Genomic DNA, 576,716 nt, shown 5'->3' with positions numbered 1-576,716 from the left:
GAAGGAAAATAAGGGGTGGATGACGTCCTGGAAAACAAGGTCATATTAACATCACATCACTACTACAAACCCTGACCAAGTCCTACAAATTGAATGTAGTAGGCACTTCCCCTCCTCACAGAACTGGGTAGAATGGGTGACTTGGATGTCTGTACTCAACAGAGCATCCAAGTTTGAGTCCTTAACCTCCCTTAAGTTCCCCCAGCATACCTGAAAGTGGACACGTAGCTTTTGTTTCCCATTGGGGACAGGGAGACCCTGACCCCACCTTCCTCTTTTAAGCAGCTGGGATAAGGATAAAAGCAATGGTGGGAGGAATTTGGGGCTGTGTAAGGAGAGAGTGGCTTCACGTCAGTAAGCAAAGCATATTTTCTTTCCAGTTTGAGTGACCCAGAGGCTGTTCATGGTACAACCAAAACTAATTTTCAAAGTTTTCAGATTATCCAAGGCCTCTCTCAGCTTTGTGGGCTCTTTGATCTTTTCTCCTCCCTTCCAGAGGAGAGTGAACAACAACTAAAACACCACTTAGATTATTTATTTCAATCTCATCTCTTGCTGCTCAGACTCTAGACATTCATGAACAGGTAGAACAGTGGGAGACCCTCACTCTTCCTAACTGCCCTTGCCTACCACTACTAGGTATTTACTACTGGGTGAATACTTCCTGGGGAGTCTTCTCATAAATTCTAACTCAGTCCTTAGGATCCCTCATTCTTTCTCTTTCAAAAAGCCATGTCTGTCAGCATCCTATTTTTGTTGCCAAAAGCTTTCAAGTAAGCTGCCACAGTTTTATGGATGCCGGCAGAAGACATGAAGACTCCTGGGTCTGAGTAAAAGGACTTAATTACTCATAGGACAATAGGCAGCATGAACTTCATGTTCATACCATTCATGCCCCCACAAGTCTCATGGATGTGATGTGTGGAAGCCCGGGTGAAAGCTGCACATGCAGTGGGTTAGTATCACTGCTGAGGGACCCTGAGCATAGGAAACCTTAATAAATTATTGGGGAGCTGCAAGCAAACCTATCTAAACTTTGCCTTGGAGGGAAACATTATCTTAATTATACTGGGCAGCAAACAAACCTGCCCTCTGCTCTAAAAAGAGACACTCTGTTTCCAAAATTGTTCTCTATAAAAATATTCTTGAAAAAATAATCCAGAAAAAAAGCTAGTACTTCTCACACAATGTGCACAAATGCAAAAGACCCATAGAGGATTATCTCCCCACAAGTAGGTTCTGCATATTGTTTCCTTTTTATTTTCCTTCCTTCCTTCCTTCCTCCTTCCCTTCCTCCTCCCTTCCTTCCTTCCTTCCTTCCTTCCTTCCTTCCTCCCTCCCTCCTCCTCCTCCCTCCTTCCTTCCTTCCTTCCTTCCTTCCTCTTTCTCTTTTGAGACAGGCTCTCACTCTGTTGCCTGGGCTGGACTACAGTGGTGCAATCTTGGCTCACTGCAGCCTGCACCTCCTGGGCTCAAGCAGTCCTCCCACCTTAGCCTCCTGAGTAGCTCAGACTACAGGGATGCACGTCCACGCCTGGCTAATTTTGTTTATTTTTTGTAAAGACGAGGTCTTTCTATGTTGCCCAGGCTGTTCTTGAATTCCTGAGCTCAAGAGATCCTCCCGCCTCGGCCTCCCAAAGTGCTGGGATTACAGGCATGAGTTACCATGCCTGACCTCTTTCTCCCTCTCTTAACTGGCCCCCCTTTTATATTTTTTATTTTCTCATCTTTGTTTCTTTTTAAAATATAATTTAATCCATTCAAATTATTTTTAATAATAGGCATTCTCTAATGAAAAAAATCAGCAGAAATAAATATCTACCTTTAATCCTATGAAAATAAAATTCAGGTTCAAACTGTTATGGCAACAAATAGTTGCAAGAAAATATTTAGGAAAAAGAAAACTCATGGTTGGGTGCGGTGGCTTATGCCTGTAATCCCAGCACTTTGGGAGGCTGAGGCAGGTGGATCACTTGAGGTCAGGTATTTGAGACCAGCCTGGCCAACATGAGGAAACCTTGTCTCTACTAAAAATACAAAAATTAGCCGGGTGTGGTGGTGCACTCCTGTGATCCCAGCTACTGGAGAGGCTGAGGCAGGAGAATCACTTGAACCTGGGAGGTGGAGGTTGCATGAGCCAAGATCGCAGCACTGCACTCCAGCCTGGGCGATAGAGCGAGGCTCCATCTCAAAAAGAAAGAAAGAAAGAGACAGAGAGAGAGAGGGAGGGAGGGAGGGAAGAAGGAAGGAAGGAGGGAGGGAGGGAAGGAAGGAAGGAAGGAAGGAAGGAAGGAAGGAAGGAAGGAAGGAAGGAAGGACGGAAGGAAGGAAGGAAGAAAACAAGGAAGGAAGTAAACTCATGTTATTCTTTGAAGAGTATACTTTATCAGCTTTAATGAAAATTGTAAATCAGGAATGATCTTGAGAAAATTTTATTCACTGGTTATGATTAGTTAAAATTATGCATTGAGTAAAGGCAGTTCCTAAAATCACAGCCAAAATTCTTTCATCTCATTTTGCCTAGTTTCATAGGCAAAAAGCAAAACAAAATTTTAAAACTCGACATTACTGTATTTAGCATATATGATGTGATCATTAAATAGTAGAAAACACATTTCTTTAAAGTAATGTAAATGAAGTAGTTTCATTTGAGGGTCTAACACATATACATATGCAGTTTGGTTAACTACCCATCCTTTTTACTATAAATATTAGAAGAATGAGGTCAGACTATACAAATTGCCACAAATCTGGATGTCTGTAATGCACCATGGGTGGCATTATTGTGTTCACAGAGTTCTTCTCTATTTTCAGGCAAACAAGATGATTTTACTTATCTGTCTCCTTGAAGTTAGACTAGCTTTAGCTCATGAAATGTGTGCCCAAGTGATGTACATCACTTTCAGAAGAATGCATTTATTACCAATGTTTAATTGCCCAGCCTATTCTTCTCCTGCCAGGGTACTTGTTGAAGCATGTGCTGATGAGGAGGTGCCATAATGCCAAAGTAGCCTAGAAGGTGGACCAACACACGGAGGAATATGAGCCTCAAGGGACTTTATGTGAACAAGAATTAAATTTTGGTTAAGTCCATGACATTTGGAGGTTTTTGTGTGTGTGTATTTTGTATTTACTTATTTATTTGTTTTGAGACAGAGTCTTGCTGTGTTGCCCAGGCTGGGATGCAATGGCATGATCTTGGCTCACTGCAACCTCTGCCTCCCAGGTTCAAGTGATTCTCCTGCCTCAGCCTCCCTCCTGAGTAGCTGGGATTTCAGGCATGCACCACCACACCTGGCTAATTTTTGTATTTTTAGTAGAGACGGCGTTTCAACATGTTGCCCAGGCTGGTCTTGAACTCTTAACCTCAAGTGATCTGCCCTCCTCAGCCTCCCAAAGTGCTGGGATTACAGGTGTGAGCCACTGTGCCTGGCCTGGAGTTTTTTCTTTCTTTTTTTTTTTTTTAAACTGAAGCTCTGCTTAGCCCTTCTGATTAATATAATGATGCTGCTGCAGCTTTTTAATTCTGTTGCAAACTGAATGCCAAATTAGCCCTGTGGATCTAGCACACCAAAAATATACAACTGTTCCTTGTCATACTTTAAGGGCGTTGAATCTCCCTGTGAGATCCAGATTCCTCAGGGACTATGGCTAGTAGTTCTATATGTATGTGCTTCCATGTCCTGAATGAAGTAGTCCACTCTTGGGTATAAACCCTGAAGGTTTGAGAGAAAGATGTCTCTTAGTATAAATTTGCATGGAGAAGTTTCTTGTCTTTGAAGCAGATGGTAAATCTATACACCTGGAAGTCATGGTTACTTGAAAGCTATCCTTGAAAGGTATTGATACATAACAACTTATAGATCACTTGTAAGATTTATTTTCTGCCCTGAAAAATTCCTAGAAACCTGACTTTTAAGGTATAATGTGACTTATGTTGTCTTCTCTCCTCTCCTCTCCTCTCCTCTCCTCTCCTCTCCTCTCCTCTCCTCTCCTCTCTTCTCCTCTCCTTTTCTTTCTTCCCTTATTTATTTACTTTTATTTATTCTTAGAAACAGGGCCTTGTGCTGTCACCCAGGCTGGAGTACAATGGCACAATCATAGCTCACTATAACCTCAAACTCCTGGACTCAAGTCATCCTCACACTTTGGCCTCCTAAAGTGTTGGGATTAAAGGTGTGAGCCACCATGCCTGGGCTAACATGCTCTTCATTAATAGGAAAGTATGTTTAGGGAAATTATTTTGTTTCAATAAACAGCCTGTTTATAAAGTCTACAGTAGTGTACAGTAATGCCCTAGGCCTTCACATTTACTCACCACTTACTCACTGACTCACTCAGAGCAACTTCCAGTCCTGTAAGCTCCATTCATGGTAAGTGCCCAATACAGGTATACCCTTTCTTATCTTTTTATATGGTGTTTTTACTGTATCTTTTCTATGTTTAGATACACAAATACCATTGTGTTACAATTCCCTACCATATTCAGTACAATAACATACTGTACAGGTTTGTAGTGTAGGAGCAATGGACTATACCATACAGCCTAGGTGTATAGTGGGTTATACCATTTAGATTTGTGTAAGTACTCTCTATGATGTTCAGACAAGGACAAAATTGTTAACAATGCATTTGGAAAGATATATCCCTGTCCTTAAGTGATGCCAGACTGTATTTTGAATACTTTATTTTTAATAATTGAAACTTTGGATAATTTCTATCACAATGATAAGATATGGTTAAAATTACAGTTTTTGTTTTTACTTGATGTTTAATAATATATTTATAAGCTTTTATGTTTTACATACATTAAATATTTTTACTGGCTTTTTAAAATTAAAATAAAATACTGCATGAATATTGGCATTTTAGTATTCCATGAAATAAACAGTGAATTATCAGTAATATTTTCATTTTGCTCTAGAATGGAAATCACTAAATCAAAACAGTGAAAACATATGTTTAGTCGGGCCTCACAGTGTTACAAAAATATAAAGTCATTTTAAAGGAACCAAAATCTATTCAGAATGTGTTTTTTAGCCTTTCCATATCAGAGAGCTATATGAGATGTCCTTCTAAGCTGTCTCATTGTTCATAGTGTGCAAGTTGTGGTCTAGTGGAATCTCAAAATCACTAGGGTCAGAGTGGCACTGTGAATACCTGTATTAGTCTGTTCTCACACTGCTATGAAGAGGCACCTGAGCCAAGGTAATTTATAAAGAAAAGAGGTTTAATTGGCTCATGGTTCCATGGGCTATACAGGAAGCATGATGGCTTCTAGGGAGGCCTCAGGAAACTTTCAATCATGGTGGAAGACAAAGGGGAAGCAAGCATGTCTTACATAGCTGGAGCAGTAGGAAGAGAGAGAGAGAGGGAGGATGTGCTACACACTTTTAAACAATCAGATCTTGTGAGAACTCTATCATAAGAACAGCACTAGGAGGATGGTGATAAACCATTAGAAACCACCCCAATGATCCAGTCTCCTCCCACCAGATCCCAACTCCAGCCCTGGAGATTACAATTCAACATGAAATTTAGTGGGGACAGAGATCCAAACTATATCAGTATCTACTATCACTCATAGAAAAGCAGAGGATAACTAGTCTTCCGACTTCAATAATCAGCCTCTCCCTTTAGCACTTTTTTTTGTTTTAGACAGAGTCTCGCTCTGTCGCCCAGGCTGGAGTGCAGTGGGGCAATCTCGGCTGCAAGCTCTGCCCCCGGGTTCACGCCATTCTCCTGCCTCAGCCTCCCAAGTAGCTGGGACTACAGGTGCCCGCCACCATGCCCAGCTAATTTTTTGTATTTTTAGTAGAGATGGGGTTTCACGGTGTTAGCCAGGATGGTCTCGATCTCCTGACCTTGTGATCTGCCCGCCTCGGCCTCCCAAAGTGCTGGGATTACAGGTGTGAGCCGCCACGCTTGGCCCCTTTTGAACTTTTACAGTGAGAGTTTACATCTGGGATTTTCCCCTCCAAACACTGCGTGGAACCCATTCAAATCTGGTCTTAATTTTGGAGTAGGGCTGGCTTCACGGGCATATGACTTGTGGAGTCACATAGGACCTATACTCAGAAGGGCCCCTTGCTTGGTTTAATGCCATTTTTGCCACCTTGAAATTCTTTCTTCTTTTTTTTTTTTTTTTTAGAAGGAGTTTTGCTCTTGTCCCCCAGGCTGGAGTGCAGTGGCGCGATCTCGGCTCACTGCAACCTCCACTTCCTGGGTTCAAGCAATTCTCCTGCCTCAGCCTCCTGAGTAGTTGGGATTACAGGCTCACGCCACCATGCCCGTCTAATTTTTTTTTTTTTTTTTTTTTTTTTAGTAGAGACAGGGTTTCGCCATGTTGGCCAGGCTTGTCTCGAACTCCTAACCTCAGGTAATCTGCCCATCTCAGCCTCCCAAAGTGCTGGGATTACAGGTGTGAGCCACCGCGCCCAGCTGCCACCTTGAAATTCTTAGTAATTTCTTATTTTTTATTTTTGGAGACAGAGTCTCACTCTGTTGCCCAGGCTGGAGTGCAATGGCGCCATCTCGGCTTATTGCAGCCTCCGCCTCCCAGGTTCAAACGATTCTCCTGCCTCAGCCTCCCGAGTAGCTGGGACTATAGGCGCCCAACACCACACCCGGCTAAATTTTTTGTTGCCCAGGCTGGTCTTGAACTCCTGAGCTCAGGCAATCCGCCCACCTCAGCCTCCCAAAGTGCTGGGATTACAGGCGTCAGCCGCCGCACCCGGCCCTTAGTAATTTTTGAACAAGGAGCCCTGCATTTTTATTTTGGACTGAGCCCTCAAAATTCTGTAGCCAGTGTTGTTGCAGTGGTTTGCTTTAACAATATCAGGAAGAATGATATGTATGTCTAATGGATGGCTAATTTTTTAAAATGTGAGATTCGTGCTTATTCTACTTGATATATTTAGGCACTAAGACAAAATGTCCCTGGTCAGAGTTGAAGCTACGCCAGTATTTGAAGTGCTAAAATGTATTCCTTCTTCCCATTAACACCTCTCTTCTCCTTCCTGTCCATTAAGATCTTCATGCTGCTTCCTGCACTTCTCTCAGTCCCTCTCCCCGATGTCCCACCATTTGCCCACCATGAAAAATACAGTACACATGTATATTGTTCATTTACAGACAATGCTATCAATACATGCCCCTTTTCTTTTCCATTTCCTGCATTGTGCCATTGGAAAACAACCTCAGAAGCTATTTTGGTAATTCTTCTGAGGTCTTTTCGTCACGGTCTTCACCACCATGGAAACGGTGTGGGTTTTTGAGAAAGTTCTCAGAAGAGAGCACGCCTGCCTCAGGCTTCCCCCATCCTCACTAAAATGCCCTCTTTATTCTGTCTTACCAAAGATCCTCTCCCCGCCACGGATGAGAGGAAAGAAAGGAATGACAAAAAAGAGAAAGTATTACATTTTTTCATGCACTCATTCTTCAGACTCAACCCTTTAACCTGATACATTGATTCTACCTTTGAACATTTTCATGTAAACAAGTCCTTGCACTCATTTCAAAACCCTGACTCCTTGGCCATCCATGCCTTGTCATGTGTTCTTAGCCTTATGTTGATACACACATGAGCCTTGTTGATACACACGTGAGCCATGTGACACTATTTGGCTCCTTTATTATCCAATATCTTAATATTTTGTAGTAGAAAAAAACAACACAGAAACATGGCCATGCCATTGCTTTCTTCCTTCCTCTCTTCTTTCCTTCTTGCCTTCCCTCCCTTCCTCTCTTTCTCCCTTCCATTTCAAACTTCTCCTTTGGAAGCAAGTCTGAAGATTTTGTTTCCTGTTGAAACAGTGAAGAAAAAAAGAAAAAAAACACTTTCAGTTTGAAAGACATATTACGGGCTGTGTGTGCAACTATGAAGCTGCTATGTCAGCAAAAGCCCTTTGTTCATCACAGGAAGCAATCTGATCATAACAACTGCCTTTCAATATTCAATACTACTATTGTCCCTGAAGCTTATCAGATAGACAAACTAACAGAAATCCGCACTGGCAACAAAATATAAATGATATTTTCTGTAATTACTAAACTGTACTTCTCTCAAAGTGACTCTATTTAGTTTATTTTCTCTGTTTATTAAATTAGCGTGTATTGCTCACGCTATACAATATATAATTTTGGTGAAAGATTTGAAAGTGGAGATTGTAAACAGGTGACACTTTGATTTGTTGAATTGAAACTGCATTTGTGACTTGAAGCAACTGACAAGAAAGAGAGAGAAATGACTATTTAGATGTTTGTGGCTTCCTACACTGCTGCATTTCCAGTAAGAATAGTATGTAGGCAGTAACTATAATATATCTGTGATGTCAGCTTCATCTGCAGAGTCAGCATTGTTTTATTCCCCCAAAAAAGTTTTTTTGAAACCACAAATCATGTCGATGCCTTTTTGTTTTTAATTTGAGGGACTTTTATCCTTTCTATGTCATCTCCTGCTCCCCTACTTCACATTAGACAATTATTTTCTGCTTAGGGATTATACTAAAGCACCAGAAAGACAATCCATCACCTCTTGGGTTAAGAATAATGACTTAATCTCTTGTGGAAAAAAACCTGTCTCCGGCATTCTTTGTGGGTAATAACCTTCTTATTGGAATTCCTCAACCCTTCCCACATTCCCCATTCTCTCCCTCCACATGAGCAACACTATATTGGACAAAGAGACAAACCACTGTTTCTCCTTCTTTACTTTTCTTCAGTCTTAGTTTAAATGACATTTCTACTGAAGGGATACAGAATATACCCAGTATGCAGAGTCATTAAACTTCCTCACTGCTAGTTACAGTAAGGTTTTGTTGTTGGTATTTTTGTTTGTTTGTTTGTTTTTAGTGGAATGACTTTTTCTTCCAGTGTTTTCTGTTCTTTCCCTTCTTCACTTAGTGACTCACTGTGTCTCTTCAGATCCCATCTTGAAACATTCCCGTTCCTGTTTTCTTTGGACCCAGCTTGACTCCCACAGTCTAATTCCCTTTACACTCCCCTTCATGTACTTGCCAAGGTTGCAAATGTGCTTAATTGTATCTTTTCTGCATTCAAATTTTAGTTCTTCTCTTTTTTGTGTTTAAAACATTCAAGTTTTTCTTAGAATAGATTACCCAGTCTGTTCCATTCTACTTTTTCTCTTAGGTTAGAAATAAAGATAAACAGAATAAAGGACAGTAGATTTTTATGACACAGAGCTAAATGGTTTAGGGCTTACATTTTCCTTAGAGTCCTGTGAGTTAGGTGTCTCTTCAGCCATCGTGTAGAGTCTCAGGGCATGTGTCACTCTGGTGTATGGGAAGTTTGTTCCCAACAAGCCAGCGAGGATTTTTAGACATCATATACTACAGGGAGAGGAAGAAGATTCCCAGAGGAAGCTGCAAGACATGGATACAAGAATGGAAGAAGAAAACAACTAGCTGAGAAATTAGTTTGATGAGGTCATAGTTTTGAACAGATGTAAAATTGCTAGTTTGGTCTCTGTTATTCCTATAGCTCAATTCCTGGTGTACTCTTCTCAATGCACCTACTTCTTTGGGAATCCATCTAGGTCCCCCCACCTGGACAGATCAAGTATCTAGTGTGAAATATTGCACTACATCCCTTTAACTTCCTTGGCTTTGCGATTTCACAGATTGAAGCACCAGTAATAAATTTGCCTTTCACTGGTTCCCTCTATACGTGAACGCTTCTTTGCCCTCTGAGGCTCTGATGACCAGCTGCATGATGAGGCAGTGTGCTCAAGGTGCCCCCCAGCATGATGGTATTTGGGTTCTTAGGCTGGATCTGGGGCTGATGCCAGCGATACGCACTAGCTGCCCTTTCATGCTGGTGACAGGCAATGCTAGGTTGTGAAGTGTCCCTTAAGACAGAGATTGCATGAAAACAAGATGGAAAACACCAGCGATATTGCTATGTTTCAGTCTCAAAAGCAAAGCAAGCAGTGTCTGTAGTGTTCCCTTGAAAGTTTTCTCTAAGACTTTGGCTAGCATACTGGGAATTTTGTTTTGTCATACATGCATCTGAGAAATGTTGTGAGCTGGAACCTGAGCTAGGGTATGGTTGACAGGTCAGTGAACTCTGTAATATCATAGGGAGTTTCTTTTTTTTTAGAGAGAGTCTCACGTTGCCCAGGCTAGAGTGCAGTGGCTATTCACAGGTGCGATCATGGATCACTTGAGGCCAAGAGTTCAAGGCTGTAGTGTGCACAGCCTTGAATCCTTGGCCTCAAGTGATCCCCGTCCCAGCCTCCTGAGTAGCTGAGACTACAGGTACACACCACTGTGTCCAGCTAGGGAGTTGAAACCTTCATGTTACAGGTAAAGAAACTTGGGGCTAAAGGAGGTTGAAAGACTTATTAAACATTACACAACTTGTTAGAGGCAGAGCCAGAGCTAAAACTCTGGTCTAGACTCGTGGCCTAGTATTCTTTGCATTATAACACACACTGCCCTACAGTGCTTGTGCTTGCATCTGCTGGCTGGCCCAGGGTGCCAACAGACAAAGGCCTATGACGTGACAGGCCTTTTTAATGTAATTGGGCTTCGTAATGTTATTTTTCTGGGCATTATGGATAACACTTCTATCTCTCAATATTCTCAATAACAATACAATGCATACTCATTATGGAGAATAGAACATTTGGAAACATAGAAGAAAATAACAATATTTTATAACTTGATTATCCAGATAGGATCACTATCAATATTTTATTTCTTCCTACTTTTCCCCCACCTGTGTGTGTGTGTGTGTGTGTGTGTGTGTGTGTGTGTGTGCCGGTGTATTCATATGCATTTACAAAATTGGGATTATGTATTTTGTATCAGCTGGGCTTCTTTCTTTAGTGCAAATAGCAGAAACTGACCCAGTTACAAACTTAAGGAAGGAAAGGAATTTCTTGGCGGTCCACAGAATAAAAAAACATCCAGGCTTTGGAAGAATAGGACCCAGGAAGCTTCAGGGAGCTGTGTAGCAGAAACTCAGAGCTGTTTTTTCTCAGAATAGAGAATAATTACTGGGTAGGCCAAAATAGCACTGTAGATAGATGTCCCAGCTTTGAAATTCACAATCATATCTTGGATGAGTATAGAGTTTCTTTAAATTTCTCTGTAACTGAATTTATTTTGTCACTAGTTCAGTGCAACTCTGTCTGTCTCTTCGAGGTTATTATCACATTTGAAGTTCAGCCTCCCTCTCGGGGCTGTTTTTCCTTCTCAAGATTTTTCCTTTCCACCCCTTCTTCTCCCCTCCCTGGCTTTAGTGTGGGGCCTCCCAATTCTCTGCTATGTCCCCACCGCCCCTCGCTCCCCGCTTTCCCTGTAAGCCAACTGTCTCATTGTTCCCAGATCTCTCCCATGCCCTTTTCAAGAATTCAAGAATCCACCATGGGGATTGTAGGGGCTGATAGGGTAGGAGCCTCTCTCAGCCCCCACCCCACCCCAGTCCTGACTTGGTGCCATTCATACTCTTTGCAGCCACACTGCGTTTTCAGTGGGCATTCTGAAAGTGACTCCTCCCTGATTTCATGTAGGAAATCTAACAAAAGTACCTCTGCTTTTGTTGTTCAAGATAGGGTCTTGCCAGGTTGCCCAGGCTGGTCTCAAACTTCTGGGCTCAAGTGATCCTCCCACCTCGGCCTCCCAAAGTGCTAGGATTTCAGGAGTGAGCCACCACGCCCACCCCAAAGTACCTTCTTTTCTCATGTCAAGAAACCTATTTGGAAAGAGGCCAGTCCCCTCAGGGACTTTTCCTACATCTGACTTCCTTCTCTTTTTTCCCTCTTTCTCCATGCTCTTCCCTGCCGCCCAGGAAGGGAATTATTCTTCTTCCTTGCTATCAGGCAGGAATATATTAAGTACTGCATTATTTTTATTCTGCGATTAACTTTTGTAATCTCTGTGCTCTAGTCTTCTAGATTCTGCATCAGTTTTCCAATCATGTTGGTTTTTATTAATTCAAAAGAAAATCCTTCTCTTTCAATGGCCCAGTTTTTTTGTTTGTTTGTTTGTTTGAGACAGGGTCTCACTCTGTTGTCTAGGCTGGAATGCGGTGATGTGATCCTGGCTACTGCAACCTCCGCCTCCTGGGCTCAAGCGATCCTCCCACCTCAGCCACCTGAGTAGTTGGGACCATAGGTGTGCGACACCATGCCCGGCTAATTTGTTGTATTTTTCGTACAGACAGGGTTTCGCTATGTTGCCCAGGCTGGTCTCACACCTGAGCTCAAGGGATCTGCCCAGCTTGGCCTTCCAAAGTGCTAGGATTATAGGTGTGAGCTAACACACTATGCATGGCCCAGTTCTTACATATCAAAGGTGCTTTGCTTCAGGGTGATAAGCCTGCTATGAGTTAAAACACATTTAAGCATGCAATGGATTTCTTCTCTCCTGAAGACAATGGCTCTGATTGACCCAATGGATGGATTCAGTATTAATCTAATTGTTACAGGGCAACAGAAATAATTTGTGGAAAGGAAAAAACCCTTTAGTTAAAATTTTCCAATGACAGCTCCACATTCAATTTGATACCCTGTGTTTTCTACTATCAAGAGAATTTTTTAATCCAGGGCTGCATCAGATTTGCTTGGTCATTCTACAACTCATTTAACCTTCCTCCTATGATTGAATATTTAGAACATTTTGAGATTTTGTTATTATAATTAAGATTGTAGCTAACATCCTTGGACACAAATTTCTATATGCCTCTTATTCTATTTGACAAGCATTTTAGTGGGACAATTATTGGATCAGAAAGTTAAAATTTGAAAATATTCTTCATATATGTTGCAAAATGGTTCCCAAAAAGCTTGTTCTCACATGTGCCCCAACCAACAGTATAGGAGGGCTTGAGACTTGTTACATCCTTGCTGACATTGAATAATGATTTAATCTTAGCCTCTTGCAGCCCTCATTAGTTTATAGGAACAGAAAGGGCATATATTAAAAACTACTAACTTCAATATTGCCCTTTTCCCCTCTTGCTAGCTGATGTAAGACCTCTAATGCTTTTGAAAATTCTCACTAATCCCTGCGACCAAGGGTTTCTGAAAGCACCAGGGCTTTCATGCTTGTGCTTACACTCCAACCTCCCTCTGATTGGCTTTGCCTCATCTAGTAGCTGAGGTTTGGAGCTTCAGAGGGTTTTGTGCAAAGTGTAGGACGATGTCTTTTCCCCCAGTGTGTCACTCTAATAGACCCAAAGCTGTGCTAGTATGTTCCAGTGCTTTAAAGATGTTGATGAAATTGCTCTTTCAGATTTTTTTCTTTATCTTTTTTTTCTGGATGCCCTCTCTTCCTTCCTCTGTAGGAGTTCAGTGAGGGAACTGGGCTAGAATACAAATCTGAATGACAGATCCTGTTTTCCTGGGCTAAGCTCATTATTTCTAATTTCTTCCTTAGAATATGTTCTTTTCCAAGAGGCTCTTCAGTTTGCATACAAATGCAAGCCCACCTCATAACCACAACACTGATGGGGATTGATTTTCACTTAGACTCAAGCTGATGTGCCTATTACAGCATTTTTTTAAAAAGATTTTTAATTTCATAAGTGAAAATAATATCTTGTAGGTTTTTAAATTTGCATTCCTTTACTATTAAGGAGGCCAGGCATTTTTCTGTATATTTATTTCTAATTTCTGTTTCTTTCTTATGAATTGTCTGGTTAAGCCCTTTCTCATTATCTCAAGATGTTTTAGTATGAGATTTAAGAATATTAAATATATAAGCCCTTGAGCTATCATATTAGTTAGAAGTAGTTCCCCTTTTTTGGTCTTTTCATTTTTATTACTATATGTAAAAGTTTAACATCCTATGGAGTACCTTGTTCATGGATAGGAACCGTGAATATTTTAAAGACAGCTCTACTCTCCAACTGGTTTATAGATGCAATGCAATTCTAATCGAAGTCTAAAAAGGTTCTATGTAAAATCTTACAAGTTTACTCTAAAATTTATATGGAAGAGGAAAAGGCTAAAAGCATCCAAAATACACTTAACGAAAAAGAGCAAAACAGGGAGATTTGTCTCCCAGAAATTAAGATTTATTGGGCCGGGCACAGTGGCTCAGGGCCAGGTGCGGTGGCTTATACCTGTAATCCCAGCACTTTGGGAGGCCAAGGTGGGCGGATCACCTGAGGTCAGGAGTTCAAGACCAGCCTGACCAACATGGAGAAACTCCATCTCTACTAAAAACACAAAATTAGCTAGGCATGGTGGTGCATGCCTGTAATCCCAGCTACTCAAGAGGCTGAGGCAGGAGAATCACTCGAACCTGAGAGGCAGAGTTTGCGGTGAGCCGAGATTGTGACACTGCACTCCAACCTGGGCAACAAGAGTGAAACTCTGTCTAAAAAAAAAAAAAAAGATTTATTATAAGACTATAGTAATTAACACAATGTGGGATTTGTGTTGGGATAAAATACTCAGGTGGGAAAGGAGTGACTATTCAGTAAATGGTGCTGGGTTAATTGATTACCCATATGCAAAAAAAGAGGAATTATCTTACTACACCAATCCATACATGAACATAGATTCTGTGTGAATTAAAGACTAAACTATGAAAGATAAAACTTTGGAACTTTTAGAACACAGGACACTATCTTTATGAATGAGGGGTGGGAAAAGATTTATAAAGCAAGGCTCAGAAAGCACAAACCATAAAAAAAAATTAATAAATTCAACCATATTAAAATTAATAATGGCCATTTATCAAAAGATATTATAAAATCGTGCCCAGATAAGCCACAAAGTAGGAGATGACATTTTTCACACATGCAACCTAGAAAGGATTGGTTGGCAAAATAGGTAATCTCAAAAAGCAATATGATACAAACACAAACAACCTGACAGAATAATAGGCAAGAGATAGAACCATAAATATTTCTCAGGGAGGTACCTTGAGACTTGAATCCCTATAAACTGGCTTCTCTGTCCTTTTGACATGCCACAATCAGATTTATCATGCTCATTTTGCAAACTTTCTGCCCCAGCTCTTGAATCAGCCATTTCTCCAAGGAACCCTGGTTCCTTTGGGGAAGAATGGTATTTAGAAACCATGATTTGCATGCTGGGTGTAATTATTACTATTGGGATATCACCGTTCTTTCTCTGTGAATAGAGCTAGGGGATATTTGCATACATACACTTACATCTATGTTTATTTCCCTTTATATAAATAACACTGAAAATCACTGCATTTGCACTGATGCCTATGGTTGCAATCTATCACCCTGAAGTTCAGTCTCATCTTATTCCTGGGTCTCATTATCGTTAGTACTTTTACTTATTTGATCAGTTCTCTCATATACACCACTCTGCCTTTGCCACCATCATCACCTCTCACAACAAAGACTTCTTTATCTCACTTGGGCTCCAACATCCCCTGCAGGGCTACTATTGCTGGACGCCATTGTGTGGATTCCCTCTTCATCCTACTGAGGCTCTGACAACCTGAGTCAGTACACTCCTGCCTGCATACCCTCCTCACCCTGCCCAGCTTCCAACATCTATGCTAGGCCTTCTCCTATGCAGATGCTCATCTCACCCTCATCTTACCACCATGGCTTTCCCTATCCTGCTGCAAATGCCTATCCTACTTGCCTCTGCTGAAAGGCTTTATAACCAAGTTCTTGTGGAAAAGAAGGAAACAGAAAGAAGAAAGGCAAGAGCTACCTCTAGATCTTTATGGCTTCATTTTTACTATTATCTTTTTAATCTATGGGGATGTGGTATGATTTAAAGATAATTTTACTTATATCAAATCATCATTTACTAAATCTTTATATTTCCATGTAAATAGCTTTTTGATTAGTATAATGCACAATGTTGAAAAAATGACTATTTTTATTTTTGAAGATAGTAGTAGAAAGACAACTTGAGGAAAAAGAAAGCAAATTGTTTGAGACTATATATCTACAACTAAAGGAAGAAAAATAAAGCAGAATTTTCCAAAGACCAAATTTTTCTTGTAAGAAGACAGCAATATAATGTCCCATTTGGAAAGTTTTAAAATTAAATAGTGAAAGCTATTCATTAAAATGTGAAGCCTCAGGATGAATAAATGTAATCGTGTCTGGGTTCTGTGACTGAATACATTAGTTGCATGTGGAGGATTGTTCTCTTATACACATCTGTTTTCATCTAGAAAAATAAACAAAAAAGCCCTTTCTTACCCTTGGCTCCACTTCTTTGAATTATGTCAAGTAAAATTAAACATTGAAAAGCAAAAGTGTCCAAAGAAAGCATGAATTTATATGAGCATATTTACTGTTACAAGTATTATGTAAGAAACTGCCTGCTGAGTGTTCAAGAGGTTTTTTGGTGTAGACTATGCTTTTCTATGCAACACAAAATTATTTATTAGATAGTTGTTGCCTTGAGCCAGGCTATCTCCCCATTTTTCCTACATCAGTTGAGTAGAAAACCTCATAGTTGTCAATCTCTGGGGACAAGGGGAAATAAAATGTCTATTACATTTCTTCCTTATTGCATTACTATAGACTCACTATGAACTTCTTCTGGGTTACATCTTATGATTCTCTTGAGTCTACTTTATTCCCTAAGAGCACAGTGGCCATAGAATTGATAGGAATCTTCTGGGATTATCTATCATATTTGATAAAATGTTTTGACGTGTCTTGTACCAGATTATAATAGACAAGCAAAACATTTTGAAATTTCAGCCCTGGGAATTTGGTAGATCAAATTCTTTTGGCTCAGCTTGTTTTTCATTTTTCCCCTCGAGGATTGTTTTACTAACAGAGTAAATTAAAGAGTATTTGGAGACATAGATATCTCATAGCATAAAAAGTACACTGGGCTGTGAGTCTATATATAAAGGAAGAAAAAACAAAACAAAAAAAAGTACACTCATTTAAATGTAGTCTTGGGCAGGGTGTGGTGTTTATGCCTGTAATCCCAGCACTTGGGGAGGATGGGGCAGCATAGCAAGACACTGTTTCTAAAAAAAAAAAAAAATTAGCAAGATGATTACTTGAGCCCAAGAGTTCAGGGCTGCAGTGAGCTACAATAGCGACACCGCACTCCAGCTGGGATGACAGATATTTTTTGTCTCAAAAAATATATGTATTCTTGGAATAATTAAGTATATTGTTAATGTGATATAAGACAGTTAACGTAGGCTGTATCTGCATGTGATGCTTGGGTTGCCCATTTTGAATGAATTATTAAAACTGTTCAGGCACTAATTAGCTTGTATTATTTTCTGTGAATTTTCTAATTTTGTAAACTCTTTCTGGAACTTTCTGGCTTTGGTAGGAAAGTCTCAGGTGATCACTTCTCAGAAACAAATTTCAAGGGGCCATTTCCATTCTCTTACCAACAAAACTCAAAATGGAAACAAGGACCTGAAAATCAGGATACGAAAACAGTATTAAGCCATGTATATAGATGGACATGAATCTGTGGCATTGGTTTTGTAAGTCCCAGGGTAGAAAAGTGACCTCTTCCATGAGCAGGGTCAGACATTTTATCCTTTGCTTCTAAAGATGACTGGAGAAGGTATGAACTGATCTTTTAAAAATCAGCTTTTTATTTATTTATTTTCTTCTTGTTGTTTTTGTTTTTGTTTTTGAGACAGAGTCTCGCTTTGCCACCCAGGCTGGAGTGCATTGGCACAATCTCGGCTCACTGCAACCTCTGCCTCCTGGGTTCAAGCAATTCTCCTGTCTCAGCCTCCTGAGTAGCTGGGATTACAGGTATGTGCCACTATGTTCGGCTAATTTTTGTATTTTTAGTAGAGATGGGTTTTCACCATGTTGGCCAGGCTGGTCTGGAACTCCTGACCTCAGGTAATAGGCCTGCCTCAGTCTCCCAAGGTGCTGGGATTACAGGTATGAGTAGTGACTCATGGCCTGATTTTTGAATAATTTTAGATTTACAGAAAGGTAGTAATGATAGGACATAGTTTCCGTATACCACTCACTCCACTTTTCTTAATGATAATATCTCACAATACCATTGTGCATTTGTTAAAACTAAAAGGCAACATTGGTACATCACTATTAATTAAACTTCAGACTTCTTTCAGACTTCACTCATTTTTCTCTAATGTTTCTTTTCTCTTCCAAAATCCAACCTGTGATAACACATTCCATCTAGTTGTTACGTAACAGCTTGCGTGAAATGTTGGGAACTTAGGCAAACAGAAGAAAAATATTAAAAAATAAATTTATACTTAAAGAAATTCTGTGGTTAATTTTATAACTAAGTCTTTTCCGTATTGGTGTTATGATGATTCCTGAAAATGTCTAAGTGACATACTAGTTATATTTCAAAAAATGTGGCATGCATAGTCAAAGACACTGCAAAGAGTATAAAGACATATAAGACAGGGCCTCTGCCTTTTAGAGAGGTAAATAATATAACGAAACATTATGTGGTGGGGAAGACAAGTATTAATGAAGAGCCTTGAGGGCTGTGAGGGAAATAAATTTAGTGGTTATGGCAACAGGATCCCTGGGGAGGTAGAAGAGGGCTGTGTCTTTAGAGGCACCAAGGGCTCATGATTCTAGGAGAGTAATGGTGCTTCTGTGAGATAAGCAGGAAAATGGGGACATTGGAGGGGATTGGTTCCTCTCTTGTGAGAGAAACATGCTCACAGTTCAGGAAGCAAATAAGGTTGAGTCCATGGGGCATGAAGTCCACGGAGGTGGGAAGTCCAACAGTGGGATAGTGAGTAGGAAGCAATTTTTTTTTTTTTTTTTTTTTTTTTTTGAAACGGAGTCTCGCTCTGTCACCCAGGCTGGAGTGCAGTGGCGCAGTCTCGGCTCACTGTAAGCTCCGCCTCCCAGGTTCACGCCATTCTCCTGCCTCAGCCTCTCCGAGTAGCTGGGACTACAGGCGCCCGCCACTGTGCCCGGCTAATTTTTTGTATTTTTAGTAGAGACGGGGTTTCACCGTGGTCTCGATCTCCTGACCTCGTGATCCGCCCGTCCTCGGCCTCCCAAAGTGCTGGGATTACAAGCGTGAGCCACCGTGCCCGGCCAGCAAGCAATATTTTAATGAAATATGTTTGTTCAGTAACTGTTGGCTCCAAACCACTAATACACTTGATTTTAAGGTAATACCATTCAGTGTCAGGCCACAAAGTGGTACACACCTGTGGTCCCAGATACTTGGAAGACTAAGGTTAGAGGATCACTTGATCCTGGGAGGTCAAGACTAGTGAGAAAGACCAAAGGTACTTACAGAGCAAATATTGTCTTAGGATATCATAGTAGGGGAGATATTTAGCCCACTAGTTAGGAATCTCAAAAGGATGGGTGCTGATGGAGATCTCCATTTTGGTTTTTTACTGAACCCTCAGTACTGTACTTTTTTGAACAATTCATTTAAAATTTTTATTTCTTTATTTTATTATGGTATATACATAACAAAATTTACCATTTTAATCTTTTTAAGTGCACAATTCATTGGCACTTAGTACATTCACATTGTTGTGTAATTATCACTGCTATCCATCTCCAGAACTTTTTCTTCATCCCATACTGAAACTCTGTACCCATTAAACAATAACTCCTCATTTCTCCCCTCTTTTACCCCTAGTAACCAGTGTTTTACTTTCTCTCTCTATGTATCTGGTTACTCTAGGCACATTGTGTAAATGAAATCATACCGTATCTTTCCTTTTGTGTATGACCTATTTCACTTAGCATAATGTCTTTAACGTTCATCTATATTGTGATGCACTATTTATATTCCTTAAAGTAGTCACAGTCAAATTATGCTGAATTTTTTTTTTCCTGAGGCAGTTCATAGGCTAGGACAAATAGCAGGACACACAAAACACAAATTGGAGGGGAAGAGTATGCAAAGTCATTAGTAGAGGTAGGATACTGAGGTAGCCAACACAAAGGCCCCAATCCCTTAGCTGTTAGAGGTAGAGCTGGAGATTGTGGACCAGGCAAGGAAGGACCAAGCCACAAGGCAGAGGCCACTGGTGTGAGGCTGGGATACTGGACTGGGATGGAGATGTCAGGCAGGAAGAACCTGGTAAACCTGTGGGCCCAACAGTAGTAGTGCTTATGGAGGTTATTGCAGATTCAGAAAAATGGAGGGAAAGACTCTCCAGTGAGTGACTCAGATACCTAGGAGGGAGAGGCCACTTGGCTCAGGTGCCAAGGAGGGAAAAGATAAGAGTTCGGTGGATCCAAGAAAGTTTTGGAGGAAAAGGTGGTATATAAATGAGTAGCATTTGGATAGGAAGAGAGGACTGGAACAATGATTTACTCCAGAGGAGGTGGCATTAGGACCGATAGCTGGAAACCACAACATGCTTTTGGACCTAAGTAGACCAGTTTGGTTGGGGCTTTATGGAATGCAGAAGGAGATAGGGGTAGGAGCCAGTTATTGACAAATAAGTTATTCAGATTATTTGGAAAGCAACAGACATCAGTAGAAAATGTTTATCTTTTCCTTTGCCTCAACTGTCATTAAGCTTGATTAGAATAGTTAGCACTTCTTGCCTTATAGTAGCTTGGGAAATGTCTCCATCTCCTAGGAGAATATAAACTACTTGAAGGTAGCACCGTTTTAAAGGTAGTGTCCCTTGTAGTGTGAAGCACAAGGTCTTAAGTTCTTTATTCCTCATTAAATATTCTTTGAATTGAATGGTAATTAGATTAAGAGATTTTGATGGGAGCTTCTTTGCCCTGGAGCTTTTCAAATTTTTTATATATATATGTAATTAAAAAAATTTAGAGACAGAGGTCTCACTATGTTGTCCAGGCTGTCTTTGAACTCCTGGTCTCAAGCAGTCCTTCTACCTCAGCTCCCTGAGTAGCTGGGATTACAGGTGCAAACCACTGTGCCCAGTGCCTGCCCTGGAGCTTCTTGTCTAAGACAGTGGGACCCAGTTTGGAGATGAGTGGCTCCTCTCACCATTTCCTACTGGTAAGTGGGCTCTTTGGCTGAGGCTCCCTGGCCTAATGTCTAGCCTTCTTCTCTTGCCATGCAGCTCTACCCTCCCCCAATCCTGGATGCTTTGTGTCAGGAGAAACCATGGCTTGCCATCTGTGATGACTCCAAATCCTGTCCCCATTTCACATTGGAGATGCTTCCCCTGGTGGTAACTTCCACCATCCCTTTCTACACTACGTCTGCCAGAGGATTAGATTAATCCCCTCCAATCTACCTCAAGTTTAAAAGCTGTTTAGTTACTGCCCTCTTGGTGAGGGAATCAGGGAGTTCACCCTTCAGAAGCCAGTGCTTCCTCTTTCCTGCAGTGGGGCGAGGAAGAGATTCTTTATTCTTCATTGACAAGTTTATAGCAATAATAGTAGTATCAACAACAATAGCAAAATAACCCATAACAATGACCACCACCACCTCAAAACAACTCCAAGGCATCACCTTTTTCCTCACTAATTCATCTGACTGTAGACCATGTACCCTCATTGAGGGGATGTGAATGTATCCTCAGCGTGAGGGACCTTAAACATGATTGTAATGTAATAGGCTCAGATAGAATCAATTACTTTATGACTTGCTTAGGCAAAGACTGATTAACCTTAGGGTTTGATAAACAGAGTGGAATCTGGAGGAAAAGTAGCCAGCGAAGGAGAATTTTTTGGTAAATCCCCAGTGCTCTTCAATTTAAATGGTCTGGTCATGTTGACAGGTATTGTTATGATGAAAAGGGATGTGCCAAGTGATAATTAGCTTGGTGGCCATGGAGATCATCCAGCTCCCCACTTTTGTTGTGATTTCTTCTGTGCTGGTCAGTTCCAGATTCTGCATGGTCCAGATCTCATCATGGTGGCTAGGCAGCCCTGAGAGGTCCTACTGAAGTGGCCAGTCAGCCTCTCTAAGTAGTCTTCTCGTCTCATTTACACCCAAGTTCAAAAAAGACATTTCTGTTTATATGAAGATGACCACAGGAAAAAGATGCATTTTCTTTTGGTAGATGCTTTGATCTGAATGTTTGTATCTCCCCCAAATTCATTATTTGAAACCCAGTCACCAATGTAGTGGAGTTGGGAGGTTGGGAGTTTAAGAGGTGATTAGTTCATAAGGGCAGAGCCTTCAGGAATGGGATTAGTGTCCTTATAAACAGAGGCCCCAGAGAGCTTTCACCATGTGAGGATGTAGCAAGAAGGTATTTTTCGTGAATCAAGAAATGGGCCCTCACGAGACACCAAATCTGCCAGTGCCTTGATCTTGGACTCTCCAGCCTCCAGATCTGTGAGAAATAAATTTGTTGTTTTTAAGCCACCCAGTTTATGGTAAATTGTTATAGCAGCCTGAACAGACTAGGACAGTAGACTCTTGTTTTCCCACTGTGTGCTGTGGTACATATTGGTGACGTGGGTAATTGCTTTACCTATGAAATGGAAATGTTTCACTCATCCATTCATTCATGCAATAGATATTTATTGAAAGTCTGCTATGTGCTAGGCACTATTCTAAGTGTTGGAACTACAAAAATGAATCAGATAGGCATGGTTTCTGTCCATGGGCTTATATATTAACCCAAATCAGAAAATCCTGACCTTTCATTTAAATCTTTCTCTTTTATTGAGTTCTCACCTAAGGTTCTTAAATGTCAGGCTGCTTGTATTTGAATCTATTGTAGATTGCCTGGACATAGCCCTGAAGATTCTGATCAAGTGGATCTCGGATAGAGCCAGGAAGTCTGTACTTAAAAAAAAAAAAGGAAAAACAAAACCAAAAGCCTCTTGAGTAGACTAATATGCAGCTAGGTTTGAGAGCCAATATTAAAAAAAAAATTCTAATTATTTAAAACTAAACTTGTGGATGTGTCTGGATCATATATGGATGATGGGAATTAAGCACATAAACAAACATTATAGGTTGTCAAGTAGGAATTTTCATTATGCCATGTAACTACTGCTAAGACCCAAACTGAGGACAAAAGATACAATGTGTTCCATATTCTAAATTTATAGAGTCATCAGAAATTAGAATCAGCCATCCTTCTGCAGGGCTTTCTGAGATGCCCCCAGTTAGGGAACTGGCCCAACCACCCATCGCTGTTCCCGTCTCCCAGGGGAAGTTGGGAGACAGAAAGCCAACCTCTTGGGGAGTATGTGTACAGACTCTATTCATTCTCTCAAGTCAAGTATATGAGAGAGGGGAGCTCGAGCAAATAACTTGAAAAGAAGCAAATAACTTGAAAAGAAAAATAAACAGACATTTTGTTCCCTGGCTGTATGACCTTCTGAAGTAGTAGACTTGCTGATGTGCTTTATTTGCTACTGAAATGTAAGAAAACAGAATGCAGTGGAGATGGCATGAGTGGGGCCTTTCTAGGTGGAGGTGGGGGCCAGTGACGATGGCCTCCTCCTTCAGAATAGGGGTAAAGTCCTCACATGCCTGCAGACTTGAGAGTTGGTGCAGAGAATATGAGATTGGAAACCACAAATGTCCCAGGACTGATGCAGTGTGGGGGGCAATGAGGGGCTCACCTGTGGAGAATGCCACCAAGCCTGCATCTGCCAAAGAAGGCAAACAGATCTTTCATCTAAGGGAAACCTTAGAGCCACCTCTGGTCCTCATCGAGCCCAGAGACAATAGGCTAAACTAGTGGTTACCATCAACTGCGGAGAGCATAGCAACAGTTGTATGCAGAGATGCTCATGCTTCCTTTTTGTTTTCTCCTTTCTCCCTTCCCCAATCCCAAAGGAGCTCACACCCAGAAGAAGGAAGAGGTTGGTGATGGTGACAGAGAGTTAGAACTCTTCCCTTCACCCAACCCCACTTCCCCCACCCCACCAAATTCCTCAGAACTTTCAGTCTAAAACTGAAGGTCTAACCTCTTCTGGTAATGGGACATGTGGAGTTATGATTGAATATAAAATCGAAGTGTTTAAATGAATAGGACTGAGTCTGAAATATCTGAATGAGAGTGTTCTAATAACCAAATTTGACTGAAAAGCACAAAATTAGGCAAGATATATTTGGGGGGTTACTATTCACCAGGAAACTTTGGAGCATTTACTGGAAAAATAAAACCACTGTGTGTCTAAGTTGGGTGTGGTGGTGCATGCCTCTAGGCCCAGCTACTTGGGAGGCTGAAGCACAAGGATCACCTGAGGCCAGGAGTTTGAGGTTTCAGTGTGCTATGATCACTCCTGTTGAATAGCTGTAACACTTGAGCCTGGGCAACATAGTGAGACCAATAAACAAACAAAGAACCCCCTCAAAGTATTGTATGTTCATAATGAGTTGAGATGCCTTAGTAGACTTAAAATATTTTATTTAAAGGTTTAAAAATAATTATATGTGCCATATCACAGAATTAAAAATATATAGAAGGATAAAAGTAAGGCCGGGCGCGGTGGCTCATGCTTGTAATCCCAGCACTTTGGGAGGCTGAGGCGGGCGAATCATGAGGTCAGGAGATTGAGACCACAGTGTAAACCCCGTCTCTACTAAAAATACAAAAAATTAGCCGGGTGTGGTGGCGGGCGCCTGTAGTCCCAGCTACTCGGAGAGATTGAGGCAGGAGAATGGCGTGAACCCGGGAGGCAGAGCTTGCAGTGAGCCGAGATTGCGCCACTGCACTCCAGCCTGGGCGACAGCGGGACTCCATCTCAAAAAAAAAAAAAAAAAAAAAAGTAAAAGATAAGTTTTCTTTTCCGGTCCTCTCCTTCAACCATGCAATTTTTATTTTTATTTTTTTTCTGAAAATATCACAGAATTGCTTTATATTAAAGCTTCCAGTAGTCATCTAGTTCTATATTGGTTCCATAGCATTGATGAACATATGCAAGAAATATATGGGTTAGATATATTTCCACATTCTATGGTTATATTTCTTTTCCAAAGTTTCCTTTTCTCTCTGTGTGTTTTTTAAATAGTATCAACTTTTATTTTATTATAGATTCAGAGGGCACATGCACAGTTTTGTTACATGAGCATATTGTGTGGCTCTAAGGTTTGGGATACGAATGATCCCATCACCGAGGTAGTGAGCATAATACCTAATAGGTAGTATTTCAGTCCTTGTCCTCTCCCTCACTCCCCCTTCTAATAGACCCCAGAGTCTATTGTTTCCATCTTTATGTCCTTGTGTACCAGAGGTTTAGCACCCATGTATAAGTGAAAACATATGGTATTTGATTTCCTGTTCCTGTGTTAATTCACTTAGGATAATGGCCTCCAGCTGCATCCATGTTGCTACAAAGGACATGATTTCATTCTTTTTTATGCTGCATAGTATTTCATGGTGTATGTGTATATTTTCTTTATCCAGTCCACCGTTGATGGTCACCTAGGTTAATTCCATGTCTTTGTTATTGTGAATAGTGCTGTGATGAACACACAAGTGCATGTGTCTTTTTGGTAGAATGATTTATTTTCTTTTGGCTATATACCCAGTAATGGGATTGCCAGGTCAAATAGTAGTTCTGTTTTAAGTTCCTTGAGAAATCTCCAAACTGCTTTCCACAGTGGATGAACTAATTTGCATTCCCACCAACAGTGTATAAGCATTCCCTTTTCTCCACAGCCTCACCATCTGTTGTTTTTTTACTTTTTAATAATTGGCATGCTGACTGGTGTGCGATGGTATCTCATTGTAGTTTTGATTTGCATTTCTCTGATGATTAATGGTGTGGAGCATTTTTTTCATGTTTCTTGGTCGTTTATATGTCTTCTTTCGAAAAGTATCTGTTCATGTCCTTTGCCTACCTTTTTTTTTCTTTTTTTTTTTTTTTGTGACAGGGTCTCACTCTGTTGCTCAGGCTGGAGTACAGTGGGACGATCACAGCTCACTGCAGCCTTGACCTCCCAGGCTCAAGTGATCCTCCCATCTCAGCCTCTTGAGTAGCTGAGACCACAGGTGTGCCACAATGCCTGGCTAACTTTTTTATTTTTAACTTTTAGTAGTGAGAAGGTCTTACTAGGTTGCCCAGACTGGTCTCAAATGCCTGAGCTCAAGCTATCCTCTTGCCTCGGCCTCCAAAAATGCTGGGACTATAGGCATGAGCTACTGGGCCCAGCCACTTTTGCCTGCTTTTTAATGGGGAACACACTCCAAAATTGACCACATGCTTGGCCATAAAGCAAGTCTTAATAAATTCAAAAAGTTGAAATCATACTAACCATCTCTTGGCCCAGAGTGGAATAAAAATATAATTCAATACCAAAAATATTTTTCAAAAGCACACAATTGTATGGAAATTAAACAATTTGCTTCTGAATGACTTTTGGGTAAACAAAGAAATCAAGGCAGAAATAAAAAAATTCTTTGAAAATACAGATACAACATACTAAAATCTCTGGGATGCAGCAAAAGCAGCATTAAGAGGAAAGTTTATCACACTAAATGTCTACATTAAGAAGTTAGAAAGATCTCAAATTAATGATCTAACATCACATGTAAAGGAAGTAGAAAAAAACTAACCTCAAAGCTAGCAGAAGAAAGGAAATAACTAAAATTGGAGCCAAAGTCCAGGAAATTGGGAATCTAAAATCTATATAAAGTATCACCAAAACCAAAAGTTGCCTCTTTGAAAGGATGAACAAGATCAATAGACCACTAACTAGATTAACAAAGAAAAGAGAAGGTTCAAATAAGCATGATCAGAAATGACAAATGTGACATCATAACTGATCCCACAGAAGTACAAAAGATCATCAGAGACTATTATGAACACCTCTAGGCACACAAACTAGAAAATCTAGAGGAAATGAATACACTCCTGGAAACGAAACATATGACCTCTCCGGATTGAATCAGGAAGAAATTGAACCCTGAAGAGACCAATATCAAGTTCCAAAATTAGTAATAAAAAAACTACCATCCCCCCAAAATCCCTGGATAAGATGGATTCACAGCCGAAATCTACCAGATATACAAAGAATAGCTGGTACCAATTCTATTGAAACTATTCCAAAAACATTGAGAAGGAGGGACTCTTCCTATCTTATTCTGTGAAGCCAGCATCACCCTGATACCAAAATCTGGGAAAGACACATGAAAAAAGAAAGCTGCAGGTCAATATCTATAATGAACAGAGATGCAAAAATCCTCAACAAAATACCAGGGTTATCTTTTGAAAGCTATTGCCAGACAGTATCATTTGGACCTCGTTATTTCTCTGTGACCCAGTAAATCTCATTTTAGTGTTTGAAATTCCCCAGAAGCAGATGTTCAGAAAAATCTTCAGATTTTTGCTTTGTAATTTTGAAACTTTGAAACAGCTATTCCTGTATTGTCTTATGTTTTGCTTATTCCCTATATTTTGTTTATTCACATAAAATTGGTTTATTCATTGAAGATTAGGTGCTTGTTCGGAGACTAACTTACTTCAGAAAGAATACTCATAAGTGTTGAGCTCCATTCCTGGCTCCTCTAGTGATTTAAGATTCTGTGTATGTTGTACAACCTTTATACTCACTTTTCTCCGTTATGAAACTGAATAAAGACAACTTGCTGTCTTCTACTTTGTACAGTGAGGGAAAAGCTTTGTTAGCCAGGAATAACTTTGTTCCAGGTCAAGGGTAGAGGTGGAGAAGTTCACTTGTTTTAGTGACTGGTTTTTAAGACTAGGGTGTGGATAGGGTTAAAAAAAGTTTTCACTGGCCTTAGGCTAAATTAAAATCTAGGTAACATGAATACAAACCTGGGAACCTCCTCACTCTCATCCCTCTAGTCTAAATTGAATTTTAGCACTCTATATTTGCTGGCGTTTCTTTTTCTTTTTCTTATTTTATTTTTTAATTGAGATGGGGTCTCACTCTGTCACCCAAGCTGGAGTCAGTGGCATGATCTTGGCTCACTGCAGCCTCTGCCTCCAGGGCTCTAGCCACCCTCCCACCTCAGCCTCCCAAGTAGTTGGGACAACAGGAACGCACCACCACTCCTGGCTAATTTTTTGTATTTTTGGTGGAGACGGGGTTTCGCCATGTTGCCCAGCCTGGTCTCGAACTCCTGAGCTCAAGCAATCTGCCTGTGTCAGCCTCCCAAAGTGCTGGGTTTACAGGTGTGAGCCATCATGCCTGGCCTGCTTGTGTTTCTTTATATCAGGCTTGCTAACGCCTGAAGAATAGAGACTATAAATTATTTTTGCATACTCCACAACACAAACCTGAGTGTTTCATATATGGCAGGTACCAGATATTAGGTTGGTGCAAAAGTAATTGTGGGTTTTTTTTTTTTTGCACCAACTTAATTTAAATATTTGTTGAGTGATAGGCTAATGTAGGGTTAATTATCTAATGGATAGGAAACTAAAACAACAGCAGCAGAAGCAACAACAACAACTTAAAAAAAATCTAATTCAGTAATAGAAAGGGGAGAGAGTGTAAATGGCAGTGTTACATGACCAGAAACATGTTTAGGAAGATGAATATATGCAAAGCTTCTAGATTTAACAAACAAATATACAGGAAGCCCTGTATCTTACCTGGCAACCCTAGTATGGTGTTAATATAGACTCTTTAGAAGACTTGAGGAGGAAGACAATGGAGATAACTAGGAGACTACTGAAATTATTGTGGGAGAAGAGACTTTCTGACAAATACATGTGCAAGAACTGAATTGAGGGCACACTGTGGATGTAGAATGTACAGGACTTGCTGACTGGATGTGGGAGGTGAGGTAGAAGTGAAATCAAGTGATTCCTTCAATATTTTTAATTTAGATTACTAAGTAGGTGATTGCATAAAAATGATGTCCAGAAAGCTAGGAGGAGAGTTAGAGAGTAAAGGGATTATCTTGGTCAATTTTGTGTAACCATAACAGAATATCTGACACTGGGTAATTTATAGAGAAAAAGGTTTATTGTTCTTATGATTCTGATGGCTGTAAAGTTCAAGATTGGGCATCTGCATCTGATGAGATCCTCAGTCTCCTTCTACTTCATGGTGGAAGGTGAAGGGGAGCTTGTATGTGCAATGATCACATGGCAAAAGAGGAAGCAAGAGAAAGGGTGGGAAAAGTGGCAGGCTCTTTTCAACAACCAGCTCTCTTGGGAACTAATGGAATGAGAACTCACTCACCCTTGAAGGAGGATATTAATCTGTTCATGTAGGATCCACCCCCATGACCCAAACACCTCCCATTAGGCCCCACCTCCAACACTGGTGATCAGATTCCAACATGAGGTTTGGAGGGGACAAACATCTAAGCCAAGCATAGATAGAGAAAGAAAATGAGTTCAATGTAAACATTTTTGAATTTGCCAGATGAAATAACCATCAGATATTTAGAGATATAGATTTAGAGCCTTTGAGAGATGTGGTAAATACAGACATATGATAGCCTTTAAAGGACTCTGAGAAGTAGGGGTAGATTTTGCTGGAATGCCAGGTGGTTGATCCAGGGTGAAGACATGTATCTCCTGAAGCTGAATTTGGATTAAGAAACAGAAGAGCCAAATGTATATAAATGTTCCCTTGAACAGTGGTGTATACATCATTAGTGTAATTTCACAATGGTGATGTAAATCTGAGTATAACAAAGAAGTGATGAAGCAAGAAAGTTTCCCCTTAACTCTTGCAGAACTTTACCAGAGTGGAACCTTACCAGAATCTCTCATGGCTTTGCCTTTTGTATAGGGAATAAAAGGCAAGAGACAAATTTGAATAGGCAGTGCTGCTGCTCCTGCTTAAAGCACTCCTGGAAGCTCTTAGCCAGGTATTTGTAGCCAGATATATTCTTGGATACATCTATTAAAGACTTATAGTAGGAGGGTATGTGTGTGGCAGGGATTGGGGATGGGGGCCAGTGTGTTCCACCAATCCATAACCCTCCTGTAAGGCTACTGTGCTGCTCAATAAATATTTATTGAAAAAAAAGTGAATGAATGAGTGAATATTGAATAAATAGCTAGAGATATATCTATTAGTAAACATAAAGGTAATAATAATATAAAGGTATTAATAATGTCAATATAAGTGTAGTAGAATGAATGATATGAAAAATTAGAAATTAATTATTTCCCATGAGTCTTTAGATGTCTCAAGGAAGAATTTTGTAGATAAGGAACTTATGTTGCAAAAGCAGACAAACTGGAGAACAGTCCAAAAAATATATTTCTAGCCCTGTCACATGCTTTTTCCTGCATATAGCAACAAATTCTGTGTGTGGTAGTGCTGGCATTTTTCCTCCCATGAGGATGCATAGAATGTCAGCACCTGTTTACAGTTGCTGTAACAACTGTAAGTCACAATGGCTTTTCCATTGTGAAGAGGGAGGAACAAAGTGGGGAGAGTTGGATAAAAATATATATGAACTGGTGCATGAATCAAATAAGTTCCCAGAGGTAGAAAAGTGAGGATCTATGGGTAGCTTCTCACACAGATCACTCCTCCTATCTGTAGTCAGCAACTGGATTTTGATAACCTGAGAACAAAATGAGAATGGAAGGATTTAGATGGGGAACAAAAAGAACCAGAACTGAAGAAATAAGAGCACAGCCTCTACCAAGAATACAACAAAACAGGAGAATTTTTTTTTTTTAAGTTTAAATGTTTGGAGCTCCATCTTCTGGTCATGAAGCAGGATAGAATTGAAATGTGATATTAATCTTAAAAGCTAAAATGTATCAATAGGAACTGTGTTAAACGTATTATCTCATTTAATTTATCTGCCCTGCCAAATAAACTACCAACTCTTGAACTTGAAAATTAAGGTAGTTCATATTCTCGCTCCAACCTCTTCTTTCATCATCATTCATTTAACAAGCATATACTAGAGCCTAATAGGCAAACAGTATTATGTTTTACATGGCTGGGCTTTCTGGGAAGTACAAACCCATCATTCTTGGCACCTACTTTCAAGGAGTGACTCTTTAATTGCCATCAAAACACACAATGAGAAAAATACCACAAGACAGCCAAAAAACTGAGTTTCCAAAGTGTGAGAGAGGGATAAGTCAGCCTCTGAACACACACCCCACTGGGGAACCTGAAAATCTAGATTGTGGGAAAAGGATTTAACCTTACCTAGAGCTGAAATGGATTTAGGGACCCAGGTGAAATATAAAAGTAGAAGAAGCAGTGTGAAGAGACCCGTAGGCACTCCTGGTCCCCAGCTCAAACCCAGGGAAGCCATTCCTGGCCTAATCTCACAGAGGTCCTTGGGGAAGGGAAGGCAGCCAGCAGAACTGGGGAGGGACCACAGGGTGAAGGAAGCTCCCAGCTGAACTTTGTAATAATTTCGACTGAGCACAAATTTTCCTGAGCACAATTGGTGGTGGTAGGGGGATGGTGAATGGGAAGTGCAGATACAAGTATACAAGCCACAGCTGATGGCGTGGGCAGGCAGGGAGTGGCAAGGCCTGAGAGCCCTGTGTGCTTTCTCAGTGGGGAGGATTGTAGCCTGGGGCAAGATCTCAGCCCTGCCCACCAGCTGTCTATATATAAACTCAGTGTGGTTGGGGGGCACAGTGGGAGTGAGACTGGCCTTAGTGGCTGCATAGGAGCTGGGTGATGTCTGTCACTGCTAGCTTTCCCCTGCCTCCCTGGTGGCCTGTATGATGAAGCAGAGGCAGCCATAATCCCCGTGGGAACATAACCCCATTGGCCTGAGAACCACCCCCATCCCCTACAGTGGCCACAGCAAGCCTCACCCAAAAAGAATCTGAGCTCAGACCCGCCTAACCCTGCCCTGAACTGATGGTTTTTCTCTACCTGCCCTGGTAGCTGAAGGCAAAAGACATAAACTCTTGGGAGCTCTATGCTCTATGGCCCTACCCATTGCCTGAGAAACCCAAGTACTCATTCTGGCCAACATAGGGCAAGATTATATCCCCCTTCTACTACTGCAGCTGATGCTGTCTTGAAAGCACCATCTCCTGGCTGGAGGCCAACCAACTCAATACATTACAGCAAGTCAGAACAACCCTGCCCCAAAGAAAGAGAAAACAACACCTAATTCCACTGCCTGCAACAACCTGGCTAACCAGAGGTCCTGAGCCTGTCCACATGAAAGCTTCACTGCTAGCATAACCAGCATTTGAGAAAACCAGTATACTAAACAAAATTACAACAAAGGACTTTCACAGAGTCCACTTCATTCCCTTGCTACCTCCACCAGACCAGGTGCTGGTATGTATGGCTGGGAGAGCTGAAGATGGATCACATCACAGGACTCTTTGCAGACATTTTCCAGCATGAGCCAGGAATCCAGTAGCCCCATTGGGTGACTAGACCCAGAAGGGCAATAACAATCACTGCAGTCTGGCTGTCAGGAAACCCCATCCCTAGGGGAAGGGGAGAGCACCACATCAAGGGATCACCATATGGGATGAAAGAATCTGAACAGCAGCCCTTGAATTCCAGAATCTTCCACTGAAACAGTCTATCCAAATAAGAAGGAGCCAAAAGGTAACTGTTCATATGACAGAATGAGATTCTATCACACCCCCAAAAGATCACATTAACTCTCCAGCTATGGCTTCAAACCAGGAAGAAATCTCTGAATTGCCAGATAAAAAGTTCAGAAGATTGATTATTAAGCTACTCAAGGAGGCACTAGAGAGAGGTGAAAACCAACTTAAAGAAATTCAAAAAAACAATACAGGATATGGATGAAAAAGCCTCCAGTGAAACAGATATCATGAAGAAAAGACAATCACAACTTCTGGAAATGAAAGACACCCTTAGAGAAATGCAAAATACACTGGAAAGTTTCAACAATAGAATCAAACTAGTAGAAGAAAGAACTTCAGAGCTTGAAGACAAGGCTTTCAAGTTAACTCAATTCAACAAAGACAAAGAAAAAGCAATAAAAAATTGAACAGAGCCTCCAAAAAATTTGGGATTATGTTAAACAACCAAACATAAGAACAACTGGTGTTCCACGGAAGGAGATAAATCTAAAAGTTTGGAAAACTTATTTGAGGGAATAATCGAGGGAAACTTCCCTGGTTTTGCTAGAGATCTAGACATCCAAATATAAGAAGCTTAAAGAACACCCGGGAAATTCATTGCAAAAAGATTATAACCTAGGCACATAGTCGTCAGGTTATCTAAAGTCAGAACAAAGAAAAGAATCTTAAGAGCTGTGAGGCAAAAGCATCAGGTAACCTATAAAGGAAAACCTGTCAGATTAGCAGCAGAGTTCTCATCAGAAACCCTGCAAACTAGAAGAGATTGGGGTCCTATCTTTAGCCTCCTTAAACAAAATAATTATTAGCCAGGAATTTTGTATCCAGCTAAACTAAGCTTCATAAATGAAGGAAAGATATAGTCTTTTTCAGACAAACAAATCCTGAGAGAATTTGCCTCTATCAAGCCAGTACTACAAGAAGTGCTAAAAGGAGTTCTAAATCTTGAAATAAAACCTCAAAATACCCCCAAATGGAACTTCCTTAAAGCATAAATCTCACAGGACATAGAAAACAATAACACAATAAAAAAAAATGAGGTGTTCAGGCAACAACTAGCATGATGAGTAGAACATTACCTCACATTTCAATACTAACAATGGCCTAAATGCTCCACTTAAAAGATGCAGAATGGCAGAATGGATAAGAATTCACCAACCAAATATCTGCTGTCTTCAAGAGACTCACCTAACATAAGGACTCACATAAACTTAAGGTAAAGGGGTGGAAAAAGGCATTCCATGCAAATAGAAACCACAAGCCATAAGGAGTAGCTATTATTAGACAAAACAGACTTCAAGTCTGTTAAAAGCAACAACAGTTTAAAAAGACACAGAGGGACATTATATAATGATAAAAGGATTAATCCAACAGGAAAATATCACAACCCTTAATATATATGCACATAACACCAGAGCTTCCAAATTTATAAAACAATTACTACTAGACGTAAGAAATAAGATAGATGCCAACACAATAATAGTGGAGGACTTCGATACTCCACTGACAGCACTAGACAAATAATCAAGATAGAAAGTCAACAAAGAAACAGTGGACTTAAACTATACCCTAGAATAAATGGACTTAACAGATATTTATAGAGCATTCTACCCAACAACTGCAGAATATACGTTCTTTTCTTCAGCACATGGAACATTCTCCAAGAGAGGCCATACGATAGGCTGCAAAACGAGTCTCAGTAAATTAAGAAAATCGAAATTATATCAAGTACACTCTCAGACCACAGTGGAATAAAATTGGAAACTAACTCCAAAAGGAACCCCCAAAACTATACAAATACATGGAAATGAAATAATGTGCTCCTGAATGATCTTTGGGTCAACAATGAAATCAAGATGTAAATTAAAAAATTATTTGAACTGAACAATAATAGTGACACAGCCTATCAAAACCTCTGAGATACAGAAAAAGTGATGCTAAGAGGAAAGTTTATAGCATTAAATGCCTACATCAAAAAGCCTAAAAGAGCACAAATAGACAATCTAAGCTCACATCTCAAAGAACTAGAGAAACAAGAACAAACTAAACCCAAGCCCAGCAGAAGAAAAAAAATAACAAAGATCAGAGCAGAACTAAATGAAATTGAAACCAAAAAAATACAAAAGATAAATGAAACAAAAAGCTTGTTTTTAAAAAGATATACAAAATCAATAGACCATTAGTGAGATTAACCAAGAAAAGAAGAGAGAAGATCCAAATAAATTGGATTAGAAATGAAATAGGAGATGTTACAACCGATACCACAGAATTACAAAAGGTCATTCAAGGCTACTATGAACACGTTTATGTGCACAAATTGGAAAACCTAGAGGAGATGGATAAATTCCTGGAAATATACAAGCCTCCTAGATTAAACCAGAAAGAGACCAGATGTGGTGGCTCATGCCTGTAATCTCAGCACTTTGAGAGGCCAAGGCGGGCAGATCATTTGAGGCCAGGATTTCGAGGCAAGCCTGGCCAACATGGCAAAACCCTGTCTCTCCTAAAAATACAAAGGTTAGCCGGGTATAGTGGTGCATGCCTGTAATTTCGGCTGCTCGGGTGGCTGAGGCAGGAGAATTGCTTTTACCTGGGAGGTGAAGGTTGCAGTGAGCCAAGACTGCACCACTGTACGCCAGTCTGGGTGGCAGAGCAAGACTCTGTCCAAAAAACAAAACAAAACAAAATAAAACCCCAAACCAAAAAACAGGAATAAATAGGAACTCTGAACAGAGCAATAACAAGTAACAAGATTGAAACAGTAATAAAAAAAGCCAACAAAAAAAAGTTCAGGACCAGATGGATTCACAGCTGAATTCTGTTAGACATTCAAAGAAGAACTGGTACCAATCCTACTGAAACTATTCCAAAAGATAAAGTTCTAAATCTTGAAATAAAACCTCAAAATACACCAAAATGGAACTTCCTTAAAGCATAAATGGATACAGATAGAGGCGATCCTCCCCAAATCATTCTATGAACCCAATATTACCCTAATATTAAAACTAGGAAAGGACCTAAGTAAATAAGAAAACTACAGACCAATATCCTTGATGGATAGAGATGCAAAAATCCTCAACAAAATACTAGCTAACCGAATCCAACAGCATATCAGAAAGATAATAGGCCGAGTGCAGTGGCTCACGCCTGTAATCCCAGCATTTTGGGAGGCCAAGGTGGGCAGATCATGAGGTCAGGAGATCGAGACCATCCTGGCTAACATGGTGAAACTCTGTCTCTACTAAAAATACAAAAAATCAGCCGGGCCTGGTGGCGGGCGCCTGAGTCCCAGCTACTCGCGAGACTGAGGCAGGAGAATGGCATGAACCCGGGAGGTGGAGCTTGCAGTGAGCTGAGATTGCGCCACTGCACTCCAGCCTGGGTGACAGAGCGAGACTCCGTCTCAAAAAAAAAAAAAAAAAAGATAATACACCATGTTCAAGTGGGTTTCATACCAGGTATTCAGGGTTGGTTTAACATCCACAAGTCAATAAATATGATACACCACATAAATAGAAGTAAAAACAAAAATCATATGATTATCTTAATAGATGCAGAAAAAGCATTTGACAAAATCCGGCATCTCTTTATGATTAAAACTCTCAGCAAAATCAGCAAAGAAGGGACATACCTTAAGGTAATAAAAGCCATCTATGACATACTCACAGACGACTTTATACCGAATGGGGAAAAGTTGACAGTATTTCCCCTGAGAACTGGAACAAAACATGGATGCTCACTTTCACCACTTCTGTTTAGCATAGTACTGGAAGTCCTAGCCAGAGCAATCAGACAAAAGAAAGAAATAAAGGCATCCTAATTGGTAAAGAGAAAGTCAAACTGTCAGTGTTTGCCATGGATATGATTGCATACCTAGAAAACCCTAAAGACTCATCCAAAAAGCTCCTAGATCTGGTAAATGAATTCAGTAAAATTTCAGGATAAAAAAATAATGCACACAAATCAGTAGTACTGCTATACACCAACAGTGACCAATCTGAAAAATCAAGAATGCAACCCCTTTTACAATAGCTGCAAACAAACAAAAAAATAAACAACAACAACAACAACAAAAAACTCTTAGGAATATACCTAACCAAGAGGTGAAAGATCTTTACAAAGAAAACTATAAAATACTGCTGAAAGAATTCACAGATGACACAAACAAATGGAAACACATTCCATGCTCATTGATGGGTAGAATCAATATTGTGAAAATGACCATACTGCCAAAAGCAACCGATAAATTCAATGCAATTGCCATCAAATACCATCATCATTCTTTAAAGAACCAGAAAAAAAATCCTAAAATTCATATGGAACCAAAAAAGAGCCCACATATCCAAAGCAAGACCAAATAAAAAGAACAAATCTGGAGACATTATATTACCTGACTTCAAACTATGCTACAAGTTTATAGTCACCAAAATAGCATGGTACTGTTATAAAAACAGGCGTGTAGACCAATGGAACAGAATAGAGAACCCAGAAATAAAGCCAAATACTTACAGCCAACTGATCTTTGGCAAAGTAAACAAAAACATAAGATGGGCAGAGGACACCTTATTCAACAAATAGTGCTGGGATAATTGGCAAGCCACATGTAGAAGAATGAAACTGGATCCTCATCTCTCACCTTATACAAAAATAAACTTAAGATGGATCAAAGACTTAAATCTAAGACCTGAAACCATAATACTTCTAGAAGATAACATCGGAAAAATTCTTCTAGACATTGGCTTAGGCAGAGTTCATGACCAAGAACCCAAAAGCAAATGCAAAAAACAAAACAAAACAAAAAAAAAACCCAAAGATAAATAGATGTGTCTTAATTAAACTAAAAACCTTCTGCACAACAAAAGAAATAATCAGCAGAGTAAACAGACAACCCATAGAGTAGGAGAAAATATTTGCAAGCTATGCATCTAACAAAGGACTAATACCTGGAATCTACAAGGAACTCAAACAAATCAGCAAGGAAAAAAACAAATAATCCCATCAAAAAGTGGGCAAAGAACATGAATAGATGATTCTCAAAAGAAGATATACAAATGGCCAACAAACATATGAAAAAATGCTCAATATCACTAATAATCAGGGAAATGCAAATCAAAACCACAGTGTGATATCACTTTATTCCCACAAGAATGGCCATAATTAAAAAATCAAAAAATAATAGATGTTGTCATGGATATGGTGAAAAGGGAACAGTTTTACACTGGTGGTGGGAATGCAAACTAGTACAACTGCTGTAAAAAGCAGTGTGGAGATTACTTAAGAAACTAAAAGTAGAACTACCATCTGATCCAGCAATCTCACTACTGGGTATCTAACCAGAGGAAAACAAGTCACTATATGAAAAAGTCACTTGCACATGCATGTTTATAACAGCACAATTCGCAGTGCAAAAATATGGAAGCAGCCTAAATGCCTATCAACCAAACAGTGGATACAGAATATGTGGAATACTACTCAGCTATTTTAAAAAGGAATGAAATAATGGTATTTGCAGCAACCTGATTGGAATTGGAGACCATTATTAGAAGTGAAGTAACTCAGGAATGGAAACCCAAACAACGAATGTTCTCACTTATAAGTGGGAGATAAGCTATGAGGACGCAATGGCATAAGTATGATATAATGAACTCTGGGGGCCCTGGGAAAAGTGTGTGAGGTGGGGGTGAGGAATAAAAGACTACACATTGGACACAGTGTACACTGCTCAGGTGATGGGTGCACCAAAATCTCAGAAATTACACCTAAAGAATTTATCCAAGTAATCAAGCACTACCTGTTCCTCCAAAACTATTGAAATAATAATCACTTTCAAAAATAGAAGTAAACCCCACACACATTGATTATTTTACACTTAGTACGAACTACACAAATAATACATGAACAATGCTTCTTTCCCCAGATTGAAACTTCACAGAAATGATGAAACTTTTCTTTGACTAGCACAACAGTCATAACCTCTTCCTTCCTCCTAGCAGTAATCATAGTTGTGGGTTTGTGGATGCTTCTGAATATTACTTAAGCTGTAATATACATGTAAATGTACACATAGAAAATTGATTGTTACTTCTTGTAAACTTGAGTAGAGGTGTATTATGTATGAGAGTGTTTTAAGTACACTATTGTCTACTTAAAAAACAAATAGAAGGGACTCTGTAAAAGAAAACATTTACTTAGGAATGGGGCTTTGCAATGGAAATATACATACCATAGTAAACTACGTTCATATTCAGAGAGGTAAAGGAAGACAAAGATTTTTAAAGGAAAAATAATAATTGTATAATTGTTTTGTGATAATTAGTTTTGGCTACAAGGATCAATACCAAGGGTGGTGCCAGTCTGAGGTTGGAAGGGCAGTTGCTGGGCAGATGTCCTTACAGAAGTATTTTTTGTGTGTAAGCTTGTGATAACCTTTCTGCAAATTCGTAGTTTTTTTTTTTTTCAGAGCCTTTTGTGATAGTTCTTGTTATGAGGGCTTAGTGCGTGAGAACTCTGTCTTCATGGCTTTCCCCAAGTCTATTTTTTTAGTTTTTAACACAAGTGACTCCATTTTGATTCTGACAACTTTCACATTTCCCTCTTTGGATCAAGATCTTTCTCCAAAGCATCACTGATGAATCATCCTGTAGTTAGGGTTTGATTGTCCTTCAGTCCTGGGATAGACCAGTCCTGGTTTGGTCTGGTCTTCCCATGTTTGAGGGAAGTGGTTGGCAAGTAGGAATCAGTATCAGAACATTTTTAGCCACATTTGAGCAACAAGGGAGCTTAGGAGGGAGTGGCTTTCAGGCTAAGGCTACCTGGAATCCATTGTTAAGTTAATTTTGTCAGTTCCAAAGGTCTTTGTTATCATCTCAAAGTGCCTGGCCAGTATTATTCTATCAGGAGTCATACTTCTCTGAAAACTTAACAAGCAACAGGTATAAGGTTTTAAAAAGGGAAAATACAAAGTAAATTAATAATCTTATTTGTATAAAAGTTTTGAGTCATGAACTAGGCTTAAAGGCTACTACTTGAATAAATCAAATAACTGTGGGAAATTAAGTAAGACTTGTAACCATGTGGCCTGTTTTCTCATTTTGTGTTTATGGATCTCAGCTTTCCCAGAGGAATATACCCAGGTACAGCATGTAGTATTAGCAATAGCTACAGACATCTCCTTATTAGCCAATAGGTAATATTGAGCAATTTTGTCATCTAATATCTTATGACTGGATTGAATGAAAGCAGAGAGTGATCAAGCATTGTACTGGGGATGATGCCAAAGTCACCTACTAGGTGGACTAAAGGATCTCCTTGCCTGGGTGTGGTGGTTCATGCCTATATTCCTAACTCTTTGGGGTCCCAAGGCAGGAGGTCAGGAGTTCAAGACCAGCCTGGGCAATATAGTGAGATCCTGTCTCTACAAAAAGTAAAAAAATAAATTGAGCATAGTGGTATGTGCCTGTAGTCCTAGCTACTTGGGAGGCTAAGATGGGAGGACTGCTTGAGCCCAGGAATTTGAGGCTGAAGGGAACTATGATTGCATCACAGATTAGGACCCATCTCTAAAAAAAAAAAAAAAAAAGAAAAGGAAAAAAAGGATGTTCTAGGATAGGTTCTGTCAAGTTACCAGCAGAAGGTTCTGACTGTTAACTTTTAATGTCACCATTATCTTGCCATGTGAAAAAGGTGGGCATTAAGAGAGGTTAAGAGTCTCATTATGATATGGAGGGTTGTTCTGAGGTCTTGGGAAAAGCTGTCTGAGGAATGAAGACATCAACTTCTTATCCTGGTTTGCTGTTTGAATGTCTCTGGCTATGGCATCAGGTGGTTTGTTGAACTTTCTGTGTGACACATCCATCAGTCATGAAAATTCATCTTATCCCTTAAAATTCATCTAGTTTTAGTTTTTAGGGCTTCAGAACAAAAGAGTTCTCATTTTTAGTAATTCCATGGGAGAAAGTTGAATTGGAGGACTCTAGAAGAATTCAGGATATAGTCTAGTCTGTAGGTAGGTAGCAAGGACTCAAAAACAATGCACAAGGCTACAGTCTAATAACACATATATTACAGCTTTTCTTTAGAAACATAAGTTTTTACCTCTATATTGATCACATGAAAATCTCAGATTTAAAACCTTTTGAGGCTAGGAAGTCAAACCAAGGTAGATTTTAGGTTTTACCTACCATCTTAAGGTTTTTGGGGCATGCCAGGAAGTGACAATGTTTACTCACTCACTATTCGCTGGAAACCCTTGAAACCAGGCATTCTATGCATGTTCTCAAACATGATATTCCAGTCAATGCCTTGGTACTATAGCCAGTGCTTCCAATTGTATTCTGTTATAAAGAGAAAGTCGATTTTTACTGAACTTATCCAAATAACCATACAGACATAAGAATACTCATGAAGAGTTTCCAAATTTTGGAGGGATCAAGTAAGAAGAAAAAGTAAATGTTTCCACCTTTGTTCTCAAAAGTATGCTTTACCATATTGCTTTAAACTGTAGATAGCTTAAGAAAAAAGTTACCTTAAATTTGGAAAACAAAACACTTAAGAGTCAAAAAGGTTTCAAATTAAAGTCATAAAAACATTATCTTCAGCAGTTACTTAATGTCATGTAAGTAATTTTTGTTCTGCTTGATCTTGATGAGTAGTTTCATGAATTCAGCAGTTTCTTCATTAGAATTCTAAAAAAATTTAATTAGTTCATCAATCTTAGCTATTAAAATCTGTATTTTAATTCTTCTTCTTTTTCTTCCTCCTCATTCTTCTCCTTCCTTCCTTCTTTCCTTTCTTGTTCCCTCCCTCCCTTCTTTCATTCCTCCTTCTTCCTTCCTTCTTTCCTTCCTTCCTTCCTTCCTTCCTTCCTTCCTTCCTTCCTTCCTTTTCTTCTTCTCCTTCTCCTTCTTCCTCTTCCTCTCCCTCTCCCCCTCCCCCTCCTCCTTCTCCTTCTCCTTCTCCTCCTCCTTCTCCTTCTTATTCCTCTTCTTCTTCCTTCTCCTCCTTCTCTATTCTTCTTCCTTCTTCTTTTCTCCTTGTTTTTTTTTTTTCTTTTTTGGAGACAAGGTTTGGTTCTATCGCCCAGGCTGGAGTGCAGAGTGACACGATCATGGCTCACTGCAACCTCGCCTCCTGTGCTCAAGCTATCCTCCCACCTCTGCCTCCTGAGTAGCTGGGATTACAGGAATGTGCCACCACACCCAGCTGATTTTTATTTTATTTTATTTTTAGTAGAGACAAGGTCTCCCTACATTGCCCAGGCCAGTCTCGAACTCCTGAGCTCATGCAATCCACTCACCTTGGCCTCCCAAAATGTTGGGATTACAGGCATGAGCCACCACACCCAGCCGAAACCTGTATTTAAAATAAAAAAAATTGATATATAATAGTTGTCACATTTTTGGGGTACATCTGGTATTTCGATACCTGTATACAATGTGTAATGATCAAATCAGGGTACCTGGGATATCCATCACCTCAAACATTCATCTTTTGTTTGTGTTGGAAATAGTACAAATTTTCTTTTCTAGCTATTTTGAAATACAGAATAAATTATTGTTAACTATAATTTCCCTTCTGTACTACTGAATACTAGAACTTATTCCTTCTATCTAACTGTATTTTGTACCCTTAACCAACCTCTCTTCATGCCTCCCTTCCCACTTTTCTTCCTAGCCTCTGGTAACCATTTTACTCTCTACCTCCATGAGAGCCACTTTTTTTTGCTTTCATATATGAATGAGAACGTGCTATATTTGTTTTCCTGTACCTGGCTTATTTCCCTTAGCATAATGACCTGCAGTTCCACCCATGTTGCTGCAAATGACAGGATTTTACTCTTTATTAATGGCTGAATAATATTCCGTTGAGTATATCTATATACATGATATTTTCATTCATGTATATCTATATACATGATATTTTCATTCATGTATATCTATATACATGTATATAGATATATTCATGTATATATACATGACATTTTCATTCATCTATTGATGGACAATTCAAAAAAATTTCTATTTTAATTTTATCAACAAATTCAAGGCCAGTTTATTGGGCCAGGGGTGGTGGCTCATCCTTATAATTTCAGCATTTTGGGAGGCTGAGGTGGGATAATCGCTTGAGGCCAGGAGTTTGAGACCAGCCTGAGCAACATGGTAAAACTCTGCCTCTACAAAAAATACAAAAATTAGCCAGTCATGGGGGCATATACCTGTAGTCCCAGCTACTTGGGAGGCTGAGGTGGGAGGATTGGTTGAGCACAGGTGTTTGAGGCTGCAATGAGCGCCACTGCACTCCAGCCTAGGAACAGAACAAGACCCCACCTCAAAACAAACCACCCCCCACCAATAAAACACCAACAGCTTATTTATCAAAGATTTACTTAAGTCGTATGAACTAAAAGGCATTTGGATTAATTACTATATATTTTATGATTGCTTATTTATCTAAGCTAATCCGAATAGGATTTCTTAAGGAATTTCTAGCCAAGTACACCAGATTTTACTGTTTAGACGCAGCATACAACACATGTCAACACGCATAAACACATATACATGCACACAATAAAGATCTTATAGCTTTAATTTTAGAATTTTAGTCACTAGATAGTAAAGCATAGTAATACAAACTCACAAGTTTATAAAAAAAATAGTTGGATCCAAATTGTATTTTTGACAAAATGGGACCTGTTCACGTGGATAAGTGTTATTTTCCCTAATAGATAATCTAAGAAAAGCTGTGGACCAAAATCTTTAGGTAAAGCATCTTGGTTTTAAATAAATCTCGTATCTTTTTGTCCAGTTTTAGATGAGTTTAGGGTTAAATTTTCAATTGTTTACATTTTAGCTGGGACTGGCTGAATTCTGTAAGAAAATCAAAATCTCCAAGTTGCCTTAAATTTTTTAGTAACAAATCTTTCTTTTGTTTGCTGATCTGGTTTGCTTGACTAGTCAATGCAGACAGGGAAGTATTTTGCCAGTTTTTTTTTTTTTTTTTTTTTTGGTCAGCTTTTCTGGCCCCCGTGTAACAGACAAAGCAATTTTTATGCCAGAGATACCTTGTGTTATTGCGCTAAGTTCAAGATTTTGACCTATTTGATCTGAGACCCTAACTTGTATAAACACATATCTCTTTATGTCCTTTTAGAATATCAATCCTTCAATTAACTGTTTCATCACCCTAAGCAATTAATAGTTAGGGAAACCTCAATTTACATTTCCAAAAGGTGTCTAGGTTGTTGACTGCCATGAAGCGGTTGTAATTTGTAAAGCCATTAATTTGAAAGCCCTTTAAGATTTTTATCCTTATCCTGGTTAAAATGCTCTAAAAAAAGGTCTAAGCAGCTTTTGAAATTAGCAAGTGTGTTATCTTAACACAAATGAAAAAGTTAACAGATTTAGAGTAGCCAGAAAAAAAAAAATAGAGAACTAAAAAGACTCCACATGTTAACTCTATAGTTGGTTGCGGTTTCTAATTGAATTCTAAGAAAAAAACAAGGTTGGGGACTTCAAATGATATTCATGATGGCCATTAATTTAAAAACATGCACGAGGAAAAGCCATGTAGCCAGCTGGAGTCCCAGAAAGCTTGACATGCCTGAATGTTTGAGAATCCCATTCTGTTTCTGACTAATTTCTCCAGAGCAAAGAAAATTCTATAAATCCTGTCAGGAAGTTTACATTGGTGGTTTAGATCATGGTGAGCATCCCAGTGGCTTTTAATTGGCCATATCATGCCTACTATTTAGAATGTTTATTTTTGCTCTTGGAAGATGTTCAGAAACAAGCAAGGGAAAAAGAGCCAAATCATTTACAGACACACATAACCTAACCAAAATGAAACCAAAATCAGAGTGCTCACAAAATTTTTAACCCAGCCATGCAGACCAAACAAAATATTAAGCTGGATGCACCAAATCAAAAGTGAATTCACCAGAAAAGAATGCCTCACAGACAGAATGTAAACTCTGCAGAAACCAGATAACTCAAACCAGAAGGACACTTGTCTTTTACCAGAAAGGGCTTGCCAGAAATAACTTTTTTTTTTTTTTTTTTTTTTTTTTTTGAGACGGAGTCTCGCTCTGTCGCCCAGGCTGGAGTGCAGTGGCGCAATCTCGGCTCACTGCAAGCTCCGCCTCCCGGGTTCACGCCATTCTCCTGCCTCAGCCTCTCCGAGTAGCTGGGACTACAGGCGCCCGCCACTGCGCCCGGCTAATTTTTTGTATTTTTAGTAGAGACGGGGTTTCACCGTGGTCTTGATCTCCTGACCTCGTGATCCACCCGCCTCGGCCTCCCAAAGTGCTGAGATTACAAGCGTGAGCCACCGCGCCCGGCCCAGAAATAACTTTTATAGTCCCAGGAGGGATGCAAGGTCCTTTATTTAAGGTAGCCTTATAAACAAATCAGATCCCAAATAAAGTAAAAAAGAACTCACCAAAGGGAGGGAGTCCAAGAGTCCTAGAGAAGATTCACTATGGGAGAAAAGGCAACACTGAAGTCAGTACTGCACTCAATTCCACAGGCCACGGATTCATCAAAGGTGAGCTAACTTTGGCCTCACTGCTGACACCATTAATGTGAAACTAAATAACAGATAGGAAGATTCTCTAAAAGAAAATGATATTTATTTGCGAATAGGAATTACAATGGTAATACACATGCCATAGTAAACTATGTGTGTGTTCAGGAGGGTAAAAGAAGACAAAGTTTTCTTTTTAAATGAGAAGAATTACATAATTGGTTTGAGATAATTATTTTTGGTTACAGAGATCAATACCAAGGGTGATGACAGTCCAAGGCTGACAGACAATTGCTGGGTAGATGTCTACAGGAGTATTTTTTTTTTTCTTTTTGGTATACAGTTGCAATGGCCTTTGTGCAAGTTTGTAGTTTTTTCAGAGTCTTTGGTGATAGTTCTTGTTATCAGGCACTGGTGCACGAGAACCCTCTCTTCATGGCCTTCTGAGGCTCTGTCTTTTAGGATTTTTAACACAAGTGGCTCCATTTTGATTCTGACAACTTTCACAGTATAATTCTATACCACTTTATGCCATTACTCTTTACCCTTAGCAATACGTCTTGGGAATTAACCCATGATAATATATATTATATATATATTATATATATAATTATATATATGAATAATAATAAATAATAAATAAACTGGAGATATAATAAATAATAATAAATAATAATAATAAATAAACTGGAGATATATATATATATCTCCAGTTATTCTTTTTAATAGTAACATGGTATTACATAATATTTAGTCTGTCTCCTCTGTAGGCTTGTTTGCAGAATTGTAGGCAATGCTTCAGTAACCATTATTGTGCACATGGGTATTTCTCTAGGCGAGATACTGAGAAGTGGAATCACTGGGCCAAAAGGTAAGCTTAGTTTTGTTTTTGGTGGATAATGATTATTGCCCTTCAAAGTGGCAGTCGCAATGAAAGGGGTTTTTTCTCCGCACTACTCTGTCTACACATCTGCTGACACTTGATATAGCCAAATTTTATTTGGTCAATCTAATAGCTTAGAACTGGTATTTTATTATTGTTTTTACTTTTATTTCCCTGGTTGTTTATTCTTTTATGTTTAATGACCATTTCATCTACTGTTCTGGGGCTTGCCTCTTATTCTTTACATTTTCATATCTTTTAATCTATTTTTGTTGGGTTGTTCTTATGTTTGATATGTAGTAATTCTTTTTTATATTCAGTATGATAATTTGTTATACATGTATAAAATTTTTTTCTGGATTATTGCATCTTTTAAAAACTTTGCCTAGGGTATTGTTTATCATATATAAGTTTTATTTTTAACTAATACATCAATTAGATAAATTTCTGATACAGATTCCTTATAGCCTCACGCATATATATACTCATATTTTTATGTATATTGTATTAGTGTGGGCAGAGCCTCACCCAAATCCCCTTGAGGCTTACCACTTAGCACAGCTGCCTTAACTGTGAGTATCTGTGTGTCTTTCCCTGATAGCTTTCTCCTCTGCTGCAGAAGAGGAATTTCTGCTCCTCAGTCTGGGAGCAATTCTGACCTGGATTGTTGTGGTTGGTCTTTAATTCTCTGCTCCTCTTGACCTTTGAGTCGACACTGGCTCCTGGAGTTTCCAGCTAGATTAGGCTCCAGTAGTGGTAATTTACTTAATAATACACGCTTTGTGTGCTGCCTTCCCTTCCTTGACTCACTTCCTCCCCTTCCTACCAGTGATTCCTGTGGCCCCATTTCAAATAAACTATTTGTAGTTGGATCTTTGAGTCATGGTCTTTTTCTGGGGGAACACAAACTAAGTGCAATCTATTAGTCAGCACTTACTCTGCCAGGCAGCGGCTAAGAGTCTGTTTTTGTGCAATGTGTAATTATATTATCTCCATTTTGTAAATTAAGAAACCAAAGTTTAAGTTAAATAAGCTACTTGGGGATGTTCATCAAGTAAATGACAAAAATATAACTTGAGCCAAGACCCTCTGACTTTCAAAACCCATGTTTTTGACCATTAGATTCAGAAACAACTGCCACTGCCTTTCTAGCATATCATTCACTCATTTTCTCATGAAAATTCTGCTCCTTAATGGTCCTATTCAAAGGACAGTTCCTCAATAAAAGAATCATTGGTATTATGTTCAGAATTAATTTTTCCCTTCCTGGATTTTCTTTTTTTTTTTTTTTTTTTTTTGAGACAGAGTCTCGCTGTCACTGTGTTAGCCAGGATGGTCTTGATCTCCTGACCTCGTGATCCGCCCGCCTCGGCCTCCCAAAGTGCTGGGATTACAGGCGTGAGCCACCGCGCCTGGCCCTGGATTTTCATATGACTGACTGCCTTTCTTTTGGAATGCAATACGTTGTCTTTTGTTTATAGGTGTGAATATCTCATTTTCTGTGCTGTATAGAATAGTTCTTGGGTGCCTAACACACACCAGGTGCTTTAAAAATTTTTTTAAAGGAATTATTATAAATTCCTTTAGGGCAAGGAGTATGTCTGTATATTGCCTAGCTCATGTTTTACACTAAGGAGTTCAATGAGAGCTCACTGGATTGAAGTTCAGGAACAAGATCATCTGCTAGAGGACATGGCATATACACTTTAGAAGGGACAGAATTGGGGAAGTAATTTATAGATATTGATGTAATAAGTAGGCTAGTTCATGACCTAAAGAAATTTGAAAATGAGTACAATTTAAATTGGCCTATAGGTTTGTGAATCCAGCTAAAGGCTAATTCAGTATCTTCATAGGATATCTTTATCTCTTCTGTTCCTAGTCTAGTACTAGGCATTATTGTATAATGGAAAGATACCTATAAAAGAAAAGAAATATCTGAGGCTCTCATGTCTTCGCAGGAGTTCACATTTAAGAGAGTAAATGAAAAAAGGAAACTTTTTTTTTTTTTAAAAACAAGGTCTCACTCTGTTGCCCAGGCTGAAGTGTGGTGGTGTGATCATAGCTCATTACAGCCTTGAACTAGGCTCAAACACCACCTCAGCCTCCTGATAAACTGGGATTACAGATGCATGCTACCACAAATTTTTAGTAGAGATGAGGTCTCTCTATGTTGCCCAGGTTGGTCTTGAGCTCCTCGGCTCAAGCAGTCCTCCTGCCTTGGCCTCCCAAAATGTTGGGATTATAGGTGTGAGCCACCTTGCCTGGCCAATTTTTAAAAAATAATTTAAACTTTTATTTTAGATTCAGGGGGTACATGGGCAGGTTATATGGGCATATTGCATGATGCTGAAAGGAAACTTAAAAATAAATTATCAAAGAGTAGAAAATTTGTTTGAAAAAATGTGTATTAAATTGCTGAAGCACTATAGAGGAATGATAAGAATGTGCTGTTGGCTAGCCAGGGAAAACTTCCAGAAATAGGTGAAGGTTGAACCAAAACAATTATATGATGGTTGCTATTTGGTAGAAAGCAGTGAGCAGAGCACTTTGGCTAGTATGAAAAAATAGTTCAGGGTCTAGAATTAGTGTTTTGTATTTATGGGGGATGCAGAGTGGATGGGCTTTGCTGGTGGAAGGACTTTGCTGGATGTGCGTAATACCCCCAAAAGGGGGACTGTAGGCAAACTGGGAGGCAGGTGAAATTGGACTTGAGAGTTCTAGCACATGAATCTTTCAGCACTTCTTTTCCTCTTCTGGCTCTTCCTTTCCATCCCTCACCCCAGCCAGTCATCATGTGTCTTATTGCCAGCTCTTAGGCACATGCTCACTCAGGTGAGGATAATGATGATTTAGAATTTGAAACAGTAAATCAATTGGAGGGTGGGGTGGAAAGAGGAGGGCAGGAAAAAGTTTTGCTAGTTAAGACACACATATTAGCAAAGGAACAGTTGTGAATGTTTATAGACAACTTGATGAAAAGGCAGTGGTTTTGTTTGGCTAGAGCGGTGAGCTTCCTAATGATTTTGAGTAAGAGCACCCCTTGTTAATAGGAAAAAATTGGTAGGCTCCTACATAATAGTAAACTGTACTACTAGTATCCTTTGGAAAAATACAGCTTGGTAAGATTACTTTAAATTAATACATTTTAAAGTAATAGTATAATATGGTAGTTAATTTAGTTTACAGACAACGATCGGAAGGATGTGGATTCACAGACCCCTTTACGTTACTTTACTACTTCCCAGATCTTTGGCCCACAGGTTGGATTTCACTGGGCTAGCATAGGATTTCTGTAGGGAGCTTCATTCTGTGAGACTCATTTATTCATTCACTCAAGAAATATTTATTGAACTAAGTGCAGTATGCTCTTTTAGGCTCTGGGAAAATAGTTGTAAAAGAAACTAAGACCCTCCCTCAGGGTGCTTATATTTTAGTGAGAAGAGACAGACAATAAAAAAATTACACAAATAACTATGATATTTCTAATGATGTTAAGTGTTACAGATAATAGGGATTATCTGGGTAGGCTGGGGGGAATGTTACTTCGATAGATTGGAGAGAGAACTCTCTACTATAGTGACATTTGAATAGACATTTGACTGAATTAGGGAGGGCCCTGTCGGTCTCAGGAAGAAGAGTGGAATGCGTACAAAGCCCAAGAGGTGGGAGCATGTTTGCTGTTCTTGGGTAAGAGCAAAAAGACTGGTGTGGCTAGAGTAGGATTAGGGAGATGAATAATTAATTGTGGTAGATGATGGAGTCTGGTAGTGCGAGGCAGCCTTATTATATAGGATCTTGCAGGCCATTGTAAGCACTTTGAATTTTACCCCAAATGAGATTTTTAAAAAAGCCATTGGAGGATTTAAATCAGAATAGTGACATAATCTGAAATGTTTAAAAATAATTACCATGGCTGTTTGTGAAATAGATTATTAAGTAAGCGTTGAAGCAAGAGACCAACTGTAGAAATCCTGGCTACAGATTAATTCTCAAATGCTTCTTACTGGTTGAATAAGATGAGGATGGAGAACTGACCCTTGGAATTGCAATGGAGAGGTTACTAAAGAGTGTGTACTCAATTTGGTAGGTAATAATGAGCCTTTGAAGGTTTTATAGGAAAAGTGATACCATCAGTGTGGTACTTTATGAAAATTTATCAGTTGGTACCCATAGATGGGAAGAATTCGATTAGATGAAAAAGTCTGAGGATAGAGAGATATTTTAGGTACCCATTTCAACAATCTAATTGGAAAAGTGTGGGGGCTGGAAGTAAACTATCAAAGGTGAGAATGGAAATGACATTTCAGAGTCTGAACTGGATGAACTAGGCAACTGAAGGAATATAGAGCCAGAGACAAAAGAGTCTAAGTTAAAATTTTGAAATTGCGTGATAAGAAAAATTGTGGTTCCATTAACAGAATTCAGAACATCAGGAACAGAATGAGTTTGTTTGGGAAAGATGATACCCTTAACTTTGGATGACATGGCTTTGAAATTCTAGACATCTAGGTTTTCTCATAGCTCACCTTTAAATTATTATTCTTCCATCCTCTTTCAGCAGTCCCTCTTTTGAGATTCCAGAGGCATTGGAAACTATAATCTCCTTCTGAACTGAAGGATCCCACCCTTCTTCCTAGAATAAACCTTTGTTACTTGACTCTGTAGTCTGTATTGATGATCCACACAGAACAAGCCTCACAAAAAAGTCTGTTATTTTTGTTTATGTGCTAGGTTTGAGGTGTTGGTGGTAAATTTTGGCAAAAATGTCTTTTAGAATGGAAATGTAAGTCCAGAATAAAGAAGAGAGATAAACGTTGACTGAAATGTGGGAGTCATTTTCTATCAAACTAAATAAGAACTCTAAAGGAAAGAATGTACCAAAGAGAATATTAATTATAGGTGCCAGAAGAATTCTCTGTAGTGGGAAAGTTAATTTGACATGTGGAGGAGAGGCAATGTACATTTAAAAGCTATCAAGAATATGCCTCGAAAACTTTTTGTTTGGTCAATCACCTTGATGGGCCATATTACAGTGGAAAATAAAACTCAGAGCATGCTGAGGTATAGGAGTGATATAAAGAGAAACAAGAAGTTTTGTGAGTTTCAAAGGAATGGTCAAGAGAAATGTACTTCATATTATTAAGTCAATGCAAAGTAAAGCTAAGGAAATATGCACTGGAGAATTCAGTAGAAGCAAGAAATCCAAGGAAGAAATGACTCAGAATAATGTTAAGCGTCTTTAGAATTCATGAAGATACTTCAGGAGCGAGTTGGGGGATGCTGTTTTCCATTTTATTCTGAATGAGTATTCTTCCCATTTTAATTTATAACATAAAAATATATGGCAATGGAATGGGGGTGGTTACTATTTTGGGGACATCCAAGTTGTAAATATATGAGTCACAACACATTTAGAGGAGGAAAAAAAATGGAGATCAAAAAGTAGCCATTAAAGAGGCAGAAGAAAATGGTTTCAGAATATTTCTAAAACTTGGATGACTTTATACTTGAACTGGTTAAAATGACATGAAATCCATTTACCTTTAAAAGACCCTGCAGTGCTGCCATGCAATGCCCTGCCATTTTGTTGTGGTTGTTGTTGAGGGATTAATTAATTTCCGTAATAGTCTTTAATTTCAACTCAGGAGAATGTTAACTTTGTGCTTTTTTGGGACAATTATGGATGTGAGTCTCCTTAATCTTCCATGTAACCTACTAAACCACAAGTTCTCAAATTGACCAAATTGGAAGTTGGAGGAAAAATTCAACTATGCATTTTTTGAGTGAAGGATAGTCATCACTTCATTCTCTGACACAATGTAATGGTGAACCCAGTTGGTATGTCTTTCAAAACTGACATGGAGGCCGGGCGCGGTGGCTCACGCTTGTAATCCCAGCACTTTGGGAGGCCGAGGCGGGCGGATCACGAGGTCAGGAGATCGAAACCACGGTGAAACCCCGTCTCTACTAAAAATACAAAAAATTAGCCGGGCGTGGTGGTGGGCGCCTGTAGTCCCAGCTACTCGGAGAGGCTGAGACAGGAGAATGGCGTGAACCCGGGAGGCAGAGCTTGCAGTGAGCCGAGATTGCGCCACTGCACTCCAGCCTGGGCGACAGAGCGAGACTCCGTCTCAAAAAAAAAAAAAAAAAAAAAAAAAACTGACATGGAGTCTGTTCTTTGACTGCACAGTAATGTGTGTGTGTGTGCGTGCATGCACGCACACACACACGTGCACACAAATGCATGTTTTCTCTTTTAAGACTATTATGTCTCTTTGAAACAGAATACCCTGGGTAAGTTATAGATGGATATTATGGATTTAACCCAACTAATTATAAAAAATCGAACCCTTCTTACCAGCAGGCCTCTTCTAGTTCCTAATTCTCATTCTGCTACACAGCAAGGAAACACTAGGATACAGAGCTGTTTGAACTTGAAAAAGAGCTCCATGTCACACAATAAAATGATATTTTAGTTTTACGTTGTAGACTAGAATGTATAGTGTAAATGATTCCTTGGTTCAGAAAAAATATACAATATTAATATATGCTTATTAAATAAATATGGTTGTATACCACTTAGTTGAAAGCTGTTGAAGACTATCTATAAAATAGCATGCACCTGAACATAGGGCACAGAGAAACTCAAGAACTATTACCTGAACTAACTTTCAAGGTTTTCAATTTATTGTTTTTATTTCCTGTGGAATTCAGGTCATTATTGCTAATTTCAATTGAAAAAAAAAAGAATCAACTAAAATTTTTGTTTTTTTTTTCAGATCGTAGAGTTTCACATCACTGCAAATGAAATCTTCATTCACATAAGAAAGTGTAAAGAGTTTCATATGTTTACCAAAGTATCATGTTTTTACCATTACCCCAACCTTCTAATCTGTTTATACATATATTTTTTTTTTTTTTTTTTTTTTTTTTTTGAGACGGAGTCTTGCTCTGTCGCCCAGGCTGGAGTGCAGTGGCACAATCTCGGCTCATTGCAAGCTCCGCCTCCTGGGTTCACGCCATTCTCCTGCCTCAGCCTCTCCGAGTAGCTGGGACTACGGGCGCCCGCCACCACGCCTGGCTAATTTTTTGTATTTTTTTTTTTTTTAGTAGAGACGGGGTTTCACCGTGGTCTCAATCTCCTGACCTCGTTATCCGCCCGCCTCGGCCTCCCAAAGTGCTGGGATTACAAGCGTGAGCCACAGCTCCCGGCCTAATCTGTTTATATTTTTAAATGTTAACAGATTTCAAATACTTATCAGAGAAAAAAAAGTCCTATTAAGGAGCTTCAGGTGTTTGCTTTGTAGATGTGGTATATATATATAGATTTAAATTGTGCTGGAATTTATATTTTTTACCTAATGTGTATCCATAACTATTTTGGCTGTAGCAACATGGCTTTCATTTTGCGTAGCTAATATAAGTAGCTGATGAGTCAGTCTAATGATATTGCTTTATGCTTCTTTAGAATCTTTCATCTGCAGCTCACTAAATGCTTTGTAAACATTAATTAAACATCACAACACACACTAGAGGAAAGGTTAGTATTATTATCCTTTTATGGGGAAACATATATAGAGGGCTTAGGTAAGGCAAATATTAAATATATAGAACTGAGTTCTATAGGATACAGGTGCCAATAATGCTTCTTCCTGGGCACAGAGAAAGGAGCATAGGTGTAATTACAACAAAACCCCAAAAGTTTATGGGGAACCTGAGTTTCAGGAAACTCAGAACACTTTGTGAAGTAAATTTCAGAGATTATATATTAAACTGAAGTTTCTAGTTAGAAGAGTGTGTACCACACAGTACGCAAACTTATCTTTTTCCTGATGAAGTGGAAAATCAGGTCAGGATTACTGCAACGTGCTTGAACTTAATAACTGAAAATAGAATCATATGATCTGGGTGTTCTAGCACAGCCCGATTTCAAATAAGCTGATCTGCTTCTCTCATAAGTGGATTCAAACTATTATTGTATGACCTAATTTTTAGTTTTGAGGATCAAATCACCATAGCTATTATGGCCAGTTTTGAAGCTTTATTTCTATATCCTAAAATGAAGTGGGTATTGACCAATTATCAGACAATTTGGGTAATTCAGATGGCTGGCAAATCAGTAGTTCAATTGCTAGTAACACAGATAGGAATTCAGCAAGATGGAATTTTATATTTCTTTCATAAAAGGAAGGCTTAAGAGAGGCTTATATGGTAGCTCTAAAGTGCTATCAGTGACTCAGGCGCTTTTAGTTTTCTTCGCCATCCATAGCATGTGATTTCCATCCCCAAGGTTTTCACATGGTCCAAGATGGTTCCTGGGTTGCCAGACAGACATCACGTATGTCTTCTAATCAGGGAGGAGGCAGAAAGACAAAAAGATATACTTCAGCTGTTTGTCTTAAGGAACTTTCTCTAAAGGCCCACTTACTGTTTACCAATCATCCCTATCTGCAGGAGAGATTGGCAAATGCAGTCATTTAGCTGGATACATCACTACTTGGAATAAAATTAAAGTTTTTAAAGTTCTATCATTAAGGAAAAAGAAGAGAATAGATGTTGTGTAGGTGACTAGTTGTCTTAGCTATAGCAAGCAAGCAAAATCAACGATTAAAGCAAAAAACAAATCCTCTTTGGATAATGCATTATATGGTTTGGGTTTTTGTCTAATTGATATTGACTCTACAATATACACATTTCCAGTGTGTTTCGTGACCTGGAGGCACTGCCTATGGGTGTGTATGCGTGGCCCTGGCAAGAAAATAACCGAACCAACAAGTGCATCAGCAGAATTGCCTGGAAATGTTCTTGCTGTTTTACTCCCCACCCTGTTTTTGGTCATGCACTGAAGTCAAGGTTCCTGGTGTGCTTGCAACTTAGCTGCTGGTAGTTAAAGTTAGGCAGGTCCAGGGCGGTGTAAATTTCCTCTGAACTGTTTGATTGTGATAATCTGGAATATAAAGCTACTTTTCCTTTTGTACAACTTTTTATCCTGTGCTCTATATGAGTGTGTTTCTCTGTGTGTGTTATCCTGAGGTTTGCCTACTCCTTACTCCCCAGACACTGATTTTGGGAGGAGTTTGAAAGCATAGTAATGGCTTACTTGCTTGAAAGAAGTATTTCATTTAACACAATTGTAATCGCAAAAGGATGTGAATATTGACTTATGATTCTCTATAATAGGATGTGGCTTTTAAAAAGCAAATGATCCATTCCACATTTGAATTAAACCTATGGTCAGGTGAGCTTTAAGAAGAGAGGTTAATTTGGAGACACAGTCTGAAACAGTACATGTTTTAGTACTTCACAAATATTAAGAACTTTGTTATTTTACTTTCTTTGAATGCCGCTTTGGTGTTCCACAACTACATCTATACATATAAACAGATAAGGGTCTGAAGGAAAGGAAAAGGGCTGTTGTTAGCTATAAATGATGTTTGGCGATTAGGGTCCCTCTAGTGGTAGCTAGCTTAAATACGCTTAGGCAACAACAAATAGAGTGGCGTACCCTACATATTTGTGGTGGTGACCCACGGTTTATAAAGCCACCTCAATTTAATTCTAAATTCTTATTATAGCAGTGCTGTTATGAGTCAACTCTCACTAAACATTTTTAGTATTTTGTTTTCTTAATGTGGATTTGGGAGCTTGTGGATAATTGTCTTAATGATCCTAGTCTCCTTTGTTTCTGTGTGTGGACTTCCACTTTCTTCTTATCTAAAAGCCACAACCAGTCACTTTTCAGGGCACTCAGTTTGATGAAGTTTTAAGAGTCTCCAAAATGATGCCTCTGTTGTTACTCCTTGTGTTTGGCATATAACTAGAGTTAGATAAAATAATCAAACCGATGAAGATCAAAATGTCAGGTTTATTATCAATAAAAGTGATATTGAAGAATGTGGCTCAGTTGTGTGGTAACAGTAGGTTTCCTAGGACTGCACCAGAAATAGCCATTTTTCTGGTTGCCTGCCAGGCCTTGCTCTGCAGGGTTAGTCCCTTTTACATAAAGTGACACATAATTTGTTGTGCAAACCAAGACACTTTTGAGAGTTGAAGGGGGCACTGATAGGATGAAATGCCAGGACTGTCCTGAAAACTGTGGCATAAGGCCACTGACTTTTATCTCATGACAGCGGCCAAAACAGAAAGCACATTGTCTTCAGGCAGACAGATCCCTGAGAGAAAGGGGAGAAAGGAGCTTAGCTCAGCATGCTCAGTTGCTTCTCCCTAACACGCCAATTAGATAAATCAGTTCTTTACCCTTGAAGAGAAGTTAGGGATGGTCCAAGAAGCCAGTTGTGCTCATGGAAAATCCATCCATAGATTCCATAAGGGTGTGGAATGGAGGTTTTTCTAATCAGCCCTGCTCCTAATATTTGCACAGCCAGAGTGGGGTGCTCTAGGCATAGGGACTGAGGAGTGGAGTGCAAGTGCTGATTGTTAGCATAGCTTCTCAACTTTATATTTAATAAAGTTGATACATTTGAAATTGTTTGGTACATTTGAAATTGGCCATGGTGGGAGTTTTGGCAAACTACAAATGAGGGCTTTCTTTCCCCCTTTCCAGAAGAGCTGGTTGTTAAAAAATCATCAGCACACCACTTAGCCTTGGACTAGAATTTTATTTCTGCTGGGTTTTATGGCTTAGGCTTTCCACTGCCCCCACCAGCTGGGAAAGATGTCTGTGATCAGTGATCACAGGTACATTTGTTATTGCCATGAAAAACTCCAGCCTCTGCACCTTCTATATGCCTCATAGGGCTCCACTCCATTGGTCCTGCTTCCCATGGCCTCAGCAGCCACAGTGTAGTGTGTGCTCTGAGTCTTCTGACTTGGCAGAGCCAAGAAGCCTGAGGATAGGTTTTTCCATTTGGCACTGAGACTGGCCATTCAGTGCATGCCCGCATAGTTCCTTGCCAAGTCTACGGAAGTGGAAAGCATAAGTGTGACTTTGATGCTTTTAGAATCTTCCAGGCATTGACAATGAGAAACGGGATTGTTCATAGGGGAAGTGAAATTCCTGACAACAGCCTTATCAGTAGAACCATAAAGTACCTGAGTTTTAAAGTTAGAGGCTCTGAATTTGAGTCCTGTTTAAGTGAATATAACTAAACTTCGTAAACACATTTTTACTGCTTGGAGTGTTGGTTTCTTCTAAAGCGAGAACAATATTCTCCCATAAAAATAAAGTTTTGAGGATAAAATGAAACAGCATGTGAAAATGAGTTATAAATCTTAAAGAGCTAGGTTAATGTAAAGCATAAGCATTATAAGGAATGTGCGTATTTTTGTGGCAAAAGAGATTAGTTAGTGCTGACATTTTAGCTAATTATTTGCAGGATGGGAGGCAGAACTGGATTATCTGGATTATCTATAAGGCTGACTAAGCGTGTGCTTAGCCCTCCAGCAAAGGAGTATTGAGTAATGTTTTTTTGTTGGGGGGGAATTAAATATTTCTCCTCTAACTCCCCAGAACAAATTAATTATCATTGGAAAATAGAAATTTGTTGGATTTCTTTATGCTTATTTTATAGTTTATTGCTTTAAAATTGTAATTTGTAAGGGAGTTGGGGTATTGCATTCTTAAAAATCACTTAGAATCTCTAAAAATACTTAACCTAGTCACCATGACATAGTCCACTTGTATTCTTGTATCTTTCAATGCCTTGAAAAGATCTGGGGTGAAGGAAGACTTCAGGGGTACATGTTGTATCATGTACTTTGTATAGGCCACACAAGGGCTGTATTTTTCCTTCACATTATAGGCAGATTCCAAATATAAAATTAATTTAGTATGAAGTTTCCTAATAAAACACAAAATAAGTAAAATGTAATATTGAATAAGAACTATGTTTGATATTTTAAAAAGAACTTAAAAATGGAAATCTTCCAGGTTCAGGCCAGTTTTTTGTTTGGGTTTTTCAAATGCATATTGACCTCCCTCTAGTGGTAGCTGAGGCAAACTGAACCAAAACCTGGGACACAAAGCTTGTCTCTGAATCAAAAATAGAGTTTTCAACGTCTAAGTATCTATTTTAATGGCTGGAAAGCATGTAGCTAATCTCAGGCTTTGCATTATTTAGATCCTCGGGTTGATTTGAAGTTGTTGTCCCTATAGTGTTTGGGCTTTTTTGAACTTTTCTTGTATTTATTTTTGGTTAATGGAGTGTGTATGTATGTTCTTTTCCACAAAAATGTAGCCCCTTTGTTCACTTTTAAATTTCAAATTTTTGATGCTTTATGTAATATCTTCTGGCATGAATTATAGAAAAATGTGTTAATAAGTTTTTGATAGAACTTAAGATTATTCTTATAGCTTTTTTTGGTAAAAATTAGTATATGCAAAAAAATTCAACCTGGATCTGATGATGACTCTAGATCTAACTAGCAATTTTCAGAAAACCCAAAGGATGGACAAACATGTTAAGATACCAAGGAGATGTAATCAGTCAGTCAAACTCAGACTGAGAAAGTTCATAGGAGAAAAAAGAATATTTTTTCAACAAATACATTGCAAGAGGGGGAAAAAGGGAGAGGAAAATGGAACATGAAAATTAAAAGATATTTAAAATACAACAATAATTTACCATATCTCATCTTTGTTTGGATGCTGATTAAACAAACACCATGAAAAACCCCTATGTGTAAGATTTATGAGACCATTAAAATGTCGACACTACATGTTTGATATTATTAAGGAATTATTTTTAGATATGATAATGATATTTTAGTTATGTTAGTTTTGTTATAAAGACAAGCTATTGCATTTTAGAGATTCATCCTGAAATATTTACAAGTGAAATTATATGATATCTGGGATTTCCTTCAAAATAGACTCAAGGGAAGGGATAGATGGAGGTGTGGATAGGGCAGATTGGCCATGGGCTTGGTACTGGATGGTTATCTGGGAATTCATGATACTATTTTATCTACTTTTTAGTATGTTTAAAATTCTCCATAATAAAACATTAAAAAAACCAATAAATTGGTTATGGTACCTTTAATAACAGCTATGTAAATAAATGCCTCCCATCTTACCATATCATTAAACATCATTGTTTTATGGACTACGTCTTCAACCCAAGCCAAACTCGCTTTAGGCCTCATGTTGGAGGTATACCGTAAACTTGTTGGAGCAGCCCGGAGAAGTCTGGCTCTATCTTAAAGTGATTTGTCGGACCTCTAAGAAATTGTGTTAGTTTTTTCTGGACCTTAATTCTAATATAAACCAAAAGGCCAAGGTTTCTTAGGGAAGACACCATGAAATAAGCTCGGGTTATCCAACTCCTTAAGATTGAATCAAGATCAACTTAAGGAAAAGTGAGCAGATATTTAGTTATTGATGCATAAAATATGTGAAGATTTTTTTTTTTTTTTTTTTTTTTGAGACAGAGTCTCACTCTGTCACCCAGGGTGGAGTGCAGTGGCACGATCTTGGCTCACTGCAACCTCCGCCTCCCAGGTTCACGCCATTCTCTTGCCTCAGCCTCCCGAGTAGCTGGGACTACAGGTGCCCGCCACCACGGCCAGCTAGTTTTTTGTATTTTTAGTAGAGATGGGGTTCTATGTTGGCCAGGATGGTCTCAATCTCTTCACCCTGTGATCCGCCCACCTCAGCCTCTCAAAGTGCCGGGATTACAGGCGTGAGCCACTGTGCCCGGCTGTGAAGCATTTTGAAGTTAGAGTAATGGTGACAAAGAACATGCCAGTCATGGATCCCAGTATTCACACTCCCTTAGCTCCAGGTTTTATGTCTTCTCATACAGATATCCCCTCCAGCTCTTTTCCCTTCTCCACCCACCTGACCATAGCCTTCTGCCTTATCTCAGCCCATGTGGAAGGCCAGTCCCCTACCTGTTCCAAGGAGGCTGAGTACTGCATTCTTTACCTAGAGTTTCCCTGGATTCTTGCTCTGAACATACTGTCCATGTGGACCCAGAGTACTGCTGTCCTGCCAGACTTCCACTGCCCCTTTCTGGTGTAATACTCCTTCTCCCTACTCACAAACACGGAAGATTGGACTTCGCTGCATCCTCTTGTTGATCTGAAACAAGGATTTTAAATCTAGTGAATAGCTAGTATAGGCTACAGGTCCATTACTAAGCTGCGTGGAGAACGAAGCCAGAGAACTTGGAAAGAGAAATTTCAAGTTCCATCTACTGACAGATAATATCTCAATGCCTAAACTTTTAAGGTCTACTTTCATCTTACATAGAAGCTGAAGGTATAGGAGCATAGGGAAAACCTCCCTGCCCTGAAATTTCTCTCCTTCCTAGATATTACAGTGCCTTTAATATTCCCAGTGGAAATCATGTGGGGTAGGAGATAGCTGGGCTCTCTCAGGAAAGGTGGGCTTAAGACTTTACCTTCTCTTGGGTATTGGAAAAAGAAACTACAAACACATATACATGCTCTTTTTTTAAAAAAATTAACAATTTAAAAACCTCCAGGCAGGCAGGGAAGCTGATAAAACTATCTGTGTCTTCATCAACCATAGCAACCATTCACAGGGAGATTCTTAGAACTAAAGAGAAAAGCATGAGGAAGTGGGGTTTCCTAACCATAGGGCTTCCTTCCAGGCAGGGTAGGAGTGAAGGGGGAGAGTGAGCTAAATGTGCTAAGGCCCAAAATGACAGAAAGGCCGTCCTGAAGGTTATCACATCTGAAGCAGCCAGAAGCCAATTTCAAAGTGGAGTAGATTCTAGAATCCAGGACAAAGTAAAGACAGCCCAAATTAAATCTAAAAACAAATGGAGAAAGGGAAATGCAATAAAGAAAAGGATCTAGAACAGCTAGCTACCTAGAATATACGAGAGACCTTTTAAAATTTGCTTTTTTGTGAGCAGATAAATTAATCTAGCACAAGGAGTTAAGATCAATTGAACAAATAATAACTTACTAGGACACTCCTGATAAAAGAAAAACTTCAGCCAAATTAAATTTAAAGGAGTTTAATTGAGCAATGAATGATTCGCAAATCAGGCAGCCCTCAGAATCACAGCAGATTCACAGAGACTCCAGGGGTGACTTCTGGTCAGAACAAATTTATAGACAAAAAAAAGTGACGTACAGGAATCGGAAGTGAGGTACAGAAACAGTGAGATTGGTTACAACTCAGCGTTTGCCTTATTTGAATGCAGTTTAAACATTTATCAGTCTATGAATGGTTGAAGTATGGACACTGGGATTGGCTAACACTCAGCTCTTGTCACAGGTGCATACTACTAAGTTAGGTTTTCAATTTTGTCTGACTATTAAGCTAGGTTACAGTTCATCCACAAGGACTCAAATATAAAAGTACGGAGTCCTTCTCAGGCCATATTTAGTTTGCTTTAACACCCCTCATACATAACATTCATTTTTAAATTACAGTTTTTGGGTGCCTTCATTTCCAGAAGTAACAGGTATTGTTAGCATATTTCCCAAACCTAAAAGCAAAACATACAGTCCTACAGTGGGTCCAAATTTTTTAAAAATCAAGGTCACCTTGGGAAATTTCATCCACCATAGTAATTTTAGATCAGGAGAACATATACCGTTATTGAGCACCTGCTATGCTCCCAGAACTTTGTTAAATATTTTACATTAATTGTCTCATTTAATCTCCACCCTGGGAAATAAGCAAAAATTATTCTCACTTTACAAATATGAAAACTAAGGCCTACTGAAATCAAGTGACTTGCCAAGGTCATATAGCTCACATGTATGATGGTGCAAGAATTTGAACTCACGGAGTCTAGCTTCAAAGCCTAGACACTGAAACCATTTTGCTGCAGAACTAACAAGGATAGAGGAATATTTTTATTTGGCAAGAAGAATAGGGAATGTGTATTCTATTCATACAGGATGCCCAAGCATCAGATGTTTACTTAGGGAAGGGAAAAGGAGAACGGAAAGAATTGTCCACAGCTCCTGAGTTAAATGCTTCATAAAACCCTGCTTTTCCTGTACTGAACTGCCTGCTGGTGTTACAGGATCCTAACTCTTATCATTCCTTCTCAAGACCTACCTTCTGGGTAACTATTTTAGCAATTGCACCTTGAATCTGAAGACAGTATTCTTACTTCTCTTACCCTTAGAAAAAAACTCACATACTCCAATTTTGAGAACAGATTTAGTCATTTCATATCCAAATGTCTAAATCAAACTTCTCTACTGTTACTAGGAAAAAGCAGAGGTGCTAGTTATTTACAAGCTGCTGTCTGCAGAAAAATTGAATGAAGTAACCTGTTCATTGGGACTATATTATTTTTTTCTTTTTGTTGTTAAGAATACTTGCTGGAAAGGAAGAGACCTGAGTTAGAAACTGGAGAGGAAATTCATACCTAGGCACAGTCTCTAGCCTTTATGTAAGCTAAAAAAAAAAAAAAAAATCACACACACACACCAGTTTTCTTTTGCTATTAGGAAAAATAAAAATACTTGTATATGCTTGAAAAACTATAGAATAAAATAATAAGAAATCAGCATAAACAACCACCAACAAACACTTGTTTTAAAGTTTAGGCATTAAAGTGACACATTTTCCTACTGAGAAATAAAAATGGATTATTAACTGATATCGCAAATGGACCTATATGCTTCAATTTAGAGTCTTTCTTACCAGGTGATGAGGCCTAAGGGGAAAATAATCCCTATATCAAAGCGCTGGAGCCAGACTGCTGGGAGATAATATCCTGCGAAACCAGATATTTTGATTCACCCAGCCTTGCAGTAAAGAAGAGCGTCTGGAGTTTTTAACTCTGGTGAGCATGTAGGTTCATAGTCACAATCTTCAGAACTGGGGTTGGGGTCATGAGGATATAACAAAGCTCCACTGCAATGGCAAAGGGAGCTGCCCGAGGATAATGGCAGGATCTAATCCTGAGCAGGTACTCTGGTACCATCAACCATGTGATGCCTTGTTGGACAGGTGTGCTTGCCCCTTACTCTAGGAGTGCCACTGTCCTTCCTGCCCTGTGGAGCTGTCTGTGTGCAAAGTCAATTTTGTTGCACCTACATTTGAGGAACTTGTATCCTTTGCCTGTGTCTGTGGGATGCTTTCATCCATCACAGCACTGTTACTCTGACTGCCATACTTTGCTCCGGCCTCTGATCCACACAACTCATGTCTCCCATGCATGGGATAGCCAAGAATCCAGACTTTTGCAGGCAGTAGATTACATCTTTATACAAAAACAAACAAGCTAACTAGCTGGTTTTGAGGACTGAGGGAATTTAGCTAGACAGCACATTTTTAAAGTGAGTGACTCTGTATTACGCATCCTTTTTCCCCCAGTACCTAACACAGTATCTGGTACATAGTAGTATGTAAGGTTTAGGAGCTAAATAAATCATCCTTGCTTTCCTTCTTAAGTTGGAACTGACTGGTATATAGACACGGGAATCAGATACCTGGCAATCAATAGGCTGCTGTTAGCACATAAGTTACCTTTGTTTAGATTAGAAAAGCCACCACCTTTCTTTTCCTTTGAGCATGTGAATTAGAAGAAAACACCCACTCCTGGAAGATGATTGTAAAGAACTGTCTCTGTGTGGGTGAATTAGAAGGAAGGTACCAGGGAACTGCCTTGGTGTGCAGAAGCTGGGCTGGACTTTAGTCCCTACTTGTCTCTCAGGCCAGTGCCTTTTTGTGGGGTGACTCGAGATCAAAGTAGAAGGCAGTTTTTGTTTTTATTTCTTTAAATTTTGTAAAAGTTGAATTAGAGTATATTTCATGGATGGGCCATCTGATCTTGCATTAATTGAATTTACTTTTCAAAGTAGTAGGATTCTCCTTATAGGGCTAGAACTTGGCCCGTACGCTTACCACATAGTACAGAGTCAACCAGGATGCCCTCCCTGGACCAACAGTTGTGAAGAAGTGAGGCCCAGAAAAGCCTCTGTCAAGCTTGCTCAGTTCTTTCTCCTCAAGTCTACAATAATAGACTTAATTTCTTTCCCTATGGAGGAATGAAGGAGTGTGGGGAGGGAGACCAAAGATATTACTGTTGCAGTAGTTCTTACTCTTGGAATCATAGGAATAGGAGAAAGGAGCTTCTCAGTGGCGTTAAGTACTCAATGTTTCCTGAATGAGTGGATCAATTTAAGAACAAGCAGATACACTATTTATTGTATAAATTTAAATAGGAAAAAACAACGATAGAATAGCCAGGAGGAAGGTTTTGTGGGCAAAATGAATATTTTGTGTTTTGCTAATGTATTGGGAGTACGTGAACAATACTTGGCTGTTATTTGGAGGGCTTGGTTAGACCATGATGCTGGAGATAGGGGGACTGACTACTGAGAGTGGAACAGAAGAAAGGGCCCTTTGAAGAGCTTAAGTGTTCAGAGAATGAGTTGGAAGAGACTCAGGATATGCGGATTTTGGTGGAGAAAGATTAATTTTGATGGAGAAAGATTAATCAACTTGTTCAGAAACCATTCAGAATTGACTAGAGGAGAGGAGAAGAGATGGAGTTAGAGCAGTGACTTCTTAGCCTGGGTACATTTGAGAAGACTCTAGCTCTAGGGGATATGACGGGTGCTTTTGTTCCTTGAGAGGAGAAAAAAAAGGGACAAACCCATGAATTCTCAAAATGCTACTTTAGGAGAAATCTTTTTCCTTTTTGGTATTGGTTAGGATGCTGCACAAGTGAAAGAATAAGGAGGTGAGGAGGCTTATTTTGGGGCCTGTTTTTGGAGACTGAGTGTGCTATCTTATTTATTACACTTCAATTACATCACTAACTCATATTAGTTTATCAGTTTAGTCAAGGATTTTGAGGTCCCAAAACATATGAAACAAATGAGTTTTGATGACAGAGAAAAGATCAGCCTTTGAGTGGGGAGTGGGTGACATTGGGATAAAGAAGGACAGCCAGGATGTAGGAGGAGAGCAGCACCTACTTTGAGGTACTTGAGTCTATAATTAGTTATCTATTACTGCATAAATAATTATCCCAAGACTTACTGGCTTAAAATGGCAGTCATTATTTAGCTCACAATTAAGGTATGGGATCAGTGTGGTGGTTATCCTGGCTTAGCTGGGTTTACTCATGAGTCTGTAGTCATCTGCCGCTTCCAGATAAGTTACTGGGTCAGCTAGGGGTTGGCTGGTCCTGCATGGCTTCCCTCAGATGTCAGGTGGCTGTTGGCTAGAGTATCTTGGTTCTCCTCCAGTGGCCTCCGCATAACACTGGACTGAAAAGTGCTGGTTTCAAGTTTCCAGGTGCAGCAAGAGAACAAGCCCGAATGCACAAACACTTTTGAAGCCTCTGCTTCATATTTGCTAATGTCACATTTGGCAGGTCCTGTGGCCAAACCCAGATTCAAAAGGTATCTCTTGATGGGAGGAGCTACACTGCCACAGGGAAGGAAAGAATCTGAGGTTATTTTTAACCCTTACTCTAGAATTCTAGGCTGAGGTGAGGACTGCAGTTTGAAGATGATGGAAGAGAGAGGTGCAGAAATGGGGAAGGATGGGCAGTACCGATCATCTTTGTCTACCTCACAGCCTTTCTGGGGCTGTCCTAACATGGTCTCCGTGCCATTGTGTAGTGCAAAGAACTCTGGAGGTATCCACAGGCAGATTCAGAAACCACAGTTAGCATCAAAAATCACTGGGAAAGGGAAAAACTAATAGAAGAAAGGAGTGTGGGTGATTAGAGGATACATATCATAAGACAATTTTAAAATGTTGCCCAAGACAGCCTTAAATATTATTTCAACTCAATCCAGTAATCTAGTTCTGATATTACCCTCCCGATATCTGGATGGGAAAATTGGGTAAGGGGATATTATCCAACTCATAAAACTTTGCACAAGGGCCTTGAGGAAACCAGGAACAATGCTTATTGAAGCTAGAGCTATACACTGATGAAAAGGTATCATTTCCCTTCCTGTTGTGAAAAACCAGGGACATCTTACGATAGGTTCTTTTTCATCAGCTGTGTCGAGAGAATAAAAGGATAATGTCTGTGGCCAATATTACTGAATTGTGCTTGCTAGAGCCTTAATGAGATGATTAATGATCTGAGCAGAGCATCATTTCAGATATGGGAGGAGGTGGGGGAATGGTGTGAGGGAGCTGCTTTTCCTTCAGTGAGCTCATCTGTCAAGGGATTGAATTAAGACAGCAAGTGGAGCTGAGGGAAAAGCTTGCCTCATTCTCTCCCCATCTGGGCCTCCTCTCCTCTCTTCTCCTCTGCTGTCATCTAGGTAGCATCAGACCTTGAGGCCTCTGAGTCCCAATTTCTCCTCAGTAAAATGAGGACATAATCTCTCTCTCTCAGACTATTGTGCAATCTACCTTAACATCAAGGCCTAAACTTTACACCACTCAGAACTCCTTCACCTCTCATCTCTTTTATTTGTTCTTTTGATTTTATTTTAAGTTGTATTTTGAAATAATTTTGAACTTATAGAAAGGTTGAAAGATAGAGACTCCCATATACTCTTTATTCAGATTTAACAATTTTTTTTTTTTTGAGACAGAGTCTTGCTCTGTTGCCCAGGCTGGAGTGCAGTGGCACTATCTCAGCTCACTTTAAGCTCTGCCTCCCAGGTTCACACCATTCTCCTGCCTCAGCCTCCCGAGTAGCTGGGACTACAGGTGCCCGCCACCACGCCCGGCTAATTTTTTTTTGTATTTTTAGTAGAGACAGGGTTTCACTGTGTTAGCCAGGATGGTCTCGATCTCCTGACCTCGTGATCCACTCACCTCGGCCTCCCAAAGTGCTGGGATTACAGTTGTGAGCCACCGCGCCTGGCCCAGATTTAACAATTTTTGACACTTTGTCACCTTTGCTTTATTATACTCCTTTCTCTCTCTACACACTCACACTCTTTTATGAACTATTTTAGATATCTTGCAATCATTCCCTCTTACCTCTTAGTCCTTTATTGTGTATTTCCTAAGAAAAAAAGGTATCCTCTTACATTACCATAGTACAGTTGTCAAATTTATAAAATTTAACATTGAAACAATACTTTTTCCACTCCATACTCCATAATCTAATTTGCAAATTATCCTAATCATGTCTGTTATGGCATTTTCCCCTTCCAGTACAGAATCCAGCACAGGATCCTACATTGCAATTGACTGTCTCATGTCTTCAGTACCCAAACCTGGAAGATTTCCTTAGCTTTTCATTATCTTTCATGACATTGATATTTTCAAATACAAGACAGCTATGTGATAGAATGTTCATCACTTTGGGTTTGTCTGATGTTTCTTGATGATTAGGCTCAGATCGTGCCTTTCTCACTCCATAAGACATCAGTGATTTGTCCTTCTCAGAGAACTGTGTTTCGGGCACATAGTGTCTGTCTGCCCCTCACTGGTGATGTTAATTCAATCACCTCATCAAGGTGTTGTTTGGTTTCTCCACCATATAGTTACTACTTCCCTCTTTCAACCACTAAACAATCTGTGGGGAGATACTTTGGGACTGTGTACATCTCCTGCTCCTCATCTAACTTTTCCCCCTGGACTTTGCATCCACAGATAATTCTTTTCTGAATGAATCTTTATTATGATAGTTGCAGAGTTTTCTTTGCCTAACCTCATGCCATATTTTTACCTTTCTTTTTCCACAGTTAGTTAGAACCTGGCACCCAAGAACATAATCACATTATTCATTTTCTCAATATTATGATACCCAAAAAGTAGTTTCACAATTTCTGTACCCATATCTCAATGAAAAATAAACTTACTAGAAAAAGTTCAAGATTTGTTTGCAGTTCTTTTGTTCCCTAGATTGTGGGTATATTATCAAAATCATGTGATCAAAATTACTTGCATTGCTTTTCTTTTTCTCCTTCTTCTGTGTGGTAGTTATCCTTCTCTACTCCCCAGTATGGGTATGTATGTGTGTATGTATGTATGTATGTATGTGTTTTAGAGATTGGTCTTGCTGTGTTGCCCTGGCTGGAGTGCAGTGGCTATTCACAAGTATGATAATCGCCCAGTACAGTCCAAACTTCTCGCCTCAAGTGATCCTCCTGCCTCAGCCTCCCAAGTAGCTGGGACTACAGGTGGGTACCACCACACCCAGCTTTCCATGTGATTATTTAATAAAATACAGTTAATTTGTGACTGTGTCTATTCAGTTTTAGGGTTTTCCCCTCCTCCACATCATCTCCCCAAATCTAAAATTTATGGCCTACCATATTAGTTGGCCTGGGCTGCCACGACAGAATACCACAGATTGGGGGACTTAAATAACAAAATTTTATTTTTCACTTCTCAGGTGGCTGGAAGTTCACAATAAAAGTGCCAGGAGGGTTGGTTTCAAATGGTTAGGCCTCTTTTCCTGGCTTGCAAATGGCTGCCTTTCACTATGTCCTCACATGGCCTTTTCTCTATGCGTGAACTCTGTTGTCTTTTTCTCAGCTTATAAGGACAATAGTCCTATTGAATTAAGGCCCTACCCTTGAGGCCCATGTAACTGTAATTACCTCTTTACAGACCTTATCTCTAAGTACAGTCAACGGAGTTGAGGGGTTCAACAAATGAATTTTGCAATGGCACAGTTCAGTCCATACCATCTACTGTCTTTCCAGCTTTCTCATTCTTTCTCCGATGAAGCTCTTGGAACTTCTTTTGAAACTCATATTGAGACTCCTGATTCCTTTTGGTTTATTTCCTTCCTTGTTTAACTATTTGCATATTCATTCTTTCCCAATTCATCTGATCATTCATTAATTTATTTATCCAAATATTATTTATTAAACACCTATTAAGGATAATGTACTTTGCTAGACATAAGAGATACAGTGGTGAGGAGGAAAACTGAAAAGGGATATGTTCCTAGGGCTTAGAGTCAACTGAGGGAGTCTGACATTAATCAAAAAGTTAAAAATTATATTTAAAATTGGCTGGGCGTGGTGGCTCACACCTGTAATCCCAGCACTTTGGGAGGCCGAGGCGGGTGGATTACCTGAGGTCAGCAGTTCGAGACCAGCCTGGCCAACATGGTGAAATCCCGTCTCTACTAAAAATACAAAAATTAGCCTGGTGTGGTGGCACACGCCTGTAATCCCAGCTACTCGGGAGGCTGAGGCAGGAGAATTGCTTGAGCCCGGGAGACAGAGGTTGCAGTGAGCGGAGATTGTGCCACTGCACTCCAGCCTGGCCGATAGAGCAAGACTCTGTCTCAAAAAAAAAAAAAAATTATATTTAAAAAATTTTAAACATGTAAAATTACACTATAATTGCGCTCCCAAGAATATACATATAAGAAAGTGTAAGAGGAGAGAACTGATCAATTTAGTGTGGTTGGGGAAGGCATCTCCAGTAAGATGATCTTCATGCTGGGATCTAATGGAAGGCTAAGGGTTAAGTAGGGGAAGAAGAAAAAAGTAAAAGGGAGGTGGGGGTAATAGGGAAATTATGGTGACCCAAACCAAAAACCAGAAAGTCCTCCTGAGCTCTCTTCCTTGCTTCCAGCATCTAATCTGCCACCTAGTCCTATTCATCCAACCTTGTAAATATCTCTTATCTGACATATCTTACTACACATAACCAATTATTTAATTCAGACTCCTGACTGCCCTCTCTTAGATTTTTATAGAAGCCTCTTAAATATACTCTCCCCTGCTTTCTGTCTTACTGCCTTTAAATGTATTCTCTGTAGTACACAAGAGACTGGTGCACTATATTCTGTGTTATAAGAAACAGTGTGGGCTTTGGAGCAGAAGCAGCTCTGTCACTTAGTTATATGTCTTTCTGCAAGTAACTTAATTTTTCTAAGTTTCAGCTTTTTTAAATCTGTAAAATAAACATAATAACACCCACATTTTGTCTGGTTCACATAAAGATTAGGTAGATGTCAAAAATGTGCTCAAGCATAATGCCTGGTCTAGCATCATAATGGGTAGCATTAAATTATGTGCTGGGTGTTGTGCTAACTGCTTAATGTGTACTACCTCATTTATCTTTGGATAGATTTTATTATCCCCATTTTCCAGATGGTAAAATTATGTAAGTTGGTCTGGTGTCTGAAATGAGACTGGGGCCTAATAAAAAGGAGCGTCTATACAGGAGCTCAAATGGGCTGTACCTTGTAGCATTCTGAGGACAGGTCTGACTTCTGCGAAGGGAAAGTGGTAAAAGTATTGTCCAGTCCTTTTTAAGTTGGTGGCTGAACTTGGTGAGGTGTGTTTTTAAAAGACCTTTAGTCCGTTCTACTTTTCCTGAAGACGGAGGACTGTAAGGGCTATAAAGGTTTCACTGAATACTAAGAGCCTGAAAAACTGCTTGGCTGATTTGACTAATAAAGGCTGGTCTGTTATCAGACTGTATAGAGGTGGGAAGGCTAAACTGAGGAATTGTGTCTGACAGAAGGGAAGAAATGACTGCAGTGGCCTTCTCAGACCCTGTAGGAAAGGCCTCTACCTATCCAGTGAAAGTGTCTACCTAGACTAAGAGGTATTTTAGTTATCTGACTCGGGGCATGTTGAGTAAAGCTAATTTTCCAGTCCTGGGTGGGGGCAAATCCTCCAGCTTGATGTGTAGGGAAGGGAGGGGGCCTGAATAATCCCTGAGGAGTAGTAGAATAGCAGATGGAACACTGAGAAGTTATTTCCTTGAGGATAGATTTCCACGATGGAAAGGAAATGAGAGGTTTTAAGAGGCGGGCTAGTGGCTTGTACTATAGCATAGCCTGCCTTTGCTGGTGTGTGGCGATTAGGCCTGGTGGAACCACCATCAATAAATCAAGCGTGGTCAGGGTGAGGAACAGGAAAGAAGGAAATATGGGGAAATGGGGTGAATGTCAGGTGGATCAGAGGGATACAGTCATGGGGGTCAGGTGTGGTATCAGGAATAATGTGGGAGGCCAGATTGAAGCCCAGGCCAGGAACAATGGTAATTGTGGGACTTAACAAAGAGTGAGTACAGCTGAAGGATCTGGGGAGCAGAAAGTACATGCATCAGGTATGAGGAAGAAAATAGATTTTGGAAGTTATGAGAAATGTAGAGAGTAAGTTGAGCATAGTTTGTGATTTTGAGGGCCTCTAAAAGTATTAGGGCGGCAGCAGCTGCTGCATGGAGACATGATGGCTAGGCTAAAACAGTAAGGTCAAGTTGTTTGCACAGAAAGGCTACAGGGTGCGGTCCTGGCTCTTGTGTAAGAATTCTGACCGCACTAACCATGCCTAGGAAGGAAAGGAGTTGTTGTTTTGTAAGGGATTGAGGTTTGGGAGATTAATTGGACGTGATCAGCAGGGAAAGCACGTGTGTTTTTAGGAGAATTATGCCGAGGTAGGTAACAGATGAGGATGAAATTTGGGCTTGACTGAAGTAATGGGGGCTGTCTGTGAAGCCTTGCGGCAGTACAGCCCAGGTAATTTGCTGAGCCTAATGGGTGTCAGGGTCAGTCCAAGTTAAAGCAAAGAGAGGCTGGGATGATGGGTGCAAAGGAATAGTAAAGAAAGCATGTTTGATATCTAGAACAGAATAATGGATTGTGGAGGGAGGTATTGAGGATAGGAGAGTATATGGGTTTGGCACCACGGGGTGGATAGGCAAAACAATTTGGTTGATAAGGCATAGATCCTGAACTAACTTGTAAGGCTTGTCTGGTTTTAGGACAGGTAAAATGGGGGAATTGTTAGGAGAGTTTATAGGCTTTAAAAGGCCATGCTGTAGCAGGCGAGTGATAGCAGGCTTTAATCCTTTCAAAGCATGCTGTGGGATGGGATATTGGCATTGAGTGGGGTAAGGGTGATTAGGTTTTAATAAGATGGTAAGGGGTGCACGATCAGTCACCAAGGAGGGAGTAGAGGTATCTTATACTTGTGGGTTAAGGTGGGGGAATACAAGAGGAGGACGCAAAGGAGGCTTTGGATTGGGAAGAAGGGCAGCAACGAGATGTAGCTGTAATCCAGGAATAGTTAGGGAAGCAGATAATTTAGTTAAAGTGTCTCGGCCTAATAAGGGAACTGGGCAGGTGGGGATAACTAAAAGGAGTGCTTAAAAGGGTGTTATCTAAGTTGGCACCAGATTTGGGGAGTTTTAAGAGGTTTAGAAGCCCGGCTGTCAATACCCACAACAGTTAAGAAGGCAAGGGAAACAGGCCTTTGAAAAGAAGGTAATGCGGAGTGGGTAGCCTCCATATTGATTAAGAAGGGGACGGACTTACCCTCCACTGTGAGAGTTACCTAAAGCTCGGCATCCGTGATGGTCTACGGGGCTTCCGAGGCGATCGGGCAGTGTCAGTCTTCAGCTACTAAGCTGAGGAGTCAGTCAGAGAGCCTTGGGCCAGAGTTCCAGGGGCTCTGGGAGTGGCTGCCAGGTGAGTTGAACAGTCGGATTTCCAGTGGGGTCCGCACAGATGGGACATGGCTTAGGAGGAATCCTGGGCTGCAGGCATTCCTTGGCCTGGTGGTCAGATTTCTGGCACTTGTAGCAAGCTCATGGGGGAGGAGGTTCTGGAGGAATGCCTGGCCACTGTGGTTCAGGCATTTGGAAGTTCTTGTGCGCTGGAGATGTGGCTGGGGTTTGTCTCACAGTGGAGGCAAGGAATTGCAACTTTTTTCTATTATTGTACACCTTGAAGGCAAGGTTAATTAAATCCTGTTGTGGGGTTTGAGGGCTGGAATTTAATTTTTGGAGTTTTATTTAATGTCAGGAGCAGATTGGGTAATAAAATGTATATTGAGAATAAGACGGCCTTTTGACCTTTTAGGGTCTAGGGCTGTAAAGCGTCTCAGGGTTGCTGCAGAACGAGTCATGAACTGGGCTGGATTTTTATATTTGATGAAAAAGAGCCTAAACGCTATCTGATTTGGGATAAAGAAAAAGGAGCATTAACCTTGACTATGCCTTTAGCTCCAGCCACCTTTTTAAGAGTAAATTGCTGGGCAGGTGGGAGAGGGCTAGTCATGGAATGAAACTGTAAGCCAGACTGGGTGTGAGGAGGGGAGGTGATAAAAGGATTATAGGGTGGAGGAGCAGAGGCTGAGAAAGAATTGGGACCTAGCTCCGCCTGACGAGGAGCAGCCTGGGGAGGAGGGGAGAGGTCAGATGGGTCTGTAGAAAAGGAAGATTAGAAAGATTCAGCGATGCTTGGGGTTGGGACTGAGGGGACAGGTGGGAGGGAAAGAAGGAAGATTTGGGATGAGTTACATTGGGAACAGAGACTAGAGAGGGACCGATGTGTAAAAGAATGCCTGGATGTCAGGCACCTCAAACCATTTGCCCATTTTACGACAAGAATTATTTAGATCTTGTAGGATGGAAAAATTGAAAGTACCATTTTCCAGCTATTTGGAACAACTGTTGAGTTTGTACTGGGGTCAAGCAGCATTGCAGAAGAAAATAAGACGCTTAGATTTTAGGTCAGGTGAGATTTGAAGAGGTTTTAAGTTCTTAAGAACACAGGCTAAGGGAGAAGGAGGAGGAATGGAGGGTGGAAGGTTGCCCATAGTGAAGGAGGCATGCCCAGAGAAAAGAGAGAGTAGAGACACGGAGAGAAGGGGTTCGGGGGTTCTTACCCTCCAGAAAAGTGGGAAAGGGGTCTGTGCACAGAGATATGAGGTCAGAGCATGGAAATAATGGATTGGGGTGCAGAGATATAAGAGATTGGGGTGTGGAAATAAGGGATCGGGGCGCAGAGATATAAGAGGTTGGGGCACAGAAATAAGGGATGGGGCACAGAGATACGAGGTTGGGGTACTTGCCCTTCCTCTAGAAAAGTGGGACTTGCCACTCAGGGTGAAGGAGAAGGGGTTGGGGGTTTCTTGCCCCCCAGAAAGGCAGAGAAGGGGTAGAGACACAGAGAGAAGGGGTTGGGGTACTTGCCCCTTCCCCAGAAAAGCGGGACTTGCTGCTAAGGGTGAAGGACCAAGGCAGGCGTCCCTGCATGGTCTGACACCTCTGAAACCTGGGTGAATAATCAGAGAGGTGTCCCCGCAATGATTAAACACCAAGGGAAGGCTGCCTTCCCTAGTCTGTGACCAGCGCCGGAGTTTTGGGTCCACGGATAAAATGTGTCTCCTTTGTCTCTACCAGAAAATGAAAGGAATTGAAATTAAGAGAAGGGAGAGATTGAAGAGTGAAAAGGAGAAAGTGGCTGAGGGACAGTGAGAGAGGTTGGAGTAGAGAGTAAGAAGAGGCTGCTTACCTGATTTAAAATTGGTGAGATGTTTCTTGGGCTGGTCGGTCTGAGGACCTGAGGTCATAGGTGGATCTTTCTCATGGAGCAAAGAACAGGAGGACAGGGGATTGATCTCCCAAGGGAGGTCTCCTGATCCAAGTCACGGCAGCAAATTTCACGCGCGTCCGTGTGAAGAGACCACCAAACAGGCTTTGTGTGAGCAACATGGCTGTTTATTTCACCTGAGTGCAGGCGGACTGAGTCTGAAAAGAGAGTCAGCAAAGGGAGATAGGGGTGGGGCCGTTTTATAGGATTTGGATAGATAAATGAAAAAGGGGGGTTGTTCTCTGGCAGGCAGGAGTGGGGGTCACAAGGTGCTCAGTAGGGGAGCTTTTGAGCCAAGATGAGCCAGGAGAAGGAATTTCACAAGACAATTGTCATCAGTTAAGGCAGGAACAGGCCATTTTCACTTCTTTTGTGGTGGAATGTCATCAGTTAAGGCAGGAACCAGCCATCTGGATGTGTACATGCAGGTCACTGGGGATATGATGGCTTAGCTTGGGCTCAGAGGCCTGACACCTCATTTATCTTTGGATAGATTTTATTGTCCCCATTTTCCAGATGATAAAATGATGTACAACTTGCCCAGAGTCACAAAGCAAGTAAAGTATCAAGGAGTTCAAGCCTAGTCAGTTGGCTTCCATAACACCTGCTGTTAACCACACAACCACAACTACTAGGAGAGACAGGATGAGAAAGTGAGAACATTATGAAAGCTTGCCTCCATTCTGAGTTGCTAGATGAACTTGGACAAGTTATTTAAAGTTTTAAGCACCAGTTATCTGCAAAATGAGGACAATAATACTTGCTTGTAATGTGATAATGGGAGTTAAATAAGAATGAATTATATAGTGAATGGCACCCATTAGCACTCAATAAAGGATGTTTATTCTGTTATTTCTAGGTTAAAAAGATAATCCTTTAGCCACTCCGATTAAACATCCTGTTAAATTCCCTCGGCTTCAAGGATAAAGCCCACACTCCTTATCATGGAATACCAAGCCTCCATTACTTGCTTCCTCCCCTCATCTTCCAGCTTGGGCTTTAATAATACAACCGCTGTGGTTCCCCCAAAGCGCATTGCTCTCTCATAAATCTCTGCCTTTGCAAGCCTGCTCTCTTGGCCTGGAAAACTGTCCTTCCTTCTCTTGCTCCTATTCCAACATTTGTCTTCTGGCTAACTCTCATTCTTTAATCTTTGGATCTTCCCCTCCCCTCTTCTTTTATAAAGCCCTCAATCATAGAAAGGATGTCCTTTCTCAGATGCTATTGTAAGTGTGGATACATCCATCTAATCTCATTTTACGATTGTTTACTCATATTTTTTCCCTGCTAGACTGTGAGCTGTTAGAGGGTAGAGACTTTAATTTTGATATTCCAAGACTTAGCAGGGTAGGCAGCCAATGAATGCTTGATGTGTGAGGACTAAACACAATAATTAGAGGTATAGAATCTGGTTCTTAGCAGGTGTTCAATAAATATTGTCCAATGTTTTAAAAATTTTTGTATAAATATTTATTATATATTCTATTTTAATAATATTTTTTATTAATTATATTCGCGTGATGTTTGCGGCTTAGCGCTCTTTCCGCCCTTTGTTTCCTTGAACATATTTCAGAATTTGCACGTTTCATGAAATCTCTCTAGTTTGTTCTATGTTCTTACTTATCAGTAGAAGTAATTATAAAGTGATTCTGCATTCTGCTTGCTTTCGTTATTATCCTAAGTGAAAGTTTCCAGTTTTTGGGTTTTTTTTTAAGCACATTCATAATTAAATGCAGTGTCTTTTGTTAAGTTGTTAACTGACCTAAAATATGGGCATTTCAACTAATTCAAGCTGAGAAGAATCGGTGAGGACTCTGCAGAAAAGATATAAAGAAATAAACATGACAATCAGCACAAAGAAAGTTGGAAATCCTTTTAGAGGGGTATGGTTTGCCAATGTGACAACATCTTCTCTTTTGACAAAGATTCAGTGCTGGCAGCCCCTGCTGGGGAGAGGGTAGAAGAGGAAGAGAGGAACTACAGGGACACAATTTAAATGTTTTGACAGCTTAGTCAAAGAAGTGAATTGCTACAAGCATTTGCACATTTAACCCCTGCTGTGACAGCTGCAATTCTTTCTCTCTGTCTAAATCCTACAATCAGCTCTTTGGAAAGCTAAATGTTGTATGCCTAACACAAAAAATAAATGAAAAAAAAGTGAAAAAAATTAAGTGAGCCAGAATGGAATATACTCAAATTTCTGTTAGGTGGCAGTGAATTATCTTAATCTTCTTACTTTCATTTTTCATTAACCATAACCTAGAGTGCTAGAATTCTGTGCCTGATTCTCTTGGGCCTCATGTGTAAAATTTCAACAACACATTCTGGCAGGATGAACAGTTTTAATGGTGAGGAAAATGATTATGATGTGCTTCAATTCTTCAATTTAGTTCCAAACTTTACTGAGCTAGTCCTTCATAACTCATAGATGCTTCTGCTCATTTTTGTCAAAACAGTGCTTATGGGACGAGGCAAGTCAATCAACAATAAATTTCTCATTGTTGGAACAAGGCATTTTTTTTTAGAGCGGCAGGAGCTCTCTGTCTTTGTCCCTGTTTCTATGTCCCTTTCTTCCTCCCTCTGCATCCCCCTACCATCCTTCAAATCATGGCACATAACTAGGAAAAGAGCAAGATGAATAAAGGAAAAGAGGAGTGTGGTATTTGGGGCATTGACAATACAGCATTTCATTCTACAAGCAAGATTTATGTTGGTGGACTGACTATTTGAAATGAAGTCCAGTAGCACTAAGTTTTTGGCAACATTAAAAAAATCTCACCTCACAATTCATAATCACCTGCTGCTCTATTAGGTGCAGGGACGAATTTAAGAGATATAAAACAATGTCAACATGCCCTGTTCCCCTACAAATGAGCTAGGCAGGAGTGTAGAATCAGGAATTAAAATGCCTTTTTAAAATTTATGAAGCTTGTAAGAGTTTTCATGGATAAACAAGGCCAACATGAAATCACTTAAAATGTATCCTCTTTTTGAAATGTTGTACTTCATTGTATTATAAAATCAATTATAAATTTCTTGAAAAGTTTGATTTCTAATAAACTGCACTGTTTTCCCTGGTCTTGTATTACTGTTATTCTTTCCAGTGGCTTTTCCTTTAGAATTACTAAAATCCCATGATTTACTCCTACTTGACTTTAAAACAGTTAAGAAAAGTAACTCAAAGTGCCGAGAATTTAGAGAAATCAAGCAGTCCAGAGTTAAATAGAAGGTATGCATTATTTTGCTTGTCAGATTGGCAGTTTCCATTAGATGATTTCATGGGGTTAATTTGAATTTCTTGCCTTCTTAAAACTGTAAGACAACCACATCCTTAGGCACCTGTTTCTAGCAGGACATACTTGCCTTTAAATCTCTTTTCATTGTAATGGACTAAGTGGTTGCTCAGCCTAGAGAACAAGTAAATCTCTGTAAGCACTTACTACTGGGGAAACATTTCTGAACAGTTCATTATGTGTTACATCTAGGGTCAACACTCAAATAATGGATGAGAACAATACCAAATATTTTTAGTGGAGACTAATTAAGAGGTAAGCAAGAGGAATTGCATGGCTACATGGTGTAGAAATAGAATTTTAGAGGATGGGAATAATAGTGGCAATGAGTTTGTTTTTTTTTTCCTCCACTTTCACAACTTTCAGTTAAAAATCTGTGGCCATGTTGGGGCTCAAAAAACAATACCCCAAAGTAAGGTGCTTTGGTATGCTGATTGGGGCTTTAAACTCAAGGAGATTAGAAGGCCTCTGAAGCAAGCTCTCTCTGATTTTCTCCTGCCCTCCTGTCTCTCACTTCGCTTTCTCCCCCAAGCAAGTCATAGAAGCTAGAATTCCTCTTCCCCAAGGTAAGCCAAAGAAACTAGAACTTTTTCCTCCAAAAACAGCTATAAAACCTAGAAATATTATTCTAACCTTCCACTGATTCCCTGGTTAGGAAGGAGTTTGCAATATAGAAATTCTCTGACTTGCTTTGTCTGATTGTAGGTCATAAGATCCTCATTCTAGAGAGGTCTTGTCCTATACCTGGGTTGAAGGAATGCTACACAGAAAGCCCAAGAAGAATCTGAATGGACAGCCTTGTTGGTTTTCCTGCCTCATTCTGTTACTGTTAGATCATTCCCTTTTTGTCTAATCATATTTCTACATGACTGGCCATTCTTCATCAAATCTAAGCATAACAATGGACAGTTTTCCCTGGGTCTTTCGGTCTTCATTTCTGAAGTCTCCTGTGTCATATAACACTTTGATTAAATAAATTTGTTATGCTTTTCTCTTAACCTGTCTTTTGTTGCAAGAATGACAGCTGTAACCCTTATAATGGATGAGGAAAGGTGTCACCTTTTCCACTCCTACAACCTCAAAACTGTCTCTAATATATTGAACTCCAGCAGGGGTTACGGAAATTGAATGTTAAAGTCCTTGGCTACAAATTTTATCATCTTTAATTCCAAATGTTCTTTTCTTCATTTTGTGCCAGGGTGGGAGGGAGTATTTACAAAGATTCCTGAAGAACTGTCAAAAGATGTTCATTTCACTTGCATCCCTGTGAAGAGACCACCAAAAAGGCTTTGTGTGAGCAATAAAGCTTTTTAATCACCTGGGTGCAGGCAAGCTGAATCTGAAAGGAGAGTGAAGGGAGATAAGGGTGGGGTCGTTTTATAAGACTTGGGTAGATAAAGGAAAATTACAGTCAAAGGGGGTTGTTCTCTGGTGGGCAGGAGTGGGGGGTCACAAGGTGCTCAGTGGCGGACCTTTTTGAGCCAGGATGAGCCAGGAGAAGGAATTTCACAAGGTAATGTCATCAGTTAAGGCAAGGACTGGCCATTTTCACTTCTTTTGTGGTGGAATGTCATCAGTTAAGGCAGGAACAGGCCATTTAAATATCACTTCTTTTGTGATTCTTCAGTTACTTCAGGCCATCTGGGTGTATATGTGCAGGTCACAGGGGATATGATGGCTTAGCTTGGGCTCGGAGGCCTGACATTCCTGTCTTGTTATATTAATAAGAAAAATAAAACATAATAGTGTTGAAGTGTTGGGGCGGTGAAAATTTTTGGGGGTGGTATGGAGAGATAATGGGCTATGTTTCTCAGGGCTGCTTTGAGTGGGATTAGGGGTGGCGTGGGAACCTAGAGTGGGAGAGATTAAGCTGAAGTAAGATTTTGTGGTAAGGGGTGATATTGTGGGGTTGTTAGAAGAAACATTTGTCTTATAGAATTATTGGTGATGGCCCGGATGCAATTTTGTATGAATTGAAAAAAGAACGGAATAAGACAAGGAGAAAAACAGGTATTAAAAGACTAAGAATTGGGAGGACGTAGGACATCTAAATAGAGGATGCCTAAGGAGGTTCAGCATAGCCCTGCCAGCAAAGATTATTTATTTACTTTAAGAGGGAGTTAAGAGTGGCAGTTTGGGGATAGCATCAGGAGATATCAGCTGTGGTGGCTTGGAGAAACAGTGTAAACCGACAGTGTGAACAAGAGCAGGGCATTTATGAGTAGTTGAGAACAGTGAATAGGAGTATGACTAGATAGAAGATAGTAGGGATGACAAGTTTTTTTTGGGGGGGGACGGTGGTGCAGTGCAAGTTGGTTTGGTGTCTGGAATGAGACTGGGGCCTAATAAAAAGGAGCGTCTATACAGGAGCTCAAATGGGCTGTACCCTGTAGCATTCCAAGGACAGGCCCGAATTCTGAGAAGGGCAAGTGGCAAAAGTATTGTCCAGTCCTTTTTAAGTTGGTGGGTGAGCTTGGTGAGGTGTGTTTTTAAAAGACCATTAGTTCACTGAATACTAAGAGCCTGAGAAACTACTTGGGTGATTTGACTAATAAAGGCAGGTCCGTCACAGGACTGTATAGAGGTGGGAAGGCCAAACTGAGGAATTGTGTCTGACAGAAGGGAAGAAATGACCGTGGTGGCCTTCTCAGATCCTGTGGGAAAGGCCTCTACCTATCCAGTGAAAGTGTCTACCCAGACCAAGAGGTATTTTAGTTTCCTGACTCAGGGCATGTTGAGTAAAGCCAATTTGCCAGTCCTGGTCAGGGGCAAATCCCCGAGCTTGATGTGTAGGGAAGGGAGGGGGCCTGAATAATCCCTGAGGAGTAGTAGAATAGCAGATGGAACACTGAGAAATTATTTCTTCGAGAATAGATTTCCAGAATGGAAAGGAAATCAGAGGTTCTAAGAGGCAGGCTAGTGGCTTGTACTATAGCATAGCCTGCCTTTGCTGGTGTGTGTGATTAGGCCTGGTGGAACTGCCATCAATAAACCAAGTGTGATCAGGGTGAGGAACAGGAAAGAAGGAAATATGGGGAAATGGGGTGAATGTCAGGTGGATCAGAGAGATACAGTCATGGGGGTCAGGTGTGGTATCAGGAATAATGTGGAAGGCCAGATTGAAGCCTGGGCCAGGAACAATGGTAATTGTGGGAGACTCAACAAAGAGAGTACAGCTGAAGGATCTGGGGAGCAGAAAGTATATGTGTCAGGTGTGAGGAAGAAAACAGATTTTGGAAGTTATGAGAAGTGTAGAGAGTGAGTTGAGCATAGTTTGTGATTTTAAGGGCCTCTAAAAAGTATTAGGGCGGTGGCGGCCACCACACACAGATTTGAGGGCTAGGAAAAACAGTAAGGTCAAGTTGTTTGAATAAAAAGGCTACAGGTTGTGGTCCCGGTTCTTGTGTAAGAATTCTGACTGCACAGCCCTGCACTTTGGCTGTGGGTAATGAAAAGGGTTGGGATGAGTCAGGGAGAGCTAGAGTAGGGGCAGTCTCTAAAGCTGTCTTCAAGGAATGGAAAGAGGAGTGGGGAAAGGATTTAGGATCTATGGGGTCAGCTAGGTTTCCTTTTGTGAGTTTATATAATGGTTTTGTTAGGATGGAGAAACCAGGTATCCAAAGTCGAAAGTATCCAACCATGCCTAGGAAGGAAAGGAGTTGTTGTTTTGTAGAAGGTGTTGGGGTTTGAGAGATCAGTTGGACACGATCGGCGGGGAGAGCACGTGTACTTTCATGAGAATTATGGCGAGATAGGTAATGAATGAGGAAGAAACTTGGGCTTGACTGAAGTAATGGGGGCTGTCCGTGAAGCCTTGCAGCAGTACAGCCCAGGTAATTTGCTGAGCCTGATGGGTGTCAGGGTCAGTCCAAGTGAAAGCGAAGAGAGGCTGGGATGAAGGGTGCAAAGCAATAGTAAAGAAAGCATGTTTGAGATCCAGAACAGAATAATGGGTTGTGGAGGGAGGTATTGAGGATAGGAGAGTATATGGGTTGGGCACCATGGGGTGGATAGGCAAAACAATTTGGTTGGTAAGGTGCAGATCCTGAACTAACCTGTAAGGCTTGTCTGGTTTTTGGACAGGTAAAATGGGGGAATTGTAAGGAGAGTTTGTAGGCTTTAAAAGGCCATGCTGTAACAGGCAAGTGATAACAGGCTTTAATCCTTTTAAAGCGTGCTGTGGGATGGGGTATTGGCATTGAGCAGGGTAATGGTGATTAGGTTTTAATGAGATGGTAATGGGCGCATGATCGGTTGCCAAGGAGAGAGTAGAGGTATCTTATACTTGTGGATTAAGGTGGGGAGATACAAGGGGAGGATGTGAAGGAGGCTTTGAACTGGGGGAAAAGGCAGGAATGAGGTGTGGCTGTAGCCCAGGAATAGTCAGGGAAGCAGATAATTTAGTTAAAGTGTCTCAGGCTGATAAGAGAACTGGGCAGGTGGGGATAACTAAAAAGGAGTGCTTAAAAGAGTATTGTCTAAGTTGGCACCAGATTTGGGGAGTTTTAAGAGGTTTAGAAGCCTGGCCGTCAATACCCACAACAGTTATGGAGGCAAGGGAAACAGGCCCTTGAAAATAAGGTAATGTGGAGTGAGTAGCTTCTGTATTGATTAAGAAGGGGACGGACTTACCCTCCACTGTGAGAGTTATCTAGAGCATCTGTGATGGTCCTGTAGGCTTCTGAGGCAATCGGGCAGTGTCAGTCTTCAGCTGCTAAGCTGAGAAGATCTGGGAAGGAGTCAGTCAGAGAGCCTTGGGCCAGAGTTCCAGAGGCTCTGGGAGTGGCTGCCAGGTAAGTTGAACAGTCCGATTTTCAGTGGGGTCCCACACAGATGAGACATGGCTTAGGAGGAATCCTGGGTTGTGGGCATTCCTTGGCCCAGTGGCCAGATTTCTGGCACTTGTAGCAAGCTCCTGGGGGAGGAGGTTCTGGAGGAACCCCTGGCAGCTGTGGTTCAGGCATTTGGAGTTCTTGTGTGCTGGAGATGTGGCTGACGTTTGTCTCACAGTGGAGGCAAGGAATTGCAACTCAGAAATACATTGCTACTTGGCTGCCTCTACTGTATTATTGTACACCTTGAAGGCAAGGTTAATTAAGTCTTGTTGTGGGATTTGAGGGCCAGAATTTAATTTTTGGAGCTTTATTTCATGTCAGGAGCAGATTGGGTAATAAAATAAAATGCATATTGAGAATAAGACGGCCTTCTGACCTTTCAGGGTCTAGGGCTGTAAAGCATCTCAGGGTTGCTGCCAAACGAGCCATGAACTGGGCTGGGTTTTTCATATTTCATGAAAAAGAGCCTAAACTAACTGATTTTGGGAGAGGTCGGATAAAGAAAAAGGAGCATTAATCTTGACTGTGCCTTTAGCTCCAGCCACCTTTTTAAGAGGAAATTGCTGGGCAGGTGGGGGAAGGCTAGTCACGGAATGAAACTGTAAGCTGGACTGGGTGTGAGGAGGGGAGGTGATAAAAGGATTATAGGGTGGGGGAGCAGAGGCTGAGGAAGAATTGGGACCTGGCTTGGCCTGGTGAGGAGGGGAGAGGTCAGATGGGTCTGTAGAAAAGGAAGATTAGAAAGACCCAGCGATGCTTGGGGTTGGGACTGAGGGGACAGGCAGGAGGGAAAGAAGGAGGATCTGGGACGAGTCGCATTGGAAACAGAGACTAGGGATGGAACAATGTGTAAAAGAATGCCTGGACGTCAGGCACCTCAGACTGTTTGCCCATTTTATGATAAGAATTATCTAGATCTTGTAGGATGGAAAAATCAAAAGTGCCGTTTTCTGGCTATTTGGAACCACTGTTGAGTTTGTATTGGGGTCAAGGGGCATTGTAGAAGAAAATAAGGCATTTAGGTTTAGGTCAGGTGTGAGTTGAAGAGGTTTTAAGTTCTTGAGAACACAGGCTAAGGGAGAAGAAGCAGGAATGGAGGGGGGAAGTCTGCCCATAGTGAAGGAGGCAAGCCCAGAGAAAAGAGAGAGTAGAGACACGGAGAGAAGGGGTGGGGTGTTCTTGCCCCCTAGGAAAGTGGTACTTGCTGCTAAGGCTGAAGGAGAAGGGGTTGGGGGGTTCTTGCCCCCCAGAAAATCGGAGAAGGGATAGATACATGGAGAGAAGGGGTCGGGGGGTTCTTGCCCCCCAGAAAAGCAGTACTTGCCATTAAGGACAAAGGCAGGCATCCCTGCATGGTCAGACACCTCTGAAATGTGGGTGAATCATCAGGCAGGCATCCCCGTGTGATTAAACACCAAGGGAAGACTGTCTTCCTGAGTCCGTGACCCACGCCGGAGTTTTGGGTCCACAGATAAAACGTGTCTCCTGTCTCTACTAGAAAAGGAAAGGAACTGAAATTAAGAGAAGGGAGAGATTGAAGTGTGGCACCAAGATTGAAAGGAGAAAGAGGTTGAGGGATAGTGAGAAAGGTTGGAAAAGAGAGTAAAAAGAGGCCACTTACCAGATTTAAAATTGGTGTGATGTTCCTTGGGCTGGTTGGTCTGAGGACCCGAGGTCATAGGTGGATCTTTCTTATGGAGCAAAGAGCAGGAGGACAGGGGATTGATCTCCCAAGGGAGGTCCCCTGATCCGAGTCATGGCACCAAAATTTCACTCACGTCTGTGTGAAGAGACCACCAAACAGGCTTTGTGTGAGCAATAAAGCTTTTTAATCACCTGTGTGCAGGCAGGCTGAGCAAAAAGAGAGTCAGTGAAGGGAGATAGGGGTGGGGCCGTTTTATAAGACTTGGGTAGGTAAAGGAAAATTACAGTCAAAGGGGGTTGTTCTCTGGCGGGCAGGAGTGGGGGTCACAAGGTGCTCAGTGGGGGAGCTTTTCGAGCCAGGATGAGCCAGGAGAAGGAATTTCACAAGGTAATGTCATCAGTTAAGGCAAGGATTGGCCATTTTCACTTCTTTTGTGGTGGAATGTCATCAGTTAAGGCAGGAACAGGCCATTTAAATATCACTTCTTTTGTGATTCTTGTTAATTCAGGCCATCTGGGTGTATATGTGCAGGTCACAGGGGCTATGATGGCTTAGCTTGGGCTCAGAGGCCTGACAGTTCACTCATTTATTAATTCCTTCATTTATATGGCCAGTCGAGCTTCTCTGGAATGCTCACTTTATATTAGCTGCTAGTCAGTACTTTGCCTTCAGCTCACTTTCTAGCTTTGTAAACTAAACTGGGCTGCAGTGGGGTGAAGTGGTTAAGTATGGTGATGAAGAAAAAACATTTTCAGAGACTGGTAGAATAATGTTCGCTGTGTGAAAATGTTCTCAGTCTATTTTGCCAAAGACAATTTATAATTGAAAGTGCTGAATAACTTTCGGACCTCTCTATGCTTTTGGAGGACAATAGATAAGTCTGTGTTAATAGTAACTCCAATTTAAATATTTCATTTGAGTTTCATTTTATGATACAAATATAGGTAATTTGTTTTGTTCTTTTAAAGCCATGTATTAATTTCAACACTATGGATTCAACCTTGGAATGTCTCAATTATTGTATATACAAGCTATATTAATACTGATTCATCTCTGGAGATTGCTCCCCATAACTTTTAGAACTTTCCATATTAACCATAAAAATAATCAAATGTAAGTTTATAGCTACTTTATTCATTTCTAACAAATAAAAATTGTGCACCAATGATATGCCAAAGTTATCCAAAGATGAATAAAACTGAAGCCCTGTTGGAAATATATACATGACACACTGTAAAGTTTTTTTTAAAAAGCAAGTTGCTAAGATACATGTGGTACATGATCCCATTTGTGAATAACAAAGTACATATATATGCGTGGAAATGTATGTGGGACGAAGTTGTTAATAATTCTCTTTTTTTGGTAGAGACAAAGTCTCACTATGTTGCCAGGGCTGGTCTTGAACTCCTGGCCTTAAGCTATCCTTCTATCTCAGCCTTCCAAAGTGCTGAGATTACAGGCATGAGCCACAGCGTCCAGTTAGATTCTCATGCTTGGAGGATATCGCATTGCTGGCTGCTGGAATCACCTCACTTCTCTGGGAACTTTCCTTTCTAAAAGAAGAAAGATTTTCTGTAGTCACAGACATATTACAAATTTCTACCTCTCCCTGACCTCAGCTAGTGGACTAGTGGACATTAGAACCAACTTAGCCAAAGTGTTGTCTAGGTTGAACCAGTTTAGATTTTCTCTAATGGAGTTTTAAAATTGGGACACAGAAATGCACATGAGTTGGTAAATTTGCTGCAGTAGGGAGGCACAGTGTTTGGGCCTCTATGTGAAGAGCAGAGAAAATTAGGCTGGGGCTGGAGGAAGAGAGAGACTATTTCCTAATCTCTTTCCAATTCTTGGACTCAGCTATGTAAATCTTACTGTACTTTCTGCCTTTAGTTCCTAGAATTTTTTTCTTTTTAAATAAAAAACCTTTCTATACTCAGTGTATTTTGAGTGAAATTTTTAGTAATTCAGAGAACCTTCACAGTAGGTCATTCATTTCCTCTTTTTGAAAATTCAATCCTGTTCCTCTAAAGTAAGTTTCCCTAAGGTCGATATGTGGTATCTGTTCAAATAAACCCCGCTTTGACCTCCAAACAGAAATACAATATTTGTGGTTTCAACATATTTTAAGACCACAGTTTCTAAGCAAAAATTTTTAGAAAAATTTCACATTTTACAGGTCCTAGACAGAATTAAAGAAACAATATTTTTATTTTCAAATATAAGTGAATCAGAAATGACATTATTTCATCTGAAAAATAACAGGTAATATTTTCTCCCCCTGTTAACAGTGGAGAGTGTCCAGGTTCTTGGAGTCTTGAACAAAGTATTGGACAAAATGCACGAACAAAACAAGGAAGGAATGAAGGGTTCTATTGAAAATGAAAGTACACTCCACAGTGTGGGAGCAGGTCTCAGCATAGGGGCTCAAAGGGCCATTACAGAGTTTTTGTGAGTTTAAATACCCTCTCCCTGGGGTACTCCCTGTGTAAATGAAGAGGATGAAGTAAAGTTACAAAGTCATTTACAGTATACACCCTGTGGAGAGAATATTTCCTGTTACAGCTGCAGTGTGAATTGACCTTATGTTCCCCTGCCTCCAGACCCTATTTTCCTGCCTCACCCCTATACAGTTTATTGTATAATGAGTTTACACATTTCAGAATCTTACCCTGTCTTTCTACTCTGCAACTTTTTTTTTTGGAGACAGGATCTCGCTTCTCACCCTGTTGCGCAGGCTGAAGTGCAGCTGTGTGATCACAGCTCACTGCAGGCTCAACCTGCCTGGCTCAAGTGATCCTCCCACCACCCTCCCAAGCAGTAGGACTACAGGTGTGCACCATCATGCTCTGCTAATTTTGTCGTATATCTTGTAGAGATGGGGTTTTGCCATGTTGCCCAGGCTGGTCACAGCTTTGTCTTTTTTCTGTAGTCTGTAATTTTTTTTTAAACCTTATTGTGTGAATCAAATGTCAAACTACTTTTCTTAGATGTTCACAAATAGATAATTATTCACATCGGTATTTGAAGATCTCTTAACAAGATCCATAAATACCACTTAGAATTGCTCTTACTAGTTTAAAAACTTTGTAGGAAAGTAAAATTGTAGAATACATAATATCAGTCTACCGAATAAAAGCACTTAAATGAACTAAAATAAAATTTTATTATCAAATGTTTGTGTGCTTCTCAATGTTTTATTTCTCAAAAACAGAAAACTCTTTAACTTGAAATGTTCATCAATTTAAAGATTAAATCAGCTGAAATAATATTAGAATTTGATATATGATGCGTTTCAGTCTCCTGAACTATAACTCAATTTGGTACATGTAATCAGTTTATTATGGCAATTGGTTTATTCCTGATGAATGTTGGTATGAAATTTTTTCAATAACTACAACAAAACCCCTAAACTCTTAAAAAGCAAATGACTGTAATTTTATTAAAAGATAACATTTTTGGGTTACTCTGAGTTTCACTATTTTACTTATACATTCAGTTTCTACAGTCATCGTCTCTGATTTCATATTAAAGAGGTACACAGAAATAACCTGGATTCATCTTCATTGGAAAAAAAAAGGAAAACATAGCAGATGCATTATAATAATTAAGTAACAATTTTTGCTGCAGGCAAAAAATATCTTTCAGGCATTTTAATTAAGCCAACTATGTTGCAGCATGCTTGCAAATGTACTTCATTTGATCTTCACAAAATCTGAAGTATGGTATACATAATAACAGTGATAACATGGTAAATGTTTTATATTTTCAGGAAACAGCCATTTTTATATAATTACTTTAAACTGTAAAATGTATTTCTGTTTTTCAAATATAAATCCAGGCAATTGTATTTAATTTAAGGAAAACATGAGAGGCCAATTATTTTGAGAAATGATGGCTTTGTGTTCAACATCCATTAGATTCAGTTTTCATCTCTTATTTTGTAAGAATACATCCATTTAACACTTATGAAATAAGACTTTTTTCCCTAATGATAATTTCTCCATATGATCACATTTTTATTGCAATTGTACTATATGTACTAGTTTAATTTATTTTTTTATTTTGCGGGGGTCACAGAGTCTTGCTATGTCACTCAGGCTGGAGTGCATTGGCGTGATCTCAGCTCACTGCAACCTCCACCTCCCGGGTTCAGCAATTCTCCTGCCTCAGCCTCCTGAGTAGTTGGGATTACAGGCATGCGCCACCACACCCAGCTAATTTTTGTATTTTTAGTAGAGATGGGGTTTCACCATGTTGGTCAGGCTGGTCTCAAACTCCTGACCTTGTGATCCACCCACGTCACCCTCCCAAAGTGCTGGGATTACAGGTGTGAGCCACCATGCCCAGCCTAATTCTTCGTTAGCAATAAAATGCCAGTAAATATTTAAATAAGAATAAAACTTATAACTGGATTTGTTTTGGTAAGTAGTTTTGGCTACTAATCTTAATTTCTTGATTTTGAGTCACCTGACTTTTGGTTTGGTTTATTTTGGAATTCCTTTATTATTTTTCACATCACCTTTTAACAATCTTGTATAATAAATTTTAAAAAGAAATATAGGAAAGTCTTGTCTTCTACATGCAAAGCAATAGTTTCACCTAACATTCAATTCTTTCCCTTGGTATTAAACAGTTATGAATCCCTTTGGCTGCAAAGGGAGAATAAAGAAGTAGCAAGATATAGAATGAAAAAACAAAAAGGAGGAAAAGAATAGGGGAGATGAGATGGGAACAAGGCAAAGAAATTATATTTAACAAGAAGAGGTATAGGTTAAACAATTAATTTTGGAGAAAAGTAATGAATTAAGGTAAGGAAATAGGTAAATATTAAAATAAGACAATACAGGAAAGCAAATATTTATTTTAGTTAAATCAAACATGATTTTATGAATTAAAAGAGGTTTAACTCTCCTAGAAGACATAAATGTTAAAATACATATTCAGACTTGTCCCAATTTAAATAAAAACAATCTTGAATCATAAAAATATTCTGATACCGTTATTTTCTCTATAACCATAATTCTCTGGGACAGGAAACTCCAAATGACATCAACTTCATGTTTCAGTTACAAACTAAATTAAAATTATTTTAGAATAAAAATGGGATGAATCTTCATTTAGAAGCCAGATGTCTTATTAAATATAATTTCCTCTGTTGGCTGCTTTATATTAAGGGCGGATTTAAAACAAGAACAGCTTCTGTGAAATATAATTATACCCCCTTTTGTGACTTTCACGGTCATAGAGGCTGGAATAAGAAAGTAGCTAACAAATAAAGCTGCAAAGCAGTGCTTACTTTTGGTCTAAAGGATTTGCGGAAATCTTGAATCAGCTATCATATTCTTTTGCTATTCCAGAACCTTGTATTGTCTAGATTATGTTGGACTGATTGATATATCCAGAGTTTTCTTCTATGGCTTTTAGAAAAAGCCTCATTGCCCTATGCAATGCTCAGCCATCAAATACTTCTTCGGTGAATTTTCATCTTTTACAATTGTCTTTGCCTCTTAGTCTTAAAAAAGCTCTCAAATGGATGCAGCCCCATCAAAGACAGAAGAATAAGCTACATCTGGTATTTGGGAATTACAAATTCTTTTTGTTTCTTTGGGCACATCCTGTGAAAGAAAGTCTTCTTTATCTTATTGATGGTTTCGATTTTGCTTTTGCCCCCTTTAAAAAATTATTAAAGCATACATATATTTGTTTGCATATATAAATAACCATAGTAGGAGGTATTTACTATCCTGTTTCTGCTACTTATGCTTGATGAAACTGGAAAGTATTGGCAATCAGGAAATCTTGGCAGTGAGTGATTGCCTGGTTCTTAAAGTTCATTCAAGTATTCTCTGCATTATCTACTAGAAAGAACCATAGAATCCGGGAGCTGTCTGGTTTCCTGGTCCAACAACCTGCCCAACACTCTTGTTCTTAGTGTGCATACAGATAATGTCTGGGCACTGGTACTGGGAAGGAACTCCAGACTTGCAAGGTAGCCCATTCCACCTTTGGACAACTTAGTTAGATATTCTTCATTAGATTCTGCTGAAGCCTTCTGAAGCTTCCATTTATTGATCACAATTCTTTTTATTCCGTTTTGTTTTGTTTTGTTTTGTTTTTTGAGAGAGGGTCTTGCCTTGTCACCCAGGCATAGGGCTCAAGGCTCAAGGGGACAACCACCTCAGCTTCCCAAGTAGCTAGAATTGATCACAATTCTAATGGCAACATGTGGAAACCTTCTATGCCATTTCCCACATAACAAGCCTTCATATATCTGAAGGCAGCTTCTCTGCCCCTCTGAGTCTTTGCTTTACCAGATTTAACATTCTCACTTTCTTCATTTGTATTTTTTATGAATCCCCTGACCAGCCTGGTCGATTGAGAATTCTAATCCTACCTCTACTACACAGTTGCTATGAGTTGAGTTTTGTTGCTTTGTTATTTTCCTTCTTTTTCTTTTTCTTTTTTTTTTTGAGATGGAGTCTCACTCTGTCACCCAGGCTGGAGTGCAGTGGCATGATTTTGGCTCACTGCAACCTCTGCCTCCTGGGTTCAAGCAATTCTCCTGCCTCAGCCTCCAGAGGAGCTGGGACTACAAGTACATGCCACCACGCCTGGCTAATTTTTGTATTTTTAGTAGAGACAGGGTCTCACCATTTTGGCCAGGCTGATCCCAAATTCCTGACCTCAAGTGATCTGCACGCCTGGGCCTTCCAAAGTGCTGGGATTACAGGTGTGAGCCACCATGCCCAACTGCTTTGTTATTTTCACATTTATATCATCAGGACATTTTGAAAAAACTATTCTGTTTCACCTTTTAGAAATGACTTTTTCTATTTAATAAGCTCTTCAAAATCTGGTTCGTATTATAAAATAACTCAAAACGCAAAAAAGTATGCATATACCCCTATTGTAAAATAAAAGGCAAACCCAGACTTAGTAAGGAGAGCCATTATTTGAAAGGATTATTGCAAAGTGGTGAAAGGGACTATTGCAATAGGGGGAGAGGGACTCTTGCTATAGGGAGAATGTTTTGACCATAATATATGCAAGCATCTCAAGAGGTAAGCAAAAAAAGGATTTTCTTTTTTAGAGAGGAGTAGCAAGGCTAGCAACAACCAGGTATGGGGAAGCAGGATGAAAGCGTAGCAAAATCAGATAGTAGGTTAGAGAATGTTTTACCTTGGGGCCAGTCTATTCTCAGGAGGGTCTGTTAAGGAGGAGTTGTAGGCTGACCAAAATTCAGGGACCTGGGAAAAGGAGAGAAGCTAAAGCAAAGTTTCCAGTTAGCAGGCATTTTGTTCTGGCTGATCAGCGGGGCAAGCAGTTCAGCTAATCATTTATGAGGCAAAGAATGAGAATTTAGAATGTCTGTATCTGGCCTTGTTGCAAGGTAAGCAAGGGGCACATCTATGAGTCTTCTCTAATTTATATGGGGACTCTTGGTTTTTTTCAGTAAGCCAGTTTCTGGAACACAGAAGGGTTGGTATTGGGGGCTTCTTTAAACAATGCTAGGCTGGGTGCGGTGGCTCATGCCTGCCATCCCAGCACTTTGGCAGGCCGAGGTGCGTGGATCATGAGGTCAAGAGATCGAGACCATCCTGGCCAATATGGTGAAACCCTGTCTCTATTAAAAATACAAAAATTAGCCGGGCATGGTGGCGCATGCCTGTAATCCCAGCTACTCAGGAGGCTGAGGCAGGAGAATCGCTTGAACCCGGGAAGCGGAGATTGCAGTGAGCCAAGATTGCGCCACTGCACTCCAGCCTGGTGACAGAGTGAAACTCCATCTCAAAAACAAACAAACAAACAAAAATGCTGTTTTCCAGGATAACAGGGTTCAGGTAAATTCAACATTGTCTCTATACATCACCTGATTTAAGAAATGTCAAGATTTGCTTTGGCCATTTTTGCTTCAAAAACATTTTTAAAAGAAATATACACTATAGACACAGTGAAACCCCTCAATCTATTTTATTTCCTTATCTTTCTCTGCAAAGTGAACCACTTTTAATTGGCTGCTGTGCATCTCTTGTTTTTAATGAAAACTGGACCATTTAAGAATTCAATTTGATTATGCAACACTTGGCACAAATGACTCCATTCTGATTTGGTTTGGTCTGTTGGGGCCTACTGTGAGGGCCCCTTCAATACAGTGGCCTTCTATAATTTTTGGTTAACAATTTGAATGTAGCCAGCATCTCAGTCAACTTAAGCTGAATCATGCCAGGGTCACAAAACTCCCAAATTTCAGAGTTTACTGCAACTGACGTATTTTCTTGTTCACATTCACATGGGTTGACAGGCTCTGTTCCACATCCTCTTCACTCCAGGGACTGCAGCTGAAGATGCAGCACATGTCTTGGACATGGTGGTCTTGTGACAGAAAAGAGAGACAACAGACCCACAGGAGGGCTTTTAAAGCTTCTGTTTCAATATCACTTTATAGTCACATTTTGTTGCTGAAGCAAGTGACCTGGGGTGAGGGCATATAATCTCCAACAGGTTAGCCTGGGAGGGAGGGGCAGCAAGTATTTTCACAGGGGTACAATCTATCACACTAGATGTCCCAAACTCTCTTTTGTTCTGTGTGCTTTTCATGAGGTGCTTAAGAAATAATTCCCTAACCAAATGCCATAAAAAAACATTCTCCTACATGTTCTGTGAAAAACTTGATTTTTACATTTGTATTTTTGACCTATCTGGAATCTATATTTGGGTATGGTATGAGATAGAGATCTAAGTTTATTATTTTTTTAATCAATTACACTGCCAAGACAAGCTCGGTCGTGGAGACCCTAACCCAACGGTGCTAGAGAAATTAAAGACACACACACACAAATATAGCATGTGGCCTACAATGGGCCATATCATTTGAGGTTATGGTGTCACTATACTGCTATGTTTCCAGATAATAGGAACTCTTGCCGTACTTCCTACCATTTCTACCATCTGACCATTTTGTTCAGACCAGCTGAACATAGTGTGGCCATGGCACGCAGACTGAGAGGTGCTATTTAAGCTAAACATCCCCTTAGGGGACCAATCAATAATGATTCCATAGGAATCATTGCACAGCACCTCTGCCTGTTCTGCAATGCAATCTTCCCAAACAAGTATGTTCATTATTTCTAACTGGGTCCAATCCTGTTTACAAATAGGTTTTTGAGGGCGATATGCCTCAATTATAGGAGCAGATTTATTATGGTAAATACTGAGACCAGAAAGCATGTATAACTGTCATAAAGTGATTACATCCAGGCATTACTGCCAGCCAAGATTGATAAATATGCCCAATAAGTATAATTGTTCTCTGTGTCAACCCTTGTTGAAGGAATACTCATGGGAATGGTGATCACCGCTATCATAGCTACCATTAAGCTACTCATTGTGACTGGTTGTCCCGCTTTTCTTGGGTTTTCTTCCGCCATCTGTGACAGCTTCTCGATCTGCCCCCAGGTAGGTGGCTGTGTTTGACAGGTGTTGCTCGTGACAGCTGGGGTCCTTCTCAGTGTCAGTCTTGACATGGCTGTAACCGGGGGGTCCTCAGGATCCTCCTGGAATCTCTTCCTCGGCATCTGGCTCATGATAAGGTTTCAGGTTTCTTGATGGTACCCAAATTGGCTGTTGATTCCGTCCTGGAAAAAAACACAACATAATCTCTACCCCAAGTTATTATTTTACCTATTTCCCAACTTTTTGTTATCAGATCTCTCTACCAAATGAGTTGTTCTGCCTCTGTCTTTGCAGCTGGTTTCTGAAGATGCTGTTCAGCTGCTGATAGCATCTCGCCTTTAGGCAGGCTCAAAAAATTTAAAGTTAATAACGCTAGATTCAGTTGCATTTGGGGTGTCCTGTAGTCACTGTTTCTCCCCCTTTTTTGTTTTTGTAACTGCTGTTTCAGGGAGAGATTCATTCTTTCCACTATGGCTTGTCCTTGAGAATTATATGTGATACCAGTAATGTGTTTAATATTCTATACAGAGAAAAATGTAGCTAGAGCTTGGCTAGTATAGCCTGGGGCATTATCTGTTTTAATAGAAGCTGGAATGCCCATCACCGTAAAACACTGCAAAAGGTGACGTTTAGCACAGGTAGAAGACTCTCCTGATTGGCATGTAGTCCAAACAAAGTGAGAAAAGGTGTCCACACGAGGAAACATGTGTGCCATCCATTTGCCAAAGACAGTTAGGTTCTAATCCTCGAGGATTAACTCCTTCTGTAAAAGATGAGGAGTGTACCATTTCTCAAGTTGGGCATCACTGGATAATAGCTTTAGCTTCTTTCCAGATAATGCTGTATCTGTGTTTGAGACCAGAGGCATTAACATGGGTTAAATGGTGAAAGTGTCTAGCATTAGATATTGCATTAGGAACTAGGTGATTAGCCATTTGATTCCCTGCAGTCAAAAGTCCTGGAAGAGGCGTATGACCACTAATTTGAGTGATGTAAAAAGGGTGCATTCTTTTTTTTTTTTTTTTTTTTTTGAGATGGAGTCTCGCCCTGTTGCCCAGCCCGGAGTGCAGTGGTGCGATCTCGGCTCACTGCAAGTGCCACCTCCTGGGTTCACACCACTCTCCTGCCTCAGCCTCCTGAGGAGCTGGGACTACAGGAGCCCGCCACCATGCCTGGCTAATTTTTTGTGCTTTTAGTAGAGATGGGGTTTCACCGTGTTAGCCAAGATGGTCTTGATCTCCTGACCTTGTGATCTGCCCGCCTCAGCCTCCCAAAGTGCTGGGATTATAGGCGTGAGCCACTGCACCTGGCAAAAAGGGTGCATTTTACTCCTAACTGCTGTTTGCAATTGGGTAAAGAAAGTCATCAGTTGTTAATCTGTATGAAATCATAACTGAGCATTTTCAATTAATTGTGTGGAATGAACCACGTATGAAGAATCAGAAATCACATTAATAGGCTTATCAAAAGCAGTGAATACCTCAATTACAGCTAAGCTGAAGTATAAGGCATCTGGAAAACTTTACCTTTTGATCCAGAATAAGAAGCTTTACCATTACTAGACCCATCTGTAAAAACATTCTCAGCACCTTCAATTGGTTTAAATTTAGTTATTTTAGGGAAAATCCAATTAGTTAATTTCAAAAATGGAAACAGTTTTGTTTTAAGAAAATGGTTATCGAGAATACCCACAAAGTCAGCTAAATGGGTTTACTGGGTAAGACTATTTATAAAAGTATTTGTGCCTTCATCAGAGGGACAATAATTTTTCCAGGATCATATCCACATAATTTAACAATCTGAGTTCTCCCATTTCCTATCATAGTAGCGGTTTGATCCAAATAAAGAGTTAGAGTCCATGAATTAGTATGTGGAAGAGAAAGCCACTCTACAAGATCTTGCTCTTGAACAATAATACTAGTAGGTGAATGCTGAGTTGAAAAAATTAGCAAATCTAGAGTCTTCTCTGGATCTATTCAATGTATTTGAGCTTTATGGACTTGCTTTTTGATAGCTGCAGCTCTGCCTGAGCTTCTTTTGTTAATTGCCAAGGCTAGTGAGACTAGGATCTCCTCTAAGGATAGAAAATAGATTACTCATGGCATAGGTAGGAATGCCTAGAGCAGGTCATATCCAATTAATGTCCCCTAGTAATTTTTGAAAGTCATTTAATGTTTTCAATTGATCCCTACATATGGCTACTTTGTGTGGCACAATGGTAATATCATTTACTAAGGTCCCCAAGTAGGAGTAAGGAGTAGCAGTCTGAATTTTGTCAGGAGCTATAATTAAACCAGCACGAGAAATTGAATTTTGCAAGTGATCATAACATTGGAGTAATATTTCTTGAGTGGGGCAGCACAAAGTATATCATCCATATAATGAATAATGTAACACTGTGAAAATTTTTTACAAGTAGGTTCAATTGCTTGCCCTACATAAGTCTGGCAAATTGTTGGACTGTTTAATATGCCCTATGGCAACACTTTCCAATGATAACACTTAGCAGGCTGCAGGTTGTTTACTGCAGGAATTGTAAATGCAAACCGTTCACAGTCTTGCTCAGCTAAGTGGATAGTAAAGAAACAGTCTTTTAAATCCAAGACCTTTAAAGGCCAATTTTTTGGAATCATAGAAGGAGAAGGCAACTCTGGCTGTAATGTCCCCATAGGTTGTATAACTGAATTAATGGCTCATAAATCAGTTAACGTTCTCCATTTACCTGATTTTTTCTTAATTACAAAAACTGGAGAATTCCAAGGGGAAAATATTGGAGCTATGTGTCCTTTTTCTAATTGTTCATTAACTAATTCCTCTAAAGCCTCCAGTTTCTCTTTACTTAGCAGCCATTGTTCTATCCAAATTGACTTATCTGTTAACCATTTTAAAAGTATAGATTCTGGAGGCTTAACAATGGCCATCATCAAAAATGATATCCTAAACCTTGGCGGGAACTTTGTCTTTCTACTTGGAGCAGTTCCTTCAAACCTTGCCAATTTTTTCCTAATCCCATACCAGGGACATACTCCATTTCATGCATCATATGTTGACTTTGAGGGCTATATAATTGTTCTGGAATTAGAACTTGTGCTCCCCATTGTTGTAATAAATCTCTTCTCCATAAATTTATAGGTACAGAAGTTATAATTGGTTGAATATTCCCAGGTTGTCCATCAGGCCCTTCACAATGCAAAATATAACTACTTTGATATACTTCAAGGGCTTTACCAACTCCAAATATGTTAAATTGAGCAGGTTGAATTGGCCATGTGGACGGCCAGTGCTGTAGAGAAATGATTGAAATGTCTACTTCTGTATCTACCAAACCTTTAAATTTCTTTCCCTGAATAGTTATTTCACAGGTAGGACGTTTATCAGTAATTTGATTCACCCAATAAGCGGCTTTGCCTTGTTTATTTGTGCTTCCAAATCCTCCTGTTCATTTAATTTCACTTTTCCCCATTTCCACATACAGCACAATCAGGAGCTGTGCTATATGCTCTCCTGGCTCTGTTTTCCAGGGAACGGAAGTAGATATAACAATTTGAATATCTCCATTGTAATGTGAATCAATGACTCCTGTTTGTACTTCTACCCCTTTTAAATTTAAACTAGATCTTCCTAGAAGTAATCCTATCATCCCCGCTGGCAAGGGTCCACAGACCTCTGTTGGGACCTTTTGTGGGGGTTCCCTAGGCAGAAGACTCATAGCTTTTGTGCAGCATAAATCTACTGCAGTACTACTGGCTGTGGCGGGGCACAGACATTGTACAGGGGTGAGGGAGTGGCCTGAGCTGGAAATGCCCCGGTTTGGAATGCAGCCCAGGATGGGCCCTGCATGGCATTTCCCGAATTTAAAAGGAAAAGGCTCAAATGTAGCTATACTATTTCCCTGTTCATCTGGCGGGTGTATGCTAACAGGGAACTGCCAAGCCTCTAAATCATCCTCTCATCTAGCTTGCTGAATTCCTGCCTGAATAGAACTGAGAGTGGTCGCTCAAGGTGCTGCTTGAACAGTCACTGGGGCAACTACTTTTTGCCCAGTGTCCTCCAGAAAAGAAAGATCTGGAGGGTCGGGCCACTCTTTTTCTTCAAAATAATGAGGGGGTGCAGAAGGGTAGGGATGAACCTCTTCCTCTTTTGCCACTTTGGCTTTAGCTGGCAAACAAGTCTGCTCTGTTACTTCTTCTGTTACTTTATTATACTCTCCTTCCTCCTCATCATCAGTGTGAAAAGGTTCCAAGATGGAACCAACCAGAGCCCACACTTGTCTCATTGTTACCCTGATGCTTCCGAGCCCCGTTTCTTACTCACCATGGGGATTGCTTAAGAGTACTCAGGTGTCCTCCAGCTTAGTTCCACATTCTCCAACCGTCGCTCTGGTGACTCTTTGACCTGGGTTCGAGCCCCACATATGGGCATCACTTGCGGAGACCAGCTCAGTCATGGAGACCCTAACCCAGCGGTGCTAGAGGAATTAAAGACACACACACAGAAATATAGCATGTAAAGAGGGAAATCAGGGGTCTCACAGCCTTCAGAGCTGAGAGCCCTGAACAGAGATTTACCCATATATTTATTGACAGTAAGCCAGTGATGAGCATTGTTTCTATAGATTATAGATTAACTAAAAGTATTCCTTACAGGAAACAAAAGGATGGGCCAAAATAAAAGGATGGGCTCTGGCTAGTTATCTGCAGCAGGGACATGTCCTTAAGGCACAGATCACTCATGCTATCGTTTGTGGTTTAAGAATGTCTTAAGTGGTTTTCCGCCTTGGGTGGGCCAGGTGTTCCTTGCCCTCATTCCACTAAACTGACAACCTTCCAGCGTGGGCATCATGGCCATCATGAGCATGTCACAGTGCTGCAGAGATTTTATTTATGGCCAGTTTGGGGGCCAGTTTATGGCCAGATTTGGGGGCCTGTTCCCAACATTACACTATTGGCATTCATTGGTTATTCCATCCCTTTTCTTCTGATTTTTACATGTGACAGGTGATCTCTGCCACATTTCCAGTTCCCATGTATATGGGAACCATTCTACCCTTCCCTCTGGGTCTCCTGTAAAGGAGAAAGTGTGTTCCTGGACTTGGTTTTCTGTGCCTTCTCTCCTGGCCCTGCCTTCCAGAATCAAGGCGTTGGCTTCTTCAGGCACATCTCTGGCTTTGAGTCCCTCTTTCATTTCTGGCACTTAAGATGTACCTTTCTAATATTTTATCAATACCCAACTATGTAGTTAAGCTTATTTAGGGGTTATATTTTAGCTATCACTTCTATGTGTTGCTAATTGAGGGGAGTCTGAACACCTCAGTCTGCCAAGTTGCTGAAACCCATAGAAGACTCTTTAAAAGTTTAAAATCTGCTATATTCAAATGAACAAAGATTTAATGATAGATTTAGTGGTAACCTGATTGACAAAAATATATATTTTATGGAACACAAACTTTCCCAGGGAATCTCAAATTCTGTTTTGAAGTTGAAACAACTAGCTTTTTTTTTAAGATTTTTTCTTAGAAGTTTATTTATTTATTTATTGTTTATTTTTTATTATTTTTTTTTCTTGAGACAGAGTCTCGGTCTGTCACCCAGGCTGGAGTGCAGTGGCACGATCTCAGCTTACTGCAAGCTCCGCCTCCCGGGCTCACGCCATTCTCCTGTCTCAGCCTCTCCGAGTAGCTGGGACTACAGGTGCCCGCCACCAAGCCTGGCTAATTTTTTTTTTTTTTTGTATTTTAAGTAGAGACAGGGTTTTACCGTGGTCTCGATCTTCTGACCTCGTGATCCGCCTGCCTCGGCCTCCCAAAGTGCTGGGATTACAAGCGTGAGCCACCGCACCCGGCCAGAAGTTTATTTTTTAATTAAAGTTTTTATTTCCACAAGTTATTGTGGAACAAGTGGTGTTTGGTTACATGAGTAAGTTCTCTGGTGATGATTTGTGAGATTTTGGGGCACCCATCACATGAGCAGTATACACTCCATCCAGTTTGTGATCTTTTATCCCGCACCCCCTTCCCACCCTTTCCCCCTGAGTCCCCAGAGTCCATTGTGTCATTCTTATGCCTTTGCATCCTCAAAGCTTAGCTCCCACATATGAGTGAGAACATATGATGTTTGGTTTTCCATTCCTGAGTTACTTCATTTAGATTAATAGTATCCAATCTCATCCAGGTCACTGCGAATGCCATTAATTCATTCCTTTTTATAGCTTAGTATTCCATCATCTATCTATCTATCTATATATGTCTCACAGTTTCTTTATCCATTCTTTGATTGATGGGCATTTGGGTTGGTTCCACATTTTTGCAATTGCAAATTGTGCTGCTATAAACATGCGTGTGCAAGTATCTTTTTTGAGAGATACCATAGTGGATTGCTGATCAAATGTATTCTACTTTAGTTTTTAGGAATCTCCACTTTTTTATAGTGGTTACTAGTTATATTCCCCAGCAGCATAGGTGTTCCTGCGTGCATCCAAATCTATTATTTTTGATTATAGCCTTCTTCAAGAGTGGTATTGCATTCGTTTTTGATTTCCTATCACTATGTGTGAGCTTTTTTATTTTTTTTTTTTTTTTTTTTTTTTTCTTTTTTTTTTTTTTTTTTTTTTTTTTTTTAGTTCATTGTAGATCTGGTACATCCTTTTCAGATGTTTTTACTATTTGTGGGTTGTCTGTTCACTCTGCTGACTGTTCCTTCTGCTGTGCAAAATCTCTTTAGTTTAATTAAGTCCCAGCTATTTATCTTTGTTTTTATTGCATTTACTTCTGGGTTCGTGGTCATGAAATCCTTGCCTGAGCCAATGTCTAGAAGGATTTTTCCCATGCCATCTGCTAGAATTTCTAGTTTCAGGTCTTGGATTTAAGTCCTTGATCCATCTTGAGTTGATTTTTGTATAAGGTGAGAGATGAGGATCCAGTTTCATTCTCTTACATGTGGCTTGTCAATTATCCCAGTACCATTTGTTGAATAGGGTGTCCTTTCCCTTCTTCATGTTTTTGTTTGCTTTATCGAAGATCAGTTGGCTGTAAGTATTTGGGTTTATTTCTGGATTTTCTATTCTATTACACTGGTCTATGTGCCTATCTTTATACCAGCACCATGCTGTTTTGATGACTATGGCCTTATAGTACAGTTTGAAGTCAGGTCATGTGATGCCTCCAGAGTTGTTCTTTTTTTTTGAGCGGATTCACTCTGTTGCCAGGCTGGAGTGCAATGCATGATTCAGTCATCAACCGCTCCTGGTTCAGCGATTTCTGCTCAGTCTGAGTGGATACAGGCAAGTGCCACACTGGCTAGTTTTTTGACAGAGTCTTGCTCTGTCCTAGGCTGGAGTGCATTGTCTTGCTCACTGCAACCTCCAGGTTCAAGCAATTCCTGCTTCGCTCCTAAGTGCTGGATTACAGCATTCCCTCCTGCTAATTTGTTTTTTTAGTAGAGACGGAGTTTCACCATGTTGGCCAGGCTGGTCCTGAACTCCTGACCTCAGGTGATCCACCTGCCTTGGCCTCCCAAAGTGCTAGAATTACAGGCATGAGCCACCGTGCCTGGCCTAATTTTGTATTTTTTAGTAGAGACCAGGTTTCTCCATGTTGGTCAGGCTGGTCTCAAACTCCTGACCTCAGGTGATCCTCCCATCTCAGCCTCCCAAAGTGCTGGGGTTACAGGTGTGAGCCACCGCACCCAGCCCAGATTTGTTCTTTTTGCTTAGTCTTGCTTTGGCTATGTGGGCTCTTTTTTGGTTCCATATGGATTTTAGGATTTTTTTTTCTAATTCTGTGAAGAATGATGGTGGTATTTTGATGGGAATTGCATTGTGTTTGTAGATTACTTTTGGCAGTATAGTCATTTTCACAATATTGATTCTGCCTATCCATGAGCATGGGATGTGTTTCCATTTGTTTGTGTCATCTGTGATTTCTTTCAGCAATGTTTTGTAGTTTTCCTTGTAGAGGTCTTTTACCTCGTTGGTTAGGTATATTCGTAATTATTTTATTTTGTTTTGTGGCTATTGTAAAAGGGTTGAATTCTTGATTTGATTCTCAGCTTGGTTGCTATTGGTGTATAGAAGAGCTATTGATCTGTGTACGTTGATTTTTGTATCTGGAAATTTTGCAGAATTCTTTTATGAGTTCTAGGAGCTTTCTGGAGGAGTCTTTAGGGTTTTCTAGGTAAACAATCACATCATCAGCAAACAGTGACAGTTTGACTTCCTTTTTACCAATTTGGATGGCTTTTATTTCTTTCTCTTGTCTGGTTGCTCTGACTAGGACTTCCAGTACTATGTTGAAGAGGAGTGGTGAGAGCAGGCATCCTTCTCTAGCTCCAGTTCTCAGATGGAATGCTTTCAACTTTTCCCCATTCAGTATTCTGTTGGCTGTGAGTTTGTCATAGATTGCTTTTATTACATTGAAATATGTTCTTTGTGTGCCAATTTTGCTGAGGTTTTAATCATAAAGGGATGCTGGATTTTGTCAAATGCTTTTGCCGCATCTATTGAGATGATTGTGTGATTTTTGTTTTTGATTCCGTTTATGTGGTGTATCACATTTATTGACTTATGTATGTTAAACCATCCCTGCATCCCTGGTATGAAACCCACTTGATCATGGTAGATTATCTTTTGGATATGTTGTTGGATTCAGTTAGCTAGTATTTTGTTAAGGATTTTAGCATCTATGTTCATCAGGGATATTGGTCTGTAGTTTTCTTTTTTGGTTATGTCCTTTCCTGGTTTTGGTATTAGAGTGATACTGGCTTCATAGAATGATTTAGGGAGGATTCCCTTTTTCTCTATCTTGTGGAATAGTGTCAATCGAATTGGTATCAATTCTTCTTTGAATGTCTGGTAGAATTCTGCTGTGAATCCATCTGGTTCTGGACTTTTTTTACTGGTATTTTTTTTATTACCATTTCAATATTGCTATTTGTTATTGGTCTGTTCAGAGTACCTGATTCTTCCTGATTTAAACTAGGAGGGTTGTTTTTTTCTAGGAATTTATCCATCTGTTTTAGGTTTTCTAGTTTATGTGCATAAAGATGTTCATAGTAGCCTTGAATGATCTTTTGTATTTCTGTGGTGTCAGTTGTAGTATCTCCCATTTCATTCTAATTGAACTTATCTGGATTTTCTGTCTTCTTTTCTTGGTTAATCTTGCTAATGGTCTATCAATCTTATTTATCTTTTGAAATAACCAGGTTTTTGTTTTATCTTTTTGTTGTTGTTGTTTCAATTTCATTTTGTTCTGCTCTGAATCTTGGTTATTTCCTTTTTTTCTGCTGGGTTTCAGTTTGGTTTGTTCTTGTTTCTCTAGTTCCTTGAGGTGTGACCTTAGATTGTCTGTCTGTGCTTTTTCAGACTTTTTTATGTAGGCATTTAGGGCTATGAACTTTCCTCTTAGCGTTGCCTTTGCTGTATCCCAGAGGTTTTGATAGGTTGTGTCACTAGTGTCATTCAGTTTGAAGAATTTTTAAATTTCCATCTTGATTTCAGTTTTGACCCAATGATCATACAGTAGCATGTGATTTAATTTCCATGTACTTGCATGGTTTTGAAGGTTCCTTTTGGAGTTGATTTCCAGTTTTATTCCACTGTGGTCTGAGAGAGTGCTTGATACAATTTCAATTTTCTTGACTTTATTGAGGCTCATTTTGTGGCCTATCATATAGTCTATCTTGGAGAAAGTTCTATGTGCTGTTGAATAGAATGTATATTCTGCATTTATTGGGTAGAATGTCCTGTAAATATCTGTTAAGTCTATTTGTTCCAGTGCATAGTTTAAATCCATTGTTTCTTTGTTGGCTTTCTGTCTTGATGACCTGTCTAGTGCTGTCAATGGAGTATTGAAGTCCCCCACTATTATTGTGTTGCTGTCTATCTCATTTCTTAGGTCTATTAGTAATTGTCTTACAAATTTGGGAGCTCTAGTGTTAGGTGCATATATATTTAGGGTTGTGATATTTTCCCTTTGGACAAGGCCTTTTATCATTATATAATGACCCTCTTTGTTTTTTGAAACTGCTGTTGCTTTAAAGTTTGTTTTGTCTGATATAAGAATAGCTACCCCTGCTCACTTTTGGTGTCCATTTGCATGGAATGTCTTTTTCCATCCCTTTACCTTAAATTTATGTGAGTCCTTGTGTGTTAGGTGTGTCTCTTGAAGTTTGTGTCTCTTGAAGGTGTGTCTCTAGCTGGCTGGTGAATTCTTATCCATTCTGCAATTCCGTGTCTTTTAAGTGGTGCATTTAGGCTATTTACATTCAATGTTAGTATTGAGTTGTGAGGTACTGTTCCATTCATTGTGCTATTTGTTGCCTTGTATACCTTATTTGTTGTTGTTGTATTTTTGTTGTAGGTCCTGTGAGATGTATGCATTAAAGAGGTTCTATTTTGATGTGTTTCTAGGATATGTTTCAAGATTTAGAGCTCCTTTTAGCAATTCTTGTAGTGCTGGTTTGGTAGTGGCGAATTCCCTCAGCATTTGTTTGTATGAAAAATACTGTATTTTTCCTTCACTTATGAAGCTTAGTTTCACTGGGTACAAAAATTCTTGGCTGATAATTGTTTTGTTTGAGGAGGCTGAAGATAGGGTCCCAATCCCTTCTAGCCTGTAGGGTTTCTGTTGAGAAATCTGCTGTTAATTTGATAGGTTTTCCTTTATAGGTTACCTGGTATTTTTGCCTTTCAGCTCTTAAGAATTTTTTTCTTTGTCTTGACTTCAGATAACCTGATGACAATGTGCCCTGGTGATAACCTTTTTGCAATGAATTTCCCAGGTGTTCTTTGAGCTTCTTGTATTTGGATGTCTAGTTCTCTAGCAAGGCCAGAGAAATTTTTCTTGATTATTCCCCCAAATATAGTTGCCAGATGTTTAGATTTATTTTCTTCCTTAGGAACACCATTATTCTTAGGTTTGGCCATTCAACATAATTCCAGACTTCTTCGAGGCTTTGTTCATATTTTCTTACTCTTTTTTGTCTTTGTTGGATTGGGTTAATTTGAAAACCTTGTCTTCTGAGCTTCAGAAGCTTCTGCTTGTTTGAGTCTCTGAAGCTCTTCTGCTTGTTTGAGTCTATTGCTGAGACTTCCCAGAGCATTTTGCATTTCTATAAGCGTGTCCATTGTTTCCCAAAGTTTTGATTGTTTTTTATTTATGCTGTCTACTTCACTGAATACTTCTCCCTTCACTTTTTGTATTATATTTTTGATTTCCTTACATTGGGCTTTGCCTTTCTCTGGTGCCTCCCTGATTAGCTTAATAACTATCTTTCTGAATTCTTTTTCAGGTAGATCAGGGGTTTCTTCCTGGTTTGGATCCATTGCTGGAGAGCTAGTGTGATTTTGGGGGGATGTTAAAGGACCTTGTTTTGTCATATTACCAGAGTTGGTTTTCTGGTGCCTTCTCATTTGGGTAGGCTCTGTCAGAGGGAAGGTCTAGAGCTGAAGGCTGTTGTTCAGTTCCTTTTGTTCAGAAGGGTGTTTCCTTGATGTAGTACTGTCCCTCTTTTCCTAGGGATGTGGCTTCCCGAGAGCTGAGCTGTAGTGATTGTTATCTCTCTTCTGAATCTAGCCACCCAGCAAGTCTAACAGGCTCTGGGCTGGTACTGGGTATTGTCTGCACAGAGTCTTGTGATGTGAACCATCTGTGGGTCTCTTAGCTGTGGATACCAGTACCTGCTCCAGTGGAGGTGGCAGGCAGGTGAAAAGGACTCTGTGAGTGTCCTTAGCTTTGATTGATTAATGTACTATTTTTGTGCTGGTTGGCCTCCTGCTGGGAGGTGGCGCTTTCAAGAGAGCATCGGCTGTGGTAGTATGGGGAGGAACAGGCAGTGGGTGGGGCCTTGGAACTCCCAAGGGTATATGCCGTTTGTCTTCAGTTACCAGGATGGGTTGTCTTCAGTTACCAGGACCCATTAGGTGGGGGCAGGGCTAGGCATGTCTGAGCTCAGACTCTGCTTGGGTGGCTCTTGCTGTGGCTGCTGTGGGGTGGGGTGGGGAGGTGGGCAGAGGTTCCCGGGTCAATAGAGTTATGTTCCTAGGAGGATTATGTCTGCCTTTGCTGTGTTATGCAGCGTGACCGGGAAGTAGGGGGGAAACCTGGCAGTCACAGGCCTCACCCAGTTCCCACACAATCCGAACGGCTGGTCTCACTCCCATTGTGCCCCCAGCAACAGCACCAAGGCTGTCTCCAGGCAGTGGGCAAGCAGGACCGAGTACTTTCCCCAGGCTACCCACCTCCCAGCTGTGAAAATAAACGGGCTCTCCTTCTTCCCCACTCTGTTTAGTCTGCACACTGGATTCCTGCCCTCCCTCTGAGTTCTGGCCAAGAGACTTCTCCATCAGTTGAAATTGTTACAAAGTTCAGCTGGAGTTTTCCTTCTCCCTGCGGCCTTTCCCAGTGCCTCCAGCAGCCCTCTTTAAGGACCCCTGTGAGGCCAGGCAGAAATGGCTTGGCAGGGGACCCAGCGAGCCCTGAGGGATTTTGCCGCTGCTTCCTCTACCCCTGTATTTCGTTCAGCTCTCTAAACTGACTCAGGTCCAGGTAAGGTCAGAATCTTCTCTGGTAATCTAGACCTTCAGGTTCCCCAGTGGTCGTGTGTGTTTGGGGGCAGACGACCTCCCTTTCCCACTTCCACAGTTTGGGTGCTGATAGTATTTGGGGTGTCTCCTGGGTCCTGCAGGACCCTTCAGAGGGTCCGTGGATTCTCGCCGCATGCCTAATGTATTCCTGCAGTCCTTCTGGAGCAAAAGTTCATGATGCGAGCCTCCACACGCTGCTCTGTCTGTCTAAGCGGGAGCTGCAGTCCAGTCCTGCCTCCCGTCCGCCATGATCTCTCCTTTGCAACTAGCTTTTAAAATTAATTAAAAAGCTATCTGTTATCCAAGCTATTTTTATAGGCAAGCTTAGCTTACAGGAAAATCTGACTTGGTCCCTTGCTATGGGGTGTTGAGTTTGATGTCTCTGCCAATTTTCCTAATTATTTTAAATAAATTATCAGAAACAAACTGAAAGAAGCTTTCAGACTTTATGTGTGTGTGTGTGTGCGCGTGTTGTATGTTTGTGTGTGTGGAAGAGAAGGAAGTAGGAATTAGGGAAAGAAAAGGAAGAGGGAGAGAAAATTTTGTTTTGTTCTTTCCCTTTTTCTACAGCTGCTTCCACGCCTACAATAATTTCTCTCTCTCGCATGCTTAGAGTGAAAGTGAATATTATGTGTAACCCAAATGTCTACTACCTGGATTGGCACTAACCACTTAATAGATCTAATTATACATTCTCTCCTACCAAGGGTCACTTTAGTATATTTGGGCTGCATCTTAAATCGTTCCTGGCTCTAGCCTGTTCTCTGTTGTTTGGTTTCTAACCATGGCTTTAGTTCTTCCTTGGGTCTCTGCATGCTCTGCTCTAGAGCTTGATTTAATAATATGGTGGAGGAATGTGCAGACTCTGGAGCCATATAGTCTGGTTTCAAATCCTGACTCTGACACTTATCAGCTATGGGATCTTGGGCATCTCATTTAATCTTTCTGCATTTTCGTCTCCTCACTTGTAAAATGGACATAAAACAAATAGTTACCATATAGGGTTGTTGTGAGTGTTATGTAATAGATGTCCTCTTCATATCTTGTTCAATTTCTCTTCCATCTTTGTGCACACAGGCCCCAGATGAGCTGTCATCCCCCAAGCTGGTATCTGGTGCCTTTTTTTGTCAACTCCTCTCTCAGATCCTGCTTTGAACTTGAGATCTAAAAGTACCTGGGAATTCATGTGCCGTCCCCTGTTTCCCCAGCCTTAATGAATGACTGCCACTTTAGGAATATAAATACTCCACCTCCCTTGCTCTACAGGCATCAGGCACATGGATAGGACCTAACTCAGGCTTGTTTTACACTGGGGCTCCTGTGGGATTGAGTTATCATCCCTCTGAAGTGGTTCATACCTTTGCTTGGCCTCCTTCACTTTCTGGTCCCACTGTACCACCCCCACTCCTCCTGGAAACACTTTTTCTTAAATCACTTTCACACAAATCCTTGCCTCAGGGTCTGGTTCTGGGGAAGTCAACTTAAAGTAGTTTATTTGAGTTAGTATCCATATAAAATGCTTTACATATAGTATGTCATATAAATGTTGGCCGTTATTCTCCATGTTATTACCATGCTAGTCTAAAACAAGGTAGTTTGGTGACGGTCTCCTTTTCCTCTCTACCTCATCACCAGAATATATATTTTACTCTAATAATTCATCACAGAACTGCTAATATAAGGCTCTTGTATACTGGGTTTCTGGAAGGTTTGGGGATAACAGTGTAGGACATGCAAACTTAAAAACCGAATGATGAATATAATTTATTTGAAGAGTCAAGACAACCCTATTTATTTGCAGAGGACTCTACAAATAGAATCTGGCCTTGCTTCCATTATTAGCAGTCTGTGCTTCTGAGATCCTCAGTGGGGGAAGTTCCTTTAAGCCTTTGTTACCTTGTAAATCTCCATCCTCTTCAGAAAACCCTTGCGTACACCCCACAAAATCTCTCTAAAACTTAACTTTGAATATGTTCCCTTGCTTTGCGTAATTGAGGATTTGGATTTACATCCAAATGGCATGTCAGACACGAATTTTATAGCTTTTTACAATATATCAGAGAAGAAAAAGAAAATAACTTTTAATGGAAAGAATACTTTTGAATTCTAGGACTGCACGCATTAAAAAAGTTTGGTTAGCCAGTATTTTATTTTGTAAGCCAACATCTTAATGTTCTTTTTGAAAGTGTTGGAACAGTTTGCTTTAAGACTGAGACATTAAATGCCAAGTGTGAACCCATATGCTGGGTTGTAAGTGTTCAAATAGCTGTATTTTGTGAAATTCTAGAAAACTAGGTTTGTCATGGAAATGTTGTTAAAGTTACAGCTATGGGTAGGTTACTGTGGTTACATCTCTGACCATAAAAAAAGAAAAGCACTAAAATTCATACCCTAGGGGTAACTGATGAGGCAGAGGCAGAGATAATTGAAGGATTTCAATTATTTAAAAATAAATCTTTTTCCCCCATTTTTCAGTTATAAATTAATATAATACTTTCTGTTTTCAAATAGACTGTTACATATATAAAAGATTTCAGTTTAGTCAAATTCTGAATGCTGATGAGTAATATTTAGCTCAGGTTTTGAAGTACGTGGTATGAAAAAGTTGTGCCGAAATATTAAGCTTTGGAGTGTCTGGGGTTATTCTGGAATTTCCTACTCACAGCACTGTAAATTTAGGGAGATAATTAAACTATATAATGCTGATATTTCACTCTGACTAAACTCCACCATAAATTTACTAAATGGTAACAGATATTTACTGTTTGTAGTTGTAATGTTCAGGCACAAAATTTGACTTAGTTTATTAGTTTTCTATTGCTGCTATAACAAATTATCACAACTTATTGGCTTAAAACAACACACATTTATTATCTCATCGTTTCTGTGGATTGGGAGTTCAGGCACAATTTAGCTAGTTCCTCTGCTTAGAGTTTCCCAAGATTACAATCAAAGGATCAGCTGGGCTGCATTTCCTTCTGGAGCTCAAGGTCCTCTTTCAAGCTCCTGTGATTGTTGGCAAAATACAGGCTCCTGAGGTTATAGAACTGAAGTCCTCATTTTCTTGCTGGCAGTTAGCCAGGGTAACTGTCATCTTCCAGAGGCTGCCCTTTGTGCTCCTACAACATGGCAGCTTACTTCTCAAGACCAGCAGGAGAATGTTTTCCTTCAGTCTTCTGGGATGAAGTCTCATATAGTATAACAACCACGGAAGTGACTATGCTATCGCCTTTGCCATGTAATGTAACCTAATCAAGAGAGTGACTATCCTGCTATCTTTGCCATATTCTGTTGGCTAAAAAGCAAGTCACAGTTTCCTCCACATTGAAGGAGACTTTGCAAAAGCATGCATGACTTATTGGGGGTCATGTTAGGATGGGTACACCATACTTAGTATACCCAAAACCATATAATCTGTTTATATATCACACTAAAGTTGACTAGGGTCAGGTTTTTTCATTTCATGTCATGGTACTACGGTAAATTGAGATATAAGTAAAGAAATATATTATTGAAACATATGAGTCACTGAAACCATTGGTGGTCTTAAATAAAGCACGCTTTAACTTGAATTTATGTTATAAGTCTCATAAATGCGGGGTAAATATTACCTTCATGACCATAAAGACATCTGTAGTGTTTTTTGGTTGGTACCTGCTGGTGAACTCAAAGCTTCAGGTGATTTTGATGGATTATGGGAGCAAGACATTTTCACAGAGGATTAGATCTGGAGATTTAAAAATGACACTTGGAAAACAAGGAGCAAACCACAGTTAGAACACGGGTCCCCAACCCCTGGGGCCACAGACTGCTGGTACAGGAACTGGGCTGCACAGCAGGAGGTGAGCGGGGTCACGAGGCGGGGGTGGCGCGGTGGGGGTGGCAAGCCAGCGATCCTCCTCTGTATTTACAGCTGCTTGCATTACCGTCTGAGCTCTGCTTCCTGTCAGATCAGCAGCGGCATTAGATTCTCATAGGAGCAGGAACCCTATTGTGAACTGTGCATGCAAGGCATCTTGGTTGCACGCTACCTATAAGAATCTAATGCCTGATGATCTGTCACTGTCTCCTATCACCCCCAGATGGGACTGACTAGTTGCAGGAAAACAAGCTCAGGGCTTCCACTGATATTACATTATGGTGAGTTGTGTAATTCTTTCATTATATATTACAATGTAATAATAATAGAAATAATGTGCACAGTTAAATGTAATGCACTTGAATCATCCTGAAGCCACCTCCCTGCTCTGCCCTTGGTCAGTGGAAAAATTGTCTTCCATGAAACCGGTCCCTGGTGCCAAAAAAGTTGGTGAGTGCTGAGTTAGAAGATGTAATGGAAGAAAATGCCCATTTATAATCGTAATAAAAGATGAAATACCTAGGAATAAAGTTAACAAGAAATTTACAAGATCTACATTTAAAAATTTAAACTATTACTAAAGAACACAAAGAATACTTGGACAAATGGTAAGGCATATTATGATCTTGGATAGAAAGTCTTACTATTACAAAACTGACATTTCTCTAGTTAATCCATCAATTTAAGCTAAAACAAAACCCAGAGTTTTTTTTAGTTAGACTGGTTGACTCTAAGATTCATATGGAAAAATCATCAAGGAACAATAGACTAGAAAACTCTAACAAAAAAATAGAGAGAAAATTTAGGGAGTATTTGCTAGGCACATATTAATATGTGTATGCTACATAAAGCTATATTAATTAAAAGTGTGGTACTAGTATATTAATGGAAAGAAAAGAAGCTATGAAATAGACTCTAATACAGGTTGGTTAAATAAAAATTGGTTTGTGAGAATAAGAAGAGCTAACGTTTTTGTGTTTATGTGCTAAGTATTTACTAGGCTCTTTACATATTAACATAATCTAACTCCCACAACAACTATTTGAGATAGGAACCATTATTATTTTCATTTACAAAAGGGGAAACTGAGACATAGAGAGCACAACTAACTTGTTTCTAATAAATAGGGGAGCTGGGACTGAAATTCATTTAATCGTGCTCCAGAGTTGACATATTCTCTCACTAGGCTACACATTCCCCCATGCTTGTGGAATTCTAGGTAGGTATAAAAAAGAAAGAATTCACTCTATATGTATTATACTGATAATCTAGATAATCTAGAAATACACGCATATGTGTATTTTTAAGATATACATTTTAGGAGAAAACTTCAAGGAATATAATAGCGTAGTATATTACCATTGTTGTAGAAAAACAAAATATATAAATGCTTACAATACATGGTTTATCTTCATTGATTCAAAAAAGAATTAAAAAAGCACCACTGTTTCTATCATGGGAGAGGAACTGAGTTTCTTGGAAGGAGGAAGGAGGAAGATTTACTGTTTATGTTTATCATTTTGTGTATTTTGAATTTTGTGCCATTTACATATACTCTATTAAAGAAAATAAGTTAAATAACAGTAACAAAACCAGTAAACTCAGGGAAGAGTATTTTCAAGAATCTGGTTTATACGGTATGTGTATTAGTCCATTTTCACACTGCTATAAAGAAATACCCAAGACTGGGTAATTTATAAAGGAAAGAGGTTTAATTGACTCACAGTTCTACATGGCTGGAGAGGCCTCAGGAAATTTACAATCATGGCGGAAGATGAAGGGGAGGCAAGAACCTTCTTCACAAGGCAGCAAGAGAGAGAAGAAAGCAAAGCGAAGGGGGGAGAGCCCCTTAAAAAACCATCAGATCTCTTGAGAACTCCCTCACGATCACAAGAACAGCATGGGGAAAACTGCCCCCATGATCCAATCACCTCCCACCAGGTCCCTCTCTCAACACCTGGGGATTACAATTTGAGATAAGATTTGGGTGGTGATACAAAGTCAAACCATATCAGTATATATTTACAAGTAATTTGCTTCTGCTTATAAGGACAGTTTATGTTATAAACGTTTAACATGCAACATAAATAAGTGAAAAGATGAGTTCCAAAGACTGAGAGAAGGTATTCATAACACAAAGAACCAACAAATAATTATTGTTTAGAATATATGAAGGACTCTTAAATGTCAGTAAAAAAACAAACACATGGGAAAAATAAAGATATGAACAGGTAATTCAAAGAAGAAGTTTAGGATAAGCATATGAAAAGATGATCAACCTTATTAGTAATTAGGGGGAGGCAAATTAAATGAGACATAGCATTTCACACCCCTAAATTTAAAAGTTTGACAGTAAGAAGTATCAATAAGGATGGAGAGTAATAGCAAATATATCAAGAACTGCTGGTGGGAGTGCAAATTGGCGCAACCGCTTTGGGGAATAAATATAATGCCTAGCAGAGAGAGAGATGCCTTTGAAGACCTGTGATTAAACAATTCCATCCACATGTGCTCAGGGAGACAAGCACATGAACGTTTATAGTGGCATTTTTTAAAAATAAAAATATTTACTGGGGCTATGTGTGTCAGCTAATGCCTGTAATGCTAGAGCTTTGGGAGGCCGAGGCAGGAGGATTGCTTAAGGCCAGGAGTTTTCGACCAGCCAGAGCAACATAGTGAGACTCTGTCTCTCAATAAATAAATAAATAAATAATTGAATGTGTTAGGTAATGTAATTCTCAACTATTTTATCTTAGAATTTCTAATGCTTGGCAACTGATACCTATGGCATCTATGAAATGGACATTGCTACTACGATTTTACTTTATTTAGTAGTTACTCTAGAGTATGCAATGTCCATTTACAGCTAATCCGAGTCCACTTTCAAATACATTTAAAAGTGAACTATACTGCTTCACAGGTAATGCAAGTACCTTATAACAATAATTGAGTATTTCTAATTCTTCCCTTCTGCCCTTTGTATTATGCCCTCCAGTCCCTTACTGTCATTCATTTCACTTCTATATAAGCTATAATCAATCATCAAATACATAATTTCTATTATTATTTTGAACAAACTGTTATCTGTGAGATCAATTAAGAATAAGAAAAATTAAGATTTTTTTCTTTACCTTTACCTATTCCTTCTCTAATCTCTTTCCTTTCTTTATGTAAATTTGGGTTTTTGACCTATATTATTTTTCTTCTCTCTGAAGACATTCTTTCAATATTTGTTGCAAGGCAGGTCTACTGGCAACAAATTCCCTCAATTTTTGTTTGAGAAAGCCTCTTACACTTTTGAAGGATTTCACAGGATCTGTTAGTAGTTTTATTTTCCCCTTCTACATACATACTTTAAATATTTTACCCTCGTCTTTTCTTACTTGCATGGCTTCTGAGAAGTCAGATGTAATTCTTATTTTTGCTCTTTTATAGGTAAAGTGTTTCTTCCCTCTGGCTTCTTTCTGTTTCTGTTTGTTTGTTTTTCAGTGTAGATTTTAATTTTAATTTTTATCCTTATTTTAAGTTCCAGGGCACATGTGTAGGATGTGCAGTTTTTTACATAGGTAAATGTGTGCCATGGTGGTTTGCTGCACCTATCAATCCATCATCTAGGTATGAAGCCCAGCATGCATTAGCTATTTTTCCTGCTACTCTCCCTCCCCGTGACAGGCCCCAGTATATGTTGTTCCCCTCCCTGTGTCCATGTGTTCTCATTATTTAGCTCACACTTGTAAGTGAGAACATGTGGTGTTTCATTTTCTCTTCCTGCATTAGTTTGCTGAGGATAATGGCTTCCAGCTCCATTCATGTCCCTGTGAAGGAAATGATCTTGCTTGTTTTTATGGCTGCCTAGTATTCCGTGGTGTATATGTACCACATTTCCTTTATCCAGTCTATCACTGATGGGCATTTGGGTTGATTCCATGTCTTTGCTATTGTGAATAGTGCTGCAATGAACATACGTGTGCATGTATCTTTGTAACTGAATGATTTATATTCCTTTGGGTATATACCCAGAAATCAGATTGCTAGGTCAAATGATATTTCTTGTTCTAGATCTTTCAGGAATTGCCACCCTGTCTTCCACAATGGTTGAACTAATTTACATTCCCACCAACAGTGTAAAAGCATTCCTATTTCTCCACAGCCTTGCCAGCATGTGTTGTTTCTTGACCTCTTAATAGTAGCCATTCTGACTGGCATGAGATGGTATCTCATTGTGGTTTTGATTTGCATTTCTCTAATGATCAATGATGTTGAGCTCTTTTTTTATATACTTGTTGGTCGCATGAATGTCTTCTTTTGAGAAGTGTCTGTTCATGTCCTTTGCCCACTTTTTGATGGGGTTGTTTTTTTTTTCTTGTAAATTTGTTTAAGTCGCCTGTAGATTCTGGATAGACCTTTGAGAGATGGATAGATTGCAAAATTTTCTCCCACTCTGTATGTTGCCTGTTTGATATGATAGTTTCTTTTGCTGTGCAGAAGCTCTTTAGTTTAATTAGAACCCATTTATCAATTTTTGCTTTTGTTACAATTGCTTTTGGTGATTTCGTTGTGAAATCTTTGCTCTTGTTTATGTCCTGAAAGATATTGCGTACATTTTCTTCTATGGTTTTTCTAGCTTTGGGTTTTACATTTAAGTCTTTAATCCATCTTGAGTTAATTTTTGTAAAATGTGTAAGGAAGGGGTCCAGTTTCAATTTTCTGAATATGTTTATCCAGTTCTGCCAGCACTATTTATTAAATCCCTGGGGCTTCTTTCAAAATTTTTCTTTATCTTTGATTTTCTGCCATTTGAATATGATTTTTGTAGTTTTGGGGCATTTATTCTGCCTGGTATTTTCTGAGCTTCCTGGATCTGTGGTTTGGTGTCTGACATTAATTTGGGGAAATCTTCAGGCATTATTGTTCCAGATATTCCTTCAGTTACTTTCTTGCTTTCTTATTCTGGTATTCTCATTATGCATATGTTGCACCTTTTGTAGTTGCTGCACAGTTCTCGGATGTTCTGGTTTTTTTTTTCAGTCTTTTTTTCTTTTTACTTTTCAGTTTCTATTGACATATCCTCAAACTCAGATTCTTTCCTCAAAAATACTCTTCATTTCTAGTTCAGTGTTTTTGATCTCTAGCACTTTCTTTGGATTCTTTCTTATCATTTCCTTCCCTCTGCTTATTATTACCCATCTGTTCTTGCATGTTGTCTACTTTTTCCGTTTGTGCCCTTAGCAAGTTAGTCATAGTTGTTTTAAATTCATGGTCTGGCAATTCTAACATTCATGCCGTGAGTCTTGTTCTGATGCTTGTTCGGTCTCTTCCAACTGTGCTTTCTGCCTTTTAGTGTGCCTTGGACTGTTTGTTGAAAGGTGGACATGATGTACTGTGTAGAAGGAAGTGGTGAAAATAAGCCTTTACTGATGTGGTGCTAAGATGTGTTTTGTGTGTGTGTGTGTGTGTGTGTGTGTGTGTGATGGAAAAGGGCTCAGTAGTCCTGTGATTAGGTTTCAGTCTTTCAGTGAGGCTGTGCCCTTGGTCTGTGAACTTCACAAGTGCTTCTCGGTTCTCCTTGCACCCATCTTAGGTGGGACAGGATAGCTAGAGGGGGCTGGAGTTGGCTATTTTCTTTTCTCCACATGGAAAAGTAAAGGGGACGGGAGTTGAATATTTTGGCTCCTGCAGGATGGTTAGGCTCTGATAAAACTCTAGTAAGTTAGGGGCTGGTAAAATAGTTTCTCCTGAGGACAGGCCTTGTTAAGTAGAGCAGAATGCTTTGATGTATTTCAAAATGGTTACTTTCACCTATCCCAGCTGGAAACACAAGGGAATTTTTTTTTTTCCATTTTCACTGTGAGAAGCTGATAGAGCTCCTGGAGGTAAAAATTGCAAAAGTGCGGGCATCCCGTCTAAGACTGAGTCTCCTTGGAGTTTTTAACACACAAACTTATTTATTCAGAGCTGCCAGCAATTCCTCAATTCTAATTTAGGTTTTCCTGCTGGGGCACTGGTTCCCTCAGAGGTTTCTGCTCAGGGAAGTTGTGGTTCTGAGTGTCCCTGTCTGTCTCTTCAGGGCAGTGCTTTGCTCTGTGACCTCCCTTCTCTGATGGATCAGAAAAGTGTTTGATGTTCAGCTTGTTCAGCTTTGCCTTGTTGTTAGAATGGTGTTTTTGACTTCTAAGCTCCTTACATGCTGGATGGATAATGGAGTTTGGCTCAGTGGCATTATTTTTATTAAAATATTGAAAAATCTGAAACATCCCAAATATGATTCGGGGAAAGAATAATCAAATTATGGTATATTCATATCATGGAATACTGTAACACAGGTCAATGAATGTACTGGATTTAAATAATTTAAGATTGTTCTATCACAGAAACAGAGTGGGAAAAAAGAGATACAGAATGATACACAACAATACTATATGTTGTTTATGGATACACATGTGTGTAAGTACAAAAATCTAGCAGAAAGGTACATACCATTTTAGGATAGTGATTTCTTCTTCTGTGGATGTAGGGAGGAATAAATAAGTGAGGAATAAAACAGAGACGCCCACTATGTGAGTAATATTTTATTTCTAAAAAGAAGCAAATATTTAAAGCAAATACAACAAAGTACTAATGCCTGGTAAGTATGTGTGACCTTAGGAAAGCTAATTAACCTCCAAGTGCTTATAGTTTTCTTTGCTTTGACATGGGGACAATAATATTTATCTCATAGTTGCCATTAGGATAAAATTAACTAATATATTTTTGAAAATTTTGTAATAAGAATGTAAATAAAATTACTATGAAAAAAGATTGAAATATTGAAATAATTTGAATGACTTTGAAAAATAACATTATATGGATTATTATTGTCACAAGTTCTACCATATTCAACTCAAAGTAGACCACATAAATCTATTTGCATTCTTTACTCTAGCCATCATTTTATTTGAAAAAATGCCATGAATACATCTGCTTTTGGTGATCAGATGATCAAGGGAAAATGGAAAAATGAAGCATTAGTTGTATGTGTTCTGGAGGAGTTAGAAGCTAATTTAGTGTCCATCAGGATTTCCCAGGGAATATACCAATTTTTGCTCAGCCTTTTTGATGTTTGTCTACATGCTTTAATAACTCACAAAAAGAACCCCCAGGCCCTTTTGTGCCCCTGGATTGAAATAAACATCTTTTCAAAATGCTAGTGGAATTTACTACTGTTTCTATTCATTAACAAAATACCAGGAAGCAGCAGGAGAGCCATCCATGGGGACAATAGGGGGAGCCTGGATGCCCCTGGAGTAGACAGATGCTTATCCATCGAGTTTCTCCTCTGTCTCTAGTGTGGGTGGGGTTTCTGCTCTGATTGACAGCCTAGTCCATGTTTTTTAAATCACTAGAGTCTTCATGGCATGTCAGGTTGCTGAGACCTTGCTTGAAATTGCTTTGAAAAGCACAGTGCTTTTGAATGACTTGGAAAATACGTTCTGTTTAGGAAAATGCTTGTTCTGTATTCTGATTATCAGTGAGGCTGAGACTATTAAAAAATATAAAGTACTCTGGACATAGTCTTTCTAGCTTTAAGCAAAAATAATTCTACACAGTCATATGAACTATTTTAAAGCCATAGTTTGAAGCCTGAAACTTCTATTGTGAAATAGCATGTCCCTGGAACATGTGCTTTATGGCTAAAAGGTTCATATGGTTTCTGTAACTATGTAATGCAAAAGTAGGTCTCTTTGAACCTAAACTGAGAGAAACTGTTGAAGCGTGAGTTACTCTGTGAACTCAATGCTTGCAGCAGAATATGAATAAGGATATTTTAGCAATTTTGGGGCAGGCTTTGGGATGAATCAGAGCATTGCCCTCTAGGTAGAAAATTCTCTATGACTAAGTGAAAATGCCTAGCTAGTACCAGGTTTACTTTGTAGAAACAAGACAGTCACGCACACATTATATACATGCAAACATGCACACACAAATACATCCCATTTCCTATATCTGGCAATGCTGAGGAATGAGGTTTTCTCTATACAAATGAAACCTAATCAATTAAATATAATAGTTTAATATTTTATATGAATTTGAAATCTTTAATCTACACCAAACACATTTTAAATTTTTCCTGATGATTCATCCATCACTGTTAATAATTAATTATGAGGCTTTTATTTCTCTGTAATGCTTTGCTTGTATTCCTCCTCCTTCCCCATTACTAAAGCAATACTTGTTTCAGAAAATCAGAAAATACAGAGAGAAAAACATCAATTATCATATTTGTTACTCTGTGTAAATATTTCCAAACACCCACTCATATACACACAAGTAGTTAAAGAAGAACATGTAATACCTTTTGTGGTCTGTCTTTTTCTCTTAATGATTTATCATGAATACTTCTTTAAATATCAGTGGACCCATACCTGAAACATCATTTTAAATGACATATGCCACTGTATGGACATATTCTATTATATTTTATTTCAATAATTTCATATTATTGGACAGTTACATTCCTTTTTTTTTGAGACAGGATCTCGCTCTGTCACCCAGGCTTGAGTGCAGTGGTATGATCAGCTCAGTATGGCCTCAACCTTCTGGGCTCAAGCAATCTTCCACTTCAGCCTCCTAAGTAGCTGAGACTACAGGCATGTGCCACCATGCCTGCTAATTTTTTTATTTTTTATAGAGACAGGATCTCACTAGCCCAGGCTGATCTTGAACTCCTAGGTTCAAAAGATATTCCTGCCTCATCCTCCCAAAGGGTTGGGATTACAGGCATGAGGGCACCTGGCCATGTTCAGCATTCTTATATCACAAACAACACTAAATGTACTTGTGTGTGTTGGCATGTATATGTGTATAAATATATATAGCTCTATGTTCCTTAATTAGTTCCTTATAATACATTATTAAATATGGAATTTGTAGTTCAAAGAACAAGCCCATTTTTGAGAATTTTGACATATTTTGCCAGCCAGGGCAAATATTCAGCTAGTATATCCTAGACACACATTTAGTCTATATCTTGTGTCCACTCTGGTTGTTTAGTTCCTGTGCTGTTTTGGTGATAAATATCTTGAAATATTTACTTTTGCAAAACTACTTCAGAAGAAAAATTTGTATTCCCACTCAGATTTACATTTTTGAGGAGAGATGAGAGGATTTCCCTTAAATGTTTTTACATTTCTTCTCATATAAAAACGATCACCTAAAACTCATGAAATGTTTGAACAGAAATTTTGGGGCTAGAAGGCTGATTTTTTTTCTTGGATTAAAATATATAATACTTAGATATATTTGGACAGATACTTTACCAAAGAAGAAATGAGTTAGTACTAGACACCTATTGGATTGACTAAAACAAAAAACAAGAAACAAACCTGACTATACCAAGTAATAATAAGAATATGTAACAACTAGAACTCTCACATATTGCTGGTAGGAATCAAAAATAGTACAGACACTTTCAGAAACCGTTTGACAGTTTCTTTAACATTAAACATACACTTACAATATGACCCAGAAATTCTATCTACTTTAGGTATTTATCCAAGAGAAAGGAAAACGTCTGTCTACATAAGAACATATATGCAAATATTTGTAGTGGCTTTTTCACAATTGCCCCAAATTGGAAACAACCCAAATGTTCTCATCTGATGAATGGATAAAAAAGTGGTGGTACATCCATAAAGTGGAAGTCTACTCAGCAATAAAAAGGAATGAACTTATTGATGCACATAGGAATATGAATGAATAATGCATTAATACTGAACAGGCTACATAATGTATGAGTTAATTTATATTTTAGAAAAGGGAAAATTATAGGAATAGAAAAGAGATTAATGTTTGCCAGAGGCTGGAGATGGGGTGAGAGGCTGACTTTAATGGTGCACTGTGAGGAAACTTTTAAGGTGAGAGAACTGATAAATATCTTAATTGTGGTTGCAGCATTTTTCAAAACTCATAGACCTGTACATCAAAAAGTGCTAATTTTACCATAGGTAAATTAAAATGCAAATAAAAATTTTTAAAAATGAAAATAAAAATAATCTATTTTAACAGGAAAAAGAAAATACCATGCTGAAACCTCTTGGCCACCATAAGAATGCATATTGCAGACCTCAAACCACAGTTAGCATGATTGACCAAAGGGCCCAGCTGCTGTGCTTGAAATCCTTTGCTGCATTTGCTAGTGACTAGTTGGGATACTAAAGTAGGCCCATTCCTGGGAGTCACGGGGCTCCCCAGTGGCCTCGTTGAAACTTCTTTAGACTGCACCATAATGTGGTATGCTTCCACCCCTCCCTCCTTTCTTCCTTTGCTCAAGTCAGACTTGCATGGTGGTCTGATGGTTCCCTCAGTCTTACTGACCCCTCAATTTCTTTCACACAGGCATTTCCCAAAAAATCCTTGCATGGTTTTTGTTTTTTGTTTGTTTGTTTTTTTTGTTTTGTTTTTGTTTTTTTGAGATGGAGTTTTGCTCTTGTCACCCAGGCTGCTGTGCAGACGCGATCTCAGCTCACTGCAATCTCCACCTCCTGGGTTCAAGTGATTCTCCTGCCTCAGCCTCCTGAATATCTGGGATCACAGGCGCCTGCCACCACATCCAGCTAATTTTTGTATTTTTAGTAGAGACAAGGTTTCACCCTGTTGGCCAGGCTGGTCTAGAACTCCTGACCTGAGATGATCCACCCGCCTTGGCCTCCCAAAGTGCTGGGATTACAGGCATGAGCCACCATGCCCGGCCCTTGCAGGTTAAATCATGTCTTGGCAGATGCTTCTTGCAAGACCTGAACTAACACAACCTCCAATTTTACACTTTATAATATGATCATCATAAAGATAAAATGCATGCACATTTTTAATTACTTTTACCCAATGATCTCTTTTATAAGCATATTTATTTAAGTATAACATACAATAAAGACATACTAAATGTAAGCACATGGCTCTATAAATTTTTAGTAAGTGAAATTGCCACCCAGATCAAGAATTAGAATATTACTAGTAATTCAGAATCCCTCCTCCCCCATTTATGCCCTCTATCAGTGACTAATTCCCTCTTGAAGGTAACCAATGCCCTGAATTCCTAGCATTATAGATCTGTTTTGCTTACTTCTGAACTTTATATAAGTGGCATTGTTCAGCATATACTTTCATTTTTGTTTGACTTTTGATCAACATGTTTATGAAATTAATTCATGATGGTATTTCTTCCTTTTTTATTGTTATAGAATATTCCATTGAGTGAGTATAGTACAGTTTATGCATTCTACTTTTGAGGGGCAATTATGTTTTTTCTCCCAGTTTTGTGCTGTACAGATAATGCTGTTATGAGCATATTTGAACATGTCTTCTGGTACATGTATGTATTTATTCCTATTTGGTATATCACTAGGAGTAGAATTGTGAGATTATAGGTTATGCATATGATCAGCATAAAAAGATAGTATAATAACTTTTCAAAGTGGTTATACTTTCAGCAGCTGTGTATAAGAATTCAATTTCCTCTACAACCTCATCATTCGTACTTGATATAAAATTGACAAAGACATAACAGTAAAGGAAAATTATAGGCTAATCTTTCTCATAGACAAAGATGCATAAAATCTTAAGTTATTAGCAAATAGAATCTAGCAGCCTATAAAAGATAGTATATCATAACCTATGATGTAGGTTTCCTTGAACGCAAAGTGGGCTTAGCATTTGAAATATCAATTTATGTAATTCTGCACAAATAACAGAATACAAGAGAAAAATCATTTACTTATCTAAATAGAAGAAAAAAGCATTTGATAAACTATAATATCCCATCATGATGTAAAATACCTCTCAGCAAACTGAAGAGAAGGGAGCTTCCTTAATTTAATGAAGAATATCCATAAAACATCTGGGGCAAACATCATTTTTTTTTTTTTTTTGAGACGGAGTCTCGCTCTGTCGCCCAGGCTGGAGTGCAGTGGCACCATCTTGGCTCACTGCAAGCTCTGCCTCCTGGGTTCACGCCATTCTCCTGCCTCAGCCTCCCAAGTAGCTGGGAATACAGGCGCCCAGCTAATTTTTTTTGCATTTTTAGTAGAGACGGGGTTTCACCATGTTAGCCAGGATGGTCTCGATCTCCTGACCTTGTGATCTGCCTGCCTCAGCCTCCCAAAGTAGTGGGATTACAGGCGTGAGCCACCTCGCCCAGCCAAACATCATTTTTAATAGTGAAATATTGAAAACTTTTTTCTCTTTTGTAAGCAAAGAGACAAGGAGATGCCCTTTATCATCACTTCTATTTATTTATTTTTTTTATGTGAGGTCCCCACCAGGGAAATAAGGCAAGAAAAATATGGTATAGGTATTGGGAAGGAAGATATAAAATAATCATTTTTCTATCTTCATATATATTGACATATTAACTATACAACAGTCAATATTATATCTTTATATCACAGGTGACATGACTGGATACATATGAAATCCAAGAGCTCCCACAACTAAATTTTGGAATTAAGTACATTTAGCTAGGTTGTTGAGTACGTACAAAGTCAGTATATAAAAGTAAATTTTATTTCTACACATCAGCAACAAAACCATTAGAATATGAAAATTTAAAAAACAACTAAAAATACATCAAAAAAAGGCTACATTGGTGCCTATACTGAATGACCATCGATTGCCATGTGTTTGCTGTCTTGTCAAAGTTTTGATAGTTTTCCTATCTCTTAACTCACTGGGTTGTTAGCTACGATTTCTATTGCTATCATTATGCTTCCTCCTAACTGTAACTTCTTTTAGTAATTTTCTGCCTCAAATGTGCTACAATTGGAAAATCAATAAAAACATAAAATGACTAAAAATTATTGTAATAAAGCTAAAAGGATTTTAGTGCTCAGACTTTGTGACTTTCATTTTGGCCACTCAGGAGTTACTCAGAGCCCTTTACACTTATATTCAGGGTCTAGTTTTGCTCAAAGTGACTGAGGTTGCCAGAAGTATAAACTCCAGGGAAGAGGGGTTATGAACTCTCCAAGTTCCCTGCTTGAATAGGACTTTCCTCAAAGTTTTCTCTGAGGTTATTTCATCTTGAAAGGTAAAGAAAAAGAGAAACTGATTTCAGCTTCTGTATAGGAATTTTTAACAAAATATGATTACCTTTTTTTGGACAAACGTTTGGTATAAATTAATCAATAAGTTTGTGGTTAGATATTGACTTTGATATGATTTAATATACAAAATGAATTTTAGACAAAGCAGCACTGGCTATTGTTAGTCCTGGAAGGTTTTGTTTCTAATATTAGTTGAATTTGGCTCAGCTCAATAAGTAAGATTACAGCCAAACAAATACTATTAACTAAGTAAGCCTATAATTATCAGAACTGCACTCCAGAAATTGGGTTTTAGAGGATTAATTCAGTGAGCATTGAGTCTATAGCTAACGTAACAGCCAGACCAAAAGTGACTAATCAATAGGTAGCCTTTCCTGGTTGACAGGAGCTAATGGGGCTGCATTATTAAATATTTGAGCTCTAGTCATGGCCTGTGGGTGCTCTGATGGCATCATATATTTTCTTTTCTTTTTTTAAAAATTAATCTTTTTTATTAAGGTAAAGTATACATATAAAATTTACCATCTTTGCCCTTTTTTTTTGAGGTGGTTTCGCTCTTGTTGCCCAGGCTGGAGTGCAATGGCGTGATCTCGGCTCACTGCAACCTCTGCCTCCTGGGTTTAAGCAATTATCCTGTCTCAGCCTCCTGAGTAGCTGGGATTACAGGTGCCTGCCACCATGCCCAGTTAATTTTTGTATTTTTAGTAGAGACTGGGTTTCAACATATTGGTCAGGCTGGTCTCGAACTCCTGACCTCAGGTAATCCACCCGCCTCAGCCTCCGAAAGTGCTGGGATTACAGGCGTGAGCCACTGTGCCTGGCCTCATCTTTGCCATTTTTAAGTCGACAGTTCAGCAGTCATAACTACCTTTATATTCTTTTTTTCCCTTTCATCCTCTGGCCCCTTCCTGGCCTCTGGTAAGCACCAATCTACTCTCTATCTTCATGAGAATTCACTTTTTTAGATCCCGCATATGAATGTGATATTTATCTTTCTGTGGTTGGCTTATTTCACTTAATGTAATGACCTCCAGTTTCATCCATGTTGCTGCAAATGACCAGATATCATTCTTTTTCATGTCTGAGCAATATTCCACTGTGTATATAGATCAGATTTTATTTATCCACTCATCCATTGACGGACACAGGTTGATCGCATATTTGGCTATTGTGAATAGTGCTGCAATAATCATAGGAGTACAGATGTCTCTTCAATACACTGATTGCTTTTCTTTTGGCTACATACCCAGCAATGGGACCGCTGCATCATATGGTAGTTCTATTTTTTGTTTTTTGAGGAACCTTCCTACTGTCTTCCGTAGTGGCTGTACTAATTTATATTCTCATCAACAGTGTACGAGGTTTCCCCTTTCTCCACATCCTTGCCAGTAACTATTATTGCCTGTCCTTTTGATACAAGCCTTTTAACTGGTGTGAGATGACATTTCATTGTGGTTTTGATTTGTATTTCTCTGATAGTTACTTACATTGAGCAGGTTTTTTAAATACCTGTTGGCCATTTGTATACCTGCTTTTGAGAAATGTCTGTTCAGATCTTTGGCACATGTTTAAATTGTTTATTTGTTTTTATGCTACAGAGTTGTTTGAGTTCTGTGTATATTCTTGTTATTAATCCCTTGTCAGATGGATAGTTTGCAAATGTTTTCTCCCATTCTGTGAGTTGTTTGCTGTGCAGAAGCTTTTTAGCTTAATGTGATTCCATTTGTCCATTTTCACTTTGGTTGCTCATGCTTTCTAGGTCTTATATAACAACTCTTTGCCCAGACCAATGGTGCATGATAAGGGGTCTAGTTTCATTTTTCTGCATATTGTTCTCCAGTTTTCCCAGCATTGTCTACTAAAAAGACTGTCCTTTCCCCACTGCATGTTCTTGGTACCTTTGTCACCATTTCTTTTCTGTTTAGATTCGTGGTGTTAAAGTTTATTGACTACAGCTCAATGTCAAATATGTATTTTACATCATGACTCAGTATATTCTGAGTCACATAAATACACATCAACTTGCATATAGATAGTGGAAATAAAGTTTCAATGGAAAAAAACGCTTTTCTCCATGTGATACATGTGGAGAGTTTCTATTCTATTGTAATTTGTTACATTTTGTTTAAGATATGGGGGTGGTAGCTCCCTAAATTGATTTCATGGCTCATTAATGTGTCATGAGGTTCAGCTGAAAAACACTAATTTAGATGACTTGAAGGGTCAATCTTCCTCCTTCAATGCTCCCTTGAACTAGAGCCTTGGACTGGGCACAGCTCAGCCCAGTCATGGTCCAGCAGTTATTAAACAAAGCCTAGGCTGGGTGTGATAGTTCATGCCTGTATTCCCAGCAGCTTGGGAGGCTGAGGTGGGAGGATCACTTGAGCCCAGGAGTTCGAGACCAGTCTGGGCAACATGGTGAGACTCCATTACTATAAGAAAAAAAAAAAAAAAAAAAAAAAGAAGGCCCAGACTGTGATAATATTTTGATCCTGGACCACAGACAGGAGAGAGGAAAAAAGTTAAGCAAGAATGTGATCTCAGTTGAAATCTAGTTTCAGGATAATTCCACAGGGAGTTCTAGAGTATTAATTGCACCAAAAATTTGATCATGCCTTCAGGAAAGGAGTCCAACCTTTTGTGTTTTGGTATTAGCTGCAGATTGGCTCCAGCTGGGGGTCCTGGAGGGCCTAAAACCTCAGAGGGGGGCCTGCAGCATGGGGGTTGGGGAGGCAGCTCCTGTTGTCCAAGGGCAATTACCAAAAGAAAGGGGGCAAAGCATCAATGGAGTAAAGGGATGTAGGTAGGGGGCATCAACAGTGCCTGATGCAGTTTGCTCCTTGCACTGCTGAAATCCACTTGCTTCTCATATTACCCTCACTCTGTACAAGTGTGGTTTCTCCAGAATTCTGGCTGTTTACAATTTCTGGAAAAATCTACAAGAGGAAGGTTAGTGGGACAAACTACAGCCCCTGTTGTTACAGTTGATCCTGAGATCATAATTGGTACTCATTATTTTCAGCTTTTACCCTTTGTTCTACTTCCTCCCTCTCACAGGTATGCGCTGGCTAGATGGCCTTTGGTTATGCAAATTAAGGATTATTCTTGTTGGCTGCCTATTTCTCTTTCCCAGAAGAACTTTATGCTTTGTTTGCCACCTCCATTGATCCCTGTGAGTCAGGCCATCTGCCCTTGTTGCCCATTATGGTAACTGTGCCTATCTTGCCACTGAGGATTGAGTGCCACCACCTGGCTTTGTTGTTTTGGGCTCCTTTCATTCCCACTACAAGTAATGAGTGCAGTTCTGTAACACGTCATATCATTGGATCCAGCCCTTAGGCCACTCCCTAATGAAGTTCCTGCATGCAAATCTCCATCTCAGAGTCTGTTTTCTGAAGACTCAAATTGTGAGAAACAAAAATGAAATCCTGGCTGGGCATGGTAGCTCATGCCTGTAATCCCAGGACTTTGGGAGGCCGAGGCAGGCAGATCACCTGAGGTCTGGTGTTTGAGACCAACCTAGCCAACATGGTGAAACCTAGTCTCTACCAAAAATACAAAAATACAATTAGCCGGGCATCCTGGCGTGCACCTGTAGTCTCAGCTACTGGGAATGCTGAGGCACCAGAATCACTTGAACCCGGGAGATGGAGGTTGCAGTGAGTGGAGATCACACCACTGCACTCCAGCCTCAGTGATAGGGCAAGATTCCATCTCCAAAAAACAAATAATAAAAAAAAACAATTCCTATGCCCCCAACTGACTGAATGGACCTCCTCTTGGCCCAGGGGATCCCAGAGAAACCTTGAAAACTGAAAACTGAGTTCCCAGTCAAAATGGAATGGGAGGTTGGACCCATCTCATTATACCTGCCTGGCTAGCTAACCCCCATTAGGCTTTCTTCTCTAGGGGCTAAACAGAAATCAGCCTTTTAAAAAGACTCTGCCATTGACATCATCCCACTGCCTGATGCTGCCTCTCCTTTTGGATTTCAACAAAACATCTGACCAGCATTCCTTCCTAATAAAAGACCGCTGTCCATGAAGTGGTTCTGGGCAGTTTAAGGAGGATACACAGAGACAATTTTCATGTCCTCTGCTTCACCTTTTAACATCATAGGGCTGAAAACTCCACCCTTGGATCATGCTAATATTGCCATTTTTTTAAACACGGGTCCCATGGAGAGGCATACAGCTCAATGTGAATGCACATGTTTATCTTTTCATAACATGACTCTTCCTATAGCTTAGTAAATATGTATATTTGGTCATCCTGCTCAGCATAAATTCCTGTTCCCTTTACTCCTCCCTTGAAGTGCTTGTTTCTAACTTCTGACCAAAGGCTATGCTGACTAGCCTGTCAGAATGGCCACTCTGCAGGCTGCAAACTTTAATGAGCAGTAAAGCTCCTCTTTCTAATTTAGTTGATACCTGCAATACTGGGTTAAGCCAAATTAAATACTATTTCTATATTTAGGATTTTGTATGTCTTTTATGGGAGAATACAATGTGAATTTCCATGAATATAATGTAAAATATTTTGTAGAAACTCTGTTTTGTCAGATGACACTTGTCTAAACTGCCAGACTGGCATTCACTTGGGCCCTCAATGTTGTCAATATTTTAAGTGAAAAATATCAGTCATTATAATGTTTAATTCTCTTGTCATGAATATCTTTTCATGTTTATGACGTTTATATATCCTTTTTATTCAACTGTTTATTTTTTCCCATTTTCAAAATTGAGTTGTTAGTCTTTTTCTTATTGATGTGTAGAAGTTCTTTATACATTATTGGAATTAGCTTTTTCCCTGGTATGAGTGTAAAATATTTTTTCTTAATTGTCATTTGACTTGAAACTGTTAAAAGGTTATCTTCCTTTTCTTTTTTCTTTTCTTTCTCTTTTCTTCCTCCTTTCCTCTCTTCCTCATTCTCTCCTTCTCTTTCTTGCTCCTTTCCTTCTTTTCTACCATCTTTTCTAGCCTAAGCCATTGCAATAGCCTTCTTATAATAATAGCCTGGCTTTTATTCCTGTTTCTGTCAGTTTTTTCCCCATATAAGCAGCCAGAATAATTTTTGAAAAGCATATGAATATTTCACACAACTGCCTCAAATATTTCAATGGTTTTTCCATTGTTCTCAGGGTAAGGTCCTATATTGACTTACAGGACTTCTCTGATCTGGTCCCCCATCTACCTCTGTAGCCTCATTTGCAGCCACTTCCTGTATCATGACCGTTTTTCCCTTTTCCTCTAATGTGCCAGTCCCCTTTCCTCTCAGGGCCTTCACATATACTGCCACACCTCTTCATTCACCTATAACTTTGACTGGATAATTTTTTGTTCTTTAGGTCTTAGCTTAAATGGCGCTGTTGTAGGGACAATTTTTGTACTCCTTAGATTATATGCCTTTCTTGCAATCCTGTAATAGCCTTCATAGCTCCTGACCCAACTCTATGGTATATAACTACTTGTTTATTTAAATATCTGTATCTCCTGCCGGTGTCTAAACTTTGTGCTGTCAGGAATTCTCTCTCTCTCCTTTTGTATTTCTAGCACCTACCAAAGGGCCAAACACATAATGGATACTTGGTAAATAATTGTTTAAAATATATTGGTTGAAGGAAAGAATAAGACTTGAGAGTTCGGTGGTAGATAAAGACTTTAGTGCCATGCCAATGAATTCATACTTTATGCTGTAGCAAATGAAAATCATTGATATATTTAATAACATGGACCAGTTTTATGTTTGTTTTATTCTTCCTTCTCTTCATATAGAATGTTGGATTTTCAATCAGTAATTACTTCTTGAGTATTCTTTCATATGACGAGGAATCTACATGGGTACATAGTAGGGCATCTTTAAATCCTTAATTAAAATGGAGTGCATTCTTTCATCATTGGTCATGGGACTTGATTTTAAAGGTATATCTATATATACCTGACTTTTTAACTTAAAGTAAATAATTCTTAAAAGAGACTTGCCATTTCTTATCGATACTCTCCCAACCAAAAATAACTTCAATGGTCTGAGCCATAACACAATATTTTATGAAATAAGTTAATATTACAGTATTGGGGAATCACAGATTTTAATGGTAATGGTGTACTCAATGATATTTTTGTAAAGAAAAGAAAACACATATGTGAATATCAGGTACTGAAAAAAAAAGTTATGTGTTTTACCTTTTTTTTTTTTTAAACAGAGATAGGATCTAGTTCTGTCACCCAGGCTGGATGGAGTGCAGTGGCATTATCATAGCTCTCTGCAGCCAGAAACTCCTGTGCTCGAGTGATGCTCCTGCCTCAGCCTTCCCAATAGCTGGGACTACAAGTATGCACCACCATGCCTAGGTAATTTTTTTATTTTTTGTAGAGATGGGGTTTCTTTATGTTGCTCAGGCTGGTTTTGAACTCCTGGCCTCAAGCAATCCTCCTACCTTGGCCTCCCAAATGTTGGGATTACAGGCATGAGCCATTGCGTCCTGCCTGTTTTATATTTTGTAATCTAAAAAATTATTAGATAATGAGCTAATAATATATATGATAATAACAGAATAATAGAAAAGATATCTCTGCTTCTCTGCTCAGTAATTTCTTTTTTAATAATATTAGGACTTGCCTTCATTTATGTAATGTTTTTCATGTTCAAATTGCTTAACTAAAATTAAGTAATTAATCCTTATATAAAATCCTGCAAGGCAGATAAGAATTATCTTCATTTTACAGATTAAGTCAGATGTACCATATTCCAAATGATTAAGGCTTCGAAATCTCCAATACCAAATGGTCTATGTTCCCCTGGAAGCATGTGGAAACCTAAATTTACATAGTAATTATGTGTTCAATTGTGCTGAGGAAGCAACTGGCAGGCCCAGATAATCTTCCAAAAAAGAAAGAAAGAAAGAAAGAAAAATATTGATAATATATAAAAAATGAGTAATGTGGTTTTTAAAATCCTTGTTCAATGATAATATTATTATTCACATATAGTGATTCTTCAGAAGTCCTCCTATGCTAAAAGCAAAAACAGAAAACCCCACAAGAACCTTGGTAAATGCTAATGTTTTATGCAGAGAATAAATCCAATGGGATGATGAAATTTGCATCTTGAAAGATGAAAAAAAATCCTCAGTCTATTCGGAGATAACAATGATGTACAGCTATTTCCTTACCAGTTAGTACATACATTCAAGTATTGGGCTGTATTCTGCTTACTGTGAATATGCCTTGTGGGTGAAGAGAATTTGTGTTAAAAAAAGAAATTGTAAAATGTTAATAAGAATGTAATTCCTTAGCCTTACATTGTGGAAGGACTCCGATAAATATACCATTTCTATTTTTGAAAAAACATAGCACTTTTCTCAAGGCAGAGGGACAAGTCGTAATTGTCGGTCAAAAAATGAGAAGAGTTGTCTATCTATCATCTCTCTATCTATCTATCTCTCTATCTATCTATCTATCTATCTATCTATCTATCTATCTATCTATCTGTCTATCATCTATCCATCCATCTTAGTTTTCCCAAAACAGAAGATTCTAGTCAACCTGAGTCAGCATAACAGGAAAGTCCCCTCTGTTTTAACCCTATATAAAGAAAGTAACTTTGACAGCCAGGTATGATGGCTCATGTATGTAATCCCAGCAGTTTGGGAGGCCAAAGTGGGAGGATTGTTTGAGCACAGGGGTTCAAAACCAGTCTGGGCAACATGGTGAAACCTTGTCTCCACAAAAAATACGAAAACAAAAAATACAAAAATTAGCCAGCCATGGTGGCATGCATCTGTGGTCCCAGCTACTGGAGAGGCTTAGGTGGGAGGATCATTTTAGCCTGAGAGGTTGAGGCTGTAGCGAGCCGTTATTGTACCATTTTGCTGCTCCAGCCTGGGCGACAGAGCAAAAAGACCTTGTCTCAAAAAAAAAAAAAAAAAAAGTAACTTTGAAAACACCAATCTGCTTTTTGTTCTCTGCTTCTGCTTTCTTCAGCCCTTTTTCTGCCTATAAAGTCAGCCTCCTCTGCTGAGCTCAATGGAGCATTCATTCTGCTTTACAGAATAAGGTGTTGCTGATTCTGCAAGTCAAAATAAAAGCCAGTTAGATTTTTGTAGTAATTTTGTCTTTTGACAGAGTTAAAAAAAGATCCAGGTAAGTTAAAATACCAGAAAACAGTAGTTTTCAAGATGAGAAGGTGTGGCCTGAATTAAAGTATTTGAAGTCTTTATAATAATTGAGAGGAGGGAAAAATTATATCTTCTGATATTAAGATAGCTATACATTTTGTATTTTAGGTCACTCACTAAAGAACAGAAATAAAGTATAAAAGTTTTAACATATTTGAAGAAGAGAGATGAAATGAGAGATTTATTTATAGAAGTTAGTCCAACTCTTCTAACCTGTCAATATAAGTTAGAGAATGCTGTGTAATCTGTCATGTGTTGAAATGAAACATTTTAATCCTCTTCCTCTTCCATCTTTTCCTTTTCTTTTTCCTTTCTGCTTTCCTTAAACATTCACTGGGCACCTGATATGGGATCAAACTTAGGTGCTATGGATTCAGAGATAAATGAGACAAAGAAGGAAGGAAGAATCTGATGAAGACAAGAAATGGATCCTTTTGATTGAGGGAGATATGAGTGGGGTTTCAATGGGGAAACTATGGTAGTCAGAGGAGAGTAGGAGGCCACTAGACTCATCTTTGGTTAGCTACCAAAGATGAACTTTGCATTGTTGAAAGAGTGACATAAATAATTTTCATTGACTTGGAAACCATATTTGATCAATTAATGCAGCTTTAATTTTTTTTTTTTTTTTGAGATGGAGTCTTGCTCTGTTGCCCAGGCTGGAGTGCAGTGGCATGATCTCGGTTCACTGCAAGCTCCGCCTCCTGGGTTCACGCCATTCTCCTGCCTCAGCCTCCTGAGTAGCTGGAACTACAGGCACCCGCCACCATGCCTGGCTAATTTTTTTGTATTTTTAGTAGAGACGGGTTTCACTGCGTTAGCCAGGATGGTCTCGATCTCCTGACCTCATGATCTGCCCGCCTCAGCCTCCCAAAGTGCTGGGATTACAGGCGTGAGCCACTGCGCCCGGCCATAGCTTTAATTTTTTTTTTTGAAAAAAGCGATAGAGTCGAAAAGTTAAAAAATTAGGCACTGACTTTCTGCAGATGATTTTTCCTTCCCTAGCATTTATAGAATACTTTTTATGTGCTAAATACTTTACATTCATTAAACCATTTTATCCTTTCAAATGAAATATGAGGTAGGTACTAGTATTATTTCTATTTTAAAGATGGGCAAATTCAGGCTAAACTAGGCAAAATGACTTGCACAAGAGCTATCCGATTCCAGGACATAGAAACAGAAAGGGATCCATGCTCGAATAAGTTTGGGATATACAGGATTAAAGATATTTAGCATGCAACTTTTCTGATGTGTTTTTCAGGTACTTTATGAGTCCCCTAAAAGGGTGCTGCAGTATGTAACATTTTCCCAACTTGTGGAACTGGTGGGTTGAATCAGCACAACTTTTAGGACGGAATCTAAATGCAAATTTATTTTGTCTCCCACCATTCCTCTAAAATTTTTTCAGAGGAGATGTACTTCTCTAGCCCCTGGCTGAAAACTTGAAAAGGCCAGATTTTCTGATCACCCAATAATAAAATGTTTCATTTACTTCAAGTTGGAAACAGCATCTTAGTTGGGAATTTGCATGTTAGGGTAAAGTTCACAATCTGCTTGCATTTTTATTCTGAAAAGGATTTAAGCATCCAATCCATAGTGGCAGACCAATTATCTCGAACATAAGCATCTTAAAGATTATAATAAAAAATGACACTTAAAGAAAAGGAAAATTCTAGCGTTGTATTCAGTAAACATTACATTCACATACTTCACAGTAATATAGCATACTGTAAAGTGAAATAATGTAAGCAAAATAAATATCCATAACTAATTTGTTTCTTCAGATAAAACAGTGAGAGGCCAAAATACTAAAAACGAAATGAATACAGAGACTTTTCGAAACAAACATTTGAATGAGAGAATCCTTAGCATGGCTTAGTGTAGACTGAATCACAGAAAAGGATCTTTTCTTTTTGAGACAGAGTCTCTGTCTGTCACGCAGGCTGGAGTACAGTGGCGCAATCTCGGCTCACTGCGACCTCGCCCTCCCAGGTTCGAACGATTCTCCTGCCTCAGCCTCCTGAGTAGCTGGGATTACAGGCATGTGCCACCATGCCCAGCTAATTTTTGTATTTTTAGTAGAAACGGGGTCACCTTGTTGCCCAGGCTGCCCTCGAACTCCTGGCCTCATGTGATCCGCCTGCCTTGGCCTCCCAAAGTGTTGGGATTACAGGCGTGAATCACTGCGCCGATCCTTAAATAAATTAAGGATCTTAAAACTGCTTAAGTCATAAAATTGGATGGTTTAAAGAAGGTCTTAGAAAAACCAAAATCTCCAAACAAACAAACAAAACAAAACAAAACAGGTGTGTTTGTAGTAGTCTGTGAAAATATTAAAGCCTAAATTTTTTTTTAATACAGAAAAAGAGAAAATTACCTGGCGTCATTTTATATAATATATACATGTCATATCTTTTATATGTTTTCAAACTTTGTAAAATGGCTAAACAAATACATGCAGCTTCTAGTAGAGACACATTTTATGATTAGAAATAATGTTGGTACTACTATTCCTTTTGCTTTAAGACTACCACTGTAATATATACTGTTAAACCAACAAGAACTGTTTTGGGAAATTAAACTCCGTTAGGAGAAAAACAGATTTTGTCAGTCCTTATTCTTCCAATGCCTTCCCTGTTGTCAGTCCCTCCACATGTTGATTCTTTCTTTGCTTGACTTTCAAGACTCTAAAAGCCTTTCTGCCTCTGTCACTCCTCTATCTCCTTGCTGGTTATACTTCTTCCTCTTGACCCTGAACACGGAATTTGGTCCTTGACATTCCGCTGTTTCTTCACAACGGTCTTTCCTTAGGCGGTTCATTGAGATGCTCCTTAAATCTACCCTGGCTATGGCATTTTCCTCTGAGATTTATTTCCCTATCTCTATCTGCCAGCTGGACATATTTCTTATGGTCAATTATGCTTGAATTATTGGAGTCAGCTTTAGCTTTTCTCTCTTTGTCTTCATATCAAATTAGTCACAATTCTTCTTTTCTGATTCATCTTTTCAGATTAGCAGGAGTCCAAAGCCCTGGACCTATGCTACCCTCATGATTTCCCTCGTGATTATGCTACCCTCATGATCATGCTACACCTCATGATTTCCTAGACATGAGGGTAGGGTGGGCTTGTGAAGGAGGCCATGCATGATTCAAGAGGGAGATTCCTAGGGTGAAGCCCAAATTGAGAGCAGGCAGCCAGCCTATGACTCCTTCACAAACAGACTAGGCAGAGTGTGAGAACCTAAGTTGAGTCAAATCGGTGGAAACAGGGACATAAGACTTGAAGAAGCTGGCCAGGCACGGTGGCTCATGCCTGTAATCCCAACACTTTGGCAGGCTGAGGTGAGCGGATCACTTGAGGTCAGGAGTTCAAGACCAGCCTGGCCAATGTGGTGAAACCCTGTCTCTACTAAAAATACAAAAATTATCTGAGCATGGTGGCTGGTGCCTGTAATCCCAGCTACTTTGGAAGCTGAGGCAGGAGAATCGCTTGAACCTGGGAGGTGGAGGTTGCAGTGTTCGAGATCGTGCCACTGGGCAACAGAGCGAGACTCTGTCTCAAAATAAATAAATAAATTAAATAAAAATTAAAAAAAGATTTGAAAAAAAAGACTTGAAGAAGTCGGTCTGAAGTGGAGTGCAGGAAGTAAAGTTGGTGGAATTCCATGAGCTGTCAGAACATCACCATACATATTGTTTAATAGCCCACAGACTAAAACACCTTAGATATTTTTATAATGCATCTTCAGCCTTATAAATGGAATGATCTCTTACAGGCACTTCTTCTACATATGAATATTATAATAATCTCCTAATTGGTTTTTGGATCTCAAATCTTTATATCTTTTAGTAACTTTTAGGTTACTTTCCTTAAAACAATTTCTTTAACCATGCCTATTCCCTGTTCAAAATTACATTGACTCTCTTTTACCCATGAGATAAAAATCGTTTGCCTGGCAATGGAAGCCTCCTAAACATATATATATATATAACCCACTAATTACTTATATGCAGCCCTCATTCCAGGGAAACCAGGCTACTTAGTACTCATAACTCACAATAGGTGAAGTCTCACACCATTCTCATGCTATTCCTATATTAATGCCCCTTCACAAAAAATAACCCCCTCAATTTTCTTTGCAAGTATAAGGCCTCCAGATTTCATAGGCCACATTAAAATCTGTCTGCACTTTCTTCTGTAACTTACCAGATAACTGTCATAGCCATTAAGGACAACCACAGAATTTGTAACAGCCACTGCCACCATTTGTTTAGTTTTATTAAATGCTGAGTACTTTACATACATTAGCTGGTTTAATGTCTTATTTATTCCTTATTTGTTATTACTAAATTCTTTGTGTCCTCAGAGCCTAAACATGGTATTATGCATATAACAGACAGTCATAATTTACTGCTGTTTGTATTGATGCTCCAGCATTTTAAGAATGGGAAGGCCATTGGAATTTGGCTATTTAAATTATTTTCTTCTACCCAGTTTCACCTGAATATTTTTCATAAAAATGTTTATATGATAATAGTGAGGAAAATTCTTAGAATGCTGCTATCTCAGAATGCCTTTTGTCTTCATAATTGCTTCTCCAGGTAATATATGTTGTACCCTAAGGTATTTTGACTGCATTGTGATGCTAATGTATATGTGGATATCATAAAGGGAATATAACTACCATGCTCATTTTAGTTGCATGAAGTGAGGGTTCAGGAAAGGAGAGAATTAATGTCTGCCAGTGGAAAATAATAAAGCTAATGAGAAAATAAACTTTACCTTTCAACCATCATAAAGTCCATTAGCAAATAACAACAAAGACTGGAGAAAGAATTAAAATTCATTAAAAAAAATCTTATGCTCTCCTTAATGTGTTTTGCTTCCTAATATAATTCCTGTTCGCTAGGATTTTCCACTTTTCGTTATCTTAACAGGCTGTTCTCATTTCGATAGCACTCCCAGTTGGGTTCCACATACCCTCCTGTGTGTCGTATACCCTTAATACTTTTCACCTTTTTGTTTGTATGCCTGCCGGTCTGTTTTGAAACTTACTTTGGAGAGTGTGTTAAATATCCTACCTTATAGTACACTAAAGATAATTATGTCCTTGTTGGCTTACCAGGCGTGCCAATGATGTTAATCTATGTAAGGATTAAAATTGTGGGTTATTCACAAACAATAAAGAAGCCATTCTGATTTCCTATATTATTCTCATAGGCACAGCAGGAAGCGGGTACAGTATGTTGTCATTTATTCTTGTTCTGTTGGCATGATGGAATGAAGGTGCAAGAAAGGTACTGCCACCCCAAAGCACATCCCTCTTTGTCACCTGTGCCTGCTAATTTAACCTTAATGAGTCATTCCCACATGTTAGGCATTGCCTTCTCTTTTTATCTTCCTTAAAAATGCAAGTACTCTTAAGGTATAATACATTAAGTGTGGTCCCTAACACTTCATTCATTCATTCAGTTAAAACGCCTGTATATTGTAGATTACTTGTCGATAGGGGCCACATAGCTGTAAACTTGACAGGTGAGGCCTTGCCCTTAAGTGCTGACATTCTAATGTCAGAGACAGATGACCAATAAACACTCAAATAATGTAAAAAAAAAATGGTTAACTGATGGGAGGAAGTTATGAGGGAAATAGACAGGTAATGCCATAGATAATACAGTGGGGCTAACGAGTGAGAAGGACCACTTTAGGCAGAAAGGTACCTCTCTGAGGAATCGGTATTTGGGAAATCACGTGAAAGGCCTTGAGACTGGCCGCAAAGGAGTGAGGCTGGAGTACAGTGGGCATGGAGTGGTGGTGGTGGTGACAGTGGTGGCACCTGATGGGAACAAAAACCAGATTTGTTAGGGCCTTGTAAATCATGGTAAGGAATTCAGGCTTTATTTTAAGAGCAATGGGAAGCCACCCATGGAATTTCATCAGAGGAGTGGCATGATCCTACTTATGCTTTTAAAAACTCACTCTGGCTGTGGTGTAGAACATATTTGCAGCTAGTTGGTGGTAGGCTGAGATCTGCCCACAGGCATTCTGCTCCAGCACCCAGGTTCTTCCGTACTGCACTGCACTCTATTTCCTTGCCTTTGTGCTTTGTATTCCCTGTGCCTGGAGCAGCCTCCTTCTTCCCTGAGCCACCCATTCTCCAGCTGGCAAATTCCTACTTTCTTTTTTAGGTACAAGCTCAGATGCTACCTCCTCTATAAAGAGGATGACTCTATAGTTTATCATCCTCACTAAGACACTTGTGAGTATGCAAGGGGGCGCTACTAAAAACTCTGCTAAATATGTGTAAAATCAACTGTCCCAACAAACAGGGATGTATGGCTACCTTTGCTTCCAAGTGGCTTTTACTTATTTCCTTATTTTGTAGAGAATTTATAATTTATTGTTATTAGGCATAAGAAATTAAATGTGAATAGCTGCACAGTGCCCACTAATCCAAAGCAATATAATCAAGTGGTAGGTATTGTTGTCAGTCAGTGTACCAAGAAACAAACAAGCAAAAAGAACAATAGAACTTGGGGAAATGACCCACAAGATTGAGACTCCTATTGTTCATTTTAACTAAACACATGCACACACACACGACTATTTCATTCAAAAGTAGACTTTGTATATGTAAATTTTTTTTTTTCTTTCTGAGATGGAGTCTCACTATGTCACCCAGGTTGGAGTGCAGTGGCATGCTGTTGGCTCACTGCAACCTCTGCCTCCCAGGTTCAAGCGATTCTCCTGCCTCAGCCTCCCAAGTAGTTGGGATTACAGGTACCTGCCACCATGCCCAGCTAATTTTTGTATTTTTAGTAGAGATGAGGTTTCCCCATGTTGGCCAGTCCGGTCTCGTACTCCCGACCTCAAATGATCCACCCACCTTGCCTCCCAAAGTGTTGGGATTACAGGCGTGAGCCACTGTACCTAGCCCTTAACTTTTCTTAACAGGGTCACCCAGACTGGAATGCAGTGGCATGATCTCGGCTCACTGCAGCCTTGACCTTCCAGGCTCAAGAGATCCTCCCACCTCAGCCCCCTGAGTAGCTGGGACTGCAGGTGTATGCTACCATGCCTGGGTAATATTTTGTATTTTTTGTAGAGTTGGTGTCTTGCCACACTGCCCAGGCTTGTCTCAAACTCTTGAGCTCAAGTTATATGCTCGCCTCAGCCTCCCAAAATGCTGGGATTACATGTGTGAGCCTCCATGTCCAGCCAAAAATTGAATTTTTAAAGGCAATTATCTGAATTTAGTTTTTCATTAGTCCTTTGGGTCACCATTATTCCCTGGACTTGTGAGATACTGACAGGGCCCTCAATAGAAGTACCTATGGCTAATAAAAAGTTCTAACAACAGGAACTTGTTCCTCAATAATACAAAATAAATATTTAGATCATTTCTGAGTAAGATATATTGTGGTAAGCATTGTATTCTAATACTTAGGAAAATAGACTAGGGTTTAAGAAGTGGGCTTACATGTGAGTAATGCAGGTGACCACAACTGTCAACTTGTTCCTCAAATCTACCTAACTCACTGCCTCTCAAGTAAAATGCAGCTCCTTGACAAACATTTATCACATATTTATTAGAATCGCCTTTTATGACCTGTATCCTTTGGTAGCCTCTCAGGTCTTTAGGAGAAATAATCAGGTCTTATTTTTCATTTATCTCAGTGGGTGGTGTAGCACTTGGCACATATTCACTGACATTTGGGATTTTAGCAATTGAACAAATGAGTGAATGTATCTATTTTGAGAACAAAATGTTAGGAGATACAGGAGCTACAGTGATGACTAAGATACAGTTGCAAGTTCTTCCTTGGGTTCTTACTTCTTTTATTTTCAACATTTTCTTTAAAAATTCAAATGCCACTTGGAGAATTATACTCTAATTTATTGTCATGGATATTAGCTGGTGCCACTGAACAAGAAAGATTCCTAGGAAGGAATATAAGAGAAAATAGACCAGAAAATGGCACACTGAGAGGTGATTTGAAACTTTATGGATTTTTCTCTAATGTCAATGAACATTCTCTTATAAAACATTATTTCATTTTCATTAAAAAAATCATTCATCGATATTGGTGAATTTGAAATTCAAGTCAAGTACATACAAAAACTAAATACCAAGTGATAAAGCAACTCAATTTTACTGCTTATGAGTACATTAAATTTTATTGAAATGAGCTGATTTTAAGTATAAGTCCCTCAGTATAGTCCATTTGATTTGAGTCCTACAGTGTAATTAGGTAAGATAATGCTGCATAAGTTGTTATGTATGTAATTTTTGTGTACATAAATGTATATACACATCATGCCATAGAGATAAATTGTTAGATATGTATGCAGGGTAATATTTTATATATGGCATTTAATTTACAAAATGAATGCTTTAATTATTTTACTACCCTCAAAAGAAGAAGGAAAGCAAAACCAATAAAATTGATAAAAACATATAGAGATATGATAAGGAAATATATTTTCATTTAGAAAATGACACATTTTTATAGCTACAGCTGTTCTTTAAAGCCAGTAAAGAAGAGTTTTTTAAAAACATTTATTTTATTTCAATAGTTTTTGGAGGACAGATGGTTTTCGGTTACATGAATAAGTTCTTTAACGGTGATTTCTGAGATTTTGTTGCACCCGAGCAGTGTACATTGTAGCCAATGTGTAGTCTTTTATCCCTCATCCCTTCCCATCCTTCCCCTTCAAGTTCCCAAAGTTCATTATACCATTCTTATCTCTTTGCATCCTCATAGCTTAGCTCCCATATGATATTTGGGTTTCCATTCCTGAGTTACTTCACTTAGAATAGTGGTCTCCAACAGCATCCAGGTTGTTGTAAATGCCATTATTTTATTCCTTTTTGTGGCTGAGTAGTATTACATGGTGTATGTATACTACATTTTCTTTATCCACTTGTTGGCTGATGGGCATTTAGGCTGGTCCCATATTTTTGCAATTGTGAACTGTGCTGCTATAAACATGCATGTGCAAGTGTCTTTTTCACATAATGAAGGAGAGAGATTTTCATATTTGTGAAGACTTCTTGAATAGGTCTTGCAAATATTCTGTTGTTACAGTTTTGTGATTAAGTAAGTTGATTGATCAAGTCTTTAGGGAGGACTGTTAAAAACAAAAAGAGGAGGAACATTTTATAGTAACATGGTTTGAGTAGTTTGCAGTTGCTAATTTTAGCTTATAATTAATTTATTAGATCTTCTTGATGAATCTGAAGTTATTGCTTTGGTGCATTTTGTAACAAATGATTTTGCCATAAATCTTTAATGAACTTTTAATTTTAATCTCTCTAGTTGATGCATAAAAATGAAACACTTCCTGTGACACTGGAAAAAAAGTACACAAGTTTAGAAAACATGAGTTTAAAGAGGAAACAACATTTTTGATGGTGATTTAGAAATAGCAAACACACACATAGAGGAAATAACTCTCCAGGTTAAAAAAAAACCTCATTTGTTTTTTCTTAGGTACATGCTCTCAATATGCTGTTAAATCAAGTTATTCAACAAATGTTTATTGACTACTGTGTGCCTTTAATGTTCATACTATTAATCTCCAGTGACATTTACCAAGTGTGTACTGGGTGTAGATTACTGTACTAGAGGGAGTTAGTGGTTTGTTTATTTGTAGCATATGCAGGTGCTGCTGTGTTTTTTGGGGCCTGGTGGTTTACTGACATAGGCTGTAGTCTCTTCAGAGAAAAGGGTTAGTTCAGGTGCTAAGAAGGCCATCTGAAACAAAGGGATAGCTTTGTAACAGAAAAATTTCTACATTTCCGGCCAAATTTTGGAAAAGCTATTTCATGTATTTTTTTCTAAAATTCTCCTGTCTACTTTTTGAAGAGCTACAATATAGCTATTAAAGGAGAGAGTCTTCAAAGGAGAGAAGAGGAATTTGGGAAAGGTCAGTAAGACCCTCTAGGTGGGGCAGCAGGAACTGCCTTGAGCGTGCTAGAAATCCAGTGGGATCTTATAAAGTGTGAATAGGTTCTCAGAGGATCTCTAGATTTGTTTAAATATGAGTAAGTTCTCAGAGGATCTCTAGATTTGTTTAAATAATCTCAGAAATCATCTGTATGTGGATATTAAACATAACTCCTCAAACCTGTCTTGTTCAACTCCATTAGAATGCAGTTTCTGTGGTTAAATGAATTCTGCTGAATTAACTAGACCTTGGACTATAGCTTTTAACATGTTCAATAATTATTTTGAATTATAGGCAGGAAAACTAAGAAAGTAATACATTTGGAAAATGGTCTATATTTGTGGCAGTGAAAAAATCTAAGTTTTAAAAATTACATCCACACACAGAAACTGCCAAGGAGAATCAAAGCAACTTAAAAAACAATTAAATGTAAATAAACAATATCAATAACAAAAACTGAGCCATACTTAGTTATTCAAATAATTGATATTGGGCTTTATTTTTAAGGGGAATATGAATTTTTAATAGAAATCTCTAGAACTTTTAAATTCCACTTTTAAAATAACTTAAAAATTATGCAAATAGCACACTTTCATTGTACAAAATTAACAAATATGAATGTACAAAAGAGAAAATTGAAAAAAGAAGCTTTACTAATTCTATGAGTACCAGGTAACCATTGTTTAAATTTTGATGTATTTATGTACTTGTTTATATGTGTACATGTAGACAGAAGCAGATAATGCAGGTGTTCTCTTGGAGTATTGAAGAGGAGGGGAGTGGGTGGGCAGTGTAGGTAGCACAGTGCATCCCACATATAACCCACCTATGTGACAATTCCAGCAGCAGGTTTTTAAGAGGGAGGCTCTTGAGATGGTTGGGGGAAAGCAATGATTCCACACATGGTCCCAGTGTTCCATGTATCTTCCTTTTGGTTCCAGGGCTGGATATTTCTAGCAGTCGGGAATTTATTTCTTAAGAAGAATGTGTCTGGTGGTGAATTTATTTTGGAGCTCCCTCTGGAGCAAGATTTTGCTGCTTCTGGGCTCTTACATCTGTGGCATATGTAGGAAAGCCAAGGATGCAATTTGAATGAGGAAGGTGCACACTGAGCTAGCTTCATGTACCAGGTCTTACTCCTCTTAAAATATGCCCCAACTCAGTCTTTGTCATCAGTAGCAGGAGATTAATCCTCCCTGGCTAATCCCCTAAAAGGAATTTTGGGACAGATGATGAGAGATATAGGAAATATCCTTCCATCCTTTTCCACAAGATCCGTATTTATGAACTAATAACAATAACAGGAACACAATCATTGAGCATTTACCTCATCCCAGGCCCTAGACTCATTAATGCGTTCAGTTTTCACAACACCTCATGAGGGTTCTTGTATCAGTCTGCTCAGGCTGCCATAGCAAAATACCAGAGAGTCAGGGAGCTTATACAACAGAAATGTATTTCTCACAGTTCTGGAGGCTGGAAATCCAAGGGTTAGTGTCCGGTGAGTCCTCTCTCCTTGGCTTGCAGATGCCTGCCTTCTTGCTGTGTCCTCACATGGTGTTTTCCTTGTGCATGTAAATACTTGGTATCTCCTCTTATTATAAGGACATCAGTCCTATTAAATTAAGGTCCTGCCTTTATGACCTTATTTAACATTAATTACCTCTGTAGAGGCCCCACCTCCTAAAGCAGTCATACTGGGACTTTAGGGCTTCAACATATGCATTTTGGGAAGACACAATTCAGTTTATAACAGTGGTACTGTTATTATTGACATTTTACAGAAGAGAAACAGATTTTTATTTTACCAAGATCATCCAGCTAGATGATTTTTATTTTACCAAGATCATCCAGCTAGATAAAATTTAAATCTAACTTTGTCTAATCTGGAAGGCATATTCTGGACCACCATACTATACTGCCATGAGATGAAATTTAGGTACATAGTTCGCTCTCGAGTTCCATTCTACTCTCTAACTATTGTAAGTTCCTGTAAGATTCTGACATTAGATTGTCCTCCAGTTTTAGTTTTCAAGATTATTTTGAATTTTTAGCACTCTTCTTGGTCTCCTGAATATTTTTGTGAGAATATGAGAGAAAATATATGGTCACCTTTAAATGATTTTGAGCCATTTGGGCTAGCTAATTCCAGATATCAACTGTATTTTGTAGGGGGAAAAAGAACTGACTCTGTAATGGTATCAAATCTGTAGCTTTTCTTACCAGATTATAGCAGGAATACTTTACCCCAAGTAAAATGCCTGCTTGCTACCTATTTCCTATTGATTGTAGTAGTTCTTTATTGAAGAGAACAAAGCATCAGAGATTCACAATACCCGTTTTTCCTCAGTTATCAAAAGCTCTATTGTGTAATAATGCTGCCTTACAGTTTTTCGTAGGAGAACTCTATTTGCCCTTAAAAGAATTATAATTCTGAAGTCACGAGGCAAAAAACATTGAAAGTTAAGCTGATGTTTCTATGCCTCTTTAGTTTTCTGGTATCACTGACAATATGGATCGGCAATGGGCTGTTGCTAGCAAAGTTTCCATTCCTGAATTGGCATGATCACAGAGCACAGGATCTTTTCAAGCACCACATGATGAGTATACAAGGCATTTGCCAGATAAAATGCCTTAATGGAAGATTTTTTTTTTTTTTTGACAGGATCTTGGTCTGTTGCCTGGTCTGGAGTGCAGTGGTGCGATCATAGCTCACTGCAGCCTCAACCTCCAGAGTCAAGCGATCCTTTCACCTCGGCCTCCCCTGAGTAGCTGGGGGTACAGGAATATGCCACAACACCTGGCTAATTTTTTTATTTGTTGTAGAGACAGTGTATCCCTATGTTGTCATCACCAACAAGCCCTTAATAGTGCTCAGAGGGTGGAATGCAATGACTGGCTTAGCTAGGTTATGCACCCCATTCCTGGAGCTGGGGGTAAACCCAGCTGTTCTAGAACCACATGGATATTATATCATGGATGAAGGGTAGAATGGTTGTTAGGATGATTGCCAAAATATCCAACTGTATTCATAAATATCCTTTTTAGGGGACCTGAACCAAAACTTAAAAGCAAAAGGTATCTGGGGTCTATTTAAGTTCCACTAGATCAGTTAGACAGTATTAGCTTGCATCAAAGGAAGAAACTAGCACAGACTGGCCAAAATAATAGGAACAGGAAATTTATTTACAAAACTGAGAAGTTCAGTAGCAATGTGGACTTCAGGCATAATTTGATCAATATATGAAGTCATCCCACAATTATTTTGGCTATACACTACTCCGTGTGTCTACTTCGTCTACCGCTGACACTCTTTATGGTAATAAAGTGGCAACAATTCTAGCTATCACACACTTTTGAAAAGTAGAGATTGGTGTGCCAGGAATTTCTAGTGTAAGGCCTGAGATTTTCTGTTTGACTAGACTAGATCACACGTGCCCCAATGAGCCATGAATAGTGCTCAAAGGGCGAAATGCAATGATTGGCTTAGCTGAGGTTATGTACTCCATTCCTGGAGCTGGGGGTAAAGCCAGCTGTTCTAGAACCACATGGATGTTATATCATGGATGAGGGGCAGAATGTTTATTAGGATATCATCGACGAGGGGTAGAATGGTTGTTAGGATATTATGGATGAGGGGTAGAATGGTTGTTAGGATGATTACCAAAATATTCAATTGTACTCATAAATACTGTTTTTAGGGGACCTGAACCAAAATAAAAGCAAAAGGGATTATTTGAAAATAAATTATGTGGGGTCATTTAGAAGGTGGTCAAATAGGAACAGCTCCGGTCTGCAGCTTCCAGCGAGATCGACACAGAAGATGAGTGATTTCTGCATTTCCAACTGGGGTACCTGGTTCATCTCACTGGGACTGGTTGGACAGTGGGTGCTGCCCACAGAGGGTGAGCTGAAGCAGGGCAGGGCATTGCCTTACCCAGGAAGTACAAGGGGTTGGGGGATTTCCCTTTTCTAGCCAAGGGAAGCCATGACAGACTGTAACTGGAGAAATGGTACACTCCTGAACAAACACTGTGCTTTTCCCACAGTCTTAGTGACTGGCGGACCAGGAGATACAGTCCCATGCCTGGCTTGGTGGGTCCCATGCACGTGGAGGCTTGCTCACTGCTAGCGCGGCAGTCTGAGGTCAACCTGCGATGCTGCAGCTTGACAGGGGGAGGGGCGTCTGCCATTGCTGAGGCTTGAATAGCTCACAGTGTAAACAAAGCAGCTGGGAAGCTTGAACTGGGCAGAGCCCACCGCAGCTCAGCAAGGACTACTGTCTCTCTAGATTCCACCTCTGGGGGCAGGGCATAGCAGAACGAAAGGCAGCAGAAACTTCTGCAGACTTAAATGTCCCTGTCTGACAGCTCTGAAGACAGCGATGGTTCTCCCAGCATGGCGTTCAAGCACTGAGATTGAACAGACTGCCTCCTCAAGCGGGTCCCTGGCCCCTGTGTAGCCTGACTAAGAGAAACCTCCCAGTAGGGGCTGACAGACACATCAAACAGGTGGGTGCCCCTCTGGGATGAAGATTGCAGAGGAAAGATCAGGCAGCAATATTTGTTGTTCTGCAGCCTCTGCTGCTGATATTCAGGCAAACAGGGTCTGGAGTGGACCTCCAGCAAACTCCAACAGACCTGCGGCTGAGGGGCCTGACTGTTAAAAGGAAAACTCACAAACAGAAAGGAATAGCATCAGCATCAACAAAAAGGACATCTACACCAAAACCCCATCTGTAGGTCACCAACATCAAAGACCAAAAGCAGATAAAACCACAAACATGGGGAGAAACTAGAGCAGAAAAGCTGAAAATGCCAAAAACCAGAGCGCCTCTTCTCCTCCAAAGGATTGCAGCTCCTTGCCAGCAAGGGAACAAAACTTGACAGAGAATAACTTTGATGAGTTTACAGAAGTAGACTTCAGAAGGTTGTTAATAACAAACTTCTCCAAGCTAAAGGAGCATGTTCTAACCCATCGCAAGGAAGCTAAAAACCTTGAAAAAAGGTTAGATGAATGGCTAACTAGAATAAACAGTGTAGAGAAGAACTTAAATGACCTGATGGAGCTGAAAACCACAGAACAAGAACTTCGTGATGCAAGCACAAGCTTCAATAGCCAATTTGATCAAGTGGAAGAAAGGTTATCAGTGATTTAAGATCAAATAAATGAAATAAAGCGGGAAGACAAGATTAGAGAAAAAAGAGTGAAAAGAAATGAACAAAGTCTCCAAGAAATATGGGACTATGTGAAAAGACTAAATCTACGTTTGATTGGTGTACCAGAAAGTGACGGGGAGAATGGAACCAAGTTAGAAAACACTCTTCAGGATATTATCCAGGAGAACTTCACCAACCTAGCAAGGCAGGCCAACATTCAAATTCAGGAAATACAGAGAACACCACAAAGATACTCCTTGAGAAGAGCAACCCCAAGACACATAATCAGCAGATTCACCAAGGTTGAAATGAAGGAAAAAATGTTAAGGGCAGCCAGAGAAAAAAGTCGGGTTACCCACAAAGGGAAGTCCATCAGACTAACAGCAGATCTCTCAGCAGAAACCCTACAAGCCAGAAGAGAGTGGGGGCCAATATTCAACATTCTTAAAGAAAATAATTTTCAACCCAGAATCTCATATCCAGCCAAACTAAGCTTCATAAGTGAAGGAGAAATAAAATCCTTTACAGACAAGCAAATGCTGAGAGATTTTGTCACCACCAGGCCTGCCTTACAAGAGCTCCTGAAGGAAGTACTAAACATGGAAAGGGACAACCAGTACCAGCCACTGCAAAAACATGCCAAATTGCAAAGACCATCGATGCTATGAAGCAACTGCATCAATTAATGGGCAAAATAACCGGCTAACATCATAATGACAGGATCAAATTCAAATATAACGATATTAACCTTAAATGTAAATGGGCTAAATGTAAATGGGCTAAAGTAACAGACTGGCAAACTGGATAAAGAGTCAAGACCCATTAGTGTGCTGTGTTCAGGAGAGCCATCTCACAGGTGACGATGCACATAGGCTCAAAATAAAGGGATGGAGGAAAATCTACCAAGGGAATGGAAAGCAAAAAAAAGTAGGGGTTGCAATCCTAGTCTCTGATAAAACAGACTTTAAACCAACAAAGATCAAAAGAGACAAAGAAAGCCATCACATAATGGTAAAGGAATCAATTCAACAAGAAGAGCTAACTATCCTAAATATATATGCACCAATACAGGAGCCCAGATTCATAAAGCAGGTCCTTAGAGACCTACAAAGAGACTTAGACTCCCACACAATAATAATGGGAGACTTTAATACCCCACTGTCAATATTAGAGAGACCAACAAGACAGAATGTTAACAAGGATATCCAGGACTTGAACTCAGCTCTGGACCAAGCTGACTTAATAGACATCTACAGAACTCTCCACCCCAAATCAATAGAATATACATTCTTCTCAGCATCACATTGCACTTATTCTGAAATTGACCACATAATTGGAAGTAAAGCACTCCTCAGCAAATGTAAAAGAACAGAAATCACAACAAACAAGTCTCTCACACCACAGTACAACCAAATTAGAACTCAGGATTAAGAAACTCACTCAGAACCACACAACTACATGGAAACTGAACAACCTGCTCCTGATTCGCTACTGAGGAATAACAAAATTAAGGCAGAAATAAAGATGTTCTTTGAAACTAATGAGAATAAAGACTCAATGTGCCAGAATCTCTGGGACATATTTAAAGCAGTGTGTAGAGAGAAATTTATAGCACTAAATGCCCACAAGAGAAAGCAGGAAAGATCTAAAATTGACACCCTAACATCACAATGAAAAGAACTAGAGAAGCAAGAGCAAACACATTCAAAAGCTAGCAGAAGGCAAGAAATAACTAAGATCAGAGCAGAGCTGAAGGATATAGAGACACAAAAAAACCCTTCCAAAAAATCAATGAATCCAGGAGCTGGATTTTGAAAAGATCAACAAAATAGATAGACTGCTAGCAAGACTAATAAAGAAGAAAAGAGAAGAATCAAAATAGATGCAATAAAAAATGATAAAGGGGATATCACCACTGATCCCACAGAAGTACAAACTACCATCACAGAATACTATAAATACCTCTACACAGATAAACTAGAAAATCTAGAAGAAATGGATAAATTCCTGGACATATACACCCTCCCAAGACTAAACCAGGAAGAAGTTGAATCTCTGAATAGACTAATAACAGGTACTGAAACTGATGCAATAATTAATAGCCTACCAAACAAAAAGAGTCCAGGAGCAGATGGATTCACAGCTGAATTCTGCCAGAGGTACAAAGAGGAGCTGGTACCATTCTTTCTGAAACTATTCCAATCAATAGAAAAAGAGGGAATCCTCCCTAATTCATTTTATGAGGCCAGCATCATCCTGATACCAAAGCCTGGCAGAGACACAACAAAAAAAAGAGAATTTTAGGCCAATATCCCTGATGAACATTGATGTGAAAATCCTCAATAAAATACTGGCAAACTGAATCCAGCAGCACATCAAAAAGCTTATCCACAATGATCAAGTCGGCTTCATCCCTGGAATGCAAGGCTGGTTCAACAAATGCAAATCACTAACCATAATCCATCACATAAACAGAACCAATGACAAAAACCACCTGATTATCTCAATAGATGCAGAAAAGGCCTTTGAGAAAATTCAACAGCCTTTCATGCTAAAAACTCTCAATAAACTAGGTATTGATGGAATTATCTCAAAATAATAAGAGCTATTTATGACAGACCCACAGCCAATACCATACTGAATCGGCAAAAACTGGAAGTATTCCCTTTGAAAACTGGCACAAGACAAGGATGCCTTCCCTCACCACTGCTATTCAACATAGTGCTGGAAGTTCTGGCTAGGGCAATCAGGCAAGAGAAAGAAATTAAGGGTATTCAATTAGGAAAAGAGAAAGTCAAATTGTCTCTGTTTGCAGATGACATAATTGTATATTTAGAAAACCCCATTGTCTGAGCCCAAAATCTCCTTAAGCTGATAAGCAACTTCAGCAAAGTCTCAGGATACAAAATCAATGTGCAAAAATCACAAGCATTCCTATACACCAATAATAGACAAACAGAGAGCCAAATCATGAGTGAACTCCCATTCACAATTACTACAAAGAGAATAAAATACCTAGGAATCCAAATTACAAGGGATGCAAAGGACCTCTTCAAGGAGAACTACAAACTATTGTTCAATGAAATAAAAGAGGACACAAACAAGTGGAAGAACATTCCATGCTCATGGATAGGAAGAATCAATATCATGAAAATGGCCATACTGCTCAAGGTAATTTATAGATTCAATGCTATCCCCATCAAGCTACCACTGACTTTCTTCACAGAATTAGAAAAAACTACTTTAAAGTTCATTTGGAACCAAAAACAAGAGCCTGCATAGCCAAGACAATCCTAAGCAGAAAGAACAAAGCAGGAGGCATCACGCTACCTGACTTCAAACTATACTTCAAGGTTACAGTAACCAAAACAGCATGGTACTTGTACCAAAACAGATACATAGACTAATGGAACAGAACAGGCCTCAGAAATAACACCACATGTCTACAATCATCTGATCTTTGACAAATCTGACAAAAACAAGCCATGGGGAAAGGATTCCCTATTTAATAAATGGTGGTGAGAAAAATAGCTAGCCATATGTAGAAAGCTGAAACTGGATCCCTTCCTTACACCTTATACAAAAATTAACTCAAGATGGATTAAAGACTTAAATGTAAGACCTAACACCATAAAAACCCTAGAAGAAAACCTAGGCAATACCATTCAGGACATAGGCATGGGCAAAGACTTCATGACTAGAACACCAAAAGCAGTGGCAACAAAAGCCAAAATTGACAAATGGGATCTAATTAAACTAAAGAGCTTCTGCACAGCAAAAGAAACTGTCATCAGAGTGAACAGGCAACCTACAGAATGGGAGAAAATTTTTGCAATCTACCCATCTGACAAAGGACTAATATCCAGAATCTACAAAGAACTCAAACAAATTTACAAGAAAAAAACAAACAACCCCATCAAAAAGTGGGCAAACGATATGAGCAGACACTTTCAAAAGAAGACATTTATGCAGCCAACAGACACATGAAAAAATGCTCATTATCACTGGTCATCAGAGAAATGGAAATCAAAACCACAATGAGATACCATCTCATGCCACTTATAATGGCAATCACTAAAAAGTCAAGAAACAACAGATGCTGGAGATGATGTGGAGAAATAGGAACGCTTTTACACTGTTGGTGGAAGTGTAAATTAGTTCAACCATTGTGGAAGATAGTGTGGCAATTCTTCAAGGATCTAGAACTAGAAATACCATTTGACCCAGTGATCCCATGACTGGGTATATACCCAAAGGATTTTTAATCATGCTACTATAAAGACATATGCACATGTATGTTTATTGTAGCACTATTCACAATAGCAAAGACTTGGAACCAACCCAAATGTCCATCAATGATAGACTGGATTAAGAAAATGTGGCACATATACCCCATGGAATACTATGCAGCCATAAAAAAGGATGGGTTCATGTCCTTTGCGGGGACATGGATGAAGCTGGAAACCACCATTCTAAGCAAACTATCACAAAGACAGAAAATCAAACACTGCATGTTCTCACTCATAGGTGGGAATTGAACAATGACAACACATGGACACAGGGTGGGAAACATCACACGGGGGCTTGTCGGAGGGTGGGGGGCTGTTGGAGGGATAGCATTGGAGAAATACCTAATGTAAATGATGAGTTGATGGCTGCAGCAAACAAACATGGCAGATATATACCTATGTAACAAACCTGAACATTGTGCACATGTACCCTAGAACTTAAAGTATAATAGTAATAAAAAAAAGAAAATAAATTTTGCTCACCCGGCCTGAAATTATGGCCAGAGTTTTACAAAATTACAATGAAACATATACAATTAATTGATATTCTTCACCACATTAAAAAAAGCCATACAAATGAGATTCCTGTCATCATTTATTCAAAAAACTTTTTCTTTCAATTATTTTATATTTTATTACATTTATACTTTAGTATCACTTTATTATTTTTACAATTTATTTTTATCTTTTTACATTCACTAATGTCATAAACATTGAGTGCCTACTATGTGCTCAGACTGGGTTCTAGAGATTAAGGGGCTCTACCATTTAATAGGGAAGACAGACAGATGAACAGATATTTCAATATGCTAAGTGTAATTTGAAAATATAGTGAAGTAGTTGACATCATAAACTCTCCTGACAGACTGACTGGATTCAAATTCTAGCCGTGCCTTTCATTCAGTGAATGACATTGGTAGACAAAATCTGTGAACCTCCCCACTCTGCACTCATCTTTTTTTCTCCTGTAAGTATGGAGAAATGCTTCTCTTTCAATTCAAGACTGAACCCTCCATATGTTCTCTTGATTGTATTTCCTCTGCCCATCTTCTCAGGAACATTTACTTCCTGAACCTTAGCTTCTTTTCAACAAAGCTGGGAGAATAATAGTACTTTTTTTAAATAGGGATGTTCTAAATGTTAAACATAATAACACATGTCAAAGGCGTAATACAATGCCTGGCAAATAAAAAGTTCGAAAGAAATGTTATTATAGGCTATATGCAACTTTTAGCAATAACTTAAGCTTACTTTAGAATGACCTTGTATGGCAGATGCACCTGAATGTGTGTTCTGAGCTAGAGAATCCAGGAGTGGCCATACCAGAGATCCATTCCTTGACTATGAGGAACATGTAAGCCCCCATCCCATCCTATGGAACATGGGTTGTGCAGGAGATTGAGGCCCTGAGTTCTGGGTTAAATGAAGATTGCCATGTGAAGGTCATTAAGGAGAGGTTGTTAAATGAAAATGCGTTATTAACTACATGCTGTTGTAAGTGGTTGCAGTTTTCCTGCCCAGCCTGCCGCCACTGGGCTGTGCAGTTGTCTTGTCCAGCCTGCTGCCACTGGACCATTTCTGTAATTAAGGCGGTTCTCCTGTCCAGCCTGTCACCACTGGACTCTTTCTGCTGTATGTAAGCCCCTAATAAAGCCCCATGTCTCTTTTGCTGGCCCTGGCTCTCTGGCCTCTTGAACCTGGTGCCTTTCCTATAGAGGTTAATAGGATTTCGGCATAATAGTTAGCTATAACTCTTTATGGCAGAGCTGTGTTCTGTGTTCAGTGCAGAGAACTGGAATTGAATTCAATCCTTTTTTTATCTCCCATCTGATTCCCACTAATACCTGATGATTCATCTAACTCATCTCCTACACTGAGTTGGGTTAAAATGAGTCTTCACTATATTTGAGTAGCTTGGTGGGACTAGCCCTACTGTACAGAGTATTTGACATAGAGGGTTGTATCTTCTTGTTCATTTCCCTGTCTTTCTAACTATATCATAAGCTAGTGGTTCTTGGACTCTAGCTTGCAGCGGAATAACTGGTCTCAATTCCAGAGTTTCTAATTCAGTGAGTCTGCAATAGGGCCTTGAGGATTTGCATTTCCTACAAGTCCCAGGTGAAGGTAGTCAAGGGGCCATATTTGATTAGCACTGCTGTAAGCTATTGGAAGGCTTATCCAACCAAACTTGCCATAGTGAAAGCCGAGAGACTCTGCTTTTTGCTGCCAGCAAAATTATTGCCCATATATAGGTTTCTCCTTTACCTGTATTCTTCTGAAAGGTCTAGCACTCATGGGTCCTCTCAGTCCTCTTACATGATAGTCTTATATTAATCGTTTACACCTTTGTGTTATCATACCAGACAGTGCTCACATGGTTGCAGGTTTGCTTTCTTACCTATTTCTTCTATTTAGTCAGTTAAAAAGATACCTGCAAATTGTAAAGCACAACAAATATGTGAGTTACTGTAGTGTTTGGAAGAACAAGATGATGAATTCCGACATTTTCCTTCTAGACATTGAGCTAAAAGCATTAACTCACTCAATTCTCACAAGACAGCTATAAACAGAGATTCTGCTCTTTGCTTATTACAGATGAGGAAATTGAGCCGTACCTTAGGTCACAGAAGTGATCATCTAGATCTTTGCCAACTAAGGACTGTGTTGCTAGGAGTAGGTAAAAGAGACTGATTGAGACTGTGAAAAATACAATGCTCACATATTCTGTGGCTCTAAAAGTTGTATGTATATATGATATATGTTAAAAATTACCTTTAATTGCCCAAATATTTGTGTGTAGACTTTCTAGTATATTGAATATTTGAGAGCAATTTTATGTGTGTTGTGTCAACATTGAAATCTGTATTTGGTTCCTTTAAGGTTGATAAGAATTCTGGGACTTTGAGTTTTCAAAACCAAATTATACTGATACCTCTTTGGACTAACGTCAAATACTTTAGAGAATATACTGGCGATACTAATGTTCAACAGAACACAGCAAACTTTGTCTTTAACTCTTATTTGAGGTGTATAGCCAATTGTTACACATCACTCATTATTATAGCATATTATACAGCAAATTCCTTTAGTTTTAACAACACATTCTGTTGCTATATAAAATTATATAAAATATGAGAGATCATCTTACCTATCATGATTATTGAGCTCAAAATTGGTTATGTCAGACCCAGAAATCAAGAACACCAGCTAGATTAATTCAAATAAGAAAGGCCTAGAGGAGACTAATCCAATCAGAGGCATGGAACTCTGTGTTTGGAAACCATGATAGCAGGCAATAAGCAATTGAGTGTAGTTACTGCTACCTGCTAATACCTACAGAGTGCTCAGTATGTGTTGGGACTCATGCCAAACTCCTGGGATCATGGGATTTTCTCATTTAGTCTATGTAAATCATTCTGTGAAGTAGATAATATCACTATCTCATTTCCTTATTCAAGATTATGAGTTAGCAATTATATAATTATTGTGTTATATGTATTATAGCATAGGGGTTTGAATCAGACTGCCTGTCTGCAAAGCAGGAGCCTCTAACTGCTATACAACTCTTACTGTCTACTAAGATAGAATTTGAAACCAAGACTTTCAACATCTGGGGCATATGGTTGCTGTACCTTTAGGAATTTCTTCTAATGCTGTGAGACAAGATTTCTATGGATTTGCCCCTCTCTGCTTACAGACAATCTTCCTCTGAAATATTTTTGCTTTTCTTATTTTTAAAAGGGGGCTTAAAATGGTAAGATTGAATTGCCAGAACTCAACTTTAAAATTGAATTTAAAGGGACCACAATAAGGGTTATAAACAGTGATAAACCTCCACAGTACATAAAAATAAGAAAGCATCACACTTAATGGATGATCTAAAAGTGGCATGAAGCAGTAGGCATTAGTAAGTACATTAGCATAGAGAGAGTCAATGAATCATGAATGAAGAGTAATAGAAGTCTGTAGTTCAAGAAAACAGTCCTATAATCTGTGCATTAAGCCTTAGGGAGTAATTTTCACAGGAACGGTTAAATGTAAGAGGAGATTTGAAAGCGTGCACTGATATCAATTCTCTTCCTTTCCTCTCTTAAGTGTTGTACCATTCTCTCCCATGGCATTCAGATGAATATAGTTCTTATGCACCCACTGTGTGAAAAACATTTCACTAGAAAAAAAAAGAATATTGTTTAGGCTCTGAACTTTGAATCCTAAAACTTGACTAGGAATTCAAGAGAGACATAAAATAAATAGCTAATATAGGCTCTAATCTGGGGAGTTCACAATAGTCTACAACTAAGAATTACAAGTTTGGACCTGACGTCATGACAATATGATTATTACTTTGGTTTTTGGTATTGAATATGTCATAATGGTAAGTTTAACCTTGGGGGGGGTAAACAAACATAATCAAGGAGATTGGAAGTGGGAGAAAAAGTGATTATTCACGCTTCATATTAAAAAGTTAGGCAAAAGCTCTGATATGGTTTGGCTCTATGTCCCCACACAAATCTTATCTCTGGTTGTAATGCTCATCTGTCAAGGGAAGGACCTGTAATCCCCATGTGTCAAGGGAGGGAGGTAATTGGATCATGGGGGCAGTTTTCCCCATGCTGTTCTCATGATAGTGAGTGAGTATCACAAGATCTGATGGTTTTATTAGCATCTGGCATTTCCCCTGCTTGCACTTCTCTCTCCTGCCACCATGTGAAGAAGATCCTTGCTCCGCCTTTGCCTTCTGCCATAATTGTAAGTTTCCTGAGGCTTCTTCAGCCATGTGGAACTGTGAGTCAATTAAGCCTCTTTCCTTTATAAATTACCCAATCTCAGGGTTTTTTTTTTTTTTTTTTTGTGACAGACTCTCACTCTGTTGTCCAGGCTGGAGTGCAGTGGCAAGTGGCATAATCTTAACTCACTGCAACCTCTGTCTCCCAGGTTCAAGCGATTCTCATGCCTCAGCCTCTTGAGTAGCTGGAATTACAGGCAGGTGCCACCACGCCCAGCTAATTTTTTGTATTTTTAGTAGAGATGGGATTTCACCACATTGGCTAGACTGATCTTGAACTCCTGACCTCAGGTGATCCTCCCGCCTCGACTTCTCAAAGTGCTGGGATTACAGACGTGAGCCACCACACCTGGCCAGGTATTTCTTTATAGTAGTATGAAAATGGACTAATACAGGCTCTAAGTCTTATAACCACTTTTCCCGTATCATCCAGCACCAGGAACACATATGAAGCCATCACTATCTCTTGTTTCTGAATTACCAGAAAACCAAAATTGATTTAGTTCCTTTCTTCTTCTGACTCAACATTAACCACTTGATATTATATTTACCTGCTTCCTTAGTCTTAATTGTATCTTATGTGCCATAGGATCTCACTATAGGTGTCAGCCATGACAATGTGATTGCAAACTTTCCAACTATAGAGAGTGCAAATTACCAAGGGTCCCAGATGCTGCTCTCTGAAATCCAATGTTGCATTTGAGCCCAGGCCATGCTTTCCGTGGGCTGCTTACAGCCCAGGGCTGACTGACAGAGATGCTAAGGCTGGCCTGTTTCTGGGATATCTGGACCAACTTTAGACTTGAGGCCACCAAATGGCTTTGTTGAGTCTTCCTTAGACTGCACAGCAGTCTAGGAAGTTTCCATCCAAACTTTCTTCCCTTTCTCTTTCGCTGAGGGTCAGGCTTATACCACAATCAAATGGCTAGTCTTGCCTGGTTCCCTCCCTATTTTCTCTCACATGGGTTTCTTTTAATGAAATCCTTAAATGTTTTATCCTATCTTATCAACCTCTAAGAAAACCTGGAATAACATACTGCAATTATAAGGGATTTCCTCTTTAAAATCTCAAAGTTTCTGCTCATAGGTTTAGCAGCTGATTTTTAAAAATATCCTGGCCCATGAATTCTTTTATATTTTCTGCACTGATTGGACTTATTTTAAAATAGCATTATAGGATAATCAAGTATGTTTCTGCTTCCCTGTGAATTTGCCTATGTTAAAACTGAATTAGAGAGCCTGTGGTGATAAATGATATGATGCTGTATTTGGGGATTGCAGATGGCTTCAGACATGGTTGGGTCAAGACACTCAAACTCTTATCAGAATACCGTCTCTATCCAATTCTGCTTTCCTTTGTGTTGGTTTGGTTTTATTCTAAAGCATATTCTCCCAGTGAAGTGAAAAAAAAAAAAAGTCCTCTTAGCAGCTCTAGACTTAGATTGTCTTACTGTGAACAATTATAAATGAGAGCACTAGTTTCCTTTTTGTTCCAGCAGAGTCTTAGGTATGACCTTCCTTGTTTCAGCACAGGTACTGTGCTCATATGGAAGTAATTATTATGGCTGGGGGCGTAGGATGCTTTTTCAGTGAGGCTGTAGTCATGTGTCCACCCCTGGAGCTCTGACAGTAGAACATAGGGGAGGAGGAGGGATAGTTTCTCAAAGTTTCAAGATACTCCAAAATGGCAGCGGATATCCAATACTAGGGTTATGGACCTTCAGCACCACTGAAATACATATTTCAGTGGTTTTCTCTTTGGGAAGATAATAAGCCCTAATATTTGTAAACCAATTTGAAAACACTGTTACATAAATAATTTACTTTGAGTTTTACAACATCTTGTGAATATTTTATAAATGAGAAAATGGAAACTTAGAGATTAAGAGATTTGTTTAGGGTCATATTAATTAAAACACATAAAATAGACATAGAGATTATAGAGTTGTCTGCAGTGAATTTGAGTCATATATTCAGCTTCCAGGTGGCCAAAGTAAAAAGAGAAACATGATTAGAAAGAATAAAACATATCAGCTCCCACTTTTCTGACTTTAAGATATGTAAGAAATTTATCTTGCGGCAGTTTGTTTACAGTGCTTTTAGTTATCTCAACAACATCTTTCTACCAATTGTAATTTTTAACACAATTTCCTACATTGCTTTTCAATGGAAGCGAAGAATCTAAAGTGCAAATCAGCAAAAGCTAATCCCAGTAGAGGATAGAATAATGAGGTTCAAACCATTATTGCTGATGCCTACCTGTGTACCACATCATTTGTATACATAAAGGAAATAGAAATATGTCACATCTTGTGTTTCTGTTCTAATGTAGAACAGAATATATTCTATATATAGGAGTCCAGTGATAAACTCCTTGGACACTTCAAAATTTTGTACCCATCAAATTGTGTTTTGACTAAAAATTTAGTTATTTTCCTGTAGTACATTGCTTTCAATATATTTTTAATCCTGTTAAAGGAACAGAGGCAAGTGGAAAATAAAAGTTCCACTTACAGTGCATGTAGTTAGATATACTAAGACCATTAATTTGTAATTTTTTAAGTTACAATTTATTAACTGAGAAAATTGGCCTCGTGACCCACATTTGATTTTGTCATTTATTTTTACTTTCCACGTTTATGTAAGCACACAATAAAAATCTTCTTGTATTTTTGGATTTAATAAAATTCTTTAAAAAATAAAGGAATAATGGCATACTTGTATTTCACTGAATAATTATATTTTATCAGCAGATCTCATAATTAAGCCTTTGAACTTATGCTGTTAGGATGTCATTGAATTAGAAGTAATTGACTTCCAAAAAACTGCAAGGGAGTTAAACCAACATTGAACCCTTCCTTCAGAGGGCCACGTCTGTTACATGTCAAGTAACATCTTATAGAATTATAAAGCTTGTTTTGATGTTTTGTTTTTGTGAAAGATGTAAATTGATTCAAATACATTTATTATAGAAAACAAGTTAGCTATCAACAACAACCTGGTTTGAGTGCACTAAACTGGGCTTTGGAACTAAAAGGCATTTTTTTATTCTGCTGTCATGTCTTTCTGGTAACTTACTATTCCAGATAAATTAAAACTCCCCATGACATGGAGAGAGAGAGAGAAAGAGAGAGGAAGAGAGAGAAAGAGAGAGAGGAACCAGAAAAATCATTACGATCCCATGTACATCACTATAGTAATGTCCTCAGGGTTTGAAAGTTGTTGGCTTCCTTGTAACATGACACTTTATCTTGAGAAATGTATAAACATGGGTGTGGGAAAGAAATGCATCAGTAGAAGAGCAATAACACTCAATAAGTAAGAGAAAAAATAATCAGCATATAATGTCAGAGAAGAGGTGAGCTTTTGTCAGAAACTTGTCTAACCCTAAGGCATATCATTAAAAGTTTTAATGCAGTAGCAAAATAATGATAGTTTGGCAGGAACTTTATACATGATATGACCGTAAAATGTGAAAAATATATTTGTATATCTGCATGATAAATGTGTAATTTATATTTGTATGTATTAGCAACATATGCCATGAAAGAAAGCTTCAGTGGCATCATGTTTTCAAGGTAATGGTTTCCCATACCAATTTATATCTCATGTAAGGGAATTTTTCTATAGGAAGTAGATAATTCTATGTGTATTATAGAAAACTTAAAATAAATGTATTTTTAGTCATTATCAAGTTTTCATTCTTTTCTAATATTGCTAAGCAGAATTACTAACTATTTCCTCCTCTGTGTTCTCCTTGCACTAGGTTCATACCACTAGGACAGCATTTGCCACGTTATTGTTCCACTAATGAACCAGCTCAGTGGTAAGGATATTAACGTCAGAGGTTTTCTTGCTCATCTTATATTCCCAGTGCCTATTAGAGTGCCAAATGCATATTAGGTGCTCAGTAGTGAGTTTGTTGAATGAACCAGTTGATAAAGTCACATTGGGTGCAGATTATAGCTGCAATTCTTGCCCTCAAAATAGTCATAATATAAAAGTAGACAGCTTCTGCACAGCAGAAGAAAGATCAACAGAATAAACAGACAACCTACAGAATGGGAGAAAATATTCTAATATCCAGAATCTATAAGAACTTGACAAACAAAAAACAAATAACCCTATTAAAAAGTGAGCAAAAGACATGAGCAGATAGTTTTCAAAAGAAGACATACAAGTGGCAGAGAAACATATGAAAATAAGCTCAACATCATTAGTCATCAGAGAAATGAAAATCAAAACCATAATGAAGTACCATCTCACACCAGTCAGAATAGCTTTTATTAAAGACTCGAAAACAACAGATGTTGGCGAGGCTGTGGAGGAAAGGGAATGCTTATACACTGTTGGTGGGAATGTAAATTAGTTCAGCCACTGTGGAAGGTGGTTTAGAGATTTCTCAAAGAACCGAAAACAGAACTACTATTTCACCCAGCAATCCCATTACTGAATATGTATCCAAAAGAAAAGAAATTTTTCTACCAAAAAGACATATGCATGCGTATGTTCGTTGCAGCAGTATCCAAAATAGCAAAGACAGAATCAACCCAGGTGCCCAGCATCGGTGGACTGGATAATGAAAATGTGGTACCTATGCACCATGGAATACTACATAGCCATAAAAAAGAACAAAGTCATGTCCTTTGCAGCAAAATGGATGTACTGGAGGCCATTATCCTAAGTGAATTAATGTAGGAACAGAAAACCAAATGCTGCATATTCTCACTCATAAATGGGAGCTAAATATTGGATACTTATAAAGATGGTAGCAATAGACACTGGGGACTACTGGCAGGGAGGGAGAGAGGGAGGCAAGGGTTGTAAAACTAACTGTTGGGTGCTGTGCTCACTACCTGGGTGACAGTATCAATTTTACCCTAAATTTCAGCATCACGCAACACACCCATGTAAAAAACCTGCACATGTACCACCTGAATCTAAAATAAAAGTCTAAATTATTAAGAAAAATAACAAGGTACATTAACATTGTAAGAAAAATGTGCAGTAAGTAAGAATCTTTTGACTTGAATTCATCCTTAAGAGAGGCAGGGCAGTGCATGGACTCTGCAGACATAATATTTGGGTTTGGTCTCAGCTCTGTTATTTACTAGCAGCCTGACTGCAGAAAAGGAATTTTACTTTGTGGGTTTCAGTTTCAGTCATTTTAAAGAGGGCTTTGATAATAATACTATCTAGCATAGAGTTGTTATGAATGCAAATGAGTTGGTTCCCTTAGAACCCTGAGAGTAGCATCTGACCTAAAATAAATACTTAGTCATAATTATCTACAAGATCCTTGGGCCTTTTTTCCTTTCTTTTCTTTTCTTTTTGATTTTTTGTTTGTTTGTTTGTTTTTGAGAATCTTTAGAAATACTAATTATGGGCATTTTTACCCAAAATTAAATTTTAGTGTTTCTTCAATACCTGAAGAACAAAGTTTTTGTTGTGTAGTCTGTCTGCCTGCCTGTGTGCCTGTCTCTTCTCACCCTCTATCTCCCCAGAACTGAGTTGAAGACTAGTGTTAGGAGTCGTGATAGTTGGGGATACAGATAGAGTGGAAAGTAGGTAGTTCAAAAGTTTCAGAGTATTGCATGTTACGAATTCTCTGTACCCACTTCTTAAAAAAGAATCATATTTTCTACATGGCAATTGATTGGAACAGAGAAAAAGCCACAGCTGTTTTTTTTTTTTTTTTTTTTTTTTTTTTTTTTTTTTGCCATAGCAGATTCAGAGCTTATATAATGATCTGGGAAATTCATTTGGAAAACTGAAATCACAAACTAGTTCCATCTTTCCTTATCATTGGATATCAGAATAAATTTGAATAGATTGAGCGCAAAGGCTAAGGGTCAAATAAATGATACCTGTTAACATACGGAAAAGGTAGAACGATAGGTGCAAGAACAAGGGTATTGCCCAGGGAGGAAATGGTAGGTGGAGTCAATCAGTGGGGAAAGAAGAGATCTCACACCCAGAAGCCCAGGGGGAAGTTAACAAGCACTCCTGGGAGTTCTCAATGCCTTGAGAAGGGCAAAGATGTCAACGACCATTTCTCTCTTCTTCAAAGATGTTTGGAAATCTTTAAAATGGGATATTTAACCATCTGTCTTAAAGTACTTTATATCCCTTGGCAGTACTACGTGAAATATATAGTTGTAATGTGGCCACATTTTCTTAACCAGAATCTTTTGCAATAGTCAGGCTCCATGGAGTAGAGATATCCATCTATCTGTAACACATTTGAAGGAGAAATTGATAAAGGTAACAATATAAAGGTTTCATTAAGAATGACTAAATTCACCTCATAGATTGAGAACCTGACGCAGGTTCTCAATAAGTTAGACCAACCACACAGGGTGCTTCTTAATTTATAATTTCTTCTCACTGAGGAATCAATAAATGTTTTAGGTGTGCTTAATAAAAATATTTCTTTCCTGATCCGTTTCCAGAGCATCTTCTCTTTCTACTGTGTGTTCATCTTTTTTTTTTCTACCTCATTCTGTTCATGCTCTAGGCTGGTAGCACTGTCCCATAAAAATATAATGTGGGCCACAAGGTGAACCACATATGTAATTTTAATTTCTAGTAACCACATTAAAAAGTAAATGGGCAAAATTAATTCTAGTAGTGTATACACTTAAACTGTAATAATTTTAATATGAAATCAATATAAAAATTATTAATAAGTCATATAGTTTGCTTACATCTCATGTTGAAATGTTATTCCCAGTGTTGACAGTGGGCCTAATAGGAGGTGTTTAGGTCATGAGAGTGGATCCCTCATGACTTGGTGCTGTTCTCACAATAGTGAGTTGTTTAAAAGTATGTGGCACCCCCAACCCCTTGCTCCAGCATTCGCTATGTGATATGTGATATACCTGTTCCCTTTTCGCCTTCTCTCATGAATAAAAGCTCCTTCCCAGAAGTGGAGCAGATGCTGGCCCCATGCTTTCTGTACAGCCTGCAGAACTGTGAGCCAATTAAAACTCTTTTCTTTATAAATTACTCAGTCTCAAGTATTTCCTTATAGTAATGCAAGAATGGCCTAATATAATATGCTAGTTTACATTTTTTTGGTACTAAGTTCTGAAAATACAGTATGTATTTTACACAGTTTATCTCAATTTGGTCTATCCCCATTTGAAGTGCTCAACAGCCACCTGTGGCTGGTGGCTATGGTATTGGGTGGAAGAGCTTTAGGTCTTCTCTGTTGGAAACGCTGCTTTTTTTTTTTTTTTTTGAGAAGGAGTCTTGCACTCTTGCCCAGGCTGGAGTGCAGTGGCGCGATCTTGGCTCACTGCAAGCTCAGCCTCCTGGGTTCACGCCATTCTCCTGCCTCAGCTTCCCCAGTAGCTGGAACTACAGGTGCCCGCCACCAGGCCTGGCTAATTTTTTGTATTTTTAGTAGAGATGGGGTTTCACCGTGTTAGCCAGGATGGTCTCGATCTCCTGTCCTCAGGCGATCCCCCCCTTCGGCCTTCCAAAGTGCTGGGATTACAGGCGTGAGCCACCGCGCCCGGCCGGAAACACTACTTTCTTAGGTTCACATAAAAAAGGCTCCTGCCTGCACAGATAGAATGGAGAGAATGGTGTGTTCTATATGGTACAAACCGAATACTTGTGTCTTCCTAAAATTCATATGTTGAAACATTAATCCGCAAAGTGTGCCTTAGGAGGCAGGGCCCTTGGGAGATCATTAAGTTTAGATGAGGCCATGAGGGTGGAGCCCCCATGATGGGACCAGTGCTCATACAGGATGAGGAAGAGACACCAGGGCTTCCTTTCTCTGCCCTTTGAGAACACAGTGGGAAGCAGCCCTCTGCAAGCCAGGAAGAGAACCCTCACCAATAATGAAATCTGCCAGCACCTTGATCTCTGGCTCTGCAGCTTCTAGAACTTTGAGAAATAAATATCTCTCCTTTAAGCCACCAGTCTATAATATTATGTTATAGCAGCCCAGGCTGACCAAGACATTGTGTAGGATTATCTCCACTGCCCTGGCAACCTCCCCTCACTCCAGCCACAACTCCCTCCACCCCAAAAACTATCAATACCTGGTGATTGATTATTGAACCATTTTGTTACAATGATTCAGTTACATCATGCATTCTTTCGCTCTTGGCATTTTTAATATTAATATTTCTTAATTCTTAGATGCTACATGAAAGCATGATTTTAGAAAATGTTGACACATGTTAGCTAACACATTAATCAAAATGGCTAGCTAAAAAATAGGAATTATAAGGCGAAAATGTTTATTTTATAGCTAGAGATTAATTTTGGTTAGTTGTCCAAATATAAGACAGTTGAATTTTTATATACACTAAATAGTTATCAATAAATATGAATTTTGACCTTAGCTATAATATTAATGATACCTTCCTTTTTGGTATGATTATAAAACAAAGGTAACATCCTTTGCTATTGTATGCAAGTCTGAGCTTATAGTACCCTTTGGCCCCAAATAGCTTTATGGAATATTGAAGGCTGCAATGACATACTGGGTTTTTATTGACTCAATACTGTGAATGAGTGTACATGGAGCTGTTTCCCAGAAGTAGTGGAAGATTTACATGGCTTTTTATTTTGGAGAGCAACGTTTCCCCACAGATGGTGAAAGAATGGGCACAGGTGCGTGAATATATTGATCCCCTCAGCCGCTAGAGCAGCTGAGTTTTGCCAGGGGGTGGCCCAGAACCTTTGGCTGTCACTTCAGCTAGGAGCAACCTCATCCATTATCCCCGAGCATAGTGCAAACATTGTTCCCTATATGAGCCAAGATTTGCTAACGTTTGGAAAACTCTGTCACTGTAGATCCAAATCTCACTTCACTTTTTAAAATAAATGAGATCCTACTCAAGATAGAAAGCATGCTAAAATGTCTGTCATTTATGGTATTTTCCCTAACATCCCTTTCCACGAGTCATTGTATCTTCTGAGTTTTCAGGTTTCCAAGTGAACTTTATCTTCTTCTTCTCCTTAAACCTATTAAACAAATGTTTCTCAGCTGAAAAAAATCCCATACCACTGTTAATAATTTAAAATTATTTTAAATATTATTCGTAGCAAAAAACAATTTGGAGCTAACAAAAATTAATTTTAACAAAGGGTAAATAATTATTTTTAAGATATATATGTTTTCTCAGTTTTGATATGTAGTTTGGTGATATAGCCTCTCTAAAAAATCACTGACAATAGCTTTCATTCTGAAATATTGGTAAGCCCAGTATGACATAGTTTTATTTGCTCAAGAGGAATAAGTTTGAGTATTATCAATTCTTCTTTCTTTCTTTTTTTTTTGAGACGGAGTCTTGCTGTGTTGCCCAGGCTGGAGTGCAATGGCGTGATCTGGGCTCACTGCAACCTCTGCCTCCTGGGTTCAAGCAATTCTCCTGCCTCAGCCTCCCAAGTAGCTGGGATTACAGGTGCACGCCACTAAGCCTGGCTAATTTGTGTTTTTAGTAAAGATGGGTTTCACTATGTTGGCCAGGCTGGTCTTGAACTCCTGACCTCAGGTGATCCGCCTACCTCAGCCTCCCAAAGTGCTGGGATTACAAGCGTGAGCCACCATGCCCAGCCCCTATTTCTTATTAGTCATCTGATGTTCTCTTTCTTCACCAATGTGTTTAAGTGTTATGTTCTTAATGTCGCAATAACAGAGTAGGTCTTTAATACTCTTAAAGAGGTACTTCACCTTATGTGATTTAGTGAGACATGCAGAAAGTGAGGAAGACACTCAAGATCAGGGAGAGAGTTACTGTGGAGCTTCAAGTCAGGTCTCTATTGTTGTCACTGGCGTCATGGAGAGCCCTTCAAGCTTGTTTTCATTTTTATTATTCTGCTAAGTACCCTTCACCCACAATACCTCACCAGAATTTAAATAAAGGATGCTTTGGTTAGCATCACAACATAGAATTGTCTTTTTAAAAAAAGCTAAAAATATTACTTGATTTCTTCAGAAAAAAAGCTTTGTAGTTTAGTGCAACAAAGCTATAGTGACAGTATGTAAAATATTCAGTTTGTCAATGCTTGCCTGGTAATGGTTCCATTAGAAACATTGCTTTATTTTTGATCACAAACATTGAGTTACAAGTAAGCATGAATATTTTTCTAGATTTATTAAAAAATGGAAGGACTGTCAATGTATAAATAATCAAGTTTCTTGATTCTTCAATAGACTTTTTGTTTACAAAAGTTAGTTTCCTTTAAAAAAAAAAAAGCTAGATCATTGATTTGATATAGAAGTGGAAATTGCAAGAAAAGAACTTAGATGGCCAAAAATTTGAGTTGAATTTGTTGAAATAAATATCAACAGGCTATGCTGGATATGCATCTTAACTTTCTAATCGAAGTTATGCTTGGGGGGAAAACCGTTCCTTTTATTTTTTGTCTTGAGGACAGGTCAAGATATGCCTGTTTTTATCAACACATTTAAATTTGATCTCCACATAAAGCATTTAGATGCATTTGTGTAATCCTCATTAAATCTGGCAAGTGTGCTCTGCCTCAAAGCCAGCCTCTGCAAGAAGTTACATTCAAGGTCATAAGTCTGACTCCAGAAGCCTTGAAGAACAATATATAAAATTTTAGGTTATATTTCCTTCTGTAAGGAAAACTGTATGCAGCTTATCATAGAGCAAACTTCCTAACAGTTCTCTTTATGCCTCTCTCCATCTCCCCAAGTCTTGCACTCCTAACAGCTGCTAAAAATCTCTCCTGTACTCCTACGCAGTCTCCTCACCAACACACAGTCACCAGCCACTTCCTCCTTATCCTTGTCCTTTTCCAAGCCATCTTGGCTCTTCCTGCTGCTTGCAGCATTTTTTTCAGTCATTCAGCAAGTATTTATTGAGCACCTTTTATGTATCTGACACTATCCTTAGTACTGAGGATAGAATGGAACACTATAATCTCCACTTGATCTGCTAGTCTGCTCCTTTTTTTTTCCTTTTTTGTTTGCAGGAACAGGCAGGTTAGAAAAGATACAACTCAAAATAGCTTAGTAAAAAGGAAAAAAGTATTGTGATGGCTTATGTAACTGAACAGGTGTGTCTTGGTTCAGAACTCAGAGTCCGCTATTTTTCTACTCTGAATCCTCTTTTTTTTTTTTTTTTGAGACAGTTTCACTCTGTCGCCCAGGCTAGAGTGCAGTGGTGTGATTTCGGCTCACTGCAACAACCTCCGCCTCCTGGGTTCAAGCGATTCTCCTGCTTCAGCCTCCCGAATAGCTGGGACTACAGGTGTGCGCCAGGATGACCAGCTAATTTTTATATTTTTAGTAGAGACAGGGTTTCACCACATTGGCCAGGCTGGTGTCGAACTCCTAACCTCAGGCAATCCGCCCGCCTCGGCCTCCCAAAGTGCTGGGATTACAGGTGTGAGCCACTTCGCCTGGCCATACTCTGAATCCTCTTGATAGGCTTCATTTTCTGACTCTGCCAGCTGTCCTTGCTGAGTTCCAGGCTCACAGCATGATAACACCCAATCCAGTGTAAGAGATACTCCACTTCCAGCCTGCTGCAGAGGGAATTTTAGAATTGAGCTTATTGGTTCTGATTAGCCTGTTTTATAGGTCTAATGCTCAACCCTGCAATCGCCACTGTGGCCAGGGAAGGGAATGTACTGCTAAACCTGTGGTGGGCTTCAATCCTGGATCCCTAAGGTAGAGATAATTTTACTTGAAGCAATTGGCCTGAGAATGTGAAAGGGCTGTTTGTCCTGGAAGGAAATAAGTGTGAATGCATGCTGGGTAATCAAAAGAAAATGGTTCATGTCACTGGTTTTAGTACTCTTTCTCTGCAGGATCCAACCTCCCCTCCTCATGCTAACAAGTGATATCTATCTTGTTGCATATGAATTATTAGCTTTATCTGTGTAATCTCAGAGTCAATGCAGGAATTTCATGTCCTAGATGAAGGATTCTTGCCTTCACTTGAGTGTCCCCAGAGATAGAGAGCTCACTGCCTGGAGAGGTATGCTGCCCCTTGTCTCTATATGCCATAGAATCAGGTCTCTGATTCATTTTCCACTCCACACTTGGCTTGATATGGAGTGACAAAAAATTTGTGAATGCTTAGAATTGATGATTCTATTATTCTTCAATCATGGTACAGTTAAAAACTTTGCATGTAGATAAATGTGTGATATGACAAGACTGAACTACTCTGACTCGTATGACCACAAGATAAAAATCTAAAGTATTAATGGATTTTGTTTCCATTTGCTCTAATCTTAAAGAAAAAATTTTCAAGGAGAGCTTTTTACTCTGGTTGGAGTGATAATCTATGATAATACTTATAGAGGCTTGCATTCTGGTAACATGCAAATTTGAGGACTTCAAATATAATTTTATGTACTAAACCTGTGCTTATGGAATAAGCTGTTAAATATACAACTAGGATTGAATGTAAATGATGCATCTTTAGTTTCATCTTCCTCAATTTCGTAACTGACTTTTGTGTAGCTTTCATATCTGAAAATGAGTACAAATATGGAGAAAATAAAAGGATCTTTCCTAAACAATATTCTAACATTTTTAAAAAGGTTGCACTGGTAATGCAAATAGATAAAGTAATGAAACTTCTCAGATAGCAATTATGTGGCACAGGCTCTGAGAGCTAATCTCTCAAAGAGTCAAGCCTAGTAAGATACCAGAGATAATATCTACATGGACAGAAGATTGATAGCTTCTTTGACAAGAGCAAATGTATGGCTTTGGGCTCAAAGCTCAGCACCTTCCCACAAGCCCTTAGTATTCATGATCCACTCCACACAGACCTTCACCACTGGATTCATAGTATCCTCCTAGGAAATCCTATAGGCTAAGTTGGACATAAAAGGGTGATGTGTGGGTTCTCTCTCTTGTACCCATATCTGGGCATGTATCCATTATCCTCAACAACTCTCGAAGTGCCAGTCTGTCAAAACATAGGCACCTCTATTTTGCTGGCAGTCTCTTCTAGCTCCTTTAGTTTTCTCAGACTTGAGGAAGGCACACATGTCTCCAACTGCAGGGAACGTGTTTGAAGCTTTCTAAGTGCTCTCATGGAAGCTCCTATCCTAGCTCGAAGTAGATGTAGCATGCTGCCCAAGTTGCTTGGGGGAAGGGGAGGGTATGGAACTATAGTTCTCATCAATTCTCTTCTTTCTCCACATTCTAAGGTGTCAAATGTGTTGCAAAGCTGTTTTGAAAATTCTGCCTTTTATTTTGGCATCTCATAGGATCAAGTGCAGTAGTTTTCAATCCTATCCAACCCAAGACTTTTTAATTAATAACTTTTTATCATCTTCCTTTTCAACCATTGAATGAAATTCATAGAAATGCAATCTACCTGCATATATGACTTTAAAGAATCAATATAATACCTCAACTGTGAAATAAGAGATAAATAAAATTTTACATATGTAGTAAAATGATACGCATTTCAGTATTTAAATACTCAGCGTGGCTCCACTGGAAAAGAAAAGGAAAGAGGCAGATAGTTGTCCTTACTTGGAATGAATAAATTCAGATTTAGGAAAAGGCAATATTTAGTTGATGGTCAATCCTTCTTCTCTATAATTATTATTTTAAAACAAGGGACAAATAAATGTATTTGTAGTTGGATAGATGGGGGCAGAGAGAGAGAGAGAGGTTTTTTCAACATGAATTAAACAGCTATAAATGCAGACTCATCTGTTTGAAATATTAGCAATTCAAATCCCACAAGTGATACTGCTTTTAGTAACATACTCTGAACTTCTTACTAACTCCCAGTACCCCCACAAAGAAAAGAAAGCAGCATATAATACTTCCTCTACTTATACAGTAGTCATAATCCTAGAAAATTTGATATATATGAAAACTATGACAAAATGTGAAGGTTTGTCATGTGTTGGATATTATAAAATTGCAGAGAACACAGGACAATTCTTCATTCTGTGGGGCTGTACTACACATTTCACAATATCCAGTCCCCTTGGTCCCAACCTATAGTTGGGCCCCCAATCACAGTAACGGTCAGTAAAGGCAAAAAAACAGAAAATAAACAAAAAACTCTAAAAACTGTCCCCTAGGGGAGTGTGACATGCTCCCTTTCATTGAGAATTACTAATTCATTGTCTCATGATGGCTAGGACAAAGTTAAATGTTATACAGTAGTATTATTAAGTTTATTACTAAGATCATATTGTATTAATCCATTTTTGCGCTGCTATAAGGAAATACCTGAGACTGGGTAATTTATAATGAAAATAGGTTTAGTTGACTCATGGTTCTGCAGGTTGTACAGGAAGCATGGCAGGATCTGCATCTGGCGAGGCCTTAGGAAACTCACAATCATGGTGGAAGGCAAAGGGGGAGTGAGCATATCTTACATGACCAGGGCAGGAGCAAAAGGGTCGGGGGAGCTGCTACACACTTTTAAACAACCAGATCTTCTGAGAACTCCAGCAGGAGAACAGCACCAAAGAGGGAGATTCAGCCCCATGATCCGATCACCTCCCACCAGGTCCCACCTCCAACATTGGGGATTACCATTCAACATGAGATTTGCGTGGGGACACAAATCTGAACCATATCACATATTGAATGCTATCTGCCAGTTTTTGCATTTAAAAACATTACATATATTATTTTGTTTTATTCATTTCTTAGTTCATTTGCTTATTCACTTAACAAATATTTATTATGTGCCACTTTGTGGTAGGCAGTGTTCTTTGAGCTAGAAATAAGAGATGACCTATTGTGTTGAGTACATTTCATGCGTCTATGTTTCCTTTTGAAACAAATATCGTGGATATAATTTCTATTATTTATTAATATTGATTTTTATATGTATTTATGTTTATGCTATATATTAAGGTTACATAAAGTGATTTGGATATAGTAATTTTTACATGGATTCAATCGCCAGCCATCCTTGAATTAACTTGTTATGCAATAACAGTGAAGTACAAAAGTAAGTCAGCTAAGGTTTTGTGACATCAAGCCAGTGGTCAGGATTTCTAGAAGCAGCAAGCTACAGACACTTGTTTCTTGCCCTTTTAACTCAAGTTCCCATAAGGAGCAGTAAATGAAAGTCATCTTATGTATGATTAGGCATATTACTGAATTGACACTGAGGTATCTGCTGGGTTCTTCTTGTGTTTGCTTTTATATTTACTGTACTTGGTTATTAATATTTGTCAGTTATTAATTTTAGAGTTATATGAAATAAGTTACTACTCATTTTTATATCCTTAGTCACAACTATAAAATATATGGAAGTTTACTGACAAATGATAAGTAATATATAATGCCATGTAATATCATGGAAAGTTTTATGTAAGCCACGTGTATATTTTATATATATTCTCTCTCACACACACACACACACACACAAACATTTTTTTTCCTAAACCTTTTGAAGTAAATTACAACTTACATCACAGATTGTGGTTCTTTAAGTATTCAGTGTGGATTTTCTAACACGATTACAGTACAGTTATCAACTTCTTAAATTTACATTGATAATCTCCCATTTATTTAGTACTTTTATTATTTTTTATATTTTTATTATATAGTTGATAAATATTTTAATAAATATTATTTATATATTATGTTTTCTGGATACTTTCGTATATATTTTTAAAATAGTTTTTAAAGAGACAACTTTCTAGCTACTCTAAGTAACTGTCTTAAAGCCATTAGTTATACTCAAGTAGTAATAGTATTTCATATAAATCAGCACCAGATAGATCCAGTTAAAACATAAATAACTGGATAGTAGGAGGAGGGCTAAACAACCTAGAAAAAAGACTCACTACTTGAAGAAAACGTCAGTTCAGTTTACTCTTTCCATGTCGACAGGTCCTTCATTGCTGTCTTTTTTCTTCTGCCACACAAGGAGAATGGAAAATAATAGCTTCCAAACAATCAAGGCAACCAAGGCTTTCCCTTCACTTCTTTTGAATAATGTACAGACATTGAATAGAGGTGTGGTGAGGCAGCGTCAGCTATTAAGAGTTAAGTGGTCAGGGACTTGCTCCAGTCCAAGCCTGGATGTTGAGGAAAAATAAACATCAGGAAATGTGTTTTATAACTCAAGATTCTGGGTGAATTGATAAATATTGTGCCTTGCACAACCTAAATAGTTGTTTATTATAAAAAGAAGCTCTGATTTCCTGTTTAATGTAAAAACTTGATTGTTTTGACTTTTATAGTTGGCTGTTTTTAGTGAGTACATTTTAGTAATAGTGCAGAAAATCATTGGCAAAATTAAATCAGGCAGTGATATTTCTTATTGAAGGAAAATGTGCTTCCGTTGTGCTCTTGGGCTTGAAGGACATCCTCCCTATCTGAGACAATCGTCATTGCCCACTTCTCCAAACAACCAGCCGTAACGTGACCAGCTCCCTGTGCCCCTCCAGCTCCTTCATTTCCAGCCATGAAGTGCATAATAAAATATGCTGCAGCCATTTTCAAGCCGGATCAGCGTTTTTCTCCAGAATTTTTCTTTTCCATAGACTTCTGTTCTAACTACTCATTTCCATCTCCTTGATTTTTATCCTGTTGGTGTCTTGCCCAGATTTTTTTCTTTCTGTACACTCTTTAAATTGAATAGTATTTTTAGACAGCCTACTCAGCCTCTCTACCACAGTCTTGAGGCATATGATGTTCCACATTCGACCCAGTTTCCAAAGATATCCTAGCCCAATCTTGATCTCAGAGTCCCAGATCATTCTGTTATTTTATCTGAAAAGTGGGCACTGGATGGCCAAGATGTAAGCCTCCAAGTTTCCACCTGTAGTATACTAAGGCTTTTTGTGGGCAGAGAACTTAAATTTGTACAATCAGCCTTTTGTGTTAATCTCTATAGTTGCTCAAGAAATATTTGCTAAGCATTTACAGAGAATCAGATATTGTGTTATGTGTTAGAGTTTCAAGGGGGCCAATAAATAGGACCTTTCTCCCTGCTGTGTGTGGAATCTCAATAATTTAAGAAAAAAAACTCTGAAAAGCAGATGGAAGCAAAATAGCATCTCTATCATTTATAGATCAAGATTAGAGTCATAGATTCATGAGAGACCCAAGTGAACCAATGGACCAACTCTCAGAATTAGGAAGACCTACCCATGAGGTCCCTGCAGTCCTGGACCAGGGCAGGCAGATCTTTTCTCCACAGGGATTTAGGCTCTAGAGGTGAAGGGAGATACTTCCTGCTGCGGGCAGGCAGCTCCCAAGAGGGAGAATGGTACACCTGAGCATTCCTACTACTTTTCTCAGGCTTCCACTTCTCTTCCCCAGGGAAGAGTGAGTAAATGGACAGAGAGATGCTAGAAGTATGCTTAGTGAATCGTATTTCCAATGTCAACCAGGAGCGGAGTATCACAATTCTCTTCTAACAGAATGTATTAGAGATGTAGTGTTGTGTGGACATGATTCCCCCCCATTCCCCTCCAAATGGAGTTCATAATCTGGTGGAAGAAGGCACATTTTAAACGCATAATTAGAAATGACGAAGAAGGATGCAATTCTTTCGTGCACTGTACTTTCAGGGGGCAGATCTTGGATGATAAATTGCATGTCTTTTAAATAATATTTTATGAGTCACAGAATTTTCTTTACCCGGCTAAGGCTGGATAAATACTACAATACTAGGGTTTTCTTTTTGTGTGTATGCATGTGTGCTATAGTCTAAACACCTTCTTGCTATTCATAGTCTTTATTTACATTAGACACAATACAATTAATTGATTCACTTCACTAAGTTATAGTCACTTTTCAGCCTGACATCATAGAGATTATACCCAGGTAATTTTAATGGAGTGTCGGGTGTTCCAAATTCTTTGGTTTTGCATCTACAGGGAATCTTTTGATTTACCCATCCGGGGAGCTAATCATATTCATTCTGTGTGGATTTTTACAAGTTTAAGCCTCAGATTTGTTTTCTTCATTTTAAAATTCCTGGGAAGTGATTTGTGGAACCCAAATAGATGTTCAGAAATAACCATTCTCTATCAGTTCATATTAAAGATATATGATTAATTTATAAAGGACCAATGATTACATAGTTTATATTTTAAAGAAAAAGAAATATGTATAAGAAACGTTAGCAAAGCAGTGAGATGGGAGAAAGAACACATTAAAGTCAACCACAGAGTGTTTTTGAAATTTCACTAAATGTAAAGAATTCCTTTGGAAAGGTTATGCCATTTCTGATGCCGAGTTTTGCCTCATTAAACTTTTAAATGGTAAATTGACAATGGTTGTTAAATTGCTAACAATGGCAAAAATAACCAACAATGGTTGGTAAACTAAAATCGTTGAATAACAAACAGGAATTTGCCAATTCTTTCCCCAGTAGCTAGTCAATAAATTGGCAATACTATTATTTATTAATTGTGTATTTATTTTATTTTGCATTGAAATTTATTTTATTCTCTAAAACTGAGAAAGATATGTAGTAAAGGAATGGTAAATGAAGGGCAAAATATGAAAAAAAGTTTTTTCTGTACTTTTAACATCCTCAATAAACCTACTATGCTAATGCTATGCCCAAGAGCATTATATATATAAGAAAACAATTTAGGTGTAATTAAATGTATCATATCTGTTTAGATATATCTAAATGCATCATATCTGTTTAGATATATTATATCTAAGTGTATCATATCTGTTTAGATGTACTGTATCTGTTTTTTCCTTTTTCTCTCTAGTTTAGGTGAAAGTTGTTAAAACTTTAGTTGTTTTCTTTCAATATAGCTGTGTACTACTTAATTTCTTGTTCTACTAAAATGTTGCAAACAGAGTTGTCATAATTTCTGTGAAATATCATAAATAAAACACTTTTGTCAGCTTGTACATCTAATACTACAGTTGGCAAATCTGTCATCTCCACATTCAAAGCATATTCTGAGTGCAGCCGCTTCTCTTTTTATCTGCCCCTGCTGTCCTCCTCCAACGTGATGATCATCTCTTGCCTCAGCTGATGTCCTAATTTGTGTCCTTGCCTCCACTATTTCCACCTAGACTCTAGTCTGCACATGCCTTCTGCTCCCAGAGTGGTCCTAGTGTAAATCAGGCTCGCTTTCAGCACTTCATAGCTTCCCATTACATAGAATAAAGTTCGGGGGAGTCCTTACCAAGCCTTCTGGCTACCCTATGGGCCTCACTTCCTACCATTCTCCCATCCATCGCTGGCCTTCTTGCTGTTTGTTTGAGTACACTACACTCTGTCCCATCTCAGCGTTCTTGTACTTGCTATTATCTTTGCCCTGAATACACAAACTTTTCTGTTTAAGTGCGTGTTTGTTTTGTGCCTGAAAACTTATATAGCAGGGACTTGTTCTTGCAGGTTTTCCAGTTCCTGGTGTGGCACCTGGCCCGCAGATGGCACTCTAAAGTTTGTAAATGAATAATGTCTGATGAAAACAGCAAAGCTACTTTCTAGGTTTGTGGAGATCGCCCAGATAAATGAAGTCACGGTACAGGGTAAGGAGAGATTTTATGTTTCTCCAACACTTGTAATATTTAAATGTTCTGTAGAAACTAGTGAGTACAAACTAGTCTATGAAGCTTCGGAATGTATGATGAAAGAAATGATATGTCTTCTGAGAGATCGAAGAATGACAGCAAAGATTTGAAGGATTAAAAATTAATCAAAGTTAAATCAGGCTATTAATTCTTCAGAATTAATATGCATGTGGGTCACACATTTTGCCCTTTTGCCTTTCAATTGTGTGTGAAGTCAATTCTGTCATCTCTACATATGATTACCTAAGTTTTCTTTTTGTAAATGGTATTTAATTCTTTTAGAAAGTGAACTTTCTACCTTTATCAAATATAAGCTTAAAGGATAAAATAAAATTAAAGAGGAAAATATCATTTTATTCTGTATTAGAAAACAAGCCAAGTTTCTATGTTTTGAAGACATGTCTTGGTGTTTTAATTAGAATACCTTTGGTTAATATTTCAGCTTGAAGTGATATAAAAGTACAATAACTATTTCACTGGTTCATACTTAGGTCATATTCTACATAAAATTAATAAGTGGTTTATTTTTGGCATTAATATACTCCATGGAAAAATATAAAAATAAAAACCAGGAAGGAAGTTTAGTTCATAAATTGTTTAGCTACCTGTGCATCGTATGCTAAATGGAAAAAGAAGAGCTCAAAGGGTAAATGAGTAGAACAGGTTACATTCTACCCTTGACCATGGAAAGCTCGCTTAACGGGCAGACAGATCCTGACATAAACTTGCCCAAGTCACACAGCCCAGAGGCACCATTGAAGGGCTAAAGGATTTGCTGCTTGTGGGCTGCATAGTCTAGACTAAATACTCAACACTTCTTAGGGAGAAGTTTACTGTAAAGAGCTTGGACTTTTCCAGTCTTGTAGCCACCAAAGGGGAGGGAAATACAAGAACAAGACTTCATGGGAAGGAAGCCTAATGTTTGCCTGAGATGACATTTATTTTATTTAATTTATTTTATTTAACATTTACTTACATACATTACTTATTAACATTTACTTATTTACATTTATTTTATTTAACATTTACTTATATAGTTCTTACACTACGCAGAATGAGGATCTTCTAAGTGCTTAAAAATTCTTATCTCAATTTACTATTTGTACTAATTTTATGAGATATGTAGTTTCATTATCCTTATTCTACTGATGAGGAAAATAAAGAGAGGTTAAACAGCTCACTCAAGGTCACACAGCAAGTCAAGAGTAGAAGAAGCAGTGGTGTGAACCCAAGGATTTGTCTCTGGATCCCTGCTCTTAATACTCCACTGCCTGTCACATTGAACTAAAACAGTGGCTCTCTGACACTACTGAGAAACAGAAAAACAGAGGTTCTCTAACATTAGTGAGCAGCAGAATCACCATGACAGGAATGTGAGGTGCAGGATGGGAATCAAAAGGATCATACTCTCAAAGAAATGTATGGCCATCTTTGGTTAGTAACCCGAAGACTATATACTGCCATAGTTGTTGCAGGTGAATACATTCATTCGTAATTTAGTTACACACCATGTGTTTATTGCGCTCCGACTTTATGCCAGGCACTGGGCTCGCATCTAGGTGAACAAGCAGTCACAGCCCATATCCGCAAATGGTTTTCGGTCCACAGGTGAGAGAGCTATTAAAGATAAACAGACACATAAAATAGATAATCACAAACTGTGATAAGGCCTGAGGGAAAACAATAGGGTACAATTAGAATAATAAGTAAAAGCTTAATTTAACAAGTTGTGTGGGGCTGGCCAGGCAAGGACGCTCTGAGAAGGTTCCAGGTAATCCTGAGGTCCGAAGACTGAGTGGGGGGGTCAGTGCCAGGTCAGTGTGGGGTAAGGAGTTGTGCCTCTCCAAATCCACTTTCCATCTCTCTCCATTCGTCTCTCTGCTCTGAGGCTGACCTAAATGGCCTACAGCAGGTGGTTGTATCTCAGTGGTCCGCACCTAGGGGTTATTTTGCACCCCAGGGACATTTGGCAGAATCTGGAGACATTTTTCATTGTCATAACTGGGAGGCATCTAGCTAGCAGAGGCGAGGCCAGGATGCTTCTTGCTAAACATTCTGCAGTGCTCAGGATAGCCCTGTCCCAATACAAGGAATTATTGGCCCCGAATGTCAATAGTGCCACTGTAGAGAAACCCTGAGGAGGGAGGAAAAACAATGTCGGGGGTTTTATTCCCCCGTTCCTGCCCCATAGAGTTAGCCTCAGTTGACTGCATCTCTTGCCTGAACGTGCCCCCTCCTCACAAAACGGGTGACTCTTTTGGACTCACTCCTTGTTGGGTCTAGGAGTGTTAAGCACTATCCACTGTGATTCCTCTATACCCACATGTTTGTAAACCGTCCCTGTGTAAATAAATGCACCTCGAATTATCCTTTTAAACTATGCCATCTGTTTCTTGTTGGGACCCTGAGTGATGCAAGTGTGTTCTGGCAGAAGACAGCCTGTGTGGGGACTCCACGAGCGGAGCCAGGGGAGAGAGGCTGCTCCTGCCAGAGACACCACATAAGGCAGAGAGGCAGGGACACGAATACCTTGGCTTCTTCCTTTCTCCTGCCTTCCAGTATCCTGCAGTGCCTTCCATTGGCTGAAGCCAGTTGAGAGACAGCTAACATGAGTGTCTGAAAATGCAGGTCCCAGGAGTCAGTGAAGGGCAAGGATGGATCTGAGGGTAAATAGGCCCGGGACCTGCACAAGGAGAGCAGCCCTACAGTGTGAATATTAAGAGGTTACCGCAGCAGTCCATGGAGAGCCTGATGATGGTTTGGATTAGGGTTGATGGAGCCAGAGAGAAGGCAAAAATGTGTCTCCCATTGCCTTTGGACATGTAGTTTGGGAAACACAAACTTCCATGTTACAAGGCCAGGAGGGTAGTGAAGGGGAGGCATGCATGTGTAAGGCCATTTGGAAAGGGCAAACAGCTTCTTTCAGGCCTAAAGCTGTTACTAGGTTGGAATGTGGCCCCAGTACTACCAGATCCTCAGAGATTCCAAGAGAAGACAAATCTCCAGATTCTTAAATGAAAATTTTCAGTTTTTAAACAGTGACACTAATGAAAACACATGCGCTGTGAACTGAACTGGATTTGGCTCCTGACTCTAGAGTCTAGAACAATGAGTTTGCAACCTCAACCTACTGAGGGTTGTTACAAATGAGGCGTCTGTTAGACAGTTCCCAGCTCTGCTTCGGTGTCTCGGTCTCTCTTTTTCTTTTTTAAATGCAGGATGTATGAACTAGATCCAGTGTTTTTTTTTTTTTTAATGCTTTCCAACAAAAAATCAGAAACAAGTTTTATTCTGGGAATGACAGAACCACAACTGTCACCCATAAGTCGGGATTGAAAATGTCTGGCTCATCAAAATAGCCACATTGTGCTCATTCTTCACTTTCACTATAAAAGAATGGTACAAATTTAAACATGCATAATGTATTTATCATTAATAAAACATTGCTTTACAGATTTTATACACTGGACTCTGTGAGATTGTTCTGAGGAAAAGAAAAAAAGGATTTTATTTAAAAACATTGAAAACAAGTAGACTAGATGAATGCCCTAAAGGTTGGCGATTGGAAAACTGATAGCCAGAAGGCCTGAAGCTCAGGGCTAAAATGGTCAGAAAAGCTTGTTTTTCAGTGGCAGTCCTTATCTATAATTGACCTATTCACTGTGTTAAGACTTGTGCAAAGGCAGAATTTAGGGCTTAATTACTCCAAGCAAAGTCAACAAATAATTGTGAAACTGTATCTCCAGAGGAGTGCTGATGTCAGGGAAATCAGACCTGCAACAAGGGTGGCAACTGTAAACCTGGAGACCATAGTCCAATATATGACAGAGGCTGAGAAAAACAGGTTTTTCTGGAGGGTTTTTTTTGTTTGTTTGTTTTTGTTTTTTTTTTTTTTAGACAGAGTTTCACTCTTGTCACCCAGGCTGGAATGCAATGGTGCAATCTTGGCCCACCACAACCTCTACCTCCCGGATTCAAGTGATTCTTCTGCCTCAGCCTTCTGAGTAGCTGGGATTACAGGCACCACCATGCTTGGCTAATTTTTTTAGAGGGGATTTCACCATGTTTGGTTGGGCTGGTCTCAAACTCCTGACCTCAGGTGATCTACCCTTCTCAGCCTCCCAAAGTGCTGGGATTACAGGCATGAGCCACTGCGCCCTGCTGAAAACCAGGTTTTAATAGGAAATGAAAAGTGCAAGACCAGCTCAGTCAGGGATACCCTAACCCAGCAGCGCTAGAGGAATTAAAGACACACACACAGAAATATAGAGGTGTGGAGTGGGAAATCAGGGATCTCACAGCCTTCAGAGCTGAGAGCCTCGAACAGAGATTTACCCATGTATTTATTGACAGCAAGCCAATGATAAGCATTGTTTCTATAGATTATAGATTAACTAAAAGTATTCCTTACGGGAAACAAAGGAATGGGCTGAAATAAACGGATTGGCTCTGGCTAGTTATCTGCAGCAGGAGCATGTCCTTAAGGCACAGATGGCTCATGCTATTGTTTGTGGTTTAAGAATGCCTTTAAGCGGTTTTCCTCCCTGGGTAGGCCAGGTGTTCCTTGCCCTCATTCTGGTAAACCCACAACCTTCCATTGTGGGTGTCATGGCCATCACAAACATGTCACAGTGCTGCAGAGATTTTGTTTATGGCTAGTTTTGGGGCCAGTTTATGGCCAGATTTTGGGAGCCTATTCCCAACAGAAAAGAAGTTCAGTAAAAAAAGAAAACCCCCAAAGCTCCAATTCCCAGTGAATCAAATTGTTTTCCTGTTTTTGTGTTCCCTTTTAGGCATTATTCACATGCAAAATGATTTCTACAATATAGAAATGCTGGTAGTAAAGTTGTGATGCACGCAGATGGAGATGGACGTTTCATCCCTTTCAGACCTTAAAGTAGTAATGATCCTGCTAGGCCGGGCCTTAAGGAGGTTTCGTCGGGCTGCAGAATAAAGTTCCAGATCCTTAACATGGGAAATAAACAATAATCAGTTTCTCACTTTCCCATGAAGCCTCAGCTCTCACCACACATGCACTGCTGCTCTTGGAGCCCTGTGCTTTTTGTGCTGTGACCATACTTACCTACATTTCCTCACCTCATCCCACCAGACTGTTCCATGCCCCCTTGAGCATATGCTGCCACTTCCTTATGGAAAGTTCTTTCAGGCCTACATTTCAATTCTTCCATGAAGCCTTTCCCACCCTTAGGTAGAACTGTTTCCTCCTTATTTCTCTTTACAGTTTGTATATTGCCTGTAGCAATTCATGGAACATGTTTAAAGCCTGCCCTAGTTTTCTTGAAGGCTGGGTCCATGAGGGATTTATGTGACTCTCTCCTGTGCCTATCTCAAGGCCTATCCAGTGCCAGGTACAAAAGCAGTACCAGATAACTGTTCAGTGACTGAATGATATCTTCACTTTGTAGAATTTTCAAGGATGTCAGAGCAAATTTGAAAGATTGTTGCATTCAATCATTCACCAAATTTTTACATAATGTATTCCTACTATATTTTGGGCATTTGCCCAGGTGCTGAGGATCGACCGATAAACAAAATATCATCCTCATCCTCACACATTTTAGAGGGGGAGACAGAAAATGAACACCTCAACATTTAATATATCAGAAAAGAGTAACTGCTGTAAAGAAAAACAGCCAGTGAGTAAGTGATAGAGGTGATGTGGGGTACTATTTTAGACAGGCTTGTCAAAAAGTCCTCTCTAGAGTTCAGTGAGTTCCGAATGAACTGAAGTGTGAATAATGCACACATTAAGGAAGAGAGTTGCAGACAGGAGGAAAAGCAAGTGCAAAAGCCACGAGGTGGAAGCATTCTTGACTTTTCTGAGAAACTACAAAAAGGCCAGTGAGGGAGAGAAAGGTAGGGAATGAATGAGGTCAGAGAAGGAGCTAGGAGTTGGAGCATGTGGGGCCTGGCAGGCTATGATAAGGAATTTGCATTTTATTCCCAGTGTGTTGTCAGCCATTGTGGGGTATTACATAGGGAAGAGACGTGATGTAATATAAGTTATCACATGGCTGCTGTGATGGTTAATACTGAGTGTCAACTTGATTGGATTGAAGGATACAAAGTATTGATACTGGGTGTGTCTGTGAGGGTGTTGCCAAGGAGATTAACATTTGAGTCAGTGGCTTGGGAAAGGCAGACCCACCCTTAATCTCGGTGGGCACCATCTAATCAGCTGCCAGAGCAGCTAGAATATAAGCAGGCAGAAAAATGTGAAAGGAGAGACTGGCCTAGCCTCCCAGTCTGTATCTTTCTCTCATGCTGGATGCTTCCTGCCCTCGAACATCAGACTCCAAATTCTTCAATTTTGGAATTCGGGCTATATAATATGTATATTCCATTAGTTCTGTCCCTCTAGAGAACCCTGACTAATACAGCTGCTCTGAGAATAGACTATAGAGGAGGAAGAGCACAAGCTGAGGACTTAAAAATGTTTATTCTTAATATTGTTCATACTTGACTGCTTTAGTGATTCACCGATTCATTCAGTATTCTTTGATTCAACAAAAATGCATTGAATTTTTACTATGAACTCTTCTGGGTATGGTGGATATAGACATAAATAGAAAGGTCCCTGCTCTCATGAAACTTACACTCTAATGAGGGAGATACTCCCCACTCCAAGTAAGAGTTGAGATTATCCAGCCCTCCTGGCTCTTCTCCTCCTTCAGCATGGCCTGCAGCTGGACTGGGAAACTCCTGACTGCAGAGGCACAGTACAAGTGCCATTATCATTGCCAGGTTAGCTTCTGTGCAGGACTTGGGAGAATCATGAGAATCACCTTTTCTTCTGGAAGTCCAGGTCTTCTGGTAGTTGGGCAATAGAGCTCTACTGGAAGCTGCTACAGCTGTGGCCACCTATCCTCAGAGATTCCTGCAGAAGAATTGCCTTAAACCACAGAGAACCTGGATGTCTTTTACATCAGAGTGCTAGTGTTAATCTGATGAGACAATGACAGTCTTAAGAAGTGTCAAGCCTTCATGAAAGACTTCTTTAATCTCCTTAAGATAGCGACCTCACAGGGAATGACTGGCTGCTGTAGAATTTGGATGAGCCTGAGGGCTTTACTTATGAATGACATGTTGCACACTCAGCCTTGGAAATGGCTGCCTGCTTATAAAGCCATTGTGCTTCACACTGACTCTGATGGGCTACTCTGGAGCAGAGATGCCCAACAAGGGCCAGGAGGGATCCTTGGGGAGACTTCCCCACAGAGGTTTTTCTTCTGTGATTGCAAAGTTTAGACTGGAATAAATTTCTCTTTATTGGTTTCATTTAGGAATGTAGAAATAGGTTAAATTGAATTTAAATTTTTTTCTTTAGTTTCAAAAGACATGGCAGAATGTGTTCTTCTTCAAAATATTTATTTAAGAGACTCGATTTAGCTTTGGGAAAGTGAATGGTTGTTTCTCACGTCTAATGCTAGGAAAACTTAGGCAACTATCATAGAATGGATATGATTAATTATATATGTCCTTAATAAATATGGTTTCTTCCTATTTTTCTACCAAGCACTATGTTAACTATTAGGGAGGATGGTATGCCTGAGACGTGATTTCAGCAAGCTCTCAGTCTAAGCAGAGGCCATAACCTTTATTCAACAACCAACTTAAATGTGTTATTTTGACAAAAATTTTGAACTGTCTATAATTCACAGTTTCTTTCCTGTGATGTCTTAATGTAGTGAATTGGAGTCTCCAGATTTTAGGAAACTTTTTATGGGTTTTACAGTGTTTACTTAGTGTTTGGCTTTTATTTCATAATGTGTACATTTCCATCTATTAAAAATCAGAATTACCAGCATGTTATTCACTTAGCTAAAATAAGGACTTAACTTAGGCTTGCTATGTTTTGTTTTTGATATTCTGGAATATATTCTGACAAGCTTTTGAGTGGGGAGAAGAAAAGATAAGCACTGTTTATTATTTGGTAGTACCTTACTAAACTCAAAGATAAGCCTTGAGATGCTCTAATAAGGGGAAAAACGAAATAACTTCCTTTATGTTAGAAGCAAGTGATGTTATTGAAAGATTGCTGAAGTTTGATTTGGCATATCTCAATTTTTCCTACAAACTGAGTGTGAATAATATTTAATGGTAGAATGGGATAATACCCAGAATAGGTAAATAAATGTTAAAGACTGTAGCACAATCCTTGGCACCTAGTAGACACTCAGTTATTTAGTGTTAAACTTGTGGAACTGAGAGAATTAATTTCTACTTACATATCCACTTCATTAGAATAACAATGAGTTCACAGAGTTCATTACAGAAAGTTGTATGAGGTTCACACATAAGGGAAGGAGGTACTTACTTTATTGATTGAGAGAGTGTTTTCTATTTGACTGTTATATTTATTAGAAACAGAATCTTCCTTCCATTTAATTTCTTTTTTAGAGTGGACCTTGCTCTGTCACCCTGGCTGGAGTGCAGTGGAATACTCATGGCTCACTGCAGCCTTGACCTCCTGGGCTCAAGTGATTCTCTCATCCCTACCTCCCAAGTAGCTGGGACCACAGGTGCATGCCACCATGCCCAGCTAATATTTTCTGTAGAGACGAGGTTTTGCCATGTTGTCCAGACTTGTCTTGAACTCTTGGGCTCAAGCTATCCACCTGCCTTGGCACCCCAAAGTGCTGGGATTACAGGTGTGAGCCACTGCACCTGGCCCTTCATTTAATTTTTATAAGTTTTGGTAGTTTAACTTCACTTCTAGTTTGTCTATTCCAAATTCATCACTGCAAGCTCTTTCAAGTTCTTGGTGTTACTTGTGGTAGTGAGTAACCTGGCTCATTTTTCTATTTGTATTGTAGATCTTTGGTTAACAGTCTCTTCATTACCTTTGGCTGGTTCCTTTTGTACGTTCTTGGACATTTCTCACAAAATATATTGCTGACTATGATATGTGTGTGTATGTGTGTGTGCACACATTTCTGAACACTCTGATCACCCCAGATAGAAATAATCTCTTTTTTCGAAGTATTCATTGCTTTATTCCCATGACTGTAATGATTTAGCAATTTAAAAAAACCCTCGCATTATAATCATTCATGTCTGTGTCTAAAAATCATTGAGCTCCATGAAAGAGCAGAAGCAATATCCGAACACGTTTTTGTCTTGATCACGTAGAGCAGATGAATTCAATGAATATTTGTTAACTGGAATGTGTGCTTGTTTGTGCATGTACACATGCATTCATAATATCGTTGTATTTCATTTCTATAGATGACATCTTCAATCAAAGCATACATCAGTGTTTGAAAAGACTACTACCAATATTCCTTGTACATTGTGTATGTGAATTGGGATTTCAGTTTAGGGACTGTAGCTATTTGAAGAGACTCAGAATTTGTCTCTTAAATTCAGTTGGCCTAAAGAGCCTCTGTTCAAAAAAGAGCAGTCACATTCCTTATAGCTGAACATGAGGTGTTCTATTAGCTGCTCTTTCTCAGCAGTTCACAGCCATGTGACATTTTTAAAAAGCTGTGTATGCCACATCCTTGAAGGGCTTCTTCTGCCTTTTCTTTTTGGGGATTTCTCTGCTTCAGCTTACAAGGTCACAGCTGCTCTGACTGCCAATTTTCCATAGGCTCCATGCAGGACAATAATGATTGGACAGTGATTTAGTGCTCCAGTTCTGAGTGTGCAAAGACCTTCTAATGAGGGATACATCTTTTTTTATTTTTATTTTTTATTATGCTTTAAGTTCTGGGATACATGTGCAGAACGTGCAGGTTTGTTACATAGGTATACATGTGCCATGGAGGTTTGCTGCACCCATCAACCCATCAACCCATCATCTACATTAGGTATTTCTCCCAAAGCTATCCCTCCCCTAGTCCCCCACTTCCAACAGGCCCTGGTGTGTGATATTCTCCTCCCTGTGTCCATGCATTCTCGTTGTGCAACTCCCACTTATGAGTGAGAACATGCGGTGTTTGGTTTTCTGTTCCTGTGTTAGTTTGCTGAGAATGATGGTTTCCAGCTTCATCCATGTCCCTGCAAAGGACATGAGCTCATCCTTTTTTTATGGCTGCATAGTATTCCATGGTGTATATGTGCCACATTTTCTTTATCCAATCTGTTATTGGTGGTCATTTGGGTTGGTTCCAAGTCTTTGCTATTGTGAATAGTGCTGCAGTAAACATACGTGTGCATATGTCTTTATAGTAGAGTGATTTATAATCCTTTGGGTATATATTCAATAATGGGATTGCTGGGTCAAATGGTATTTCTGGTTCTAGATCCTTGAGGAATTGCCACACTGTCTTCCACAATGGTTGCACTAATTTACACTCCCATCAACAGTGTAAAAGCGTTCCTATTTCTCCACATCCTCTCCAGCATCTGTTGTTTCCTGACTTTTTCATGATCACCATTCTAACTGGCTTAAGACAGTATCTCATTGTGGTTTTGATTTACATTTCTCTAATGACTAGTGATGATGAGCTTTTTTTCATATGTTTGTTGGCTGCATAAATGTCTTCTTTTGAGAAGTGTCTGTTCATATCCTTTGCCCACTTTTTGATGGGGTTGTTTTTTTCTTGTAAATTTGTTTAAGTTCCTTGTAGATTCAGGATATTGGTCCTTTGTCAGATGGATAGATTGCAAAAATTTTCTCCCATTCTGTAGGTTGCCTGTTCACTCTGATGATAGTTTCTTTTGCCATGCAGAAGCTCTTTAGTTTAATTAGATCCCATTTGTCAATTTTGGCTTTTGTTGCCATTGCTTTTGGTGTTCTAGTCATGAAGTCTTTGTCCATGCCTATGTCCTGAATGGTATTGCCTAGGTTTTCTTCTAAGGTTTTTATGGTTTTAGGTCTTATGTTTAAGTCTTTAATCCATCTTGAGTTAATTTTTGTGTAAGGTGTAAGGAAGGGATCCAGTTTCAGTTTTCTGCATATGACTAGCCAGTTTTCCCAACACTGTTTATTAAATAGAGAATCCTTTCCCCTTTGCTTATTTTTGTGAGGTTTGTCAAAACTAAGATGATTGCAAATGTGTGGCATTATTTCTGAGGCCTCTGTTCTGTTCCATTGGTCTATATATCTGTTTTGGTACCACTACCATGCCATTTTGGTTACTGTAGCCTTGTAGTATAGTTTGAAGTCAGGTAGCATGATGCCTCCAGCATTGTTCTTTTTGGTTAGGATTGTCTTGGCTATATGAGCTCTTTTTTGGTTCCATATGAAATTGAAAGTAGTTACTTCTTGTCTTCTGCTACCTTTTGAATTTGTTTGCCCTTGCTTCTCTACTTCTTTTAATTGTGATGTTAGGGTATTGGTTTTAGATCTTTCCCACCTTCTGATGTGGGCATTTAGTGCTATAAATTTCCCTCTAAACATTGCTTTAGCTGCATCCCAGAGATTCTGGTATGTTGTATCTTTGTTCTCATTGGTTTCGAAGAAGTTATTTATTTCTGCCTTAATTTTGTTATTTACCCAGTAGTCATTCAGGAGAAGGTAGTTCAGTTTCCATGTAGTTGTGTGGTTTTGAGTGAGTTTCGTTTCATTTCTTTTCTTTTCCTTCCTTCCTTCCTTCCTTTCCCTCCTTCCTTCCTTCCTTCTTCCTTCCTTCCTTTCTTTCTTTCTTTCTTTCTTTCTTTCTTTCTTTCTTTCTTTCTTTCTTTCTTTCTTTCTTTCTCTCTCTCTCTCTCTCTCTCTTTCTTTCTTTCTTTTTGAGATGGAGTCTTACTCTGTTCCCAGTCTGGAGTGCAGTGGCATCATCTCAGCTCACTGCAACCTCCACCTCCCGGGTTCAAGAGATTCCCCTGCCTCAGCCTCCCAAGTAGCTGGGATTACAGGCACACACCACCACACCCAGCTAATTTTTTGTATTTTAGTAAAGACAGGGTTTCACCATGTTGACTAAGATGGTCTCGATCTCCTGACCTCATGATCTGCCCGCCTCAGCCTCCCAAAGTGCTGGGATTACTGGTGTGAGCCACTGCGCCTGCCCTTGAGTGAGCTTCTTAATCCTGAGTTCTAATTTGATTGCACTGTGGTCTGAGAGACTGTTTGTTATGATTTCCATTCTTTTGCATTTGTTGAGGAGTGTTTTACTTACAATTATGTGGTCAGTTTTAGAATAAGTATCATATGGTGCTGAGAAGAATGTATATTCTCTTGATTTTGGGGTGGAGAGTTCTGTAGATGTCTATTAGGTCCACTTGGTCCAGAGCTGAGTTCAAGTCCTGAATATCCTTGTTAACCTTCTGTCTCATTGATCTGTCTAATATTGACAATGGAGTGTTAAAGTCTCCCACTATTATTGTGTGGGAATCTAAGTCTCTTTGTAGGTCTGTAGGTGGTGAAGACTGGGAAAAGCGTATTATCTGTGCTGGAATGCACCATTCCTCATGGCATGTTCTCTTGTTCTCTTATGGCTTCTCTTGGCTACGGGAAAGAGTTCCCCGACCCCTTGTGCTTCTGAGTGAGGTGATGCCCCACCCTGCTTCGGTTTGCCCTCTGTGGGCTGCACCCACTGTGTAACCAATCCCAATGAGATGAGCCAGGTACCTCAGTTGGAAATGCAGAAATCACCTGCCTTCTGTATTGATGTCGCTGGGAGCTGCAGACCAGAGCTGTTCCTATTCGGCCATCTTGCCACCTTATCATTGAGTTCACTTGCATTTTTTTCTTAACCTCTCTGAAAGTAGAAATTTCAGTTAGATATGCACAGATGTCAATACTGACTCATGGCAGTCATTTGTGATCCTGAATAAATGACTTAAACTCTCTCTAAGTCTCAGTTTTCTTGTATATAAAATAAGGACAATAACTCTACCTACCTTATGATATAGTAGTGAGGATTGTATTGTAACATGGGCCCAGGTACACTGTGGATGGTTGATAGATGTTAGAGATAATGATCAAGAAATGCTGTGTGACTAGAGCAAATGTCTGTAAATCATCAGCTAGTGATGGCACAGAGGATGCTTTCAATAGATAATAGCTAAAATAATGATGATATTGATGACATTTGTGATAATAATGATAAAAATGATAGCAGCTTTGACTTATCATAAGGTAATATTTATTAAATGACTCAAAAAGCCAGAACTGACTTTAGCAGTGAATACTATTCTCATTGCCTTATGTTTTCATTTGCAATGTAAATGTTTGGTTTGTATATTTTGTCTAGAAGACAATCTAGTTGAAGATATTCCACTGCTTTCCTACTTGTTTTAACTAGGAAAGTGATCTCTTTACTCTCATCCAAACAAGATATGTTTTCCATCACTTTTAAGCCTATTCTTATGAAATCTCTGTCTAAATTCTATACGTTGAGTCATCTGAAGACTCTCTTTTCCATTTTGTTACAGAACCATAATTATCATGTTATCTATACCTGATACATTGTAGATGAAGAAACATGTCAACAGAGCCACTATCTGCCCAGCATCTCATGGATAGTCATAGTCACAGTGGAACTGAGACTAAGCTTTCCATTTTTATTTGACTATGCTGCTTCCCAAGGTAAATATAGGATTTGAGATCCATATTTTCTACTTGCATGACTGTGTTGAGGTTTTTCCTTTTCAAACTGGAGACTTCATTTTTTTTTTTTTGTTCCACATGTAGGGATTCATTTATAGATTTTTTTTTCTTTCAAGTGGTCCAGTATAACAATAAGATCACCGACCCCTTTTTGATGGGGACCATTTCTCAGATTTCTTTTTCTAATCTCTAGCGTAGAGTTTTATACTGATATGCTACTCAGTGATTTGCTGGTTGAATTAATTTTTAATTAAATGAAAAGAATGTCACACAGCTCTAACAGTGACACTATTTTTGCTTAATTATTTTTTAAAAAAATTTGTTATCTATTTCTTGTGAAAGACTATGTCTCTGAATATTTGCTGACCAAGTGGCTGAATTTTATCTGGGAAATTTCCAGGAAGAATTGCTGATGTCCTGAATAGTGTCTCAGGTGTAGATTGGCAGATAGGCTCAAATTTCTTCAAGTTTATTATTAGTTCTATAGTGGTGCTTCAACACTGCCAAGTAGCATATGATCAACTGCATCGCTTTTTGAATATACACTTTAAGAACATTATCAAACAACAGAAAATGAATGCTTCTGGGACATTGGACAATGTTCATAGCTTACAACGTTAGGTCAGGAAATTTTATTCTAAGTGTGGGTTACATATCTCATTGCAATCAGAATGTTCAATATCTATTGAGTGACTATCATGTACTAAGGGTTGTGCTAAGCACTATCACATACATTATCTAATTTGTTTCTCATGAAAAGTCTGTGAATATTATTATCCCTATTATGACAATGCCTAAATTGGGAAATGAAGAGGCCATGTGATCTGTTCAGGTCACACAGACTGGCCTATACGTATTTCCAAAAAGCTTTGAAAGTATTTATGCATTATCTCAAAAAGGTTTTAATTATCTTGCACTCATATAAAGCATATGTTGAATTTAATTACTATAATCATTGCTCTATTTTCATGAATTTGGACAATTTGCAAGATCAGATTTTTATTTTCCTGTTTCCTTGTTGAATGTAGCATTGCAATATCGGTGAAATAGCATGTTTAGGATACTCTAAGAAAATAATTTTTGTTAATGATTTGAAAATCCAGCAGATTTTTAGACCAGACATAAGCTGCACATATAAATTTATGCTGATAAGTATTTGACTTAAAAATGCAAGACTAAATACACCAAATTCATATTATTAATTCTGATTATTACTCTTTTAAGTGTTTGTATACGATCATCATGTATTACTATTACTTATACTATCGTTTGATAAGACAGACCCAGAATTCACCAATTAGTTAGGTGATTGAAAAAGTCTTCTCATATAAATGTTTAAAAATAAGCTCTTTAATATTAGAAATTTTTAGCAAGTAGTGATGGCAGACCTGTTTATAAAAAATTACTAAACTTTTATTTTAATTTAATTACACAATTTTTGGCTCATATTTTGCTTCTTAGCCTACCTCAGTGACCGCCTTTTGAGCACCATGCTGACAAATTACAGTCAGAGGTGAGAATAGCCCCATTAAAGGTTGCAGGAATTGCCGCAGAGTGGGAAGTTGAATTTCCAGACCAAACTCAAATGTAGTCCATGGTATCTTCATGCTTTTTTCATGCTTCTAGGATAAGGGAAATTGGAATTGCTACAGATGTGTATGGATTGAAGTGTGAATAAACCTGAGGATGTCTGGCAAGAATAACTTTCTTTATCTCACACACAAGCTTCTGCTGATATCTAAGAAAAGAGCGTTTTCTATTAGCATTGTTGTTCAAAAGACACATACACTAATTAGATTTTTTAAGCTGCTGCTACCTGACGAGGCTTAATCTTCTTTGATATTATTTTACAATAGACTTTCCCTCCCCCATTATCATTTGTGAACTACATTCAGACTTTCAAAAAAAATGCTATTAGGATACTGAAAAGTTGTGTGGAACTGTTTTTATTGTGGCAGATATTTTGTATTTGGAATCAAAGTATATTTAACCACAAAGGGACATAATTTTGCTGGTTGTGGGAGGTTCCCAGTCCAAAACAAAAGCAAAAGCAAACCTGTACTTTTATAAGCTTAATAACAGTTGGTTCAAAGTACCATTGAATTCTAATAGCAGTGCTCTGTCCACTAGGAAAAACTTTCAGGAGACCAATTTATCTACTTTTGTTTGATGTGAACACAATTGTTTTCTGAATGTAAAATTGACTCCTGAGCAAGAAAAAAATTAAAAGTGATTGCAACATGATGCTATACATTTGTCAAAACCCATAGAACTGTACAACACAAAGAATGAACCCTAATGTAAACCATGGATTTTAGTTAATAATGTATCACTATTGGTTCATCAATTGTAACAAATGTACCACATGAGTGCAAGATATTAATAATAGGGGAAACTATGGGGAGGGAGTAGGGTATGTGGGAATTCTCTATACTTTTCTGCTCAATTTTTCTGTAAACTTGAAGCTGCCCTACAAATAAAGTCTATTAGTTAAAAAGAAAAGTAAGTGGAAGGTAGACCCCTTTTCTTACATGAAGTTTAAAGGTCAGAAAGTTTACTCTTATTAGGAACTGTTAGTGTTTTAAATTCGCACCATTGCCAATCATTATGACTATGGTAAGATGTGGGCTCTGTGTTTCCTATCCCAACAGCATGATAAAAGATATTAATTAAAAACTGCATTTGAGAAGTAATTTTGAGAAATTTAAATAGTTTTCTTTTCCTCAGGGCTTCTCAGCACCTTTAATTTATTAATGTAATATAGAAAACACCCTGTCACATGGCAAGAGTAATGCCATCTTGAAGCAGAACCAAGATGACTTGGTTTGGCTACTGGATAGTAGCCAATGATGACTGATGTTTGGCAACTGGATACTGTGTTCCTGCAGCAAGGTCAAGAAACAATGCCTATAGCATAGAAAAATCCGTCATAAAAATGTTTATCTAACTTCTCCAGTGGTCACAAGTTTTGCAAGACAGTCTGGCACAGGACTAGCTGCACATGTTTCACCAAAAAAAAAATAAAATAAAATTAAAAAAAGCTTGCTATATAAGAATACTTTCTCAAGTGAGGGTACGGGGATTAAATGTTTCTTTCTGAGAAACTGGATGTGTTAGCCTCTTTCTTTGGCATCTCGGCTTCCTTGGCCTTTGAGGGTAGGTTTGCATAGACCTGCTCACGTAGTACATGTAATAAAACATGGCTTTCCAAAGGGCAGCTACTGTATGCAGCATTTCTGAAACTTTTGAACTGTGGAATAGTTTTTGCAAAAAGCCAGTGTTCCCCAAGTAGAATACACTTGGGGAAATCTTATATTCCAATAGTATCATGAAAGATACATGACTTACTCTCTGAGGGAAGGCACTCTGTGAAATGATAGTGAACATGGTACTCAAAGAGTAAACGTGGACCCTCCACCGTCCCCTCATATTCTATCAATCAGCATGTTCTATTGATTTAGTTCCATAATTTTGCTTGCTTTTTATCAAACCCTTTGCATCCCTTTGCTACCATCCTAATTCATGACATAATAATCTAATTGTTGAAAGTATAGCTAGGTGACACTTCTTTAATTACATCACTCTTTTAAGGAACTCATGACTTCTTTCTTTTGCAACTCATTCTTTCACAGTTGCTATCTCTCAACTTCCATCTGAGGGTTCAAGTCTATTCTAGATTATAGGATAGGGTGGCCAGCTTCTCCAGTTTGCCTGGGATTGAGAGATTTCCTATGATGTAGGACTTTAAGTGTTAGAACATGAGAAGTGCCTGCTAGAAGCTGAGAAGTACCTGGCAAATGGAGACAAGTTGGTCACCTTACTCCGGGACCACTTTTGACAAGAGACCTTAGGGCATTAGTTGTTTCACTGCAACCCCCTTAATTCACTTGAGAATTGGATTCAGAAAGTGTTCATCAGCACCTTCATTTCCTTCTGCATCCAGCACTGAATTAGTCCCTGCAGCTGAACCCAGGAATCTCCTTACTGCCACGCTTTTCTGAAAACCTGTTTTTTAAGAGTCTGAATTCTCATCTGTTGATTGCTATGTAAACCTCCATCAATTGTCTGCCTCACCTCTGAGGGTTAGGTCTCTTAACATCCTGGTGACTCTGGCCTTTCCTATTGCTGGGGCTGCTTGGGTCTGAAAAATCAAGATTCAGGTATGGGACTAGATATTCAGGTTTAGGAACCCTAACTTATTGGCTCATTCAGCAATTTTCCTTTTTCCCAAAAGGAAATTTACTTTAACATTTTTCATGGCAGTTTAATTTATATAAAGTGAAATGCGCAGAGCTTAAGAATTACACTTTGAGGAGTTTTGACAAATGCATATACCCATGTAACTCACATCTCTATCAAGATGTAGGACCTTCTCATCACTGTGGAAATTTCCCTCTTGCTGTAAACATAGTCCTTGACTGTTTGCCTCCTCCCATCACAGGCAAACACAGCTCTGATTCCTATCTCCATAGAATAGTTTCGTCTGTTCTGAAACTTCATGTAAACATATATATATAGTATATACTCTTTTTTGTCTTATTTCTTACTCAGTATGTTTCGAGATTCATCTGTATTGTTGCATGTTTCAGTAGTTTATTCTGAAAATGTAATGTTCTAAAGTTTGTATTTATGAGGTAAGGAAGATCTCCTTGATTGGAGAGCAAGAGATATTCTTCAACATCTTTAGTCCTACCTCAGACTACACACATGCCATTACATAAATAGATTTGCATACAAAAGATACTAAATACAGTTCCATGCTTTTGAAAATAAGAACTTACATTGACTTATTTATTTAAGACTCTTCCTTCAAAAACTCTTATGATTGATAGAACTGATAAGATTCAAAATTCAAGTCAGACTTCTATATTACATGCAGTTTTATTTGAAAGCACTTTGAAAAAGAGTTTGAAGCAGTTAAAGTGTTTTTAGACCTAAATACAAAGTTCAAGTATGTGATATTGTAACAGAAGTTACCTGCTTTAATATTGTATATATCACAACATAACACTCCATAATAATATTTGAAATAAAAAGTTTTGATAACTGGAAAAAAGAATTGTAAACTGCAGAGAATTATAATTAACCATAAATGTTTACTGATCGCCTACCATGTATAAGATGATATGTTATACATGGAAAAGGAACTTTCAGGGGAGATAATGAGAAACAAAGAGGATTAAGTCACAGTCAAGTACAAGGTGATTTTTTTTTTTTTTTTTGAGACGGAGTCTCAACCCTGTTGCCCAGGCTGGAGTGCAACGGTGCAGTCTCGGTTCACTGCAACCTCCACCTCTCGGGTTCAAGCGATTCTCCTGCCTCAGCCTCCCAGGTAGCTGGGACTATAGGCAAGTGCCACCACACTTGGTTAATTTTTGTATTTTTAGTAGAGATGGGGTTTTGCCATGTTGGCCAGGCTGGTCTCAAACTCCTTACCTCAAGTGATCCGCCTGCCTGGGCCTCCCAGAGTGTTGGGATTATGTGGCCAAGGTGAGATGTTACATATTCACAAAGTTACAGTAATACAAAATACAGTATGGTAAGTGCCAAATGAAAGTAAGTAGATAGTTTTATGGGAGTTTATATGGTGAGTATGAATACATATAAACAGTGCCTGACAAACATAATAATCCCAATATGTATCTGTTCCTTTTTCTTTCTCTTTTCATTGAAAACATTTATTTGGTAGGAAGGGCTCTCAAACATATTGTGTTGGATTGAGAAATGGCAAGAGAGAAATATAGTAGAATTGTCTGAGGATTGAGGGCCTTAAACAAAGAGTGTTTTTTGTTTTTTTTTTTGAGACAGGGTCTTGATCTGTTGCCCAGGCTGGAGTGCAGTGGTGTGATCTTGGCTCATGGCAACCTCTGCCTTCCGGGTTCAAGCAATCCTTCCACCTCAGCCTCCCAATTAGCTGGGATTATAAGCATGTGCCATCACACTGGACTAATTTTTGTATTTTTAGTAGAGACAGGGTTTCACTATGTAGGCCAGCTGGTCTGGAAATCCTGACCTCAAGTGATCCACCCGCCTCAGCCTCCCAAAGTGCTGAGATTACAGGTGTGAGCCACCACACCTGACCAGAGTTTTGGTTTTATCCAACCGGGAATAGGAACTATTCAGGTACTGATTTTTTTAAACTAACTTGTATTGCATAATCAAATTTTAGAAAAGTAATTTTCCTGAAGTGTGTAGAATAGACGTAAAAGATTATTTTAATAACATAAATATAATTGAAATGAGTATGTAAGATCCACACCAAAATATATGTGGAAGGTTGGAATCTATCACTCTTTGTAACTAATACCAAGAATCAACATCTTTGGAAAATACTTCAAAAGAGCTTCAATGGACTGGAGCAGTGGCTCATGCCTGTAATCTCAGAACGCTGGGAAGTCAAGGTGGGTGGATTGCTTGAGCTCAGGAGTTCGAGACTAGCCTGGGCAACATGGTGAAACCCTGTCTCTACCAAAAATACAAAAAAATTTAGCTGGGCATGTTGATGCGCACATATGGTCCCAGGTACTCAGGAGGCTAAGGTGGGAGAATCTCTTGAGCCTGGGAGATTGAGGCTGCAGTGAGCCGAGATTGTACCACTGCACTCCAGCCTGGGTGATAGAGTGAGACCCTGTCTCAAAAAAACCCAAAACAACAACAACAACAACAATAACAACAACAGAGAGTTTCAAGCCTGGTGAGGTGGCTCATACCTGTCTGTAATCCCAGCACTTTGGGAGGCCAAGGCAAGAGGATCACATGAGTTCAGGAATTCGAGATCAGCCTAGGCAACAGACTTAGACCTCATCTCTACTAAAAATAAAAAATTAGCCAGGTGGAGTGGCAGGCACCTGTAGTCTCAGCTACTCAGCAGGCTGAGTTGGGAGGACCACTTGAGGCCAGGAGATCAAAGGTGCAGTGAGCTGTGATTGCACCACTGCACTCCCACCTGGGCAACAAAGTGAGACCCTGTCTCAAAAAAGAAAAAGAATTTTAGTTAACCAAAATTTTAGTTAACTAAAATTTTAGTAAAACAGGAAGAATAAATTTTCAGATCTGTTGTACAGCAGAGTGACTATAGTCAACGATAATGTACTGTATATCTTAGAACAACTAAGAGAGTAAATTTCAAATGTCTCACTACAAAAATGATGTGACGTCTCAGTTATGTTAATTAATTTGATTTAATTACTCCACATTGTATACATATATCAAAATATCACAATATACTCTATAAATATATACAATTATGACTGCCAATAAAAATAACATTAATAAAAATTAATATTTAAAAAGCTTAAAAAGGAAACTAACACCTAATGGATGAAAATGATTGGTATTAACCTGTTTCTGGTTGCCATTCTTTTTAATTGCTGAGTAATACTCTGTTAGGCAAATACAGTTGTCCCTCAGAACTCTCAGGGGGATTGGTTCCAGGAACAACCTCTCCATAGCAAAAGCTCAAGTCCCTTATGTAAAATGGCATAGTGTTCCATCCTCCTATTATTTTAAATCATCTATAAATTATTTATAATAACTAGTACAAAGTAAATGCTATATAAGCAGTTGTTATACTGTACTTCTATTTGTATTTATCTCTGTAGTGTTATTTTTTATTCTTTTTCCCCCAATATTTTTGATCTTCAGTTTTTGAATCTACAGATGTGGAACCCATGAACATGGAGGGCTGACTGTATATCATAATTATCTGCTCTCTTGTTGATATATTTGGAGTTGTTCCTGCTTTTGCTTATTATAAGCAAAGCTGGCATAAACATTTATGTCCAACTTTTTTTTGGTGGACGTAGGTTTCCATTGTCTTGGGTGAATCCTTATAAATAGAAGTGTTGAGCCATACTTTAGATGTAGGTTTATAATTATAAAAACTACCAAAATTTCTCAAGGTAGTTTTAACACTTTGCACTCCTACCAGTATATGTAGGGGAGTTCTGGTTTTCCATATCCTTGTCAATATGTGATGATGTTAGTCTTTTTAATTTTAGTCACTTTTGCGGGCATGAAATGGTATCTCACTTTGGTTTTAATTTGTATATTTCTGCTGACTAATGATATATAATACTTTTTCATATGCTTATTAGCCATTTATAAATTTTCCTTTGTCAAATGCCTGTCTGAGTCTTTTGCCCATTAAACAAAATTGTTTGTTCGTGTTTATTATTGAGTTGTAGGAGATGTTTTCTATAATCTAGGATTTGTGTGTATCAGAATATTTTCAGCTATCAGGAGTATTTAGATATATGTATCATCTAGACTATGGCTTGCCTATTCATTTTCTTAATGGTGACTTAGGATAAGTGGAAGCTTTTAATTTTGATGAAGTCTCTTTTTTTTTTTTTATTATGGTAAGTGCTTTCTGTATCCTAAGAAATCTTTGCCTACTGCAAGGTCAGAAAGCCATCTTTAAAAAAAGTTATATTATATTTTAATAGTGTTATATATTTTAGCTTTTATGTTGAGGTGTACAATTCATCTTGAATAAATATTTGTGTTTACAATGTAAGGTAAGAGATGGAGTTCCTTTTTTCCTCATTCATGTTACATTACTGGGCATTGACTTCCAAAAAATTGTTTTATTTTATTTATAATTGACAATAATTGTATATATTTATGGGGTACAATGTGATGTTTTGATACATGTACACATTGTAGAATGATCAAATCAGCCTCATTATCTGTCATCTCAAATATTTATCATTTCTTTGTAGTAAGAACTTTTGAAATCCTCTCTTTTAGCTATTTTGAAATAGGCAACATTAACTATAGTCACTGTGCTGTGCAATAGTACACCAGAGCTTATTTCTCCTTTCTAACTGAAACTTTGTACCTATTAACCAATGTCCCCTCTTTCCCTGTCCACCTTTCCGTCCTCCAGCCACTGGTAACCACCATTCTACTTTCTAGTTTTACAAGTTCGTCCTTTTTAAAATTTCACATATAAGTGAGATTATATAGTATTTGTCTCACTGTGCCTGGCTTATTTCACTTAGCATAATGTCCTCTAGGTTCATCTATGTTGTTGCAAATGACAGAATTTCCTGTTTTTATAAGTCTGAATAATATTCCAGCATGTGTGTGTGTGTGGGGGGGTATGCATAATATATATACACTCATCTGTTGATGGACACTTAAGTTGTTTCCATGGCTATTAGAATAGTGCTGCAATAAATATGGGAGGGCAGACATCTCTTCGACAAACTGATTTAATTTCCTTGGGATTGGGGAATTGACTTTTGATATCCAAACTTAGTATATAATACCTCAAAGGCCAGAATGCCAATTATTTTGTGTTATAAAGTTGTTTGGCTATCAATCCATATTTTTGCATGAGATAGTTATCTTGCAGGTAGGCCCATTGAGAAGACTAGAAGGTAGTCTTGATTGATTCTTGTTGAAATTGAAATTAGAGTAAAGGGACATCCAAACACTTATCCAATGAACTACAATGACATACAACTCACTCAAGCCTTTCTTTTTCTAAATTTTCTCCCCATATAAAACAACAGCAGCAACAACAAAGACAAAAAAACCTTGTGCGTTTCTTACAGCTTTATGATGCGTTTCAGTGTCTACAGTGACTGCTGAGTTTGCATCTGTTGCATGTTGTATCTTTCTGGTAATATATGGAAGAAGCTTCATATTCATGTAAGTATGCTAGTTCTGAAACATAATGTGGAATCATGTACAACTCAGCACTAGTTGGTAGCAATAAGCAGAAACCCACCTCAAAAGAGTGCAAGCATAAAAGGAATTGAATTAGATTATGTAATTTGACAAGTCCAAAGGCTGGAGTTGGTTTAAGCAAAATTTGTATTGAAAATTTTTCTTACGTAAAAAAGGTAAAACAAACTTGGTAAACCTAATTTTTTTTTATAGTGCAAGTAGTCAACTGTTGTCATTCCAAGAAACTATTATTTGTGGATAGTAAAACCGTTTGGAGACTTTAAAAATACCCTATAACCACTAAACGCAGAGCAAATTACTTAAATAAAATTGCGATATTTGCCCCAAATAGTAACAGTATAATTTGCATCAGTTCTCTAGAAAATTGTCTGCAATTAAAAAAACAAAAAGAACTCTGATGTGTTAACTCAAATTAATCAGTATTTTCTTCGTACACTCAGATTGCAACCTAAGTATTAGTCTGTTGAGTTTGGTTTAGTGGATATTTATTCAGGATTTTTACAAAAACAAGGAAACAGAGAAGAGGAATAGCGCTGTGCAGGTGACCTCGGGGTTCAGGCGACACTCAAATGCCTGCTTCTCCTCTGAGGTTATTACCATCTCTTACTTGTTTGACGTTTAGAGATACTGCAGGAGATAGTTGAAAAGCAGAGGTTGCATTTCCAGTGGTGTTTTGCTCTGCTGGTATTTGTTCCTCCGTGCTGCTGTGCAAAGGGCCAGAGCTGCATGGAATGGATCTTTTCTTCAGATTGTGCAGGCTGGCTGCCTTGATGTCGTAGTTGCTGATGTCGGATTTGCTGATGTCGGCTGTCGACGAACCTTATTCCTTTACATTTGCCTGGTCCTCATTTCACTGGAAAACACAGTAGCTGTAGCTGCACATAGACTTTTCCTCTTTCTGTTTCCCCCTCATCCCCCTCCCTAGACCTCTCTGGGCTTTGACGTCATGTGTGCTCCTTTCGGTTGCCATAGCAACCCCATTCCCCAAGCCCTCTGTCCGTCTCCTCTGGTAGGTTCCACAATGGTACAGGCAGCATCACGCTGCACAATGGTTTCCAGGCAGTGAAAGAGGGTGATTCAGCAAGCCACTCTTCTTCTTCTATTTTCTTTAACCTCCCCTTCACGTTTTATTTTTATGGGGGTGAGTGTGCTTGCTATATTCTTACCTTTTTCTTTTTTCATTTTTACAAATTTCCTTTTTTGTCCTCACCCCTCAATTCCTAGGGGCTTGAGTGAGTTTAAGATTGGGTTTTCTTGGAAATCACCTGTCCATCGTTAATTTTAAACAATCTCCCTATCTCCAAAGAATCTCTTCCATATTACAGTCTGGAATGTGGTTAATGAAAAACGAGTAGGGAGGATTTCTGGGGCAAACACTGCCGGCTCAGGATCGCAGTTCTCAGGCACGGAATGGTAGGTGGCTCTTTGCTCGTTCTGGGTTCTAACCTGTTTTTGGAGGGTGGGGTGATATCTATTGATTGCTCCTGGTGGGGCGGGAGAGGGAGTATGGAAGAGACGAGAGAGATGGGGTGGAAAGCAGGTTAATCAAGTGAACTAGCTTTGAGGCAAGAAGCCACCAGCTTTTCCCTCTGTGCAGAACATCTCTTCCCAGACTTGGGCGTGTTGAAACCTTTCCGTTTGGAGTGAGGGGTAGCAGAGGGAGGGAGGGAGCATTCTTATTGTGACCAGGGGTTTTTAGACCAATGCAGGGCTACAGAAGGGAAGAGAGAGAGAGAGAGAGAGAGAGAAACACACACACACAAGGAGAGAGAGAGAGGAAAAAAAAAAAAAAAAAAGAAAACACCAAACAGCTGTGCTTGTTAGAAGTGCTGACCTTAGTTCCATATCTGAAAAATGTGATGGGTTCCATAAAACCTTAAAAATAATGTCTTTTAGTATGTATTTATGTTTACTTTTGTGAGAAGTGTAACTTAAATATTTTAAGATATATTTTACTAAGGAACAGTATATATATATATATATATATATATATTAGGTGTAAAACTATTGGTGTTACTCTTGCAGAGCAACTCTAGGCTAAATCTGAGCTGGGGAGAGGAACACAGAACAGGGGTCAGGTTAGAGATAAGAGGAAACATTGGAACTGCAGTCAAATAGGTAAGGGGTTCCTTTAAGAAAGTGATCTTCTAGTCATAGCAGGCAGCTTTTTTTTTTTTTCATGGCAAGATTCCCAGGTATTCTGTGCTGGGATACTGTGTCCCCTACAAATGTCAGAGCCCTTTTGAAAAAATAATCAGCAATAAGTATGGCAGTATATTTCTTAGAATCTATGTATTTGTGCCTTCAACAAAGTAAATGTAATTTACTGGAAAATCTGTAAGTAAATCAGGCTATAGATATTACAAGAAAACTATCTATCCATATATTTTTTCTCACCCTCCCCTGACATTTAAATCTAGAGACTTAGTCTCTGCTTTTACCCCCTTAAACAGATAACTTCCCAGGGTACTGCAATTTAGCCACAGAAAAAGAATGGCTTATCCCACAGCAGTAGGCTCTGAAGCAATCACAAGGTTGTTTACATGGGCTGCCTTTGGTGCAGAGCCTGACAGTGTCTTTACAGCAGCCCTGCCTGCTTCTGGCCATGTTGATAACTTTTATGAACAAACTGCAAGGAAGCAGGCTAAGTCATATGGGACAGGCCACAGTTCAGATGGAAGGAAAATGAGTGTTAAGTGCACCAGGCATTGCCAGTACAACATCCAATATCTCCTTCTATCCCTCATCTGCTAGTTGTCGGACCCTGGAAGCTCTCACAGAACGCTTATCAACATATTTAAAATGGTTGCAGTAAGGACCATTTCTCTCAGAGAAGCTTCTGTGAATTTTCTACTTTAGGTGAGCATATATAACAAATAAATATATAAATATATCACAAGCCTCTGACTCCACTTCAGAACCATTAGATTTTAGGGGTTGGATGCTTTGGATGTAGCAGTTTGGCTGCCTCTGGTATGTATTTCCTTCTCTACCTTGATCACACTCTTAAAATGGACATAAAGTATTGGATTAGCTTATTTTATTATGTGGAGCAAACTGGGTTTTCTCTCCCCTACAATGGGACTAGAAAATCAGATGACAAAGGTGGTGTGACCTTAAATATTAGAGAGTCTTCATTCTTCCTCATTTGCATGTCATTCCTCTGCTGTTGCAAAGTGTCTTTAATTTGAGGGGCTCCTGTTTTTAAAAAATCCTCACAGTTTCAGTAAAAAGATTCTGGATAATGAGGCAGTAAGAAATTATATGTAGAGTGGGAAAATCAGCTGCCTCCAGCTTCCTGCCTGCTCGCCCCAGAACAGCATCTGCCGTTGAGAGGAGTGTGTTTGCCATGCTGGAAGGGGATGTTTATGAACAGATCCCAGAGGGGCTGAGTGTGTTTTTGCTGTCATTGTCTGGTATGTCTGCAGCTATTAGTATTTAATGGTTTCATAGTACATGGGCTATATATTTTAAGGTTAGAATGAACTGAGAATTTATTGTCAATGCTATAAAATGTAAATATTTTAAATTTATAGGAAAATTAATAAGATTTTCCTTGTTAGGATATCCTACAGGAATATCATAAGCAAAACAAATTTGCCCAACCTAAGTAATCTAAAAAAACCTCCCATGTTTAAAGGCATAAGTATATTTTTAAGGTTTTATTGTGGTTTCATGTAAATGAATCTGTTTCTTTGGATGTAAGCCTAGTTATAAATTCTTTTTATACTGTTACTAAAAGCTAAAGACAAATTGGGTATTTACTTGTTTGTTAAATATGGGGATAGATTTTCTCCCTTCATCCTCTAGTTCTGGCCTCAGGTCACATTTGTAGCCAAAGGACTTTCAGTGGAATTGGTGTGTTCAAATTGAATGATTGCTTGGTTGCTTATCAGAATAAAGGACTCAAAGCAAGAGAGACTTCCTTCAACTAGAATGAGAAGCAAACACATTGTTGTCTTAAATTCTTTCTTCATTGCCCTTTCTATTTCCTCTTACAGTCTCTTTTAAGCTTTTGGTTGGACATTGCAACAATCATGCAGAAAGAGGCACGGAAGTGTCCAGTAGTGACAAGAATGGAGTATAATGCTCTAGTTGCTGCAGGACTGCTGAGTGCCTTCCTCCTACCACACATGCATCTATTATTGCACCTTCTTTTGAGGACCAAGGACTTGTGGAAAAAGTTGGGCCTATAGACTAGCAGGGGAGATGCTTACTGGTAAAGAAGAACAAAGTCCATTTGCTTCTTTGGCATATTGGATATATTTATTGCATTACATAAGTCTGAGATGAGACGGTGTACTGCTGATTCAGATAAAAAGATCATGCTGCATATTGATTGTTTAAAAAATGTAACTTAGAATTGGAGCCCATCTTTTCAGAAATTCACCTACCTGTACGTGTTTGCATAGCAAAGTTGTAAGGTTTTGACTCAAGATTTTTCAGTTTGAGTAAATTTTATCCTCATGAGCCGATCAAGGCAAAGAAGGGGAAAATACAAAAAACTGTGCTTTGCGTATCTTTTGTTTTCTGTATTTAATAGGGAGAAGCTATATTTCTTATTGTGAATCTTGGTAGAAACTCTTAAGAGGAGACATCAGGTCATATTGAAAATCACTAAATAGAAACATTTTAGGTTTAAAAAGTAGACTTCACACATACACTATTTCTGGTAAAGGATTTTCTAGTTTATTTGATGTTTTGGATCCGTATCAAGCCACTATGGCTTTTCTTACAGTTCTTATCTCTGGTGACTATGAGGTATAAAACCCTTGAGGCTTATGGAAATAATGCTTGTAGGAATGGAAATTAAAGTTTTCAATGGAAAAAGAAATGAATACAGTCTCCTGAGAAGCATCCCTAACCACAGCTGCTCTAAAACCCTGCACACAGGTTTAAGGCAAAGCTTCCCTATAAGGCAATTGGGCATTTGCAGTGACCTGCACAGTAATTAACAGGATTTTCACTACCTTGTGTTTGTACACGTGTGTGTGTGTGTGTGTGAAGAAAAACAAAAACAACAGTGACTTTAAAGTTCTAGAAATTCATCTTAGTGACTTGTCTTCATAGAAATAAAACCGACTCCTGTTTGTCTGTGTTAACCTGCCTGGGTGCCCTATGTGCTTTCTGAAAATGGATTGCTTAAAGCAATTGTCCTCTTCTTACACATTGGAAATAGGATCTGAAAGCATTGATAGTGAAGGGAAGCTCTTAGATTAGGTCTGTTTATTTGGCAATGTTTATTCAGTGTTTGTAGGTGGAAGCTCCATCACAGCAGTTATATAATATAGTAATTGCCTATTCTTGTATTACCTGTATTCTCTACTAAGGTTTAATCTGCATCAGGGACTGACTTTGTCTGTTTGGCACACAATAGGGACACACCAAATATTCATTGAATGAATATCTCTCATGTACTGCATTCTCTGCTAAGTGTTTTGGTAGAAAAAATTGGGAAACTGTAACACAATTTCTGCCATTTGGAACCTATGCTCATTTGGGAAGATGAGGCTAAATAACAATAAAGATGGTATAAAATCAAGGGCCCATATTAGTGTTTTGATAATGAGTGCAATAGAAATTCAGAGGAGAAAGGAATTCACTTCCTCTGAAGTGGTGGCAGGTGACAATGGGGCCACACTGGGGTGTCGGGGTGAGGTGGTGGGATGGTGAGAGGATGGTAGTCCTAGGAGTAATTGTAAGCACCTGGGCAGGAAAGAGACTCTTACTTAGGGTAAAGAGGAGGCCGATTTTGGGTATGATGACCATATTTTCCAAACTAGAAATAAAAACTTATGGTTTGACATTGGGTAGAATATTGGAGACTGACACATATTCTGAAGAATCTTGTCTAATATAATGTTGGGAAGTAACAGGCTATAATGGTGAAAAAGTAGGTTTGTAACTAGAAGAACATAAATACAGGTCTCTTCAGACGAGCTCCAGCTTAGGTTTACTTTCTTTTGCATACTTCAGAGGTTTTCAAAATTCTCCTCCTTTACTGGTACCTATGTAACCATTGTTCCAATGAAATCTTGTATGAAAAGCAGAATATGTAAATCTATGTAACAGTGGAGCTGTTCTAGTTGAGGATGAGTGGGGTGCTTTGTATTAGAAAACCAAATTCATATCACAAGACCAATTATATCAACTGAAATAAGAATTACTAATTTAGTGTATGCTCAGATATTAAAATAGTTGTTCTGGTATTATAACATCAAAGTTCTTGTGCTTGCAATAAATTATGAATAGAGATAATTACCTTGAGATGTTCTCTTTCCTTTGCCTGCACTCACCCACCCAGTAACCAATTGTCTTATTGTCTTTGATGTCAGCTTTTTGGTTTTCTAAATACAAATTTAAATCTTAAAATCAAACTCATCTGTTTTTCGGCTTTGCTTTCAGGCTAGTGTGAGAAACACCAACGGCAGGCCCATCTCAGATCTTCACTATGGCAACTCATGCAAGAAACTGTTGAATTAGACCCGTTTCCTATAGATGAGAAACCATACAAGCTGTGGTGAGTTGCCAATTTAAAAATATTCCTTAGCATGAAAACTATGATCTATATAGCCAATTTAAATATTGCATATGGTTTTGTACATGGAGCTGGAGAAATACTGCTCCAAATAATTTTGACTACAGAAGTGAAAATCAATAGAACAGAAGTTTAATAGTTGGTGTGGTACTACTAATACCACATACAGTAATGAAAAGTCTTGAGGTGCATGGGTGCAGCATATAACACCATGATACTACCACCATGGATGATACCTGCAATTAACATTTTCATGTGGCAGAGTAACAGTTGGGTACCATTATTTTTAAGTGACTTTTAATATATGCAACGTTGTACTATATTTTACAGATTCGTCTCCTTTAGTAGAAAAATTGGTTCTGAGCTAAATTAGGGTTTTCTTTCAGGAACACACACACACACACACACACACACACACACACCATTTAGCTCTTCTGAAAGAAGAGAAATCACAGTTTTATAAAACTCAATTCATGGGCATTTTAGCCTACAAATCCTTTTGCTTACAAAGCAATATTAAAAATAGATCCAGTTGCTCTGCCTAGTTGGAATGACTTTAAAACTTATTAATTTACAAAAATATCAGCACACACAGGTAGAATGTCTTTTTAAATCAAATACTTGATGCTTCATAGTCACCAAAGTCAATAATCAATAGATTCTGGCAGAGATGAACGAGTTATAATCTGTCAAATAACATCTTTGAGAACTAGAGTATGATTGTGGTGCTTATAAGACTCCAGAAGAAGCTATTTTGAGCTAGAGATCAATATGTTTCTTTCATTTGCCTAGTTGCTTATATAACTGTAGATAGGTAGGCTGCCCTGTGAATTAATGCATAGCCTATAACTGCAGAAGACTGATGAAATTAATCCTAGAGTTATTTCATATAGTGAATTTCTAAAACAATTCATAAAAAACAATCCGTCTACCATTATATTGAGAAAGCAGATCTAATAGCATCACTATACTGTGCTTAATTAACATGTATTCAATGAGTGTTACAAATAATTTTATGCAATTGCCAAGAATAAACTATTTTTGACCTAAAATAAGGACAATTTTATATGGTTGAACCTAATATATTATGTGTTACTCCCAGTGATGTAGAAAGCATACCATGTTCTCTCCATTCTGAATATTAATTCATTAATCAAACTCTTATTGAGAATCTCTGATGTAGGTAAAATGTTTAGCTTTTGGGGCAGACAAAAGACAGTCCTTGCTTTAAAGGAGCCCTCAGTCCAAAGAGTGTGGTACTTATAATAAAATGTGCTTATTAATGGAGGTAGTTGTGTTCTAAAGAGTGTGGCACTTATAAAGTGCTATTACATGGGTAAGTCTAGAGTGCCAAAGGAAGTGCATCAGAGGAGACTCTAACACAGATGTGGTAGAGATTAGTCAAGGAAGACTTCCCAGAGGAAGGGATCTTTTGGTGGACTATTAAGCACAGTAAAAGGATAGCCAGAGGAAGGATGGATGCAGTGCACAGTGGGAACATTTTTTAACAGACCCAGAAGCCTGAGAGAGCATGATTGTGTGGGAATACTAGGTATCATTTACTATGCTGAAGCAGAAATGGTAGTGGCAGAGATAAAGTTGAAGAGGGATACAAGACATGTGCCATGAAGGATCTCTTAGACAAAATTAAGGAGTTTGGATTTTGTTTCAAAGTGAAGAGCTTTTGAAAGATTTTAAGTAGGAGATTGACATAATCAGTTTATTTTTTAATTGTGAAATATACCATGCACATAGAAGAATGTATAAAACAAATACAGGTTAAAGAATAATTATAAATCAAACATCATGTAAACAAATCAAACAACATAAAACAAATCAAACAAATAAATCAAACATGATGTAATAGACTCCCAGCAAACCCCTATGTGTCCCTTTCTGATCACATACTTTTCCTTCCCCACCATAGATAACCGCTAGCTACTATCCCATCTTTTGTTATGCACATTACCTTGCTTTTCTTTGTAGTTTTTCCATCTATCTGCATCTCTAGGCTATGAATCTTAGTTCTGCCTATGCTTCAGCTCCATGTATTTGGAATTATAGCATGCATACTCTCAATTGCCTGATTATTTTGCTAACATAGTGAGATTCTTTCGTGTTCATGCATGTAGTTGATTCATGTAAATTGTTGTATAGTATTCTACTGTGTTAATATGCCAATATTTACTTACCTAGTCTGCTGTTGTTGAACATTTGGATTAAATCTATTTTACTTAATGCTAGTATAAATATAAATATAATATCATTTTTATGTTTATATATATTAGTTCTCATATATTCTGATATTTACCCTTTTCTAGGATAAATAGCAAGGGAAGGAATTGCTGAGTTTTTGGGTATGTGCACCTTTAATTTTACTAAATAATTCCAAAATATTTTCCCCAATCAGTTGCATCAATTTACATTCCCAGCAGCAGTATATGAGAAACTCTACATCCTCACCAACACTTGATTTACAAGTTCTTAAATTTTGCTAATCAGGTAGATACATAATTGTACTCATAGAAGTATTAATTTGCATTTTGCTGATTACTAATGAAGAAGAGCATCTTTCCGTTTTTGTTTTTTGGTAATTTGATTTTCCTCTTTTGTGAAGTACCTGCTCAAATCCTTTTGAGATGTGTCTTTCAAAATGATAACTAACACTTATTGAGTTCTCACTGTGTAATAGGCACTATAGTAAGTACTTTACAAATAGGTCATCTTCCTAGTATCCCTATAATTTAGAGGTAAGGAAACCAAGGTTTAGAGAGGTTAAATCAATTGCTGACAATCACATAGTTAAGGAACAGTGGACTTAGCATTCAAGCCCAAGTCTTTCTGACTCCAGAATTCTTCAGTTTCTCAGAGAGTGTTTGGAAGGGGATTTGGTTGGAACCAGGGAGAACATCTAAGGTGCTATTGCAGGAATCCGGTTAAAAAAATAAGTGCATAAACCAAAGAATTGCCAGTAGGGCATATGTAGCAAACAACTGGACTTGGTAATGAATGTGGTGGGCAACAAAGAGGGAGGATTTTAAGTCTCAAGTTTTAATACCTGTCGGCTAGGTAGATTCAATATTTGTCACACAGTGTGTGTGTGTGTGTGTGTGTGTGTGTGTGTGTACACACACACATTGTATGACTAATGTTGTGATATATTGTCATCCTTTGTACATATATTGTACAATACATTGTCATATATATTGTGTGTGTGTGTGAGTGTGTATATATATATATATATATATATATATATATATATATATATAAAATACAGGTATTATGGTAGGTACTAACAATTCATTTTATAAAGTCCCAGTATTGTAGTAGGTACTAAGAATACATTTTATGAATCTACAATTCAATGAGATGAATTTAGTTCACAGGCTCATAAATTTTAGGGTTTAAAGCAATGACACTGTTCATTTGGGCCAAATGTCCACTCTTTTTTAAAGATATGGAAGCAACTGCTAAAGAGGGTAAGTGGCTTGTCCAAGATCACATGTTACTACTAAGTGTCAGGTTAAGAATAGATACGATGCCTGCAAAAAAATGCAAAGAAATAACAACCACCTGATTTTTAAATTAACAAGTGATGACACAATCAACCTATTCTATTTCCTAACCATTTCTCAGACCAGTCCCTTTTTTCATCTAAATCTGTTGTTACTGCCATAATTTAGGTCCTCATCATCATCTTTGGCAGGTTTGTTTAAGTAGCCTAGCATACCATCTTCTTGCCCATTATTCTACCAGTGAAGCCACCAGACTTGTTATTTGATTTGCAGTTGTTACCATATAATTGCCCTACTTAAAGAATTTTCGATATACTCTGTCATCCATGTAATAACTTCCCTTTTCCTTAAGACATACCATACTTCTGGCCAGGTGGGTGGCTCAAACCTTTGTAATCCCAGCACTTTGGGAGGTCAAGGCTGGTGGATCAGCTGAGGTCAGGAGTTTGAGACCAGCCTGGCCAACATGGTGAAACCCTGTCTCTACTAAAAATACAAAAATTGGTCGGGTGTGGTGGCTCATGCCTGTAATCCCAGCACTTTGGGAGGCCAAGGCAGGCGGATCATGAGGTCAGGAGATCAAGACCATCCTGGCTAACACAGTGAAACCCCATCTCTACTAAAAATACAAAAAATTAGCCGGGCATGGTGGCGGGTGCCTGTAGTCCCAGCTACTTGAGAGGCTGAGGCAGGAGAATCACTTGAACCTGGGAGGCAGAGGTTGCAGTGAGCCACGATCATGCCACTGCACTCCAGTCTGGGCGACAGAGCGAGACTCCGTCTCAAAAAAAAAAAAAAAATTAGCTGGGCATAGTGGCATGCACCTGTAATCCCAGCTACTCAGGAGGCTGAGGCAGGAGAATTGCTTGAACATGGGAGGCAGAGGTTGCAGTGAGCCGAGATTGCGCCACTGTACTCCAACCTGGGCGACAGAGCAAGACTGTCTCTCTCTCTCTCTCTCTCTCTCTCTCTCTCTCTCTCTCTCTCTCACACACACACACACACACACACACACCAAAAAATGATATGTCATACTCCCATCCATCCCCATTTTAGACACTCATGACCTTTTAAATTGCCTGGAAACACCAGTGTGCTTCAAGCTCATCACATATACTCAGGTGTTTCCTACCTCTGTGATTTACTTCATGCTGTTTATACTGCCTGTATTCACTCTGCACAGCCCTTACTTACTCCTTTCCATCCTTTAAGACGTTTGTGACTCTATGATGGTCTGGGGGCTAGCAGCATGGACATCTCCTGGAGCCTGATAGAAATGCAACATCTGATGTCCTACTACTCAGACAGACACATTGATTAAGAATCTGCATTTTCACAAGATTCCTAGGGGATTTAAATACATGTTAAAGTTTGAGAGTACTGCTCAGAATCACTTTAGATTTCATAAGATTCTATCTTAGGTTTCTATCTGGAAACCTCTCAGATCCCTTTCATCCAGCATTCAATCATTCTTGGTGCTCTCATAGTAACCTGTGCATTATCTACCTCACTGTATTACCATAGCATCTTATTATCTGTTTATTATCTGTTTGTGTCTGCTTTGCCTCCCACCTTAGCCAGGGGGTATTTTGAGCAAGACTCATCTTTGAATTTCTTATACCTAATACAGCACCTGACACTTGATAGGCACTGCATAAATATTTATTGAATGATTGACAAAAAAAAAAAGAAGAATGAGAAAGAGATTGATACACAGAAAGAAACAGACGCAGGACAAAGACAGACACATGAAGAAAAAAACACATAGCTAAAGAGACTTCCATAGAGATAAAAGCAGTTTACATAAAGGCATCACAAATTCAGTCTCTGGATACAATGTGGAAGGCAGCCTGGCAGAGAGTCCATAAGCTTATTTAAATAGGTTAGGTAATAGCCTATGTTGTTTGCCAATCTCTCAGAAGAAAAATTTAACTTAATTGCTCATTTAGCAGCATTGTTTTTTGATGATTGTTATTAAGTAAATTTTTCCAAAATTTGCCTTACTTTCCTAAAGAAACTGTTGTTCTGTCATTTTTACTATTCAGAACCTGTTGGGAATATTATGTGTAGCTTTTAGTGCCCTCTATTAGGAATGACTTTCATAAAATGAAGTGAGTCCTGAAGATTGTGTTGAGGATGGTGAAGATATAGAAAACATATCTTGTGGTGGACAGTCAAGAAAAATTATGGTGTTTTGACTGGAGAAGAGAAATGAAGAGGAAAGATCGAGGTAGAGGGTGGCAGCGCTAGAGAGTGAAAGAGAGTGCAACTTACCAAGCAGCTGCCTTCAATATTTAAGGGCTTTCATATGAAAGAGGCTAGAAGATGCAGGATTGTTTGTAAGTTGTACTGAAGGCAGAACTAAGAGACCAATGAGTAGATAGTAGGTACTGCACATAATTTTTTTTTATTATAAGATGTGTTTGAGCCTGTGCTTTTTGAAAAGTAGTAAAGTTTTCATCACTGAAAGTATTTAACCATCTGCATGGTTGACCAAGTATGAAGAGCTTTTTAGAGATGATACTACTTTGTGTGGGAGATTGAACTAAATGACTGTAGGATCTAAGGTCCTTATTACTTATGAATCTATAGTTGTTCAGAGAAGTACAGGAAGAATGGGGGTTATAATAAAGAACTATAATAGTGGCTAACATTTATTGAGTGCCTACTTCGTGCCAAGCACTGTTCACAGTGCTTTGCATGTCCTAGTTCACTTGAGCCTGACAGCAATACTACTGAACATTCCTATTTTACAAAAGGTGAAGACAAGGCACAGACAATTTAGTAACATGCCGCAGGTCATGCAGCTAGTGGTGCATGATTCTGACTCTGGAGCATATGCTTATTACTGTGCTGTATTCTTTGTAGTGTTAAAGATGAATATTGGACCCAAATAGAGCCTTAAAATATTGATATGGTTTGAATTCCAGGTAAGTATATGGATAAGAATTCCAAGGAATAGTAACAATAACAATCAAAGTGAAGAGAAATAGAAATTAGCAGAACAGGTTTGTGGAATCAAATACCTTACAAATGAGACGAATAAGAGAATATTCAGAAATGTTTAATTCTGTGGTGCTGTTCTGTCTTGCTTCTCAATGGCTGCAACAGTTACCAAGATGGGAAATGAAATCTTTAGGAGTATTTAACCTGGTAAAACCGATATAAGTAGCCCCAGACTGAATTTTGTGTTCCCTCCAAATTCTGAATTTTGTGTTCCCTCCAAATTCTTATGTTGAAGTCCTAACCTCAAGGAGATGGTATTAGGAGATGGGGCCTTTGAGAGGTGATTAGATCATGAGAACAGGGCTGATTGGGATTAGTGTCCTTATAAAAGAGACCCCAGAGAGCTAGCTAGTATTTTCCACCATGTAAGGATACAGCAAGAATGCACTGTCTATGACCCAGAAAGCGAAACCTCACCAGACACTGGGTCTGTTTGTATCTTGGACTTACCAGCCTCCAGAACTGAGAAATAAATTTCTGTTGTTTATAAGCTGCCAAGTTTATGGCATTTTGTTATAGTAGCCTGAATGGACTAAGACACTCTAGTATTGTATACAATTTTTACAAACTTTTTTCCTTCACTGATTGGTAGAACATGTAGCTATGTGTCTTAGGAAGATGCATTTGGGGCTGTCACTGTTTGAGAGTTCCCAAGTAATTTGATGGCAGATCAGGAGCACAAATTCAATGCTTTCTCTTAGAAATCGGGATTTTCCTGGAGTTTATTTGAAGACTGAGTAAGCATCTGCAAAAATTTTAGGTTCTTCATAAAGAATTCTCTGTGTTTTGATAACCAGTATCAGAGGAACTACTATTAAAATCAAAGTATGAGATTTTAATGAAAAATTGGTTAACATAACAAAGCTATTCAGGTTAAGACTTGAAAAATTTAGTGTATAGTTTAACAGCATTCATTTTATGTGATAATTTATTATTTGCATTGTAGATACCATAAGTTTAAAGTTTTCTTTCTATTTGTACTTTTGGAGGGCCCAGGTGGTTTGTTAGTGCTTTAAATCCTGAGACTGACTTTTAAGCTCTTTCAAATTTGACTGGACAATCTTGATAGTATTGCTTTCAGAAAGTCACTTATAAATCTTAAGAATGAATGTAATTCTACTTTGGAGTTTAGTCTATTAAGATATATATACATCTTAATAAAGATACTCTTCTATATTAAGACATATGTGTGTGTGCACACACATATGAGTACCTATATAATATTGTACTCATTCCCTGCCAAAAAGATTGAATAAAATATATATAGCAAAAACTACATGAAAAAGTGGGTAGGAAACAATTTAAGCTATACAGCTGTGTTTAAACTGTCTGCGTCCACTTACATGTGTTTTTTTTTTTTTTTTCCAAACAAACTTGGATTAAAAATACAGTATTCCCGGGATGTGAAACCTCCAGATATGGAGGGCTGACTTTTCCTACAAGGCTGATTGTTGGACTTGAGTATGTATGGATTTGGTTAGAGACCTGAGGTCCTGGATATACCAAGGAATGACTGTATTTCATCTTTTGTGAGTTTCAGACTAATATAGTTAGCCCTCTGTGTCTGCAGTTTCACATCCGCAGATTTAACCAACCATGGTTTGAAAATGTAGTTAGGCCTAAGATGGTTATGTCTGTATTGAACACATACAGACATTTTTCCCTTGTTATAAACAATACAGTATAGTAACTATTTACATAGCATTTACATTGTATTAGGTACCATAAGTAATGCAGAGTTGACAAAGTATATGGGAGGATGTGTGTAAATTATGTGCAGATACTACCATTTTATATAACGTGTTTGAATATCCTTGGATTTTGGCATCCTCTGGGGTTGTCCTGGAATCAATCCCGTGAAGATAGCTTGTGACACCTTTATATCATGTCATATGTTTGTTTGACTATCCTACTATACTGTTGTCAACCAGGGTTCAAGTTAACAAAGTGAAGCATCACAGGCAATAAGCTCTCATTCATTGCACTTATTGTAGTTTTGGTCCTTTGTATAGATGTCTGACTCTGTGTTATAATTTAAGGAACCAAAACACATTCTGTTTTCATCTATCTCTGCTTCTGAACCTGATATCATGTATAAAATTTCCACTTGTTCTTTTAGTTGAAGACTTCAACCATTCCTATTCAAACAGAAATGTTATGAGGCAAATTGATTGGCTTGCTAACCTGATAAACTAACTTGAATTAAGGTGTGAATTGGTCGTAATGGATTTTGGATCATAGGTACTAACCACATTTGAATAAATATGGTGCATTAAAATAGTAGGACACTGAAGGAATATATAGGAAAAGTTTTTATATGGAGAGGGAATCAAGAATGGTCTAGAGCAAAGTGTTTGTTCGAGTTTAAGAGATTTATTCATATAGTTCCTGGAAAAGGAAGAGCCCCTGAAGCTAGATTTTTATCCCAGCTATGTCATGAATTAATATTCCCTTGGGCAAGTCTCAATTTCTAAAGTGATTAAGACACCAATAGTTTCACCGAATATATTGGAAAATCTCAGTACAGTTTAGAAATCCTGATTTCGAAAGGTGAATTTTAAAAGATTTCTCTCATAAGTAATCAACGAACAAATATTTGTGCACACTAGTTCTTCAACAGCAAAGAATAATTTCAAGACAAGACAAAGCTGAGCTTCAACTGTATATGAGAGAGTTGTAATAGATGGTGTCTAAATTTCTTTAATTGTAAAAATTACGTGGATTAAGTTGCACACAGATTGAATTAAAGAATGAGATGATACCTAAGAGGTCTCATCCAAGTGGGGTACCTTGGTGAGGGAAACCTTGGCTAGTGAAGGACTCCATGAGGATGCAAAGCAGCTACGAGGGGATGAGAGGGCTCAGAAGGCTGTTAGAGAGGGACTTGCTAATGCACAGTTTTGCTTTAACTTCCCCCTTTTGTTGTCTTCAGCTTAATTCTGCCCATTCTTATTTACTCTGAATCAATAAATAAGATATTTTAGCCATAGGAAGTCACTTCTAATTATTAAAGATGTGCTAAACATAAGGAAGATAGATAGTTTATGCATAGCCAGCCAAACTGACTACATCAATTTTCCAAGTTTGCATCATTCTTTATCCCAAAATTATCCTTTGCTGTTGAAAGACTAGTGTGCACAAATATTTGTTTATTAATTTACTTATGAGAGAAATCTTTTAAAATTTGCCTTTAGAAATAATGATTTCTAAACTCTAATGGGATTTTCTAACATATCAGGTGAAACTGTTGGTGCCTTGGTCACTTTAGATATGATATCAATATAAACACATTTACATGAAGTTAACAGACATTTTCAATGGGCAGATTACTGTGGTAGAGTCTTGGAAGATTAAATATCACACAGTTTCTTCCTCCCTCCCCTCACTTCTTCCCTCCCTCCCTCACTTCTTCCCTCCCTCCCTCCCTTCCTTCCCTCCCTCCCTCCCACAAATATTTACTGACTGTTTACTCTGTACCAGGTGCTGCAGAAACAAAGATAAATTTCACTTAGTCTCTGTTCCTAAGCAGCTCACTATTAAACTAGGAGGCTTTGGGGGTGGGGAGAGAAAGAAGAAAATCTTGTGAATAAATCCCACACGTAGGATAGTTTCTTTGATAGAAGTTGAGAGCAGGCATAGTGGCTCACACTTGTAATCCCAGCACTTTGGGAGGCTGAGGCAGGATTGCTTGAGCCCAGGAGTTTGAGGCCAACCTGGGCAATATAGCAAGAACTGACTCTACAAAAAAATTAGCTGAGTGTGGTGACATGTGCCTATAGTCCCAGCTACTCAGGAAGCTGAGGGGGTAGAATTCCTAGAGCCCTGGAGGTTGAGGCTGCAGTGACTGTGATAAGCACTCCAGCCTGGGTGACAGAGCAAGACCCTGTCTCTAAACTCAGCTTCCACCCAGGCATTCTCAAATGAGGTTCTGCAGAGAGACATGAGCCCACTGCCCTCAGGCAGTAATTCTCAAATGTTTTTGTCTCATGATCCCTTTATATTCTTGAAAGGTAATGAGAAATCTAAAGAATTTTTGTTGTAGCCGCTGGTATTTACCATTTTATAAATTAAAATATAAAATTTTAAATATTTATGTAATTTATTTAAAAATCAACGATTGTAAACCCATTACATGTTAACATAAATAATGTTATCTTTTTATGAAAACTACTTTTAAGAAATAAAAATAATTTGGTGACAAAGTGGCATTGTTTTACACTGTTGCCAATCTGTTTAATGACTGCTTTAACAGAAGGCAGCTGAATTCTCCTATCTACCTATTGTTTCAATTTTTTGTTATATCACACATCAAGTCACCTTTGGAAGACTACCATATACCTGTGAGAGTACGAGAGTGACAATGTTGAAGCATGTCTTCATATTATTTGGAATTAGTTTTGACTAATTTGGGAGCCACATGAAAAGGTCTTGGGGACATTCAGGGGTCTGTGTACTATACTTTGAGAACCACTCCTAAAAAGTATCTGTTGTATGTAATGAATAAATGTCTCTTTTATGCATCTAGCATGGCACTATTATGTAACACCCTTGGAAAAATTGAGAAAATAGTGTTTTGCTATTTAGATAAGGTACCATAAATGAGGAAGGCTGCCAGACTATAAGCCTCACAAAAGCAGGGATGTTTCTCATTTTCACCCATTACCTGTCACAAAATCTGACATAGGACCTGACTCTGGGAATCTCAGTAACAGAACGTTCTAACAAGAGAGATGTACTTTCATAAGTCCCTGTAGTCCTAGGTAGAATGTGGTGAGTGTTACAAATAAGACTAAACATGGAGGAGCTGGAGGAAGCAGTCCTTTACAGGTGGTAGGTCGGGAGGGCTTCATGAGGAAGACAGCACTGGGGTGGAAATGCGAACATATTTTGATAGTGCTGGAGTTGGAAAGGTAATTTCTGGAAGAGGGAACAGAATGATCAAGGAGCAGAGTGGGTTTGGAGTTCAGAAGTTTAGACTTGCATGACTTATGCATAAGGGACATTGCATCAGAGACATGGCTAGGAAAATAGATTGGGGCCAGACTGAGGAAGGCCCTGAATGATCTGTGAAGGAATTTGAGGTCCGTTTCTGTAGACGATGAAGAACCTCTCCTTTTTTTCTAAACTGATTTAAGAAAATGATTCTGTCTGACAGTAATGTTGGTTTGAAGAAGAGAGATAAGAGAGGCAGGATGAGCAGTTAAAAGGAAGGAGACAGAGGGAATCCAGCTTGAACAAGAGGCAGTAAAAATCTGAGTAGGAGGGTCTCGTTGTTAAAGAAGGCCCCAATGTCTCAGATAATTTGGAGTAAGAAGCTGTAAATGAGATGGAGTTTCACTCAAGGGCAGGAAAACACTGGGTTCTTTATGATTTCATTCTAGGCTCAGCCACAATCTTGCTAAGCAATTATGCACAGGTCCTTGAGCTTTGGTTTCTCCATATGCAAAATGTAGAAATGGATTGCTTGCCTATTTGTGCCACAGGAGTCTGTGTAAGGATTAATGAGCTCTTTGACAGGAAGGCACTTTATTAATCTAAGCCATCAATAATAAAAATGAGAATGTTTGCCAGGTTCTTTTGCTCCTATGTTGAAGGCTGCTATGTAAATATGAAAAACTGCCTGGAACTATTGTCATTGTTAATAATAGTAAAGTCATTACCATGAAACACCTACACAGCAAACTTGTTCTCAGTCAATTCCAAAGAGGCAAGATGAAGCCAGGCATGGAAGTTCATTCCATTTTATTTATTCTAAGTCTTCCTTATTGTAAACTATTTTCCTGCTTAGTAAGGAAGTCATTTTAACAGTATTTGAATTTCACTGTATCTCATTGTTTCTATCACTCTATTCTGGTCACGTATTCCATCGCTATCAGGGACATCATTATTCTGACTTTTCCCCACGCAAATGGAGGTGGGACAACATTTGATATGTCTAGTTACCTGCATCAGTGTTCTTGTCAATTTTGGCTCTTTTCTTCAGTTTAACCCATGGCTGTATAGTCTGGTGGTCAAGCAGGTAAACTCCAGAGTTAAACTGCGTGGATGTAAATCCAAGTTCTATTACTTTACATGAGATCCTGGTTAAATCACATAACCTCTTATGCTTCAGTTTCCGCATCTGTAAAATGGTACTAATAATGGTGCTTTCCCATAAGGTTATTGTGAAGGTAATGAAGGCAAAGCTTATAGCATTAGGTGCTCAGTAACTGCCAGGTATTTTTTTTTTTTTGGTCAATTTTTATTACCGTTGTCATCATGTCTTCTCTTTTCCTAATTGGGGTCCTTTACCATTCCTTGTTAATTAATTATTTGTCTTCTAGTAGTTAATTTGTGATAACATAATTGATCATGACCTTTTTATTACCTAGAGTAACATTCTAAAATATCCACAAAAATCTTAAATTTTATTCATTGCTCTTTCATGTATTCCTCTTGTGCTTTTTTTCTAGCAAGTCAAGTACTTAATTCTGATATAAATATAAGGGATCTAATAAGTTTGTCCTAACCATTGACAAGTATTATTTCCTATGACACATTGCCATTCTCCCACACAATTGTCCTGTAAAGAAAATCGGCTTGCCATTTTCCTTTTTGACTCATGTATTTATTCTCTTCTCAAGATCTATATCAGTATGTTTCTGTTTTTGCTATTGATCATGTCTCTCAAGACTTCTAAAAATACCTTCCAATGTTGTCTCAGATTCATTAAGGTCTGTTTGGAACATACACCAAGCCCTTGGTTTAGAGTGCCGAAGCCACGGCCAAGTTTGTGTTATGCCCACCAAACCAAAGCTCATCTTGCTAATTTGCACAAAGACTTCAAGAGTATATTGGGCTAGTGTGTGATCCTGTTTCGCACCTTATCAATTGTTATCCATTAGTATTGTTAAGTCATGACTGTAAATTCCTGCGGGTTTTGGCTAAATGTATCATTGGCAGATTCTCCTTTGTGTCATAGTTACATAGAATGAATACTCAGCCACCATCTCTCCCTGTGTTGTCCATAACTTCCTTGGGTCTTGAACCAAATGAAATCAATGGTCTTGCTTCATGTGAAAAGTTGATCCATATTTGCTAATAGTGAATTATATTCTATTCAAATTGTATAGGACATTAAAAATGACTATTGAAAATGGCTGCTAGTAGAGGTGGAAAACGATTGAGTAGTAAGGCAAAACAGAATATATTAGCATTTAATCAGTTCTTCTTTTATGATTCTAGTATTGAGTCTTTCTCTTAGTCACACTGGCTTAGAAACTGCTTAGATGAACATATCAGAAGGGAGTTTCCTTTTTGAAAATTGTTATCCTCTATCTGGTATTAGGTCACAGAGATGAAAATTTAGCACCTCTGCTTTGTTTACTTTTTAGTATGGGGTACACTTACCTTAACCACATACTAGATGTGTGATATGGTTTGGCTCTGTGTCCTCACCCAAATCTCATGATGAATTGTAATCCCCAAGTGTCAGCGGAGGGACCTGGTGGGAGATGATTGGATCATGGGGGTGGATTTCCTCCATCCTGTTCTTATGATAGTGAGTGAGTTCTCACGAGATCTGATGGTTTAAAAGTGTGGCACTTCCCTCCTTGCCCTCTCTCTCCTGCGTTGCCGTGGTAAGGTGAACTTGCTTCCCCTTCACCTTCTGCCATGAATGGAAGTTTCCTGAGGCCTCCCAGCCATGCTTTTGTGCAGCCTGATGAACTGTGAGTCAATTAAACCTCTTTTCTTCATAAATTATCTGGTCTTTGGTAGTTCTTTATAGCAGAGTGAAAACGAACTAATACAATATGTGATCTTGGCCAAGTTTTCTAATGCTGTTCCCTCAGTTTTCTCCTCTGTGTACTGAAAAAAATAAAAGCATCCATCCCATAAGGCGGTTGTGATAATTAATTGAGGAAAGAGTGGTAAAGTTACAGAGCAAAACTTTAGTATCTTTTATCAAGTATCATTACCTACTTGAAATAATACAGTGGTTAAGAGCTTGATTCTGGAGTAGATTGGTAGGCTTGAGTTCTAACTATCATTTGTTGCCTAGGTAATTTGTGGATTCACATTTCTGAGCCTCTGTTTCATGTAAATTGGTACAGTAAGAATATCTACCTTCCAGGGTTTATATGAGAAATAAATGGGAAGCACTTAGCATAATTGCTCATTGAATATTAGCTATCATTTTTTATAATCCTTATGACACATGACATATAATAATTATAATAGCAAATACTTATGGAGAACTTATTTTGGGTCAGGCAATATCTCAAGTATGTTACATATACTATCTCATTTATTCCTCACAATATCTCCAAAGAGATAGGTGCCATTGTTATCCCTATTTTACAGATGAGTAAATTGAGGCACAGAGAGGTTAAGCAACATTTCCAAGGTCCTACAGTGAGAGAATGGTGAAACAAAATCTGTGCATTTATCCATTATGCTCTACAACAAGAAAGAAAAAAGTTGAATATAATATTTGGAAAAGAAAATTAGACTGTTAGGCTAATGACTGAGGCTCTCACTGTGTCCTGACCTTTTTCAAACCCTGAATCTATTAATATGGTCTGATAAATCTGGTTAAAATGAAGATTAGTAGGTAGCACTAAAGAAGAAAAGAAGGTAAGGCAATCTCTCAAACACCTGAAACCTCAGCGGTGTGTGTGGAAGTAAAGCCTTCAGCCGTTTTTCCCCAAGAAAAGCTCGTCTTATCTTGAGGATGAGGTGGGAGCATGGTTTACTTGAAAATTTCCAGTCTTATTTAGCTTCAGCCTCTTCTTCCTTTTCCTGCTGCCTCCCTTAGTCACTGCATGACTCTGCCTGAGGCCCCAGGAAGTTGTACATATTTGCTTTAGACCCTGAATGTCCCTGGTGATATTTGGGATAACTTCTTGTTGTACTGCAGCCCTGCCAGTACACTGTGTGTAATAGAATAGTGCCTGACTGCAGAGTGTGATTCCTAAGGGCTTCTGCTTTCAAGTCAAACAGAGCAGATTCAGATTCTCAATCTGCTTATATGGGCAAATTAGTTAGCATTTATGTCTTGTTTTTTTTTTAATCTGCAAAATGGGCACGTAGCACATACCTGAGTCTTTGAGAGAATTGAATGTAAAACATTTTAATACTGTGTCAGGTAGGGAATTTTGTCAACACTAGGCACTAAATTTTGTTGTTAACAGTAAACACTAAAAACTTTGAAAAAGATTGGTTTGCTTTGGATCATTACCAAGCACTTTCATCACTGAAATAACAAAATAAACTCAGTTGTTATCATGACAAATGCCCTGGGAGTACTTTTCAATATAATAAACTGATTTTATTTCTTCATTAACATGTGTACTCCTGGGTGAACCCTACTAGGATTGGGAAGAGCAAGCCGTGGAAAGGCTATAGGGTTTGCAAGTACAAGAAAAACATGTGTCTATAAAATAGTACTCTGCTGTTTATTTATCTATGTCAGTATGTGAATGCAGAACCTGAAGCTGGACTCACCCCCAGAGCAGGGGAGTCCCCACAAGAGCATGCCCCAAACTGTCCTGAGATGGGGCCAGTTGAGATTCCAAAGAAAGAAGCCCAAATACCAGGGTGATCAGTCCAAAACATTTATTAGGGGAACTTACAGAGGGCTGCAGCAGTCCTTGAGACAGACAAGACAAAAGGGGTGTTCTACGTAGGTTTGTCTGCAGAAGGGGGTAAGGGTAGGGAGATCATATGAGGGTTTCAGGAATTCAGCTCAGGGCTAGAGCCAGTTTCTTTCAGTGTTTTGGGCAACAACCTAGAAGCCTTTATTAGTGATTAGGAATGTTCAAAGCCCCAGTTTGGGTTCAAGCCTGCTGGGAAAAACCTGCATCTGGCCGGGTCACAAAATGGTCAAGGCACTCTGAGATTTTCAGTTAGGACACAGAAAGAAGGTGTGTGTGTGTGGGAGGGGAAGTGTGGAGACACTACCGTGAATGTGCTCTGTAGATTCTCAACTTCTCTGCAAATCTAAGATATTATTTTTATAATTTCCACAGGAAATCTGAGAAGATTAGTTTAGCCAAGGAAGGCAGAGAGGAAGATGTCTTGCCATTATATCTTAAGGAAAGTAGATGGACTAGATTGGAGGAAATTGGAATTTGAGCAATTAGCTGAAAAATGACAAATGTATATTGTAAGAGCATATCTGATAAGGAAAAAATGACCGGTCTGATAGTACTGGATATTTGACATCTATCTGGGCAAATCAATAGAGCCTTGAGTGCTAGGTAGGGAATTCTGGGTGATATTCAGTTGGCCTCAGCACATCAGTTCTTGGATTCTCCAGGGAATTAGCAAGCAACATTTTCTTTACTGCATGTGGAATGGCAGTGGCAGATTAATTGGGTCCTCTACTCCAGCTCTTGATCCAGGCACTGATACAAGGACTATTTGCCATGGTCCCTCCTCCTAGGTTGCAAGCTCGCTCTGGATTATCTGATCATGGTGGGTACAGATGTCTACCATTTTGAGGATCCATAATTCTCACCACTTTCTATTTCCCCATTCCATTTCTGGTGTGAGGCAGTTTCTCCTTTATGATTCTCCAAACAAAGAGACTTACTATATACTTTCTTCTGGACATCCACTCACATAAATGTGGATACAGAATAATTTCTGGGGAGTTAATCTGAATTGACTCATATGTGATTAGCACTTCCTTATTGATGAAGGTGACCACCAACCTTTTATCATTAGTGCAGAAAATCATTTTTAAATTTAATCTATGGCAAAACTTCTAGCTACATTAAACTGAACCATATAGAGGTAAAGGTAATCTGAAATGCACTCTCAGTTACCATATTGATTCCAAGAATAGATTTTATTTTATTCATTCAACAAATATTTATTGAGTATCTACTATGTGCCAGGTCCTGTTCTAGCTGTGGGAATACAGTAGTGAATATGATTAAAAAATCATGGGCGTGGTGGCTCATGCCTGTAATCCCAGCACTTTGGGAGGCCGAGGCAGGTGGATCACCAGGTCGGGAGATTGTGACCATCCTGGCTAACATGGTGAAACCCCATCACTACTAAAAATACAAAAAAATTAGCAGGTGCAGTGGTGGGTGCCTGTAGTCCCAGCTACTTGGGAGGCTGAGGCAGGAGAATGGTGTGAACCTGGGAGGCAGAGCTTGCAGTGAGCTGAGATCGCACCATTGCACTCCAGCCTGGGTGACAGTGCGAGACTCCGTCTCAAAAAAAAAAAAAAAAAAGTCATTCCTGATGTCCTGGAGCTTATATTTTGGTGGAAGGAGACAGAAAACAAACTGGATGAATAAATGAAATATTTTATATGTTAGATGGTAGGAATGGTTGAGGAGAATGTTGAGCAGAAATATGGAATAGGGAGTGTGGTGGAGGGTTTCAGTTTCAGATAGAGGGATGAGGGAAGACCTCCCTGGCATGTCATTGAGCAAAGACCTTGTTTGAGATGATGTCCTAGGCTTGTATTCTCCCTCTCTTGATGATTCTGTGTTTGTCCCTTCCAAAGCTGTTACTTGATACAAGTGGAAGGAATTCCTGGATAAGACTGTCTTCTGTTCAATAGTCTGTGGGTAGCCCCAATTACTTGATAGAAGCTCCAAATAAGTTCTCAAGAATCACTTACAAGAAAAAGTGGGGTTGTCAGGCTTAAGTTAAAACATGTAATTCTGCTTAAGACCAGGTCTCAAATAGCTAAGACCAAGTTCTGGAGTTAGTTATAATGGTTTATCTTACCCAAAATACCCACACCACCAATTTAAAAGAAAACAATTTAAAACATTTTGTGTTATCCCTCCTCCATAAAATTGATTCTGCCCTTAGCAATTATCTGACATTAATTTATAGAGAATTTCATGTCCTAGTTGTTTTCTCAAGATTATTGTCTGACATTTCCTTGCTTATCCATTTGCTATTTGATTTTAACACAAATTATAATTTTATTTTTATATTAAAAAATCTTTTGATTCTAGTTTGATTTCCTTGACAAATCTCCAGTCAGGGGGACATTTCTGACATTATATGAATAATGTAGTTGATACAGTTGGGCTCCGTGTCCCCACCCAAATATCATCTCAACTGGAATCTCCACGTCTGGAGGGAAGGACCTGTAATCCCCACCTGTCAAGGGAGGGAGGTGATTGGCTCATGGAGGTGGTTTCACCCGTGCTGTTCTCATGATAGTGAGTTCTCACAAAATCTGATTGTTTTATAAGCGTCTGGCATTTCCCCTGCTTGCACTTCTCTCTCTTGCCGCCATGTGAAGGTCCTTGTTTCCCCTTCACCTTCTGCCATGATTGTAAGTTTTCTGAGGCCTCCCCAGCCATGTGGAACTGTAAGTCCATTAAACCTCTTTTCTTTATCAATTACCCAGCCTCAGGTATGTCTTTATAGCAGTGTGAAAAAAAAAAAACTAATACAGTAGTATATTATTTATGACAGGGCATGGGGAGAAAGAGGGAGAAGGAAAGGAGTAAGAGAAGAAGAAGAAGGGGGTGAGAGAGGAAGAGCAAGAAGATAAAAAGCAAAAATATTTTAAAAACTATATTTTTAGTCTGCCATTTCTATTTAGCAAACTTATCTGGTTATCTTTTATTACCTGGGACTCTAAGGCAGAATCATTACAGATAGATTTTAAATTTAAAAAATTATTTTTCACATATTGTTTCTATACCAATGTCTTGTACTTGTTTCATATAATGGCATTTGCCTTTAGCTTCTACAACCTTTGTGGTCTTTTAGTTTGAATAGAGTTTGATGTCTACCGCAATGTAACATGTAAAACAAATTGTTAATATTTCTTGACCAATTCAAAACATGTATCAGGGATTATCTCAGCTATTTCATAGATTACCTTTCATTTCATTCAGGCTATGGAGATGAAATTAGAGGTGCAGGGTTGGTGTGTGGAGATGGGTATTGACAGTCAATTCTCCCAGGTAATATAACAGGTGAGTTCTGATAGGCAATGATGCTGTCTTTCTCTTTCTTTTCCATTATGTATTTTCCTGTTGGCATTAATGATATTCCTCTTCTTCTACAGATTTACATACAAATATATATAACATACATGTGAAAGACTATTATTCTAGGCATTGAGTTCAGAAAAGGTCTTGTCCTCAAGAGATTATAGTCTGGTGAGGGAAACAGACATTTTCCTTCATAGTAGGTATCACAGTTTCCAATTATTTATTTGTGTGCTAACTTTCAATATTTGAATAAATTGTAAGAAAACAGTATTTTCAAGAGACTGCAGTTAGTTTTTTTTTGTTGTTTTTTTAATGAGCATAGGGTACTGAATATACTGTGGGTGTCAGAGGAAGTCTCCTTGAGGAAACGTGTTTGGATAGGAATAGTCAGATGAAGTGGGGAGGTTTGTGAGGTGGAAAAAAGTTCCAGGCTGAGGAAACAGCATATGTGAAGGTCCAGTGGGGACAGAGATTTGAAGAGATGAAAGTTGTGTAAGAGGGAGAGGGATAATAAATGAGGCTTAAGAAGTATGCAGGGTCAAATTACATTATGAAGAGCTCTGTGGGCCATATTAGTTATGACATGGAAGACTTTTAAGTGGAGTAAGAGACACAAGCAGATTTGAGCATTTGAAGAGTGCTCTCTTTGCTATGTGGAAAATGTTTAGGGAAGGATAAGACTGACAGTGAAGGTACAAGGTGATCCAGGAGAGACATAGTGGTGACCTAGACTAGACTGACACAGTTAGAAGAGGAGGGTTTGTTCTCAAAAACAGTAAGGAGGTAGGTAGAATCTGCAGGACTTGTTTGCATTTGGAAGATGAGGGGAATGACAGGCGTGATTCTTGCTTTCTGGCTTGGATGCCTGTGTGGGAGGTGGTTGCAATTTTAGAGAAAGAGAACACTGAGGAGGAACAGGCTTGGAAGGAAGAAGATGAATTCATCTGTGGACATGTTGAATTTGAAATATCCAGCAGGCAGTTGCATATATATGTTTAAAGTTCAAGAAATAGGCATAGGCTGGAGGTTATGGTCAGTCCTCATCACTAAATAGGAGGATAATGGGGCAAAGAGAGATTCTAGGAACAAAGCTTGACAACAACCAACAAAGAAGAAGTGACCAGAGAAGGAGCATAATAATAATAATAATAATAATAATAATAATTATTATTATTATTATGGTAAAAGCTAAAACGTGTATGACACTTTCTATGTGCCAAGCACTGTATTACGTGTTTTTACATATATTAGATCAATTTAATCTTCTTGAGACGTTGGTGCTACTGTGATCTCTGATTTTACAGATGAAAAATATGTGAGTCCCAGAAAGGTTAAGTAACTTAGAGACTGTCACCAACCAATATATGGTAGAGCTGATTTAAAACCAGGCATCTTAGCTTCAGAGATTGTGGGCTTTTTCTGTATATTCTACTGGAAAGCATGGGAGTGCACTGACCAGAAACTCTGGGAAGAGAGGGAGTTATCAGCCTTGTCGCTGCTTAGAGGTCAAGGAAGATTACAGCTGAAAGTTGCCCCTTAGGTTTAGTGACATTTGCCATTTATGAGAACATGTTTGCTGTCATGAAAGCCTGAGAAGGCAGACGGCAGTAGGCTGAGGGCCTCCTGGGAGATGAGTAGTGCAGTGTAGATGATGCTGTCCAGAACTTTGGCTGGAAGATGAGGAGACAGGACTAGGAGAATTGTCAACTCCTCATGACTGGGAAAAAAAGTCATGGAAAGGATTTGATTTCGGGGCAGAGCAGAGAGGGATTCTTTATGAGAGGAATGAAATTGGTTTGATGCCTATCAGAACTCTCCTGTTATATTATCTGAGAGTATTGACTAGCCCATTTCTCTTATTCTAGAAATAATTTTCTAGAAGGAAACGGGTATGGCCTAACATATTTATAAAGTAATACTTGATTATACATTATAGAATTTGTTGGTTTTTAAAAAAATCTCTACAGCTGGGTGCAGTGGCGTGCGCCTGTAGTCTCAGCTACTTGGAAGGCAGAAGTAAAAGGATCCCTTGTGCCCAGGAGTTTGAGGGCAGGCTGCGTAAAATAGCAAGATCCTGAAGATCCTGTCTCTAAAAATAAACAAAAACAAACAAAACTCCACAGCCATACAATGATTAGTTGACTACCATTACCTATCAGTCAGCAGCCTTAAATTTGGATGCAAAATCTATGGCCAGAAACAAACAGATTTGTGACTTCTCTCTTGAGAACCTTGGGAACAAATACATTATGAATTTTAACCAGCCATAAATGGAGTGCTTTCACCCAGGACTTTTCCTTGTAATTTCAATCAGGTTTAATTTTGACCGTAGGCTTTTGTCTAGGTTGGTTGGATCACCATCTCTGTTATAACCTCCAAATTATTAAAAAGCTCTTCTGAAAGATTTTGTGGAAGGTTACAGCATGAAATGGCCTATTTCTCTGTGGGAAGGTAGGGCTCAGGAAAATGTGACAAATGTCACAGTAGAACTGTGCTGTGTCAAACCACAAGTGGTGCCTCCATACGAAGGTGGACTGAAATGTATCCTCTAAAATTAGGTGTAATTTCATGGGTGATATTCTTTCCTTTTTCTATTACTGAGAGCTGAGATTACTGAGAACACTTTTACATTGAATGTTAAAGCGTGTTGATTCTACACATTTTTTTCTTCCCAATCCTAAATCCACAGCATGTGTTTGATGAGATTTTAAAACTTTTTAGAATAATTAAAAGAATAACTTCCCAGTGAAGGAGAATGATTTATAAAATGATGCATTTAAATGTAAAGTTTCATTTAAGGTAAAGTGTTACTTCAAACAAGTTTATTTAAAGTTTTATTAAACTTATTTAAATGTAATATTCATTTAAATGTAATTTATTGTTTTAATATCTTAATTTTGTTGTACTTCTAGTTTGTGTGTGTTGAAATATTTGTAGTATATTTGCATATTATTTGAAAGAAAATGTGTACCGTAAATGGAGCTTTGCTATTCTGGCTAAATGCACATTTTTATGAAAAAGTGTGAGATTATCTGCTAATCACTCCAGAATCCCATTTAGTCATTAAAAATGTAAAGGGAATTAGTGACAGAAAGATATAGTTAATGATTAAATGAAATTTAGTTACAAACACAGCAAAGTATAAGCAAAAACAGCTAAAGCATCAATTTGGTACAGCTTTTTTTCCTTTTAAACAGGCCTTGTAGATAATTATACTTCTTGAATCATTTGTCACATTGTACATTTGTTCACATTACCTATAAAGCATATTTCATGAAGTTCATTTCATGATTGATTTGTTACTCTTAATAAAAAGTGCTTGAGTCTGCCCCTGTTAAAAGAATTCAGTGACTTTTTGCTTGAGAAAATTCATAGTGAATAGTCTTTGTTGGATGAAAAACAGGGCAGTGATGCCAACTGAGAACATTTTTCTTTTCAGTTCTGGGACTGACTTTGAGAGAGAAGGAACACCTTGTGCTCTCATGGTGCACTGCTCACATCCTAAGCTTAGTATCTTTTCTGAGAGAGATAAACAGACATGGTTTTTCCAGTTTGGGCCTATTCTGACAAGACTCTGCTGTTGAGTTTATAGGCTGATTAAAGGGTGCAGAGGGAACTCTGTAATTATACTCATACTTGAACATGGCTATATATCATGTTTGAGAAATTTCCTGTATTCAAAGAAAATAACCAAGCTGGTCTTATGTTCTGTTTTGCCTGTGTGCCACTAAGTGAGAAAATGTATGTTCCTTTCCTGCTTCAGCTGTTGTTTACTTTGTACAGAATTTTCTATTCCTTTGAAAATGACCATTTGTCTGACTCTTATGGTTTGGTGAGAGTCTGAGAAAGGCTTTGGCTTTAAGAACTTTCCTGGTGGTTTAAGTCAAGCTTGAGAGAGAAAGTCATTGTTCCCCCGTCCTCATACTTCCCTTTTCAGCTTCCTTATAAAGATGGCTAGTTATGACCTGCACTCTAGCTCAGTTTATCCCAACAGTCTTGAGCTACTTGTCAACATTTATGTTTTCCCACTGGTATTTTTTTTCAAATCATTATTCATTCAACAAATATTTATTATCTATTACATGCTAGCTATTGTGCTATAATTCTAAGATGAAGATGAAAAGGATAAAGTATTTACATACAATCTTTTTGTATCCAGAAAGAACACCAACAAGTATGTTGAACACATTTTAATTAACTTAAGAATTTAAAAATAAATTTAAAACCTGAATTCCCCATTATGACTATGTCAAATTAACCTATAGTAATGAAAACACCTTAGCAGTGGTCTCTCGTATTAATTGGTTCTCACGCTCCTATAAAGAACTGCCCAAGGCTGGATAATTTATAAAGGAAAGAGGTTTAATTGACACATAGTTCCACTTGGCTGAGAAGGCCTCAGGAAACTTAAATCGTGGCAGAAGGGGAAGAAAACACATCCTTCTTCACATGATGGTAGAAAGGGGAAGTGCTGAGCAAAGAGGGAAAAGCCCTTTATGAAACCATCAGATCTCGTGAGAACTCACTCACCATCATGAGAACAGCAGCATGGGGGTAACTGCCCCCATGATTCAATTACCTCCCACTGGGTCCCTCCCATGACATGTGGGGATTATGGGAAATACAATTTGAGATGAGATTTGAGTGGAGACACAGCCAAACCATATCATCCCTATAGTTTATCTTAGTCTGTACCAGGGCTTCCCTTAGGAGTGAGAGAGCAGAGAAGGAAACCTAATGACAAAGATAAAATTTGTGTTGAAAGCCTGATGCTTGCATCTGCTTTGATTCACTTGGTAAATCCTACTAGGTTGAGAAGTTCATAAAACTAGCAGGCTTCTGAACTATTTATGAACTTGTACTTAAACACACACAAAAAAACTGAAAATAAGCACTGTATAAATTAGTTCCAATAGAAAGACATTGATTATTCTGAACGGACACAGCACAATACACCTCTATGTGACTTCTCACACATGCAGATTCTCATTTCCAGGGATACGGACACATATGTACACACACTCACATACAGCCACACATTCCTGTGTATTCTCCTTGCTGGCCCACCAAACTGAACTTTCCTGAATTAGGGACATAAAATTCTACTAAATTAAAAGTCTGGAGAATATATGCCTCTGCCCGTCTTTATTCCAGTAAGATTTAACTATTACTGGCTTCATTGCTTGTGATATTTATAACATTAGGTATAATTTCAAATTAGCATTTGAAAATAATATAATAAGTGACATTTTTAAGATATGATGGGTTTTCCGAAAAAGTGCTATGTTGACTAATTGATTTCATTTTTGGAAGGTAGAAATGAGGTTATTGATGGAGACTAGAGGATAAGGTTATTCTGCAAGCCTAAGGAAGAAAGGCAAATTGTGACTCCGGATCTCTGCATAGGTATATGGCAGATGGCACAGTGGAGAACAAGGTGATAAGAACAGGCAGAGAAAAGTCACACTGTCATAAGCCCCAAACTGGGATGTCTCATTGCTGCTGGCTTGGACCAAGCTCAAGACCTTGCTCTCGCCCATAGTAAAAAGCTGCAGACAGTAAAGGCTGCACATATCTTACTTCTTACAATACAATGATGGCAGCATCCTTAAATAAAATTGTAATATAACTACACAATTTAGTGTCTCTAGATTAAGTGTAGTTTTAATCTCTATAATAATAAAATATAAAAAAGGGTAGAACCAAGAGTTCAGTGAATTAAAAACCAATTAATCAGCTGACTGAGATGTGCTTAAATATATTTAACACATTTGTGGAGAAGGTTACCATACCAATAGAGTTTACAACATTTCATAAACTTTAAATAAATATTGATGTTTGTCTTAGTCTATTTTGTGCTTCTATAACAGAATACCAGAGACCAGATAATTTATAAAGCACAGAAGTTTATTTTCTCACAGTTCTGGAGGTGGAGAGGTCCAAGAACAAGGTACCAGCATTTGAGGTCTGGTGAGGGCCTTTTTGCTGAGTCCTAACATAGAAGGTAGAAGGGCAAGCTAGCTGAATACTGTAGGAAGCCTCTTTTTTATTTTTATTTTTATTTTACTTTAAGTCCTGGGATACGTGTGTAGAACTTGTAGGTTTGTTATATAGGTATACATGTGCCATGGTGGTTTGCTGCACCTATTAACCCATCATCTAGGTTTGATGCCCCCTCGTGTGTTAAGTATTTGTCCTGATGCTCTCCCTCCCTTTGCTCCCCTCCCCTGACAGGCCCCGGTGTGTGATGTTCCCCTCCCTGTGTCCATGTATTCTCATTGTTCAGCTCCCACTTATGAGTGAGAACATGCAGTGTTTGGTTTTCTGTTCCTGTGTTAGTTTGCTGAGGATGATGGTTTCTTGCTTCAACCATGTCCCTGCAAAGGACATGAACTCATCCTTTGTTATGGCTGCATAGTATTCCATGGTGTGTATGTGCCACATTTTCTTTGTCCAGTCTATCATTGATGGGCATTTGGGTTTGTTTCAAGTCTTTACTATTGTAAATAGTGCTGCAGTAAACATATATGTGCATGTGTCTTTATAGTAGAATGATTTATAATCCTTTGGGTATACACCCAGTAATCAGATTGCTGGGTCATGTGGTATTTCTGGTTCTAGATCCTTGAGGAATCGCCACACTGTCTTCCACAATAGTTGAACTAATTTACATTCCCACCAACAGTGTAAAAGCGTTCCTATTTCTCCACAGCCTCGCCAGCATCTATTGTTTCCTGACTTTTTAACAATCTGCATTCTGACTGGCATGAGATGGTATTTCATTATAGTTTTGACTTGCATTTCTCTAATGATCAGTGATGTTGAGCTTTTTTTCATGTTTGTTGGCTGCATAAATGTCTTCTTTTGAGAAGTGTCTGTTCATATCCTTTGCCACTTTTTGATGGGGTTGTTTGTTTCTTGTAAATTTGTTTAAGGAAGACTGTTTTATAAGGGCTTTAATCTCATTCATGAGGAAGGAGTCCTCATGACCTACTCACTTCTTTAAGGCCCCACCTTTTAATACTATCACACTGGCAACACCTGAAGTTTGGAGAATGCATTCAAACCATAGGAAGATTTTATAAGAAATAATTTCTGTTTTATATTATTATTATTATTATTTTTGAGCAAGAGTCTCACTCTGTCGCCTAGCTGGAGTGCAGTGGTGTGATCTTGGCTCACTGCAACCTCCACCTCCTGGGTTCAAGCAATTCTTCTGCCTCTGCCTCCCAAGTAGCTGGGATTACAGGTACCCACCACCATGCCCAGCTATTTTTTTTTTTGTATTTTTAGTAGAGATGGGGTTTCGCAGGGTTGGCCAGGCTGGTCTCAAACTCCTGACCTCAGGTGATCTACCCGCCTTGGCCTCCCAAAGTGTTGAGATTACAGGGGTGAGCCACCATGCCTAGTCAGAAATAATATTTAAAATGTATAGTAGCACACTACTTAATTAAATAAGCATTAGGTAAGATATTGAAATAACTTTGTCCTTCAAAGACCTGTATTCGATACAAGAGTGAAACTTAGAAATGTTTAAACATTTGCAAGAAAAAAAAAAATAGTGCTGAAAGTAATTCAGGGGGAAGTGTCAGCTAGGACAAGACAGACATTTTACTGTGGCATGCTGGCTCGGACTGAAGAAAAAAATTCATATTTTTTTAAAAATGAGATAAAAGTAAGATAATTTTTTGGGGGGTGAGATAATCTGTGCTAAAAAAAAATTAAAGGTATCCCTGTTTGGTAAACTTCACTTGGAATATTCAAAGTCTCCAGGATTTGTAAAATTTAATGAAGTGTTTGACTTTAGGCTGGCCACAGTGGCCCATGCCTATAATCCTGGCACTTTGGGAGGGTAAGGCAGGGGGATTTCTTGAGCCCAGGAGTTTGAGACCAGCCTGGGCAACACAGTGAGTTCTGTCTCTATCAAAAAAAAAAAAAAGTTATTTGGGTGTGATGGCGCATGCCTGTAATCACAGCTACTCTGGAGGCTGATGTGGGAGGATTGCTTGAGCCTAGGAGGTCGAGGCTGCAGTGAGCCATGATCACATCACTGTACTCCGGTCTGGGCAACAGAGCGAGATGGATTACCTACTAAATGAAATAAAAAGACTTACAGTCCTTGTATATTACATGCATTCCTGCTGCACAGATATAAAGAGGTTCTTAAAGTTGATTTAAGAATGCTGAAAGTAATATAACAAGGAACAAGGTTGTTAAATACTTACAGTGTGGATTTAAAATCAAGTAATTGTGTGTATTTTCTGCACTGCTGGATGTATTTATACAATTGTTAGCATAAACTGTGTGCTCCATTTTTCATTAGCAATTTTATCTCCCTACTGAATGCTAGGCTTTTAGTTCTGTTATTTGTTATAGCTTAATTTGTTTCCCAACAGTGAAAAGAGATATGGACTTGTAGATTTTCAGCTATTTCATCTTAAAAAGCTAGTATAACCTGACTACAGATGACTCCAGGGGTATATTACTTTAAAAGGAATTTGGACTATTACTCAGCAGTCTGTAAGACACATTCTTTTTTCAGCATTTACGGGGAGTTAGGAGAAGCTATGGCAAGCCATCTCACCATTAAATCTCCTCTACACCACTGCTGCCCTGGCTCAGACCCTTACCATCTCTCAGGGAAGCCATTGCAATTCCTTCCCTATTGGGCCTCCCCACAGTGTGAGTTATCAGACACATTGAAATCAGAGTAAATTTTCTAGAATAGATTAGACCATGTCTTCTCCTTGCTTACATGCATCCGGTAGGTACTTCCATAAAGCTGACATTTTAAAGCACAGTAGTCAAGTCACATAGTCTTGCCAGCCTCATCTCCTGCCCCTGTGAACCCGAGACCCTGCTTATTCCCCAAACAAGCCATGTTCTTTCATGTATTTCCTTTTGACTAGAATGTTCTATACTTGTTAACCCCAGCCTCTGACTGGGTAAGGCACATACATTTTGCAGTGTCATTGCCTCTGTGAAGGTCTTCCCGGAGTTTCCCACACCCAACAAAAATATTGCTGTATTTTCTTGGTCCCAGTAGCTCTACAACGTACCTTTATTATAGCCCTTAACATTTATTGTAATTTTGAAATGTCTACTTCCCTTTGACTGAGAAATTCTCAAGGGTAAGGCTGTTTTCTTCTTGCTGGTCCTCTGACATGCTGCATGAACACAGTAAGTGCTCAGTATAAATTCGTTGACAAATGATTAAATTATGCTTAGAGTTTTTGCTTTATAAAAGTTTAAATATTATTTTCTTTGTGTATAATTTATCCTATTTGATACTAACAAATATGTATTACTATTCTAAGTCATTTTAGCATTGTTTAAGGAAATAATTATAGTGACATGAATTAAGGGGCAATATTGTATTCCAAATTGTTTTCACTTAAGAACTGCTTTACATTGAAACTGCAACAAAAATAAGAATGTTCTAATGTCATTTTTATTTTAAAATTCAGATACAGTCATATCTTTTTGAAATCTATTAATTCTTAGGTCTAAGCTCATGCATTTTTATAATAAACACTCATAAATAGGGCTGTATTTAGTAACATATTTGTTGATGATGTTAATTCAATAAATGAAATTTCAGAGGCAGTGTAGTATGGTGGTTAAGCAAGCTGACTCTAGAGCTAAACTGGGTTTAAATATTGCCTCCACCAATTACTGGCTGAATAACTTTTGAAAGTTACTGTGCCTCAATTTCTTTTTCTTTTGAATGGAGATAATAGTAGTGACCTTCCTTATAGGATTGTTTTGTGAATTAATTATTTCATGTAAAAGTGCCTGGGCACCCAGTAAAGTCAATAAGTACTAACTCATTATTATTGTTCCTATATTACTGTACTCATTTCTTCCTCTGTAATCTATGAAATCCTGGTTACTTAATTATTGGGGTAGTGTGCTTTATTTTTTTATGAGTATTTTCCAGTACAAATTGCAGCTTTAGTTGGAAACTCATAGGTATAGAAGAAGATTAAATTAAATTTATAATGGAGAGAGAGTTGGAAATTAGAAACTAAATTGAAATCTCTATTTCCTTTGTGTAAAAGTCCTTGTCTGAAACAGTAGGCAATTTAGAAGTCAATATGCACGAAGTGCAATGGCTCAAGTCTGAGAGCTTGTTCAGACTGTAAACTAAAAAAAATATTGAAATGGACAAGTTTTGCTATGAAGAGCGAGTTTTATAGTCTATGTGTATATGTGTCTGTGTGTGTGTATAAAGATAGTATTTTAGAAAGTACCTAGATTGCACCTAGATTGTAAGGAGAGGCAAGGAATTCATAATGAAGAATTCCTGGAAAGAGGACTAAGAAATCAGGGGGAAACAAGTTTATTAATAATGCTTGTTTATTAATTCTATCATTAATAAAATTTATGACAGAATTTTTTGATGGATTTTATGGATAATGTGAGTTTCTCAGGTTTATAGCGATAGAAGATATTCTTTTGAGCATAATAATTTATCTGATTATTATGTGAGCAAAATGACAGAAAATAATTTCTCAGAGGAAGGAGAGATAAGACTGCATGAATGATACGATTAATATTTTCCCAGCTCTAATCATACCTCTGCTTATCTGCCACCTTTTTTGTTGGACACCCCCTTCTAGTAACTATCAAAAGTAGTGTAAGGGACCTGAAAACAGATTACAGATCTTTTTTTTGTTTGTTTTTTTGAGGTGGAGTTTCCCTTGCTCTTGTTGCCCAGGTTGTAGTGCAATGGTGCGATCTTGGCTTACAGCAACCTCTGCCTCCCGGGTTCAAATGATTCTCCTGCCTCAGCCTCCTGAGTAACTGGGATTACAGGCATGCACTACCATGCCTGGCTAATTTTGTATTTTCATTTTAGTAGAGAGGAGGTTTCTCCATGTTGGTCAGGCTGGTCTCGAACTCCCGACTGCAGGTGATCTGCCTGCCATTGCCTCCCAATGTGCTGGGATTACAGACTTGAGCCAGTACGCCCGGCCTAAACTAGCTCTTATAATGTATAAAATGCCCTTCTCCTAAACTCTGATGTTGATGTTGCTTCTCTAAAACCTTTGCTGGGAACTTTCCACCTCAAAGAGAAGCTGTACAGTTTTATTATACTATTTAGATTTAGTTATTTCAGTTTTATTATACTATTTAGATTTAGTTATTTCAGTTTTATTATACTATTTAGATTTGGTTAGTACCAGAGAATTATTAGTCTAATCCTGCATTCTAATGATGGCAAAGAAATAGTCCTGTGATATCCCACTTGAATTTCTTATAAGTAGATTATTTCTCTTTAGATTAAAATATTATTTTCACACAAATTTTCTCAATGTATATTTTCTTTAGTGGTTCAACTCTTAATTCTTCTGAAATCAACTTTTGAGTTGTATGCCTAAAAAATAGTAAACTGTTGAATAAAATAGCAAAATAATTTTTGATAATGCTATTATTATATTGGATCTTCTTTCCAGGCACGAAAGCCCCAGAGACTATGACTGGGAACTTTGTATATCTTTAGTTTAATTCTTTTCTAATTACAGTCATCTCTAGAATTTCTAGATTTTGTATAGACTGCTGTAGGAGTGATTATGATTTTGAATCTGATAGACTTGGTTTAAACATTGATTCCGAAACTTGCTTTTTATATCTTGGACAGGTTAGTTCTTCAAGATGCTCAACATGATTTGGTGAGATTTAAATGTGATTACCTACATAAAACACTTAGTTCAATGCCTGGCACAGATTGGCAAACACCATTTCTAACTGATGTCAGATTTGTGCCTTGCCTTACCTGCCATGAATTAACAATAGAAATAAAATGTGACCACATTTAGAGACTTCGAGATGACACAGATCTTGCTTCAAATGGACTATAAGGAAGAGAGCAAAGAAAATGCTTACCTTTCATTACGAGCACTTCCTTTCCAGCATGTGTGATGATAAATGCTAATTTTTATTTATTTTTGAGACGGAGCCTCCCTCTGTCACCCAGGTACCCAGGCTGGAGCACAGTGGAACAACCTCGGCTCACTGTAACCTCCGCCTCCCAGGTTCAAGAGATTCTCCTGCCTCAGCCCCAGAGTAGCTGGGACTATAGGCGCATGCCACCACACCCAGTTAATTTTTGTATTTTTAATAGAGATGGGGTTTCACTATGTTGGCCAGATTGGCCTCGAACTCCTGACCTCAGGTGATCCTCATGCCTTGGCCTGCCAAAGTCCTGGGATTACAGGCGTGAAGCTCGTAATGCTAATGCTAATTTTTAAAATGGAGGATTTTCTTCCCTGAGATCTGAAAAGTAACATTTTTCTGTTTCCTGGCATAAATATTTCAAATATGGAATGACTTCTATGAGCATATAAGCCACATTTATTAGCTTTAAAAACTCCAGAAAAGAGAATGGGGTTTCCATCTTATTACTTATCAGTAATAAGATGCTGTAGTAGCATGGGAGATAATCCTTGCCTGATAAAAAACCATCTGAAACAAACAGCAAACCTCTGCTATTGCTGTCGAGTCTCAGAACTGGGCACTTAGTCATACAAACAAACGTGGAATTGAAATTAAATTTGGCCACAGGAGTGCCTCCAAGGTACTGTCGCTTCTTCCCTTTTGAGTTCTTCAAAGAGGTCAGACTTGAGCAGAAGGATGTTAGACTTTTTTATAGGCATCCTTCAGGTTGGGTTGCTTCCTCCTCGCCAATTAATTTATGTTAGATGTTCGTAACTGCACATCTCCTTTTTTTGTGCTGCCTTATTCTCTGAGTTCTATAAATAGAATCTCTGCAGAATGTATGCTAGCTGACTAGATTGTGTTCTAAAATGTTTCATGTGTAAGAGACATAGTCTCCTGTGAAGTGAGAAGCTGATGCAGAAAACAAATGCCAAGGACAAACAAATGCAAATTTTTCTGCTGTTTTTCTGATTTGTAAACAATGTTGTCAGAAGCTGTTCCTTAAATAATTTCTCATGACTCAAAACATGCTACAGTGCTGCTTAAACATGTGCACTAATTTGGGGCTATATTTTAGTTATCATGGATTAAGACATATGATTTTATGGAATTATGAATATTTGATTACAGTGGCATTTAAAATTAATCTGATTATATTTTACAGAACTCAATTTTTCTATTTAAAAAAGGAGATCTAGGATGGGTGTGGCAGCTTAGTCTTGTAACCCCAGCACTTTGGGAGGCTGAGGAGAGAAGATTGCTTGAGGCCAAGAGTGTCAGAGCAGCCTGGGAAACATAGGGACATCCTGTCTCTGTTTAAAAAAAAAAATTAAAAAATTTAAAAGGAGGTATGTTACAAATGAGAGCAGTACATATCTGTCTTGGGGTTACAAAACAGGTTTACAATTTATTTAGGATATTTAGTAGACCCACTCATATACATTCTTTATTATCCAAAGTTCTAAGTCACTGATACCATTCTTTCTGACAAAAAGTGTAGATATTCTATTTGATTTGGTTATTAGAGTATTTGAGAGCCTGGAATAGAAATAAGCCTCACTGCTGAAAATGTGAATCAAGTTCTATCACTGCAGGCTCTCATTAAGGTTTTGAACTATAATAGACTGTAGTTGCAATTGCATCCCAACAATCTAGGCGCAGTGGAACCTTATCTCTTTGGTCTCATAATTTCTGAACTATAGTTTTGGAGATATATTTTCAAATTAAAGACCATGTTGAGCATTTTTTCATGTGTTTTTTGGCTGCATGAATGTCTTCTTTTGAGAAGTGTCTGTTCATGTCCTTCACCCACTTTTTGATGGGGTTTTTTTTTCTTTTAAATTTGTTTGAGTTCATTGTAGATTCTGGATATTAGCCCTTTGTCAGATGAGTAGGTTGTGAAAATTTTCTCCCATTTTGTAGGTTGCCTGTTCACTCTGATGGTAGTTTCTTTTGCTGTGCAGAAGCTCTTTAGTTTAATTAGATCCCATTTGTCAATTTTGGCTTTTGTTTCCATTGCTTTTGATGTTTTAGACATGAAGTCCTTGCCCATGCCTATGTCCTGAATGGTATTGCCTAGGTTTTCTTCTAGGGTTTTTATGGTTTTAGGTCTAACATGTAAGTCTTTAATTCATCTTGAATTAATTTTTGTATAAGGTGTAAGGAAGGGATCCAGTTTCAGCTTTCTACATATGGCTAGCCAGTATTCCCAGCACCATTTATTAAATAGGGAATCCTTTCCCCATTGCTTGTTTTTGTCAGGTTTGTCAAAGATCAGATAGTTGTAGATATGTGGCATTATTTCTGAGGGCTCTGTTCTGTTCCATTGATTTATGTCTCTGTTTTGGTACCAGTACCATGCTGTTTTGGTTACTGTAGCCTTGTAGTATAGTTTAAAGTCAGGTAGCGTGATGCCTCCAGCTTTGTCCTTTTGGGTTAGGATTGACTTGGCAATGCGGGCTCTCTTTTGGTTCCATATGAACTTTAAAGTAGTTTTTTCCAATTCTGTGAAGAAAGTCATTGGTAGCTTGATGGGGATGGCATTGAATCTGTAAATTACCTTGGGCAGTATGGCCATGTTCATGATATTGATTCTTACATGAGCGTGGAATGTTCTTCCATTTGTTTGTATCCTCTTTTATTTCATTGAGCAGTGGTTTGTAGTTCTCCTTGAAGAGGTCCTTCACGTCCCTTGTAAGTTGGATTCCTAGATATTTTATTCTCTTTGAAGCAATTGTGAATGGGAGTTCACTCATGATTTGGCTCTCTGTTTGTCTGTTATTGGTGTACAAGAATGCTTGTGATTTTTGTACATCGATTTTGTATCCTGAGACTTTGCTGAAGTTGCTTATCAGCTTAAGGAGATTTTGGGCTGAGACAATGGGGTTTTCTAGATATACAATCATGTCGTCTGCAAACAGGGACAGTTTGACTTCCTCTTTTCCTAACTGAATCCCCTTTATTTCCTTCTCCTGCCTGATTGCCCCAGCCAGAACTTCCAACACTATGTTGAATAGGAGTGGTGAGAGAGGGCATCCCTGTCTTGTGCCAGTTTTCAAAGGGAATGCTTCCAGTTTTTGCCCATTCGGTATGATATTGGCTGTGGGTTTGGCTCATCATCACTGGCCATCAGAGAAATGCAATTCAAAACCACAATGAGATACCATCTCACACCAGTTAGAATGGCGATCATTAAAAAGTCAGTAAACAGGTGCTGGAGAGGATGTGGAGAAATAGGAACACTTTTATGCCGTTGGTGGGACTGTAAACTAGTTCAACCATTGTGGAAGTCAGTGTGGCGATTCTTCAGGGATCTAGAACTAGAAATACCATTTGACCCAGCCATCTCATTACTGGGTATATACCCAAAGTACTATAAATCATGCTGCTATAAAGACACATGCACACGTATGTTTATTGCGGCACTATTCACAATAGCAAAGACTTGGAACCAACCCAAATGTCCAACAATGATAGACTGGATTAAGAAAATGTGGCACATATACACCATGGAATACTATGCAGCCATAAGAAATGATGAGTTCATGGGGGGCGGGGGGAGGGACAGCATTAGGAGATATACCTAATGCTAAATGACGAGTTAATGGGTGCAGGAAATCAACATGGCACATGGATACATATGTAACAAACCTGCACATTGTGCACATGTACCCTAAAACCTAAAGTATAATTAAAAAAAAAAAAATAAAAATTTAAAAGGAAAAAAAAAAAGAAAAAAAAAAAAAAGAAATGATGAGTTCATGTCCTTTATAGGGACATGGATGAAACTGGAAACCATCATTCTCAGTAAACTATCACAAGGACAAAAAACCAAACACTACATGTTCTCACTCATAGGTGGGAATTGAACAATGAGAACACATGGACACAGGAAGGGGAACATCACACTGTTGTGGGGTTGGGGGGAGGGGGGAGGGACTGTTTTGGGGTGGGGGGAGGGGGGAGGGACAGCATTAGGAGTTGTACCTAATGCTAAATGACGAGTTAATGGGTGCAGCACACCAACATGGCACATGGATACATATGTAACAAACCTGCACATTGTGCACATGTACCCTAAAACTTAATGTATAATAATAATAAAAAAAGGCCATGTTAACTGGAAAAACCTAAGATATCTAGCCTGATAGCTGCATTTTTTGGATGTGAAAAACCACAGATTGGATGAGTTAGCTGACTTGTCTAAGGTCATACAGCCACTTAGTAACAGAACCAGACTCCAGTTTTCATGCCTCCCAATACCACCGTTGCTCTTGAAGTTTGACTACTTCTCATTACTTTTAAGAGCTTTCTCTAAGGAGACAACTTTTTGAAACATCTGAGTCTGCAGCAGAGACTAAGGACTTGGGTGTAAGTGGTATATTTTGGAAGTCACTTCAGAGGGACAGGAGTGAGGGAGAGAGTAGAAAATGAGATAGAGGAAGAGGTTTCTGCCTTGGGCAGTAGGGCTTGATTGATCAAGACTTCCTGAAGGCAAATTAGGTATCCCAGGGTTTTCTCTATAAGGACTTGAGGCAGAAGCACTTGGGAGCATTAGCTGCCATCCCTCATTAATTGAAGATTGCCCCTGGGGACATTAACTCTTCTAGTACTTCAGAATGGGCTTGTTCAAGGGCTGAGCAGGTTTCCTTGGAGTTGAGAAGGCCCCAGCCATAAAGAAGAAAGAGGTATGGTGCCTCCTGGATTCAGGTTGCTGCCAAAAAGAAGTCGTGTCTGAGCTTGTTTGGAACTGTCCACTGCAGCTGAGGCTGAAAAATCAGAGATGAGTGAAAGGAAGTGGCTAAGGGCACCAATAGGGGCTGACTTTCTCATGATAGCATGTGATTGCACTGCTTCAAATTTTTACCATGGAATGACTTAGAAAGTTCCATCCCTTATTCAAGAGTATTTATTCTAGTTATTTTGCATGAATTTTCTGAAATGGAGAAATGTATGTCTCCATCCTCGCTAGGTGAGGAGTGTTTACAGTCTTTGGACTCTGAAATGAATTTTCAGCAGTTTCTCTCTATAATTCCTGTTCTGTTCTTCTTCACTTCTGGCCCCGGCATAGCTTCTCCCTTTACCCTTCTCAGTTAATTTGCCTGCCTACTTCCCATATTCTCTTGTGTTCCCTAGTTCTCACCTCCCAGGTCCACCTTACTTGTCTTCCTTTATCAATAGATTTTCCATTCTCCAACCAAAGTTTTACCCACCCTGTTTCAGTGGAAGTGATGTATTGAAATGCTATTTTAGTCTTTTGAAACTTTGAACTGAAGAATCAGTGTTGGTCCCTTCTGCTATTTAACTTCTGAGATACCCTCCAACTCAGAGTTTCAATAAATGTAGATGTTCCGCCTTTCTACTTAGAGTTGGAAGGGAATTTAGAGATAGTCTAGGCTGTCCCACTTTAATTTTCAAGTGAAGAAGTGCTATGGAGAGAGGTTATGCAACCCGTTCAGGTCCCACAATTAGTAATGACAGGGCTGTGATGATTACTTAGGGATCTTTCCAATGTGTCATACTGCCAGCCTAATATAAATTATTAATTTATGTAAATGTCTATAAGTTGCAAACTTCTGGTGGCTAGAGGCTAGATCTATTTACTTGATTTATGTAAGTGCTACCATAGGCACGGTAATAGATAACATAGTAACTGTCAAACAAGATCAGAGAAACCCTTCAAATGATGCAAGGAAATGGGGGACAAGGCCTTTCTGTCATCTCTTCTTTTTCCACTGTGTGACTTTGGGCAGATTATTTCTCCTTATTATATTATTTAGCTTTCTCATGGGTCTTCCCATGGATTACTGAAGTGTTTAAATCTATACTTTAAAATGCATGGGGCAAGAGAGCCTAAAATCAGGCAATTTTTTATAATTTTGAACTTTCTCTAATTCAAAATTTGAAACTTTCTCTAGTTCAAAATAGTTTTTTTAGTTTTGTTATGAGTGGGTTTCTCCAAATACCCCAAATTATGATACTCCTTTAAAAAATGTAGGCAACGAAAGCTCACTATGTTTTTTTTAGAATATTGCTTATTCTCCAATGGTTACTGCTATTTTGAATTCTACATAAAATCAACCCTGAATAGGTTAGCTGCTATATGAAATGGAATACTGTCCCCTCAAAATTTATGTCCACCAGAAACCTATGGATGTGATTTTAATTTTATTTTGGAGAGACGGTCTTTGGAGATGTAATCAGGTTAAGATGAGGTCCTACTGGATTTGAGAGGGCCCCTAAATCCAATATAATTGGTGTCCTTATGAGAAGAGGGAAATTTGGACACAGAAACATTGGGAGAAGGCAATGGGAAGACAGAGGCAGAGACTGGAGTGATCCAGCTACAAGGCAGAGAACTCCAAGGATTGCTGGCAACCACCAGAAGCAAGAAGCAGCAAGAAACGAGGCTCCTCTAGAGCCTTCAGAGAGAGCGTGGTCCTGTCAATAGCTTGATTTCTGACTTACAGCCTCCAGGACTGTGAGAGAATAAATATTCATTGTTTCACACTAAGCTTGCAGTATTTTGTCATGGCAGCTCTCAGAAACTAATAGAGATGCTAAAATAGTATGGCAAATAATTTCCAGGATTATTTATGGCATCTGTATCTAGCCTGGAAGAGGTATGAGGTCAACCAGTCAAGACTATTTCTTGAATATTTAGCACCTGCTCACTAATATGTTAGAATTAATATGTTAGAATTAGTAAAAAGTTAGAATGTGGATGGTGTGAAAGAAGGAAAAGACAGAGTTTGAACTCTAAAGGAATTAATAGTAGATTTGGGTATATAAATACTACAAAACAGGAAGCATAATCAATAGATAATATGGCACTGTACTGATTAGAAGTGCAGTAATATTTCAAAGAAGAAGACTTCATTGTGAGCTTCAAAGAAATCTTCCTAGAAATACAGTATTTAAGTCTGGCCCTGAGAGGTGGGCAGGACTAAGGAGGGCAGAGTAATGGGCATCTTCCAGGGAGGGAGAAGAGCCTGAACAAAAGTACAAATGTGAGAAGGAACCTCAGATGCATGGGAGGCTGATCTAATTGGAGTTTTGATGATTGAGACTAGGAGAGAGACTCTAATAGAAAAGGAAAAGCATAATAGCCCAGATTCATAGTGGTGCCCCAGAGAACATGTGACAAAACGTGGTTTTGGAATACAACTTTGTCAGAGAATGCAGCAAACTGGGTGGCAGTGGTGGGCACGCTTCTTGGAAGGACAAACCTCTTTTGGATGTGCCACTGCCCTACTGTGTGATTTTGGGCAGATTATTTCTCCTTTATGGACTAGATAGAGACTGCAAACTGAATTACTTTGGGATAAATCCATGTTTAGTAAGGCTCGCACATGGTTAAAAAACTTTAAGTATTAATTAGAAGCTTTTTAAAATCCAGCATTAAAAAATCCCTCTCATGAAAAACGGTAAAATCTGAAGCATAAGGTGGGCATTTCTACTATGGCAACAACTGGCTGCAGCTAATGCTGTTAGGATGGCTCGTGTGTTGTAGGTTGCTGGAATTCAGCTCAGCCTCCTCATGCATCTACGATACCTGTGTAGTCCCTGTGGGCACTCGAATTTGCAGCCCCTGGACCAATCTCTGTCTGCCACTACTGCTTTCTTAGTCAATGACCATTTTCTTACCTGGGATGAAAATCATATCACCTTATAAATTATTGTTCATCTTAATAAAAGTAAAATGCTTTGCTTTTATGTCTTATTTTGACCAATGATAAATAATTGCAAATTCACCTGTACGTTAAATTCATAGTGTTTTTCTGTGTGCATGTGTATGCATGTGTGACAGGGAGTCAGAAACATACATTGAAGTTGTATTTTATTGAATTTACTGTGAGATATCCCTGGAAAGGATAATTTGTACATAGATACTATTAGACATGTGACCAATTCAGATTTATGTTTATGTGTCAATACTCTCTCTCTTTCTTTCCTTAAGAAAAAGTTGGTTTTAAGTTGTTTGGTCAATTTTACTTTAGAATAGAAAAAATATATATAAATGCTAGGCTTTAATGCACAGCAAAATTTTTTCAGATGTGAATATTATTTTTGGTTCATGCAGTAAGTCATGTATTGCTAAGGATTTGCTATGCTAATATACTTCCATTTGTTACCTCTTTTTCTTTGTTTTATGGTGTAGTGTTTGATATAATTTGCATCGATTCTGGAGGAATGAAAATTTCAGTGTAACATCAGCGTTAGGGAGTAGCACCAGTGTTTGTTACAGAGGCATTTCTAATGAAGATACCACTGTAGCAGTGACATCCTTTAAAAAAAATTTATAGACAAATCTCATTTAAGAATAGGTATAGAGATTTACTTGCACAGAAGATAAGAGTCTTAAGTATACAACTTTTTACTGCTTTGGGGAAGAAAGTAATACTTTATTTTGTATTTCTATATATCTCAGAAGTATTAAAGACTTTTTCAATGAGTCTACTTGAAGAAAAGTTAATATAATCTGCATTTGAAGTTGAGTGACTTCTGTATACCTAATTTTTTTGCTGGATATGTCTGTGTCAGCATTAAAAATGTATTACTTTGCCAAGGTTATATAATTTTGGTTATTTGCATTAGAAAGCAACCCTGTACATACACATAAATAAAATTCACAGGCAAAAACTATTATGGTACTATGTTCTTGGTGGTAATTTGACAATATACTACATCATAAGTACTTTAGAAAGTGTTTACATTGTTGGGTTTAGTATTTTCATTTCTGAAATGCATTTAAAGATTTTTTAATCTTTAAATTTTTTTGTAGGTACATAGTAGGTGTATATGTTTATGGGGTACATGAGATATTTTGATACAGGCATGTAATGCATAATAATCACATCATGGAAAATGGGGTATCCATCTACTCAAGCATTTATTTGTGTTATAAATGATCCAGTAACTCTTTTAGTTATTGTAAAATGTACAATTAAATTATTATTGGCTATAGTCAGCCTGCTGTGCTTTCAAACGCTAGGTCTTATGCATTTGTTCTATTTTTTTGTACCTATTACCATTAACCACCCCCTCCATGCCCCCCATCCCCCACTACCCTTCCCACCCTCTGGTAGCCATCCTTCTACTCTTATCTCCATGAGTTCAATTGTTTTGATTTTTAGATCCCCATAAATAAGTAAGAACATGTGATGTTTGTCTTTCTGTGCCTTATTTCATATAACATAATGACCTCCAGTTCCATCCTCTCAAACACATTTTATGTGTGCCATCAAATACTATATAGGGATATTCATCTATTGTAATGTATAATAGCAAAAATTATAAGAATTAGAATTTTTTAACAGTATTTTAAACATTAAAAACATTTAAAATGTTCATTAATAAGGGATAGGTTAAAAATAATTCTATGTGTTGAAATACTTTGTAGACATTAAAACAGAAAATTTTATGACACAAAGCTTTCATTTTAAGAGGAAAGAAATAGAAGATTGTGTGTGTAATATGATCTTAAGTTTGTTATGCATATCAATATATTCCCTTATCACTCTAGATGGTATTATGGTTGATTTTTATTTTTTTATGTTGTATATCTAAGTATTTTCCTTGCATATATTCTCTTTGTAATCAGAAAACAACAACTTCTATTTCTATTGAGTTATATTCAGTAAGGTCATGTATCTTAAATGTACAGTGTGATAAATTTTTGCACATGTGTATACCTATTGGGTTGGTCCATTTTCATGCTGCTGATAAAGACATACCCAAGACTGGGAGAAAAAAGAGGTTTAATTGGACTTATAGCTCCACATGGCTGGGGAGGGCTCAGAATCATGGTGGGAGGTGAAAGGCACTTCTTACATGGCAGCAGCAAGAGAAAATGAGGAAGATGCAAAAGCAGAAAGCTCCAATAAAACCATCAGATCTCGTGAGACTGGTTCACTACCATGAGAACAGTATGGGGGAAACTGCCCCATGATTCAATTATCTCCCACTGGGTCCCTCCCACAACACGTGGGAATTATTGAGATTTGGGTGGGGACACAAAGCCGAACCATATTACCTATGTATCCACCAAACAAGTCAAGATCTAGAATATTTCCAGGAGCCTGGAAGGCTCTTTTGGGCCTCCTTCCAGTCAATACCTTCCAAAGGCAATGGCTCTTCTGACTTCTGTCATTCTAAGTTAGTTTTGCCTGTTCTGAACTTGATATAAATGGCATTATATAGTTAACACTGTTTTTGTTCTGCTTTTCATTCAGCATTATGTCTGTAAAGTCCATCCATGATGTTTTTTGTGGCTGTAGTCTGATCTTTTGCATTGCTTGTAGGATTCCTTGTGTGAATATATCCAAATATATTTTATCATCTCTACTGTTGATAAACATATGTATTGCTTCTAGTTTTGGCTCTTTTGAACGTTCTTGCACTGACTTTTGGTGAACATATGTACTTGTGTATACATCTGGGGTAGAAGTGCTAGATCATTGGATCCCTGTATGTTTAGCTTTGGAAGATACTGCTATACAGTGTTCCAAAGTTATTGTGACAATTTGTGTTCCTACCAGAAATGTTTCTGAGTTCAGTTGCTGCAGTTGCTACTTGGTATTATTGTCAGTTTTAGAAATGTTAGTTAGTATTCTGGTTGTATAGATATCTTACTGTGGTTTTAGGCCGGGCATGGTGGCTCACGCCTGTAATCCCAGCACTTTGGGAGGCCAAGGTGGGTGGATCATGAGGTCAGGAGATCGAGACCATGGTGAAACCCCGTCTCTACTAAAAATACAAAAAATTGGCCAGGCGTGGGGGCAGGTGCCTGTAGTCCCAGCTACTTGGGAGGCTGAGGCAGGAGAATGGCGTGAACCCCAGAGGCGGAGCTTGCAGTGAGCCGAGATCGCGCCACTGCACTCCAGCTTGGGCAATAGAGTGAGACTCCGTCTCAAAAAAAAAAAAAAAAAAGATATCTTATTGTGGTTTTAAGCCGAATTTCCCTAATGACAAACAATGTGGAGAATATTTTAATCTGCTTTTTGGCCACTTGGATGCCTTCCTTTGTGAAGTGCTTATTCTACTATCTTCCCCACTTTAAAAAAACTGAGTTGTTTTTTCTTCCTGATATTGTAGTTCTTCATAAGTCCTCTGTTGAATAGGTAGATTTCAACATCTTTCCATGTCTGGTCTTTATACTTTCTTAACAGAGGCTTTTGACCAGCAAAAGATTTTTAATTTTAATGAGGTTCAATATATCAACCTTTTATTTTTATAGTTATTGCTTTTATGTGTGTTCTTTTGAAGAAATATTTGCCTATCTCAAGGACATAATTCCTGTTATTTATTTTCTAGATGCTTTATAAGCATTTACACTTGGGTCTGTGATCCATTAGGTGTGGTGTTAAAGGAAAGATTAGAGTTCATATTATTTTGTTTTTCAAATGCAGATTCAGTGGACGCAGAACCTTCATATTCCTCACTACATTGCAGTGGCATCTTTGCCATAAATCAATCGTAAAAAGTCTGTCTATCTGTCTGTCTGTCTATCTATCTATCTATCTATCTATCTATCTATCTATCTATCTATCATCTGTGTGTATATATATGTATTCATGTATTTATATATGCGTATGTATGTATATGCCTACATATTTGTGTGCATGTATGTATATGCCTACATATTTATCTACAAGTGCATACACATATATATACTTGCAAAAAAAATAAAGAATTTATGCTCATAAGCATAGAATACCAGCTTAAATAATATCAATGCCAAAAGTACACATAGCTTTGTGTTCCTTACACTAATGCCAGGAAATTGCTATGAAATTGAACATAGACAACCCAATACTGTTTCTCTGCTATTAAGTTTTTAAGTATAAGACTGACAAATCAATTTCCTGTCTGGTTGGACTGTCTAATGCCGGATTCTTCTGATTACAAAACACTTCTAGTGTAGTTCCCTGAATTCCAGCTAAACCATGAACCACTGTAACATGAATTTGGGAAATGATCTTTGGTAGATATCACTTAATATCCTGCAGTCCCTGTTTACATTGTTTCATCTAAATCATTAACTCTGAGAGAATTGTAGTGAGTTAGACGATGTGAAAAACCTTAAATTTATTGTGAAAGAGTTTGAATTCTAATTTTTGGACAGTATTCTAGTTACAATGTAATACTTGCTATTCACCTTTCAACCAGAAGTCCGGCAAGTTTCAGAAATATTTCCAATAAGTTGCTTTGTATGTATGGTGAATAAGGAGCACTTGGAAGGACACTATGGGCATTTTCATATGTGAAAACTAGTCACACGTAATAAAAATTAGAATATGGTATACGGGGTCCAAGAAGGCACTTACTATGATGACTAAATAGAATTACTAGTGATGTCCATGTTTGTTTAATATAGAGAGCAGTATTTAAAACCATTAGTTCTGTCCAAAAATAGAAGAAATTGTTTCATGTGGTCACAAGCTACTTGTCACTAGAAGTATTTAAACTGGATAACCAGCGTCAGGATGAAAGAAGGATGCCTCAGTTGGATTGACCAATGGTCTCAAACTTCCAATTCTATATCCATATATATATTTATTAGTACAGAATGCACATAGTACTGACTTGTGAGTTTATCAGTTTTGTCATTGTTAATTCCAGAAGAAATCATGGTCAGATAGTATAAGGATGTATACAAAATAATATTTTTTTGTGTCTGCCCCATTTTGAGATGCTTTTCCTCTATCAACTATTTTGATTCTTTTATAAAATAATAAAACAGAAGGTGTAGAAGAACAAGAGATAGAGTCTGATCAAGGGATTGATCTTTCTTTTTGTTTCTTATGAAATACAGTGATTTTAACACCCAGACAGTGTCTTCACATTTCCTGCCTTTTGCCTGGAAGTGGAATTCTTCAGTAGTCCCCAAGGGTTCTGGATCCTGGGACCAGTGTGACTCTCTTTTTAGAGAGGCATGTGACAGAGGGCTTGCCTTTGACATAACCAAATCTCTGTAACCAGAAGCAGGCAACACACCTAGGAATAAAGAGTCTCACCATTTCTACCATCATACTTGGGGTAGAAAATACTAAATATGTAGTCTATTTCTGCAAAGGGAGAGTTTGAAATTGTCATCATTTGCTGATAAAATGTAGTTAAATGTAGTTACAGTCCTTTAAAGTCTCATTTGCTCTCTACAAGATAATAAAAATTGTTTTTCTTAGTGACAATGTTGAAGGTAGAGGTCCTCAAATTCCAAACAAGAACTATCCTAAAGGTATCCTATAATGTAAGATCAGTGCCATTGAAAGAGTTATATAGTCATGATGGAAAAACTGAGAATCATAGAAGAGGTAAAGATTTACCTTGGATTATCTATAAAACTAATGAATAATAAGACGAGAGCCTAGGATTTGTGGTTTATAACTTTCTCCTTATTAGTATTTTATTTTTTAAACTTCTTTATTAATGTTGAGTCATTTTTGTTGATATTAATACATTTATGCTATTCAAGCAATATATGTTATATTTGTTTGCATATTAGCTTAGATGTTTGTTTTTCAGGACAAATATGCACAGCCCACATGGCTGACTCTGTTGGGGTGTGTGTGTGTGTGTGTGTGTGTGTGTGTGTAACTTAAAACTGTGTAATTATATAGTGCCTGGGATTTGGTGTCTTAATATTGTGTATCTGTGGGTCTGACTTTGACCTTGGACTCTTAAAGGAAACCTATATAACAGCCCATCTTAAAAGTAATGTTCTAATGTTCTGACCTATGCCACAGTAGGAGATGTGGAGTAAATAATTAAAATTGCCATCATGAAAAACATTCCACAGCAGGAAAGGAATAAAGAATCTTCCTTGAGAAGAAAAAAACCACTAAATCACACAGTGAGAAATTAGGAAAAAAATAACAGAGAGCAAGCCATCATAAATAATGTCTCAAGGAAGTGAACTATATATTAAAAATAAGACTCAAGTTTAGGAAGGTGAAAGCATTTCAATAGGTTTCAAGGCTGCCAGCAATTTTAGAATCAACTTCTTCCTTGACATTGTATACTGGTATTTTCACAATAGTAATATCATATTTATGTTGCTTATAAGAAAGTTACTTGTGGTAAAGCCAGCGTACTATGCACATTGATCAGAAACCTTCACACTTCATCAAGTCATTCGGTCGTATATTACTTGGTATAAAAATGGATGACCCATATTCAATAAATATATTCTCCATATTTTCAAATAAAAGCCAAAATAAAGGGCATTGCAAATTCACTTAGAATGATGTTACTAACATATGACTTGTGAACCCAGAAAATCAGAGATAGGTCTCAGTTAATTTAGAAAGTTTATTTTGCCAAGATTTAGGATCGGCCTGTGACACAGCCTCAGGAAATCCTGATATGTGCCCAAGGTGGTTGGGGCACGGCTTGGTTTTATACATTTTAGGGAGACATGAGACATGAATCAATACATGTAAGAAGTACTTTGGTTCCATCTGGAAAGGTGGGACATCCTGAAGCAAGGGCAGGAATTCTAGAAGAGGGGGAGGGAGCTTCCAGGTCAGAGATAAGTGAGACATAAGTGGTTGCATTCTTTTGAGTTTCTGATTAGCTTTTCCAAAGGAGGCAATCAGATAAAGCATGTATCTCAGTGAGCAGAGGGATAACTTTGAATAGAATGGGAGACAGGTTTGCCTTAAACAGTTTCCAGCTTGAGTTTTCCTTAGTGATTTTGGGGGCTTGAGATATTTTCCTTTCACGGACTCAAACAGTTCAAAGGATAGTGGTGTAGTGCTTAATCTTTAGGCCTGTATGTGGCCTGGCACATATTGTTGCAAGCTTAGGTTGCATTTATTAAGCACTTGCCACATGCCGGGCACTGCTTTAACTTCCTCCCACGTCTTCACTCTGATTCTTCTTAACAGTTCAATGGAGAATATCCCTTTATTATGTCCATTTTGTGAAACTGTCACTGAGGAAGAGAGAGGTTAGTAACTTGCCCAAGATCACACACCTTGGTAGCAGTGCTGGAATTGAACTGAGACTAATTGGCTCTGGGGGCATACTTTTAACCACCACTAATGATTTCCAGGTTATAGCCAGAAATGGAAAAAGCCCCGGTTGTTGACTTTCTGATTACTTCAGTATTGCTGGAAGCATCTCCTTAATGCAATTGCCGTGCAGACTGTTGAATATAGGCTGCAGGTGGCTGAAGGCAATGTAGCCCTTGGTCTTTAGTTCCTGAGCATATGCCTCCTTCACTTATTTATTGATGCAATGCTTGTGCACAGAGGGGTCAAGAAGATCTGCATGCTGGAGTTCATCTGTTCTGTGTATCTGACCATGGTTTGCCTGCCCCAGCGATGGAGAGTTGGAGATATTCATGCTAAGCAGCATCAGTGGGGAATGTGGGACTGCTTTACAGCCTCAATTACTTTTTATTTCAGTTATATAGTATGCAGTAGAGCTTTTAAATAAGGAGGCAAGCTACCAAATAAATAACAAAAAACCAAAATAGGGGCCAGATGTCAGTGCTAGCAAAGAATACTGTCCCATAAGACTTTGAATTTAAAATTATTTATTTTTTTTCGTTTTAATGTAAGGATTGTAGGATATAAAATGTATGTATATATATATATATATATATACACTTTTTTTCAATGTCTCAAGTTTTCAGTTATTGATGAGTGTGATAATAATGATGATGATAGCAGTATTTAAATAGCACCTGACTATGTGCCAGGAGTTATTCTAAGGATTTTTTATATGTTAACTCATTCATCACCATATTGAGAGTTTTTAGTATTATGAAATGAAATGAAGTTTACTGAATACAATTTAAATATCAGAACAGTTAGCTTTAATAACTTCAATTGAATGCCAGTTCATATTAACAAATTTAGCAGAAAAGGTAGATGGTCACTTATTTTTAAATGGTATGCTTTCTTTCAAATCCCAGGTAGCTTTGGGAATCTTTCTTCTAGGTCAGCAGAATAGATGCATCATTCCCCCAGTCTATTCTAAACTAAGCTAAAAGCCCGACGATTCATCAGGTAAGTAGTTTATGGGTATTATACTTGGATAGATGCATCTAAATGGACTATTTATAATTTAACTAAATCATGTCATGAGACACATTCTCACTTGCAAAAGGGGGGATGGCCTGCAGGAATTTATCTAAAAATAGAGGCATAGAGATATTCAATTATCATGTCCTCTTACAAGTTTATTTTTTCCCCTTTTCTTTTTCCTCTCTCTAATCTTCAAGACAGCAATTCAGCAAAGAAAAGTGGCAGCTTGTAAGAAGACTGTACTCATTTTAAGCTACAGCAGAAATATAGGATAATGCCAGATGTTTCATTCTTTGCAAGAAAATGAAATAATAAAAATCAATCTCTTTTTCAATTAGATAAGAAACTCTTTCTTATCTCCCACCCCTGTGGAAGTTTAAGGTATTAAGAGATGTATAAAGATCACAAATAGAGGAGTCTCAGCACCTACTCTCCATTTTAAAATGCTCACTTAACCTCTAGTCTGAGATTTAACGTGTTCAATAACCATTTTCTTTCTCCCAAATCAATTCTCTTTTTTTGTACTTCCCTATTAATACGAATGATATCATCATTTCCCTAATGGACTAGTGTCAGAATCTGAGTCATTTTCGACAGGCCTTTCTCTGTTAATTGTTATATTCACCTGTTGTTTCACTTTATAGTTTTGTCTGGGAAAATGTTTCTTGCCTCTATAATACTGCAGCTAGAACTATAGCTTAGGACCCATTCATTGCTTCTTGCCTTGACTTAGATAATGGCTGCGTGCTGGTGTCCTACCTCTCTTTTCTCTAAATCCATCTGATGCAAGACTCTGAGACTACTACTAAAATCTTTAATGATTCCCTCTCGCCTTAGAATTAACTACAAACTTCTCAGCCTGGAAATGAAGGACCTTGACAATATTCCACCACTCTACTATTCCCTATTAATGTCCCCTATTTGCCCAACAAATCTATGTCCCAACCAAACTAGACTCTTCACAGTTTCCTGAATGTGAGTCATATGTTTCTGTTTTCGGTCTTTGCATTCTTTTAAAGTGATTTCTTTCCCCTGGGATAACCTTGGTTCCCATTTCCACCTTTTAAAATCTTATTTGCCTGCGTATGTCTGTCTCACACCACTAACTCTTTCTCCTTTCTCCAACTTACGGCATTCTCTTTTCTTTATTCATTTCTATAGCCCTTTGCACTTCCCTTAAAGTTCCTTGTGTTATAATCAACATCACATTTTATAACACTGGTTCAACTTCCTAGTTCTCACACTCATGCATACATGTATGAGTTCCTTGTAAAACGTATTAGGCCAGTTGAATGGAATTGAGCTTTCATCACTCTAGGTACCTCTCAGGTATAAAATCAGAAAGGCTCTAAGATCTGCCTTTAGCATATTAAAACCTCACCTGAAACTGTGCAATGTGAGCCCATGGAGTCCTTCTATTACAAGGTAGACTATGTAAAGATGTATTTATTTTCTAAGTAATGGACCAGAAAGGACCTCTTCTGAAAATGTAGCTCAGAGAACTGGAATCTCAATTTATACCACTGTGAGTCAGAATAAGATTTTGAGTTTTGCTTCTTTTTTCCCCCAGTATATCACCCTAGCTATGCTTCATTTACTCATCTGGCTCTTCTTATGCTACATGGTTTACAATTTGAATGACTGCCCAGACTTAGAAAGTCACTAGACCCATGCTTGAATTATAGACTCTAAGCTTATCTCAGCCATGTAAAATACCCAGAATTCAAAGTGAGATATTTCCCTCCACAAAGACTACATATAAATGTGGGCACACAGAGAGTAATTATTACTGCAACATTAGTGCTCGTGGCCTTCATGGCAAGATTTTCATCTAATGGGTAAAGGATATGTCAGAAAAATGTTAGAGTTCAATCTGTTTTTAATTGCTGAAATTTTCCCAAGTGAACAGCAAATATATGCCACATTTTTCTTTGGTTCTCCCTCTAAGGAAATTTATTTTTCATTTTGTTATATTGAAGGAGAAAATTATAATATATTATAGTGTATATTTTGTTTTCTATAATATTTCTGGGCACACTACACTGTAATTACCATTTTAAGACTAATGTAATAATATCTTCAGAATTCTTAAACTGATTTGCTAACGGACACATTCACTCAAAGTAGTTCTGAGTGAATACATTAGTGCAGTTGTTTGCAAAGTATGATTTGGGGACCCCTGGAAGTCTCTGAGATACTTGCAAGAAATGTGCAAGGCAAAAAGTATTTTCATAATACTGCAAAAATACTATTTGCCTTTTTCATGCTCATCCTTTCAGGAATGTACAGTAAATTTTTCCAGAGGCCACATGATATGTGATATCACAATAGATTGAATGAGAATCTAGCTATCCTCTATTAAGCAAGACATTAAATAGATTTGCAAAAATATAAAACACTGCCACTCTTCTCACACATTTTAAAACATATAGTTTTTTAAAAACATATATTAATTTTGCTAACATTTAATGCGTTTATTGTGGTTACTTACATTAATATTTAAACATTTTTAGCTTAATTTCTGATACAGTAAATCTGATAGATATAATGATCATAAATAGAAGCTCTTTTGGGTCCTCAATTATTTTTAAGAGCATCTGGGTAAAAAGTTTGGTAATTCCTGTATTAGTGTATATAAAATGAAGTCCCAATAATATCAAACAAATTATCTATTTCTTTATTTGCCAGTTGTATTATTTTAAATTGTGATAATATTAAGCATGACAATTGATTCCATTTCCTTGATTAAAAAAAATGTGTATTACAATAGATTTCTGCTTGTCTTAAAAAGAAAGTGATTGTCTGTTTTGATTTTTTTTTTTTTTTTTGAGATGGAGTCTCGCTCTTGTTGCCCAGGCTGTAGTGTAGTGGTGTGATCTCGGCTCACTGACACCTCCGCCTCCCGAGTTCAAGTGATTCTCCTGCCTCAGCCTCCTGAGTAGCTGGGATTACAGGCACTGGCCACCATGCTTGGCTAATTTTTGTATTTTTAGTAGAGACAGGGTTTTGCCATGTTGGCCATGCTGGTCGTGAACTGACCTCAGGTGATTCCCCCACCTTAGCCTCCCAAAGTGCTGGGATTACAGGCATAAGCCACTGCGTCCGACTTTGATTTTGTTTTTATTAAAACTCAGGAAAATGAAGTATCTGTTCTGCCGTACCACTATATTTCAGGATTACCTTTTCTTTGATTCTTAATAGTTTTAATTCTAGTACATGACTATCATTTAGTTATTGAAAATGATTCTAAATCTTATATAATGGAAACATAAGCTTTCTCAGAGGAATAACCTTAAAACAATACAGTGAGAATTGCTTTAATTTCCCAGCAGCTGCATGACTCTTTACTAGGTTAGCATTTATGGATGGAAGTCTTTTCCTGATATGAAACTAACAGGGATATAACATAAGTTATATGTATTATATATCACATTATTATAAATAAAATGTGTTTCAACAATAGGTTAGAATTTTTAAAAATATTTGAAAAAAGGCTCAGTAAAATAAATATTAATGTCCTTCAAGTGTAATATAGGTGCATAATACTAAATAACCAAGAAGTACTGTATATTTTTTGTTTGTTTGTTTGTTTTTGGTATTACTAGTATTTTAATTTTAAACACTCTGGTGGGTATAAGCGATGACGCATTCTTTCATCTGCAGTTCCTTTACCACTGAAGTACCATATATTTTTAATTCAGACAACACTGTCCCTAAAAAATAGGTGGTCTCTCAGATATGCCCTTGAGTGCAAATTAATGCCATTGGATTTTCCTGAGTTAAGTGTGTAACTTACGTTTGAAAAAAGAATAGCAACATGTTAAGTACATCATGAGATAACTAAGAGGACTAGAGGAATTAAGGGCTTTGAATAAGTGAAAAAAATATATTAAAAATGGAGACGTTTTATAGTCTAGAAAACAAACAGCAAGAAATTTAATATTAAATTAAGAAATACTCCAAAACAAGCCACAATGGTAGAAAATGCAGATTTGAATAGATTAAGCATTAAGGGTGAGGAAATAAGAAACATCTTTTAACTTGACACTTTAAGGTTTAAAATTCTTCAGTGGCTTCCCACTGTTTTTGGACAGTCATACTTTATGCATTTGTAATTTAGGGGTAATAATGATTGTAATTATCCAGACAGAGGAATTCCGGTAATGGGATGTTTGAGTCTAAAGTGGACAGGAGGCAGCCTTACTTGGCTCATTTTGCTGTGAGTGAGGATGGGAGAAATTTAAAATAAATGTGGCTTGAAATAAAATTAAACAGTGGCATGAATCCTCACTGTGAATTTGTAAAAGTCTTTTTCTTGGGGATTAACATTACCTCTACTTCCTTACCATTTTATTTTTATTTTATTTATGTACTTTCAGGAACTAGTTTTTGGCAAAATAGGCAGTCATTAGAATGAATAGATGGACTGGCTTTTGTCAGGTATTCCGCACAATTACATTTAATTGTGTTTGGATACCTTAAGACTCAGATGTTTTTGCAAAGGTTTGGATGTTTTTTTCTGAAGCGAAGAGTGATTTCCAGTATTTACTCCCTAAATAGGTCACTTACAAATAGTAGACTTAAAAATCAGCAGTAAAATTTGAATTTATGCCCTGGCAGGTGAAAGAACTCAAACTGTTTACTAACACAGTTCACTGCTGTTTCCATGGCAACAGAGGCCAGTTTCTGTCAGTCCAGAGTTGCTTCGCCAGTTGACTTCAGCAGTGAACTCAGTGTGGTGTTGCCAAATGTCTGGCTTCTGTGTTTCCTGTTCCAAGCAATTGTTTCTTATCCTGAATACTAATGACTAGTCTACAAAGGCTGTGGTTCAGAACCACTGAAGATGGGACTGTGAATCATATGTGGAAAACTAGTGAGCGTTTTGCCTGTAGTGAATTTAAAACTATATGTGATTGGATTGTACATTCTCTAACTAGCTATGCCAGTAATTTATTAATAATATTACTTTGCTATTATTAGGCAGCTGGGCCTAAATAAGAAATGACAGCACAGCTGTCATCATTGAATCAACTGCTTTTTCAGAGAGGCTTGCTGACTTCGACTGGTTATCATCATCGTGTAAATTCAAAAGATTGTGCACATGTATGCCAGCAGAAAAATAAAATTGCAACTGGATTTTTTTTTTGCTTTTAGAAATGTTCATGTATTGATTGCTCTGAGATGGATAAAAAGCAGCTGCCTGAGATGCCAGTGAAATGGCTGAGAAATTTAAAATGAGAGAAAAAAATTAAAGCATTCAAATAGAGAAAAAAGCTAAGCAGTTTTTGCTATTTAAAAAAGAGGAGTACTATGATTTTTTTAAAGTTCTGGTTGTGTAGTGGTTATCAGTGTGGAGAACTGGGACACTCTCTGCCTGGATCATACCCTATATCAGACATTTGAGGACCAGACTTGTTATAATTCTGTTTCTCTCTGGAGCATAAGTTCCTTGAGGGTAGACTGTTTTCACCAGTGTATTTCTGACAGCTAGCACAGAGCCTGGCACATATTGAGTGCTCAATAAATATTTAATGAATTAAATGAAACTCAGTGAATCCCCGGCAAGGAGTTTTTGGTATTTAAGCCCATCAAATTTCCTGGAAGAAGTCTATTAGACTCTTCCCTTCATTAAAGAGGATAATAGATCACTGCTAAGTATATTATTTGGAGCTTCAGTTGACAGTTATATATGGCTGTGGCGGCTCCAAGTCTTTGTTTTCAGCAGACACCGCTCAAAGGTGGCTCTTCTCATCATTTTTTTTTTCTAGCTAGTGGATCCATTAATAATAGCTTTTGGTGGCATCTTTTGCCATTTCTAACTCTTGGCTTGGCCATCCCCTGCAGAACTTTCACTGTGAATAAGGTTGTCTTCTTCAGAGTGAAAGTTCCCATTAGTAGTTCTAGGAAAACATTTCCAATGTTCCTTTCCTTGTGCCAAATACCAGCCCTGGTTCTCAACTGGGGAAAATTTTGTCTGCCCCGTCCCTGCCCAACTCCTCCCACTGGGCATTTGGCAATATCTGGAGTCATTTTTGGTTGGCAGAGAGTGCTACCAGCCTCTAGTGGGTAGAGGCCAGGAATACTGTGAACCATCCTACTATGCATGGGAGAGCCCCCACAACAAAGACTGTTTCAGCACAAAATGTCCATGGTTAAGAAATTAAGCTCTTTTATGAAACTTGCTCAAAACCTTTCAGAATTGCACCCTATGTCTTCCTTATCTCCTTTTGGAACTGTTCCCTCTCTCCCCACTTAGGCTTAGCTTGTTGTTTTTTTTTTTTTTTTTAATACTTTAACAATTTGATCTCTCTTCCTCAGAATGTCAAGATGTTGTCATGAAGACAGACAGAGAGAGAGAGAGAGAGAGAGAGAGAAACTCTCAGTCTTTGCTACCAGTGTGTGAACTTATACGTACATAGTTATCTTGCCGGTAGCCCCACAGTCCAGGTGTTGGAAAAGCAAATAGGCGAATCAAGTTCCAGGAATAATCAATCTTGATGATCCCATTGCTTTTAAGAGAGACATGCAAGGAATGCTCTACAAATATAGCACATGGAATATGGAAGCTGCTCTATAAATAATAAATATTTTGTATTGTTCTAAAACTTTTTCATAAATCAGGAATTTTAGGCTGGGTATTTGTGTATTACATGAAATTCTATAAAGCAAATGTGACTTGACAGTCTTAATAATATTATTCTAAGGAATGGCATTTTTTTTCTTTGAAAACTCCAAATTGATCTAGATGATAGTATAGGTATTTTAAAACAAGAAGTGAGCATTTTAATGCATGAATATGGGGCTCAAATTTTGAATTCTAACATGAAAAAGATAATTGCACAGCATTGGATAGTCAGGCTTTTCTAAGACATTAAGAAGGGAATACTGATCGTCATTTGTTAATGATTTCAGTGACACTTAAAGAAGGGAGGGAAGCATTTTACTTTTAAAACTCTTTATGAACATAAACTAATGAATCCTCAGAACCTCTTGTAAGAAATGTATTAGGCCAGGTGAGGTGGTTCATGCCTGTAATCTCAGCACTTTGGGAGGCTGAGGTGGCCAGATCACTTGAGGTCAGGAGTTCAAGACCAGCCTGGACAACATGGTGAAACCCTGTCTCTACTAAAAATACAAAAATTAGCCAGGTGTGGTGGTGTGCACCTGCAAACCCAGCTACTCAGGAGGCTGAGGCAGGACAATCTCTAGAACCTAGGAGGCGGAGGTTGCAGTGAGCAGAGATTGCACCATTGGACTCCAGCCTGGGAGACAGAGCAAGACTCTATCTCAAAAAAACAAAAAAAGAAAAAAATAAGAAATGTATTATTGTCTCTCTTAAAATATGTAAATACGGCTTACAATATAATATTCTAGTAGAGCAAATTCATGAACAGTGATTATGGAAAGTGTTTCTGCTCTCAAATACTATAATTAAATCCTTTTCCTGGATGCTTTCTTTGTAAATAGCATAACATAGTAATTTCTAGTATTTGCCTTTAGGCGACTAGTCTTGATTCATCAAGAGAAAGGAAATTTGGATAATAAATGTACAAAATAGCTTAGTATGTCTGGGCCTCTATAACAAACTACCATAGGCTGGGTGGTTTATACATAACAGAAATTTATTTCTCACAGTTTTGTAGGCTAGGAAGTCCAAACTCAAGGTACAGGCAAATTCCACCTCTGGTGCGGTCTCGTTTCCTACTCAGGCATCTTTTTGCTTTAACCTCACCTGATGAAGGAACAAGGGATCTCTCTCCAGACTCTGTTATAAGGGCATTAATTCCCATTCATGAAGAGTCTGCCCTCAAGGCCCCACCTCTGAAAAAGTATCATCACTATGGGGCTTAGGATTTCAGCATATGAATTTTGGGTTGACATAGACATTCAGACCATAGCACAGTGTAATGAGATGAGTTAAATATATGTTGCCAAACACCAAGTCTGTAATCTCTTTTCCTTTTAATTTTTATTTAAAGTTTATTTTAAAAGTTTGCTTTCATGAATATTCACATAAAGTTGCAAAACAAGGCATTTTTTTACTGCTTTTATTCTGAAAAACAAAATTTCCTTATTGTACTCTAATCACTATTTATTGTACCACTAAATTGGTTCAAATTTTAGACACATATCAAGAAGCTTATATCTCACAAGTATTCCAATAATAGGCAGGCCCTTCAGGTTTCTTTTCTTATAAAAAGAAATTTAGAGGTTACATTAGCACCAACTATTAATGTCAGCTTCATGGGGGAAATAAAAGAAGCAGGAAGCTCTCTACTTTTTCTGTCCTCATTTTTTTCCAAACCATTTCCCAGCTTTCCTACCTGGTTCTTTACAGAGGACTGAATCAAAACCACTGTTCTTATGATCTGCTTTAAGTTTTTGGAATTTGTGTACAAGGAAGAAGAAGAACAAAAATAATAGAAGACGGTTATGGAATGGTAAAAGTTGTATCTGGGCCAGTCACCAAGAATTCAGGAGCAAATATCCACGGACTGTCTGAATTAACTCAGATCACACACTAATGGCAAAATAAAAGATAGACAACCAATATTAAGTGTCTACTATGTGCCTGGCACTGAGATACTGTGAGAGACAGTCTCTGCCTTCATGGAGCTTCCAGATCAAGAGACAAGTGGAGCAGTTGTTAGTTCAAGTGCTTGTGGCATTGTCTGCAAAGAGTGAAGGCATCATCAGGAACTGGCTTCAGTGGTTTCCTGAAGCTCAGCACTCTAGCCTTCCTGATGGCTAGAGGAGGGTCACAGGGGTGGTTAATATGAGAGTGGCTTTGTTTATTTAAAAATAATAGAAACTTCAGACCTATTTACTCTATTATTGAGTATCATTCTTATATATATTTTTAATGTTTGTTAGTATCTTTCGTATGTCAGGATTTGGGGAGGAATTCAATAATTAATATTATCATAGCCCCTCATCTGGAAATTTCTACAAACTATTGGGGAATACAAACAACAAAATAGGAAATTGTAATAGAGTGTGATGAATATTGGGCTGGGTAATCTGGATTGCTGTGGAGGTACATAGAGAGGACCACAGGGGGTTAGCAGAAACTAGAGAGTAATGGACATCCAAGAGTCTTAGAGAAAACATGGAATCCAGCAGGTCAAATCAGGTAAGTGGAGCAGCACGTCAGGCAGATAGGACCACACAGACAAAGGCTCTGATGCAAATGGAAACACATAGAAGCACAAGTGTTCCAAGAGACTGTGGGATAAGAGGAGTGGAGGTGAGGAGATGTCAGCCATGAACCTGGAGAAATAAGCAGGGGCCAGTCATGAGAGATCTTCTATGCCATCTTAGGAAACTTAGGATTTCTCTAGACACAAAGAAGGAGCCAGTGTAAAGGTTACCAGAGGGAAATGACGTGACCAGATTTATGTTTGACATCGATCACTCTTGCTGAGATATAGGGAAAAAATCAGAGTAGAGTCAAGAGTAGAGATAGGAAAAATCGTCCGGGTAATAACATTGAATACTGTATACAGAGCCAATTATAGGAAAGCAATTCTCATTAGTGATCATTTTTATTGTAAAATTATTTAACTGGGTACAGACATAAAACTCTATATAGGCCGGGTGTGGTGGCCCACGCCTGTAGTTCCAGCACTTTGGGAGGCTGAGGTGGGCAGATCACGAGGTCAGGAGTTCGAGACCAGCCTGGCCAACATGCTGAAACCTCATCTCTACTAAAAATACAAAAATTAGCCAACCTTGGTGGCAGGCACCTGTAATCCCAGCAGCTACTTGAGAGGCTGAGGCAGGAGAATCGCTTGAATCCGGGAGGCAGGGGTTGCAGTGAGCCGAGATTGCACCACTGCACTCCAGCCTGGGTGACAGAGCGAGAGTCCGTCTAAAACAAAAACAAAAACAAAACAAAACAAACAAAAACTCTGTATAACATCTTTATGCTTATAGTTTTATGTAACTATAAAACCAACAGATTGACAAATTACCAACCAGATTTAAAAAGAATAAAATTCAAATTAACAACATTCAATTAATATGAAATATGTTGTGAGTTTCTTGAAAATACATCCCTGATGTTAAGTGTCAGTGGTTCTTAGAGGGTGGTCCTGACCAGCAGTACTAGCCTCACCTAGGAATTTGTTAGAAATGCTAATTTTCAGGCCCCACCCCAGACCTATCAGTCAGAACCTCTGAGGGCAGGCCAGGCAGTCCCTGTCTAACCCTTCCAGAGGATTCTGATGCACATGAAGTTTGATAACCAGTGCTTAGCAGGTGAACAGATGGATCTCCTCCAATACGAAGTATACAAGACATTAATTTTTCTGAAAGCAGGAGGTCCTATGAATAGAATTTACAAAAATTCTTTTAAGGAATCATGAGAAATGCACATTTAGGGTCATCAGATGCATAAAATATAAGAAATTCTCATAATTAACTATGGTTAAATTAAATAGTAGATAGGAACTATTAATAATTCTAACTCTAATGAGAATTTTACTATGCTTTTCTTCTTTTTAGAGTGGATTAGATTCCTTGTCTTATCCAGTCTGTGGCATGAGTTTTATCATGCCACTTAAATCATTCAGGGCAAAGAACATTATATTTACATTACAGTTCTATATTTGCCAGTCAATAGTGTTTTATACTTTTTCCTATGTACACATTTTTAAAAACATGTATCTAACAGAAACATTCCTACTTCTATCTGCTGGTTCCATTTTATCAGAAGGGTGAAATAATTTTTCATGTCCCACCATCACAGAAGTTTTCCATTTGTCTGTCAGGGGTTGATAAGCCTAGTGCAGGACCACCTGGGATTGGTTCCTTTCATCTCCTGGGTGCTCCCTCAGAAGGGAGCTTCTGTTCTTCCCTCCCACTTCTGAGGCCTCAGCCGTTCCTCCGTTTTTGTTAGTCACTGCTGAATTTTCTCCTGTTTCCCACAAATCCAGTCTTAACCAGTCTTTAGGAACAAGAAAAAAACAAAACAAAAAAAGTTTGCAATGCACCCAAATCTTTCTTTTTCTTTTTCTTTTTTTTTTTGTGACCGAGTCTTACTCTGTCGCCCGGGCTGAAGTGCAGTGGCACGATGTCAGCTCACTGAAACCTCCTTCTCCCGGGTTCAAGCGATTCTCCTGCCTCAGTCTCCCGAGTAGCTGGGATTACAGATGCCCGCCACCAAGGCTGGCTAATTTTTATATTTTTAGTAGAGACAGGGTTTCACCATGTTGGCCAGGTCGGAATCAAACTCCTGACCTCAGGTGATCTGCTTGCCTTGGCCTCCCAAAGGCATGAGCCACAGCGCCGGGCCTCTGCTAGGTTCTTTGAGTCTTTGTTTTGTTTTCTGCTTTGAGCAGGGTAGGGAAAAAAATAGCCCTTGGGATATTAGTAAGAGAGAAAAGAGGAAGGGAAATATAGAGAATATATATGTATACATATAAAGACATATATGAAACTAGAAGATATCATAATAAAAGCTATAACATATTTTTATGAACCATGTTTTCATTTCTTTTGTATCATAGTAGACAGTACACATTGGTGCTGCAGTTATTTTTCTAAAATATTTATTCAGCAGATAATCTTTAAGCACTTATTATGTGCTAGGAACTGCTTTAGATGTTGATGAGATAGCAGTGAACACAGAACAAAAACCCCTGCCCTCATGAAGGTTATAATGCAGGGAAGGGACGCTGACAAAAAAATTACATCCATAAAATGCAGAGCAAGTTAGATGGTGATAAAATTCTACGTAGGAAAATAAAGCTGCGAAGGAGGTTAAGGAGTAGGAAGGAGAATACAAGTTTAAATGGGTAGTCAAGGGGGGCTTCACTGAAAAGGGGACATTTGAGTACACGCCTGAGGAGGTAAGGGAACAAGTAAAATAGAGATCTGGGAGAGTATCCTCCAGGCAGAGGGCCTGGGGCCCAAGGGGGTTAAACAGCAAACACTGTATTGTTTTGTTCCTTTATAATATGGAAGTGAAAGTCAGGGGGATATGAGTGTCGGGCTGTGTCCTAACACGTAATTAAACCGCTTTGGATGGCGTTGACATTTTCAAATCTGCGTTTATGCTTTATTTTGGCAGGTGCAGAGCAGGCTTTGATGTAGGCCTTATTTACCTGTACCATGCAGGTGATACCCTTCTGAGGCCTCTAGCAAGTTCCCTGTATCACCAGTTTTTCCGCTTTGGCTGGTGAGATGACACACTCTATCTAGCGTGGTTTGAGCTCTGCGAATTGCTTCAGGAGGTTCTTTCCAAAGCCTTGTGGAGTTTCAAACCAGGCCTGTGCTGATCAGTACTCAGCCAAAGCCTTGAAGGGGTTTCTATCCAGGTTTCTGGAGCTCTTTCTCTTCAGGCTGTCTCCTTTCTCGTATTCTGCCCTGTGAATTCTGGCCGCCTCAGCCTCCCTGGTCTGTCCTCTCCTCACCTTGCTGAAGCCATGAGACCACTGAGCTTTGTCAGGCTTTTCCTATCCTGGGGCTTTAGAGTTGCCTCCAGGCAACAGTTGGGAGAAAGTATAAAGATAATTTGTTTTCATTCTTTCAAAGAACACGATTTTGCTCTGGCTATTGTCCAATGACAGAAAATACTTATTCTTGAAGTTTTCTTTTTTTTTTTTTTCGTTTTCACAGTAGGAGGGCAATTCTCCAGACTGTTAATCCCTCATGGGTAGAAGCAGAGGTTCTAGTAGAACTTTCACAGTAGGAGGGCAATTCTCTGGGCTGTTAATCCCTCATGGGTAGAAACAGAGGTTCTAGTAGAACTTTTGATTGCCAAACTAATAAAAAGCCTTTCACAACTTAACCTATTTATATTTGTATGTAAACTCTGGCCCACACTTAAAAACCTATATACCATGAAAGCAAAAATTCTGCCCATGAGTTTCAAGTTGGGTTATCTCAAAGTAAACCTAGGGGCAAGGATTTAAGTGCAGAGCAACCTATATGGGAGGTGATCCCAGGAAACATGGATGGAAGAGTGGGGAAGTGAGAGAGGGAAAGGAAAGAAGACACTAAAGGGCATATTATCAACTCACTCACCAGCTATACCCCAGGGCCCAGTCCTGCCAAGGAACTCTGGGGGCTCCTATACAGCACACCTCGGAGCTAATCACACTGATGAGGAAAGAAGCCGGGTGTATGTCTGTGGACACATCAGCCAGCATTTGCTGAGTTGCTTCTGTGGGTGTTAACTCCGCACTTCTGAGTTGTCCTGCACGCTGGTTACACAAGTTCCCTGTGGTCAGAGAAAAGTCCTCAGGCAGAGCGGTGTAGTTTGGATATTTGTCCCCTCAGAATCCCATGTTGAAATGTAGTCTTCAATGTTGGAGGTTGGGCCTGGTGGGAGGTGTTTGGATAGAGGCGGATTTCTCATGAATGGATTAGCACCATCCTCTTGGTGCTGTCCTCTTGATAGTGAGTGAGTTGTTTTGATATCTGGTCATTTAAAAGTGTGTGGCACCTCCTCTGCACTCTGTTGCTCCCGCTCCTGCCATGTGAAACGCCTGCTCCCTCTTTGCCCTCCACTATGATTGTAAGCTTCCTGAGGCCTCCCCAGAAGCAGAAGCCAGTGCTATGCTCCCTGTACAAGCTGCACAGCCGTGAGCCAATTAAACCTCTTTTCTTATAAATTACCCAGTCTTAGGTATTTCTGTATAGCAATGCAATAATGGCCTAACACACAGAGATTCTCCAATGTTGACAGTAAGCAGCCCTCCTAGTGCAGAGGTGAAAGCCAAGGGGGTATAAGCAGGGTTACTAGTAATGTTGCCACATCAGACATGGGATGCAAGTTAAATCCTTTCTAAAGAAGTGCCCTGTGCTCCAATTCAACCCAGCAGACTAAGTAGACCTGACCGAATAAATACAGGCTTAAGTCAGTCTTCTCTTTCTTTTCATAATTATTAGAGGACATTCTTTAAATTATTTCTTCAGAGTACTGTGAATACCTAAGCTACCTGGAACTCACAAGGAATTAATAATTCTATACATTTGATATTTTCCTGTACCTCAAAGTTTGAAATTCTAGGGGACATTTTGGAACATTCATTTTTTTATACAAATACATCCACACTTCTATTGCCTTCTTAAATAGAGTATGTAAAATAAATGTTAGATTGTTCTGAAGACTCAGTGAATTTTATTTAATGTGATATGTTTAAACTATAGACATAGTTGTATTTGTAGATATGGAGAGAAAAACATTTAGGGTAGATGAGTACTCTGCTAGCAGTGTTCCTGACAAAATGTCTCATGGTAACTTAGTTTTATGCATTTGTACCTTTCTCATAAGAGGAGGGGTATAGCCTGATGGCCTGGACACGGAAACAATAATGAGTTATGCAAAAATAGTTATGAGACCACAGACCACCACCACTTTCTCTGAAGTGTTTTAATTGGCCCTCCCATACTCAATATCATCTCCTTGGCCAAAGCTGTCCTCACCCTTTGACTTGTAGGCACTTTTCAAAACACATCTATTATTTCTTTATGTTGGTTTTGTTTTAGAAAGAGAGTCTCCCTCTGTTTTTCAGGCTGGAGGGCAGTGGTGCAATCATAGCTACTGCAACTTCAAACTCCCGGACTCAAACAATACTCTCTCAGACTTCTGAGTAGTTAGGACTATAGGCAGACACCATCACGCCCAGCTAATTTTTTATTTTTATTTTTTGTAGAGACAGGGTCTTGCTATGTTGCCCAGGCTTGTCTCAAACTCCTGACCTCAAGCTGTCTTCCCACCTCGGTCTCCCAAAATGTTGGGATTAAAGAGTGCCTAGCCCACAGCTACTATTTCTATACCACAGATACAGTTGATCCCAGGAATTTCCTCATTCACTTACCCAAATGTTTTTTCTTCCTACACGTTATTGACAGAAGGAAATGATGAGGATTATGCTTCACCATCTTAAGAATTTGTGCTAGAGATATGGAGAGAAGTATTATATTTTCTTAATAGCCATTGTGATCAACACATTATATTTTTCTGGACATCACTCAGTTGCACACACTTCTAGATGTTCCTCTTAACTTTTTATTGGAAATAGAATACCAGATACTATTTTTAAAAAGTATTCTTACTCTAATAATTAGACAAATATTGAAAACCTTGCAGTGTTCTTGATAAATTGGTGAACTTCCTATAAATACTCTTCAGAATCAGTAATACTATAAAATCTAAGTAAGTTTCTGTCTCCATGGGCTCAATTAGTGAAATAACACTGGCTCAGAAAGATATGAGAAAAAGTCCAATGTAATGGTCCTTTTTCTTGAGGGAATCATTGTGATTGCCTGAAATTGCCTTCCACTTTAAGTACAAAAATTTATAAAATTATACAGAAAAAGTTATATGCCTATTCACAAATTAGTTTACACTTGACTCCCAAATATTGTACTTTATAGGAATTTATAGCATTAGCATTTGCAAAATGAGTCATTTTTTCCTTAACCTCTTTTAATCAAAGGGCATTTAGTTTCTTAGAACCCCTTCAGTTTGGAAGTTAGCAAATACCAATGCAGTATAAATAATCTAGAAGAATGACAGTGCTTAGAAATGAATTATGTAAAAAATTAGAAATTTATACTATGGCATGATTTACATTTTTTTCATCAGTAACATCTAGTTTTTTACTGCCATGTCTCATTTTGAAATGCCAAAGCTATATGCATTTCTTTTAAAAAATGTGTATAGCTCCATTGACTACTTTGCTTAAATAAAACCTTGTACTTTTTCTGTAACCACTAGACCAGAGATGGGGCATGCTTGGGCCTTTTCACGAAGAAGCATTTATCAGAACATTGCATAGTTGCCTTAGGGTAGGCTGATGTTATGTGTAGCACAGCTATCTGGCATTGGCCAACTCAGGACCTGTAAAAGATTTCAACAGCTGCTCTTCTGAAGTGCTGTACTGGTATTACACAAGGTAGATTATCAAGCTAGATTGAATTCCATAAGAGTAGAGGTTGTGTTTCTTTTGCTTATTATATCCCCAGTGCTGAATATGGTGCTAGTGATCAGTAAATATTTAGTGAACAGATGACTTAATTTGTTCAGAAGTTTTCTGATGTTTTCGCTATCATGCACAGGTGAAGTCTGATCCGGTTCTCCACCTGTCTGGTTATCTACTCACTTGATTAGACCTCTAGTGGTCTTGTCTATAGTTGCACTTACAATGCTGTATTATAGCTTTCCTATTTACAAGTTTTCAGTCACCACCAGACTGAGTGTTCCTTGAGAATGTTGACCCTGCCTTATATATTCTTGCATCATAAAAGTCTAAAACTATGGTTTACATAATGTCTGGTAGCTTTTTAGCAAGCTAGTCTCAACATTTTAAAGATATATGCAAGTATCTGCTTCCTTTTACATATTAGTTTTTCACTAGAGGAAGATGAATCTATGGCCAGAGGTAAGCTTAGATTAAAAAACGAAAAGAAAAAGGTCAATTTTATTAGGCTGCTACATCTAATATAGTAAATGGTGGCTTCATTTATTCATCAATTCATGTTTTCAATCAGTATTTATTGAGTGCTGAGTGCCAGCCAGGAGTCAAGCATCATTCTAAGTACTGATGAAGTCACAATGAATAAAAGAGACCCCAAACCATGTCTTTATGTATTTTAAATTCTAATGAGGGAAATAGATAATAAGTAAGATAAATAAGTAAAACACCTAGTTTATTACATAGTGATAAAGAGCTAAGAAGAATGAATACAGCAGGGAGAGGGGATACAGATAACTGGGAGAGCGGATTGGCTTTTTGATAGATTGGTCGTCGCCAGTATTACCAAGTAGGTAATTTTGAGTAAAGACCTGAAGAAAGAGAGGTTGCCATCTATGTGGACATCTGAAACAGCATTCCTGGAAGAAGGAAGAACGTGCTGAATCCAATAGTTCTCAATTCTCATATTACTTGTCCTTCTTAGCAGCTCTTGTCACAGTAGATCACTCTGCTACCACAGGGCCACTCTCCAGCTTTCCTCTTCTTTTGCTGATAGCTCCTTCACTGGTTTCTCCTTTTCTTGATTTCCACATGTTGGAGAATTCTAGAGCTCAGCCATCATAATTCTTTTCTTCTCACTTTCCTCCCTGTTCAGCTCATCCTATCCTGTGGCCAAACACACTTAAATGTGTATTTCCAACCTTGGCTTCTCTGAAATCTAGATCTGTATATCCAATTGCTCAGTTAACATTTCATCTACACAGTCAAATACTCATCTCAAATTTCATACGTCCAAAATCAATTCTTAGCCTCACTGCCAACAAATGCTTCACCTTATTCTTCTCCACCTCAGGAAATGGCATCATTATTCACATAGTTGCTCAAGCTAAAACTTAGAATTGCTCCACGAGCCTCTTTTGCTCTTCCATCCCACAGAATATCCATTGGGAAGTCCTGTTGGGTCTAACTTCAAATTATTTACCTCAAATGAGTATTTCTGCTTCTACAGCTACTTTACTACTCCAAACCATCACCATCTTTTTCTAAGAATATAAAAGTAAAGAACAATAGATATAGCAATATTATATATTATAATTATAAAATGCATTATAACATATATAATATTAATATAATATTTTTGGAATATAACAACATGGTATATATTATATAACATGCTATGTGATTTATATAATTATAAATATAGAAACATAATTTATCATATATTAACATATCCCATACTATAATGCTATAACTGATAATATTTGTGCATATTAACATAAATGTAGAAACTATCTCCTAATTTCCTCCCTGCTTAACTGTTGCTCTCTGCCTCTTCATTTTCCATACAGCATATAGAATGGTCTTTAAAAATAAAAATCTGATCATATAATTCTTCTGCTCAAAACTCTTTCCTGACTTTGCATCCTTCAGAAGCAAACTCAGCCTCCTTACCATGTCCAACAAAACCCTATATAATCTAGCCCCTGGCTACCTTTTCTGCCTCATCTCAAGACATAACCTTCCCTGGCACTTTGCACACCCATCTGAGCAGCTCCTGCCTCAGGGCGTTTTCTCTAGGTATTCCCTCTGCTTTGGATATCCTAAATGCTCCTTCACTTTATCCGTGTCTCTGCCTAAGTGTCACATAAAGCAGAGGTGATATCTGACTACTCTATCTAAATATAATTCTGTACCAGTGTATAGTCCCTTGTTCTATTTCATCTTTCTTGATAGCCTTCCTCACCACCTGAAAGTATAGTGTTTATTTATTTTATTCTTTGTTTATCTTTCTGTTGCCTATCTAGGGCAGGGTCTTTTATTTTACTTTTATTTTTCACTGCTATATTCATCCTGTTTCTTAGAATGGTGCCTGGCACATATCAAGTTCTTGATAATTATTTATAGAATGAATGATTCAAGATCTCTCTTTTGAACCTCCATACCCTCCTATTTAAAAACCTATCATAGCACTTAAAATTGTATCTAATGAGAAGTTATTTTTCTAACTCATGTGACTATGAGCCTCTGGAGGAGAAAGACTTTAACATTCATCTCTGATTTTCCAGTGCTCATAAAAGACTTGGGTACATAGGGGTGTTTCCTAAAATGACACCTATTGAATTAACAATTACTTGGACTAATCCTTCCCTAAAGAAGCAATTCAAGGAACCTCTGGTGTTTCCCCAATGCATTAAGCTAGAGATACTGGGCATCATGATCATCAACTACCTTGCCCTGGATACAATACAGCCCATTTCTGGTTTAGAAAATAGTTGAGTGACATTCAGGAAGCATCTGAAATTTTAGATCATGGTTTTTATAGGTAAAAAATGCTAAGAGTTTAAGATAACATTAGAGCATCTTAGATTTCATAGAGTTCAACATTAGTGATCATCTAGTCAAATGTCTTATTTTACCCATGGTGAAGCTGAGGTCCAGAGAGGTGGTGCTATTTTCGCAGGTGATGACAAATTGAGAATTAGCATTAGGATACCTGATTGCAGTCTGATTCTTTCTCTACCATACCATTTTCCATATGTTACTCAATTTATTTGATCTTGGTCATCACCTCTCCAGTGGTAACCTTAGAAGACTGTATCTAGGTAACGTCTTAATTCTACTCTGTTTTCACATACAGATTTTCTTTCCATATATTTAGAAGCCTTGGTGGTCCAAGTCAGTATGTTACACTTTTATGACAAGAATATTAACGGTGGAGAAACATTAGATCAGACTTTTAGACAAATTCTAAGCTGTATCTTGACTCCAGATACCACCAACATTATTGAACATTATCCTAACTTGAATTATTTCTGGTAGTGATTGGGTTTTCTAGTAGCAATTTAAATAGACTTATGTAGTAGTGTGTAATCTATGGATTATTGGGAGTAATTTTAATGTAAGCATTTTAACAAAGTTGCATTATGCTTAGAACATATGGGGACAATAAAAGTCACAACTCTCTTGAGCTTTTTAGAACCCCTGATGCTTTGAAATGTGTGTTAAAGCATTACTCATGACTATTTCTTTCCTAAAATGATGGCAGCTGTGTTTCCTATCTTGTGATGAATATTCTTAAGATCACCATACAGAAAAGAGAAAGAATGTATTTAGAGCACATGTCAAGTTTATATGGTGCAGTTTTGGCAAAAATAAAACAAAGAACAAAAACTTTGTGAGTAGATTCTTTGATAGAAATAGTTCATAATTAATATGTACTTAGAAAACTGAAAACTGGAATCACTTCCAATAGAATTGCAGTGTTTTTATTTAACAATGACAAGCAGATACAACATATTAAAAAAGTTTTTGTGGATTGTTTATAAAGGTGAAATGCCAGATTTCTTGGTCTATGATCCTAGAAAATGGATTTTGTTATTTTAAGCCTTTTTTCATGATCCTCTTTCCTTACCCAGCTAGGTAAATGTTCCTCCTTTTTCCACTTGTAACACCTCAAGCAAATCATTCTGTTTTCCTCATTGAACTGAAATGGCATGTTTATACTCTGGTTTTTCTTGAATGCAGCTTAAATTCCCTTAAGGCAGAGAGATCTGATATTCAATTTCTGTTACAGGTGCCAGCATTTTCCCAAACAGGCACAAACATGCTCTCTACCTACCAGTTTTCAAAATCCTGTTGGTTCAGCCTTAAACTTCTCTTCTGTGAGGCTTGACTGACACTGAGAAGCATCATCAACAAACTAACAGGGTTATTCATACTGAGGCTACTATTAGGTGGGGAGATGGATGTGTTCAGGCTCCAGAGATGATGACAACCTTCCCCCTCTCCTCATTCCCAAAGTACTTGAGGATTGCACACTGCCCTCATTTTGCACAGTCTTGTGATTAAAGGGAGGAACTCTGGAGTCAGGCTGCCTGGAGTGGATCGCTGCTCTGCCATTTACTAGCTCTGCCCCTTTTAGCTCTTTAACCTTGGACAAGTTTCCTTACTTCTCTCTGCTTCAGTTTCCTCATCTGTAAAATGAGGATAATAACAGAACCTATATCATCTGGTTGCTACAACGATGAGATTAAATGAGTTAATAATATAAAGTGCTTAGAAAAATGCCTGGCACAGAGCAAGTGCTACAAATATTATTTGTAATTATTATTATCATTACTATTCAGTAACGCTGGTTCTCTGGGTAGTGATGGGAGAGAGAAATAACAGAATCTCTGTGAGAATAAGGTAGTAGTTTCTAAAAGATTGCCTCCCCAAAGCCTTTGTTCAGGGACACTGCTCTAGGCTAGAAATCCAATGATGTCCCAGGTTTCAGATCCAAAGAATAGAAAGCTATCCAGTGATAATCTATTGCTCTGTAGGCCAAGGATTGTAAACAGTTTATTTGATTTATTGGTCTACACAGTTCTTTAAAAATACATGTAACTGTGATGTTTAATTTTCTGTGTCAGCGTAATTAGGCTAAGGGATGCCCAGATAGCTAGTAAAATGCTATTTCTGAGTATGTCTGTGAGGGTGTTTCTGGAAGAAATTGGCATTTGAATTGGTGGACCAAGTAAAGAGTATTGCCCTCACTAATGTGGGTGGGAGTCATCCAATCTGTTGAGGGCCTGATTGGAACACAAATGCAGAAGAAGGCGGAATTTGTTTCTGTTTGAGCTCGGATATCCATCTTCTTCTGCCCTCAGACATTGGAGCCCCTGGTTATCCAGTTTTTGGAGTTGGATTGGGACTCATGCCATTGGCTTCCCTGGTTCTCAGACCTCTGGGCTTGGGCTGAATTATGGCACTGGTTTTGCAGAAGGCAGATCATGGGACTTTTTGGCTTTCATAAATTGTGTGAGCCAATTCCTATAATAAATCTCCTTGTATATATATCCTATTGATTCTGTTTCTCTGGAGAGTGCTGATTAATACGGTAACTATACAGATGCTAGGCTTCTTTAAAATTCATGAATGAAATGACACTACACTCATATAATTGCTCTGTTCAGATAGGTAAATCTATCTGACTTGTAAGTAAAGAACTAGAAAGGCATCTTAGAAGTGTTTTTAGAGGCCAGGCACGGTGGCTCACGCCTGGATTCCCAGCACTTTGGGAGGTTGAGGTGGGTGGATCACGAGGTCAGAAGTTCGAGACCAGCCTGACCAACATGGTGAAACCCCGTCTCTACTAAAAATACAAAAATTAGCTGGGCATGGTGGCATGCACCTGTAATCCCAGCTACTCAGGAGGCTGAGGCAGAGAATTGCTTGAACCCGGGAGGCAGAGGTTGCAGTGAGCCGAGATTGTGCCACTGGACTCCAGCCTGGGCAACACAGCAAGACTCCATCTCAAAAAAAAAAGTTATTTAGAATACATAAATTTTGCTGAAGAATGGTCTTTAAAGGTAAGATTCCATGATTTTGGTTAAAATTAGCACATTACTGGTCTGCTCTACTGCATTTATTCCCACCTTCCACCTTAAATGTAAAAACAGGAAAATATGAAAAGCCACAACAGGAACAAAAATGAGGATTGCTTATTTACTTCTGCTAGATTACAAGGATTTTTCATTCATTGAAAGGCCATGTAAATAAGACTGAAAAAGGCAATGGATAATCCTCATGGACAAAAATTAAAATCCTGCTTTTCTGAGAGTAGCTATGAAGACTTTTTATTCTTTTCTCACTCCAAGCCCTTGACAGAATTAAAGATCTATACCTACTCACAGGCGATTCATGATCCTCCTACTGTATATGTGCTGCATGTTTAGGCACTCAAATGCTGTTACCCAACTCTAACCAGAACGGTGTTTTCTATATCCATGAAAAGGCTGACTCTCTGTCGAGACAGAATCGGTGATGACAACAGCAACAATAATTCTGATAACAATCATTAGCATCATCATTAATATTTACTGGATTCTTGTGCAAGCTGCTGTTCAAAGGACTTTTCACTTTAGGTCTTGTTTATAATAAACATAATAACCTATGAGGCCGGTAGTATTATTCCTTTTCTACAGACAAGGAAACTGAGATGCAGAGCTCTGTGGAAGAAGTATTTCCAGAACACAGAGAGAAAGGACAATGAAATGATGACATCGAAGCTGATAGCTATGAAAATCAGGGAACATAACTCCAACCAACCATAGAATGGAAGTCGTTCAGAAGAATAAATGAAAACAACTGAAGTAAATCAACTTTCCCAGGCAAGGAATGGACTGAGCATGCACAGCTCTCTGCTAAGGAAGGAGAGTCAGCAGAATGGAGCCTCTAGAGCCGGGCTTGCCAGATGCAAGTTCTTCCTCTACCACAGCTTTGTGTTCTTGGGCAAATTACTTAACTCTTTTAGGCCTTAGTTTTTTTATTTGTGAAATGGAGATAATAACAGCATGTTCCTCATACAGTTTTTGTGAGGATTCAGTGAGTATTGCATTACATGTAAAAGGGTATATAAAACTGTCTGATACATAGTAAATGCTCAATAAATAATAGCTATTATTATTAAATGGTTGCAAAGAGAAAGGAGGAGGATTCATGCTCAAATAATTTGTGAGGTGCTGATTAATTGAGTTTCTTTATTATGCGGCTTCTCATAACCTTTAATATGCTAACCTAGATTGTAAAACTTCAAGAACATTCTCAGGTTTATTTGACTTGAAAACCCCCCTTTTCCCACATGGAGCACAGATAACATCTCGTGGGACACTGGTGTTCTAAGATCACAGTGTAGGAAATATTCTTTATTTCACACACTTTGTATACAAGAATAGAAAAACAGACATGAAAATGTCTTACATTGATAACCCGCACTGCAAGCAACCATCAAAGGGCTTTTTAGCTTTACAAAGGATCATGAATACACTTCTTTCTCCATTTTATAAAACCATGTGTCCAGGCAGTCAAACCTGATGAACACTCCCTTTTGTCAGCAACGTCACCTGGAACACTGAAAGTGTTCTCAGCACTTTACCCAAATGCTGTAAAAAATGAGTTAAAATTGGCACAGCTCCAGCCTTCTGGGAAATTTATTTTACCAGATTATAAATCCTTCAAAGTGTTTTTGGTTCATTGTGTCTTATCATGTTGTAAGGACACTGTTCTCTTGTGTGTTGAAATTACATTTCTTCTACATGCCCTATTTTGGTATTGGAGTGCTGCTGAATTAACATTAAAAGAACACACTATTTAGAAGTTTTGTGTCTCTGCTGCCCAGCACTGCTGGTAGATTATATTGATCAGCTTTGTTTTATTTAATCTTCTGGTGTCAAATAACATATTCTACATGGTTTTCCAGATGAGTTTTTTTTAATTCAGTTTTCTCATGTTGAATGACGTATTCTACATGGCTTTCCAGAAGTGGGCCAGGGCTTATTCAGAGAGAGGGTAATTAGCTTCTATAGGAATTATACCCATTATACCCCATTACTGGTAAGCTGGGTTAAGGAAATATAATTAGAAATAAAATCTCCTGCTAAACCAGTGAATCCTTTTTATAAAAATGTAGAAAAGAACAAAATAGTGTTTTTATTGAATAAGCATTAAATTAGACTGTGACACACATTACAGATGATCTGCTAAGGAGATGATAAAGGGGGAATGAAATATCACCCTTTCATACAGCCAAGCAGATACAACCTATTACATGCATATTCATTGTCTTTATCAAAATATAAAATAAAACCTCTTGTATCTTAATGATAAGCAGGAAATTACATCATGGAGCATGTGCCTAGACTTTGATTCCACAGACATAGGGAAACAAGGGGATTTCCGTCCTCTTGGATGTTCCCATTTCAAAGAAATGCCTCTGATGCCTCAGGAAATACATTCCTAGGATGCAGAACTAGCAAGAGGCTTAGTAAGCTTTAAAAAAAGATTTATAAACACCTCAGAGAGACAGATAAAGCATTTAAAACTTCAAGTTTCCTAAGGGCGGGCAGGGAGAATACTCTTTCCCCTCTTGGTGCCGGGGAAAATTTTAAATTAAATGTTCATTTTCCTCCAAAATCTGTATTTGCCTTTACAAGTTTCCTTTTCTGTTACTATTTGATAGTTGCAGTATGATTTTTTAAATGATCTCCATTGGCATGTCTACTTTTTCTGGCTAGTTTGCAGTTGACTAAATATCCAGCAAGTCCATAATACAGTTATGAAACAAGCAATTATCAGAATTACAATAGGATGAATTAAAAAATTAAACACAATATTTGCCTGTGGGAATAACCTTTAATATCATAACAATGGTGTGAGTCTCCATTAGAATTCTGAATTCTTGATTAGCCATGCATAAACATTGTCCATTACACATTAAATTCACAAAACATTGTGGAGATTTCTGCTTGTGCATTCAAATGATTCGCTATTTGAATATTATTTTGTAGTTTCTTGTGAAATCTTACCTAATATAAGCCTGAACAACAGCTTATCTCTATAATCAGATCACCTAAGTTTTTAATTAAGAGTTTTTCTTGAAAGGCCAATAAATTTTTCCTGAGTTCTTGTCTGTCACATAAGTAATGTAGCATTTACATTTTAATCCAGTCCCTTCAATAATTATTCCATCTTCTTAAATTTTTCCCAGTTGTGAAACACAAAGATAGCCATGGCCTTTATCTAATATGAAAGTCTTATTAAAAGTCATCCATTAAAAGTTACAGATTGAAATTCCAGTGTTTGATTTGCAATGGTTTGTCTTAGGACAAACCCAAACTATGGGCCATTTTTTTTTTGGCATCAGTCCAATCAATAGTTGTATTATTATAACAGTCAATTAAGTCTCCATGAATAATAGACATCTACCTTTGTTTACTGTCAATCTCGAGACTGCAAAAACTTGTGTTCTGGGCAAATGGGACATGTCTTGAAAGACTGTGTGCTCTTCCTCAAGGAGCTAACATTCCAGTGGGGTTTCCTTTCCCTTTAGCTTACTGTCTCAAACAGCAGCTCAACAAGCTTCATTCCTGTTCAAAGTGTGGTCTGTGAACCACATTTTCAGAAGCAAGGCTTAGGGACACTGCTCTTCTGAGAATTTTATTTTATTTTATTTTATTTTTTTATTTTGAGGGAGTCTTGCTCTGTCACCCAGTCTACAGTGCAGTGAACATGATCTTGGCTCACTGCAACCTCCGCCTCCTGGGTACAAACTATTCTCCTGCCTCAGTCTCCCAAGTAAGTGGCATTACAGGTGTGCACCACCACACCCAGCTAATTTTTTTGTAGTTTTAGTAGAGATGGGGTTTCACCATGTTGGCCTGGCTGGTCTCAAACTCCTAACCTCAGGTGATGTGCCTGCCTCCTAAAGTGCTGGGCTTACAGGCCTGAGCCACCGCGCCTGGCCCTCTGAGACTATAGAAACTGGGTTATGGGATATTGGTATTAGGATAAACACAGCATGGTTGTGGTTAGTTGCAAATAACAGAAACTGACATTTTATTTATTTATTTATATTTTTGCTTTTCAACTTCTATTTTAGATTCAGGAGGTTCATGTGCAGGTTTGTCACAGGGTATATTGTATATGCTGAGGTTTGGGGTATGAATGAACCTGTTACCCAGGTAGTGAGCATTGTACCCTACAGGTAGTTTTCCAACCCTTGCCTCCCTTTTCCTCCTTCCCCTAGTAGTCCCAAGTGTCTATTGTTCCCATCTTTATGTCCATGTGTATCCATTGTTTAGCTCCCACTTGTAAGTGAGAACATAAGGTATTTGGTTTTCTGTTTCTGTGTTAATTCACTTAGGATAGTGGCCTCTGGTTGCATCTATGTTGCTGCAAAGGACACGATTTTGTTCTTTTTTTTTATGGCTTCATAGTATTCCATGGTGTATATGTGCCACATTTTCTTTAGCCATTCCACTATTGATGGGCACCTAGGTTGATTCCATGTCTTTGCTGTTGTGAATAGTACTGCAACAAACATAAGTGTATGTGTCTTTTTGGTAGAACGATTTATTTTTCCACTGGGTATATACCCAGTAATGGGATTACTGGGTTAAATGGTAGTTCTATCTAGCTTTTTGAGAAATCTCCAAGCTGCTTTCCACATTGGCTGAACTAATTTACATTCCCTCCAGCAGGGTATAAGAGTTCCCTTTACTTCGCAGCCTTGCCAGCATCTGTTATTTATTGGCTTTTTAATAATGGCTATTCTGACTGGCATGAGATGGTATCTCACTGTGGTTTTGATTTGCATTTCTCTGATGATTAGTGATGTGGAGCATTTTTTTCTTATGTTTGTTGGCCACTTGTATGCCTTCTTTTGAGAAGTCTCTGTTCATGTCCTTTGCCCACTTTTTCATGGGGTTGTTTTTTGCTTGTTAGTTTGTTTAAATTCTTTAGAGATTCTGGACCTTTGTCAAATGCATAGTTTGTGAATTTTCTCCTATTTTGTAAGTTGTCTGTTTACTCTGTTGATAGTTTCTTTTGCTCTGCTTCTGCAGCTCTTTAATTAGGTCCCACTTGTCAATTTTTGTTTTTGTTGCAACGCTTTTGAGGACTTAGCCACAAATTGTTTGCCAAGGCTGATGTCAAGAAAGGTATTTTCTAGGTTTTCTTCTAGGATTTTTATAGTTTGAAGTCTTACATTTAAGTCTTTAATCCATTTTGAGTTAATTTGTTAACTTAAGGAATAAAGATATTTGTTGGAAGAGCATATGATGGCTCACAGAGCTGCAGGAGCACTGGAGATCCAGGGTTGGAAGATGGACAGGAAACAAAAAACGTAGTCAGAGAAGCTCACAGCCTGATTTCCACTTGGGGGGAGTGTGGCTAGAATGCTGGAGTGAGGAATTTTCTGCTTCCTTGATTCTGCTAATTTGCCCATTCACTCATTATCCTTTCAGGAATCGAAATTCCAGTTGGGAGTGTTTGATTAGTTGAGCTCCCCTAGTAATGTCAGCTTCATTGCAGCAAGAGAGTAAAGGGAGGGAAACAGCTGTCCCACTTTGTTTCTGAAGTAAAAGACATTACTCTGTCTTCAACTATTCTGGTGTTTCTGTCAAATGGTACTCACTCTGGGCACACACTGCTCTACCATATGCTTTGCATATATTAACTCATTTATTTTTACAACAACTTTATGTGGCAGATATTATTCTTCCTGTTTGTATCATAAAGAAACTGGGCACTGAAAGTTAATTTAATTGCCCTACATCACACAGTAAATGGTAGAAATAGAATCGGAAGCTAGGCTGTCAGGCTGCAGGATGTGCATACTTCTCTATCTGCTCAACCTTGACTAAGATAAGTGATCATAGGCTTAGAAGATAAAAAAGAAAAGAAAAAAGATATCAAAGAGAAAACAACAGATCAATAAGACTGCAATCAAATGTTTGTTTTGTATGATGATAAACTGTGCACATTTCTGTTTTTCTCCATATACTGTAAATTTGTGTACTTTTAAAACAATTTTATCATAATATTAGACTTATAGAAAATTTACAAAGATACTATGAACAGTTCCCATACATGGTCTTCACCCAGCTTCCCCAAAGGTTAACACTTTACATAATCATGAAAAGCCAAAAAAAAAGAAATGAACATTGAGACATTACTATTAACAAATGATGAACTTTAACATATTTCCCCAGTTTTCCCACCAATGTCCTCTTTCTCTTTCAAGATTCGATCCAGAATCCCACATTGTGTTTACTTACCATGTCCTTAATCCCCTCCAATCTGTGATAAGTCCTTTGTCTTTCTTTGTCTCTTGTGACTTTTAAAGTTTGGTCAGGGATTTTGTAAATCATCCTTCCACTTGGACTTGTCTTAATGTTTTCTTATGATTGATTGAGGTTATGAATTTGGGGGAAGGACTTTTTCCTGTGTATTCTATCAGGGAGTACATAACACTGATATGTCATATTACTAGTGATGTTAACATGGATCACTCAGTTAAGGTGACTATATGTTTATTTTTTAATCATTTCTTTTTAGTTTTTTAAAAATTGCTAGGTTAATGCTTCTTGTTTGAGACTTCAGTTGATTTAACATTTCCAATATTTAGTAAATTTTATTTATTTTTTTACTAGCGGGTTTTGCTGTATTTCAGAACCTTCAGCTCATATAGATCCCTGAACTAGACATAACTCCTTTTGCCTTTCAGTCAGTTACTGTGATTCAGAACATATTTCCTTAAACTACACATAACTAAATGTTCCACGTGATGTATAACGAGCTAAGTGGAAGATGATTGCTCCACTATGTTCATATTTCGGAGTAGACTCCATAGCCAAAGGCAATCCTTATTCTAATACAAAATGTACTAAGACACTAGGGAGTTAGTGAATTAGAATCAATTCTGTCTACTTGATGGATATCCAGGCCATTCCTTTTGTTGTTTTTGAAAGCTACATTTGTTAGTAAGACCTTCAGGCCAATTTGGCTATTAGCCTAGGTTTTATGTGAAACAATCTTAGATATTTAAGATCGTAAGTCTGTCTTTTGATATGAGTAAAACATGCCAAAATAGTGATGTAGACAGAAAACCCTTTAGCAATTGTCCCTGTGTAAGCCCATCCTCTGTTGTAATTTGTGTGTTTTACTTATAACTGAAGTACATATTTAAAAACATCATGATGTTATACTTTGTGATATATATCTGAAATTTCTCCTTAATTTTTTGCATCCTTAGGAGTAGTATTGCATGTTTGTGTGTGTTTGTTTTTTCTTTGAAAGAAATGGTAACATCTACTCCAGGCCTTCAACAGATAGCATAGATTATTAATGTTTGGTAAACCATTTGTTAACAAAATTAAATTTAGATGGTTGATAGTGGAGATGTGGCTAAGGGTAGGAAAGTAATACAATTACATACTCATAATAAGCCAATGTTTGATGTACCACCATCCTGGCAACACTTTTAGATTTATCAACTAGAAGCAAGTAACACTGGTTATTAAGCATCTGATTCTGTGTACTTTGCTTGCAAATATAACTTAACACTTAAAAAAAGTTACTGTCTACTTAACCATCTAGTCACATAAGCATTAGTTTTTATCTCAATACTTAGGCACTTTAAAAAGTAATCCAAGCATCAAATTTAAGCTTGTTATATTAGCTTTTAAATTATTTTATTAGATTATCACTGCTAAGAGCTAACATGGAACCCTGGAGCCCTGGATTTTAATTTTAATATTAGTATATTAGAAATCATAAAAATAAAAAGAACTCAGTTTCCTTCCCAGGATATGCCACAGATGATGTCCACAAACCATTATTTCCTTTTTTTCCCTGCCAGTGGGTAATAGGCAAGTAGGAGAGAAGCCATTAGGCAGCAGGGAGCAAAAGGCAAAATTAAATGTTTTTGTAGACACTTTTTGCACTTTTTGGTTTCTGGGCAGATTAAAGAGCCCTCACTCAGAGAAAGCATGCAGCAATGGTGTGCTGGAGATGGCTTGTACCAGCTTGAAAGAACCAATTGTAAAATTCTAAATAGTTTTGTCAATCAGTTGTTAAATACAGCCATTATTAAACGTTAAATCATATAAATCCACGATTAAATAAATACTATTAAAAGAAAGAACAAAACTCAAGACTGATCACTTCCTCATTTTTTTCTTACATGTTGCTATTGTTATTGTTTTGTTTATACTCTTGAGTTGTTTACTTCTGTGGCATCTGTATTGTTGAGATACTACATAATGGTGTGTCATTGTTCATCTCCTCCAAACTCTGCACACAAGGAGTTCATGTTGGTAGCTTGATGAGCTGATGGTTAAAATTATGAGTATGTATTTTCTTAAAGAAAATAAAATTAAATATGATGGGAGACTATGTGATGTAAAATTATGTCTCTCCTTTCATTTCTGACATTCTTTCTGTCATTCAAACCTACTATCTTCCTATCTCAGGCTGTTTGAGTTTGCTGTTCTCTCTGCCTAGAATACTTTTTCTTCTACTACATACTTGGCTATCTTTTTCTCATTAGAATAGGCTATCCTTTCAGATCAACTTTGCCTGATTATCCTGTTAAAAATAGCCCACCATATTCTGCCCACTCCCTGACCGGCAATCCTTGCCACTCCATCACCCTGTTTTTATTTTTGTTATAATGTTAACTACTATCTGAAAGTGGTTTATTTGTTCATATGTTTACTGTCTTTCTCCTTCACTAGAATGTAAGCTCCCTGATGGGAGGAATTTTCTTCAACTTTTTCATTTCTGGTTTTTCAACACTTAAACAGGGCCAGGCACCCAGTAGATAACAAGTACATTTTTGTTTTGAAAAATTATTTAATATTTGAATAGACTGTATCAGTGAAGGGCATCTAAATTAAAATAGAGGTTGAGAAATAGTTAAAGTAATTTGAATATGAAGTAAAATAAAGTTTGTCAAAGTCCCACCACTTGAAGAAAGAGGCTCTAAGATGCTGCTATAAGCTATGTCAAACAAAGTGCTGTTTTGTATGTGTATATGTGTGTGTAATTTATATAAATAAAAATACATTAAGTTTCTTAGGAGATGGAATTTGGGAATAGATTATGTCAAAATTCTAGTTAGAGATGGGACTTGTACATTGCATTAATTATGCTGTACGCATCTGTGAAAATAATGCTTCTAAAGCAACACTAATTATATGAAAGAGAAAGAGTGTTTTATTTTAAGGAATAGCAGCATATTCAGATTTTTATATGGCATTTCTCCAGCTACAGAAGCTAGCTGTCAAAAACTACTTTCTTTCCTAGAATAAGGTGAAAGCTGAGGCTGCAATTCTATTCTAAGCCAAACTTTGTACAATATGAGCAAATAAAACACAAAAAAGCATTTTCAATGACTTTGATGAGGGTAGTTATTTCCAGTATTTAGGAGCCTAGTCAATGTTATTGCTGACTTTTTAAAAGTATGACGGGGATTCTGGTAGATTAATCTATAAGGTTCTGTAATGTATGGTTCATAAACTGAGGAATACAAGTAATGAGGATATTGCTTACTAGGAGTGGTGTGAGGATTGACAAGTATTGGGGAAAATATTTTTATTTGTTATTTCATTCATTTATTCAACAAATATGTTAAGCTCTAACTATGTGTCAGGCATTGTTTTAGGCTAGGGATACAATGAAAGAAATATTCACTATCCTTAAACAATCTAAGGAGGGAATAAAAACAAGTAAACAGGCTATTGTGATACAGTGTGATGAGATGAGGAGGTTCAAAGCCTTCCAAGAATACATAAAAAAGACAACTAGCCCAGATTTCTAGGTTTGAAAAGTTCATCACATGGTCATAATTAGCCATGTGGATTGAGACAATTTCTGACAGGTCTGTGAAGAATGGATTGCAGAGTGGTATGCTAGCAACTGTTTAAAAACTGCCTCTTTGGGGAGACAAAAAAAACAACACCCTGATTTGTGATGTTTGCCAATTTTTGTGGCGTGAATATGTCCACCATGGTGGTTTAAAGCTAACAATAAGATGTTGCTGAATGTGAAGATGAAAAGAGATGGTCGGCCGGGAGTGGTGGCTCATGCCTGTAATCCCAGCACTTTGGGAGGCTGAGGTGGGCAGATCACGAGGTCAGGAGATCAAGACCATCCTGGCCAACGTGGTGAAACCTCGTCTCTACTAAAAATACAAAATTTAGCTGGGCATGGTGGCACGTGCCTGTAATCCCAGCTACTCGGGAGGCTGAGGCAGGAGAATTGCTTCAACCAGGGAGTCGGAGGTTGCAGTGAGCCAAGACTGCACCACTGCACTCCAGCCGGGCGACAGAGCCGGACTCTGTGTAAAAATAAATAAATAAATAAAAGATGGTCACAGTTGGTGCTAGAGAGCCGATATGAGCAGGATCCAACATATTTCTGGTTGGAGAGGAGAGAGAAGAGGCTTAGAGACAAGTAAGAGGATACTCTTCAAACAGGGAAGAGATGATATGGCCTCAACTCCATTGGTGAGATGTAAGCAACTTCCAGAGATGTTGAAGTTATGGATAAAGAAGCACTTTATAGTAATGGTTAAGAGTTAAGACCATACATAGACTCATAGACAGATTTTGAGTCCAAATCCTGGTGCTGCAACTTAACTAGCATTGTGATGCAGGGCTGTTTATTAGCCTTTCTGGGCTTCAGTATCTCATTTCTAAATTGGTGATAATGATAGAACCAGACACTCGGGGTTGTTGTGAGGAATAAAGGAGTCAATACACATGAAGTGCTTCAATCAGTAAAAAACACAGTACAGCTTATCTTTAGCGATGCAGAGGAGATATTGATAATTAATGATTAACGTGTTGATGGGTGGGCAAGGAAGGAGAAAGAGGAGTCAAGGTTGACTTGTGATTTTTTTAGACTGTCCAAACAGGTAGCTAGAAATGTATCTAATTTTGATAATCTTCCCAGTGACTGCTTATCTATCTTTGCACTGTTCTGTCAGAAGCAAACAAGCATGTATCTTTTTTTTAAACATTGGGTTTTAGGGTCTCTTTGTTACAGCAGATTAAACTACAGATACGGTGGGCTAGTACAGATGGATTCTATTTTCTCTGTGAGTGATGAGATGGAAGGGTTTTCTGAGAAATGAAAGTTAGTGGGAAAGGGCATAAGGTTTGAAAAGAGTGAAATTAATTTGAAACAGCTTGTGGTTAGGGGCCATGAGAGTAAAGATAGGTACTAGGAAAATATAGACACATTGTGTGATAATCTTGAGGAAGTAGAAGAGCACTGATTCATGGAGAAAAGAAACAATATAAATATGAATGAAATATAAACCCAACAAAATAGAAACAAAAAACTAACAATATAGGACACAAAATTTCTACTGGAAATATTACAGTTTTCAGAGTTAGTGTTAAAAATGTTTCAGGACAGTGAAGATCAAAAGTATGTTTTCAATGTTACGATACTTATTAAACAACTTGTGGATTCTACTATTAATGTAAGAATTTACTAAGTTTAGGAAGACATGGCTGCTATTCATGTACAGCCTTATAGATTTGCATGACTTTAAAGAAGTAAAATAGGCATTGACTGCCAGCAATATTTGAATACCAAATCAAATATAAATAAAGTGCTAGAAATATTGAGATTAAATAAGATGGAACAATGTTTTAGCCTTATTATGGGAAGCTTCCTGAAAGAGGTGGTTTCTTAACTAAAACTCAAAATGGATATATCTTTACACTTTGGAAACTAGAACACATATTATTGGTTGTATGCTTCTATTTTCATACATATTTTCTAGTGGTAGTAGGTTGGTGCAAAAGTAATTGCGTTTTTTTTGGCCATGAAAAGTAATAGCAAAAACCATAATTATGTTTGCACCAAACTAATAAAATCATATTTAACTTTAGGATCTTTAGGCTGGGGCAGATATAACACTACACTCATTTTTCACAGCCTGGTGAAATTTTCTCTGATATTTGCTGTCATTTGAGTCTTCTACATTGATAAAATATAATTTTATGTTAATGTTCCTGGTATGAGCCATGTAGAATTAAGTATTTGGGGTCATTCGCTAGAAGTGGACTACATCATTTCCTTGTCACAGTTTTCACTTTTATCTAATCTGAAAAATTATATAGGTTATTTTGAGTTGAGACCTTCTTTACATTGTAGCAAGGAAACGTCTAGTGACCTTGCATTTTACATAACATTAGCTACAATCTTATTTCCTAAGTAGATGTTGAGATAATGTTTTTCACATTTTTGCTTATTTATTAGGCAGTATAAAATATAATTGGAAGAATTCTTTTAAGAGCCCATCATGATCAGAATTGCATATTTATCCTGTGAAGAAACTGTTATACATTTAATGACTGCACAAAGTCATTGTCACAGGTTTAATTTTCTTTATTTTAATCAGGATCCTTTATTTTGTTAGTGACGACAGTTTATTTATTCATCCTGGTGAATGGGGTTCTGAAGATGAGTAAGTGTGCTTGTACATGTAAAGCCTTAGAGAGGCTTTGTTTTCACTGGGAAAATGTTTTAATTTGAGAGACAGAGCCCTAAGCCAAATTCCTTGTTATCTTCCATTTAATTGAGAAAATTGCTTAACCTTAGTCTTTCTGTCAAGTTTGATTGACAGGTAACTGTTAGCTGTGAGGTGACTGGAATTATGAGTACCTTAAAATATCTTGAGAATTCTTGAAGAGAGGTGATATGTGTGTAACAGGGACAGAAATTATTAATGTGTGAGGAGACAGGTTTTCCTCTGTTCCTCTGCCTAACCAGTTTACCATGCAGATTGGCATCATCTTTAGAGGCTGAACAATAGAATTAAGGATGGATAAATGCATGGAGATTTTGTCTTGAGGAAAAAAGAGAATAGCAGAGGATAGAAAGGAAGAGGGAAAATAAAGTCCCATCAGGAGACAAGGAAGATAGGAAAGGAGGTTTAGGCGAAAGGGGTGAAAGTGAGAGGTGAGAAAGCTGAGGTGTGGGGAAAATTGGCAATCAACTGGAATGGGAAAAACAAAGATTATACATTAGATCTCTTTTAACATTTTCCAAGAGATGCACCTAGGAATTAGAATTACTTTAAATTACTTCTGGTTGCTGAATTTTATTTCCTTGTCTATATCACTTTGAACCAGATATTTGGATTTCCTGGAAAAAAAGTCACACAAATGATAAATTAGCTCCTTATTCTGAAATACTTTAGAATAACATTGTATCAAAATCCAATATGGTAAAGGTAAAAATATTTTCATATGACATTAATATGTTATTACTCAGAAAGTCTAATTTATATGACAGTCTTGGGAGATGTTAATAGATTTATCTCCAGCTAAAACTCAGATTGTTATAGCTTAAACATTTTCAGCTTAAGACAAATTCAGTTTTATTTTGAGAGACTTTTTTAATTTGAGACTAGTTTTAATTTGAGAGACTTTTCTGACTTATAATTCTTGTGAAATATATTTTACCCTTTAATAGCTAAATCAATAAAATCCATTTTAAGTGAACTACTTTTCAAACAAGAATTTTCGTAGTATTGATTCAAGATGAGGATATCACATTTTGATAAAAATCAGTGAAACTAGTATCTCTCTAAATGCTGACTTTTCTAATTTGAAACTTAGAGATTCATCATGCTTAGAATGCTGAAGTTTTCTAATGTTCTTCTCTTTAATATGTAAGATGCAAAGCCTCTTGAACATAAATTGCAACTCACAACTATAAGGAAAAGCATCAACACTTTACCCCCTAAGTTATTTTAATAGAAAGGAGTATGAGGGAGGGGTATTAATGAAAAACAATGGCACAGTAGACAAATCAAAAATTGTGCCTACTGCTCATTGAATTTAATCAGTAAAGCTGTTTGATAATTAGAGAAGTGGAATAAAAAAGCAGACCTAGATGCTACCAGGCCGTTTTTATGTATTATGGTAAGTTAGACTGAATGGCTCTTGGTGGTAAATACATTCTCTGGAGATAATAGGCACCATTACAAAAATTTTGTACTGGTTTCTCCTAAAATACCTTTTTGACTTCTGTGAGGCCATGAGCTAGTTCATATCCATGCTAAAATGAAACATGTTTACTATTATTTCCCAGTTGATTTTATTTATAGGACTTTAGAGAAGGAGGGGGTATGAACCATTTTGAGGATTTTTGGATTTAGCTAACAGGTGTGGCTTTTCTCTTGGCTTTCTTAACTGGTCAGAATAATTGCCTTTCTTTTGTTAGGCTTTTGCTTTGAGCAAGATAAAATTCTTCTCTCACATAGCCTTTATTTTCTTTTTATTACATCAGACTTTGTGATTTTCCTAAAGCAAGAATGATGATGTGTACCCTATATTAAAAAGAAATTGCAGATTTTGAAAAAAAATGGTAAAATAGTGAGATTCCATAATTAAGTGTTATCACCTTAGTTTGTCCTTATTTTATTTTGTAGCATTTTAAAAAGTGCTGCAAAATAGCATTGTGGTATATTTATTAAAAAGAAGGCTGGTACTGTGCCATAGACTTGCCATGCAGAATGGGCAGCTGTATATTTGCAGATGACTGCTAATGTGGATGTCTGGATAGAAGATCAAATTATTTGCCTAGCCTAGTGCATTTTATAAGAGCAGCAGATGATGTAATTAGCTCATCATGCATGCAGACTCCAGGATGTGTGAGATCTTCCTGTGAGACCTCCTATGGCTTGGGCTACCAGCAAATCTCCTGGAAAAGGTGAAATTTGGTTACAGGCAAATGTCATGTGATTTGCCCTGCCTAGACCTATGAACCATTTTTAGCCCACTTTTGTTCGGGTTATTCTTATACAGACAAGAGTTACATTAAACAACAACAACAACAATAAAAAGGCTGGCAAAGTATAAATGAAAAGAATTGATTTTTAAGTGCTGATCTTAGATATCTAGTGTTTTTATGTTTCTCAGCAAAAATCTTTAACTTAAAACTGAGTATAAATGTATGAAAAAACCTTAACCTCTACTTTATACCGTATAAAAGTTAATTTGAGGTCGGGCGCGGTGGCTCACGCTTGTAATCCCAGCACTTTGGGAGGCCGAGGCGGGCAGATCACAAGGTCAGGAGATCGAGACCACGGTTAAACCCCGTCTCTACTAAAAAAAATACAAAAAATTGGCTGGGCGTGGTGGCGGGCGCCTGTAGTCCCAGCTACTCAGAGAGGCTGAAGCAGGAGAATGGCGTGAACCCGGGAGGCGGAGCTTGCAGTGAGCCGAGATTGCACCACTGCCTCCAGCCTGGGCGACAGAGTGAGACTCCGTCTCAAAAAAAAAAAAAAAAAAAAAAAAAAAAAAAAAAAAAAAAAAAAGTTAATTTGAGATGGATCGTAGACTTAAACCTATAATCTAAAATCATAAAACATTTAGAAAAAATAATATATATTTTTACCTTGCGATAGGCATAAACTTTTTAGAGAGGAATTAATTACAAAGGAGAAAAATATAGTAAATCAGTCTTCATCAACATTTAAGGGTTCTGCTCATTAAGAAAGAGTGCTGGAAAGATGCAAAGGCAAGCCACATGCTGGGAGAAGGTATGCACAATACAGAATTTGACAAAGGACTTGTTTTCAGAATATGTTAAAAATATTCCTAAGCTACTACACAGTCATAAAAAAGAATGAAATCATGTCCTTTGCAGCAACATGGATGCAGCTGGAGGCCATTATCCTAAGTGAATCAGTGCAGAAACAGAAAACCAAATACCCCATGTACTCACTTAAAAGTGGGAGCTAAACATTAGGTACTCAAGGACATAAAGATGGCCACAATAGACACTGGACACTACTAGAAGTGGGAGGGAGAGAAGGGGGCAAGGGTTGAAAAATTAACTGTTGGGTACTGATACGGTTTGGCTGTGTCCTCACCCTAATCTCATCTTAAACTGTAGTTCTCTAATCCCCACATGTCATGGGAGGGACGCAGTGGGAGGTAGTTGAATCATGGAGGGCAGTGACCCCCATGCTGCCGTTCCTATGATAGTGAGTGAGTTCTCATGAGATTTGACCGTTTTATAGGGGCTTTCCCCTGTTTTGCTTGGAACTTCTCTTTGCTGCTGCCATTTGAAGAAGGATGTGTTTGCTTCCCTTTCCGCCATAATTGTAAGATTCCTGAGGCCTCCTAAGCCCTGCGGAACTGAGCCAGTAAGCCTCTTTCTCTTGTATAATAAATTACCCAGTTTCGGGTATGTCTTTATTAGCAGCATGAGAATGGACTAATACAGGTACCATGCTCACTACCTGGGTGACAGGATCACTTGTACCCCAAACCTTAGCATCACAGAATATACACAGGTAACAAACCTCCATATGTACCCTCTGAATCTAAAATAAAAGTTGAAAAAATTATATATTAAAGTTTTCTTAAAATAAAAAAACTGAATTTGCTGATAGAAAATAAAATATTTCTGAATCAATAATGACAAACAAACCAGTTGAAGAAATGGGGCAAAGGACTTAAAGAGATACTTAACAAAGGAAGATATAGAAATGGCCAATATGCACTCAAAAAGGGACCAACTTATTAGTCATCAGAGAAATGCAAATTAAAACCACAGTGAAATACCATATCACACTCACTAGAATGTCTAAAATGAAAAAAATGACCATATTAAATGTTGGTGATGACATGGAGCAACTGGAGCTCTCAAATGCTGCCAAGAGGAGGATAAAATGGTACAACCTCTTGGAAAAGCAGTTTGGTAGTTTATTATTAAATTAACATTTACCTACCTCTGCTCCAGTAATTTTACTCCTAACTACTCATGAACCAAGAGAAATGAAAATATATGTCCACAAAAAGATTTGTACGTAAATGTTCATAGCAGCTTTATTTATAATTTTTCCGAACTGAAAATAACCCCAAATTTCAACAAGAAGTGAATAAAGAAACTATAGTATATTCATTTGGAGAAATACTAACAATTAATAAAAAATATTTCATCAACTATTAATGCAATCTGCAATATGCATGAATCTCAAAAACATCATTCTGAGAAAAATCAGCCAGGCACAAAAAAGTACTCATGGCATGATTCCATTTTACGAAATGCAAGAACAGGTAAAACTAATCTATGGTGATAAAATTCAGAATAGTGGTTGCTTAGGAGGTGTGGGGATGGCCTAGAATGGATACTCGGGAATTTTCTGGGTTAACATCTGGGATATTCTACATTTTTATTGGGGTTGTGGTTACAGGGTGTATGTAGATATCAGAAATCATGACTTAAGGCCTGTGTGTTTCACTTTATGTCAATTTTACTTGAATTAAAAAATTCTAGTTACATTAGACTATGATAGTGCTTTGCCTTACTCAAATTTTGATTCAGACTGTAAAATTTACAACAGTGTTCTCCACATTTAGATATAGTACTTATTCATTTTTTCTCTTTGTTTTGTACTTGGGAAGGAAATTTTAAAAAATAGTACACTTTTTTTTCATTCATTGCTCATATTTCTTCACTGTTTCCTGTTTTAGGTAAAGAGTAAATGAAAATTACCTCCCAAGAAATATACTAAAATGTTGAGTCTTATAAGTCAAACTAATCTCTTTATTTCATGTGTTAGAATGCTGAGCAACTTTTGAACAGTAAGATCTCAAATTTCTGGTTTGAATTACAACATAATATAATTTTGCATTCAATTTCTGTGCTTAAATGGATGCTGGAATAAGTTAAATTGTGTAATGCTTTTAAAATACTTTAAAGTTTTTGAAAAATGTTTCTTGAAAAATGTAAGGTATTTAATCATAATATTTGTATTTTTTATTTAAAATGGAGAATTTTTGTTATAAATAGATGTAATATCTTCAAAACACCTTTCAGAATTTTTGGACTATAATATACAATTCACAGGAAAACAGTCTGAGGGATAACATGCTTGCTCACTGCACAAATATCTTTTAATCAGAACTTTTTTATTAAGTATCTATTACTGTTATACAGGAACCTTGCTATTATAATTTTTCTTAAGGAGTGACACCAAATATTGAATTTGTTGTCATGGTGACAAGAAATTTTGTATTAGGATGAGGTTTAATTGCTTTCTTATAATCTGTAATTTGTTATCTAGGAAATCATTTTTAAATGGGCTAAATTTGTGTTTGCCAGAGCAGGTGGGAACAGAGTGCTGCAGTATTTGAAGTGGAAATGCTCTCCAAGTGGGAGTAGACAAAGGGAGGAAAAAATAATGTGAATTAATAAACGAAGGGGGCTGGATAGAGGCGAGAGAGTAGGTATAAAGATGCAAGGCCTTGAGGCCTGAGACAAGATGTACAGACTGTGCGTTCTGGTAGGCACTCAAGCATTTTCTGAATTGAATTATTAAGACTTAGGAAGCCAGAGGAAGAACTTAAGGAGTGTGGTGAGGTAGTCATGGTGATAAAAAGGGAAGATTTTAGAAGATGCAATTTGAATTAACTGGAAGAAGAGATTTGAAGCAGTGAGTCTTGTAAAGAGAAATTTGAATTTATCAAAATGACAGGAACCAAAAACATTAAGGAGTTTAGGCATATGTCATAATGACAGGGCAATGTACTCACTACAAAGCCTAATAGCTCATTCTAATAGACTAGTGGGTTCAAATAATTTATGTAGTTTGTGTCTATGAAGTGTGAAGAGGAACACTGAGAATATCACATTGCAGGCAATCGTTTATTTACTTATCTTTTTATCTCATGGTCCTGGTATTTATTACTTTCACCTTCATATAGCCTCAATATTTTGAGCCCAGAAAGGTGCATTTTAGTCATTCAAAAAAATGTTAGTAGACATTATGAAGTCAGCCAACAAATCATTACCATATATGTAATACCATGTACTGGGCACTATTCTAGACACCAGGAATGTAATGGAGAACAACACAGAAGGAGTCACGTTTCTCAAGAAGTATGTATTTAACTGCTGAGAGAATGGAGGAGACAATTCTTGTAATTTATTCATTCACTTATTCATTCATTCACATACTGATACATGCTATGATGCATTTAAAAATGGGGTAATAGACAAGAAAGTGACAAGACTGGGCCAGTAATTTTAATTAGAACTGTCAAGACCTCTGGGAGGAAACCACATTTCAGTTAAGACTTGAATGGTGAGAAGGCAGCCATATGAAAATCTGGGGAAAGAGTATTTGAAAATGAAATCACATCAAATGCAAATGAACCTAGGTGGAGATGAGTTTTGCATGTTCAAGAGAGAGAAAGAAGGGCAGTGTGAGAGAAGTAGAGTGAATAGTAGAGGACCTAGGGGCATGAGACCGGAGGGGCGGTTGAAACACCATCAAGGCAGAGCCTGTGATAAAGGCTTTAGGTTTTATTCCAGTTGCAGCAGGAAACCAGGGAGGCAGGGAAGTGATGTGCTCTGATTTATGGTTTAGAATTGTCATTTGGTTGCTGTGTGGACATTAAGACTGAGATAGAAAGCAAATAGGAGCCTCTTGCAAGAATTCAGGTGAAATATGATAAAGGTTGGAATCAAAATGTCACAGTAAAAATGGTGAGAAGATGGTGTGTGTCTTTGTGGTAGAGTGGACATGACCTGCTGAAGAATCCTATGTGGAGTATGGGGGAAGACAGGAACCAAGGATCACATGTAAATTTTCTGCTTGAGCAACTTGGCAGATAATGTGGCTATTTAAAGAGATGACAAAAGTTAGGTGATGGGAGCAATTTGTGTCTCTCTGTGTGTGTATATGTGTACACACATGTCCATTATAGTTTCATGTAGGCTGTGTTATTGATCCAATGCATAACTTTCAGTAAACATTTCCTGAGCACATCCTGTGTTCCAGCCACTGGCCTAGGTGTTAGGAAAACACTAAAAGGAAAATAGAGAGACTTGCTTCCAAATAATTTACATTGTAGTAGAGCAAGCCAAGTAATTAATAAGTAGATACGCTTTACTTTGTTAGATGTTAATAATGTCTATGGATAAATATAAAAACAGAAGAGGAAGGGAGAGTGCTGAAGGTAGAGATAGGTTTTGCTATTTTTTTTTTAAGTGAGATCATGGAAGGCCACTTTAATAAGGTGATGTTTGACCAGAAGTTTGATGAAAGTGGGGCACCAGTCATGTGAGCTTCTAGGAGAAAGAGTTCCAGTCAGAGTGAAAAGCAAGTGCAAAAATCATGAAGTGGGTGTGTGTTTGGTTTATTGGAGGAACTGCAAAGAGGTCAACATAAATGAACTGGGGATAAGGAGAATGGCAGCAGATGAGGCCAGGAAAGGCAGGGAACAGATCATTTAAGATGTTATAGACCATTGCGAACAATTTGCCTTTTACTCAGGGTGAGAAGCCAATGGAGGATTTGGGGCAGAGGGATTTGGTCCTGTAGGTCTCAAAGCAAGTAGTATTTCTAGACCTCCAAGTGGCTGATCTTGTACTTGAAGGGACAGAGTAGCTTATAGGAGTACACAGAGCATGAAAGCCTTGGGACAGCTGGAGTTACTGCTTAGGAGGACAAGGATAAAACGGAAATAACTACATTTACATGGCTTTTGATTCTGATGCTTTGTTAGAAACTTTCTTTTGGCTATCTATTTACAAACCTGAAGGAAGGCAATTTTATTTTTCCATAATCAAGTGGAAACATTTTTGGGAAATCTATACTAAAACAGTAACTTTTGTGAACTTTTCTGTTCAGGACAGTATTTATTTTATAGCCATTAATTCATTTTCAAATTATTGCATGTCATTTACATTTGAATTACACACCTGTTAATTAGTTTCATCTAATCAGTCAGCATAGAAGCTTGTGCTGGAGACCAAAATGATTCACACAGCTTGGCTCCTGAAATAAATCTGGACTCCAATTTAAAAGAAAATACATAAATACATATCTATACCACCGATACACATCCATACCACCAAAAGAAAATACATAAATACATATCTATATATAATAAAATATAATTTTGCAGAAAATATGATATAATATCACATAACACTACTTGATATGTTATTATATTTTTAATATCTTATACTGTCTAGGTCTGGTTGTTTAGATGGTTATATAGATGTAGATTTAGTAATAAATTCAAAGCTTAAGAGGATTAAATGAATTTCAGAGTTGCAAACAAAGCTTCTCAAAATTCTGGTTCATTTATGATTCACCAAGATATTATTGATGAATACTTCTCAATCAAGTTTCTTCTGTTATTTATTTATTTTTACATGATTTGAATGGATATTTTTATGATGTATACCAATTGCTACTCTAATTGACTTGTAGTGGTAGAGAAAGTAGGAAATATCTATTTGGCTTAGAGGATGCTGACATCCCAGCCTGTTTGTACAAATGGAACCAAATTATAACACTCAAATGTTTGTCATTATTGCTAGTTACTACTCTGTTTTGCATGCGTTAACCCTTCAAACCTCACAGCAATACTGTGAGGTAGAGACTATTAATACAGATGAGGAAAAGGAAGTACTGATTGTTGAATAACTGTCGGTATGCCAAGGTCTTACAGCTATTAAGTAGTAGGCAAGTATTAGAAACCAGGGCCTTTTGACTCCAGAAAACCAAATCTTACCAACTGTGATTGACTTATTTCACATATCTTGGGAGCTCACAGGAGTTTAACCTGGTGAAACTGAACTCCAGCCTCCATTTACCAGATATTCCTCCTCTCTTCCTCTGTTGTTTCTTACACCTAGTAAGCACCTCAGGGAAATTTCACAAAGTTCGTCACATGTTCTTTTGAATTTTTCTGCCAAACAAGTTTACCACATTTCTGCCAGTCCTTCCTTTTTGATTCCACCTTTCCCATACCCATATCTCTGTTTATGAGGCAACTATATTGTTAGATGTGAAAATGCTGATGTCTGTGTTAAAGGTATTTTTCCTTGCTGCTTGGAAAGTCATTAATCCTCAAGGTCAGAGCAGGCCTAGGATTCATGCAGAAGCGGGTAATGAACCCCAACTCAACAATGGGTGGCATGCTGTCACTTTGACATTGAAATAGCACTGCTTGTAGGCAGGACTTCAGAAAAAATCTTATTAAAAGTAGATTCTCCAGCTTCTACACTTAATGTGGCTCTCGATTTGTGCTTCAAATATCCTGAGGGGTTAAATGAGACCCTAAACATTTTCCCATCCTTTACATTTCTTTCTCTTCTCTTTAGTGCCCGAAACAAAACAAAATGAAAAACCCTTTCCTTTCTCTTTCACCAAAGCCAGTGCACTTCAAGTTATATAAATGGTTACTCAAACAGATTCCATAGCTTGGCAGGACACTTTGGGGTTTAACAGTGAATCCATATCATAATACTTTTTTTTTTTTTGAGATGGAGACTTGCTCTGTTACCCCGGCTGGAGTGTAGTGGCATGATCATGGCTCACTGCAACCTCCGCCTCCCGGGTTTCAGCGATTTTCCTGCCTCAGCCTCCTGAGTAGCTGGGATTGCAGGTGCCTGCCACCATGCTAGGCTAAATTTTGTATTTTTGGTAGAGATGGGGTTTTGCCATGTTGATCAGGCTGGTCTCAAACTCCTGACCTCAAGTGATACACCTGCTTCCCAAAGTGCTGGGATTACAAGCATGAGCCACCGTGTCCGGCCCATATCATAATACTTTTTAAGGCTGTTGGGTAAAGGAATGCTTCTAAACCTGCTCAGGATCCCCATATAAATTCCAGGGTCACTGGGAGGCCAAGGCGGGCAGGTCACAAGGTCAAGAGATCGAGACCATCCTGGCTAACATGGTGAAACCCTGTCTCTACTAAAAATACAAAAATTAGCTGGGTGTCGTAGCACACACCTGTAATACCAGCTACTTGGAGGCTGAGGCAGGTGAATGCTTGAACCTGGGAGGCAGAGGTTGCAGTGAGCTGAGATGGCTCCACTGCACTCCAGCCTGGGTGACAGAGTGAGACTCTGCCACAAAAAAAAAAAAAAAAAAAAAAAAAAAATTCCAGGGCCATCAAAAACCTAGAGAAGGGGACATAGTTTAGCAGAAAGAAACATATTAATGAATTCTGTTTAAATCACAAAGACATGGGTGCAAGGTTAGCCTTAGGCACAAATGTGAATTTGACAATGTTTGTCTTCAGGGTTGCCAGTCTTTTCTTTCTCAACCATTCAGTTTCCTCCCTGGCATAGCCCTTTATTAGAATCAGGAAAAAAACAAAAACAAATCTCACTGTAAATTAAGTTTAATAACTTTGTGCATTTTAAACTTATTTCTAATTAGAAGATGACAGGCTTCATTATTATCAAAGGAGCTTCAGACTTCATTGTGGGGGACTAGAAAGGAAGAAAACTTAAGAAGTCTTTTCTGGCAGCCTTACAAATTGCAACTCACAACCTACCAACTATTCAGCCTATAAGGCTGATTCAGTTAGTGGGGCTATTTAATGATTTGTCTAATGCATGCTGAGAAGTTAAACAGAAGTATCATGTCTCTTCTTGTTCTTGGGTAGTGTGAAATTCATTTGCCTTGGAAGGTTTTTTTAACTCTGTGAATGTTTGCACTTTGAAAGACCGTATTCTTAATTTGGAATGGCAACTGTGCCAGATATCTTGGCAACTTTACAAAAAACAACTTAAAGGAAAATTATACACAATGAAGGCTGTCATAGTATGTTGCATTGATAGGGAAAAGAATGGAATTAATATAACATTTTCTTCTTAACTTCAAATTTCAAAATTAAAACACATTTTAATACAAGCAAGAAATAAAATAATAAAATTCTGGAACATATAACTTTTCTGCTCTTTATGTTTGCAATAACTAGAAACAAGAAAATATTTTCTATTTAAGCAACAACTATAACCAATAATGGTGATAATTTGTTATTGTGAATTCATATAAGAGAAATTAGCAATGGGAGATTTTTGCAGCTAAAGAGAATTTTAATGCCTCTCTATTTAGCTGAATGGACCTTTGGAAATGATTCCTTAGTTGGAATGTGTTTAGGTTACAATGATGTTATCAATAATAATATAGTCTACCACTATTTTTTCAGCACATATTGTGTGCCAAATATCAATACATATTTTTAGTGTCTATCAAAAAACCTCACAGGTAAAGATAGGTCTTGTTCTTCCTAATTTGCAGAAGAAACGGAGGCTCAGAGAGTTTTGTCAGCTTACTCAGGCACCAGTAAAGTGGTCAAATTGAAATTCAAACCCTCATCAAGCCAGACTTAAAGGCTTTGTTCTTTCAACTATATCCTGCTATGTCTCCAAAAACAAAAATTAATCCCTATTTGTCATGCCAGTATATAAGTGGCAGTGGCTATAAGGGATGGACAGTTAGTTTGGACCAGGGAAAGTAAAGCAAGGTCTTGCTGGAGGGAGGGCAATGAGGAAACACCAAGGGTTAAAGGTGATTCCAGCTAGATTAGACCAGGAAAAATAGTATTTATCATTATACTTCCAGGAGAAACAGGAGCACCGATGGTGGGTCATGGCTGGTGGTTGAACCAAGTAGACTCATTAGTAGCAGGAAAATATATTGCAAAAGATTTGAAAAATAGCTAAAGAAAAGGTATTCCAGTTGAGGATCTTAAAGAAACAGCATGCTTACATTTGGCAATTTGAGGAATATCTAATAAAAGAACTAATTTAAACATGTGGACAGGATATAGAGAAGTAACAAGGGACAAGGTGATCTCCTGAGGAAAGTAACAGCAAGAAGCTGTTACCACTCATACACCTGAAGTGGTGAGAGACAGTGACTCCTGAAACCTGGAGATGATAGCTAGTGTGGAGAGGGTCATATCACAAAAGCTGTGACCTTTGCAGCCCCTGATTCACCACACAGGTAGGGAGCTGGAGGAGTAAATACTTCAGCTCCTGTCCTACTGTCCATCCAATAACTCATTGTGGCCTTTGTTGGTACGACAGGAAGCTGCAGGGCAAGGTAGTCTGTTGATAAGTTCCATGCTGCCCAGCCTCCTGGACACAGAGTAGACTGGAGAAAGTTGGAGAGGAGATCTGGAGGTGCAAGTGGAAGTTAGCCAGTACAAGATGTCAGGCAGAGAATCAAGAAACTTGCTTCAGAATCAAGCATAGGGCAGGGCTGGGGCAACTGAATAGCTGGATTAGGATCGAATGAGACTTGAGAGCTGAAGCTCTAGCTTCCTTTTTTCACTGTATTGGTTAGAATCATTCATTCCTTCACTCATTAATTAATTAATTGCTTAATTTATTCAACAAAACATTTTTCAGTTCTACTATATGTCAAGCATATGGTTATCGTACTAGGTTCAGTACACACTAGGAGCCTAGTCATGAGGCGTGTTAAAAAGGCAAACAGAAACCTCCTGACATGCTTATTAATTACTTATGTATTATTCTATTATCTGTCATTACTTTGCCCTAAACTCTGAAGGTGGGGCCAAGGGGTCTTTTTAGGTTCTCAGTCTGCTTTGTGCTGCTGCAACAGGGTACTGGAGACTGGGTATTTTATAAAGAACAGAGATTTATTTTTTATAGTACTGGAGCCTGGGAAATCTGAGGGCGAGGGACCCATATCTGGTGAGAGCTTACTTTTTGTGTCATCCTGTGGCTGAAGGCAAAAGGGCAAAAGATTGTATGTGCATGAGAGAGGGCAGGGGGAGGAAACCCACTCCTGTGATAGCTAACCCACCCCTGCTATAGTGATCTAATCACCTCTTAAAAGTCCCACCTCTCAAAAGTCCTCCCTCTCAACACTGTTGCGTTGAAAATTAAGTTTCCAACACAGGAATTTTGGAGGACACATTCATAGCAATTCATAACAAACCATAGTGCAACAAATCATAGCAGTTATATTAAATAATTAGACTCACGAGTTTATCATAAATTACACATGGCATCAAATTTGCTTAGAAGCATATGGGACAAGAACCTTAGTTGCCCAGCAGGGCAATGTCAGATTACTCTTCCATGGAACTAGCCCTCACGGCAGTGCATGGTGAAGTCTGTGCTGCAGCACAAGAGCTATACTCTTTGGTTTCTCTTTGCTATGAAAGAATGATTCTCAGAGCAGCTGTGAAAATTCCCCTGGTTTAAAAACCACATGTCCCACAGGAGCCAATATCTCTTGTAACAACTCCATAGGCAGGGCTTCTGTGGTCTCTGAAAAAGGCATGTCCAGTCACAAAAGTCTAAAGCTATAGTATCCCTATCAGGTATTTATGATTTATTTATAATTTTTCTCACTCCACATGCAATTAGCCAATCAGATTATTTTTACCTTAAGCAATCCTGCCTGTTAGCATATTTGACATACTTCCTTTATTAGGTTGTCAAGGGAATAGATCTAGAAAGTGAATTAAAGATCAAATTCTAAGGGAGAAAGGGAAAATATTTTGTTAACCCTTTACCCACACACATTATGCTTCTAATTAGTGATTTGTTGGATCAAACAGAACTAGAGAAAGGCTTAAAAAGGCACGTGACAGTTAAAGTTCCTAACTTGGGTAGGGTTTGGCATATCTACAGACAAATTCAGCTCCTGTTACAAAAAAGAAAACCCATATTCCACTTTGCACCAGCAAATGATTTTAAATTGTCAAAGTGACCCAACAGTATCATCTAAAGAGGTGGTCAACAATTATATGATGAATTTTTATTGAAACTATTATTATTGTGAAGGACAAGTTGCTGGATCTACTTCTGTATTAAGGTAGGCCTTGGAATGAGCTGATATCTTAATATTTAGTTTGCAAGGCACTAAAACATTACAAAGATGCTGTATTTTCTGTCATGAAAAATGGATTAGCATAGCCATTGAAATATGTGTCAAACATCTCAAAGGTTAATTGCTTCTCCTTTGTCCTCTTATAGGACACTATACTTTTCTTATTATGTTGTATTGTACTTTTTTAGTAAAAAATTCTCCCCACTGGACAGTAAACCCTCTGAGGACAATAATGATGTTTATCTCATCATTGCATCCACAGCATATAATGCAATGCCTTGCATAGTAAATACTCAGTAAAGTTAGTTGAATAAATGAATGAATGAATGAAAGAATGTAACTATAATTCATATTATAGTGGACTGAAATTTTGGATAAAATATTTCTTATAGGACTAACTGTCTTTGTTCAATGGTATTAAAATCTGACTTCCCTATAGTTTTATTTTCTATAGAAAGCCAGTCACGTGTTTTCTTTTAAGAAAGATATATGAAGAGTGACCCATTGATCGTTACAGAATGCAGACAGCTTTGATTTGTAGTACATTTTTCTATGGGGAGCTACTATGGAAATTATTTGCCAGGATGCCTAAGAACTCTCCCCTGAACTTCAATGGACTTTTAATATTATCTTCAAGGTCCTTGTAGAACAGTTCTTAAGACTCAAAGATGAAATTCAATTCACAGAATCCACTACAAGAAAATAGATTCTCAAATTTATTTAGGGAGTGATGCAGTACAAATCCTACGTAAAGAAAGAAACCACTGTTTGAAGTTTACCAATTTACTAGACTAATAATTCCATATGTTACATTTGATAGTGATTTAAAATTTACAAAATATTTTATGTGCTATTTTAATTAAAACCCTATTTTAGAAGTGAAACTCGTATTTTACAAATGGAAAGCCTCAAAACAGAATGTGACATTGAACACAGAAGCTCTAGAATCAAAAATCCTGGGTCCAAAATGAGACTGAGTGATCTTGGGTAAAATACTTTATTTTTAGGCTACTCAGTGTCTTCATCTGGAAACTGGGGAAAATGTTAGTGCTTGTTGTATAGGGTTATTGTGAAAACTGTAAAATGTAAAACTCTTAGAAGAGTGAATGGCTATTATTAACTTACTTGAAGCCAAACAATTAATGAATAGTAAAAGAGAAATTTGAATCCAGGTTGTCGGTTTTCAACTTTAGTATTATTTTCACCAAACTCCATTGTATATGTAATATTTATTTAACTTTTATTTAGAATGATGCAGATTTTGCCCATGTAACACTTCCTCTGACATTTGGAGATAACATAGTTTAATTATAAATGTATAGTTTATCTCTGAACTGTGATCATCTTGGTTAAATTTATTAGATAATGGCAGATAGCTGATGGTTTTCATTTGTAGATGCAAATGGCTTGGAGGGTAATGTTGTAAAATTATATCTTTATATATTTATTACAGAAAATTCAGTGTACCAAGTCATTAATCACCTAATGATTATTCAAAATTATAGAAAAGGCATCACTAAGATATGAAAGCAAGGCTTTCTTTGATCTATCATAAATACCTCAGTTTCCCACTATTGGAAATATAAATCTCTTGATGTGGTTTGAATCCTTCCAGCTGCATAAAACACAGATTCATTTTCACATTCACAGCATCAATTTTACCTCTATGCAGAGCTGTTAGGTAAAATATCTTATTTAACTTAGAAATAGTACTTTACAGAAGACATATAAATATAAATCTTTGTTACAATCATGTGAGTGAAAGGCTATGGTAGGTTGGAAGAGAGTTTGAATATTCTATGTTTGTATTGTCTGTGGGACCTCTAAATGTAGATGTTTAAGAAGACATTAGATATATGGATTTGGGATTTAAGAGAAAGATTTGGAATGGAAATATAGATATTTCAGTAGCTAACATGAAGGAGAGTTTCAACCATGACAGTGGCTGAGATGTCTCAGGGAGAAATATGAAGGAAGAGCCTATGGAAGGAAACTTGGGGAACATTAGAAGTTAAGGGATATGTAGCAGGAGCTGCAAAGGAGACTGAGAAAGAAAAACTCAAGAGTCAGGAGAAAAGCCCAGAGAGACTGTTGTCCTGGAAACCAAGAGATCCATTCTTCTGACAAATATTTTTTGTTATTACTTTATATAAAATGATAAAAATCAGTGAAAAGAGCAAATTCGCTTATATGCTACTGAAATGAGACAGAAATAAATAAGTAAATTATACATTTTGTTAGACAATGTTAAGTACAATAAAAATGTAATAAAGGAATGTAAGAGAGACTGGAAGTGCAGGAGTCAGTGCTGCAATTTTAAGTAACAGTCTGGTTAGGTAAGTCTCACCAGGAAGGTGGCATTTTAGCAAAGACTTGAATGAGGTTAAAGGAGAGAGATATAAATAATATCAAAAAGGATGCAGTAGTCTATATTTTTCAGAAGGGTTAGATAAGATATGAATTGAAAGTTTCCATTTGGGTTTTTGAAGTTTGGAGTCAACACTGACCGAGACAAAAGCAAAGATTTGGTGGCTGGAGTGGGATAAAGGGCAGATTGCATTGGATAGAGGCATAAATTTATGATGAGGAAGAAAAGACAGCAAGCATGCACTATTCTTTCTACCAGTGTAACTGTGAAAGGAAAAGGAAAAAACAATGTGGTATCCAGAGGGGACATGGATTCATAAAGATTTTGAACATAATTATAGATATGGAGGGGATAAGCCAGCATAGAAGGGGTTTAAAACCCAGGAGTTGACAGGAGGATGTTAATTTATAGGAGGAGGCACCTGAGAACAAGGAAAATGGGGAAGAGAGAATAGTACATAAATGGAGAACGAGCTCCTCCACTTGGAAAAAAATGAATAAGAAAGGTTGAGTTAGTTATACACAATGTAGTGATGGGAAGAGGCAAATGACAACTTTTGTCTATGAAGTAAGGAGTTCAAGGTGATTTGTTAAAAATGATAAGGTAGGTAATGACAATAGAGATCCTGCAATGATTTCATGTGGACTCTGTGGGACAAAGAATAAGGAGATGATAAGGACTGCAGACCAATTTTCAGAGTTCACTTGAAGCCGGAATCCTTTTTTCATGAATTTTTCATATCATTCATCTTCACAATTGTGCATTGTGACTTTTCTCTAGTAGGTCCTATCAGTCTAGGCATAGAAGAAGAATGAATAGACAGCTGAATTGATCCAGGTCTGAAGTTTTGGCTGGTGCATATGATGAATTGATCAGGAGAATGAGTTAAGGGAGTCTGCAAGAGTATATTCAGAATGACACTTAGATTAGTTGTAGAAAAGAGAATAAATAGGAATGGACTGATGAATTGGGAACAAATGGAGAGATTAAAGGGAAAAGGACATGGAAAGTGTGTGAGGAACTGATATAAGAGGATGTGGTTCAACAAATTTGAACTTGGAGTTTAAGAGTTAAAAAATGGAATCGTTCTAGGTAATAGTTAAAATGTGGATGCCTGAAGTCAAGTGGAGGTGAGTAATAAATAGAACTGAGGACAAAGAGTGTGAGGCAAGATTATCAAACTGGTCAACCACATGAGGACTGACTTCACGGAGCATGAAGGCAGTGATGAAGAGGGAGACTGTGAACCAGGTATGAAGTTATTGTTGAATCAGTGGAAGATAAAAATGAGGAAGAAAAAAGGGAGGCGATAAATGGGTCACGTGAGCCCCAAAGGAAGATTTAGCAACATTTAAGACATTCTGCTAGACTCAAGAAGACTGCCTAGGGAATTCACTGTGAGTGGATATGGTACATGGATTCAGTATTTATCCTTTTTATTAGCAAATTAAGCTACAGTGTATCATATTTACCAATTTACTGTAACCCAAACCAACCTGAGCTGGTACCTTAATTAAATGGACTTTTGCTTCTTTCAACTATTCTGTTTGGATGAGAGCAAAATACAGTAAAATAAGTTAATATTAGGGGATTAATAAAAATGTCAACTTGTTGGTCATTTATGGTTGGAGATAGATTCATGCTAGTGTCCTATATCTTCTCTATCTTCTTCTTTAAGATGACACAATAAGAAATGACATTTGAAGGAAAGACAGAGGAATTGAGATAGCATGGCCAGCTATCTGTTATAAAAGACCTAATGCAACCATTAAAAATGTAAGATAGGCCAAGGCGGGTGGATCACAAGGTTAGGAGATTGAGACAATCCCGGCTAACACAGTGAAACCCCGTCTCCACTAAAAATACAAAAAATTAGCCGGGTGCAATGGCGGGCGCCTGTACTTCCAGCTACTCGGGAGGCTGAGGCAGGAGAATGGCGTGAACCCGGGAAGTGGAGCTTGCAGTGAGCCGAGGTTGCACCACTACACTCCAGCCTGGGCGACAGAGCGAGACTCCGTCCTAAAAAAAAAAAAAAAAAAAAGAAAAAAGAAAAAATGGAGTATAATACATAAAGTTCAGATATTTGGAAAGAAGTGTGTTGAGTTTCAAATCACTGACAAAAACTAAAAATAAAAAAGAGTATGATTTTAGTTTACCTATAATGTGGCTATTTGCTCAGAAAAAAATCTAGATACTTACTAAATAAATATTTGCTCTTTTTGAGATATATATCTTATTCCCATGAAGGTCTGAAATTTTTTTTCTCTAATTTTAATGGTACTCTCAGATCTCAGAATAAGCAAAACGGAAACAGAATGTTGGTAATTTTGGTCAATTTTAAAACGGGAGAATTGAAGGAGTAGGAACTTTTATAAAACAACTTTATAGCTATAATTTTCTCATTGTAGCTATAACTCTGTAGGTTTTGACTGTGGGTAATTAAAATGAGTAGGCCAATTTTAAGGATATAGTTCCACTATTCTCTGGAGAGGATGAGCAAGCTACTGACACATTCATCATGCACTGGCATGAAAGCACTAGTTCGGCCAAGTATGAGATTGGTTGATTATAGAGACAAAAGCTACAGACAATCTTATAATATACAAAATACAATAAAAATTACTTGTGGGAGAAGATGGAGAAATATCTCGATTCTGATGTGCTTGCTGTAAATGAGGTTCCTAAATGTAGAAACTTGTCTGGTGCTTTAATTGTTTCATTCAGTAATACTGTACCTGTCTGACACCTGCTCACGTTCCTTTCCATTTGTTTTCTCTATTATTTTTTCCCTTCTTCCATTTTTTAATTGAATAATTATATTTTAGGTACACACCAGGGACCATTCGATGCTGTGAATAAATAGGTAAAACATATTCTCCATTCTTAAGGAACCTACATTCTATTGGGGTGAAAATTAAGACAAACAGATCTCTAAGATGAGACAAATACCATTACTAAATAGTAAGGTAGTGCTGGATTATTTCAGAGGCCAATTTTAGTTTATGTTTAGGGTCTTGGCAAAGCAGAGGGAACCCTCCCACTCCATTCCCCAGAAAAATAAAATTTGCTTTTGATAAACTTTTCTAGAATTTAGCAATTGAAAAAAGTTAAACAGAACCTTGATTTAAAAAAAAAAAACATTCAATATAGTTACCAAATTGACATTAAAAATAAGATTGTAGTTTGAATTAGATATATGGTGTGGTCTCCAAAGTCCCAGCCTAGCACTGCTTATGGGCAGACTGAACAGCAGATGTACTGTCAGGACAACGTACATGCCTTCAGAAAGGAATGCAGCTCTTCCTCTTGAGATGTCTTCCTCTGACTCATTGCCCTGTCTTAATAGGTCATGGTGCATTGATGAAGAAGAGCGAGAGTCAGAGAGAGAGAGATGTCACACACAGAAAAACTTTATATCAAATTCCATTCATGCTCTTTATTCATTGACACAGGGATATACATTTCTGAAAACTCTATACAGCACATTAGAAAGAGCAGGTGAGTTTATTTTAGAACCCACCATGAACCGCTGTCGGTAAACTGGATGAGTAGCAAAATCCCAGGAAAAACTCAGCCAGGAGAGCTTCTCCATTTTCCTACTCTTTACCCACCCTACCCTCGATCCTACCACATCTCCAATTTAGTCTCTTCTTCTTTTTTTTTTTAATTAAATCAGAATATCTTTATCATTATTTTTCTTCAGGAAATAGAATTCCAGGGATATGTTACTCTGATTAAGCAGATTGGTTACCTTGGCGATGTCACTTTTATGTTACATCTTTGTAAAGGAACTGCATTTGGATGTTAGCTTATCTTCTGTTGAAAAATAAGTGTGATCAGAGCAAGCGTTTTGGTATTTCTGAGAATACTTACAAAAACCCCAATTTTTATAAGCTTTTTAAAAAAGATGTTCTATTTAACATTGAGAATGGAGATTGCAATCTTTCCTTAGTGATTTTAAGAATCAGCATCATTTTAGGCTTCTAATGTGGGAACAAATATCTTTTGTGATGGACAATTCCTTCACAAAACTTCAGGGTTGCTCCCTGAAGTTTTATTTTAGTGAGAAAATTATTGGCCGCTTGGTTCAAAGCAACACTTTAACTGCATGATTGAGCTTACTTCATCCCAGCTATGATTTCAACTGTTACAAAATTGGCCACAGAGGAAAAATGATAGTTTTCTCCTAGAGTCAATCTGTCATGTCCGCTGGCTGTGTTGTGGCTCATGACCATTGGTGAAATTAATCAGCTTGGCTGTTTGAGAACATGTTTCCTTGACAGTAGTACATTGTTAAGGTCCCAGGAAGCATTGTCCATGACTTCTTTACAACATGACTAGATTTTCAGAAACTATGTGGTTTACTTTTTTTAACTTTCTTTGCCATTTTCTTGATTCCACAATAAATAAGTTTAAAGAGAGTCAGGGAATGTTAGATGACTCCTCTATGAAATTGAGACGTAATTTAATTAAATTTTCAGAGATAAGTTGATTCCTCACTTCAGAGTTGGAGAGATGTTGCCTCCTTCTAAAATTTTTTTCACTCTAAAATTCTCTAGGCTTTCAGTAAATATTAATAGCAGAAGCAGAGTTCAGCGGGAATAAGCTATTTTTATGAGATGCTTAACTTGAGGATGTAGAATTGCCTTCTGTTAATGTTGTTTAAAATAGAATAGAGTAAGTCTGTCTGGGATGTTTTAAGACCTCTGAATGAATACTTAAGATGACCACAAATACAATATAAGGACCACTTTAAAACCAGCCGCTTGCCTCTGTGATTACTGGAGAGAAATGTTCATTTCAAAACCCTTTCTTGCCCAAGAGAAACAGATTTATTTAATCAATGATCATAGCTCTTTGGATGTCATAAACTTTCTGAAAAGTTCGTAAAGATCAGCATTCCTATGAGTCTAGCTGGACTATTCACTATGACAAGACCTTAAAATGTTTTTTAGTCCATCGTCCTCTTTTAGACAAAGGCAAAGTATGAGACATAGTCATCAGATATTATTTCTAGATACTCTATTTTTGGGCACTTGTGTCCATCCTTACTTCATATGATTTCCCCCTTTTTAGACATGAGGCTTTTTGTAGTTCAATGACTTAGCATTTTTATTTCCCATTCTCATGATAGTTCTGTCAAATGCAGACTCCATAGTCAGAAATGAGGTTTGTTTTGGTATCGTTGTATAATTATGAAGTTTCTTTGGTTTGCTCTCATAGGTATAAGCATCTTGACTGCAGTTGTCATTAGGGGGCCCACCTGGCCTAGAAGTATATTTTCAAAATGTTTGAAAAGATGATTTAATATGGGGTTCGATACAATAAAAATGTATTCACCTTTTGTTGGCAGTGGTCAAACCCACTATCTGGACCAAAAAACTATATCCCATGTACTGATCATTGCTGTAGGTGGTATGTGCAGATAGACCTGGTTCTGACTGACCCCAAGTCACTTCCAAACTGTATTTTCTCCTGCCTTCTTGCATTATAGAGGCTGGAAAGATTTTTTAAAGTTCTCTTTCCAGCTTCCGTTGCCAAAAGGGGTGACATAGTTCTACCCAAGTGGAAGTCTGCTGGGATAGCATCTGAGAAAATGTCACTTTCCAAATTGACAGGGACAATTTGGTGGGCACAGGTCCACCCCTACTTATTTTAGCAGCTAATGGGGATGTGGTGCTTAGAATTACAGCAACCACCTTGTGATGATGAAGGAATCTGCACAGGAGAATCATAGACACTGGCCTTACATAACTGAGCCACTAAACCAATGCCAGCAGCCACCCACCTCCAGATGTCTTTTGAAGCAATAAAAATAAGCTCCTATTTATTTTAGCCACTGTTAGGTTTCATTATATGCATCTGAAAGCATATGGTATGTGTGTGTGTATACGTATGTATGCATGTATAATAAAATTCTGGCTTTAGCCATTAGTTTCTCCTCACTAGGGAACTGACAGAAGCCAGATGTTGATATGACCAAGGGAATTTACTTGGGCCTATTTAGATTTCTTCTCCTTTATTATTTTGGTTTGCTGATTTAGATTAGTTCTACGTTTTCCTGTGCTAAATTATACTTTTAAAAACTATTTCAGAACCTTCTAAATCTTTCTGAGTTTGTTCAGAACTTAGATTTCCAATAGTGCCTTTATTGATAGCACATCTATATTCTCACCATTACAATACTCAGATTTATGGTTTGTTCTTTGAAATATTTAATAAGATTGCAGTTCAGCAGCTCTTTATTAGAATAATAATGATATTACTGCTCTTTGGGATTTTCAATCTGTTTCTCTTTGCCTCAGTCTATAGGAGTAAATCTTTCTGGTTAACCCTGCATTGTGTTAGAAGGAGATCGTATATCCCGATTCTCAGTTTAGGTGGGCAAGAAGAGTTGCTCTGTGGAGTCTGACTTGAGAAAGATTCTTCTTTTATGAAGCATGAGCTCTATAAAACTTCCTTGTGGTATCATAAAAAACCTTTTCTGGCTGTAGCCATTTGAGATTTAACTATTTCATCATTTAATGTCTACTAACTTCTAGGCTGCCTTCTCATAAAATTCCCACTGCCTATAATATGCATATGGTAGGTGCTTAAGTTTAAATGTTGAATGATGAATTGAGATTTTAAAAAAACTAATTACTGAGTTATCTTGATAAGTTTTCTTGACTGTTGGTTAGAATACAGTTTGTATCTCACACGAGGTTGTGAGCTGGCTTTACAAAAAGATGTTAACAAATTAATTTAACATTTTAAACAACCAGCAATTTTCAAATAATCTCTCTAAACTGATTGTGAAACACAAGCTTTAAAAAATTAGAAAAAAACCAATGACACACTGAGAAATTATATGGCTGTCAAAAAGTAACCACAGGGTTTCACAAAAATCAGGGTCTCATAAACACCATATGGCGATTAAGTACTTCTTTTGTGCTTTTTGCTTCTGGCCTGAGACAGAGAAATGCAAAAACCAAAGAAACACAGCTTTGACTCTTTACTTAGCTCTGTTAACCCTACAGAGATTATGTTGGCCGAGGGGAAGAAAAGTGTCCAGATACTTGATATATGACAACAAAAAATTAGAAGGACCTTTGAGATTGGCCAAGCCTGACATCCTGAAAATTGTCTCTTTTTAAAATTTTTTTGAAGGATGTTATCACTTGGAACTTTTTGCCATTAACTAACATTCCCAACACTTCCATAGTTCGATGCTGCTGACCATGTTTTTCCCAGTCCCTAGAATGCCTTTTCTCTATTGTAAAACTCCTAGTCGTCTTTCAAGACCCAAATAAAATGTCACCTCTACTGTGAATCTCTCATCAAGTCCTCCAAACCATCTTAGAAATTCCATTTTCTGTATTCTCAGATCACCTACACAACACACACACACAACCACGCACACAGTGTTTATCTATTATAGCACCATCACCTATTATGGTAATTTGTTGACTTATGTGTCTTTCTCCCTTCTAGACCTTAATTCTATGAGAGTAGGGGCTGTGACTCATTTATCTGACTAAATCCTGGCCTAACGATCCCTCAGACAGAGTAAGTGCTCAATAAATCTTTGTCCAATGAATGAATCTCCTGGAGAGGAAACAACTCAGCAGTAAAGATTCAATGGGAGTTAACAAAAGTGTATATTAACAGGACTTGGGATCAGGGCAGGGAGAAAACATGAGTTAGATTGAACAATGATGGTTAACTATTTAGAATTTGTAAATATGGTGCTCAATTATACCAGTATTTCTCAGGATGCTTTTGAGTAGAAGAAAGTGATACCCTGATTCAAGTTGGCTTAAACAATGAGAGAACATAGAGGAAAATACAGAGACAGAGACAGAGCAGGCTGAGGGTACAGTACAATAGAGGCTTTGCTTTCTCATCTTAATGATTCTTTTGGTTCTTCCCTCTTCCTTCTTTACTTTAAGCTGGCTTCCTTCATGATTGGCAGTTGGTTGACGGTTGGCAGAATTGGCAATAACATGCATCTTTATTCTCTCTGGCTGAGGCTGAATAAACCTCATCTCCCACCAAGGAGTAAAGATTCTTTCCTTTAGTCTGATTGGTCCAACTTAGGTTGCACACTACCCTGGAGCATTACGGGATGTTGAGGAATACCATTTAGTACTTGGTAGGGTGGTTGGGATGATTGTGATTGGCTACTAATCAAGAGACCCTCCTGAAGTTGTAGGGAATTAACTTCCTATGCCAGACAGGCTGTGTGTGGGAGGAGTAGCATGGTGACCAGCAGACTCTAGTGTCCCACTGCCTGCATTCCAGTCCCGCCTCTTCTGTTCACCTGCTCTGTGAGTTCAGGCAAGCTGACTCTCAGTTTCTTCATTTGTAGTGGGGGTGGTAACAGGACCTACCTCATGATATTACTCTGAGGTTTAAGTGAGTTATTAGATGTAAACTACTAAGAACACAAGGTAAGCACCATGAAAGTGCTTGTTAGTTTTCCCTTCTTAATGATTTAACCAAAATTGGTGTTGTGTTAAAAGGGCAACAGCAGGGAATACATTCAATTTAAGCAAATAAAACTGTTTATTATATACATTTTTGTTTTATTTAACAACTTGACATTGTTGTTGTTGTTGCTGTTGTTGTTGAGATGGAGTCTCGCTCTGCCGCCCAGGCTGGAGTGCAGTGGCGCAATCTTGGCTCGCTGCAAGCTCCGCCTCCTGGGTTCACACCATTCTCCTCCCTCAGACTCCCAAGTAGCTGAGACCACAGGCACCCACCACCATGCCTGGCTAATTTTTTGTATTTTTAGTGGAGACGGGATTTCACCATGTTAGCCAAGATGGTCTCAATTCCTGACCTCGGGATCTGTCCACCTCGGCCTCTCAAAGTGCTGGGATTACAGGCATGAGCCACCGCGCCCGGCCCAACAACTTGACTTTTAAGGTTATTTAATTTATTTTTGAATATTTCTTTGTAATGATGAGTTTCAATTTTTAAATGAAAGGATAAATGGAAGGATAATAGCATAGAAAAACATGTGATTAACTGTCTATTAATCATGTCTGGAAAGTAAGAAACATTATTATGCCAACCTGTTGGCCATATAAACCAGTTACAGATAAAGTATTTAAAAAATAATTTAGATTAATATATTTTGGGGTTTAATTAGATTCTTAAACATCATCTACTTTACCCTTTCATTTTGCATATCAGAAAACTGGACCAGAAGGAATTAAGTAAACTTTCCCCAAATTGTAGAGTTGGCGGCAGAACTGGTTTTAGAGGCAATGATTTTAAACTTCACTCAAATATTTTTTTACTGACCCATATAACGTTCCTCTTGAGTGGTAGACTCACAATGCCTAAATAACTAAAGACAAAGATATGTTCTCCTCATTAAGAATTGGCACTGTGGGCCTGCAACAGTGGCTTACACCTAAAATCCCACCACTTTGTGGGGCTAAGACAGGAGGATGGCTTGAGCCCAGGAGTTTGAGACCAGCCTGGGCAATATAGTAAGACCTTATCTCTATTAAAAATTTTAAAATTAATTTTAATTAAAAATTTTAATCAAAAGGTGTGATGGCGTGCATCTGTAGTCCCAGCTACTCAGGAGGCTAAGGTGGGAGGATCACTTGAGCCTGGAAGGCGGAGGCTGCAGTGAGCTGTGATCACATCATTGCACTCCAGTCTGGGCAACAGAGTGAGAGCCTGTCTCAAAAAAAAAAAAAAAAAAAAAAAATTGGCACTTGTGCTAGTGTGTGTTTTGTAATTTGTGGTATAGAACCATGTATACAGTTGGGCTCAGCAAATGAATGTTTTCAAAACACTCGAATATAAGCTGTCTAAAGAGCTCTTATAGTTAGTATTATGACATGTACAGGACTAAAAGAGACAGGCTACCCAGGTACTGAATATGACTTAAGTCATATTTTCCAGGAACATGGTTACAAATACCAGCTCAAAATTTTAGATGTATGAAATGAAATAGAATGTTGAGCAGATTTCCTGGAGATAGCTATATTGATGTTTATAAGAAGGAGAAAAATACATATCTAGACCACATATTGGATAAAATTCCCAAATGTTAGATACTGCAAAGTGTAACATAGGAAATATTGTGTCAATGCTGAAGGATGGGGAAGCAATCTAGAGCCTTCCAAATTTCACAGTAGAGTTTTAAAAAGAAAATTTCTCAGACTCAAAGAGATCACATGATACAATTCAAAATAAAAAATGTGAGAATACTTAATAAGAAGCTCAGCCCTTTGATTATCCAGCCTAGAGCTGGTTTTTAAATTGGTTACTAACATTTTATGGCCTTACCAACATGTCTTCTAGGAATCACAAAATGCACGTACACACTTTATGCTACACTTTATGGGCCCTCTCTGATGTTCACTGGAAGCATCATAAGCCACTTTACAATTCCTACAGGAGCCTGTTTTTATTAGGGTGGCTTCTCAGCTGGCAGTTCACTTATTCATGCTGAAGGATGCTATTATTAAGAACTGTTTTGAACTGAAACACTAGAACTCGACCTTCATTTGATGCATCATTAAATAGAGACATAAGATCAAGTAAGTGTTAATGAGCAGTGATATATTTTAAAATCTATTTTAAAAATTGCAGGCATCTCAAATGCAAGAAACTTTACCTTTCATATCTTTACTGTTGCATAAATTTTGCAAAATTTACTTAATTCTTTGGTTTCATGTTATTATTAATCAAAAATGATCTTGTATGAATAAGGTATAATTTCACAAATTATGAGGTACAAAATGGTTGATTTTTTTCCGAATGTTTTCATAAGTGCCTAAACACTGCTTTTCTTTTTCCTACAGACTTTGTCTCTCCTCCTGTTTTATGCTTCTTTAGTTGTAACCTAAGAGCTATTAAAACATCTAGAAAGGTATATATGCTTTTGCAGCACTGTGGATGTGCCAATGTCAGCCTCTACTTATGTGACTCTTGAAACAATGCTTCTATTTGAGCTTCTTTCCTGTGCTCCAGCACTAATCATTCAGCAAATATTTATTGAGTTGCTATTGTGTGCCACTTAGTGTTACTCAAAATGAAACTCAAGCCATTTGTAATGGTTTTGACTAGTAAAGAGTCACAATCTGACGTTTTAACACGGTTCCTCTGGTAGTGATGTGTAGTCATGAAACTTACATTCTAGTGGGTGGGGAGGGGCTCGGGAGGTAAGCACGAACAATAAACAAACAAATAAAGTTAATTGTACCTTTACAGAGAACAGTGCTAGCTATCGATAGACTAAAGCAGGAAAGAGAGATTCAGACTACTAGGATTGGGGGAGGGGGTGGGAGGTGGGGAGAAGTTTTAAATAGGATGGTCAAGGAAGACACCACTGAAAATATGATTAAGCCCTGAAGCAAATCAGGGCAGGAAACACATGGGAATTTGGGAGAAGAGAGGTTCAGGCTGAGGAAAGGGCATGTTCAAGGGCCCAGAAGTGGGAGCATGCCTTTATCAGAGGCTGTGTGCAAGCCTGGCTAGAGTGTAATGAGTGAGGTGAGGAAGAGGAGAGAACAAGTTCTGAGAGGTCGCTAGATTATAAAAACCTATCAGGCCACTGTGAGGGCTTTGGATTTCACTTAGTATGAGACTGAAGCCATTTGCGGTTTTGACCAGTAAAGAGACACAATCTGGTGTTTTAACAAGATTCCTCTGGTAGTCATATGTAGTAGAACAGACCAATGTGTGTGATTAATGACTAAGTATCTCCACAATTAAGGCTTCTAGGCACCTCAAACTCAACATCTGATGTATCCAAAATAGAAGCTATCATCTGGGCGGGGCCAAGATGGCCTACTAGAAGCAGCTGAGTTGGGAGGCTCCCATGGAAAAAAACCATAATAAACGTATGAATCCTTCACTGGCCACCAAGGTATCCAGGTTCTCTCATCAAAATTGACTAGAAATCTGGCGTGAGCCATGGAGAGAAGGAAGAGCCACACGGGGAAGGGGACCCCCCTCCCGCCAGCCAAGGGAGGCAGTGAGTGAGCACGCTACCCGGCTGGGAAAACTGTGCTTTTCCCAGGGAACTGTGCAACCCAATGATCGGAAGATCCCACTCGCAAACCCATGCCACCAGGGCCTAGCGTCCCAACCCCAGAACGCACAGATTCTTCAGCTGGAATCTGCTTAAGCCTATCGAACTTCCAGGGGGAGGGATATCCAGCACCTGCCACTGCCTGTTGTCTAAGCGTTTGAGCTCCTTTAGGGAGGGGCAGCAGCCATCACTGGGACTCGCAACTGCCTAACATGCTAAGCTCCCTGGGCAGGGGAAGAGCAGCACCCACTTCTATAACTCCAAGCCGCGCTTCTCCCCTGCTGGAGCCAGGGAGGCTGGATGGCTTGGTCCCAAGACTTGTCCCCACAGCCCAACACACTGGCTGTTGCAGTCAGGGGCTACAGTGGCTCTTCAGGTCTAACCCTGACCCATCCTTCCTCAGTGGGTGGGTCTTCCCTGCAGGATCTCCAGTAATTCCAGCCAGAGGCTCAGGGACAGAATTTGGATCTCCCTGGGCCTGAGCCCCTAGCGGGAGGGGCAGCTGCAGTCTCTGCAGCAGACTTAGCCTCTCCTCCTGGTAGTTCTGAAGAATCTGGGCAGCCCAGAAAAGTGGGTTTCCCCCAGCAAAGCACACCCTCTCCGCCAAGGGACAAAGAGCTTCATTAAATGGGTCCTGCTCCCCGTGCCACCCAACTGGGTGAGACCCTCCAACAGGGTTTGTCAGACACCCTATATGGGAGCAATTCTACTGGCATCAGGTTGGTGCCTCTAGAGGCCAGGGGTCCCAGAAGAAGGAGTAGGCACCCATCTTTGCTGTTCTCCAGCCTCCTTGAGTGACATCTCCAGGCATGGGAACAAATCAGATGAATAGGGCCTGAAGTGAACCCCCAGCAAACTGCAGGAGCCCTATAGAAGAGGGACCTGAAACAATCCTGGCTAACACGGTGAAACCCCGTCTCTACTAAAAATACAAAAAATTAGCCGGGCGTGTTGGCGGGCGCCTGTAGTCCCAGCTACTCGGGAGGCTGAGGCAGGAGAATGGCGTGAACCCGGGAGGCGGAGCTTGCAGTGAGCCGAGATCGCGCCACTGCACTCCAGCCTGGGGGACAGAGAAAGACTCCGTCTCAAAAAAAAAAAAAAGAAAGAAAAACAAACAGAAAGCGACAATAACACCACCACCACCACCACCAACAGCAACATAAAAGACCCCCACAAAAACCCCATCCAAGGGTATCACCTTCAAGGACCAAAACTAGACAAACTCACGAGGATGAGAAAGAATCAACAGCAACAAAAAATGCTGAAAACCGAAAAGGCCAGAGTGCCTCTTCTCCAAATGATCACAACATCTCTTCATCAAAGGTGAAGAACTAGACAGAGGATCAGATGGAGGAATTGACAGAAGTAGGCTTCAGAAGATGGGTAATGAAAAACTATGCTGAGCCGAAGTAGCATATTCTAACCCAATGCAAAGAAGCCAAGAACCTTGATAAATGGTTAGAGGAATTGCTAACTAGAATAACCAGTTTAGAGAGGAACATAAACAACCATATGGAGTTGAAAAACACAGCAGGAGAACTTCATGATGCATACACAAGTATCAACAGCTGAACTGACCAAGTGGCAGAAACAATATCAGAGTCTGAGGATCACCTTACTGAAATAAGACACATGGACAAGAATAGAGAGAAAAGAATGAAATGAATGAACAAAGCCTCCAAGAAATATGAGACTTCATAAAAAGACCAAAGCTACAATTGACTGGAGTACCAGAAGGAGACGGGGAGAATGGAAACAAGCTGGAAAACACACTTCAGGATATTATCCAGGAGAACTTCCCCAACCTAGCAAGACAGGCCAACATGCAAATTCAGCAAACACCATTAAGATACCCCACGAGAACATCAACCCCAAGACACATAATCATCAGATTCTCCAAGGTTGAAATGAAGGAAAAACTGTTAAGGGCAGCCAGAGAGAAAGGTCAGGTAACCTGCAAAGGGAAGCCCATCAGACTAACAGTGGACCTCTCAGCAGAAACTCTACAAGCCAGAATATATTGGGGGCCAATATTCAACATTCTTAAAGAAAAGAATTTTCAACCCAGAATTTCATATGCAGCCAAACTAAGCTTCATAAGCAATGGAGAAATAAAATCCTTTCCAGGCAAGAAAATGCTGAGGGATTTCATAACCACCAGGCCTGCCCTGCAAGAGCTCCTGAAAGAAGCACTAAATATGAAAAGGAAAAACCAGGACAAGCCACTGCAAAAACACACCAAAATATAAAGACCAATGACACTGTGAAGAAACTGCAACTAGTGTGCAAAATAACCAAATAGCATCATAATGGTAGTATCAAATTCACACATAACAATACTAACCTTAAATGTAAATGGGCTAAATGCCCCAATTAAAAGATACAGACTGACAAATTGGATGAGGAGTCAAGACCCATCGGTTTGCTGTATTTAGGAGAACCATCTTACGTGAAAAGACACACTCAGTCTCCAAACAAAGGGATGGAGGAATATTTAGCAACCAAATGGAAAGAAAAAAAAAGGCATGGGTTGCAATCCTAGTCTCTGACAAAACAGGCTTTCAACCAACAAAGATCCAAAAAGACAAAGAAGGGCATTACATAACGATAAAGGGAACAATTAAACAAGAGGAGCTAACTATTCTAAATATATATGCACCCAATACAGGAGTACCCAGAATTATAAAACAAGAGACCTACAAAGAGACTTAGACTCCCACACAATAATAGTGGGAGACGTTAACACCCCACTGTCAGTATTAGACAAATCAGTGAGACAGAAAATTAACAAGGATATTTGGGAATTGAACTCAGCTCTAGACCAAGTGGACCTAGTAGATATCTACAGAGCTCTCTACCCCACATCAACAGAATATACATTCTTCTCACTGCCACATGGCACTTATTCTAAAATCGACCACATAATTGGAAGTAAAACACTCTCAGCAAGTGCAAAAGAACTGAAACCATAACAAACAGTCTCTCAGACCACAGTGCAATCAAATTAGAACTCAGGATTAGGAAACTCACTCAAAATCACACAATTTCATGGAAATTTAACAACCTGCTCCTGAATGACTCCTGGATAAATAATAAAATTAAGGCAGAAATCAAGAAGTTCTTTGAAACCAATGAGAACAAAGAGACAACGTACCAGAGTCTGTGGGGCACAGCTAAAGCAGTGTTAAGGAAATTTATAGCACTAAATGCCCACATCAGAAAGCTAGAAAGATCTCAGATCGACACCCTAACATCACAATTAAAAGAGCTAGAGAGGCAAGAGCAACTAATCCAAAAGCTAGTGGAAGACAAGAAATAACTAACATCAGAGAAGAATTGAAGAAGATAGAGATACAAAAAACCCTCCCAAAACTCAATGAATCCAGGATCTGTTTGTTTTTGGAAAAAATTAACCAAATAGATAGACTGCTGGCTAGACTAATGAAGAAGAAGAGAGAGAAAAGTCAAATAGACACAATAAAAATGATAAAGGGGATATCACCACTGACCCCACAGAAATACAACCTACCATCAGAGAATACTATAAACACCTCTAAGCAAATAAACTAGAAAATCTAAAAGAAACAGATAAATTCCTGGACACATACACCCTCCTAAGACTAAACCAGTAAGAAGCTGAATCCCTGAATAGACCAATAACAAGCTCTGAAATTGAGGCAGTAATTAACAGCCTACCAACCAAAAAAAAAGCCCAAGACCAGACAGATTCACAGCTAAATTCTATCAGAAATACAAAGAGGAGCTGGTACCATTTCTTCTGAAACTATTCCAAACAATTGAAAAGGAGGGACTCTTCCCTAACTCATTTTTATGAAGCCAGAATCATCCTGATACCAAAACCTGTAAAAGACACAACCACAACAAAAAAAACTTCAGGCCAATATCCCTGATGAACATAGATGCGAAAATCCTCAATAAAATAGTGGCAAACTGAATCCAGCAGCACATAAAAAGCTTATCCACCATGATCATATCTGCTTCAGTGCTGGGATGCAAGGCTGGTTCAACATATGCAAATCAATACATGTAATCTATCACATAAACAGAACCAAAGACAAAAACCACATGATTATCTCAATAGATGCAGAGAAGGCCTTTAATAAAATTCAACATCCCTTCATGTGAAAAGCTCTCAATAAACTAGATATCTATGGAACATAATCTCAAAATAATAAGAGCTATTTATGACAGACCCATAGCCAATATCATACTGAATGGGCAAAAGCTGGAAGCATTCCCTTTGAAACTGGTATAAGACAAGGATGCCCTCTGTCACCACTCCTATTCAACATAGTATTTGAAGTTCTGGCCAGGGTAATATGGCAAGAGAAATAAATAAAGGATATTAAAATAAGAAGAGAGGAAGTCAAATTGGCTCTGTTTGCAGATGACATGATTTCATATTTAGAAAATCCCATAATCTCAGCCCAAAAACTTCTTGAACTGATATGCAATTTCAGCAAAGTCTCATGATACAAAATCAATGTGCAAAAATCACAAGCATTCCTTTACACCAACAATAGGCAAGCAGAGAGCCAAATCATGAATGAACTCCCATTCACAATCACTACAAAGAGAATAAAATACCTAGAAATACAGCTAACAAGGGATATGAAGGATATCTTCAAGGAGAACTACAAACCACTGCTCAAGGAAATAAGAGAGGATACAAACAGAGGAAAAGCATTCCATCCTCATGGAAAGGAAGAAACAATATCGTGAAAATGGCCATACTGCCCAAAGTAATTTATAGATTCAGTGCTATTCCAATCAGACTACCTTTGACATTCTTCACAGAATTAGAAAAAACTATTTTAAATTTCATATGGAATTGAAGAAGACCCCATATAGCCAAGACAATCCTAAGCAAAAAGAACAAGGCTGGAGTCATCGTGCTACCTGATTTCAAACTATACTACAAGGCTACAGTAACCAAAACAGCATGGTATTGGTACAAAAACAGACATATAGACCAATAGAGCAGAACAAAGACTTCAGAAAATAACACTACACACCTACAACCATCTGATCTTCAACATACCTGAAAAAAACAAGCAATGGGGAAAGGATCTCCTATTCAGTAAATGGTGCTGGGAAAACTGACCAGTCATATGTGGAAAATTGAAACTGGACCTCTTCCTTACACTTTATACAAAAATTAACTCAAGATGGATTAATGACTTAAACGTAAAACCCAAACCATAAAAACCCTAGTAGAAAACATAGGCAATACCATTCAGGACATAGGCATGGGCAAAGACTTCATGACTAAAACACCAAAAGGAATTGCAACAGAAGCAAAAATTGACAAATGAGATCTAATTGAACTAAAGAGCCTCTGCACAGCAAAATAAACTATCATCAGAGTGAACAGACAACCTACAGAATGGGAGAAAATTTTTGCAATCTACCCATCTGACAAAGGTCTAATATACAGGATTTACAAAGAACTTAAACATTTACAGTTAAAAACATCAAAAAGTGGGCAAAAGATATGAACAGATACTTCTTAAAAGAAGACATTTATGTGGCCAAGAAACATATGAAAAAAAGCTCAACATCACTGATCATCAGAGAAATGCATTTCAAAACCACAATGAGATACCATCTCACACCAGTCAGAATGGCGATTATTAAAAAGTCAGGAAACAATAGATGCTGGCCAGGCTGTGGAGGAATAGCAACGCTTTTACACTGTTAGTGGGAATGTAAATTAGTTCAACCATTGTGGAAGACAGTATGGAGATTCTTCAAGGATCTAGAACCAGAAATACCATTTGACCCAGCAATCTCATTACTGGGTATACACCCAAAGGAATATAAATCATTCTACTATAAAGACACATGCACACATATGTTTACTGCAGCACTATTTACAATAGCACAGACATGGAACAAACCCAAATGCCCATCAATAATAGACTAGATATGTGAAATGTGGCACATATTCACCATGGAATACTATGCAGCCATAAAAGGGAATGAGATCATGTCTTTTGCAGGGACATGGATGAAGCTGGAAGCCATCATCCTCAGCAAACTAACAAAAGAACAGAAAACCTAACACAGGAACAGAAAACCAAACACCGCGTGTTCTCACTCATAAGTGGGAGTTGATCATGGAGAAAACATGGACACACAGAGGGGAACAACACACACTATGGCCTGTGTGGGGGATGGGGGTTCGAGGGGAGGGAACTTAGAGGATGGGTCCACCATGGCACACGTATACCTGTGTAACAAACCCGCACGTTCTGCACATGTATCCCATTTTTTATTTTTTAGAAGAAATAAAAAACAACCTATTCTCTTCCACCTCTAGTTTCCTCCTTTTCCTGGAGAAATTTTAGTTGATGATACTATTATTCATCATTCACCTTCTTCCCTGCTTTTACTCACATCCTTATCTCACTAGGTTCTTACTAAGTCCCTCTTCAACCAGGACCTGCGTTTCCATCTCCAAACTATTTGTTTAGTTCAGACTCTCTCCTTGAACCATCACAATAGCTTGATGCCTTCATGCCTCTTTTAGTCTTCTGAATCCCTCTAATTCTAGCTAATACATTGTTGTCAAAATATACTTGAAAAATACACATGAGATCGTATCACTCTTCTTAAGACCCTTCTGTGGTTTGTTTTGGAACACAGTCTCCTTAATTTGGCATTAATAATGACTTTATAATCTGACCTACATTTCTATCCAGATTTACCACAGTGTAGGATTCAAAAGTCTGATTCCTTCTTCCTATGTCATATCATTTGTCTCTTGTCCAGTTAGCTAACATCTACTCATCTTTCAGGACATGTGGTAGACTGAATAATGTCTTCCTCACTCTCCTCCCAATTTCCATGTCCTAATTCCTGGAACCTCTGAATATGTTATATTATGTGATAAAAAGAGACTTTGCAGAAGTGATTAAATTAAGAATCTTGGCTTGGGGATATTATCCTGGATTATCTAAGTGGGCCCAATATAATCACAAGGGTCATTATAAGAGGGAAGTAGGAAGGTCAGGATCAACAGGAGACAGGAAGACAAAACAGAGGTCAGAGACAGAGAGAGAGTGTGTTGCAGATGTTACACTTCTGGCTTTGAAGGTGGAGTAAGGGGCCACGGACCAGGAATGCGGGAGACTTTAGAATCTGAAAAAGGCCAGCAAACAGCTTCTCCCTTAGAGCTGCCAAGAGGAACTGTGCCTGCCAACCCCTTGACTTTAGCCCAGTGAGACTGATTTTAGACTTCTGACCCCAGGAAGAGTGAGATAATCCATTTATATTGTTTGAAGCTACTAACTTTGCGGTAATTTGTTATAGGAGCAATGCACAACTAATACAAGACATGAATCAAATGTGTTAATTTTTTGAAGCTTCTCCTCAGCACACTGTTCACCTCCACCGCAGCTGACTCAGGTGCCGGGTCCCTATAGCTCCCTTTCTGTTCAGCTGTCATCACTTTGTTCACAGTATTGTAACTATTTGCTTGTCTGTGATGCTTGAGGGCTTAGATTTTAACCTCATTTGTCTTTACATTAGCAGTACAATGCTTGGCAATTAGGAGGTGTTCAGTAAAAGATGAGCGACTTTCTACTATAATGTGATACATGTCAATTATCACAGAACAGAAAGTTTGAAAGCATCTTATTAAATTTATTGAAATATAACATGTATACAGGAAAGAGCACAAAGCATAAGCTTGCAGCCTGATGGATTTTTCACAAGGTGAGCACACTTGTATGAACCAGCACCCAGATCTGGAGATAGCACTTAATGGGTACTCCACAAGCCCTCTTTGTCCTTTCCCTCTTCTAGAGAAGGTTTGACTTCTAACATCTGGGAGCATGTGCAGACAAAGCACACTTTTTGGTAAGAATTAGGAATTCTGAATAAAAACTGAATCTCCCTTTTGATCGAGTAAGAATGAGGATAAGAATGTGTGGGACTCATAAAAGTTCTCTCTTTTGGGGCCTCCATTCCTTCATTTGGAAAATGAGGAGATATTCAGTTCCTCAGTTCACCTCAGTGTATGAGTCTAGGACTTGTTTCTGTGATATATGAGTTAATTTGTGCAAAAAACACAGATGTGATGCTTGAAGTTTCTGTATTATTAATTTAAATTATACGAATAATATGATTTATCTAATAATCTAGAAAATGAATGTAGCACAAGGGTAAAGGAGAGATGATCTGGTATGATTTTCTAAAACTCTTCTCTTTTCTCCTAATCTGTTACTGCACGTATTTTAGAAAATGTGTGAGAATATCAGTTTACTTTATCAAGTAAATAAAATGGCAGAAAACTTTCCTTACAAAGAGATGTATTTCCTGAAAGGGTCTTAGAGATTGTTGATTTAAGTCTAATATTATAAGTTTCCTCTGAATTTAAAATATAGTGTTTCTATACTATTATAAACTTTGAGAACTGAAGGATTAACTCTGGGGTCTTAAAAATCCATATTAATAAGAAAATTGATGATGGTGATTTTAAATGGAAGATTGTGATTTTAAATGGAAAAAGTTGATTTATTATTCAGTTGCTTGGAGAAGAAAACAAATTCTCTTACTTGTTAACACATTTGTCATTCGTCAGAAGATAAGACATTTATTTTAATATAGTATTTATTATTGAAGAATTTGCCCTAGATATTCACGGATTAGATAAAAGTACCTGAGATATGATAGTAAGAAAGTTAAAGTGAAAACCAAATACGTAATAAAGAAATAGAACAGAAACTGTTTATATTTTAATAAGTAGTATTATGATATTAATTACATCAACTTTAACTCAGAATTTTGAATATAATCTATTCTGAATTTTGGCATACATTTTTATGAGACAAAATATAATTATTACTCAACAGATGATAACAAAAAGTACTATTTATTAAATATATAATACATACCAGAAACTTTACATTAATTTTTTTTGTCTCTGTGATGCTGTATATCAACCTCAAAATGGAGATGTTGTTTTTGTTGTTATTGTTGTGTCTTGCATGTAAGGAAATGGAAGTGAGATTAACATCAAAGTCTCTTAGCTAATCCATTCTGGAATCTGTATTTGAGTCTAGAGACTCTGACTTAAAGTTTAATTTTCTTTTCATCACCTCAGGCAGCTTCACTTTGATACATATTATGGTTGATAAGCCCCTCATTTTACACATTCTTCTTGGTTTGAAGAAAAGGCCTTTGGCAATAATCCTTTTCCTTTTCCTCTCACTGCAAGTCCTATCTAGAATCTGTGTCATGTTGGAATGCACAACTCAGAAGGAAGGCACACACCTTGGGAAACACAATACCATATCCTGGAACTCTAAGCATCTTTTTTGGATTCTTGTAATGACTACCACAAAGATTGGCAAGTTTGGAAAATTAGAGCAAAGCAAAGTGGTTAGACAAACCTTGCTGTTGCTCTGCAAGGTGCCTAGTGAAGATAGGTGCTGACCCAAATGAGTGAGAAACACCTCCTCCCAGTCTGCTGTCCTAGGTGGTATCTTTCTACTTCTGCTCACACTCGGAGGCTATGGATTACCTTGGAAATCCATCACCATAATGTTGGTCAGGAGAAATCTAGCCTATCTCACCTGCTTGGATAACACCACATATTTTAAAGGAAAGATTGCCAAGCACTTGCTTGGTACCACTGGGTTAGCTCTCAAAGGAAGCTCCTTGGGGAGGGAGGCTGATGCCTGGGGAGAAGCAAAATAGCTGAGAAAAGCCCATTTAGCTGAGTCTTTGTGGCAGTCAGTCAGAGAGTTTATATTTTTCACTTGATTGTTTTTGAACTAGCTTTTCTCCATACTACGGTTTCTGATTATTTTTGTAAGTAGGCCTCAAAGAGCCATCATTTATTCTGACTTCACTGAATACTTCGATTATGTAGATGGATTTCTGTGTAACCCAAACTAGATAAATGTATGTTTTTGATCTTCGGATCTTTATTTTTGGTTCTTTGTCTATATTTGACTATAAGCAAAGAGAGTGGCTATGATTCTACTTTTTGCACCTTCTGTGATGCCAAGAGCTTTTTTGTTTCTGACATACGACCCTGGGCCAAGACATTTAAATTCTTTGGATCTCATCTTCGAAATGGAAATAGTCACTGCTTCATATATTTTATCAAAAAGCTTGTATTACATGAAAACTCTTGGAATACCAAGAAGGTCTTGGAGGCTTGCAGACACAAGCAGCCGCCCCTTCCACCCTGCCTGGCCTGTCATGCAGTCTTCACTCCAGCACAGACCATGACAGCCATACCTCCATACCTTTCTTCATGCTCTTGCCCTTGACTCGTATGTTTTATTACCAACAACAAAGCATATAGAAGTTAAGAAAAATTAAATAGAAGAGGAAGAGAAAGGGAACCTAGATTTCATGTCTTACTAGGTATTCCCTGAGAGATATTCTTAAAGGATCTAGAAGAGTGGGGCAGTGGTTCGATTGAGCTAAATGTTTGAATTTGGTTAAACATAAAAATACATACATAAAAATTGATTCTAGGCTGGGCGTGGTGGCTCATGCCTGTAATCCCAGCACTTTGGGAGGCCGAGGCAGGCGGATCACGAGGTCAGGAGATGAAGACCATCCTGGCTAACATGGTGAAACCCCATCTCTACTAAAAATACAAAAAATTAGCCGGGCATGGTGGTGGGCGCCTGTAGTCCCAGCCACTCGGGAGGCTGAGGCAGGAGAATGGCGTGAACCCAGGAGGCAGAGCTTGCAGTGAGCCGAGATTGCGCCACTGCACTCCAGCCTGGGCTACAGAGCAAGACTCCGTCTCAAAAAAAAAAAAAAAAATTGATTCTATTATACATTTTTACAAAGATGTTTTAATGTCCCAGGGAAACAATTGTAACTCCCTAGTTAAATTTCTACCTTGGTGGTTGCATCTGCATAGAATCTAAACAAATTTAACAGGTCATTTTGCTCATGTTTGTGGTGTACACCAGGGTCAGCAAACTATATGGGTCAAATTTGGTCTACCAGCTGTTTTTGTAAATAAAGTTTTATTGGAATACAGCCCATGCTCCTTTGTTTATGTATTGTCTCTTGCTGTTTTCATGCTACACTGGCACAGTTGAATAGCTGTGTTAGAAACCCATGGCTTTCAAAGTCTAAAGTATTGACTATGTGACTTTTTACAGACAAGGTTTGGTGACCCCTGGTATAGACGAATTCCAGTTAAACTGAACCATCTATGTTCCTCTGTAATATAAGGGTACTTGATTTATATACAGCCTAATGTCTAGGATTCTAAATTTCTAAGAATAGCCCTGGTTTCATGGGCATTTGGCTTAATGCTCTACTGTTGCCATGTTGAAATAATAATTGTTGAAAAGGGTCCATTTTCATTTTACATAAGGCCCTGCACATTATATAGTTGGTCCTAAGAACATATATTTTTGCAACATTAAAGATCAAGGTTTTCTTTAATCCAAATGTGAGGGAAAAATGAATTACAATCCCTATAATTATACTTTTTTTCTTTTTTTCTTTTTTTTTTTTTGAGACAGAGTCTTGCTTTGTCACCAGGCTGGAGTGCAGTGGTGCAATCTCAGCTCACTCCAACCTTCCACTTCCCAGGTTCAAGTGATTCTCCTGTCTCAGCCTCCTGAGTAGCTGGGACTACAGGTGCCCGCCACCACGGCCAGCTAATTTTCGTATTTTTTTTTTTTTTTTTAGTAGAGACGGGGTTTCATCATGTTGGCCAGGATGGTCTTGATCTCTTGACCTCATGATCTGCCCTTCTCGACCTCCCAAAGTGCTGGGATTACAGGCGTGAGCCACTGCGCCCAGCCCCTATAATTGTACTTCTATATAGGTTACCAACTTTGGCAAATAAAAATGCAGGATGCGCAGTTAAAGGTGAATTTCAAATAAAAAACAAACAATTTTTTAGTATAAGTATGACCCGAAGATTATATGTATTTTGTCTGTTAATTCTACTTCTACCCAACTGGTAAAAGCTCTTTAGAGGTAATAATAAAGAACTCATTTTAAATATCTACACTGCAGTTATAGGACATGCCACAGAAATTATTTTAATAACCAAGTAATTCATGAGATTAAGAATCCCCTCCTTGCATTTTCACTTTCTTGTTAGCATTGGTCTTGGCTGAAGATTCTAATGCTTATCAATTCGTATTTTCTGATAAAATGTTCAAATGGACCTAAAATTAGATATTCTTTCAGCATCCCTTTTCCAGTTATCCCAGGTCTAGATTTTTAGACCATTCTTCCCAGAGCTGTTAAATTGCCACTCCTATCTAAGCAGATAAAAAAGGTCATGAATAAAATAAAAAGCAGACTGAGCAAGTATTTAAAAGGGCAGAGGCTTTATACTTACTATAAAACTAGGTGATTAAATGTTGACCAGATGTTGTTATATGACATTTTGAGGTTAAAAACATGAAGTAGTAATATTTTGCTAAAATTTAAATTGCGTAGAAATAAAGGGGAATAAATCAAGGGTAGTTTTAAAGAAATAATTTATGAATTAGTTCTATACTACGGAAATTAATAAGTGAACTTGTATAAGTACAATTTCATTAGTATATAGGTAACATTAATTTTTATATATTTAGTTAAGTATTAGGCTGATGAGTCATATAGATCAATAATTCCAGAAATTTATCCTAATGGTTTTTTCCATGTAAGCAGAATAGTCACAAAAATATATTTCTGATGTAAAATTAGAAGAGATAGTCATTTTTAAAATTAGTAGAAAACAGTAGGTTATCAGAATATATATAGGCCTGTCATACTCTTTTGAACATTCCCTAAGCAATGGGTATGCCAAACCTTTCTTTATATGTTATGTGCTGTTTTCTTTGAGTGATACAATTTAAAGTCATATGGTAATTCATACACTGACAGTTCACATGCTTAATTTCCCTTTTAAAGATGAAGTTAATAACCTTTAAAATGAAACACAGTACTCAATGAGAAATATATTTTTTAATCAATCAAATTGTATATATTTGCTTTTCTAAAATCACTTAAAGATAAAAACGTTTGGGAAGTCCCTTTTTTCTAAGGCATGATTGACTATTTTCAGATCTGACAACTCAAAAGTGTTTATGAACATGTCATTATATTTTATTTTACTTTGAGACAAGGTCTCACTCTGTTGCCCATGCTAGAGTGCAGTGGTGCAAACATGGCTCACAGCAGTCTCGACCTCAGGGGCTCAAGCAATCCTCCTGCCTCAGCCTCCTGTGTAGCTGGAACCACAGGTGCATACCAACATACCTAGCTAATTTTTTGATTTTTTTTTGTAGAAACAGAGTCTCACTATGTTGCCCAGGCTGGTATTGAACTCCTGGGCTCAAGTAATCCTCTCTCCTCAGCTTCACAAAGTGCTGTGGTTATAGGCATGAGCCACCGTGCCTGGCCTAAACATGTCATTTTAATTTGAATTTAGAAATACATATGCATGGATTTTTTTTCATAAAATAAAATCCTAAGTAGTTAGAGAGTAAAAAATAAGAAAGTTCCTATATATTTAATATTTTCAATCATGCATACAATGAAAAAAGCCAGTTGTTTTCCTGCATTTTTAGTTAACCATTAAGGGTGTTAATTTCCTTCACAACACAGGCCATATTAGTTTATTCTACTATAAAGTGGATAGCTTTTAGATAGGGACAGGTACTAGAAAAAAGAGAGTCTGGATACTTGTAGGGTTTGTAAGTTATTTCCATGTGATTGAAACTTGATAAACATTTACTAATGTAATAGGAATTCCTTTTTCAGGTGTAGGCATAATACAGATTCATTTTAATGACTCCACACATATTGCTGCCATATAATCTTTTCACAATGGCTACTTTATTATTTTATTATAACAAAATTTCAGCTCATTGATAATATTTTAATGGTGTATAATTGATGTATTTGGGAGTATGGGCAGCAAAATATTTTAATAGTACATGATTGTTGTATTTGGGAATGTGGAAGCGTGAAAAAAATTAAACTTCACGCGGACCCTGGAATTGACTTTGCTCTTCCCATTGGTATTTAATTAGGATCTTTATGTTTAAACTTAACAAAATTTCAAGAATGTTGCTGGGCAACCTTTAGTTGCCTTGAAAACTCATAATGAAGGTTGAAATTTTCAATATATCAAGTATTTGTTTAAACTTTTCATTCTTACTTTCTCTGAAAGACGATACATTTAGAGACTTGTAGAACTATAAGTGAATGTTGCTATGTTTTGAACTATGCATAGTCTTGTTATTTAATGAAATTAATGTAGTTGAAATATGAACTTAAACTATATTTTGTAGTCACTGTTGCTCATGAAGGACTCAAAATAAGACATTAAGCTAGGCTGAGAGAAATCATAGCTTACCTGGGAATCTGTCTTCATTCATTCAACAAACATTTATTTAATGCCTACTATGTAAAGTGCTGGGGATACAAACATGGATCAGATATTTCTTTCCTGAAGAAGTTCATTGTATGGTGGGTAACAGACATTTATAATTAAGACTTAGAAATAAGATACACTTATAAATATGATACAAAGGGTGATAGAATTATGCTTACAATATCTTGTGAACACCCTGGAGTGGCAATTTCCCAGTCTAGGTCTAGCAAGAGTGATCTGGCAAGGCTTCCGAGATGAATTTGTAACTTAACTGAGTTGTAAAATATAAAAATAAGTTAAAAAGTAGAAGTATATGGGAGAAGGATTTCAGATACAGGAAGCTGCAGGAGAAAAGGGGGAGGAAAAAAGAACATGATATTGTGATACACGACATTTACTCTTTTTTCTGTGACCTTGATTCTCTGGCATCTGGGGCCTTGATCCTGGAGAGATTGCCCCTCCCAGAGCTAGCTAATTCCTAGAGATAGCAAATGACCGTCCTGCAAGTACACTTTTCATATACACACAAGCCAAACAATGCAGAGCCCATGCTCCTAACCACTTCCTCTATCAAACTCTCTTACACACCAACCTAATATTCTCCTGCCCTAAATCACCCCAGGACCAGGTATCAGACAACTAGGGACAGTTTCTATAGCCCAGAGTCCTGCAAAATTATTCAAGCTATCCAATCCTAAGCTTACTCAGTGCGCCTACCCTGCCTTTCTCATTCCTTTTCAATAAATGGCCAATGAGGATTTGGGCCATGCTCTTTCCTCTCACCTCCTGACCTACCCTGGTCATTCCCCACATGGCCCTGCATGGTGTGCAGTGTCTACTGTTTCTAGGGATCTGTGAGTATGGACTTTTTCCTTCATGACAGTCATTTCTGTGTCAGCATGTCTTATATCTGATTAAAACAAACCCTAAGTACACTTTTAGAACAGACATCATAAGTAATTTAGTGTTAAAACAAAATGTGAGGTAAGGACAGGAAAGAAACAGGGATAGAGAGCCAGGCAGGGGTCAGATTGCACAGGACAAAGAAACTTGATCTTAAATAATGTGGGCAGATCCATATTAATATTGTTTTAGGCTATCTATTTTCTTGGTCCCTGTGTGAGTAATGCCATTATTCTGAGTATCTCTGAAGAGTTTTAGTTTGGTCATACATAATCTCCAAAGCTCCTATCTTGTAATTGACGTTGCTGACAGGTGAGAAAATATTCTTAGAGACCCGAGAATAGTACCATCTATGCGTCTTTTTTCTTTTCTTTTTTTTTTTAGAGGGAGTCTCGCTCTGTCGCCCAGGCTGGAGTGCAGTGGTGCCATCACGGCTCACTGCAAGCTCCGCCTCCCGGATTCACGCCATTCTCCTGCCTCAGCCTCCTAAGTAGCAGGGACCACAGGCACCCACCACCATGCCTGGCTAGTTTTTTGTATTTTTAGTGGAGACAGCATTTCACCGTGTTAGCCAGGATGGTCTCGATCTCCTGACCTCGTGATCTGCCTGCCTCAGCCTCCCAAAGTGTTGGGATTATAGGCGTGAGCCACTGCGCCTGGTCGCGTCTTTTTTCTAATCATCTTTATATTCTGCAAAGTAGATATTTACACTTTTGTAACTTGTAGGAGAACAAATAAGTGGGGACTAGTGTCAGAGAACCCTTCTTATTTCTGATTCATCAAGGGCTCTGTGTTACCATGACAAGACAAATTGCGACATTCACAATATATTATTACTGGACATAAAACCATATTTTTTCAAAAAATCAGGAAAAGCAATTCATCAAATCCAATGAAAATATGTTACCAAGTGAAACTAGGTAAATTAGATTTGCACTGCTTTAGGAGTATACATGTGTCACATGGAGGACCTGTAATCATTTGAAATGATATTGGCAAATGCTCAGGGACAGCTATGTCAGACTCTTCAGGAATTCATTCTCACTATGGAAATGGCTTTCAGACCTGCTTGTAATATAGAACATAGAATGCTATAGTACGCTGTCCTAACATGGAATAGAAATGAAATTCCAGGCACATCTGTCATTTCTTATTTTCTGGAACTGTCTTTAAAATTCTTGAGGAGAAATTAAGGTGATGACTTCCTCTTGGAATTTTGCATTGTTGGGTAAATTACTTAGAAACTGATGAAAATAATATGCAACTTAAAATGTCCAATTAAAATCCTTTAGAAGTAAAATATATTCAAGGTTTAATGCTGGTTACTGTACTAACTTATGTGCAACAAAGGAATTTTGAAATATCTTTAAACTCTGGCATAATGTAGTATGATATTGCCCACTGAAATTAGTGATCTTTTAAACTGCCACTGGTAATATGCTAAGTTTTTCTTCTATTTTTATATGTCCCATTGTATTTAACAACATCTAAGGATTTTAAAACGCACTATGATCTTGAAATACAAATTTCCACTTGAAACCGGGTAAAGTCTGGCTTTAAATGGAGAGTAAGCCTAGCCTATTTAGATACCCAAGTGACAGTTCAGAAGCTTGTGGCTTAGTTGTCCTGTGAGCCCCTCACACACTTAGCTTTATGTTCTATAAAATCATGCCTGCCAAGCTCGCTTCAGTGAGAACCAAGTGTGTCAGCAGATGCTAAAAGCCAGAAATCCCTATGCAAGGAAAAGCATTTCTAACTTTCTAAAAATGAAACTCAGTATTTGATTAGTGAATACGAAGACCATTTGTATTATCCTATATGCTGTCATAATCAAAAGGTTTTTCTGGATATATTGTTTCAGAAAACTGTTGTTAAACATCCCTCTCTGTATCTACTTTCTTTTTCTAAGTGTATATGAATGTGCATGTCCATGTCTATATGTATATGTATATGTATATCTAAATCTACATATCTATTAGGGGAGATAGGCTTAGAAAACATTTACGGAGAATGTATTGGGGAGAAAGTTAATATTAAAGCTTGTGTCAGTGGGCACCAATAGTACACTGCCTTTTGGAAATATTCCCTATTACTCTTAAATGCATCTAGGTAATTAATATGTTAATGTTTTATTAATACCTATTGAGCATAAAGCTTTTAAAATAGCAGTAAATGATATATTCACTCTCTCGTTATGTTACTGATAAAATATGGAAAATGTGTTGGGGGGTGGGTCCCAAAGACCACCACTAAGTTTGATGATTTGCTAAGAGGACTCAGAGAACTCAAAATATAGAGTTACATTCACATTTAGGATTTATTATAGTGAAAGGCTACAAAGTGAATTAGCAAAAGAAAATGGCCCATGGGGTGAAATTCAAAGGGAACCACACACAAGCTTTCAAGAGTCTTCTCTCGGTACAGTCACACAGGACTTGCCCATTTCCTACAACAACAGATTGTGACTACATGTCTACCAGGGAGGCTCACTGAAAACTCACAGCCCAAGGATTTATTGGTGGCTAGTCATGTAGGCACCCTGTGTCTGGGATGTACAAAAGTTTGAGACTTCCCGGAGGAAAGCAGGTATTCAGCATAAACCACATTGTTAGTACAAACAGTTATGGCCCTCTCATCAGTCCTGACAATGGTAAAAACCCTCTCCACCTCCAAGTTTCTATACTCCAGCTCAGGGCCAAACTTCCAAGCAGGGATTTCTAGGAATAACAGCTTCAGGCCTGCTGTTAACTCTTTTCTGCACAGAAAACAAACATATTGACCTATTTGGATTCTTGCATGAGTATTAACATTGTTTTTTTCCCCTAGGGTATTAACTTACTTTAGCAGTTAAATTTACACACTAATTGAGAACAGTTAACTTCAAGGTTCCTTTGGGCCAACTAAACATCTGCTGTCTATAAATTCTAGATTACTGCAAAATAAATGAGATTTAATTTTCATTGCAATAGAGAATTGTATTTAAGATGTTATTTCTGTAAATGAATAATAAGGCTAGTCTCATTCATCTTGGATAATATTTTTATACTTCCATTTCAGAAGATGAGATTCTCTGACCTTATTTTCTAATTTTGAGGGAGAACACAAACTCAGATTTATCAAATCTTGTGCATTGATGATGTTATGTTAAATTTGGGGGGCAAAGAAAGGGAAGGAATACATATGTTTGTGAATTAAATCAATAGCATTGATATTGGGTTATTGGTATTTGATCGTCAATATATCTTACCTTCTTTAATTCATTCTTCCTGCTGACCCGGTGTAATCATTAAAACACAAATCTGATAAAGTCATGCTTACCCTGAAGCTCTTCAATGGTTGCTCTGATTTTCAGTCCCTCACGTTCTCTATGCTTCCTCTGCCACTGTGTCTTTGCTAGTCCCTCTACCTGGAATTCTGTTCCCTTCCTTTTTTACCTAGTGCACTTCTACTCATTCTTAAGCTTTCAGTCAATATATCACTTCCTTAATATTTCTGACTGTCTAGGACTGATTCCATTAGAATTGATAGGTTCATGTAACATATTAACATACTTTTCTTCCCTGGCATTTGTCACAGTTGAAAATCTACATTTCTTAAAATGGCATTGATTAATATCTGTCTTTTCCATTAGACTGACAACTCCTCTGTATTCTTAGTGTCTAGCAGAATTCCAGGCCCATAGTATCCATTAAACAAATATTTTTTACATGAAAACATTGAAACAGTTTCATTTGTTCAGTGCACTCAGATCATTAGAACTGAGGTAGGGTTCCAATTCCTGTATTTGATATTTTGGATCATAAAGAACGGCAACTAAGCTCAAAAAAGGTTTACATAAAAACTAGGGCATGTCTAAGTCACCCTCCAGAGGAAGGATGGACATTTCTCCCACAAATTTGGTTCAGGTGTGAAGATTGATGATGCCACACATGCCACAAGAGGGTATGGAAGGCACATTATTTACATAACGAGGCTTTCTGGGGAGAGCAGGGCATGTTTCTAAGCAGGTCCAAGAGTGACATGAAAAGCAGGGAAAAGAGACTCGCTTGGGATTTTACTGTGGTTAGGGGGTTGGGGCAAAGTGAGAATTCTTTTATGTATGGGCCAGGGCTTTTGTGATTTGAACTTCCTGTTGGCACCAGAGGAGGGAGCATCTGGGCTTTCTGATTAGTTTGCCCAGATGTGGTGCAGAGGAAGAAGAGGGAGGGGTGAGATTTGGGGACAGGGGAGGCTACTGCCTCCTGCAGGTGGAATTTGCCCGAGGTTCCAGGTTTGTCTCTATCTGTAGCAAGGAGGCCTCAGTGGAAGTGCTGAGCTTTCAAGGTGCTGTTTTCATGACCCAAAGCATAATGTGCAGGTGGGTATGTGGAGTTGAGGGCTCAGGCCCTGTGAGAGCCTCTATTCTCAGGAGAGCACAGAATGCAGTCAACAATGCTGTTCTAATGGTGTAGTATGGTGCCGAACAAGACAATGTTCACAGGACTCATCACAGAGTCCATACGCAAGTTATGACCGTTATAGGTGATCCAGATATTCCAGGAGACATGAGAGGAGGTTTCTAAAATGAAGAAGTCTTGGGAGAGGGAGGCACTAGGGTGAATGCCAGCTGTACTGCAAATTTGGGCAGATTCTAGAGGCTTCTGTTGTAAAAGGGGGCCTCATTAAAGGGGAGCTGATATGTAAAGCCCTAAATGGTAAAATTTAAAATTTGCTAAATAGTAAGTTTAACATGATAAAAAGTAAAATTTGTAATGTGGAATATGTTGCCTCCAGAATCCACAAGGCTTAAAAGATGTTGAGTTTGTGGGTATTGAGGGTCAATGGCTGTTTCTTGACAGTGTCAGGGATGGAGTGATTCTTGACTTGCTAAATAATTTTTAGGAATTTAACCAAGGCGATGAGGCCTTGTACTGTGTGGGGGGCAATGGCACATTTTTTCTTTGTGAACTTATTTGTGAATGTTTGCATATCCTGAATAAGTGTGTGAACTGACTCTCCTTAGAGGAAGATGTCATCAGCGTAATGAAATTCCTCTGCTCCTGGAGAAGGTTGGATGAAGTTTAGAAGTTGCCTTCGAACATTGTGTGTAAAAGTCTATTAGGGGGTGCATAGATCTTCTGGAGGCCTGGAGGGCCAGTCGAGAACAAAATGGACTTCCACTTCAGTAGGAAGATGCTGGACATTGCTTTCCACCTATTTTAGGATCTTCACAAAGACAAAGGTTTACTTTTATTTTTAACTGTTCTGCAAAGGCTATAAATACAAGCTGTACTATATTATGAAGTCTTAGTCTTTGCTTGGGCACCATGCAGTTGCAACAGAGACCTCAGCTGATCCCATGGGTATCTGTGAAGTTGCAGTGACCCTAAGGCGATGACCCAAGTTAAGGCAAAGTGTAGAGGTGGTGTGAGCGCTTTGTACTTTGCATTGCACAGTCACTGGGGAAGAGGAGTAACCTTGGGCCCAGAAGCTCCTTTTAGCAGAGGGCCATTTTTAGGAAACGGCTCAGCTGTGTGCTGTCAGCAAGCAAAACTCCTGGCATTTGGAGAAATGAGTGCCTTAGTTTACAAGAGAGGATTTGAATGTTATACAGCATTATCCTCTATAAATGAAGAATATATGTATTAGTCTGTTTTTTCACTGCTATAAAGAAATACCTGAGACTGGGTAATTAATAAAGAAAAGAGGTTTAATTGGCTTACAGTTTCCCGGGCTGTACAGAAAGCATGATGCTGGCATCTGTGTAGCTTCTGGTGAGGCCTCAGGAAACTTCCAATCATGGCAGAAGGTGAAGGGGAAGTTGGCATGTCTTACATGTCTGGAAGACAAGCAACAGAGTGAGGGGCAGATGCTACACACTTTGAAACAACCAGATCTCAAGGAGGAGCAAGAGAGAGAGGGGGAGGTGCTATGCACTTTTAAACAACTAGATCTCACAAAAAGTCACTCAGTATCACAAGAACAGTGCTGAGGGTATGGTGCTAACCCATTCATGAGAATTCCACCCCCATGTTCCAATCACCTCCCACCAAGTCCCACCTCCAACATTAGGGATTACAATTGAACATGAGATGCTGCGTTCAGCGGCTTACGCTTGTAAGCACTTTGGGAAGCCGAGGTGGGTGGATCCCTTGAACCCAGGAGTTCGAGACCAGCCTGGGAAACATGGCAAAACCTGTCTCTACAGAAAAAAAAAAAAACACAAAAATCAGCCAGGTGTGGTGGTGTGCATCTCTAGTCCCAGCTACTAAGGAGGCTGAGGTGAGAGAATCGCTTGAGTCTGGGAGGTCGAGCCTGCAATGACCTGTGATCACCCCACTGAACTCCCGGCTGGGTGACACAGCCAGACCCTGTTTTTACAAAAAGACAAAACCAAAAATATACTTGAATATGAGATTTGGGTGGGGACACAGATCCAAACCATATCAATGTGCCTCCTTTATTATCTATAAATATGCTTGGTTACTGCAATTTTTACACTGCCTTGTTTGCTGCATAAGATAAATTAGCAGAGTAGCCATCCGATGTGGCTTTTTCCTCCCACATTTTGAATTACTCCTGTCAAGCCAGTGACCTGTAAAAGCCAATGGCATGCTAGGTGGCATTGTTCTTGAGGTGATTGCTCAGGATTTATACCTCCTCACTTCTGTTTAGTTTGGTCCTAGCCTGTTATCACTTCTCCATTTTGTCTTTCTAGCTTCACACCGAATTTTAATTTCTAAACCTCTCCTTGGGTGTCTGTCTGTCCCTGACTGACTGGCATTTCCCAGCCGCCTTCTATTCAGGAGACTGTGGGGCTAGCTCAGTGGACTAGCCTAAGTGACAATTTAAGCTAGGGAAAGGGAGAACATACCCAAACATGTTCATTGGAGAGGAAAATGATACGGAAAATAAAAATAATAATTCTCTGTCATTAGTCAAAACTTTGCTTCAAAAGCCCCTTATGTTGTTTGACAATTGAGACATAACTGAATCTGCTGAACATATTTAAAGGTTATAGAGAGCCTAGAGTTTGGGACAGAAATAAATGAGATAAAATAAACAAAAAAGAGACGTTTGCCCTTTGCCTTGATCCAAATGCTAAAATGCTAGTTAGAAATGCCATGCAAATATATTAGGCTGCATGTCGTTAGAAGAAACCTAAAATATTATTGTGTTTACTGTTAAAAATTACTTGTAAAATTTTGAACTTGCTTTTATAAGTCTAAACACAAGTGAAGTTCAATGTAAAAATATACATTTCCTTCTAAATCTCAGCCAGTTAATCATATATGTATATAAATATGGAAAATATGCTTCTCTCTCTTTTTATTTAAATTCTTAAATTCTTCAGGACTACATAGAATTTAAGGAAGAGCTGCTTATGTCATCATTGCCCCTACTTTCCTGCCTCCATCCAATCTCCATATTATTCCTACACTAGTCTTACGTTTTCCAACATTACAGATTACTCAATTCACAATATGCAGAGGTCAAATTAGTATATTGTCAACCTCGTGTTTTTTTGTTTGTTTGTTTTTTCTTTTACTCTGGATGATGCATTTGGCATGAGTAACTCTCATAAGTGATAAATGATGGATCCATACAGGCCAGCCATTTAATGCTTTATTTGGACTTTATTTTTGTTGTTGTGACATTTCAACCAATCATAAAATGTCATAGATGAAATCAAAGCAAACTAAGATTATATAGCTTAACATTTTATTTAGTTTTGGGCCATATTAAGATGCCTTTGTTTATACAGTTTTCTCCTACAAAGAGTTTTATAATTGATATCTTAAAATAGTAAATGTAACTCAATGTATCATAACTTACTTAAATTGGATGTGGATAAAATGTGTAAACATATGTTTGGCAAAAGTATGTGCAGTTTTATGTTGTAAGATTAAGTAATATATTGTAATTCATATACACATTTCTAGAAAAGAAAATATTAAAGCAAATAATTTATTATACAAAGCACTTATCTGTAGATGGTTTTCAATAGACGGTTGTTCTCTTCTTACCAGCCCATAACTATAACTTGCTTTGGTTTATGTTAACAGATATTAAAGCCACTTGAATGTAAGAATATTGATATTATACCTGAAAAATATAAAATATTTTTCTTATAAAAGACTGAATTATTTTGAAATCTTCAAAGTTGTCTACTATTTATGTTATCATCATTAAATAATGACCTTATCATTAAATAAATGACCTTCCTCTAAGAGGTTAAGGGTTACTTGACAGCCTTTTTAATTATTTCAAAACAATAAGAGATATATTTCCATATTTCCAGAAATAATGTTATTCTTATTATTAAATAAGAATTTATTTAATATTTTATAATAAATATTTATAATAAATATAAATAAGAATTTATTTAATAAGAAAATATTTCTTATTAAAAGAAACATTATTTTAAAATATCCATTGCAAGTAGGCTAAGAGAATAAATTAAGAAAACATTGACATTGTGAGAATTTATGGCTTATTCTGCTTGAAGCATTGGATTGTGATTTGAGTTTACTAGGAAAATATCGCAAATATCCTCCTTTTTTTCCTTTATTTTGCACAGTACTGGCCAATTAGAAAAACCAAACAGAAATCTTTATGCTGCTAAGTGAAATGAGTGTTTGTACTTGTGACTCAAGTTTGTAGTAATGTGCTTTACTTTGAAATTTAAGAGTTTGGTTGTGCAAGAGAGGATGTGTGCTAATTATGCCTGCAGAAAGGAGCAAGTCTGAGAAATCTGCCCCCAAAACCATGGAAGTCTCTCTCTCTGTCTGTCTCTCTCAATCTCTTTTTGGGAAAAAAGAAAGACAAAGAAAACTATGGAGACAAAGAGAAAGGGTTTAGGTTTGCATGTGTGCTCATGAAGTCTTTCAATAGAAACAGGAACGTGGGGAAGTCAGAGAGATGTATGGATAAAAGGAAGAGAGGTAAACATTATGTCTGGGGCTTTTGTGTCATGATGAATTCCTCCCTACAAGAAGAGTTGGCTGGAAGCCCTGGGTAAAGCTGCTTCCATTTCCAGCCTCCTTTCACTTATCTCTACTATTGAGTTTATGGTTAATTATTTTCACAAATCATTTCCCTCTTGCCCTCTTCACTACAAATCAGTTGCTAAGTGACTGGGAGATAGAGTGACCTCCGAATTTATTCTGCTCATTATATCGTTAGATTTTTCCATATCACTTAAGGGATGGATTTATTCATGTAAGTTCAGCACCTCTCCAGGATTCAAGTTGACATTTCACCTAATTAATAGCCCCTATTGGCCTAGTTATTTTGAGGATGTGTAATTAAAGCAATAATACTACTTGTTAAGAGGAATTAAGATTTCATTTTGCCATTTAAATTAATTGCCCAAAGTGTTATTATTATTTTTTTTTGCTTAAGGCTTATTATTATGCCCATATGTGTTATAATCATATTTTGAAAGGCCATCCTTACAAAAATTTAAAATGTTGAACTTTTAAGATTTAAAAATAAGCCTAGGCCAGGCGCGGTGGCTCACACCTGTAATCCCAGGATTTTGGGAGGCCAAGGCGTGCGGATCACAAGGTCAGGAGATCTAGACTATCCTGGCTAACACAGTGAAACCCTGTCTCTACTAAAAATACAAAAAATTAGGCAGGCGTGGTGGTGGGCGCCTGTAGTCCCAGCCACTCGGGAGGCTGAGGCAGGAGAATCACTTGAACCCTGGAGGCAGAGGTTACAGCGAGCTGAGATCGCGCCACTGCACTCCAGCCTGGGTGACAGAGTGAGACTCCATCTCAAAATAAATAAATAATAAGCCTATATATATATATATATATATATATATATACACACACACACACAATATTTTAATCTAATGGGAATTCCTTAAAGTCACTAATTTTGGCCTTTTATTTTTGAGTTGTTTATTTTTGTTCATGAAGTCCTCAGTATAGTGCCTCACTCAGAATAGATACTGTTAAATATTTATAGAATTATTCATTGAATCAGTGTGATGATAATTGGAATAAAGTTTCTTTCAAAAATGTTTAATATTAAACATGACTATGCATATAAATAATTCTGCTTCTCTTTATAAGTAATTCTAAATAAAAATCAGAATGATTTTGTGGACAACATTCCATTGCTATTTTTAATTTGAGGTTTGCAGTCAATATGTATTTATCTTCTGTGATTTGAACTGTTATTTACTGATCTATCAAATTATATATATATAAGCATATATATAGCATTTACCATATATGAGATAATGTATTTTATGCTTTACAAATAGGTATCTTATTAATGAGGAATCATTAAGGAAAAAAAACCATCTTTTCTTTCCAGTAACTATTTAGAAAAAAATAGCATGTATAATTCACATGTGTACATATACAAACCTAGCAATGATTAAAGATGTGGAGAATACAAGATGTTACATGCTGAATATTCTGTGTGTCGGATGAAGGCTGTGGTGGTGGTATATAGGGTTTCTTACAGTAACCAAGGAGCTGAGTTATATGCCACTTAATAGGTATAATGACAAAATGCATTGAGAAATGTTGAAGGAAAAGATATAACTAGGCAAAAAATAACAGTTTGGATACTTCACTTGTGTAAATGGTTTTTGTGATTGTTAGTGAAACCTGAACTGGTAGTATCTGTTGAACCAATTTAAGAATATTTTATCAATTTTGCAAATTATAAGGATGACAGAAAAAATCTTGTTTCTCTATATTAATACAATTCTGTACAGAATGTTTTAGAAAAATAAGTGAAATACTTGTGTCTAGGTTCAGGCTCCAAATACATGAATTTTAGGAAGAACTAGGGGAGAAAATATCAATTCCTAAGAGGCAATTTTTAAGATGTTTCAAGTGTTTGCTGGCCAAATTTTGGTGAGAAATGTAATGTGTGTTTAATGAATAGCATTTGGGCATTTAGATCTGACTCCTTATTGCCTCATGGATGAGATGTATAAATTTTGAAAGTTTCCTAACCATTTACCGTTTAGAGCTCTGGTTTCTCTATGAAAATAAGTTGCTCATGTGTTTACTATGTTTTCTTTTAGTTCAAAAGATCTGAATCTGTTATTCTTTCACATGCTGTAATAATATTTCACCTTATTAAAAATGTGCATTTTTCATTATGAAACAAACATACATAAAAGCACAGAGTTATTAATGTGCATATTTCTATCTATATTTTCTAAAACTATATTTGTAACTATATTTGTTTTAGAAGATTGGGGACATATTGTAATACTCTTTTGTTACCAATTTTTTCCGTTTTACAATATATTCTGAACATGTATCTGTGTCATAATTTATAAATAGCTAAGTGGAATTATGTTCTAACAATAATTACTTGATCATTTCCTTTTTATTGAACATTTAGTGTTTCTATTATTTTATTATAAATAATGCTGTGGTAAACATTCTTAGGGATTAATCTTATGGATTAAAATATAGATATTTGATTACTTCTTTAGTATAAGTTCTTAGGTATGGCATTGCTATTTAAATCTTAAATACATTGTTTTTCTTTCAAGTTTTTCTGTTATGACAAAACATACAGAACATAAAATTTGCCATCTTCACCGTTTTTAATTGTACAATTGAGTAGTGTTAAGTACATTGATCACGTGCAACTATCACCAACTGTAGCATGTCAGAATTTCCTTCCTTTTTAATGGTGAATACTTTTCCATTGTATATATATATATATAGCACATTTTGCTAATCTGTTCATCCCTGGATGGACACTTGAATTGCTTTCATGTTTTAGCTATTGTGAATAATGCTGCTATGAAGACAGGTGTATAAATATCTTTTTGAGACCCTGCTTTCAATTCTTTTGGGCATATAACCAGGCATGGAATTGCTGGATTATGTGGTAATTCTATTTTTAATTTTTTAAGGTATTGCTGTGCTGTTTTCCAGGGTGGCTGTACTAATTTTCATTTTCACCAATAGGGCACAAGTGTTCACATTTCTCCACATCCTCAACAACACTTGTTATTTTCTGTAGTTTTGTTTGTTTGGTTTTTAATTTTTTTTTAAATAATAGCCATCCCAATGGATGTGAGGTGGTAACTTGAATACTTGAATAGTTTTTCTTTTTGAGATGGAATCTCACTCTGTCACCCAGGCTGGCACAATCTCGGCTCACTGCAACCTCCGCCTCCCGGGTTCAAGCGATTCTCCCGCCTCAGCCTCCTGAGTAGCTGGGACTACAGGTGAGCACCACCACGCCTGGCTAATTTTTTGTATTTTTAGTAGAGATGGGGTTTCACCATGTTGGCCATGATGGTCTTGATCTCCTGACCTCGTGATCCACCTGCCTCAGTCTCCCAAAAGTGCTGGGATTACAGGCATGAGCCACTGTGCCTGCCAACTTGAAAATTTTTTAAAAAAATTATTTAGTGTTAGTTTCTACATATTTTGGATTTGAATCTCTTTTTATCTGTATTATTTGAAAATATTTTCTCCCACTCCATAGGTTGCCTTTTCACTCTGTTGACAGTATCCTTTCATGCACAAGTTTTAAATTTTTTGAAGTTCAATTTGTTTATTTTTGCTTTTGCCGCCTGTGTCTTTCATGTTATATCCAAGAAATCATTGACAATCCAATATTGTGAAGGTTTGTTCTACGTTTTCTTATAACAGTTTGATCGTTTTTGCTCTTACATTTAGATCTTTGATCCATTATTCATTAACTTTTGCATTTGTTGTTAGGTAAGGGTCCAACTTCATTTGTTTGCATGTGGATATACAGTTTTCCCAGTACTGTTTGTTGAAAAGACTGTCCTTTCACCGTTGAATGGTCTTGGCATCCTGGTTGAAAATTAATTGACTGTTTATGCCAAGGTTTTTTCTGGGGTTCCTATTCTATTTCATTGGTCTATACATCAATCTTTATGCTACCACACAGTTTTGATTATTGTAGCTTTGTAGTAGGTTTTGAAATCAGGAAGTGTGGGTCCTTCTGTTTTGTTCTTTTTTCAAGATTGTTTTGGCTACTTAAGTCTCCTTGAGACTTCATATGAATTTTAGGGTGGATTTGTCTGTTTTTGCAAAAATCAATGTGATTCTGATAAGGATTGCATTGAGTTTGCATATAGCTTTGGCTAGTATTGACATCTTAACAATATTAAGACATCCAATCTATGAACATGAGATGTCTTTCTATTTTTTATGCCTTTTAAAAATACATTTCAGTATTTTTTTCTTTAATTTTCATTGTACAAGTCTTTTACCTTCTTGGTTAAGTCAATTCCTAAGTATTTCATTCTTTCTGATGCTATTGTAATTTGAAATGTTTTCATAATTTCCTTTTCAGATTGTTCATTGTTAGTGTATAGAAATGCAATTGATTTTTGTGCATTAACTTTGTATCCTGCTACTTTGCTGAATCTGTTTATCAGTTCTAACAGTTTTTTTTTTTTTTTTTTAAGGAATCTTAAGGGTTTTCTATGTAGAAAATCAGATTATCTGTGAACAAAGATAATTGTACTTTTTCCTTTCAAATTTGGATGCCCTTTCTTTATTTCCTTCTTTCCTGTTTTTTTCCCTAATTGCTCTGGCTGAAACTTCTAGAAACTTGTTGATTAGAAGGTGTAAAAGTGAAAATCCTTGTTCCTGATGTTAGAGGAATATCTTTTGCTCTTTCACAATTGAGTATGATGTTCATGATGATTTTTTCATGTATGGTTCTTATTATGTTGAGATAGTTTCATTCTATTTTTAGTTTGTTGAGGTGTTTTTTTAAATCATGAAAGGTTGTTGAATTTTGTCAAATGGTTTTTCTGCATCAATTGAAATAATCACATAATGTTTTTCTTCATTCTGTTAATGAGATATACTACATTGATTGATTTTTGTATGTTGAACCATCCTTGCATTCTAGCAATAAATCTCACTTGGTCATAGTATATAATCCTTTTAATGTGTTGGTAGTATTTTGTTGCTAAGAGTTTGTCAATATTTTGTTGAGGATTTTCCCATCAATATTCACAGGGATATTGGTCTGTGGTTTTATTTTCTTGTAATATCTTTGTCTGGCTTTTGTTTCAGGGCAATGTTTGTCTCATGATGAATCTGGAAGTGTTCCTTCCTATTCAATTTTTAGGGAAAGGTTGAAAATAATTGGAGTTAGTTCTTCTTTGTATGGTATAATGGTAGAATTCACCAGTGAAGCCATCAGGTCCAGGGCTTTTTCTTTGTCAGGATGTTTTTGATTATTGATTTAATTTCCTTGCTAGTTATAGGTCTATTCAGATTTTGTGTTTTTTAAATTGAGTCTGTATTAGTAGGTTTTGTGTTTCTAGGAGTTTGTCCATTTCATTTAGTTTAACCAATTTGTTGGCATACGATTAATCACAGCAATCTCTTATTGTCCTATTCCTTTTTTTAGAATTTGTAGTAATGTCCCCACTCACATATCCACTTTCATTTCTGATTTCAGGAATTTGAGTCCTCCTTCTTTGTCTTACTAGATCCAGCTAAAGATCTGTCAATTTTGTTAATCTTTTTAAAAAACAAACTTTTGATTTCGACAATTTTCTTTATTGCTTTTCTATTCCCTATTTTGTTGGTCTTTGCTCAAATCTTTGTTATTTTCTTCCATCTGTCAGGTTTGAGTTTAGTATGTTCTTCTTTTTCTAGTTCCTTAAGTTGTAAAGTTAGGTTGTTATTCAAGATCTTTCTCTCTTTTGTATTGTAAGCATTTGCAGCTCTAAATTTCTCCCTTAGCATTGTTTTTGCGGTGGCTTATAGGTTTTGTTATGTTGTATTTTCATTTTAATTCATCTCCTAGTATTTTATAATTTCTCTTATGATTTCTTATTTGATCCATTGGTTGTCTAAAAGTGTTTTTATTAATTTCTACAAATTTCTGAATTGTTAAGTTTTTCTCTGTTTCTGGTTTCTAACTTCATACTGTTGTGACAAGAGAAAATAGTGTATTATATTTTGGACTAACATATGGCCTATTCTGGAATATGTCCCATGTGCACTTGAGAATAATGTATATTGTTTTGTTTTGAGGAAGACGGTTCTGTATACATCTATTAGCTATTGTTCATTTATTGTGCTGTTCAAGTTCTCTATTTCTTTACATATAATTTGTATTTTTATGGTTGTTATATTTACTATTTAGAATAGCTTGTTGAAGTCTCCAACTACTGTGGTACATCTGTCAATTTCTCCTTCCAATTTTGTGAATTTTTGCTTCCTATATTTTGATGGTCTATTATTAGGTGAATAAATGTTTATAATTGTTATATCTTCTTTTATATTGAATGCTTTATTAATACAGTGTCCTGTTTGTCTCTTGTAAACTTTTTTTGACTTAAAGTTACTATGTCTGATATTAGTATAACCATCCCTGTTCTCTTTATGGTTACTATTTGCATAGAATATCCTTTTTAGTTTGTTTTCAAGACAGGGTCTCACTTTGTTGCCCAGGCTGGAGTGCAGTGGTGTAATAATGCCCATTGTAGCTTTGAATTCCTGGCTCAAGTGAGCCTCCTGCCTCAGCCTCCTGAGTAGCTAGGAATACAGTTGTGCACCACCATGCCCAGCTAATTTTATAATTTTTTTTTTGTACAGACAAGGTCTTGATATGTTGCCCAGGCTGGTCTTGAACTCCTGACCTGAAGAGATCCTCCCACCTCAGCTTCCCAAAGTGCTAGATGCACAAATATATTTTTCTATCCTCTGACCGTCAGTCTATTTCTGTCTTCGGATCTAAAGCGAATCTCTTATAGATGGCATATAGTTGGATGATTTTTTTTTAAATCCATTCTGCGCATCTGTCTTTCGATAGAAGAATTTAATCTACTTACATTTAAAGCAATTACCAAGAAGGAGGAACCTCTGGCATTTTGGTATTTGTTTTCTCTATGACTCAGAGCTTTTTTGTCCCTCATTTCCTGCATTACTGTCTTTTTTTCTTTCTTTCTTTCTTTTTTTTTGTACTAAAACATTTTAATTCCCTTCTGATTTTCTTTTGTATAGATTCTATAACTGTTTTGTGTGTGTGTCTAGCATGGGGAATACATTTAATATGTTGAAGTTGTAGCACACCAACTTGAATTTATACCAACTTAACTTCAATAACATACAAAACTCTGCTTTTTTTCCAGCTTTGTCCTTAATCCCTTTATTTAGTTATTGATGTTATAAATTACATTTACATTGTGTGTGTCCAAAAACAAGCAGTTCTTCTCAGTGCATTAGCCTCTTAAATTATGTAGAAAGCAAAGAGTAGAATTACAAACCATTATTACAATAATACTAACTTTTATAATCATCTATATATTTTCCTTTACTGAGTTTTTACTTCCTTATATGGATTTGAGTGTCCTTTCATTTTAACCCGAATGACTTTATTTAGCATTTCTTGCAAAGCAGGTCTAATGGTAGTGAACTCTTTCAGCTTTTGTTTATCTGGAAATGTCTTAATTTCTTTCCTACTTTTGAAAGATAGTTTTGTTAAACATTAGATTCTTGGTTGACACTTTTTTCTTTTAGCACTTTGAATATATTAGCCCACTCCCTTCTGCCCTCCAAAGTTTCTGATTAGAAATCTGCTAATAATCTTACTTCTCAAAAGAAGACATTTATGCAGCCAAAAAACACATGAAAAAATGCTCATCATCACTGGCCATCAGAGAAATGCAAATCAAAACCACAATGAGATACCACCTCACCAGTTAGAATGGCCATCATTAAAAAGTCAGGAAACAACAGGTGCTGGAGAGGATGTGGAGAAATAGGAACACTGTTACACTGTTGTTGGGACTGTAAACTAGTTCAACCATTGTGGAAGTCAGTGTGGTGATTCCTCAGGGATCTAGAACTAGAAATACCATTTGACCCAGCCATCCCATTACTGGGTATATACCCAAAGGACTATAAATCATGCTGTTATAAAGACACATGCACACATATGCTTATTGCGGCACTATTCACAATAGCAAAGGCTTGGAACCAAGCCAAATGTCCAACAACGATAGACTGGATTAAGAAAATGTGGCACATATACACCATGGAATACTATGCAGCCATAAAAAATGATGAGTTCATGTCCTTTGTAGGGACATGGATGAAACTGGAAACCATCATTCTCAGTAAACTATCGCAAGGACAAAAAACCAAACACCGCCTGTTCTCACTCATAGGTGGGAATTGAACAATGAGAACACATGGACACAGGAAGGGGAACATCACACTCCGGGGACTGTTGTGGGGTGGGGGGAGGGGGGAGGGACAGCATTAGGAGATAGACCTAATGCTAAATGATGAGTTAATGGGTGCAGCAAACCAACATGGCACATGGATACATATATAACAAACCTGCACGTTGTGCACATGTACCCTAAAACCTAAAGTATAATAAAAAAAAAGAATCTCTTGTATGTGCTGAATCACTTTCTCACTGCTTTCAATATTCTCTCTTTGTCTTTGGCTTTCAACAGTTTAATTTTAACGTGTCTCAGCATGGGGTCTTTTTGATTCATCCAGCTTGGCATTTGTTGAGCTTCTTAGGTGTTTATATCTTTCATCAAACTTGGGAAGTTTTGGCAATTATTTCTTTATATAATCTTTCTACCCCTCTCTCTCTCTTCTTCTTTTGAAACTCCACAATGTATAAGTTGGTTCACTTAATGGTGTTCCACAGGTTGCTTAGGCCTTGTTTACTTTTTCCCAATCCTTCTTTCTGTTCTTCATAATCAATAATTTTTCTTGTTCTGTCTTCAAGTTCACTGATTCTTTACTCTGCTGCTCAAATCTTCCTTGGAGTTTGTCTCATGAATTTTTTTCACTTCACTTCTTGTACTTTTCAGCTCTAGAATTTCTTTTTTTTTCCTTTGTAGGATTTTTCTCTATTAATATTTTTATTGTTAATATGTTATTTTCTTGCCTTTTTCCATGTCTTCCTTCAGTTCTTGGAGCATCTTTGAGAGAACTGTTTTAAAGTCTTTGTCTAATAGTTTTGCCATCTGGCCTTTTTCAGGGATCGTTTTCTGTCTATTTTTTTCTTTGACTGAGCCATACTTTCCTTTTTTTTTGTATGACTTGTGACTTTTGTTGAAAACAATGTAATTCATTTTAAAATTTTTAATTTTCATGAGTACATGAGACATAGGTGTACATGAGATACTTGATACAGGCATACAATGCATACAAATCACATCAGGGTAAATAGGGTATCCATCACCTCAAGAATTTATCCTTTGTGTTACAAATAATGCAATTATAAATACTTTTAGTTATCTTTAAATGTATTATATAATTATTATTGAACATTGAATTATTATTATTTAACTAGATTTTTCAATTTTTTTCTTATAGAGTTGTTTGAGCTCCTTATATATTGTTATTAATACTTTGTCAGATAGATTGTTTGCAAATATTTTCTCCCATTCTTTGGGTTATCTCCTCACTTCATGGACTGTTTCCTTTGCTGTGGAGAAGTTTTTAACTTGTTATCCTATTTGTCTATTTTTGCTTTGATTGCCTGTGCTTGTGGGGTATTACTCAAGAAATATTTGCCCAGTTGAATGTCCTGGAGAGTTTCCCCAAAGTTTTCCTACATAACTTTTATAGTTTGAGGTCTTACATTTAAGACTGCAGTCCATTTTGATTTGAATTTTGTTTATTGTGAGAGATTAGGGTCTAGTTTTATTCTTCTGCATATAGATCTCCAGTTTTCTCAGCACCATTTATTGAAGAGACTGTTCTTTCCCCAATGTATGTTCTTGGCAGCTTTGTTGAAAATGAGTTCACTGTAGATGTATGGATTTGTTTATGGGTTCTCTCTTTTGTTCCATTGGTCTGTGTGTCTATTTTTATGCCAGCACCATACTGCTTTGGTTACTATAGCTCTTTAATATAATTTGAAGTCAGGTAATGTGATTCCTCCAGATTTGCTCTTTTGGCTTAGGACAGTTTTGGCTACTCTGGGTATTTTGTGGTTCCATATACACTTTAGGATTGTTTTTCCTGTTTCTATGAAGAATGTCATTGGTACTTTGATAGGAAATGAATCATATCTGTAAATTACTTTGAGTAGGGTATAGATATTTTAACAATATTGATTCCTCCAATACATAAACATGGACTATTTTTCCATTTTATTATGTTCTCTTCAATTTCTTTCATCAATGTAAAAACTGAAAATTTTAATCTACTAATATGATAACTATGGAAATCAGATTTTCCTTCTATCCCATAGTTTGCTGTTTTTAAATTTTGTTTTGTTTTGTTTCTGATTGGTATGGGCTTTCTTCATATCGAGGATTAGCTTAGAAATTGCGAGCCTTCAATAGACTCCAGAGTTCCAAAATAGTTACCTCATGCAAATTCTGTCAGTCAGTGCAATTGTTGTCTAGGTAGGGAGGCAGATTACTGGTGCTTCCTACTTCACCTTTTATTCATTAACAGTGTTTTAAATTTTATATACGTGAATACATCAATACTGTCATTTTCATGTGCTTCTTAAACATTGCTTTAGAAATGTATCCATATTCTTAACGTTTAGATCCAGTTTATTCACTTCAAGTCTTGTATTTTCCTTCATGAATATATTTCTCTCATAGTAGGTTGTTAGTTTTGTTGACTTTTTGCTATTAAAAACTGAGATATAATGAATATGATCCCTCCTTGCATTTTCTGTCAAGTTTCTAGTGTAGATACATACAAGTGGAATCATTGATTTGTTTAGTTTACATAGCTTCAACCTTACCAACTATTGTCAGTTTGTTCTTTAATATTGTTGTATAGGAACAAGCAATTAGAGTCTTATATACTATTGTATTAATCTTCTTATTTCTCTATAAAATTGCCAACATTAGGTATTATCAGATACTATTGATTTGTCTCCAGAAATTCTTAATTATTTTATTGGTTAAAATAATTGGTGGTTGCTATTGCAATGTCTATCTAAACAATCCCATTGTCTTCAATGGAGAACAGTTTGTTTTTTTCAATTTGTATGCCAACTTTTAAAATTTCATTTCATTTCCATGGTACTATTGAATAGAAACAATGATAGCAGACATCTTTATATTTTATTAAATCTGAGAGGGAATGCCTCTATTTCTTGTTTTCATCATTAAATATGATATTTGTTGCTTTTGATAGAAAACTCTTACCCAGTTATGAAAAATGTCTCTTTTTCTAGTTGGTGAAATATATTTGTGTGTTTTAACCATGAATAGATTTGAAATGGTATCAAATTATTTTCTCTATCTACTGAATATGACAAGGATTTTTCTCTTTTAATGTGTTAAATATATTGAATTATATTACTAGATATCCACATGCTTGTATACTTGGGATAAACTCTACTTGGTTTTGTGTATTATTTTTTCCTAACATATAATTTTGGTTGATAATTTTTTAAATTTTTCACCTGTGTGTTCATAAGATTGTACTATAATTTTCTTGTCTTATATTATCTTTGTATGATAGTTTATGAACCTCAACAAATTAATAGGAGGATTTCTCACTTTTTTTGTTATTTTATAACAGTTTGTATAAAAAGCAAGAGATACTTATACTTTTCTATACTATCCTTAAGGTTTTTTTACACTTGATTTATCAATTACTGAGGAAGATGTGTTAAAATCTCTCACTGAGATGGTGAATTTTTCAGTTTTCTTTGTGGTCTTATAATTGTGTTAATATTTGCTTTACACATTTTGAGGTAATGCTAAGTGCATATAAGCCCAAGACTGTTACATTTTCTTGGGGAGTTTCTCTTTTGTCATTAAGTAATGACTATTGTAATTCTTAATAATACTTTTGCCTTAAAGGCTATTTGTTAATATAAGATACTAGCTCTCTTTCATTTAAATATTTTTTTATGTGATGGGGTTATCTATCCCTTACCACTTAAAAATCTCTTTCAATTGTTCTGTGTTATGGCTTAGTCATGATAGCTTATAGCTTAATTTTTTTCTTTAATTCCATTTAATGTAATAGTCACTGACTTCTCACTTTTACTGCTTTTCACTGCCTTTCGGGTTTTATGGTTATTGTAGAATTGTTTGTGTTGACTTCTTGTTATATTCCATCTCAGCAGTTCTGGCTTTCCAAAATAATGGAAAGAACAATTTTTTATAATTTTAAGAAAAATATCTGAGAGTGCTACAATCTCAGATCAGCTGACATAGACTATGACTTGTGTAACCCACTGCCATTTCCCAGTTCTGCAGTTTAAGCCATGCATAGTGTCTACTGTTTAGTAAAAAGAAAAAGAATTGGGAAATTCCTGTGATACAATTTCTTAACAAGAGTAATCTCATTGGAGTTGGAAGAAGGAAAGAAATAATGACAATAAGCTGTCTGCAGTGCCCCAGAAGTCCTTAAACATGGCTGGATTTACAAAACTGAAGTTGTCACCATTCTGAGGTTCCTCTTTTGTTTCCATTCAGATTCCACACATTATTTCTCATATTTGTATGCTGTCTATGTCTATGCTTACCATATTACTGGATCATTATAGTATTGGGAATAATTTGTTGTACTAGCTATCTTGATTGGTGTCCCTTTCTCTCATTGGTGATAACTCTAATGTTAATTAATTTTCTTCCCACTGGTTGCAAATCATACTATTTTGTGTCATCAAAATTAAAGACTTTTACTTGTATCTTGTTATATGAACAATATTTTAAGAAACATCTAAGTTTTAGATGTAAAACTATGGAGATATTTATGAGAAATTAGATATTATTTTAGAGATTATTTTGTGCATTTATATACTTATGGTTGGAGACGTTAAATTAGTTTGGCCTTTCTATTGAGGTTAATGGTATACTTCTGGTTCTTCGTCGGTTAGCATGCTCTAAATCAGAAGTTGGCAAACTTTTTCGGTAAAGGCCAACAAGTAAGTGTCTTAGGCTTTATAGCTCATGCAGTTCCTCCCACGATTACTCAGTTTTGCCACTGTAATGTGAAAGCAGCCATTGACAATTTATAAACTAATGGATGGCTATGTTCTGATACAATTTTTTTTATTAAAACAGATGATTAACTGAATTTGGCTGATGGACCATAACTTGCTGCCTCCTGCTCTAAGTGATAGCACATCTACTTAATAATTTGACAGTATCTTAAAGTGAGCATATGCATAGTTCTTATCAGAAAATTAAATTTAATTCTATTTTCTACTGCAGCCCCTGAAAAGATAATTACTTGTTTCAAGGCATATTTTTCATCTGGTCTTTTGCGTACTATAGAGAGAATCCTTTTGAACGTGGAAGAGACAGAGTGTGTCTATGACAGCTTGCAAGCATATGTATGACACAAGAACACAAAGTCATTTTTAATTAACAATGACTTTGTGTTCTTGTGTCATACATATGCTTGCAGGCTGTTATAAAAGTCACTTATAGTAAATCTGCTATGTAATAAATACAAAAATTACTTACAAGTAATGACATCACATACCGATTGAACTTAGCAACTGTTGGAAGTTTTTTTTTAAATAATTAGTAGTTCATGGTTTTTCCTTGTATATATTGCAGATCAGTGACAAACCATGGAATCCTGGAGCTGCCCAGAACAATTTGATTTTTGCATTTGTGAAACTTCTTAAACCTCCTGTGGTTTAGTTGACACATCTCATATACACAAGAATTTAAACATTGATCTAAGCTGTGAAAACACATCATAGTTACATTATCTTACAGCAGCTGCTGTGCACCAATTCAAACTAATAAATTCTTAAGTGTATCTCATTCATGCAACTTGGCCTATTGCTTTGTTTGGAGTATCCAATAATTCCTATAGACATATGATAAAGAGAAACTCAGTATAGTGTATAGCATAGCAAGAAATGCACATATGGGGCTTTTCCCAGAAGAACAACTAGTCATTGAAAGCACTAAACTCCCTAAATCAGCATCTCCTTCTCTTTCAAGCTACTTACAGGTCCTATATTACACCAATATATTGTCACTAGTTTCTCTTTTGCATAATATTGAGGTACCACCTTGATCATCTGTGTTGTTTCTGTGCAATGGGCCAAATGCTCTCTGCCACGCTACCAGGAAAAACAATTAGCAAACAAATTTTTTGTAATTTGCTGGGATTGTCATAGTAAACATTTTTTATCTTTTAAGATGTCTTCCTAGAACAAGAAGGTTACGCAGTGACTTCGTAACTTTTTAGCTACGGTGTTACACTGGAGTCTTTGTAATGCTAACTAGGAAAGGGCAGGATGCTTGCTTTTCATAGCAAGATTATTCATTCATTAAAAATTAAAACACATTGTTTGTTTCAGGGCAGGGATGCTGGATGTTATTATTTCCCACATGCCCACTTCAGCAGTACAGAACTGAAACGTCTCTGCTGGGTAGCATTTCTGAAGTCATTGTGCTTGGATTCTTTCCTTCATATTTCCACTACTGCAAACTCCTCGCTCCTAATTTGTTAGTATCAAATGTATCACAAATTCACAGGTTTCAATATGAGGAGATAATTTAAAAACGTAGATTTGTACTTTTAAAATTGGGTTCTTCTTTCATTCGGTAAACATTTTCTCAACATTATCTATATACCAACAGTAGTGGTATGCCCTGGGGTTGTGAAGATTAATAAAACATTGTCATTTTCCTTGAGAAGGTCTTAAATAGAATGGAAAAGATATATAAATGAATGGTTACAATACTATACGATATTCATAACAAAAGTAATGAACAAAGTGCTGTGAGAAGACTGAGGGAAAGATCAAAGAGTGACTGGAAGACTTCCCTGTTTAATGTATGCTACAAGACAGTGAACAACAATGAAACAATGTATTTTGAATGCTGAAAATGAACAGTTTGAAAATAGAAATAAAATAAAAATACCATTTAAAATAATATCAAAACCCATGAATGCTTACAAATCAACCTTAAAGAAGAGTATAAGAACTATACACCTTTATACTATGTGAGTAAATACAAAGTACCTTTTTGGTAATTTCTTTCAAATATAATTGCTTCTTTAAAGAACAACTAATAGCAATGTTTTATGAGGTCTATAATATGTGTATAAGTAAAATATGTAACATCAATAGCTCAAAGGATTGGAGAGGAAAATAGAAGTATACTATTATAAGTTTCTTAAACTATATGTGAAGCAGAATATTATTTGAAGCTAGATTATTATAAATTAAAAATGCAGGGTGTTAACTCTAGAACAACCACTAAAAAAAGAAGAAGAAAAAGACAATTTAAAGCTTCACAAAGAATATATAGGAGAATACCTCTGTGAACATGGGGATAGGCACAAAGCCAAAAACAAGCTAATCATAAAAGGAAAATAAATGAAAAAATTAATTCATAAAATTAAAAATACTACTAATTTAAAAATAACATTAATAAGCTGAATATGTGAGCTGAAGGCTGAGAGAAAATATTCGTAATGCGTGTCTCTAACAGAAGACTTTTATCTGGAATAGATAAAGCATTTCTATAATTTGTAATATAAAGATAAAGCCTTCTCCCCACCCACAGTCCACTATCCATTGAGCAAAAGACTTGGAAAAGCACTTCACCAAGGAAGATAAATAAATGGCCAATAAACACATTAAAAATTCTCAAAATTATTAGTCAGCATTATATTTTTAAACACTCACTAAAATGATTAAAATTTAGAAAACTGATTACATCAAATGTTGGCAGGGATGTGAAGCAACTGAATTTTCTTATGTTGCTGCAGGAGATTGAAAATGGTTCTGGCAGCTTTTAAAAAGTTAAACATATTCCTTCAACCTAAGTGTTTATCAGCAGAAGAATGGATAAAGAAACTGTGGTACATATGTATACACAATGGAATATTGTTACAGCATAAAAGAGAATGAGATCCTGTCATTTACAACAACATGGACAGAACCGGAGGACATTATGCGAAGGGAAATAAGCCAAGCTTGAAAAGACAAATGTTGCATGTTCTCACTCATATGTGGGAACTAAAGAAATTGATCTCATGGAGATAGAGTGGAATGATGATTACCAAAGGCTGGGAAGGGTAGTGGAGAGGAAGGAGTAAAGAGGGAATAGTTAATGGGTACAGAAATACAATTAGATAGAAGCAATAAGATTTAGTGTTCAGTAGGATGATTCTAGTTGACAATAATTTACTGTATATTTTAAAATAACTAAAAGAGTGGAATTAGAATGTTCCTAACCCAAAGAAATGATAAATGCTTGAGATGTTGGATATCTCAATTACTCTGATTTAGTCATTACACATTGTATGCTTGTATTAAAATTTCACATGTACCCCATAAATATGTATAGCTGTCATGTATCCATAAAAATTAGATATTAAAAAAATTACACATAATACTATTCCTCAATCCAATAATTTCTTCTCTAGGTATTTTTCCTAAGAGAAATGAAAACATACTTATGCAAAAAGACAAGTTCATAAATGATCATAGCAGCATTATTACAATATCCAAAAAATAGAAACATCTCAACTATCCAAATGCAGAATCAATTAACAAACTATGGTACATTTTTGTCAGCAATAAAAAGGGACAGTTACTGATAAATACAGTAACATGGATGAATACTAAAGACATTTTGCTGAGCAAAAAAAGCCCAACAAAACAGAGTACAGGCCGGGCGCAGTGGCTCACGCTTGTAATCCCAGCACTTTGGGAGGCCGAGGCGGGCGGATCACGAGGTCAGGACGGTGAAACCCCCGTCTCTACTAAAAATACAAAAAAAAAAATTAGCCAGGCGTGGTGGCGGGCGCCTGTAGTCCCAGCTACTCGGACAGGCTGAGGCAGGAAAATGGCGTGAACCCGGGAGGCGGAGCTTGCAGTGAGCCGAGATTGCGCCACTGCACTCCAGCCTGGGCGACAGAGGGAGACTCCGTCTCAAAAAAAAAAAAAAAAAAAAAAAAACACAGAGTACATACTGTGTAATTTCACTTACATTAGTTCTAGGAGAATAACTAATTTATAATGAAAGAAGTTAGAACACTGTTTGGAGGGTGAGGAGTATTTTCCAAAAAAGGCACATGGGGTTTTCAGACTATTATCTGTTCATTGGAATGTGTGTTTCAGGGATATATGCATTTTTCAAAATTCATCCACCTGTATGCTTAAGAATGGTTCATTTTGCTGTGTAAATTAGACTTGAATCAAAACTATTTTGTTAAAAAATTAAAACATTAACAAAGTAGTGGTTACTGTCTGGCAAAAATTATACATAAAATCCCTGGACATGCAATAAAATAACATCACAGATTAAAATTTAAAGAGTAAATTGCTCCTTTTGTTTTGTTTTTTACTTACTGATTATATTTAGTATTTCTTTCCTATAGAGAATTTATTTTCAAATATAACAAAAAATCTAAAATGGGGAAAGTTCTAGAATTTATTAGTTCAGTAGTTTAATGGTTCCTTTTATCTTCCTGCTTTACAAACCTCAGCATTTCTCCTCAAGAGTATTTCCTATTAGTGGCTATTATGAGTGTTTAGTACATCATACCAAACGTGCATACACATCCATGCATACACAACAAGGCCCAGCAGAACACTGAAGGATCACTAATTCCTTGTATCACGTGGCCTTTTTTCTGTAAAATATTTCAGACATACCCAATAGTATATGTTTCATATGTTTAAATAATGTTTGATATGTTTCATAGGGTTTAAATAATGTAACAAACATGTGTGAACCCACTGCCCAGCTTCAAGAAGTAGACATAGCTAATGTCTTTGAAGCTCCCTGCATGCCCCTTACCAGTGGCACTCCTCATCTCCCCAGGATAATTATCTCATCTCTTGGATTTTGCTTTTTTTATTCCTTTGCTTTTAAAAAACAGTTTTATCATACTAAAGCAATATTCTTAAATAAGATATTGTTTAGTTGTGCATATTTTCAAAATTTCATAAATGGATTAAGTATCACATAACAAAAAAAAGAGATGTTGTCACATTTGACACTTGTTTCACTATTCAACTATTTCATTGCCATATGGTATTCCACTAAAGGAAAATACCACAATTTATTTATTCATTGTTCTTTCTATGAATATTTGTTTTTTTCCCACAGTTCATTTTTATTATTTATTGTGCTATTATAAAAATATTCTAATGAACTTTCTTGTACGTGTATACTGGTAGAAAAACATAAGAGTTTCTCTAGGAATATGTGTAGATGTGGAATTATTGTGTTGTAGGCTATGCAGAAGTTTGCTAAATAATGGTATTTTCCCTCTAAATTTAGTTGTTCCAATTGCCACACCTATTAGTGATGTACAAATATTCTCATCAACCTCCTTTCAAATACTGAATGTGTATTATACTCTTCAGCTTTTGACAATTTGAAGGATATGAAATAGCATCTCAATATGATTTTAAGGTACACATATATTTGTGAGTGCTCGTATTTTTATTTTTTCACGAAATTCTTCAATTTTGGGGGTTTTATTTATATATTGGTCCTTTGTCCTTTCTTCTTGATTTTTAAGGAACTTTTTGTAGATTCTCAATACATTTTTCACTGTTTATATGTATTTTGGTTTTTAGTACAAACATGTGGACTACTTTTTATACTAATTATCACACATTTTAATAAACAGATTATTAATTTTAATATTGTTTATTTTATTAATATATTTTTCAAAGCTTAGCATATATATTATTTATTTCACAGAAACCATCAACCATATTTTCTTCTATATTATTTAAAGTTTGGCCTTTCCTGAAGTTTCTGATCTGTCTGGAATTATTTTTTGTGTACAACATGAGGTAGGGATTGTCAAGAACGCTGGAGAGTCTGAGATGTTACCTTACTTGCAAGTTCATAAGTTAGCCTTTGACAGTTTTATGGATATTGGCAGAAGATACAGGACTCCTAGGTCAGATACAAGGGTCTTTATTACTCAGAGCAATAGCAGCAGTTAGAATGTCAGAGCTCATGCCAGTTCCTTGGGCCCCAGTTCCCATAGGATGATGTAAAGTTCAGGTGACCCCGGCACACACAGTTGCATTATTGAAGAGAAACCTCAAGCTAAAGGAACCCAAATCTTTTGTGATGGGCAGTAAACATGCCTGACCTTTGCCCCAGAGAGCCCGCCTCATAGTCATTAGATCTACCCTTTGCTCCAGAAGGAGACACTATCTCTATCTTTCAAGGCTGACTGCTATATAATCATCCTTAGCAAGATAGTCTGGAACAAACTAGTGTTTCTGTTTGCAAAACGTGGAAATATGAGAGGGCCATAGAGAATTGCCTTCCAACAGGAATCTACTTTCTCCCCATCCCGATATAATGACTAATTGGGGTGGATCAGCATGATTTAATGCATAGTTTCTTCCTTCCTCAGATGTCTGCAGTGCTTACCTTGACATAATCTAGGCAAACAGCCACTTGTTCTTCTTCAGGAATGTCTTATATATTCTTATCCTTTCAGTCTTCCTTAAATTTAAAAAACCTGCAGAAGTTCCAATGCAAAATATTTTTCCTTGCAATTCAGACCTTCCCTCTTAGATTATTTTGCTTCCTCCTAAAGTTTATTGAAAACTTCCTATAGTAAGCTTTATGCAGTGTCTCCAGTATGATTTCCCACTGTAGATAGGTCTAAATCTTGTTTCCTGTACTCTGCATGCTACCTTTTAATAACTGAAATTCTGAGTGGCTGGCAAGACGGCTGGCGAGATGGCTGGCAAATTGTCTCTGTTTGCAGATGACGTGATTGTATATTTAGAAAACCCCATTGTGTCAGCCCCAAATCTCCTTAACCTGATAAGCAACTTCAGCAAAGTCTCAGGATGCAAAATCAATGTGCAAAAATCACAAGCATTCCTATACACCAATAGTAGACAGAGAGCCAAATCATGAGTGAACTCCAATTCACAATTGCTACAAAGTGAACAAAATACCTAGGAAAACAACTTATAAGGGATATGAAGGACCTTGAAGAGCAAGGAGAACTATGAACCACTGCTCAAGGAAATAAGAGAGGACACAAACAAATGGAAAAGCATTCCATGCTCATGGATAGGAAGAATCAATATTGTGAAAATGGCCATACCGCCCAAAGTAATTTATAGATCAATGCTCTCCTCATCAAGCTACCAATGACTTTCTTCACAGAATTAGAAAAAACTACTTTAAATTTCATATGGAACCAAAAAAGAGCCCATATAGCCAAGACAATCCTAAGCAAAAAGAACAATGCTGGAGGCATCATGCTACATGATTTCAAACTGTACTACAAGGCTATAGTAACCAAAACAGCATGGTGCTGGTACCAAAACAAATATATAGACCAGTGGAACAGAACAGAGGCCTCAGAAATAATGCCCCACATCTACAACCATCTGATCTTCGACAAACCTGACAGAAACAAGCCATGAGGAAAGGATTCCCTATTTAATAAATGGTGTTAGGAAAACTGGCTAGCCATATGCAGAAAACTGAAACTGGACTCCTTCCTTACAACTTATACAAAAATTAGCTCGAGATGGATTACAGACTTAAACATAAGACCTAAAACCATAAAAACTCTAGAAGAAAACCTAGGCAATACTATTCAGGACATAGGCATGGGCAAAAACTTCATGACTAAAACACCAAACAGCAATGGCAACAAAAGCCAAAATTGACAAATGGGATCTAATTAGAGAGCTTCTGCACAGCAAAAGAAACTATCATCAGAGTGAACAGGCAACCTACAGAATGGGAGAAAATTTTTGCAATGTATCCATCTGACAAAGGGCTAATATCCAGAATCTATAAAGAACTTAAACAAATTTACAAGGAAAAAGCATACAACCCCATCAAAAAGTGAGTGAAGGATATGAACAGACACTTCTTAAAAGAAGACATTTATGCAGCCAACAAGCATATGAAAAAAAGCTCATCATCACTAGTCATTAGAGAAATGCAAATCAAAACCACAATGAGATAACATCTCATGCCAGTTAGAATGGCAATCATTAAAAAGTCAGGAAACAAAGATGCTGGAGAGGATGTGGAGAAATAGGAATGCTTTTACACTGTTGGTGTGAGTGTAAATTAGTGCAACCATTGTGGAAGACAGTGTGGCGATTCCTCAAGGATCTAGAACCAGAAATACCATTTGACCCAGCAATCCCATTACTGGGTATATACCCAAAGGATTATAAATCATTCTACTATAAAGACATATGCACATGTATGTTTATTGCATCACTGTTCACAATAGCAAAGACTTGCAACCAACCCAAAAGCTCATCAGTGATAGACTGGATGAAGAAAATGTGGCACATATACACCATGCAATACTATGCATCCATAAAGAGGATGAGTTCATGTCCTTTGCAGGGACACGGATGAAGCTGGAAACCATCATTCTCAGCAAACTAACACAGGAACCGAAAATCAAACACTGCATGTTCTCACTCATAAGTGGAAGTTGAACAATGAGAACACATGGACACAGGGAGGGGAACATCACACACACGGGCCTGTCAGGGTGGGGTCCTAGGGGAGGGATAGCATTCAGAGAAATATCTAACGTAGATGATGGGTTGATGGGTGCAGCAAACCACCATGGCACGTGTATACCTATGTAACAAACCTGCATGTTCTGCACATGTATCCCAGTACTTAGAGTATCATAAAAAAATACAAATAAAAAAAGAAGTAAAGTTCTAGTCATCAGACATCAGCAGATGGCCTATGACAAACAGTGGCCTCAGCTCATTTACTTCTCTGCATGTATCCTTTCACATTGTTTTCAACTTCTCAGAACATTTCATGCTTTTATTTTTGACAACTCAGCTATGCATTCTGAAAGATGTTTCGTGTATTTTATGTTAACATTTTTAGGGATTTTGCACTGATAGTGATTTTCAGGACATCTATCAATCCTTGCCAAAAACAGAAGTCGCATATTGATAGTGTTTTTAAATGGTTTAATCTGACAGTATTGTGCGTTTTGCACACAATAAACATTCAACAAAGTGTGTTTAATTGAACTGAAAAAAATTTATTTGGGTTTCTCTGATGTTCCTGTGTCATTCTCAAATAACTTAGTCCCTAATTTGGCATTACTACCATTAGATAACTTTTCCTCTTCTTAAAACTTTGCAACTTATAGAATATTTTGAACATACAGAAAATGATATAATTGAATTTTTGTACTTCCCACCAAGATTAAATTTATGTTATTATGGTGCCCAATACTTTTTACTCCACAATTATACATACTTAAAAGCAATATATAATCATTTTTGTATATTTTTTAATTTTAAAACTTCACACAAATATAGTATATTCTTTATATCTGTTACAAACTGCTTTTCTCCATCAATATCATGTTTGAAAAATTTATCTATACTGATACACTAAGCTGTAATATAATTACTCTGAGTCCTATATAGAATTCTATTATAAATTATATTTTATTTAATAGTGCTTTTATTCTACAATAAATATATATATCCTGTTGAGCATATGTTTGAGGGTTTTTTTTTTTTGTAAATTAAATGTTAAGAACTGAAAATACTTTATAACAGGATGTATTTCCCTTTAAATTATTAGGTATGTCCACTTTCTTATATCTAATTTTTATGAGTGTGATGGAATTGATCGTTATAAAAGATAGGACATTTTAACCTTATTTCATTATTAAATCCAATTTGTGAAAGGTATAGTACAGATCAAGATAAGGATTATGTTGGAGATACGTTGTGCATGGTACTTTGCACATAACTCAAATTATGCCAAAATCTATATTGTTATACAATGAAAAATTAGTGATTTGAAAATTTATGCTCCATTTCTTTTTCCTCTAGGTATTTATGAGCCTTCATTTCTTATATTACTGCAGTGAACCAACATTGGATGTGAAAATTGCCTTTTGTCAGGTGTGTGTTCCTTACAGGTAAAACAAGGTACAGTATATTCCCTTGTATTTCTACTTTGACATACCATTTGCATACATTCCACACCAAAGTCAGTATTTATATCATATTAAAAGTAGTTTAGAATTAGGAGCTGGCAAGATGGCCGAATAGAAACAGCCCCAGTCTCCAGCTCCCAGCGAAATCAACACAGAAGACGAGTGATTTCTGCATTTCCACCTGAGATAACTGGTTCATCTCACTGGGAATGGTTAGACAGTGAGTGCAGCCCACAGAGGGCAAGCTGAAGCAGGGTGGGGCATTGCCTCACCCAGGAAGCGCAAGGGGTCAGGGAACTCCTTCCCCTAGCCAAGGGAAGCCATGAGGGACTGTGCCGTGAGGAACGGTGCACTCTGCCCAGACGCTACGCTTTTTCCATGGTCTTCGCAACCTGCAGATTCCCTCAGGTGTCTACACCACAAGGGTCCTGGGTTTCAAGCACAAAATGGGGCGGCTGTTTGGGCAGACACCAAGCTAGCTACAAGATATTCTTTTCATACCCAGTACTGCCTGGAACACCAGTGAGACAGAACCATTCACCGCCCCCCCCCCCCCGGAAATGGGGCTGAAGCCGGGGAGCCAAGTCATCTAGCTTAGGGGATCCCACCCCCATGGAGCCCAGCAAGCTAAGATCTACTGGCTTGAAAATTCTCACTGACAGCACAGCAGTATGAAGTCGACTTGGGATGCTCAATCTTGGTGGGGGGAGGGGCGTCTGCCATTACTGAGGCTTGAATAGACGGTTTTCCCCTCGCAGTGTAAACAAAGCTGCTGGAAAGTTCGAACTGGGCAGAGGCCACCACAGCTCAGCAAAGCTGGTATAGCCAGATTGCCTCTCTAGATTCCGCCTCTCTGGGCAGGGCATCTCTGAAAGAAAGGCAGCAGCCTTGGTCAGGGACTTATAGATGAAACTCCTATCTCCCTGGGACAGAGTACCTGGGTGAAGGGGCAGCTGTGGGCACAGCTTCAGCAGACTTACACGTTCCTGCCTGCCAGCTCTGAAGGGAGCAGCAGATCTCCCAGCACAGCAATCGAGCTCTGCTAAGGGACAGACTATCTCCTTAAGTGGGTCCCTGACCCCACACCTCCCAGCAAGGGTCGACAGACACCTCATACAGGAGAGCTCCAGCTGGCATCTGGCGGGTGCCCCTCTGAAAAAAGCTTCCAGAGGAAGGAACAGATGCAATCTTTGCTATTCTGCAGTCTCTGCTGGTGATACTCAGGCAAACAGGATCTGGAGTGGACCTCCAGCAAACTCCAGCAGAGCTGCAGCAGAGGGGCCCGTTAGAAGGAAAACTAACAAACTGAAAGGAATAGCATCAACATCAACAAAAAGGAGATTCACACAAAAACCCCATCTGAAGGTCATCAGCATCAAAAACCAAAGGCAGATAAATCCACAAAGATGTGGAAAAACCAGCGCAAAAAGGCTGAAAATTCCAAAAACCAGAATGCCTCTTCTCCTCCAAAGGATCACAACTCCTCAACAGCAAGGGAACAAAGCTGGATGGAGAATGAGTTTGACGAATTGACAGAAGTAGGCTTCAGAAGGTGGGTAAAAACAAACTCCTCCAAGCTAAAGGAGCATGTTCTAACTCAATGCAAGGAAGTCAAGAACCTTGAAAAAAAGTTAAAGGAATTCCTAACTAGAATAACCAGTTTAGAGAAGAACATAAATGACCTGATGGAGCTGAAACACACAGCATGAGAAATTCGTGAAGCATACACAAATATCAATAGCCAAATCGATGTGGAAGAAAGGATATCAGAGATTGAAGATCAACTTAATGAAATAAAGTGTGAAGACAAGATTAGAGAAAAAAGAATGAAAAAGAATGAACAAAGCCACCAAGAAATATGGGACTATGTGAAAAGGCCAAACCTATGTTTGATTGGTGTACCTGAAAGTAACAGGGAGAATGGAACCAAGTTGAAAACACTCTTTAGGATATTATCCAGGAGAACTTCCCCAACCTAGAAAGAGAGGCCAACATTCATATCCAGGAAATACAGAAAACACCACAAAGATACTCCTTGAGAAGACCAACCACAAGATATATAATCGTCAGATTCACCAAGGTTGAAATGAAGGAAAAAATGGTAAGGACAGCCAGAGAGAAAGGTTGGGTTACCCATAAAGGGAAGCCGATCAGACTAACAGCAAATATTTCTGCAGAAACCCTACAAGCCAGAAGAGAGTAGGGGGCAATATTCAACATTCTTAAAGAAAAGAATTTTCAACCCAGAATTTCATATCCAGCCAAATTAAGCTTCATAAGTGAAGGAGAAATGAAATCCTTTACAGACAAGCAAATGCTGAGAGATTCTGTCACCACCAGGCCTGCCTTACAAGAGCTCCTGAAAGGAGCACTAAATATGGAAAGGAACAATTGGTACCAGCCACTTAAAAAGCATACCAAATTGTAAAGACCATCGACACTATGAAGAAACTGCATCAACTAATGGGCAAAATAACCAGCTGACATCATAATGACCAGATCAAATTCACACATAACAATATTACCTTAAAGGTAAACAGGCTAAATGCCCCAATCAAAAGACACAGACTGGCAAATTGGATAGAGTCAAAATTGGATACAGTCAAGACCCATTGGTGTGCTGTATTCAGGAGACCCATCTCACATGCAAAGACACACATAGGCTCAAAATAATGGGATGGAGGAATAGTTACCAAACAAATAGAAAGAAAAAAAAAAAAGCACGGGTTGTAATCCTAGTCTCTGATAAAGATCAAAAAAGACAAAGAAAGGCATTACATAAAGGTAAAGGGGTCAATGCAACAAGAAGAGCTAACTATCTTAAATTTATACGCACCCAGTACAGGAGCACCTAGATTCATAAGGCGAGTTCTTAGAGACCTACAAAGAGGCTTAGACTCTCGCACAATAATAGTGGGAGAATTTGACACCCCATTGTCAATATCAGACAGATCAATCAGGCAGAAAATTAACAAGGATATTCAGGACTTGAATGCAGCTCTGGACTAAGTAGACCTAATAGGCATCTACAGAACTTTCCACCCCAAATCAGCAGAATATACATCCTCAGCACCACATAGCACTTATTCTAAAATTGACCACATAATTGGAAGTAAAACACTCCTCAGCAGATGCAAAAGAATCGAAATCATAACAAACAGTCTTTCAGACCACATTGCAATCAAATTAGAATGCAGGATTAAAAAACTCACTCAAAACCACAGAACTATGTAGATACTAAACTAGCTGCTCCTAAGTGACTACTGGGTAAATAACAAAATTAAGGCAGAAATAAATCAGTTATTTGAAATTGAGGAGAACAAAGACACAATATACCAGAATCTCTGGGAGACAGCTAAAGCAGTGGTTAGAGGGAAATTTATAGCACTAAATGCCCACAGGAGAAAGTGAAAAAGATCTAAAATCGGCATCCTAACATCATAATTAAAAGAACTAGAGAAGCAAGAGTAAACAATTTCAAAAGATAGCAGAGGACAAGAAATAACTAAGATCAGAGCAGAACTGAAGGATAGATACACGAAAAACCCTTCAAAAAATCATGGAATCCAGGAGCTGGTTTTTTTGAAAAGGTTAACAAATTAGATAGACTGCTAGCCAGACTAATAAAGAGGAAAAGAAAGAACAATCAAATAGACACGATAAAAAATGAAGAAGGGGATATCACCACTGATCCCACAGAAATAGAAACTACCTTCAGAGAATACTATAAACACCTCTATGCAAATAAACTTGAAAATCTAGAAAAAAATGGTTAAATTCCTGGACACATACACCCTCCCAAGACTAAACCAGGAAGAAGTCGAATCCCTGAATAGACCAATAACAAGTGCTGAAATTGAGGCAGTAATTAATAGCCTACCAACCAAAAAAAGCCCAGGACCAGACAGATTGACAGCTGAATTCTACCAGAGGTACAGAGGAGCTGGTATCATTCCTTCTGAAACTATTCCAGACAATAGAAAAAGAGGGACTCCTTCCTACTCATTTTATGAGGCCAGCATCATACTGATACCAAAACCTGGCAGAGACACAGCATAAAAAGAAAATTTCAGGGCAGTATCCCTGATGAACATCAATGTAACAATCTTCAATAAAATACTGGCAAACCGAATCCAGCAGCACATCAAAAAGCTTATCCACCATGACCAAGTTGGCTTCATCCCTGGGATGCAAGGGTGGTTCAACGTATGCAAATCAATAAATGTAATCCATCACAGAAACAGAACCAATGACAAAAACCACATGATTATCTCAATAGATGCAGAAAAGGCCTTCGATAAAATTCAACACCATTCATGCTAAAAACTGTCAATAAACTAGGCACTGATGGAACGTATCTCAAAATAATAAGAGCTATTTATGACAGTTCCACAGCCAGTATCATACTGAATGGGAAAAGCTGCAATAATTCCCTTTGAAAACCAGCAGAAGACAAGGATGCCCTCTCTCACCACTCCTATTCAACAGAGTATTGGAAGTTCTGACCAGGGCAATCAGGCAAGAGAAAGAAATAAAGTGTATTCAAATAAGAAGAGAAGAAGTCAAATTTTCTCTGTTTGCAGATGGCATGATTGTATATTTAGAAAACCCCATCGTCTCAGTACAAAATCTCCTTAAGCTGATGAGCAAATTCAGCAAAGTCTCAAGATACAAAGTCAATGTGTAAATATCACAAGCATTTCTATATACCAATAATAGACAGAGAGCCAAATCATGAGTGAACTCCCATTCACGATTGCTACAAAGAGAATAAAATACCTAGGAATACAATTAAAAGGTATGCAAATGACCTCTTCAAGGAGTACTACAAAACATGGCTGAAGGAAATAAGAGAGGACACAAACAAATGGAAAAACAAAACATTCCATGCTCATGGATAGGAAGAATCAATATTGTGAAAATGGCCATACTGCCCAAAGTAATTTATAGATTCAATGCTATTCCCATCAAGCTACCTTTGACATTCTTCAAAGAGTTAGAAAAAACTACTTTAAATTTCATATGGAACCAAAAAAGAGCCCGTAAAGCCAAGACAATCCTAAGCAAAAAGAACAACACTGGAAGCATCACGCTACCTGACTTCAAACTATACTACAAGGCTACAGTAACCAAAACAGCATGGTGCTGGTGCCAAAACAAATATATAGACCAATGGAACAGAAGAGAGGCCTCAGAAATAATGTCCCATATCTACAACCATCTGATCTTCAACAAAAATAAGCCATGGGGAAAGGATTCCCTATTTAATTAATGGTGTTGGGAAAACTGGCTAGCCATATGCAGAAAACTGAAACTGGACCCCTTCCTTACACCTTATACAAAGATTAACTCAAGATGGATTAAAGACTTAAATGTAAGACCTAAAACCATAAAAACTGTAGAAGAAAACCTAGGTAATATCATTCAGGACATAGGCGTGGGCAAAGACTTCATGACTAAAACACCAAAAGCAATGGCAACAAAAGCCAAAATTGACAAATAGGATCTAGTTAAACTAGAGAGCTTCTGTACAGCAAAAGAAATTATCACCAGAGTGAACAGGCAACCCACAGAATGGGGGAACATTTTTGCAATGTATCCATCTGACAAAGGGCTAATGTCCAGAATCTATAAAGAACTTAAATTTATGAGAAAATAACAAACAACCCCATCAAAAAATGGGCAAATGATATGAACAGTCACTTCTCAAAAGAAGACATTTTTGCGGACAACAAACATATGAAAAAAAGCCCTTCATCACTGGTCATTGGAGAAATGCAAATCAAAACCACAATGAGATAACATCTCATGCCAGTTAGAATGGTGAGCATTAAAAAGTTAGGAAACAACATGCTGGAGAGGATGTGGAGAAATAGGAAAGCTTTTACACTGTTGGTGGGAGTGTAAATTAGGTCAACCATTGTGGAAGACAGTGTGGTGATTCCTCAAGGATCTAGAACCAGAAACACCATTTGACCCAGCAATCCCATTACTGGGTATATATCCAAAGGATTCTAATCATTCAACTATAAAGACACATGCACAGGTATGTTTATAGCAGCACTGTTCACAATAGCAAGACTTGCAACCAAACCAAATGCCCATCAGTAATAGACTGGATAAAGAAAATATGCCACATACACACCATGGAATACTATGCAGCCATAAAAAGGATGAGTTCATGTCTTTTGCAGGGACACGGATGAAGCTGGAAACCATCATTCTTAGCAAACTAACAGGAACAGAAAGCCAAACACCCCATGTTCTCACTCACATGTGGGAGCTGAACAATGAGAACACATGGACACAGGGAGGGGAATATCACACACCAGGGCATGTCCAGAGGGATAGAATTAGGAGAAACACCTAACGCAGATGACGGATTGATGGGTGCAGCAAACCACCATGGCACATGTATACCTATGTAACAAACCTTCATGTTCTGCACATGTATCTCAGAACTTAAAGTATAATTTTTTTTAAAAAGTAGTTTAGGAAATGGAAGTGAATAGGTGTTTTGTTTCTAATTCATTTAAGTTAGAATGGGAATAAAGGTAATTTTTTCTAGTTTTATTATAAAGCGATTTCTTCTTTGATTATATTTACACTTAAAGATTTTAGTATTTGTTTTCAAATCCTTGAAATGGGGCTTTAACCATAAAAATAGCTTCATTCTGTACAGTAGTCCCCCCTTATCTGTGGTTTCAGTTTCCACAGCTTCAGTCACCCACTGTTAACTGTGGTCCTCAAAATATTAAATTGAAAATTCCAACTCATGAGTTTTAGATTGCACGCTGTGCTGAGTAGTGTGAAGAAATCTTGTGCCATCTTGCTCCATCCCACTTAGGTTGTGCAGCACGTCCATATAATGCCACCTGCCAGTGAATTACATAACAACCATCTCTGTTATCAGATTGACTGTTGTGGTATCACAGTGCTCGTGTTCAAGTAACTTTTATTTTACTTAATTGTTCTATTTTTATTAGTTATTATTGTTAATATCTTACTGTGCCTAACTTATAAATTAAACTTTATCATAGGTATATATGTATAGGGTTCAGTGCTATCTGTGGCTTCAGGCATCCACTGGGGGTCTTAAAATGTATTCTCTGAATATAAGGGGAGACTACTGTATTATTATTTCTCATCATAAGAACTGATTAGCCTCAAATAGAGTATCTCTAAACCCACTATAATAATATACAGGTGGTACTCAGTTTGTTTTCTGATGCCTAATTCTAACCAGTACTTATAATAGTAAAAATGTTAACCAACAGTAATGACAAACAACGGTATATTTAACCTAGAAGGGAAAGTAAGAAGGTGGCAACAACGTTTGGTAGTGTGCATGGACTAGATAAGAGTTGACTCCTTTGTATTTATGAGAACCCTATCTTTAAGGAGAAGGCTCCCTAGGGCACCTACATAAACTTCAAGTATGTTTAAAACAGTTCTAACTTAACCCTGTTGTCATATATAATTGATAGTGCTCTCTTTTACTCTCAAGAATTGTTCTAGTTTTGGCAAAAAATTGTATGTTACCTTATTCATACTTAAGCAAAGAGCTTCCCTTCAGTTTTTCAGTATGATTATCATTGCACCTTCTCTTTGAGCTGTGTTTTAAATAGAGAATGACATGCATCATTGAAACAAGATTTTTAAAATAACTCTTTTGCTTTATTTTATTGCAATCCTTCTTGATTCTAGAATTAATATTTGCTTATTATAGAAAATATAGAAAAGCATAAAGGGAAACAAAACATTGTTTTTGCACATACTCTCTGTAACTACTGTATGTACTTTCCTTGAGCATAGATTTTCTATGAGAAAGTAAAATGTGTTGCCTGCAATGAATAAGATTTACTGATCTCTCTCATATCCCTAACCTGTAATTGTTGCAGTTTCTGAAATCTCAGGCCATTAGACAACTTCTCTAATAAGAACTCCAGTGCTAGACAGCCTTGGTTAGAAATTCCATTTCTATCCCTTATTAGCCATTTACTTGTGACCTTGGGCAAGTTACTTGATCTCTATGTGCTTCAGTTTATTTATTTATAAAAAGAGGAAATAATAACACCTACATTTTAGGCTTGGTATGAGAATTAAATGAGTTTATACTTGCAAAGCACTGAGAGCAGTACTAGAACATGTGTTCGTTAAATAGATGATTAAATTTTAAATAAATTTACACTCACTCTCTGGTGCTCCCACCGAGTCCCAGTGCTTTAAATATTATCATTATCATGAATATCACACAGTTTTATCTCCAACCCAAACATTTTCCTGGGACTGGACTCATATTCAACTGTCTGTTCTACATCTCCACTTAGATGTCAAATAGGCATATCAGACTGTACGCATTCCAAAGCAACACCTCATATATCCTCTAAAATTACTCTTCCCATTGTCTACTCCAGTTCAGTAACTGATAACTTCACTCTTCCACTTATAATAAAATCTTTGGAATCATCTTTTGGGTCACACTCCATATTCAAGCTGTCAGCAAATTCTGTTGACTCTATAATTAAAACATAACTGGAATCTCACTGATTCTCACTATTTCTCCACTACCACCCTGAAAGATACCCTTATCTCTTGCTTAAATTATTGTAAGAGCTTCTACTTTTGCCCACCCCCAAGTGGTTTACTCTTAAAACATTACAAAGAATTGTCTTTGAAAAATATAAGTGAGATCATGTCACTCCCTGACTAAAACTAAAACAAAAGAGAAAGACCTTTCAATGTCTTCCCATCTCACTCAGCAAAAATTAAAATCCTTACAATAAATCCCCAAGCCTTTATTATCTAGCCCCCTAGAAACCTCTATCCCAAAATGTTCTTCTGTTATCTACTTGGGCCATTCCTTAACCATCTTCAGGGCTTCCCTGAAATGTCATTTTTAAGCAAATCTTTCCTGACAATCCTTTAAAAAATTGTCCTAACTACCTGACTGCGTACCCAACTTCCCTGCCTCCATAATACATCAGTATCTAACGTTCTATATATGTTGCTGGTCTGGAATTTTGCATCTCTCTCTCCACTTGAATGCATTTTGCACATGAACCAGATTTTTTTCAGTGTCTTGCTGGGGCCAGTTCACACAGGCTCACAAGAGCTGAATATGCACAACTTTCCAACTCAAAGTTTAATGATGCCAAATTGGTAACTTAAAATCTGTCATGATCGGAGTATTTATGTTACAGAAATGTGTAAATACTGCAAATAGGCGCCCTTCCCATTTTTTCTCCTCCCCAGCCAGTTGTTGAACATTAACCAGCACACCATTGGAATTGTCTCCTGTTCACTGCTGTACTGCAGAACTCACAATAGTATCTGACATAGGGTCGGTGTATTAGGCAGTTCTTGTGATGCTATAAAGAAATACTTGAGGCTGGGTAACTTATAGAGAAAAGAGGTATAACTGGCTCATGGTTCTGCAGACAGTACAAGAAATGTGGCGCAGGCATCTGCTTCTGGTGAGGGACTCAGGAAGCTTACAATTATGGTAGAAAGCAAGGGAGGAGCAGGCATCTCACACGGCCAGAGTGGGAGCAAGAGAGAAAGCAGGAAAGGTGCTACACACTTCTAAGCAACCAGATCTCACGAGAACTCACTCACTATAGTGAGGCCACCACCAAGACACAAGGGATCCGCCTCCACGACCCAAACACCTCCCACCAGGCCCCACCTCCGGCACTGGGGATTACATTTTAACATGAGATTTGAAGGGGACAAATATCCAAACCATATCGGTAGGCTCTCATCAAACATTTGCAGAATGAATAAATGAATCATACATGTTTTGTTTATGTAATCAGTTGCAACAGTGATCCTGGTGTGGTGTAAAATGAGTAGCCCTGAATTTTTAGGTTAAATATCTGGGCCCTAGCACTTGCAAGCTGTATGATTGTGAGCTATGTCCTTAGCCTTCATTATCCTAGCCATTTACTTGCCATTAACACTTAAAAAACATACCAACTGACCTAAAACCGTAAAAACCCTAGAAGAAAACCTAGGCAATACCATTCAGGACATAGATGTGGGCAAGGACTTCATTTCTAAAACACCAAAAGCAATGGCAACAAAAGCCAAAATTGACAAATGGGATCTAATTAAACTAAAGAGCTTCTGCACAGCAAAAGAAACTACCATCAGATTGAACAGGCAACCTACAGAGTGGGAAAAAATTTTTGCAATTTTCATCTCACAAAGGGCTAATATCCAGAATCTACAATGAACTCAAACAAATTTACAAGAAAAAAACAAACAACCCCATCAAAAAGTGGGCAAAGGATATGAACAGACACTTCTCAAAAGAAGACATTTATCCAGCCAAAAGACACATGAGAAAATTCTCATCATCTCTGGCCATCAGAGAAATGCAAATCAAAACCACAATGAGATATCATCTCACACCAGTTAGAATGGCGATCATTAAAAAGTCAGGAAACAACAGGTGCTGGAGAGGATGTGGAGAAATAGGAACACTTTTACACTGTTGGTGGGACTGTAAACTAGTTCAACCATTGTGGAAGTCAGTGTGGCGATTCCTTAGGGATCTAGAACTAGAAATACCATTTCACCCAGCCATCCCATTACTGGGTATATACCCAAAGGATTATAAATCATGCTGCTATAAAGACATGCACATGTATGCTTATTGCGGCACTATTCACGATAGCAAAGACTTGCAACCAACCCAAATGTCCAACAACGATAGACTGGATTAAGAAAATGTGGCACATATACACCATGGAATACTATGCAGCCATAAAAAATGATGAGTTCATGTCCTTTGGAGGGACAGGGATGAAACTGGAAACCATCATTCTCAGCAAACTATCACAAGGACAAAACACCAAACACCGCACGTTCTCACTCATAGGTGGGAATCGAACAGTGAGAACACATGGACACAGGAAGGGGAACATCACACACTGGGGCCTGTTGTGGGGTGGGGGGAGGGGGGAGGGATAGCATTAGGAGATATACCTAATGTTAAATGACGTGTTAATGGGTGCAGCACACCAACACGGCACATGGATACATATGTAACTAACCTGCACGTTGTGCACATGTACCCTAGAACTTAAAGTATGATAAAAAAAAACATACCAAAATCTAAGTTAATGTTTTACACATTTCTAAGTTAATGTTTTACATATTTCAAGATTAAATGTGAACCTCAAAAACAATTATCAATTAACATAACCTTAAAATTTCAGCCATTTTTAAAATACAGAAAGTCTTTGTGTAGGTTGTAGTTATTTTTCAGTTCAACTTTCTACACTTGGGTGCAGATACAGAATGTTTATTTTTAATGAGAGTTCTTTTAAAGCAAAGGAAAAAAAAGAAGTGAAGCATGAACTTTCTTAATGACTGGATTTTCTTGCTTACTATGAGCTTTTAATACATAGAAAATATGCATATAACATTTTTTAAAAATCTAGAAATAGCATAATAAGCAGAATATTTCCATTTGTGACTGGACATTTTATTTACTTCCTACGTAGAATTTTCTCTGATAATAACATTTATTTTTATTTTTCTTATAACTCTGTGCCTCATTCACTTCTCTAGCAATTTAAAGAAAACAGTGTATTTATTTTTAGAGGCAGAATGATCTATTGGGGTTTTCTTTCTAACTATGCTCCTTGGAAGCTTCTCATTTCCTGGGGCATCTCACAGATCCTTTATGTGCTATGGTGCTTAAGCTTATCACCAGCTTGGCTAAGGCTACTCTCAACTTTTTGCCCAATAGACAATACTCAAAGACCTTAAAAAACTTGTCAATAATTAATTAATGATTAACTGTGTCCAGAATTCCAGTCTCTTGAGCCTTAGTCCATGGGGTTTTCAATTATGTCATATTTCTAAGTTTTTCACTATTGTCTGCAAGAAATCAGAGAAATACAGAAAATGAAATTGCTGAATAGTATTTGTTAACAGAAAATAGGTACATTATCTATAATAGTTTTTACCTTAATTCTTAACTGAATTATTTGAAGAATATGGGATTCACCGACTTTTTAAAAAAAGTTACTCATTTTTTTTTAACCCAACCAAGTAGCTTTTGAAGTCAAGAGGTTTCTTGCTATAGTCTCGGGAGAAATTTTTCTTTGTAATGTTGGACAATAAAAGATCTTTAGTTTGAACTGGTATTAATTCAATAATTAGAAAAATATAAACCTACAGGGAATATAAAGTGCAAAATTATTGATTCTCCTGAGCAATAGGTAAGTAGTCTTAGCCCTCTTCTCAATTGAGTAGAGGTACAGAACTGTTACATTTCACTCTATGAATTTAAAAAAACTTATGAAAGTGTTCTTTTTGGAACTTTGTTGTACCGAATAGATTATTCAGGACTTTAACCAGGGGATATATTCACAGAGAAATAATTTGTGTTGTGGCCCCCAACTCCTACACACTCACTGGTGTCTACAGCACTTACCGCATTCTTTGTGCATTACTACTAAGTTTACAGATTTGTTTTCCGCATTCAGTGGTACTATCTCAGGGTCAGGACTAGGGCATCTTCCTCCTTAACTCCCAGGCCCAGAAGTTTATCTTACTCCAGAAAATATTCAATGAAAGAGGGAAAATGAAAACCCAGCAGAAAAACACCATTTCCTAAGTAGAAATGTGTTTGCTTGCTTTTCAAAATCAAATCAATTTTTCAACATCCTCATATCCTACAAGTATATGTTAATAGATTTAATTATGTTTTCGTTATTTCCTAATCATAAATCAGTATTTACCTAACATTTATCTAACATTTATCAACTTAGTGTCCTCTGTAAACATTTACCGATGATTTAGTTCTGAATAATTTTAAATTATTTCCTGATTTTGAGAAAGCCTGTGACACAGAGGATACAAATTAATTAATCAACAAATCATAAATTTAAGCAGCACTAGAAGTAAAAGGGACTGAGCTAAGACTGGTCTTCCTTTTTCTTACGATGCAAAAACTCCTTTTGGCTCCTTATCTACTCATTGACTGAATGATTATTGATTTTACCATTCATCGATTCAACACATATTTTTAAGAGTTTTTGGTAATTTTTCTAATTTATTAGTTTAATATCCATCCCATTTAAAAATTTACTTAAAAAAATTGACACATAACAATCATACATGTTTATGTAGGTACACAGTGATGTTTTGATACATATAATGTATAGTAATCACATCAGGGTAATTAACATACCCAACATCTCAAACATTTATCATTTCTTTGTTTTGGGAACATTCAATATCCTCCTTCTAACTATTTGAAATTTATAATATAAACTATAGTCACCGTACAGTGCTATAGAACACCGTATTATATTCTTCCTGTCTAGCTCTAATTTTATACCCTTTAACAATCTCTTTTTTCCCCCAACCCTTACCCATCTCAGCCTCCAGTATCCTCTGTTCTACTTTTTACTTCTATGAGATCAACTTTTTTTAGCTTCCATATATGAATGAGAACATGTGGTGTTTAACTTCCTGTTCTTGTCTTATTTCACTTAACATAATGTCTTCCAGTTCCATTCATGGTGCTGAGAATGACAGGATTTCATTTCTCTTTTATGGCTCAGTAGTATTCCATTGAGTGTATATACCTAATTTGCTTTATCTAGTCATCTGTTGTTGGACACCTAAGGTTGATTCCATGTCTTGGCTATTGTGAATAGTGCAGTAAACATGGGGGTGCAGATATCTCTTTGATATACTAATTTTCTTTTCTCTTTTTCTTTTTCTTTTTTTTTTTTTTGATGAACACCCAGCAGTGGGATTGCTGGATCATATGGTTGTTCTATCTGTAGTTTTTTGAAGAACCTATATACTGTTATCCATAGTGGTTGTACTAGTTTACATTCCCACCAACAGTGTATAAGAGCTTCCTTTTCTCTACATCTCACCAACATGTATTATTTTTTGTCCTTTTTATAATAGTCATTCTAACCGGGTTAGGATAACACATTGATGTTCCCTGATGTAGTTCCCTGATGATTAGTGATGTTGAGTGATCTTTTCATATGTTTGTTGGCCATTTATATGTCTTCTTTTGAGACATGTCTGTTCAGATCATTTGTTTATTTTATAATCCAGATTTTGTTGTTGTTATTGAGATATTTGAGCTCCTTGTATATTTAGGATATTAATTCCCTTTGGAATGAATAGTTTGAAAATATTTTCTCCCATTCTGTAGGTTGTATTTTCACTTTGCTGATTGTTTCCTTTGCTGTGCAAAAGCTTTTTAGTTTGATACAATCCAATTTTTTTTTTTGGTTTTGGTGCCTCTGCTTTTGAGGTCTTATTTTCATTAAATCTTTGCCCAGAACAATGTACCAAAGCATATTCCCTATGTCTTCTTCTAGTAGTTTTATAGTTTTGGGTCTTAACATTTAAGTATTTAATCTATCTTGAGTTGTATTTTGTTTATTGTGAGAGATATAGTTTCATTCTTCTTCATATGGATAACCATTTAGCATCATTTATTGAAGAGAGTTTCCCTTCCCCAATGTATGTTCTTGGTAGCTTTGTCAAAAGGTAGTTGGCTGTAGATATGTAAATTAATTTCTGGGTTTTCTAATCTGTTCTGTTGGCCTGTGTGTCTGTTTTTATCCCAGTGCCATGCTGTTTTGGTTACTATAGCCTTGTAGTATATTTTGAAGTCTGGTGGCATAATATCTTTAGCTTTGTTCTTTTTGTTCAGGATTGCTTTGGCTATCTGGGGCCTTTTGTGGTTCCATACAAATTTTTGGATTTTTTTTGCTGGGAAGAATGTCGTTGGTATTTTGGTAGGCGTTACATTGAATGTGTAGGTTGCTTTGGTTAGTATGGTCATGTAACAATATTAATTCTTCTGATCCATAAGCATGAGGTATCTTTTCATTTGTATCCTTTTTAATTTATTTCATCAGTGTTTTATAGTTTTCCTTGTATAAGTCTTTCACCTCCTTGGTTAAATTTATTTCTAGGTATTTTATTTTTTGTGTACTATTGTAAATGGAATTGACTTCTTGATTTCCTTTCTTTTCTTTCTTTTTTTTATTTTTTTTTTTGAAATGGAGTCACTCTGTCGCCCAGGCTGGAGTGCAGTGGTGTGATCTTAGCTCACTGCAACCTCCATTTCCCGGGTTCAAGTGATTCTCCTGCCTCAGTATCCCGAGTAGCTGGGACTACAGGTGCTGACCACCACGCCTGGCTAATTTTTTGTATTTTTAGTAGAGACAAGGTTTCACTGTGTTAGCCAGGATGGTCTCAATCTCCTGACCTTGTGATGTGCCCGCCTCGGCCTCCCAAAGTGCTGGGATTATAAGCATGAGCCACCGCACCCAGCAAACTTCTTGATTTCTTTTTTAGCTAGTTTGTTGTTCGTGTGTAGAAATGCTACTGATTTTTGTTTGTTGATTTTTGCATTCTGCAATTTTATTGAATTTGTTTTGTTAGTTCTGAGGGTTTTTTAGTAGAGTCTTTAGGTTTTTCTATATATGAGTTCATGCCATCTGCAAACAGGGACAACTTGACTTCTTCCTTTCCACTTTGGATGCCCTTTACTTATTTCTCATGTCTAATTGCTTTCACCAGTTCTTCCTGTACTATGTTGAATAATAGTGTAAAGAGTGGGCTGTCTTGTTCCACTTCTTAGAGGAAAAGCTTTAAAGTTTTCCCTATTCAGTATGATGTTAGCTATGGGTTTATCATAAATGGCCTTTGTTGCAAGACATCTTACTGAGTACCTATAATATGTACTTGTAATTTGTGTAATATAAACTAGAGATATAGCATGATGTGGTTACTCTCCTAAAAATCATGCTGTTTACTCTCAATCATGGTAGGGAGTGGTTAGGCTTATAAACATAAAAAAAAAACCTACTCCTTAGAGTTCAAGACCTCAGAGATAAGCAATAATGAGTCACCAAACATCCAACCAACCAAAACCCCTCACTACTTATTGAATACTTACTGTGTGTGAAAAATTTATTAAGGTTTTACCTCATTTTATCTTTATAATACCACTTAAACTACATTTAACTGAGAACAAAAAAACTATGATTAAATGCAAAGGAACCTAAGATGATTTTGGACCAGTAGGGGGAAACAGATTTTTACACAAATTCCAAAATATGGTAGTGGTATTTAAGGTCCAAAAATACTACTGGGGATAAGAAAAAAATAGCAGTCTTAATGTGGAGTTGTTAGTGTCAAAATTAGCCTTCTGTTAAAAACAATTCTTACTTTCTTTGGCATTTTACGTTGTAAAATATGATAGCCAAGATTAAACATGTTGCCTTTTTTTAGTTAAAGCAATGTCTTTTAAATAAATATGAAATATTATTAGATGACTTGATTAGTTAATTAAAATATATTTTATTCCTCTGGATGATAAAAGCGCTATATGTGTTTATATCATAATATCTGCCCTTTAGCAAAATTACTGATCACTTGATTTACTATTTTTTTTGGCACAGTGTTTTTCAATCTTTGGAAATTTCAGGATAATTTGCTAATGTTTTATGGGGTGCAGTAACCTTTAAGAGCCCTTTTTAAACCTGGAAACTAGTAAACAAGGGAATTTACAAAAAGAAGTGTCTGGAGTGTCCATGGAGAGGTTTCGTTTTAAATGATATGTTCAGATTACTAGTATCTAGAGCATTTAAAAAACATCATTAAACTTGGTTCCAGAATTATATGGGTTTTTAAAAACAGCTCTCTTGATTTTAAGGCAATTTGAATTTAAAGTAACTTGCTCATTTCATTTGATGGGTCTATGATGTTTCTATTCCAAAGACTTTGAAAATATCCAATTAAAAATTTTATACTTCATTGGATGGCCATCCTAGATGGAATAAAGACTTCTATACCAACATGAGAAGTAGAGCATCAAAGAAAAAGATGTTTTGGTAGAGCAGGGCAAAGGAAAAACCTGCCTAATGTAACAGGTAAACTGTAAACCATTTTAGGTGATCTGTGAAACAAATGACATGGTTGGTATGGTTTAGGTTTTTGGAAGGACTGCCTGAACCCCCCAAAAACTCAATTTAGAGTCTTCACTTGATACATATATGGCTTAAGGGGATCAACAGGTTGAACTGTGGATGTAGTTGAAGGCACTGGTGTTTCATAAATAAATGGCTGTGGTTTTGAGATATGAACCTATACAGCCCTTTTTAAAAAAACTATTTTAGCTTTTCATGTAATGGGGAAAGAGAAATTTTTACTTTACCTTCTCCTTTTAATGAGTGTTCTTTCTTATGTATTATTTAAGGAAACCTGACTCTTTCTTCTACATCTGCTTTAGTATGTAACATTTAATTTTGCACTAATTTTCTAAAATAACAATGTATGTGCTTTTGTTTGCATGACTGTGAGTAAATTATTAAACAAAGATAAGGTAAACATTATTATAAAAATGTGATATATCTTGTATGTTGAAATAAATCACAGAGATTTCTGTACTGTCATGATAACGGTCTACCTGTTTTTATGGATGAATGATTAATGTTGCTTGACATTTTTTTTCTGGGTATCCACAGGTGAACACAGTTATAGCAAATTTCAGAAGTGTAAATTTAGTGCTATGCTTCTGTTTTATATGCTGAGCAGTTTTTTTCTGAAGATTTATTAAGTAGTTATTATAGTTAATGAATACCCTTAGTTATGCTGCTCAAGTTTAACAGAACATTTGAAGGTCCTAAGGTTCAGTTCCGTGATAATTAGCTTTTCTGTATTGGTTCATTGTGAAAATGTGCTTGATTTGCTTGAAGCACAAAAAGGTCAGATTTTGACTTCTTTTTGAGTTGGTTTAACCTGAATTTAAGTGTAATTTGATGTTATGAGCTTAATTATTGTTGAGGTATTAATCAGATTAAATGCAGTTATTAGTTACATTTTTCAAAATACAGAAGTTGTGTTAAAAAATATTCCAGAACTATTCGTGATTTTCAGTGTATGGTTAATTTGCAATCATGCTCTGCAAGAGAAGCATCAACTTTTGGATTCCATTCTTGTCTATATTATGTTCTTAGGTCATCAACTAACTCCTTAAGTACACTATTTTAATTCTATTATCCTTCTGATAGGAGACTTTGGAAATATATTTTAAGTGATAATGTTTGCTTATCTGCACAGTTATTATTTGCAGGTATGATGCATGATAACCATAGGCTGCAGTTTTCAGTAGGTTAAGAAGAATGTCCACTTTGGTTCTGAGTTCTAAAACCAGTTCTAATCTGGAGTGTATCATTCAGTTCCTCTTTTGTTCATCTTCTCTCTAAGTGAATGTTTATTTGGTTATGTACATGTCTAACTCATTCCAATAAAGGTCAAGCCAGCTACAAAAGTACATATTCAAAAAGACGAAAAACAAGATCATGGAGAATGTGGAACTATTAAAGTGAGGTACCAATTAAATCCTTTTATAATTGTGCAGATGAGGGAATGATAAGGATATGCTTCATGTATTAGTCCGTTCTTGAATTGCTTTAAATAAATACCTGAGGCTAGGTAATTTATAAATAAAAGAGATTTAATTGGTTCACAGTACTGCAGGCTGTACAGGAAGCATGGAAGCATCTGCTTGGCTTCTGGAGTGGCCCCAGGAAACTTATAATCATGGCGGAAGGTGCAGGGGAAATAGGCACGTCTTACATGGAAGGAGCAGGAGGAAGAGAGAGAGGAGGGAGGTGTCACACACTTTTAAACAACCAGATCTCACGAGAACTCACTACTGAGATGACAGCACTAAAGGGGATGGTGTTAAACCATGAGAAACCACCCCCATGATCCAGTCATCTCCCACCAGGCCCCACCTCCAACATTGGGGATTACAATTGCACAGGAGATTTGGGCAGACACACAGATCAAAACCATATCACGTCACACAGGGTTTAAGAATAATATTCTTTGTTGTGTGAATGAAAACTTGGCTTTAGTGTTTCAGATTCTTAAATGTAGCATTTGAAAAACTCTAATTCTCTTTTCTAAAAATATAAAGACATATTTTAGAGATGAGTTAGTAAAATCCAGATAATTCATTTTAACCATTTCGATTCCCAAATGACATTTTTACTTTCCTTATTATGAAATATTAACCTTTTACTTCCACTCTGAGAAGGATTTTTTTTAAATAAAATTTATTATTACTACTCTGGAAAATTTGTCCTGTCTTTGATTATGTAATACCACTTATTATTTGCGATTTTGTATGTCTTTTTTCTTTATTGCAGACAAATTGTGAACGTGTAGATCAAAAGGTGTAGAATTCAGTGTGATTAGTTTAGTAGTCTAGATCATTGTGATAATGAAGCCTATAACTTGAAAAAGTCTGATCCTCTAAGGGAAAATTTAATATTAATCTCCATGAGGTCAGGAGCTTTGCATTCTCAGTGTCTGGGGTAGTTCTTGGCACATTTTATGACCAAAATAAATATTTATAGAATTAAAAACATACTGCAGTAATAATAGACTCCAAATCTCAGTGATATATCAGATCAAAAGTTTATTTCCTGTCATTCAAATTCCAATTCAGGTGAGCAAGTGTTGTCCTGTATCTGGTGACTCAGGAGTTTAGTCATCTTGTGACGCACGAGCTGAAACACCACTGTGGAAAGAGATGTGTTGAGGAGGCACATCACCTTTTTAAAAAATTTTAATTTAATTTTAAGCTCTGGGATACCTTTGCAGAAAGTGCAGATTTGTTACATAGGTAAACATGTGCCATGATGATTTCCTGCACCTATCAACCCATTGTCTAGGTATTAAGCCCCACATGCATTAGCTATTTGTCCTGATGCGCTCCCTATCACCACCCCCTGGCAGGTCCCGGTATGTGTTGTTCCCCTCCCTGCGTCCATGGCTCTCATTGTTCAGCTCCCACTTATGAGTGAGAGCATGCAGTGTTTGGTTCTGTTCCTACATTAGTTTGCTGAGGATGATGGCTTCCAGCTTCATGCATGTCCCTACAAAGGATATGATCTCATTTCTTTTTATGGCTGCATAGTATTCCATGGTGTATATATGCCACATTTTCTTTATCCAGTCTATTATTAATGGGCATTTGGGTTTGTTCCACATCTTTGCTATTGTAAATAGTACTGCAATAAACATACGTGTACATGTACCTTTAAAGTAGAATGATTTATATTCCTTTGAGTATATACCCAGTAATGGGATTGCTGGGTCAAATGGTATTTCTGGTTCTAGATCCTTGAGGAATTACCACACTGTCTTCCACAGTGGTTGAAGTAATTTATATTCCCACCAACATTGTAAAAGTGTTCTTATTTCTCTGCAGCCTTGCCAGCATTATTGTTTCTTGACTTTTTAATTATTGCCATTCTGACTGGTGTGAGATGTTATCTCATTGTGCTTTTGATTTGCATTTCTCTAATAATCAGTGACGAGCTTTTTTCATGTTTGTTGGCTGCATAAATGTCTTCTTTTGAGAAGTGTCTGCTCATGTCCTTTGGCCACTTTTGATGGGGTTGTTTTTTCCTTGTAAATTTGTTTAAGTTCCTTGTAAATTCTGGATATTAGACCTTTGTCAGATGAATAGATTGAAAAATTTTGCTCCCATTCTGTAGGTTGCCTGTTCATTTTGATGATAGTTTCTTTTGCTGTGCACCAGCTCTTTAGTTTAATTAGATCCCATTTGTCAATTTTTGCTTTTGTTGCAATTGCTTTTGGTGCAATTGCTTTTGGTGATTTCATCATAAAATCTTTTCCCATGCCTAATTCCTGAATGATATTGCCTAGATTTTCTTCTAGGGTTTTTAAGGTTTTGGGTTTTACATTTTTATATTTAAGTCTTTAATCCATCTCGAGTTAATTTTTCTATAAGGTGTAAGGAACAGTTCCACTTTCAGTTTTCTGCTTATGGCTAATGAGTTCTCCCAGCATCATTTATTAAATAGGGAATCCTTTTCCCATTGCTTATTTTTGTCAGGTTTGCTGAAGATTAGATGGTTGTAGATGTGCAGTCTTATTTCTGAGCTCTCTATTCTGTTCAATTGATCTGTGTATCTGTTTTTATACCAGTATTATGCTGTTTAGATTACTGTAGCCTTGTAGTATAGTTTGAAGTCAGGTAGAATGATGCCTCCAGTTTTGTTCTCTTTGCTTAGGATTGTCTTGGCTATACGGGTTCTTTTTTGGTTTCGTATGAATTTTAAACTAGTTTTTTTTTCTAATTCTGTGAAGAATGTCAATGGTACTTTGATGGGAATAGCATTGAATCTATAAATTACTTTGGGCAGTATGGCCATTTTCACAATATTGATTCTTCCTATTTGCGAGGATGGAATACTTTTCCATTTGTTTATGTTGTCTCTTATTTCTTTGAACAGTGGTTTTATAGTTCTCCTTGAAGAGATCCTTCACATCTCTTGTTAGCTGTATTCCTAGGCATTTTATTCTCTTTGTAGCAATTGTGAATGGAAGTTCATTCATGATTTGGCTCTCTGCTTGCCTATTGTTGGTGTATAGCAATGCCTGTAACTTTTGCACATTGATCTTTTATCATGGGACTTTGCTGAAGTTGCTTATCAGCTTAATAAGCTTTTGGGCTGAGACAATGGGATTTTCTAGATATAGGATCATGTCATCTGCAAATAGCGACAATTTGACTTCCTCTTTTCCTATTTGAATACCCTTTATTTCTTTCTCTTGCCTGACTGCCCTGGTCAGAAATTCCATTGCTATGTTGAATAGGAGTGGTGATAGAGGGCATCCTTGTCTTGTGCCAGTTTTCAAGGGGAATGCTTCCAGCTTTTGCCCATTCAGTTGTGGGTTGTGGGATATTGGTTGCGGATTTGTCATAAATAGCTCTTATTATTTTGAGATATGTTATGTCCATACCTAGTTTATTGAGAGTTTTTAACATGAACGGATGTTGAATTTTATCAAAGGCCTTTTCTGCATCTATTGAGATAATCATGTGGTTTTTGTCATTGGTTCTATTTATGTGATGGTTTACATTTATTGATTTGCATATGTTGAACCACCCTTGCATCCCAGGGGTGAAGCCAACTCCATAGTGTAGGATAAGCTTTTTGACATGCTGCTGGATTAGGTTTGACAGTACTTTATTGAGTATCTTTGAATTGATATTCATCAGGAATATTGGCCTTAAGTTTTCTTTTTTTGCTATGTCTCTGCCAGATTTTGGTATCAGGATGATGCTGGCCTCATAAAATGAGTTACAGGGAAGTTCCTCCTTTTCAATTGTTTGGAATAGTTTCAGAAGAAGTGATACCAGATCCTTTTTTTACCTCTGGTAGAATTCAGGTGTGAATCTGTCTGGTCTTGGGCTTTTTTTTTTGGTTGGTAGGCTATTTATTACTGCCTCACTTTCAGAACTTGGTATTGGTCTATTCAAGGATTTGACTTCTTCCTGGTTTAGTCTTGGAAATGTGTCCAGGAATTTATCCATTTCTTCTAGATTTTCTAGTATATTTGTCTAGAGGTATTTGTAATATTCTCTGATGTTAGTTTGTATTTCTGTGGGATCAGTGGTGATATCCCCTTTATCATTTTTTTATTGTGTCTATTTGATTCTTTTCTCTTTTCTTCTTTATTAGTCTAGCTAGCAGTCAATCTATTTTATTTTTTCAAAAACCAGCTCCTGGATTCACTGATTTTTGAAGGTTTTTTTTGTGTGTCTCTATGTTTTTCTATTCTGCTCTGATCTTGGTTGTTTCCTGTTTTCTGCTAGTTTTTGGATTTGTTTGCTCTTGCTTCTCTAGTTTTAGTTGTGAGCACATCGCTTTTTGAAGGCCTCTCTGTTTAGGTGACAGCTGGCATTTCTGTATATAGTCACATGACACCAACTGCAACTGCAAGGGAGGCGGAAAGTGGAGAGGGGCACATGGATATTCATGGAGCACTGTCTCTACCACAAATGAAAACTAAGGAAAAATATCTTCCTATCCTGTAATTCTGAACTCTGTTGGTTCTTTGTGGATTTTATAGGAGTATCATAGTGTTTTCAAATGGTACTGTGGCTTAGGAGCTAGGCCAGCTTTTGTGATAAATACTCTAAAACTGCTAACTGTGGGTCTTAAATGTTGTCTAACTTCTCAATAATAATAATAATTATAATAATGGTAATAATTATATTAAAAATAATACACTTTGAGAGTTTTCTATAACCTTATACCATGCTTAGAGCTTACATAGATTATCTTATTTAACCTTTCCACTAATAAAAAGTAGATTATTGCCCTCATTCTACAACTAAAGAAACAAGGGCTAATATTATAAAGAACTTGCCCAAGGGCTCACAGTCAGGATTTTAAACTGGATAGTTAGATGAGAAGCTGCATTTTTACCCTTCGCTAAAGTTCTCAGTCTAGAGTTTCTTATTTGTTGAAAATAGAATTCTAATTCTTACATGAAATAATTTGTTAGACATCTAGCACATTGCATGTTACTAATACTAGCTTGGTGCCTAATAAGTATTTAAGCAGTATTAGTTCCCTACCTTCGTATGTAAGGAACAGGCAGGCAGAAGCCATACCAGCTCTACTGTTGATTACCGTTATACGCTTTCCAACATAATTGAAAATAATTATCAAATTACCAAACATAATTTAGGTCTTAAAATTTTTGCTGCTTTATTGATTTTTCATAATTCATTGATTCCATAGAATAACCATCTCTAGGCCAACTAACTAATGTAAAAGTGAAATTGATTCCGGGATGTAACCCTCTGTTGAGAGTAACACTTCAAGGAACAGAGTGAGGAAATGTGCTCTTGAGAAAACAAAATTTAATCCTAAATATCACTAAGTATTGTCTCAAATCTTCCCCTTTAAAACTCATATATAAGGCCAGGTGCTGTGGCTCACGCCTGTAATATCAGCATTTTGGAAGGCTGAGGCGGGAGAATTGTTTGAGGCCAGGAGTTCAAGACCAGCCTGGGCAACATAGTGAGACCTCATCTCTAAAAAAAAAAAAAAAAAAAAATTATCTGGGAGTGGTGGCATGTGCCTATAGTATCAGCTATCAGAAGGCTGAGGTGGGGAGATTACTTGAGCCCAGGAGTTCAAGGCTGCAGCAGCCATGATTGTGCCACTGCATTCCAGGCTGGGTGACAGAGCGAGACCCTGTTTCTAAAAAGAAACAAACAAACAAGTCTCATATGTAAATAATTTATACATATTTAAAATAGATTAAGCACTTGCCTTTTTGCCACAGAAAAACCCCAGAACATCAGGCATTATTTTGGCTGACTTTATACAACAATGTTGGAGTGGTATCATGAAGCAACTCAATCTGCTGGTCATAACTATGAGAATAGATAGCTCAATATCTTTTGTGCCAAAAGCAGGATCATGACTTTAGGCAACTGGTTTTCAGTATCCAAATGACCATATTAAAAAAATATCCAGTAGATTGACTGGCTAATTTTCCACAAGTGCACTTTGTGGTTAATATTTCTTGGCTATCCCATTGAGATAGATTAATTTTATACCCATGTTACCTTTAATAGTGCCCGACACACAGTAGGTGCTGAATAAATATTTAACAAATGAATAGAATCAGGCCCTTTAAATTTCTTGGCATCCATGAATATCCAGCTTTCTATCACCACACAAGATTGTCTAGCTAAACTAGTACATAGTTTAGCTTACAAAAAGAAGAGAACTTGTTCTGAAGTCAGATAAACTTTAATTCATATTAATTGGTACCACCAATTAATAGTTCTGAGATTTTTCACCAATTAGTTAACAGCTCTGTATGCCACTTTCTTCATCTGTTTTGAGTGTTCACTTTAACATGTTTAACATAATACAGAGTATGTCTATAGTAGGTAAGCAATAATACTGGTTCAACTTTCTTTCTTCCCTTGTGTTATTGAGTTGAGAGTTAATATCATACAAGTCATGTGATACATATTTCTGTGACTTTCACTAAAAATATCTCATCTACTGCCTGTTGTTTGATTCCAGGTTTACTATATAAAGAAACTATTGAATATATTCTTCCTGAAGTTTAGCTGAAGAATTTTATCTTTCCTATGAATTGGTATTACATATTTTATGAGATTAATAAATCAAAACCTGCCACTCACTGTGGTTTTGTTGTTGTTGTTATTTTTTTTCCTTTGGTTTTCCAGAAGCATGACACTAAGTTTTGTGCTCAAGGCAATAGATATTCATAACTTCAGTCTTCTGGTAAAACTGTCATCTCCTAGCTTGCTTTATTTGACATTTGTTTTTAAAATTGGATTTAATGGTTTTATTGTTTCTCTATCTTTTACCGTGAGCTAGACAAATCCTTTATGGAACCATACAGAATATAAATAATAAATGAAAGAATAAAATGGTTTGCCCAAGGTTTCACAGCTATTAAGTGCAGAACTGATCCGGGCTCAGTGCTATTTTCAGCTTTATCATTCAAAAGAAACAAAGAAAGTTTAACCTCCAAAAATTCTTAAACCTCAATGTTTCCCACTCAGGAACTGACTATTAGAAACATAGGACAGTCATTCACAAATGAAAATGAGGAGAGAGTGCTTCTGAAATATAGGCTATTAAAGTGCAATCAAAGCTTTGGACACCTGCAGGAGAAGATCAATAATGTGGGACATTTTTCTTTGCAAAATTCTGTGGCTATGGGCTAGCAATTGAATTGATGATGAGTGCTCAGGTGCTGATACCAAGGAGAGTCTTTTATGACATTATTTTTAACTTCCACATCCTTTGTTTACATGTTGATCTGCATTGCTTCCAGTTTTTGACTCTTTAATTATTCCTCTTTGAATGGTGGCATCTTTTATATCTACTATTGTCTAAAACAGTGATTCTCAAAATGTGAAACTTGTTAGAAATACAGATTCTTGGCCTTATTCTAGTATTACTGAATCAGAAACTTTGCATTTTATAAGCCCCCTAGCTAGTCCTAATCTATGTTAAAACTTCAGAATCTCTGCTCTAGACCAAGTATTGGCTAAGCATGCCTTCTCAACACGAATTTTTTTTTCTTTGTAGGTTTAAATAATCTGCTGTCTTGTTCTATGACTTGAACTCAGGAAACACTAAAATGTATAACTAAAGTCATTTTTAGCACTGATAATATTTTTCTGTAGTGTGCTTGGTGGAATATTTTCATGGGCACATTTTATAAAGAAAAAATTATATTTGAACTTTATAGTCATGACAAGGAAGACTATATAGAAGCTGAAGGATGAAATATAGTCTATTAAATATGCTCTGAACCTTTCAGAACTCAATTTAGATTTGTAAGCTTAGGGCACAGATGGGATCTGGGGGAAGCTCTTTAACACATCATATTTGCTATCAAATTTTTGGTTATGACATCAATCTAAGAAAATTTCCTATGCTATTATGTCCATATCTTACTGCTTAAACTAGTAATTAAAATAGACTTTTACCAATTATTTGAGATGCTTTCATGAACATCTTCCCTAACTTCCAAATTTTACCTGAAGTTTAATTCAAAGTGGGGTATAAAGAAGAAACTTGAAAGGAAATTACGTATTTGTGTGTGTGTGAATTCACAAACCTTGTAATGATGATTTTTAATTGGTTGATTGCTGATGCTTGAATCCAAATCTCCAGAATGTTATGCCAATGACTTGTATTTTATCAAGCCCTATTTCTCCAGTGTGCCTCCCCAGGTGGTTGAGATGCACACTCATATCTGAGAACCAGTGAAAAGGGAAGTTCAGGGATATTTTTAGTTGGGGAAAACACAGATCAAGTCTCCGCTCAAACATTACAACTTTATACCTGTAACTTGGCATCTAGTAGTTGCTGTATACATGGTAGCTGATTGAATTAATGACAATCAATGAGCATAAGTGGTTAGTTGCTACTGTGAAAGTTGTCAAAATCAAAATGGAGTCACTTGTGTTAAAAAAAGAAAGGAAAAAACCATGACAAATAGAACAGAGGAAGGCCATAAAGAGAAGCGTCACATGCATAAATACCTGGTAAAAACTATCACAAAGGGCTGAAAAACCCACAAGTTTGCATCAAGACCATCACAACCTTATGCAAAAAATGTTTCTGCAAAGACATCTGCCCAGCAACTGCCTGTCCCACTTTGGACTGGCATTACCTTTGTTATTGATCCTTGTAGCCAAGGATAATTATCTCAAAATAGTTAGATAATTATCCTCATTTTTCCTTTAAAAACCTCTGTTTTCCTTTACCTCCCGGAATACACACATAGTTTACTATGGCACATATACTGCCATTGCAATACTCTATTCCAGAATACATATTATTTTATTTCTATTATATAGAAAGAGCCTTTTTCTGCTTGGTAGTTTCTGTTTGCTTTCAGCACCTTTTTTATTCTGCAGAATGTATTATCCATACTTTAACTACTTTCTTATTTAATTGTCTTCATTCTAGACTGAACCTTATCTTTTTTTGGTTATATTTTGAGTGCCAAACCTAGTATTTGGCAAATAATATGTATATCATCAGTGTTTGTTGGGATAAACACTTCTAAATATTAAATAGGGTAGCTCTTAGAGTAAACCTGAAAGATAAGTGACATGAATTGTTAAGCTTCGTTGGTTTATTTGAATATATATTGAAATGTTGGAAAAGGAGAGACAACAAGTTGAATCAACTATGATATATTGACTGAGACCATAGCTAGAAAAGCCACAGTGAAGTCCAAAGGCACGGGGCCGTGCCACAATACAGCATTAAGTCAGGAGTCCAGAACACAAAATTCATTGACAATGATTAGTTTATACATGCAATACAGTTGAGAAAGCCACACTTCCAAAGTGAAGTGAATAAATAAGGGAAGGGGAGATATATTATCTAGGTTTGGTGAGGCTAGCGTGTGTTAAAGATTTTGTGTGTGGTCAGAAACAGAATATTAAAAGATATAAGGAAGGGTCAGAACATGACAAATGGCAAGTTAGGCACTTCGTTCATCCCAAATTAAACTTGACAGATGAATTCATTTTATATTCTAGCTCCAGTTGCTTTTTAACCTTTCTTAGCCAGGAAAAAAAGCAGGGCTTTATTCAGGCTGTTCTACTCATATGCCAAAAAGTCTAGAGTAGAAATGGACCATGGTGTGGAGAGCAGTTCCTGGTACTGTGGTTGAAATCAAGGATTGTTTAAAGACTAATGTTCTTGTTTCTGCCACTGTCCACACCCATTGTCTAAATTCTAAACCCTGTTGTTGTCTCCTTGAATAGGCTTGCAATGTCCTGATTTTTAATAGTCTTGTTTAATTCCCTATCTCATGCTCCACAAACTGCTTTCTTGATTTCAGACCTTTTATTATTGCATTTGCAGATCACTTGAATTTTTGGTTTCCTGTCCAAGCAACATAAGTTCCTATAAGTCCACTCTATTCTTTGAGGTCTTAGTGCATTTGCAGTGAATGCTGACACCATATCCGATGCAATCATAGGTTGGTGCCTGTCACACATATTCTACTTTCAAGTCTGTCTCAGTCTTACCTGGAGGCCTCAAGATCCTAGCACTGGATTTGTAGGTTTTGCCACCCGTGTTCACGTGGGCTCCACTGTATTCTCATTTACATCACTGATGCTGCTTGGGTCCCTTTCTAAGGGAATATGGGGAAAATTAGATAGTACTTCTATTTCAAGTTTTTATTTAGAGATGAAATGCCAAAACTTTGCAGGAAAAATAGTTTTATTATCAATCCAGAGGTTCAGAGCCTAAGGAGATTTAAATCTTTCAAATTATATCAGAATTCGATTCTCAGAAAAGTTAGTGTATGTTAAAATTATACAAAAAGACTTTGGTTTAGATTCTGGACTCAAAACATTATAGGCAGATTTTTCACTAGTTAAAGCTTTGGCAGGACACTCACAAGTTGTGAGGTATGTGAGAAATTATTCATTGCGTGGGAATGTCTCACATCTCACTTCTTGTAGGACAACCAGCATTCTTTGACAAACCAAATCAATCTAAACTGTACCTATCCCCTTATTGTGGCATTTTAAAACCTGCCCACAAATCTCCTAAATGCCCCAAATGGGTCAAAACCACCTTTAATGAGAATCACTGGCATAGATTGTTTAATTTTCAGTCACTGGGATTGGGAAGGAACCCACAGAAAATGTGGGTGCTTAAAACCTGAACAAAATCAGCAAGAAGGGCGACTGCTGGGAAGGCATCCACCAGTGTATGCCACAGGAATGGGCTAGATGATATTCTGTGAGGTCCCTTCTAGTTATAGAATTCTTACTATTTGTCGTAAGTACAATATAAGATCATTTGTGGATAAATAATCACAGGTAATGGATATTTATATTATACATATGTATTATAGTTCAAAATTTTAAAGACAGATTCATCAATTACTAAATATAATTGATAGATGAACTTCTCTTAAAAATAAACAAAAAATACAACAATTAAGATATTTAAAATCTAAGCTTCCAAAAAACAAAGTGTCATATGGTATTTTAGAATAATATTAATTCAAACAAAAATTTTGCTATGCTTAATTCAGAACAATAGCATTTGTGATATTAATGGGGACAAATGAAGTCAAGACTGTTTAATTCAAATTTACCCAATTAAAATAATTAAAACTTTACATAAGTTTGTATCTTAGTTCTTTCTGAGGAAAGGTTATAGGTACAATTTTTTATCTGTTCTCATGTGACTGGTATAATGGGTGACCAGTGATCATCTTTGTCTTATTTACTTGAATCCTGAAGGATCTAATATAACCTCTGAGAACAATGCATGTTCAGTAGATATAGATGTTTATTCTATAAATGAATGTCTTTATGAGATACTTTAGAAAAGATTATGTGAATCAAATCTAAGATTAGTCTATTATAAATAGTTTTAATGATGAAATAAAACAATTTCTTTGCATTTTTTCCCCAAGCTCTTTTACTCCAGGTAATCTTGCATGGACTGTTACATGTTTTTTTCTATGTGAACTTCATGAACTAGATGATAGATGGCTAAGTGTTTAGTAATCATTAAAAGAACAAGTTTCTGTACATCTCATTATCATTCTGCCTGTTCACTTGCCTCATGTTTTTGCTGTTCTTCTTTTTGACAGGGATTCGACAAACAAGTGGATGTGTCATATATTGCCAAACATTACAACATGAGCAAAAGCAAAGTTGACAACCAGTTCTACAGTGTGGAAGTGGGAGACTCAACCTTCACAGTTCTCAAGCGCTACCAGAATCTAAAGCCTATTGGCTCTGGGGCTCAGGGCATAGTTTGGTAAGCAGAATGGATTTGCTGTATTTTTAACGGGAACATACCGTGTGCAACTACTAGACACAAACACACAAACAAAATCCCCAAAATAAGTAGCATCATTTGGGAGGGAAAAATAATCCTACTGAAGAAAACAATAACATTATGAGCATTACGTTTAATTTATTACCCACTTGCTAACAATATGTACAGCTTGGCTTGTGACATGTTTTTTTTGGTCACAGAAAGAAAGTTATTACACAAGAATCATAAAGAAATAAAGAGAACCAGAGATTTCTAGCAGTTGCTAATGTATTTCTAGAGTTTTATTTGTTGCACAGCAAGATATGAGGGAACATGTCTTAAGATAACAGCAAATAAAACTCCTTACATGCTAGAGAGGAATAAAAGCTATTTCAAATGTTTCTGTAACTTTTCAAATTCAGTGTTTGAAACTGAGTTACCTATTTAGAAAAAGTAGTATTTTAAAAATGTTTGCCTCATGTTTCCAAAATGGGAAGATCCTGGGCTGCTTAGTAACCGTTCTTTTATGACATTTTTGAGTAGCTAATTAAAATTATGACAAATCTAGATCTGATTTACCTAAGACTCTTGCAAAATTCATGATATCAGGTTAATTGATAAGCATTTCTTTTACACAGTTTTAAGTTGTTATGTCACAACCAAGTGTATTTAATATAAACTTATTAGTATAATAATTTTTAATCTTTCTGATGGCTCACACAGATAAGTAAAAATTCAGGACATGTACCCTGAATATGTATATTTATATATGTATATTTATTTATAAAGGATATTTATTTATACAATATATTTATTTATTACTGCTACATTCATAATGTCCATTTAAAAACACAAACACTTTTAAGGGATGAGATGAATTTACAGCAAATCACCATAAACTTAACCACTTTCTGGCTGATCTTACAGTTCTGTAGGTCAGAAGTCCTACAAGATTTCATTTTAGCCCAGTGGGGCTAAAATCAAGATGGTGGCAGGCTGGGTTCCTTTCTGGAGGTGCTGGAGGAGAATCTATTTCCCTGATCATTTGAATTGTTGGCAGATTTCAATTCCTTGCAGTTGTGATTAAAAAAAAAAAAGAAAAAGAGGTTTAAAATTTAAAATATTTTAAATGTTTTAAAGTTTGTGTTTAAGTGGCAAAGTTTATGGTGATTTGCTATGCTAGCAATACTAATGCACATGGTGTAGTAAAGATTCTAATATTAAGACAATTGCTGTAACTCTCCTAAATTTACCAGTGGCAGGAGAAAAGAGTAGTTTCTGGCTACCTTTCTTGATGGAAAATTGTAGAATATTAGCATGAGAAAGTTTTCCTGACTAAGATTCTCAGTCCAGAAACTCAAATATTCATTGGGATAGTTTCATTTTCCTTTGAAAAGATATGTCACAGTTTTGTGGCAGTGAAACTGAGTACTGTCAGTGAAAGAAAACTGATAGACCTTTAATGACTCAAAAATAGATCCAAAGCAGCATTTTGCTCAGGAAGTTAACAGATTATCACAGAAAGATTTGAACATTTTCTAATAATTTTGTAGTATGTTTTATAGGATATTTTGGGCCTCTCTCCTTTCTACAGGGTGGAAGTTATCTTTGGCTTAGGTATAGATACTGCAAAATTTTTTATATTGCCTTTTTCAACTGTGAGCTCATCCGCCTCTCTTACATCAAATGCATCCATTCCCAGACATGCTTCTGAAATCCACAGACCTTTTCTATGTGCACAACTGTCAAGAGTGCATAATATCTTGAATGTTCCATGTAATCCTGAGTATAGTGACTGGTTCAAACTGGAAACTGGGCATGTCTGAGATCTCTGATGGACAGACAAACTGAAACATATCATTAATTTATTTTGCCTTATTTTCTTTGGAGCAGAAATACAACATGGAGGAAAAAATTACAAAACAGATATCATTTTTGTCCATGTGTCACCACATGTAATTTTGCATGTGTATGCAAGAGAAATTCTGCTTTTCAAGCATAAATATTGGCATATGGATACCTATTATGTCACAGAATCTCCATCCTCCTAACTTGTTTGAAATGGAGTCTCATTTCTACTGTTCTGGTTACCTTAAACTTGTTACTGGGTTTTTACAATCTTTTTCCCCACTTTAGACTGTTTTATTTCTTACTTATCAGCATGGGGAAAAAGGTAATACTAAAATATCTTCAAAAGAAGTTATTACTATACTATATTTCATTTACCATTGATGATAGGTCAAAAATGTCAATGTTGAGCGCGATTAAACAAAAGCTACTATGAAATATTGGGAAAAAATGAAATTTTTCCTTCTGCCTTTGAGGGAAAGAGAAGATTATCTGTTGAAGCAGAAACAATGAGAATTATCCTGCTTCACTGTGTGAGCTGAGAAGTTCTCTACAGCGTCGTAGGTGGGGAATTGTAGAATAATCTGCAAGATGAACTTTTAGCAACAGTGGTCAGGATCCAGAAGAGCAAATCATTCAGAACATTTTTCCAATCATCAGAAGAGGGTCTCATTAGCGTTTTTTCTGTTACCAACTCCAGAACAAAAACAAGCATGGGAAGAAATCAACAGTAGGGGTTTCATTGTTTTCACTCACATCTATCCTGCTGTTTCTTGCCAAGCCAAGGAACATTTTCTACTTTCTCATTTCTCTCTCTAAAGATGATTCAAATGGACAGCCAAAGTGGTGGCAAAAGTTAACGACTAAGTTTAGCAGAGACGACTTGCCAAGGCTTGTCTGCTCTTTAACTGAAAAGAGCTGATTGTATGGTTTTAAATGAAAGGAAGTGAAGCCATATTATTTCTGTCTTGGTGGTGTTACACACCATCAGCTTGTAAGTGGTCACAGTTCAATTTTGCAAGATGATGTTAGGCAGGATATTTACAGCAAACTGTAAGATTAATACAATTCTAAGATAAAATCATAGAATTGTAAAATATCTGTGCCTTGAAAATTAAGTATTTAAAAATAAGATGATACATTTTATGTTAACCAACCTTTAAAAAAATTCCACTTGGAGCTAGAGGATGGCATTTAATTAAAGTTGAAATAATCATAGTTATAAGATGCCCTGGAAATAATCCAATGAATTGGTTTATCTTAAATGGAATATATATCCATATATATGTATACGTACAGTAGTCCCCCCGTATTTGTGGTTTAGCTTTCTGTGGTTTCAGTTACACATGATCAACTAGGATACGAAAATATTAAATGGAAAATTCCAGAAATACTTTGTAAGTTTTAAATTGTACACCATTCTGAAATCTTGCCCTGTCTCACTCTATCTCATCCCATCCTTCTGGGGATGTGACTCATCCCTTTGTGTAGCATATCCAGGCTGTCTATGATACACCTGTTAGTCACTTAGTGGCAGTCACAGTTATCAGAGCAACTGTTGCAATATTGCAGTGCTTGCGTTCAAATTATTCTTATTTTAATTAATGATGGCTCCAAAATACAAAAGTAGTGATGCTGGCAATTTGGATGCAGTAAAGTGCTTCCTTTAAGTTAAAAAGTGAAAGTTCTCAACTTAATGAGGAAAGAACAAAAATCTTACACTGAGATTGCTAATGTCTTCAGAAAGAATGAATCTTCTATTTATGAAATTTGAAAAGTGTGTTATTTCAGTTGTTCTGTGTATTATTCTTGTCAATCCCCTACCATGGTTAATTTACAAATTAAACTTTATCATAGGCATATATGTGTAGGAAAAAACATGGTATATATAGAGTTCACTATTATCCACTGGAGGTCTTGGAATGCATCTGCCTCAGACAAGGGGGTACTACTGTAATGAATATGTAATACCAACATATGATTATTATATATTATATATACATACATATTAATCCAGTGGCTTAGTTTATCTTAATTGGTTAGGTATCATATATGTTATTTTAAATATTATATAGATGATATATTAGAATATATATCTTTTTGTTTTGCACAAAAATTTGAAAAATCATTTCTGGTGAATGTCCTTCAATAAGTGGTCTGCAGCAACAAGACTATGCAGATAAACAATTTAAGATATAAATTGCCAGGCATGTTCAGCAGAACCTCAGGTGTTCACATATTCTTCTTTGAAAAAAAGTTCCCCATTTTAAATGTGCTCATTTTCATTTAAAAAAAGACACTATTTACTCTGATGTGTTTAGCAGCTTTTTCCATGTTGATGATGAATTTGATTTCCTCCATCTGCACTCTGATTTAATCACCCTTGGACTAATAACATCCATCCACAAAATGATTGGAAGAGGTTGGGAACATCTTCCCTAAGGGGCTGGTAAATATGCACCAGAACAAAAGTGATTGAAACTTGGCCATGTTAGGGTGCATGACAGAAAGGTATTTAATATATATTTCTTGCTGATAAAAATTACGAGAAAAATTGATGAAGTTCTCAGGATTCTGTTAAAATTTGCATATTTAAATATTATAGATTCAATTGCCAGTACTTTAAGATACCTTATATTATCATCTTTAGTAATTATAGTTACAAATAAACTTATGTCCAACAAATAATTTTTTTCCCGTTGTGGTTTATCACTGATAGCTTTTAACTTTCAGTCTTTCAGAATCTAGGTTTACTTATCTGTAAAATGGAGATAATATTATCCCATAGGACTCAGGAGAGTACAAATCAAGCTAGATACATAAAATTGCTTTATAAATCTGAAATTGTCGTGACTTTTAGTAGATTCAAGAAAGGTAGGCTTATGATTCTTTTTCTTAACAATGGAAAATTGTAAAGGTCAGCACATGTAACCTAGGAAAATGCCTGATGGTAACAGTTGCTTCATCATCACACTGTGTATATTATATACATACTACAGTTAAGAACATGGGATTTAATAAAATAACTTTACTAATACTCCATCATGGAAGCTGGCAAAGAAGCATTTGAACTTTTTTTCCCCTATCTTTCATCCAGGGCTTCAGTTAACCATTATTATTTACAATATGTTAGTTGTAAACATTAGTTTTTAAATCTGCAACACAATTTCACAGGGCCAGCTAACCATCTTTAAGCACAGAATATGGATGGGAGCATCTTATGGTTATGAGGTTGGTGACATGAAGAGAGATGGGTAAGATCATCCAGAGGGTTTTCCAAAGCATCATGCTTCCTCAATAATACAAAACAGACTTGATCAGTGGGGCCCAGATGATTTTATTTTGTTTCTGCAAACATTACTCAAGCTCTTGTGGCACATTTCTCTTGAGTTTCTAATGAGCCATTATGCTAAATGACACAGATTTAATCACACATTTCCATTTAGCCCCTGACCAGTGGAAATGATTATCCTCTCATGTACATCTGGAATATCAGCATATTCTTCATCCCTGGCATTTTCCATTAATTTTAAAATTTTGGACCCTTAATCGCAACCTCCTTGAAATAATGAACATTGAGCTTCAAATACTGTCTTTTATACATGTAGCAAGTTTAAGGTGGTGATGGCCCAGCGGAATAGGACAGAATTAGACACTGTATTCTTCCACATTTTGCTGTTCTCCTAGGCCTCTTTGCACAGTACAGGCCACAAATATTTATTTACCATATTTCTCAATTGATCAATAAGACTGGTAAATGTCATTTTTTTCCTTTACCAAGAAAATGTGGTATTTTGGAAAACAGTATGTAGAAGTTTGATGGCAGTATATTTACAGAAAAAACAATTATACATATATGTAATATCCACATTTCTATGTGTCAACCATAAATTATGTATGTGTCTTTATGTATAAATATTTAATTGTTGATGTGATAGCTAATGCTGAAGGGGTTGGTAATTCATAATCTTAAAAATTATATTTGGCTTTGGAATGTATTGTGGACATTTATTCTGAATTCTGTCATTCTTCAGTTAATTTGTAATTAACTTACATCCCTGTAGTAAAAACTGACAGCAAGAGTTTATAGCCTGGAAGCACTTTTCTTGGCAGATTTGAAAAATAGTCATTTAAATTTCCATAGATAATTATTCACTTACAGATGATTGAGTCTTTTCTGTAAATGCTAATGTCCCTATTAGAAGAGATAATTAGTAAATACATTATTTATTTTTCAGTTTCAACTTCCATCCTAAAGATTAAATAGTTAAGTGATGCTGGTTCTTATTTTTTTTAGAAATTGTCTTTTACGGCATCAGTGGATATTTTCATTGCCGAAGTAAAGTCAGTTTATAGTCCATATACTATTTTTTCAGATTAATCCTGATTGTCAGGATTAAAATGTATCCATGGTTATGTTAAAAAGTAACCTACAGCCCAAATATAAATATCTAACTAGTTAATCTAGCACCATCCAGTGCATCTTGGAAAAGCCAAAATTCCTCACAGAAAGGAGGCAGTTTGATCAGTTAAATTAAATTATGCTAAATAACAGATGGCAATGGCTGTCCCTCAGATTCTGGGAAGCATTCTCATTTACTGCTCTAAGAGACCTGTGCATTCCATCTGTAGATAAGCTGGCTTCGTTGTTTTTTTTTTAAAAAGATAGTAGGTATGTGTTATAAATTTTGTAACTAAAAATACCAAGGCTTAGAGGAGCTTTTTATAAAGCTCAGAGGGAAGGTAGTTGGCCCTTCTCTCTACTAAGTCATACTTGTGGCCTGTTACAGCATCACTTTCTGTTTATAGAGTCTGAGCTGTCTTGCTAATCATGGATTTGAATGTGGGGGCTGAGGACAAAGGAAGCCATCTTTTAGTGTGGAAGATGGAGTGACAGCCCTATCATTCCCTTTGTGTGCTCTCTGCCTCCCCTGTGATGGAATTTAAATTTATTTAAAATATTTGACCTTGTCAAGTAAGTTTCACCTTACATGTCCAAAGTTATGAATCCAGCATTGAGCCATTGCATTTTAAGCTTCTGTGTATGACGGGAGAATCTAAATTATCATCAGGGAAGGTACTCAGTCACTTCATTTGACATTTCTTTTATTTAAATACACGTACCTTAGGGTTCCTGTGCTATGCTCTTCTTCATTTCTATTCTTCTTTATTTTTTATCATTAAAAACATTTTTCACAGATTTTAATATGTCCATTCATAAAATCAAGATTTCACTCTCAATCCAGGGAAATGCAACCCCAAATATATTTTTAAAAGTTTTCCTTTGGGTTCACCAAGGACATCAGAATGTGGACGGGAAGTGTGCACCCTGCACAAGAGGACTGAGATGAGGGACTTGTATGGGCTGAACTCCAGCCTGGGCTCTACCTGTGGACCCTGATACATGGTCACCTTCGCCTTGAGGAGCTGCTTTTTCTCACACCCACACCAGATGGGCTAGCAGCAAATATTAAATGAATGAACTTTAGATTTGAAGTGACCATGACAGAAACTCAGTTTAACTAGCAAAAATATAAGTTGGAAAATACTTAGTTTACAGAAGATCTAATACATCTAGGCTGTTAAATAATTCACTGGCATGATGATTTAAAACACCTGAAGAAAATGGAAATAATCAGGGAACAGAGGAAAATTATAAGCCAAATTGTTGTCATGTTAACATTGTCCCTCCTCTTCAGTGACCCTGCTTCTCTCATCCCTTTTCCCTCCCTACATCTTTGTATGGACATCTCTCTTTCAAGGCCTCCCTGTTCTTTGAAGCTGTCACACTCCTGCTGGATTAACTTTTTCACTATCCAGCCAGGAACCACGAAGAGTGATTTCAGACACTCTCAGATGCTCTTTATTTTCTCACCTCCTTGTCCTCTGCAGCTTTGTTTTCCAAACTCTCATCCGGATCAGCCCAAGTGGCTGTTTTCTCTGCTCCTGCTGGAAGGCTGAGCCCAGCTGGAGGAATGATATAATCATACTGATTTCCTCCATTATAAGTTTATGAGCTTCATCCTCAGCTGGGCCCTTGTTCCTGCTCAGCAACCATTTTGCATATGTGTCTCGTCAGCTCCCCAGCCATTTCCCAAGGCGGCTGTTACAATCCTTTTACAACTTTCATGAAAGCTCCCAATTCCACTTCACCAGCAGCATTCTTTACAGTAGGTCTTACCTCCTACTTCCCTGAGAAAGCAGATGGACTCAGGCATGTAAACTCTCAGTTTCCCCTTCAACCTCCTGTCATCTCCAGTCTTCCCTGCCCAGTTCCCTCATGAGGAACACCGTCAGGCTGGCCGCCCACCTGTGTTCTTGATTCCATCTCCACCCTTGGGACCTATTAGTTTTTGTCTGTCTTGCATTGACTGATGCTTCTTCTCCCCTGCCTATGGACGACCTCTCACCAAATTCTCATCTACAAAAAAGTTATTTAGAATGTGCCTACCCCTCAAACAACCCCTCTTTCTCTCCTTCCCTCATCATCACACTTCTTGATAGTCTGAAGTTAATGCCTCCACATACCTTTTCAGTTCTCATTTTACGAGCAGTTCCAATTCTTTTTTTTTTTTTTTTTTTTTTTTTTTGAGACGGAGTCTCACTCTATCGCCCAGGCTGGAGTGCAGTGGTGCGATCTCGGCTCACTGCAAGCTCCACCTCCCTGTTTCTTGCCATTCTCCTGTCTCAGCCTACCGCGTAGCTGGGACTACAGGCGCCCACCACCACACTCTGCTATTGTTTTGGTATTTTTAGTAGAGACAGGGTTTCACTGTGTTAGCCAGGATGGTCTCGATCTCCTGACCTCGTGATCTGCCCGTCTCGGCCTCTCAAAGTGCTGGGATTACAGGCGTGAGCCACCGTGCCCGGCCAAGCAGTTCCAATTCTATCACATTACCCCTGTGGAGGAGGATGCTCTGGGGAGGCAACCATCGACCTCCTAAGTGGCTAATCCATTGGCTTCTTTTTCAGCTGTCATTATTATTATTTTTATTTCAATGGCTTGTGAAGTACAAGTGAGATTTTTTTTTGTTATATGGATGAATTATATAGTGGTGAATTCTGAAATTTTAGTGCACCCATCACCCAAGTGGTGTACACGTTACCTAATGTGTAGTTTTTTATCCCTTGACCTCCTCCTATGCTTTTTCTCCTGAGTCTCTGAAGTCCATTATATCACTCTGTATGCCTTTGTGTACTCACAGCTTAGCTTCCACTTTTAAGTAAGAACATACAATATTTGGTTTAACATTCCTATGTTACTTCACTTAGAATAATGGCCTTCAGCTCCATTGAAGTTACTGCAAAAGACATTTCATTCCTTTTAATGGCTGAGTGGTATTCCATGGTGTATATACCACATTTGCTTTATCTACCCATCAGTCAATGGGCACTTGGGTTGGTTCCACATCTTTGCAATTATGAATTCTTTGGCTCCTGTTTTTTACTTTTCTGTAATATCTGGAAATGTTAACTATCCAATTCTTCTTGAATTCTATCTTCTTTTGAATTTTAAGCTAAGAATTTAAAAAATCTGTGGCTCATTTGGAATGGGATGGACTGGCCAGCATACTTAGGGCTGCGAAAGGCCGTGGTTAGAGTGCAGACTCTGAGATCCTGGCTCCCTCTTACCTGTGTGGGATCTCAGGAACTTTATCTGAAGATGCGTCTGGAAGAAATAACTATGTATGTATAGAATTGCTGTTAAAGCAAACTAAATCAGTTAATACAGTGCCTGGATTTACTTAGTAGTCAATGCCTGTTAGTTTTCGTTATTGTAGCTGGCCTGGGTTATGGCCGGATTCTCAGAGGTTGGTTTGATTAGGGAACTGTCTTTTCTTGTTCAATGTTCAGCATGCCAGTAAAATAATCCAATCCAGGCTGGGTGCGGTGACTCACGCCTGTAATCCTAGCACTTTGGCAGGCCGAGGTGGGTGTATCACCTGAGGTCGGGCGTTCAAGACCAGCCTGGCTAACATGGCGACATCTCTTTCTACTAAAAAATACAAAAATTAGCCAGGCGTGGTGGTGGGTGCCTATAATCCCAGCTACTTGCAGGGCTGAGGCAGGAGAATCGCTTGAACCTGGGGGGCGGAGGCTGCAGTGAGCTGACTTTGCAGCACTTCACTCCAGCCTGGGCAAAAGAATGAAACTCCATCAAAAAAATAAATAAATAAATAAATAAATCCAATCCAAAGCCACTGAGGCCAAGATTTGAATTGGTGGCCAGAGCAAAAGGAACCAGAAAGACAGGTACTAATTTTCAAGCCTAATGAGAATGAGATTCTAAATGAGAGAAGGAAGGCAAAACCCAAGAACCAGGCCAGAACTGGATCAAAGTGGGATAAATTCAGGAACAATGGAATGAATCTAGCACGAATGTCATGAATATTATTGGCTGGTGGGTGAGTGTTAGTGCTATTAGACTAGGTTGAAGCCAACTGTTTCCTGGTGCCCTCCTACCTCTATGGTCAATCATTATCTAACCCTTTTATTGATCGTCTGTCTCTACCCTTCAAATATTTGTATTTTAAAAGTGTTCTTCCTCCTTTGGGCTTGCATTTTTCACAGTTCAATGCCTGATGTCTTCTGTCTTTTGGCTATACTTTACTTCTAAGCTCTTGGTCCATGAATTATTTCTGTACTCTTATCTCCTTCAGATTCCTCCACAGATATCTCAAATTCAGCATGCCCAATATAATTTTATGATCATCTACTCAAACTTGCCCTTCACGATGTATTTCTTATTTGAGGATTGCTATCCCTTCAGTTGCCTCAGTTAAAAATTACAGAGTCATAGTTTCCTCCTTTCTCTTTCCAGATTGAGTCTAATTGTTTCTATTTCTGAACTATCCCTTCCTTCCATTTTAACTGCCTTTTCCAGGTCTGCATCATACCCCACTGGGCTATCATCATGGGTAGTTAAGTGATGTCCCTTTCCCCCTCTTTATCTCTTCCTCTTCTAGTCCATCTTCCATACTGCTTCTGGGTAAAGTTGCTTACACAATAAAATTCAAATATTTTGGAAGGGCATACTAGTCCTTGTTCTCAAATGTGCTGACCACATTTATGCTTTGGGTATTTATATGAAGCTATTTTCTTTCACCTGAATGCTCTTGACACGCTTGCCATTTTCCCTGGGAATCCCTGGGAAATTGCTACTCATCTTCACATTTCAGTTATAGGGTCACCTTTTCTGCAAAGTCTCAAGTCACCTTTTCTACTGCTCAGCAAAAGTAATTGCCCTCTCATCTGTATTATTATGACATGTTATACTTACATCTCTTTTGGAACTCTTTATATTTTTATTGCTGTTAAAATCTGTGTCTGCTGCTAGATGATGATCTCCTTGGGACAAGGATTCTGACTTTTTCATCCTTATAGTCTGAAGATTTCAAAAAGTGCCTGTTGCGTAATGGAAACACCTTAAATGTTAACTATTAAATTTATCAATAATGTAATGTGTATGTTTGAATGTGTATATAGTATGTATCAGATAAATAGTATGGCCCACTAATTTCAGGAGTAATACATCAAATCATAAAATGTACTAACAGAGGCTAGCATCAGCTGTAGGAAATAGATACTGTTGTATGCAAACATCAATTATTAGAATAAGTCTAGCTTTCTCTTAAATTATGCCTTTGACTAATCTGAAGAATTAGTAATATGAAAATTGATTTTTCAAATCATTTATTAAATACTATACCAATTTAAATCTGATTTGATAATAAATATCACAGATATATGGCAAATTTTAAAAGAATCATTAAAGAGTACAATCTAAGGACTTGATACAAATTTACTAAAAGTATTCTTTCATATTTTGGTGTCAATGTAAGAGAGATAACGTAGTCACTATAAGTTAATATTTATGGTATCCTTACAGAATGTATAACATTAGTATCATAAGTTTGGGAAATAAGACATGAATGTCATTGATATAGCTAAACTCAGTATTGGAGGTATATTTATTAGTGCCTTGCACATGAGGAGCTTTACTAAATTTAAAGGAGAATGAAGAAATGAAAAAAATGCAGATGATGGTTGTTGTCTAGATTCATTGTTTGTAAACTGAAATAAAGGAAAAAGACATTTGGGAGGCTGAGGCAGGCAGATCGCTTGAGACTGGAGGAGTTTGAGACCAGCCTGAGCAACATGGCAAAACCCCGTCTCTACCAACAAAAACAAAAATTAGCCAGGCATGGTGGCATGTGCCTGTGGTGTCAGTGACTCCTGCGGCTGAGGTGGGAGGATCCCTTGTGCCCAGGAGGCAGAGGTTGCAGTGAGCCATGATCGTATTACTGCACTCCAGCCTCGCTGACAGAGCAAGACACTGTCTCAAAAAAAAAAAAAAAAAAAAAAGAAAAAGAAAAATATATTAATCAAAACAAAATTAAAAATTTAATCCCATACTAAGATCACTCATAAATGCACTTTCCTTCAGTGGATATTTATTGAGTTACTGACTCATATTAGTCACTGGGCTGTGTCATAGTGATATAAAGTTGAATAGGAGGGACCAAAGATCCTACCATCTAATCAAGAGAACGACGTAATACATAAATGCCATCGCTTTTTTTGGGCTAGTTTCTTCACATCCTTCAGTTCATATACATTGGTTAGGATAATTTTGGCTGCTGTGACAAATTGACCAACAGAAAATGATAGAAGCTCAAACATAATAGAAGTGTTCTTCTCATTTATCAGGTGGAGGTGGGAGTAGATAGGGGAAAGACTTCGGTTCTATTCAGTGAGCTGAGGAGAGAGACTGATGAAAGCTCTGGCATATTCATCTTGTAACGTGTAAGGGCTCCAAACAGCCAGAAGCATGGAGCCACTTCTGTGGGCCAGGCCTGGAAGTGGTGCGTTTCCCTTTAGCTCACATTCCACCTGCTAGAACTCTGTTAAATTAAGGCCAAAACCTAACTGCACAGGAGGCTAGAAATGTCATCTAGTTGAGCTGTGTGCCCAAAAAAAGGAAAAAGACTAGGATTTTGCGGTCTTTGCCCTCTTTAAAATGTCTATCATCCTCCTGAATCCAGTGCCAGTGCCCCTCTGACCAGCTTCTACATAACCTTGTATTTTCACGGGGTTATTAGCATCATCACATTATTTTTACATTGTCTCCTTACATTGTCTCATTTCCCACTAGACTGTAAGCTCCATAAGGAAGACTGTCAAGCTTGCCTTCAGTTGAATTTCTAATTCTAACATAGTTCCTAGCAGAGGAGGCACTTAATAAATATTGCAGTTAAAGTTCTGATTTTCCTTTCTACATCTGTTATTCACTCTCAGCTCACTGGAATCCATTTCTATGCACTCTGCTCTGTTGAAACTGCTCTTGTTAAATTACCAGTAAACCAACCAAAATGCTAAATGCGGCAAGTAGTCTCTGGTCTCCATCTTACTGGATTTGGCACTTTGGTACTCTCTCCTCTTCAAGGTGTACTTCTTAGTTTTTCAACTGTATTTTCCCAGTTCTTAGATGGACTCCTTTTCTGTGAAATTGGTAGTGCAAAGAAGAACTCTTGGGTGTTAATAGCTTGCAACCTCAAAGGTAAAGGAAGGTCTACATTTTTTTTTAATGGCAGGAGAGCGTGTTTATTAGAGAGGAAATGCTGGATGTTATAGGTAAGGCATGTGGAGAGAAAAACAGAAAGAGAGGCTCTGAGACAGAGTAAAAGAGGAGAATGAGACAGAGAGACAGAAGAAGAAAGATACACAGAAATAGCAAGAAAGAGAGAAATAGATGACAGATGCACAATGAGGAAGAGGAAGAGAGAACACACACAGAGAGAGAGATGTAGGAACATCAAGCAGGCAGCTGAGAGACTCTCAGAGAGAAATGGAGAGACTGAAGAGACCAGAAATAATTGTTAGAGAACAATTTCGGAGGAAGCAGGATGGTACACATGGAAGTAGTTTTGAAAAGAAGCAGTAATTCTTTGTGAAACAGAAACATTGAGAAATACTATTTTTGCTTACAATAAAACATGTTTGGTATGCTGTACAATATTTCACCACTAATTTTCTAAAATCATCAAATAGAGATAGAAATTTGAATGGACCAAGAAATCTGTTGACCCTTGTGCTACATAGGAAAAAGCAATTGAAAGGAAAAGTAGAAAAAATACTAGAAAAGATCATTGGACCCAGAGTAATTTTTGTAAAATTGCCACTTTTCTGCTTCGTTGTATTTTAAGGAGGATAAAACTGGTAGAAGTGCTTTATCATTGATATCTTTTTAGTTTTTTTGTTTTGGTAAACGTATTACCAGGTAGGGAATAGAAACTTAGACTTAGTTACTATGTCCATAGTGTGCAAATTTATCCAATGTGTTCATACAGTTGTACTTATGTAACAGCTCACTATAAGTTTTTAACATTTGTATTCCTTTATTTTTGTCCTGAAAGCAAACGTGGAGTTTCTGGATCAGTGGCAGAGTATTATTACTCAAGGCAATAATTGTATCAGTTACCCATGTCTCCTTCATTCCGCTCAGTGCAATGTTATAAAAGACAGATGTTATCCTACACATGCAAAGGGATTTTTGCATTATCAAGAAGAAATTATGAATCTCAGAGTTTATATAAGGCCTGCTATACAGCTGCCACCTTGCTAAGAAGAGAGAGAGAAGGAGAGAGAGAGAGAGAGATCTAATTTTCCTAAAATAAGTATTCTCTGGGAGGAGAAAGAGAAAGTCCCTATTTTACAATCATTTGGAATGTAAATGTGTGCTCTGGGATTCATCCACTTTGAAATGAAAACAAATTTTTCTCTGGAGGTCTCTCTACACTCTTTAACTTCCAAGACTTGTCCTTTAACCAGATTCTTGCTTTGTTTGCTCAAAGAGCCCTGACAATGCAGAAATATTAAAATATCTCTATGATGTAGTATTATTATTTACGTTAATAATGTAAAATTCCAGTCTTATAAAATAATATTTCTGGATTCAAATAACCTTGTAAAATTTCTATTTAAAAATATTTTAAAATAACTGTATTATAAAAACAATTGTTTTTAACAACCCCTACTTAACTGGAACACAAGATCTTTTAATGTTTTACTTAAATCAATTTATAAGTGCACGTGCTGTGGCTATATACACATACTTGTTAAGTGTGCAGAAATCAAAGTTGCCCCCTTAAACACACCCCCAAAAAAGATATCAGTAATTTGGCACCTTTTCACAAGAATAATGCTAACTCCTCTTGTATGCATTCAAAAAGTATTTAGCAATTTAGTATGATTAATTGAAGCTATGCTGTTTTCACCCTTATTCTCTAATAAGCTTAGGATCTGATAACTATTCTCCTTGGTTATCAAAAAGCATGCCAGAGGAATTTTAGCTTTTGCCCATGTGAATTTTTTTCATATAAAATATATGTCTGGAGAATTGAAAGAATGTGCATTAACAAGATGTTGTAAAAGAAAGTCATTCTTTATTTCATGTATATTTCCTCATATGCGATGATTTCCTTGAGGTTGGGAATCACATCTATTTCATTATATTCCATTCCATTTAATACATTTTAATGAAGCACTTAATGTGTTCCAGATACTGTGTTGGATGCTTGAGCTACTGTCATGAGCAAAAGAAGACATGGTCCTCACTCTCTTTCCAAGTTTTGGTCTAGTAAATAGAATCTGGTTGTGGGTATCTATATTAGAATATACTCTGAAATGTCCTAACAAAGAGACACATAGTACAGTGACTTGAACACTTCTCTCTTCTACTGAAGTCTGAGTTCCTGCATAGTTCCAGGGAATAGGACAATTCTGTTTCACAGAAACACAGGAATCCTAACAGTGTTGTTCTGTCCACGTGACCAAAGACACTAGGGTCACATTCCAGTTTATGGAAAGAGAAAAAAAGCAAGTGGAGAGCAGGCTGTCTTTCTACAAGGATATTGATGTGGTTTAGCTGTGTCTCCACCCAAAATCTCATCTTGAATTATAATCCCCATAATCCCCACATATGAAGGGTGGGACCAGATGGAGGTAATTGGATCATGGGGACGTTTTCCCCTGTGCTGTTCTTGTGATAGTGATTAAGTCTCAGGAGATCTGATGGTGTTATAAGCATCTGGCATTTCCTCTGCTTGCACTCACTCCGTCCTGCCACCCTATGAAGAATGTGCCTGCTTCGCCTTTGCCTTCTGCCATGATTGTAAGTTTCCTGAGACCTCCCCAACAATGTGGAACTGCGAGTCAATTAAACCTCTTTCCTTTATAAATTACCCAGTATCAGGTATTTCCTCATAGCGGCATGAGAATGGACTAATACAGATATAACCTAGAAGTTGAATATTTCTCTTCTGCCCTCACCCATTGTCTTGAACCTAATCTAGCTGTAAGGAAAGCTGGGAAATATAAAGTTAGCTGAATGCCGTGTGTCTATGTAAAACTAGGGAGGTTCTTATAACCATGAGGAGGGTGGGGATGGATCTTGGGAGACCATTAGACTCTGAAATAGCAAATCTTCCATTTCTGGATCTGGTAACTGATATCCAGTCCCTCTCCTTGTTTATCTGACTTTGATGTATGGGCTTTGCTTCAAGTCAGTGTGGGTTTTATTTTTTGATCCTTCTAAATTGTGTCCCAGCCAGCTGCATTATATGGATTAGAGCCAATAGCTTCTCAAAAAATAATATAACATAATTTATATGACAAATGAATGAACTAGTGTTTTGCTAGAATGATGCAATCACCCTGTTTGTCTCCCTCACCCTGTTTTCCCAAGACCTATCACAGTGTCTTGAACATAAGAGATACTGGAAAAAAAAAACCTTCATTGAATGAATGAATGATGAATGAATCCTTTAGAATGTAAATGGATGGCTCTGGGTTTCACCTGCTTTGAAATATAAACACGTGTCTCTCTGGCAGTCTCTCTTTATTCATTCTTTAACTTCCAAGGCTTGTCCATTAACGCAGCTCCAGTTTTCTTCATTTAGCAAACCCTACCAATGCATAAACATTAGCATATCTCTCTGAGGTAGGTACTTGTTGTGGTTTGAATGTTTTGTTTTTCCCACCAAAACTCATGTTGAAATTTGATCCCTGGTGTGTGGTTGTTGGGATGTGGGGCCTAGTGGGAAGTGTTTAGGTTTTGGCGGTGGATCCCTCATTAACGTCTTGGTGCAGTTCTTATAGTAGTGAGTGAATTTTTGCTCTTGAGAGATTGGATTAATTCTTGCAGTAATGGATCAGTTCCCAAGAAAGTGGATTGTTATAAAGCCAGGATGCCCCTCAGGTTTCCTCCTCTTTGCACATGTTCACTTTCCCTTTGATGGTCTCTGCCATGTTGTGACACAGCACAAAACTCTTGCCACAAGCCAGAGCCATGCCCTGGAACTTCTCAGCCTGCAGAACCATCAGCTAAATAAACTTCTTTTCAATTACCCAGTCTCAGGTGTTCTATTATAGCAATACAAAATGGGCTAAGATAGGACTGTCATACATATTAGTAATGTAAAATTCTAGCCTTTAGCACATAAACTCATAGGCTACATTTTAGATTTAGCCTATACATTTGCTCAATGTGCATTTTTAAAAGTGTATTCTCTATCAATAAATTCTACGGAGCTTTGTTTTCTCTCATAGTCTCTGTAAAATATCCAGGTGTATACTATTGTTACCCCAGGAATGGCTTTTCTTTCTGTTTTAAGATGCTATAGCGCAATGTTAATTTCTCTTTCTTGCATTCTATAACTGATATTCTTTGCTATAATAAGAGAATGGTGTCTTAAACTTCTTCTGGCTAGAAAGAGTAAGCTACCAGTGGTGTAGAAACTGAAAACAGAATACTCCCCCACACTGAATAAAGATGTGGACTTCATGATACAATTTCCTCAGGTTAAAAAAGCTCAGGAGGTTATCTTGGGTCACTACATTTGATGCATTTGCTGTAGCTCTTTGTGTCTTGTTCAGCAGTTAACTCTCTCATGTTCACCACAGGACTATCATTTTAATATTTTTTGTAAGATACCAGTATCATCTTTTTGTAAACTATATCCTTTCTGTAAGGTAATGAATCATTCTGAGCTTGACTTGTATGTTGTGGTGTGGGTGAACTCTTTAGAACACGGTACAAGTCCTTTTAGAACCTAAGTCACAAATAAGCTGAATGACTTTGAACAAATTAATTGTATTTTTAGGCCTTAATTTCCTCATGTCTAAATAAAATGAGGGTATTAGGTATTGGTTCAATGATTAATGGCCTTTCTAGCTAAAAATTCAGTCTTGATATGTAGATTATTTGCTATTTAGAGAAATGCACAATTTGTGTTTCCTTCCTTTTTGAAAATTGCTGTTGACAAACACAGTGCTTTTGACACTTTGCAAAGTATTTATTGTGCATCTGGTAAGAAACTGAACTTGGGAGCCTGGGAAGTAATTACTAAGTCTCTAGCAGCCAATAGTTGTGTGTGCATGCATGTGTGTGCATGCGTGTGTGTGTGTGTGTGTGTATTTGCGCACACCTGCCTGTGCATACACATGTATGTGTAAATTGCAGCTGGTTGGAATCAGAATGCATACATAAATTTCCTTTAATTTGAATGACAAAGATAATATGTAATTATTACTACTAAAAGTAATATTTTTTCATTTTCCTAACTTCTTATGATTTGGAAATTTTGAAATAACTGAATGTTGTTATCAGCTTACACATCAAGTACAAGTAACAGACTGGAAAAAGTATGTGTGGTGTGTGGCAATATGATAATGAAATAGAAGGCAGGGGTGGAGACTTTAATGCAGCTTTGCAAAATCTGATTATTAATTGCTATTAATGGAGTTTGAGTTAGACATTTTCAATTTTTCAGAGAAATTTTCAGTTTCTCTGGCTGGCTAAATTAGTGGTCTATAAATATATAATGTAGTTATCACACTTCTAGTTTCCTTGAAAATATACACAGGAAGGGAATGGTTAATGAAATTAGAGCTACAGATACTTAATTTGGAGAGAGATTGGCTCTTCAGGGAGATGAAAGATATCTTCAAATATTTGAAGTCACAAGTGTCAATAAATGTGTACACTTACTCAGCTTGACTCCAGAGCACATTCACAGAATTAATAGGACTTAGATTTTGGCTCAATGTAAGAAAATAATTTTATCAGAGTGAAAGCTATTCATCATGGGTTGTCTTCCTTGTGAAGGTGTAAGCAGTTGGTGACTGATAGTTTGCATGCAAAAGATGGCCAGATGAACATTTCTTAGGAATATTGTACTTTTCATAGAATTTCTTCATTTGGTGAAATGTTGGATTAAATGAAATCTTAAATTTTCATCCCATTCTAAGATTACATATTTTTTTGTTACCTGAGAATCATTATTTATGAACTACCAATGCTTTTAAGCAAAGAATCTCTAGCCACAATGTGTCTGAGGTACTTTGATGTTCAGACTTGGAATGGGTTATCTCCTCAACTTATTTACCACATGGTCAGTAAGGACTGACTTAATCTCAGTTGGAGCCACCAGCAAGATGTCTGGCTCAACACCCAAAGTCTGAGCCGAAAGTTCTGGCTAAGTGTGATAGATTCATACATGTTAATACCCACAAAAAGAGTTTTTTAGAGTTCAAATTCTCTTCTAAACATAAAACTGTAGACACATTTCTTCGAGAAAGGTCAAGTAGTTTAGTTCTAGCTCTTGGTCATACCCTGTAAACTGTTTTGGCTGTAGGCATTAAAAATTTTTATGTTGCAGACAGGAAAATTTGTATTATGATTGCACTTTAAGCTTATAAAATTTTGGAGCTCCCTGTTTAAGAAAAATCACAAATACAAAATTAAGAATGAAAGTGAATTATTTACTTAGAATAAATACATTACAACAAATCACAAATTGTAAAAAAGCTGATAAATACCACAGAATCATAAAATCTAAAAAGATAATACTTTATTTTTCAGCTCTCTGATATAATACCCTTTTTACTGTACACTTTTGGCTGCATACTCTTTTAATATGTCTCCACATGAAGATGATTTTGTAATATCATTATCTGTAGAGAAAACAGAAATTCAGTATCTTCCATACTATGATCAGTTAAAACATGTCTTTTGTTATTGATAGTTTGGAAAATATTTTTTTCAGTTTCACAATTCATTACTGATAATGTCATATACATGTTTAGAATTGTCAAATTTGAGAAAAACCTTTCCTAGTTTCTTTTATATATAGGCTGTCATATTTGAAAAAGTCTACAGATTACTTTCCACCTTTGTACATTTCAAACTTTGTTTCTCCATCACTACCTACATATGATGTATTATCAGGCACTGTTCATATTGTGACATAACTTCTGGCCCTGCTCCTTCCTGTCATAAGACTGGGCACCAGGTAGGTAGGCCACTGGTAGCAGTATTCTTAGAAATCATATCTACATGGCAAAAAGTTACAATAATTTAAATATGTAAGTGACTGTGAAACATATAATAATCCACTGTACCAAACAAATGTATTCCCAACTTAATTTCCCCTTAGACAAATGTCAAAACATCTGTAGACACTCTAATTCTGCCAGATACAATGGCCATTTGTAAGGAAAGCTGGAATATAAAGAGATAGTGAAAATTTAAATGGAAACAGCATATGACTTACTCTACTAAACCTTATATTAGCGGTCTCCAACCTTTTTGGCACCAGGGACCGATTTCGTGGAAGACAATTTTTCCATGGACCTGGGGCTTGGGGGGTGGTTTTGGGATGATTCAAGCACATTACATTTATTGTGCACTTTATTTCTATCATTATTACATTATAATATATAATGACATAATAATACAACTCATCATAAGGTAGAATCAGTGGGAGCCCTGAATTTGTTTTCCTGCAGCTAGATGGTCCCATCTAGGGTTATAGGAGACAGTGACAGATCGTCAGATATTAGATCCTCATAAGGGGTATGCAACCTAGATCCCTCATATGCGCAGCTCACAATAGGGTGCACGTTCCTATGAGAATCTAATGCTGACGATGATTTCACAGGGGACAGAGCTCAGGTTGTAATGTGAGTCATGGCGAGTGGCTGTAAATACAGTTGAAGCTTTGCTTGCTCACCCACAGCTCACCTCCTACTGTGTGGCCCGGTTGGGGACCCTTGCCTTATATAATTTTAAGTTAAAGGAATTGGAGTAAAACTTAAGATCAGAAAATATTAGAGGTAAATTTTTGTTGACTTCATGACAAAAATCAGTTGGACTTAGCCTTAAAAATGCATTTTTATGACTATCATAGTCAATGTATAGTTTCAAAGGCACATGACCTGTTATTCCTCAATAAGGTAAATATATTTGGTTGTATGCATTTCCCAATACAAAAAAATGTGTTCAGTTTGAGTTTTCTTTTCAACAGTCGATAAAGGGCAACATAAAATCATTAGAGGAATAACTACTATACTACTCAATATTTTAACTCAACATACATCAGTAATAAAGTTACAGAAGAATTATATCCAAGTTTCATACATGTATCAATGATTAAATAATTAAGTTATTAACTCATCAAGACCTTTATGAACTAGGTTATTAACTCATCGAGACCTTTATGAACTAAGAATTATATCCAAGTTTCATATATGTATGAATAATTAAATAAGTAAGTTATTCACTCATTGAGATCTTTATTAACTCATTTAGACTTTATAGACTAGGACCAGCAGTATATCGTCTACTGACTAGAAGCAGAAAAGAGATGAGATAACCCTTGGAGTTAATTTCCAGTTTCATATTCCTTTAAGTTCATATTCGATAATCTTTTCTGATCTGGTACATTTCAATTTATTTCGTAGCTTTTATCAAACATTTTGGCCGTGTTTTCTCAGTGTTTCAGAGTCCTATTTCATAATGTAAATGTAGCATTTTGATAGTCCATGTTAGCTCATCCATATAAAATGCTATTTGCATCGTCTCGTAAATAACATGATTTTAAAATATTTAGTGTAAAGAAGAACACTTTTTAATGTTAACATTTTACATTACTTACTGGCCTATAAACAGGATTTATGCTGAAACAATTGACTAATTGCGTTCTTGGCACAACAGGCTGCCAGTAATTCAATCAGAGTCGTGAAGCCTCTTTTTTTTCTTTTTATTTTCTACCTTGAAACTGTAATAAAGCTATAGTTTATGATAAAAACTGGGGGAGAATTATAGTTCTTGTTGTAAAAGTACAGCAATTAGTCCAGATGCTAGGATAAATCCCTAGCTAAGGAGGTCCATTCCTAACTGTGCTTTTCAGAACTGATAGATTAGTCTCGAAATGCAGTTTGGGTTTTATTAAATCCTCAAGTTCAATCCCACATTCTGCAGTGATAATTCTTCATGTTTATAATTTTCTCTACTCCTCTTAAACACTTAAACTCTCTATATGCCTGTTAGCTAGATAATAAAAACAAAACAGGCAAAAACACCCACTAGGTCTTGTTTGTGCATGTTTTTCATCTATCAAAATGAAAGTAAGTTAGCCATCTCAATTCCTTGAAATTTTTTGTTTCTAGAAAAAGTGATTTGATATTAGCACCTTATTTTCAGTAATTCTCCAACCACACTAGAATATGCAGTCTACAATTTGCCATAATTTATCTATCCCTGACTACCCTCATGTACTCATTTCCCTCCTTATACTGCTTAGATCTTGTGCCTTATATTATGATCTATCTTCCCCTCTTTCTTCTTGGCAAAACTAAAATACTTGTTCAGTCCAGCTCCTCAGCACTAGAATCTGTGAACAAGCCTGGAGAAAAACATTCAGATTGTATGGTCTCTTCTAAATTTAATACCGGGAGGAATGACTGAGCCTTTATCACTGTTCAGGATCTCCAGCCCTATTACATTCTTACTGCCTAAGTGACAATTTCATTCCTTCACCTCTTCCTCAAAACCCCAACATCTTCTTCCCCATCCTATCTCTTATCTGAAAATCTTGCTTCCCATTTCACGGCAAAACTAAAGTCTATCAGAAATGAATATCCATAAGCTCTTGCCTCCCACCACATTTACCATGGACTAACATCTGAATCCCTTTAATCTACTTTCCCTGCTGATGCTATGCACAAAGTATTTTATCGTATGTAAGCCAATCTTGCTCTTGCGACTAGACCTTTGGTCATTTCTGGACTACATTTCATTTGGTCACCTCAAGAACATTTATCTAGGAATTATTCTGTTTGTCATTCTCTATGTTTCCTTAAAATAAGATCTTTCCATCGGCATCTAGTATTTTCTCCTTTTGACCTAATTATTTGTTTAGTTTGAATCTATCTTATATTCCTCAATATAGTATAGTTCTTTGAGTACAAGAAACTTCTACTTTGCTTGATCAGCAAGTTTTTGCTTGACTATAACACATGACATGGTTTATTAACATTTAAATTTAACCTCATATGAAGTTTTTTATATTATCTAAGTAAAAATATCCAATAAGTAAAAAAGGAGACATGCTAGAAGATCAGTAAATTTTTGATGAATGAATGAAGAGATAGCTCACAACAACTTGAAATGAACTTGATTGTCAAAAGGGAGTATCAGCTCAAATTAAAAAGAAATGCTACAATAGAATTTCATTTCCCTGTAGCACTTAGTCAAAAGAAAAAGAGATATTATTTTTGTAATCCCAGAAGACACAAAACTTAAGTATTCAAACGGTTTCACGTATGCAGCAGTCATTGAATCTATGCATGTGCACACATTTATATGCACGTTTTCATTTTTGCCAGTAGCCCAGAAAGAATATTGGTGAGAAGAGAATTTTTGTAATTGTTAAAGTGAGTCTTGCAGATTCTGACGTATCTCCAAACTTAAGCTGCATCACAAAAGAATGCATAGATGAATCTCTTTTCTATTTCTATTTTTGAGCTTATTAGTGTTTGCTGCCTCGTGTTCCCACACTGAGCACACACAAAACCACAAAAGCAGGATGCATTGGGGAGGGCTGTTAAAACCAGCTGGTCAGAAAATCCATTTGGGGTCAATAAACTGGTTGCTAATGACACCAACCACAGGAAAAAGGTAGAGAGTACAAGAGCAGGACATGCATTTAGGAGTAAAATCAATACTCGTATCTGATTGGTGTGATACTTTTTAGGTAATTGTGCAAAGAAATCCCAATATATAGTCTCAAAGTGCCAATCTTCAATCTTGGTTTAAAATACTTAGAGAAATATTAATAGGTTATGTGAGAAGAGTACTATATGGACCAAACCTTGTCTGGACAATCTTCATGTTTATTTAAAACAAACAAAAACCAACTAACAATTGCAGAATTTGTTAGCCTTTTATCTGGTTTTACTACGTTTCTCAAACACATTGGTTTTATCAAAAATAATTTTGTGACTTTTATATGCTTTTGGCTTTTAGTATTTTCTGGAAGCTCAATTTTTGTTTCTTTTACAAGTACAAGGATGCTTATGTAAAGTTTCAATAAGAGAAAATTCTACCATGCACTAATTATTTTGTGAGCACATTATTTAACCACCATGGGACTCAGTTTCCTTATCTCTACTGGTTTGCCAAATGTCTGTAAAAATACAGCAAGTTAATGTTAATATCTGTCCAGAAAGTAAGTCTAACTTCTAGTTATTAACATGAAATTATTTTTCTATAATCAACTCTTTCAATTATCTAAATAAATATTATTTAACTCTTTGTTGACCAAGTGAATAAATGAACAAATTAACTGTAAAATTAGAATCAGAAAGGCATATAGGAATTTTCTTGTTTACACTATTCATTATAATGAGAATGATACTGCCATCTTAGTGGAATAGCTTGCAAATATTTAGTTTTTGCTTTAATAATAAGGAAAGTTTAAAATGTTGAAAATTCTAATAACCTTAGAAAACCAAAGGAAAATTAATAGTTGTCATGCATCACAGCAAGTGATGTCAGTTATATCTTAATTTTTCCAATATGTGTTGTGCTCCTATATATTTATAATAAAATATTTACTTCTTATTTCTAAATAATTTCAAACTTATGGAAAAATAGCAAACATAGTAAAAAGTACTACAACAAGATTATGATTGTATCAGTCCGTTCTCATGCTGTTAAAAAAGTCATACCCAAGACTTGGTAACTTATAAAGGAAAGAGATTTAATTGGCTCACAGCTCAGGATGGCTGGGGAGGCCTCAGGAAAATTACAATCATGGCAGAAGGGGAAGCAAACACGTCCTTCTTCACATGGTAGCAGAAAGCAGAAGAATAAGAGACAAGCAAAGGGGGAAGCCCCTTATAAAACCATCAGATCTCATGAGAACTAACTCACTATCATGAGAACAGGTTGGGGGAAACCGCCCCATGATTAAATTACCTCCATCTGGTCCCTCTCAGGACATGTGGGGATTATGGGAACTACAATTCAAGATGAGATTTGGGTGGGGACACAGCCAAACCATATCAATAGTAATACTTACTTCATATGGTTTTAGTGAGAATCAAGTTACTCATGTATGTAAAGTATTAAGAACTTTAGAAACAAATGAGTTGGGAGCAAAAGTGCTTAGAACTAAAAAATATTATTCATTATTATTAAGTCTTGATTTTGTCACTTGAACAACAAGAGTGCCTATCTTATAGGACTATTGGATGCATAAAACTTAGACACCCATGGTTTTTCCAGTCTAAGCTAATGACAGCCTGTGCTATATATATAATAAAACTTACTGAAAGAAATCTAATTCCAGTGCCTAAGATTATTTGAGTAACACTACAATAAAATAAAAAATCCCTACATGTAGTTTTTTAAAACCTAGAGTCAACAATTATATCTAGTCTTTACATTTTAGGCTTCCCTAAGTTTCACATTGATAGTGATCAATGTGAGGGTAAGTTTAGTTGATCTCTGCTAAAATGAATTCAGCAAATTATTTGATATTTGGAAAATATTTACTGGTGGAAGAAAATGCAGTTACCTTGCCATTATATAGAAGAAGCTATATAATAAAATTTTGGTAAAAAAAACAGAATCTATTTGTTAATCTCACACTTTTCAAACTGGAGTCTTTGTGCCTCAGGGTGAGGGCCAGGCAGGGAAGTTGCAGGTACAATGTGCCAGGAGTAGTAAAAGCCACAGGAGAAACGTGGCAAGCCTTCCTGAAATCCAAATTTTAGGAGAAGATGAAGTGTTATGGGGAAATGAGATTTTATATTAAAACAAACATATCCTAATTATATACATATTTAATTCCATATATATGGAATTAAAATACACATTTTTTCAGAATTTTAAAGTATGAAAAATAGTTCAAGCCTATTTGAGTCATGCTCATAGAAATCTAAGGACTGTATATTCACTCTCCTCTGATGTTAGGAGTACATCAATCATCAATTAGTTTACTTGTGTAACAATTGTTTATTTAAGGCTAACTATATGCCAGACACTGTACTATGCTCTCAATGCAAAAGTGAGCAATATAGATGTGGTCCCTGCCCTTATGGGGCTTACAGTCAAGTAGTAGGATGCTTTTTTTTTTTTTTAATTAAGCTAACTTAATTCTCTTAACAACTTTATGAGGTGAATTCTATTAGTTCTTTTATTCCTGTTGTGTTACTTAAGACATAACAGTGATTTAAATACAACAAGCAGGATTCTCAAACACAAAATAATGTGCAGGGATAGTCTAATTTAGATGATATTTTATGAGGATGATGAGGTATGGATTGGAGGAAAGCAAGGTTTAAGGCAGAGACCATATAAGGGGCAGTTTCTAGTGTAACACATGGTGATGGAAATAGAATTAGAGTGAAGTGGATCAATTTGAAAATATACACTGGAGGTACAAATAGGCCTTGGATATGGGGAAATCATGGATTGGATATGGGGAAATCAGATGAGGAAAATAAAAACGACTTCCCGGCTGGGCGCGGTGGCTCACGCTTGTAATCCCAGCACTTTGGGAGGCCGAGGCGGACGGATCACGAGGTCAGGAGATGGAGACCATGGTGAAACCCTGTCTCTACTAAAAAATACAAAAAATTAGCCGGGCGTGGTGGCGGGCGCCTGTAGTCCCAGCTACTTGGAGAGGCTGAGGCAGGAGAATGGCGTGAACCCGGGAGGTGGAGCTTGCAGTGAGCGGAGATTGTTCCACTGCACTCCAGCCTGGGTGACAGAGCGAGACTCCGTCTCAAAAAAAAAAAAAAAAAAAATGACTTCCCAACTTGAGCAAATGCGTATTTGAACAATAGATTGGAGGAGGGTGATTTAAGGTTAAAGAGAAATCAGTTTGGGCCATACTAATTTTAAGATATTTCGAAGACGTCCAATTAGAGGTGTTTAGTTGTATATATAAATATGTATACTTATACAATTGTATACAATACAGTATGTTAGGACCTTTGGGAAAAATATCTTAGCTAGAGATAAAATCTTGGCATCTTGAGTAACACAGCATTAAATTAATATATGCTAGCTTAGATTATTTAAACTTGTGTCCTTTATTTTATCCAGTGCCCCTTTTCTAACATATTTGAAGCTTTGGAAATAAACATTTGGCAATAGTGAATATAATTTCATGCAACAAACATGTAGGGGATACAGAGCTAAGTCCTTCAGGATTTCAGCCATTAAGTAGCACAACTTTGAGGATAGATAAAAATGTGATAAAACATAATAGATGACAAGTATATCATAATTATGATACAAATAAACTGCTGCAAATGTAGAATACAATTTATAAATGTCAGCCTGGATAGTGATTGAGTATGGGAAGTAAAACAAGGAAAGATAAAGAGTAGACAAAGAGGGACAGAGCAGTAACAAAGGAAAGAAGTCCAGGGGCCTACAAAATAGCTAAAATACATTTTCCAGAGGCAAGAGATGTTAGGAGTCATGCATAGTCGGCAGCGCTGCATCAGTTGTCAGACTAGTGGAGGACAATCATAAAGTTGTGGAGGACACTGTGCTGGGGCAGGCTTTAAGGAAGGAAAAGTAGGCCTATGGGCTGGGCAATGAAGTTGATTTCTATCGTAATTATATGTCCTGCATGTAGGAATCATTTCTAATTCCTGTGGGTCACTTAATGAATCTCATCAATTTTACAGGTCTCAAGAAATAGCACCAACCTATGAGCCAAAGGAGCCATCTTAATGTCTTTAGGTCATTAATTTTAGACATATACATGTTCTTTACTACAAGGCTACTTTGAGAGTCACTGTGTCACTGTTGGGCTTCTGACATAAAGTTAACATAATATACTCAATAAACTCTCTCACTCCTTAGCTAACTCCGACATCATCCAGACACTAATGCTCATCCACGTTGCCATGTATATTTATAAGAAGAATCTTCTTAAGATAACATAACTAAACATAAATCATACTTTAAATTTCATTGCCATGAAACGGCCAAAGGTAGGAATGTAGCAGTAACCCTGGAAGAGCAGTTCCTTGGTTCTGACTCTTTTGTCTTGGGGGAGTGACATATAAAAGCCCCTTCAACCAGAAGCACAGTGCCCTTGAGCAGCAGGGGAGCATATCATTTATATCTAAAAGGGAATATTTTGTCAATGAAAGTACATGCTAAAATATATTATATTGATGGTCTTAAAAATAGTGTTATTAGAAATTGTTTTAAACATTTTTGAAAATGAAAATAAAAATACAGTTAATATTTTATAACTTATGTGAATTGCCTAAATTTTTTTTAATGAGAAGAATAATTACTGTGGTACATCTCATGCATATTAATCTGCTGAAATTTCTGGTATTTTTCTGAAGTCAACTTTTTAATATGAATTTATTATTAAGTTTTAATGAAACTCCTGGGAATCTTTAAAATTGCTTGTTATGGTTAATAAATTTGAAATATTGACACATTTAATATATATAACAATATTTTTATTTGAAAAATGTTCTCAAAAGGGGCTTAGGTATCTGCTAAGAACAAATTTTGCTAAATTGAAAATATTGTTTTTATTAATTGAAAATATTCTTAATTCTAATGTATTTTTGTATTGTAATGTAAAAGTATTTGAGTCCAAGGTTTTTCACAGACACTGAGTTTTCCCCCCTTCATTTAGTGTTCCATTATCCAAGAAATAATTTCATAATACCACACTTGCCAAATAGATTGCCTAAATTTTTGGCTGTTTTAATGGTTTGCCAAATTTAGATGCAGAAAAATTATAGGCCTTTAAAATCATATTTCAATCCTGCACAGAATATAAATATTTAGAAATTAGAAATTACACCAGGTCCCACATAGAATATAAATAGACCATAAAATCAGAACTTTATCGAAAGACTGTTCTCACAAATTAAGATATTCTAAAGTATAATTATGGAATTTCAAAATTAAATCTTATCCTCTCTTTGAGAATGCATTATTTCATTTGATTTGTTCAGTTAATTTCTTGCTTTAGTCCATTTCAGCACATTCTTGTGGGCTTCAAGTTGCAAGTTTTATTTATAATAATAGTTATTCCTTAAAAGTTTCAAGAGCTGAATACTGGGATGCTCCATTTATGAAATACTATGATTAAACATTTCCAAGTAATTTTGCAAGAAAAAGAAGCACCCAAAGTTTAGAGGACTTATGTATAAAAAGTTATTTTTCAATAGTAAGTATGAGAAATGCCAAGAAAATATGCCGATTGCTATGTTAAAGTATTTTCATTTTTTTAATTTAGTATCAGCTTTGGCTCCAAAATTTTGTAATAAAGTGATTCTAATTATAAAAATATTTATAAATCTTGTCACCTTTATCTTCTATTTTGATTTGTAGAATATTGCAATTTATTTGGACCCAATGTGAATTATATTTGCACCACAACAAATTCAGAGTCCATTTCTACTCCATAGATTTCTTATTGTGATAAGATTACTGTTTTTAGTGTAATTATGTTCAGCAAAAATTTTGTGTGTTATCACTGAAAAAATAAGTAACCTATCTTCAATGTCAACATTTTTAACTAAAATTGTTATACTTTTTACACTACTGTCAGATTTTAAACTTTGATAGAATGACCTTCCATAGCTTTATTTTGAGTCATTGGATTGGATTAAAAAAATCAAACTAGTATTGAAATATATTAATTTTATGTTTGAGGCATATGATAAAATGAAATAAAGTAGCCATAATGTTTATAAGATTGTTTTCTGCTAACAGAGGCAGCACATTAACAACTGTTGCTTAACTTATGGTACATATATTTAAGAACTTGGGAGTTGAATAGAATGAACAGCATGCTTTCTGTCATTCTTAGATTGTTTTGTTCTGACTGACATGACCTAAAAGTAAGTAGATGTGGAAGAAGTTCATTACGGAACTTACTGGTAATTTATCTGCAGAATTAAATGAAAATAATAGTGATAAATAAGGGAACGCATATTGATTGCAATCCAATCTCTTACATCTTCCTGCATCCATGCTTTTCGGTAGTGCCCTCTCATGCTGACACTTGGTTATGTCACTTGCTTAGACCAGTGGGGTTGTAGCAATGTTGATGTAAGCAAGGTCTTGAAAAAATCTTCACATGATTAATACAGCCATCATGGAAGACAGTATGCAGTTCCTCAAAAAACTAAAACTACAACTTCCATATGATCCAGCAATCCTACTTCTGGGTATAAATCCAAAGGAAGTGAAGTCAGTATGTCAAAGAGATAGCTGCACTCCCATGTTCATTGCAGCATTATTCACAATAGCCAAGAAAAGGAATCAATCTAAGTGTTCATCAACAGATGAATGAATAAAGAAAATATGGCATATATACACAATAAGGTAATAATCAGACTTTAAAAAGAAGAAAACCCTGTTATGTGTGACAACATGAATAACCTGGAGGACTTTATGTTAAGGAAAATAAACCAGACACAGAAAGACAAATACTGTATGACCTCAGTTATACGAGGGGGCTTCAAAAGGTCATGGAAAGTGTGTATTATGAAAAAGTTATGCATGGATTTCATGTTTTTTTGCACCAGAATAAACTTGTAGTACCTTGTTATAACACACATGAACAGGATCTAATTTGAGGCACTAAAAAGAATAAGACATCAGTTTCAAAAGAGCACCTATCAGAACCACATATATTCTGCAAAAATTGAAGCAAGAACAAACACCAAATTTATAGTGAAACTTAGGTAGAAAAATGAAGACATCATTGATGCTTTACAAAGTTATGGGGATGATGCTCCAAATAAATCAGGAGTTTACAAATGGACAATGAAACAATGTTGAAGATGAAGCCCACAGAGGCAGACCATCCCATCAATTTTCAAGGAAAAAAATTAATCTTATTTATTCCCTAATTGAAGAGGACTGACAATAACAGAAACGAAAGCCAACACTATAAACATCTCAATTGTGTCAGCTTACACAATTCTGACTGAAAAATTAAAGTTGAGCAAACTTTCCACTCAATGGGTGCCAAAAATGTTACTTCCAGAACAGTTGCAGATGAAAGAGAGCAGAGCTTTCAATGGAAATCTTAAACAAGTGGGATCAAGACCCTGAAGCATTTCTTCAAAGAATTGTAACAGGAGATGAAACACGGCTTTATCAATATGATCCTGAAGACGAAGCACAATCACAGCAATGGCTACCAAGAGGTGGAAGTGGTCCAGTTAAAGCAAAAGTGAACTGGTCAAAAGCAGAGGTCATGGCAACAGTTTTTGGGGATGCTCAAGGAATTTTGCTTGTTGACTTTCTGGAGAGCCAAAAGATAATACTATCTGCTTATTATGAGAGTGTTTTGAGATAGTTAGCCAAAGCATTGGCAGATAAATACCTGGGAAAATTCACCAGAAAGTCTTTTTCTACCATGACAATGCTCCTGCTCATTCCTCTCAGCAAACAGGGGCAATTTTAGGCATCCACCTTACAGTCCTCATTTGGCTCTTTCTGACTTTTTAAATTTTCTAATCTTAGAAAATGTTTAAAGGCACCCATTTTCTCAGTTAATAATGCCCACCCCCCCCCACAAAAAGAAAGAAGACTGTATTAACATGATTAAACTCCCAAGGCCCTGAGTTCTTTAGGGATGAACTAAATGGCAGGATTGTTGATTACAAAAGTGTCTTGAACTTGATGGAGCTTATGTTGAGATACAAAGTTTAGAGAAGTAGAGAATAGAATGGTGGTTACCAGTGGCTGGAGGCCAAAAGCGGGGGAGACTGGAGAGATGTTTGTCAAAGCACACAAAATTAGACAGTTTGACAGGAGGTATAAGTTCAAGAGATCTATTGTACAACATAATGACTGGAGTTCATAAGAATATATTGTATACTTACAAATTATTTAGGGAGATTTGTGTTCTCAATCCAAAAAAATCTGAGTATGAGAGGTAATGTATATGTTAATTAGCTTGAGTTAGCAGTTCTGCAATGTATACATATATCAAAATATGATGGTTTATACCACAAATATATTACAATTTTTGTCAATTAAAAATATATTTTGTAATCCTCACAAAAATGAAAATAAGCAAAATTAATTTAGAAGAACAGTCATTTGATCTAAGTGAAAAGTTATGATTCAGAGTAATCTGCACATGTATCTTTTGTGTCTCCCCAAAATTCATACACTGAAAATCTCCAATGTGATATTGTTAGAAAGTGGCATCTTAGGGAGGTGATTAGGTCATGAGGATTTGCCCTCATGAATGATATTAGTGCCCTTATAAAAGAGACCCCAAGAAGCTAGTTATCCCCTCTGCCATGTAAGAACACAACAAGATGGTGCCTTCTATGAGGAACAAGCCCTCCAGTCACCAAATCTGGCTGTGTCTTGGTCTTGTACTTCCCAGACTCAAGAATTGTGAGAAATAGATGTCTGCTGTTTATAAGCTGCCCATTCTCAGATGTTTTGTTATAGCAGCCCAAATAGACTAAGACATAGCTGCATGTGTTAAATCATTGTATGTAGGCACAGCCTTCTTACAATAATTACTAACTTTGAAATAGATGCTGATGGACCTTTAGGAGAACTTTTTCTGGTTTTCGTTTGGTTGTGACCAAGAAAATGTAAGAAATAGAAATTTATTATATAGTACTTTAATTAAATATGTAGTTTTAATTTTATTTCTGTCGGAAGGGTTTTATTGCAAAGTTAGAAAATATTTACTAAACACTAAAAAGTAAATAATTATAGATTTATACCACAGAGTAAATGGCAAAATCAGTGTAGCAAGGCTGTCTGACTACTCCCTGTATGCCTTATAGCAGGGCTGGCCAGTCTAATTTCCCAAATTTTCAGCTTACCCTATCAATTGGCAGCCTGGCAGTTTTGTGAATTTTGTATGCTAAAACATCAACCAGATAAATATATGAATGGTTCATTGAATGTTCAGTAAAAGAGCAGAATGGGCATGAGACAATTTGTCACAAAGATCAAAGAAGAGAAACTGAGACAGTCTGTGTGCATTCCATCACCTACCATTTTATTGAGATGAAGTTAATATTTCTCCAAGAGTCTTCAGTTTCTTCTCCAATGTCACCATCCCTATTTCCAGAAATTGCCTTGTGTCTAGAGCAGCCATCTTCTTTCCATTCATCTATTTTCTGTGGTGATGAGCTGCTGAGCTGGTCCCATGTTTTTGATTAAGGTGAATAATCTTTGTGTGGTCTTCCCCGTCTTTAGTTTGCTGACAGGTTGTAAAGTACTAGTTCAGTTTCTAGTGTTTTAAGAAGTTCCTGCGTTTGATACTGTCTTTGAGGGATTGGCTGTGAGACCCACTTGCTGCCTTTGCTTCAATTCAGTGTCTATCAAGCACAAAGTGGATTGGAATGAAAACTCTATAATTAGGCTTGGTCATCTAGGTTAGTTGGTTACATAGCTGAAATGGCTTTTCTTGATGTTGAGCTTGTAGTCTAGCCATGTTTATCCATAATTGGACCTGCATTTTGCCTAGAGAAGTATCCAGGTGAACTCCAGAGCATATTGCTTTACTTAGCCGTGAGTTACTGCTTTCCAAACACTGTATTCTCCAGAAAGTACACTTTGAGATGATGATTTCATGCAAGAGATTTATTAGGAAGTATTTTGGGGGCCAACACCTGTGGAAAAAGAAAATAGAGACAAGTTCAGCTGCAATACAATCTCAATAGAAGCTTCTGCTGACCCTATTGGGAGTTCTGAAGAGGTACTGAGCCTTACCAGCTGTCCTGAATTGGGCTGAAGTGGTCAGGCTTTTATAACCCCGTGCTCATCAGTGATTGAATGAAGGCTACCTATGAAGAGGGTGTAGGCTAGGTTAGGCAGCTTTTGTCAGCTTAGGTCATCCTCAAAGGGGGCTAAGAGCTGAGAGGCTGTCTGCTGGCAGCACACCTAGCATCTGACATAATAAGCCCTTTATTCCTGATAGGGAATCTTCATGCGTCACAGCACCTACACCGTTGCTCTTGGATACATTAATAGAGTTCTCCTATTATTGGCTTTTTTCTTTTTTTGAGATGGAGTCCTGCTCTGTCACCCAGGCTGGAATGCTGTGGCTCACTGCAACCTCTGCCTGCTGGATTCCAGCAATTCTGCCTCAGCCTCTGAGTAGCTGGGATTGCAGGTGCATGCTACCACGCCAGGCTAATTTTTGTATTTTTAGTAGAGATGGGGTTTCACCATGTTGGCCAGGCTGATCTCAAACTCCTGACCTCATGATCCACCTCGGCCTCCCAAAGTGCTGGGATTACAGGCGTGAGCCACATCGCCTGGCCCTATTGGCTTTTTATTCCCAACATGCTGAGAACAAATTTGCAGAAAATTGAAGGCAAAAGTGCATAGGGCCCTCAAAAATCACAGTGCATCTCTGAAACCTAGATAAGCCTACTTTTATAATTTGTTATATGATATAATGAATATCTTTATTACTTAAGTTATTATTATTCAGAATTCTGTTACTTGTAATTGAAAGTATTCTCAACAAATATAACCAAACTTGTACAGCCAAACCATTCAATGACAAAATAATTAACCAAAAAATCAACTGTTGACTTTTGATAGAAAAACTAAAGAAAGCCTCTCTGAGGAGATAATATTTGGGCTGAAATCTGAATCACAAATGGGGTTAGCCAAGTGAGGACGAAAGAAGAGCATTCCTGTTAGGAGGAACAATTGCAGAATCCTGAGGCAGAAATGAATTTGGCAGGTTCAAAAACATGATTCTTATTTAAGAATTTGGTTTGCCAGGCTATGATTTAAGATGTTTCAGATGCTCCAGTAATGCTTAGGGATTTCCCCCTCAAATATTTAATATGATTACAAACATTTTAAATATAAAGGGAAAGAGGAACAAGAAAAATTATCAAATAAATGATTATGACTTAAGAAGAAGAACATTTGTGTAAGAGGTTGTCTGCAATTGTCAGAAGAAAAAAATACCTGATAAATATATTGAGAACAAGATTTGCCTTCAGAGATGTGTGTGTGTGTGTGTTTGTGTGTGTGTATGTGTATTTATATAAATACATGCAAGGAGGTAAACATAGCTTTATAGCATCATCAAGCTGAATTAAATGACAGGAGCATAACAGCAGAAAGCTCCATCACTCTTTTAGGAATAAACCTGGTAGAAGTGGAGGTGTGTTAGTACTGTATGCCAAGAAGTTGCTGGCAAATCTTCAGCAATGTGGCTGGAGAATTGTTGGAAAAATCTTCATAAAGACCTATCTCCATTTTTACCTGCATAAAGATAGCAGAAAGAAAAAAATACTGAAAGAAAAAAAGTAAGATTCCACAGACCAAGATTCTTGGAAAAAATAGATGACTCAAGAGTAATAGAAAACTTTCAGACATGAATTTGTGACTGTACTGCATCAATGATGCCAATTTGCAGATGTATTTGCTAAACTTCTGCCAGTAATCACTGAGGAATTACAGAAAATGGGAAAGATTATAGTGTCAGCCAAGGTTCACGGCAGAAGACAGAAGCATTTTAAGCAGACAGAGATTGAATGCTGTAAATGGGTGCCTGCAAAGTTACAGGAAGGCCTGGAGAAGTGGGCTGTACTCTGGGCTACCTTGAATGACTCCCAGACACCCAAGAGCTGAATCACCACGGAGCTCCCAACTCTGAGAGTATCCTAGAACCATCAGATTTCCAGAACATACAATCAAAGCTGAGATTAGGAAATCATAGAGCTGGAACTATGCACTTACTGTTGCCATGGCTACTCTATTATGCTGTGAACGGGGGAATGGAACCTGGAGTTCACTGGGGACTCTGCTTCCACTCCTCCTCTTAACCAGGAATCTAGAGAATGACATGAATTATTGTTTCAGAAGAAAACCTCACATCTCCACAAGACCTTGCTTCCCAAATAAGACATGTCAGAAGATGCTAATAATCCTCACTTCTGCCTTACAAATTGCTCATAGGTGCATCTGCAGGATCTTACTTGGATCCAGAGTGCTAGCTGCAAAAACTTCTGGGAATTGTACACTTAACTCTGAAGTTTATCTTTAATATAGGAAGGTATGACATAAAAGAGTCAGATGGAAGTTCAGTAAACCAAACCACAGTATCCACACAATTCAAGACAGGCAAAAGTTCTTATTTCTTTAGAGGAAGGGATAGCTTATAAGAGACACCTCCTGAACTCGACACTGGTCCTTGTATTGGTTAGAAAAGATACCCTGTGAACCATTAAGACAGGGTGAAGTGATCACTGGGAATAGGGGGTTTGTTAAAAACAAATCGTACAGATAGTTTATTAAAGTGGTAAGCCAGAGAACTGTATGGCTACAGTGTATGTATGTATGTATGTATGTATGTATGTATGTATGTATGTATTATTTTTATTGATATGGGGTGGTCTCACTATGTTGCCCATGCTGGTCTTGTACTCTTGGGCTCAAGCAATCCTCCTGCCTCAGCTTTCTGGGTAGCTGGGACAATAGGCACATGCCACTGTACCCAGCTTATAATGTATTTAAAGTTTAACAAAACTTTTTGTCTTTTTGGAAGATGTATTTTATGATGTCATGGGACATACTTGAAAAATGTGGTCGTGATGGTGGTACAGTTGAATGTATTTGTAATTAGCAGAAAGACTAAACACTATTGATTAGCAGATATGTGTCCAATTGTTGCCTATGCTCTAGGAATTCAGGCTTTATCCTGTCCTACATGAGATAATGAATCTGAGAAGAACATTGATTTTAAAAATAGTAATAGCCATCATTTACTCAGTGCTCACTCAGGTGAGGCACTATCTACACATTATTAACTCTTTTACTCCTTACAACAAGCTTGTCAAGTTGTTATTCTCTTCATTTTAAGTATGAGGAAACTGATGTCAGAAAGTGTAAATAACTTGCCCACATTTAGTAAGCAGCAGGGCTGACATTCATATCTAAAATTGCTTTGAGGAGGAAGTACCAGACAGAGAGAGAATACCACAACGTTTCCAGGAGAACTGTCTAGTTTTTTGCCTGCCAAGAAACCCCAGAGGGTGGGATTTTCTCAGTTATTCCACATGAGATAGGGGGATGGCCCACTGTCTTGCATGATCTGGTCAATATCTCAGGGACTCAAACTCATATTGGCAATCCTCACTACCATCTCACATATAAAACCAGATGCCAATTTTTTTAAATTATGAAAGATGTAACAGTCAGGCTGACCAAATATAGACAATATTCTTATACACATATTCTGAATAAGTCTTGATTAGTATAGCATTGACTGTAGAGGATAGAATCAGCCCAAGGAGACTCTGATCAGAACGCTGACTGGCTGCAGTTTCTGACAGTCACAATATGAATGTGTCCATCTGCTTGGCTGACAGGATCTCTGGACCTACCTGGAAAGGTACTTTCTTATTTGGCCAAACAATGCCAGAGTTTGCCTGTCCGACTCCCTTATATGCCTTCATGACTGATTGCCATTCTTTCTTTTGATATTTTAATAATTTCAGCTAAGTTAATTTTGGCTTAAAATTTAGTCCTTGTCTTTGAGGTGATGGATCAATTTTCTGCCAATACAATGACTTAACTTTAGAAAGTAAGTTTAATTCCTGTGTTTCCAAATCTACTGTTGCCCTTATATGTTACCTATAAGATACATGCCCACTTGACTCTTTATCTGTGCTGCCATTGGTAGGTGAAAAAGAACAAACACCAGTGCTGACATATTAGTGTAAGAGCAGCACAAGATTTTTAAGAGACAGTATTTTAAATTAACACAGGCTCACTGTGAGTCAATAGGGTGGGATGGAGGGAGAGGAGCCAAGATGGCTGATTAGAAACAGCTCCAGGCCGGGCCTGGTGGCTCATGCCTGTAATCCCAGCACTTTGGGAGGCTGAGATGGGCGGATTACTTGAGGTCGGGAGTTTGAGACCAGCCTGACCAACATGCAGAAACCCCGTCTCTACTAAAAATACAAAATTAGCTGGGCATGGTGGTGCATGACTGTAATCCCAGCTACTCAGGAGGCTGAGACAGGAGAATCGCTTGAACCCAGGAGACGGAGGTTGTGGTGAGCCAAGATCGCGCCATTGGACTCCATTTTGGGCAACAAGAGCAAAACTCTGTCCAAAAAAAAAGTAGAAGCAGTTCCAGTCAGCGGCTCCCACTGAGAAGAATGAAAACAGTGAGTGAATCCTGCTCCATCAACTGACGTATCCAGGTTCTCTCACTGGGACTGAATAGGCAGTTGGTATGACCCATGCAGAGTGAGGAAAAGCAGGGTGGAGCAATGATCCCAGAGCTGCATGAGATAAGGGGAACTCCCACACCCAGCCAAGAGAGGTGGTCAGTGACTGCACTGCCCCGCCCAGGAAACCATGCTTTTTCCATGGATCTGTGCATCCTGTGGATCAGAAGATCCCCTCGTGAGCCCACATCACCAAGGCCTTTTGTTCCAGGGACAGAGCTGTGCCACCTGCTTGGGTTGCAACCAGTGGCAGCAGGCTGGACAATGCCTAAGGCAACCGAGTGCCTGGGGAAGGGGTGGCCACTCACCATCACTGCAACTCCAGTTGGCCATTTTACCCTGCTGGTGTCAGGGAGACTGGGTGGTTTGAACTGAGAGAAATTTCCCATAGCACATCACAGTGGCTGTGGCAGATCGTGACCAGACTGCTTCTTTAGGTGGAACCTGGATCCATCCCTCCTCACTGAGCAGGGCCTCCCTGCAGGAATTGTAGCAACTCCAGCCAGGGTTTTCAGACAGAACTCTGATATCCCTGGGAAGGAGCCCCTGAGGGGAGGAGCGGCCAGTCTCACAGTTTGGGGCACCTAGTCTTTCCTGCCTGCTGGCAGTCCAGATGAGGGGGATTCTCCCCAGCACAGCTCAACCTGCTCAGTCAAGGGGCAGCCAGACTGCTTCTTTAAACAGGTCCCTGATCCTGTGCCTCCTGACTGGGTGAGACCTCCCAACAGGGGTTGCCAGACACCTCATACAGGAATGTTCTGGCCAGCATCAGCTCAATGCCCCTCTGGGATGGAGCTTCCAGAGGAAGGAGCAGGCAGCCATCTTTGCTGTTCAGCAGCCTCTGCTGGTGATACCTCCAAGTGCAGGAGGGACCCACGTGAACTGGGTCTGGAGTGGTCCCCCAGTAAACCACAGCAGCCCAATGGAAGTTGGGCCATACTGTTAAAAGAAAAACAAACAGAAAACAACAACAACAACAACAAAAGACCCCACAAAAACCCCATCCAAAGGTCAGCAGCCTCAAAGATCAAAGGTAGAAAAACCCATGAAGATTTGAAAGAATCAATGTAAATATGCTGAAAACTCAAAAAGCCAGAGTGCCTCTTCTCCTCCAAATGATTGCAGCACCTCTCCAGTGGGGGCACAGAACTGCAGTGAGACTGCAATGGATGAATTGACAGAAGTAGTCTTCAAAAGGTGGGTAAGAACGAACTTTACTGAGCTAAAGGAATATGTTCTAACCCAATGCAAAGAAGCTAAGAACCATGATAAAACATTACAGGAGCTGTTAACCAGAATAACCAGTTTAGAAAGGAACATAAATGACCTGATGGAGCTGAAAAACACAAAACAAGAACTTCACAATTTAACCATAAGTATCGATAGCCAAATAGACCAAGTAGAGGAAAGGATCTCAGAGCCTGAAGACTATCTTGCTGAAATAAGACAGGCAGGCAAGGTTGGAGAAAAAAGAATGAAAAGGAATGAACAAAACCTCTGAGACCTATGGGACTGTGTAAAAAGACCGAACATATGACTGATTGGAGCATCTGAAAGAGATGGGGAGAATGGAAGCAAGTTGGAAAACATACTTCAAAATATCATCCAGGAGAACATCTCCAACCTAGTACGACAGATCAACATTCAAATTCAGGAAATCTAAAGAACCCCGGTGAGATACTCTATGAGAAGATCAACTCCAAGATACATAATCAAATTCTCCAAGGTCAAAATGAAGGAAAAAATGTTAAGAGCAGCCAAAAAAGAAAAGCCAGGTCACCTACAAAGGGACACCCATCAGACTAACGACAGACCTCTCAGCAGAAACCCTACAAGTCTAAAGAGATTAGAGGCCAATATGCAACATTCTTAAAGAAAAGAGTTTCTAACCCAGAATTTCATATCCAGCCACACTAATCTTCATAAAGGAGAAATAAAATCCTTTTCAGTCAAGCAAATGCTGAGGGAATTTGTCACCACCAGGGCTGCCTTACAAGAGCTCCTGAAGGAAGCACTAACTATGAAAAGGAAAAACCATTACCAGCCAATACAAAAACACGCTGGAGTACACAGACCAATGACGCTATGAAGCAACTATATTAACAAGCCTGCAAAATAACCAGCCGGCATCATGATGACAGGATCAAATTCACACATAACAATATTGACTTTAAATGTAAATGGGCTAAATGCCCTAATTAAAAGACACAGAATGGCAAGCTGGATAAAAGGACAAGACCCAACAGTGTGCTATATTCCAGAGAACAATCTCTGTGCACAGACACACATAGGCTCAAAATAAAGGGATAGAGGAAAATTTATCAAGCAAATGGAAAGCAGAAAAAGGCAGGGATTGCAATCCTGGTTACTGAAAAACAGGCTTTAAAACCAACAAAGATAAACAAAAGACAAAGAAGGACATTACATAATGGTAAGGGTTCAATTCAACAAGAAGAGCTAACTCTCCTAAATATATATGCACCCAATACAGGAGCACACAGTTTCATAAAAGAAGTTCTTGGAGACTTTCAAAGAGACTTAGACTCCCACACAATAATATTGGAAACTTTAACACCCCACTGTCAACATTAGGCAGATCATCGAGACAAAAAATTAAAAAAGATATTCAGGGCATGAACTCAGCTCTGGATCAAGAGGACCTGATAGATATCTACAGAAATTTCCACCCCAAAACAACAGAATATACATTCTTCTCATTGCTACTGGCACTTACCCTAAAATTGATAACATAATTACAAGTTAAACACTCCACGGCAAATGCAAAATAAGTGAAATCATAACAAACAGTCTTTCAGACTACAGCACAATCAAAGTAGAACTCAAGATTAAGAAACTCACTCAAAACCACACAACTATGAGAAAGTTGAAGAACATGCTCCTGAATGACTCCTGGGTAAATAATGAAATTAAGACAGAAATCAAGCAGTTCTTTGAAACCAATGAGAACAAAGAGACAACATACCAGAACCTCTGGGATGCAGCTAAAGCGGTGTCAAGAGGGAAATTTATAGCTCTTAGTGCCCACTTTGAAAAGCTAGAAAGATCTCAAATTAACACCCTAACATCACAACTAAAAGAACTAGAAAACTAAGAGAAAACAAACCCCAAAGCTAGCAGAAGACAAGAAATAACCAAGCTCAGAGCAGAACTGAAGGAGATAGAGACATGAAAAATCCTTCAAAAAAATCAGTGAATCAGGAGCTGGTTTTTTTTTTGGAAAAGTTAATAAAATAGACCACTAACTAGACTAATAATGAAGAAAAGAGAGAATAATCAAATAGACACAATAAAAAATGATAAAGGGGTTATCACCCCACAGAAATACAAACTACCATCAGAGAATAGTATAAACACCTCTACACAAATAAACTAGAAAATCTAGAAGAAACAGATAAACTCCTGGACATATACGCCCACACCAAACTGAACCAGGGAGAAGCTGAATCCCTGAATTGACCAATAACGAGTTCTGAAATTGAGGCAGTAATAAATAGCCTACCAACCAAAAAAAAGCCCAGATGGGTTTACAGCTGAATTCTACCAGAGAGGCAAAGAAGAGCTGGTACTATTTCTTCTGAAACTAGTCCAAACAATTGAAAAGGAGGGACTCCTTCCTAACTCATTTTATGAGGCCAGCATTATCCTGATACCAAAACCTGGCAGAGATATAACAAAAAAAAGAAAACTTCAGGCCAATATCCCTGATTAGCATTGATGCAAAAATCCTCAATAAGATACTGGCAAACTGAATCCAGCAGCACATAAAAAAGCTTATCCACCACAATCAAGTTTGCTTCATCCCCAGGATGCAAGGCTGGTTTAACATATGCAAATCAATAAATGAAGTTCATCACATCAAACAGAACTAAAGACAAAAACCACATGATTATTTCAATAGATGCAGAAAAGTCCTTCGATAAAATTTAACATCACTTAATGTTAATACTCAATAAACTAGGTATTGAAGGAGCATACCTCAAAGTAATAAGAACCATTTACAGCAAACCCACAGCCACTATCATACTGAATGGGCAAAAGCTGGAAGCACTGCCCCTGAAAACTGACACAAGACAAGGATGCCCTCTTTCTCCACACCTATTAAACATAGTAATGGAAATTCTGGCCAGGACAATCAGGCAAGAGAAAGAAATATAGAGGGTATTCAAATAGGAAGAGAGGAAATCAAATTGTCTTTGTTTGCAGATGACATGATCCTATATCTAGAAAACACTATAATCTCAGCCCAAAAGCCCCTTAAGCTGATAAGTGACTTTAGCAAGGTTTCAGGATACAAATTTAATCTGAAAAAGTCACAAGCATTTCTCTGCACCAGTAGACAAGCAGAGAGCCAAATCATGAATGAACTCCCATTCACAGTTGCTACAAAGAGAATAAAATACCTAGGAATACAGCTAACAAGGGACATAAAGGACCTCTTTAAAGAGAACTACAAACCACTGCTCAAGGAAATCAGGACACAAACAAATGAAAAAACATTCCATGCTCATGGATAGGAAGAACCAATATTGTGAAAATGGCCATACTGCCCAAAGTAATTTATAGATTCAATGCAATTCCCATTAAACTACCATTGACATTCTTCACAGAATTAGAAAAAACTAATTAAAAAATCATATGGAATCAAAAAAAAGCCCAATAGCCAAGACAATCCTAAGCAAAAAGAAGAAAGCTGGAGGCATCATACTATCCAACTTCAAACTATACTACAAGGCTACAATAACCAAAACAGCATGGTAATGTTACAAAAAAATAAAAAAGACACCTAGACCAATGGAACAGAATAGAGAACTCAGAAATAAGACTGCACATTTACAACCATCTGATCTTTGACAAATCTGACAAAAACAAGCAATGGGGAAAGCATTCCCTATTTAATAAATGGTGCTGGGAAAACTGACCAGCCATATGCAGAAAATTGAAACTGGACCTCTTCCTTACACATTATACAAAAATTAACTCAAGATGGATTAAAGATGTAAATGTAAAACCCAAAACTGTAAAAATCCTAGAAGAAAATCTAGGCAATACTATTCAAGACATAGGCACGGGCAAAAATTTCCTGATGAAAATGGCAAAAGCAATTGCAACAAAAGTAAAAAAGGACAAATGGGATCTAATTAAACTAAAGAGCTTCTGGACAGCAAAAGAAACTGTCATCAGACTGAACAGACAACCTACAGAATGAGAGAAAACTTTTGCAATCTATCCATCTGGCAAAGGTCTGATATCCAGAGTCTACAAGAAATTTAAACAAATTTACAAGAAAAAAACCAACCCCATAAAAAGGGGGCAAAGGACATGAACAGACACTTCTCAAAAGAAGACATTTATGCAGCCAACAAACATGAAAAAAAGCTCAACATTACTGGTTATCAGAGAAATGCAAATCAAAACCACAATGAGATACTATCTTATGTCATTCACAATGGTGATTATTAAAAAGTCAAGAAGCAACAGATGCTGGCAAGGCTGCAGATAGGGATGCTTTTACACTATTGGTGGGAATGTAAATTAGTTCAACCATTGTGGAAGACAGTGTGGCATTCCTCAAACACCTAGAACCAGAAATATCATTTGACCCAGCAATTCCATTATATTACCAAAGGAATATAAGTCATTCTGTTATAAAGATACATGCATGTGTATGTTCACTGCAGCACTATGCACAGTAGCAAAGACATGGAATCAACCCAAATGCCCATCAGTGATAGACTGGATAAAGAAAATGTGGTACATATACACCATGAAATACTATGCAGTCATAAAAAGGAATGACATCTTGTCCTTTGTAAGGACATGGATGGAACTGGAAGCCATTTTCCTCAACAAACTAATGCAGGAACAGAAAACCAAACACTGCATGTTCTCACTTATAAATGGGAGCTGAACAATGAGAAGACATGGACACAAGGAGGGGAACTGCATACACTGGGGCCTGTTGGGGCCAGGAGGCAGAGGAGGGAAAGCATCAGGAAAAATAGCTAATGCATGCTGGGCTTAATACTTAGGTGATGGGTTGACAGATGCAGCAAACCACCATGTCCCACATTTACCTATGTAACAAACCTGCACATTCTGCACATGTACCCAGGAACTAAATAAAATAAAATAAAATTTTTTAAAAAGTGAACAAGAATAGTGTGGAATGTCATTATTAAAGAATTCCGGGACAGACTTAGCTGTATTAACTATGTCAGAACAGGATTGTTGAATGAATGAGCAAAGGAATGAATTAAAGAATTAGTAGCTCTACCCTAATCTTCAGTAACAATCTATACCCAGAGTAGCAATGTTTATTTAGTACAGGGTCCACATTTTCAGAGCATATTGACGCACTGGAGTTTATTCAGAGAAAACTGACCAGATAGTGATGGAACTTGAAACCACATCTGACAAGTGATGGTAGGGGACTGCTAATATTTAATTTAAGAAAGTAAAGACTTGGGGGAAAAGTGCTAAAAGCTAAGAGTTACTGAGTGTTTACTCTAGGCCAGGCATTGTGTGCAGCCTTTTAATAGATTTCGTATTTTACGGTTAATAATGGAAAGGAAACATTTTATTTTGAGTTGCCCTGGAAGGCAGGACTAACAGTAGTCAGTGGAAACTGCAGAAAGATAACTCTTTATTAGAATGATGGCGTTTCTATTCTCAAAGCTGCCCAACAATAGAAAGAGCTGCTTAGATATAATGATTTCCATGTTTTTGGAGGTGGGCAAACAGCGACTGGTGAAACTTTCCACGGACATATTTTAGAGAGGAATGAGTATTAAATGGAGGTATGGACCAGGTGAACTCTAAGACGTTTTTCAACCTTATTCTGTGAATCTATCATTTTCCTACAGTACAGCAATTCCATTTTTGGCTTTTAGTTCTGTGGTGTGAGCCTTCAATGGTCAATGTTACTTCTAATTTAGTAGATCAGTTGTAGTGGATTCCGGTTTTGCATTTCCTCCCCCACAACTAAGAAAAAACCCAGCAGAACTCAAAGTTTCAGGGATGGGTCACATATTTTGTGAGTGCATCATTAGGTATAATGGCAAAAAGAGCCTCTCTCACTTTCTCATTTGATCTCTAAACTCATGTATTCTGCATATGAGAGAAATAGCACCAAATATTTAGATTGCTTTTTCAAAGCATTGTAAATTTTCATTCTCAGTGTGAAAGCTTCCCATGTGAATAGTATTTATTTTTGTCTTTGTATTTAAATGCAGTTATTTATGTTTCTAAAATTCCCTGATCACATTTCTTATTTTGAGCTTTGTTATTGTTAATGAGAGTACACTTTGATCATCAGCCCACCAGTGCTTTTATGGCAATTAACATCACACCTTAAAAATTGGTTCTTAGTTGGGTGCCATAGTATGTGGCTGTAGTCACAGCTACTAAAGAGACTGAGGCAGGAAGATAGCTTGAGCTCAGGAGTTCAAGACCAGCCTGGGGAATGTAGTAAGACTCTGTTTCTAAAAAACAATAACAAACAAACAAAACACCTGGTTCTTGTGAATGGGTATAGAAAATGTTCATTTAAAACGACCAAAGAACAATGAAATTTTATAGTTACAAAAAATTAAATATCATGTATTAACAGATGAGAAATTCAAGCTCAGAGAGATTAAATGACTTGCCATAGTCACATGGCTAGTGGGAAATTTGAATGCCTGTCTTACTTCTTTATTCCACCCACTTATTGAGGCAATTATATGCTATATTCTTGGCAAGATCTTTTTCTTCTCCTTTGCCCTCTTCTCCTCCTCCCCCCCTTCTCCTGTTTCTCCTCCTTCCCTTCCTTCAACTCTTCTTCGTCCTCCTAGCTAGTAGAATATTCTTATACCATTCACTCACATCTTTACTTACAGCCTGATTGGCATGTGACCAGAGTAGACAGTATCTAAGATTCCAAAATAGCATTTTCTTTACCAGTATCCTTAGTCAAGCAGGCAAGAGTTCTAAGGAATCTTTTGTTCTTAATTCTGAGTTGCTGTTGGATCTCTACAGTGCCGCGTATGATGCTGTCCTTGACAGAAATGTGGCCATTAAGAAGCTCAGCAGACCCTTTCAGAACCAAACACATGCCAAGAGAGCGTACCGGGAGCTGGTCCTCATGAAGTGTGTGAACCATAAAAACGTGAGTTTTGTTATTTTTAAACTTCTGGCAGTGGGAGTTTGTGAGATTGGAAAAAGAAAATGTGTCTGTACTTGAGTAAGAAAGGCTTTCTTTACTTTGCAATTCCTGCCTCTTAAGATTGTTTATCCTGCCAATATGCTACATTTGATTTCATTGTCCTCATGGTAGCTTTCTGCTTAAAAATCACCTAAAAACCGTATGATGTGGAAGTGATAAATTTTATAAATATTTCCCTAGTTAGAAAATTTACCGTATTTGGTTATCTTGTTTCAAATTGAGAGCTTCAGAAAAGAAACAAGACAAGCAAAGCCAAAAGCCAGAAAAAAAAAACCTACAAAACACCATGCTACATTTCTTTATAATTTAGATTTAATTTAGATTTATAATTTAGATTTAATGGCTAACAGTTGAGTTTTATCCATGTTATCTCCTTTTTATTTCAGCTGTAGTCTGGAGGTGGCCTCTAATTGTTCAGTGAATTCGCTGTGTGTTGGCATCTTATTTTTTACAGGGGTGGGCAAGTATGTGAGTACATATTTGCAAAGCACTTGAGAATGGGATCAAGAGCTTTTTCTCATCGGAACTCAGCTGGGTAGACCATTAAAGGACTTTCTTCACTTCAGAATCTAAGCTCCTTCAATCACAGGCCAAGACCTCTAGAATTCTTTCTGTGCTCCACTTCTTCTTAGTAAAGATAAATGGGAGATAATTCATTATTTTAATGATAAATTTTATTAATAAATAAATTATAATAAATACATCGAATACATTTTAGATATAAATACATAATAATAAATTATAAATAAAATTTTATTTTCTTAAAAATCAAAAAATAACTTCATTACAGGTAAAATTATTCTAAAGTATAATGGCTATAATAACTCTCTACAAAGTTCTTATGTATGAAAATTACACAGTGCGGTTTTATAAACCAGGGATCTTGTCCTAATGCTCGCCATCTACCAGTGGCACTGAGAAGACACAAATGTATTAGTATTAGTATTAAGTTGAAAGATATTTGAAATGCAAATATGCAGATTTGGGCCCCATGACAGTATTTCTCTTTTCCTCTGTTACTGTACCCTGATGATTTTTTAATTCAGTCATTTGACATGTATGTGTTGAATGAATAAAATGTGCCAGGCACAGATCTAGATGGTGAAGAAAACAGACAAATCCCTGCCCATGTGGAGCTCATGCTCTATTGGCAAGAGCAAGGCGAGCCACAATAAGACAGGTCAATGCGTAAAATTTCAGGTGATAATAAGTGCTATTAAGTAAGGCAAAGCAAAGGAGGAAGATTTAAAAATGCTGGTCAGTGTATGGTGGGATAGGTTTACCCTTTTAAATAGGCCAAGCAGCAAAGGCCTCACCAAGAAATTGAAATTTTATGAACTGCACACCCATATCTAATATGGCCATGCAACAAACATGAGACTTCTAGAAAGCAATATAGAAATGATAGAAAGGATGGTTCCTCTGAAGAGTTATATACTAATTTGTTTTTTCAGTATGTTACATAAAGGTGAGCGCAAGATTAGCCACATGATCAATGCAATATATTCTGTTATACCAAGGAGGATAGAGCATAACATGGGCAATGAAAAATGGATGGATACAAGCAATGAATCAATTGTATGGAAAGTTTTCCATACATGTATTTATATTTCCCTCATCCTCATTCCAGACCCTGTTATGCAATACAATGTGGAGAAATGCTCACTTACTTGGTCAGTTTGAGAGAATAATATTTCCCATTCTTGACTGAAATGTTGGAGACTCATATTTATGAAGCCTGAAAAAGAGTTCCAGATTGCAGTGATAATTTATAAATAGCATCCCACCTGCTACCTTCCTTTTATGTGTGTATGTATGTATGCAGAAGTCTACAGAAACACATTTCTGGAACTTTTTATGAAGAGGAAATTCACTTACAACCAAATGTAAATTTCACATTAATAAGAACGTAGAGCTGTGTTAATACTGTGGAAAGCAAAGGAAGAGTAAAGTAATCCCATTAAATCTTTAATAATAGCGAAGAAAATCTGTTTAGAAAATACTTCTTTATGGTGTTAGTTTGGTCCCCTGTTTTCTGTATTTGTTATCAACTGAAAATTAGATTAAAATTGTTATTTAAAAAAAGAAAATAAATATTCAATTCTAGGAACTAGTGGGGCCTGACAAACATGGATTCACATCTGTGTGTCTTAAGATGCTGGAATAAAAGAAATGAGATTCCTGTCTGGAAACTATTGGATTAAAATGGAAATTTTATAGCTGTGATAATCTCCTTCTACAGATGCATTTTTTTAATTGACTATTGGTAGGAATTAGAATTTATAAGAGAGCAAAGGAAGGATAGAGGAGAAATTGTGATTTCGAAGAGTAAAAAGTGAAAAAACAAGGTCATAGGAAAAGGGAAAATAAAAACATACAGTAGGGAATAGATTTTGATAAATTACCTTTTAAAACAATAAATCTTGATTTATTTAAAATTGTAATGCTATTTTCTAAATTTTTTAGATTATCTAGATTATTTGTTCACTAGGTGATCTGGGTTAGCATTTTTCCATTTTTAAGTAGTGTTCATGTGAATGTTTGTGTGGATGTAATGTGTGGTCTATACACAGTCTCTAATATTTTTGTTTGAACAAATAGCAAAATGAAATACATTACTTTATGAGATTGATAAAGTCCTAGAGAAACAGACCCACTGTAATGTTCCAATGAAAGGTGTACGTCACAGGCATTTTTCACAACACTCACTAGCACTGAGTACACAGAATAACATGACACTTTAATCACAAGTTATAAAGATAATTTTAAAACAATTTTATTTCTATATGAATATTCCACACTGCAAGGTTGCTTTAGAAGAGATGATCTTGTATTTTTAAAACTATATTACAACCATTGCCATATATATGTATACTAGAAAACATTGGATGGTACTGTGATTATTTTTTGTCAATAATTTCTTAATCAATTAAAACTATGTGAGACATAAAACATACTATAGAATTGAGTCAATTTCTCAGGTGTTTAAACTAATTTTGTTTTATGTTTATCACTCCATATGTCTTTATATCATTTATAAAGTTTACTGAAATTCATTGATTGATACTTTGAAGCTTAAATCTTGACCTTGTACTTATCTAATTTTTATAAAATAGTTGCAACCATCTCGTGAGTATAAGATTTTTATCTATATATTTTTATATTCATTTCCTACTGGCACGTTAGTACCAAATATTTAGCTGGAAGAACATTTTGAGCTATTGATGTATATACTCTACTCGGAAATGTGACAAGGGGTTTTTACAAAACTTGCTTATGCTAGAAGGTAGATTTTTTTACTAGCTAATATATAAAATAAAGCAGGAAACAAAAAGCTTCTGAATTTAGATAACTTTTAAATAATTTTCTATTAAATTCATCATTGATATCATCTAGAATGCACCTTTCCCCACACATATTATTGGAGCATTAGTTTAATATTTGAGTGTGAGGTAGAAGTAAAAAATATATATAAAGTAACAACACAAAAAAATCATGAAGTAGAACACGACTTTGATTCATCTGGAGAAGTATCCCCTTGCTAAGTCTCGCTGAGTGTTTTACTGCCACCTCTCTTCTCACACGGCATTTCTTCCTTTTTTGCTTAATCCCCCAAAGGCCCATATTCTCCCGCGAGGAATCACACTTGAAAGCAGTGTAACAATTATGCATCTCTCTGACTCTTTCTTCTGCCCAAGAATTGAGCTTTTTAGCTGCATTATTAACCTGAAGACAGATCATCTGTTCTTTCCGAGTATACTTTTCTGTGTCCTCTGAGACAGCTCAAGACATTTTTCCAACTTCTCCATTTCTACCATAGCACTAGTGAGTGACTTTGAGTTGAAATAAAATTTAAAAATAATACATTCTCTCTCTTTTTTCTTTCTCTCTTTTCTTCTGTTCCTTCCACTCTCTTTCAGATTATTAGTTTATTAAATGTCTTCACACCCCAGAAAACGCTGGAGGAGTTCCAAGATGTGTAAGTAATAAAACTCATGAAGGAAGGGAGAGCACAGCACTCAGATAGCCGAAGGGAATATCACACACACACACACACACACACACACACAGAGTTGAAATCCCTTGTACTGCTCAAAGAGAGGTAAGAGGTGGGGTCTAATGAAAGGGGTCCAGTGATAGGTAAAGAAGATTCTGTTTGTGGGGTTACTTCCTGGAAAGACATTCTGCCTCCTTTTGGCCTTGTGGCTTTATATACTTTGTTGTTCCATGCTCTTGGTCACTCAGGGAAGGCTTATTTATTTATGATTATTAATAGATTCCACGAACTTTCCACAATGAGTTAATTTACCTGAAGAAATAGTAATAAGGCCAGGCATGGTGGCTCACACCTGTAATCCCAGCACTTTGGGAGGCCGAGGCAGGTGGATCACAAGGTCAGGAGATCAAGACCATCCTGGCCAACATGGTGAAATCCCACCTCTACTAAAAATACAAAAATTAGCCAGGTGTGGTGGCATGCACCTGTACTCCCAGCTATTCAGGAGGCTGAGGCAGGAGAATTGCTTGAACCCGGGAGACAGAAGTTGCAGTGAGCCGAGATCGCACCACTGCATTCCAGGCTAGGTGACGGAGTGAGACTCCATCTCAAAACAAACAAACAAAAAGAAATAGTAACAAAAGGGACGTGAAAATTATCTTTATTCTTTCAATCTTTGTGGTGTCATTGATTTTGTGCAAAGTCTACCCAGTAGTGACAACAGATGGAGGAGAGGAAGTGATTCTCTGGCACCTTGTCTTTAATACAGATACATTGAATTTAATGGAAGAAGCTGTCCTTAATTTTTTTCTTATTTGAAATTATAATACTCACAAAAGAGTTGAGGGAATACAGGGGAAAGTGAAAGCAAAATTAAGGTAAAAAAATCTATGGACATGAACCAGACACTAATAAATGCTTTTTCTACTAGCAACCTTGTGGTAGGGTTCATATAGCTAACACACATGCAATACCTGGAAATTCTCAAAATCTTGAATAAGTCAAAGGCAGAGCTAAGAAGTTCAGAAGACTTACAGAGTTAGGAGGGAATTCTGACTAAATCAAAGGACTTCATAGATCTTGTGATCTGGAACTAACATTGTGGATTTACCCTTCTAGTTACTTAGTAATGGAACTGATGGATGCCAACTTATGTCAAGTGATTCAGATGGAATTAGACCATGAGCGAATGTCTTACCTGCTGTACCAAATGTTGTGTGGCATTAAGCACCTCCATTCTGCTGGAATTATTCACAGGGTAAGAACACCTTCTCTAGGATTACAATTCAAATGCTTTAAGAAGAAGAGTAACTGTAGATTATTTTCTTTATACAGGGGGCATTGGTCAAATATAATATACTTCCTCATTTCTTTGGTACTAGAATTAGCACCTAGTTCACTAATTGTAGAAGGAAATTCTAGTTATATTGTAGTTGAGTTTGTTCAATGTTATGTTTTGGCTCATTGAGATGCAGCTTCTGAGAAGCCTCATGCTTTCAGCTCCTTGATTGGCAGAAGTCATATGTGCAGCTGAAATAAGACAATTCATTTCCATAGTTTGTTTCTGGCAGCATAAAGACAGCTTCCCTGATCTGTTCTTCGGTCAGGCCTAGAAATGATATATATGTTGAAAGATTTATGTTGTCCTAAGGAGAAACCTAACAGAAGACAATAAATGATATTTTTTTTTTCTAAAACCTCTTCCCAAGATTAGTGTAAATTGTGAAAATGATAATACGGTTCTTTTCTGGGATTAAAACACTTTCCAAAAACTAATAGTTAACTTATTTGTAGCAGTAATCATTTGCTTTATTTAGGGCTCTGTAGGCAAGGGGGACCTCAACAGTGCTACTGCAAAATGGCTATGTTGATTGAGTCAATGGAAATAAAGTTTCACTTGATACTGGCTTTTAATTTTTTCCCTTATCCTTATTGTTAGGATTTAAAACCAAGTAACATTGTAGTCAAGTCTGATTGCACATTGAAAATCCTGGACTTTGGACTGGCCAGGACAGCAGGCACAAGCTTCATGATGACTCCATATGTGGTGACACGTTATTACAGAGCCCCTGAGGTCATCCTGGGGATGGGCTACAAGGAGAACGGTAGGGATGCTTCGGGAGAGCAGCGTCAAAACCATGAATAAAACGGGTGCACATTGTAGATAGCCAAGGGGAATGTTCTCTTTCATGTACATGCGTTCATAAAGTAGGGCTGCCAGATAGCATATTCAGGGTTTTTTTTTAATACTACTGGTAAGAAACACTCATTAAAAATGTGAAGGATGTTATTGAGAAGTCAGTTTTGCTAGAAGAGCACTAAATGTTAATAGTAAAAAAGAATTGTAAATGGAGTCTGATTAAACAGTCAAGTGGATGCTGATTAGCACACGTGCCTAGATATTGAGAAAAATTGCTATTTGGGTTGCAGCTCAGCTGAGCGTGAGTGTGAAAACAGGAAGGAATCTACCACATTTAGCCATGTGGCTTTTATGTCGTATCTCAGACTGATGGCTGTAGTTCTAGAAAAAGACAAGCAAAAAAGTGACACAATCCTTGGAGTGAAAATCTTCACAGACAACTTTGAAATAATCCAAATTATTTAAGCTGAATAAGAATTTCTGTAATAATTTAAGCTGCTCTTTAAGAAATATTTGGAGTAGCAATTGCCTAATAAATCCTTATATATTCCAAAAATCGTAAAAAAGGAAAATGTCAAATTTGACACTACTGCTTTCATAAAGAAAACTTAATATTCACGAACCCTTTAAAATGAAGGCTATGGAAGAATTCTTAAAAATGTATTACAATTGAGTGTAGTTGATTAAGGATTTATTAAATATCTGTTAGAAAGCATTGCAATGTATTATTTTGATGAGACTATATCTTACAAGTAATGCACCATATTGAAAACATATTCAATATAATTAGGAATTAAAATAGTTTTAAATTAGGATTGTATATGTATTCAATGTATCTTTAATATTTATTTTTATATTCTATTCTATTCTATTTAGTTTTTAGCAGTCTATATTAATAAGTTTTATAAAAATAATCAGTGTATTTTTATGTACAGGTGCTACAGGGTACTTCCGTGAAAATTCCCTGGCCACTGAAGTTTACAGAAACTTCTTTGTATACTCTTAGATTAGAAGACAGATAATGTATGTATGCATTTATACATTTATACAGAGGAAGTTAAAAAGTCACCTCTTACAAAGGTCAGGTTCACGCTGGTGGGCAATATCGGAGTTCTGGTACCTTTTGACTCAAAAGAGATGAATCTAGCCCTCCTTGCAAGGCAATACCACATCTAATTTATTCAGAAAAGAAGACATTTTTATACTTTCTTCACAAGTTATTTTTAAAAAGTCAAAGGAGAAACAAAGTCAAGAATCAAGAATGTACAGGAGACTGGGGGGTGCGGCGGTCTGAATTTGCCTATTTGGGCTTTCAGATCTTGGCACTGCAAATAGCTGGTATTAAAATCCCTTTCCCTTCCCTAACTAGAAGGAATTGCAAGTTGCTGCTTTAGGTTTTTGACTTCTCTAAGTCCGTGGAGGAGGCCTGCCTAGCACCCTGGTGCTGCCCTCCCACCAATGGGAGGAAGGTTACCATGCAGAAAAACCTGCTTGCTCCCACATCAGGCATGCCCTGCTGTCCCCTGCACCTAGCCCCCCCTTCCTTCCCCAGGGAACAATTCGGCCAAATGATTCTGCCCAAAGGTTCCCTTTGTCCCTAATAAAAAGCAAGTTGGAAAGGGGGTAAAGATTGGTAAGAGAAGGCAAAGCATGTTTTCCTAACAAGTTTGACAATTTGGAAATAAATATATGTACATAACAATTTTTAACACCTTTAATACTTTTTTCACTTTCCTTCCAGATGACTCCTTTATACATGTGCTAATTCATCATATGTCTTTTTTCTTGAAATATTTCAAATGGAAACTAAAACTGATGTTTATTTACAAGAATAAACTTCTGAAGGAAAAGCTAAGTCCCAAATACCAGGAATTCCAATTCTTTTGCCTCTAAACCATGGTTCCAGTCATTTCCTGGTTTATTGGATTTGGTTGAATTTATCTTGTTTTGCCCCCGCCCCCTGGCACCCTGAAAAAAAGGTGGTCTCTTGTTGCCCTATTCTCTGTAACTGAATAGAATAGAAAATGAAAATAGCCACCTCTACAAGTTAATATTGTTTTCTCTGCATCCAGAAAATGACACAGAAAACCCTTTGGTGGCTTTTAGCTGTCACCTGCCATGGAGATACTTTTGGTTTAGCTATTGCTTTTCTCAGTCACCAATGTCACCACTTTGTGGCACTACTGAGAGTCAATGTAAGGCACCCACAAAGTAATGGTTTTTTAAACATTAATTTGAGTTCTTATACTAGATACTGTTTATGTAATAGCACAGTGCTGGTTTGAATTCACCTTTTGGCCAACTTTTGGTGGGAGGTGAAAATTGTACTTTTAATCAAACTGTTCTTTTTCCTCCTCCTTCAGAAGTCAATTATCTTAGTTAACTTTACTTTCCTCCCTTTTCTTCACTACCCTCTCTCTCCTGTTCTAGTGGATATATGGTCTGTGGGATGCATTATGGGAGAAATGGTTCGCCACAAAATCCTCTTTCCAGGAAGGGACTGTATCCTTGTACCTTTTGCTACAGCTTTACCTGTTTTGTTCTCTCTCCCTTTTAAACACATAATGATTTTACCAGGAGAGTAAAGATAGAAGCAAAAAGTTGGGTAAGTGGTGTTATTGTAATAAAAAAGTGATAATTTCTACAATCTGACCAGTACTGAAGACTACCTACCACAATGATTTCTTTTAATTAAATTTCAATGGGCTTTTTTCTTCTAAAATTACTTTCTTGCCTGCAACTAAAAATAGAAATGCTATTTTTCTTTAATAACAGAGGCCACCAGATCCCAAATGATTAAAATATATTTACCTTTATAACTAGCAAAATAAGTCACTATTTGCAAGTCATTTTCCATCTCCTTTCTAAAACTATTTTGTGCTTCTACAACATTTAGTCATAATAATTGCTCTCCTTGCTGACATTCTAAGCTTCTGTCTATGGCTTCGTTGATTTAAATTACTCTTGACATTAAATCAAGTCTTTAACAGGTCAATATAGCATATCCTCCTCAAAACATGAACTTCTGCATTTAAAAATTGTAATTATTGTTCAAGTTGCTAGTGGTCAGGTGAGTTTAATGTAGACTTCTCTCACCTGACTTGGAGATGTGACATAGACATACATACTTGTTTTCCCAACCAAATTTATAATTTCATAAAGCAATTTTAAGTTCTACTACTGAGTCCTGCAATAGAGACCATCAGAAATTTCCTGTAGAGGGCTATCTATGATTTGGAATTATCAAAGGAACTGATACATTTCTTAAATGGCCAAAAATTCACTCTCTAGTAAAGGTACAGATTTGTGTTTGTAATATATAGACAATACAGTTTACATATAATAGTGGAAAATACTTTTAAAAACACAAAAATACCTTACTACAAATACAAATACTAGTGCAAATCTAAGTACAACCACAGTTGACAACTTTAACAATTATAATACAGGATTGAATTTAGTATATTTATTACATATGGATGTTTTGGAAATTAGCAATAACCATGTGACCCATAACTCTATTAACCGTTCTATTTGATTGATAAGAAAGTTTTATTAAGGAATCCTTTTCCTATGTAAGAAAGGTTATGATTTTTATTTAGGTGTTAAAAAGTCCAATAGTAAAAAACAAAAACAAAAAAAACCTGACTCAACAAGAAGTGGGTACCATAATAAGCTTGTATTTAGGTAGGTGTTTATTCATTCTGCTGGATATTAATGAGATAGTCTCTAAATTCCACTAGTAATGTAAGAGTGATGACATAGTCTAGAACTGCACTGTCTAGTAGGTAGCGACTAGCCACGTGGTTATTCAGCACTTGAAATTATAGCTAGTCTAAATTGAAATGTGTTTTATGTGTAAAATGCATACCAGATTTTGAAGATATTTTTAAAAGCATGTAAAATATATTATTAATAATCTTATATAGATTGTGTTAAGGCGATAGCATTATGAATATATTGGGTTAAATATATATACCTGTTTTTTATTCTTTTGAATGTGGACATTAAACTTAAAACTACATATATGACTGGCATTTGTGACTGTCATTTTTCTATTGGACAGTGCTGGTCTAGAAGATAAGAAAACTACATGGCAACCATTTATTTATAACCAATCTTAAGATCTTGAATCTCTGTTTGCTCCATGTTCCTTTCCTATCTATAGTGTGAAGTATCATTTTCACCATTAGATTTCATATGGCTACTTAGGAAAATTTATTTCACTTATCTGTAGTTTGGGGATTAATTATATACCTAATATAGTTTATTTGAAAAATATTATAGTGCACATTCATATTTAAATGTGCTGACTTTATTCAAAAGTAGGAATTATTTTCTTTATGCTTTTGTCTTTGGTATATAATACATTTTAGACAAAAAAGAACCTCTCAATCAATACTCAGAGTGAAGTTGCACAGCCACATCTCTCTAATGCCCTTGTCAGTGGAAAGCAAAAAGCCACAGGATTTCTCATTTCCATGTGACATTTTGTTACATGTCACTTGATTTCACGTAGCGAGGTTGTTCTCTGAGATCTTATTTAGCCCTTCAGGCGTTTATAAGGATTGCTTTTCTTCTATTTTGACAGTATTAAATTTAAAAGCCAATAAAAGAGAAAAAAAGCAAAAAGTTTTAAACTCAATCTAACCCTTCAGAAAAACAAAAAACCAAAAGCAAAGCACCATATTGATAATTTTATTTTCTTTTAAAAATTTTTCTCTTGGAAGCGCCCCCCCCACCCCCCCACCTTTTTTATCCTAGTTTGTTTTAGAAAAATTTTTGGAGCTGAAATTAAATTGTGTGAAAATTAATACATAACATTTATATCCTTGATATGTATGAACCTAGACATTTAAATAATCTCTAATACAGATAATGTAGATTATAATAAATGTTTGCATTTATTATCTAAATGTATTTCTTTATCTCAAGTGATGATTTCGTAGTACAGCAGTCTTTGATAGCCTAGTGCCATATGTGATAATGACCCTGCATGCGGACCTAAAAGTTAAAAAGAAATTGCATAAAGACACCTACAATGGAAAGCCTTTTGCTTAAGTTAAATTTTACCAAAAAATGAGTAGGTATTTTCCAACAAAATAGGTTAGAAAAAATGTTTCCTTTTTGAAAATGTTTCCATTTGGATTTCTTAGCCCCTTTTACCTATAATTAAAATTATAACTTAATGTTTAAAGTTCTGGTTACATTTAAAAAACAAACCTATAGAAATCTCAGTTAAACAATGTGCTTTGTTAATTTTGAGTGGAATTGTTTTATTAATCTTTAAATGTAATTGTTATCATTTTATGCACAGGACTTCCTACCAACAACTGAGCAGTCAGATAACCTCTCAAACTATGACTATCAGACACAAGGCTGAGGGCTGATTCAAGTTATTTATCGGCAGAAGAATTACACAATTTTAAGCATATCGAAATTACTCTAACATTTATTGGAAGAAATATCAAAGCTAAGTATACGCTAATTGATACCTTGACTACTTCCAAGGCTCTCCAGAAATTTAAAAAAACAATCAGAGGTTCTCATGTCTTTCACCTAGAATTACTCAGAGTAATTTATATTAAATTACTTTGAGGCTGAAAAATGATGTGATAATACTATCATAATAATCAACATTTTTCTTCTCTCTTCACAGAACTTTTAAACTTGAACCCTAAGCAAAAATAGTAAAATGTCTTGACAAATCAGAGAATCTTATGAAATTGTCATTGATGACTGAAGTTTAACTACTTTCCCACATTCAAACTATCTTTGCATTTTGAGAAACATCCTGGGGGTTTCTTGGTGGTTGATATGATCTAGATGATATCACAGGGAATTGTCTTGGTTACTAAATTAGAATGTTGACAAAATAAACAAAATTGAACAAAATAAACAATACATATTTGCTTTTCCACTTATTAGTTTGCTAATTACTTTAATATCCAGAGGATCACTTCTTAATACTTATTTTTCTTGTGTAAAGTGTTTATTAATTATGCATACACTATCATACACTTAATTTTCACTATAGTTTTATGATTAAAACATTTCATAGCATATATTTTTACATAATGTTTATTTGAACATTATAATGCACATTCATATTTAAATGTATTACTAAACATTCTTAAACCCATGCTGACTTTCAAGTTAGAGAGTAGTAAATAGGCCAAGTCCATTATTTTTTTTATGTAGCCCCAAGAACAGATAAAAGAAATCAATGACTTTAGCTTCACTCAGATTTTGTTCCTTTCAATAAAATTTACAGGAAAGCAGCTTTACAATGCTTCCTTAGAAGTTTTTTCTAAGAACTATCCAGTCATTCACTGCCTCCACCACCCCAAACCCTAACCAGGGCATGCCATCTTGTTGATTATCAAAGAGTCCTATAGTCCCAGTTTAATTTTCACGAGTCCTTTCTTCAAACCTGCTTCTTTTAGATACATTCTTCAACCTTATTTTTTCCATTCTACTTCAAATGGTAGCACCTTCTTTGAGCAAACCCTGTGATGTTCCTTTATCTAAGTTCTCGGCCAATATTCTCTGGATATAAAGTTAAAGACAGGCATACTGCATGCATTTGAAAATTCTAGACCTAAAGTATATTATATCCAAAGCTAACAGCTGCACTGCTAAAATAGCTCCTCTTGCCTTTCCCTCTGAAGAACAGGAAATTGCAATTAGAATGAAAGAGATATACGTACAACCTTGCCAGGGAGCCAAGTTATTAAGGAATAGGTAAATGGTTTTCCAAAAGTATATTTGAAGAAATAAGAAAAACACCCTCAAATTAACTGAATGCTATATCTTTTTAAAGTTTGAATATGAACATTAGGAAAGATCAAAGTAAAATGAACAAAAATTTGTGGTTACAGATTGTTATATCCATCTAGCACAGAGATATTTTAAAATTCTTCTTGCCTCTTTGAAATAATAGTGCTTAATTCCTAATAAACTTTTGCAACTAACAACTTACTACATAGTCTAACTCTGTTTCTTAGAATTAAGACAATACAGGGTTATTTCAAACAATATAAAATTTATGGCTTTAAATAAAGTTAGGATGAGAAAACTTAGTAGACATTCTTTCACATCTATAAGCAAATTGCATGTAATTATAAACAAATATTTAAAAATAAAATTATTGTTTATTTGAATTTGTTTAAAAGAATACATTTTTACCACTAGTGTGCCTGCTAACTCTTCTCTTTTGTTATTATTTTATGCAAATGTGAGACAGGATTCACCAGAATGGGAGCTGGAGATTCTGAGGTTGTAAAGAAATAAAAGCAAGTTTAATAGGTAGACTCAAGGAGAAAGTCTGTTTCTGGTTTCCTGGCATTACAATATTTAGCATTAAGTTCTGTAAATTGTTGCTTATTTTTCTTACTTAGATTCACATGTGCAAAATATGTACATTCTTAGTTTATTTATGTATGTCAGTGGTCTTTTAGAATTCTATCTTTGAACTGAAGTTTAGTACAAGGTCCTTTTGTTAAATAACTAAATTTATGATTTAGTTAACTAATTTTAAAAGAAATGTTTTAATTTTATAACTGATAACTTTATAACATAATTTTTATAAAATTATAACAAATAATTTTCAAAGAAATGTTCTGATTTTAGAAAACTATATTAAATCTTGCTATTGTGTGTTGAGTCATTCATTGAAAGAAAATTTGTCGAATTCTACACTAAATGAAAATATACTTAGGTGTGTTAAGGAGAAGTCTCAGAAATTGTGATAAAAGAGTTACATAATCCCCTAGAGAGGAAACATTTTCCAGGATAGAAGCTCACATAGTCCAAAAATTATTTAATCGTGGATCATAATTTAAGCTATTAGACGGAGTGTGGAAGTAGCAATATAGTTCTTCATTTGTTTAGATTTAACTTCCAGGGCTTACATTATATCATTTCTATCTCTTGGTTAGAAGTAGAAGAAAGATAATTCATTATAAGCTAATTTCTGACAAATAATATGACATGAGATTTTCAGAGGTTCTCACTCTGAAAATTAATCATATTTTGGTAACACCAAAATTTACTCAACATTTCTTCTAAGGAAAGTGACTCAGCATCTGAGTGTTACAATTGCAAGTGAATCTGCCTTCTGCCTATGGGAATGCTAGAATGATGATGGAAGAATGTGATGAATCAGAATTTTAAAAGCCAACAGAATTCTACCTTGGCAGCATTAGTGTACAGAACTCTTAGAGAGACCCAGATGCTGTATCAGATTGTCTCAGAAAGCATAAAATGCAGTTTTCAACAGTGATTGAATTTGCTAATTACTTCTAAGGTCTATGCACAGTCCCTATTCATTGGAATACCTGACAATTTCATAAAATAATCTATTCTTAACTTGATTAGCAATATATATATATCACTAATATATTCAAATACATATTGCATTAGTATGTTTATGTATCCTAATATAGAGATATAGAGATACCACTACCACCTTCCTGTTCAATAAGAGTTGGTATCAAATTCTTTTATTAAACATTTTCTGTTAGTGGAGATGGCAAATTCATGAAGTTTGGAAAAATGAGTTTATCTTGAGCCATAATCCTCTCTTGAGTACATAAAAATCTATATAAATTTATGTACATATATTCAATTTTTGTAATTCAAGATAACAGCACTTATCATTTCTAGGCACAAGGCTTAGCATTTTGGTAACATAGATGTAAATATTCTCTAGGAATAGTGAATGGTGAGTAAAGTTAAAATGGGAATTAGAAAGATTTCCAGGATATTATCACCCAGAAAGATATATTAAAATAAAGAAAATGAAATTCAATATGTACATCAGAATTTCAGATCTAGAGCCTATATCTCTGCATTATTTTTATGCAAAAGCTTTGTGATCTATTAAATCTATCTTGAGTTCTGCCCATGAAGATATATTTTAAATAAATGTTCTTCTTTTACATTGTAATATTTCCCAGATCCCCCACACCAAAAAGAGAACTGTGAGATATACCAGTTATTAATACCAGTTATTAAATCAACAACTGGTCCGGGCATGGTGGCTCACGCCTGTAATCCCAGCACTTTGGGAGGCCGAGGTGGGCATATCACAAGATCAGGAGATCGAGACCATCCTGGCCAACATGGTGAAACCCCACCTCTACTAAAAATACAAAAATTAGCTGGGCATGGCGGCGTGTGCCTGTAATCCCAGCTACTAGGGAGGCTGATGCAGGAGAATCACTTGAACCCAGGAGGCAGAGGTTGCAGTGAGCCAAGATCGTGCCACTGCCATCCAGTCTGGTGACAGAGCTAGACACCAGCTCAAAAAAAAAAAAAAAAAAAAAAATTAACAACTGTATAGAACCAACTGGTGCAAAAGCAACATAGAGACCAGAATTTAATTTAGACCATCTGTTGTTATTGTTGTTGCTGTTGTTTAAAGGCATGTGAAGAACAGCAAAAAACAAAAACAAAAACAAAAAACCAAGGGATTTTAGCCTGAAAGATAAAATTGGCCAGTTTTAGGAGAGGAATGGTTAGGGATTACAGGTTATAGTTACATACTGTAAGGTTCTTATTTGGATGAGGAAACACAGTAGTTCCTGTTTACACAGTGAAGAGAAGTTCCATAGAGTCAATGTGAGTCAATATGCAGGATGCCTTTCTAAGTGGTTTCAACAAAAAAATAGATTGCCTGATGAGTGGTGAGATTCCTCCATTGGAAAGATTTATTATAGATGTAAATATATAATTATGTAAATTTAAAATAAATAAACCTTTTCCAAAGATATTTAATTCCCAAATATAATTTTAATATATTATTTAATACATGATGATTTGATACATAAATAATATTTACTGGGGACTCGCTATGTACCAGGCAGCTGTGCAAGGATCTTTATCAGACATAACTTTTTCAAGTCTTTTATAAAACTCTACATAATAAATACAGCTTATCATCAATATTTTAGAGGATAAAATTGAGGTTTAGAGAGAAGTAACCTGGCCAAGGTCACATATTTGGAAAGTAATAGAGTTGGTTCTCTAGCAGAAAAAGATGAACATATCTGCCAGAGATATTGTGAAAAACAATTTTATGCTAAATGAGAAATAGAAATAGATGTTTCCTAAGTCCCAGACAGGTTAATGGCAGAAACCATTTTTTTTCTAAACATTTGAATGGAGACAGGCAAGAGAAAACACTGCATATTCAGATTTTTGGTCTCAGTGTTTTTTGTATATCTCTTCCACAATATCAATAAAATATAGATATACCATAAATAGCAATTTAGTCAAACTGGTCTCTTTGGACAGTATGATAGGAATACTTGGAATTTAAAAATAAATATGTTTTCAGTTTCTTTCCTTAATCAAAGATTTCTCAATACTACCCTGTTGTGAGACAGATATTACTTGAAATTACAAACACATTAATAATAAAGGGATGCACAACTGTTTGCTCTATCTTTCCCTGATATTTCTGCATGTCAGTTGCTTTCCTAAACTGGAAGCAAAACAAATTTGCTTCTTTGGGTATGCTTATCACCTTCAAAGCCGTAACCATTTCTTTGCAGTGATCACTTTGTTTAGGTGTTAAATCAAACAATGGAAACTTTGAGTTTAACCCGAGTGAGATTTTCACATTGGAATGAATCTCATGAGGATCTCTTTAAGGTCACTGCCAAATTACAAGATGTAATTTGAAAAGTAAGTGGAGCAAAATTATATTGTGCTGCTATCTTAATGCCTTTCCCTATTTGCTCCCCCCCAGCATCCCTAATTCTTCTTGTTTATTTTTCCCCCCACAAGAATGCCCTCTCTTTCTGACTTTCAAGTAGAACAAGTGAGTAACCAAGTATAGTTCAAGAGAGAGATTTCACTTTCTTGCTTCACCCTTCCCCATTTTGCCCCTCCCTGTGTGCACCCTGCCCTGGCTTCCTGGTTTTAAGTTCTGGATGATACTTGGCAATAACAGAGAGGCCATTATAATTTCACCTTGAATTCCAGGTTTCTTTTGATTCACAGTCTCAGAAGAAGTATCAGCTCTTTAGTCATGTTCTTTATTTCACATTGAGCCATCCCATTTTGAAAGCCAGCGTTTCTTATCATTATAAGGCAACTGTGTTTATAAGAATAAGACAAGGCTGCCTGCTGAGAAACATGCTCCTTTGATGAGAGTCAATGAAACTAAGACAACATATTCTGAAACATTCATTCTTGAACTGGCTTTTCACTTCTGGAACTGTATTTATATTTATAAATAAGGGTAAATGTGTTTTATAAAAGAAACTCTTTTGAGGTTGCTGGCAGCTCAGCTTTTCTTTTTTCTTTTTTCAAATATGTATACAATAGTGAAAAAGAAACTGATTTGCATATTAACAGTATCTAGAATAATTTATGATAAAAATCAGTAGGATTCTAGTAGATGAATGCAAATTAGACCTTTTAAATCAAAACCTAAATCAATCATTGAGTTATAATTGCAAAGTAATATTATTCTAAATTAGGTAGCATTGGGTAGCATTGTTATTTCAGTTATATGACAGAAAAGGGCCTTGACAGCCTATGTTCTCCCCTTGCCACCATTTAAAATACTAATGATCATGCCACTGGCTTCTCATCCAGTCAGTGAAAAGTCAGACTATTGCTCTATGGCATGAGTAGCCCAATGTTTTCATTTATTTGTTGTTCTATTCCTGTGTTCTTGTTTATCCTCATTTCATTTTTGTTTTCAGTTGACATGTGGTCAGTAGGGTGCATCATGGGAGAAATGATAAAAGGTGCAGTGCTGTTTCCTGGCACTGATCGTATCCTTCTTAGCAGCCAGTGGTATTTATGGGTGTCACTCTCAATTAATTCCCTTTTGTCTCAAATGCAATACTGCCTATGGTATTTGTTCACTGTCCTTAAGAGAGTTTCTGTGAGACTCAATGTCAAATATTTACAAGCTGGCATTATGGCAGAGCAACTTTGTTTCCTAGTAAGATCTTATGTGGATAATACAGTAACAAATATGAAAGAGTCAACCTGATATCAAAAGGTCTGCCTTAATTCAGTTCTACCAAACTGATAACATTGAGTACTCTTCTTTCTTGTTTTTGTAGTTGTAGAAGTTTCAAAATTAAGATATATTCATAGCTAGATAATAAATAACAAAGTCTTTCAGTTCTAAGACTGAAGATTTATACTTTGATATAATGAGAAATATTCATTTGGCATGGAAATTTTTATCAGATTCACGTTCCTCCACAAATACTAATTGGTTTGTTTTAACATATATTCAGAGAGCATGGATGTGAATTTCGTTTTACAATTGATCAAGTTTTTCTAAAATTATTTTTCTTATTCACTCCATTTATGGGAATAATAGCTCTAATTCCTTCTCTTATTTTCTGCATGTTATTAACAAGTGCAATAATTAAAACCTCATTAATAATGGTTATATAAAATATCTGAAGAAATACATTGAAATCACTTGAATAAGTAAGAGTGATTCTCTCTTAAGCAGCAAATAATTAACAAGTAAAGATCAAGACCAGATGTGGTAGCTCATACCTGTAACCCCCAACACTTTGGGAGGCTGAAGTGGAAGGATCACTTGAGCCCAGGAGTTTGAGACCAACCTGGGCAACAGAGCAAGACCCCTGTCTCTACAAAAAACAATAATAAAAAATTTAGCTGGGCATGGTGAAAGTACCTGTAGTCTCAGCGACAAAGAAACTAGCTGGGAGGATAGCTTGAGCCCCCAGTGTCAAAGCTGCAGTGAGCAGTGATCGTGCTGCTGCACTGCAGCCTAGGTAGGCAACAGAGTGAGACCCTGTCTCTAAACAAAAAACAAACAAACAAACAAGCAAAAAGATTCCAGAGGTTCTACAGTATTAAATAGATATGAATAGTGTGTGATTAGTGATTAGTATATGGATGTGTCATGGGTCCTAGCATCAGGCTTAAAAATAAGTTACTCCCTTAGTTAGTTAAATATCCCTCTACACTTAGTCACTTATGAAAGTTTTATGTCTTCATCCCACTAAAGGTAAAACCTCTGCTTTAATAACATACTTCAAAAATAAAATTGAGCCTATAATAATGGGGTTTTAATGTGTAATTAGACTAAATCTAATTACTAATACAGTGTATCCATACCATATTATGATTAGCCATTTGTGTTGTTTCTAATATCTACATTACAATTTTTTATCAAATGTCTATAATATAATGTACACACGAGGATTAATATTTATATCTGGTTTTACATGTATACATATATGAATATATATATATGGTTTCATACATATATTCTCTCTACATATTAAAAGAAAACGTCCTGGAAATGACTGAATTAGGCACTCAATTTTTGTTGGAAGAAAGGACTTAAAATACTTTAGTTAAAAATAAAGTTACACTGTTTTTACTTCTGATTATTCTTACTAAAAACTTTTTTCTGATCTTCTGTTTGACACACATTTTAAAAAGTCTTTCTGTCTATGTTGCTGTTTTGTCTTCTAAATATACATTTTATTAAATGACATCTATAATTTACCACATCAATGTTAATGCTTTTTGAAACTAACTGGCTTTATAAAAACTGAATTCCTTCAGATTTCTTAAAAATCAGGAGGAATTTTAAAAAACAGGACTTCTTTTATTCCCAATGAATTATAAACTTGTGTTTGGCCTTTGGGCATGAATATGAAATTGTCTTTAAGTTTTGGCTGATTTTAGATAATTTGATGAAAATAGACTCAATTTGTTAACTTAGTACTCTTTGCTTTTCCAGAAGTTCATTGTGGTTGAATAATTGGTGACTAAAATGAATATTTGCCACCTGTAAATTAAAATGAGTGTTTTTTATGATCTTTGTTATGTTTCTATTAAGAAAAATTAAAACAGATTTCTACAACTGAATTACCAAATACAATTTAACATTTTTCAAAATAGTTTCTTGGGAAAAGTTGCTTGTGTGTCATTTTTTAACTTGGGTGTCAAAATTCCTTGTAAACAATGCTTTAGGGTTCTGGTAATGTGGCAGTATCCCATTCAAAGCCGTTGATATTTAGATATGAAGTCCTTTATGGAGCTCTTGTATGGGGACATATTTGTAAATTTCTTGGAGAACAAATAGGAATCATTTTCTAAAGTATGTCTTCTGATTGTGGGCTGTGGTCTCAATGATTTCAAACATCTTGGTTAAAGTTTTAAATCAGTCTTAAAGCAAACAAATTTTGAACACTGAATATCAAATAATTAACCTCAATGTATAAGACATTAATGATTTTAAAAATTCTGTTATTTGAAATGAGTTATCTGAAAATACAATAAAATTATACCTAAATCTATTAGTTAAATAGAGACATTAAAATAGAGCTGGAGATATGCCATATTATAATGTATACCTATATAGTAGATTATAAGGAGTTATGTTATTTTGAATCAATATATCCTCATTTATATAAAAGCATTCTCAAAACAATGATTTCTAAAAGCTCTTGGAATATGAGCTATGCATAACTTTTTTTAATTTTTAATTTTTCTGGGTACATAATAGGTGTGTATATGGGGCACATGAGATGTTTTGATGCAGGCATGCAATGCATAATAATCACACCATGGCAGGTGGAATATCCACCCCCTCAAGTATTTATCCTTTGTGTTACAAACAATTCAATTATACTCTTTTAGTTATTTTTAAATGTACATTTAAATTATTATTTACTATAGTCACCCTGCTGTGCTACCAAATACTAGATCTTATTAATTCTAACTTTTTATTTTAGCCATTAACCATCCCCACCCACCACCTCCTCTGCTATCCTTTCCAGCCTCTGGTAACCATCCTTCTACTCTCTATCTCGATGAGTTCAATTGTTTTGATTTTTTAAATTAATTTTAATTTTAATTTTAAGTTCCAGGGTACATGTGCAGGATATGCAGGTTTGTTACATAGGTAAACGTGCACCATGTTTGCTGCACCTATCAACCCATTACCTAGGTATTAAGCCCAGCATGCATTAGCTAGTTTTCCTAATGCTCTCTGTCCACCCATCCAGCTCCCCTGACAGGCCCCAGTATGTATTATTCCCCTCCCTGTGTCCATCTGTTCTCATTGTTCAGCTCCCACTTGTAAATGAGAACATGCAGTGTTTGTCTTTCTGTGCCTCGCTTATTTCACTTAACATTTTTAAATGTACCACATTTTCTTTATCCATTCATCTGCTGATGGATGCTTAGGTTGCTTCCAAATCTTGGCTATTGTCAACAGTGCTGCAACAAACACAGCAATGCAGATTTATCTTTGATATACTGATTTCCTTTCTTTTGTGTATATACCCAGCAGTGGGATTGCCAGATCACATGGTAGCTCTATTTTTAGTTTTTTGAGGAACCACAGAACTGTTCTCCTAGTTATTACACTAATTTACACTTCCAGGAATGTACAAGGGTTCCCTTTTCTCCACATCTTCACCAGCATTTGTTGTTGCCTGTTTTTGGATATATGCTATTTTAACCGGGGTGAGATGGTATCTCGTTGTAGTTTTGATTTGCATTTCTCTGATGATCAGTGATGTTGAGCACTTTTTCATATGCCTGTTTGTCATTTGCATATCTTCTTCTGAGAAATGTCTATTTAAATCTTTTGCCTGTTTTTAATCAGATTATTAGATTTTTTTCCTATAGAGTTGTTTGAGCTCCTTATATATTCTGGTTATTAATTCCTTGTCAGATGAGTAGTTTGCAAATATTTTCTCTCATTCTGTAGGTTGTCTCTTCACTTTGTTGATTGTTTTCTTTGCTGTGCAGAAGTTTTTAGCTTGATATGATCCCATTTGTCCAATTTTGCTTTGGTTGCTTGTGTTTGGGAGGTATTACTCAAGAAATTTTTGCCCAGACCACTGTCCTAGAAAATTTCCCCAATGATTTCTTAAAGAAGATTGATAATTTGAAGTCTTATATTTATGCCTTTAATCCATTTTGATTGGATTTTTGTATATGGTGAGAGATAGGGATCTAGTTTTATTCTTCTGCATGTGGATATCCAGTTTTTCCACACCATTTATTGAAGGGACTGTCTTTTCCCCAGTGTATGTTCTTGGAACCTTTGTTGAAAATGAGTTCACTATAGGTATGTGGATTTGTTTCTGGGTTCTATCTTCCGTTCTATTGATCTATGTGTCTGTTTTTATGCCAGTATCATGCTGTTTGGTTACTATAGTTCTGTAGTATAATTTGAAGTCAGGTAATGTGATTTCCTCCAATTTTGTTCTTTTTGCTTAGGATAGCTTTAGCTGTTCTGGGTCTTTTGTGGTTCCATATAAACTTTAGGATTGTGTTTTCTATCTGTGAAGAATGCCATTTGTATTTTGATAGGGACTGCATTGAATCTGTAGATTGCTTTGGGTAGTATGGACATTTTAACAATATTGGTTTTTCCAATCCATGAATATGTAATATCTTTCCATTTTTTGTTTCCTATTCAATTTTTTTCATCAGTGTTTTATAGTTTTTATTGTAGAGGTCTTTCACTTGTTTGCTTAGGTTACTTCTTAGGTATTTTATTTTATTTTATTTGTAGATATTATAAATGGGATTACACTTTTGATTTCTTCTTCAGATTGTTCACTGCTGTCATATAGAAATGCTACTGATTTTTGTATGTTGATTTTATATCTTGCAACTTTACTGAATTTATCAATTTGAATAGTTTTTTGATGGAGTCTTTGTTTTTGCAAGCATAACATCATATCATCTGCAAACAACAGTAACGTGACTTCTTCTTTTCCAAGTTGAATGGCCCAGAAATGTGGTCCAAGAGCCAAATCCTGAAATTGGTAACTCAAGAGCCTCCTTGGCACTCTACCCACACTGTGGCCAAACTGGTACCTTTACTTTCCCTCTGCTTTTTTGTCTCACCCCATAGTCACCACAACTGGGAAGGTGCTGAGTCTCACCTGAGGCCAGCAAGTCTCAGAATTTCACCCAAGGCCCTCAGCATAGTACCTGGGTATGCTGCTGGTTATTCAGTGCCCAAGGACTCTTCAGTTAGCAGGTGATGAATCCTGATGTGACTGGGTCTTTCCCTTTAAGGTAATGGGTTCCCTTCTGTCCCAGGGTGTGTCTAGAAATGTCATCTGGGAACTGCGGCCTGGAAGGGAGGCCTCATAACTCTGATTGGTGCCCTAGCCTACTGTGGTTGAGCTGATATCCAAAATGCAAGACAAAGTTCTTTTCACTTTTCCCTTTCCTCTCCTCATCTGGATGGAAGAGGTCTCTTTTGGAGCCATGAGCTATGCAGCATGGGGGTAGAGGAGGGGTGATGCCAGCACTCCCTTAGCTGCCCTGGCTGGTATCTCAGTAGGTCACATGCCCCAAAAGTCCATTGACTCTGGGTCGAGTTCAGGACTAGGACTTTCCTAGGAGTTGCAGTCCTAGTGACTTAGACTGCCTTTCAAGTTTATTCTCAGCCTCAGAGCAGTTTTAGCTTGCAGTGGTAAGGCTTGTGGGATCTCAAGTTCTGACTGCTGGGATTGGCGATTTCCCTCTGGCTAGGGCTGGTTTAAATGCTCCTTCCGTGGGCGGGTGTCAGCTGAATTTGGTTTGTTTTTACTTTCTGCTATAACAAGGGCAGCACTGAGTTCATTTCCTCACAAATGCTATGCTCTTCCTCTCCCCAGCACACAGAATTGCTGCTGGGGGATGGGGAAGGGGTGGCGCTGGCAATTAAAGACAGTTTCTCCTGCCTCTTCAGTGCTTATTTCAGCAATGTGGAATTAAAACCAGATACTGTGAGTGGTCATCTAATTTTTGGTCCTTATGAAGGTGCTTTTTGGTGTAGGTAGTTGTTAAATTGGGGTCATTTCAGGGGGAATGATTGGTGGAGCCTTCTATTTTGCCATCCTGCTCTGCCCCCCCGACACGTCTTGTTAATATATGAACTAACTCAAGAACAAAACTTAAAATGTTAAAAAGGTATTATATCTTTTATCTTTTGGGCCTAAAAAAGTTTAACACATTTTTTTTAGTAGATATTTTAAGTATATGTGCCAAGTCTGTCCCACAGACTCTGGCTGAGTGATGGATGACAAATCCAAATGACAAAATACCAATACTCTGACACAGGTATTCTGCCTGACAGTGTGGCTAGGGGGACTGCACCCCTTAGCACCACCAATGAGAGTGCAGTGCAACCCAGAGTGCAGCCCCCATAAGCCATAAGCCAGTAACACTTGCATTTATTTAGTACAGATTTAATGACAAAGGCTTGGAGCAAACACAGTTTGTGGGTAATTAACTTTGCCAACCCCCTGAGTAGAGAGCAGTCCTGTGCAGGAATGATCAAAGGTTGGTTTCTAGAGACATAAGTAAACCAACTTATCTAGATAAGTTCCTTTCCCTTGTTATCTACCCTTTGCCTTCAGGCTGTGGATAACAGAATTTGGCTGCCTTCAGCCATTTCTCCTCCGAAGCTTTTGCAAAACCTCCTGGCCTTCCAAGAAGGTTTGAGTCTTTCCCTATAACTTTTTCTTACAACTTTTCCCACCACCCTGACTGAACTCCTACATATATGTTAATTGAATTTTATTCAGTCAAATGTGTTTTTAATGCTCTACAAACGAATCAAAACTTAACTGTTGGGATAATTTTGAAGGACGGGGAGATGTAATGAATTTTATCATAGCTGATATTTTTACTTAAGAAATTATAAAATATTTTATATTAAACAAGTGAGTTACTATTAAATGCTTAGTTTTTGAAGAAGATTAATAAATAGACACACATATGCTGCCACTCAGGTTAAAAAATAGACCATTACCAATACTTTCAAATATTTTTATGTGTTCCACCCGCCACAACCTTCCTTTTCTACACAGAGTTAACCACAGTTCTAAATATTTGTTTTTACTATCTCTGTGACTTTCCTTATGCTTTTACTACCTGCATATTTATCCCTAAGCAATCTATGGTTTAGTATAATTTATTTTACATACCATACTGTCATCATTATCTTGTGACTTGCTTTTTAAAAAAGTTAACATTATATTTTTTAGATTTATTCATGTTCATGCACTGGACATAGTTAACTCATTTTCATTGCTGAATAGTGTTTCAGTCTATGAGTATCTATAACTAACCCATTATCCTATAAGTAGACTTTGGAATATATACGAATTTTATTGTTTTTTTTTTCTTTTATAAACCATGGTACTATGAATATAGGCTTATAAGAGCACATGTGCAAGGTTTTCTTAGGGTGATCATTAAAAAGTCAGGAAACAACAGGTGCTGGAGAGGATGTGGAGAAATAGGAACACTTTTACACTGTTGGAGGGACTGTAAACTAGTTCAACCATTGTGGAAGTCAGTGTGGTGATTCCTCATGGATCTAGAACTAGAAATACCATTTGACCCAGCCATCCCATTACTGGGTATATACCCAAAGGACTATAAATCCTGCTGCTGTAAAGACACATGCACACGTATATTTACTGTGGCACTATTCACAATAGCAAAGACTTGGAACCAACCCAAATGTCCAACAACGATAGACTGGATTAAGAAAATGTGGCACATATACACCATGGAATACTATGCAGCCATAAAAAATGATGAGTTCATGTCCTTTGTAGGGACATGGATGAAACTGGAAACCATCATTCTCAGTAAACTATCGCAAGGACAAAAAACCAAACACCACATGTTCTCACTCATAGGTGGGAATTGAACAATGAGAACATGGACACAGGAAGGGGAACATCACACTGTTGTGGGGTGGGGGGAGGGGGGAGGGACAGCATTAGGAGATATACCTAATGCTAAATGACGAGTTAATGGGTGCAGCACACCAACATGGCACATGGATACATATGTAACAAACCTGCACATTGTGCACATGTACCCTAAAATTTAAAGTATAATATAATAATAATAATAATAAATAATAATAAATGCCTGGGGTCATAGGCGTACACCTTTTAAACTTTGCTATGTAACAACTAATTGATTTCTAGGGTAACAGTTTATATATGTAGTTGTCTGCTCCACATTCTCATCAACTTTTGCCATTGTCATATTTATTTTTAAATTTGTTACCAATCCCTTGGATATAAAATACTATTTCACTGGAGGTTTAATTTACATTTCCTTGTCTACAAGGGAGGCTAAGAATCTTTTCCTATGTTCATTGGCCACTAATATTTTCCCCTGGTAAAATATCTTTTTTATAAAACAAAGAATGAACACACTTTTTTCTATTGTGCTTTTTTTTTTCTGTTGATTAGTAGACATTCCATATATAATTTGGCACCTAATTTTTGTGAGTTTTATGTGTTGCAAATATCCTCTTGTATTTGGATTATTTTCCCATTTTATAATAATTTCAGAAGTTGGCAATCTGTCTTTTCCTATAATTTATATGTTTTATGTCTTAAGAATCCTTTTATAACACTATATTGTGCTATAACTTTACTGGAAATATTTTAAAGTTTAGTCTCTTACATTTAAACCATTAGTCCACATGGAATTGATTTTTTTGTGTATGTGTGAAGGAAGGTCCTACTTTATTCCAGTTTCATTTATTAACTAACTTACTCTTTCTTCACAGATCTATAATTCTGTCTCTCTAATAAAGTTTCTATATATTTGGGGGGGATGTTAAGTCCTGGGCTGTATATTCTGTTCCACTGGTTTGTCTATCTCTGCATCATGAACACCCTTTCTTAATGAATATAAATGTATGCTCTGCACTTATATCAGGTAAGGTAAATACTCTTCATTCTTGTCATCTTCAGAATTATCTTGACTCTTAATGCACCATTGCTCTTCTGTTAAGATTTTAGAATTGGCTTACTAACTTTAAAAAAAAGATCCCTATTGGTATTTATTTTGGAGTTGTATTTAAAGCTCAATTTTGTATAAAATGCTATTTTAATTAAGATGATTCTTTTAATCTTTCTTCTGAACATAAAAGGATCTTGGCACATGTTCATTTAGGTAGTTGTTGTCCTGACTTAAATATGTTATCTATGTTCAGTATTTTAGTTTTCTTTTTGGGCTCATAAATTGACAATATTATGATTTTTTTTTGCATAAAGGTAGTTTGTTTAGATTCACCCTTATGATTGCCATTTGTTTGGCTTACCACTACTTCTTACATTTTGACCTTTTATTTTGAGATTATTATTTTTTTCTCCCAAAGTACGTATTTTGGAAGTATCTTTAGTGGAGTCTTTGATAATAAAACTCTTATTTTTATTTGAGGTCCCCTTACCTGAAATATAGTTTAGTTAGATATAGAATTTTACATCGAAGTTTATTTTATTTTTGGCATTTTAAAGATATTATTCTACTTGCTTTTTCTTTACAGTATTGCTGGTGAACAAAGAGTTGTCAGTGTAATAGTCATTTTAGGAGATAATCTGTCCTTTTCCTTCATTTGGGATTTTTTTTCTTGGTCTTTGATTATCTGCTGTTTCTCTACTATGAGACTAAGCATGGATTTCTTCTTATTTATCTTCCTTGAGAGTCATTGTTTCCTAGATTCCAACCTTTCTTCAATTACTGGAATTTCTCAGTTGTCGTTTCTTCGAATATTTTATTTTTTCCATTCTTTATATTATGTCTGTACAAAACTCTGGACATAGAATAGACATTCATTTATAACATAAATATTTTTGAGCACCTATTATGTACTGCGTACTTTTTGTCTCCAGAGATATATTAGTAAACAAAACAGACAAAAATTCTTATTACCATGATATTTACATTAAAAGGTGCAGAATACTAGAAGAAGGTGATGATAGCTACAGAATAAGAGAGACCAAAATGCTAGGATGAGGGCAGGGATTACTTCTATCTTCCTTTTTAAATTTAAATACCAAAAGTTTTTTCAAATATGCTTTAAGTGGCAGGTTTTCTTGACCTCATATAAGCTTGATTGCCTCTTCTTAACTTCCATTGTATGTAGTGTTATATACAGAAGTGAAAGTAACTTTCCTGATTTGGTCTTACAGAACAGAGTACAGTGTCCTTAAATTTCTCTTAAGTAGATTCTATATTTCTGTTAGTGTAGGGTGTTTGTATTAGCTTCTTTGTCTATAATTATTTACCAAATTGAAAAGAACTTTAATATTTTTCAGCTTTAAAATAGAGATGCCAAATTACGTGATCTCCAAGGCCTCTTCTCATTTTCAAAATACTGTCACATGCTGAGAAAATCAAATCCAGCATTTTTGAGGTCAGAATATCACACAACTGAAGGTGGGTGCTATTTACAAAAAATAAAATTACCAATAAAATATTAGCCTTGTAAAAGGCCTGTGCAAATGGAACACCCCAAAGATTAACCTTCAATAGCTTAATGAAAATTCTGCCATTGCTACACATATTAATATATATTGGATTTGCTTGTATGTTACATGTCTCTCCATTTTTTGATTTGTAAGTAAAGATAGATTATAATAGTGAATAGATTTATATCATGCTTCAAACATTAGCCTTTGGATATTCCATGTCCCTTATTATAACACTAACAATGTGCTAGTGTCAGTGTACAAATAGCCTTTTACTTAATTTGCCAGCTACATGTTTTAGATATGTTTTGGCTTATAATTCCTCTTCCTATGCTCATTTATAATTAAAACAGATGTTAGTTACAATTGTTCATTAAGTCACTTATTCATATTTCCTGTTTCAGAATCTGACAAGGACTTTTGAGAGGAAAAGAACATTTTCAAATAAAAAATACCCTAAAAACATTTTTCTTTTTCTTTTTTCGGGGGGGTTGGGGACAGACTTTCGCTCTTGTTGCCCAGGCTGGAGTGCAATGGCGCTATCTCTGCTCACCGCAACCTGTGCCTCATGGGTTCAAGTGATTCTCTTGCCTCAGCCTCCTGAGTAGCTGGGATTACAGGCATGCACCACCACACCCAGCTGCTTTTGTATTTTTAGTAGAGATGGGGTTTCTCTATGTTGGTCAGACTGGTCTTGAACTGCCGGCCTCAGGTGATCCTCCCGCCTTGGCCTCCCAAAGTGCTGGCATTACAGGCATGAGCCTCTGTCCCTAGCCCCTAAAAACATTTTTAAAGAAACAAAACAATTAGAAACATAACCATGAAAATCTAGATTCAGAACTCTGTCATATGTTTGTGTGTGTGTGTGTGTGTGTGTGTGTGTATACGTATGTATTTCTTTATCATTGTTTTTAGAAAAAAATTCTTTTCACAACAAATTTAATCACAAAGAACTATAATTAGTACTTTCCATGGACTACTACTCCCCAGGTAATAGCAGCGTACAATTTCAGTTCTCCCACAGATGATGAGGGGCAGAATTCTTCTCCCTCTACTGGGAGACTACATGTGCCACTTACTATAATTTCCCATGGCCTTTGCAGGAAAATTACATGGGGCAAAGAAATAAAGATTAGCACTTTTGTTTCTCCAAGTATTCTCAGCTGAATGACCCCCAAGTTAACAAACAGGTGTGGAATAATCTTTTGGTGAATTTGATCCTATTCTAATTTGTGTCATAAAATTGAAACATGTTAGTATTTTACTCTTACATTTGGACTTAGTAACTCACAAGAGACTTTTTAGTATATTCTACATTAGTATTTTCCAAAATATAATCCCATCCTTGATTACAATTACCACTGGTGTTTTTTATGATATCAGCCCAGACCTGTGGACTCAGAATCTTGTAGATCAATGAGTAGGGAGGAGGGATATGTATTTTTGTAAGTTCCCTGCATTACGAATATTCAAGTTTGGGAACCACAGTTTAATATAATGATGCTTAACACATGGCACATGTGCTTCAATTTCCTTATTGTGCATCTGTTGCAGACATTACTGATTGATCACAAAATTCTTTCCTACAGAGCTAATATAAAGCCACACAAGCCTACTCAACATTGTGCCTAAACAGCTGTTTGGCATGCATGATAAAAGCCTTTCCTGGAACTATTCTATACCGACATTGCTATTAGGCAATATTATCTTTAGGAACACAGCTAAGAATTTAGAGATAAACACTGATGTTCTTTAAATTGCAAAGAGAAGTCAGAAAATTTCTGCACGAAGTATTGGATATAAGGCCTAGAGCAGAGTAGAAAGCAAGTCAGAAACTATGAGGTTTTAGCTCTGGAAATCACATTCATAGTAACAAAAAGCAATCAATGATAGAAGAAAACACAAACAAGATATAGTCATTCAAAGGAAACAATTGGATGAGGCCATTAAATAGTTCCTTATGATTCCACTTAGTAAGTTCTGAAGGCTTAAATGTGGATGGCATAAATTATGTTCATAATTTTGACCCACAATACGCAGAAAAGGATTAGTCTTATAAGGGGCCTGTGCAAATGAGAGGCCCCAAAATTGCCCTTTTCATACATTATGTTCAAGGCATTATTGTTTTAGAAAGTTCCCTAACAAAGGAAGCTAAAGTAAGAGAAGTGCTTGAAATATAAGTTATTATTAGGCCGGGCGCGGTGGCTCACGCTTGTAATCCCAGCACTTTGGGAGGCCGAGGAGGGTGGATCATGAGGTCAGGAGATCGAGACCACGGTGAAACCCCATCTCTACTAAAAATACAAAGAATTAGCCGGGCGTGGTGGCGGGCACCTGTAGTCCCAGCTACTCGGAGAGGCTGAGGCAGGAGAATGGCGTGAACCCGGGAGGCGGAGCTTGCAGCGAGCCGAGATTGCGCCACTGCACTCCAGCCAGGGCGACAGAGCGAGACTCCGTCTCAAAAAAAAAAAAGAAATATGTTATTAGCTAATTGATAATATTAATTGGAAAAATTTTCAATCTTAGGATTTCAGATACTCATTTTTACTATTCATATTTACTTTGTTTTATTCTATTATAATACTATTTATTGAAGACCTTAGTAATAATCACATTTGTACATTATCTGGACATCATGCCCTACTTATAAAATTGAACTTCTTACAATATAACTCTACTTTTATGTAGTCAATTTAGAATTATATCAGGTGATTTACTGTCAAATAATTCTTATTAAATGCCATTTTTCCATTTGTATTCAATGCATTTCATAATTTATGTTAAGGGTGATAATTTCTGAAACAGCACATCAAAAATATAAAAACAAATATACTTATTGCTTTTCTGATAACCTCACAGGGCTAAGATCTGTAAATCCTCACTCTATGTGGTATAAAAATGATAATTTATGGGTATTCTAAAGCAAATAAATTCTTCTACAAAAAATGGTTTTGGTCATTCTTTAAAAACATATTTACCATGTTGACAATTAATACATAATCATAAAATCTAGTTAATATTTTATGTACTTTAAAAATGTAATCATTGTGGAAATCTGTTTTCCCATTTAAAAATCACCTTATTTTCTATATAAAATATTAATAAAATTAATTGTTTTACAGGAATATGTTGGCCTGATAGACTAAGGAAGGGGCTTCAGAAACATTCTTTAAGAGAGTTGCTTGTGACAAAACACACCATTAATTTTATGGCCAGAATAAAGCAATTTTTTACCATATCAATTCCAAATTTACTCTTTTTCTTACTGGAATACTTGAAACAAGCACCGAACATGGAAACATGAGATAGGATTTCCAGTCTTGGTTCATGTTAGGTTAATTATTATTATAAAGAAAAATCATGTGCTCAACTAAATTGGACATGGTTGTTCACATTCATATTCTATGAACATCTAGAAAACAAGTACTTACCATATCTAGAGATACACACACATATGTTTATGGGAAGAAAAATCTTGACATGGATTGGTTAAAATAAAGACACAGACTTTTAAAGATCACTGTAACTCAGATTTGCAGTATGAACATGTAACTATTTCATTGACAATGATAAAGATTCTTGCCACCCTTCTTTTTGTAAACCATTGCATCAAGTATCACAACAGTGTTTCATTTAAAAGCAACCTAAGGTAGGAAAGAGCGCTGAATGTGTCTCTAGATTCTAATTATGATTTATTAAAAGAAACATTTTAACAATTCTTGTTTAACAAATTCCTGAATATCTGACTCTCCTTAAACTTTAATATAAAAATATCAGTTTTTTTGTTTTGGGAGTACTACTTTAAAATCAATTCTTTACTGTATATCTTTATAATTCTAGCAAATGTAATTAGGATATAATACTGTGTTGGGATTATTTTGCCAACTTTGTTAAATGACTTATTTACAGAAAATCTGACATCTTCTTTGCCTCTATTTTAAGTTTGACATCGAGTGGTTAGAATTTTGAGGAAGTTTGATCAATGATGAAATGATAGCTTGGTAGGGCATGCTAACCTAACTGTTTAAAAAAAGTCTCCTCATAATTTATAATGACAAGCACTTAGGTTTTATTTAACTACACTAATGTATTCCATTTAAGTATGTCTAAGTACTTACAGCTTACCTATATCCATAGTATTAATACAGGCTCTTGTCTAAGAGTAATTTGTAACTCTAACCTTATATAATGTTTTAGTTTCATTATTTCTAGTGATTCTGAATTACTACTGTATTTTCTCATGCACATAATTAGATGAGCTTCTATCAAAGCATGTTCTTGTTTAATTATTGCTACTGCTTTATAAAGGAATATTATTGTTTTTCCCACATTCATTTCATATCTTGATAGGCCATGGTTATATATTTTTTATTCCAATAACTGACAGAATATGTAGTAATTTAAGTTTTATTCAGCCAGATTATAGGGAGGAAGAGGAGGATTTGCAAATCAGTTTGATTTTATCTTTGTTCAATCTCATATCTACTGTGTTTGTATTATATGTTTATTTTTGTTGAATACAGTTAAGTTTATCTTTAATCAGGACTGACAATCTTTTTTCAGTCCAAACCTCTTGAATAGCTAGGAGTAAAGACTTGACAAACTTCAACGAAGTAATATTATTGTAAGAGTCCCTTAACTGTCACACCTTACCTTAGTGGAAATGAATTAACTAACTTAACACCAAAGAACAGAGTTGTAGAAGAATAAGCAATGTAGGAGAGAATACTGCTTGCAGTTCTGGATTTAAGGGAATTTCCAAGATCTCTATTATTCACTGACACATGGTGAGGAAATCTGTTTGAATCAGTTGTTTCCAGTGGGTTCTTCAGAGTAGATGGTGTTTATCATTATCAAGTCTCTGATATATCGAATATTAATGACAGATGAAAAAGAGAATCTCCGTCATTGAGTGTGTCTGCCAAAAGAGCTAGCTCCAATTTAAAATGGTATTAATTTTCATAGAGAGGTAATATTTTTTTCTGTGGTATTCCCCATGCTTAATGTACTTTCTAAACTTGGATGTACTTGGATAGAAATCTATTGTTTTAAATTGAATATTCCTCTGTTCACCCTCATATTTCATTGAAAACAATATTCAGTGATGTCAGCAGTAAAACAATAGGTATGAAATAGGTGGCTTCTTTGTTTGATAAATATGATTTTTAGGAATCTGACAAAGAACTAATGAGTTGTTTTACTATAAAAGTTATGTTGATATGCATAAAAATAGAAAAAATTCCAGATTTTTTGAGAAGAAAAAATATCTTAAAGGTAGTTTAGGAAAATGTAAATGAATATAATCTAAAATATTTGTGTACTTGTCATTTTAAAAATATAAATAATTGAGGTAACTTCGGGATAAAAATGTCACTATGATGTGTCATTATATATTTTTCTTCTGAAGCACATGATTTATATAGAAGTTTATCTGCAGAATATGAGATTCATCTCGTGTTATTTGAATGACTTTGTATCTGTACACCCCAAAGACTATTTCATATCTTATTTTGTTAAATAATTGCTAGTTTTCCAAAAGTATGTAAATCTCAAAAGTGAATTTAAAATTTCAAGAAGACTCATAGCCTGACAAGTCTGATTTTATATTTTCATTCTTTGTTGCTTATTAAAACTCCTGTTGCATTAATGACTGTTGAGGACTTTGAGAAGAGTTAGTCTCCCAGTTGTTGAAAGGCTAGTGGTCTGCTCTTCTTTTTTCCCTTAACTGTTCAATTCTCAGATATTGACCAGTGGAACAAGGTAATTGAACAACTAGGAACACCATGTCCAGAATTCATGAAGAAATTGCAACCCACAGTAAGAAACTATGTGGAGAATCGGCCCAAGTATGCGGGACTCACCTTCCCCAAGCTCTTCCCAGATTCCCTCTTCCCAGCGGACTCCGAGCACAATAAACTCAAAGGTATGCCCTTCAGGAATGACTTGAGGACAACTATGAGGGTGACGGGCCAAACAAGCACACGGTATAGAGACCTCTATCTCTTTCTCATTGTTTCCTTTTATTTTTAGTTGACACATGATAATCGTACATTTTTGTGGGATATAGGGTGGTATTTTGAAACGTGTATAGAGGTATAATGGTCAAATCAGAGCAATTAGCATAACCCATCACCTAAAACATTGATCAATTCTTTAATTGGCACAGCCTCAAGTTAAAGAGATATTTCTTCAAAGATCGTTCTACAAAGGGGAGTAGTCATGGATTTTAGAATTGTCTGGATATTCAGGGCCGGGTGCGGTGGGTCAAGCCTGTAATTTCAGCACTTTGGAAGGCCGAGGCGGGCGGATCAAGGGTCAGGAGATCAAGACAGACCATCCTGGCCAACGTGGTGTTCTCTTTCATTTGATGTTTTACCATATATTTACAATAAACTGAATATTTTCACCGTTCAACTTTCAGATCAGTTGAGTAACAATATTGATTTGAGATACTCATTTCTGTTAAAACTTTATGTAAGTGACTAGGGGAGGGATAGCATTAGGAGAAATACCTAATGTAGATGACGGGTTCATGGGTGCAGCAAACCACCATGGCATGTGTATACCTATGTAACAAACCTGCACGTTGTGCACATGTATCCCAGAACTTAAAGTAGAATAATTTTAAAAATTTACATATCTTTAGAGGTTAAAATTAATGTGTCTTTTAACAATCTTATTAAATAAATATGCTATCACCATGTAATTTTACAAGTGTTACTGCCCACAACCATAAAATTAATTATGATAAAATTTACATAATATAGAGTTTTTCATTAGTGTCTGGTGTAGCATTAGACTGGCTTCAGTCTTTAACTACTGGATTTCATCAAGTCATGATTCCATTGATTAAAAATGCCTGATGATTACAGAATGTTAAAATAAAATTCAGTAGTTGAATGATATTATTTCTATCACATCAATTCTTTGATTGTTTTTATGTATATAAGAAATCTGTGGCTGGGAGCAGTGGCTCACTCCTTTAATCCCAGCATTTTGGGAGGCTGAGGTGGGAGGATCCTTTGAGCCCAGTGTTTGAGACCAGCTTGGGCAATGTAGGGAGATCTTACCTTTACAAAAAAAAAAAAAAGAAAGAAGAAATAGCCGGGCATGGTGGTGCATGCCTGTAGTTCCAGTTACTGGGGAAGCTGAGATGGGAGGATCCTTTGAGCCCAGGAGTTCCAGGCTGCAGTGAGCTGTGATCATTCCACTACACTCCAGCCTGGCAACAGAGGGATACCCTGTCTCAAAAATAAATAAATAAATAAACAAAAACAAAAAGAAAAGAAAAGAAAAGAAATTTGTATGATACAAACTCTTGTCAATTTGTATACTAAAATTCTGATAATTCCATTGTATAAATAAGAATATAAAGACACGTGTTGATTAACTTCAAACAGCCGTCCACACATTTGTTGAACATCATGCATTTGCACTCTGTGCTCTTTATTCTGTTTATCCTATATTCATACAGGTTACCAAAGAAGATGACTTTGCTTACATAAACTCTCCAGGTTGATACATTTTACTAAGAAGTTTGAGTGAATAATTGTATACTCAAAGTGTTAAAACCCTTGGAGAGCCTCAGAATGAAGCCTTAGGCTTAGAGACACGAAGAAACAGGTGTAAAATGCATTTTCTTTTCCATCACATCAAGGGATTTATCTGATGTTTGGAAGCAAGATACTATTCCATACTTTATTTTCTTAAATTTCCTCTCTGTCCAACAAATTTCCTTACTGAAATCAAAATCTTACTAATTGTTTTTCTCATTTATTGTTTCAGCCAGCCAAGCCAGGGACTTGTTGTCAAAGATGCTAGTGATTGACCCAGCAAAAAGAATATCAGTGGACGATGCCTTACAGCATCCCTACATCAACGTCTGGTATGACCCAGCCGAAGTGGAGGCGGTAAGAAATAGGCTGCCTTTACTTTGCTTCCACAAACAAATCATAGCTCATAGCAAAAACTGAATAGGACTAGAAGCCTAAAGAATGCACGATGGATTTTTATAAAATTTCTAAGTCCAAAGCCTATGCCCCTCTAAAAGCTATTTTCTTCAACATATGTTTTAAATACATTTTTTCAGGACTTACTAGAAGAGGGTATGATTTAGTCCAACAAACCCTAGATGTCCATGACACACAACCATTTGTTTCTGTTAAATTGCCAATACTTGTGTTTCTTCTTGTGTGTTTGACTGCCAGTCTCTTCTAATGCAAACTTAGTGGTAGGAAACAACAGAGGACAAGTTACTTAGCTTGTATTTTTTTTTTTGAAAAGATACCTGCCACTAGTAAAATGTGATATTTAAGAATATTTCAATTAGAAAGCTTTTATAAGACGATTGGTGGCTTTGTGAAACCTTGCATGAACTAGATGAACTAGAAGTGGGTATTTCAGTAAGTACATTACTTCAGGTTGATCAGTATGATGTATCTCCATGTCTGATACCCAGACATGGAGAATCTTCTCAGAAGCATAACTCTTTCTATTTTAAAAATATTTTTCAACCATTTACTATCTTCTATTCAACCTCTTTCTTTCATCTTTACCTCTCTCCTTTCCTCTGTATGGATCCAGGGCTGAGCAGGGCAAGGGGGGCTTGCTGTTGCCCATGTGTGTTCTATAGGCCTCCTGATGAGAATTTCCTTTCTGCACTGCCTTTAAATGTTTCTATCAGCAATGTTACCTTCTCCCATAAACATGAGAAGCTTCTCAAATTCTTAGAGTACCTGTGCTAAAGCATCTCATATTTTTTTACATAATACCTTCCAATCCATTTGTTTGGATTTGTTCTTAATCTTTCATTTGAAATACTGTTTGTTTCCCCAAGGTATTCTTAAGGATATTTTCACTTTCTTTCAGTTTTCTTTCCTCTGCTTCACCATGTGTTTTTCCATGTCAGAGGTGCTAGATTCAAACACATAATTCTCATTTCTTCATTCTTCACTAGAGAAGATATGAAAGATGGCAGTGAGAACTAGGTAGAATTGAACTTTACAGACACAATATTCAGCAGGTCCTTTTCATAATGTAACCCAATCTTTAAGCATTTAAAAACTTCAGAGAAAACACTTAAGTGATTAATGAGTCTCCCAAGTGTGGGAGACTGCACTACATTTTGTTTAAGATCTGCTCTCTTAATTAGTTTTACAATGATGTTGAGATTTCATTTTGCCTCAAGTTAATTTTTAGTCATTTTATTTGATTCTTACAAAATAAAATCCTTACAATTAAATATTTCTGAGTTTAATTATAATGTTCTAAAAATTAATATATATTCTTACAACCAAAATATAGAACCTCTTCCAGTCTCTCACACTTGGGAAATACTTGCACAGATGTTCTTGGGATGGAATGAAGTAATGAAGTAAGTGAGAGAAAGTATAATGTATATGTATACGAAAATTAAGTATAAAAATTTTATCTCTGATGAAATTCAAGAAAATATTTTAGGTTATGTTGATAAACATTTTATATAAATATGTATTATCTGAAATTGTTTCTCCTCATTTATTTTGAGGCATATTAACTTGTGCCTCAATATGTGGCATATTTATTTTTTCTTACATCTAACTTAATGTGTATAATCTGTTTTTAATGGATTGTGGCCTAGAGTTTAATTAGAGTCATAAAGTCTGCATTTGTAATTCACTTGTAATTATGTTGCCTATAAAAGAGATAGTTGCTTGGAATCTATAACAAATCTTACTGAATAGTATCAATGAGTTTTTAAATTTATTTTAACTTTTTATGAAAAACTTCTTTGTAGAATGAAAAGATAAAATTTAGGATACTAAAATAGCTGGAGCCTTTTTCTTAACCACTTTGATATTGGCCATGCTGGGGCATGGATAGTAACAAGGCAGGATGTATGAATTTTAGGGGAAGGATCTGATAGAGGCTGCAGGTCTAGAAAAAGAAGACAGTTAATATACAGAACAAGCAAGTACTTGACATCTAGACTCAGATCTTTGATTATACAAGGATAAACATGTCTTACATTTAGACATGTTGTAGTGAAGAGATGGGAATCCTGATCCTAGGGCAAGAACAATTTATTACTCTATTAAGTGCATTACAGTGGTCGCAACTAAGAAGAGACAGATCCTGAAGGTGCTAGAATCAGTAGTCAGCTATGCTTTCTGCAATATCCTTAGAATTCATGTCTCTGTTATTGCATATGACCATGTGTTTAAAATAAGATAACCTTTCTCTATGGACACATGGCAAAGCTATAATATAGTGATATATCTTCTGCCAGGGCTGACAAGACTGTTTTGCAAAATATACCCCTGTATGTCTTTATAATCGAAATCAATGGAAGTATCAAATAATTGGGATTTTTATTCCGATCAAAGAGCTTTCAAGTAACTCACATGCTGTTAGGGAGGGAAGGAAATTCAAAGATGAGAGAGAAGAAAAATAAGTTTCACTGGATGGAAATAATGGATAGGGGATAAAGAACAAACTATGATAAGGTGATATTTAGAGGAAAAGTCAAAAGAGTATAGATATGCTATGTGTGCTAAGCTATTAGTTATACTACGAGCTATCTTATCATGTTTCCCAAACTACCAAAGTACAAAAATCAAGAGAGAAGAGCATATGAATGAATATTGTCATAATTCTGAGAGGGAAAATTAGTCATGTACACGTGAGTTTGAAAATTTTAAAAATTGGATGCTAAGCTCAAGAGTAATCCATCTGTGTAGTAATAGTAAATAAATATTTTGAAATAACTGCTCAAATTATTAGCAAGTTCTTATTCAATTAATGTTTAGAGTAAAAAAGTGTGATTTCAAAGTAGAACACACAAGTCACGTATAATGTCAATGCTTTTTCATGAAACAAATAGCAGGTGCTCTAACTCTGGTTCAGTATTCATCAAGAGGGCAAATATATTACACACAAATGTAATTGGATGAGTTATTTGCATCTTCATAGGTATGAAAGATGAGTTAGGTTTAAATTTCTGCTCTGCCCATTACTAATTTGCTTTGATCAAGTTTCTTAACCTTTCTGCAACTCAGTTTTCTAAACTAAGAAAGTTCTCCTTTCTTATCATATGTATAGCATAGCATTCTGAGATTTTGAAGAGTTAATGTGCATACAGTGCTTAGCAAGTGCTTGGTAGTCAGTAAGAATCATATAAATTATTCTTACCCTTATAATACTTAGAATTACTATTACTATTACGACTTTTACATGCATAGCTTTACTATCTTTTGATATTTGAAAAAGATATATGCGTCTGGTGAAAAAGACTAGCTGGCCAAGAAATTGCAGAAATATTCCACAACATTTCTTTTTTGAATAATGATGACAATGATCTAATTCCCACATGATTTTAGGTCCATTTTTTTTCTTTTTCTTCTGTTTAATGTATACCTACCTCTTCTTTGCCAGGTAGAAGAGAATCTAGTGTCATTAGTTTAAGCCAAAATAAAGACACATTATGGAGTCCACGAATCTTGATTATCAGTAGGAGATTTTTGGGATTTTGGGGGGAACTCGGTTTAATATCTTCCTTGTGCCCTGTTGGAAGAAAACACAATGTTCATGAAGCTTTGTTGCCTTATCTCTTACCAGATTATTGAGCTTAGGCACCCTGCTAGGATCCAGTGGTGGCTTTACTGCTGAGAGTGGAGCTACAGAGAAGCCTTAAGGAGCATCTGGGTGAATGCCAAGCTAAGGAAGAGTTGATTAACTATTTCTCAGGGCACAGAAGAAGGGGATTTATGAGGAACATAAGCTGTAACTATTTTTTTAAATAGCTTTATTTCTGTCAGAAACTTCAGAGCACTTCAAGAAAGCTCCTGAGTGCAACGGCCTTACAAAAGGCTCCATTTTTTAATTCTTGTTCCTTGCAAGGGTATAGGGAGAGAGAGCAGGAGAGGGAGATGTGAGTTCAGCCAAAACCAAATACATCAAAACTCAAATAAATCATCATGAAGAAGCCTATTACAAACATATGGAGTCAGAGGACACTTCATGATTCCTCAATTCTTGACTAAATGGAAGGAGCTAGACTTGAGATTAGAACCATCCCCTAAGATGGGACAGGCATTGAGGCCAAGCTTCATGGCCAGTGGTGATCAACCAGATAGACCATTGTGTTGAAGGCTCTGTTTCAGAGATGCCCAGAGACAGTTCTTAATGGCTGAAATCTTACTCTGGGAATCAGGGCAGAGAGGCAGGTAGAGCTGCTTGGGCAGCTGGCATTTTGGAATTCTTTTCTCTAGTAGGTGAAGCTGGGGTACTTGAGAACCCAGAGGACAGCTGGCAGGAGACATAGGACCTTCTGTGTGGCAGCCAAATGAAAGTTCCAGAAGAGAATGCTGGAAATGAGGCCTGGAAATGGTACTCCAGCTATAATGTAGACCACAGAGAGAGAGTGGGCATGTTTTGTTTGTGAATCTAAGGACACACGACATCCTCGACTAGACTAAGAGAAAAGGGTAACTAATTCAACCAGTTTGGCTGGAAGGCGATTTGGTAAACAGGGCCAGTGCTGAGCTTGCTTGTTATTTTTTCACCTAACTCAAGATTAATTTGGGAATTAGGACAGGGTTGGGTGGGAATTTAATGTACCGATACAGATCCTGAATTAAACAACATGATCTTCAGATTCCCAGGGAGAGTATAACCTGGGAAACAGAGTAACACTTACATGTATTAGTGCTGAAGTTCAATTAAAATAAACACTTAAGAAACATGAGCCCAGAATAGTCAACACTATTACACATTTACTGTTTGTTTATAATGTAAAGTGATTAAGAGGGTCTTAAATGCTCAATTGACATTATTATTTACTAGTTCACTACTTTAGGGATTATGTTATTTTTGCCTATAGTGAAAGAATTTATAGAAACAAGTTAACCTGGCTATATGAAGCTATTTTATTACAAGGCCATCAGATTCCATGCCCTGTGAGCAGAATTACTATCTGACATTATTTTATCCATCTTCTTGTCTGCCATTATATCTTACTGGATATTACCAAAGAGGATGCATGGAAGGGATGACCAATCATGCGGGAAATATACATTATTTTTAATCTTCTTGTGACACAAATATGTAAATTTTGATATTGCCTATGCCTATTATGCCTAAAATCTATTCAAGGTAAATCTGAAGTGGGAACTTAGAGATAATTATAGAGTGCTTTTGTCCTGCAGTTCAGCAAACATCAGCATTCAGAGTAGCAACTTTTCAACTTTGAGCAGCTATAGGACCAGCAACCATGATGAGGTGAATGGAATAGAGCTAGATGGGATCAGAAGAAAGAGAGAAGGGAATCAGAAGCCTGTGGTCAAAGTAGAACAGGTTCCAGAGCTTGATCTGAGCCTTCCAGAGAGAGAGCTTATGCAGATATGTAGGCCAAGCAGTCAAGACCAGCTGGGCAGTCAGGAGAGACATGTGGTCTAAGATCAGAGATCTAAGTAGATGAGACCCTAAGGGGCATTTAAAGGTGTCAGAGATAAGGATGTTCTCATATTGCAATGCAGAAGTCAAAAGAAGACACTCTTGGACCAACACAGAGATAAGCAAAAATGGGAAGCCACTACCAACCTGAGAGCTAGGCGGCAGTTTACTGGAGCCCAGGTAGTAATGGCCTGTACAATGGGAGCTAGAGTCACTAACACAGGTAAGATACAGCTGCTTCTGGAGAAAAGGATGGGGAGAAATGGCCTAGATTCTCCCCTGTATCTCCTGGTGATATCTCCCTCCTATTGGCTGAGACCAGCCCTAAGGCAACTGACAGACAAACCTGGGGAATATGGCCTAATAGAGTCCAGCCCCCTGAGAAAAAGAGCCACTAAAGAAAGGGGGAGGACAGCATCTGTGGGCAAATGTGTCCAGAGCTGGCACTTACCAGGTCATTCTTTCCTTATTCACAATCCTGAAATCCCTAAGTAAAAGAGAAGTAACCAGGGAACAGAGCACAATTCCTCTGGAGAGGAGAAGACTTTAGATGTCAGAAGAGGTACTCAAGGACCTCCCCTAGTAAAGTGAAGGAAGCATCCCCCTAATAACTATTTAATTTCTTCAAGTATTTCATGATTTCTTGCCAAGAAATCGCAAGTACTATGCCAACCTGATAGTCTTGGCAGAAGTGTATTTCTCATTGGGGTTTCCACTGAATGTGCACTTCCTTCCTTTTATATGTTGATGTCACTCTTTAGATTGTTGGTTGTAGGGCTACAGTCTTGTTGAGACAATGCTGGACCACATGTACGTGAGGGGAGTGAAAGGATTCAGCCATCTGTTTTCTTTTAGGTTGCTGTAAATCTACTCTTTCGCTGCCATAAGAAAGACCTCTTTCACTAGGAAAGTCCTTGTCACTTTCTTCTCACTCACCTCTTTTTTATTTCTTCCTTTTCTGTCTCTTCACTTCTTACCCTTTTCTCTTTTTTATCCAACAGAGTTATTCACATAAGCTTTGACTATTTGTTATCAGTTTAGTATTTATTCACTTATTCTATAAATATTGACTGAACCCACACTTTGTGTTCCACACTGACCTAGATGATGGTGATTCAGCACTGAATTTTTAAATAAAAAATGAAAAAAGCAACAGGTCCCTGCTTTTATTGTTCTCGGTAGGTTTCCAATAGTTAATAGCAATTTCTATTGAATGAGAATCTTTGATAACTTACCATCTCCTGAAGAAACAAAATAAACTCCTCCAAATATGAGTTATCTACCTTACTAGATTAACTTGTTTGGTGTATGGTTTCCTGACTGTAGAATCTGAAATCTTATGTCCCTTGAAATGTTAATCAGTTATAACTAAACTGCAGTGAGAATCTGCTAATCTTCAACCAGATGTGCATCAACTGCTTTGAATCATAATTAACAAGTTATGCTCATCCACTTTTAGCTATGATTTTTTAAACTATTATTTGACTGAATATAAAATAATGTCCTGCTGGCCACAGTGGCTCACACCTGTAATCCCAGCACTTTGGGAGGCCAAGGCGGGTGGATCACTTGAGATCAGGAGTTTGGGCCTAGCCAGCATGGCGAAACCCCATCTCTACTACAAATACAAAAATTACCCACCTGTAGTGCCAGCTACTGGGAAGGCTGAGCAGGAGAATCGCTTGAACCCGGGAGACAGAGGTTGCAGTTAGCCGAGATCGCACCACTGCACTCCAGCCTGGGAGACAGAGTGAGACCATATTAAAAAAAATAAATCAAATCAAATCAAATAAATAAATAAACAAAAAAGTCCTGACCAAGCTGACCAAGTTTGGTTACCCAAATGCATAGATTATTACTGAAAACCAAAGAATCCTGAAGTTGCTATACTAAACATAAAAGTATACAATCTTTAAACTATAAATTAAATCTTTCTATTTACTATAGCAACTAAATACAAATATTTAATTTATAGCTTAAAGATTTATGTATAAATTTATTGACCATCTGAAGCCTTCGAGCATAGTTCACATGATTGAGGATGATGGGAAGGAGTTATTCTCATTCCTTATTATCACTGACTTTTAATTCTTTCAAATACATTTTTACTGTAAAAGCTAATATCATTTGATTATGAATATCCTGTGTTACTTGCTCTGTTAAATCCACTCCATGAATGAGTTCTTGTTTGCATTGTTTCTACCTTTATTAACTGTGGCTTAGCCAGTTGTCTTTTACTGAATTCTCTTGAATCCATAATAAATTCCTGAAACAACATGGTGAAGAATAGACTTATAAATATATTTGATTATAACTAGAAGTAATGTACTTTGTTAGACTCGGTATATATGAACTTAGGAATGATAAGGAAAAATATGAGCTACAATGAATATGAATTTGATGCATCTAATGTTCAAATAGTTCTTCAGCAGATATCTACTGTTTGGAGATAAACCATTGAATAAAATATACATAAGTTTGCTTCAAATATTTTATAATCCTTTTATTAAATTGGTTAGTCTGAGTGTAGCACTGTGAGTTAAACCTGAAGTATCTGGAAGACATGATTTAAATGAGTTATAAATGCAAACAGCTCTGTACAGACTGTATCTCCCATTGGGAGGAAAGGGGATTAAAGTCTTTGTGAGTCACATTTTCCTTTGATGAGTGGTATCAAAAGGTTAGGGCATGTCCTCAAGACAATTTCTGAATAACTAATCCATCTGAAATCCTGAAACTACGTTTTTGTTTCCTGATTTTCCCCACAGGGTACAGTAATGTACTTAAAATAGTTAATAGGCATTATTTTTGTTTGCTGTCATTTGATTTGCCTGAGAAGAAAGTCAGTTTGCAAGTGAAGTTTATTATATAAAATTTAATAGCAACTCTCAAGTGGCAGAAAATACCTATCAAATATTTAAATAAGTATAAACTGCAAAACTTGAGTTACTTAAGGATTTTTTTGGTAGAAATTTGAAAATTTTTATTAAGAAGGAAAAACTCCATTTCACTAAAATAATAAGAAAACTCTTTTTTAAAAAAACATTTCATGGGTAGAAAAAGCCTCTGTTGCTTTTTATTAATAGAAAAGATCTGCAGTGCCTATCACGCTGAATATGACCTTGGATTTTACTGCTAGTTTATTTCTTGATGCTATATATGTGCACACACTTTTAGTAAGTTTCCCCATTTTTACTTCTTTAGATTTTTTGAAACATGCTTATTACTTTGGATTTCAACTTGGAAAGCTTATAAATGAAACATACTACTATACTTGATAAAGCACATCAATTGAGTTTTCTCAGGAAAGACCTATTTGGAGATTTTTATAAAGGGCTTATTCTCAAAAAGATTTCTGAGGTCATTTCTAGCATTTTAGGAATATCAAACAAAAATTTTATCTAAGTTCCCTTAAATATTTTCACAAGTAAGACAAACTACTCTATCCTAGAATGAGGAAAAGAATAATTAACAATGTGAATAATTTCAAGTATCTGTAATGTTTAGCATGTTAGTGATTTTATTTCCATAATATGTTATAGTATTTGTTGTATATTTTAAACTTGACAATCAGTCCAAGTATTTCCCAAGTGCCCATCACCAGTTTGGTCTATGATCTGTGTGCAGGTCACTGGTGACCTTTTGTTTCCTGAAAGTAGGAAAACAAAGAGGTAACTCAGTGATATTGTACTGTGAGACATCATGATTCTCTTTTCTCCATTCTAAAATTGCCATCATTTAAATTCTGTTTTTCAGACCAAATGTCCTTATGAATTCTTTTAAATATGATTTGTTCTACTCACATGGAGTTAATAAACTGGCTGAATTCCTCCCTCAGCTGTTCTCTCCATCTGTCCTGACACAAGGGCTACCTCTTTGAGTCTTAGGGTTTCTTCTTATTGCAGCATGTGTCATGCTGTGAAAAAGCTAGTGTGACCCATGGCAGGCTTAATTTGAGAAATAGTTTAGTACCAACTATCTGTCATAGAAGACGCTTTTAGTGTGGAGCTGAACTCTAAGTAGGTTTGTTAGACTCAGAATATATATAAATTTAGAAAGGAGGAGGAAGAAACATGAGCTACAATGGATATGAATTTGATGCACTCTAATTATGTGCTTAATTATAGAAAGAGCAATTCATATTTTGTGGTTTTCATTTGCTTGGGGAAAGTTAAATCAATGTCTGTAATTCCATTTGTGGAATTCTAAATTTCCATCTGTTCATGCTGATGTATTCTTTCAGCAGCAAAATATGAGCAGTTTACTAATTGCCTTCCAGAGAAAATATAGCTTCATTAGATTTTGCTTGCCCAGTGCCTCAACTGCTTAACATGAAGCTATCGTTTGAATTGCCTTTGGATTGTTTTGATGCCATGTATTATATTGGTGGGAGCTTGTCAAAATGTTTGTTGTAGATAGAGTTAGCCACCTGCTTTTAGGAGCCCCACTCCCTATATGACTTATAATAGGAATATGTATTTCACTGAAAATATGTAATTCATTTGTCTCTAATTTACTGAAGAGAAAGGTTCATCTTAATTTTAATTCATTAGGATATTCAGAATCCACTGAATCCAAGATTCTCAGGTGTGAAAAGCTGGAATGGTTGAACTGTTCATTCTTAGGAGAGACATGTTTTGTTGTCTAGTAGAATCCATGCTTTGGTTTTTGTTTTCATGTTTTATCTTGAGCACTTTAGACCATGAGTGCTATTAATCTTTTGAATGGATCACTGAGAGAGAATACTTTATAAAAAGGGGGAAGGGAACAGAAATTATTTTTCTAAAACATTTCACACCTGTTGCTCTCTGCAAGACTGAGGTATGGCTGAGGTATTCTGTCAGGTTCTTCCAAATACTTGATTGTATTTCTTCTCTCCTAGGTGATGTCTGAGATATTGTGAGATCTACCTATTTATCTCGAGGTAGTGGGCATTTGTGAGAGTGTATTTTATTTTCTTAATATGTTTCATCCTGGAAAAAAAGAGATTATCCAACGTGTCATCTGCATAGGATGTAATCCATAAACTGTGGGAGAAAAAAATATATATTTTTATTTTTTAGCATTCCTTTTATGAGATAAGCAAAGAAGTCAGGGTGGGAACTTGTGAGATGTTCTGTCAACTAAAATTTACCAAATTTTATACTAAGAGGAAGAATAAAAAAGAGAAAAGAATAAGAGTAGGTCAGAAGAGAGAATCTCTGTCAGACAGCTTTGCCTCGAGATAAGTAGAGGCTACAAAATTGGTGAATCTCTAGGAAACACAACTCTTTTGGTAATTTGCATTCCTACCTTGTTTGCTTACCTGTAATGTTGCTAAAACAATCAAACTAGACTTGAATTTTTGTTCATCATCAAAGAATCTCCTCTTAACCACTGTGTATATGTGTTCAAGGAGAGCTCTAAGGCACTCCTACCCATCCTCGTATCATTGTGTTTTCAGTAAAGAACGTTTATCAATATAGAAAATGATATGCTCTGCAGAGGTAATATTGTTTTCTGCAAGGCCTGGATGTTAATTATTATACATAAACTCTGTAATTTAAAGGCCACATCAGTTCTGTACCCAGTAGAATTATTTGGTGAGCAGCCCTGCTTAAGTTCCTAAAGGTTTACTTTAAGTAGTAGGTTTGCTATTTGCCACATTTTTCTTTGCTCCTTTGCTCTCAAAATCAATGAGGTTTAATTGCATGATGAACTTTTAAATACTATATTCTTCTTTTTTAAAAAAAAAAAAAATACCCGCCAGGCACAGTGGCTCAGGCCTGTAATCCTATCACTTTGGGAGGCCAAGGCGGGTGAATCCCTTGAACTCAGGAGTTTGAGACCAGCCTGGGCAGCATGGCGAAATCCCATCTCTACTAAAAATACAAAAATTAGCCAGGCATGGTGGCTTACACTAGCTACTTGGGAGGCTGTGGTGGGAGAATGGCTTAAACCTGGGAGGCGGAGTTTGCACTGAACCGAGATTGCACCACAGCACTCCAGCCTAGGCGACACAGGGAGACTCTGTCTCAAACAGCAGCAACAATACCCGAGTATATACATACTTATCCTCCATGATTCATCATAACAAATGTTTATAGCACCCCTATGAATGCTGACACTGTACCAGATCTAGAGATGCACACAGGAGGGCATTTCTCTGCCCTTAAGAGCTCACTACCGAGCACTGAGCTTTCTTATGACCCCTAAGGGTTCCTTAGAGGAACTTCTGGGGACTTTTGAAAAACATCCCAAAATTTTCTATCCATAATTATGTATTTACATCTTTCTGGACATCCAGTTCACAGGCTTTTTCAGATCTTCGGAGTTCCTTTGCTCCAAATTTAATTCTTAAAATTTTGAAAATCATGAGTCTAGTAAAGAAAGTTTTCAGTGGGTGGGTGGAGGGAACTGCAAAAATGCTGATAATTTACTCTTAGACTAGATTATCATTTATAGACATAACAAAAAGATTTAATACACGTTTTAGGAAATGATTTATTCTCTTCGGGTAATTTTAAAATTTGTATTAAAATGCTCTTTCATCTGTAAAAGTCCTACTTTTTTTAAGGAAAGTGGTGGAGGCAGAAGTAACTGATAAATATAAAATATTATGCTTTCAATTTTTATTATTGTGATTTAAAAAAACTATTAACATTATAAAAACAGTTTCTTGTGGTCCCAGACAATTTTAAAATGGTATTTTTTTTTTCAAGAAATAGAAATTAACAGCCACTGTCTACTCTTCAAGTAGCTAGTTCTTTTTTCATGCTGTGAGGCTTTCAGGGGTTCAGTTGACATGTGGCTTATAGCTTTAGTGTTGCATTATTCTGCAATGAATAACACAGATTTCATAAGAATGACAGATCCAGCTTTCCTCATACTGTTTCCACTTTGTTTTTCATAAGCACTCACTTCCTTCGTGATATTTATTTCCCTCTGCCATGTTTGTCTCCAACGATTTTTGTTTGTTTCTTTGTCCATTATCTAAGAAGGTGGTTATGTTGTGTATTGCAACAAAAAGTTGAGACGATCAAATGAACAACAACAAAAACACACAAAAAAATTAACCAAACATCTTGTTTGAGAAGTCATGCTTAGAGTTGGTGATGCTATCAATATTAGGAAGTAAACTAAGAAGTTTGACAGTCTAGCAGAGAAAGGAAAATAATCAGAAAGTATAATCATTAATGATGCTGAAAATGATTATGTGTGGTGATGTGAAGACAACTTTAAACGCTGTAGGATGTTTATGCTGACATTTTTAAATCCCTAAATGAAAACTATAGACATGAAGTCGGAATGTCATCACAACTCTACATAGACCACAAGTCTGGAAGTTGAAGAGCTGCAAAAGAACCAGAAAAAGGATAGGCAGAAACTATTCTTGGGTGCTAAATCACGGTAACTTTCAGATTCAGGGAAAAGGCTGAATCTCAGCATTTTCTTCCGAAGTGTAGATCCATGGCTTAGGCCCTAGAGCATTCATTACATGTGAGGAGAAGGTAGAATAGATGAGACAGAATATTGAAAAGGTTAGACTCCCTTTTTACAAGTCTATTAAAAGTTTATGGTCTTTCCAGGAGTATGTGCTGTAATAAAATTATTATGTCCTATTCTAATGGCAGGGTGATTGTAAGAATGATAAAAGCCACTTCCATAACTTGCTGCAGGTTTCATATGAGACTCAGAGGGTTGTTTGTAGAATAATGGCCCACAATATCTTGTGAAAGGGAATAGAATGTATGTAAAACAAAATGTGTTTAATCAACAATCAAAAAGATGTTCCCCACAGTTTCTAATTCCAGGGAGAATCTGATTTCTATCTTCAGGTGCATTTTGAAAGCTGAATTCCTTTGATGATCTTCTATAAAAAGTGAGAGATAAATTAGCTAAGCCTCAAGCACTTTTTCTGAAAATTTCTTCCCTAAGATGTGTGTTGTTTTGGACTAAGTTAGCATAAAGAACTTTTGGTGACTTTGTTTCAGGACATATATGCCAGAATGCTGTTTTCATAGTACAGCAATCTGTTACTTCTTTTTCTGAGGTAGGCCTGCTCATGCTTCTTGCACCATTCCTGTTTAATCATGAACAATAGTTTATTCCTAGCCAGAATTCTTACATGCATAGTCACAGGTAGGTTTTCTTAAGTAATGAATAGCTCCCCCAAGAATGGAAGGCTAAGCTCGAATCCAAGCAAAAAACTTGGCTTGCAATTAGTTTATTTAAAATATGGCCTTACATAATCTGGCTTTCCCAAAGCAAAGGGCTGTAGACAGACAGTGGGAGAGGACCAAGAGTTACAGAGTGTGGAGACCAAGGTCATGGCACTGGGAGACAGTAGAGCACAGTGGAAACCACTATGGGTCAACAATTAGAGGACATGGACTCAAAGTCTCATCATACCTTGGACAGGTCCACCACATTCATTCACTTAAACTTTTGTTAAGCTTCAAGTGTACGCTGCCATTGAAGATTGACTAATTCTAATAATAAAAAGACATAGTTCCTGTTATTTAGTAGTTTGTAGTAGAGTTGATATATAGGTAAATAAGATACTATAACCATAGTACTAGTGCCATAGAAACACAAAGGAATAAGGTATAACTCATTCTATAGCAGACATAGGAGGTTTTCAGGAGGAAGAAAAGCCTCAAGTGGGACCAAAAAGATGGGCAAGAGTTAGCCAAGTGAAATGGAGGTGGAAGAGTAGAATCTGGTAGGCAAAGGAAGCAGCCTGCTCAATGGCCAGGAGAGAAGATGAACCAGGACACACCTGGGGAACTATGAGTTAATTCATTGTGAGCAGGGAAGGGAATGGTGAGAAATGCAGCTGGAAATGTAAGCAGGGCCCTGGTCAGGAAACACCCTTTAAGTCATTCCCAGAGGGTGCCCAAGCTGCAGGCTTGGGAGAATAGCTGTAGGGATTTTAATGAGAGAGTAACACAATGGGATTCGTGTTTTAGGTAGATCATTCTTTCTGACTGATGAAGTGATAAAATAGTAGAAAGATTATTTAGAAAGCTAGTGAAATAGTTGAAATAAAAGATGACAAAATGGACTTCAATGGCAATGGAGATGAAGAAAGAATGACATTCAGAGATGGTGGTATAATTGCATCACTAATCTTTACCCATGAAATGTCTTGTCTAATAATGTTTTAAAGGAAAAAATATGTGAAAGTACCCAATTAACTTTGAAAACATAGGATGTTATTAAAGAAGATTTTCTTAAAGCTTATGGAGGTAATTGAACTATTTTAAACCGAACAGTTTTAGTCTATGTGACATAAGAAAAATGGAAATGTTATCAGTTCCTATCATGTTAACACAAAAGCTCAGTTAGACTTATTTTCTTTTAAAATTATTCCTTGGAGTAATTACTTAATGAAAAGGCAAGCTCTGTTTTAAGAAAATCCACTATGAGATGTATTTATTAAATACATTAAAAAGTATTATATAATAATGTATGTAATACATTAAAAAGTAGGAGCAATGGTAATGCCTTATTATTAGAATATAGTTCTTTATGATTGTGTTTGTTTGTCAACCTTTTTTGTTCCCCAACATACCTGAGAGACAGCCATCAACTCATTAACGTCATCAACTCATCAATCTATATTGAAGCAATGATTCTTGATGTGGGGTATGGCAGATTCTTGTGGGCATGTTAATTAATTAGAAATAAATCCTCACTCTCAAGTGATTCTGTTCCCCATCTCCCTCGCCTCAGAGCACCCTTCCCCCACCACACATACCTTAGAAAGTACTGCTTTTGGCGCAACTCGAAGATACAGATTTTGTCTCATTCGTTACATCATCTGTGTAACTATGTGTTCCTAGAACACAGTGGGTTCTCAGAAATATTAGAATTAATAAAATGTTTCAATCATTCTGACATTGACTACTTTATTTAACCTTTCAACCCATGCTCCTTTTATTCATTGCCCCAGCCAAAAGAACCCCTATCACTACCTCTAGGTGTTAGTACACCCATTTTAAATAATTTTAAAATTATTTTACACAGACCCACAATTAAAGCCCTAGGTTCTCAACCGATATTCATTTCATTATGTCACAGTATCCTTTAAAAAGTCCACTTTTCTTCATAAGGGTAGTATTAATAATTTATGTACTTAGAAAATTTAGAATTAAAATGAATTTACAATAATCATATTTGCCGCTTTCTTTCTGATAAACATCTCATATGTAAATGTGGTACACAAATGCTTCCTTATATAATGCAACAAATGTATTGAATCCATGTAGGTAGAAGGGGTGGTTTTTACTAGATTAGCAGAAGTCTTTATGCTTGATTGAAAGACTTCATTAACCTAGAACCTTTATGTCATGTTCTAAACTTTTTCACAGAGATTAGTGGTATGAAGGGGAAAAATAAAGATTTGTAACAAAAAGTATGTATATTTTAAAATTAATAGACACTTGGGAATTGAAAAAATTATTAAATTTCAACCTAAAATATAATATTATCCCTCTAACATTAGTGAAGTATACTCAAATCAATTTTCCTTAATAATGTTTCTAATTCTGTAACTGTGTTTCTTCATTCACTGCGGATTTGTATCCTGGGGCGATTCATTGATGCTAACTGGAAGAGTGTGGTTTTCTGTGGTTAATGTCTCCAAGATGACTCCTTATTGATTCATGTTACTAATGTAGGAGAGCTGAAGATCCTTTTCCCCTTGTTCATTTTCTTTTGTTTTGTGACTGTAGGGCAGAAGTGCAAATGACATGTGGCTTTAATAGACTAACTCAGCAATCTCTGTGTTCGATGTGTTTTTCACCTAGAGCTATTTTCTAGTTCATTTTTAGCTCATATTTGTCCTGTAGAATATCCTTGGGGCTAATGTGATCTTTTGCCTATGAAAAGAAAGGCTTGCAACAAAAGCTGTTGCTTCTCAGAATTTTAAGTTAACTCATTTTCTTTAGAACCTTTCATATGCCATTATCATATTGTGCATTATGCTACAATGATTCATTTTTATGTCTATCCTCCACAACTCTACTGCTGTAAAGTTCCTTGGGAGCAGAAATTCAGTTTTATCTACCGAGTGCAGAGAAAACAGTGAGAGTAGTGGCAGGTGCATAGTGTATGGTCAGTAAATGCCATTTGAATTGAACTCAACTGTACTCTGCTGAGCACTTCTCTAGTGTTTATAAAACCCTTTCTGCTATCCAATCTTATTTAAGCCTCATAAAAACTCTAGAGAATGATGACTATCCTCAACAACTCTTAACTGAACTTACCTTCTAAATATACCTTGACTCAGATCACTTCTCATCCCTTCATCTATGCAAACATCATTTCTACCCTGGACCATGGAATGATCTGGGACTTATCTCTCAGCACCAGTCTTGTCCCTTGTGGTCCATTCTGCAGAATGCCTAGAATTTTCCTTTTAAAGTGTAAAACAGGTTACATTCACATAATTCCTCAGCTAACACCTTCCAATCTTCCAATGGCTTCTTATCATATTTATAATAAAACTCAAAGTACTTATTATGGCTTGCAAGGCCCTACCACAGTGTTGTTTCAAATTTTATCATAACCCACAGTAAGAAGGGGGTTTTACATTGCAACCCAGCACGTGCGTGCACACACACACGTACACACACACAAAAGAAAAACCATACACTGATATTTTCTATCTCATTTTACTCTTCTTAGTTACATTAAAGGGTGCTGGTGATGACACCAATTTGTTTTCATGACTGCAGTTTGGAAAACATGGCTCTACTTAGTCTGGCTCCTGCCTACTTTTCTGCTATCACCTTTAGGCTTCCCTTTCCCACTCTGCACCAGTATATGGCATCCTTGGGGGTTTCCTTACCACGCCAAGCAAGCTCCCCCTTTAGGGTCTTTGCATTGTATTTCCTTCTGCCTGGGACATTCTTCCTCCAGATATTCACATTGCTCCCTCCTTTACTTCATTCAAATTTCTGCTCAAATGTTACCTTCTCAAAGAAGCCTTTTATGACCATCCTATCTAAAATAGTACTCTTCGGCCTCCCCCTTGCCCATCATGCAACACACATTCGTGGGTAACCTGGCACTAAAACATAAGTAGACGACCTGCTCCTGGGTCAGGGTTTCATATGTAGCAGAGGGGCTCCTTGCTGTGATCTATTGAAAGTCAGCCCTTGGCACAAGAGTTTGTAAAAATAATACTAATAATAGTTTAAAAATAAAACAAAAACAAAAAGAAGAAAAAAAACTAAAAAGAAAAAATAGAATAGTACTCTGTTATATTCTAGCCTCTTAATCTTTTTTCTCTATGTGTCACTGTTTGACATTATATATCTCTTTTTATTATCCGTCTCATCAACTAGAATTTAAGATGCATAAAAAGAGAGACAGTGACTCTTTGGGGCACTGCTGTATCCCAACTACCTAGAACACTGCCCGGCCCTTAGTAGTCATATAATCAATATTTGCTGAATGAATGTATCTGCGTTTAGAATTGAAGACACTAAAGCCCAGGATGTTAATGGATGTTAAGCACATTGCCCATGATTGTGTGGCTAATATGTATATATCAAAGGCTGGAATCTACTTTTTAAAAATTATTTGAATAATGTCAGACATGTCATAATTTATTTCATCTCTTTACCTGACCAATTTTTCCAAGTTAATATATCATAGATTTTTGAATACAAACAATTGTTCTTCATCAATGGTTCATACTTGTTGAGTGTCTACTATGTACTATATACTGTGCTAGACTGGTGAACAAAGACACAATCTTTGTCCTCAATTCTTTGTCCCATGGTCTAGTGAGAAGATAAATAAGTAAATGTTGATGATACGTATTCCAAATTTTCAGCTTATTGTACATTGGAAGCACATAAAAATAACTCAGTAATGTGGGTTACAGAAGGCTGCTTGGAGTGATTAATTTTCAAACAGGAACATGAAGGGCTAAAAAAGAAATTATCCAAGTGAAGAAAGGCAAGCGGAAGAAAGCGTATATGCAAAAATCCCAGGGTCAAGAGAGGGTGGACAGAATTGCAAAGCTTTAAGCTTTCTGAGTGACTTAATGGAGAAGGGTGAGAAATTATTTTGGGCTGGTAAGCAGGGACCAGATAAGGAGGGAGTTCCCAAGCATTGTCATGGACCACGCACGCTATCCTAGGGTGAAGGGAAGCCATTCACTAGGAAGTGGGACAATAGCATTAGCAGATTTGAAGTTTCAAAGGGCCACTCTGTCTGCAGTGTGGGACTGGAGTTGAGAAAAGGGAGCTAGAAGGCAGGAGGATAGATCTGTAGTAATCTAAATCACTGTAGACATGGGCAGAATATTCAAGAGATGTTTAGAAGCTAATAATCGACATGAATTGTAAATAATTAAATTTGGAATTTAAGGGAGGTGGAATTCAAAGATGAGTAATAGCATATGGTAGTGGGTTAATAAATATGTGTTAAATGAATGAATGAAGAAAGAAAGATTCCTGACCAGGGCACTGGGTGATTGGTGGTGCAATTACTGAACCTTTTCAGTTAAAGAACCATAGAAAATTTTAATTTCCAAGAAGCAGGAAAGAGAAATTTCATTTTCAAGACATGATTACACTTTTTGATGGTGTAGAGCTAATAAATAAATCTGAGAAAACTACAGAACAGAATGAAAAATAGAGAAAACTGAATTCACCTTCTTTGCCAAACCACTGGAGCATTATGTAATTAAGCTTTCTAATTACACTCAGTTCACATCATAATTAAAATTTGCATTACTAGCTTTCAAAGGTTCCTCTGGTCACCTAATGCTATGATGTCTCTAAGCAACATTAGTGCTTTCCATTTATAGCACGTTATAATTCCATGCTTTTTGCATTGCAAGTACTTAAGAGAGTTTTGTTAAATTACCTGGTATGATATTTGTTCAACATTTGGAACTAGTTTCTCTTGAATAAAGCAGTAGATGAAAATCTTTCATTGCAAACTGAGTGACTTGCCCAAGGTCACTTATCTTACTAGTGCCAGAGTCAATGGTGCTTCAGTGCTCTTTCCATTGTTCCTTTCAGAAAACCTGTGATGCATTATGAGGCTTAGAGATTCTCCCTGCTCACTTTAGTCTACAGACTGCATTTGATTATGAGACACAAATCTTGTGTCCACTTTGATTACAATTCACAAATTTCTTTGTCCTGTTCTTTAAAGTCATAGCATATATCTGTCCAGAAATCATTGTATTCTACTAAGAACTAGATGTCATTAAAGATGGAGAGAAAATCACCTACTTTCTCTAGAATGTTTTATTTGGCATCTATACAAATGAAACATAACTAGGCAAATGACAAGACTTGCTTCTCTACTGTATAAGTGGTTAGAGCAGAGGTCTTAATCTTTGCTGCACATTAGAATCATTTGGGAAGTTTTAAAATGTCCTGACACCAAGGCCTCACCCCAGAACAATTAAATCAGAATCTCTGAGGTGGGATCTAGGCAGCAGTATTTTTAAAACTCCCAGATGATTTCAATGTGCAGCCGTAGTTGAATCATAAACTAGAGCAATTTAGTGAAAATGATGAACACACACACAAAGCACCTCTTACTTAGTGTTTTCATTTTTTCTTGCCACAAGGTGGCAGCATCACAATATATTGCACATTCTTGCCCCTCTGAGTGGACATGGAAATTTGTATTTAGAATCCTGATTAACAGCATTTCGAGAGCCCCGTCAGCTAGAGATAACGTTGCCTTTTTCCCTGCTGTTCTCTGTTGCTTTGTTTGCCTAATAAAACATTAAAATATATTTCAATAGGTTGAATTAGTAGGAACTATAAGCCTGTGGTGGAAAAATGCAAAGAACACAGACTTTGTATTCAGTTAGATTTGGGTTTAAATATGGCCTCTGCTACTAACTCATAGATTTTTAAATCTTTGTGTGCCTCAGTTGCATACTTGGAATAGGAGGTTTGTCACAAAGACTAAATGAGATAATATATGAAAATCTGCTTTCTACGAATGGTAGTAGAATGATGAAGATGTTGAGAAGAAAACATGATAATGCTGTGATAGAGTCATTTACACAAGATCCAGGAAAACCCAGGACACTGTACTCTTTTATTTATAGCCTTTGTTTTCTGTATGTGGGTCTCTTCCTTCTCTGTGTGTGTCCTATGTTTCAGTTTCCAGTGGCAATTACTTCTTACAAATAAATATGTTAGTCTCTTTCATTTCAAAGAACAAAGAATCAAAGCAAACCTTTATTTTTAACTACACTTCTACCTTTAGCAATGGAAGTATGTCTTCCAGCTTTATCTCCAAGTCTCTGTAAAACATTAGTCTTTGTTTACTCACTGTTACTCCAGTTCACTTTTTAAACATTGACACTGCTTTCTCTAAAATCACCAGTGGCCTCTTAGGTGCCAAGTCCAAAAAAAATGGGCATCTCATGTATTTGCCCATTTGAAAAAGCTGATGACATCCTCCTTGCTGCACCCCTGCATGTTAATTTCTGTGGTGACAGCACACCTATTCTCCTGCAGCCTCCATTGCTCAATGTGAGTTGTTCTCTCTTCCCTTAGAATTGTGCATCCCAGAAATTTTTTCTTTATAGCCCTATTTCTTTTCTCTCTGGGAGTCTTATCTTCCACCACAGCCTTAATTTTAATTATCATAAATGGCTCAAATCTACACATTGTCCCATACAGCTGGCCTGAGTTCCAGATGTATAAATCTAACAGTCACTGGAATTGAAATTGGCATTGCAAAATCAACATATTAAATATTAAACTGGCCATATCTCCTCTCCACACCAAATCTATGCTTCCTCCTCCTTCCAATTCATGGCAATACTTTCTATCCAGGTTTTCATCTGGATAATGAGATACCTTGGAGTCTTTCTTTCTATTCCCTCAGCCGCCTTCACATCCAAGGTGGCTGGAAAATTTAATCAATTTGCATTCAAGGTAATTATTAATAGGTAAGGACTTAATACTGCCATTTAGCTCATTGTTTTCGGTTGTTTTGTAAGTTCTTTGTTCCTTTCTTCCCCTCTTTTTTTGTCTTTTTTTTCTGATAAAATAATTTTCTCTGGTGGTATGCTTTGATTCCTTACTTTGTATCTTTTGTGTCTCTACCATAAATTCTTACTTTGTGGTTACCATGAGAATTACAAAAACATCTTATAGTTATAATAAGCTACTTTAAGCTGATGACAACTTTTTGCTTGCATTTTAAAAAAAACTATAGTTTTACTCCACCATTCCTCCCACATTTAAAATTTTTGATGTCACAACATATTTTTATGTTGTGTATCCCTTAACTTTTTTTTTTAAATTTTACTTTAAGTTCTGGGATACATGTGCAGAATGTGCAGGTTTGTTACATAGGTAAACATGTGCCACGGTGGTTTGCTGCACCTATCAACCCAGCTTCTAGGTTTTAAGCCCGGCATGCATTACGTATGGTCCTAATGCTCTCCCTCCTCTTGCCCCCAACCCTCTGACAGGTCCTGGTGTGTGATGTTCCCCTCCCTGTGTCCATGTGTTCTCATTGTTCAACTCTCACTTATGAGTGAGAACACGCTGTGTTTGGTTTTCTGTTCCTGTGCTAGTTGTTAGTTTGCTGAGGATGATGGCTTCTAGCTTCATCCATATCCCTGCAAAGGACATGAACTCATTCTTTTTATTGCTGCATAGTATTCCATGGTGTATATGTGCCACATTTTCTTTATCCAGTCTATCATTGATGGGCATTTGGGTTGGTTCCAAGTATTTGCTATTGTATATAGTGCTGCAATAAATATATGTGTTCATGTGTCTTTAGAACAGAATAATTTATAATCCTTTGGATATATACCCAGTAATGGGATTGCTGGGTCAAATAGTATTTCTGATTCTAGATCTTTGAGGAATCACTACATTGTCTTCCACAATGGCTGAACTAATTTACACTCCCAGCAACAGTGTAAAAGCTTTCCTATTTCTCTACAGCCTCGCCAGCATCTGTTGTTTCCTTTTTAATAATCTCCATTGTAACTGGAATGAGGTGGTGTCTCATTGTGGTTTTGATTTGCATTTCTCTAATGACCAGTGATGATAAGCTTTTTTTCATATGTTTTTTGGCCACATAAATGTCTTCTTTTGTGAGGTGTCTGTTCATGTCTGCCCACTTTTTGATGGGGTTGTTTGTTTTTTTCTTGTAAATTTGGTAGATTCTGGATATTAGACCTTTGTCAAATGAGTAGATTGCAAAAATTTTCTCCCTTTCTGTAGGTTGCCTGTTCAGTCTGATGATAGTTTCTTTTGCTGTGCAGAAGCTCTTTAGTTTAATTAGATCTCAATTGTCAATTTTTCTTTTGTTGCAATTGCTTTTGGTGTTTTAGTAATGAAGTCTTCGCTCATGCCTATGTCCTGAATGGTATTGGCTAGGTTTTCTTCTAGGATTTTTATGGTTTTGGGTTTTACATTTAAGTCTTTAATCCAACTTGAGTTAATTTTTGTATAAGGTGTAAGGAACAAGTCCGGTTTCAGTTTTCTGCATATTGCTAGGCAGTTTTTCCAGCTTCATTTATTAAATAGGGAATTTTTCCCCATTGCTTGTTTTTGTCAGGTTTGTCGAAGATCAGATGGTTGTAGATGCCTTAACACATTATTGTAGCTATTATTATTCTTAGTAGTTTTTTTTCTTTTCACCTTCATGGTAAAGATATAGGTGAATTACATACCACCATTACAGTATTAGGGTGTTCTGAGTTTGACTGTGTACTTACCTTTATAAGTGAGTTTTACACTTTCACATGTTTTTGTGTCACTAATTAGAATGCTTTTCTTTTAGCCTGAAGAACTCTCTTAAGCATTTTCTTGTGAGATAGGTCTGGTGGTGATGAACTCCCTCAACTTTTGTTTTGGAAAGACTTCATCTCTCCTTTTCTGAAGGACAACTTTGTGGGGTACAGTATTCCTAATTGATAGTTTTTTTATTTTATTTTAACATTCTGATTATATTGTCCCATACACTCCTGGCCTGTAAGGTTTCTGCTGAAAGATCTGCTAGCTTGATAGGAACATTCCCTTAACTGTTATTTGCTTCTTTTCTCTTGGTGCCTTTAGGATCCTTTCTTTGTCTTTGATTTTTGTTGATTTCATTATGATATATCTTGATGTAATCTTGCTTGAATTGAATCTGATTAGAGAACTTTAACTTTCCTCTACCTGAATATGTCTTTCCGGAGATTTGAAAACATTTCTCTTATTATTTCCTTAAACATACTTCCTACCCCTTTGTCTTTCTCTTCTTGGACTAAAAAATGTGCTCTTTTGATGCTCTCCTGTAAATCACATAAACTTTTTCTATTTGTTTTCATTTTTTCTCTTCTGACCATATATTTTTAAATAACCTGTCTTCAGGGCTACAAATTCTTTCTTTTCCTTCATCAATCCTACTATTGCATTTTTCATTTCATTCATTTTATTCGGCAATAGGATTTCTGTTTGTCCTTGAAAAATAATTTCAATCTCTCTATTAAATTTGTTTTATTTATTGTTTTCTTGATTTTATTAAATTGTTTCCCTGTAATTTTTTTGAAGTTTGTTGAGCTTCCTTAAAACAATTATTTTGACTTTTTTGTCTCTTAGTTTATATATTTCCATTTCTCTTGAGTCAGCCACTGGGAGATTTTTGTATTTTTTTTGGTGGTTTATGTCACCTCAGTTTTTCATGTTTCTTATTTCCTTACACTGATGTCTGTGCATCTGAAGAAGTAAGGGCTTATTCCAGTCTTTGCAGACTGGCTTTGTCTGGGAAAACTCTTTATCAGTCAGCCTTTCCATAGAACCTGTGCATGCCATTTGGTGTGGTCTAAGGGTAGGCCTGCTGTTGGAGTCCTCAGGCAGGTTGGCTGGGTGTCTGGGTGCCTGGGTCAGCAGTTGGGTGGGTCTATAGGGTTGGGCCTAAGTCTAGATCCAGAAGTGTGGACCTATTGATTGAATCCACATGGATTGGCCTAAAGCCTGGGTACACAAGGACAGACCTGTTGCCTATGTCTGCAAATATTTGCCTACATCTGCAGAGGCTGGCCTTATCCTTGAGTCCACAGGGGCCTACTTGGCTCTGGGATTGGCTTTGAGTCTGAGTCTGCAGGAAATAGTTACTGGGATGGATCTGATGTCCAGGATTACAGGGGACAGCCCAGTGCTGGAGAAGTTCCAGAGGCTGGGCTGCTAAGGTAGACCTGGCAGTAGAGTGGCCCAGAGAGCAAGTCTGCTGTATAGACCTTGAGCCTAAGGCTATAAGCCCCTGATCAGTGCTTGGAAATGTGTGGAAGCTCAGTCCACAGGTACTAGCCTGGTGTCTAGGGCTGTAAGGGTCTCTTTGGTGCTGGGTTTTTCTGTGGCAGGCTCAGTGTTGGGGTCCAAGGTAAAGGCTGATGCTCACTTCTTTCTCCTTCCATCATGTGGAGGGTATCTGTCTCCATGCTGTGCTGTCTGGTGTTGGGGGAAAAGTGAAGCAGGTAATGTGAAACTGTCCTTCCTCTCTCTCCAATGCATCTTTTCTTGTTTCTGTGCTGTACCCAGGTGCTGAAATCTCTCACCTGGTTGCCTTCACTTCTGTGAAGGTATTTTTGTGTGCAGATAGTTGTTCAAATTGATGTTTCTGTGGGAGAGGGAGCACTGGAGAGCCTTATTTTATCATCTTGCTGACATCTCTTCAACTCATACTCTTAAAAGGCATTTATTTAATCTGTAGTAGTATATTATTTAATTTCTGTTTGAGAACACAGACATAGTTCCTGAAACTTGCTGAAGCAATTTTTAATAATCAACTGATAGTACATCACAAAGTGCCATATATCTACTTTTAGCAGGCAATGAAGTTTTTGGTAATTAGAAACCAGGTCATTGCTTAATGCATAGTAAAGTCACATTACTGAGAAATCATAGGAATTAATTATATCTAATCAATTCTTTTGATAATTGTGCATATTGCAATAATATCTTCATTATTTTGGCTGATTGTTGGTAAAACTATTTGTGAAACAAAGACTGAGCTCCATTTTGGGGTAATGAACTGCTGTTGGTGCCACAGAGAATATAAGGTTTTAGAGAAAAATTGAACATGCTAAACTGTGCCATTAGCCAAATAAAACCATAAAAGTGCATATCATTTTGTGCTACATCAGAGTCATTTTACCAAAATTTTTATTTTCTAATTAAAAGGTGAAAATTTAAGAAGTCCTAGTCATCAAATTAAGAAAAAAAATTAGAAAACTCTATGTGTAAAGATTCAAGGAAATATAAAATCAAAATGTTGCATATTTCCTTAATGGATTTCCTGTTCTATCTAATTTTATACTAAGATATACCCTTCTTGCTTAAAGCCTTTTAATAAACCATGCATCTTTTGACAATCATCAAACTGCCAAGCTTAATAAGAAAAAAACAAAGCATATTTCAGTAAGATACTATCGGGGAACCTGCCCCGATAATCACATAGGTTCTTTTCTATTTTCCTAAGCGTTGGCTGGCTTGAGAAATAAAAAGACAGAGTACAAAGAGAGAAATTTTAAAGCTGGGCGTCCGGGGGAGACATCACACATTGGTAGGATCGGTGATGCCCCACAGGCCACAAAAACCAGCAAGTTTTTATTAGGGAGTTTCAAAAGGGGAGGGAGTATACGAATAGGTGTGGGTGACAGACATCAAGTACTTAACAGGGTAATAGAATATCACAAGGCAAGTGGAGGCAGCGCGAGATCACAGGACTACAGGACTCAGGCGAAATTAAAATTGCTAATGAAGTTTTGGGCACCATTGTCATTGATAACATCTTATCAGGAGACAGGGTTTTGAGATCAACCGGTCTGACCAAAATTTATTAGGCGGGAATTTCCTCTTCCTAATAAGCCTGGGAGCGCTATGGGAGACTGGAGTTTATTTCACCTCTGCAATCTCGACCATAAGAGACAGGTACGCCCCGGCGGGGCCAGTTCAGAGACCTACCCCTAGGTGCGCATTCTCTTTCTCAGGGACGTTCCATGCTGAGAAAAGGAGTTCAGCGATATTTCTCCCATTTGCTTTTGAAAGAAGAGAAATATGGCTCTGTTCCGCCCGGCTCACCGGCAGTCAGAGTTTAAGGTTATCTCTCTTATTCCCTAAACAATTGCTGTTATCCTGTTCTTTTTTCTTTTTTATTTATTTTATTTTATTTTATTTTATTATTATACTTTAGGTTTTAGGGTACATGTGCACAATGTGCAAGTTTGTTACATATGTGTCCATGTGCCATGTTGGTTTGCTGCACCCATTCCTGTTCTTTTTTCAGGGTGCCCACATTTCATATTGCTCAAACACACATGCTGTACAATTTGTATAGTTAATACAATTATTACAGGGTCCTGGAATGATATACATCCTTCTCAGCTGACAGGATTAAGAGATTAAAGTAAAGACAGGCATAGGAAATCACAAGGGTATTGATTGGGGAAATGGTAAGTGTCCATGAAATCTTTACAATTTATGTTTAGAGATTGCAGTAAAGACAGGCATAAGAAATTACAAAATTATTAATTTGGGGAACTAATAAATGTCCATAAAATCTTCACAATCCACGTTCTTCTGCCATGGCTTCAGCAGGTCCCTCCATTTGGGGTCCCTGACTTCCGGCAACAAGATACAGTATCATTTACTTTGATCCAGATGTTGAATTAATAATGAGTGCACACACTGAGATACAGCGCTATTTAAAGTTTTGTTGACATTTTAAACAAGGCAGCAGAACACAGGGATATCCTTAATTAGGACAAAGCAGACAAACACCGACAACTTAATGGACTGTCATATGGTTCAGAGCATGAGTGGTAGGGAAAAATGTCAGTTCAGGACTCAAAGAAGAATCAAAGGAACAACTTTGTACAACTTAGATTTCTCATATCTGGTTTTTATCTCTTTAGAGATTCATGTGTTTAGAGGTCTTTGATGTCCACGATACTTTGACAAAAAGTGTTTAAGAATATAAGTGTTGACTGCTCGTATGATAGTTGCCAGCTCTAGCTGTATGTGTAGACTGACAGAAAATTGGAACAGAAATCAGTGTTTGGCAGGCTCAAATTTGTCTTTAATGAATATCTTTTACAGGTGTCAAATTATCCAGTTTAATGATTCTTCAACCATAAGAATTCCATTATTCTGTCTTTTCCCATAAGAGACCATAAATGTATTCATCTGTCACTAATTAACTCTGTGATTGTGGGCAAATCAAATATGCTTTCTCAGTTTCTATGTTCTCATTTGAAAATCGAATATTGAATAAGGGTGGCATTAAATAATCTCTGAACTTTCTTTTACCACTAATATCCTATAATGCTGTTGAAAAAGATACTTCCCATGTATCTTCGAGAATTACAGGGTCTTTGAGAATTATCTCAAAGACTCAGTAAAAATAAATTCACACATTTTACTCAATGAATATGACTTATATATATGGGATAAAATGAAGACATAAGAAAGAGCAACTTTTTTTTTTTTTTTTTTTTTAGACGAAGTCTCGCTCTGTCACCCAGGCTGGAATGCAGTGGCATGATCTTGGATCACTGCAAGCTCCACCTCCCAAGTTTATGCCATTCTCCTGCCTCAGCCTCCCGAATAGCTGGGAATACAGGCACCCACCACAATGCTCGGCTAATTTTTTATACTTTTAGTAGAGACGGGGTTTCACCGTGTTAGCCAGGATGGTCTCGGTCTCCTGACCTCATGATCTGCCCACCGTGGCCTCTCAAAGGGCTGGGATTACAGGCAGAAAGAGCAACTTTTACCTTCGAAAGCTCAATTAGGAATTGAACAGGTACTTGTTAAAGAGATCGCTTTAGTAGAAAGTCATGGCCAACAGCAAGAACTCCATAGAATGCCCGCAGAATCCATATTTTTCAACTATAGATTTATAATGTAGAATTCTACTCTTGTCTGTACTGTCTGCCAACAGCCATATTTTATAGCTGAATTTTATGTTTCTAAAAATAGAGAAAATGGAAGGAAATGCTGACGTGCTGTCTCAGAGAAGCAAAAGGTACAGCTGCAATTGTTGAAACCTCAGTGGCAGAAAAACATTGCAATTCAGTTGTTTTCTCTGTCCTCAAATTACTGTATAGCTTAGATCTCTAATATGCCATGTCACAACATTGCTGTGTAGAGTGTCCACATATTTATCCTCCAAACCATAACACTTAAAGGAGCGAAGGGCGTAAGGGCTACTAATAATTACAAGGACAATAAACATAAAGTGGAACTATTTTCTACAAACTGGGAAATATGGTCACCCTATTGGCTTATGTTTCTATTTCTTGTTTTACAAAGATGTCCACTTTAAATATTGTTTTATTAGCCTTTATTTTAGATTCAACAGTATTGACACTTGCTCTAGCTTACTCTTTAAATTGGGTTTTAATAAAAGTTTCATCATGAATTAGCTATATGACTTCATGATATATTTTTTAAATTTCTTTGAATCTTAGTTTCCTGACTCTGAGGATTATTAGGGTCTATATAAAGACAGCTTAATATATGGTGGTTTCTCAGAAAAAAAGTGACTTCCTTTAACTAGAGAACAGTGTTTTTCTTTTATCAAGTTCTCAGAGACTTGAGAGAATAGATGTGAGATCATTATAGTTTTTCTAGTGTCACAATTGTTCTATAGTTTCTTTCCTTTTAATTATATTGGTGTTGAGGATCTTTTTCTACATTTTATTCAATTGTTTAGGTGATGTCTCATATTAACGTCCTCCACCGAAGACCTATCTGGATCTTTCTGGGGGTGATAGCAATTTAAAGTTTGGAAAGCTTTCAAAGGGTTCAGAGGCATGCTTTCTATCATGCCTTTCTGGTGCCCTGCAAGTCAAAATCTTCATGTGCTTCATTTGCAAGAAACGGCCAGTTACTTGCTTTTTGTGAAATTCTACTCGCTTGACTTCTGTAACATTGCAATATTCTCATTTTTCATGTATTTCTCTAGCTATTCTCTTCTGCCTTAGTGAACTTACCTTTCTCTGTCCAATCATTAAACTTTGATTTGGCCATTTACTCTCTATACCCACATATCTTCCCTAGGTGACCTCATTCACTGTCGTAGTTTCAACAAACATCTCTTGCTGGTAGTCTCAAATCTATACATCTCTAGCCAACAGCGTTCCTCTGAACTTCAGATTATATACTTAACTTTCAAATCAACATCTCTTCTCACATAACACTTAGGCTCACCTCTCTACCAATCTCATTTCCCCTTTTCCATTCTCTATTTCTTTAGATGGCTTCACCAACACGATCATCTTCCCAGGTACTCAGCTTAGAAATTGGGGACTCATATTCTTCTCTCCCATCACATACGTTCAATCAAAAACCAACTTCTGCCAAGTTTATTTATTAATTTTTATTAATTATTCCTGAATCTGTGTCTTTCATTCACCCTCATCTTTTTTTTTTTTTTTTTTTACCACAGTCAGAACTTTCAATATTTTTTATAGATCATGCAATGGCTCCCTACCTCTTCTCTCTGCTTACAGTTGCATCTTTCTTCAATCCAGCTGTAAATTTGACTGTTCCGTTCTCTTACATTCTTCAGCAGATTCTCTTCTTCTTTCTTCCATATCATGATACCCTGGATCTTTTTTTTTTTTTTTTTTTTTTTTTTTTGAGACAGAGTCTCATTCTGTCACCCAGGCTGGAGTGCAGTGGCACAATCTGGGCTCACTGAAACCTCCACCTCCCGGGTTCAAGCGATTCTCCTGCCTCAGCCTCCCGAGTAGCTGGGATTACAGGTGCCTGCCACCATGCCCAGCTGATTTTTGTGTTTTTAGTAGAGGTGGGTTTTCACCATGTTGGCCAGGCTGGTCTCGAATTCCTGACTTCAAATAATCCACCCACCTTGGCCTCCCAAAGTGCTGGGATTACAGGCATGAGCCACAGCGCCTGGCCCCCTGGATCATCCTTGATCCACCCTTTGTCTGACCCTTCTGCTTCTCTAGGTACAGCTCTTATATCTTGTCACTTCTGACCACATGTTTTATTTTACTGTGACAAAATTCCTTCTTGTTTTCTTGGCATGCATGTACACACAGAGAAACATATGCACCACCACTACCACTACCACCACCACCACCACCCCTATTCTGTTTTCTGCATACTGTGACTTGGCTTATAATGTGCTCTTGGCATGGAGTCACTTTTTTCTTCCTTCTTTTATCTTGACAACCTCCCACATATCTTTTGCTCATTGAATAAGCATCACTTTACTTCAGGAAATCAAATCCAGGCTTTGTTAGGACTTCTCCTCCCTGTTCCCTTAGACCATATACAAGTTTCTATCATTTATCATGTTGTATACTAATGATCTGTTTTGCATCAGTCTTACCCCAGTAAATTGTGAACTCCTTGTGGTCAGCAGTCACATTATTCAATTTTGAAATCTCAGTTTTTTATATCATCTGCCATGTGTTAGGTGCCCAAGACGTTCATTGAATGAATACATTTAATAAAGAAATAAATAAATTCTAGTATTTATTAATTCATAGTGACCACGTACTTGTTTGTGTTTTTTTCCTCATTTAATTGAAACAATTTGGACATGTTTCATCAGTATAAAATTAATATAATTGACCACCAGTATAAATTCATATGAAATTAACCATCAATAAAAATATGTCTAATCCATTTTAAGTTATTGTTTATGCAATGAATATAAATTTGTGTTTGAATTTCTGCAATAATTTCAACCAAGGAAGTAAAGTTCAAAATAATATGAAAGAAGTTTACAGTCTTTTGAAAAAATATTCAAAGGGTGAAAGTCACAGGCCCTGATAACTCTTCATATACTATCCTTAATTTCCTCTTATCCTTCATTTCTCGCATCTCAATTAACTCTTATCTGCTAAACTCTCCTAAAATACTCTCTCAACAGACATCTCTGGGGCATTTTTCTTTATTCCCACTCCTCATTTTTTTTTTTTGTTTAGATTGTCACTTAGTAAGAGAATAATTCCTATTAAATAAGATGGGGAAAGAGCACAAGTGAGTGCTCAAATACCAACTTCTCTTTAGCGGAAGGAGGCAGGGAATGTTTTGGACTATCTCATCCTGATGATTGCCGCCAAGCACTTATATTTATGTGTGTTGTAACATTGCTCTCTCTGGATTATTGGTCAATTATTCTTTTATATTGTCACATAGAAGACATCTGTATGTGGATGTGCCCTTTCACTGGAGGTGACATTCGCATTTCCTCTTCAAAAAACAAACAAACAAAAATCTGAATATGTAGTAAATTTGCAGAGGCCTTTGAACAAATACTATAAACTCAAGTGTGTTTAAAGCAGCCCTCTTGGTTTGTTGAAAGGAAAAATCTTGAACTCAGCGCTTTGCATTCCCTCTTGTAGTTTGTTTGTGATTAGCGTCTATGTACTTTGTGCTTTATATATCAGCAACAGCTGTACACTGAGGCTCCCAGGGAAACCTCCTGAAAATAGCTTTGTTGCAAAAAGAAAATGGCATTTATGAACTTTGGCAGGAACTGTACTCTTGAGCCATGTTCAATTTTAAAACTTGAATGGAAAAATGCACTGCATGGAGAAGCCAGCCAGGCAGGATCATGAGCTGGATCTATTGTTAGAAGAAGAAGAAGGTGCCAACAGCTCAGAGGGCTCTGGGGGCTCTGAGAGCTTATGTACACTGTGTCCTGCAGGGGTCCTGGACAAGGCCACTTGGATAGGGGCCTAACCACAGCATTATACCTGCTCAGGAAGAAGCAAAGCCGGAAATTTACCACTTGGCAAAGCGTCTTTACAAAACCAGAGTTTGGCTTTGTGGTAGCTTCCTTAGGTAATGGTTTCACAATTTTTCAAAAATAACTTCATTTTACTCATTCTCTCACTAAGTCAGAATGTTTCTATTATTTGAGAGTCCTTTATAGAGGTGGAAGGTTCTACCTCAATCAGGTCCTGAGAGCAGTGCCTGACTATCCCAGTTCCATCACCTATATATGGTCAATGTGTTGTGTTCTTACTACTGTCTGGGGTGGTGTGAGAGTCTCATTTTGCTTAGTTGTCAGTGCTGATGGCTGCTGAGAGCTGCTCAGACAGCCACATCTGAATTGCAGTAGGTGAGGTTTACAACCTTCTGCCCCAGTATCAGTCAAACGTGCTAAAAGAATGTCTGGCTCTGTGAGTAGTTATTTCTCAATACCTCAGTATTATGCTAAGTTACTTCACCACAGCTGGGCAAAGTCTTCTATTTTCATAGCCAGATACTTTGCAGGATGTGAGGCCCCAGCATGCCAGGGCTAGGATGAATATTTGTGTCTGTCGTGATTCAAGCTACCAGAGATTCTGCATGAATTAGAGAAGGGTCACTTTAGCCCGAGGGTGCTGTTCATGAGCCAAAAAGCTCTCACAGAAGCCAGAAGCTATCTCTGAAAATCTTGTCCAGAGCTTTCCTTACTATAATAGCCATTTTTGAAAGGTCTGAGTCCTAAAGGGGTTGCATCACTCTTATTGAGTGACTCTTTTAGTTTTTCACAAAAACTATTGCTTTTGGAGTATTGGACGGGGTAGCAAAAACTTGATAGCTCTTCTTTGCGCTCAATCCGGTGCCAGCCAGTGTAGTCTCTCAGCCTCATCTTTCTCTACCTAATGGTGATTTATTTTTCCAAGAGCCTTTTTTTTTTCTTTCCATGTCACTAGGCCTGAACTGGAGCTACCCTAGCCACCGTGGTAGATCTCCCAAAGTCTAAATATCAGGAAGAAGAGGTCAGAGAATTTATTTGAGATTCTACTTCCTGGTAGGCACATAGGTTTGTGAAAATCCCTCCTTTTCCACATTTGAACTCCACGTGGGAAGAGAAATGCTGGCTCTATAAGTCAGACTGTAGGCCCTATCGCATCATCTCTGCTAGAGAGGACTAACCAAGGGCCATTCAGGGATTCAAGGTGACCCACCTCTACAGTCATGGCAGCTTCTTCAGGTTAAAACAAACAAACAAACAAACAAAAAAGCTTAAAATCATTTAAGTATAGCGCACACAGCAATATACAAAGACATTCTATGGTAATTTATGAAAAAAAGGTTGATTTGATCTCAATTTTTTTTATATTGAGGACTAGTACTATGGTCTGTTGAGAAATATTATAAACTTTTCTTTAGGGAAGGTCTAAAATAGAACAAAATCTTATTAGCCTAGAAGAATTTTAGTATGGTTCTGTTATAAGGCAAGTGAATGAAGGAAAAGTAGCTTCTGGGCCATTGTAATCAAGTGTTTTGTCTGCTTTTTAAAAGACCAGTCATTAATTGCTTAGGCGTGGGTTCTAAATCAGAAGATGTCGGAAAGTGAGCTCTCAGGATTTGCGTTCTGCTGCAAATATTGCAGCAATATTGGGTCAGAAGCAAATATTGCAATATGAATGAATCCTCCGTAAGTTTACAGGAATTTTTTTTTTTTTTTTTTTTTTTTTTGAGATGGAGTCTCGCTCTGTCTCCCAGGCTGGAGTGCAGTGGCGTGATCTCCGCTCACTGCAAGCTCCGCCTCCTGGGTTCACGCCATTCTCCTGCCTCAGCCTCCCGAGTAGCTGTGACTACAGGTGCCCGCCACCGCGCCCGGCTAATTTTTTGTATTTTTAGCAGAGACAGGGTTTCACCGTGCTAGCCAGGATGGTCTTGATCTCCTGACCTCACGATCCACCCACTTCTGCCTCCCAAACTGCTGGGTTTACAGGCATGAGCCACCGCGCCTGGCCTACAGGAAAATTTTAACTTCTGAACTACTGTAATTACCTCATAACTTATTTACGTTTCTAATCACCAAAATTAATGAGGGCAAGGTATTCTCATGCATTATAAGAGTTTAGTTATGTTTACATTATCACACAAATATTATTATTTGTTTTTATTTGGCAGCCTCCACCTCAGATATATGACAAGCAGTTGGATGAAAGAGAACACACAATCGAAGAATGGAAAGGTAAGTCTACTACTTAAAAAAGTATACTTTTTATTTTATTGAACTCAGAAAGTATCACCAACGCTTTTCCTTGTAAAACAGTTTACTAAAAGATGATTTGCTGACTGCTATTCTCTTAGACCATTTTTAAAGCTCCTAAAACTTTATCTGTCTTTTCATGCCAAAAGCAATGTCACATTTGCTCAAGAATGAAAGGCATTTACCATTGATACCTTTTAAAATGGTACTGATAGTCAGTGTTTGTCATTGTGGGGGGCAAGCTTTAGTTCAGAATTCCAGAATAAAACTTTCAATGTTTGTACATAAAATCATCATATGAAACATGAAATTAAAATTAATTCTGAGATGGTTTTAGACTTTAGAAAATAAAAGTTAGGCCGGGCGCGGTGGCTCACGCTTGTAATCCCAGCACTTTGGGAGGCCGAGGCGGGTGGATCACGAGGTCAGGAGATCGAGACCACGGTGAAAACCCGTCTCTACTAAAAATACAAAAAATTAGCCGGGCGTGGTGGTGGGCGCCTGTAGTCCCAGCTACTCGGAGAGGCTGAGGCAGGAGAATGGCGTGAACCCGGGAGGCAGAGCTTGCAGTGAGCCGAGATTGAGCCACTGCACTCCAGCCTGGGTGAAAAAGCGAGACTCTGTCTCAAAAAAAAAAAAGAAAATAAAAGTTAATATATGAGTTTACTCATTGGATTGATAAGACTTGAGAATTTAAATAGAAAATATGTGTATCTAAGTAGCCTATTAATCTAATCTGCTAATCTAAATCACTACAGAATAGAATAAATATGAGAAAGTCAAATGCAGTTTGTAACAAATGATCAGATCAAAATGGGAAGAGCTGAAGGGAAGGAACATTTGAGCTACCTTGCAGGAATTAATAAGTGTAAATTAGGAAAAGAAAAAATATTAAGAAAATATCAGATAAAGGACTGAGAGGAAAACAAAGGATAGGAATAAGCAGAAAATGTTATAAAGATACTAAGCAGGGCCAGGAGCGATGACTCACACCTGTAACCCCAGCAGTCTGGGAGGCTGAGGCTGGGGGATCACTTGAGCCCAGGAGTTCAGGACCAACCTGGGCAACATAGGGAGACCCTGTCTTTGCTAGAAACATACAAAAATTAGCCAGGCATAGTGGTAAACACCTGCAGTCCCAGCTACTTGGGAGGCTGAGTTGGGAGGATCACTTGAGTCCCGGAAGTTGAGGCTGCGGTGAGCCATGATTGTGCCATTGTACTCAAGCCTGGGTGACAGAGAAAGTGTCTGCCTATCTCTCTATATATACGTAAAATACAAAATAAAATAAAAAAATTTTAAAAGATACTAAAGAGATTCCACTGGTCCAGAGATTCCAGGGTCATGTTGGTGAATATGGAAAAATGAACATATACAAAAAGTGGATCAAGTGAAAAAAGATGCTGGATATAGATGAAAAAGAGTTGATTTGATCCAAGTAAGGACAGGAAGGCACTCCTTAGGGGCTCATGAATAGGTGGGTGATAGGATATAACCATCATTTGAGGAGGACATGAACTAAATTGTGAGAAATTGGAGAAAGAAGTACATGTAAAGGATGATGATTATACAGATTATAAGCCATTGCAAAGCAAGAATGAGTAGGGCGGAATGATTTTTAGCTAAAGGGGACAAAGTAAACAGAACTGAAACTATCCGATTTAACTCTAGCATTCAGAAAGCCAAAAATGGATGCCAGTCTGAGAGTAAATGAACTAAATTTTTTAATATGTTTGGTTTTTGGCAAGTTTAGATTTACAAGTCCAAGATAAAAGTCTGGAAAAAAAAGATGCAGTAAGAGATGGAAGTTGTAAGGATTGGTAATAATTTAAAGTCATGCGAATATGTGCATTTCATAGGAAGTAAGTATAAAGAAAAATGGATATTCAAAGCCATAAAAATTGTTACTAGATGGAGCTAGAATGTATCAGTACTTCCCCCAAAGAATTCAGAAAACAAGTAAAACATGTGTTACTTGTTTTATTTATGTAGAAATGTTTCATGCATGTAGAAATAAATGTTATTTATGTAGAAATGTATGTAGAAATAAGTACTATGTATATAGAAATAAATAGTATGTTTCATGTACATAGAAATAAACTTTCATGCATTGATTTCTTCAACTGCTTTACTGGATACCTATTTGTGCCAGGCTCTCTGCTAATTACAAGGCAATTTAGAAATAGAAATAGAGCAGTAAAGGAATCTCAATTGATGTTTAGTTTACTCAACCCCATCAAAATGTTATATTTGACATTAAGTAATGAATTTCCCTGTGGATGAAGGAGAAATTTGTTTTCTATAATAACACAGCTGTTTCTTACAGAACTTATCTACAAGGAAGTAATGAACTCAGAAGAAAAGACTAAAAATGGCGTAGTAAAAGGACAGCCTTCTCCTTCAGGTACTCACTCTCCGTGAATAACCAATAAATGAGTACTTGTGTAATTCCTTAGCCTTTGTGTAGGGGTTGCAACAAATAACATTGCTTAAAGAGCAGATGGACAAATATCACATGATTTGTTCCTTATAATGATTTTAGTTTTATTTCTTTTGATATTCAGTGTGGCATTCATTCTGATTATTCTGATGGTAATGATCCAGCACAAAAACTTTTTCATAAATCATTTTAATAATAATGAATCCTGAAGAAAATGTTAACATGGGCTAAAGGGTAAATGCGCCTCATCAAAATTCAGAGCCATAATGCCCTTTTAACCATCAAGTCAATGTGGAGGTCAGGAATCCTTTCAGCCACAACCTCTTCCCTCATTCATTCTTAGTGTTTGAACTCTTCTCAAGGTTGATGTGACAATAGTTGAAACATCTACCAAGATGGGCTCCGGTTAAAGTCAGCTTGGAAAATTTTTCGTTTGCTAGCTACAGAATCTAACACACAATTGTACATATATATTTTTTACTGATCCTAGTAATGTGTTTTAGTATGACTTGAGACAATTTACTTATTAATGCTAATATATTTTTTCCTAAGACTTATGCTCTCACTATAGAAAGTTTTAGAAAATGTGGTGGTTTATTTTCAGCTTTAAAAACTACATTCAACTCCTGCTAGCAAAAATGGGGGCTACAAATGCCTAGTTTTGAGAAAAACTGATTAGGGTGTTGTTTTCCTAAATTATTTTAGGAAAAAAGATGGAGGATGAAATAATTGATTATTCATACCGACACTACTCTTCAGATAACTGATTTACACCCCAAACCACTATGATACCCAAACAGATGCAATTCGGTTATGACATGCTTTTCTCACCAGTAGACTTGAAAAAATACTCAGTTTTATCCCAAGTTTTTCCTTTCCTCAAAGAAGGTTAAGGGAATCACAGGAGTTGTTTTCCATACTGCCCTCTCTACTCATTCACCCTAGCATACAGATTAACACAGTCCACAGAAGCTGCTTCAAACTAATCCGTATGTTTGGCCTGCTGCTCATTAAAAAACTTGAAGACAGAATCCAAAAGCCTCAAGATGCCACCTGCTAAGGCAGAACGACTCCTCGTTTTAAGAATTCCTATAATGACCAGAACATATTGTCATGTACTCATTAAGCAGCAGAAATAACAGAATTTAGCCACGGGTAACCTAGCATGTTAGGCTGGGCCTGGACAAATTTTAGTAGAACCTATTCTATTCATCTTCAGTTCAAGTTATCATTACTTCATTTCGTTTTCCTACCACCTTGTCCCAAAAGACTTTTTATATCTTCCCAAAGAATAGGATCTTTCCTTTCTATAGGTCCTACTAGTCCCTGTATGTTAAATATTTGACCTCTTGTCTTATTATCCCTTATTGATTGTAATTTCACTGAGAAGACTGTATGCATTTATCTTTGTGTCCCATGTAGTGCCTGGGTGCTGTGCCTTGCACATAGTAGTAGCTCAATAAATATATATTAATTTGAAAATTGCCACTCGATTTCTCCCTCAGCATATTTCTTAGTACTATTCCAAACACAAAATTCAAGACAAGATCATGTAACTTTAATACAGTATACTAATCAGCATGTTCTTACACCATTATTATAAATATTTATTCACTCTATTAATCTCCATGAAGATAAGGCCAAGCATAAAGTATATAAATTCTTGCTATTGGCATTTTTTCATGCTTCACATAAAGGTTTGCAGCTTTCAGGTGTTTGATTTATTCATTTTGGGAAACATAGATTCATGAATTTTTTGCAGGCCTGCTTAGTGTGTTAATGATTAATTCTAAAATATGCAACTTAGGCTATACCTGAGTGAGAAGGCTAAGCCACTTTTTAACCATTTCAACTACCTTAACAATTAAAAATTATCTATGTAATACATATGCCCTAAACTATAGCTGACTGGCTTAACCAATTTATAGTTAAAATGATTGTGGATTAAATCTAGGAAAAATATTCATGACTTAGTTATAAATCATGTAGTATGACTTTCTCTTTCATGAGAAATCATATGTATACTACACATTATAGGATGCATTTCTGTATGATATATTTATGTGCATGATGGAGAGGCTCTCGGGCAGCCATGTGCTGGCGCTGACTCTACCAGCTCATGACGGCCAATTCTGTACCTCTTTTCCCAACTATGCATTTATTGTTGGTGTGTTGGCAGCATGAAATCAGGCACGGAGGATTTACAACATGGAAACTGGCAGATCCTACGAATCAGGGCGTTTTTGTTGCCCCCTGCAGAGCCAGTTGTTAAATTTTTATTGGCGCACCACTGTGTGTGTGCGTTTTTGTATGTGTAATAAACTATGCTGGAAAGAAAAAGCAATTACTAAAAGAAAGTTTGAAAAGTCAGCTTTTTTGCATTGTTCATTATATTCAGCTTTTTTTCACTAATGTTCACGTAGCATATTTTATTTTGAAAATAGCTGTGGTATTTTTATAACACACACTCTGTTAGTATTCAGTTATGGCAATACTGGGAGTAAGTTAATGCAGTATCTCAGGGGCCAAGTGCTTCTAATACCGAAACCCATGTTATGTGATGCTTTTAAAATGTAAATAAGAAGTTAAATGTGCATTTACAGAATAATTTATAGGTTTGAAATTTATTGATGAAATTGTTGTATGTCAATAAGAGATAAATCTAAACTTCAGATACATTTCCAAATAAATAATTGTACTCCCTTCTGCTATCTGATTTCACTTGCATAGTAATTTATTTTCAAGGATGGCATAGCTGCTTGCTTCCTGAATTGATCTGTAACAATTGCTGAGGGACTAGCAGTCCATGAATAGAAATTAATTTTCTTCTAAAAGCATTTGTTATAGTACGTTAGAACTAGAAAAAATACAGGAGAGCATCTGATTCACCAATTCTCAGTTTGTTCACCAGCCCTCTTCCACCTGAGAAATAAAGCTCCCAAAACTAACAGTGACTCACTAAGATAAGGATGCTGAACATCAGGATGGGCAGAGATTTTTCAAAATCTCTAAGTCAAAGATAAAGCTTCTGGGTGATTTTAATATGCAACCATTCTCTCCCCAATGAGGACCACATTCCCCACCATGGGAATATGTCTTAGGGTCACTAATATAGTCCATTAATTTTATTTACTTTTTATTAAAAAATCTCAGGCCTAGACAAATTGTGGCTCAAGATCATGTAGCTAAAAAAGACACTATTTTTTCATTCTTGTGCTTTTTCTAATTCTGTGTCTACCGTATTTTTTTGTTGTTGTTGGGGTTGGGGGGTATCAGGAAAATCATTTCCTTTAAAAAAAGCAGAACAACATTTTCCCCCATAACAATGTTTTTCGGTTAAATAACTTTTAGCTGAGAAATTTTCTTTAGCATACGTTACTTCTTTCTATGAAATCTGATTTTTTAGGTAAAGTTGAAGGTAGCTAATATTCCTCACTTGCAACCCTATTTGCATTTCAGTTCCTTTTAATGCCATTTTTATTGACAAAAATTTGTAATGCTTTATTGATGGCAAAACATTTTTGAAAATGTATATCTCTACTGTTTTCTCAAGTAATATAGAAAGAAGAGATATTTATCACATTGACTGGACAACTGAACACTATGATGATATTCAATTCAGTTCAATTCTGTTTAAGAGATTTTCGCAAACTGCTTGGCAGTAATTTAACAACTTAAAGCCAAGGCCCATGTCTTGTCCCTTATATTTGTGTTTGGGTTTATGGTTTAGAAATCCTGTTTATTGCCTACATGAAAATAGACTTGAATGGATCATCCAGCAGAAGTGGCTGCAGGCAAGGAGGCATTTATTATAGCGCAATAGAGGGAGTCATACAGAAGCAAATAGTTTTCATCTAATAGTGGTGGACTGGTTAACATTTAACAACTATATTTGAAAAAAGAATTGTCGAGTAGCACTTAACAATTTCTGTGGTATAAATATTCTCACTGTGACCAATTTTAAGCAACAATGTAACATCAATGGATGCAGAGTTGGAAAGAGATGCTAATAATTCGTTCTAAGAAGCCACTAAAAGCCAGCTTCAGGACACCATAGACAGTGCACATTTCTCTCCCACTATCACACTGGATAGCAAGAAACCATTCCCATAAACAAGCAGATGTCATGGGAACTTTTACAAAGGAAGCACTGAAGACTTCTCTTAATGAATTGGTGCCATATAAAATCAGAAGTAATAGTCTATGGATCCCTAGAAATACAGCTGATAAAGACTTTGATAGATTTTGAACTTTGAATAGTTGAACACTAATTATAATTTGCATTCAACATTGATAAACTAGAGGGCAGGACCATTCCAACACAGAGGATAGGAATTAGAGAGAACCTGCTGATGAACAAAAGGAGAAGAAAGACAACTGCAACAAAGTGATTTCCTTTGGCCAAAAATAGCTTAATAGTTTCACTAGTTTGAAAGCAGGAAGGAACTTGCTTTTCCTCACGGAACCTATCCAGAACAGTACACATAAAAGATATTCAATACTGTTTTGTTAACTTGAGTACGTACGCTGTGCTACTACTCAGCAGTAGACATTGTGGAAGACAGGAGAAATAAAGAAGTATAATGAAAGCAGTAAAAAGCAGGGGAAATATATACTTGAGATAATCCATAACAAAACTACATATAATAAGGGGCTGACTGGTATGGCATAACACTCGGAATATTCCAGAAGTGTGCTGAAAATATGCTGATTTTGAAAATAAATGCAGTAGGAGTGCTGTGTGTTTTATAAGCATAGCCTGCAGCACGATCCCGTTTATGAAGAGCTTATTAAAAGTTACTCTGGCTTTTGTTACATACATTCAATATTATTCATAGATATAAATTTGTGTTTTGGAGAAATTTCTTCAATGCTCTTTGTTTAATTTCTCTAGCTGCCATTGTTGTGGGTTTGTGTTTATTTGTAAACATCAAATTGTTTTACTGTAAGGGAGCCTTATTTCAGCTAAGCCTTATCTCATCCTTATTTGAATGATTACTCAAATTTAATTGTGACAATAAGAATGTGTCTACATAATCAACTCTAGCCAGGATAGGGGAAAAAGCCTATCTCAAGAGAAGACCAAGATTATTATTAAAGATACTTAAAAATACTTTTTGGTTTGTATTATGCCACAATTTTATTTTAAAACTTCCAAGCTGGTTATTTTCTCATAAATAAAGCATGCTATCAAAAATCCTCCTGGTTCCACTGGCATTCTGGTTAATTACAACATTCATTTTATATATATATATTCATTTGATCTGTTTTTAACATCCAATCCACTGACACTGAAACTTCTTATTCAAATAAATCTTCAATATAATTGTATTTCTACACATTAGCAATGAACATAAAACAATTCCATTTAGAATAGCATCAAGAAATACATATTTAAGAATAACGTTAGCAAAAGAAGTACAACTTTTGTACTCTGAAAACTATGAAACATTGTTGAAAGAAATTAAAGAGGACCTAATAACTGGAAAAACATTTCATTGCTCATGGATTAGAAGATTTAATATTGTCAAGGGATGACAGATATTCCCCAAATTGATGTACAGATTAAGCCAATACTTATCAAAATCATAGCTGTCTTTTCTGCAGAAATTGTCAAGCCCATCTTAAAATTTGTGTGGAAGTGCAAAGGATACAGAATATCCAAAATAACCTTGAAAAACAACACAGCTGGGAGATTTACATGTTCTGATTTCAAAACTTACTACAAAGCTACAATATTCAAGACAGAGTGCTACTTGCATGAAGATACACAAATAGATCAAGGGAATCAAATTGAGAGTCCAGGAATAAATATCTACATTTATAACCAATTGATTTTTGATAAGGATGTAAGACATGGACAAAGAATAGCCTTTTCAATATATGGTGCTGGGATGATTGGATATATACATGCAAAAGAATGAAGGTGGGTCCCTGCCTCATATCATATACAAAAATGAACTAAAAATGAATCATAGACTTAAGTATAAGGTCTAAAATTATAAAACTCTTAGGCAAAAACATAGGAGTAAATTTTTATAATCTTGGATTAGAAAATGGTTTATTAAATATAACACTAAAACACAAGTGATAAAAGATAAATGCAATTTCATAAAAATTAAAAATGTGTGCTTCGAAAGACACCTTCAAGAAAATGAAAAGCAAACCATAGCATAGAGGTAAAACATTTTGAAATATATATCTCATTAAGTAACTTGTACCCAGATTATAAAAAGAGCTCTTACAGGCCTGTCACAGTGGCTCATGCCTGTAGATCCAGCATTTTGGGAGGCAGAAATCAGAAGATCACTTGAGGCCAGGAGTTTGAGACCAGCTTGGGCAACATGGCAAGCTCCTGTCTCTACAAAAAATCTTTTTTTTAATTAGCCAAGTGTGGTGGTATGTGCCTGTAGTCCTAGCTACTTGGGAGGCTGGGGCAGGAGAATTGCCTGAGCCCTGGAGTTACAGGATACGGTGAGCCATGACCATGCCACTGTGCTACAGGCTGGGCAATTGAGACCCTGTCTTAAAAAAAAGAAATAAAGAAGAAAGAAAGAAAGCAAGAAAGAAAGGAAGGAAGAAAGAAAGAGCTAAAGAGTTTACAACTCAATAATAAAAAGAAAATAAAGCAATTAAAAAATAGCCAAAGGAGCTGAGTAAACTTTCTCCAAAGAAGATATACTAATGGCTGACAAGCACATGAAAAAATATACTCAACATTATTAGCCATCAGGCAAATGCAAAGCAAACCACAATGAGATACCATTTCATGCACACTAGGATGGCTAGATAGATAAAAAGACAGATAATAAGTATTGGTGAGGATGTAGAGAAATTGGAATCCTCATACACTGCTGGTAGTAATGTAAAATGGTGCACCCACTTTAGCAGTTTGTCAATTCCTCAAGTGTTAAACCTAGAATTACTCTATGCCCCAGCAATTCCACTTCTAGGTATATACCCAAGAGAAATGAACACATGTCCATACAAAACTCGTGCATGAATGTTCATAACAGCATTATTCGTAACAGCCAAAAAGTTGAAACGACCTGAATATCCATCAAATGCCTATCAACTAATAAATAAACAAAATGTGATGTGTCCATACAATGGAATATTATGCAGCCATACAAAGATATGAAATACAGATACATGCCACAGCATGGATAAACCTTAAAACATTCTGCTATGTTATAGTGGCTAGTCATAAATGATCACATATGGTATGCTTCCATTTACATGAAATGTTCAGAACAGGCAATTTTATAGAGGCAAAAAGTAGATTAGTCATTGCCTAGAGTTAGAGGGTAGGTGAGGAATGGAGTGCAGGTTTTTCTTTAGGGATGATGAAATGCTGCAAAATGGATTGTGGTGATGGCTGCACAATGTTGTGAATATACTAAAAATCACTGAATCATAAAAATTAAATTTCTTATATATGTGGATTATATCTTAAGCTGTTACAAAAAATATATGAGCATCATTTTATACCTCACGTCCAAACTAAATTAAGCTGTAGCACCATGATTTGAAGGGCATCCATAGTCTAGGGATATGTCATCCAGCAGACAAATAGTAAGAAAAAAGCAATTTCCCTCTGCTGGGCTCACAATTGATCAGGCCTTTATAATAGAGTCCTGTGTCCAGTTTTAATCTCTGTCTTTTAATAAGAATGTGGATAAATGGAAGAGAATTCTGAGGAGTCCATGATAGTGACACTAAATTATTAGCAACTTATGAAAGAATATGAAGGATGTTGGTATAATTTAATCCAGAATTGAGGGTAAAAAACAGAGCAGGGCATTTGGGCAATGTAAGGGAACCAAGGGCTGTCTGCTAGGAGATAAAATCTTATCATGAGGGGAAATGAACCAGCTCTGTACCATAGCTATGGGGGATATAATTAAGTAAAGTTGGAATAAATTAAAGCCATTCAAAGTTGGAATATTATGGAATATTATAACTTTACATTATACATTGTCCTGATAGTGAGAGTAATTATTTACAGGAAGAAAACAACAAGAGGACTTTAAAAACCTTTTCTAGAGACATTCAAGATTAGAAAGGATGGGTATTTTTAGGAGTTTAAAGAACATGAAAAATTCATAAGCTTTTCTGTATATAAAAATATCCGGTTCCCAAAAAAATACATATTAAAAGATCATGACCAGGGAAACTTCCAGGCAAAAAGAATGACCAGGAAGAAATATATGAAAAGTTTAACAGTTCTTACCATTTGTTTGAAGATCGGTGCATATCATTATCTTTATTTCCTATATTTTTTCACATTTCCCATAGAGTGCATCAATATATTTATAGTCAACAAATACAACTTAAAAATACATGGAAGGTACAGGTGATCTGTCTTAGTTTAGGTGTTTGTGTCCTGTCTAGATAACTGACATATTTTCATCACACTTTTTTCACAGGCAAGAAATGTCTACTCCAGGAACAAGGATTATGTTAATCACTCCCCTTCCTTAATTTGGTTTTATTTTGTCTTTCTGATTTATTAGGTCTATGTGATAACACTATTATAACTGACTTTGGAGTTATTATTTTTCACCAAATAGATCTTGCACACTATATTTGCTCAAATAAGATATAATTTTAGTGAGAATTCCTCATCTCTTATTTGATTAGGGGATTATGCTACAGATTTTTAATACGAGCTATTTCACAAAGCAAGTTTGTTACCACTCAGATTGCTTAGGTTTAAAGAATATACAAAGAAAAAAAGTAAATGGATTGTTTCCAGGGTACTCTGGTTTAATTATATTGCACAGTGCCTTTGGTTCATGTTTCTTCTGTTGATCTCAAAGCTACTGGCAACTCAGCTAGCCTTTACTGAGTGATTACCATGGTTTCTCAGGGTTTCAACCTTATATTCCCACATAACATATAAATAATTTTTTCAAGTTAATCTAAGTTAATAATTCGGAGTTCTTATTTGGAGATCCCAGGTAAGCAGGCCTGCTGGAGAGTTAGCTCATAAGCAAAAGCTGTGCTAAGGCTTCTCCTTTTTTTTTTTTTTTTTTTTTTGTAACTTTCATCAACAGTCCTACTCATGTCCTACTGGCTTTTCTATATGCATTTTAAGTTTGATGTCATTAATGACGACATAATAGTATTTACTTTATATATCTTCCTTTCTCTAGAGATGTGGTCCCCAAGTAGTTCAGATTTCTGAACTTCACTTGAGCTTCTATTTCTGGGATAGGACCCTTGCATGTGTTTGTTTTAAAGGCTCCCTGCATTAAAAACAACCAGGCTCAGATGGCTCCATTAAGGGGTTTTGCTTATTTGTCACCTCCATAAGCCAGAGGCTTTCAATGCTTGACTGAATACAGTCTCTGAGGAGCTTTTAAAAAATGCAAATGCCGGCCGGGTGTGGTGGATAACGCCTGTAATCCCAGCACTTTGGGAGGCTGAGGTGGGCGGATCACGAGATCAAGAGATCGAGACCATTCTGGCCAACATGTTGAAACCCCATCTCTACTAAAAGTCCAAAAATTAGCTGGGCGTGGTGGTGTGCGCCTGTACTCCCAGCTACTCGGGAGGCTGAGGCAGGAGAATGGCTTGAACCTGGGTGGCAGAGGTTGCAGTGAGCCGAGATTGCACCACTGCACTCCAGCCTGGCAACAGAGCAAGACTCCATCTAAAAAAAAAAAAATGAAAAAAAATGCAAATACCTTGGCCTCACCCAAGGCCAATTATATTAAAATATATGCAGTGCAGTGGGGGCAGGGGAGGCAGTGTGACCAGATATTAGTGTTTTTTAATAGAAAGTGTTGCAGGTGATTTCAAATATAGAGTGAGATTTGGTAACTTGTGATGAGGGACTTTTTATTGCTATGTCTTGATTGTCACCATTTGATATGCTCCCCCGTGTCAGCTGCTCTATCAAGGCTTGCCAAATGATTGATGGACTGGACATCCCCGATTGTATTTGCCCATCCCTGAATCCTGAATGGCATTAAGATGGATCTGGTTCTAGATTGAGTCATGTTGGTCTTCATTTTCTTAGCACAGGTGCAGCAGTGAACAGCAGTGAGAGTCTCCCTCCATCCTCGTCTGTCAATGACATCTCCTCCATGTCCACCGACCAGACCCTGGCATCTGACACTGACAGCAGCCTGGAAGCCTCGGCAGGACCCCTGGGTTGTTGCAGGTGACTAGCCGCCTGTCTGCGAAACCCAGCGTTCTTCAGGAGATGATGTGATGGAACACACACACACGCAGACACTCACACACACACACAAATGCAGACACACAACATCAAGAAAACAGCAAGGGAGAGAATCCAAGCCTAAAATTAAATAAATCTTTCAGCCTGCTTCTTCCCCAGGGTTCTGTATTGCAGCTAAGCTCAAATGTGTATTTAACTTCTAGTTGCTCTTGCTTTGGTCTTCTTCCAATGATGCTTACTACAGAAAGCAAATCAGACACAATTAGAGAAGCCTTTTCCATAAAGTGTAATTTTAATGGCTGCAAAACCGGCAACCTGTAACTGCCCTTTCAAATGGCATGACAAGGTGTGCAGTGGCCCCATCCAGCATGTGTGTGTCTCTATCTTGCATCTACCTGCTCCTTGGCCTAGTCAGATGGATGTAGATACAGATCCGCATGTGTCTGTATTCATACAGCACTACTTACTTAGAGATGCTACTGTCAGTGTCCTCAGGGCTCTACCAAAACATCATGCACTGGGATACCACATGGTCCATTTCATGTGATCTATTACTCTGACATAAACCCATCTGTAATATATTGCCAGTATATAAGCTGTTAAGTTCGTTAATTGATTAAACTGTATATCTTATAAGAAAACATGTAAAGGGGGAATATACGGGGGGAGTGAGCTCTCTGAGACCCTTGAAGATGTAGCTTCCAAATTTGAATGGATTAAATGGCACCTGTATACCAATTTGTAGAAAGAACATATGTGATACTTATGTAAAGTGTGGGGGGAGTGGGTAACAGTTTTCAGGCACGAAATGGTTTGGCCTTTAGAAGGCAGGTGTGTATAAAAGCTGAGAGTCTTTTCTGTGACAGTAAAGAGTAGAAGAGACTGGAGGGTAGTGTGCGGTGTGGACTGAGACTGAAAGGAGGTTATTACCCAGATACTAGGAGACACTGGTGTCCCTATTTCAGAGATTTGGCCCTATTCCCCTTTGTCATTTCTCAATTACTGGTCACAACAAGAGGCCACTGTAGAAAGTGGCAGGTGGTGAAGCAAGGTTATTGTGTGTGCTTTTGATGATAAGAATCTCTGTCTGGAACTGAGCAGAATTGCCTCCGTGTGAATTCCTTCAACAAAAAAATGAGCCTGCCTAGACTACTTTCAGATTGTGGATTGTGTTTTCCATGTGTGGGCTGCTTCCCTGATTCATACTCTGCCAAAGTTTTATTTTGAGAAATAATATTACTTTCCTCTTCTGAAATAAAAAAAAATAATAAGAATGAAACCCCCAAAGCACAGTGTGAGTCTCAGGTTAGCATTTGAAGACATCTCCAGAGACATTGTTATTCCTCAGGAGTTTCCCCAACTCCTTAATGTGGCTGATGTTTCATGTTTATTTATTTATTTTCATAAGTATGAGCAATCGAAGGGCTGATCATCTGAGTTTTGTACTGCAGTAGATGTAAGAGCAATAACTCTGCCCATAAATTTACTGCTGCCAAATAGTTTTAGCAATATGAGTTTGTCTTAAAAGCCATGAAGCATTAATGTCAATGTTTAGCAAAATCTCCCGAATTTAGCTTAAATTAAATGAAAGTGCTTTCCTGAGCACTTAAGGAGGCACTGTGAAGCATCTTGGTTATATACAAGGCAATACCAAGGTGATCTCAGCAATAAATCAGGCTTCCCTTCTTATTCACTTCGGAGTATCCATCACAGTTATTTGCACTCTGACCATGTTGGTGCTCACCAAAGTGGTGATATTTCACCTGAAGAAGTGAAAGACAGGAAGTGGATGGTTGATGAGTGTGAACTGACTGGCAAATAGAATACCCCCAAAACAGAGCAAACAAGAATGCCAGTGCTCTGAAAACTGCCTTAAATATAATAATAGGGAACTTTCTTTCTCTCTTCAAGCAATAGAGACCACAGGGAACTGCACCCACCTGCACCATTGCCATGCCAGTGGTGCTGCCATTCTTAGATTGTTTCACACAGTCGGATTCAGTACACGTGGTCATTTGTTTAAAATGAAGAACATTCCTTTGTGCAGCTTGTCCCCTGGAATAAAAATGGCCCATTTTCTCTATTTTGCTACCATTTTTTTTTTGGTTAATATTGCAGACAACCTGATTGTTAAAAATGCCTCCTCAGTCACATGAGCTCCGTCTCTTTCATATTCTTATTTTTTTTTAAAACCTTCTCCTCTCTGTATCTCTAATTCTTTACTGATTTTCTTTCTCTGTACTTTTCTCTTGATATATCTGTGGCCTCTCCCCTGCCTTGCTTTATACCACATGGGATAAATGCAGAGAGCAGGAAGCTGCTTTAAAGAGAGTCTCAAGGGGAATTTCATCAGCCCCAAGATGATATCACAAGACAGAAGGAAGTCTCCAGCCAGCATCTTCAAAGTGCTTGACAGGCTATCTCTCATATCTGCAGAAGTGGGGAATTTCACCCTCAGATTAAACCAGGCAAGAACTAGACAGGGCCCCTCCCCCACTGTCAGTACCTTCCCAAAGCTCAGTTAGTCTTACATCTTCCGTGCATGGCTCTTGGGAGCTGGTTAGCTTTAGCCAGATTTCCTTTATGGACGAGAGAAAAATGGAACAAATTCCTCGAATATAAGTATTATTTACAAATAGAGGTCAGGATTTGGCCCCCAGAATTTTTGCAGGATCGGTTTTATTAGGTGATTAAAACAAGGCAGATGATGGAATAACAAAGAGAATCACCACTGTAAAAGCCCCCCAGTCCTTTGCCTGCTAGATCTGCTTTCCTATAATATCTCTAGGAGGTGATGATATCAAATTCACAGAATATAATATGTTCTGCATTCACTTGTCTGTCTTAATACACACACACACACACCCCCCAAATATTTCTTAGTCACCTGTTATTTCCCAAGAACATCCCAACTTTTCAGGTAGGCAAGTGTCAAGTCACCTGGACAATATTCCTGAAAAAAGTGAAGCTCTACCCGGGGTTGGGGCTCATTTTGGAACACGAAGTTGGCACTCTGAGGAGCCTAACCTTCTGTTAGGCTTCCTTTGGGGCAGTTGGTTTGCAGTGATCCTTAATAAAATAGTTTGCGGTATTTTGTAGGAAGGATGGCTGTGTACTCATGTGCAGGGAGAATTAAACTGCTGCAAGAGTTTGGCAAAACCACCACCACTTTACTATTAATATGTCTTTACTATTTTTATATGTGTTGTGTGGGTCAGCATGTTCAATTTTAAATAGGAATACACTAGCCTTACAACGGAATTTCTTCTTGGGGAATAAAAACTGATGATAACCTTTCTTCAAGAATCTGATGACTGAGTTTTGTAGGAATGTACCCCACAGTTGGACCAGAGCCTGGCCAGTTCCCATCAATTGGAGTAAGCTATTTAATTGAGGGCTAAGAAGCGCGATAGTTTTTTCAATCTGTTATCAGAAAAATATTATCTAAAGACACTGATAGCAGCTGACTGGTAAAACTGAAAGTTGGCCTTAGTAAATGGAACTAGTTAAAAATAGATAAAAATACGTAAAACCTTTTATGTCCTGTCAAGGTAAAAAAAACAATAAGCAAACTTGATTTTTTTTTAAATTGTAAATATTCATTGCAAAACCTAAATTATACAAAATCTATTTCGATTTGAATCTCTTAACATATGAAAAGCCACATCTTAAGTGCATTATGCTCTGTAAGGCATGTTATTAGCCAGCTTTGCTGAAAAATAGTATCTTCTACAGCTCAGAAAGAGGAGTAAAATTGCTCTAGAAATTTTTCATCTCAGCCACTTTGCGTCCAAAGAGGAACTCAACTCCCCACTCACAATCCCCCACACACATTTTAATTATAAGAGTTCAACATTTTCCACAGGTATCATTAAGCCGAGCAAGGAAACTCCTCTCTGTAAAAACAACAAAAAAGTTACAATGTAAATAGTTGTTTTAGCTATTTTCTTTGTGATTAGAGGATAAGATTTTGTTATTTCTTTTGGCACTTTGTCCTTCAACTATCTGAAAATGGTTCAGTTTGACCTGTTTCTTTGGTCAGCCAAACTGAAGTGAGGGGCCTCTGTTTATACATAGAATCTTGTATATGTAACTTTACTTATGTGGGACCAATGGCCAGTATATTCTAATGGACACAAATCTCCCAATCCTTATCTAGGATTATCTGTTCACCTTGCCATGTCCATCTTGCAATGAGACCTGACTTGCACCTGCCTGTTTTTCTGCATGATTGGACTCCAAAGACTGTTACCAATGATGAGAATTGTCCTGTGTCAGTGTTTATAAAATGGACTTAAAGCACACACACATGCATACCAACATTCACATGCACCCTTACAGTTCTAGATCAACCCTGGAAGGCAAAATCATGTACATCCGGCTTCTTTGCAAGCTCTGAGTGGTGAGAACTAAATTCAGTCGGCCTAATGGGTAAAATTCAACCTCAGTGATGCTTAATAAGGATTTGAAATCATTCAAGCCATTTCTGTGTTCTTTCCCACACTCCTTCCTTTCTATTTTCTCTTCTTTTATTTTCAAAATGTCTGTGGAACAAGAGGAAAAATCGGGGGAGAACTTTTGCTTCTTTTGACTCTTTTGAGGTAATATGGAGTCAATATATTGTGATTTCTGTTTCTTATGGGTTATTAAAGTCAGAGGAAATCTGCTTCTCTCAACATAAAACCAAATCCAAACCCAGACATTTTTGGAGTTTGCCTGTTGACAATGGTTATGATGCTGCTTGTTGTCTTGAGTTGCATGTACCGACAGTAGCTCTGAAGGGTCTCATGATTTCATTTTGGCAACTGGTAAAAGAAACTTGTAGTGTGGTCTGATTGTGCCAGGGAATAAATAAGAAATAAGGAATGACCTATGTTCTCACTTTGGGTCAAGAGTGTGTGATACAAATGTGACCATGTAGAAATCTGCGTTTTCATCTGACACTGGTTTCTTCTAAAAATGACCTTCATTTCTGTCTGCAGATACTAGTTGTATATCTGCAACTCAGTAATTTATTTTTAAGGTATAAAATCAATGAAGAAAAAAATAATCTTTTGGGGGGCATTAGGTAAGTAGAGCAGGGTTAAATTTCCTAGATTAATTATCAGATTCCTATTCATTTTAACTATTTTCCAAGAGAAAAGGCAAAAGCCTTTCTTTAGCTACATGATATCCAACTTTACTATCTCAAACTCCTTGGAGAATTAAAAATATATATGATTTTGTGGCTGGATGAAGAGGTCACCACACTTGCATTAGATTACTTTGCAGTGTCTGAACAATGTTGAGGAGTGGCTCTTCTATTTCTGTAAATAATGTTTTATTTAACCAATTAACTATTAGAAAGCCTGGAAGATAAACGTACACATTATTTTGAGTTATCACATTTATCCTTTTACCTAGTTCCTGTTGGAATAGAGAAAGCAACAGCCTTTTGTTATCTCTGGAACAGCTTCTCTCCTAGTTTAAATCACAGATCCTTACTCTCTTTAAAAAAGGACAAGCATAGGTACCTAAAAATACCCACAATAATAAGAAGGGAAATTGCATTCCACAAGATGATTGCTCTTAAAGAGTCAGAAGGAGTTATTGGTGCATTCCTGATGCCACAAATTGTTACCAAACATTTGGTAATTTTGACCAAGTTCACAGTAAGGAGAAAAAAGGGTCTTGGACTTGCTTTTCTTGAAGATTACTTATGGAGCAACCAACCTAGAAGGATGAATCTACTTGCCAATAACAACACTGGGTCACAGCCAAGGCAGAGGTTTTTGACATTCCCAATTCATCACGGTGGTGTTTTGTATTTGTAATATGTCTTTTCTCCACGGATGTGGAAAGGCATGCTTGGATGGCACATGCTAATGGTGAAACACACTGAAAGTCCCGCCATCACAGATCACTTTATGTTGGGAACCACTCTATGTGGCAAGTCATCTGTCCCAGTTCCAGACTAAATTTCAACTGCTCAATCATTTACATCATTGTAGTCTGTTTAAGGCATTAAAAATGTGCTGTAGGAATTTATATTTCTCAGACACATGAAATGTGATGACATATCCAGCAACAAGTCAAACACTCCTTTGAAATTTTCTACCTTATGACAAATATTTCTTACTTTTAAAGGCATTCCTATCCTGGTGTAAAACCCAACATAAAATAATTTTAGGGAATTTAAGGAATTCAAATTTCACTCCATGGAGTACGTGGCTTTATTTCTTCATCACTGAACTTCTAGTAATGTTCTTCACCTGATCTTGTCTGCAGTGTTTAACCAACAGTCCAGATCATTTGCAACTCAAAAGCAGGTACAAAATGTTATCCATCTTAAAAACCCCTTACATATTCCCTAGCAGAGTGTCCCACACATAATTCGCCTTCCATTAACACTTGTGAATCCATCCTGGTGAAAATATTGCCTATGAACAATTATACCAAAAAATCAATTTTTATAATGCAAATAATATTTTACACAGACCAAGAGAATTCATAATATTAAATCATTTCTTTTATAAAAGGACAGTTTTCAGAAAGCAATGGCCTATTCCTTCATGTTAATATATTGCAAACTTGGATTTGGTGTAAATCAAGCCCTAAGAATATTGCTCTAAATTTCTAGCTTAATGTCTGAGCGACATTCTAAAGCAGTTCACTAATTTACCCCAAAAACATTTCTTGGACACTTCGGTGTAGGAGATATATATTGCATGGTCCTTAACCCAAAAAATTCAGTTAATAAATCTTTGTTTAAGAAAACTAAAGCAAATATTTTTATTTCATTTATTTGCTATCTTTTTACATAATGTATTTAAATTAGTGGTGTGACTTGCACGAGTCCATTTTTATTATTTGCTTAAAGCAAGGAAACAAGGAGTCTGCTTCTTTCAATGTTCTCATTTTGTCTAATTATATAAGTATACTTTATGAATCAGCATAAGAGAATTTTGAATATTTTCCATTACATTATGAGATGAAACCACTTTTAAAAATTATTTAAAATTAAAATTCATTTTAAAAATGCATGGATGTTCTTTTCTGCATTGCAGAAAGTTTGCTTTGATATATGGTTCCTCTGAGAGCTATTGGACCTAGATGCTGACTGAGCATGGGGCTTGTACTTTCGTCAGCACAATCTCCAAATTAGCAAATGATATCACAATGGGTACTGAAGCTTCTTTGCAGTGACATTCTTACATGAGGCCAAATCTTTGGAGTTTGTTCAGTCTATGGGTGACTGTTGGAACCCTAAAATAACTTAAAGTAGAATTTGGTCATTTATTGTTTTTTTGTTAAAAGGTCCAACTGAGAACATCCCTGAACATCTGAACCAGAAATTTGACATAGAGCTCTAAATATTCACTCATTCATTCATGCAACAAATATTTATTTATCAAGCACGTCAATCATCCAAGGACTGTTCTAGGTACACGTAGTTGTGATGAAGTCAGCAAATCTGCCTTCGCATGGTCTGCATTCTAGTGGAGAAGTCAGATAGAGGTAAGTACGAAGACCACAAAGCAGGTTAAAAAATAAGGTGTGAAAGGGATGCTATTTTAGACAAGGTGGTCAGGGCAAGCCTCTCAGAAGAGGTGATAAGTGTTCAGAGACCTGACTAAAGTGAGAGAGTGAGCTATTGACGTGGAGAAGGGCATTTCAGACTCTGAAGAGAAAGCAGGGGCAGGCTTTGGAGGGAGAGCTTGTTTATATAGATGAGGAGGGGCAAAGAGTCTTGTGGATAAAGCAGAATGAACAAGAGTAAGTGGGATTGTAAATGAAATTGGAGAGAGAAGCAGGGGTCAGAGCATGGCAAGATCTTGAGCTTTTATTCTAAATACAGGAAGATGGTGGTTAGATTTGAGAAAGGAAATGATATAAGCTAAATTTTCTTTTCGAAAGGATTCCTTTGGCTACTGAGTAAAGAGGAATTTTAGGAAAAAAGAATGGGGACAAAAAATCCATTGTAGGATAAAACAATCCAGAAAGACATGATGGGGCTTAGACTAGGAAATGGAGATGCTGAGAAGGATTTGAATTCTGGACCTATTGTGAAGGCAGAGCTGACAAGATTTGCTGATAATTGATATTGTCATATAAAAGCAAGAGATCAGAAATGACTCTAGATTCTTTTACCTAAACCATGAAGTAAATGATGGTACAGCTGACTGACATGGTGAACAATGGGTTAGAAGAACACTGGGGAGAAAATCATGTTTGTTTTTGGAATATCAGTTGGAGATGTTTATTAGATATCCAAGTGGAGGTAGGGCACGGTGGCTCACGCCTGTAATCCCAGCACTTTGGGAGGCCAAGGCGGGCAGATCACGAGGTCAGGAGATCGAGACTATCCTGGCTAACACGGTGAAACCCCATCTTTACTAAAAATACAAAAAATTAGCCGGGTATGGTGGCACGTGCCTGTGGTCCCAGCTACTCAGAGGCTGAGGCAGGAGAATTGTTTGAACCCGAGAGGTGGGGGTTGCAGTGAGCCGATATCAAGCCACTGCACTCCAGCCTGGGTGACAGAGTGAGACTCCATCTCAAAAAAAAAAAAAAAACCACGTAGAGTAGCAGGAGTGTCTTGTAAGCTGGAGTTCAAGGAAGAGGTTGAGCTGAAACAGAAATCTGAGAGTAATCAGTTTATAAATAGTATTAAAAGTCATGAGTCTGTATGAGCCCACCAAAAGACAGCATAGTTAAGGAAGAGAAAACCAAAGATGGAGATGCCTCTCACTCCAACATACAGACCTCAGAAAACAGGAGGGTATTCCAGAATGTTCAGTGAGGTAGAGGGAAAACCAGGAGTGGGCTGTCCTGGAAGCCAAGTAAAGAAGGTGTTTCAAAAGTGAGGGAATGGGCAGGGGCGGATTGTTATTGAGAGGCTGAGCAAAATGGGAACTGAAGATTCACAGTCGGACTAAGTCTGTTTGAAGGTCATCGATGACCCCAATGAGAGCAGTTTCTATACAGTATTGAGCAAGAAAAGAGTAACTCGAGTGAGTTCAAGAAAACATGGGAAGTGAGGAAGTAGAAATGGATACAGAAAATTCAAAATATTTTTCTACAAAGTGCAGCAGAAGAATGATGTAAAAGTTGGAGATAAATGTGAGATTGAGAGAATTTTTTAAAAGCTAATATAGCATGCGTAATAGTGCTGGTGGGGCCAACAGAGAGATAGCAAAACTGACAATGCAAAAGAGAAAGGGATATTTATTTGATAGAGTAACATGCTTGAAAAGGGTGGAGGGACAGGCTCCAGTACGTGGGCAGAGGCGCTGGTCCTGCACAGTAACTGTAGCAGGCAGTGAGGTGGTGTGCACAGAGGCAGGTAGTTTGGGAATATGGTGACGTGATGGGCATAAGTACATACTCATCTGATTTTTGTTTTGGTCTCAGTAAGACAGAAGTAAGGTTGTCAGTAGACAATGAAGAGTTTGTGGAAGTTTGAGAAGTGTGAAATTGACCTTGGAAACTGTGACAATAAGTTACTGGACAGTGATGAAAACCATGTGAGCCATATTCATATAAATACAAAGGGACACAGGTCAACATGGTGGTCTTTTGTTTTTCAGTCATGTTTAGTATTTTTAGGCACATGTTAAGAGTAAGAAAAATTAGTTTTAGTTTTATAGAGTTGCATTTTGTTTCTTTTTATTTCTCGAAAGAGTAGTACATTGCTGGGAGAGTAGACAATGGGATTTGGAAATGGGGGCAAGAGAATAATTATGAGAAGGAACCATAGAAGCTAAGCTGGTCAAGGAGGGAAGTAATGAAATGGGGGATGATAGTTGGTGAAAACTTACCAAGTTGGAGTGATGGTGCTAAGGGGAGTGACTAGAGAGGGAAGAAGTGATGACCACAGCGTGGGATGCTTGAAATGGAACTGTTGGCGATGCCAGTGATTAGTCATGACACAGTATGCAGTATAACCATGAGTGTGGTGGCTGATGTTCAGGCAGCGGCAGAACAAGATTTTTAAAAGTCGTCAAGGAGCTGAGTGGCCAAGATGGTGAATGGAGTATGAGTGGAGAGGGTGAGTGGGTTACGTGCTAGAATATCCAGTGCTTGTAAGAAGGTCTTTAGAGAGGAAGAAGGATTAAAGTTCTGAAAGTAGCTGCAAACAGCAAAGCAAGATCTGTCTCCCCTTTAGGCCAATGATATGCAGGTTGTAGAGAGGAAGACAGCTAGGCTTGAGAGGGCTGCAGGGAAAGTGGTGTCTTCAGGAGGCAACCATGATTCAGAGAAGAGGACATAGGGGAGGGTGATGGCAGCTGTAACATCTAGAGGGGAAAATGGAAAGGTCCTAGGCAGGGGGAGGCCATTGGAGATAGAAGCAAATGAGAGAATACTCTGGGCAATATGGGGATAAGCAAATAGATGAAGGAAAAATGGCATGGGAACTTAGACTATTTTGGCAACAGGTAACCAGCAATGAGGGCATGATGGCATGACCCTAGGGATCACTTCAGTGTGGTGCATAATTAATCTAGTGAATCATGAGGGGGTAGGGAACAGGGAATGGGTGTGTGGAGAAGAGAGAGCTGGGACGGACATCCTCTATCCACAAGAACAGGTGGGATGCTCGGGGCCTCCCCCAGAAGTAAGAGACAGTTTTGCTCAAAGAAAATGATGCCAATTTGGTTTGCCCCCTAACAATTCACTGTTCTCCTGTTGCCCTTACTCCCTATTTAAGAAAAGGCTGGCCTCACCGTGGCTTATCCCTCAAGAGGCCGTACAGACAGCAGCTATACAGAAGTTCATAAGTAAAGAGTATCATTCAGCCCTGGACCTGAGCCACAAATGGTGCTTTAACAACCACACTTTTCATCAGCTAAACTTTTTACTGGAAGATCTACAGTAGGTTCAGTAGATTTTAGCTGCCTGGGGAACTGTTAGTTCTCCAAGTCACTTCAGAGCAAGAGGCCCTTAAGCTGGGCAGTTCTAACTTTCAACTCATACCCCACTTGTGCAGTTAAGAAGACTATAAAGAGAATAATGAAACAGACCTTTGGGAGCCACAGTTTCAGCACTCTTTCCTGTAGTTTGTGAGTTCAAACAAGGCAAAATGTTTCCAGCTCTGGATGCTTTCTTTGAATAAGAGAGTAGAAGCCGCGTGGGTACTAAGTGTGTTTTCAGGTCTCATGGTGTGCTGCTAAGGTGTTATGCACAATGTCATCTTAATGTCATGAACTTGGTAGGTCATGTTTATTTTATTGAAAAGACTCCCTAGGGTCTACCCTGAAGGCACATTTGCCATGCTGTTCCATGGGCTAGGAAGGCCCCTTACCAAAACTGCAGCTCTGTCTGATGACTTCCTACTGGTCTTTAGGACTCACACCAAAGTCATGGCTCTGCAGTGCTCTCCTCAGCTTCACCTTTATGGTCTCTTAAGTTACTTCTATAGCACATCATATAACATGACAATAACTGTAAATTTATGTACCCCAGAGGACCTAGTCCATAGCCCTCAATTTATTCATCATAGCCATCAGGAACATCATTGTATTTTATCCAATACCTTTAACACCCAACATCGTCTTTAGTGTAGACATGGATAGAGTTGATGAAGGACAGTTACACGTAGTTGTTTAGACATGATTTTCACATCATGGATGTAATTGTATTATCTCAGAAAGAAAGAGTGGTTTGGGTTACTTTCCTTGCCATCAATCCCTGGCAGATTATCTGGGCACAGATAAGAGTCTCTGAGACCAAGATATAATTATATCCTGTGCTGGTGATCATGATACTTTTAATGCTGGTCAAATCCCTGAGGCCAGAACCTTGCTACGTTCCTTAGAAGCTGAAACACTCTTTCAACGGAAATAATTTGAGAGCTGACAGTTTCCATTTACTATGGAATTTACTTACTATGTGAGCACTTACTATGTTCCAGGCACTATGCTAATCCCTTCACCTATTGTACTACATTCCTTATAGAAATATGATAAGGGAGGAACTATTAACCCTACTTCCAGAATAAAACAAATTTAGGCTTATATATATATATTACATAACTTAAGTTCATAAAGCTATGAGGTGGCAGAGCTGGGTTTGAACCCTGGTCTTAGATTCCAAAACTCATGTGTATGGTACTCTAATCAGAGCGCAGCTCTGCAGTGTAAGGAACACTGGGGTTTGTGGCAAGCATTACATTCTTTAATGCTCTCCTGAATTTTCAAGGTGTCATAATTATATCAATAATATAAACTACCCAGCCTGGGAATGATTTTTTGAAGGATATCCCAGCTTGAGAATCAATGGGAATGATTACTTAAACTCCACTTGGAGATTTTAGTCATTTCATAATGTTACATATAAAATCATGTTTCAGTGGAACTGACATCATAGGCAATTCTATCTTCAATGTTCTCCAAAGGATACCCAGACATCTAGTTTGAATAGTGACGCTAACACAGTAGGCCCCACATCTGCAAGCAAATCCTTTCTCTTGAGTTTATAACTTAAGATTCATTTTAATTACCTAGTTTTAAAGAGGCATATACAGGATGTAGCAAATGAAATCTTGATACTACCTAACTACTTTGTATCCTTGTTGATTTCCAATTTATTCTTGCATTAATTTCACTTAATATTGTCTAGGCTTTTTGTTTGACTAACGGAAATCCAGATGAACATGCTGCTCATAGTATCCATTGATTAGTGCCATCATCACTGAAATTGACAATTAAAATTGATAATATCATCCCTCAAATATCACAGGCCACAAAACACTCTGTGTGTGTGTGTTTGAGTATATTTGCATTCCCAAAAATTACTGCAAACTCACTGTGCTGACATTCTGTTTGGCATAAGGCATGGAGGGATTTAAGAGCAAGAAGATACAATCTTGGCCCCTTAAGAAGCTCCATTTATCAAGAGTTATCAATGGAGCAAAGTGACAGGCACTGGGATAAGCACATTACATACCACCATTAACCACGGCAACATCCCTACTTTGTAGGAGTTATTATCTCCACCTTATAGATGAGATCAGACAAGTCAAGTTACTGGGCATTGCCATGTATCTTGCATAAGGCAAGTTGAGAGGCAGATCTAGGTTTGAATGGCTCTCAATTTTCTGCTATTTCCACTTCACCACCCTCCCTCCTAAATTGCTTCTTATTTGATAAAGAAAATAATCAGATGTGGGAAAGACAGAAAGAGATATATGCGAATGGGGGCACAAAAAGCAACTAACACTGATTTGAGATTCTGGGAAGCTTCATGAGGCAACTGACATTGATTTGGCTCTTAAAGGATGTTGGGAGCGTGCCAGCTAGAAGGAAGGCAAGCAAGAAGGACACAGCAATAGCAAGTGGAAAGTTCTAGAGGTATGAAATGGCATGGCAGGTGTGGTGGGAAGTGGTAGGAGACGAGAATGAAACTGGAGGTCGGGCCTTTTACACTTTGTGAAGGGCTTTGTCCTGGGCAAGTGATAGTCATCATATGTAAATAGCAAGATCAAGCTATGGTCGGATGAATAATTTTGAAAAGGCAGCCTGCAAAGGACAAAAGTACAGGAGAGATGTAAGGGAAAAGTACAGGAGAGATGTAAAGGTAAGGGAAAAGTGATTAAAGAAAGCAGATTAAAAAGGCAAAGATGAGTGGAATAGATTAGCTGGTGAGCAAATTTATGAGTGAAGAAGAGGGTAGAGAAGAAAAATATGAGTTGGCTGGGCACGGTGGCTCACGCTTGTAGTCCCAGACAAATTAAGTGACCCGTCATTGCTATGCATCTTGCATAACTTTTGGGAGGCTGAGGAGGGAAGACAGCTTCAGCCCAGGTGTTTGAGACCAGCCTGGGCAATATGGCGAAACCCTGTCTCTACAAAAAAAATACAAAAATTAGCTGGGCATGGTGGCATATGCCTGCAGTCCCAGCTACTTGGGAGGCTGAGGTGGGAGGATCACCTGAACCTAGGGAGGTCAAGGCTGCAGTGAACCATGATCATGCCACTGCACTCCAGACTGGGTGATAGAATGAGACAATGAGACTGTCTCAAAAAAAAAAAAAAGAAAGAAAGAGAAAGAAAGAAAGAGAAAGAAAGAAAGAGAAAGAAAAGAAAGAAAGAAAGAAAAAGAAAGAAAAGAAAGAAGAATGAAAGAAAGAAGAAAGAAAGAAGGAAGAAGAAGAAAGAAAGAAAGAAAGAAAGAAAGAAAGAAAGAAAGAAAAGAAAGAAAGAAAGAACTAGTAAAAAAAACAAAGATAGAAAGAAAGAAAAATATGTGTTAACATTTATGGAGTCCTTTGTTTTTTTTTTTAGACGGTGTCTCACTCTGTCACCCAGGCTGGAGTGCAGTGGCGCAATCTCGGCTCACTGCAAACTCTGCCTCCCGGGTTCACGCCATTCTCCTGCCTCAGCCTCCCGAGTAGCTGGGACTACAGGCGCCCACCACCACACCCGGCTAATTTTTTTTTTTTTTTTTTTTTTTTTTAGTAGAGACAGGGTTTCACTGTGTTAGCCAGGATGGTCTCAGTCTCCTGACCTCGTGATCCGCCCACCTCGGCCTCCCAAAGTGCTGAGATTACAGGCGTGAGCCACCGGGCCCGGCCCCTTTTTGGATTCTACTAGCAGCTGTGCTTAGCCTAACCCAAGCTATTTCATTAAGACCACATAACAACACTATGGGAGTAGTATTTTTATTATTCCAATTGCACAGACGAAAAAAAAAGTTATGCATGGAAGGTTCAGTAACAGCTGGCAAATTGTATACCATTTGAACCCAAGCAGTTTGACTATCTTTGTTTTTTCACTAGTGCATCATATAGCTTTCTGGATGAGTCTGAGGTTTTTATCAACTATGATAAGGACTGGAAATAGGTGAAAAGATATGAAGGGAGAGTTATTAAGATCAATTTTCACATTTTGAGTTTGAATTTCCTATCGTATGTCCAGGTGGAAGTAACTGGTTAAATAATTGGAGAGAGAAAAGAGAATTAAAGAAATTATTGCTATAAAGATACTGGTTGATACCATAGGACCACAGATGCTTGCTCAGTGGGAGGTAAAAATAAAAGCAGGACAGTGGCAAGGATGAAAGCAGTACAGACCACTTTCCCTCTTGAAAATAAATAAACGCATGCAAGCATTCAACCTTCAAACAACATAAACCCCATAAACTCAAGTATGTAGTCTTTATTTCCGATTATGCCTTTTGTAACTTTTTGTTCTACTGTGAGAAAGATTATTTGCCTGGCTTCTCAAAACCATTGTGTTATTGTGAAGAACTGTTCTCCCAAAACTCTAGCTCCAAAGAGCCCTGGGTTTTTCTAGAAAATTAGCATTGCTGAGGCTCCCATATTTGCCAAAATTGGAACTTCAGGCATTCACCTTTTAAAATTATTGTATGTTTCAACAGGAAAGACCGATACTGTCAAAATTAGAAGCAAAATAGTTTGTTTCTTCTAAACTTTTCTCCTTCTCCTCCTGCAGCCCGGCCCCCTCCCACTATCTTCTTGCTGCAAACCAACTTTGCCAGCTGTAGTAGGGAGAGAATCCCAGATGGCAATAGCCTGAGTGAGAAAAAAAATGTCACTACATGACACATACTCCAGCAGTTTCACTCAGAGGGAAACAGTAATACCATTTTACTGCTGGTATTCTAAAGTGCAGTTGTTGGGAGGTGGGAGAGGTTTGAGTGGGAGACAGGTAGGTGCTCACGTGGGCATGGTTTAGCAAGCCTTGTTTCCCAATACCTGAGTAGCAGGAGAATTCCTCTAAAACTATCCAGCAGTTAAAGAGATTCGGTCCAAAAGGACAGAGTAATTCAAAGCCTGAATCGTTAAATGCCATTCTTTACCAATTTTTCTTCTCTAAGGAGCATCCTGCGTTGACGATACGCACTGAGGATCTGGAAAGGTAGACAGTGGGCCTCAGAAAGGGACTTTCTCATGGAGTCTCAAAGTTCCTATGTCAAATCGCCTCGCAAAAGCAAAACTGAGTGGTGCCAGGGGAAGAATTTTAAAAGCAGCTCAAAGGTTCCTGGTGATTTGATTGTATTTTATAAAACTATTTACATTTCTCTTTTTGGTCATGACAAAGTCTATTGGCACAAACAGCACAGCCACAAAGTATTCTTCTGATTTTAATAACTCATATATTTATATATATATATTTATATTTTTGCTTATCTTCATTTCCTCAGCAAAAATGGAAATAAAAATATTGATCTATAAAATAAGCCGATGACAACACAATGCCAAAAATAGCTTATGTTAAGTGCAAGGGGTGAAGCTTGAAAGCAAGCTAAATTGCAACAACATATTGATTTAACATTTTAAATACAAGACTTGGAATAAAATAATTCTTGAAATATGCTTCCCATTTTTAGTTTACTTTTGAAAAACTACTCTATATACACATATCCAGTTGTAACACTTGACAGTAGCATTATGGGGCATGATATAACTTTGGTACACATTGCAGATATGGATGGTTAATGTCTATAAATGATATTCCTTCACCACTTAGACTTCTGTACATCCAGGTGACCAGCCACCTGGTTCTAAGTCATATCCCACCAGAATCCCTGGAGTCCTTGCCAGAGCCATCGGAGATAGCAGGAGAAAGCAGGCTCACTGGATCCATACTGTGTTTCCTCTCTCGGTTCTCCTGGGTTCCACTGTCAGTTCTCCAAACGTGGAAAAAAACTGCTCCATTTCTTTCTGCAGCATGTCATTTCTTTTCTCGGCATCTTCTTTTGCTCGCTCGGCATTTCGCATTTTTATTTCTATCATTGTGAACTTTTTCCTCTCCTGATCCAGTTCATCATGGAGGCTCATCATTTCTGTTTCCAAAGTCAAGTTCCGCTGTTCTAAGCTACAAAGGATGTGGGGGTGGGGGGAGTCGGGAGGCAAGAGTAAGAGATAAAGTGATTTTGTTCACTTCAAATGCAAGAGGCATACAAATATTTTCTAAACTCTCTATGATGCTTAGGAAATTGGAATAAAGCCCTTTCAATGATTTAAAGGATGTAATTTTGTTGTATTATTTTACTATTTGCTAAGATGATCTACTGCTACTTTAGTAATTAGGTCCCAAGGCCTCTCTTGGAAGCAGCTGTCATTTAATAGTAAATAAGTGAATGCCAGCACAGATAAGCCAGTAACACATGCCGGGCAGAAGAGGCAGAAAGCTTCCTGGATGTTAAATTGTAAACTTGACTACATTAAATGCAGCGGGAAATTCTGATACAGTTGGAAAAAAAAAAAAGAGAGCAATAACATTTGCTTTCTATAAAAGGAAAAATAGTGATAGGAAAATGTGATTGTTGGTTAAGTTGACTGCTAAGAATGGGGTTTTTGGAAGCATAAAAGTCCCATCTTATAAAAGAGTACCCAAAGTAATGAGCTTACATTGATATGAGAGGTAAAGATCACATGTGTTAAACAAGCACTGCATCTTATATTTTGTAAAAATAAAGCCCATTCCTTGCCATCCCCAATTCTCACTGCTTCCCAAGTTATTAATATAGCTCAGGGCATAGGTATTTTATCTCTCTATAAATTGATAGTTGTTTTGTATAGCTTTTGGATAATTGTAGAATTCGCAGTAACGTTTTTAAAAACAGAGACTGTTTTTTCCATAACCACTAAGATCCAAATCATATACATATATTATTCAAAAGTTACATCTTTATTTAAGATGTATCTTGGCCTCAAGTGACTTCTTAATTTCTCCTAGTCTGAGCAAAAGTCCCATGGGACTCATTCAAACGTACCATACCACTGAAATTTGAAAGGTTAATGCATGTGTAGCTGTCAGATATCTGATTATTTTAATAACAATTTTAAAATTAAAATCTCAACTATGTTTCTGCTTTGAAAAATTTGATCCTCACATGTTGATATTTCATACAGATAATAAGAACACTTAAAAATTAATCTTCCTCCTCTATGTAGGCAACTAGAATTAAAAAAAAATACTTCATATTTTGTAATCCTACATCATTTAGAAGGCTATTTTAAACATATGACCACATTTTTACATGAAAATTTGGTACTATGCTGGTTGCCACTCAGAATTATTCTACAATACATTCTCTTTGCTTTCCAAAGGTATTTTACAGACAAAATGTTGGAAGAAATTAAAGTTAAAATACTGAGAAGGACAACCCTTACAAAACAAGATATTGACACATTTGTATGTATCAGGTGCTTGTGGGAAACTTCCAGGAATGAAAAGGAAAAAGGACTAAGTTGAATACAGAAGAAATTCCTCCCAATGCAAACATATAAAAGTGCTGGAAAATTTTTAAGAAATATATTTTTAAAATACATCATCGAGGTTAAAATAAAAGAGCAGCTTCAGGTATCAGAACCAAGGAAGAAACTGAAATATAGAACAATAAGTAGAAGCACACGAGGAATATTAGTCTTGGATCGAGGCCACAGAGCTTGGGTCTAGGTTTTTCTTCGTCACATGGGCACAGAAGATGAGGCCTCCAGTATTAGGCAGGCAGAAAACTACAAGTAATTTAACTGAGAGCTTGGAACATCAACTGTTTTTATGAAGAAGAGACTACAAAATCTCTAATCGTGGGCCTGGGGAAGTATCAGAATTGAATTGGCACATCAGAGTATTAGTAAGCTACAAAACAGGTCTGAGAAAAGTTACCTAGAATGCCTCAAAAATGATAATTATAGAAATTTAATATGGAAAAAAGAAGTTAACAAAGACAGAGGATAGATTAACAAGGTCAAGCATAGCTTAATAAGGGCTCTGGAAAGAATATTGAGAAGGTGGGAAGATGAAATAGACAAAAAGATGATGAAAAAATATTCTAGAATTGTAAAGATGTAAGTTGTTAGATCAAATCATGAAACAAAGTTTGAAAGTTAAATAAAGGAAAAGACATATCAGGAAGTTACTAATCAAAGGAAGATGGTATGACAATATTTATATCAGAAAAAATAGAGTTTCAGGTAAAAAGCATTATTACAATGAAAAATAAGCACTAATTAATGATAAAAGGATCAATTCTTTAGGGAGATATGAACAACTCCAAAATTCTATTCACCTAGTAGTAGAGCCTCAAATTGTTCAATATAAAATATGACAAAATTATAAAAAGAAACTGATAAAATCAGAATACTGTTAGGAAATTTTAAAGTATCTTTCTCAAAAATTATAGATCTAGCTGATAAAAATGAGGAGAAATATAGAAGCTTTGAATAGCCTGATTAACAGACTTGATCTCTTGGTCATATATAGAATCCCAATCCAGTAATAAGGGAATAGTTTTAATAGACCAAATAATTAATATCATCCAGATGAACTTCTCTGACCACAATACAATATTTTCTAAGAAAATTAAGTTAGAAACTGGCGGCCGGGCGCAGTGGCTCACGCTTGTAATCCCAGCACTTTGGGAGGCCGAGGCGGGCGGATCACGAGGTCAGGAGATCGAGACCACGGTGAAACCACGTCTCTACTAAAAATACAAAAAAAAATTAGCCGGGCGTGGTGGCGGGCGCCTGTAGTCCCAGCTACTCGGAGAGGCTGAGGCAGGAGAATGGCGTGAACCCGGGAGGCGGAGCTTGCAGTGAGCCGAGATCACGCCACCGCACTCCAGCCTGGGCGACAGAGAAAGACTCCGTCTCAAAAAAAAAAATAAATAAATAAAATAAGAAAAGAAAAGGAAGTTAGAAAAAGTTAGAAACCAATTTGGAGAGGGAAAAAGAACACATGTTTCAAAACTAAAAACCATATATCTCATTGATTGATAATTAAAGTAAAATATTATCTATCTGTCTACCTCCCTCCCTACCTATTTACCTACCTACCTATCCATCCATCCATCCACCTCAATACTTGTGGGGTACAGTTATAAAGGAATTTAAACATATATCTCATTGATAATTAAACAAAGTAAAATATCTATCTATCTATCTATCTATCTATCATCTATCTATCATCTATCTATCTATCTATCTATCTATCTATCTATCTATCTATCTATATCATCTATCTATCATCATCTGTCTATCTACCTACCTATTTACCTACCTACCTATCTATCCATCCATCTACCTTCAATGCTTGTGGGGTAAAGTTATAAAGGAATTTAAAGAAAAATGAAAACTCTAAACAGAAATGATCAAAATTTAGCCAGAACAGTTAACTTTCTATAATTTCATGGCTAGGCCACGAGCGGTCCCCCACCCTCTACCCTACTGCAGAGCTCTCCCTTGGCCTGTCACGAGGGTAAGAATGTGACAGTGAAACGGCCCATTGAGATGACCTCTGTTGGGAAGTTCTATCAGCTTATCAAAATCTCTGAAATATACCGTAGATCTCAGAACATATATGCATCAGCAACATCCTCAGAAATGAATGTATCTATCTGCAAATTCATAGTGATAACTTTTTTCTTTTTCTACTACGTTTAAAGTGTGACTCCTTGCCTCAAAATATAAGCTTCCCAGTGTGAAATGCTAATTTATCATCATGGATTGGCAGTAATTCAGAATTCCAATACATAGTGGTTCCAAAAACTACATTCAGAAAGAAGAGTGACCTTTTAAGATGATGACCCTATATTTTTCTTTAAATCTCCTGTCACTCTCCATTATATAGAAAAATTCAAACCACAATTCCACTCAGTGAAACTTACCAAAAAAATACTTTCCAAGGAAGTAACTTTTCAATCTTATTTATAAGTAGTATTTTTTAATATTTACTTTGCCATAGCTTCTGAAAGTATGTTATCTTTTTGTCTGATAATTGATGAATGGATAGGAAACATATTAAGGTAAATTAAAGCCAACTTAACAACTGACTGAGGATCCTAGCACACCATGGAGGAAGGGTCGTCCAAATCACACAGCCTGAAACTGGGACTGAGACCACTAGAGGAGCTACTCCTACTTTGATCATTTTATGAGAAGATGCACATTGATATAATTAGGTTTTAGCATAATTGCTTCTTTATAAATCATATTCTTTCTTCCTCATTTAGGCTACAGTCTTCCTTGTTCATATGAACATACTTCACGTCACCCCTCTTCTCAAAAACCTCCATGGATTTCTATCTCAGAGTAAAAGTCAAAGGCTGAAAATCAGCCTGTCAATCCCCTAGGTCACCTGGCTCTTATGGCCTCTCTCAGCTCATCTGAATCCTCAGTGTCTGGAACAGAGCCTGGCAGATAGAAGGCACTCTCTCAACATTCAATGATTGAAAGAATAAAACATGGAGGTCTATTTACTTCTACTTTTATTTTTACCCTAGTTTCATCCTTTTCTTGTTAGTGAAAACTAACAGGCTTCTATGCTCTGTCCATCTCCTCACAGCCTCTATCCTTCCAGCCCTCTAATGCAAATCTATCTATTTAATAATAATCAAAGATGACATTATTGAGCCTATTCTGTACCAGGGAAATGTTCAATCACTTCTTACGTGCTTTTGAGGTAGACACTACTAGTATTTAAATTGTTTACATTAGGGAATCAAAGCTCACAGAGATGTAGCTAACTTGCACACAGTCACAAAGCTCATAAATGGTGGAGCAAACTTAGGTTTCTTTGACTTTGGAGCCAGCATATGTCACCCTCAGTGTGATCCTGTCCCACAGTAGGAGGCTACTGAGCCCTCTCTGGTAGTTACGACCTCCGGATTTTCCTTACCTCTTTATCCTGGACTCATACTCTATCTTCTGTTTGGTCATTTCCTGTTTCAGGCTGGAAACTAAACTGTGCAGTGCACTGTGGTTGCTGCTGCTGTTGCCCACAAATGTCTCACTGTTGTCACTGCTGCTGGTGGCACGACTACTTCGACCTCCCACACTCCTATGGTCACTTTTGCTTTCATAGTCCCTGGGGTGGGAAAGGTCGTCCTGTGGGGGCCCATCCAAAACAGGGTCCTCAAAGTTCCCCCCATAAAAGTCTTGCTCTGGGCAGGTGGTGGTAGAAGAGCGACAGGAGTTGGAGTTCTCAGGGAGGGAGATTTCACAGGAGGAAGTGGACCAGGTAGCACTGTCGATGCTCTGCTTGTCATCAAGGTTCATCATGGAGAACTGTTGATGGACATTATCATAGGTGGACAGTCTGTTGTGCTGGCCTAACTCTCCAGCTTGCTCTTTCTGCTTGTTATCCCTCAGGGTCACATAGCCATTTGGCAGCCAGCTCATGTTTCGAACATTTGCAGGGTTCCCGAGTGTGTCGCTGTTCAAGATGCCCATGCGCGCTGTTCCATTCTGTACACTGTGCGTGCCCATTTTGGTACCAGATCCCTTCAGTGAAGAGGTCCTTCTGGCCTGTAGGCTCCCATTGGGGGTGGTTTGGGTTTTCTCAAGACCTTCTGCATTACTGCTGCTGAAGGACCCATTGGTAACTATCCCACTACCCTTATTAAAGGCTGGGTTCTTTTTGACCATGAGAGGGGGGCTTCTAGACACATCTAGCTTGTGAACACTGTTCCTTGGGCTGTTGGTTTTGCTGCCTGATAGGGCTGTGGGGGATCCATTGTCCATGCTGCCTCTCTGGGGTGACTCAGACTTGTCCCAGGAGCACTGCTTACTAGGGCTGTCCTTGGTGTTATTGTTCTCCTTGTTCTGTAACTGCCCCATGGTGGCTTTCTTCTGAATTTCATTGTTGTTGCTCACTCCATCTTGGGGCTTGCTTTGTAGTTCTGCATCTTTGGGAAAGAGGCAATCATGTTTGCTAATCATCACTGACATCAACTGCTGGACCACCACGGTGCCTAGAATTGCATAGATCATAAAGTAGCATGAGTGAGACAGTTTTTATTTATTTCTATTTCAATGTGACTCCTAAAGAAACACATTCAAGAGAACATTCATTATTATTAGCAGTACCAAACCATATTCTTAACTATGATAATAGCAATAGAAGCTAAAACATCTTGAGCATTTACTCTGTGCCACGAACTGTGTCAAGCACTTTGCTTTTGTAATTTATTGAATTTTGAAACAAATCTATACATACATACTGTTATTATCACTGTATTATAAAGGTTAAGTAACTTGATTAAGGTTACACGTTAAGGACCAGACCCAGGGCTTGATCCCAGAGTTAATCATTAAAAACCTGGGCTCTTAATCATAATACAATATTTATTACGAATTTGACATTTAATTCTGAGAAATATTTCTTAGGAGGAGGTCACTGTGACCTCTCATCTAATAATTGCGTCAAACTATCAAGATACTTTAATGGTATCTGTAAATGGAACCCTATACAATGAGGGTGGATGCATGGTTTCTCTAATGTATCAAGATAACGAAAATTCGTAAGACTTTTTTTCACCATTCAAAAGCTTCAGGGCATTTTAAGTGACATCAGCCAGAATGGTGTAGTGAAAACCTGCAAAAATCCTCTTCACCATATAAGCAACTAGCAAAAATTTCCAGAATCAACTATTTTGGAATTCTGCAAATTAACTAATGGCTTGATGCAATCTGGAGAATGTTTATTCAAGAAAAATGGCTGAATCTCAGTAAGAGCAGCAAGGTCTGTGGCGTTTTAACTTGCTCTAATCTTCTCCTCCTCTCCTTGAAAACCAACAGCCCAAAATCACAAAGAAAACCAGCTATCTGGCAGCCACTGGAATGGGCAGAGCAGGGCTGGATTTTATATAGTTTCTATATAAAATACTTAAATAGTTGCTATATAAAAATACTTAAAACTTGAGATTTGGTGAAGAAAATGATGAAAAAAGGCTTCTGACAATGCAGAATTTCATTAAGTAACTTGATTAAGATTACACGTTAAGGACCAGACCCAGGGCTTGATCCCAGAGTTTAATTTCATTAAAACAACAGCTAATTGAGAGGCTGTCAGGGAGTAGAAATCTGACCTGGGGCAAGGCCACTTTTTAGCTTCTGGTGACACCTGGGAAATACAATTCAAAATCAGATTTTGAATAGGAAAAAAATATTATATTCATTTATATTCTACACATTTTTCCTGTGATGAGTCAAAACATAATATTTTAGACTACATATCAGCAATAAGCAAGATCTACTGCTACATCGATGTTATTCAAATTTTAAAGTTCATAAAAATTACCTGGAGATCCTGTTAAAAGGAAGACTGAAATTCAGTAGGCATTGGGTGGAACATGAGATTTTGCATTATAAACTAGCTTCCAGATAACATCAGCAATAATAGAATTGTAGCACTGGCATCACCTGGAAGCTTGAAAATGTCAGCACCCAATGCAGAGCTTCTGAATCAGAATCTCCAGGTGATTCCTGGGTGCATTACAGTTTGAGAAACACTGTAGTAGATGCATATGTTTCCCTTATATCTTCCAAATTAAATTTCCTGAAAGTCCGAAAGATAGGATTCATTTTTTTTAGATGAGAAAATTGAGGTCAGAGAGGTTAAGCTATTTGCTAAGGGCACAGAGACGATGTGATCAAGGTGAAATGTAATGTTTAGTCTTATTCCAAATATACATTTGTCCTACTATATTTCAGCTGCTGCAATTTAAAACTGTAGCAGTAATAAGTAACTTGGGATAGTTTTAAAGATAAAACTAGATAAAGATAAATATCTATTGAATTACCATCAATTATTACAGAATTGTGAAAAAAAGACTGAATGTAATAATTGATTGTATTATATAGCCTTCTTTTCTCTTTCAGTAATCTCCGAATTTGTCATCATATTTTCCATGCATGTTAGCAGTGAATCTGATAAAAAGAATTTTAGAGCAGTTAGAATAACACTGTCAAACTTGTGTACTGTGCTTGAAGACATGGTGTATTCATTGCTATTTTACTATTTGCCCATATGCAGACACACTTTTGGAGGTTTGCAGTTTCCATTATATATGACTGTCTAGTATTTTGGGAAACTGGACCTTTTTCCTATCATTGGAATGTTAACATTTGAAGTATCACTGCTTCCCGTCATAGCTATGAACTGTGTGGGAGCATGTAATTAATTGAAGAGCAACATCCTTAAGGTCTCCATGATGAGTTTGTGAACAGCCATGTCAAAGTGTACTTGTCACAGTTAAGGAGTATGAGTGTCAGGTCCCTAGAGACTTAAACTCTCTCTTGTATCTTGGGAAGCTTTGATTCCATCTAGTCTCTGGGACAATAAATGGCCATAGCCCCCTGTAAAGAGACTTTCTCAGAATTTTTATAGTCGTTTAGGACAGACTAATTTGGCAGTAATGATGATGCGTGTGCCACTATACACACTATCACTTTTTCCTTTTGATTCCCTGTCATTTTCTTAGAATGTCAATGAGGAACATGAAGCCCAGATAATGAGGACAGAGTGGTTATAATCACCAGCCCATTCTGAAGAGTCCAAGCAGATTCTGGAGTCCCACTGTGCTACACGATCCAGCAATTCTTCCCTGAACCATATAATTTTATACAGGTTGACTCTAAATACCACGTAATAAGCACTTTTCATCATAAGCATTGGCTAAAAATTTGATTTTTCTTTAAAGAAACCTAGGGACTTTAAATATAATATGTAAACGCAAAAATATATGTAGATGACAGCATTCTGTGCAATATAGTTTCAATTTGTATTTTTTGCAATGAATAAGTTTATACATGTGTCATTTTGCATGTTTGAACATATCTGTAAGATACCTGATGATTTTTGACAAGTGTATATACTCCTGAAAATACCACCTAATCATGATATAGAAAAGTGACACTTAAGCCTCTTTGTAGTCAGTTCCCTGCCCCTAAATCTGGCCCATAGCATCCTTGATGTGCTTTCTGTCTCTATAGTTTTGCCTTTTTTACAGTTTCATATAAATGGAATAATACAGTATGTAGACTTTCATATCTAGGTATTTTCCACTTAGCATAATACTTTTGACATTTATGTTGTTACATGTAGCAGTTCATTCTTTTTATTGTCAAATAGTATTACTTGCTGTAGATATGCCACAATTTATCTGTTCACTAATTGACGGAGAATTGGTCTGTTTCCAGTTTGGGGCTAATATGAATAGTGTTGATATGAACATTCGGCTGCAAGTCTTGGGTGAACATATGTTTTCTTTTTCCTTGGGTAAATGTTTAGCACATGGTCCTGCTTGGTTTTACGGTTACTGCATATTTAAGTTAGTAAGAACCTACCTAATTCTTTTGTGAATTGGCCCTAACATTTTGTATTTCTACCAGCCAAACTTGGTATATTTTCAGTCTTAACTTTACACTTTGTAAGAAATGTGTAGAGACATCTTATTCTGGTTTACATTTTAGTTTTTCTAATGACTAAAGATGCTGAGCATCTTTCCATGTATTATTTGATATTTGTGTATCTTGTTTGATGATGTGTATATTTCAAATCTTTCGCCATTTTTTCATTCAGTTGACTGTCTTGTTTTGCATGAGTTCTTTACATATTCTTAAAACAAGTTATTTATCAGATAGTGATTTGCAAATGTAGTCCCCATTTCCAAAATGGCTTGACTTTTTGAAAAGTGTCAATTTTGACAAAGTCCAACTTATCAAATAATTTTTTTAAAAATATTTTTATAGTTAGAGCCTTTTGTGTCCTAAGTCTTGACTAGCACAACATCATAAGATTTCTTTAAAAATATTTTCTTCTATATATCTTATACTTTTAACTCCTACACTTAGGTCTGTGATCCATTTTAAGGTTTTTGTATATGATGTGAGGTAAGGATTGAGGTAATTTATTTATATTTTTTAGGGCTATGAAATTGTTCCCACATCATTTGGGGAAATGACCTTCCCCTTTCCATTGAAATACCGTGGTACATTGGTCAAAAATCAAATGACTACACATATTTCTGGACTATTGGTTCTATTTCATTAATCTGTGTGTCCATCTTTATATCAATACCACAATTTTAATTGTGTGACTTTATACTAAGTCTTGAAATCAAGTTATATATATTCGACTCTGTTATTTCCTTTCAAATTATTTGTGCTATTCTAGATAGCTTTTATTTCCCTGTAAAACTTATAATCAGATTGTCAATTTCTACAAATAAAAATTCTGATGGAATATTTTTGTGACAATTATATTAAAACTATAGGTCAATTTTAGAAAAAATAATAGCTTAATAATATTGAGTATTCTAATACATGAGCAAGGTATATTTCCACATTTATGTAGTTCTTTTTTTTTTTTTGAGACAGAGTCTCGCTGTCGCCCAGGCTGGAGTGCAGTGGCGCGATCTGGGCTCACTGCAGGCTCCGCCCCTCAGGGTTCACGACATTCTCCTGCCTCAGCCTCCCGAGTAGCTGGAACTACAGGCACCCGCCATCTCGCCCGTCTAATTTTTTGTATTTTTAGTAGAGACAGAGTTTCACTGTGTTAGCCAGGATGGCCTCGATCTCCTGACCTCGTGATCCGCCCGCCTCAGCCTCCCAAAGTGCTGGGATTACAGGCATCAGCCACCGCGCCCGGCCCACATTTATGTAGTTCTTATTTGTTTGTTAATGTTTAGTAGTTTTCAGAGTGTGTCTTATACATGCTTTCTTAAATTTCTCCCTATTTTAAATTTATGAGTGTTGTTCTGAACAATAATTTTTATTTCAATTCTAATTGTCCAATGTAGTATGTAGAAATACAACAAAGTTTTATAAATTGACTGTGCATTATGTGATCTTTATATATTCGCGCATTCGTCATATTAGTTTTATTTGTCGATTACAAAGAATTTTCTACATAGATGTTCATGTTGACTATGAATAAAGAGAGTTTTACATATTCATTTCCAATTTTATACCTTTTATTTATTATTACTGGCTAGGATTTCCAGTACAATGGAAGTGGTGGGATAAGGTAAATTTACCTTAAACCCGATCTTAGAGGCAAAGCATTTGGTCTTTTACCATTAACGATAGTATTTTAACTAAACTTTTCAGTGATAACCTTTGTTAATTTGAGAAACTTTCAAATTTTTTTATCTGCATCTGTGATTTTTTTTGTATCTTAAAGTGGTATATTAATACAGTGAATTACATTGATTTTGGCTAACCAACCTGTCTTCCTGGGATAAACCCCACTGGTCCTGATTTATTATCCTTTTTATATGGTGAAGTCAATCCAGTAAGGTTTTGTTTAGGATTTACATGTCTATATTCATGAGGGATGTTATTCTGTATTTCTCTTTTCTTGTAATGTCTTTATCTGTTTTGATATCAGAGCAACACTGGCCTCATAAAATTAGTTGGCAAGAATTCCCTCTACCTCTTTTTTTCTGAAAGAGTCTGTGCACAATTAATATAATTTCTTCTTTATATGTTTGTTAGAATTCACCAGTAAATTTAAGTTAGAGGTGTTTTTGTTTTTGTGGGAATGTTTTTAGCTACAAATTCAATTGCTTTACTAGTCTCAGTTTATTTCTTTCTTTCTAATCTTGAGTGAGCTTTGGTTTGTATCTTTTAAAGAACTTGAACATTTCATCTCCATTGCCCAATTTCTTGGCAAAAAGTTGTTCATAATAGTCCCTTATGATTATTTTAACATTTGTAAGATCTTTGGTAGGTCACTTCTGTTAAACCTGATATAGGTAATGTAACTTTGTTTTTTCTTTTCTGATCAGTATGATGAGTTTTATCAATTTTATTGATCTTTTTAACAAACCAGCTCTTGGTTTCACTGGTTTTCTAGATTGTTTTTGTTCTCTCTCTATTTTCTTGATTTTTGTTCTTATCTTTATTACTCCTTGCCTCTGTTTCCTTTGGTTTAAATTCCCTCTTCTTTTTGCAGCTCTCTGAAAAGGAAACTTAGATAATTAATTTTAGGTCTTTGTTCTTTCTAATATAAGTCCATAATTCTATGAATTTTCCTCTAAGCACTACTTTAGTTGTATCACACAAACTTGGTAGAACTTTTTCCTTTCATTTAGTTTTTAAACATACCTGTATATTTATATTTTAAATGATGTGTATACAGTATAGAGTTGAGTGTTGAATTTTTATTTATTTTATCTCTGCCTTTAGACTGGAATATATAAGGCATTAAGATTAAATGTAATTATCGATATGGTTGAGTTTAATTCTGTCATCATGGTATTTTTTTCCACTTGTCGCATCTGATAATTGCTTCTCTTTTATTTTTTTAAGTCATTTTTTTAAAAAAAGTTTATTATTGTATAACATTCCATTTTATCTTTATTGTTGGCTTATTACCTAATACTTCAGTTTATTTTTTAGTAGTTGTTCTATGTTTGTAATATTCATATTTAATTTATTACGGTCTACCTTTAAATAATACTGCAACACTTTGCACACAAATTAAAAGCCTTAGTCTGCTTTCATCTGTTTGCTTCCATTTTCTGCCTTTTATTCGGTCGTTGTCATACATTTCATTTCTGTATGTATTATGTATCCCATATTATATTATCTTATTTTTGCTTTATACAACAGGTTATCTTTTAATGAGATTAATAATAATAAAAAGTATTATTTTATATTAATCCACATACTATTGCTGTGCAGTGCTCTTCATTCATCTGTGTGCATATGTGTCTATCTGGATTCATATTCCTTCTGCCACAACAACTATTTAACGTTTCTTGTAGTACAAGACCATCAGTGATGAATTTACTCACAGATTTTGTTTCTCTCAAAATGCCCTTAGCTCCTTTTTATATTTGAAAAATATTTAAATATATTCACTGGACATAGAAATCTAGGTTAATAGATTTTTTTCAGTACTTCAAAGGTTTTGATCCACGTCTTTTGGTTATGTAATTTCTAACAAGAAATCTTCTGCAACATTTCTCTTTGTTCTTCTGTATGTAATGTGTCCTTTGTTCCTCAGTCTGCTCCTAAACTTTTCTCTTAAATTGGTTCTCAGCATTTTATGATGTGCTTTTGTGTGGCTCCCTTTATGTTAATTCTGAGCTTCTGAGATCTTTGTGTTTGTAATTTTCATCAATTCTGTGAAAAAAAATGAGTATTTTTTCTCTATGCTTCATGATAGCTTCTCTTATAAAGACAAAGTTTTTATAAGTCTGAATTTATTCTTTTTAAGTTTTCTCCTAATCTGCTATTAATCTCATTGAGTGTAATATTCACTTAAGTGATAATTATCATCCTTAGAAATTCTACTTGGACTTTAAAAAAATATTTGACCTATCTCTTCATCGTGTTACATTTTGCTTTATCTTCTTGAACATACTTACAGAATATAATAATAATATCCTTGTCTGCTATCAGAAATGACTCAATCACATTTCGGTCTTTTTCTATTAGCTATGTTATGTCCTGGTTACAGCTCATATTTTTATGATTCTTTGCATGCCTTGTAGTTTTTAATTGTATGGAAAACATTGTGGGCTTTATACAGTTGGTTACTGAATTTTGAAAAAAAAAATATTCTAGATGTGTTGGACTTCGTCCTGGCACAGAGTGAAGCATCTGGGGATTGGCTGAATCATATTTATTATATGTTAATAAGCTTTTTTTTTTTTTTTTTTTTGAGACGGAGTCTCGCTCTTTCGCCCAGGCTGGAGTGCAGTGGCGCAATCTTGGCTCACTGCAAGCTCCGCCTCCCGGGTTCACGCCATTCTCCTGCCTCAGCCTCTCCGAGTAGCTGGGACTACAGGCGCCCGCCACCACGCCCGGCTAATTTTTTTTTGTATTTTTTAGTAGAGACGGGGTTTCACTGTGGTCTCGATCTCCTGACCCCATGATCTGCCCGCCTCGGCCTCCCAAAGTGCTGGGATTACAAGCGTGAGCCACCGGCTTATTGGCCCAGCCAATAAGCTTATTTTTTAGAGCAGTTTTAGGTGTACAGAAAAATTGAGCAGCAAGTACAGAGGGTTCCTATATACCTCCTCTCCACCACCTTTTTAAACACAGTTTCCCCTTTTATTAACATCTTGCATTAATGTGGTATATTTGATATACTTGATGAGTCCATATTATTCATTATCATTAACTAAAATCCATAGTTCACATTAAGGATCACTTTTTGTGTTGTATGCTCTATGGGTTTTGACAAATACATAATGTCATGTATCCATCATTCCAGCATCATACCGAATAGATTCACTGCCCTAAAAATTCCTTATGCTCCTGGTATTCATCCTTCCCTTCCTCCCTGAGCTCCCACTGGATCATTTAAAAGTTGCTTTAAAATTTGTGAGGACTAATCCATAATTTAAATCTTAGCACTAAGGTAATACCTTTGTGAGAACGCTACACAATGCCTCATTATCAGGACTTTGCACTCTTTCTGTGGGAAAGACAAATTATTTCAAGCTCAGTTTGAGGCCCAGAAGTTGTTCAGACTATGAATCTCTGGTAAATTCCCTCAAGTCTTGTGTAGTGTCCTCTCATGCAAACATAAATCAGTCCTCATCTACTCTCCGTAGATTTCTGGATGCTCTATGTCTAGTTCTCTTTTCTGTTTTCTACTCCCCCAAATTCTAGCTCCCTTGGGCTTCTCATTGTCTGACCTTACTCTCTTCAGCTCAGCAATACCTGGACTTTGCTTGCATTTTTCTTCCCTGTGATACAATGTGAAAACTGCCTCCCAGTAGTAATCTGAGGCAATAACTGGGTTCCCCTCATTTGTTTTCTTTCTCTTATGAATCATAGGCATGATTACCTGTTGTCCACTGTCTAAAAACTGCTGCTTCATAGTTTTCTGGTTTTCTAGTTGTTAAATTTGAGCAATCTCTATTCCTTCATCATGACGGGAAGCAGAATGCAATATTATTTGTCAGTATTTTAAAATAATGCTGAAAAAACATTCTAAAGGTTTCCTTGAAAGCACATATCTATTCTATAGATATGGATATGCTTATATAGCAAGGATATCATTAATGGCTACATCAATATTTGAATGGTAGCAAGAAGAAGAGTGACGGTAAGGAATTATGTATAGAGAATTTTTCAAGTAAAAGATAATTTTAAAAGAGAGTATTTAAAAAATAAAGCAGTCTCCATGTTTTTCAATAGAATTCATGTCAGTTGACTGCAAATAGTATGTTAACACAAGAATAATGAGTTTCATTCACTTAAACATCCACCAAAATAAGAAAAGAAAATAACAATAACTATTATGGGTTAGTAAATATGTAAGGTTCATTTTCCAACCTGTGCAGTTTTTACTGAAATGAAATAAAACCATTTCACTTGGATTACACTCACTCAGATCAGGCTAATGCTGCAAACACCTATTGTATCTCAGGGGTTACTTCAGCTTTAGAGTATATTTGATTGAATTGTAATTGTGCATATATAAAATGCACAGCAAATGACTAGGAGGCATGAGCACAAATACAAATTTGATCTCAGAAGTCAGAGCCTGTGAGAGATAATGCCTGTCTGCAGTCTGATCACTACCTCTCTTCTTCAGCCAATCCCCAGAGCTACCAGAGTTACTTTTCTTTTTTAAAACTTTTGTTTTAATTCAGGGGTATAAGTGCACATTTGTTACACAGGTAAACTTGTGTCATGAGGGTTTGTTGTACAGATTATTTCATTGCCCAGGTATGAAGCCTAGTACCCGTTATTTTTCCTGATTCTCTCCCTCCTCCCATCATCCACCCTCCAATAGGCCCCAGTGTGTGTTGTTCCCCTCCCTCTGTCCATGTGTTCTCATCCTTTAGCACCCACCTATAAGTGAGAACACGAGGTATTTGGTTTTCTGTTCCTATGTTAATTTGCTGAGGATAATGGCCTTCAGCTCCATCCATGTCCCTGCAAAGGACATGCTCTTGTTCATTTTTGTGGCTACACAGTGTTCCATGGTGTACATGTACCATATTTTCTTTATCCAGTCTATCATTGATGGGCATTTAGGTTGATTCCACATCCTTGCTATTGTGAATAGTGCTGCAATGAACATACACATGCATGTGTCTTTATAATAGGATGTTTATATTCCTTTGGGTATAAGAGTTACTCTTCTGGCCGGGCATGGTGGCTCACGCCTCTAATCCCAGCACTCAGGGAGGCCAAGGTGGGCGGATCACCTGAGGTCAGGAGTTTGAGACCAGCCTGGCCAACATGTTGAAACCCCATCTCTACTAAAAATACAAAAATTAGCTGGGTGTGGTTGCGGGTGCCTATAAACCCAGCTACTCAGGAAGCCGAGGCAGGAGAATCACTTGAACCCGGGAGGTGGAGGTTGCGGTGTCCGAGATCGTGCCTCTGCACTCCAGCCTGAGTGACAGAGCGAGACTCCATCTTGAAAAAAATTAATAGTAAAATAAAAGAATTGTTTTTCTAAAATAAAAAAATCCAATCTCAACATGCTCTTGCTCAATAGTTTTCAAAGATTCCTGAATGCAGAATGGTCTATAAGGCCTTGAAAATATTCTGAAGTCTTTCCAGCCATTCTTTCACCAATCTTCCCTATATGCCCTGACATCATTGACCTTACCAAATTTTTCACTTGGATGCACTGTGATCTTTCTTTCTGCTAAACACTGAATGTTTGTGTCCTCGACAAAATTCATATTTTGAAATCCTAACCCCCAGTGTGATGGTATTAGGAGGTAAGGCCTTTGGGAGATAACTAGGTCATGGGGGTGCAGCCCTCATAAATTAGATTAGTACCAGCATAAAAGAGATCCCAGAGAGCTCCTTCACCCCTTCAGCTAAGTAAGGACACAGCAAGTAAACAGCTGTATGTGAACCAGGAAATGGGTTCTCACCAGATACCTATCTGCTGGCGCCTTGATCTTGGACTTCCCAGACTTCAGAACTGAATAATAAATTTCTGTTCTTCATAAGCTACCCAGTCTATGGTGTTTTGTTATAGTAACTCCAGTGGACTAAGACACTCACCCACTTACCAATCTATATTTCTTTTTCTGGTGGAATGACTGTTTAAATGTCCCATCTCTGATGGTTCCCCATAACCTCTAAGAAAAATACCATAATTCCCTACTTTTGATCTCATAGCCCTTTGACATATCCTGTATATAACATTTTTCATACTAAAATTGAATGTTTAGTGGTTCAAATCTGCAACAAGGCTAGGCTGTAAGTTCCTGTAGGGCAAAACTTTTCCTTATTCATCTTTGCATTCCCAGGCTTACTGATGAGCATTGCATAAAGCAGTTGCTTAATGAATATTTATTGAATGATAAATTAAGATATATTTTAAAAGATTATTACTGTGAAGAGTTAATTCTACCCTCAGATATGATCTAATTTTATATAAATCAGGAGAATGAATAAGAAAAGAGGAGAAACTTATTTGTGGAAGTAAGAAAATAAGTGATTCAGAGAATGAGGAAGGGCAGAAGAAGACAAGAGACCCTGCTTGGGTGGATTTGGGAGAGTTTTGAGAGACACTGTGTGGTATGGATTTGGGAGAGTTTTGAGGCACACTGCATGGAATGGATTTGGGAGAGTTCTGAGAGCAGGGAGACAATAACAGAGTACTTTAAAACAACTTTTTTTTGTAGTTTTGATTTGCATTTCTCTAATGATCAGTGATGTTGAGCTTTTTAAAGTAAGTTTGTTGGCTGCATAAATGTCTTCTTTTGAGAAGCGTCTGTTCATGTCTTTTGCCCACTTTTAATGGGGTTGTTTTGGTTTTTTTCTTGTAAATTTGTTTAAGTTCCAATGAGATGCCATCTCATGCCAGTCAGAATGGCGATTATTAAAAAGTCAAGAAACAATAGATGCTGTCAACGATGCAGAGAAATAGGAACACTTTTATGCTATTGGTAGGAATGTAAATTAGTTCAACCATTGTGGAAGACAGTGTGGTGATTCCTCAAAGATCTAGAACCAGAAATACCATTTGATCCAGCAATCCCATTACAGGGTATATACCCAAAGGAATATAAATAATTCTGTTATAAAGATACATGCACACATATGTTCACTGCAGCACTATTCACAATAGCAAAGACATGAAATCAATGCAAATGTCCATCAATGATAGACCGGATAAAGAAAATGTGGTACATATACATCACGGAATACTTTGCAGCCATGCCATAAAAAGGAATGAGATCATGTCCTTTGCAGGGACATGGATGGAGCTGGAAGCCATTATACTCAGCAAACTAATGCAGGAACAGAAAACCAACCACCCCATGTTCTCACTCACAAGTGGGAACTGAACAGTGTGAACACATGGACATAGGGAGGGGAACAACACACACCGGTATTTGTTGGGGGAAGGCGGGGAGGGAAAGCATCAGGAAATGTAGCTAATGGATGCTGGGCTTAATATCTAGGTGATGGGTTGACAGGCACAGCAAATCACCATGGCACACATTTACCTATGTAACAAACCTGCACATCCTGTACATGTGCCCCAGAACTTAAAATAGAATAAAATAAAACAAGTTAAAAAAACACACAAAAAACAACTTTTTATGCATTAAGAATGCAGTCAGATTTAATATTTTCTCTAGAGACACAATAAACATCTAACTTGCTTCTAATTATTTTTGGACGCAAGAACACTTTTTCTTTAAATACTGACTCATGCTGAAGACTGGGCCAGGATGTAGCTAGGTGGTTTATGTGCTCAGTGAGGTCTCCTGAAAAGTTTGATTGCTGTGAGCTGGTTTCCCCTGGGGCCTGATTGATCCTGGGTTAAATGAAACAACTACACTCCCAGGGAATGGGGAGACCTTCCCGTGACCCCCAGCAAATTATGATAACAGATGGGATTATTTTGCTTCTCCATTTTTCCTGTACTTCAAAAAAAAACAAAAAACAAAAACAAAAACAACTTATCTACTTGTGCACCTATCCCTTACACAATTATTGGTGTATTTAGAGAAATTTACTTTTCTCCTTAGGTATCAGGTTTCTTATCCACAAAGGAAGCAGGGGGACACTACGCAATTTTTAAAAGATTTCTCCTCAAATAACAAGATTTGCAACAATAGTTTAAAGAATAACAACAACAAAAACACTGACTTCTAGGAAGATGTTCGCAGCACAGTATTGGATCTCCTGAAATCCTCACATAAAAACAGAGCAACTAGATAGCAAAGCCAAAACTCATGGGCAACATTTCCAAAAAACTAGCTGACACGGTATCTCCCCAAATCCCCAAATATGTGTTGGTCGAGACAAATCCCCATTTCCACAAGGCCAGCATGATGTCAGTGTCTCTGTAGAGGGAAGGAGAGAGGAGCAATGGGGGCTCTGATGGGCCTGGAAATAGAATATCCCCAAAGCGCCCCATAGATATTCACTGGAAAATGCGAAGAGTTAATTTAAGAAGAGTGGCTAAAAGTGGGAGGGATTGCACCTAGTCCAATAGAGGTGGCCGATGGCAAGGTCTGAAGGAGTGAGACATCCAGCCCCTAAGATCTCTCCACACTGACCAGCCAGGACTCCCTTCCAGACAGGGCTTTGCATGGAGGGGATACTGCTAAGAGAGAGGTGAAAATTGGGAAGGACTAGGAGAACAGAAATGAAAGAACGGGAAGAAAGACCAATGAAAATCAAGATGGCAATAAAGCCAGGACATCTCAGGAAGCAAGATGCAATATTTTTTGATATGATGTGAAAAAACAGATTGAGCTCTGTGAAGTCAGAAAAGCTAACCTGAATGGATCCTTTACACACACATGGAGTTGTGACAACATGTCATTTGGAAAATTCACTGAGTTATGCTAATCATCCAAATCCTGACACACGTATTTCTATAGTATCAAAGATACTACAGATTTGTTAATATCAACACTAATCTCACCAGAAAAGTGCATAGGAATTTAGGAAGCTGTCAAGCTCAAGGTTATAAAATACAAATTTGCCACATGCAAGTTTAAATTTTGTCAATGGCAACAAACTCTGACAGCTGTATTTCTTGAAGTGAAACGTTTAGTTCATTTTTGAGAATGTGTCTGCTAAACGCTCTAGTCTGAATAACTGTAGTTTGTCAGTTGTTCTTTCAAATAAAAATGGAGTTCCAAGAAAAATCAGTTAGTGCTGCTCAAATATCACACAAATGCTTCCCCTTGAGCCAATCATTGTGTTACTTTTAGAGGCAGTATGCAGAAGTGCTTTATACAGACAGCCACCTCTCCACCTAATATGAAAGAAATGTGTTCTCAAGGTTGAATATTTAATGCAATTAATATTTTTTACTGCTCAGCCAGAACATTCCTAAGTAAAATTGGAATTTTCTTCCCTATTGTAAATGCGCGCTGGTGAAGAATATGGTGCTAGTGGGGTTTGGTGGCACTGCCTTGATTCTTACTAAGGTGCCAGCTGCTGTACTTGTCATGGCTTTAGCACCATCTGTGCAAATGTCAACACAGTGAAAGGGCAACAGCATCTTCATATTACAATGAAAATACATTTGAGCCCATGGACCTCCTGAATGCATCTCTGGGGCCCCCAGTTATCTGAATACTACATTTTGAGAATCTCTAGGCTGGAAAGACATCAATACAAGGAACAGTAGTGAACATTAAGTGGATAGATTTATATACATATCACCAAAGATTAAATGAGGACTAAAATGGAAAGGGAATAGTGTATAATGGGTATATATTCTGAAAGCATATAGTATAAATATTAACAGAATAAAAGGAGGATTAAAAGAGCACACGTAAAAAATTTTGCAGTAATTATACTGGTGTTGGTATTGTTATTCTGAGACTACTGTGTGTGTGTGATGAGTTATAGAGCAAATGATTAATTATGAGATGTTCTAATTCTGTTATCCTCAGTGTCTTTGCAAACCAGGATTCCTTGGAAGAAAGGGAATAAAACTGTAAAGAGAAAGGAATAAATAAAAACCCTGTAGTTATAATTTTGAATTGTAACTAATGTGAACTTGTGAGGCACTTTTTCTTGAATAGGTAAATGTGTATATATATGTTTATTATGCCTGTAATATGTACATGTGTAGTGTGCATTTATATCTACTAGCTCTGCCCACTAAAAAGACTAGAAACAATGACCAAGCCAGTAGCAATGAGTATCATTGGCACTAAGCATCTAGCTTGCCTTGAAATATCATTTCCCCACTAAAAGAAGTCAGGAATTTTTGGAAATTGACTGATTCCAGGTTTGGGGCATAAAATATATGAGCCTAAGAAATCTTGTCATATTACAGAGAAAAATAGCTACCCCAAACTAGGAAGGCCGTGTCAAAAGAACTAAGAAGACAACTTGAAGATGCTTCCACTGGCCAAAGATGGGAAAATTTGAGATTCACTGAAGGACAGTAATTACAATGTATTGACCAAGCAAATTGATTTTAATACATGACTTTATAATGATATTTTTAAAATATTCACAATAATATGTATACTGGGAAGACAAAGAAAATAGTACTCACTTGTAGAGGAGTTAAAAAATCTGTTTATGTGCTTTAAAAGCTGGTAAGTAAAGGGAAAGACTCAAGCAGCATTTATCTTGCCTTTTAAAGATACCATTGGGTTCCTAAGTAGTAGATGAGAAGAAAATTTTTTAAAGTGTTCAAATTATTAATTTAAAAATTAAAATATTGCCACATGGATGAACCTTGATGACATTATGCTAAGTGAAATAAGCCAGTCACAACAAGACAAGTACAGTATAACAGGTATTTGAGGTACCTAGAGTAGACAAATTCATAGAAACTGAAAGCAGAAGGGTAGTTGCCAGGGCCTGGGGGAGAGGGAAAGGGGAGTTCGTGTTTAATGGGTAGGGAGTTTCAGTTTTGCAATGTAAAAAATGCTCTGGAGATGGACGGCGGTGACGGTTGCAAGACAATATGAAAGTACTGAATGCTACTGAACTGTGAACTTAAAAATGGTTAAGATGATACATTTTACGTTATGTGTGTTTTACCACGATAATGAGTTGTAAAAAACCACATAATAACAATATCAGCATTTCAGCTTCCAGCAAATTAATAGTCTTAGGAATTTTATTAAGTTCACAAAAAGAGAGATAAGGTGACATTATGTGTCTCCTGATTAAACGACACAACACAAGCAAAGGTCATGCCAAGCAGATCAAACATGGATTTTATCCAGGCCCTAACTTGTAGACAATGCAGAGGGCAGAGAAATATTAATATATTACATTGCGCCATGAATCAACAAATCCATGAATCAACAAATCCAGACTATGGGAAACTCTACAAGTGAAATAACATGATTTTTCAAATGGCAAATTAGAGGGGGTGCTGTATATTAAAAAATTCTTAAAAGGTATCAAGTAAAGGAATAGGAAACTTAAATGTAATGTCTGGGAAGTCCATTTGGGTGATAAAACTACAAAGAAACACAAAGAAATTGCTATAAAAGTCTGGATATTAGGATGACAGACACTGGGATTGGGTCAGGGCACAGGAAGTTTTGGGGATACCTGGAAAAGTTCTCTATTTTTAAATAGATAGTTATTTCTAGAGTACTTGTTTTATTTAATTCATTAAGATGGTGTATGTGTGTGTGCGAGTGTGTGGTGGTGTTCTGTATTGCATGTATTTTAATTTATAATAAAGATTTCAAAAAACAATGGACTACTGTATCTCCAAGCCTCTTGTAGCTTCAAATTTCATGTTTTCTGATGTCTGCTAAACTTTTCAGACAGAAATTAAGGTTTCTGAACTATCTCGTTGCCAAAAATCTGATGTTCAACTTACATTGCCCTTGGTGTTTAACAAAGGAAATTAAACTGAAGTGATGCAGGCAGACATGCAAAAGCTTTTTTTCTCACACATAAGATCTAAAGAAAGGAAAATATTGGAATTTTAAGGAAAGGAACAGTATTGGGTAGTAAAATCCAGGCGACTGAGGGGAACATTTTGTTCTAGACTAAATAAACCCAGAGTGAATCTAAAAATAATTATTGTTTCTCCTTTCCTTTTTCTTTTAAATTCTGAAATCATAAATTAGTCCAGTTTGCAGCAAACAATGGTGCTATTAATGACATAGAGCACCTAGGCCTGCTGGAAAAAAACAGAAAGTACCGTTCATTGTGGAAAATAATTGAGATACTTTGTAATTTGAACAACAAAAATTCTTTCATGTTTTAACTTACAAATAAACAAGCAGCATTGTCTTATAAAAGACCATTTTTCCCTAAGTCAGTCAAATAAAATCAAAATTAATAAAAATGTATATTAACTGAAAATAATAACTTTTTGAATTTTCTGAAAATTGTATTGAACTCACAAAGTGAGGTAGTTTTTTTCCATTGTTGAATACTTTACATATGATTTATGAAGGTTTCATTTATTCTTGTAAGGCTAATGAAGAGGCATTTAGTACATTTTATATTAAGTAAACACAAACAAAAAATATCTGACTTTCAAAAGGAAGATTTTACATTTAAAGAACTTCAGTTAATAAATGGAGTTGCCATGTATTCACTTATTACCTTGGTTTGCTCAGAGATGAGTAGATTCTGGCCAATCAAGAGATAATTGTTTCTTCTTTTGATGAGGGTATAAGATAAACATTTACTTACCCTCCATGATAGTCAAAGGATCTTCCACTTTGGGGCGCAGGATATTAGGACCAAAGACAGTTGCCAAGTTCTGCACACTCATTTTGTTAACTCCCGAGTAGGACTGTACTTCATCCAAGAACCTATGGAGTATAAGCATATGATTGAAACACAATGGGATCAAATTTGCCAGTGGAAGAAAAATCAATCATTAGAAAATTTACAAACTAAAGTATGTTCAAAGATGACTATGGAGACAGAATTATTTGGATGTTGACCAATCTCTCACTCAAACATAGGAACAATGTATTGCAGATTAGGAAGGATCAAACTTTATTTATCATATCAACTATCTGTCTTGGCCTGGCCTGCTTTGATTTCCTCTGTCAATCAATGGAACAGGTGTGTTTGGACAAGACTAATATGGACTTGAGGGTCAACAATGTGGATTCCCTTCCAATCCCTCAATAAAGTAATAATTTTATACCTCTATTCAATTAGGGGACTGTAGATAAGATCAGCTGGTAGGATGCCTTATTTTAGAGAAGAGGAATTAACCCTCTTTGTGAGGTAATTTGTGAGCTTCAAAATTAAAGTATATTAAGAAATGAGATAAAATACAGGCTGGGCATGGTGGCTCACACCTGTAATCCCAGCACTTTGGGAGGCCAAGGCAGGTGGATCACCTGAGGTCAGGAGTTCGAGACCAGCCTGGCCAACACATGGTGAAACCCCATCTCTACTAAAAAAATACAAAAACTAGCTGGGTGCAGTGGCAGGCACCTGTAATCCCAGCTACCTGGGAGGCTGAGGCAGAAGAATGGCTTGAACTCGGGAAGTGGAGGTTGCAGTGAGCCAAGATTGCACCATTGCACTCCAGCCTGGGCAACAAGAGTGAAATTCGGTCTCGGAAAAAAAAAAAAAAGAGATAAAATGCTTTAGAAATTAAAACACAGTTCTAATGATACAAAAAACTGTAAATGCAAACTGTTTCTATTTATTAGGTGCTAAAAAGTAAGAGGCATGAAATAATAGGAGAGATTGTTTACATAATCTTTCAGCATTCCTTCATTCCCTACCTCCTCTTCATTTATACAAGAGCTTCTGTAATTTCATGGCTTGCTAACTGTACTGATGAGATAAAGAGGAAATAATGAAAAATTAAAATAACATTTATATAGTACTAGTATGTGTCTGTCATAGTGCTAATTTATTAAATTCTCAAAGCATCTCTCTGAGGTAGGTACCATTATTGTCTCTGTTTTACAGATGAGAGTCATGTGGTACCAGCGGGGGACCTTCTCCAAAGACAGAGTTAGTAAGGGGCAAAGCTAAGATTTGAACCCACCAGAGGATGTGACACCAGAGGCCGTACCCTTAACTACTATATCATGACTTTTAAAAAAGGTGCCTATTTCCACACATTCACTACTGTTATACAACCTAAACTACAGTAACACTGATGGCAAAAAGTCAAACTAGTATTTCTTATTTAAATTACCTGAAATTAAAAGTCTGCTTAAATCTTTCATGAGAAGTTAGGCATTTCTATTGTGGAGATAAAGACTTACAATTTGGTTCCAAAGAAGCTTTTTCATCCCTTTTACTTAAGGAGAATGTAATCTCTGTCTCATCCACTAGAATAACTTGAATTAGTTCAAAATGTTTGGATTATAAGCTTCCATATTAATAAGTCTAAGCTATCAATGGCATGATTTCCTGCTTTTTCAAATTCTGGAACCCAAGGTACTGTTTGCTTCTAAGTATAATCATCACTAGAGGAACTTATTGTGGGAGGACTTGGAATTTCTACTCAGTTACATTGACAATTAACACCAAAATGTCTCATATTAGTCTTAGACTTCATAGTTCCTAGTCCCTTGAACACTTATCTAATCATAACACCAAACACTTTCATAAATGATGCACTGTACTCAATTAAAACTTTGAATTTTATTTTAAAATGGACTGGGAAGCTATCATGTAAGACACCCTGCAGTGACTTGTAGTGCCAATCATCACTCTCTATTTAAATTTATTGTTTCAATTTTGCATATTTGGTTTCTTAAACAGGGGCACATATATGGCATATCCCGTCCCAGGCCTTGAGTTATACATTGAGAGGTATATTTTTCAAGACACAATTATTTTTCAGTCACAATTATTTTTCTAACAGAATTCAGTTACAAATGTCTTTAATGAAACCTGAGGTGGGAGAGAAATGGAAAAAAAAAACATTTATTGAATGCTTACTATACACTAATCATTTAAAATATAATTTAATTTTTAAAACAACTTTGTGAAATATGCGTTTTCATTACCATTTTACCTATTAGGACCCTGAGACTCAGAAAGAATAAGAGAATTGCGTAAGACAAGCAACTAGTCAATGGCACAATCTTGGCTCCCGTGCAGATGTTTCTCATGCCAAGGTGGCATGCTTCTTTTCCTCAACAATGCCACTTCTGAAACAGTACGAAAAACTTGAAGTTCAAAACAACCTATCTTTAGTGTGTAGAGGCAAGAGAAACTTCAAAAACATCACATTTCAAAATCAAGCAATTTAATGCTCAGAGAAGCCTTTGGGATCACCTTGTCCAATCTTTTAATTTTACAGAGGCCAACACTAGGGTGCAAAGTAGTTGAGTGACTTTATTCATTGTCAAACACAAATTAGTATCAGGCTAAATATGTCTCGTCTTGTTTACGTTTGTCCTTAGGACAGTTCTTACCTGCAAATATACTTGAGGAGGTTGTAATTTACCACTGGCAAACTCTTCACCTGCTTTGCTAATTCCTTAACACCCTGAGTACAAAGAAGAAAATAAATATTATTTTTCTACAAGTTGGCCTTAGAATTAAAGCAAGTGGAAATGGCCATATCATTTTTTAAAAAATTAGTTTCACATGTTATCTGTGAAAGATCTTGTCCCGAAAACTTACCACCGTCACAGTGAATATTTTAGATATATTTTCAGAGATGTAAAATCATTTAAAATATCTCCATAAGTACTATTTGTGGAGAAACAGATTCAAGTGAAGCTGTTATCATTTTTAACATTTGTTCACAATTGACTGAAAAGAGAAGATAAGCTCATTTATTAATAAGATTATTTGAAGAAGAGTAAACAATGTAGTGAGCGTCCTTCCCAGTTTTAGCATGTGTAGAACATAGACAAATACATCTACTGACAAAAGTCTCTCAGAGCTGGTCATGTTTAGGATACATCATGTGAGGAGGGAGGATAATTTAAAAAAGTGATCTTTCTGGAAATTTCACAAGGGACGAATTTATTTGGTTCTTCTCATTATATGACTTCCCCTAAAATGTAAATGATGGCAGAAAAGCCAATGGATAATGTAATTTGCTTTCTTCTTCTGCCTATAAAGGTCCAGATTGTAAATATTTGAGGCTTTATGGGACAAATGGTCTCTGTTTGCAACCACTCAACTCTTCTGTTGCAAAAGCAGCCACAGACAATATTATTTGACAAATGGAATAAAACTGCATTTATAAAAATAGGCAGCAGTTAGGCCGGGTGCAGTGGCTCACACCTGTAATCCCAGCACTTTGGGAGGCTGAGGTAGGCGGATCACGAGGTCAGGAGATCGAGACCATCCTGGCTAACACGGTGAAACCCCATCTCTACTAAAAATACAAAAAAAAAAAAAATAATTAGGCGGGTGTGGTGGCAGGTGCCTGTAGTCCCAGCTACTTGGGAGGCTGAGGCAGGAGAATGGCATGAACCCGGGAGGCAGAGCTTGCAGTGAGCCAAGATCGCGCCACTGCTCTCCAGCCTGGGCGACAGAGCGAGACTCCATCTCAAAACAAACAGACAAACAAACAAACAAACAAACAAATTGGCAGCAGTTTTTAACATATGTGCCAAGAAAATCTAATGGGGGAAAGAATAGTCTTTTAACAAACAGTGCTGGGACAATTGTATATCCACATGAAGAAGAATTAAGTTTGTTCCTTTCCTCACACCAAAACCAAAAATGAACTCAATGTGAATCATAGTTCTAAATGTAAAAGCTGAAGCTATTGAAGTCTTAGAAGAAAATATAGGAGTAACTCTTTGTATTAAGGAGTAACTTTGTATTAAGCAAAGTCTTCTTAGATATGACACAAAACCACAACTGATTAAAAATAGATAAATTTGACTTCATCAAAGTGTACAACTTTTGTGTTTCAAAGGACACCATCAATAAAATGAAGAGACAACTCACAGAATGTGAGAAAATATTTAAAATCGTATTTATAAGGGACATACATCTAAACTACATAAACTCTCACAACTCAATACTATTAATAATAAGGCAAATAACCCAACTGAAAATGGGGAAATAATCTGAATAGATATTCCTCGAAAGGCAATATACTAATATCCAATAAGCACATGAAAAGATGTTCAGCATCATTAGCCAGCAGGGAAATGCCATTCAACCTTCAATGAGATATGACTTTACTCATGTTAGGATGGCTAAGATAAAAACGACAGGTAACAAGTGATGGCAGAGATTTGAAGAAATCAGAATCTGCACTCATTGCTGGTGGGAATTTAAAATACTGGAGCCCTTTTGAAAAACAGAGTTACATATGGCCCAACAATTCTACCTTCTAGGTATATACTCAAGAGAAATAAAAACATAGGTCCATGAAAACTTTGTACATGGATGTTCACAACAGCATTATTTGTAATAGCCAAATAATGAAAAAAACCCAAAGGTCTCTCTGATGAATGGATGAATAATGGAATATTGTTTATAATTAAAAGGAATGAAATACTGATAAATGGCACAACATGAGTAAACTTTGAAAACAGTGAAAGAAGCCAATCATGCACACACACACACACAAACATTGAATGATTCCATTTATAAGGAATGTCCAGAATAGGCAAATCTATAGGGACAGAAAATAGATTAGTAGTTGCCAAGAGCTGGGGAAAAAGGAGAATTAAGAGAGGGTGTGGGGTTTATTTTGAGGCAATAAAAATATTGTAAATATTCTAAAATTAGATTTTGGTGATAATCTAATATCTCAGAGTTGCACAACTCTGAGAATATACTAAAAAACACCGAATCATACATTTTAAATGGGCGATTGTATTGTATAAAAATTATACCTTAACAAAGCTGTTTAAAGAAACAGCAGTAGGTAGGATTTTGTATATAAGCCACTGTTTGAAGTGGTTTGGGTCCACACAATTAAAAGATTATGAGACACAGCAGTCACTTCTTTTGTGGGATGTGTGGCCTGACATAGCACTGCATTTATCATTTAGGGAAATAAAGTGGCAAGTCGTGCTGATTTAATTTATTCAGCCATATTCTTTTTTTCGATCAGAGAGGGGATCAGAAATGGTACTTGAGCTGTATATGGCAAGTCTCAGTGTGTGTGAGGTCAATACAAAGGATAGTGGAGAGTAACACTGGGATAGGGCAATGGAAATTTACAGATTTAAGACTAAGAACACAGATAAAAATTCCAAACAAAAGCTTATTTGGAAATGAATGCATCAACTTACTGCTTCCTCTTCCTTGCTGAGTAGTTTGGCACATGACAAAAAATCTTCATACTTTGCATAAGGAATAACTGGTTCTGGAAGTTCTCGGAGGTACAGCTTAAGAAGTGATGCCACCGTGTGTACATCTGTGTTGCTGTGGAGATAGAAGTATGAAGATATTCTTTAGAGTAAACTTCATACCATTCTATTTATTGTTTTTCAAGAGCCCAGAAGTCAGAATTCTATCCAAGTTGGCAATTGAATGAATCAACCCAGTTTTCAGAGAGTACTCATTTATGTGATGCCTATTAGATGCCACCACCGGTGGGGAGAAGAAGGCCTAGAAGGATCTATAGAATCCTCAGTGTGAGAGTGGAATGATGGTTACCAGAGGTTGGCAGGGATAAGTGTATGTGTGTGTGGGTGGGGTGGGAGTGGGGATGGTTAACGGATACAAAATATAGTAAGGTAGAATGTATAAGATCTAATATTTGATAGCACGACAGGGTGACTACAGTCAACAATAATTTATTGTACATTTAAAAATAACTAAAACAGTATAATTGGAATGCTTATAACACAAAGAAATGATGACTGCTTGTGATGATGCATAGCCCATTTACCCTGATGTGATTATTACACATTGTAGGCCTGTATCACAATATCTCATGTACCACATAAATATATACACTGACTATGTACCCATAAAAATAAAAAAAAATTAAAGAATCCTCAGTGTGATTTGGACATTCAAGCATTTTTCTTTATGTGTATTTGATGGTAAGCAAAGGTGTTAACTTAAGAAAACAATGAGAATATATTAGATCTCAAAATATACTGTAATAAAATTTACAAAAAAATACCAAATCTATAGATGGGTGTATGTGTGTATTCAATATCAAAATGAATTACTAAATTCTCGCTCATCTCTGAAAATTTTGGACTCATTTTTGAGAAGGTGTTGGTGTTTGCCTATAGATACTCGAAGCTTAGTGTGACACGCTATAAATTTTTAACAGAGGTCATTTTGAAAATGATTGATTCTAAGCATAATTGCTTGTTTAACATTCTAAGATGGCTGGGAATCCTTAGAGTGTTCTAGAAAAGAAGAGAAATGCTATGAAAATAAACAATGAAAACTTAACGTCCTTTACATAACTTGAATAATTTATTTGTATCCTCTGCTGAGTGTGAGTGGCAAGAGAACTTACTAAAATATTAATTTATATTTTGTCTTCTGTATCTTATATTTCCTGTTAATCCATGAAGATGGATGATAGTAAAGACAGGAAGAATAGAGTTTTTATTTGTGTGTAGGAAGTTGTTTTGTTTTTGTACTTCAGGGGAGAATAAGCAAAAGTCTGAAAGGAGAGTTGATTCCTGGAACCGGGAAGAGTGGTAGTGAACAACTCAGGGAATTCTTTACCTCACTCCCAAGCTGTGCTGCAGGAAGTGACATGTCCCCAGAGAGGCGTGCTCTGAGAAGTTGGAAGGCAGGCACTGGGCTTTCCTGCCTCAGTGAATATTCTCTTATCCCAGTGGTGGCATGGAAGCAGAGCCGACTGTGTGAAATTATATGAGCTGAGACAATGGGCTTCTCAGCTCTCAATTTTGGGCCCATAGGTTGATTCCATCAAATATTTACTGCACATCTACTCCTAATGAGTATTATAGAAAACACAGTGGCTAGGACCTCAAGGGTTTAAATAAAAGAGGTATTATTCTAGCCTGCTCACTACTTGTAACCTAGTCAAGGCTGCAGATACTAAGCTGATAATAAGACAAGTATGTGATTACAAAATAAGGTGAGTGGAAATAAGGAAAATTATTGCATACCATCTAATAATGAGACACGGTTTGGAGGTCTTCTCTGAGAAAATGATGTTGGAGCCAAGATCCGAAGGGTGTGTAAGGACAGAAGAAGGCATTTCTAATCAAAGCAAGAGAGAAAAACAGCCTAAAGTGGGAGGAAGCCTCCTGTCCTTGCAGAATTGACAAAGGCTAAGAAGGTCAGAGCCCAGAGTGGAAGTGGGTAAGGTCTGAGCAGTAGGCAGCAACCTCATGGACCATAGGACTTCGTCTCCTTCAGGGTAAGGACTGAGGTTTTCCATTTTGACATTGGGGTCTCTCAGAACAGGCATACTGTCAACTGTTTTATAGATGTTAAAATGATGGAAGTTATCTGAAAGGGCTTGTTTTAACTAGTTAATTTTATTTTCTTGATAATTAAATAAATATGTTTTTCTTTCTAAAATTCTGAAGTGATAAACACTATAGAAGAGGTCATCTTAAAACCTTGTAAAGAAAATAAAAATCGTGTTTCCAGGTCATCTTCAAAACTGCAATCCTCGTTAATTCCTAAAACTAAAATCCAAAAAAATTGTTTTGGAAAGACCTAAAATAGTCTCAATGGTAAGACAAGGAAGACACTAGTATTTTTGTTTGTTTGTTTTCTGACAAACCACCGTATTTCATGTGCATCAAAGCTTTCTGTGTTTTTCTTGCTATATCTGCCCCTTGAAGGGACAGTCATTAGTAGTAAAAAACCACAGCCTGGGGAAGGATATGCATAGCAGTCAAATATTCCAATAAACTATTTCCTTTTGATTCTACTCTAATCCAATCTACCATCATGACTCAGATTTGTTTGCCTTCAGAGTCAATGACGATTTTGTTAGTTATAGGTAGTACAGAGAGAAAAGAACATAAAAATAAAATATAAAATAAATAAGTATATATTTCAATATACAGAGTATGTTATTTATAATTTGCATGACTATATAAACAAGCTATCAAATATTTATGAATAAATACAATAAATAAATGAGACAATAATGATAAATAAGAAACACATTTAACAAGAAATCTGCTGTAAAGTTTCATTGATGATCTATTTATTACATTGACTATTCCCAAACACACTGTTTTTAAGTTGCCTAGCACTTTACTGTTTTGCTTTTAATGAAGTGAAGCATTTTATAAACTAGGGTATTGAGAATCTTTGAACACTAGATGGCGAGATTGCAAAGTTAGACAATGGGATGGTGTAAAAATTGTGAAGGATGAAGGGCCGCAGAATCATTCTTCCTCTACCAGCAATTTTCTTAGCACCAAAGCAGCAGTAATGTTCCAAGAATAGAAATATTTGAGCCATGAATCAAGGTAAGAAAGGTGGAGTGGGATGATTATTTTATTCCTTCCCAGAAGTGATACATTAGAAGAACTTTCTAGCATTATAGTATATACGCACACAGCTAATTATATAGAAATGATGAAGAAAAAATGAACAATTATATATATATTTTTTGATTAACAAAGGTTATTAGCTTTTTGCTTAAAGGCTAACATTTAAAAATTTATGACTTTCTTTTTGGGGCTTTATTAAACTTAGGCTACTCTATGGAAATAGAGACTTCTGCATTTTTCTAGGGTTTTCATTTTTGCTTTGTCCTTTCTCACTGAAGAAAATAATCATTTCTGGATAGAATCTAACATATTTTTCCAGTTCTTATTCATCTCAAGAGGTTCTCAGTCACATGTCCTAATTGTCTGTAGGCTACCTTTTGCAATGGGGAAGTCTGGTGTTTCTCTGAAAAATATCTTTGTATATTCAATCTACAAAATAGCAACCCTGTCAATCTTACTCTCTAGCCTTCTATCTCCTATTGAAAATCCACTACTGTGCCAAATTAATATTTACTTCAATATGTGCAACCAATTAATTAGATATCAATATTATGTGTTAATTGCCCAATGTACCTAAAAGAAAGTGTCATCTTTGTCTCAGAGAAATACATCTCAGTCTTCACCAAAGTGAAGTGAAGTGACTGCATTGTGGCAAAAGTCTATGTACAATGGAGAATAAAAATCCCTCACCTAATAACAACAACACGTCTGCAAACATCAGGGCCTCACTGAAGGCCAATGAGTAGGTTCTGCTATTAACCCCATTTGGGGTACTTTAACAGGAAACTGCACAGACAAAAATTCTTTTTGGCTAATCACTGAGATACGAGGTGCTGTAGAGTCATGCTCTTTGGTATGTTAAATAAAATTGAAACTGGCCCAAGGAGTCCTCCCTACAAGCTCCTAACTGCAACCTAACTCAGTACTAAAAACAAAGTGAAAACCTAACTAGGAACAAATAGCTGAGTTTCAGCCAATCACAGGCAGCTGTTCAAACCATGTATGAGATGCATACCATGTAATGGGGCTGTCTCTGTACCTCGCTTCTGTTTTCCGTAGGTAACTTCTTTTTCTCTGCCTGTAAATATAACCTGCACATGTGGTAGGGTGGAACATTCTGAACCATTTTGGTTTGTAGCATATGTCCCTTAATTGAGCAACATATAAGTTTGGTTCTTATATTGTACTTGGACTTTAAGTCTGAATCCTGTTTCCTCCTGGTTATTGCTTTTTTACAAACTTAAAGGGAGAATTACCTGAGGCTTCCTATGATTGACTTAATTTTATATTCTCATAGGTCTACTTTGATCATTCTGGGATCAATCATTCACTTACCAAGTAGTTCCTGAACACCTATGATGTGCACAGCCTCATGCTACATGCTAGGTGAAAAATAAATGAACAACATAGACCCTTTTCCTTCCTTTGAGTTTATATTTCTAAGTGATCACCAACATTTTTCCATACCATGCCTCATTTTCTTCTACCTCATAACACTTTCTGTATATTCTAACTGCTGAGTTTCTGCTAGGTATGTGAACTGAAGAATGTTCTTTATATTTCCTGGAAATTATCTGTCTTACTCACCATCTAGGTGCAATATAGGCCTCTTATTAATCTAGACAAGGATAAAGGAGTCTGACAAGAATCCCTCCTTCCTCGTTCTCTATCCCCATTCCTCCTTTCCTCATAAACATACTTACACACTCTGATAAATCCAAATGCCACCATAATTACAAGTATAATATTACACAGACAAAACCTTGCAACATTTAAGCCTCAAAATTAGAAATGGGAATCTTTCACTCTGAATACTATATAGAGAATACAGTATAATCCCTTGGTTTAACTGAATAGAATGAATTTTCAATGCACCCACACAGGAAGTTATTAAAGATATTGTGAACTTATCTGCAACAAACACAATGAGATGAACTAAAACTCACTTAGAATTAAAAAATAATAATGTCGTATCCATCAGCCTCCAGGGAGAACACACATGAGACTGAAAGCATTTGGCAGTACTTTCAACACCAATGCTACCACAAAATGGTCTTGCTTAAGCAATCCTCTGCTTTGCCTGCTGAGTTCAGCAAGATACAGAAAAGCAATTCCAAAGATACTAAGCAGCTCCAGACTAAATTCAGCATCTGTTTAAAAAGTCTGGTTCTGTTCAAACTTATTTTTTTATGTATCTGTCAAAATGGATGCACTTTTCAGAAGTGAAACTAGAATCTGGTTAAACTGTCATGGCTTATTGCAGAGTTACATAAATGTCACCACTGAATTGTATACAAAACCAAAACACTGTTTCACCTCCAGGCTAAGTGCTGGACTACATTGAACTAGTGCTTGTCCCAGTAGAATTCTCCTGGTTTAAAGCTGCTGATGGCAGAGAACTGCATGATACCTGCTATGGGCTGAATATCCCCCCATCCTCTTCGTACATTGAAGCCCTAACTCCTAATGTAATGGTACTTGGAGATAGGGCTCTGGGAGGTAATTAGGGTTAGATGAGTTCATGAGGGTGCGGCCCTGGCCTGATGGGATTAGGGCTTTTATAAAATGAGACACTAAAGAGCTTGCTCTTTCTCTCTCCCCTTGTCCAAGAATCCAGTCAGAAGACAGTTATCTGCAAGCCAAAAAGACAGCCTTCACCAGAGCACAACCATATTAACACCCTGATCTTAGATTTCCAGTTTCTGGAACTATGAAATAAGAAGTTTCTGTTGTTTAAGCTACCAGTCTACAGTATTTTATTATGACAGTTTGAATTGACTAAAACAATCCCCAAGTCTACTTTTGGTGAGCTTGTCTATAAAACTGTTGATGGTACTGTCAGAGTACTAGGTGATGAAATGTTATTGCAAAAACAGAAACATGCTTTCAGTTAATGTGAGTTTATGGAAACACTCTCAAATAAACCAATGTGATATAGAAAATAATGATTCACAACCTTGGCTGCACACTGGAATTACCTGAAAACTTTTTCTAATAATTGCTGACTAGGTTTTATACATTCTGGTATAATTGATCTGGGTTAAAGCTTTGGCATTGATATTTTATTCTCATATGCAGCGAATATTGAGGAACACTGATATAGAACACATATTTGGAGTGGAAAATTCCAAAGAAAGGAGGGAGTTCCAATGTTTAATGGTCACGAGTTTAAATCTGAACATTTCTAACATCCGTGGGAGCCTACTAGTTACATATTTGTCTCTCCCATATTCCCCAGTGGAAGACGTGGTGGAGAAAATGTTGGTGGGGACACAGTGCCTGATATGGTTTGGCTCTGTGTCCCCACCCAAATCTCATCTTGTAGCTCTCATAATTCCCACGTGTTGTGGGAGGGGCCCTGTGTGAGATGATTGAATCATGGGGGCTGGTCTTTCCTGTGCTGTTCTCGTGATAGTGAATGGGTCTCATGAGATCCGATGGTTTTAAAAATGGGGAGTCTGCCTGCCTGAGCTCTCTCTTTGCCTGCTGCCATCCACGTAAGATGTGACTTGCTCCTCCTTGCCTTCCACCATGATTGTGAGGATTTCCCAGCCATGTGGAACTGTGAGTTCTCCATGAAACCTCTTTCTTTTGTAAATTGCGCAGTCTCCAGTATGTCTTTATCAGTAGCATGAAAACAGATTAATATAGTGCCCAGCTTTACCAAACTGTCACATTGATCTTTTCTTTCCTCCCTCTAGAATTTCTTCTGTGTATAGAGGCATGTGCGTAGAGACTCCTCCCTTTCAATGCTAGCTTATCATGTACAAAGAATATTTGACAGTTTAATATACATTCACTCCAACATCCCATATGTGCAAGCACATGCATGTGAGTACACACACACACGTATACACAAATCACCCTCTTTATGTATACTCAAACAAATTAAAATACCTTGTAGTATAGCTGTAAGACAGAGATTACTTTGAGCAATCCGAGTTTGGTGCTTCTAAACAATAGATTCTTCAAAAAGAAAGTAGCTAACTCCCTAAACTGAAAAAAATTATGGATATTTATTCATTTTCTATTTCTGACTAATATTTCCCATGAGTAAGTCTCTATTTCAATGTTTCTTTGACACCTTACTTGCCTTTCCCTTCCACCTCCTTGCCTCTTCCCTGACCACCATTCCTTACTAGTTAGCTCCCAAGCTCTGCTAGCCTCTAAGTGGTGTTGTTTTCCTGGATAACCTGCACACTTTTTGGATTAATCCATGAGTTCCACTATCACATTGCTACAAGACTACATAATATCTATCTATCAGACCTCTCCACTGAATTTTTAGATTTTTAGATTCATACATATTTGAACTTCACGTGAAAAAAATTGACTGGCAACAACAGAAAAATCTCCCCTTGTGTAAAACTGTTTCTCTTTTAGCATTTTTTTTTTCACAATGGATGGCCTCACCATTTACACAAACAAGCAAGAAACCTAGAAGTCAAACTAAATTTGACTGTCCCCAGGACTCTAAATCTAACAGCGATTGGTGATTCTCTGAGCAGTATGTTGGAATTACCTGGGAAGTTTTAAAAAAAGTACAAATGCCTGGTTCATATATATTCTGATATAATAGCTTATGAATCCATACCTTCTTTGGGAGTCTTACTGACATTGCTTAAGTTCAAGTTTATATTACTCACCTCCACTAACACAATACCATATTAACTGGTCTTCCTGGTATCAAGCCTGTCCTCCTAGCACATGTATACATATGTAACTAACATGCACGTTGTGCACATGTACCCTAAAACTTAAAGTATAATAAAAAAAGGTTGAAAAAAAACCACATATAGGTGGTAGTCATCAGTACTAAATATAAATAACAAAATGAATTGTTGTAAAGCTTTTGAATACGATATTTGAATGCAAAGGGCAATTGTTTAAGCATAAACAAACAAATATGTATCCCACAAAAAACACACACTTATTTTATAAATTAGTCATTAGAGTTGTTGTCATTTAGTTTGAATTAATATGTTTGAGAGCATCAATTCACTTTAGAATAATGTGCCTATGTAAATTAAAAATTTAGACTAAAGAATAAAAATAAATTCTGATATTTTATATTATAGTACCAAGGTGTTTTAACCAAAAAAGAAAGGTTAGCAGGATCGAGACACTTATAAGGCTTGATGTAGAACATTCAGAAAAGTTTCCTTAAAACAATAATTACATCAGAATAAAACTCTTTTAAACAGGCTACTTTGTACAACATATGCATTCAGTTCCAACAATAACAAAACCTAATTAAAAGCTTAAGTGCTCTCAGTTACAAAATAAATCAACAGTTATTAGAATGACTCAGTATGTCCCTCCAGCTTTATTGATTTTAGACCCAAGATTCAATCTTATATCGAAATTTAACTTAGAAGTAACATTCAAATGCACACAATACCTCTCATACTGCAAATGACACTAATATTTCCCAAACTTACAAAAAAACCCATTAACTTTCTCCAAAAGTGATTAAATCTAAAGTCAATGAGCCCACAAAGACTTTTCTATTAAACTAAGATTCTAGTCATATCAATGATCTATATAATTATTTAGAACAAGTATTGACTTTTGAAAGTAAACAATGATAAAGATATGATAGTTTGTTTGCAAACTACAGAGATTTTATTGTAAATGTGGGTACATACACATATTACACACACATAAATGT

General features: G+C 37.3%; 2 protein-coding genes across 10 annotated transcripts in view; one reads left to right on the top strand and one right to left on the bottom strand.

The window, feature by feature from the left end:
• Positions 1–198,586: 198,586 nt before the first annotated feature.
• MAPK10 (mitogen-activated protein kinase 10) lies at positions 198,587–526,738 on the top strand. Of its 8 annotated transcripts, none has more exons than XM_030819097.1 (14): positions 198,587–199,150; positions 204,143–204,257; positions 361,617–361,688; positions 391,769–391,938; positions 438,424–438,553; positions 442,531–442,589; positions 443,727–443,865; positions 444,547–444,712; positions 456,468–456,539; positions 472,756–472,938; positions 474,801–474,925; positions 509,330–509,393; positions 511,738–511,815; positions 521,884–526,738. In XM_030819097.1, the coding sequence occupies exons 3-14, from the start codon at positions 361,623–361,625 to the stop codon at positions 522,024–522,026; spliced, it is 1,395 nt and encodes a 464-aa protein (XP_030674957.1). In that variant the 5' UTR covers positions 198,587–199,150; positions 204,143–204,257; positions 361,617–361,622; the 3' UTR covers positions 522,027–526,738. The 8 variants fall into 8 exon arrangements, with proteins under 8 accessions (XP_030674957.1, XP_003265903.1, XP_030674956.1 ...); XM_003265855.3 differs by lacking the exon at positions 456,468–456,539 and adding an exon at positions 447,178–447,249; XM_030819096.1 differs by lacking the exon at positions 456,468–456,539 and adding an exon at positions 447,178–447,249 and having other exon boundaries at positions 521,879–526,738.
• An 11,375-nt stretch (positions 526,739–538,113) lies between these two features.
• ARHGAP24 (Rho GTPase activating protein 24) overlaps positions 538,114–576,716 on the bottom strand; it is a 521,725-nt gene continuing 483,122 nt past the window's right edge. For both annotated transcript variants that reach the window (XM_003265851.4, XM_003265852.3), the window contains 5 exons: positions 567,881–568,013; positions 565,082–565,155; positions 562,371–562,492; positions 543,667–544,741; positions 538,114–538,860 (listed from right to left, as the gene is read on the bottom strand). In XM_003265851.4, coding sequence (XP_003265899.2) covers positions 538,617–538,860; positions 543,667–544,741; positions 562,371–562,492; positions 565,082–565,155; positions 567,881–568,013 — 1,648 coding nt within the window. In that variant the 3' untranslated portion in view covers positions 538,114–538,616. The remainder of the gene's footprint in view (positions 538,861–543,666; positions 544,742–562,370; positions 562,493–565,081; positions 565,156–567,880; positions 568,014–576,716) is intronic.

The sequence above is a fragment of the Nomascus leucogenys genome, chromosome 9 (genome assembly GCF_006542625.1).
Source record: "Nomascus leucogenys isolate Asia chromosome 9, Asia_NLE_v1, whole genome shotgun sequence".
In the NCBI taxonomy this organism is placed as follows: domain Eukaryota; kingdom Metazoa; phylum Chordata; class Mammalia; order Primates; family Hylobatidae; genus Nomascus; species Nomascus leucogenys.
The sequence above is the reverse complement of the archived record's forward strand: the minus strand, read 5'-3'. Positions and strand labels throughout refer to the sequence as shown.

Bases quoted from the DNA above. Each gene is read 5' to 3' on its own strand.
- MAPK10 (XM_030819097.1), top strand. From the start codon at position 361,623: ATGAGCCTTCATTTCTTATATTACTGCAGTGAACCAACATTGGATGTG. The intron at 361,689-391,768 runs GTGTGTGTTCCT...TCTTTTTGACAG, and splicing joins TGAAAATTGCCTTTTGTCAG to GGATTCGACAAACAAGTGGA. The intron at 472,939-474,800 runs GTATGCCCTTCA...TTATTGTTTCAG, and splicing joins CGAGCACAATAAACTCAAAG to CCAGCCAAGCCAGGGACTTG.